The sequence below is a fragment of the Chanodichthys erythropterus genome, chromosome 23, assembly GCF_024489055.1.
Source record: "Chanodichthys erythropterus isolate Z2021 chromosome 23, ASM2448905v1, whole genome shotgun sequence".
In the NCBI taxonomy this organism is placed as follows: Eukaryota; Metazoa; Chordata; class Actinopteri; order Cypriniformes; family Xenocyprididae; genus Chanodichthys; species Chanodichthys erythropterus.
Genome location: NC_090243.1, coordinates 5,443,777 through 6,020,492, shown reverse-complemented (window position 1 = coordinate 6,020,492; position 576,716 = coordinate 5,443,777). Strand labels below are relative to the sequence as shown.

The 576,716-nt window shown below is 37.2% G+C and overlaps 7 protein-coding genes across 15 annotated transcripts; 2 read left to right on the top strand and 5 right to left on the bottom strand.

Moving 5' to 3' along the window:
- The first annotated feature begins 143,021 nt into the window (after window positions 1-143,021).
- On the top strand, window positions 143,022-444,594 carry cntnap2a (contactin associated protein 2a). The gene is made up of 25 exons (XM_067378732.1): window positions 143,022-143,038; window positions 143,114-143,292; window positions 158,527-158,720; window positions 180,836-180,983; window positions 192,300-192,503; window positions 194,099-194,283; window positions 198,506-198,649; window positions 200,351-200,609; window positions 217,279-217,428; window positions 237,792-237,954; window positions 248,357-248,463; window positions 250,694-250,813; window positions 252,637-252,837; window positions 315,403-315,559; window positions 321,343-321,470; window positions 355,585-355,755; window positions 375,966-376,184; window positions 385,836-385,865; window positions 387,979-388,215; window positions 396,762-396,995; window positions 398,217-398,350; window positions 417,572-417,665; window positions 441,190-441,420; window positions 444,055-444,126; window positions 444,223-444,594. Exons 1-25 carry the CDS (start codon window positions 143,022-143,024, stop codon window positions 444,420-444,422), a joined length of 3,978 nt encoding a protein of 1,325 aa, XP_067234833.1. The 3' UTR covers window positions 444,423-444,594.
- A 13,296-nt stretch (window positions 444,595-457,890) lies between these two features.
- Window positions 457,891-477,373, top strand: cul1b (cullin 1b). 2 transcript variants are annotated; one of them, XM_067377112.1, is made up of 22 exons: window positions 457,891-458,011; window positions 460,334-460,676; window positions 465,873-466,050; window positions 466,547-466,714; window positions 467,564-467,614; window positions 467,714-467,804; window positions 467,972-468,135; window positions 468,315-468,477; window positions 468,558-468,688; window positions 469,083-469,190; window positions 469,289-469,395; window positions 469,755-469,803; window positions 471,158-471,289; window positions 473,487-473,604; window positions 473,742-473,818; window positions 473,942-474,073; window positions 474,200-474,292; window positions 475,828-475,875; window positions 476,237-476,319; window positions 476,470-476,575; window positions 476,663-476,776; window positions 476,856-477,372. In XM_067377112.1, the coding sequence occupies exons 2-22, from the start codon at window positions 460,537-460,539 to the stop codon at window positions 476,934-476,936; spliced, it is 2,334 nt and encodes a 777-aa protein (XP_067233213.1). In that variant the 5' UTR covers window positions 457,891-458,011; window positions 460,334-460,536; the 3' UTR covers window positions 476,937-477,372. The 2 variants fall into 2 exon arrangements, with proteins under 2 accessions (XP_067233213.1, XP_067233214.1); XM_067377113.1 differs by lacking the exons at window positions 473,487-473,604; window positions 473,742-473,818 and having other exon boundaries at window positions 476,856-477,373.
- Window positions 477,374-477,566: 193 nt separating this feature from the next.
- Window positions 477,567-489,514, bottom strand: ezh2 (enhancer of zeste 2 polycomb repressive complex 2 subunit). 4 transcript variants are annotated; one of them, XM_067377116.1, is made up of 20 exons: window positions 489,158-489,514; window positions 487,086-487,203; window positions 486,760-486,888; window positions 484,433-484,552; window positions 484,235-484,355; window positions 483,787-483,966; window positions 483,317-483,419; window positions 482,925-483,088; window positions 482,744-482,841; window positions 482,315-482,558; window positions 481,908-482,077; window positions 481,637-481,731; window positions 481,474-481,514; window positions 481,227-481,352; window positions 479,709-479,887; window positions 479,480-479,575; window positions 479,258-479,339; window positions 479,095-479,175; window positions 478,930-479,014; window positions 477,571-478,836 (listed from the first exon to the last, which is right to left on the bottom strand). In XM_067377116.1, exons 2-20 carry the CDS (start codon window positions 487,194-487,196, stop codon window positions 478,776-478,778), a joined length of 2,286 nt encoding a protein of 761 aa, XP_067233217.1. In that variant the 5' UTR covers window positions 487,197-487,203; window positions 489,158-489,514; the 3' UTR covers window positions 477,571-478,775. The 4 variants fall into 4 exon arrangements, with proteins under 4 accessions (XP_067233218.1, XP_067233217.1, XP_067233216.1 ...); XM_067377115.1 differs by lacking the exon at window positions 489,158-489,514 and adding an exon at window positions 488,687-488,821 and having other exon boundaries at window positions 487,080-487,203; XM_067377114.1 differs by having other exon boundaries at window positions 477,573-478,836; window positions 487,080-487,203.
- A 1,458-nt stretch (window positions 489,515-490,972) lies between these two features.
- On the bottom strand, window positions 490,973-494,663 carry pdia4 (protein disulfide isomerase family A, member 4). The gene is made up of 10 exons (XM_067377983.1): window positions 494,388-494,663; window positions 493,990-494,161; window positions 493,685-493,890; window positions 493,438-493,576; window positions 493,131-493,336; window positions 492,891-493,049; window positions 492,642-492,793; window positions 492,142-492,298; window positions 491,811-492,044; window positions 490,973-491,592 (listed from the first exon to the last, which is right to left on the bottom strand). Exons 1-10 carry the CDS (start codon window positions 494,473-494,475, stop codon window positions 491,177-491,179), a joined length of 1,929 nt encoding a protein of 642 aa, XP_067234084.1. The 5' UTR covers window positions 494,476-494,663; the 3' UTR covers window positions 490,973-491,176.
- A 1,641-nt stretch (window positions 494,664-496,304) lies between these two features.
- LOC137014428 (polycystin-1-like protein 1) lies at window positions 496,305-524,648 on the bottom strand. The gene is made up of 54 exons (XM_067378731.1): window positions 524,541-524,648; window positions 523,250-523,359; window positions 522,377-522,525; window positions 522,065-522,223; window positions 521,785-521,982; window positions 521,527-521,695; window positions 521,176-521,415; window positions 520,461-520,593; window positions 519,184-519,387; window positions 518,494-518,675; window positions 518,213-518,416; window positions 517,948-518,111; window positions 517,461-517,862; window positions 516,897-516,962; window positions 516,709-516,774; window positions 516,196-516,372; window positions 515,810-515,887; window positions 515,518-515,660; window positions 515,278-515,398; window positions 515,053-515,176; window positions 514,775-514,967; window positions 514,624-514,680; window positions 514,320-514,538; window positions 511,724-511,969; window positions 511,534-511,653; window positions 511,303-511,451; window positions 511,127-511,227; window positions 510,145-510,340; window positions 509,787-509,870; window positions 509,487-509,694; window positions 509,266-509,372; window positions 508,935-509,151; window positions 507,055-507,228; window positions 506,839-506,958; window positions 506,616-506,682; window positions 506,431-506,534; window positions 506,140-506,308; window positions 505,387-505,510; window positions 505,179-505,263; window positions 504,878-505,039; window positions 504,654-504,772; window positions 504,466-504,579; window positions 504,247-504,370; window positions 504,069-504,149; window positions 503,371-503,501; window positions 503,066-503,300; window positions 501,034-501,135; window positions 500,801-500,941; window positions 500,441-500,575; window positions 500,126-500,338; window positions 498,547-498,708; window positions 498,267-498,433; window positions 497,077-497,187; window positions 496,305-496,973 (listed from the first exon to the last, which is right to left on the bottom strand). The coding sequence occupies exons 1-54, from the start codon at window positions 524,646-524,648 to the stop codon at window positions 496,535-496,537; spliced, it is 8,373 nt and encodes a 2,790-aa protein (XP_067234832.1). The 3' UTR covers window positions 496,305-496,534.
- A 3,478-nt stretch (window positions 524,649-528,126) lies between these two features.
- spag6 (sperm associated antigen 6) lies at window positions 528,127-537,732 on the bottom strand. Of its 4 annotated transcripts, none has more exons than XM_067378412.1 (11): window positions 537,601-537,732; window positions 537,255-537,350; window positions 535,547-535,713; window positions 533,132-533,315; window positions 532,837-533,042; window positions 530,897-531,070; window positions 530,429-530,581; window positions 528,940-529,131; window positions 528,685-528,801; window positions 528,433-528,578; window positions 528,127-528,290 (listed from the first exon to the last, which is right to left on the bottom strand). In XM_067378412.1, the coding sequence occupies exons 1-11, from the start codon at window positions 537,623-537,625 to the stop codon at window positions 528,227-528,229; spliced, it is 1,524 nt and encodes a 507-aa protein (XP_067234513.1). In that variant the 5' UTR covers window positions 537,626-537,732; the 3' UTR covers window positions 528,127-528,226. The 4 variants fall into 4 exon arrangements, with proteins under 4 accessions (XP_067234513.1, XP_067234514.1, XP_067234516.1 ...); XM_067378413.1 differs by having other exon boundaries at window positions 530,438-530,581; XM_067378415.1 differs by having other exon boundaries at window positions 537,536-537,619.
- A 2,003-nt stretch (window positions 537,733-539,735) lies between these two features.
- Window positions 539,736-550,361, bottom strand: bmi1a (bmi1 polycomb ring finger oncogene 1a). 2 transcript variants are annotated; one of them, XM_067378089.1, is made up of 14 exons: window positions 549,845-550,361; window positions 549,112-549,223; window positions 548,925-548,988; window positions 548,807-548,835; window positions 548,251-548,304; window positions 543,015-543,145; window positions 542,792-542,888; window positions 542,498-542,553; window positions 542,169-542,219; window positions 541,931-542,036; window positions 541,708-541,750; window positions 541,458-541,556; window positions 541,169-541,249; window positions 539,736-540,964 (listed from the first exon to the last, which is right to left on the bottom strand). In XM_067378089.1, the coding sequence occupies exons 1-14, from the start codon at window positions 549,978-549,980 to the stop codon at window positions 540,644-540,646; spliced, it is 1,380 nt and encodes a 459-aa protein (XP_067234190.1). In that variant the 5' UTR covers window positions 549,981-550,361; the 3' UTR covers window positions 539,736-540,643. The 2 variants fall into 2 exon arrangements, with proteins under 2 accessions (XP_067234190.1, XP_067234189.1); XM_067378088.1 differs by lacking the exons at window positions 548,251-548,304; window positions 548,807-548,835; window positions 548,925-548,988; window positions 549,112-549,223; window positions 549,845-550,361 and adding an exon at window positions 545,798-546,918 and having other exon boundaries at window positions 543,015-543,147.
- Between the last annotated feature and the right edge of the window lie 26,355 nt (window positions 550,362-576,716).

Genomic DNA, 576,716 nt, shown 5'->3' with positions numbered 1-576,716 from the left:
AGCTTCTCTTCAGTCCTATACATTATTCATCAGGAAGTCTCAACAGATGCAGCTTTCCATTTGATAGAGTTAGACTGGCATATGAAACTCTGTGAAATTTTGACATCCATAAGCATGTAAGACTCTGTTGCTTCATTCAAGAGAATAGGCAGCCTTGTTTTGACACAATAGGTTTTAGTTTTGATACTTCATGTGTAAATGCTTTAATCTATCTATCTATCTATCTATCTATCTATCTATCTATCTATCTATCTATCTATCTATCTATCTATCTATCTATCTATCTATCTATCTATCAGTTTTTTTTTGCATCAGTGTTTTAATTGTTTAACTGAGCTTAGCTGTTAGACAGTTTGCATTGTGAAAACCCTTTCAGAGAGGTTGTCTTTCCATCAAGTTAAAACAGCCTTTGTTTGTCGCTCCATCTAACTGCTATTGAAAGCATGCATTTTACATAAAGATGCTAAGAAATGGGATAGGTGAATCTGAAACTGGCTTAATTATAGCCCAGTTGACTACTACCGGTTAGTAGATTAGTCATCTAGGGCCAGGCAACCCTCATGATAGTCTAATTTTGAACATATGTTACTATTAACCTAATTGATTTACTGTATGTAAGTCTGAATGTAGAATAATTTTATTTAAAAAAGTGATGCCTAGTATAGCCATGTAATGTAATGTGTCTAGAAACGACAATGAGAATACAATTTTCTATTTCCCATTTGGGTATTCTTCATGTTATGAAAGATGGCTGCTGTATGATTATATTCTACGTGCTACTAGTGTGTACGTGTGAATCAACACATCCCAAAAGACTAACATTTTTCATAAGCATTTCTTTGTTTTTCTTTTCCCACTAAGCGGTACCCTTGTGTATTGTACCTCAGACAAATCAGCAAGTTATAGAATTTTAACTTCAACAACTAGGTCAGCTTATGACTGCCTTCCACTTGCTCTGAGCAAACAAAACTATGAATATTTACAGATGATGGTATTTCTTCAATTTTTGTTCCTCTCTCGAGGTGTGGGCCAACAGCAATTCTGCGTTGTATTTCTTGTATTATTAGTGTGGGTGTATGTCTGGCGAAGTGTTTACTAAAGTCATTGGAATTCAGTGAGGGAGTTTAACAATTTTTTGGACATTGCTTGTTTACTTAAGCAAAATATAGATGTTTTAGCTTGGTTGTTTGCACTGTCACAAGCCTTCTAAAAGGCATTTCTTAGACTTTCTTCCATCAAAAACAAAAAGTGATGATGGAATTAAAGCCATAATATGTAAGATTTTTTGGATTAAAATATATAGAATAATGTTTTTTTTTATATATATATTTTGTTGACTTGTGTACTTGCATTATCTCATATGTTTCCAAGAATGTTTAAACCCAGAGAAATAAGCAATTTTAACCAGGACAGTGACCTAAATCTAACTTTCAAAATCCAGCGACCTCTAGCAGCAAAAAATACATGTTGTGCCTTTAATGATTTTGACAAAACTCTTTATGCAGCTTTTTTCAACCCAACAGTCCAAGACAAAAAGAATCAAAAATGATTCCAAAAAACAGTCTTTGTTTTGTTTTGTTTTTTGCAATGATTGTCATTATACACTAAATATCTTGTCAATAAAAATAAGACATGACATGCCAGATTTGATGTCAGTGATGCCAAATGCTGTTGGTTCTTCTCCCATGTTTAGCCAATCACCACATGCTAAATTTGGAAGTGCAAACAATAATAGTGATGCACCAACATTTTGGAAACAGAACATTTTAGGCAGAAACAAACACTATTGGCTGTCACATGAGAGCAATATTAATGAGGCACTGAAATTTTGGAAATCGATTATACTCGCCCTAAATGTTTTTTTTTAGGGCTTAAACCATTGACTGAAACGGTGATCTTTAATTTAGTTTCTCCAATTACATGTTTTGGCCATATTTCAAGCAAACAATGTACTATCTAAGTTACTACTTCACTTTACAACTTTACTAGGACTGATTTACTTTATCAAGTTCATTTATCCAATTAATATGGAGTGTAAATTTTTTAATCAGCAGGATGTTATAAACATGGGAAAATCCTCTGGACGAGATAAGATTGGGGGACGTTTATTAAAGACCTGTGCAGTTCATTTGGGTCCTGTTGTTTTTATAATATATTCCAAAAGTCGCTCTATCTATATAAGTTGTGGAAAGAAGCTATAGTTGTGCCTGTAGGGAAGTCAAATGGCTGGAAAGTTTCCGGTAAATTTCCTGAAACTTTCCACGGGAACTTAACCTGGGGAATTTTGGAAATATTCCAATTTGGAATTTATGGGAATTAATTAGAAATTTTGGGCAATTTATATTAATGTATAATATTTATATAAAATGTATCATATACAAACATAAATATAAACATTTTGTTTGGTCATGACATGAAATTTCTTTTTTTATTTCAGTGTCACATGATCCTTCAGAAATCATTCTGATATGCTGCTTTGATACTCAGTTATTGTCAATGTTGGAAGCAGTTGTGCTGCTTAATATTTTTTTGGAACCTGTAATACTTTTTTCAGGATTCATTGATGAATAAAAAGTCAAGAACAGCATTTATTCAAAAATGAAATCTTTTCTAACAATATCACTTTAATATTACCATCTTATTTTTTTTAAATCAATTTCACACATCCTTGCAGAATAAAAGTATTAAATTCTTAAAAAAAAAAAAAAAAACATTTTTATTCATCAAAGAATCCTGAAAAAAGTTATAAAAAAATATTAAGAAGCTCAACTGTTTCCAACATTGATAATTGAGTATCAAATTAGCATATTAGAATAACTTCTGAAGGATCATGTGACACTGAAGACTGGAGTAATGATGCTGAAAATTCAGCTTTGATCACAGAAATAAATTATATTTGAATGTATATTAAAATAAAAAAACATTATTTTAAATTGTAGTTATATTTCACAATATTACAGTTTTTTCTGTATTTTTGATCAAATGTGCATGTTATGGACTGGGGGAATGCACAGTGCATGCAGGGGGTGTGGCCTCAATAGCCCTGCAGTAAGTATGTGCTGTGTGAATGTGCAGGGTAAAAATTCAACTGAAATTAGATTAAATCTGGTTGTTTTAACCAAAATTATGCTGTAAGATGTTTTTTTCAACTACATTTAAGTACCCTGTTATAGGCTAACCTGCAATTTTGCAAATTCCCGTTAATTCCCATATATTCCCGTTAATTCCCATACAAAGTTTCCAACTTTGAAAATTCCCGGAATTTTGCAACCCTAGACACAAAGACAGGTTCATTTTAAAATTCGCTGATGATACTGTTATTGTTAGTTTGCTGACTAAAGATTAGAATTGTCATGGTCCAGTGGTGAATGATTTTATGACATGGTGTGACAGTGCCTTTTTGCAACTAAATATAAAAAAAGACCAAAGATATGGTAATTGATTTTAGATCCAGTCCTTTGTCGTCTCAACCAACTAGAGTAAAAGGTCAAATGGTGGAATGGGCCAGCAGTTACAAGTACCTTGGGCTTATCATTGATAATAAGTTGCGTTTTGATCCTCATGTTGAGGCTTTATGCAAAAAAGGCCAGCAACGGTTACACTGTCTTCGGAGGCTCTCTACTTTTAATATTAGTAGGACTCTTATGACCATGTATTATAAATCTTATATTGAATCTGTACTTTGCTTTTCTATATGCTGTTGATATGGCAATGTAAATGTTAAACTTAGAAACTCACTGAATGGCATTGTCAACCATGGTAGTAAGATTATTGGCATGAAGCAGACTGGGTTATCAAATAGTTTTGAACATTTTGTCTTACAGAAAGCTAGAGCTATTCTTGCAGATTGTACTCATCTACTGTTCCATGAGTTTAAAATGCTTCCTTCTGGTATACGTTATAGTATGCCTAAACTTCAGTATAGCAATCGGTATAGAAATTCTTTTATTCCCAATGCTATAAGATTTTTGCATTTGTAGGATGTCAGAATGTTGTGTTTGCTGGTTGTGTTTGTTTGTGTGTTTTGGTGTAATTTGTTTACAAATTTTATGCTGTACAAAAAATCGCCCGCTGGGCTTATAATAAACTTTTGAACCTTGAACCTTGAACCTTGAATAACCCAAATCAAATTACCCAAACTGTATTGGCTTTCAGCTAAATGAAAATTTTATTTCAGTTTTTGCTGATCACTTAATGAGATTTTAGAGCTATAGTTAAGAGCAAGATTTTCAGTTAAAGCTCCAGGTAAAGCCTTTGAATTTCATATGAAAAGTCAGTATGTTGTAAGCTATAAGCTAAAAGTCAGTATGTTGAAAGATTCACTTGCTCTCCTATGATGGGAAATTAAGTTGTCATGATGTCATTACCAGAGTAAATGCTTGATTTCTGAGAATTACCAGGTAGTAAATAACCTTCTGGCTGCTTGTAAATACTAGAGGTGTATGTTTGTGAATCTCTGAAGTGCTGGCAGTGTCCTGACTTTGCCTCTCCAGATTTTCAAAGGCACACGGCTCACTGTGATGTGCTCAGCTGCATCACTCACAGTCCCGTAGAGCACCTTTGTGAACAGTTGCTATGGCAGTCACTTGCACAAGACCTGAGCACAAATATTTTCAGGTATGATGTATTGAAGAGCTGCAAGTCATTAAAAACCCCTCACCTCTCCTTCAGAATAAACAGACACATAAGAAATGAAAACAACCTCAAGGGTTAGAGTAGCTACAGGACAGGCCGCGTCAATTAAACAGCACACATAATAAGGGAGGGCTGGACTGGTTGTCACACTACTCCAGTGAACACTTGTCAAATGTAGGTTTATTTTTGAGATTCAGTTTCTGTATGTACACATACCTTAAAATCAGCATAATATTAAAATTCACCCTATGTATTTTCTAAATGCATGATATTGATCTTATTGTGAATGATTCATCCATGTATGTTTCATTTGATTTTTTTTAACCTCATCATTTTTAATCAAAACTCTACTTCTCTCTTGTGACGTATGCCGGACTTATCTGATCATTTAGTCCACTTAAACCGCTTACTTAAAATTGACTGCAAACTGTCATTCAGATCTGCCTCCATCCAATCAACAATTGATGTAAAGAAGTCCCTGCCCTTAATTTTTTTAAATTTTTTTTTGATAATTAATTTCACTTGGATGCAGTGTGTCTCAATATGAAAAAAAAAAAAATTATTGCTTTCTACTTCTGTTACATTGAGACTTTAAAGTTGTGTTTACAATAAAGTTATCAAATATTTTCACCGATATAACTCGGTGTAATATGATTATGAAAAACTTTTAAATTGTACATATAAAACCCCTTTGGCATTTTTTGTGCTGTATGGTGTAAGTTGTCGCAATCGAATGATTTAAAATGTAAAACATAACATACAAAAGTATCAAACCATTATTTTGCCCAACAAATATTGTAAGTAATACATTTTATAAATGTATAACACTTGACAAATTTGACATTTATAAACAATTCCTAGTCTTGTGAACACAGTTTAACCAATTTGACTCTTTGTTGTCTGAATGTATTAAAGAATGCATTCAGACATGTCATGTTTGGTTTGATTAAAATGAACCCTGGTGCGATTGCTCTGTTAGTGTGTTTGATTTGAACGTGTGAGCGGTTTTTCTTGTCGTAGTCGTGAGTTTGCCCATCACTGGCATCAGACACACGTCTCCACGCAGCAGATCATTTGTGTGTGTGACGGAGGGATTCCCGCTGCTGTTTTGACTCCTTTACACATTTTATAAGCTCTTCACAAGTTCTCAGCTGGCCAAAATACCATCATATGCAGTCCACGCACACACAACAAGCACATTTATCCCAGCACACAGCATTGTTTTGGATGCTCGGTAAGTTCTGTCTCAAAATAGGCAATACGTCATAAAATCCGACCAGTCAGGTTGTGAACGTATCCCTATGCTTTTAGGTTAGGTATCTTTTGATTTGGTGATAAAATTGCCCGAATGCTAATAAGACCAGGAATAAATGTTTTTTTTTTTTTTGGTCCAGACCAAAAGAACCAAACTACAAGTGTAAACGCACCAAAGTGTAGTTTGTTGTAAGCTATTGAGATCCACACGTCTCTCCTATGATGGGAAATCATGTTGTTGTGATATCATCACCAGAGTAAATGCTTGATTTCTGAGGATTACCAGCTAGTAAATAACCTTCTGGCTGCTTGTAAATACTAGACAAATTTGACATTTATAAAAAATTCCTAGTCTTTTGAACACAGTTTAACCAACTTGATTATATAGTGGACTCTTTGTTGTCTGAATGTATTAAAGGGTGCGTTCACACTTGTCATGTTTGGCTCATGGTGCGATTGCTCTGTTAGTGCGGTTCATTTGAACCCAAAGTGTAGTTTGTAATATGATTATGAAAATTTAGTTTGGAGGACACGATTCACAAAAATTACTCTTTTTAAGACAGCTTTGAAATGTGTGTTTCTCTCTGGTTTGTTTTGTAATTTTATTTTAAACTATAAACCATCATTTTTCGGCCAATGGTCAAATGCGGGTCTATGAGTTTAGACAGTGAAGCATGTCGTAACTCGCACGAGAAATGAAACAGAAGCACACAGGACCTTCACTTCTTGTGCGCGATTCACAAGGACGTATGCCAGTTGTCCTGAGTTGATTGCTTATTGTTAAAAAAAATAGTTTTTTTCTTACACACACCTATCGTTTTGCTTCAGAAGACATTGATTCATCAACTAGGGTCATATGGATTTCCATAGTGTTCATTTTGCATGGTTTTTGAAGCATCAACTTTGGAGGTCCCCTACATTTGCATTATAAGGACTTGCATAGATGGATTATTTTCTAAAAAAACTTTTTTTTATCAGAAGGAAGAAAGTCATAGACATCTCAGATGGCATGAGGTTGAGTAATTTAATTTTCTTTTTTTGGGCGGAGTACCCTTATGCTTCTATGAGGGAAAATAACTTGAAACCAGATCGCTGCAAGTTACAGCAGTCAGGTGAAGCCTGGATTCGGCAGGCTTACTTTGATGGATAACAGGCACCAAAAGTACTCCGCCCCTATTTGTTGCTTAGCAGCCGTGTGCTATATTCACCACTCTACATGCTCTCCTTTTTCATACAGCCCAAATAATAAAGCCATCTATCGTTCGGTGGAGCTGTAGAGCTCCAGAGGTATTTTATGTTAATGAGGCTTGTTAAGGCTGCCACTGTGGTGGCATGTGGCATTATTTTCAATGCTTCATCTAATTCACTGAAATATCAATGAACAGCTTTGCAAAGGCTCTTTGATAGATTGCTTTTTAATGTCATACTTGTTAAACATCTTATTTCTTGCGTTTCAGTTCTCTGTTTACAGATAATTGTCCAGCTTTGGCTGTGTAAAGGGGTGGGGGTGTTTGAACACATGCGGATAAATTATTACTGTGTGGTTTGCCGTCTAGGTGTCAGGATGCTATATTGTTATTAGCTGTATGTGGCTGGAAAATCTGTTAATTTGAGCTAAATTACTTTTCTCAGGTCATGCTTCATAACAATTATTAGTTACCAAATGGAATTCTGATTTCAATAATATATGAAACAACCGTGAGACTTTCATTTGTGCATTGATCTGTTTAAACAATTTATGATTTCATTATTTATAGTCATTATTATGAGTGTCCACGCTGGAAAACTCAGACTCATATCAAACACAATCACAATGAGATCCCTAAAATATGAGAATACAGTATATGGATTAAAAAGGGATAAATAGACCGCTGTTCAAATGTTTGGGGTCAATACGATATATTTCTTTCTTTTAAAAGAAATTAATATTTTTATTCAACATGGGCATGTTAAAGTGACAGTAAAGATATTTATAATTATACAAAAGTCTTTGTTAACATAAATGCTGTTCTTTTGTACATTCTTTCAAAAAATGCTAAAAAAATGTATCCCTTCCACAAAAACAATGATAATAATCATAAGAAATGTTTCTTGAGCAGCAAATAAGCATATTAAAATGATTTCTGCAGGATCATTTGACACTGACGACTAATTTTAAATATATATTAAAATAGAAAACAGATTTTTTATATTTCACATACTGTGGTTTTTACTGTATATTTGGTCAAATAAATGCAGCATTTGTGAACATAAGAGACTTTCCACAATGCTATAGCCGCATTTATCCATGGACCACTTAAACATCTGGTAGTCTGGTTGTTTTAACCTCATTTAAAAGGATTCAGTAAGCCTCTAGTATATTTGGATGTTATCACGTGGTCTAAGGATGCATAATACTGAAGTAACATGAACAACAACAATATGGTGAGATTTTAACTGACAGACAGTGCCATATGAATATTTTGAATATTTTTGAATTGCTGTGGATGTGCAAATGCTAAAATATATAATAAAAGTTATCAGGCAGATAAATTGGCATGGATATTTACATTAAAGCAGAGGTTTTCACAATTATATTTCTCGAAATACAATCAAATCACATGAACAACCCAAATCAAAAAGCACCTTGTTGAGTAAATGTGACTTGATAAAACAATATTGATAGAATTAACATTTTTGGGCAAACTATTTCTTTAAACGGCATGCCGAAATGAGGTCAAAATGCCACAAAGATGTTTTTCTGGTGTTGCTTGCGAGGTTATGAAGGGCACATTCACCTCCTGATCACCACTAGAGCGTACAAGCACTTAAGAGTCCTTCGATACTCCAGAGTTCTCTCACTCTATCACAGTTGTGTAAGTTTAGGCTGGAGGAAAGATGTTGGGACACAAATGACCCAGTACAGCTGGTCTGAAGAGCCTCACAGGGGATAGTGCATCAGCAATAGCCATAGATGCACATAGCTAAATTGGCTCCTGTTGTAAACATATTTAGCTTAGTGTGTTCACTCTTTGGGACAAGATCAGACCGAGGGCAAGGGTAAATGAAAAGGGCAGTGTTGGTCTTTGGCAGGAACATCATGAAGGTCTTTAAACCAAGCTCTGCTGGATCTGAAACATTTACAATTCTGCATGGCTCTGAAACTAGATTATATCTGTTCAGATTTGGAGGCATTATGATAGAAGGAGGTTGGCGGCTTGGCGCCCCTGTTGCATTCGAGTGAGTGGGGGGGCTTAGTGCTAGAATTTGTGCCACAGGGTTGGTAGAAAGTACCAGCAGAGAAGAGAAATCGAGGGGGGCTACAGAAAGCAATCAGCCCCATTAATCCTGCACTCACTCAGTAGAATGACAAAAAAAGATAACCATGTACCACCAGCAGCAGACGGATAATCACTCCTCTGTGTCGTGCTTCACCTAAACAGCTGCGTGCAGCACTTTGCTACTGGCCTTTTACCTCAGATCCTCCTGGAGGTACCCCAGCAATCCCCCCCACACCCTGCCAGGCCAACTCAACATGCAGGAAGAAGTACAAATGAAGAGTTCAGATACAAAAGCTGCTAAACGCCACCTCCATCAAAGATGAGATAATGGTATTGAGTGAATGCTCTCTGCACATAGTATACATTCATCAAATTCTTTCGCTTCAAATCCGCTAAATCCCAGTGTCAGCCCATTCAGAAATACCAGTTTGTTGGCAGAAACTGCTACTTCCCTTTGTCAGCAAAAGCCTCTAAGTCCACAGAAGATCCAATCGGAAGATGCAAATCGAACATTCCTATCTTTCTAGTCGTGATGGCTTGGAAAAAAGGAATATTTTTCTGCACTTTGAGACATGCATTCAGCTGCAGTCAGTATTTTATTTCATTATTATTTTTTTATTTCATTATTTTATTTTATTAATTTATTCTTATTTTATTCTTTAGGAATTATCCTTAATTATTCTTTATTATTATTTTTTTTTTATTCTCCACTAGTTAATTTATTATTATTTTTGTTTTAATTAATCCCATTGATTTCTGAGGAAGAGTAATTTAACTGTAATAAGTTATTTTTTCACTCATTTTTTGAGATTTAAATTAAAAATTGGTATAATTACTACAGCAACATACTTAAAATAAAATAAACTGCAATTAATATCTTGTAAAAAGTTACTTTACATAATGCTGCAAAACAGAATTGCCTTGATATAAGTAATTTGTGGCTTTTGTTTTTAAATAATGTTCTGTTATAAATGTAGGCATTCACTGATATTTTAGGGCATATTTTCAGAATAAAATTATGCATTTGCACTTTTGCTTGATCTCTATAGCATAAACTCCATGAACACATTTTCCCCATTACACCTGATCCTACATATCCCCCCATGCACACACTCGTGGAGAATATATGTTGTCTTCTGATTATTTTTTCTGTTACTACAGCCAGATGTCAGACCCTGACTGCGCCCCCCCTCCCCTCACTCCCTGCTGTGCTCTTTGGTCTTCACTGATTAATGGTATACATGCAGTGGCAGATTAAGCTCGGTCTAATCGAAAGAACTATAATCCCTCTACTTACTGGGTCACATAAAAGAGTCTGAATCCTCTGTCTTTTATCCCCCCCCTCTACTTTCATTGCAGCTTAGACATCTCTGACACAGAAACACACAAACCCAGTAAAAGTGTAGCTTCACTTTGCTTGGGTTTCCCCCCGGAGATAGAGAGAAATGTATCCTCCGAGGTTAGCAGAAGAAAAGAAGAGGTCATTTTTTTAGCATGACAAATCTCTCTGATCCAGTGTCTGTGGATTGATTTGATGTTGTGATCAGATGAAACTGGAACACCGGTAGCAGAAGTTGGAAAAAAAGTACAGAGGGCAGCATGAAGACTTCTTCTCTAAAATTAAAAATCCCTCAGGGGCATTACCCTTGAACCCCTGAGGTCACATGGGTGCACTGGCAGTTGTAGTACAGTTTTCTCTATGTAGTTTCATAATCCTCCTGCAGCTCAAGCTCCCCTCTGTTGAATTGCAGGGCGGTTTAACTTTCACCTGCTGAGCTCAGTGCCATAAATCATCCAGACATGATGCATCATCTTGTTGATGGTTGGAGTGGTTGCAGCATAGGTTGCAGATTTGGACTACTGACCTAAAGGGTGAATGTTCAAGCCATAGAAAGGATGATTCATAAACTGACGAGTTACTTGGAGCCACGATCACCGTTGTGCCCTTGAACCAGACACTTAACCCCAGGTTTCTCCATTGGGATTGTTCATAGAGTTTTCTTCAAGTAGCTTTGGATAGGATACCGATCACAGGTGGAATTGTACTTTTGTGCATGGGGGTATTTGAAAGAAACATTAAACTTAATTGATCATTCATTTGGTTTTTACCGACCACAAAAATAGATTAATTTAAAAAATAACTCCATTGTCCCTATGACAGTGGAATGGTTTATTATGATTCATTAGCTATATATGAAATTTATTGTTTTTTTATGTTGTCTATCTATCTATCTATCTATCTATCTATCTATCTATCTATCTATCTATCTATCTATCTATCTATCTATCTATCTATCTATCTATCTATCTATCTATCTATCTATCTATCTATCTATCTATCTATCTATCTATCTATCTATCTATCTATCTATCTATCTATCTACACGAAATATTAGTCTCTATTTGAAATGTAGTTTCTCATGAAACATTGATAGCCATTTTAGTGGCCTAATGTGATTAATAGTTCAAATATTTGTATAAAGTTCTTGAGAAAGAAAAACTTTAGGCGTTCTAGACTGATGTTAAATTTTCCTTTAAAATTTTAAGAATATAACACTCACTTCTTTACGACTTCTGTTTGAACAGAAGCTTTGCATCCAATATTAGGGTAGGAGAACTTGCCAGATTTTGCTTGCATTTTACGGTCAGAGAGTGTTAATTATGGATCCTGACTGTATAAACCACAAGTATATTCCTGGCTGGACAATTAGTCTTAGATGAGAGCATGTTTTTCCTTTCCTTGCTACTAATGAACAACTGATTATGATACATGCAGCAATGTAGAATTGTACTTGTACTACAGGTATATCTGAGTGGAAACAAGCAGATGTTACTTGCCAGGGTTTGTTTGTAACGTGGCTTCTGCTGTTACTTTCAAAGTGCATTGTAACATTAAAGGGTTAGTTCACCCAAAAATGAAAATTCTGTCTTTAATTTCTCACCTTCATGGCGTCCCACACCTGTAAGACCTTCGTTCATCTTCGGAACACAAATTAAGATATTTTTGATAAAATCCGATGGCTCAGTGAGGCCTCCAATGACAGCAAGTTAATTTACACTTTCAAATGCCCAGAAAGGTATACTAAAGAGTAGGGGTGGAACAGTTTATGTTTGTTATCACGGTTTTAGAGTCATGGTTTCGGTACAGTTCGGTATGTTCAGTAAAAAATAGGACAATTGTCAAATAAAGATAAAGAAAATAAAAACAAATAAAACAGCACAAATAAATACATGAGAGCTAAGATACAAATAAAATAAATAATGCTTTACAGGTTTTTCAGGTTTTTCATCTAACAGCTTTTAGGTACAGAAATTGAATAAAGTAATCAAATATAAAATAACACCATATACACTTCTTTAAATAGTTAAATAAAGATGAAACATTACTGAAGTTACAAAAGCTATTGAGTCAAGAATGATTTCTTCGTGCTTTGTCGTTTGATTAAAATTTAAAACACAGAGAGCATGGGAATATTAGACTGCTTTCCCTTTTAGACATAATTCAAAGATCCAGTACACTGATACTGATACACATACATTGTCTCTCTCGTTTTTCTCCTAAGACATAACCTACTATGTGTGTTTGGATACTTGCTAAGATGGGCATGTTGACATAATTTTTGTGTGAATTTGTCTGTTTAGGTGCAAGACTTAAAAAAGAATTTGCACGAGAGTATTTGCGTGCTGTGACGCGGCTCTACGTGTACGCACTTCGGATGAGTACACTACACACACATCACTTTACAGTGCGCGTGAGTTCTCTTTCGCGTCTTACGGATGAATGTTTAAATTGGCAAGGTTTAATTGATTTAAGTTTAAACACAGACAACACCCAGGTGAAGCTTCGAAGCTTTACAAATCTTTTGTTTCGAATCAGTGGTTCAGAGCATGAATCAAACTGTCAAAGTCACGTGAACCATTGAAATTTAGACAGACAGAAACACTTATGACGTAACTTTGTCATCATTTCAGTCACTTTGGCAGTTTGATACACACTCTGAACAACTGATTTGAAACAAAAGATTCGTAAAGCTTCGAAGCTTCATGAAGCAGTGTTTTGAAATCGCCCATCACTAGATATTGTTGAATAAAGTTGTTGTTTTGTTTTTATGGCACACAAAAGGTATTTCATCGCTTAATAACATTAAAGGTAGGGTAGGTAAGAACTGTATGAAAATTTTTTTTTTAAAATGTGTTTAAACTTTATTTATATATCAATACATAATTAAAATGTAAGTACTCTGAAAAAGAAAGTATAAAAATCGAGTGTCTGTAGACCTCTCACGACTGTTTTAAAGACAGCTCATTATTTCTATTCACTCCACCCCCTCCCTTCTGGGCTCCTTCCAAAGCCACGCCCCCAAAACACATGAACGCGCGACTCCGACCACTGAGCTGGAAGACGCATTATTTACCTGAGACGAGCGGAGAGGAAGGAGCACAGTGCATGACATCATGTCAGAATCACATGTAATAAAAATAACTTTATAATTATGAAGATAAACAAACAAGATGTATTTTAGTACTCACTAATCAAGCTAGCATATTGATATTGGTAAAGTTTAAAATATATATTTTTTTGAATCGCTAACGAGCTAGTTATGTAGAAGGCAAAGCTAAAAACAGGTTGCATGATACACGTTTTTCCATTACCATCATTTACACTGTGAAAAATGACAATAAAAACAGATAAACATGTTGATAGTTATAAAAACTGTCACTTGTTCACTGAACGACACAACATACAAGTCTCACCGGTCAGAAAGCGACTCCGAGACAATAGTGGATACAGGTGGTGGTGGCATTGTAAATCCACTTTTCAATGGTGTGGACGTTGATATGTCTTTCTCATAACTAATAAAACAAATTATACAAATCAACACAACAATTACATCACATTTATAAAATGTCTTGATTACAGATAAACAGAGTAACAAACACACAAATATCAACTCACAACTGCATTGCAGACACAAAATAATAACACACACATACAACAAAGTGTGTACAACACACACAGATACAAGATAAAGACATCAGTAAACATAGGTAGAGAATATAAAAACAAAACAAAGGCGAAAAAAAACGTGCAGGTAAACTTACAAGTGAACATGGTAAAAGAGTTAGACAGAGGGTAAATATAGTTCTAAGAAAAGTTCCTAGATGCGGAGTAACGTTAGGCCTACTATCTGTTAAACATGTGTTTAGTTATCTAAAGCAAAATTATGCACAATTCAACACTATAGCCATCATCTTGAGCTAGGCTATAGATTATTTATCGTCTCTACTACGGCTCGCTAAGTAATGTTATGTTAGCTATATTACGCAGCTACGTGTGCTAATGACACATGCTTCATGAAAAAATAAACAAAAAAATATGTACGATTAAAATACAAAAAGAAAGATTTACCTGTCCAGCAGAAATAAGGCCATCAACGAGTCACTTTTCAGCCCCTTGAGTTCCCTCAGTTCTCGCCATCGCTGGAAAGCCACGCCGATATTAACTCTTGTTTTATTTCTTTGTTTATCCAAAATGTTTTTGTTCCTTGCCTTTTCTTGTATTGTTACCGTCTTCCTTTTTTTGCCCGGTTTGCCTTCAGTAACTGCATAGGCCGGTACAGAGAATTCTGCTTGATGTTTCTCTGCCATTGTTTGGTACGTTATTCCTCTTGAATTCCCCAAATCAAACGTGCGCGCGCAAGTGGGCAGGTCATGTGTGGCAAAAGGGTGGTTGCCATGGTTGCGAGAGAGTGACAGCCGCCTAAGCCAATCCTATGTTTCGTCCCGAATGGAAATAATGAGCTGTGTTTAATACAGATTAAACGGTCTAGAGTCAATCGATTTTTATACTCTTTTTATCAGAGTACTTACATTTTAATTATGCATTGAAATATATAGAAAGTTTAAACAAATTTGGAAGAAAGTTGTTAAAAATTTTTTTACCTACACTGCCTTTAAGGTTGAACCACTGTAGTCACATAAACTGTTTTAAATATTTCTTCAGTACCTTTCTTGGCATTTGAAAGTGTTAATTATCAATGCAGGCCTCACTGAGCCATCGGATTTTATCAAAAATTTCTTAATTTGTGTTCCGAAGATGAACGAAGGTCTTACAGGTGTGGAACGACATGAGGGTGAGTAATTAATGACATAATTTTTTTGGGTGAACTTTGTATGTCAAATAGTTTTAAACAAAACTTGAGCTCTCAGTTGGTTGTTCATGTTTAGTTATTAATAATCACAGCCCTAAAATCTAATGTTTCTTTAACAAAGCTTATCGGACAAGACTATAAAATAATTACTGCTGGAATAAGGAACATTGTGGAGCATGAGAAGATTGGTTCTTGATGATTGCTTTCACAAATGGCCTTTGTGTAAAGTGCACAAGGCGTTTATGGATCCAGTATTGACCCTATATGACTCTAGGGGCATTTTCCCTTTTACAACAGGAACAGGAACTGACTCAGCAGCCTTTTTATTCACATCTGTTCATCGCTTAACTCATATTTGCCTGTGTCCATAGCTATTAGATTATCTTTCTGAGCTACCGTATGTAATCATAAGAGCGCAGAAAATTACTTTTGTTCCACATAGTGTTTTTGAGCAAATCAGCAATGAGTGATTGCTGTGTTCGTGTATTCTTACATCACTTCCTGATTAGAAATGAAGGATGAATTTAATTAAAAATTGATCGCAAATCAAGCCCAGACTAGCTGAATCTCATGGCAAATGCACGACACGTCCAGCTGGAGAAGTCTCAGTATGCAGATGACTTCCCTGCACCTGAGCACCAATTAAAATAGCTTGAGGTGAGATGGGAGCACATGGGTTCAGGTACTAAATTAGCAGTCCTATCATATGAGGTGATGCTGAGCTGCTCGAAGCCCTGCTGTGGGTGTGTCGTGTACCCTCTGATTGGACACCTGTGTTGATAATTTTGTAGCTCTTAACGTCTGTTTGACTGTACCAATGCTTGTCCTTCTGATGTGTCAAAATCACTGTGGAATCAAAATGAACCATTCTTATTTTTATGGAATATTGCAGTATTTATTATTAATTATTTATCCATGCACATCAGTTTAAAAAAAAAAAAAAAAATCATGTGCCCTCCTAATCTTTAATCAAAATAAATTCTTCATCTTGCAGCAACATCTCTTCTCTAATGATGTTTTTTTTCTGGTGTGAGGATGGGACAAACTGTCACTCATATGAGATCATCTAGCAATGGCAAACCACATTGATCAAACTAGCCAATCAATTCCAGATATGAAGTGAAAAATGAAGCCCCCTTCCGTACATTTTTTTCTAGTTCAAGAAGCCATTTTATTCAAATATACATCACAATAAGGAAAAGAAAAGACAATCTCAACTTCCATTTCATGCCAACTTTAAGCTTTCTAAGTCTTTTCTTGATGTTAAGGATTGGTTCTCAAGTCTTTCTCTTTGAATTTTAGAAAAGGGATAAACTAGAGGCTTTGGACTTTAATTTTGGTCTTGATAAGTAGTGTTGGTGTAAGCTTTGTAACCTTAACAAATGAAACCTATAACCTAAAATAGTTCAACAAGCTATTAATAACAAGTAATTAATAACAACATATTTGGAAGGTATATTTTTTTGTCTTTTATAAATTATTTTATCTATACTACCATTTAAAAGTTTGGGGTCATTTATTTATTTTTTTTGTTGGTAAGAAGGTAAAACTCTGCAAAGGATGCATTAAAATCATAAAAAGTGACAGTAAAGAAATGTATAATGTTACAAAAGTTTTCTATTTAAAAAAAAAAACTCCCTAAGAACTCTCAAAGTTTGTACAAAAATATTAAGCAGCACTGTTTTGAACATTGATATTATTATTATTATTTCTTGAGTAGTAAATCAGCATATTAGAATGGTTTATGAAGGATCATGTGATACTGAAGACTGGAGTAATGATGCTGAAAATTCAGCTTTGCCATCAAAGGATTTTGAAATGTAAAAAAAATGTTTTTTAATTGTAATAATATACTGTAACAATATTACACTTTACTTTTTTGATTAAATAAATGCAGGTTTGGTGAGCATAAAACTGTTCTTATAAAAATATTTAAAATCAAGAACAAAAACATCTAAAAAAAAATCTTACCAGTCCCAAACTTTTGTATATATTGTATATTGATTATATTAATTTTTCATTCACGGCACTATTTATCTCAGTTTCATTATTACTTCAGTCTTCTGTGTAAAGCTATGCATGCTATACAGTTTAAAAGAAACATTTTGTCAAGTTATACCACTGCTCAGTGCTCAGTACAAAAAGTAGTTTAAGGAGTCACTGGAAAAACTGTTAGAAAAACATTGATTTCTTTCTTTTTTACTTTTTTTTTTTACAATCCAAAGAAGTGTCCAAGGAAGTGACCACAACGCGGGTCAGTATAGGCACTTGCACTGGTACTGAGCCCAAATAGTGTTCAAGCAACTACAGGTTCTTTAATGGCAAAAAAGTAAAACTTTTTCCTTATTTTGAGAGATATGTTAGCAGAGAGTGAGAAAAAAGCATGTTTCTTCACCTTCTGGCAAGCCTATGTTTAGATCACAGACATGTCAGGTCATTTGCTTCATCTTCCACACACTGCCTGAGTCTGTGTTAACAGGTTTTTCTGTTAGGTTATGGTTTTATTACGCTCCTTCACGAACATTTCCTCCTACATCTTTTGTCTGCAGAACAAAACAAATGCAAAGGAATGTTCTATTCATACACCGGAACCCTGCCATTTTGTCTATCAAAACGCGATCGCAGCTTATTACTCTCTCGTCTCTCTCAGATGTTGATGCTAGTCATTAAGACTATGACAGCACTCTCTGAGGTTTAGCAGAAACCCAGCTGTACCTCTTTTGGACTTGCTTTAACACACCACATGAATGAATCACGTCACATGCAGACAGTCTAATTGGATTGCTGGGTGCCTCCAGGTCAGCCCTGAGGCCTTAACCCAAACTTTCCTAGAATAATCAGTGTGACGCCTCTCTGTTCATGCCTCAAGTTGGGCAGGCATTTCATATACCACAAAGTGAAAATGCTGCACTTACAAAAACTGAACAATGAGGAGCAAGAAGTGACATGATGAAAGTGATTGCAAACTCAGCCCATCTTTTGAACTACCTAAAATATAGACCTAGAAGAAAGCTGGGTTCCTGAAGTGCAGGACATCAATTTTCTATTGTTATGCTGAGAGAGAATCAGGGTGGGATGTAGTTTTATACAAAATGTCACCAAATTCGCCCCCTTCTAAACCGATTATAGGATGAAACTCCAACCATAATGAATTTGAAAGACCTGTGAGCCTGCTGATTTTTGTCTTGTTCCTTTGGAGTTTTTTTTCAGGGGTGCATTTCCCAAAGCCAACTATGAAGTTCTATTGTTACCAACACAATTCAGAACTTGCGACCGTATTTGGCTAACGATGCTTATGGGAAACACACCCCAGATAAGCAACAAATATTTTACGATTTAAATAAGAGCAGACCATTTCAAAAGGACATTTCCAATTCCCAAACTTTGTTGTCAGCCTGACCCATTTGACCTTAAATATTTTCTTAAAGGGGTTCTCTATTATGATTTAACTTTTTTTTTTTTTTTTTTACTTTAGTTAGTGTGTAATGTTGCTGTTTGAGCGTAAACAACATCTGCAAAGTAACAACGCTCAAAGTTTAATGCAAAGTGAGATCCTTTTTCTAGCAGAAATCACTTATTAAGGACTGAAACAAATGGCTGGTAGGGACTACAACAAACTTCTTCCCGGGTTAGTGACATCACAAACCCAAACATTTACTTAAACCCTGCCCCCGGAAGCACGCAACAAAGGGGGTGAGGCCATGTTGAGCTGCTTTAGAGAAAAGGAAGAGTTGTTGTAGTAGAGTGTTGTTGCCATGCTGTCATTTTACAATGTCTGCTTCACAAACAAGGGTCAATTCAACGCTGGATTTGCACAAAAGATTAACATGATGGCACATGCTAGTCGATGAGTTTAGTTAACTCCACAGCAACTACATAAATGTATCCACTAACCCTTCAGAAACGTCCAGTTGCATTATAAAAGTTCTAAAATAGTCTCTCAATTAGTGTCCGACTTTGGTTTTGTTACATGTACTGTGTCCTGTGACCTAGTTTTTCCCCAGTCTGTCTGATTAGTTCATTTGATCCACCTGTGTCTCGTTCATTATCCCATCACCTTGTTTAGTTCCTTTTGTTAGTCACTTGTATTTATACCCTGTGTTTGCCCTCACTCATCGTCCGTTCTCGTTTGTATCTACACGTGTGTACGCTGTCTCACTCTGTTTGGAATTAAAGTATTGTTTATTGTCATCTTCATCGTCGTTGTGTTTGTTACTACAACCACACGTAACAGGTTTGAACAATGTAAGGCTGAACACCGTTACTGACAATTGTTATTTAGGCTGTGTGAGATTCTCCAGCTTTGTTGTTGTTGAGCAACTGAAGCGCAAGCTGTTAAAGCTCCGCCCTCTTCTGGAAAGGGGGGCGGGGGCAATTCATTGCTTTTTAACCCCCCAGCTTTTCTTTTTAATCCCAGGTTGGAAGCCATGCCTGCAGTAGAGAAACACAGTATCCAAACTTCCATAATCCATAATAATTCATAAATGGACAGAAAAGTTTAAAAGAAGTGAACAGAGTTGTCAAAAATCACAGACATATCCATTGAGCGCATCAACACAATGACCAATCAGAGGTATTTATGAATCCGCTCAACAGCGTTTAAAGCGTCACATTTTTAAAATTTCAGTACCGACTAGGTATCGAAGTCGGTACTTTTGACAACTCTAGAAGTGATAAATGACAATAAAAAAAGTTACAGACTGTTTGAAAGTTACAGTAGGTGTCTTAAGATCCATAATTTTAGCCATATTTTAATACAGAATTGTATGTACTGTATCCTTCATGGAGAAAGCATTTCCAGAATGTGCAAATGTGCAAATAAAAAAATTCATCCAAGATGGTGGATGAGGTGAGAGAATGTTGTTATTAAATATACTTATAAAATACCGAAAAATATTGATTAAAAATAATTCAGTGTAACTAAAATGGACTTTTACCAAAAAGAGTCCATCTTTATGTCCATCTTTAACTCCAGAGGGTTAAGATTAGATAATTGATTAGATGATATGCTATTAGATGATTGATTATGCAATACATCAAACTATTGATTTGAACAATCCAAATCAGTCACTTCTGAAGTTCCATTAGGATGTTGCCTTAAAGGCAGCTGCCTATGTAGGTAGTAGGTCACAAAGCAGCTCACTGCGCTTTTAAATAGAGCTTATATTGTCAGAGCACCTTCTCCAAATGCTGACTTGTGTTGACAGTAGTTTAGTTCTAAAGTCTTTTAGTCTTAATGTCAGGGACTTTTCCTGTCTGCGGGGATAAATGTTACAGCCTTGCTTGTTCACTGAGATCCAGTGTGAGAGGATGCAAATAAAGAAATGCATCCAGTCTTTTTGGCTTGGATTTCTTGGTTAAGCAGCCTTAAAGCTTCCATTTTATTAGTTGGTTTCTATCCAGTTTCTAGCCCAGATTCCAGCCTACACGGTAACCGGGCTAAAATCCAGCCCAATTATTAAGTCTTATCCAGTAACACTGATCCCTGATGCTAAAGGCCCCCTCTGGCTGTGATACTACTTGAACCGCTGCATTAACATCCAGCAAGATAAACCGAAGGCTCTGATCTTGGTCTCCATATAAAAATGTATCCCTTGCGGGAGGAAACCAATGTGCAGAGTTTGAACGTAAGTGTAGTGGACAGCTGTTTCAACATCTAAAGCGTGACAGTAATAGTTGATGTGAATGATGGGCTCAGAGGGACGAGACCCCTCTCTGCTCTATTGCGGGGCCAAATATAGGCTAATTAAAGTAATATGAGCACACTGTGCCTTTAATAATGTTATAAATCATTTTCTTCTTTGGTTTGCATTACATTTATGTGCCATAAGTAGTATGACTGTTAATATAAGAGGAAAAGGAAACCATTAAATCAATAAACAGTTTAGCATCAGGGATGTCACTTACTACAGACCCTGGGGGTATTTTTCTGTCGTAATCGTTCTCCGTTTATCATGAGATGTAGGTAGGTTGCTAGGTGTACATTTCATTATTTTATTCTCTCTTATTATAGTGCACGTCACATGGCCCGTTTTATGATACTTTTATGTTTGTGTCTTTAAGTTTGAAAGTCCCAGTTGCCTTTCATTATATGGGACAGAGCAGCCAATTATTTATCAAATTTTTTTCCTTTCATAGGTTAAAATTTCTCCTTTCATAAGTGGCATGAAGGTGAAACTTTTCCTCTGTATGTCTTTCAATGAATCATTTACCCGTGGCAGTGATACCAATCACCAAATAGTAATTAGGCTGGTCATTACATCAAATTGTTATAAATTGAACAAAAATTTAATAGGTTTCATAATCCTCAATATCACCACACAACTACACGTATATCCAAATCTACCCCCATACATACAGTATGTTTGTGTAAAGTGGTATAAATTATATAGCAAATCTCAACTTCTTGATTGTTTATAGGGGCTTTCGCATTGGAGGAACCATATTTCCTAGAACTATTGGCTGAAGTACCCGGATTTTGCCGTGTTCGCACCGCAGGAACTAGGAACGATTTTAGTTCTGGGAACTCCTTTTGGGGGAACTAAATTAGCTCCTACTTCAGAGTAGGGTCTAAACCAGCACTATAGGAACTATCAGTGATAGGGCTGCACGATTAATCGCATGCTATTCTCACGCGCATTTCGTCAGTAAAGCCGGTTCCCTGATTACCGCTAAATCGTCATCACCTGCTTTTAAACGGAGCGCCTTTTAATAGACAGAGCCGTAGTTCACAGACAAGCCACGCAATATCGCGTTCATTATCGCAGGCGATTCATCTGCGATATGAACGCGATATTGCGTGTCTTATCAGTGAACTACGGCTCTGTCTATTAAATGCCGCTTCATTTGAAAGCAGGTGATGGTGATTTAGCGGTAATCAGGGAACCGGCTTTACTGACGAAATGCGCGTGAGAATAGCATGCGATTAATCGTGCAGCCCTAATCAGTGATGTAAGTGTACGTCGATTGGTCAAATGCATGTCAAACACCGGCACCCGGCATTTTTAATAAGACGTGTAAACATATTTACTTCATGAACATGGAAAATAGCGTTAACAGCATTTACCTGTTGTCTGCAGGGTTGTGTTCTTTTCTCCGCCTCGATGATATGTAATACTGAAAGTTGTCATAGGAGATTTCGTCTCTTAGTCCCACTTTTTGCTCTTTTAGTCACGTAGATTATGCGTTACATTCCATCTCCGTTATCACAAAACCCATGACACACAACAAACACAGCTCTGATCACAGCCTCCATTCACCGGTTTTTAGCATTTGTAAATGAAAAATCAAATAAATGAAATTGCATATAAAACTTAAAGACGCCACTGTCGGCCGCTTCAGAGTTTCTATTCCAGGTGTGAATACAACCATGAACATAGCCCGGGGGAGAAATTTGTTCCAGGGGAACTATCATTGTGGCTAGTTCCTATAACTGAGTTCCTTGAACTATTCAGTGCTAAAACCCCTTATATCATTTCAAAATGTAAACTGTATTATCACACAGGTCTCTATAGATAGTTGGATAGTTATGTAACTTGCATACATGCATTATACTCACGTATAGAGTAACAAGATCAATATAGCAAATTTACTTATTTGATTATTGACCTGGTTTTACATCACGCAGTAACTTTTTTTATTATTTTAAACTGTCAAAATTCTAAAGCGTTTTGCTTATAATACAGACTATTTCAATGGGGTCTGAGACTTTTTGACATCACTTCATGCACACAACCTACACAGCTTTGAAACTTGTTAGACCAATGCAGTCTGTCCAGTCTTCATCTGTGATAGATTCAAGGTTTTCCCTCTCTATATATCCTTTTAATCCACTTTTTAATCCAAGGCTAAGCTAGATGAGATACAAAAGTTAGAAAGTCTGGGGGTATGCAAGCTCTGCAGAGAGAGCGAGAGAGATGTATGTGAGTGATAGAGAGTCTGGAGGGCAGCACTGAAAGATGAATGATTCATGAGTATGGTAATGAGTGAGCCTTCTGCTGTTCTCTGAGGTCACCCGGTTCAGCCTGTTGGTGGGTGTCACTGCGCCTCTGACCTCACTTCCACATGATCAAGTGATTTATTTCTCCTGCAAAGATGCCTGGAGGTTCTCATCTACTTCCAACCAAATCCAACTCATCTCTTCTGGGTTGACTACTCACGTTAATAATGTTTACTTTGGAACAACAGGTTATTAAAAACTACTGAATGAGAACTTAATGGCATTTGCATGATGTCATTTCCTGTGGCTCCTGAGTGATGGACCCTTTTCACATTTTTTGGGGTTCTCAGAAGCAGAAGTTGTCATATATAGGTAAACTTTTATAGTGGTGAATGAAAACTACAACAAGTGTAATTTTTGTGTTCTTATTTGGTCCAATGGCAAAAGAAAAAAATCCATAAAATTACTTTCCAAAAAGAGGAAAAAATATTGAGAGATTGATTACTTTGGTGAGAAAAGTGATTGATGTAAAATTTTTAAACACTGCAGCATAACATCAAGCAAAGTGTGCATTTCTCATGCATATCCTGTGAAATGAAGCCCTCAGTTGCCCTTGTACTTGCTTCAACCTTTTCAAACTTTAAAGAAGATTGTGTGTGTCCATGTGTGTGGAATCTGAAGCAAGCAGAATACAGCTGTTTCGAGAGCGCAAACAGTGCCATTGATATGAATGCTAATGGATTGCTTTCTCTGAGTTTGTAGTCCTCCTTGGGTACAAGCATTTTGGCTTGGCAATATGTCTGATCAAACTGAAACTAGCACGCTTACTAAGTCTCTAATGTATGCTGATAGAGATGCTAGTTAAATGAAGTGAGACTATAATTACAAATTGATTTTAATGTTGGGGGTTACGGCCTGTTGCGTGTTGTCGAAATGTTGATAGTCACAGGCAAAGGCTGCTTAAATGGGTCCTGCTTTTCTCAATCCATTATTTTTACTTGTAAAATTGAAGGAATGCTATTTCAGCTATCTCTGCTATCTCTCCTAGCATGTTTTTTTTTCAATATAATAGGCAAATAATTTCTTCTAAAAAGCTTGTCCAAGTGTAAACACCAAACATAATCACTTTCATTTATTTCAGGACCACCTGGCCGTGTGCTTAGCGAAACTTTGTTTCTGACACTTGTCTTGCATGTGTGAAATAAATAATGAACCATTAGCGGGATTTATCGCTGCTAGTGTTTTTCCTCCTGCAGGGCTCCTGCTGGCCCTTCCAAAGCCTCCCTGGCAAGCTTCATTCTCCTCACATCCCTCCAGTGATGCACATTTTTGGCCCTACATTCCCAGTACTTTGTAATGCAGTGACCCTAAAAAGTGAATAAATTATAAAATACCAAACCCAGTTGCTTCACTTTTTTTGCCTTGTTTGACTTTTAACAACTTGTGCCAAGTTGATTTTTAGTGAATATTTGAACTTAGTTCCTCTTCAGATAGCTTACACAGGTGTAAACATGTATAAATGTGTTTCCCTAATATTTCATAACCAAAAAAGTGTGGAAATATCTTTTGTCTTCATTTTGAACAATAAGTATTGTTCTTTAAATTTAAACCTAAAAACATAAAATATTTCCACTTGGAAATATTTGTTTAATTGTTTGTACTGTATACTTAAAGGGGTTCTTCACTGCTGGCAAAATACAGTAGAAAGTAGGGCTGGACAATAATTCAATATCAATATATATCGCGATATAATTTTTTTCGATAACGGTGATATGATTTTTAAACACATTTCCGGTATTTCGATATATACATTACAACATTTCTCACTTACTTGAGGCGCAGCCGTTAGAAAGAGCAGAACGCGATTGGCTATTTGAGTGATGACGTACACCACAGACACGCTGCCATCAGCGTATCTATTGGTTAATATGGTTTGTTTAAAATAGCAACGTGGAAAACAGACAGAGTTCAGATAATGTATGTTTCAGTCGATGGATGCACAAAACGTTACAACAACGATAATCAGAAAGCGTGGACAAAACAGTAACTCTTTGTAAACTGTTAACAGCGAGTGCCGTATGCTCTAATGTCCAGTCATTTACGCCGTCATCACCCGGGTGTTGATAGCGCGCGAGCGCAGGTGAGACCTGAACAGCACACGATGCTATCTGTTTAAACTAAACTCATTTAAGCTTTGCTGATTTAAACCTTCAAGAACAAGACGCGAAAGAGAACTCGCACGCGCTGTGAGAAGATTTGTGTGCGCTCATGCGACGCGCGCACACGCTTATTTCAGTCAGCGCGCAAATACTGACTTCTCTTTCACGTCTTGCGCTTCGGCGGACAAATTCATACAAAAATTACGTCAACATGCCCGTCTTGGCGAGTATCCTAGCAAACATAGTCGGTTATGTCTTAAGTGAACGTATAACAGTCGATAAAGACATGCATGTGTAACAGTATATGTAGCTACTGGATCTTGCATGTCTGAAAACGGAAAAAAAAAAATAATCCTGCCTGTTTTTAATGTTAAATCAAACAACAAATAACAAAGAAATCACTCACTGCTCTTGACTGAATAGTTTTTGTAACTTCAATAATGATTAATATTATTTATTTTATACAGTAAAGATAATATGCAGTGTTATTTTATATTTGATTACTTTATCCATTCTGTACCTGAAAACTGCTGTTAGATACCTGAAAAGCACTGTTTATTTTATTTGAATATTTGCTTTATTGTACTTATTTGTGATGTACTTATTTGCTTGTAGTTTGATCGTTTGTTCTTATTTTCTTTATTTTTATTTGACAGTAGTCAAATAAACAGTAGTTTTTAGGGTCACGGTTTCGGTACGTGCTAATAGCACATACCGAACTGTACCAAAACCGTGACCCTAAAACCGTGATACGAACCGAACCATGAGCAATTTGAACCATTGCACCCCTAGTGTCATCAACACTCAACAATGTTCCTGCCCCAGCAATGTGTTTTTGTTGTTTCTCACTGTTTTTTTTTTCTGTTTACTTTTCATAATCTTTATCTTGGCTGAAGCACTTTTGTTTTAATCTATATTAAGGATAATAAAATCAGCCTACGTTATAGTTTAATGTTAAAGATATTAATATTACAAAAGTGAGTGAGTCTTATGTTTATTTTTTATGTTTGTATGAAGGCTAAATACAAATAAAAGCTGAACATAAATTTATTTGTACTGTTTTTATTTCTTAAATATTATATAGTTTTATAGGAAGAGATTTCATAGATTTGGCAAATTCATTTTTCAGACGTTGTGGCCGTTCTTGGCAGTTTTTCTGAGGCTATTATATATTTCATATCGATATCGGAATTATATCGTATCGACCGAAATTAAGAATTATATCGTGATATAAATTTTGGCCATATCGTCCAGCCCTAGTAGAAAGGCGAAAATGTTTGAAATCAGTGCTATCTGACTAGAGAAAAAAGAAAAATAAGGCTGTTCTCTTCCCTTTTGTCAAACAGGAAAACTTCAACACCCATAATTCACTGGGAATGTTGCAAAGGCAACTCCCACTAGTCTGCTAAGGATGCACTTACTAGAGTCAAATACCGCCTTGCTTTAGTAGGAATACTTCTTAGCAAACTTTTAGTCCTAATAGTGTTGACCTTTATTGTTCCTGGGTGCAAGAATTCAAAGTATAAACTTAAAGTTACTTTCAGTTTCTAGTGAAGGATCCAGCGCGTTGTGGCTAAAGGCTGCAAAGAATCGTATATGTGTCAATGATGTGACGCCTACATTTTCTGTCCGATTGCATTTTTTTTTTTTTTCAGTTAAAATTTGGTTTAAATGCATAAAAAGATACCATATATATGTAGTACCTCTCCTGTGCATGTACTCACTTTAACTTTACAAAAAACATTAGTTATCTGTAATTTTCTGTTATTTAAAGTGTCAAAACATCATGTGGTGCGACCGTCCAGCCATAACTTCTGTTTTGGAAATGTCTTTGAAATTACTCTAAATTTATTTAAATTCATTTTCTGCACTGTTTGGCATGATTTCCAATGTGTTTTGTAACAAAATTGCAAAGCATTCGTATTTATATTTTCATCATAATATACAATCAAACTATGTCTGATGATGTCCATTTTATGAAATATCATGTGGTGTGACCATCAAAAAACTACCACTTTGGGACTTTGATGTTGAAATCCATTCAAAGACAGGAAGTTGCATCATATACCAATTTGCGAAGGACCCATGGAAGTAGCGAGTAGGTTTGTAACTCTCTTAAATATGAAAAAAATAAATAAATAACCTTCTTAACGGCTGGTATGTAGTTACCACATTTGGATATCATGTGGTATGACCTCAAAAACTAAAAAAAAACAAAAAACAAAAAACAATGAATATTAAGTTGTTTCTGCAAATACTGTAAATTTTGACTGAATTTGAAAACATCATGTGGTGCGACCTAATATCATTTGGTGTGACCACTGCAGAGTGTTTTCCATGATAGATATATGTCCTGGATTGGCATTTTTTGTGCTTTTATATTCAATTGATGGTTTATATACATAAAGTACTTTATATTAGTATCATTTGGAATAGATTTTTATGCAATTTGGGTCATTTTATACAAATATTTCAGGCAGTTTGTTTGTGTTGTAAAAAAATGTTTAGAGTCTGTAAATTGAGTTTGGTAATTATGCATTTATTAGTCATTTATTTTTTTTATTTTTTTTTTTATTTATAACTATTTCAATCTATTTTACCAGATGCCACTGCCAAGAAAAAGTAAAAACTGCTGTAAACTAGTAAACTGAAATTTATTCTTGTGATCAAAGCTGAATTTTCGGCATCATTACTCCAGTCTTCAGTGTCACATGATCCTTCAGAAATCACGCTGGTATGCTGTTCGAGAAACATTTATGATTATTATCAATATTCAGATTTTTGTGGAAACTGTGATATATTTTATTTGTCAGGATTCTTTGATGAATAGAAAGTTCAAAACAACAGCATTTATTTGAAATATAATCTTTTGAAAATCTTTTGATCAGTTTAGGCCTAATGTGTCCTTGATGAATTAAAGTATTAATTAATTTCAACTTAAATGAAAGTCAAAATAAATGAAATGGTGCTCTTATGTTTGCGATGTAATTTTTTAAATATAATTTTTTATAAAAAATGTTCATGAAAATTCTGTGAAATGTATAAAATTGATTGTTTATTGATCTCTTTAAATAGATTTTTAATGATATTTAACGTCTTTGTGTCATTTGGAGCGAGCATCATGTAGTGCGACCAATAATAGCAATAACTGTATTAAATAAAAAATAAAATATCTAATTTCTGTGGCTGAAATATGAATCACTGATACAGCATGCTTAAGTGAATGGTATTTTTTTAAAAAACATTTATCAGTTTTATGCAATTTACAGGAAAAATAAGTCTGTTAACTACATTTAAGAAGGTAACTCTGAAGTTATAAAACAAAAATATAAGGTCATTCTTTACAGAATCTCAAAAGAACTGCAAATACTTGGTTTCTAAACACTTTAATTACTGAGAACTTGTAAAAAAAATGTTAAGCATGATAAGGAAATTAATTAATTTTAAGATAAATCATGGTCGCACCACATGACATTTTTTTAAGGCTATGGCCAATTCATCTAGATAAAAAAACACTAAAATCACTTGATTTAAAATTTTAATATGAATTTATGCATACACAACATTCTTAATGTTTGAATAACTGAAATAGATATTATTAATTTTTGTATTTTAAAATTGGCCTGTTAAAAATCTCATATTTCATAATTTCTAAAGGATCATGTGACACTGAAGACTGAAGTAATGGCTACTAAAAATTCAGCTTTGGCAAAAAGAGAAAAGTTACATTTTAAAATATAATAATTGGGTTTGTCCATATTTTAACCAAATTTGGGCTGAAACAACACAGCAAACAACCCCAAACTTTTGAATGTTATTGTATTGTGAGGGTCAGATAACAGAATTTTATATTTTTTAATAACTGTTCATTTAAGTCTATGTGAAGAAATGTCTGTTAAATAAGTTAATAATTTACTTGGGATTAGAACAGAAAGTGGCTGTGAGCGATCGCTATAGATTCCTATGCATGAACTCAGCTCAACTGATGCTCCAATGAAGTTAAAGGCCAGGCTATGTTCCACAGAAGCAGAGTTAAATGCTAATTAGAGCAAATATTTGACCTTTTTTCAGTCTTAACCTGTGATATTTTCATTAAATGTGAGTTTGGGCACACAGACCAAAAATGTATTTGTGCTATTTGATATTTAAAGAGGATTTAATTCTCATTTTTTTGAGTCTGTGGACTTTACTTAAAGAGGGTGCATGTAAATTACAACAGTCCAACTGACTGCTGAACTCTAGCATTTTATGAATGAAAATGATTGAATGTCTCTGCGCTTGGAGCAAAACCCAACAGTCATAATGCACAAACAAAGTAGACTGAAACCAGATGGCAGACTGCAATTTTATCTTCTGATCTAAACGATCTGAAAGACTTCCCTTTTCCATTACTGTTCCCTGGCTTGTGAGCGTAAATGTATTTATAAACAGCACCATTGAGCATTTTGTAAGAATTGTGTTTTTTGATAAAATGGACAAAGTGAGAAAGTCCAGCAAAGGCTCATGCTTTTATGCTGCCCTAATTTGTGTCCATGAGTCACATCCTGTATGATGCACATTTTATTTACCTTTTACCTGCGGTTACAGACATCCATCATCTTGTATTATTTTTGGGTCAGTTTTAAATGTTGGATCACGTAAATGGGAAAGTAAAAAAAAAAAAGAAACGTCAAAAACACCCCACACAATCCATATCCATCCAAACCTGTTAACATGCACAAAGTTAATTTAATTTTCTCTGTCATTCTGTCATTTGTAAGACTCAATGTAAATGCACTCTCCATTAAATCCAATGTTTATGTGATTAGACTGTAAGAGCAGCAGTGTAAAGTGCTGTTTTACATTATCAACACATTAATATGCTTGGGTAGACTATGATCAGAGATTATTATGTAAAGAATTGTTTGTGCAATTGGGATGTGTCACTTTCTTAGCCATCAAACTTTTATACCTCAGGTGTTTTCATCTGCAGTTTTGAAGTCCTGAACCTCATGTGATTTTGGGCCCCTTTAAGCATTAGATTTGCTAAACGTTCCCAAGTGGAACCAAAATCACTTTCTCCAGAAGAGATTTGAATCACAGGACTTTGGAATACATTTTGGATCCACTTGCCAGCAGCCTAAACACCTGTGGCCTGCAAGCTAGAGCATCTCTTCAAATTAAAGTTACTAAGAGCAGCATTCTAAGAAAGACTATAGTTTTGCTTATTACATAAATATATAACAAATAATGTCTACTTTTTTTGCATGCAGGGGAACAAAAAGCAGTTATACAATACATAAGGATGCCTCACAAAGGGCATCTAAAATATATTTATTAGAATTATTTTTTATTCTGACTGGATGACTGTAGATTTTCCTAGAATATTTTTAATAGGTTGTTTGCACATGACGTCACTGCAGCAGCGCAAATGAGTCTGAAGGGCAGGGAGTGATTTTTCTATGTAGGAATCCTATCAAAAACTCAAAATTTTGTATGTTTTGCGTCATTTACGGTTGCTCAAATCGATAAAATCGAGAACTTAGAAGGTGTTTATATTGTTTACATAACTTATACCGTTTATAACTTATATTGATTTATAACTTTAAAAGTTGTTAAATCAGCGACATTATTAGATTTGATATACGGTGTCTTCCTGCCACCTCCTCAACCTGCTTTCCTTAGTGTGTTTTTACACCTAGGCTATAGGCAACAATTGTATTACACCGTCCAGTTTTTTCTTTGAACGATGATGGGAGCTCCTGTTGCAATTCTCGATTCAGCATAAATGACCTGCAATGGCGACATTTTTCACAATTATGTCAGAAAATCAAAATACTGTCCTAACTTCACTATAGCAGAAAGGCAGCGCGATATAAACAAACCCAGACTAGAACGCGGTGTGATGGCAGCTTCACATCCTCTATATCCACCTCCTCGATGACAGGAAAGTCTTTCAATTCAGTGGAAAAGTCGCTCCTCTTCATATCATAAAGATCACGTCCAACATATGTTGATTTTCTGTTTATACCTTTCTAAACCAGCACAGTACGGATTTTTCTCCATCTCTCCCATTCTAATTTTGAACTGCTTGCCCTCCACCGGTATTTCGCACGTCACCAGAACCATGTGATTGCAAACAACCTATTAAATTATTTTTTTATGCCATTTAAACAACATGCAGATATAAAACTGCACATTCAGGGAAGTTTTTAGTTTTAGCTCCAGTAATAGTGAAAAATCACTCCTAGCTGTTGTAACATTTAAGGTTTATTTTAAAGTGTTTTATGTGTGGGTGTATAATGCAGTGTAATATTTGGGATCACACTGAGTTGCGTTTATTTCATGTTTGTTCTTTATTTTAATGGTTTTTCACATTGAACATAATTTTCAGTGTTCAAAGGCCAAGTTATTTGCCTCAGGATGGTGTTGCAAGCTCCTCAACTAATGCCCCTTACTGCAGGCCATGGTATTTTTATGTGCTTTCGCATACCGTACAGTATAACTAAATAACTTTTTTGCCCATTTGTTTGAATAACAAATGTATTATAATATTGTCTTCTTGCAACAGAATATTCCTTCCTTCCTTCCTTCCTTCCTTCCTTCCTTCCTTCCTTCCTTCCTTCCTTCCTTCCTTCCTTCCTTCCTTCCTTCCTTCCTTCCTTCCTTCCTTCCTTCCTTCCTTCCTTCCTTCCTTCCTTCCTTCCTTCCTTCCGAGCATCCTTGCTTCCTTCCTTCCTTCTGGGCTCCTTTCCTTCTTTCCAAGCTTCATTGCTTTCTTCCTTTCGAGCTTCCTTGCTTCCTTCCTTGCTTCCTTCTGAGCTTCTTTGCTTCCTTCCTGGCTTCCTTCCTTCCTTCCTTGCTTCCTTCATTCAGAGTTTCCTTCCTTCCTCCCTTTCACTCCCTCCTCCCTTCCTTGCTTCATTTCATCCTTTCGAACTTCCTTTCTATCTTCTTTCCAAGCTTTCTTGCTTCCCTCCTTCCTTTCTTCCTTTCTTCCTTCCTTTTTAACTTCCATCCGAGCTTCCGAGGGTGTTATTGAGGGTGAGAACGCAAAACCTGTCCCTCAGGACATGACAGATTAGAACTGTCTTTCATCTCTGGGTTTGAGTTCAATGACAGAAGGGCAAATTTAGTGTATTTAGTTTAAGCCATGCACTGCAAAGAAACATTAAATTGATCAAAATTGACTGTAAAAACATTTATAATGTCACAAAAGATTTCTATTTTGAAATACTGTTCTTTTAAATTTTCTATTCTTTAAACAATTCACAACTGTTAGGACTAACATTGATATTAATAAGAAATGTTTCCTGATGACCAAATCAGCATATTAGAATGATTTCTGAAGGATCAGGTGACACTGAAGACTGGAGTAATGGCTGCTGAATACTGGGAACAAGAATCATACCCCAGGACCAATTATTAAAAAAAAAAAAAAGTGCCTCATATAGTGCCAATATATTGTTTGTCCTTTCATTAGAGACTTCAAAAAGAAAATAAATAATATAATATAAATAATATTATCTAGTTTTGCTTCAGTTTTAATTAACCATTAAATTATTTTTACTTGATTTAACTTTACTTTGTTGGCTGCATATTTGTGAAGCAGACACAAGGTGGTCTGGCAGTATCATTGTGTGTATCCTCTCTGTGTTATTTGTATTCCTGGACTCAGTTTTTTTATTGCCTGCACTGTTGCTGCGGTTGTCCTCTCGCTGAACTGCGGTGAGATGTTTGTTTGGTTTCATGTGTTTGAGTTATGATCACACGCTGAAGTATTGCCTTTCCACTGTCAGTCAGTGTCTGGCTTGCAGTGCCCATTGCCCAGGATAATAAGTCCACATTGACTCTTCCTTTTTCCCACCCAGACACAACAGTGACATGTATTACCGGATGCCACATCTGCATAACTTCTTGACAGGCTGCTTACATCAGGCCCCATTCATCCACTGGCTGAAAGTGAGAGACAGATAAAGGAAGTTGTATCTGTCATATTAAAGGACTTGTTCACCCAAAAAAAATGAAAATTCTGTCATTTACTCACCCTCAAGTTGTTCCAAACCTGAATTAATTTCTTTCTTCTGATGAACACAAAAAAAGATATTTTGAAGAATGTCAGTAACCAATCAGTTGATGGACCCATTGATTTCTGTAGTTTGTTTTTTTTTTTTTTATATGCTATGGAAGTCAAAGGGGCCCATCAACTCAACCGCTTGCTTCCCCATATTCTTGAAAATATCTTCTTTGTGTTCAGCAGAAGAAAGAAATGCATCTAGGTTTGGAACAACTTGAGCGTGAGTCAACAAGAATTTTCATTTTTGAGGGAACTATCCTTTTAAGTGACAGTATGGTAGAATGGAGCAAGTGCTTCCCCTGCGGTTACTCACAGAAACCTCTTGAGATGCAGTTTTGGTGTTTTCAAGGTGACCTGAAATTTGTTGTTGCCTCCTAGTCATCAAATTAGAGACACTCTGATTATTTGATTGAGTGTTCTACACCACACAATTAGTTGTGTTATTAGGTTTCACTTCTGTCCTTATTCTCCTGATAAATTATAATGCTGCCTGAGGTATTGCTCTAGTTTGGTTGCTTTTATTGTTAATTTTTTCAAACGGGTTTTGAGAGCAACGGCTTTGACAATTCGATGAGACCAGTGATGTCAGTAGATTGCATTAGCTTTTGTAATGAGCTTGCTGGCTGATGTTCAAGATAACATTTGGCACTCTTCACAAATTGGTCCCTTACATCTTTGTTAAATATCTGGCCTTTTATGAAAAGTGAGCTCATAACAATCGCTTTAAGAGATGTCTCATTTTGTTATTTCAGGGTCATTAGTTTTCCTTTTTACTTCCATGTGTTTACCAAATGTAAGTGGGCTCTTAAAATCAATGGGAAATGCTGTTTGCCATCACCACCATTTTTACTTCTGTAACGTGACACATTTCCAACTAAAACAGGAATATTCAATGAGAAAAAATGCCCAGATATTAAAGTTTTGGCCAGTAAATGAACAATATTTAAATTCTATGCTATTTTGTCTAAATAAATTCAAAATAAAACCCTATAATAAATCATTGTAAATGCTACAGGTGAATTCTGGTTTTACAACCTTATAATGTACTGCATGAAAAATGGATATTCATTTGGAGGTTTGCTAAATATTACATTTAACAGTGTTATTAACTTTACTTATTTGTGTTTTTAAAGATTAACTTTATGTGAGCACTAGATGATGGCAAAGGTAATCAAAATGTAAAAATATTGGGGGCTCGTCCGGGATTTGACACTGGGAACACACTGGGAACAAGAATCATACCCCAGGACCAATTATTATAAAAAAAAAAAAAAAAAAAAAAATCTCTATCAGTGCCTCATAGAGTACCAATATATTGTGTGTCCTTTCATTTTTATTTTGCTGTGCATAATATATTGATATTGAAATTTCCACTGGAAGGTGTTCACATACCTCATACCTATTGTCTGATGCACATTTGAATGAGTTCAGTGATTTGGTTACCGGTTTACTCCTCTCACTGACTTCAAGAGAATCAGTTGCAGAAGCCATTCAAGATGAACACTGAACATTTTCACTTTCATGTGAGTACAGTGGTATGGCATCTCAATCACGAAGTAATTTAGCGTGACATTGGTATTCCTCACTTTCTTTATTTTTCATTTTGTCAGCGAGAAAGTGCCTCAGAGCCTGACATGCTCATAAATATAGTAAGGAACAATTTTACATAAAAGGTTGGTGGGACAATTGAAATGAAAGTATTTATCCTGCAGTGTAGTTACTGGTGTGCTCATCAACTTAAAAAAAAAAAAAAAGCATTTTATTAATGTAAAAAAAAAAGTGTTTAGTATGTATGTGTCTGTAAAACATATACACACAACAAGTGAACTAAATAGCATTTTAAATCTCTAAAGTGTCCAGCTTTTCAGGTCTCTCCAGTACTTTAGTGGAATTGTAGGCGTGGCATTATTGTTTGCAGAAGTGCTCCAATAGGATTATTGATCACAGATAAAGACATTTCTCCCACTCTATCTTTTGCCCATTCCCCCCCCCCTCTTTTACAAGGATCAGTAGAGGAAGAAAGTGAGAAACTGGTCTCATATCAGTGACATGAACCTGGCAAACTTTGGCAAATCCAATGATTAGCTCTTCCTTGGAAGAGCTCATTAGTTCATTCTGTTATCTTGTAACCACAGTTTTGTTTCCCAGAGTCACTCTATAGTACTTAATTTGTCTTGTGCACTTCTACCAATACTGATGTGAAAAACAGGTAGTTTCAGAGGGATGTGTATTTTTAATGCACAGCGCATGGAACAAGATTGTCTGTGATGTAATTTCCAGCTTGTGTAAGAAGAGAGATGTCTTTGAGCTTCAAGCATCGCTGAACATAAATCTGAGCTGAATATGTGTATCCATGCATAAATGTGCAAGATACAGACTACAAGAAGACATTTTTGTCATGCAGAGAGAACTGTTACCTTTTGCAGTCATTTCATTTGGGTGATTATGTGCCTTCAAGGTGTGTTATCTATTTTCTATTTTAGGCACACAGATAACACATATTTAAAATTATACACATGCACTTACACAAAAATAGAATTCTTAGGAGATTCATTGTGCTCCTATTTTAGGGGGAACCAGTGGCAGTTTTAATACAAATTAGTTTTTTTGTTGTTGCTGTTGGTGCAATTTTTATTTCGTATGATACTCAAGCTATTATATAGATTCTTCCTTTTTTTTTATTATACATTTAAAAAAGAATATACAAGTAAGGTGTCTGTAAGTTTTTTTTTTAAATGTCTCTTAAGCTCACCAAGGCATTTATTTGATAAAAAATACATAGAAACAGTAATATTGTGAAATATTACAATTTAAAATAGCTGTTTTCTATTTTAATACATTTTAAAGTAGTACTGTCAAAAAATATATTTTTTTTAATGACCTAGGACCTTTGAGCAGTAGCTTGCATTATTTTTATTACATTAAATACTGTATATAGTGTATTATATTTTTGAAATAGGCCTAGATGTTATGTATTCAGTGAATATATTAAATGTATTTTAATATTTAATTTTTATATATATTTAAAAAAAAAACAAGCAAAATTGCTACTGAACATCATACCTTGTTATTGTATGGATAAATGCAGGCATTTTAATAAATTTCTCTTGAGTCGATGATAACTGCATTTTTATATATATATAAATGCTCTGTCGAAAGTGTGGCATGATTGGACTGACCAAGTTTAGACCTACAATATTATTAATTTTTTCAAAGACTAAAACAAGTTTTTTTAGACATGGCATTCAGAAGCCAAAACAATCAAATGGCTCAAAAATCTGAGGGTTTTTGAATGGCCATGTGTTTGAAGCATTAGCACAAACATCAGCAAAAGTTGCGTTGCTAGTATTAATGAAAGGGCAGAAAGGTCATTGTTGCACTTCTTCGTCACGAGAGCTTTTATTTCCTGTGCCATTTCTTTCATTCAGTTACGGGAGCCCAGTGGTGCTGCCAGTAGAGCTCTAATGCTATTATACACACACCTCAACGCATACACAAATGATTCCCAACCACACAGCCTCCCGACAAACAGCCCTAATGAAATTTCAAGTGATGCCAAAAGCCTCCTCAGGCTTAGTCATTTCTTTCAATACGGCTTAAAATACAAATCGATAGCAAAACGACTGGAAAACCCATTCCTGTACTTTCAATCGCACAGACACCGTGCCATTCTTACATGCAAATGAAAATAACACATATAATTAGATTAAATCTTTTCGCAGGGAGAACTATTCACACCCCTAAAAGCCATCTTACCTATAAACATTCTTCAAAAAATGTCTGACTAAACGGCTCTTTGAATAAACCTCGGGCCGGGTATTGAATCAAACGTGGGTAGACTAATTATTCATAATGGAATCAGATGAAAAGGCTAATCAATATGTTGAAAGGGCCCCCTGTTATTGAATTTACTTCCTGCTGTGGCACAGCCATGAATGACATGCGGTGCATGCACAGGGACCAGCAGGCATATCCATGCTGGATTTAGGAGCATTAGGGTAAATGAGTTTTTGGAAAGGGGGGCGTATGGGCTACCTAGACTCCAGTTTCGCAGATGGTCGCAGAGATTCGAAATAAGGCAGAGTAATAAACTCACTTTTTTATTCTCTCGCTGTGTCAGTGTGTGGTCAGCGGTCACCTGGCAGTGTTGGCAGTGGTCCAGTCCCCCTGTAATCTACCCAGACAGAGGAGAGACAAACTTAGCTTAGCATACATGTGATTCTGTCATGTTTAATATGCATATCGCAGCAGTACATCTGCCAATCTGCAGCTGTTGTAATCTCTACATGTAACCTTTTGTTATCATCATAAACATTCACTATGTAATGTTTATGATGCTCAGTTGACACACTAAATATGACGCTGAATCCCGGCATTATGGAAGATTTTGTTTCAAACCAGTCTGATTTTCAACTATAGTTGTTTCTTTAAGTGTAATGCTGTTAAAGTATTCAACTGGATCTGGCCGTGCTATCTGATTCATTTATTATGAGTGTCTTGAATAACTCTGCACTGATTGCATGTCAGTTGCTGTTTCCTGGACAACAGAGAGCTAGGAAGTCTAAGCTTTCCATAGCTGTAAGCCAAATCACAAGAAGTAATAAGCAGCTAAACTGAGGGGATCTCATCCATGACAGATCCAGAACACCACAAGCATGTCACACACAGTCGCAGGCAAAAAATTTGTGGATTTGTATGGATTTCCTCTGTACAAAACTGAAGAAAATGAAAAACGAATGAAAATGTGTTATTTAAGCAGAATGTCTTTGTATATGGTTATGGCTTTCTTGTGACTTTTTAAATTCATAGACCACCAAATATGATGATTCTCTTGTGGGACACAATAAATATATTAATAATGTTATCTATTATTATTATAAACAATATAAATGTACACTGAGTCTTTATACATGGAAACATATAGCTTATTATTAATATTATTATTTTATTTTTCATAATATTAATTAGGGTTGCACGAAACTGACATTGTGATATTTTGTTTTTCTGCGATATATATTGCGATATGAAAAAAATTCACCAGATGACTTGAATAGATCTATTTGGAAAGAATTAATCATTCTAGGATGATTGGGGTGATTTTGTAGGTGAGTGAATTTGCATAAAAAATAATGAATAGATTACAAGCATAGATAAATATAATAGAACAAAAATATAAATGAAATAGTACTTTATATTTTTCAGGTAAGTCTAACAGTATTCAGGTATAGAAATTGAATAATCAAATGTAAAATAACACTGCATATTCTTCAGAAGTAGTAGTTCACCTAAGCCATAAGCATAAGGATACTCAATGTTTTACGTGCATTTTTGACCATTTTCTTTTGCATGTATGTGTATGTGGCTTTGTTTGTGTGTGTGCGCACAGAAACGCTAAAATGTTTTAAAATTGCTCGAATGTTTAAACTGACAGAATCTAAAACACATTAAAATGATAAACTTTCAATGTATGATGTTCATACTTTGCAATTAATCCGAGAATCACGTGCATTTTGAACCGTGGTGTCTAGTCTGTATGGAATAACGATCCCTATACTAGAGTAGACATCGCAAATCCTGCAATGTGACTATCGCAGATGCGCATATCGCGATTTTGAAGCTAAAAAGATATATCGTGCAGCCCAAATATAAGTGTCTTTATACATGGAAAAAATATATGCTTTATTTTATTAATATTTTAATAACATTGTTATTGATGATGATGATGATGATGATGATATTTTATATAATAATAATAGGGGTGTAATGATGCACTCATGTCACAATTCGACACTGTTGCAATATTTTAGGCAAAAATAAAGACGATTATTTTATTTATTTTTTATTATTTACTTTATTATTATTATCAGGACTGAAACTTGAATTTTTTCCCTCACGCAGTACTCTCGCTTTCGATGCAGGTATTAGTTGTATCTCTCACATAGACAAGCCACGCATGTGGATTAGATCACGCAATTATTTATTTTTACGATGACATTTTTGGATCTTTTAAGTTTTAGACGAATGGACTTTAAATGGAGGGACAGAAATTTCTCAAGTTTATTTGTTTTTTGGAAGATGAACGAAAGTCTATAGGTTTGAAACTACATGAGGGTGAGTACATGATGACAGAATTGACATGTTTGGGTGAATTATACCTATAAATACAGTAAGCTGAGCCTTGGATAAAACTATATATCGCAAATTATATCATTTACATCAATTATACATATCGTTCTAATTTTTAAATTGTGATATTTCAATATAATTATGCATTGTTACACCCCTAAATAATAATAATCAGTATCCCTGTTCATGAGAACCCCAGTTTGAGAACACTTTATTTTACCAGTATATGCATCAATCCAACTAAATCTAAAGGATTTACATTTCTTTTCCTGTTACTGTAGTAGTCGGTACTTATTCGATTTGTATTTGCTGTGATTAATGTCATAAATGTCATAATTAATTGTGCCTTGCATTTAAATGAACAAACAAATAGAACCATTAGAGCTTCATAAATCGATAGAACTTGGTAAAACTGTGAATTAAAACACCTGTAACACTGGAAGCTCATCTGTTGTTATGACTCATGCTGCTGTGACACTTCTTAATTGTCATTTACCAAACCAAGCTGCCATTATTTCAGACGGGATTTTCCATCTCAGTGGAATTGGCTGTCCTTTCCTTCCTTCCATGTTCTCATTCCTTTCTTCTTCTTTAATGGCTCCCATCTCTTTATATAGAGCGATGTGGTGTTTTGTTCCAGCAGGCAGTTGAGCTGAGAGATGGTGCGCCGTCCGTTAGAGGCGTTTGTGAAATACATCTATGATTAATTCTCATACTTCTGTGCTTTACACAGCAGGAGCTGATAAGGTAGCTATTGTTTGACCCTTTAGTGCGGGGAATTTCTGTTTTATTACCCGTGAGCTGTTGTATTACAAAGTTCCACGACTTGAATTCTCCATCTCTCACTTATTATTAATGGCACAATAAAAGTTTCAAATGGCCCTTCTATTGGCACATAAATGAATCTCGTATGGCTTGTCGGAGACATTTGCACATTGCCTGTGACCGGATTGTGTCGCAGTGTGTGCATGTGTGTGTGTACAAAATCGATGCAGTGAACAAAAGCAAATCCAAATGGACAGTGGATGACAGAACAGCGAATAAACCTGCCTGGAAAAAAATGACAGATAATTGTGTCTCTTGGCCTCCCGAGTGAATTCTTGACTGGAGTACAGGGGCTGTGACAGATGCTCATGGGAGATTGCAAATCAGCTCTCACTATTTACAAAGAGAAATTGGCACATTATGCAAATAGCTGTATTATATTGCCTCGGCATCTTTTAATTTTACGAAGTGCTTCAGCGATTAACTTCATAAGATATTCATTGAGACTCTACAAGGACAGTGATTTGCAGGCACCGTGCCGAGTTCAGGAGAAGTTCAGTCATGTGATGTGAAACGCACCCTCTCATCAGTGCACATAGCTCAAGTGATCCTCTGGCTTGTGCGCTAACATTGTATTGACTGTAAATAGAGCAGAAAATAGATTCAGAGACTTTTCCGTCCCCAGTAATGTCTCCTGACTTCTACAGAGTTGTGTTCAGCAACTTTACCCAGCATGCCACAATAATCAAAACAAATGGGAGTTTTGTGGTAATCATTGGCCTTTTTAGTGTTTTTTCCGTATTTAATTGCACGGGCGGTGTTAATAATGGACTTCCAGATTTTTTTTGTGCATTTCTATCATGACAAGTCTCAGAATGTTTGACATGGTAATGGATATGACAATTTTGAAATGTTTGGTCTTGGCAGAATAGATACATAGATATAACAGATCTATACAGGTGGAGCTGGGAAAGGTGGAGGGTTTCTGAAAGTGTGCTGCACTGCTACAGCAAATGAGCAGCGAGCTCATTGGCTACTGATACAGCAAGAACCAATCAGTTGTGCCCTATAGAGAATGATGTGCTTACAAGCAGATTGACCCAGGTGAAAAAAAGTAATATAATGTACTTAAAGTGCTCTATTTTAGTGCACTAATTGCGATATTTTAGGCAAAAATAAAAAATAATATTTATTTATTTTTTATTATTTACTTTATTGTTATTAAAATAATATTATTATTATCAGGACTGAAACTGAAACCCTCACGCAGTACTCACGCTTTCGATGCAGGTATTAGTTGTATCTCTCACATAGACAAGCCACGCATGTGGATTAGATCACGCAATTATTATATATATTTTTTTTTGCTGCAAGCAGAGTAAGTACAGGTCTTGCTACTGCCGATACATATATGACACGCTGCTGTGAGCAAGTAAGACATGCTGCTGCTGCTGCTGCTGCTGCTGTACAATATAGCTTAAATGAATTACCCATAACAGATCTATACAGGTGGAGCTAGGTAAAGTGGAGGGTTTCTGAAAGCGAGCTGCACTGCTACAGCAAATGAGCAGCAAGCTCATTGGCTACTGATACAGAAAGAACCAATCAGTTGTGCCCTATAGAGAATGATGTGCTTACAAGCAGATTACAGATGCGTACGATCACACCGGTGTGATTAGAACATATTAGAATTAGAATGTGCCATATTCAAATATGCGTGCGCGCTTTGGCTGGCACTAAACCAGAGACGGACGCACGCAGGACTTTATATATCACAAATATGGAATATTTTCAACCACATAATGTTCAGACATTTAAATACACATAAGTACTAGCAAAACAATACATTTATAGTTTGTAAAGTACACACTGATGTCTATGGAAGAGGCAATAATCCAACTGATGCAATTCTCCGTACTGCTGCGCAAACTAACATGGCGGCGCCCATCGCGCGTATAGCTCAACTAACTCGATCGTTATAAAGGTGTTTAAACAGCAAAACACATTCCACTTGCACATACTGTACTTGTCAATCGGAATATCAGATCTCTCATGCTATAGTTAACAAATTCAGAGCTTCAGTTCTCCACTTCAGATCTAGTTTGGCAAGCCAGACATTTTAATACTGGTATAAAATCTGAGACATATTGCAGTTTATTTTGGTGTGTAAACTCATTTAAATTATGGAACATTTCATTCTGCAGATATTAACAGAAGCTGTTTCTATGCTTTGTAGTCAGAGTTTCCCTCCATTCAGATCAGTGGTGTAGCAAGTCAGCCCTGGGCCCATATGCAAATTTTTTTTTACAGGCCCCCCTCGGTTTCGGCGGGGATGTGCGACTTATGCGAATGAGTCCCAGTACTTTAATATGAATAAGATCTCATCACTAACATGGACAAAAATGGTAAAAAACATTTCTAGGAATGACAACAACAGCACTACAGTACTAAATGCATCATTATGACTTGACAATTCTTGCATTGCGGATCTATTTCAAAAATGTAAAAAACCAAAAAAACAAACAAACAAACAAAAAAAAACGGCTTTTCAAAAGAGTCAACGTTTGAATTCAACCGATTCGACTCTGGCTTTGGAATTTCAGAATGAGCATCATTTGAGATGCGATGAGTCCGAAGATTATTTCAGTAATGAATTAATTATTCTGTTATTCTGTAAGTGTATATTACATTTATTCACATCTTGTGCAGTAGTGCAGACTTAGGCTAGTCGTTTTTTTCAGAAAACCATTGTGACTCATTTAAAATTCTGTACTACTTACATTACTGCATGCATAAGTTTCAGAAACCCACTTTAAAAATGACAGCGAAAAAAAAGCGAATACCGGTCAAATACGATAGATCATTGACATGCCATGGACCATTTTATGGTCCATTTATTTAGATTCATAATGATTTTTAGTACATTTAAGATAGATAGGCTATATAAGTTATTGACAACATTATGTCTATTATTACAGAGCCCCGCACATGACATGCAAGAAAAAAAATTAAATTGTGCGCACGATTTACTATTTCATTCCCTTAATTTACTAAATTGTGTGCACGATTTACTATTTCGTTCCATCGATTGTGCATGATTTATAAATTGAGGGAACTAAATAGTAAATAGTGCACACATTTTAGTAAATTGAGGGAACGAATTAGTAAATCGTGCGCATGATTTAGCCTACTATTTTTTTCCTGCATGTCATGTCCAGGGCTCCTTATATTATAGCTAATTCATTTTTCTGAACATATGTACACGGGTTCTGTCTCACGCACAGACGTGCGTGAGTGCAAGCCTTTGAAAGTATTTGGCTGCAGAAAGACGTGTTCGGTGTGGACTTTTAGCGGACTTTTGTTTTCAAGCACTCAATTCACTCTTGCATGGGCTGTTGTACAGTACACACACTGTCCTTGCAATCACAAAACTTGGGCTGCACGCCGATGGGCAGTGCGGACGTCCGCGAACCCTCCTGATGACAAAAATTTTGCGATGCGGATGGTGTGCGGATGCCCGAAGTATACTTTGGGGTTAAGCCCTTAAAAGCGGTCCCCCAATCCACCCGGGCCCATATGCACATGCATACCTTGCATGCCCAGATGCTATGCCACTGATTCAAATGTAACAATCACTGAATAATTCAGAAACGTAACTCTGAGAACAAAGAGTACAGCTATGCTAAAGGATTTTGCAGACTTTAAGACACAAGTCTTCTGGTTTTTGCAGATTTTGATGTCATGAACCATGCAAACTTTACAGCAATAGAAGTGTGAGTTTTAACAGTCTGCTAGCTTCTAAAACAGAATATATTAGGCCGTGTGTCCACCAAAGTGTTTTTTCCAGCTGCTGGCGTACTTTTTCAGTTGTTTTTAATGGGAACACCATGTTTTTTAAATGCCAGGAGCATAATGAGGCGCTGAGTGTCTTTTTCACATTCAAGCACTGAGAGCTCTGCGTTTTTTACCGGTCGCCTCGAGTTGAAGAATGTTCAACTTTGAGTAAATGCTGCGCTCATCACTGTCACTTTTTAGCTAGCCGTCCAATCAGAGTGGAGGAGGGCCGGGACAAATACTGCACCTACCAACTGTCACAACATTCTTGCTGTACAATGACATTAACAAGCAGAGAACGGAACAAAAATGGATGAGAAATGAATATTGCTGGAATCTGAACATACATAGCAAGTAATTCCACATTGTGTCACATTTTTAGTCTGAAACAAATTACCTGCAAAATCAGTTATAAGTAACAGTTGCCACGGATATTCCGTAGCATTGCAACAAAGTGTCTCAATGGGGAAAAAAAACGCTTTCAAGCGCTCACAGATAGGCGTTTTAAGCAGAGCGATATAATATAATATAATATAATATAATATAATATAATATAATATAATATAATATAATATAATATAATATAATATAATATAATATAATATAATATAATATAATATAATATAATATTTAAAATAAAGAAATCAATACTACTACTATTACTACTACTAATATTTATTTGTTTGTTTATTTGTTTTATTTGTTTTATTTATTTATAGACTTTTGCCTTTTGAGCGAGTCTAAAGTTAATGGGACCTTTTCTGTTTGAACTCCAGTAATATCGAAAGTTATAAATTGTAATAAATGTTATGTTTCAGCTTGTTCTTGAAGGGGTTTTTGCCTTTATGGCTAAGTGGTGAGTGGACAGGAAAGTTGGGTTAGAGAGGGGATGAGAAATTATCTACTGCACATACTGACAAAACCGGGTAGAGTAAAACAAGCTAACATTGTTATTTCACATTCTTTACGAAACTAAGTAAAAGTTTGTCTAAATGTTAAACTTTTCCTTTCAAAGTTCTCTCAAGAGTACTATACCATACAACCTCCTAATGACCCCCATTGATAAACGTATTATTTATTATGCAGTCCCGCGACCCGCGGTGTCTGGTTTCTAAGTTGGAAGTTTTATGTCTTTAATAAAAGAAGCACAATGGCACCTATTGTCATTAGAGGTGAAATTAGGCAGAGCGGGCATTGTTTTGGAAAGGGAACGTAATTTATGCGGCTTGCCAAAGGGAAGTGAGTTTAATTCCTCAGGGCTAATGAGCTATAAATCAGTCTCTGCAGGCTGTCGGAGTGTTATCAGTACACCATCTCCCGCCACACTTCCCTCCGATCATCTCTCCACCTCTCTGCGCTCTGAAATCTCACCCATCTGACTCACTCAGTCAGTGGAACAAATGTTACATATGTCCGTCACATGCATTTGTGTGCTTATGTGTGACTATACAATATAAAGCACCTACATTTTTTTGCATGCCAATTCACTACAACCCTGAGCCGGTTCAATAAGTGTGCCAACCAGACACTCAACTTCCTGTCAAGGCTTGAGGAAAAAGCAAATTGATTGCATGTTTAAAATGTCAAATATGAGCGATTTATCTTACTTTCACAATCACCTCAGGAAGTGCATGTAGGAAAGTAGGTTCACTCAGGCAAGCGAGCATCACATGCTCTCAATTAATTCACCTCCCCTGCAAAAGCACAATGAATTGTTGTCCAAGTTGTCTCTTTTTGTTGTGCTACTAATTGGCTCAGTCAACACTTAATTAAAGGAAATCTTCTCTCCTCTTTACTTTGTGACCAAGTGGTCACCGACCTTATTGGAGTCTGTTGTTGTTGCTGGAATGATTAGTGGCGACTGGCGAACCTTGGATTGGATGTCTTGCTAAACTGTAGCTCAGATGAATCAGTCATGAAATGGCAAGCAGGTTTCTTTATACAGATGGAGAGATTATGCATCATTTGTTAGGTATAATTCGATCATTTGTTATATTCCAAAGTACATATTGTTAGTTGTTGAATTGCAGATGCATCAATCATAACACTGCAATTTTGTTTTATGTATCATGGAGAATAGGCCAATTTTCCTCATGAGAAGTTTCCTTCCTCAGGCCATCAGGATGTTTAAAGAAACGTTTACCCAAAAGAAAACTTAGTTTATTTGTCATGCCATTCCAGACTTATGTGACTTTCATTCTTCTGTTGAATATGATGGTGATTCAATACAATGAAAGTGAGTGATACAGTTTTTGTTACATTTGATCACTGGCTTTGGTATCAAAGATTTTGATTTTACTGTTTGTGAATGAAACTAGTTTAGTTGTGCTGTATATTTTTAAAATAAAATAATGGATTTATATTAGTAATTTGGACTGAATCAGAATTTTCAAATGGGTCACTGATGAATAAGGTTTTTAAAAGTATGTATATATATATATATATATATATATATATATATATATATATATATATATATAAAAAAACATAATGGAGACTAGTTAATTTTGAAGTTTTATTAAGTGTTAACAATGAAATTGTGTTTTTTTTTTTTTAAATAAATGAACACTGCTTTTGTCATTTTTTACAAGATGGTTCGGTTTAACCAAAATTTCGGTTTTACCAAATGACACTTTTGGTTATACCGAATGACGATATTTTCAAACAGTGTTAACAGGCTGATCTCTAGCTAGCTAGCAAAAGGACAATCAAACATTTTATATTTAGTACAAGTTTTTCAAATATTACAACATTTTCCATGTTTTATAGCTGTTGTCCCGAATGAGCTGATGTTTCGGGACATGCGTATGAGCAAGTGAAAACATTAATTTTTCAAATAGTTAAGAGAGAGTTAGTTACTTTGTTTCATGACCATGTTGTCCTTTGCAGGTGTCTGAATGATGTCACATCCTGTCACATGATATTGACTGCATGACTTGATCCAAAATGGTCCCTTTATATTGGTTACTCCAAATGACATCAGTGAAATTTATTGCTCTGGACATTCTTTCTTGTAACAAAGCGATGACTTCTACACATAATTTTAATACCATTTTGCACAATGTTGATATATGATGTTATAAAATCATGCCAGAATAAAAAATATATACATTTATTACATTTTTAAAATATTTTATTCACAAATGAAGTGACTGTATTGGCCTTTGGACAGATAAACTGAATGACCTTTTGACCCTTCAAAGTCTTTATAATACCTTTATATGTAGCAAAATATAATTAAAACCTTTTGGATTCAATAAAAGAGATCTAGTTGTACTACCTTACATACTTACGATGTCATATCTTTGTTTTTTTATTTTTATTAAGGCCTTTGGACAAAAAAAATGACACGCCATTGATCCATATATGTCTGTGTGTTTGATACTTTTTCATTTTTTTATTTTGTAGTACACATATTCACAGATACAGGCTACACTCTAAAAAATGCTGGGTAAAAACAACCCAAGTTGGGTTGAAAATGGACAAATCCAGCAACTGGGTTGTTTTAACCCAGCAGTTGGTTTATTTAACTCAACTATTGTTTAAAAATTATTGTATTGCTTGCTTAAAATGAACCCAAAGTATGTTGGAAATTAACATTTAATAATATGTGTAATAAATGAACATTTATTAATAAGGCTAATGTATAATTAAACAATAAACATTTGCTAAATTGCTTATTAATAAATATTTACCTTTTGATTATTATAGTCTGGTTTTTAATTTCCAACCTATTTTGGGTTCAATAATAAGCTAGCCATATAGTAATTTTTAAAGAATAGTTGGGTTAAATAAAACTGCCCTGCACATTGGGCAAACATTTAACCCAACCGCTGGGTTAAAACAACCCAGTCGCTAGGTTTGTCCATTTTCAACCCAACTTGGGTTGTTTTTAACCCAGCATTTTTTAGAGTATATAATTATCACATTGAGTTTGGATTGCAAACCCATGTGAAAAGTGGTGCAGGAAAAACTGGCGTAAAGTAAAAAATTGACAGCAAGATCATTCAAATGAAGAATGGAAATTCTTGTACTCAATTATTCATGTATTTCTGTAAATGCATAGCTTATTTGTTATACCATTGCACAGACATCGGGGAGACTGAAAAAAAAATATCTGCCTTCGTACCACGTGTATGTGAAAATTAAAGCTTTAGACTTGATTGTTGACAAACTGCGTCGGTACAGAGCTGCAATTGCTGTCATCTAATGTTCCCTCATTATTCCGCAAAGATAATTCCTACCCACACAATGCTAAACCAATTAAAGAGTAGCTGGATGAATTCCCAGATGAAGGGAAATTACTTGTTTTCCCAGTCAACTGTTTAAAACATCACTGGACATTTCATTGAAGGACAAGGAAGATGTTCTGAAGACCTACTCATTGATTCTAATATATTGCTTGCTGTTTCCATTATTTTCTCCACCCCCTGTAGGTAAGCATATCCTTGGGAAAAAAGCGAGCACTGGTGAGAATGTGTTTATGAACTGCAGAGGTTTCATAAATCCATCCGTCATGATAGACAGCTGGAAGTGAAGAGTGCAGATTTAATTTGATGGTTGACTGCCCCCCTTTAAACTCACAAGGAATTATTCCTATAGGACCCTTCAATTTACTCCACCCAAATGAATAAATAAATTATTTATTTATTTTTTTTTTAAATAAATTCAAAATAAAATAAAAATGTACAAACAACTGCCTCTCAAAAACAAATTTCTATTATAGCAAACGACTGTATCAAAGGAACAGTTTAATCAGATATTACATTTCTGTGATCATTTACTCACCTTCATTCCATTATAAACCTGTATGATTTTTGTTCTTTTGTGTAACACAAATTGAGATGCTTAGCTGAATGTCCATTCTGCTCTTTTCCATACAATGCATGTGAATGTGGATATGAATATGCGCTGTCAAAGTCCAAATATCACAAAAAAAAAAGCACCAGAAGAGCATCATAAGAATATTTAATATGCTATACTCATAATTTTTTATGAAGCCTTATGAAAGCTTTGTGCAAGGAACAGATCTTGCCTGAAAGTTCTTAGTTCTCTATAGAAAGATTCACTTAACTTCAAATATCGCACTTTATTAAAGCTTATGTTGCTTGACCAATTGACTGAAAGGTCTCGTTTCAGCACCACGGACATGTTCTCTTGTGTTTTTTAATGTTGCATCAACAACACTAGATAACTATCATCTGTAACCTTTAACCTGTGTGGGTATCCTTTTTAATATATTATTCTGCCAATATATTATTCTGCCTCCAGCTGGAAATGTTCGATCTTTGTTATTTCTTTGCTTTTTCTGATCTCGTAGGATCCAGCATTTCAAACCAGCGCACTCATAACACCGTTCTGCATCATATTTGGTGAATGAAATCGTACTCGGTTACTAACGTAACCTCGGTTCCCTGAGATACGGAACGAGTACTGCGTATGGGGAAAGGTCTCCCTTTTTCCCCGCTGCTGAAGCCTTTTTCAATAACGCAGTGTAACTGCACCGTCATTGGTTCACTCATAGACAAGTTGTTGAACCAATGGCGGCGCGGCATAGCTGCGCGGCCTATGGCGACAAAGCGCGCGAATATTCCCGCCGAAATGGGCGGGGTATAGGGCTATATAAGCAGGCGTTTCGCCATAGGATTTCAGTGTCAATCGACTGAAGCGACGACCCTGAGCCGCAGCCTCGTGGCACGGCAAGTGACGCAGTACTCGTTCCGTATCTCAGGGAACCGAGGTTACGTTAGTAACCGAGTACGTTCCCTTTCGATACTTCACTCGTACTGCGTATGGGGAACGAATTCAACCACGCCGTGCCACGGCTGGGAACGATATAGCTTGCATTTGGCCACCCAGAGGGGGGCAAAAAGGACAAGCGGAGGCAAAGCCTAACCGAACCCATGGTTACACTGAAGGAAGATACTTCCTATGGTGGCGTGAAGCGGGACCTGTTGGAAGCCGCTAATCACACCGACAGGACCCGAGCTTGTAAGGTCGGGACATCGAGGTGATAGAACCTGACAAAGGTGGACGGCGAAGACCAGCCGGCCGCCTCACAGATGTCTTGGATGGAAACTCCGTTGGACCAAGCCCACGAGGAAGCCATTCCTCTAGTGGAGTGGGCCCTGACTCCTATGGGGCAATTAGTGCCCAGTGAGGAGTAGCACAGGTTAATAGCATCCACTATCCAACGGGAAATGCGTTGTTTCGAGACCGGAGACCCTTTGGTGCGGCCGCCAAAACAAACAAAGAGCTGATCCGACAGTCTGAAAGACTGTGATCGGTCTATGTAGGTCCTCAATGCCCTGACTGGGCAGAGTAGCTGCAGCTCTGGTTCGTCCGCCGAGGGAGGAAGAGCAGAGAGCGAGATGACCTGAGCTCTAAACGGAGTTGAGAGCACTTTAGGGACGTAGCCATGCCTAGGTTTCAGAACGACCTTAGAGTCACCAGGCCCGAATTCGAGGCATGCAGGGTTCACAGAGAGGGCCTGCAAATCGCCAACACGCTTTACCGATGCTAGTGCTAGTAGCAGAGCGGTTTTTAGTGTTAGGGGCCTGAGGTCGGCTGAACCCATTGGTTCAAATGGGGCTCCTTTCAAGGCCCTGAGGACCAACGAGAGGTCCCAGGAGGGAATAGTGAGAGGGCGAGGAGGATTCAAACGCCTAGCACCTCTCAAAAAACGGATCACGAGCCCGTTTCGTCCCACCGATTGGCCAGCAATAGGAGCGTGGAACGCTGCAATGGCTGCTACGTAAACCTTAAGCGTGGAAGGGGAGCGCCCCATTTCCAAGCGTTCTTGGAGGAAAGACAGTATGGAAGATACGTCACTCTCCACAGGGTCTATGTTGCGTGTTGAACACCAATCAACAAAGACTGACCACTTCTGGTCGTAGAGGCGCCTCGTAGATGGGGCTCTAGCCTGAGAAATGGTATTTAGGACGTCCTCGGGGAGGCTAGTCGGCTCCCATCGAGGGACCAGAGGTGCAGAGCCCAGAGCTGCGGCTGTGGGTGCCAGATTGTTCTGTTTGCCTGAGAGAGGAGGTCCCGTCTCAGGGGAATCGGCCACGGGGCTCTTAGAGAGAGCCTGAATAGCTCTGAGGACCAAACCTGGTTCCTCCAGAGCGGGGCCACCAGAAGGACTCTGTGCTGGTCTTCTCTGATACGCCTGATGACCTGGGGGATCAGTGCGATCGGAGGGAAAGCATAAAGGAGCGTGCTGGGCCATGTGTGGGCCAGAGCATCTACTTCCTTCGAGAAAAATGTTGGGCAATGAGAGTTGTCTTCTGAGGCGAAGAGGTCTACCTCTGCCTTCCCGAAGAACTCCCAGATCGTGAGGACCACTTGGGGGTGGAGCATCCACTCGTCGGAGGGGATGTTGCTCCGTGACAACATGTCCGCACCCAGATTGTTCCTGCCAGGAACATGAGTCGCTCTGAGCGACTGAAGCCTCGGAAGAGCCCATTCCAGCAGTCGTTTCGCCAGAGCGCATAAGCGGCTGGACGAAAGACCGCCTTGGTGGTTCAGGTATGACACCACCGTCATACTGTCTGACCGAACTAGAACATGACGTCCCGTCAAGTAAGCCTGAAAGAACTGAAGGGCTTTCATCACTGCTAGCATCTCTAGACAGTTGATGTGTAGATGGCTTTCCTCGTGGCTCCACGAGCCGAAGGCCGGTCTGCCCTCGCACACAGCGCCCCAGCCCAAGTTGGAGGCGTCTGTTGAGAGCACCGTCCTCCGTGAGACCGCCTGTAAGGGGACTCCGCGTTGGAACCATACTGGATCCATCCAAGGTTTCAGGGCTAGAAGACAGGCCCGATTGACCTTGAGACATAGGCGGCCGTGCCGCCATGCGCTGGGAGGAACCCGGAACTTCAACCAGTACTGAAGAGGCCGCATCCGAAGAAGGCCTAGCTGCAGCACCGGGGAGGCGGAAGCCATCAGCCCTAGCAGCCTCTGGAAAAACTTCAGAGGGAGATAGGCTTTGTTCGTGACAGATGCCGTGAGCTGCTGAATTGCCAGGGCGCGCTCTGGCGAGACTACTGCCGTCATACGGACCGAGTCGAAAACTGCTCCCAGAAACGAAATTCGTTGAGTGGGGCATAGCGAGCTCTTGGCTAAGTTGACCCTGAGACCCAGGCATTGTAGATGGCTGAGGAGCACGGATCTGTGGCGTTCCAGCTCGTCTCGCGAACGGGCTAAGATGAGCCAGTCGTCGAGGTAATTCAGAACCCGGATTCCCATCTGTCTCAGAGGGGAAAGCGCCGCGTCCATGCACTTGGTGAAAGTGCGGGGAGCCAGAGACAGCCCGAAGGGCAGGACCGTATATTGGTATGCCACCCCTTCGTATGCGAATCTCAAGAATCGTCTGTGACGGGGGGCTATCTGGATGTGAAAATACGCATCCTTCAGGTCCAGCGAGCAGAACCAGTCCTCGGGGCAAATGTGCGCGAGGATCTGCTTCAGCGTCAGCATTTTGAACTTCCGTCTCATGAGGGAGTGATTCAAAAGCCTGAGGTCTAGGATGGGTCTGAGACCGCCATCCTTTTTGGGGACCAGAAAGTAGCGGCTGTAAAAGCCTGTCTCGCTCTCTGACGGAGGAACCATTTCCACAGCTCCTTTTTCCAGCAACGACATGACTTCGGCCCGGAGGACATGAGCGTCGTCCGGATTGACCGATGTTTGAAGCACCCCGGCGAAGCGGGGGCCGTCGTGCAAACTGGAGCGAGTAGCCCTGGTTTACGATCCCCATGACCCATTCTGACACATCGGGGATGGCCTGCCAGGCCTCGGCCCGAGTGGCTAGGGGTTGAATAATGTTGGGTGACAGACCGCCGTTGAGAGGGTCGTACACCGCGAGGGGTGGAAGAGGAAATTTGCTCTTTTTGTGATGAGGTAAAAATTTGTCCGCCGTGAAAACGGCGTTTGGAGTGGGCGCAACAGGTGTGGGCCCAGCTGTCACTTGGAGTATGTTTCCCACGCCCGGAAATAAACGAGGCGGAGGGGAAATTACCCGTGGGAGCTTTTGGGGTGGTCCGGTCGTAACGGGACGGTCCCCCATCCTCTTCCTGTCCGACGAATCAGGACGACTTCGGAGGCACCGGGTCCAGCACAATCCTGGGCCGGGGTCCCTGGCGCCTCGGGAAGGGAGGGCGCTTCGCAGGGCGCGAGCGCTGGCGATGCTCCTGGGGCGGCGCTGCCTGTGTTGCAGGTGGGGCTGGTTTGTTCTGCTGAGCCGGCGCAGTCCTGGGGCGGCTAGACGCAGAAGCGGAGCTGGAGCGCTTAGGCAAGAAATGCCTCATAGCCTGAGACGATTTCTGCGCGGCAGTAAAGCGCTCAGTGAAGCCATCCACTGCAGGCCCGAAGAGACCAGAAGGCGAGACCGGGGCGTCTAAGAAGGCCGTCTTGTCTAGGTCTTTGATCTCCGTTATTTTGGTTGAGCCACAGGTGGCGCTCCAACACGACCAGGCTGGCCATGGAACGACCGATGGCCTGGGCCGTAGCCTTCGTAGCTCGCAGGGCAAGATCCGTGGCGCTGCGGAGATCTTTGAAGGCTGGCGCGTCGATTCCAGACTCATCCAGAGAGCGGAGGAGTTTGGCCTGGAATGCTTGAAATATGGCCATGGTGTGGAGCGCAGAGGCAGCTTGGCCCGCCGAGGTGTAAGCCCGTCCAGCCAGAGTAGAGGTGGTCCGACAGGGCTTGGAAGGAAGGGCCCTCTTCGTCTTCCAACCCACAGCCGCGGGAGGACAGAGGTGAGCAGCCACCGCTTCATCTAGGGGTGGCAAGCGCTCGTATCCCTTCTCCTCGGCGCCGTCGACGGCGGTGAGGGCGGAGCGGTGCGTAGTGTGGAGGCGGGCAGAGTAAGGAGCGCGCCACGACTTCGTCAGCTCTTCGTGGACCTCAGGAAAGAAGGGCGCTGAACGCTGGCGAGGTGCTTGGCGGCGGCCTGGCAGAAACCATTCGTCCAGGCGGCTGCGAGACGGCTCCTCTGGAGGGGCCCACTCGAGGTCCAGCTCTTCAACGGCTCTAGACAGGATGCGGAAGAGCTCGGCATCCATGCCCTGGCCATGCTCGATGGGTTCCAAGGGAGGCGGTGGAGCGGGGTCTTCCGGCTCGCCAGCCCATCCTTCCGCTTCGGAAGCCGCAAGAGACATGGAGTCGTCTTGTTCGTCGTCTGTTCCCCCGAATGAGACGAGGTCACTCGCTTCTGCGGAGGGACGCTGCTCAGGGCGAGAGAACAGAACTGGAGAGAGTTCCCTGGGAGGAGAGGGCGAGGCACGCGGGGGCTGGGCCGGCGTGAGCTCGCTCAACTCCTGGCGCTGAGTCGCTCTACCCCGCTGTCTTTTCCTCGCCGGACCGCGGGAGGAAGGAGACGGGAGGGCGCGAGCGGCGAGATCGCCCTCAGTGAAGAAGGCGACCCGCGAGCGCAGGGAAGCGAGACTCATACACTCGCAGTGCGGGCATGAGTCTCCAGCGAGCGCGCCGTCTGCGTGGGGCTTGCCCAGGCAAGCGACACACTCGCTGTGTCCATCGTCGTCGTGCAGGGGGGCCCTGCAAGTACCACATGAGTGGCGGGGCATCGTGAGACGCCGCTGCCGTGAAAACGGCAATTGGGTGGCTCTTTTAGAGCGGCGAGGGCCGCGGAAGCTCTTAAAGCGGTGAAAACCGCTGGAAATCGCTCTTTTAGAGCGGCGTTTAAGCCGCGGATGAAGCTCTCAGGCGGCGCGCCGGATGGCGGCAGGGGACGCACAGGAAGCGGCCGGAAGCGGGAAGCGGGAGGCGGCGGCTCGGCGACGGCGCTAGAAGCTGCAGTCCGCGAGGGCGCCGGCGCTTTCTTCCACCGGCGAGTCCAGGCGAGTCCGCTGCGGGAGCCTCTTCAGACGGCGGCGAGAGCAGAAGGCGGCGAGCTTCTTCGGCTTCAGGCGGAGATCAGCGAAGAGAAGTAGATGTCGTCGCTGAAGGAGAAAACACTGAAATCCTATGGCGAAACGCCTGCTTATATAGCCCTATACCCCGCCCATTTCGGCGGGAATATTCGCGCGCTTTGTCGCCATAGGCCGCGCAGCTATGCCGCGCCGCCATTGGTTCAACAACTTGTCTATGAGTGAACCAATGACGGTGCAGTTACACTGCGTTATTGAAAAAGGCTTCAGCAGCGGGGAAAAAGGGAGACCTTTCCCCATACGCAGTACGAGTGAAGTATCGAAAGGGAACTAGTACTTGTTTCTTACTAATTTTGGGGTGCTGATTTCAAAAAGAGTGTTTTGATCTAGTTTTACTCTAGCATTACGTTTTCTCACATAATATTTTGTAGCATTTTAGTTTTCAGCAACCATTTTTGAGGTGAATGTTTGTTTTTTTTTTTGTGCCTAATCCTGATTTCAAGGTTAGACTGACAGTGACAGAAGAAAATGCAAACATGACCCAGATGTTTTTTTTTCCTTTTCTTTTCTGCTACATCTGTGGGTGTTTTACAACATCCAAACAGGGACAGAAAATTACAGATTTTGTGAAAAAGCTTATTTATTTATAAACCTGTGTTTGTGTAAATTCTTTGACATTAAATATGTTCAAATATTCAATTTAATGTACTACTTTACAGATCGCAGGTTAATTGACATTTTGAATACTACTTTTTGTCATTAAACTTTTGAAACCTTTGACTGTTTTTGATATTTCAAGGGATAGTTCACCCAAAAATGAAAATTATCCCATGATTTACCCTCAAGCCATCCTAGGTGTATATGGCTTTCTACTTTCAGATGAATACAATCAGAGATATTTAAAAATATTCTTAGTCCTTCAAGGTTTATAATGGTTGTGAATGGGGGGCCATGTTTTGAAGTTAAAAATAAGGCAGCAAGCCATAAAAAAGTAATCCATACAACTCCAGGGTGTTAATAAAGGTCTTCTGAAGCAAAGCGATTCGTTTTTGTAAGAAAAAAATATCCATACGTAAATAACTAGCTTCCGGAATGCGCAAATCGATTTGCGGCCGAAGAGTATCCATTGGCCTGACGCATAGCGTAATGACGAGGATAGAGCAAAACAAATCACTGGTCATGGATTATAAGTCTAAAACGATCATTTTTAAAGAGAAATTTCAGAGGATTTTCATATTTAGAGAAGAGGAGCTTAAATTTGTTGACCAGCCCTTTTTGTTTAAACCACGAGAGGCGTCCAGGCTTACAATACTCCTACATCCTGCGCTACATGATGGAATTTTTTTTTGTTGATATTTTTATCTCAACTTCATCACATTAGTTAATATTAATCATAAGAATTTTTTTCTTTTCAGCATATCGTTTTAGACTGTGTTATTTATGTTGAGCTGGAGCACTTCTATCTCATTTGAGGCGTAAAAACCACTGTGAGCTTTTGCTTTATTTTGAATTGTTTTATTTTAGATCATAGGAGGCCATTACCATGTAGTGTGGGTTAATCCCTACACACTTCATGTAAAAGAACGCTGCATAAAATCAAGCTTGACATGACAGCGGCACGGCCACCCTCCAGCAGTACCCGGGAAATGCCTGCAAACTAGGTTTATTTTGATTAATGTTTAATTGCTAAAGGTAATTAAACTGAAGGTAGACGTTTGATGGAGTTAAATCGTTTAGTTGCAAGGGCGATGTTCTCATAATTCAGTAAATCAAGGCCTGAATATGAACCTACGCCTTATGAATATCTAAACAATCTCCACTCTTAAGCATTCAGATGTATAGGTGGTTCAGCTCTGCTATTTCATGTAGGTCACTTTTTTAGTGCCACCGGCGAGGCAAGCTTAGAGAGTTCACATCCTTTTGTACATTATTTCTGAGTGGAGTTAGACAGAGGCCAGCTCCCTGAACACTCCATGCCCGGGGCTGTTGAGTGCTCTGGGATCGTGTTTATGGAGCAGGGCAGGAGGAGGTGAGGTCACCTGCTTGGCGGCTTGTCCGTTTGCAAGACTGGTGACGGGGCATTGATTCAGCTTGGCAGCTTTGGCAGATTTGCCAAGCAGGTGAAGGAGAGACTTGAATTTGGCTGCAAAATGCTTCTGGCGGGAGCTTGGCAGGGCATGTCAGCCAAGTACTCAGATGCTCTTGGGCTCCTTCATGGCCATATGTGTGTCCATGTATATATACGTAATGAAAATATCACCGTCCCTGTCAAGATATCTTGACAATAATGAGCTTATTCCTTTTCTCCATGTAACTCCAGAACTAACATGAAATTTGATATTGCCTCCATTTTTTCTAGCATCCTCATTCAGTGTGTGTACATCTAGATGATTCGCGAGAACAGAGCTCACGGTGGGGAGGACTTAATGATGCAGAATGTCTTAAAAGAGCTTGGCGCTTTATTAGCAGGCCTGCTGTCAAGGGGTAGGGGCTTATGGAGTTGGATCAGGCCGTACACACAAACATTTGCACAGTTATTGCATCATTCTTATCATTCGGAAGGAGTACAGAATTGCTCCAAGGCCATGCCAAATCCTAGTTTAAGCAGAATTCGGTTTTGCATTATATTGGCCGAATAAATCTGGTCTGTTGTGCCAATATACAGTACTTTCGATCAAGTTTTAATTGCTTGCAAAGGATATTTGCTCCCTCTGGGAATGGATGTTTGAAAAACTGTACTTAATGAGAAGATTTGTTGGGTGTTATTTTGAGTTAAAAAGTTGTTAGACTTCCAAAGTCAACTTCTGAAACCAAAGGTCAGGGAAAAGTCTTGAGAAGGTGCAAAAAAGAGCTGTGGACTCAGAAATGTGAGTGTGAGAAATAAAGAGCTCAGTGGTATTATGAAGCCGGGTGGATGTTAAGGACAAAAGGGAAACTTATGTGGGTGTTAACTTTGCACAGTGCGGTGCAGGAAAGGGCCTTTGAAGTCTCGACAGAATGCTGTAATTTGCTGGTAATTTCCACTACAATCACCACCACTTAAGTACAGGTTTAAAATTCTTCACCTTTACCTTTTCTTGACATCAAGTGCTTCCTAATCAATCCATTTTAGCGCTATCTAATTACACAACTTCAATGTATCCCTCTCTATTGGATTGCTCGGAGAGGATAAGGGTTTGAACCCTTCTGGAATTCTCAAATGAAATATAGGGAAGCTAGAATAACAAGCCAAATTTGATCTGCGACTCAGGCTCAGCACAGAGTTTTCATTTTAGAGATCACCACTCCGCTTCTTGAGGGCAGCAAAATGGGTTTCCAGTGCGGAGGGACTTGTCTGAGCTCAATTAGAATTCCTCGACTCAAACACATCTTATCTTATCTGTTTTTGCTGGGGAACTGATTGCATTAAACGTTTTAATGATTCACAGATGGCCACTTTCATTTAACTGTTGAACAGTCCTGAGCTTCTAATGTTCTGATTCTCCTCATGGTTTTGGATCAATTTGTGTGTTTTGATTGATTTAAGCTGTGGTTGCTTTATGGTACGGCTGATAAGCGAGCTTGTTTAGTGTGTATTTTCTACCTAGTGATACAATATATATTATCTGTCGCAATATTTCACAAAGCATCATTTGCATCATAATAGAGCTGTTTGTTACTAGTCAAAACAAATTCTAAGATTATCTAAATGTTATTTTTTACATTAAAAAAAAAAGTGCAAATGCAGTTGTAATCAACACTCCTTAAGCCACGTTGACAGTGTAATTGGGATTTATATTAATTAAAAAAAAACTAGTGGTGGGCATAGATTAATTTTTTTTTAATCTAGATTAATCTCACTGTAATCTTGGAATTAATCTAGATTAATCTAGATTAAAATGGCTCATTTGAATTCTGCCGAAGACAGTCAGAATATGCTACTGTATGCTACCCAAATAATGACTAAAAGTAATCCGCTATTTTGTCCGACAAAGCAGTCAGGAGTTTAAGAAGAAGTTTTAGAAGATTAACCTCGGTGGAGTTAAACTTGAAAAATTGTGTATATTGACATATTTCCGCGTTTGAAACAACATTGATTCTCATGTTCATTTATGTTTATTTGATGCTATAAATGGACTAGTAGTGAGAGATGATCGGTTAACGAGCCTCTTGAGCTGAGGCGCTACAGCGATCTGTCACGACCATGGTCACGACACATTAAAGAGCAACAAAACAGTTTTTTTTGTTTGAATTTCTTAAAAAACTACACAGTTTTAAAGCTGGGACTTTGTTTAATATCATAAGTAACCTGCTCTGTCTTGTCTGTCGACGTGTTGTCAGTTTCCTCTTTGCTCCGTGATGCATTTATCACTGTCTGTGGCATGACAGCACCACGGCTTGTCGGACAAAGCAACAGTAACTAAAGGGGGCAGGTCTTTACGAAGGGTCAATTCGGCTAGGTGTACATCCGCGCTTAAATATCAAGTCATCATAGCTTGCGTAGTATAGACCAGCTCCCAACCCAACTTTGAGAATAGATTAACGGCGATATTTTTTTTATCGCCCGATAAGAGTCTCATATTAACGCAGCACGTTAATGCCGATAACGGCCCACCACTAATATATTTATATATATATATATATATATATATATATATATATATATATATATATATATATATATATATTTATATTTTTTTTTTTTTATTATTATTTTTTTACTGTCATTAGATTAAATAATTGCAGGTAATCTCCTGATTTCTGAGCAATCTTTAGAAAGTTTTTTTTTTTTTTTTTTAATTATCAAATTTGAATTTGTTAATCTTAATGTAAAAATGAATCATTGCCATATGTCCAATGTATATCTTAAGTGAACATGTTAACTTTTGACATCCCTGAAATTAAATAAATACTAAAATGATACATTTTAAATACATTTTTAATAAAACTGTGACATTTTTCATAGGCTCCCCGTGGGACCCCAGACATGCTGTGCTATGACTGTACAAATTAATAAATTAACATTTTAATAAAAGGATCCCAACTGTTGATACAATATTGTTAAAAAAAAAAAAAAAAAAAAAATGTCATGACATATCAGTGTATGATTCTGGCACAACCCTGGTTTGTTTTTAGTAGTCATTTGGCTAAGGCCATGATTGATAAACCCTGGCATGTACGTTAGTTCTGGATACCCTGAAGGGAGTTGCCTTCAGAGCAATGTGCTTTGGGTTATGGATGGACTAAGATGAAGATTTAATGGCCATTAACATGGCCTGCTATTCTCAACTCCCAAGAGAGGCAGAGATAGGGAAATGCTCCAGTATTTCGAGCCTGGTCTCATCAGAAACGTACCTGTGGGTACGTTTTCATGAGTCGTAAAATACATATCAATACGTACATATCACTGCAGTTTCAATGTTAAATGTCCACTGGCTAAAAGCGTGTTCATTTTTTTTTTTTGCTGGAACAGATAAACATGAATATAAGTTTTTATGATGTTGGTTTTTATACGAATCACCGCAGTTCTGATTTGAAATGTGTCCGGTGAGTGGTGCTAAAAGTGTAATGCTCCATTACGTTTTAAAATAACATACCACCAACACTACACCTAAACCTACCCGATAGTGTTAACAAAAGCAAATGTGACATAAAAAGCATCGTGCCGTTTTAGCTTGTTTCTGATCTCTCATTTTTGAGCTCTTTTACCGTGACTCGTCTTTCTCCGGATTCGTAACCATGGCTTCCTCGTCCTTGGTACAACTCCGTATCAGCTGGGCTACCAAGCAAGCCAAAATATATTCGTTTACAAATCATGCACTTTGGTAAAAAGCATTTTGTCATAACATAATATTGTGAAAGGAGACGTGAAAACAAGTCTTTATTAATCCATAATCTGACCCTGTAATCATAACTGTGAAACTGAAAATGATTAAAAGCACTTGCTGTTTTACTGCCTCTAGTGTTCATTTCTGTTTGAAACTGCAGGGATATGTAAGTATTGGTACGTATTTTTGCGACTCGCAAAAATTTTCCCACAGGTATGTCTTTCCACGAGACCAGGTTAGAGCATTTCCCACATGATGTTCAATATTTGAAAGAGAAAAGTGCCAGAAAGGATCTAGAGAGATCATTCTGTTGCATAACTTTTGTCTCCATATCTGGCAGTCAAAACGTCTGGTAAGCGAGAGAGATGATTCGAGAAGGGAGCTCCTCTGAAATCGATTGCTTTCACTGATTTGTGGGGTAACAGGCTTGTGACACTGCTGTCTCCACAGCTTCTGTAGTTAGGCATCACAGTCCAGTGGATATGACACTCCATCTGCCAGATTAGAGCTCTACTGAGGCCCTTAAGGGGGACAGTCAGTGCAGGTGAGATGGGCGATCTCTTCACTTGTCCTCTCATCACTCGGAGATGACACTTTCTCTTGTCTCATTTGAATCCTCGTCCCTTTCACTTTTCACATGAAAAAACCTTTCAGCACAACCCTTTTGAAAAATTGATCCTGGCCTTCTGAGGTCAATGTAATGCTAATGCATGAGCTGACCTTCCCTACATCAGCAAATGGGACATTGTATTCATGTCTGTTACCAGGACTCGCTCTGACATCAATGGATTTCAGATGAATACTTGAGTATCCTAAGTGAACATCAGAGGATCCATGTTATTCAGTGTGTGTTCGCAGGGCATATTTCTAGCCCTTTTAGCCTTAACACCAAAGAACTATTGAGGGATCTCAAAACATGAACAGAACGGCATGCTACAAGATGCTCATTAATGTTTTAAGTCTGCAACAAAAAGTCCTAGGTCATACCCTACTCGCAATGCATGCCTATCACTTAAGTTTTACTTTATATATTTAGAAATTATTTATGATAATGTTAAAAATAATAAATAGTGCAATTATTAAAAGGGTGATTTCTGAAGAAAATGTATATAAAGTTTTATTTCAGATCAGGACTTGCATGTTTCTTCTCTCTTTCGCTCACTACAGGCACAAAAACTCCTGGCGTAAGTAAACCGAAACATTGCCTTACACATAAGCCCCTGCTATGTTTCCATCCACCTATTTTATGCACATTTTGGGATATCACATAAAATGCTATGGAAACACCAAGATGCACATAAATTCTAAAAATGCCCATAAAAAAACGTATGCCCTCAACTAAGTCGGATACATTTTTGTGCGACACGAAAACATGCGCATATACTACGATGAAAACACTTTTACTGAACAAATTCCTTGATGCGCATCAAAAAGACATATGTGACTTTGCGATGGGATGGCATAACTGGACCTACCATCTGACCGATCTAGTTGCACAACATCTGAAATGCTGTTTTGGTCATTCTATAATGCCTTAGCAAAGTCGTTAAAGTGGTTCTGTATAATTCCCTCCCAGAAGCGCCTCACACAATTGCGTTCACAAACACCAGGCATCTGAGGCTCAAATAATTTATTATATACGAAAATTATGATATACAGTGACTTCTACTGCAGCAACTTCTATTTTTTCTTAGTGATAATTAGGGCCTCAATTTTGTTCTCCTCAGCTCACTGGATGGAAGCACTGCTTAATTCGCAAATGTTTTATGCGATATTCCAAATATGCGTGTGAGAGGGAATAGTTACTGTAGAAAGCAAAAGCTGAATCCCCGACATTTTGGGCTGATTTAGAAATCCTGGCCGGACACATTTTTTTTTTAGGTCCAAAAAGAGGACATGTCTGGGAAAAAGAGGACGTGTGTTCATCCTAGGTAAATGGAAGCTCAAGCATGTTTGAACCAATGAGGTTCATTCTCTTGTGTAACACAGCACTCCAATAAAGGTTTTTTCTTGCATATCAAGCGGTTCGGTTGAGCTTCTGTTTATATTCACTGATCAATGTCTATATTTTAATAAAAGCCTACATTTAAATCTGTTCATCATATAAAGTGATCTAGTCTCATCAGAAAATTTGGACTAACCACTCAATTCATATGGATTAGTTTTGCGTTCTTCTTATGAACTTTTTAAAGCGTCAAAGTGTTAGTTGCGTAGACTGTCAATGGAGGGACAGAAATCTCTCAGATTTCATCAAAAATATCTTAATTTGTGTTCCGAAGATGAACAAAAGTCTTACGGGTTTGGAGCTACATGAGGGTGAGTAATTAATGACAGAATTTTAATTTTTGAGTGAACTATCCCTTTAAGTAATTTAAATGTGTTGCATATACCATTCAAAAGTTTGGTGTTTTTGAAAGGATTGCACTGTTTTCTATTTTAATATATTTTGATAAGTTATTTATTCCTGTGATATTCAAGCAGAGTTTTCAGCATCATTACTGCAGTCTCAGTGTCACATGATCCTTCAGAAAGCATTCTAATATGTTGATTCTGTGCTGTAGAAGAAAAGTTTCTTAAGAAAAGCATTTATTTGATGTAGATATTTTTGTAACAACATAAACTTTGGTGTCACTTTTGATCTTGTTGAATAAAAGTATTAATTAAAAAAATAAATTATTGACATTCTCATGAATCAACTGTCTTGTTACTACATGCATACATTCTGACTTTCGGAATCATAGCTATAATCAGAGAGGTTAAACATCTTGTATTTGACATACTTCGGGCGGGATCCTTGTCTCTTTTAGTGTGCGCTTTGTTCAAACTTGCTAACGCCCAGTTCACAGCCCAGCAAGGGGGATTTTTAATGTGCTGAGACAGGACATTGTGTCCCTGTCAGAGGAACAGGGCCTGGGAGTGATGTGTGATGAGATGCTGCAGTCCTGCCCCACTCCAGCTGAGCTGATGGATGGTGATAGATGCTTACAAGAGGTGATAAATGAGTACGGATGGTGGATATAGTTTGTAATGGTGAACAATACAGCACAGCGTAGGCTGCAGTGACCCTTCAATGTACTGTCACAAATAAATGACCAGACAAATTACTGTCCCTCTCTGTTAGTAAACATAACAAATGTTCAGTTCTGTGTCTGATTCGTTCAGTGATGTAACTGTATTTAATAGAGGTGGGCAATATGACCAATTTTGTTTCACAATATGAGAAATTTTGGTAACAGTAGAATACTGTTCTGTCATTAATGAATAACTACACAGGAACAAATGAGTAATGCACTAGTAACATACTATTAGGTAACAAAGTCTGATTAACGAATTAGTAAGTAATAGTGCTCAGTTTAAATGTGGTAGTTCACTGTTAGCTAATAAATAACTACTATTTATTCATATCTCCCAGATAACTACTAAGATCTTCTATATACAGGTTCATAATTAATGTGAAAAATGCATAATATATAATTAATTCTGGTCCCACTTTATATTAGGTGGCCTTATCTACTATGAACTTACATTAAAAAAAGTACAATGTACTTATTAAGTTCATACTGTATTGCAAAACACTTTTGCTGCTATTAAGGTGGGATATGGGTAATGGTTAGGGACAGGTTTGGTGGTATGGGTAGGTTTAAGGGTGGGTAAAGGTTTAAGGATGGGGCAACAGTGTAATTATAAATGTAACAGAAATTAATTACATGCTGGTATTTTTTTTTTAAATAGAAGTACAATGTAAAAACATGTATGTACACAATAAGTGCATTGTATTAAATTATTCATTTAAATGTAAGTACATAGTAGTTATAAAGTGGGACCTTCTAATATAAAGTGGGACCTTCTAAAGTTATGATCATGGTACTCCACTAATGACTCATTTATTACCAAATTAAACAATATTGCAAGCTCTCTAACAACAGACACTTTTATATCATCACCACGATATATATCGTCATACCGCTCAGTCAGGTCACCATGATTTTGCCAAGAAACAATTCCTCGATCAACATTTTTTGCTGATCCTGGAACAACATTCCCTAAAATCAAAGGGAAATAATAACAGTGAATAACACTGATGTGGAAGCACCTAACCGGTTGTACGCCTAAACTTGACATAAACTATAAACTTGTCCCTGAAATCTGATTGGTTTATTCAGAATGTTGTTAAGGGACATGTATTTGGTGAAATCACGTTCACCCTAGTGTTCAATTGCCACAGCATGCTGGGATTGCTGGCATTCCAGAGGTGCAATCGGCCCTGCAGGGCTCGGATAATGACTGATCTGTATTTCTTCTGGATTGTTTGAGATGTTCAAGGTGGCTCTTAGGCAATGAGTGAGGAGCACGCAGGAGATGCCCACTCACTCTCATTGGAATTGCGGTCAGTCCCTGAAATCTCTCATCTACGGTGAAGACCGGTGTTGAACTACACCACTAAACTTTGGCAATGATTAAAGAATAGCATCTGAGCGCTTTCTTGTCTCACTAACACACTCACACACTCTCTGCCTCGAAGCTGAAGACTACTTCAACAATTTCCCAAAGGACAGGCCTTATTAACTGAGGCGGTGGACCCCTTGCCTGTTTGTTTCTGTGTCTGTGTGCGTGGTTGGAGACTCACAATTCTCTCGGCTACTTAGTAATGACTTTTTTGTCTCCTCTTCTAAATCCTCCAGTGGCAGTATTTGTTGTGTGAGGTCTTGTCATATGCGTGTGAGAAATGTCATCAGTGGCTTTCTGTGGAAATGTCGCTTATGAAATTAGGTTTCATGCATGCGTGGCCTGCTGATAGACGGTCCAATTTAACATACTTTGCAGAATCGTAATTAATATCTGCCATTACATACTTTGTGGCACTTTACCATTCAGTGTGGATGTTTGTTATCATGGGGTTCTTTTTTATAACAAAATTATTATTTTCATTTAATGTCAGGCTAGATGAAATTAATGTTTATAAATAAATACTCTGCAGCAATACTTCTAGGTTCTTCAGGGACCTGAGGAAATGGGTTTTACAAGGGTAAATGAGCTAACAATGAAAAAAAAAAAAAAATCCTGTGTTGGGGGTTTAAATGCCATATTTCATAATAAATGTTGGAGATTGGTGGATCATGAAAAACTTTGGATTTTATGCAAATTATGATAGTTCATGGACCCCATTATGTTTCTTATCTGATTTGCATCTCATTAAAGCATCACACAAGATCTGAAGTTTATAAATAGCTGATTTTAACTTTTAAAAGACAATGTTTTGACTTATATAAGACATTTTTTTAGCTAATTCAGTGGTTCTCAACCTTTGTGACTCAAAAGCCCCCCATTGTCTAACAAAATATTTAAAGCTGAGATATATTAAATTAAACAATTTATTTTGTGATTTTTATAAGAATCAACATTCTGATTTGTGTTTCAGTAACAGCAATAGTTATTGAGGTTTTATTTTTGAATTATTTTTTTAATTATGTTTCTTTAATTATAAATTTCACTCAACTTGATCATTTTACTTGATAAAATGTAAACAATGTCACACGTGAGGCCGTCGACGATGCATGAACGTAAAGGGGTTAAAAAAACAAACAAACAAAAAAAAGATAATTAAATCACTTTAAATAATCCTGTGGCCCCCTTGGAAATTTGCCCTGTCCCCCTGGTTGAGAACCACTGATTTAATGGGACTTTCCACCTCATCTTTGTAACAATTATTATATTCAAAATAAATGCAATTAAAACAGCAGCTGTTCAAGGTACAATTTTTGATTTTTTTTTTTCCGCTAGAGGTCGCTATAAGCCTATTCAAAACAAAGGTGTAGTTTGATGATGCCAAGTTTTAGAGCGGAAACTTGGGACATGTGGTCTCCATCTCAACGGGCGGTGCAAAAGAATAGGGATTGGAGTCTGGAAGAACTCGTGTTTGTGGATGCGATTATTAAGGTTACTGTAGTATGAAGCAGAGCCGGACCGAGTGTTGCGGGATCTGAGCGATTGATCAACACACGCCTCACGAGCAGCGGGACTTTTATTATGACACAGTCGCCGGCGCCGCTTCCGCTTTTCCGGTCATGAGTTTACGGGAGCTGTCCTTGTCGACAGAACCAGCGGCAGATGGTAAACAGTAATTATGTTCCATATATAAGTAACACAATCCACCATAAAACGTGCAAGAAGAAAATAAGGAACTGCTTGAAGCGAGCTAGTGGTTTGCTGGACGCTAGACACTACTTCCGCATTTGTCCACGGCACTGTTGTCATGTGGTTTCTACGTCAGTAAAGGCGGTAACAAAGGTAACTGACATCATTGACAGGCGACTGCACTGCCCCGTGTCACTGTTTAGAATGGGAATTTTCTCATGATTTACAGGTAGTCGAAAACATTAGAGATATTGTTAGTAATCAGCTGGACAAAATATATAACACTAGCCTAGTGGTTTTTGGATATTTTACTGCAAAAATTTTACATATTGTACCTTTAAGTCTGATCAATATCAAATATTATTATTTATGTGGTGAAATATGTTTGCTGGGTACTTGTACTTTCCACTGTATTGGGCATTTTAGGCCTAAAAGTGCATTATATGCTTTATGTATTTAATGTGTTTAATTTATGTATTAAACAACCTGTTCCCTGTCCGACATTAAAATATTGAATAAAGTGATTTTTTTGTCTTTGCTATAAACAATATATATCATTAATAATTATCATTAGTACTGTACTGCTGAGCTGATCATATCCTTCTCTAAAAAATGCGTGTCAGAAGGACCTAGAAGTATTGTTTCTTGATGCCACAATAATTTGATCTATTCCAGAATCAATTTAATTAAATACATTTTTTTTGGTCACTATTGTACGATAGATGTTTGTGACTGAATTCTTTTGCAAAGGCATGAAAATCAGCTTTTGAATTCCAGTAATGTTCTTAGAACTACACATTAAAGGGTACATAACACAGTTTCTGCCAATCTCACATTAATCTTGAGTACCTGTAGAGTAGTATTGCATCCTTCATATCTCCGAAAACTCTTTAGTTTTATCATATTTATAAATGATAGATACGCTGTACCAAGTTTTTCAGAAAAAAGCCGAGCTCCTGGAGGCGTGCCTGTCGTCAGTGCCGTGGGCGGAGCTAAAAAGTCACGAGCACATGCAGCTTTTGTGTAGAGATCGTCTGCAAGCTGTGACATCATTATAAATAAAAAAAGGGAACAAAAACATTGGTGTTGTTTACATTTTATGCACTTGCGTGCCGATTGCCAACAAAACACAGACATTTGATACAGTTTTACTCACCACCCGCGATCTGTAAATCCAGCGCCGAAATGGGACTTGTTTACAAAACATTCGTCACTGAAATTCCGGGAACAAACAAACACACATGCACAACTCCGTTAATGCCCCGGAAAAACAAACTTCATCCACTGTTCCCTTAATGCTGGGTGCTTTGGGAAGCTGAAAAAGGTGCTCTCGATCTGGGTGATGTGTGTGCACGCTTATCAGGGAGAAATGCCCATACAAGGAATTCCACCCTTTATTACATGATAAAGGGCCATACTCAAAAAAAAAAAAAAAACCTCTTCGAGACATGTCCAAAACCGGAAGTAGTATATGTGGCACAGAAATTCTCTGTCATACGTCCAACTTGTGTTTTGAAACTTTGGCCATGTTTAGCATGAGAATGAATCTCTTCAAAAGTGTAAATAAGTCAGAATGCATGAAATAGTATCACAGTAAATCACTGGTCAGGAAATTAGCAAGAACTAGACAAATACTGTAGATAAAGTAACTTAGGATGGAATAGCCTTCCCCAAATTGCAGACAGCTTTTTACAGGAAGAAGAGTCAGTGTTGTTCCATGTTCCATTACATGAGTAGTTGAAAAATACCTCCCAGTTCATTTGAGTTTAGTGTGGGACCAAACATTCACTATAGGGTTCAAAACTGGACTCTGACCAAGGCCAAAACTTTAGATAACTTTTCAATTGTGGGACGCAATCCATTCTGCAATGTTCTCCTATAATCCTAAGCATTAAATGACTTTTCACAGTGAAGTAGCTCACCAATACCAGCAGCTAAAAAGTCTCCTCACACCATGACATCTCTTACTCCATTCTTCACTGTGGTAGAGATACATTTATTATTATATTTCTCACCAGATTTTCCACTCTGGAACATCACCATGCAACTCATGTTTCATTGTGATTTATCACTCCATGCACAACTTCTCATATTCTGCCAAAAACTTCATTCTGTCTCTGTTGTTTTTTTTGAGACACCAATGGATTTTTAAGTAGTGCATTTGCTTAAATGTTGTCAATTTCCTGACCAATAATTTGTCCTTAAGACATTGAAAAGCATAGTGTTTAGCCTTTTTGGGCTAGGCCCTTTTTTCCCTTTGTGAAGTCAGCTAAAGCTAACTCAAATTTGCTGTAGTTAGGGCTGCAGTTTGCTTTCAATGATCCATATTTCAGATGATACTTAAGATAATGAAAAAGGGGTTGAATTAGAGGTCAAAACTCTTTAAGTCATCTTCAGCCACTGGACTGTATGCTTTGAGTACATTGGTGGGTATTTTAACACCTGACATTATTTCCTCAGTGTTATTGAATAACACTTGTGTGCTGATGGTCTGAGCAGATAAGATCCTCTAGTGCAGTGCTTGCTGATCCAGCTGGCACTGTGACTGGCATTAACATCCTGCCATTTTGTCTTCCAGGAGATTTCTTATGCAAGTGAGTCAGAGAGCCGCAGCCTTTGAGCTATAGTCCCGGGGGGTGGGGGGTTCAGTTTAATGACCCTCTCAAATAAAGCTGGATTTTTGCTTCTGCTGTGGGATACATTATTTTGCTTTGTGTACACTGGACATTTCTCTAAGGGCTAAGAGTCCACATCTATGGGCTTTCTGCATGTTCTGTGTTAATGTTGGGGAAATGTGTGTAAATAGATTGTAAAATTACAAAATGTAGAACATAGACTGAGTACTAAAGTCTTATTGTTGCTGTGAAAGCAAAATCCTATTTAATGATTAAACAATAATGAACAGAAAGCCTCTGCTTTGTGTCCAGGTCGTGATCACAGAGTCTGGTTTATAAGTGAGAGAACGTATGGTCAGATGGTAAATGCAAAATGTTAAATTGCCATCTGACCATACGTTCTTCCACTTATGCTTCTTACTAAGTAATGAAATGCATGGATATCGGATGTACATTCTAAAAAAAATGCTGGGTTTAAAACAACCCAAGTTGGGTTGAAAATGGATAAACGATAAAGCGATTGGGTTGTTTTAACCCAGCGGTTAGGCTAAATGTTTGCCCAACCTGCTGAGCAGTTTTATTTAACCCAACTATTGTTTAAAAATTGCTATATAGCTCGATTAAAATGAACCCAAAATAGGTTGGAAATTTAAATTCAGACACATAATTACTAGATCCAACAATAATAATCAAAAGGTGAACATTTATTAATAAGCAGTTTAATAAATGTTTATTGTTTAATTATTATTCATTAAATGTATTAATAAATGTTCATTTATTAAACATATTAATAAATGTTAATTTCCAGCATATTTTAGATTCATTTTAAGCAAGCAATACAGTAATTTTTAAACAATAGTTGAGTTAAATAAAATTACCCAGCTGGTTGGATAAAAATTTAACCCAATTGCTGGGTATGTCCATTTTCAATTTAGGTTGTTTTAACCCAATTTTAAATTTGAAATTATTTATCATCTGACTTTCATGTTAGCAGACTGTACTAAAATGGTCCTTTATTAACCTCGAAAAACAATTGGACCAGCAATAATATAAACACTTATATTGTAAATATTGAATTTGTGTAGGTTCTTCTTATATTTATTATTATTATTATTATAATTAATATAGAAGTATGTATGTACAACATCAATTCATAAATTATTACTAATCTGTAATCCAGGCTACTTTTGCTATGGACCAGCTAACATTGTATATACGGTTTAACGATCATTACACAAATAAATAAATCAAATTTAAAAATTGACTGATTTGACCAATCATAATTAAGTATTTCAGAAAGCTGTAATGTAAGGCTATTTTCTATAAATGCAGTTTCATCTGGGCTGATTCACACCATAAAATACATAAAAATGGGAGAATTAAGTGATTTTTAAAGACTCTTCAGTTCTTTCCACTTTAGATGGATTGTTGTGCAGTTACATTTTAAGGGAATCCCAAATACATTTCTACAGACTTTGAAATGATTTCAGTGGGCAAAGTTTTTTGCTTCACAAAGGAACTGTTAGATAAGCAAAGACACTTGCACACAAAGCAGAGAATAAGGCTATTGTTCACCTCCAACAAAAATACAGGAAAGCGGTGACAGAAAAGGCCTTGGTTTCATTGTTTTATCCTGTTCCTCTCTCCAGGCAAACATGTGCATCAAAATAAATCCTTTGCTGTTTGCGCTAAGGCTGGCAGCTCAAGCCTTGGCATTTTGTTGGCATTTGCTATCAGGTTTTTACAATCCATCACGAAGACTGTATCTGCACCTTCAATATATTCACTGACCTTGTCGCGCTGACCCAGGCAGAGAAGTCAACAAATGGATTCCCCATTATGCGAGTTCCATTTATTAACAGTTTCTTCACCAGTTACTTCCCCACAGCCAAGAATACATGAATACTGAAATGCTTTTGACAGAGGTGTCGCTGGGTCTCAGTCAAGTGCTTTGAAAAGACACCTCTAAGAGAATGGATTAAATTATCAGGTTGGAAGGGTCACAGCATTATGGAAAATATTAATAGCAATGTCACACGTCATACAAATACCATTACTTTCAGTAATGTGACACTTGATAGACCTTGATAGAGCCTTTAGAACTGTATTTAACAGTTTATGAATCAGTCAGAGTGACTTATTTTTTTACTCTGACTTTCATGACAGCTATTTGCAAATTCCAAAGGGAACACAAATTACTTGAAAAATCTCCATGATAGTTTGGATTAATAGACTATGGCGCTCTGGTCGCTTGTGACAGTGGAAAAAGACCTTCACTGTAGTCTAGTTAGCAATAAGGATCATTGCATTCATGAAGTGACAGCTAAAGTGGGGATAACATGGAGTTTGGCCAGTGGGAAAGCATAATCTCATGCTGTGGGGTTTAATATGTGTATAGATAAAAAAAAGAAAAAAAGAAATGACTAAAGATCTGAACAGGCTCTTGCTCAAGTCTTTAGCTTCGATGTCAGAGCACAAACCCAAAGATTAAAAGTTGTGTGTGCATGTTCAGATGAAAGACTTGCTTTAATTCTTTAGCTACTTAAAGTCTGTTAATTGGTCTCTGACAAGAACGTTAATGAACAGAGTTTGATTTGTGAAGGTTGTTGAAATCATTGCTGAATGTCTCTAATCAATGAATGTGATGCATAATTGCAGGTGACATTAAAACTGTTTTAATCTAGTTGTTGTTTTAATCTAGTAATGTTCATGACATTGTCATTGACATTGTCAGTGAAATTGTCAGTGAAGTCAACAGGTAGCCTAAGATACACATTTTAATGGTATTAAATTTTATATGTAAAATTTATTTTAATAAATTCAGCTATTGTTTTGTCTTGTGAACTAAATGCAAACATCTTTTATGTAAAATATCTTACTCAGGACAGTACTAAAAAAATAACATGCATTTTTTATTATCCCTCTTATTTTATTAAAATAATTCTCATTTTCACATTTTCTGCAAGGGGTTCACATACTTCTTCATGCCACTGTATGTGTGTGTGTATATATATATATATATATATATATATATATATATATATATATATATATATATATATATATATATATATATATATATATATATATATATATAATATGTGTGCGTGTGTGTGTGTGTATGTATGTACACTGCGTTCCAAATTATTATGCAAGAGACAAAACAGTAATATTTCTGTACAATAAACATTCAGATTTTAGTTTTTCTAAGAAAATGTTTGTTTGTTTATTTATCCATGTCTTTTTAGATAACTGGTATCAATCTCAGACAAAATAATTAGCCAGGTCTATGGAAACCCTACTTAGAGGTTGTTCCACATTTTTAAGCAAGTCACAGTTCTCATGTAATATGGGGAGGAAGAAAGATCTCTCTGAAGATGAAAAGCATGAAATGGTGCAATGTTGTGCAAAAGGCATGAAAACAACTAATATTGTGTAAAACTAAATGGAGATTATCGAGTTATCATAAGATTTGTGAGTGATTTAGAGCACAGCAGAACTCGGTCAGATAAAGGCTTACTAATTAAAGTTCCTGTCAAAAAAATGAATTGTATTAAAAGGGCAGCTATAAAAAAGCCAGTGTTAAGCAGCAAACAGGTATTTGAAGCTGCTGGTGTCTCTGGAGTCTCAAGAAGCTCTCCATGCAGGCTGGCAGTTGTGCGTAAAGATGCATTTCAGCCACCACTAACCAAACCTCACAGAGAGAAACATTTACAGTGGGTTTAGAAATACATGAAGACTCATTTTTAAATAGCTTTATTCACTGACTAATGGCGTACTACAATAGATGGTCTAAATGGATGGATTTCTGGATGGTTGGTGAATGGCCACCATGTTTCAACAAGACTGCGACATCAGCAAGGAGCTGGCGGGTGATGATTTGGGCTGGAATACTGGGAAGTGAGATGGAGGGTATTAAAATAACTTTTGCAAGATATGTGGAGTTCATAACTGGCCATTTTCAGCTTTGTTATAAAAAGGAGGATAGTGCATAGTACAGAGCACTAATGTACAATGCACTATTCACTATCCCAAGATGCAAAAAAACACTGCAGCAATAAAAAAGACAGCAAGAAAATGTATTTCTAAACCCACTGTAAATGTTTCTCTCTGTGAGGTTTGGTTAGTGGTGGCTGAAATGCATTTTTACACACAACTGCCAGCCTGAATGGAGAGCTTCTTGAGACTCCAGAGACACCAGCAGCCTCAAATACCTGTTTGCTGCTCAACACTGGCTTTTTTATAGCTGCCCTTTTAATACAATTCATTTTTTTGACAGGAACTTTCATTAATAAGCCTTTATCTGACCGAGTTCTGCTTTGCTCTAAATCACTCACAAATCTTATGATAATTTGATAATCTCCATTCAGTTTCACACAATATTAGTTGTTTTCATGCCTTTTGCACAACATTGCACCATTTCATGCTTTTCATCTTCAGAAAGATCTTTCTTCCTCCCCATATTACATGAGAATTGTGACTTGCTTAATAATGTGGAACAACCTCTAAGTAGGGTTTCCATAGATCTGGCAAATTATTTTGTCTGAGATTGATACCAGTTATCTAAAAAGACATGGATAAATAAACAAACAAACATTTTCTTAGAAAAACTAAAATCTGAATATTTATTGTACTGAAATCTTACTGATATGTCAATTGCATAATAATTTGGAACGCAGTGTATGAATGTATGTATATGTGAGTTTGTTTATATTACATTGTGGGGACCAAATGTCCCCACGATGTAATATAAACCTGAGTTCACCTACATCGTGGGGACCAGCCACCGGTCCCCACAATGTAAATTAATTAATAAAAATAATAAATGATGTTTTTGTGAGAAAATAAAGGTGTGCACAGTTTCCTGTGATGGTTAGGTTTAGGGTTAGGGGAAGAGTAGGGGGATAGAAAGTACGTTTGTACAGTATAAAAGGCATTGCGGCCTATGGAAAGTCCCCACAATTCACAAAAACAAACGTGTGTGTGTGTGTGTGTGTGAATTACTTTAGAAGTGTTTCATTACCAGGAAGTATCACTTTGTGTCTAAGAGGCTTGAACGCACCCTGCATTCTGAATAATCTCATTACAACAGTATTCAAATCATCCTGTCAGATGTGTGGTGAGTACCATGCAATATTGGTGCGTGTCTCCAGGCTGCTTCTACCTCTCGAGGCTCTTGTCTTTCTAGAATGTGAACAGGACAGAATATCATGCGGCCTCCAGAGGCTGAGTTGATGTTAAGTTTTGAGGGCAAAAGCCAGAGAATTTAATTGAAGTCTAGGCACCCACTTGCCTCTTTGTTCCTCTTTGATTGGCTCGTTACATTACATTGGACTGCAGAATATGCATTTTTTGCAAGTTTGAGGGGGAAAATCAGGGATCCAAATCAGTCTTACTTCTTACCAATCCGATCCGTTTTGTTTCCAGCGGCACAGGCAATAACGTCAGCTGCGCGTTCTCGCTGATACACACCCACGCGGGGGCCTCCTCTCGTCTCATTCGCTCAGGTTAAATAGTGCTTGTATTGCGCATTTTTTTAGTCATTCCCGCAGGTTTCACGCTCACACCAAAAGCATGTGCACCACTGATCTAAGTGAAGCGAACAAGCCTCGCTCAGTCTCTAACAGAGACAGAAGTCAAACAGAGTCACAAGTACCAAAATTATGTCAAAATGCCCATCTTGGTGATTAGTCACATAAACACAGTCAGTTTTAGATCGTTATAGTTGAGAAAGAGAACGCATGTTGTGTAACGGTATTGGGTCCATTCATAAACTCTTAAAGGGACAGCAGTGCAATATTCCTGCTGCTGTCTGTCATGTTAATCAAAGAACAAAAGACAAAGATAATCACTTCCTGCTCTTGACTGAATACGTTTTATAACTTTAATGGTAAGAATGAATCTGTATTTAATACAATAAAGACTGGATGTGCTAGACTGGATTTGTGCTGTTGTTTGCAATTTTTTCAATTGTCCTTATTTTATTACTGACTTTTGAAAGTTAAAACTTTTATGAAAATAAAACTTTCTGTTGAAGAAAAGTAGATTTTTGTATTATAGTTCTTAGAAAGAAAATCAGAATCTGCAAAAATCGGTATCGGCAGATCACAATAACGAAAAAATCAGAAATCGGAATTGGCCAAGAAAATTGCAATCGGTGCATCTCTACTTTTGTCCATAGTAGAAGAACCTTTTGACTTGTTTTTTATGATATCTAATAGCAAAAAGTAGACCATACTTATTCATAATGAAAGCTCATACAGTACAGTAAAAGCACAGTTACATCACTTAAAGTATTCAATTTTTAAGCTACTTAAAGTACGATTTCTGATAAAAACAACTTAATTACAGTAATGTGAGTATTTGTAATTTTTTACTTCACTCCCCTGGTAAAAGAGCACTGTTTACGACAACACTGTGCTGCAAGTTCGAGGCAGCCCTTGTGATCTTATTGCAATTTTGCCTACAGTAAACTTATGTAAATTTAAACTTTATCATGGTTGGGAATTTTTATGAGGGATTGCCAGCATCAGGGACTCGTTCACAAGAGATTATGTCTTCTGTACTGGAGACAGATTCCATTTCTTCATTTTATAGGTGTTACAGTATCATTTTAACAGTATCATACCGGGTTACCAAACATTTTTTTCCTTCAATCAGAAATATAATACTCTTTGAAAAACTGAAAATGTGCATTTGTTACCTTAAGGCACTCTTTTTTATGTTTTCACCTGATATGACCCTTAAATTAACTTTAATGGCATCAAATGCAGTCAGGTTGATTTAGTCAAATGAATTAATATTGGTCTTTGCTCGCTTCCCCTTTAGCAAGTACTGGGGACACTGCTGGGCAATTATTACTCTGTCTTAAGCCTTCTAATCACCATAAATATGGGAGATATAATCAAGTTGGTAAAGGTTTGTTTTGTCTCGCACAGAGAAAATGTCTTCATGCGTGAGGGCTTGTTTCGTCATACAAACACATATGCAGCCACATGCATATGCATTATGCATTCACATACAATGCATGAGAAAACTACAAGCATCATTCTCTCCTTCACTGAATCAGACTGTGGTGTGGTGTGGTGGGGGGAATCAAACATGTGAAAGGGTGTTTTCTATTGCCTATAGGCCTCAATTATCATTTGTAGTGATTTATTTATTTTTTTTTTACTTGGAAATGAAGAAATACTAACTTGCAGGAATAGATACTTAAGCATTTTGTGACATCTGCAACCTGAAGTTCTTTAACTAGTTAGGGCCGGTTCACACAGAACACATTTTTCCTTTCCACTGTGCTACTTTTCCATTGTTTTTCGATGAAATCATGCACAAAACAGATGTGCTTGTCCATTGCACTCACGTCTGGCTTCTTTTGCAGTGTCTCGTGCATGACACTGCATTCTAAAGATGCGGCATTCAAATTAAAATAAGTTCAACTTTAAAAAAATAAACGCTTTTCTAGACCTTGCTTTTTTTTTTGCTCGACTGACCTGCTTCTCATGTTTGTAACCATAAATAAACATTAATGATCGGTTTATATATGTAAATAAATATGATTATTCTGTCTGTTTCCTTTTTTATCACAAGCAAAAGTTTGGTTGAAACTTAAACAACAGCCAGGAGGGCAGTGATGTCACAGATTCCAGAGCATAAAAGACATAAGAAGAGGCTTGAAAATGGATAGAAAAAAAAAAATCTTAGCAGTGCAGAAAAGATGCTTTGAACTATGAAGTGGGATGTCAGTAGAAGACAGCTGAATTAGTGTATGGGTTTACTATACTGGATATTTGTCATGTTCTTAAAAGCAGCAAGGTGCTATTTTTGCATTTAGTTGAATCTATTTCTGTCAAAAGCTTGTGACACTTCAGTGGGTCAAAACGAGAAACCATATACCACAGAGACATTGAGCAATTATTTCTGTGTGGCACCCATTAATTTAATTAGAAACTTGAAATTTAAAAGCTGCTCTTATTGGTCCAAAAGGGAGTTCTGTTGGATTTCATGTTGTTTTTCCATCACAGGAGACAATTTAATTGATTTTAAATAACAGTAGTTGTCATACTCACATATAGCACTCACACATACTCCTTCAAGCTTTACCCTTGCCGTTTGAGATCAATGCTTTATCTTTACGCCAATAATTCATTTTTAATTGAAACTTGGAAGTCTGATGATTCATGCATTGACAGAACTGATTGATAAAATTAAGTTTAACGCTTGTTTCATTTTAAAAAGATGATAAACAGAGAGAATTCAAGCACATTTTCACCATGTTGCCATGCGAATGAGCTTTTAACATCTTAACCTGAGAGAGAGGTTGTGATTGATTTCTATTGAAGTCAGCAGAAACTCACTAGAACATACAACAGTGATAGAAGCCATTACATTTAATAGCGTAGTCTGAAGTGTGGCAGTTTAATGGACATATCCTCTCTGACTTCCCCCATCCATGCAACCGAAAACATTAGCTTTATGTCAGTTTTTGCCAGAGCAGCCCTCCAACAAATGCTTTGCTCTCTCTCAAAGTGGTGAATTACATTTCAAACCTACATCTGAGATAAAAGGGCATATTTTAGTCACCGCCTAGGAAGAAAGCCAAGCACAACACAGATTGGCAAGTGTTTGCATTATCGTTCAGTTGTTCTTTGATATTGCCCCATCCTTTTGAAAAGCATGCGGTAGAATTGTGCTTATAATAACATGCTGCCTCAGTGATTTTTATATAGTTTACAGTTTAATATTCATCATTTCTTTAATGTTTTTTCCCCGTATACACAATGTGTTGTGAAGAACCTAAGCTAAGTGTTGTGTCCCTTTCATTAGTTACAATATCTTTTCTATTGCATTATTTTAAATTGTGGCAACTCTCATATACAATAAGGAAAAACTATTCCAAACAGATCATTGAACTGTTTTCTTTTTTTGAAGTATATTGTAAACAGACATAATCCCAATACCATGTTTGACAGTAGACTGTCATTCCCCTGACTTCCACTATGGGAATTCAGCATTCCAGAGTCTTGTGCTTTGAAGTGGGAACTATGAATTTGTCAACCCGGAAGTTAGCATCACCCTGGTTCTCTTGATAAAAACCCGAAAGGATTTTTCCATTAGCTTTTGGAATAATAGGGTTGCATCAGTTAAGCTTTTTTTTGTAAGTTTAATACAGGATGTAGGACGTAGCTTAAGCATTTGAACTGCGAGAGGCGTTACACTTTCTTCGTAAGTTGAATATAGAAGGCAGAAGCTAGATTTTTTACTTTATAACTTGTTAAATATGGATATTTTCCTTACACAATGGCTTGATTTCAGAAGGCCTTAATTATAGTTGTAATTTTAGCATTTCCGATTCCATTGTCTCAAAGTCAATGGCTGCATCCGAAATCGCATACTTCCTTACTATATAGTAGGAGAGAAACAGTATGCGACAAACGAAGTATGTCCGAATTCACAGTACTCATAAAAGAGTAGGCAAAGTAACCAGATGACCTACTACTTCCAACGAGATTCTGAAGTGTACATTAGATGGATGCTTTACTATCCCATGAGGCCACAGGAGAGGATTTGTGAATGGCAGTGAAGTGATTAAACTGACGATGGTAGGTCACATGATAATGATATCATGGTAAACGCAGTACATCCGGATTAAATTCTTTTTTGTGCAGCACTTGGACATGCACACCTAGTGGAAGGTAGTGGAATGGCAACCTACTATCAAACATGGTAACAAGATTATAGGTGTTACAATATGGAATATTTAGCTAATTTTATTTTATTTTTTTATTTTAATATATTTAAATTTTAGCTAATTGTTGTGTCCCTCTCAATAGTTATAATATCTTTCTGATGTCTTATGTAAAATCAGGACAACTCTCATTCAAAAGATGGAAAAACAATTCCAAACATCTGTCTGAAATATCTGTAAGGCATCATCCAAAACACACGTTTAGTCAGGCTTATTATGAGATCAAAGCCTGGAATGTGTTTCCTTCATTTATTATACATTACAATTCAGACTACACAGAGAATAGGAGGGACCCAGAGGATGAAGCATTCACATTTGATTTACTCTCCAGCCCAAGAATAAGGATCTATCTGTCTGAACCTGAGAGCACAACACCCTTAATTGTGCTATGTGATGATCACACTCTGCCAATACTGATTGCACAAGAGCAACCTTTACAAATGGCTTTGCATCAGGTGGTTTATTCGGTCTGCTTCTGAAATGTACACATACTTTGAGATCACATCACATGGTAATGTATTCAATAGGGCTATCAACCCTCAACAGAAATGAGTAAAAGTTTTTAGTTTAGATTGGCTTTTTCTTTTTCTTTTTTTACTTCTCTAATTGATTGTTGGTTATTTTGTTATAAAAACTACCAACATTTTGCATCCTTATTTTTTTTTTACTATAAACCTTATCTTAAGGAAATAATGTTGGTGCCTCCATTAGTGGGCTGACATCTATATCAGTAGCCAATTATCTGGCCTAGAAAAACCTACTTTGGATGTTTTCATTCCTTGTTACTTTCTGCCTTTAAACTTTAATTAGCAAGATTTGTGAGTATACATGCTTAGATTAACTGAGCACTTGGTGTTTACATACTATTGTAAAATACTATTACAATTTTAAATAAGCATTTTCTATTTTAATGTATTTTAAAATTTAAAATATTAATTTATTCTTGGAGTGGCAAAGCTGAATTTTCAGCATCATTACTCCAGTCTTCAGTGTAGGGCTGCAACGATTAATCGCGATTAAACGTTTGCAAAATAAAAGTCTGTGTTTACGTAATATATATGTGTGTGTTCTGTGTATAATTATTATGTATATATAAATACACACACATACAGGTATAAAGTTTAGAAATATATGCATCTATTATAAATATATATATTTATATATATTTTATATTACATATAAACATAAATATTTTATATATAAATATAACATTTTTCTTAAATATATACATGAATGTGTGTGTAATTATAAATACATAATTATTATACACAGAACACATACATATATATTACGTAAACACAGACTTTTATTTTGCAAACGATTAATCGCAATTAATGTTGCAGCCCTACTTCAGTTTCACATGATGCTTCAGAAATATTCTAATATGCTGATTTGGTTGATTCAGTTATTTTAAATGTTAATGTCATAATTTAAAGTATTAATTTATTTCAAAAAATCATACTGATCCCAAACTTTTAAATGGGTGTTAAAATGGTAATTAATAAATATCTACATTTCTGTCATCTAAAGCTAATTTACAGTAATATATTTTTTTGGTAACACTTTATTTTAAGCTGACGTAGTTACACATTTCTCCATGTACTTTCTATGTAGTAACAGTAATTTATGCATAATTACAAGTAACTAGCCCTAAACCAAACCCTAACCCTAACCATAACCATAACTCTATAGTAAGTACATGTAGTTAATTAATATTACTCAGTACTTATTTAAGTAAGTACGATGTACAGTAACTACGTCACCTTAAAATAAAATGTAACCAATTTTTTTTTTTTTAGAAAAATGCAAACGTCATACTATGTTGTGATGCATAAATAAAGTTTTAAATATTAGCATTTAAAAAATATGTATACTGTAGTTTATTTATTTGTTATTTTAATTAAATAGTATACAATTCTAATATTTGCCAGTTATAAACCATGACAGCAAAATGCTATAATTACTGATTACTCAGCATTGGACAGATTTTTAATATTGGTACTTACCTCATATTGACTTTATTAAATATATAACCGACACCATAAATTCAGTGGTTTCCAATGTGAAGTTTCTTGTTCTGCTATAATTTGTAATATGCATTAAAGTTATTTCAAACAAGATATCTTTATAGTCTAGTTAATTAAAGATGGATCAAAGTGATTTCTGTAAGTCGGAAAGTATATTAGAAGTTGGATCTATTGTAATGTTTGCCAGCAGACTATAGGATCAAAACTTTCTTGTGCTCTAATTATAAAGTTGTATTGTAGGCTTCAAAAGGCTCCTCAAGGCTATGAACTACTCATCCTGACATTCTAATACCACAGTAAGTGACTTGAACGAGTTGTCCCGTGTGTGAGAGGAACTTTACATAATTTAGTGTAATTAGTTTGTCCGTGCAGATTGCTTCAGTGCTTTTATTCGTTCCCAAGAAGAGCAGGCATGTCATCTCGGAACTCCCCTCACCGCGAGACACCACACAGCCCTAATTAATCTCTTGTTTTCTATGTAAGCGATGCAAGAGATAATGAAGCCTCCTGCTTTCTGATTCTTCGTTTAATGGAGTTTAGAAAATAAGCCTCATTTGAACATATTTAAAGGCCTGTCTTTGATCAGATTGTTTTGATATGGTGCTGCTCTTACAACCAGGTGTCCCTGAGGGCATTCGCTTGCTTTATTCAGTGCCTTCATTTAAGGGCTGCTGCTTTCAGCACCTTCCTACTAGCCCCTTCAAATGAGTTCTTTTTGAAGCAAATATTCATTGCAGAAGAATTTGTTTTTGTGTAAGGGAAGGCAAATAGTTATTATGCCATGTTTGGTGTCTTTGATGGGATTTGAAGGCAACAGAACGCAAGATTGGGCCAAGGTTTGTATGTGTTGAAACTCAGGAAGGCTGGGCTATTAAAAAAACTAGTGCACCACATCGTCATTGTACTGTAAATCAGGATGTCATTATACTTTAGAAACAGAGTTAATTGTCAATTTAAGCACTTTATCGCAATGTCAAGCAAGAGAGTGCCAAACAAGACAAACAGCTGCTGAACATTTTCCACCGGTGGATTTTGCATACTCTTAACACAAATTCATCATTATCTCACACACAACAGAAATAACCTGAACTGGTGAAGGATTAATAATTCAAAAGATTTCAGTATTTTAAACAGAAAATGCACATTAAGCATTTTGTTAGTAGTAATTTATGAATATTAATGAATTAAATAAGTTTTGTTTTACTGTTGATAACTACTATACACACTACCATTCAAAAGTTTGGTGTTTGGTGATTTTTAATCATTACTTCAGTCTTCAGTTTAAATGGTAGATTGGTCAAGTCTTTGGTGATCAAATATTCAATATCTCTACTCTCCATAATTAACCCTCTGGGGTCTGAGAATTTTTGGGGCCCTGGAGAAGTTTTGACATGCCCTGACATTTGTGCTTTTTTCAGTTGTTCATAAACATATTAATGACAAAAGTGTCATTACACAAACTAGGCTACAATAATATGTGAGGAACATGTATGTACATGTTTGTGTTTCTGAAGGAATAACGTTTATGCGTGGTTATTGAAAAAACAAAAAACTTAAGTCACTGAAATAAGGCCAAAAATATATAAATTAAATCTGTGTTCACAAGACTTCTGGGTATTGGAGGTTGTAGACTAGAGTTTTTGCTTCAAAATGATGTAAAATTATCCTGCCTACTCATTCATATAAAACAATAGAGAGATTTCAATTTTCTAAGACAATTTTTGTCAATAAACACAGTATGCGTGAAGGCGTAAATCATCATGAATAATGCTGTAATTCACACAGACGACAAAAGATCCGCATAGGGACCTGTAATGACCTGCATAATAATGTGCTCTTTCAGTCAGGTAGGCTGTGAAAAAACCCTCTGTGAACATGCTGATAACAGGATTAATGTCCACTCTGGACAAAAAAAAAACAAAAAAAAAACATGATTTTTGTGATCTCATGCATGCACGTATTATTGCACATGATGTGAAGAAAATGTTGTATAGGCCTATGTTAAATAACAGTACCAGTCAAAAGATTGGACACATTTTTTAAAAATAAGTCTTAAGTCTGACATTTCAACGTTTCTTTAAATATGAGTGTATTTTTTGGTGATTAGTATTCACTAAGTTACAGTTCATTTTCTGAGAACTATCAGATTGGACATCGTTCAGAGACGAGAGATCACGCATCATGTTAGTTTTCTTTATTTTACAAAAAGCACAACATTTTGTTTTTACTCTGAGAGTACACACATAAAAGAAGATATTCAACAGATTAAAATGGTGTATAGCTCTTAATTGTATGTGCAAATTTGACAGAGTATTTTGAGTCTCTTTCACACTGGTAAGAAAAAAACCGAGGTGGTATTGCCGGCGATACCTCAGACTCCAGAGTGTTAAGGTAGTTGGTACATTATCAGTGGTAGCAGATAAAGTAGCAGCTATGGATTTTGCCTCTCCTCCAGACTCACTTTAACACAGTTTTTTGAACAGTTGCAATTACTTCGGCAGATTTGGCACATTCTGGGAAGAACTGTGGTGGTTCAGACTTATAAATTCACATTCTGAAACATGAAATGAATAATTTTGTTAACATTAAATCGTCCTTCTACCATTTTTACCTTAAAATTTTGGGCCCTATTTTAACAATCTAAGCGCATGGCGCAGGTGCACTTAGGGTGTGTCTGAATCCACTTTTGCTAGCTTAATGATGTAAAAAATGGGTGTGTTTTGGGCATAACGTGCAATAAACCAATCAGAGTCTCATCTCTCATTCCCTTTAAAAGCCAATTGTGCTTGCACCATGGAATTTACAAACGGCATGTAAATAGCATACACTAGTTAAAAATGTTTGTGTGCTGCTGCGCGTCCATGTGTGTGTAACCAGCAGAGTGTATGCGCGTTGTGCACCCACCTATAGGCACGTATTACTAACCCAAAATAAATAAATAAATAAATACTGCGGCACTGACTTTGGTCAATGGCACAGTCGTTTTCAGTTGCCCCAAAATAGCAATGCACCAACAATGCACCTGAACACACATCATGTTCAGACCAGCACACCCATGGGCGAATAGATGGGCGTGAGTGCATTTGCTATTTAAACAATGTGGCGCTGGACATGAAAATGAAAACTGCGTCAGGCTAAAACTAGAAAAAACACTTGTGTCGCACCTGGTGTGTGATAGGGCCCTTTGCATGAAGATTCCTCAATTTCTTTCTTTCTTTTTTTTTTTTTTTCAAACTTAACAACATGCTGGTGATGGTGACATGGTGACTAATTCATGGCACAATTGTTGTTTCTTGGAGAACTGTTACTGTAAGAGATTACATTAGCAGATAATTTCCCTTTTACACCACATCAGTTGTTGTCTTTAACTCTTTGAATTCACTTGAAACAACAACTCTGCCTCATGTGCAACAGGTATCAGCTGGCATATTAAGCCAGGCGTGACATTTCCATCTTGTCTGGATAAAGACCAGACCAGCACTTTGTCACACCTGACTGGTTGCCATCTCGCTCTCTCTGACGCCCATATCTGCACCCGAGGTTATCGTCGCACAGTTTTCCACTCTACCCTCTTTTATTTAGTGCCGAGCTTGACAGGCGTCTTGACAAAGGTGAGCGAGGGCATATCTGAAATGTCAAAGGACTTACAAAGTTCATATGGAAAGTATCTCTGTTTTTCCTGACTGCTAAACTGTTTTGGCTGTTTTTCGGTAGTCATCGATGTGATTGCAGGAAGCAAGAAAGACAGAAATATCCCAGAGCCTTTTGGAGGCCTGGTAATCGTGACATTTTCCCGCTCATGCTGATTACCGCTTGTCACGGTTACACGTGCCCTGACCGCCACTGCTACTGGTGAGTCTGTGATTACCATCAACCCCTGCCCTGTACGGGTGGAAAATCAGTAGCATTTTGCTACAAACATCCTCATTTTGAACAGTGTGGAAACCTTTTATCAGCTTGTGTGGAAAGTGCACACAGCGGTTGTTCCTTGTGGTCTACCACTCAAACAAATAAGCTCATTTAGTTATCTACAGAAACACCTGACTGCCTGAACATTAAATTCCCGTAATGCTAATGCAGTTACTATCAGGCCTGAATCGGGAGTGGTGAAGAGGAAGATTGAAGCATGGGTAAAGGCTTCCCTACTGCTTGCAGTGCAAATCGGAATTGGCAAGTTTAAGAGACAACACAGACTACTTAAAGGCATAGTTCACCCAACTTTCTGTCAGATTTGTCAATCTTCTACTCCACTGGACTACAACCAGTGTTATTTTAGTATTATTTATATTGGTAACACTTAAGTATGGGGGACAATTATTACTTTTAACAAGTTGCTTATTAGCTTGCATATTAGCTGTTTATTAGTACTTATAAAGCACATATTAATGCCTTATTCTGCATGACCATATTCTACATCCCTCAATCCTACACCATAACTAAACTTAAATGCTACAACTACCTTACTAACTATTAATAAGCAGTAAATTAGGAGTTTATTGAGGGAAAAGTCATTGTTAATAGTGAATATGTGTTCCCTATAATGAAGTGTTACCTTTATATTCTATAATAGTTTTTTATTAATACTTTAAAGTAGATTTTTTATATTTTCAGCTTTTAGTTTAATTTTGAGTAATTTTGCTGTGTGCTTTTGTCATTTTTATTAGTTTTTAAAATGACTATTTTATTTAACTTTGTGTTAATTTGTTCATTTTTTTATTCATTTTTATTTATTTCCAGTTAGTCATTTCAATTATTTCTAATTTTCATTTAGTTTAATTTTCAGTTTTTCCATCTAATTTTAATATTTTGTTTTATTTCAGTGAATAAAAATGTTTTATTTTATTCTTTTTTTAAAGCTTCAGTCCGTATTCTTTGTTTTTTTTTTTTTTTTTTTTTTTTTTTTTTTTCATTTTTTAAGCTCTATGTTCTACAAATGAACATTTATTTAAAAGAAAATTTTCTATATTTTTTTAGGAACATATTAAAATTTCATATTTATGAATAATTTTTGTGATGCTCTATGTAAATAACTTGTCAGCTTCATAGTCATAAGTAAAAATGGCCTGCAGTATATTTAGCACATAAACTGCTTTTTTGTTTTATGAGATCAGAAGACTTAACTAATCCAAAAACAATAACACCTAACATATAGCACACATTTGCTGGAAACACTTTACAATAAGGTTCATTAGTTAAACATTAGTTAATGAATTAACTAACATGAACTAACCATGAGCAATACATTTGTTAGTGTATTTACTAATCTTTGTTAACATTAGTTAATGAAAATTATGGAAGTAAATTAATGCCAAATGTTTTTGAAATAAAAAGCTTGTTGAATTGCTCTAACTGAAAACAAATATGCACTACATTAGCTGTACTTGCATTTAGATGCACTGTATTTTTAAGGCTTGCATTTTTATGGGATGAAATTCAACATGGTCGTATATTTAAGCTGTGAATATTTGAATTAAAAATATTTCACACACATTTTCATTATTAAAAATTCAATCATTCATATTCACATTTCAAATTTCACTTCCAAGATATTTATTCTGTTTAAAAATACAACCTATAAAATTCAACTAGCAATTTTCAGTCCATTTTATTTCGCTTTACAAATTCGCTTCCACAAATTCAGTGGTTCAAATTCGGCAGAAAATTCAACATTTCACATCCGGGAACTGCAGGAAGAGCAGTAGAGTGCCGATGCATCATCTCTATCTGCTGTTAGTCTTCTTCACCAGCAGGTGTCGCTAGCGGCTGTTTAGGAAGACCAAAGCAACGCTAGTAAATCATCATTCATTCATAAAAACAGATTTACAGAAATGGAGCAAGCGGTAAGTGAATGTGTGATGATTATCAGGGCCAGTATAAATGCAGAAAAGCTGATAAAGACACAAAAGCTGCATTTATGTTTAATTCAGTGTATTTACGCTTACTTTCCCAGTGTAACTACAGCTTTCTGTACAGTGAACAAGATAACGTTATTGCCCGATGCTGGTGTACAGATCAAACGTTAAATCTGAGATAGACATATATTTCTCTCTGTTGTTTAGTTTCCTTAACTTTATATCGCAGCGCTGTGTTGTAATACTAGGGCTTCCCTCATCCGTCATAGGATTGCCCTGCCATCAGGACAAAAACTCTTAACACAGCTTAATGGACTCGTACAGTGATATAAAAGACCAAACTCGCACCTCATTTGTGATGTAGGTTAGACTATATAGGCTCCAAGAAAGCAGATACTGGCATAAAGTTGATTTGACGCTGAACGTTTGATTATGATATTCGCAAATTTAGGGACCGTCTCTAAAGTTACGACATTTGGTATTCACGTTTCTACCTTCTACCAAACTCTTGTAGACACACATGCACATATACATATTCAAACACACCTCACTCAAAGTACATGCATATATATATATACTATTTATTTATTTATTTATTTATTTATTTATTTATTTTACACGTTCATCACACTATTTTTTTTTTACTTTGTTAATTTTTTATTTTACCTGATCATAGATTATCCTGCTTATACAAATTTTAAATAAAATTTAGAAATAAAATTAACTAAGTAGAACTAATTGTGTGATGAATGTGTAAAAAAAAGAAAAAGTATATGTGCATGTACTTTGAGTTGAGTGTGTTTGAATATGTGTGTGTGTGTGTGTGTGTGTGTGTGTGTGTGTGAGAGAGAGAGAGAGAGAGAGAGAGAGAGAGAGAGAGAGAGAAGGGTGCATCACTCTTCGACCTGGCACCTAGATGAACACTTCACAGGTAGTTTTGGTGACTAAATCATTCTCATCATATGCTATTGAGCTTTAAGTTATGGCATTTTTTTGTATAATCCAATACAGTAGTGAAATACATAGCAATCTTTACATATTACTTGACAGTTTATTTGGAAACACTTTACAGTAAGGTTCATAATGTATTAACTAATGTGAACTATCCATGAGCAACACATTTGTTGTTGTATTTGTTAATCTTTGTTAACATTAATAAAAATACAGCAGTTCATTGTTCATGTTACTTCACTGTGCATTAACTAAAGTTGACAAATACAACTCTTGATTTTAATAATGTATTAGTAAATGCTGGAATTAACATTAACAAAGATTAGTAAGTGCTGTAGAAGTGCAGTTCATTGTTCGTTCATATCAACTATTTAATATAAAGTGTTACCTTTTATTATAATAAACATCAAAAATCTAAAAGGTTTGCATTATACCTGACAGCTAGATGAACAATTTACAGTTGGTTTTGTGACTAAGTCATTCTCTTTAAATGCAATTGAAGGTAGAAACGTGAATACAGAATGTCGTAACTTTAGAGACGGTCCCTAAATTTGCGAGTATCATAATCAAACGTTCAGCGTCAAATCAACTTTATGCCAGTATCTGCTTTCTTGGAGCCTATATAGTCTAACCTACATCACAAATGAGATGCGAGTTTGGTCTTTTATATCACTGTACGAGTCCATTAAGCTGTGTTAAGAGTTTTTGTCCTGATGGCAGGGCAATCCTATGACGGATGAGGGAAGCCCTAGTATTACAACACAGCGCTGCGATATAAAGTTAAGGAAACTAAACAACAGAGAGAAATATATGTCTATCTCAGATTTAACGTTTGATCTGTACACCAGCATCGGGCAATAACGTTATCTTGTTCACTGTACAGAAAGCTGTAGCTACACTGGGAAAGTAAGCGTAAATACACTGAATTAAACATAAATGCAGTTTTTGTGTCTTTATCAGCGTTTCTGCATTTATACTGGCCCTGATAATCATCACATATTCACTTATGCTTGCTCTAATTCTGTAAATCCGTTTTTATGAATGAATGATGACTTACTAGCGTTGCTTTGGTCTTCCTAAACAGCCGCTAGCGACACCTGCTGGTGAAGAAGACTAACAGCAGATAGAGATGATGCATCGGCACTCTACTGCTCTTCCTGCAGTTCCCGGATGTGAAATGTTGAATTTTCTGCCGAATTTGAACCACTGAATTTGTGGAAGCGAATTTGTAAAGCGAAATAAAATGGACTGAAAATTGCTAGTCGAATTTTATAGGTTGTATTTTTAAACAGAATGAATATTTTGGAAGTGAAATTTGAAAGGTGAATATGAATTATTGAATTTTTAATAATGAAAATGTGTGTGAAATATTTTTAATTGAAATATTCACAGATTAAATATACGATTGTGTTGAATTTCATCCCATAAAAATGCAAGCCTTAAAAATACAGTGCATCTAAATGCAAGCACAGCTAATGTAATGCATATTTTTTTCAAATAGTGCAATTCAACAAGCTTTTTATTTCAAAAACATTTGGCATTATCTTACTTCCATAGAAAATACAGTTGTTCATTGTTCGTTCATGTTAGTTCACGGTGCATTAACTTATGTTAACAAGATTTTAATAATGTATTAGTAAATGTTGAAATTAACATTAACAAAGATTAATAAATGCTGTATAAGGTCAGTTCATTATTAGTTCATGTTAACTAATGAACCTTATACTGTAAATTGTAACCTATTTGTTTTATAGAGTTACTGCCTGTTTTATAGATAAGATCTGTACAAATTGCTAATTTGTCTAAAAACCTGATTGGATTCATGTTTGTAGTGTGAAGAAAAAGATAAGAAACCCTGTGTGTAGACAACAGCTCCATTCAGGCCTGTTTCATTTGTATTGTTGTTAAGTCAGTGAACACAGGAACATTTCTCATGAATAATGCATTATATTGTTTTCAGAGGTGGTCTTCAGCAAACATGATTCCCTATGGATCACTGAAAGTTACATTTAGTTACTTTGTTGGGCTTTTACTTGCTGTTTTTAGATTCCTACCACTATTGAGTAAAACACTGATTTGCCAAGATGTAAAAAAAAAAAAAAACACACTTTTAACTAAACTGGGTTTAACTAAAATGCCCTTTTAAAGTTTTATAATATACAAAAAAAGTTTAATTTAAAAATTTAAGTTGTTTATTTTAAAATTTAAGTTTATTTAAAAATAAATAAATAAATTATTGGTGCATGTAGTATCATCATTTATGTAGTTTTTCATTTATATTTATTATATATTATTATTAGTTGCCTGTTATGGATTTTAGAGTTGGATGTTGAATGTTAACCTGTTGGGAAGCGTTTATTATTTTGTTCATTTTGAAGGCATAATTGCACTGGGTGATTTGGTTTGAAAGGAGGTGCCGTCTAAGCTGTCACTTATCAATGAGGTAGCCTGAAAACGTCAGTGCTGAATCTGAAGGGGATAAACTAATTTAGCATGAGGCGAACAACAGAATGCATTTTAATTTTGCTCAAAACCCAGGGTTAACCTGATTTTGCATTGGAGTTTGTTTGGCATTCCCATTTTACATGGGAATTTGTGTTTTAGTTGTTGCTGTTTTTCAAATGTTTGCTGCCAAAAGGTATCTTTATAGCCCATATATGTGTATGTGTTTTCCATCGCCGGATTGCTAATTAATATCAGCATGTTATTCTGTAAACAGATGCGAAAACAAAATACTGTATTTCCATGTAATGGGAGTGTCTGGCTTTGAAACATCTTTTGTTTGGGGATGAGTGCCTGCAGGAAAAAAAAAAAGAGAAAAAAAATCCAGTAAACTTTACCGAAGAATTTATTGTGGTAGGGCTGTTCACAACATACATTTCTATTCAGTGTATGCTAGTTAACCCTCAGGGGTCTGAGGATTTTTGGGGCCTTGGAGAAGTTTTGACATGCCCTGACAATTGTGCTTTTTTCAGTTGTTCATAAACATATTAATGGAAAAAGTGTCATTACACTGTATTCAGCACAAAGCTACAATAATATGTGAGGAACATGTATGTACATGTTTGTGTTTTTGAAGGAATAACGTTTATGGGTGGTTATTGAAAAAACAAAAAACTTAAGCTAACTGTGAAAATGCCTAAGCATTTACCACCAACTCCTCGTTTTATATGAACAAGCAGGCAGCATAATTTTTTACCTCATTTTGAAGCAAAAACTCTAGTCTACAGCCTCCAATACCCAAAAGTCTTGTGAACAAACATTTAATATATATTTTTTGGCCTTATTTCAGTGACTTAAAATGCCCATGTAAGCCTATGTTTGCAAGTAATGAATAAGCTTTTCACCTCCCTGCGTTTTTTCCTTACAATATTTTGTATGTGGAATGAAACATTTTATTATATCACAGCAATGAATGAGTTTAAATGCATTTCAAACTTTACATCTGTAGGCACTTGTTAGGATAAACATTTAGAAAGTTTATAATTTATAAGTTTTTTTTTAGATTTTCCAATGAATAAAAACAGTCAATAAATACTTCTAAATGTTCTAAAAAGTTTAATTTTCATGGCCATGAAAAAGTTGTGTAATCTGACTACAAAGTGCACAGTGCACACAAATATACTGCAAAGTGTAATTTAATGGAAATGGAATGGCAAGTTCTGTGGTGGGTTTACTCTTTTATTCATTTTAATTTTATATTTCTCCAAACCTGAATGATTTTCTTCCTTGGAGGTTCAAACTCAAAAAGAGTCATTTTTAACAGTTGTTAATGAAATGAAAGATGACCAAGGCTTTCAAGCTTAAAAAACAAACAAAAAAAAAGTGCTATAAAAGTATTATAAAAGAGTGCGCTAAGTGTTCTGAATTCATGCAACAGTTTTGTGCAATGAACAGACTGAAATTTACGTCCTTGTTCTCTGATAATCTTGTGTTGAGCTGTTAACCTCTGTAAAATGAGTCATTTAGATGAACTTACGAACTGGGTCAATATGATTCATGAATGAATCGTTCATACCTGTTTTGTGAACTTATTCAGAGAATGAATAGTTAATCTGTTGGTCATCGCTTCTTACATGAACTTTCATGGATTGGAGAAAATTACTTTTATTTTTATTTTTGGGTAAATATTCTTGGTGAGATTACAAATCTTTTTTTTTTTCGCTACCTGGAGTTTTTAACAATTTGTAGCCTTTATGCAGTCACCTTCATTAATATAGCTAAAATATCTGTGGCCATTGGGGTTTTGTGAATTTTTAGCTCAAGCCTAGGGGGCACTTGGCTCTGGGCTCTACCTGTTTCTTTGTCTTTCTCTATCTTACTCCCCTGAATCGTCTGGCTAACGGTTCAGACCAAATCTGTCATCTGAATTCCAGCTGTGTAAATGTCAGGCAGAATGCACGAGCAAAATAGGTCATGTAATCTGTCTCTGGAGAGTTGCTGGATCCATATTAAATGATTTGATAAGATAAAGCCAGGAGCAGAGCCGCATGGGGTAGAGCATGGCGCTACCTGTGCATGAGAAGTTGTCTGCAGTCATGCTGGCCTTTTTGTGCAGAACACAATGATAGCATCCACACAAGAGGCCTACAATGGAGCTTTACATAAACCCACTGCGAATAGAAGGGTCTGAGCTTAGCTAGAGCACTGTGGATTTGAAACTCTCTGTGCTCAGATAGGTGACGTCCTAATGATTTCCTTTGAGAGGGGAAGTCACAGCTTCTTTCACTGAGAAGAGATCTTTCCTTTTGCTTTTTGTGCTGCATTTCATAAAAAACACCCAGCATTATTCTGCAGAACAGAAGGCATTTCTATGGAGTAGATGTTTAACAGGTGGAAATCTTCTGTTCTTGAAGGTCAGAGGATTGTGTGATGAGAAAGCCTGTAAAAGGTCTGGCTGGCCTGCAACACTTTTAACAAGCAAATGTGCGCAATTTGCCTTTTTGGTGCACAGTATACAAGTGTTTCTTCAAATTCTGGCATTTTTATGTCCCAGGACTTGATTTAAACTTTTTTTTAGACAGTTGCAAGAAAAAGTATGTGAACCACTTGCAGAATCTGTGAAAATGTTAATAATTTTAACAAAATAAGGGAGATAATACAAAATGCATGTTATTTTTATATAGTACTGTCCTGAATAATATATTTTACATAAAAGATGTTTACATATAATCCACAAGATAAAAAAAAAAAGCTGAATTTATTAAAATAACCCCATTCATAAGTATGTGAACCATTTATTCTTAATACTGTGTGGTTACCTGATGATCTACGACTGTTTTTTTGTTTTGTGATGGTTGTTCATGAGTCTCTTGTTTATTCTGAGCAGTTAAACTGAGCTCTTCAGAAAAATTCTCCAGGTTCTGCAGATTATTCAGTTTTCCAGCATTTTTTGCATATTTGAACCCTTTCCAGCAGTGACTGTATGATTTTGAGATTCATCTTTTCACACTGAGGACTACTGACTCAAACACAACTTTTAAAAAAAGGTTCAAACATTCACTGATGCTCCAGAAGGAAACACGATGCATTAATAGATGGGGGGTGAAAACATTTGGAATTTGAAGATCAAGGTAAATTGTATTTAATTTGTCTTCCGGGAAACATGCAAGTATCTTCTGTTGCTTCCAAAGGGCAGTACTAAATGAAAAAAAATGATATTCAAGCAAAATAGAGTCCCTCAGTAGTCTTCCATGTGAAAAGATGGATCTCAAAATCATTCAGACACTGCTGGAAAGGGTTCAAATTTATTTTATTTTTTTTGTCTAAAGGCCTTAATAATAATAAAAAAAAACATAGATATGACATCCAAAGTATGTAAGGAAGTACAACTAAATGTCTTTTATTGAATCCAAAAGGTTTTAATCATATTTTGCTACATATAAAGGTATTTTAAAGATTTTGTGTCAAAAGGTCATTCAGTTTATTCGTCCAAAGGCCAATAGAGCCATTTCATTTGTGATTAAAATACCTCAAAATTTAATAAATTTATATTTTTGTTCTGGCATGATTTTATAATATCATATATCAACATAATGCAAAATGGTATTAAAATTATGTGTAGAAGTCATTGCTTTGTTATGAGAGAGAATGTATCTCATTGATGTCATTCAGAGTAACCAATATATAAAGGGGTCGATTTGGATCAAGTCATGCGATCAATATCATGTGACAGGATGTGACATCATTAAGACAAAAAAAAAACATTTTAAAAACTGGACATTTTGAATGGTCTGAGAACATTCAGAAATAAAATATTCTTGGAATACATTTTTATTAGCTGAGTAGACATTGTTAGTAGACAAATTAAACCAGTGAGAATTTGAAGTGTGTTTTAAGAGTTTATATTCTATACTGCAAGTCCACAAGGCCAAAAGTGCCTATAGTTGAAGAAACACCCATACCAAAAATATGTGGACAGCACAATGTGCTTGTTGAGCATTAGAAGGCAGTGGCCACATACAGTACTTTTAGCCTTGTATTTTTTTTTTTTTCTTTGATGTTGGTCCACTTTTAGTTCAATATGGTCCTATTGCAGCCACAGGGGTAAAAGTGGGCGGCTTGTGACAGTGTCAGCCGATCTAAATGACCTTTGGGGTGGTTTGAAGCATCTGATCGGTCTGCTCAGGCTGCTGACACAGCTACAGCTGACAGCTACTGCAGTCTCTCGCTCTCTCTCGCACTCACTTGTTCTCTGCATCAGCTCAAAAATGGCAAAGACAAAGACCCCGTGGGTTTGCAGCAGGCTGAGGTTTGGCACTTGGCTAGATGAAAACCCCAGTTAGACAGCTTACAGGATCCCTTAGGAAACTGAATCGTGTTTATTGGCACACTCATGGGTGTTTTAAAGATCCACTATTTTTGGTCCCTTGATAGCTGTACAACACAAATTCTGTAAAACCTTCCAAATCTTTGAAGAAAAGGATTCAAACTGCACAATGAGCTTTGTTGGCTCTCTGCAACTAAATTGTATTTGATTTCAATTTCACCACTGGCTTTTTGAATAAGACCTAACCACCACATCTCTGAAGTCTTTTACACTTGACTTGATGTTTTCAAGCTAAATTCCTGTCCACATTGAAAGCGAAAATGTTTTGATGTAACACGTGACACAGCCAATCAAGGCCATTTTGATGTTTAATGAAGATTAGTTTAAATGTGGGTGGGGCTATGTTACATGACATTGAAGTATGTTAGCATTACTCTTATCTATAAGCTAGTGTGCTCCAAAACAATGACAAAATTCATATTTAGAACGTATCGGACCCATTTGAATTCTGCATAGAATATATTAAAGTGAAATGGAGGAGATTAGAAGGAAACTGAGGCTTTACCATGCTCTACAGCTCTGGCTGAGCTGTGATATAAACAAAACACTATTCGAAATTACATCAACTTCAGTGGAGTGCCTTTTCAATGACAGGGTTTAGATTAAGCCAGGATTAGGCCTTAGTTCAATTTTGACATTTAAGTAGCTTTTATAAACGTGCTTTAGAAAAAAAAAAGAAAAAAACAAAACTGGTGTGCATCTTGAGACAAAACAATGGCACTGACCATGCAAGTTGCATTCAGTTAAGACGACTCAAACATGCATTTTAGTCTGGAACTAGCTTAAGCCTTGTCTGTGAACAGGGTAAAATAATTTCCTATATCAGTTTCTTGTTAAAAATTAATAATAATAAAAAATAAATAAATAAATAAAGAAGAAACAACTCTTTTGTGTGTTGTTTGTGTGGTTTCTCTGAGAATTACAGTGTTTATTAAGGATCTCCATCATACTGGGTATCAATCAGTTTGTGCCAGATGAGAGAAGGTGCCAGAGGACCTGCCAGATGGCTGAGGGAACATGAGAAGTAATTAAGCCCTCCAACTGAAAAGTTCTGTAATTGATCGTCTGACGTATGTGTGCTATAAGAAATAAATCTAGGTGGATGGATGGATGGACAGATAAAACGATAGATACAAAATTCAGTCTTCAAAATGAAGTAATGTGTCAGTTGCAAATGGTGTGTGGAATTACGTGAACCCGCTGCGACGTGTGTGTGGAGTCTCTTCAGGATTTGTTGAGACTGTGCGTGTGTGTGCATGTATGTGCGCATGATGGACGATCTCATTGGCAGCAGCCCAGAGCCTAATGAAGCAGAACAGGCATTAATGAGAAGAATGTTCGTGAACACATTATTTAGCCCCTGTCGCTTTCTCTGATACTGGGACATGCATTGATTAGAGTCAGAGTCAGTCTCTTGAAGTAGCCTTGGACTACCAGATTATCATGAGTTAACATGTAAATTTTTTCAATCTTTTAATATTAAACAAATATAAGGAAAGAGAAGCTGAAAGACTTGTGTTATGACAAAAAGCATTTTTTTTTCTCTTTCATAAAATTGTCTCTTTCTTTATCCTTAGTTCCCTTAGATAAAGGGAGGGAATCAGGATACGGTTATGTAGAAAGATTAACTCAACACAAACTCGCTTTCATGCATCTGTTTGACAGATTTGACCTCTTTGAGGTCTGCTCTTTGAGGCTGTGCAATCTTATCGTCTCTGTCTGAATGTCACAGCTCCTGCTTCTAGTAGAGTCATTATTTAGGTTTCTCATGCAGGTACACATCAAGAACCTGTTGGAAGAAATGTCACTTGGCACACTGCAAAGAAGCATTTCTAGTGTAATTTTCTAGTGTAACTTTTTTTTTTTTTTTTTAATAATAAAATTGTATTTACTTAAGTATTTATTTTGTACCACTTGCAAATCATTGTTCAAATCAGTGTAACTAGAGCCACGTTTCCACCTCAGGAACTTTACCCAGGAACTAGGGACTTTTATGACCGCAGGGACCAGGGTCTAAATTAAGTTCCAGCTAAAAATTCCACCTCAGAAAGTCCCTGCTCACGAGGTAGTACATTAGAAGTTCAGGAACTTCGAGGGTGGGGCTTTGACGCTGAACATGCTGATTGGTTGAGTTCACGCAGCATTTTGATTGGTTGACTCCACACAGAATTTTATTTCAACCACCATTTTCAAAGTCTGTCGCTGTGTGTGCAGTAAGAGTTGTTTGCTATTTGAATCAACAATGGAGTTTAAAAAATATGACCGATGGTCTTTATTAAGCTTATATGCGGAGGACGAAATCCAAACGGGAACTGGAAAGTCACACACAGTCCTACATCACTGGACTAACTTCATGGTACTTTAGACCGCAATAGAAACGCAGACAGCAACAGGTCTGGGGGAAAAAAGGTTCCTGGGACAAATTATAATGGGGAATTTCTGTGGAAACACAGCTCTTTTCTTTTAAAGAGTCCTTCATTATGTTTCGTTCATAGTTCCTGTTTGAGTAGGTAATTATGGAAGCTTGTTTCCGCCAGATTAAGCCAGGATTAGGCCTTAGTTTAATTAGTACATTTATGTAGCTTTTATAATTATGCCTTAGACAAAACAATACTGGTGTGCATCTCAAGACAAAACAATGGCACTTACATTATTTTAAGATATATCAGTGAAAGTTGCTTCAGTTAAGACAGGGACTAAGCTTAAGCCTTGTTTGTGAAACCGGGGATAAATCTTGCAATTTTGGCCCTTTTTTTCCCCTTAGAATTGTGAGAATTAAACTCAGAATTGCAAGACCCCCCTTAGGAGTGCTGCCGTTTTGAGATCACAAGACTTGCATTGTCTTATAATTGGCCAAATTACTGCCTATACTAATAATATTATGTTTACTTTAACTCTTTTAACCAATGTCTGAGGTGATTTATATAGCACAAACATACAGTACATAGACAAAACAAGCAAAGCAAACAATAAAACAACAAACACAATATACAGACACAACATGACAACAGAGCCTGAGTCAACAGCATAGTCCAGATGTATAGAATGGGAGAAGTATTGAATGGATCAACATATGTGCAAACTTTTAGACAGAATGTGTGGAAAAATTGTCTTTCTTACTGAGTCCACCTTTACATTTTACAATACATTAATATCATTTTCTTTTTTCTTCTTCTTTTTTTGCCTTCCTGCTGTCTCTATCTTGAAAATGAACAGGTAAGCCACTTTTTATTGCTTTATTAAGTGTGCAAATATTGTAGCATGCAGTTCCTTATGTAATTGTGATGTTTCAGCCACCCAGTCTGCCTTTGTTATGTATGAGCAGTACTTATGCAGTATATTTGTCTCTTTGTTCTTGTGTTTTCCTGTCTTATCTCGAGGGTGAAATGAATAATTAGTCCCTTTGCCAAAGGGTTATTATGTAACATATTTTATTAAACTCTCATGCATCTCTCATGATCTCTGTTTCTCTCCTGCTCTTTTTCCTTATTTTGTTTAATTTACATTATTAATATATCACAGTATCCAACTGCAATTATAATAAATATGAAATGAATATTAAATAGTTCTTATAGCTCTGCTTCCTGAAGCTTCTCCCTAAAATATTGGTTTAGCTTTTAATCAACACGCACAACGGCGAAGGAGTTTAATGATAATGTTATTTGCTTCTCTAAGGCTAGGCTTTATAACCAGCTCAGCATTTCTTATCGTTCTCACAGAGAATAAATCCAAAGCCACAGCATTCAGAGCTCCATAATCCTCCGCTCTGATGTGCTTGATGGATATATTGGAAAGGTTCAGGCTTTTTTTTTACACCTAGACTAAGATGGGTTATAGTTTGTTAAAGGGATAGTTCACATAAAATGAAAGTTATCCCATGATTTACTCACCCTCAAGCCATTCTAGGTGTATATGACTATCTTCTTTCAGATGAAAACAATCAGAGTTATATTAAAAAACAATATCCTGGCTCTTCCAAGCTTTATAATGGTAGTGAATGGGGCTCAAAGTTTTGAAGCCCCAAAAAATGCATCCATCCATCATAAAAGTAATTAATGGGTTAGAGGCTCCAGGGGGTTAATAAAGGCCTTCTGAAGCAAAGTGATGTTTTTTTTTAACAAAAATATCCATATTTAAACTTTATAAACTATAATAACTATAAGTCTAGTTTTGGCGGAAAAGTGACTTCTGGCCTGACCAATGCAGAATTGCAGAGGATAGAACAAAACAAAGATCCAGTAATAAATTGGAAGCCTAAAGCAAGAATTTTTAAAGAGAAATGTCAGAGGATTATAAAAGAAGAGCCTAAGCTTACGCTACTCTACATCCTACATCATACGTCGGGTCAGAATGTCACTCTTCCATTGGAACTCGACATGCATACGGCCGATACCAGAAGCCATTGATTATAGTTTATAAAGTTTTAAATATTGATATTTTTCTTTAAAAAAAACATCACTTTGCTTCAGAAGGCCTTTATTACCCCCTGGATCCATGTGGATTACTTTTATGATGGATGGATGCACTTTTTTTGGGCTCCAAAATCTTGAGTCCTACTTCCATTATAAAGCTTGGAAGCATTTTTGGGTGAACTATCCCTTAAATGTGTATTGTTGCTCATATGTGCACTCATGTTTTTATTTGTGTCTATTTACTAAATTATAGTAATATACTAAAATTCTGTCATCATTTTCGCACCCTTATGTTGTTCCAAATATGTATAACTTTATTCCATGGAACACAAAAGGAGAATTTTTGAATAATATACTGTTTTTTTCCATGCAATTACAATGAAATGGGGATATGAGCTTTCAAAAAGGACATACAAGTATCATAAAAATTATTTAAGTTCATGCACAAACTTGTAATGAATCATTGTGAATGAATAAAAAAATTAGTGAACTATTCTTTTGAACTGGATCCTTTCAATGAATTGGTTGAATCAGTTCACTGTTTTGAATGTTTTATTTACATATCCAATTAATCAGTTCTTGAATTCAGCTCACGACTTCGACTTAATGATACAATTCAGTGGTTAACAGCTTAATCGAGGGGAAGATTATTAGATAATGAACTTAAATTTCAGTCTTAAGGTCTGTTCACACCAATGACAATAAGTATAATGATAACTATATTTGAAGAGTTTGGTTCCAAAACGCAATCACTCCATTTTGATTCATTTGAGTAAAAAGGTGTTTTCTTTACCAAGAAAGTGGCAAGATGAAAACCACTATTTTCTGTTTCAAACTTTCACATAGCATCTTTTGGTTATAAAAACATTAAAAATTCAAATCTACATTTTGATTTAAAAGCTTTATTATAAAAACAGATTATTTTTTTCCCAAAATTCAATAAATTCATGACATGTTTTTTTTTTTTCAAAATGCAATTAATCCATCAATATAAAAGTTATTTTTCAAATTGAAAATACACAACAAAGTAAGTTGATTCACATATATGACAGCGTCTGAACTTTGCCAATACTTATCATATATACAGGCATTTGACTAAAAATACATTGTCGTCGCTCCCAAAATGAATTCAACGGGTTATCTTGTTAATGTTATACATGAATTATTTGTCATTACTGATTATAGAGTATCTGCCGCCACCGCACGGTTAAAATAAACACATTTGCAGAGTACATTGGTATTAAAAACTGCTTTTAAAACTTTAAAAACTCGTTTATCATGTTTTGGAATGAAAGGGAGGAAACATGACAGAATAACATGACAGATATCACATTTTGAGCAAAATTAATAAATGACTTTTCAGTACCGACCAGATACAATAATGATTTTGGCGGAAACTCAGTTTTTTTTAAAATGGCGTTTAACGTGTTTTGGAACCAAACTCTTCATTTATAAGTTTGAATAATTGTTCTAATTCTATGAAAATTTGCAAGTCCACACCACAGCTATTATGGTAACGACACAATAGTGTTGGAACCACTTTCAGAATGTATGTTTTTCAGATGATGAACAATAAAATAATTTACAGCCAATCAGAGAGAATCTACTCGACTTTAAAAAGTTTGAGCATTTAAAGTGGCAGATGACAAAACTGCAGCATGCTTATGTAACTGGTTTCTTTTTCCTCCTTGCATTGTGTTGTTTAATAAAGCTCGTACTTCTAGAAATCGTGCCCCAACCATTTTATTTACTAGGGAAACACTGAGAAAACAGAAGTAACAGTGAGTTCATATAGGTCCATTCCAGCATATATGAAGACTCGTGCTGGCGCGCTGGCCTTACACACACAAACTGGTAAGCGCAATTGAGTTGAACAAATTCAAAATATATAACCCATGGTTCAAAATAATGTATTCTTACAAAATCAAAACATGTACCTGAGAAAACAGAAGTAACAGTGAGTTCATATAGGCCCATTCCAGCATATATGACAACTCATGCTGGCACTACAATAAAACTTTTCAAAAAAAAAAAAAAATCACTCTCCAACATCCAATACTTTTCTCAATATTAAATATATATATTGTTGCCACTAATATATCACACATTTCATTGACAATTACAGAGCTTTCAATAACATGACTTACCGCTGACCTTACACATACAAACTGGTAAGTGCAATAGAGGGCGCACACAGTACAAAGAACCAGCCAGCCAATAGGAGCCCTGTTATCCCTTATTCTGTCTAATGATCTTCCAGTGTGATTATTTAACTTCTTATTTATATTCAGCAAGTGGAGACACACAATGTATATGTACAACTCTGTTACACTTATAAAAAGACCTTTATCTTTTGTTGGTGTGGACACTAATATAGTTACTATTATAGTTATCGTTCTTGCATTTGGTTAAGAATAAAATCCTGTTCATACTGTAGCATTGCTTCAGAAGACTTGATATTTGATATTTACATTAATGATATTTTATGATACTTTTATGTTGCTTTAGCATTCTTTTTAAAGCTTGAAAGTTCCAGTCTCCTTTCGTTGCATCACATTCTTCAAAATGTTTCATATAGTTTTTGAACAATATGATGGTAATTCATGACAAAACTGTACATTTTTGGCTGATCTATTTCTTTAAATTGCTTCAAAGTATTTCTTTGTAAGTTTCCAAAGTAAACTTGTGTAGGTAACTTAGTTTCCAAAGTAAACGTAACTAAGGGTGAATATTTTACATGTATTGCAATGTCATTCATTAAGCACTAAACCTCTGTTTCGCAATGTGAAGTCGCCATATGAAATGTTAAACTCTCATTCAGAGCAACCTTCTGATATAATTCTCTGCTCAGCTCACAAATGAGGTGAATCAATTTTCATATTTTCATATTTTTCATTAGTTTTTCTTCGCCAGGGTGATGGGAAAACTGAGCAGGCATCAACATGTAGCATCAACGAAACAGATGCACTGCTGGGTGTAACTTATGCGTCCCCGGGGGATCCCGCAACTGTCAAGAAACCGAACGTTAATGCTGAGACGTGCGATGTTGAATGCGGATCCGTGGTCTCGTAAGGTCATGGCGAACGCAGTAGAGCGTTTTGATTATGCAATTGCTTTCCATATCAGAGTAATGTTGATGATAGCCTGCGGAAAGATCAGGGCTGGTGATTTCAGGTTGACCCTGATTTAGTTACCCGGTAGGACTAGCGATCAGAGATTCCTGTTGTTTTTAGTGACGTTCAACGAAGCCTAGGAGAACAGAGGAGTGTGCATGTTTGATGTCAGAACAAATGTGTGTACAAATGTCAGTACAGATGGCGCTGAGCCAGTGGAAGGGGGCAGAGGGGGCTTGTTAAATCGAGGAAAAGTTCTTGGTTGAGTGAAGCTACAGTGACTGTGCATGTCAGATAATGAGACAAACTTGTGCTTGCGAATAAGGAAGCCATAGTTAGGTTGACATCTGCACATGCACAGGTTTCCAACACCCTCTGCCCAACCAACTTGGCTCATACAACACTCATACTTGCTTAGCATGCTTTCCTCTGCCGGACATGTGACCTTTTCCAACTGACACATTGAAGGGTTTGGGAGGGGTTAAGGTGGTGTGATTTTTCCATGCTTCACCGGAATCACAGATGCGAACTCATTAGCAATGACACTCTGAAAACAATGTGAGCTGACAGCAGCCTGTAATCATTAGCAAATGAGCGAATTACAAACCTCATCATGGGCTGGTCTCCATTTCAGAGCCTGGGAGTACCATAAAAGATTTACTCTGCTTTGCTGTTGTGCTGTTTTAGAAAGCTTATGGTTATGTAAGCTGAAGTTGTGTTGGAAACTTTTATCTATCTCTATCTATCTGAGTAGTGAGCACCAGTCAGACAACTTGTGGTGCTTTCTAGTCCTTGTGCTCTAAATAGGCACATCTAAATAGGTCTTTAAAGGAAGAAACATCATCTGGGGAAAATTCTGACTTATTTGTACTTATTTGTGCATATTTTTAAATTGGAAATGTTAGTCCCAGGAGCAATTTAATTTTATCAGTAATTTAACACTGGTGCTTAATGAATGTTTAGCTCAGCTCTTCTCTTGAATGCAAACTACCCAAATGGCTGTTTAAAAATGGCTGTTAAAATCTTACTTTTGAGGCTGACCAGGAAGTTTGTAGACATTTAATGCTGGACAGTTTTTAAACTGAGGCTGTAAGAGTGCTGTCAAACTTGATATAATTAAAGGGACAGTTCAACCAAAAAATGAAGAATGTTATTTACTCACTCTCATGTCATTCAAAACCTGTATGACTATCTATCTTCCGTTAAAACACAAAAGACACAAACACAAAAAAATGTTGGTTGAACTATTATTAAATGATTATTAAAAATATATATTTAAAAAACAAACAAACAAACAAACAAACATATATATATATATATATATATATATATATATATATATATATATATATATATATATATATATATATATATATATATATATATATATATATATATATATTTTTTTTTTTTTTTTACCAAATTGAATGATAGTACTGGTTCTTTTTAAAATATAAGATCAAATTATTTTATGTTGGCAGCCCTATTTTTGAAATCAATTTCAATTTTCTTTTTTCTATTTTTCAATAATGGGTAGAAAAACATTTTGTAGATAATATAATTGACAGTATTTGTGTAGTATATTGTGCTTTAACGTCATATCATATACAATGCATAAAAAAAAAATTCAAGAAATTGTCAACATTAAGAGTCCTAATACTTTGTTTTTTATTATATCTCTTAGCAGAAGCAAAAAAAAATAAATACAAAATAAATAAAATAAGTTAAATAAAATATTCACTCACTGTGACATACACTATATTGCCAAAAGTTTTAGGACGGCTGTCTTTTCGTGCATGTGAACTTTAATGACATCCCATTCTTAATCCGTAGGGTTTAATATAGAGTTGGACCACCCTTTGCAGCTATAACAGCCTCAACTCTTCTGGAAAGGCTTTCCACATGGTTTAGGAGTGTGTTTATGGGAATTTTTGACCATTGTTCTAGAAGCGCATTTGTGAGGTCAGGCAGTGATGTTGCGAGAAAGCCATTCCAAAGGTGTTCTATCGGGTTGAGGTCAGGACTCTGTGCAGACCAGTCAAGTTCCTCCACACTGAACTCACTCATCCATGTCTTCATGGAGCTTGCTTTGTGCACTGGTGCACAGTCATGTTAGAACAGAAAGGGGTCATCCCCAAACTGTTTCCAAAAAGTTGGGAGCATGAAATTGTCCAAAATGTCTTGGTATACTGAAGCATTAAGAGTTCCTTTCACTGGAACTAAGGGGCCAAGCCCAACCCTTGAAAAACAACCCCACACCATAATCCCCCCTCCACCAAACTTTACACTTAGCAAAATGCAGTCAGGCAAATACCATTCTCCTGGCAACTGCCAAACCCAGACTCATCCATCAGATTGCCAGACAGAGAAGCGTGATTTGTCACTCCAGAGAACACGTCTCCACTTCTCTAGAGTCCAGTGGCGCCGTGCTTTACTCTACTCCATCCGACGTTTTGCATTGCACTTGGTGATGTAAGGCTTGGATGCAGCTGCTAGACCATGGAAACCCATTCCATGAAGCTCTCTACACACTGTTCTTGAGCTAATCTGAAGGCCACATGAAGTTTGGAGGTCTGTAGCTATTGATTCTGCAGAAAGTTGGCGACCCCGCTCTGTGATTTTATGTGGTCTACCACTTTGTGACTGAGTTGCTGTTGTTCCCAATTGCTTCCACTTTGTTATGATACCATAAACAGTTGACCGTGGAATATTTAGTAGTGAGGCAATTTCACGAATAAACTTATTACATAGTTGGCAACCTATCATGGTATTACGCTTGAATTCACTGAGCTCCTGAGAGCGAACTATTCTTCCACAAATGTTTGTAGAAGCAGTCTGCATGCCTAGGTGCTTCATTTTATACACCTGTGGCCATGGAAGTGATTGGAACACCTGAATTCAATGATTTGAAGGGGTGTCCCAATACTTTAGGCAGTATAGTGTAGCTTCTCTTCTTAAGCCCGGAAAACACCAAGCCTACGGTAGGCTGTCGGGCAGTTTTTGTTCGTCGGCTGACTAAGTTTTCTCAGGGTGTTCCGCAACGTTGGCTGATGTTGGTCCTCGTCTGCTTTTTTTCGGCCGATGAATCGTTGAATCAGCGTCGGCACTCGTCAGTCAGTCAGGCGATCTGATCAATTTTGATTGGCTGTTCAGCTACTGCCACCTGCTGAAAGGAAAGGCATTACTTCTTCTGCAGGTGCAGAACCGACATGCTACTTGGCCGTCGGGTGTCGAGTGTCGGCTTGGTGTGTCAGGGCAACTTTGGACCCAGATGCTGCCGATGTGAGCCAACCCCGCAGTATGATTTCGTTGCCACTAGTTCATCGGTGTCGGCTTAGTGTGTTCCGGGCTTTAAAGGGACAGTCCACCCATAAATGGAAATTCTGTCATTATTTAAACTCATGTCTTTCCAAACCTGTATCATTTTCTTTCTTCTGCAAAATCAAAGGAAGATGAGTACAAGGCAGAAATAATTTTTTTTGGGAACTGTTTCTCCCAAAACGTCACCATTTTTAATCGCTGCTCATTATTTCAAGTTTTTCTCCACCTTAAAAGTATGGTTCACCCAAAAATGAAAATTCTGTCATCATTTACTCCCCCTCAAGTTGTTCCAAACCTGTATAAATCAGTGGTGTAGTCGGGGCGATACGCACGCATACGCCGTATGCTTACTTTTTGCTCAGGGCTGTTTGCGTATTACGACTTCTAAGGATCAGTATTTGCGTATACCCACTTGTTTTTGCTTCGAAAGTCCATAAAATAATGTCCTGTTATCTTCTCCTTTAACTGTGTGTCCAATGCTTTTGTGTAAACTCGCGATTCTTTGTTGTAATTGGTGCATGAGCACTTCTGTCATTCTACCTTTTTCCGCTCATCATCGGCTAAAAACCAGGCTGTGCGGTGTTTTGAGCGGCGCATTGAGCGCAGTTCTCTCACTGCAGCGGTCTCGGCGTGAGAAATATGGTGGTGAGGAAATAAGACTATTCATTAATTATATAGCCTACATCATGCGTTCAGAGCTTTTATAAGCGCTAAGTTCCCGTACAAACTGAAAAGACCATAAACGCAAATGAAGCCTTGCTTATTTAATGCATTAGTGCGCGAATCAAAAGCGAAACATACTAGGCTGCTACTATGAATCTTATTAAGCTCCAAAAGTGTGAAAAGATTTCCACGAGCCACCCCGACACTGATGATAAAATGTGCGATCCATTTGAATTCTATTGAGAGTTAAACACTTTATAACGCTATAGAGAAAGTCAAACGTGATCTAGACTGATGGACAAAATGAACAAAAGACTGAAAAGAGGACGACAAATCTTGCCCCAACAATTATTAGGGAGCTTTTTAAACTATTCATGACCCTCCCTTATTAGAATTTATATAGTTTTATAGTAATTATGGTAAATTTGGCTAACTTGTAGAATTTATAACCTATTAAGGGAATTCACTAGATTTATATTACATCTGTGACATCTTGTTTCTATAGGCTATGTGTATAGGCTATTTTTTCATAACAAATGCTTTTATAATGGAAAATGATAGTTTGACTTCTTATAACACAATGAAGTAGACAATTCTGTCAAACTGATACGCTTATATAGTAATAAATAATATAAAACTGAGTTTACAGAGGTTACCGGGGAAACAGCTCTATTTCTGCTGCTCCATAAGCGCCACCTACTGACAGAGAGTGTTTTTTGTTTGTTTGTGACCAAATTTTTATAATGTTAATAAATTAGATTTCGAATAATTGGCTTTTTTAACACCCTTTTGAATAAAATGAAACTTTAATTTCAGATATCACTTTTCACAGTGAATATAATTCCAAAGCAACATGTTTAAATAATAGTCAAACTGTAAAGCATTAAAAATGTCAACCAATTTTAGAATGCACTGTATTTATTTGTTTTTAATGAAGCATGTTACTAGTGAACAACAACATAAAGTACAGTTACTTGTGTTTTTTTTTTTTTTGGGGGGGGGGGGGGTAATAGTACACCACTTATTTTTTTAGGACTACACCACTGGTATAAATGTCTTTGTTCTGCTGTACACAAAGGAAGATATTTGGAAGAATGATTGTAACCAAGCAGATCTCGCCCCCCATTGGCTACCATAGTATTATTTTTCCTACTATGGTAGTCAATGGTGGGCGAGATCTGCTTGGTTACAAACATTCTTCCAAATATCTTGTCTGTTGACATGTATGCATCTTGTTACCAAGGTCACTGCCTTTCCTGTCCTCGCAAATCACCAACTCTCATTGAAAATGAATGACTACAGTCATCTCTGCAAGTCGCTGTCCGTAGTTCAGTTGATGAGAAATGTGCACTGCCTGTATTGCATCACATGCTCTTTGGAAAATAGGCACAGCTATATTATTAAAGCGTAAGCTGCAAATATATCAGCGAGCTGGGCTAAGTTTGGATCATCTGAGCATTTTAAAACCTATAAAAAGCTTCTGGGTATTTTCTTGTTGGCAGGTGTTGGTTTTCAAAGCCTGATCTCTCTTTTAAGAGTACAAAAAATTAAGAGCTTTCTACAGTATCACCACAGTCTTAATGACTTCTGAAGAAAAGCAAAAGGCTCTGGGCTCTGCACTTTCATCTGCAGGGTAATCTCTCTTTAATGCTTGTGAGAGAAAGAAAGACGGGAAGAGAGCGATTATGAGGGAGGCAGGAAAAGACGATACTACTAAATCAATAGCGAGCGCTGCCATTGTTGTTTGTGGCATTACTCTGCCCCGCTGCTGTGAGGAGACTCGATAGATTCACTCATTAGCTGCTGTTACTCACCCGGCTCTCACTTCAACACTCAGGAACATGCTATTCATTTCTCAGAGTGCATCACAGATGAGTACGCACTTGAATAAGTGATGCAGTATGATGGATATGGCTTGTATGTGATATACAGGGGTGTTGCAAACAATTTATTTATTTATTTATCTATTTATCAGTAATAGCTGTATAGTGGTCCAGTAACTTTTTTAATGCCTACTTCTTTGGATGCTGTTATTATTAAAATTCTGGCCAATAATATTAATCCAATAATCATTGTAAAATATCTGACAACCCACCCCCCAAAATAAAAAAAAAACAAAACATTTGAATAGCGCTATTATTCTGTTGTCTGTGGTAAGACCAAATATGTGCATAAATATCAAAATGACCATCACATAAAAGTTACATAGACACAATTATATGCATGAATGGTTTTAAACTATAAGAAACTTCTTATTTTTTTCTTTACCTGATGGAATCACAGCTGCTGTAAATATAGGAAATGTTTCTTGTATAACTGTATCATCAGTATTCTTTCTGTGTGGTTTTATATTCTCAATAGGGCTGATAACGACTCTTTTAAGTGTGTCATTTGTGTCTCAGGGGAGAATAGCACTCTAGAGTATTAAACAATTAAACTAGCGGTAACACACTAATGATTTCACCCACCGATTTAACGGCTAATAGATTTTTTTGGGAACAGGAAAAGCTTTGGTTCTGTTTTTTTTTTTCAGACTTACATTCTGCCTAACATATTTTATGTTCCACAGAAGAAAGTAAGACATACAGGTTTGGAATGACATGAGAGTGAGTAAATTATCCTTTAAGACATTAACCCCGGTTTCACAGACGAGGCTTAAGCTAGTCCTGGACTAAAATGCATGTTTGAGCTGTTTTAACTGAAAGCAACTTGTACTGACATATCTTAAAACATTGTTGTCTCAAGATACACACCAGTAATGTTTCCCCCCCCCCTAAGGCATGTTTATAAAAGCTACTTATATCCTAATTGATTAAGGCCTAATTCTGGCTTAATCTAAGCCCTGTTTGTTAAACCTGGCCTATGTATACTCGCTACTTAAATGGACGGTGGAGGTAAAATTCTAGTCTTTGTGTTGTCTTTCCCCATTAATGTGGGAAATACTTTAATTTAGCTTAAAAGTACAGTTGAAATTGTCTTTTAGTAAATCTTACACAGCACTTCTGCACTGGAAGCTTTAAACAAATCCACAATCTATAAATCACCTTCCCCTCACCGACACATCCCTGTCACTATCAGCAGAGAAAAGCCGAGCTCTGGCTTATCCCCGTGGTTACAATTAGGAAGTCTGTGATATATAGCTTGGTGCTCAGAGTAGTGAGCAATTAGCATGCTGGTTTATCCTCAGATTAAAAATCATTTCATTTCCATGACTGGGGTGACTTTGGCTGAACATCATAATGTCCTTCATGTATTATCCACTGGTTTTGAAGGCCTACCCGAATCAGTGGGGCCGCATAAATCCCACGTGGTTAGTACGGTTTATTTTCTAGCTATACAAGGTCAATTGAAATATCATTCAAATTAGAATGGAGCCATGGCTTAGCATGTGTTGCAGATACATTGACCAATGGTGCTTATGTAAGAGATACAGGTTTGAGTCTAACCTGTAGTCTACCTAGACATCTCTCTGCTTTGTCTATCAATAAAATGGCAAAATGATTGTTGCTTGTACACATTCTTAGCATTTGCATAACAGTTAAATTGCTACATTCCATTCATTTTTTTTTCTTTCTATTCAGCAATACATTTTTTTTGTGTGTGTGCGGTTGCACCACTGTATTGAATACTTTGTGGATTAATAAACATATGCTGACACTTCAGCTCCATTATATTATTACATTTACTCAGTTTTCTTTTTTAACACTACTTAACTTGAAGGTTTTTCATTATATAGATAAATGTGCACTGGGCAATTAAGTTTCCATTTTACGGCAAAGGGATATAGCTTGTGCTATACCTTTTCATGTGAGTTCATAGTACAGTTTCTGAGCATTCCTAAGTTTCTTTATTTTTTCCTCTAATTTTCCATAATCATATATATTTATTTTTATAATATATTTATATTGTGGTATCATTATCAGTATCAGACATGAAAAATTATCAAGCCATCACTAATTTAAATTGCACGTGTAAAGGTACCCTAGAACTTTTTTTTTTTAAAGATGTAATATAAGTCTAAGGTGTCCCCTGAATGTGTCTGTGAAGTTTCAGCTCAAAATACCCCATAGATTTTTTTTTTAATTAATTTTTTTAACTGCCTATTTTGGGGCATAATTAGAAATGAGCCGATTCAGGGTGTTTGGCCCTTTAAATCTGGTGCTCCACGCCCCAAGAGCTCGCGCTTGCCTTAAAACAACATAAAAAAAAAGTTCAAACATCTAATATAACCCTCAAAATGGATCTTTACAAAGTGTTCGTCATGCAGCATGTCTAATCGCGTAAGTACAGTGTTTATTTTAATGTTTACATTGATTCTGAATGAGTTTGAGGCTGTGCTCCGTGGCTAACGGCTAATGCTACACTGTTAGAGAGATTTATAAAGAATGAAGTTGTGTTTATGAATTATACAGACTGCAAGTGTTTAATAATGAAAATAACAATGGCTCTTGTCTCCATGAATACAGTAAGAAACGATGGTAACTTTAACCACATTTACTGAACTCTTGTACTGAACTCTTGTTATTTAACTATGCCGAGCTAAATTCAATTTTTGAATCTAGGGCACCTTTAATATAGTCAATTAAACTTAAGCAACTTTATTTCATAGACTTAGTTTTGTATTACAATGGTTTTGAGTTTGAAACATTAATATACCATATATTATGTGTGGTACTGTATATCTAAAATTTTCAGTTTATTTTCTCAATTTTTATATTTTTTTAAATGTAGAATATACATATGAGTTGTTATTTTTTACAGTGTATGTGGAATATGCCTTAGTGTAACTTCAAATGTAACTTCACCATAGCGTAGAGTAGAAAAGTACTTTATAACCAAATGTGCTACTAACATGAAATTGCATTTATTAAAACAGTTTAAAACACAGTATTTATTAAAAAGTGCAATCATAAGTACAGTACAATTAAAATAATTTAAAAAATCCATATGAATGTGTATTTCAGTTGCCCTAAAAATTATTGGGGTACTTTTGGAAGATCATGTCATGCATACATTATGTACATTGTAAGATATATTATCAAACCAGTTGGCAAACAAATGTTGATAGATCTTAATAGATGACTACTTCTCACTTTTCTGAGCCACTTTTAAATTTGATCCAACTGCTGATTGGTGGTTTTATTGGATCTACTGTATGATGTCAGTTTCTCTCATGTCCATGCAGGATGAATGTAACCACAGATGATCACTAAGAGCCAGTAGCTGTTTAAATGGTTATATTGTTTTAAAATTTAACAAACTTATGTATTCATTTTGTGTGTGTGTGTGTAAGTGTGGTTAAATTGTCAAGATGTTTTTGGAGCCAGTTTATAAATGTTTTTAATGAATTAACTAAGCATATGTTCGCTCAATATTGTAGAGAAATGAGTTTAACAGCTGTAATGCTAGTAATGAGCAACTCAAATGACCAGTAAAACACACTTTTTCTGAACAAGAAAGGAAGAAATCTCTGTCCTTGTCCTCATAAGACAGCCCAGGGCAGATGTTAGTCATAACTTGAAAAAGAAAAAAAAACGTCGGAACGAAGGTGACCTACCTCCTCACTGACGGGTCATGTCTCACGCTGACACCAGGTCTGAAATGACCATCTTTGCCTCTTTCCCTCATTCTCCTTTCTATTCCTTTCAGTTTCTAATGCTTCTTGCCCACATTTGATGACTGTGACACTGTATACTTTATATGCACAGTGTATATTACATACACGGTAAGTGTATTGTGTATATTTGCTGTGTATAATTTCTATATGCACATAACTTATAGATACAAGTCAGTTTGAATCTGGCTAAGGAAAGCTTTCTTTCTTGTTGTCTGCTCCACATGCCCTCTAGCACATGCAGAGCAGTCTGGCTAGTATTCAACATTTATTTGTATGCATTTGTTTCTTATGGGGCAAGCCTGACATTGTGTATTATAGTGGGACAACAGAAGCTTTAATGTTGTGTTCATTTTAAATCAAATGTAGCTGTGTGCTGTGCTGGTCTGTCGAGCCAGCGGGGTTTGGGAACATAGATGTACAACTTGGTATATCTAATGTATTTAAATTGGTAATGAAAGATTTTAATGCGGAACCTCAATATTATGGCTGTCACTTTAAAAAGTGGTTAGTTGTTGTTTGGACTGGTTGAGATATCTTGACATGGTGAAGGCTTTACTCATGAATATTAATGAGGTCATGCATAAATAATTGTATTGTATTGATCTGGAGATGAGATCTGTAGATGAGTGGTTACTCATTTTACAATAAAGATCAATACGTTAACATTAGTCAATGCATCAGGTATCAGGAAATAAATACTAAAATAGAAAACTTAAATTGTAATAATATTTCACAATATTACTTTCACTGTATTAATAAATTGATAAAATAAATGCAGCATTGGTGAGCATAAGAGACATTAAAAAATCTCACCATCTCTAAACTTTTGATTGGTAGTTTAATTTTGTTATAATTCATTTTCAGTCATAATGCATTAACTAGTGTTACAAATATTTTAATATATGTAGAAATGAACATTAATCTAGATTAATAAATGCTGTAAAGGTTTTGTTCATTGTTACCTCATGATTGTTAACTAATGACATCGAATTAAACATATTTTAACAGTTTCAACAGCAAATTAAGATTCTAATTTTTAAAGTTACCAATTACAGTAGATAAATTCCTATTTCCTATGTAAGTGTTGGGGACAAATCTCTATCGTCCATAGATGAGTCTCCGTTTCATGTGGCATGTTCCTGCACAGCAGGTTTTCTCAGACATTTCACTTCCTGTTCTTTCATGATCTGTCACTCAAGCGAAACGAACTTCAAGCTCTCTTCATTCATGGAACTCTGGAATTGAAAAAGTTGATGCCTTTTCAACTTCGACTCTATATTTATTTTATTATTTTATTTTTTATCAAAGCTATGTTGGAGATAAAGAATCCTGAGTGTAGCTTCCTCCTCTGTCTCTTTTTCTTTGATAGCCTCAGTTGTCTGGTTTCACCTATTATTTATTTATTTATTTATATATTTTTTAAATATTCTCCCTTTTGGCTGTAAGAATGACAGATTGAGAGAGAGATGCTAGACTTCTTCTCCTCGCTGCTGTGAGAAAACAATTGACACACTGTTGTCAGGCCCAGGGCGCATTGGGTGATAAGAGCAATTTCCTCCAGAAGTTTGTTGGAGACAAAAGATAATGGGAGGAAAAAACATAACAAAACAAGCCTTCACACAACCAGGCAGATGAACTAGTGTGGTCAGGAACTTCGAGGAACACAACAAAAAATCCTAAAGCCGAATATACTCATAGATTAAAAAGTGTTGGCGGACAGTACTCAGTAGCTCAACTATTTTCAGAAATAGCTTCTACAATACTTCCCTACTGGATAAGCAAAGTCACAATATCTGTCTTCTACTTTTCTGTATGAATGACCTAAAACTATGGTGGTTGAGAGAGCTCAATGCGCATTTCATTTTGGGAGCGATGGCTGAATGTATTTTTATTAAAATGCCTGTATATAAGATACATATTGGCAAAGTTTAGACTCTGTCATATATGTGAATCAACTTAAATTGTTTTTCAATTTGAATAATAACTTTTATATTGATGGATTAATTGCATTTAGAAAAAAAAGTGTCAATGTGTGGAAAAAAAATAATGTTTTTATAATAAAGGTTTTTAAAATCAAAATGTAGATTTGAATTTTTAATGTTTTTATAACCAAAAGATGCTATGTGAAAGTTTGAAACACAAAATAGTGGTTTTCATCTTGCCACTTTCTTGGTAAAGAAAACACCTTTTTACTCAGATTAATCAAAATGGGGTTATATTGTTTTGGAGCCAAACTCTTCAAATATTCACAAAGTAATCAAATACAGAAATGCGCTGCAACCAAATAAAGGAACATCCTGCAAATATTCACAACGCAACCAAATACAGGAACACGCTTCAAATAATCACAAAGCAACCAAATACAGAAATGCGCTGCAACCAAATACAGAAACGTACTGCAAATATTCACTATGCAACCAAATACAGAAATGTGCTGCAAATATCCACAACACAACCAAATACAGAAATGTGCTGCAACCAGATACAGAAATGCACTGCAAATATTCACAACGCAACAAAATACAGAAACGCACTGCAAATATTCACAAAGCAACCAAATACAGGAACTTGCTGCAAATATTCACAATGCAACAAAATACAGGAACACACTGCAAACATTCACAACACAACCAAATACAGAAACGCCCTGCAAATATTCACAATGCAACCAAATACACAAACGAGCTGCAAATGTTCACAAAGCAACCAAATACAGAAACGCACTGCAACCAAATACAGGAACACACTGCAAACATTCACAATGCAACCAAATACAGAAATGCCCTGCAAATGTTCACAAAGCAACCAAATACAGGAACGTGCTGCAAATATTCACTATGCAACCGAATACAGAAATGCGCTGCAACCAAATACAGGAACGCAACACAACTGTTCTGTATTTGATTGTGTTGTGAGTATTTGCAATGCGTTTCTGTATTTGGTTGCAGTGTGAGTATATGCGGCATGTGTTGTCAAACTGATATTTGCATGTGTTTTCCTCAGTTGCAGGGCGTTGATCTCTCTTGGCCAATGTACAGAACAGCTGAGCAGTTGTGTTCAACCTTATTTTTGCTGGTGGATTTGTTATAAAGGGCATTTTTATGCCTTTCTGCAAATATATATTTTACATTCCTGGGGGTATCTGTTTTTTTTTTTATTATACAAGTTAATGTACTTATTTTCATGGCCTGTGAGTTAATAGATAAATATACATCTGTGAAATTCCACAGCTATGGCTGACCTCTTTGGCAGATGAGAAAAGTTCAAGCACGGTAATTGCTAAAAATGATTTTCTTTTTCGTCCCACAATGGAAATATCAATATATTGATTAAAGTCTCATTTTCATGGTACACTTTCTCGCTGGAACCAACTCACATGGCTGAGGCTGTGTATAACACAGTAATGATTTGAGCCCGAACTCCATGACAATCACAGGAGTGGATTTAGTGGTTATTTGAACTGGAGCGTTAATCCCAATATCAACAGTCTTTGTGTTATCAAGACTACAAGGGTTACATGAAGCTAAAACATTTATGGATTTATGGAGCTCTGTTGTATTTTTGTATTGACCTTTCAATGTTTAATTTAGCAGTAATGACACTGATATTTTATTTTAATTCTGTAATAAATACTACATAAAAACCTGCAACAGGAGTGTTTTATGCAGAATGCATATAGGCGAGGCAGTAAAACAGCTGCCTTAATGCGGCTGAGATTTGGGCCATCCCTTTTGGCGTAGCTTTGAGACCAGCATGCAACATCTGTTTTCAAGAGACTGTATGAGCAGCAGAAATGCTTCCTGACTGCGACGGTGGCGTCGGCACACATGCAAAGTGACAGCCTGAGCTCTTCGTGCTGGGTGATCTACACTATCCAGCGGCAAAGAAATGTGTCTTTTGGCACTGATATATCATCAGCTTTCACGGACGGTTCTGCGACAGCCGGCTGACGTGGGCCTTGTGCTGAGAGTGATTTATCCAGGCAGAAATATCTCCTGATGTGTTCAGATTCAAAAGCAAGGACATTCTGCTCTCTTTCAGTATTGTTGCACAAAAGGCACAATTCTACTTTAGAGGTTATGCAGCTTAAATGCCTTTGCATTCAAAGAGGATGTTTTCATTGACCTAATACTGTTTTTAGACGACCTGTTTTGATTTAGACTTATGAAGCATCTTCTTGCAGTGTAATATTGAAGAATTTAATATAATTAATCAGTGATGTACAGTACTGTGTATTGGTACCATATTAGTTACATGCACATATTTATACACACACACACACACACACACACACACACACACACACACACACGTTTGTTTTTGTGAAATGTGGGGACATTCCATAGACATAATGGTTTTTATACTGTACAAACCGTATTTACTATCCCCCTACACTACCCCTAACCCTAAACCTAACCATCACAGGAAACTGTGCACACTTTTACTTTCTCACAAAAACTCATTCTGTGTGATTTATAAGCCTTTTGAAAAGTGGGGACATGCTGAATGTCCTCATATTTCACCTTTTTTTGTAATACCCATGTCATACCCATGTCATTATACACATTTATGTCCTGATATTTCACAAAAACAAGTACACACACACACACACACACACACACACACACACACACACACACACACACACACACACACACATATATACACAGTCTTAGGTACATCAGTATTTTCACCCTGAAACAACTGAGACAGACTAAATTCAGAAGAACTGTGGCCGTGTCTCCAAGATGCTTGAAGAAACCGACCTGCAAAGCTGGACAAAAGCTGTTTTAAATGCAAAGGGTGGTCACACTAAATATTGATTTCATTTGGTTAATAGAAGTGAATTGATAAACAAAAGTATTTTTGAAAGTATCCTCACTTTACAGCATTTTTACACAAGTGCCTAAAACTTCTCACAGTACTGTAGCTTTGCAGGTCGGTTTCTTCAAGCGTCTTGACGACATGGCCACAGTTCTTCTGGATTTAGTTTGTCTCAGTTTTTACAATTAATGGCAAAATGAATGTTTAGAAATGTGAACTGATATGTCCTACTGACACACTACAGCAAATAAAAGAAAAAAAAAAAAGAAGAAAAAAAAAACTATTTGGGGGGTGAAAATATTTTTGACTTTTGCACAGTACTTGTATATATACTATATATATATATTATATTCTTTTAAGATTCTATTAGTAGTATGTATTTCATTTCACATTTCCCCCATTGTTACGTCTTGTTACTTTACACATTTCTTTGGTAAAATCTCAAAAAGAATAGACATTTTTCATACTGGACATTATAATGTTGCAATGTCTAAATTCAAAATGAATGTTTAAAATGAATGGCTTTACTTTTTATCACCTTTGTAGTGTTTGAAATGGTTTTACTTTCATTTTATTTATAATTTTTTTTAGACAAATTAGTACATCATTTTATTTTTGACCTTTTGCAGTTATAGGCCATAACATGAAAATAGTTTTCACTTTATCATTATCACCCAGAATATTAAAATCATTACATCCTTACAATTTGAGATATGTATGTATAATATTTCTCATGTTTCTGCTAAGGTGTCATGAAATGTCATTATTGAACAAGAGATAAATGAAAATGTATTTTCTTAGATATCCATCTCTCTGTTTAACTCTTAACTTTTTCCTGGAGTTCGTCTTTTTGTTTTTATCTATTGTAAAGCATAATACAGCATAATACGGTGGCAGTATTTTCGTGCTGTCAAGTCTCTGCATTGAAACGTGGTGTATTTTTGCTTATTTTGCTTATACTTGAAACTAATTTTCCCACAGAACAAGTTGTATCTTTTCTTTCAACCAAGAATAATTGTGTTGTTAAAAACATGAACAGAGTTTTGATGTATATGCACTCTTTTAGAAATAATTAGCAGCCAATTGTCTGTTTTGTCATTTCGCCACCCAACTTTTAATAGCAGAGAGTTTGCATTGAATATAATGACTGCTCATTAAACCTTGTGCTTTTCAGATTCAGTAGTTAATCGCCAGCTGCGATGTGTGAAAGTGATGTAAATAAACAGTTTCATTAAAATGTCAGCTGCCAGCTTCTCAAACATTCAGAACACTCAATTATCCGCTTGAGTCACAATAAACGAATGTTTCAATGTACCATCAAATGATTTCTTTTTGACCTGTTCATGAGGGAAATACATTTTTAAACTCAACAATAGTGTGGCTTTCAGAGTGTGCGAAATCATGGTGCGGTGAGCCTGATAAGACAATTAAAACATGCTGGCCTAATCTATTACTCTGTCGATTAACCATGTGCATGCGTGCTGTCTGGAGATCTCTGGAAATATGCTCAGGTTTTCTGCTGTAATAGCCCTCCTTCAACAGACAGAGAACGTGTCACTCCAGCAGAGATTTTGAGGAGCATTTGCATACCATTGTCGAAAATTGGCCAGCTTATACCAAAACTTTTCAGAAAAACAGCTGTGGTTTCTTTGTAAAAGCAGAGAATGGGCTGTAAAGACCCCAAGGTAACAGCTTTTCTAAGCATTCTGCTCAGCGGCAAATGTTGTTAATAACAGGGGAGTACAAGCCGAAATGAACACACCTTCAGAGAATACTTCAGATCTGCCGCTGTTGGATATTAACATTTTCCCTTTTTGCATTTATGAGGTCCATTCTGTTGCTTTCGTAAAGGGGATGTTTAATTTTGGCATTTGCCAAAATTCTTGTGTAACAGGATAGAGTTTCATAGAAGTCCCCCCAATCCTTTCAAGTCTAAATGGAGAAACCACCAAGGAAGACCCTGTGTTTTGTGGAAAAATTATCAGATCTGGGGATTGGCTTTCTATCACCATCTGTGGAAAGTGGCGTGATTATTCAGTTATGTAAAATAACTCACGGCGCGCTGCGAAAATGACAGCGAAAACAAATACGCACTTTCCAGCAATTTTACAGGAGAAACAATGCAGAACTGGGAGAAATAATTATCTCTCAGACTAGTGTTTGTTCGGGGAAATAGCCTAAAGCTTGAAAAGGCAAGACAGTCTATCAATCTAGACTTGGCAAAGGAAACCATTTAAGACGTTTTAAATGGTACGGCCTCTGGGCAAACGAAACATTGCACTGTTCTCCTGCAGCTTGTGTGCCATAGATAATTTTGTGGAGACATTTTATAAACAAAAAAATAAATACCATGATGTCTGTTTTTCTGCAGACATTACCTTAGAACAGTTATTTTCTTATAATGTAGTTTATGTCTATGTCTTGCTGTCAGCGCTCTAGCCATTCGTAACTGTTCGTAACTTGTTCATTTGTGATCCACTCGTGGTGTTTTTCTTCTCTGGATCTTTGTTTGTGCAATAATTGCCCACTGTCACTGATGTATTTGGTTTGCTTTTCTACTAAAACTCAGTAATCTGATGGTGATGCGTCACTCTACATTTCTATTTAATCTGTTTTCCCACAGCGGTCCATTTAAGCCTAATTAACTTCTAATGACCAGGTGAATTAAATGATTAGCTGATCATAACAACCTAACAACAGACATATTTCATTGTGTGGTGATCTTCACTGTAACAGTGACTCATTGAATATAATTTACCCACCACACGCGTCATAAATCTATTCTAATAGCAGTTTCTGATGTGATGTCGCCTTAGGCTTGCAACGCTGAATTTAGGCTTATACAGAAACCATTATCATATCTGGTGGTTCTTGACTGATAGTGTCAATAATATACAAGTATATAGGTTCTACAAATGGTTACTATATATTTAATTAGCTTTTTTTTTTTTTAATTGAATATTTTGTATTCATCACAAATTATATTTTCTATCTACAGCGGGTATGAAAAGTATTCAGACCCCCTTAAAATGTTCACTCTTTGTTATATTGCAGCCATTTGCTAAAATCATTTAAATTCATTTTTTTCACCCCATATTGACAGAAAAACAGAATTGTTGACATTTTTGCAGATTTATTAAAAAAGAAAAACTGAAATATCACATGGTCCCAAGTATTCAGACCCTTTGCTCAGTATTTAGTAGAAGCACCCTTTTGATCTAATACAGCCATGAGTCTTTTTGGGAAAGATGCAACAAGTTTTTCACACCTGGATTTGGGGATCCTCTGCCATTCCTCCTTGCAGATCCTCTCCAGTTCTGTCAGGTTGGATGGTAAACGTTGGTGGACAGCCATTTTTAGGTCTCTCCAGAGATGCTCAATTGGGTTTAAGTCAGGGCTCTGGCTGGGCCATTCAAGAACAGTCACAGAGTTGTTGTGAAGCCACTCCTTCATTATTTTAGCTGTGTGCTTAGGGTCATTGTCTTGTTGGAAGGTAAACCTTTGGCCCAGTCTTAGGTCCTGAGCACTCTGGAAAAGGTTTTCATCCAGGATATCCCTGTACTTGGCTTCCTTCCTTCCTAACTTCAGGTGTTTTTTTTTTGCTTTCATGTGTCTTGCACTGAGGAGAGGCTTCCGTCGGGCCACTCTGCCATAAAGCCCCGACTGGTGGAGGGCTGCAGTAATGGTTGACTTTCTACAACTTTCTCCCATCTCCCGACTGCATCTCTGGAGCTCAGCCACAGTGATCTTTGGGTTCTTCTTTACCTCTCTCACCAAGGCTCTTCTCCTCCGATAGCTCAGTTTGGCCGGACGGCCAGCTCTAGGAAGGGTTCTGGTCGTCCCAAACGTCTTCCATTTAAGGATTATGGAGGCCACTGTGCTCTTAGGAACCTTAAGTGCAGCAGAATTTTTTTTGTAACCTTGGCCAGATCTGTGCCTTGCCACAATTCTGTCTCTGAGCTCTTCAGGCAGTTCCTTTGACCTCATGATTCTCATTTGCTCTGACATGCACTGTGAGCTGTAAGGTCTTATATAGACAGGTGTGTGGCTTTCCTAATCAAGTCCAATCAGTATAATCAAACACAGCTGGACTCAAATGAAGGTGTAGAATCATCTCAAGGATGATCAGAAGAAATGGACAGCACCTAAGTTAAATATATGAGTGTCACAGCAAAGGGTCTGAATACTTAGGACCATGTGATATTTCAGTTTTTCTTTTTTAATAAATCTGAAAAAAATTTCAACAATTCTGTTTTTCTGTCAATATGGGGTGCTGTGTGTACATTAATGAGGAAAAAAATTAAACTTAAAAATGAACTTAAATGATTTTAGCAAATGGCTGCAATATAACAAAGAGTGAAAAATTGAAGGGTGTCTGAATACTTTCCGTACCCACTGTATATTTGCACTTATAGAGACATTATCTTAGTTGTACTTAGAACTACTTGTTCTTTGGGCTCTTGAACACATATATTGATTGATACAGAAAGATCCAATTCAATATTGTAATAGAGGATGAAAAGTCTGAAGGGCTCTATAATTTATGTAGTTCTCCACCACTTTCACCTTCCCTTCTCTGCTAAAATCTCAAAATATATACCCCATGGATTCCTTCGTTTTTTCTTTTTTTTTCTCTATGATGTTTGCACAAATGATTTTCGCCCCCACTTCAGCCTACGTATATCAGAATCTCGTCCACTTTCCCACATTGAGTCATCTTAGACTTCAGAGCTGGACAGAACTGTTATTTTAATTGATATGTAGGCGTCGTTTTTCACTTTTTTTCTTTCATGTTTCCCATCAAACCTGTCAACGAGTTTTATTTCTTAAGTTACACCCATGGCCAAGTGTTCCTTTCTTGACTGTAAAGTTTTGTGAATTATGGAAAGGCCACTGATGTGCGTCTGTCGAGAGGAATGAACTTGTGAAGTGTGTGTCTCTGATGGAGCTGACCTCTCTCTTTTTAATGAATGCACCACATCTGTTAGAGCAGAAGCTGAATTTTCATAGGCTTGAAACGCTGTCATGTCAGGCTCCAGCAGTCAAGCTGATGATTATGTAATTATGAATGTCTATGTACTGATAGTCATGTGATTTCTGAGTGTCACTGGACATGACTTGAGTTCTACATTACATGTGTTGTATGATGATCTAAGTGTCTTTTCCAGTTAAATAATGCAGACTGATCTGTATGCCAGCTTTGCGTGTGTGTGTCTGACTGCACGGGTATCAGAAGTGTTTCTTCATTTAAATGCTTGGGGTTTTCATGTGTGAATGTTTAATTGATGAATGTAATAATTTGATAGCTGATTAACTATAAAACTGTATTTCTTTCATGAATATGGAAAATTTGTACTAGATTTGCTAAAATAAGCAGAATACTGCATAGAATACACTATCCCACAATGCATTGTGGTCAATTTGACCTTTCATTTCCAGTGTGGAAGATGAACACGAAATAATATTAGCTGTGTGTGTGCATGCACGTGCATGTGTGTGTGCCAGAAGTTTTGACATTTTAACACAAAATTGGATCAAATTGCAAACAATTTTTGGCCTTTTTTTCCTTGACTCATTTTTATTAAATTGGCAAACATTAGAAAATTTTGCCAAAAAAATTATTAACCCTCTATGGTACGGTGTTGCCTCCAGGCAACATTGTCTATTTTAGTTTATTTTTAATAAAATAAGGCACAAATTGATTGATCAAGCATATCTCAGGATAGAATAACTCAAATACTAATCAATAAAAGTGCAAAAAAGACCAAAACATGTCCAACAGGGGTCCATTTTGTGTCCTGTTTCAGCACATGTGCACTTGTCACATGGCTCCATATTTTCTCCATTGAAAAGTGCTTTTTTCACTTGTTTGTATCCATTTAATCAGTCACCTTCACTGGCAAGTAAAGAAGTATTTTTAAGAACTTTACATTATATATCATCAAATTTTTTAGAGAAAATAACAAAGACCTGTATGTTGCCTCAAGGCAACATTGTACCATAATGGAATCGCATAAGGTCATACAAGCATAATAGGTTTGAATACAAATGTAAGGAAAAGAGAATTATCTGTTGGCAATTTTCACATGATTTTGTAATGCACTTATAAGAATAGTGATTCACATACTATATCTGCATATATTATGATCTGCACATTTTCTATAGCACTTCAAAAAGGTATAAAACACAGGTAGCAAAGCCAGTTGATATGGGTGATGATGAGGAGTTAATGAGGGGGCATACTGTGATGAGGAAGATGAAATCATAGTGACAATCCATCAGGGAGAGAGTGAGAGTGAGAGAGAAGATGGAGATGAGGATGAAGATGGTTATGATAATATAATAGCATAATAATAATATGGTTTGGTAATACTTGTGTTCCACTATGGTACAATGTTGCCTGAGGGGAACAGCTGGATATAAACTGTTACTTTTTATTAAATATGAAACTTTTAATATATTAAAAACTAGATAAATTGGTTTGTTTAAGTGTCTAGTTAAAGAAATTGATGTTTTTGGTAAATTTATTTATTTTTTCTACATGAACATGCCAACTGTTAAAATGTTTCCATTGTGGTACAATGTTGCCTTGAGGCAACAAACTTATAAAAATTAAATAAATTACAAAATTATGAAATGTTTATTGATATTGTTAAAGTGTTTTCCTCATTGATATCATATTGCGTACCATAGAGGGTTAAAAAAGTTTTGATTTCCAAAATGTTAATTAAACACAAATTATGACAATGTCACATACAACTGAATTGTTTAGCATGGGAAAAATGAACACTTTTTCAATTTCAGTGTGCTTTATTTGTATATTTTATTCATATTGGCAAAGCATTTGTATACAGGATATACAAATATACAGCTAACAGTGAAAATCTTATTCTATCCATACTTTCACTTACTGTTTTTAAGAGAAGTGTAGACAGTCATAGTAAATAGTGTGTTCTGTTCAGTATTTACTATGGTAAGCAGCCAGTTTTCTATTCAGAACATAGCCCTTGTTTCCAAAGGCAAATACATTGGCCAATTACACTTATAGTTCTGTATAGTTTTCCCTATTTACACTTGTTGTTCCTTTATATCTAATTGTGTGAATAATAGGCTGACACTGCTGCTCTTTTGTCACTGAAATGCAATTTCATACATTTTTAATCAAGTGCATTTAATCTCATTCACAGACTGCTTACATTGTGCTGCAGCAGATGGATATTTTTAGATCACAGGTGCATTTATTCGATCAGCTGAGTCAGGAGAAATGACATTTAATGTTTGACCCACAAGACCACTGTAATGTTTAACGGTTATTACAGGCTTTACAACTTCAGAGTAGCTTTTCTCAAATCATTATCATGTCAATCTCCTTCTCATTATCTCTTTTGCATTTGACCAGGCCACTGGAAATGTGGAAATTTGCAGAGGTAAAGGGAACACTGTTGAACTTCTGAATAATCTGGTGAAGTGAATTGCGTGAATTAAGTTATTTGAATAATTCTTTGTGCCTTTGATGGCTATGAAATGGCTTTTTAAAGTTAAAAATATCTTTTTTTTCTGCAGTACATTTTACAGTACAAAGGCACCAAAAATTATTTGGAAACTTAAATCATGCTTTAATAAGTCTAAATGTCATTGCATTAAATAACAAAAGACCAAACTATGTTTGATGGTGTCAAGGTGATTTTATGGACTGATCATTTTTGTATAGCCTATAATTGGGTAATTGATTTTTGCTATGTAGTGCAAAGATATTCATGCAATTGTACATTTCACTTAAAGGAATAGTTCACTGAAAAATGAAAATTATCCCATAATTTACTCACCCTCAAGCCACCCTACTGTAGGTGTATATGAACACGAGTTATATATAATAATATCCTGGCTCTTCCCAGCATTGTAATGGCATTGAATAGAGTTTTTGAAGCTCCAAAAAGCACATCCATCCATCATGAAAGTAATCCATATCACTCCAGTGGGTTAGTAAATGCCTTCTGAAGCAAAGCGATGGGTTTTTGTAAAACATTTTTTTTTTATAAGAAATTACACAGGCTTCCAGCAATGGCCATACACGTTCATGAGAGAATCGAGTTCTGGAGGAAAAGTGACCTTTGACCCGACATGTGACGTATGGTGTAGGCGTAGCATAAGGTTAGGCGAGAGTTGATGAATGCAGAAATGCAGAGAATAGAGCAAAAAAAAAGCCGGTCATGAATTATAAGTAAAAAAAAACTTTTCTTTTTTTCGTCACATTGTTTTAACTGCTTTAGGAACTATTAATGTTAGCATCCTCTCAGCCTCAATGGCAAACATACTGCTGTTCTCCACTAATGTAGCATCTAGTCAACAAATTAATTACTTTATAATGATATTATGAAACTATAGTGTACTGTATACATTTGTTGTGTTTTAAATTTGCATCTGAAGTGTCCCGCTCTGGGGTGTGTTTGCCAAAGCCAACTATGGTCGCAAGTTCCGTCGTTACAATAGAGTTAAATGGAACTTGCGACCATAGTTGGCTAACGATGCTTTTGGGAAATGCACCCCTGTGTAGTGTGCAGTCCTACGTGTCAAAAACTCCACGAGGCATCAGTGATAGTTTTTATTTCACCTCTAGAGGCCGCCCTCGTACTCTATAATGATAGCGGACTCTCAGGTGGTCCAGCAATGGATGCAACATGGAAAAAATTGTCTATATGGATTTTGCCGATAACTGATTGTTTTAGCAAACGGTTATCGTGCCGATTAATCAACATTACTAATCAATCGGTCGACCTCTTGTCCTTTGTCATATGTCGGGTCAGAGGTCACCCTTCCGCTGGAACTTGACTCTCTCGTGAACACGTGTACGGCCATTGCTGGAAGCCAGAGGTTATAGTTTATAAAGTTCTAAATATGGATATTTTTATTACAAAAACCCATCGCTTCGCTTCATTTATTAATTTATTAACCCACTCTAGTCGGTATGGATTACTTTTATGATGGATGGATGCGCTTTTTGGCGCTTCAAAAATTCGGTCACAATTCAATGCCATTATAAAAGCTGAGAAAAGCCAGAGTATTATTTAAGATTGTGTTCGGCTAAAAGAAGAAAGTCATATACACCTAGGATGGCTTGAGGGTGAGTAATTATGGAATCATTTTCATTTTAGGTGAACTATTCCTTTAAGTATCCAAATACTTCACTCTAAGTCTCTAAAGGTTAAACCAATTTTGGTCAGAGCTGTGTGAACCGAGCAATTTAGTTAGAGAGTTTGATCAAGCACCACATAAATAAGACTTAAATAGGAGTAAAAACCTCTGAGTTTGTCAGCTCTGTGAGGCTTGTGGAGGATTTGAAACGGCAAGCATTTATTTGAAGTGTCATTCTAAAACCTTACAGTTCTGATTGAAAACATTGAGTGTCATAATGCATTAAAAAAAAAAAAAAAACATTTTCAGACATTCTACTGTAGAAAATTTATAAACAAAACATTTAACTCATGCTCTTATCCACAGTGACAAAGTGCTTTAGCATCACATATGAGACCGTTGTGATTAACAGATGGAGAGCATGTAATTTGGAATGATGTCTGCCTTGGAAAAAAGTGCTTCCTCTTCAAAAAATCTAATACAGATACAATACAACCATGTGTAACTTAATATAATAAATTATTTTAAAGCATTTTTTATTTATTTTTTCTATGAAGTTATGAAAACTTTCAAAATCTAGCAGAATTGATATAAATTGTGAATGTTTGGACTCAAAGATGTTATTAGTATGAAATCGTTTTTATGGTGCAGCAGATGGGCACTATTTTATTAGCCCTGAGCATTAACACACTCTTTTTGTGCAAGGCTCTTGTCTGCTGTGAGCAGGATGTTGTCCAGTCTTGGTGGACAGACTGCTGCATTGTTGATCTGCAGCCCCATCAATCACTGGACAGCTGCAGAGGGAGAGGAAAAAGGCAACCAATCAGAGCAGAGAGTTGTTGGGATGACTCCAATAGAAACCTCTGGAGAGCTCCGATTTCCAGGAGACCTGCTTCAATGCCACTCTTATCTGACAGACAGTTAAATACGATACATACACCAACTTAGTTTACAGTCCATGAGAACGGTTGTATACTCACTGAATCAAGATTAATTAATCTTAGTAAACAGTTTGAAACTGCCTATGAAAAAAAATTTAATTTAGCAGTTGAAATAAGTAAATAAATTCATAAATGTCTTTTTTCCATAAATAAGAAAAATACATACACTAATGCATACACCAATAAGCCAAAACATTATGACCAACCGGCCACATGCTGCCAAAACAGTGACAACCCGCTGAAGCATGGACTCTACAAGACCCCTGAAGGTGTCCTGTGGTATCTGGCACCAAGACATTAGCAACAGCTGTGAATTAAATTTGTTGGTCCAGCACATCCAAAAGATGCTCAATTGGATTGAGATCTGGGGAATTTGGAGGTCAGGGCAACACCTTGAACCTCCTCAAACCATTCCTGAATAATGTGTGCAGTGTGGCAGGGTACATTATCCTGTGGAAAGAGGCCACTTCTACCAGGGAACACCACTGAAGGGGTGTACCTGGTCTGCAACAATGTTTAGGTAGGTGGCACTTGTCAAATTTATGTCCACATGAATGGCCGACCCAGGTTTTCCACTCGTACATGGCCGTCCATGTGATCCAAAATTTTATGTGGCTTGTGCAGCAGTATTCTTTCCGTTGGCTTGGACCAGACGGGATAGCCTTTGTTGCTTTTGTGCATCATTGAGCCTTGGGCGCCCAACACCCTGTCACCACTTTGTGGTTTGTCCCTCCTCAGACCACCCTCCTCAAATTCTCATCACTGCGGACCGTGAGAAACCCACAAGCCTCGCTGTTTCAGAAATACTCTGACCGAGTCACCTTTCCATAATAATTTGGCCCTTGTCAAAGTTGCACAGATCTTTATTCCTCCCCATTTCCCCTTTGTCCAACACGTTGATTACAAGATCTGATTGTTTTCTTACCATCTAATCTATCCAGACCTTATGTGGCCTTGTTAGGAGATAATCAGTGACTTATGCTGGTATGCTGTTTTGGCTCATCAGTGCACAGTATATTCTTGGTTATGACTAAAGCCCAGTCTTTGCTGTTCTCTATTGGCAAATTTGAAGGTCAAACATCTAAACTTTATCTGTGGAACACAACAAAAGGCGTACTGTATTTTCTTGCCTTTTAATTTTCCCATGTTTGTAGGTTAATTGATTGTATAGTGAGCCAGCACATTTACTCGGGTAGGCCTCATTACAGTGAATTACTTACCATTTCAAAAACACACAGCCCAAAAACACATGACTGAACAACCCGCAAAACAATGGGGAATTAATTATTTTCCAATACGTATATCTAATTTTAATCCCATTGTGCCTCATGGAATTGAGCTTTTCCATGGAAGACACAATTAAGCCAAAAAAAGAACAAACCATGGCTAATAACCAATACCGAAAGCTGCGGTGTCACAGAGTTAATTTTGACTCAAGGGCCGACTGGTGAACGTATGATTCTTAAGATTTGTTCACCAGTTAGAAGCACTTAAAAGGAAACTTACTTTCTGTATCTAATTCAGGAGTCTTTTTTTTTTTTAGAGTTCCATGAAATATAATCCCATTGTGAATTGTTTTATTTATGTAGGTTTAATTTTTTAAAGAAAATTTTGACCTCATGATGTTCAATCAAAATAACATAACTCAATCTTTTGGTGGAAATGACAGACTTCTTCTAGCACTGTGTATTGATATAGATTTCCAGATTTGATTGTTTCTAATTTTATTTGCTTCTGATTTGGTTCTCTTCTCATTCAATTTGATGCGTTTTAGTTTTTACCTGCATAAGAAAGAAATTCTCTTTCTGCTCATGCTGTAACTTATACAATTATACATTACGAAAATACAAATTTAAACACAGTTTGCTATTGCAATTTATTTATTTAACAGATACAATAATCAATAAGCAATACTGCTTTGTGAATAACACACAGAGTCAAGTTCAATAAGTTAATTCAGTGAAGGATCCATCAGATTCAAATGATAACTCTTAAATTCATGAGTCTTTTTGAACAATTCAATAAAAACACTGGGTAACACTTTGGTATGAGGAACACATATTCACTATTAACTACAAATTTTGCCTAAATAAGCTCTTAATTTACTGCTTATTAATAGTTAATAGTAAGGTAGTTGTTGTAGCGTTTAAGTTTATGTATGGGGTAGGATTTGGGGATGTAGAATATGGCTAGAATAAGGCATTAATATGTACTTTATAAGTACAATATGCAGGCTAATAAGCAACTAGTTAAAAGTGAGAATTGTTCCCCATACTAAAGTGTTACCAAGGACTGACTTTTATCTTTTATATCCTCTTCTTTAGTTCATAGATACAACTTTTACAAATCACACCATTACTAACTACACTCTTCATACTAATAAAAAAATGGCTCATGAAAAGATTCTTTGGGAAACCCAAAATGTTTTTCTTCATTGGCATCACTGTGAAAACCATCACAACTAATTAATTACAGCTAATTAAACTACAGCTGAATGACGTACTGATGTCTGTTCTTATAATCAAGTCATTGGAAAGGTTGATAAGATAAATGAATGGGACCAGAGGCAAAATACAAATCGTATATATACTCAAACTTTGATGAAATTTTTGCAGTTCAGAGAGCAAGAGGAAATGTGAAACAGTTTTTTACTCAAATGTACTCAGTGTCCTTGAGTGTTTGAGCAGAACAGATGGTTTGATTCAGACTCATGTCATTCTGTAATTCTCCAGGTCATATGAAGTTACAGCATAAGCATGTGATATAGAATACAGCAAAGGAAGCTTTGTGTAATGTTTGAAACACATTACTTTTATAGTGAAATTAATTGTTTCTTTGTTGCCTGATACTCAAGTAATGTCAAGGATTTTAATTAGAATCCGGTTTTATTATTAGTCGGCTACATGTCATATTTCACATTTTCTCTCTTCTTGAAGTGTAATTAGGGCTATTATGTACACAGCAATTATTTTCATGAAATTTTGAAGATGTGAATTTTGAAGAGGAAAATGGGTCTCCGGTCCAATTAATCCATTGCTAATAGCCTTCAGAATGAGTAAGAAAGAGCTAATACGCCGCTAACCCATTAGCAACAACCTGGCCAGTGGCGCTGTGTTCCTGCCCTAATGAAACATTAGGTACTCGTATGATCCTGTGCTTGTGTGTGCATGTGCACGTTATGCTGGCGAACTTTCATGCCAGTGTTTGTTTAAGGTTGTTGCTGTAATTAGAGACTTGTGGCTGACACTCAAACAAAGCTGTAACCTTTTAGAGCTCTACATGTTGGAAAGTTAGCTTCACCAGCCTCAGGCTCCCATTAACCCGAGCGAGCCCTGCTCCTTGGGAACGCCATCCCATAATATAGCCTACCATCTCAAGCCAGGGTCAAAATGAAGAGGCTTGCTGGAAAATGAAGTTTGGCCTTAATTACTCTAGACCTGAGCTGTGTGTGAATGGATGCAGGGTTTTAATATGTTGTGGTGATGTGGTTCAGCTGTGTTCAGATGTTCGATTGTAATTTTCCACCACCTGTTTATTGGTTTTGTTAAATCGTGAATTTCATAGAGAATAAGATGAGCTCTGCTGGAGTCTGTTGTTTACCTGATGATGTTCTGGATAGTAGTTCTGTGCATGGCTTCATTTAAATAATTGAATACTCTTTATTTTCTGTTGTTTTTACTTTTTACATGGATTTTTCATAACAAAGGCTTCAGAAGCAGATGGCTTCTTTATGCACTACCAAAAGCTTAGGAATTTTTTAGGAAAAAAAAATGTTTCTTATGCTCACTATGGCTGCATTTATTTGATCAAAGAGGTCAAAAAAAAAAAAAAAGAACTGTTTAGCATTTTAAAATGCAATTTATTCCTCAACAAAGCTGAATTTTCAGCACCATTCTTTCAGTCTTCTGTGTCACACAGTCATTGGAAACAGTTGCTTAATGTTTTTATAGAAACTTTTGAAAATCAAACTTTTGTTTATAAGTATAACTTTAAATCAATTTATAGTGATTTCTAAAGTCAGTTTAGACAAGATAAAACAGAAAAACACAAAGTGTGGTTTACACACTTATGGTTAACAAAATAATTAATTTGATTTGGATTACAAATTTGACATGCTCTCTTAACTCAAAGACCATTGCCAATGCTTAAAAATAATTAGCGAACATTGTTGGTGACTGGTTTGGTATCGGGATGTTCTGATGTAGACAGCACTTGACCTGAGAAGTTTGAGAAGCAATGCTTTAATGCATTTAATCCATTAAGCCAGTGGGCATCTAACTATCAGTACCACATCAGAGTACGCAATCCACTCGGAATCAGGCAAGACAGATGGACTGAACCTCATTTATCACATCTTTCATCAGAAGGATGACTCAAGTCCTTCTGCATACTGGCAGTAAATGCTATATATTACAAAGTAAATACCAGCAATTGATATATAAAAGAAGTGTTTTATATGCTTAACCTTAAGGTCCTGTTCCTTTGTTTCATCAGTAGCTCATCTTACAGCTTCACACACATTACAGGATATAGCTTCAAATTACTGTCAGCATTGTGAGTCTGTGTGTGTGTGAGATAGAGAGCATGAAGCAGAGAGCGAGTGAGAGTGTGTGTTCGTACTGTGCAGAAAAGTGATTAGTGGACTCTGTGAAGCACTCTGGCACACTAGTCCCCAGGCCTGCTTCCGTTCCCCATAGATTCATTTAATAATTTTCAACCATATCTGGTAAGACAGCAGGGCTCGACAGTGTGAGTGTTTCACTCGCATCTGCGAACTGTAAAATGTATTTAGATCGTGTGTAAAGGTCCCTATGGGTCCTTAAAAAGTAAAAGAAAAAAAGAAAAAAAAAAACGAAAAAATTCAGTTTTATGATTTTTTCAGTTTTTAAATATCTTAAATGGTAAAACAAACATCTAAAAGGTGCCATCGAATGAAAAATTTAATTTACCTTGGCATAGTTGAATAACAAGAGTTCAGAACATGGAAATGACATCCAGTGAGTCTCAAACTCCATTGTTTCCTCCTTCTTATATAAATCTCATTTGTTTAAAAGACCTCCGAAGAACAGGCGAATCTCAACATAACACCGACTGTAACAGTTGGGGTGTACGCCCCCAATATTTGCATATGCCAGCCCATATTCTAGGCATTAGACAAGGGCAGGCAGTATTAACGTCTGGATGGGCACAGCTGAATCATCAGACTAGGTAAGCAAGCAAGGATAAATGGCAGATGGAGCAATATTAACTGACATGATCCATGATATCATGATATTTTTAGTGATATTTGTAAATTGTCTTTCTAAATGTTTCATTAGCATGTTGCTAATGTACTGTTAAATGTGGTTAAAGTTACCATCGTTTCTTACTGTATTCACGGACACAAGAGCCGTCGCTATTTTCATTTTTTAAACACTTGCAGTCAGTATAATTCATAAACACAACTTCATTCTTTATACATTTCTCCAACAGTGTGTAATGTTAGCTTTAGCCATGGAGCATAGCCTCAAACTCATAGAGAATCAAATATAAACATCCAAATAAATACTATACTCACAGGAATCGATGTATGCATGACAAACACTTTGTAAAGATCCATTTTGAGGGTTATATTAGCTGTGTGAAATTTGTGTTTGCTGTTTAAGGCTGTCGAGAGCTATGGGGTATTTTGAGCTGAAACTTCACAGACACGTTCAGGGACACCTTAGACTTATATTACATCTTTTGAAAAGGGGTTCTAGGGCACGTTTAAGAGGTCTCTAATTTGGGGATAGTCACCATGAAATCAAAATGGACCATTCTTGTTTTTTGAACATTGATGTTTTTTGGCTATGATGTCATTAAACAAAAATGAGCAATTTGCACAATTAATGGTGCTAAAGAGGATGTTTTGTTTTATACATTTTTGCAATATTACTTGAAACTGTCTTTACTAGCTGATAAAAGAAAGGAATATTATTATTATACATAATCTGTGCACGAGGTAGGGCCTTAAAAACATCAGCCAAACATTTACGCGATCATCACGTAAATGATTGGCCCTCTGGCTTGTCAATCACTGTCATTACGTTCCTTGTGAGAGACGTGCGCGGCTGCGCTCTCCAGTAACTTTCCACTCCACAGGCGCCGCATTCAGTGTTTTTGTCAGGAGACAGGAGTAACAACTGCAGATTATGAGTTTCCTGCAGTGAGTCGACATAATGAATCCACTAACACGACACAGCGAATGCCGGTGGTAAACACTCGTGTTCCAATATTTTTGGGAGGCGTTCCCTCGAAATGAGCTGTGAAGGAGGGGGGTTGTTCTTACTCATGCGCTCATTTCAAAAACTCAGAAACAGTCTTTGGTTTCTCAGTCAACGAAAAGATCCTCTTTAGCACCTTTAATTATATATTGCAACTTATTTATTGTTTTTTGCATATTTGTGTATTTTAGTTGTATATGGACCTAATAAAGTTACTATTATTAAAATAATATTGAAAATGCTTTTTTATATACAATATTAGACATTATTATTTTTTACTTTGGCTCTTTTAGAAAAAATCATTAACAAAAAAATGAAAAAATGCTTAAAAAAGGTTCCTAACCCCTGTTGTAGATGGTTGTAGGAATGCATATATTATATTCTCCATCTGCTTAAATAATATATATATATATATATATATATATATATATATATATATATGTATATATATATATATATATATATATATATATTTGTGTTTTTACATATACAGGGGTAATGTATATTAACCTCCACAAGGGTTTTCGCTTTATGAAATTATCTTTGGTGCAGCAACCTGCAACAAACGATAATAAATAACTGTGGCCTATCACAAATATGCAAAATGTGGTGTAAAGAATGTAGGCCGGTAAGAGCTGTGCATGTGAACCTCACTCCTCCGATTTCAACTGGCGCTGATGCTAGAGACTGTGTTCTTTAGCCTCCTTGTCAGAGCACCCGGTTCCCATGCCGGTGGACCCGGGTTCAAGTCCGACTTAGAGCGGACAGGGGGAATTACATTAAATACATTGGTGAGTGTAACATACGTAGGCCGGTAAGAGGTGTGTGTGTGAACCTCACTCCCCTGATCTCAAGAGGCACTCTAGTGACTGATGCTAAAGACTGTGGTCTTCAGCATCCTTGTTAGAGCGGCCGCCTTCCATGCTGATAGACCCGAGTTCGAACAGAAGGGGTTACAGTGGCTTGCTAGATGCAACCAGAGATCTTTGGCTTTGACGCTACAACTTCTACTTCCACATTTTTTTCAGGAAATGCAGGAAATGTTTCCATGGTTTCTACCAACAGCTGAGGGTAGGGCGAAATGTGTCACTGGTTAAAATTGCGGATTTCTCTGTATTTAAGCATTGTTGGAAATGTTTGGGGTGTTACAATGTAAGTACACAAATCAACAAAATATATAACATTGTTCTAGTGGTTTTTGGATATTTTAATGCAAAAATCTTACATATACCTTTTAATGAAAATCACATTATTTAATACATTTTTATTGCGGCCCAAAAGTTTTTAATACACCCCTAACATTTTCAGCTTCGGAGCACATCAAGGCTTGAACAGTGAACACCCCTAAAAAGAATTGATCTGACACTTCCAGTATAACAAGGCCAAGCTTTCTTATTTTAACCACTGATAGTGAAGGAAAGAGATTCGTCACCCAGAGCTTTGCAGAAGCGTCATCACTGTCCACAGCATCCAGACATCCAAATGAGATCATCTAGCATGCTTGTCATCTCGAGTACAGCTGCTGGAAAACTGTGACTCTGGTTGTGGCTTGCATGTGTAGCTGTCATTTGTTGATAAGCCTCTCTCCCTGTTGCTATCTTTTGATTGAATAGAACCACTAATAGTGAATGGCACGGATCCTTTTAGTGACAAACAGGGCCGTAGCGTTGTGTCACTCCTCCTCCGCCCTTCTGCTGCCTCTCTGATGCTTTTAATTCCTTCTCCCTGGATCGTATTCACAGTGACCAAGGAACAATTTCACACATGGGATCTCATGCCAAACAGCGTGGCGACGTTGTGTGTATGCTAGATGGGAATGCAGAATTCGGGATGAACAAAATAGGACACAATTTAATATTCATTGGAAGATTTAAGGTCTGAGAGATTCTGATTTGCAAAATATCACATGGTTATTCGAATGATATATTAAACACAAGGGCACACCCAAATTCATTTATCTAAGCCACTGAAATTGAGCTATCTGTGCTACAGACATTTTTTTGTATCACTTTGCTCCTGTTCTACATAAAATTACAAATTGTGAAGGTAGGCACAATAGACCACAGATCTGACATATGATAAAAACATCTACATAAATATGTATGGTGCTGTTTACAATGAATAAATTTGTGATTTCTTAATTTGCCATTGAATATGACATTACTTCATATTAGCATGTATGTTGTTACTATATTGGTTATTGGTCAATATTAGAGATTTTTTTTAATTTATCATATCAATATTGGTTATTTAATTGGTTATTAATTATCTATTTTTACATTTAGATTATCTTTGTTGTCTTCTAATGATTACTTAAAGTTATTCTTTAAAGGGTTAGTTCTCCCAAAAATGAAAATTATATCATTATTTTTTCACCCTCATGATGTTCCCAACCCGTAAAACTTTCGTTCATCTATGAAACATTTATTTATTGGTTTTTGCACATCAAGCAACATGATTGAGCTTCTGTTTACCATATCTGGTGTTTGTATTGCTAAATGTTTATATGTAAATAAAAGCATATGTAATATGTATAATATGTGTATAATATACAGTAATTAACATCCCCTCTCATATTTCCATAACTTTATATTTTAAAATAATATATAGATGGAGATGTGAGACAGTTTTTTTTTTCTCATCTTACTGTATTTCTACATATATCTGCTATTTTTTCATTACAAATTATATTATCTGAATGACATTTCCAAATTTCATAGTACTTGGTACAGTATATGCTGCTTTTGCTTAAATCTTAAATATTTCTTATTCCTCTTACATCCTTTTGCATCATCTTTCTTTTTTTCTTCTTTCATTTTTAGATTACATTTTGAATGCTAAATTTGATGTATATTCCAAAATGTCTATGAATCTCCTGTAATCAGGTTTAGGAAGTTACTCACTTTTCATATAATCGCTTTCTTTTCATAGTATCATATTTCTTTGTTATAAATCCTCAAGAGTGGAATGTAACTTTCCATTATTGGAGTGATATGAATTATGAACCGATAAGATGATAATCTATTGTTGAACCAAAAAGGTGCCATTACTTATAGATAAAATTGTTGTAATTATTCTCATTAAGCTGATTCTACCCCACCATGTGACTTACCTTGACAGTGACATTTTTCAAAATGCTTTTAATCCTCTGTAAGAGTGTATCCATCATCTTCACCTGAAATACTGCCAACACGCACACACACAATCAAATGTACCTGGGGGCTGTGGCAAATCAGAGTTGTCAGATGCTCACTGAATTGAACGGGGAAAAAACAGAATTTGATCTTGCATAGAGGCTGATCACTCAGTTTTACCTGAGCAGAGCAGTCAGTTGAGACCTGACTATGATTAAAATGCCCCCTTCAGCTCGCAGGAAACACCCAGCAGACAGCTAGTAGCCAGCGGGACAAGATGTGATCATCAAGCACAGGTGCACATTAAGATAGAAGATAAAAGAAGGTGCAGTTATGTCTGTTTAGATTTTCCATTGCCAATTTTTTTTTTGCAATATGATTATTCTTTGTGCTGCTGGTATTGAATCTGTCTAACAGTCCTGGAGACATCAATTTTTCATCTTTGATTGTTTGTCTTCATACTGCAGTGAACAGATACAATACTGTATACATTGATGGCAATTGAACTGAACACTGAAGTAAGTTTTTAATGCTATTGCAAACACATATATGTATATGTACAGGTACTGAAACTCAGTGAATGGCTACAGCAGTGTAACTTTCCCATGCTTGTTTTGTGGGATTTCTCAGAATATTCATTGGCCCCGACAAAAAAGGAAACAACTGAAGAACATCACAGTGCAGAGCACCTGGAGCACAGATACTGAGTCAAAGCACTGCAAGAGTTCACATACCTCGAGAGACATTAAAAGATAAAAAGTACATTTGAATTATTTGGCAAGAAGCGACTTCTGGCATGTTCTCCCAACAGAGTGGCCCAGCTCGGCCTGCAGCTAACATCAGTCTAATTTAAATAACCTAATTTTCTGCTAAATCTAAATGATTTGCATCCTTGCATATGTATATGGAAGTGTATATCACAGGAATTAATTACATTTTAAAATATAATAAAAATAGAAAACATTATTTTTAAAACGTGTCTATATGGTGAACATGATTTCACCAAGTACTACGTGTTCCTGGATCAACGTCTATGTTGACGCTGGAACAACATTCCAATCAACCAATCAGATTTGACTGAGAAGTTTACAGTTTATGTCAAGTTTAGGTTTACAACTAGGGTTGGGTGCTTCTACATGTTATTCGCCTATTATTTCCCTCTGAATTTAGGGCTAAGTTATGGCTAGGGTTAGGTGTAGGGTTAGGGATAGGGTTACGACTAAATTTTCAGACAGAAATGATGTTCCAGGATCAACAAAATGTGTGATCCGTGCTGGCAATGGTTGCAATGAGCAAATTTTCAAAAATGAGTTATTATTATTATCGCAATCTATATTAAAAAACATCCAAATGATGATGTATGATTTGCTGGAATCAGAGAACGAATGACTGAGCTGCACCTGTTTGAAGTTGATAGAGTCAGCAAAAGTCAAAGTTAAAGTTTTCTGAAGGTTCCAAAACAAAATCACCTAGCAACCATACCTGAAAATCCCTGTTAATAACACCTAATTTGGCACACACCTCATCAAAACCAGATATCTATAGTTCAATATATATTCAACTTTTTTTTTTTTTCAATATTTTGAAGTACTGTAATTTTGTTTATATGTGTATATTGGGATTGTGCGCTGAGGCATCTTTGTGCGTACGTTTCGGATCTGTCAGTCAGCTCAAGTAATATCGATTTGTTTACATCAGGATGTGTTTGAAACTCACATTTCATTGGTTCAGACTCATGCCATCAAAAATTTGCTATGAATATTGACAAAGTTGGAATGCTACGCTTTAAAATGATACCAAACTTGAACTAATGAGGAAGTTGCTGAGGGGAAGCACGAGTGGTGAAGTGAACGAAGAAAAATGGTTTTCATGGACAAAGGAAAGGTACTCCTCTCAGAAAACATCCTTTTAGATGTTTTATTGCTATTTGAAACATTTGGATCAAATTCAACCAAAATTTACATTTTTGACATTTTTTTTTTGCCTGTAGTTTCGTTATTAGCCCGTGTGCATTCCGACTCATTTTGTCAGCACGGGTCACATATGTTCAGAAACATTTCTTTAGATGTTTAGATGTTTATGTAGAATATTAAATATTTGCAGCTATAGTAAATTGATTTGGGAGATGCATAAAGATCCCCTGTATATTTTCTGGATTTAATCTAATCACAAAAACATTGCACAGGTGCCTTTCGTGGCACACATACTGTGAGAAAACTAATTTTGCATAAAACAGGCTTTAAATGCTTTGGGGAAAAAGGCAGTCTTGGCAGGATGGAAGAGCTCTGTGAATGAAAGAATCATGAGATAATGACCATGCTGGCTATTAAAGTGATGTTCCTTCCTCGGGCAAGGTGAATCAGACTCATAACCCGCCAATAACAACCAGCAGTGTTTCCCACAGAAAGTCTGTTCAGAAAGTACAGTATGGATAAAGAACAATGGATAGGGAAAATGATTTAAAATAGCATATCATAAACACTCAATATGCTATAATATAGATAATTAGCATAGTACAGACATAAATGCATCATAAAAATGTAGTAGTTTCTCTTTGTTCGGTTTGAAAAATTAGCTGACATACTGTGAACGAATGCTAGATTATGCATCACACGATTTTGGTCATTCTGCCAGTGATCGTCTGAGACAGTTGTGCTATTTGCTTAGGGCAGAGACATTTGTGCAGAGGAAAATGTCACATTGACAAGTAAATCTATTTTGTGACATGCTTCTCTTTCGTCTTCCTCTTTGGAATACAGTGAAATTTATTTTAGGATTGAACAACGATTTGCAGGTCTCTCAGTAATGTGTCTTTGCCACGATCCTGATATACGATCCATCTGATTTCCGCTGTTTCAGCTGCCTAGATTTACCGCTGAGAGTCAGAACCTGTTTTCCTTTCGTTTGAGCAGATTCTGGGAGATCGCAAGTTAAACAGTCCTTTGTGCTTTCCGTGCCAAAATTATGACCATCAAAGCTTCAAAACTAATAATGCCTCCTAAATTTCTAGTATAAGCCTCTACAAAGAGAATTATAGTTCTGTGACAGCAGTGAAGCTTGGCAACTAATAGATAGGGACAGTCATGAAGGCATACTCATAAATGATCAAAATAGCTTTGGAAAATCTTTAGTTCTTTGCTTTATTGCTCTATGATTTACCCTGAAAGTGCAACTTTAATTACACACCAGTGAGTCATTCTTTGATTTTTTCACTTTCAGTAAATTAAAGGCATAATCAGTTAACTTTAAACAGTTTTTAGCTAGTACAGGCCAGATCTTTGTTCTTTGGCATACCTCTGGTTTGCTTTGCCCACATTTTAGCTGACACTTTTATCCAAATATCCAGTACATTTATTACCCCGTCAATCTCCCTTGAGTCCTGAGGTTAATAGCTTTGCTCAAGGACACAGTGATGATGGCTCTTGGCAGGGTTCTGAACCTACAACCTTTTGGTTACCAGCCAAGATCTTTAACCACTAAGCAGCATCTCTTGTACTCTTTTATTTTCCAACATTTTCTCTTTACCTTTCTCTTGCTGAACTGTATTTAGAGTAAACAACCACATATCTTTAGTATAATATAGCATATCCTTATTTGAGTCTTTAAAAGTTTATAGTTAGTATGATTATTTTGCAAGAAAATGTTTTTATTCAGCAAGGCTGCATTCAATTAATCAAAATCCATAGTTACAAAAGATTTCAAATAAATACTGTTCCTTTGCACTTTGTTAATCAGTGAATCCTGCATAAAATCATAGTTTCCACAAAAATATTAAGAAGCACAGCTGTTTTCAACATCGATATTAGATATTAGAATGGTTTCTGAAGGATCATGTGACACTGAAGACTGGAGTAATGGCTGTGCCTTCACAGGAATAAATTACATGTTAAATATATTCAAATAGAAAACAGTTATTTTAAATTGTAATAATATTTCACAATATTACTGTTATTATTGTTTTTTTGTTTTTTTTTATAAATACAACCATGGTGAGCATTAGTGACTTAAAAAGTTTAAAAACATTAAAACTGCATACTTTTGAATGGTGTGTAACCCCTCAAGTCCTACTCGTCCCACTCGTGCGGACCTCAACCCCCCCAAACCTCACTCCCAACCGGGTCACGGCACCAATGTAACCCCTCAGGTCCTATTTGCCCCGGTCTGTGGGCCTTGAACCCGGGTCTCGAGTGTGGGAGGTATAGGCACACTAATAAGGAGGCTAAAGACTGCAACCTCTAGCGTCTTTTGCTAGTGTGCCTCTTGAGGCATGGGGAGTAAGATTTTACCTGCACAGCTCTTACTAGCTGTCCTCTGTTACACTCAACCCCCCTAAACCTCACTCCCATCCAGGTAAGGGCAACAATATACCCCCTCAGTTCCTATTCGCCCCACACTGTGTGGGCCTCGAACCTGGGTTTCTGGCTTGGGAGATAATAAGACACTAATAAGGAGGCTAAAGACTGCATCCTCTAGCATGCACTTCTTAAGGCCAGGGGAGTGAGGTTTACTCAAACAACTACTTGCCAGCCTCCGTTACTGGTGTATAATTAGAACATTTATGGTTGTGATAACATAGTTTATAACATAACATTTCATGCCTTAAACTCAGTTGACGTTGATGACTGGATGCTCATCTTCACTCCCTGAAACAAGTCTACATGTTTTATCACTGGGTTCTCAGGAGAAACAATAATGTTTTATTTTCTTAAATCATTAATTGTTTGTTTTCCATCTGTCACTGTAATGCAATGCAGATGACAGTAATTATGCCAGTTTGACACTATAATGTCAGCTGTAATTGGGTACATCTTGTATCCACCAACAGGTTGAGAAGGCACAAATGACAGAGTGTACTATTTTCGTGTGTCCTCTGAGTAATGGGAATTGTCTGGTGAGAACAAGAGTTATAAAAGACGTAGATCTTGGTTTAGACAGCCATCTGTGAATGCATTACTGTTTGATACTCCTGGTCAAAAGACTGATTTGACTTGGGATTTGGAGACAAACAGCTAAATATTGTTTGAACATGGCAGATACTCATTAGAATCAGATGTCAGATGTCTCTACCCTTCTCACATATGAACACGTCCTCCCTCCGTCCAGGCTTTCTGATTGAGTGAACGGCTGAAAGCCAATACAGGGGATGTGTTTTCATATTGAATACACCAAACTGCCACTATCAGTCATTTCTGCTGGCTCTTCTGGGACAGTTTGTGTCTGGAAGCTGTCTTTGCATATGCCATATCATTTCTTGCATTCATCATTTGGATATTTGTCCAGTTAGGCATACACTGTTGTCTTCAATTGTATGAAAAAAGGACAACAGCATGAAATCTGATTTAGTAAACATTTTGAAACTTTATAAAGTTGAACTCTTGTCACATCTGAACTGTCGCTCTTTGCCTCAATATGAGTTTTCAGTCACTTATGCTACAAGATGTGTACACTGAACAACAATAGTGTAGAAACAATTTACACTCAAATTGCTAGTACATTTGGCAAATAACGCATTGAATTAAATGTGAAATTTTGAAGTAGAAAGACTGTTTTCTTGAAAAATGTACTCCAATAATATTTAATTTCAACTCATTTTTTTACAGTGCATGCAACACATTAGGATTGTTATAAAAATTAATGATTGATTAATCAATTAAATCGCTAAACACTGACAATTTCAAATAATACCATATTCATATAGCCTATTTTTACTGAAAATGTAATTAAATAAAAAAGAAAGAAAGAAAAGAAAAGAAAGATAAAGTGAAGTCATTTGAACGAAATTGAAGTAGAGTGAAAGAAATGTTTTGTTTTTTTTTCCTATTAAATTTACAATTAAATAATGAACATTTTATTTAATATACTGTATAACAAATATTTATTCATTAATTCAAAGCATATAACAATATATTATATAACATTTAATGTATATAAAATGTATTGCTACATAAAAATATGCTTAGTGTATTTAATAAGGTTAGGTGTAGTATGAATTTACTGTTAATATTTTGTGTATAAGAAAATTGCAGATAACTCCATGTCAGTTTTGTGAAGCGTAAATCTTAGCTTTTAAACAAACATAAACATCACTTTTGTCTTTTGATTTTAAGTCAAATAATAACCTTATTGCCATTTACCTTTAACACCCCATCACAGTGTTTGCAGCGAACATTATTATTATTTACAGAGAGATGCTGATGAATATGTTGTTACAATTTTATAATTTGAGGGTTCATTGCACACATTGCCCACTATACTTATTGTATGTATTACTGAACATATTCAGCTGATTCTGCTGAAACTGATCAACAATTAATAAACTGATAGTCACTTAATAATTAACATTTTTTACAACACATCATATCTTGAGTGTTCTTGAACATGATGACTAAAATCAGCCTAGTGTTCATTTTCTTCATATCTACTGTAAAAAAAAAAAAAAAAAAATGTCTTGGCATTTTAAGCCTTGTAACCGTGAAGCCCTCAGACCTGAGTAATGAGCAGCAGGAGCACAGCCTCCATCCTCCAAATGCTTTGACTCTTTAATATGCTAGTGTTAATAGAGCCTGCAGTCAGAAAAGGTCTGCCATGATGTGCATCTCAGCTCAGTAAACATTGGCATCTCTCATTTCTTACTGCATCTTGTGGCAAGAGTGCTTTTACTAATAGATTTGAAATTGAAGTGCTGCTTCACTGCTTTGTTGTGTTATTTCATGTGATTGTAATGTTTCTTTCTCTTTTTCTTCTACAGAAAAATGTGATGAAGCTCTGGTCACACCACTCCCCCATAATGCCTTCACCAGCTCCTCAGTGTTCACCAGTGGCTATGCACCTGGATACGCTAAGCTAAACAAAAGAGGAGGTACTGTAAAGCATTTTCATAATACTTGCTCATACACATATTCACGCCCACCAATGTGAATTGCAGAATGAACAGACCCTTTTTTCCCCCTCTTAACACAATACCTCAATAAACACTCTTGAGCTGTGGTTTTATGACAGCAATATATTACACACTTCAATTTCACAGGTGCTCAGACTTGATATAGTTTTGTGTCATTTCAATAAACATTCATGCACTATATGGCACTGCAGAGTCATTACTTCAATAACTCCAGGCGTGAATTACTGGATTGCAATGGCTCATCCCATTATGCCAAACTGTGCTTTCGGAAAACACTATGTGCTTAGGACTAATTGAGTGAAAATCTACAACAGATGTGTCAATGCCATGATTTATTTTGGCGATATGTGCACAATTCACATATTTATTATTTTCATATGGTTCCTCGTCACTCATTCGAAATGTTGTTTAATTAAAATGTAAGTTCTCGTGTCCTTGCAGGACGTCTCTAAAGTTTAGTTTGGCATCTGTGACAGAACAAGATCAATTTATTTATTTATTATTATTTTTTTTTTTTATGAGGGGAAATGTAGAGCCCCTCAATTGAACCCACTGTTAATTGTGCATCAAAAGCATTTTTGCTTCTTTTTTTTTGCATTGATAGGCTCTCAAAGGATAGTAAATTCAGATCCAAATGGATGTTTCATGTATAAGCCTCTCTGTGGGAGTCTGTGGAGGTTGTGGACTGATTTTAAAGGATTTAAATTGCATGTTTTTCCAAGCTAACTGAATCACTGGGCTGTATTATGTACACAAAATACTGTAGTATTAATTGCTACTGTAACTGCCTTGTATTACAAATTCTTATAAAAGCCTTTAGGCACAGTGTATGCTGCATATAAATCTTTCTTTCTTGAGGAGACTATCTCTCTGTAAACACGGTACTGCCTATATGGGTGTTCTTTGTACGTCTGTATTAATTCATTTTTTGTTGTTTATTCTGGCAAGCAGAGAGTATTCCTTTTCCTCATAAGTGTTTCAAACTTTCAATGGTTCACCACTGTGGGGCGTGACTTTGGCAGTTTGATACACACTCCAAACTACTGATTCGAAACAAATGATTTGTAAAGCTTCAAAGCTTCATGAAGCACTGTTTTGAAATCGCCCATCACTAGATATTGTAGAATAAAGTCGTTATTTAGGGTTTTTTTTGGCACACACAAAGTATTCTCGTTGCTTCATAACATTAAGGTTGAACCACTGTAGTCACATGAACTGTTTTAAATATATCTTTAGTAGCTTTCTGGGCGTTTGAAAGTGTTAATTATCTTGCCGTTAATGGAGGCCTCACTGAGCCATCGGATTTGATCAAAAATATCTTAATTTGTGTTCTGAAGATGAATGAAGGTCTTATGGGTGTGGAATGACATGAGGGTGTGTAATTAATGACAGAATTTTCATTTTTGGGTGAACTAACCCTTTGACTCGTACAACTCATAACTCCTGTTTTCTTCTCATGAGCTCCCTCTTTTGCTCTGGCTGGAAGGATAACAGAATAGAGAGACAGAGAAATCCCTTGAACCTCTTTGGATTGCAATAATAGCATAATTTCAAAGAAAATTTATAGAAATTCTCAGAAAAGTGACATAAACATATGATATTTTATCAATATATCTAAGTCTTTGGACTTAAAAGCCTTTAATGGAGTTGTTTTGTGCGTTCTTGTGATCGTAAAAAAATGGAAGCAGGTGCAGCTGAATAGGTATGTATTCTCTTTTTCTGTGATTATAAATTTCAGTTAGATTCAGCATGATTGATGTGCACTCGTGACATTTGGCAGTTTACTTCAAATGAATAGTTCACAGAAAAATTAACATTCTGTCATAGCTTGGTCAAGTCATTATTCTGTGATAACTTTTATCATTATTTTATGATATGCATAATATGCATAATATATTACTACTAATATTTTGACCATTGGATGATTTTAGAGATGTTTATTAATATTATTATTTATTAGAATTAAATGATATCAATAATCTATTGTTAACAAAAACTATTTAAAGTCTTTGATAAAAAAACTAGAAAAAAAACTAAAATGTTGCCTTTGTAACTAACTGAAAGAAACAAGTTCTAAAATTTCTAAAACTGAAATATAATAAATTAAAGCTAAATGGAAATAATAAAAAAATGACAAGAGCACATATCACAAATAAAATAAAACTGAAAATATAAAAATAAAATCTAATTCAAAATATTAACTATATAAATAATACTAAAATAGAACTGAATAATATTAGATTGTTGCTTGCAATTTTTATTTTAGATGACCTTTGGCATCATTCACTTAATGTTTAAAAAACACATTAGTTAAAATTGATGTTATATATATATTTATACAACAGTTCTGTCTGGTTCTCGAATCTGATTGGTTGATAGCCATGCGATATTTCAGTGATAACAGCACTCCTACTGCCTTTTCACCGTTTGTATCACTCCGCTTGAAGTGACCGTCATGGCGGCCGATCAAATCAACCGTAATTTTTACAAATACTACTACTTGTACCACGAACTGTAGTTTTAATAGTTTTTTTAGGCGAGAATGTAGTTGTTTAGACCTGAAATATGTGACTCATATTTAATAACAGCGCCTATTTTACAATTTGTTTTGGCGTTTTCGGAGATGCGAGCTCGAGTGCATCAGCGGCCGTTCAGTGCTTCTGTAACCGCCGAGAACAGCTTCATCTCGGCCAGTGCCTCGGGGTTTTGCCGCTGGCTCTTATAGTGGTTAAACACGAGACATAATTCAATGTGAATACATAGAACGGGCAGTCTTTGGTCTTATTAATCTATTATTTGTTACAGAGCAAGTCGAATTGTGCTATATTAAATTTGATAATAATAAACGTTACGTTACATATAGCACATTGGCTACAACTAGACGGGACATATCAGACTCTTCTCCGCTTCAAATACGTAAAACATTAAACTTTATAAACATATGTTTTTTTGAGTAAACAAAACGCTTTACATTTTTTTTTTTCAAACATCAGATTTTTATTTACCTTCGCATTGCACAGAGGAGATGTCCAAACTGCGTGCGCACTTCATTCACGAGGTGAGGCGGATTAATGAGGTTTGATTGACAGTTTGAGGATCCAATGGAGTTAGTAGGTTTTGTCACAAGCTCTTTAAAATCCTTTTCATTTGTTAAATATTTGTAAAACCCACATACAAGCGTAAATGGTGACCTATATATATTTTTTTAATAACTAGTGCTTTATGTTTGACTGAACTGTACAATTGTGCTTATATGTTGTTCAATAAATATTATTTTATATAAATATGTCCATTAAGTAATATGGATTGAGTGAACATTAAGTTACATTAATACGCCATTAGATGGCGCTTTACAGGAGAATTAGTCAGTGAGTCACAAGAGACTTTTAAATTGAAAGGAACTTTTGCAAAAGGAAGTTGTTTTAGCGCTGTGGTGTTATGGATGGAAAATTCCCAAAGCTGAAAAAAGAATACAAAGTTCGCTTACCTCAGCGGACATTCAAACGGACTTGTATAAAGGATGTAATATTATGGTCATCGACTTGATGAATGAATTTAATGCCAGATATATACCAGACACAGGTAATAGCCAATGTGTTTCAATGAAGCGACTCAACGTTCCTTCGTTACTAGTTCTAAAGTGACATTTTAGAGTTAGCAACGGAGGCTTGGTTCAACTGACAACTTGAGTTTTGAAACGTTCCTTCGTTACTAGTTCTGAAGTGACGTTTTAGAATTAGTAACTGAGGCTTGGTCCAACTGTCAAATTGAGATTTGAATCCGTGGCGGAAGGAAGTAGTGCTGCACAAAAGAGGGTTTTCAAGACACTTGTTGTTCTTATTTATTTACACACTCGTGCCGTCGAACTGTTGTATAAACGCAATATCACACTCGTAGCCGTGCGATATGGCTGTATATCAGCACGCTGTGATTACCTACGGCACTCGGCCTGCGGCCTCGTGCCTACGGACGAATCACAGCGTGCTGATATACAGCCATATCGCACGGCTACTCGTGTGATATTGCTCATATATATATATATATATATATATATATATATATATGTGTATATTTTAATTAAATATTATACCATTTTAATATCCTCCATTTAGTGTTATTAGCCATAGAATTCATACTGCATGGAAAATGTCCCACATATTCCTTAAAGCATCTCCTTTTGTGTTCCACAAAAGAAATGAAATCAGGTTTGTGAGGATGTGAGGGTGAATAAATGATGAAAGAATTGTTATTATTGGGTGAACTATTCCTTCCCTCTAAAAAATGCTGGGTTAAAAACAACCCAAGTTGGGTTGAAAATGGACAAACCCAGCAATTGGGTTGTTTTAACCCAGCGGTAGGGTTAAATGTTTGCCCAACCTGCTGGGTAGTTTTATTTAACCCAACTATTGTTTAAAAATTACTGTATTGCTTAATTAAAATTAACCCAAAGTATGTTGGAAATGAACATTATTAAACAATAAACATTTATTAAATTGCTTATTAATACATTTATATTAATAAACTATTAAATTTATATTAATAAAATATTAAAGCTTATCAATAAACATTAACCTTTTGTCTATTATTGTTGTCTCTAATTGCATCTGGTTTTTAATTTCCCAACTATGTTGGGTTCATTTTAAACCAGCCATATAGCAATTTTTAAACAATAGTTGGTTTAAATAAAACTACCCAGCAGGTTGGGCAAACATTTAACCCAACCGCTGGGTTTGTCCATTTTCAACCCAACTTGGGTTCTTTTTAACCCAGCATTTTTTAGAGTGTTTAATACCTCCTCTGCATACAGTGCATTTAGGAGGATGGTATGTTTAACCACACAACATATAGTTGTTTGCTTGGTTTTTTTGTAATATAATCAGATTTACTTCAGTGATGGACTTAAAAGTTCAGACAGCATAAAGGCACACAAGATTGGCATGTTAATATGGTAACAGCAGCTTCCAGGTGTATGTAAAGCCAGCATTTCAATTCATCCTCCTTTCTCACTGAAGGCCGGTGGGGTTTGTGAGAATAAGCATTGGGATATGCCCTCTGGCACTGCCTCCATCAGCAGTCACCATAGCGACACAGGGTTCCCAGTCACTCTGAAGCCACACAGTGGTATCCAGTGAACATGTTCTCTAACCTGCCAGTCTGCACACATGAGGCTTCATATCAATGACATGACAGCTTTGTGCTCAATGGTGGTTCTTCCTTATAAACCCCAGTGTATTTTAGAGACACCTAGGTGAGTAATGTTTGAAGAAACACTCAGATTGAGTTGATTGTTTATTGGACGTCTAGGTGATATATGTCATTTTCCCCCCAGTATCATCAGAAATTGGATTCTTATTGCTGTATGAAAGTCATGGGCCATATTGCATTTTAATGACGCCTTATCAGAGTTGAGAAGAGGTTATTCCTGTCAGTTGTGTCATTTTTGCCCAGAATTGTCATGCAGATATGCAGTTGTCATCGATCTTGCACAAAGTTATTTAGTCATTAACACTGTGAATAATAGGGTGATGTCTGGACCTCATCCTGTCGATGGAGTATGACATTTTTATATATGACACACTGAGAATTTTTCTTTTTTACTCAGTATCATGAATAGCAATGACACTGGGGACTCACTAATGAAATCCACATCCATACAGCACATGTTCCACCGAATTGAGTTTTTAAAATATAATTAGCTTTAGGACAATGACTGTGACCATTTCCAATGTCACTGAACTGGAGGGCCAAGAAAAGATAGTTTTGACAGCATCAGAAGTGCCCAGTCGTACCAGAGTGCAGGTTGCTGCGGGACCAGAGGATGTCACAGAGGAAGGCTGATTAGTTATAGTTAGATGAGCAGCATCATGACCGACTGTTGTAGGTAATGCCCATATATCAGCATCCAACATTCTTTCTCCAACAGTGATGCATTATTAAGCCTGCCTACTGTATTTTAAAGAGAGCACAAAATCAATAGGAAGCAGAATTGGTATTTAACTTCTTTGATGGATGACAGTTGGTAGTGATATCCTGCTGTAATTTTAATGCATGCATCTATCTATCCATGAGCCATCCATCCATTCGTCCGTCTATCTATATCATTCCATTCATCCATCCATCCATCCATCCAAATTATGAACACTTTAGAGAAAACTTTCAACTTTTTTTTAAAGTTGAAAAACGGGTAACTTTTTAATGTTGGCATTTTAAATATTAAAGAAAAGTGTTTCAAGGTACCTGACAGAGTATTATGTATTTTGAGAAATGTACATAGTCATCCCACAAGGGGGAATAGCACTGATATTTATCCTTGCAGATTTAAGTTTAATTGGGATGAATTCTTTTTTATATACTAGTGCTATTGCCTGGAATGATTTAACTTGTTGTATAAAGCAGATACAATTTATAAGTATAAGTGTCTTTCTTTCTGTCTGGAAGATAGGAAATCATATCATATAGATTTCCAGTAGTTTTGAGGTGTGGTTAATGAATTATTTAAAGTACAAATAAGGGAGGTTTTGAGCCCCTGCCCCTTTGATTTGACCCAAGTGATTGGGTTGTTTTAACCCAGCAGTTGGGTTAAATGTTTGCCCAACCTGCTGGGTAGTTTTACTTAACTCAACTATTGTTTAAAAATTACAGTATTGCTTACTTAAAATGAACCCAAATTATCTTGAAAATTAACATTTATTAATATGTTTAATAAATGAACATTTTTAATTTCATTTTAGATTCATTTTAAGTCAGCCATAAAGTCATTTTCAAACAATAGTTGGGTTAAATAAAACTACCCAGCAGGTTGGGCAAACATTTAACCCAACAGTTGGGTTAAAACAACCCAGTCGCTGGGTTTGTCCATTTTCAACCCAACTTGGGTTGTTTTTAACCCAGCATTTTTTAGAGTGTGTGTATCCTCGCTCATGACTCCTCAGGAAGCCTCCTCACTCCTCGTTCCTCACCTCCTCGCGGTGCAATTAGAGAATTGAGATGTCCTTCAAGATGGCTGAGCTCGATCGTTTTCTGGGTCATAGGATGGAGGACGGAGGGATATTGAGAAGCACCCTATGAGTGAGAGATGGAGAGCAGGAGCGCTAAAGTAAAACTCTGCCCTCTATTCAATATTCCGTTTCACTTGGAAATACGTCACAACCAGGGCTTGACATTGACACCCGCCAACCCGCCAAATGTGGGTAGATTTCAGCTAAGACAGCCACTCCCACTAGCCACTTTGGCGGGTTGAATATAATTTCAGTTTACAGCCAAATGATCGTCGAAGATCGTCGTAGCACAAAATTACAATCCAATAACACAATTCGTTATTTACGTGCAGTTAGTGAAGGAGGGATAGGCGGAATTGTGCTGAATGACACACAAAAAAAGCGTTCTCTCGCGCCTGAATAGTCAAATACACGTGCACACAGATGTCTAAATGTCCATCGTGTGGAGTATCTCGCGTGAATACAGTCGGTTATGGCTTAAGTGGACGTAAACAGGTGGGTAATAACTGGATATGCGTCAGTTACGCCCATGCATTCAGCAGCCCAATTAAATAGGCCTACCTGTCTGTCATTAATGTTAATCAAACAACAAAAGATGTTAAATAAATGAAGGCTATATGTTAAATAAACTTACTGTATCTGAAAAAAAGATTTTTTTAATGTACTATTGTTTCTGTAATTTGCTTCTTTGTTCTTTTATATAGCCTAACACAAATAACTTATAAAATTTCTCATATTAGCCCATGCTCATACATTGTCCACCTCTTGCCCACCTGTACTTACCAGCTGATATACAATGTAGTCTTGATTTGGGTGGTCAATCTGCATTTAAAAGTTTGAAAGGGTTTAAAATCTTCTAAATCAAGTAAAATGACTCAAAATAAAGTAATTTAAGCATAACAAAGTCAACTTTAATCATATAAAATGTAATTTACCAACATCAAAATTGTGGCCAGTGAAAATGCTGAGTGGCTGGTAACTTTGGAAAACCACTAGCCACAGTGGCTGGTGAGCAAAAAAGTTAATGTCAAGCCTCACAACATTGGAGAAAAGTATATATATAAAAATATATATAAAATCTGGGAAACTCATAAGCAATAAACATGTAATTTTGATGGTTTAACACTGTTTGTTTCTAATAATTGACTGTACAAAAACACATTATGGTTGTTCCAAACCATCATTGTAACTGCTCATATTATATTATTAGAAATAATCGAACTGTCCTGCAGGAGGACAGAAATTATTTTTTAATAGAATTTCTTGGTAAAGACTGGTACAGTTAATACAGCAATGTGAAAAAATCTCAGGTAACCTAAAATAGGCTTAATTTAGTGATTGAACTGCTTGTTTTCAAACATATTATTTAATATATCACTAAGTTACAAATAAAATACAAATGGCACATTAAAGTTAAATGTTACAGTTGCATGATAAAAACATTTTTGTGTGTGTGTGTGTTTACGTTCATTGTACAGGTCTGATATAAAGTATGTTTTTGCTCAGGGGACCAAAATACGCGCTCAACAGAGAAAAGTTTTGCTCAGCGAGAAAAAAAAATTAGAGGGAACATTGGATGGGTCAGGCCTTGCATTTATGCTGCCTTTGTGTATTATAAAGTATAGAAAAAGGCCGGCCTATATAACCCAATTCCTCGAGAACAAAGGTTAACCTATGGCTATGTTTCCATGCTGTTCATTAGATCTTTTTAGAAGCATAGTGGTTTAACATGCATTTATGACACAGCTCACGCATCTTTCACTCAGTCTGCTAAAGACCTTGACACTATATGAAACACATCCATCACTTCACATTTTTCATATGGATTTACATCAGCAAATGGCCTGTTGAAGGTCAGCTATAATCACGGTGCTCTGGTGTGTGAGATGAACACAGCCATTTCGCAGTCCACCCTCAGCATCCTCTCAAATCCAGACATCAGATTTGAGACTTGCTTAGGCATCCTCTGCTCTCATTCGACAGGAAGGGCATCTATTTAGCAGCAGTTCATCTGTGAGATGAATCTGAGGGAAAGGTCAAATCTCACTTCATCAGAAACCTGTTTGGCCCTCACAGCTGGAGATGGGAAGGGACAGACGGCTGTATGTGGGGAACAAAATAGCCTGTTGGAAACTAATGAGAGGGAGAGGTGGGAAAACCGAGGTGAATGACAGAGGGGTAGGAAGGTTCAGTCCCCCAGCATTCAGTCATGTACCCCAAGCTCAGCTGAATACCAATGTGTCCATGCATGAGATTGAGGGACTAATACAAGGAATGTGAGCAGTGATCCATGTCCTTTATTTCCCTTTCTCTTTCTTTCTCCTCTTGCATTCTTACAAAGTTGAAATTAGTTTCCTGGGTGAATTAAATCTTTTTCTGTCTATTTTATATACATTTTGTATACACCATTTAATATATATATATATATATATATATATATATATATATATATATATATATATATATATATATATATATATATATATATATATATATATATAAAAAGTGACCATTTCTTTAATTCAAATGGTGGATGATGTTTAATAGTTTATACTTTTCCCTAACTTAAAATGAAACCGAGGCAAAATTTCAAGCATGAAAATGATAAAACAGTAATGACAGCATTTTAATTATGAGTTCAGACAGATCATTCTGTGATTAATGTGCAGCATACTCCCATTGATACGGTTCTGCCTGTGGCGTCACTTTGCCTGCTGTCTGTCTCTCCTCCGTCTTGTATAAGAAACCAATACTGTAAGTGCATATTGTTGTTTGCTGATCATTTCAGTATTATATATATATATATATATATATATATATATATATATATATATATATATAATGTATGTTGTCCTTACAAAATGAAAATAAGAAACCAATACTGCAAACATAATGTCTACATATAAACATATTTGAATCCAGAAGTGATCAAATAGGTTAATGTTGTCAAGTCAATAACACATGCAAAAACAAATCACTACATAGGTTGCGAGTCTCTTTCTTTTAGTGTCAGCATATTAGCAGATGGTAAACTATTCAAAAATCATGCCGTATGATTTATCATCACAAAGTCTTACATGTTACATCTATAAGGCTACACAGATATCCCATCAGGCAGGGTTTAGACCAACATAATGCAATTTATTTTTCATCTTTTCAGTTTTGTCCTCTCTTGTTTTATCAGATTCATTGAATACAGTATTTTTTTATTTCTTTTATCTGGACCTAAATTCCAGGAGCTATGTTGTCTTCTGCTACCGGTTTTATTCCTCTCTTTCTCCACTGCTGGTGTCCTTCCAGTGCCCTTCTTCTGCTTTCTTTATCTCCTCATAACATCTGCCTTGGTGGCAGGTTGCAGGTGGCGTTGGAGTAGATGTCCCCTGGCTCCTTTACACTCTCTTAAGCTTCTGTCTTGTACTGATCCCAGGACACCCTAATCTGCTGACCCTCACTTCATGTCCTCAGTTTGACCCTTCCTGCTTTATGTTTACTATAAAGATACTTAGGAATTTAATGGAGTGGATTTACTTCTAAAAAGGGAAGTCCCAAGCATTACACAGAAATTACACAGTTGGTGGTGGTTTGCACCTTCAAGTGGGTTTGCCAACTTCCATTAAAAGAAAAAGAAGCTCAAATCATGTGATGTGAAAGAGCCAATGGGGACTGTTCCAGCACGTCAAACATGCACGTTCAAGCTTCTAGTGCTTAGCATGTTTGATGCACACTTTTGTAAAAAAAAAATCACTCAAAAGTCATTTATTTACTTTTTATTTTTATCTGGCGTCAGACTGTCTGAGATGTCGCTGCCATAACGCGTTGCTATGGGTTGCTTCGGACTTGACTGACAGACTGGCATTCTGACACCGCAATCTTCATGCTTACTATAAATATAACTTCTGTAGTATATTAGAATTACTCTGTAGTGATAGATAGATGCCCCCTTTTACATTTAAACCCCTACCCCTGAGAAACTCTGCACATCCCTGAATACATTGGATGGATTTTAATAACTTTAATGAACTTGAAGTGCGCATTGAGCACCAGAAAAATACTCAAAAGTATTGGATGGAGACTGATTATAGGCAGATACTCAATATTTAATGACTCGGATTGGGGGCACAAAAAAACATGATTGGGACAGCCCTACTTCTAAATATCAGCTTTGCATTTAGGCACTCTTAGTTTAAACGACGTCCAAATTGTGTTTGTCATACCAATACAGATACAGATAAAAATAATAATAATAATAATAATAATAATAATAATAATAAAACCTATAGAATATAGTATTTATATTTGGATGTTTCTTTATGGGCACTTTTGCTCCTGTAGAATAGCTAGTTTATTTATTTATTTATTTATTTATTTATTTATTTATTTATTTATTTGTCTAAAAGTCATGAAAATTCCACCATATCTCAAATGATGTGCTTAATTTCATTCTGTGGTGGAAATTACATTTTTAACACTTTTGGAATAAAAGGACTCTTTTGTCTTGCCAAAACTAATGTTGCACAGTTTATCCATCTTATCCATCTCACAAATTCACAAATAATATTTCCACACTTTTTACGAAGCTGACATTTACAGCTGGATTGGAAATGATGCACTGACTAATATATAAATATATATATATATATTTTGCTAATAAGTTATTTTTAATTTTCTTAATTTTCTTCAGACATCCATATATCTTATGCATTTAGTTTATTAAGTTCACATTGTTGTCTTTTATGTAGTAACAAATAAAATAAACTGTTATTAGGGAACTAGTTTACAGTGATGGGAATAACAGCGTTATAAATAAACAGCGTTACTAACGCCATTACTTTTTTCAGTAACAAATAATCAAACGAATTACTTTTTCTGCCGTTACAACGCTGTTACCGTTGTACTGGCAAAAAAATGCTGCGTTATAATTGAGCTCACTGAAGCGGTTTTCATCTGAGTAGACTCTCTCTTAGCCATAGGACCTGCAAAGTTTTTTTTCTCTGGTGTGTGCCGCGGTTAGTCATACACAAATATAATTTTAAACTGATAATAATGAACGATGCTCTGTGTGTGTGTGTGTCTGTGAGCAAGCGAGCTGAGTGCGAGCTCAAACCAGAATACCCTTTGTGACATGCTGGATCAAAAATATGGGAAATAAGTTTTTTCTAGTCAACTAGTAGCTCTTCATTTAAGCCATTAGTTGACTAATCACATTTATATTAATTTAAATTCTTAAATGCTGGAGAGAATAAACCATAATAATGAGCGTTTATGTAATATAGGCTATAAAGGCACTCAAGCGCATGCATAAAGCTTGCCATAAAGAACTGGCAAAAGTAATAATTATGAATGTGACCAAAACAGCAAGGAGACATTTTAATTGCTTATTAATAAAGTAATGTTTTCTGAACAGTGTCGGCTGCTAAGATGAAGTTGACATTGCTGACTCTCATCATCTCCACATAATGGACGCGCCTCACTTTAAAGAAAGGCTTTCTTCGAAACATAACTTAATGAAGTGGTCAAAATCATGTCTGACACACTCCATGACTCGATATATTGCGCATCTTATGATGCATCTTACTCATGCTGTTCACTTTTCATAATCAAGTAAGTGAATGTAAAACATAACATATGACTATTTAAACATAAATATGAAACTACATTTTCTTTAGTGGCCACCAAGTTATGTACAGTACAGAGATATTTCATAAGCAAGAGTGGATAATTTTCGGTGTATCTTTTGTGTATCAGAATAATCATGTCATCACATTCGGACACCACTGTATCAGTGTCCAGTTTGCACAAATATTTCATTTGAAGAAGACATGATGAAATATATGCTCATACACCATGCTGGTTCATGTTTGATGCAGGAAAGTGTATGAAATATGTCTATAAAAACTTTATTCTGCATATGATCTATGACCCACGTGGCAAGTGTTGTTAAACTCATCATGGAGCTCCGCGCTGAAATTGATCATTTGTGTGCCCCACGTGTATATATTGTAACAATCCTATATTTCATGTGTTCGTATTCAAATTCCACTTCTGACTGCATTGTGGGCAAAATACAAACAACACTCATGTGTTACTGAGGGACACATACACACAGCTCGCGTGTCCAAAGGCAGAGCAGGCAGAAGTGAATGAGCAGCACTTTTGATACATTTGAATTCTCAGCTGTAATGTGATCTCATGCAAACATATTTTCCATTTGTGCTAGTGGACAACTGCAAAACAAACCACATGCACCAAAACTTCAGCTCTGGTCACATCACAGGGAAACATATTTGTATTGTAGCACTGAGAAAATGAGCACCTGTATGTCACATGTCTCTGAATGACAACAATAGGCAGAGGCACAGTTGCCAACTCTCGTGAGACAAATAAGCAACCGCTGCTTCAAAATCAAGCCCAAAAAAAGCCCAATATTATTATACCATCAATATTATTTATTATCAATTATTTATTACCAATAAATGAGCCTGCAACATATTAAACTGAAACCACTCGAAGTTTGAAAAGCAGAATCACATGTTATTTTGAAAAAATCAACAAATTGCAACAAAGCAGGAGGGCACGCACTATCCTCCGATCAGCTGTGAGCAGAATAGGTTTAAAGATGGAAAAGAAAAAGTGACATGAAGGCCAATTATGGTAACCCATAGTCGGAATTTGTCCTCTGCATTTAACCCATCCAAGTTAGTGCTTACACATTATTAGGAGCAGTGAGTGAACACACACATAGTCACATACACACACACACTGCAAACCGGGAAAAAGACAACCATGCCTACTGTTAGTAGGCTATGTATATTATAACCTGTAATGATAAATACATTATAAAAATATTGTTGTGCCTTTCCTCCCTGCACCGTCCTCTCCATTTCTGTACATCTCTGTTGGTGCTGACATCGTTTGTGAGAATGTACATGCGTCTATTTACGACTACTATCATTACTTGCATTTACAACGTCACATGAGGGGGAGAAGGAGGCTGGATGTGGGGGGACGAATTACGCTACAGCACTTGTATTATTGCACTGATTGTCTATTGGCTGTGAGTAGACAGAGATAGTGTCAATCAATGTATTGGAGAAAACGGCGACCATAAATGTAAAGAAACAAAGTTGCTTACCATATTTTCATAACAAGCAACCACATTTTTTAAAATGACCACAACCCGCGACCCGTGATTTTTTTAACGCGAAAAAGAAGCCTAAAGGTGCGTATTATAAGCGGACTTGGCAACTAATAGGCAATGATACAGAAGCAACAAAAGTGATACATCCTCATGCATAATACCGCAATTATAATCTTATGCACAGGGATTGGACTGAACAAGCTCTTTCTCATGAATAAATTCAGAGAAGGCTCAGAACCTGGTGACGTAGATTCGCCCCCGCAAGCCTATATATACACTCCGATGGCCGAATCAGATTTGTGAAGTAGCTTCGACTTTGATTTTCAAAATGAAAGTATGAAAACATGCTCTGAAAAATGCAAAAATAACCATTTTCCACTTGTTGATTAATTTTATGAGTGCTATTAGAGTAGAGTTTTCAGTGACATGCAACGTGTACATATCTGTTCACATCTCAAAAAATGTGTTCTGCCGGCAAGTTAAGCTACTATGACTCTTGGGTTTACTATAGACCCAGAGCCCTATGTGTTCTTAATGTGGGCCTGGTGACAAAGAGAAAATTCAAAGAGAAAAATGTGTGCATTGTATTGTATTGTAAGATTACGTATCAGAATGGAGACATGTGGTTGGAAGGGAGGGGTTGAAAAGGGGTTGTTTTGTTAATATTAATGGTTAGATTTACTATATTTAATGATCCTTTAAATATCCCTTTAACAACTGTCCAAAAGCCTCCAGCTAAAAGCACAGATAAAACATCTGTAAGGCAATCTGTTCTTAAATCTTCCAAGAGAAGTGAGAATAGAATACAGATGCTTCTCTATATATCCAGTTAGTTCAGTAGACCTAACACCATAACACATTATCTTTGTTAAATTACAAAACTCTTGTAGATTATGCTGTAGAGTATGACCATTCAATTTGTACCCTTAAGAAAACTCTTAAAAGAGCATACATAACATTTGTTCCTGTTCCGTTTTCCTCAGCCCCCTGTGTGACACAGCCACAAAGATTTTAGATCAATACAACAAGATACTGAGTATTGTACACTTTGTCTAGGTGCAGGGGGCTGGTCTCCGCTGGACAGTGATCATTACCAGTGGCTGCAGGTCGACCTAGGAAGCAGAAAACAGGTCACAGCCATCGCTACGCAGGGTCGATATAGCAGCTCTGATTGGACAACACGCTACCGGCTGCTCTACAGCGACACAGGCAGAAACTGGAAACCATACCATCAAGATGGCAACATTTGGGTGAGTATCATAATAATTCATATGCTGGTATTTTTAGTGTAGGATTATATAAATGTTTGTCCTTCAAGGAAATATACTATTGTTCAAAGTTTTGGTTTGGTAAGATTTAATTCTTTCAATTCAATTCAATTAGTTCTTTTGAAAAAAAAATGTCTAATGCGCATCAAAGCTGCAGTGATTTGACTGAAAAAAATAATTATATTCTGAAGTATTATTACAAATTAGAGTAACTGTTTCCCACGTAAACATATATTTTAAAGTGTAATATTTTCCTGTGATGCAAAGCTGTATTTTCAGCATCATTACTCCAGTCTTCAGTATGGAAGCCCGTTTCTGCCACAGTTGAGTAAAAAAATATAATTCTGTAAGTCATAATAATGAGAAACTTTCTCATAATTATGACTTAGTATCTTATTATATTGAGAAAGTTTCTCATAATAATGACTTAGTACGTCAGAATAATGAGAAAATGTCTCGTAATTGACTTAGTTTCTCGTTATTATGAGATGTTAAGTCATTATTACGAGAAAGTTTCTCATTATTATATGTTGTCATTATTACGAGAAAGTTTCTCATTATTATATGTTGTCATCATTATGAGAAAGTTTCTCATTATTATGAGATGTTAAGTCATTATTATGAGAAAGTTTCTCATTATTATGAGATGTTAAGTAGGGCTGTACGATTATGGCCTAAAATCAAAACCTCGATTAATTGAACATTTTACCTCGATTATGATTAATGAACGATTATTTTGTTTCTTGTTTTTTTTTTTTTTTGCCCTCATAGTTCACTGACAAGGTTTGTACTGTAAATATGATTGACTATTAAAAGGTGGGATATTTTTTTCCTATTGAAAGAGTGATCTTACATAACAGCTCACCGTCAGCAGTTATTTTATCTATGGTTCGTAACATTTCTTACAGATTTCTGCTCGTTGTAAATCAGATAAAGATAAATTAGCACAGTACCAGTACAAGTGATTGCATGTGAATTAGTCATACCGTCTCTCTGTTCATTGTGAAGCTGTGGGTTGTAAATGGTTACTTCAAAAGTAGAAAATATATGCTATAAGAAGTTGAGTTTCTAAGCTCCTTTAGTGATAAATCACAGGACAGCGCTGACTATTTTCTGTGTTCCTCTCTGTGCGCGCGATCTTCACGTTTTTCTCGGAATAATAATACATCTCGTCTAATCGCTTGAATGTACAAACCTTAAAACAAACACAACTGACAAAGTTTAGTGAAGTCAAGTCAAGTCAAGTCAAATTTATTTATATAGCGCTTTTACAATTGGTAATTGTTTCAAAGCAGCTTTACATATTAGAAGCACAGAAAAAAAGGGAAGTGGTTAAAACTGTACAAGCAAGCGTGGTAATATGTAACATATACAAGATGGTGCTACATTAAGCCAATGTCGGCTGACTTCCAGGGGTGGAAAAAACCCCCTAGGAGAAAAACCCAGCGTGCTAGCACTGGGAAAAAATTCCTAGGAGGGAAAAAACCCCTTGGAAGATATATATATGTAAATTTATATGGAGATCAAAATCTGAATTGTACATTTTTATTATAGAGATTAAAAATCGATTATATATAAATATATGTAAGCGGATACCGGGATCCTGGGCTACGTTGTAGTCAGGTCCAGACGCAGGTTCTCCATCTGACCTGGATACGGCCTGGATCCAGCACCCGGCAAACCTCAGGATAAGCAGAGAGACAGATATTAGCGTAGATGCCATTCTTGTTCTGATGTACAGGTATATCTAGTGTTATAGGAAATGTTCTCGGTTCCGGCCGACCTAATTATTGCAGCGTAACAATCCTTTTAACGGATTTGAAAAATGTTAATGTATTGATAATGTGTTATGTGTATGCAAGACACAAGACACAAGGCTCACCGCTCACGCGCCATCACTGTGTTGAACCGGCGTTTATCTCCGTGTTTTGCTTTTATGCCACTGACTGGACAGGGCGGAGTCGTGGCTACACAAACGCGGTAATGTTTTTAAGCGGAAATATTAACAGGATTAAAAAAACGAAATAACCGACATGGGAAAAGTACGTCGGTTAGAATTTCGGTTTCGGTTACTTTTCGATTAATTGTCCAGCCCTAATGTTAAGTCATTATTATGAGAAAGTTTCTCATTATTATGAGATGTTAAGTCATTATTATGAGAAAGTTTCTCATTATTATGAGATGTTAAGCCATTATTATTAGAAAGTTTCTCATTATTATGAGATTTTAAGTCATTATTATGAGAAAGTTTCTCATTATTATGAGATGTTAAGTCATTATTATGAGAAAGTTTCTCATTATTATGAGATTTTAAGTCATTATTTTGAGAAAGTTTCTCATTATTATGAGATGTTAAGTCATTATTACGAGAAACTAAGTCATAATTACGAGAAATTTTCTCCTTATTCTGACATACTAAGTCATTATTATGAGAAACTTTCTCAATATAATGAGATACTAAGTCATTATTATGAAAAAGTTTCTCATTATTATGACTTACAGAATTATATTTTTTTATGCAACAGTTCTGTCTGGTTCTCGAATCTGATTGGTTGATAGCCATGCAATATTTCAGTGATAACAGCACTCCTACTGCCTTTTCACCGTTTGTATCACTCCGCTTGAAGTGACCGTCATGGCGGCCGATCAAATCAACCGTAATTTTTACAAATACTGCTTCTTGTACCACGAACTGTAGTTTTAATAGTTTTTTAGGCGAGAATGTAGTTGTTTAGACCTGAAATATGTGACTCATATTTAATAACAGCGCCTATTTTACAATTTGTTTTGACGTTTTCGGAGATGCAATCTCGAGTGCGTCAGCCGCCGTTCAGTGCTTCTGTAACCGCCGAGAACAGCTTCATCTCGGCCAGTGCCTCGGGGATTTGCCGCTGCCTCTTATAGTGGTTAAACACAAGACATAATTCAATTTGAGTACATAGAAGGGGCAATCTTTGGTCTTATTAATCTATTATTTGTTACAGAGCAACTTTTTTTTAATAACTAGTGCTTTATGTTTGACTGAACTGTACAATTCTGCTTATATGTTGTTCAATAAATATTATTTTATATAAATATGTCCATTAAGTAATATGGATTGAGTGAACATTACATTAATACGCCATTAGATGGCGGCAACACTTTACAGGAGAATTAGTCAGTGAGTCACAAGAAACTTTTAAATTGAAAGAAACTTATGCAAAAGGAAGTTGTTTTAGCGCTGTGGTGTTATGGATGGAAAATTCCCAAAGCTGAAAAAAAGGACAAATACAAAGATCGCTTACCTCAGCAGACATTCAAACGGACTTGTATAAAGGATGTAATATTATGGACATCGACTTGATGAATGAATGTAATGCAATATACCAGACACAGGTAATAGCCTACTCTCTCTCTCTCTCTCTCTCTCTCTCTCACTCTCTCTCTAATACTGTAGAAAATTCAATGTGTTTCAGTGAAGCGACTCAACGTTCCTTCGTTACTAGTTCTAAAGTGACATTTTAGAGTTAGTAACGGAGGCTTGGTTCAACTGACAACTTGAGTTTTGAAACGTTCCTTCGTTACTAGTTCTGAAGTGACGTTTTAGAATTAGTAACTGAGGCTTGGTCCAACTGTCAAATTGAGATTTGAATCCGTGGCGGAAGAAAGTAGTGCTGCACAAAAGAGGGTTTTAACACACTCGTGCCGTCGAACTGTTGTATAAACGCAATATCACACTCGTAGCCGTGTGATATGGCTGTATATCAGCACGCTGTGATTACCTACGGCACTCGGCCTCGTTCCTAATCACAGCGTGCTGATATACAGACATATCGCACGGCTACTCGTGTGATATTGCTCATTTATCGATATTGAGGGTGCGCTCACACTTGTAGTTCGGTTCGTTTGGTTCGTTTGGTCCAGACCAAAGAAGAAAAAAAAAAACATTTATTCCTGGTCCGGTTAGCGTTCAGATTGGCAATTTTATCACCGAACCAAAAGATACCGAACCTTAAGGCATAGGGATACATTCACAACGTGATTGGTCGGATTTTATGACGCATTGCCTATTTGGAGACGGAACTTACCGAACATCCAAAACAATGCTGTTTGCTGAGGTAAATGCTCTCGTTGTGTGTGCGTAGCGGCACGTAGCCTGTATGTGATGGTATTTTGGCCAGCTGGGAACTCATGAAGAGCTTATAAAATGTGTAAAGTAGTCAAAACACTGGCGGGAATCCATCCGTCACACACACAAACGATCTGCTGCATGGAGACGCGCGTCTGATGCCTGTGATGGGCAAACTCGCGTCTATGACGAGAAAAACCGACATGCGTGAGGATTCTGTCCTTTTTAGGGTCTCGTCTTCCTGTTTTTGGTTCGGTTACATGTCTTTGGTCCGTGTTGCATTCATATATCATTCGAACCGCACCAGAGTTCGTTTGGAAGCGGACCGAGACCCATCTTTTCAGCGGACTCGGTCCACTTGTTTGGTGCGCACCAGGGTTCAGATGGCAGCGTTCAAATATGTTCAAATGAACCGCACTAACCGAGCAATCGCACCAGGGTTCGTTTTAATCGAACCAAACATGACAAGTGTGAACGCACCCTTAAAGGATCCGTGATCATCAATCAGTACTTTATACTGACACCTAGTGGTGTGGATGCATGAGGTTTGTTTATAAATGGCTGTTGCTTCAGATTGAAGCTGTTCAATTTGTGTTATTCCTTTTGGTTTATATTTCTCACTGTTTGCTTGATTTGTTTACATGTACTTGTGTGTATATATATATATATATATATATATATATATATATATATATATATATATATATATATATATATAATATTTATTTATTTATTTATTTATTTTTTTTTTTTAATTTTTTTAACTTGCACACTTCCAAATTGCAAAACGCCTTGTCATTTGTCATGTGTACATGGCAGCCCTCGTGAGTTGGTGACCCTCTTCATGAAGAATAAAACAACTTATTCTAGAAGATTGATCTGATTGGGGTCTTCATCTCATGTGAATGTAATCAGATTTTTTTATTCATATTTAAATCAAATTGATGTTCAGTTGTTTACATGAAAAGCTTTTTTTTTCTTCTTTAATTAGACAGTAGCATTTTTAGAGTGTAGAATGTTATGACATAAATTACAAAATGAAATCAAGATTCAAGATTGGTCCTTGACATTCGTAAAGCATTGTGGTTATCGTGGCAGGATTTTAGCATACCTCTTCCACATACTGAGCTCACCAAGGACGACTGAAGATCAATGAGTCAAGAGGATGCCTTGATTTCTTCCCGGGTGCTTTAATCAACAGTAAGCAATCAAGGAAGCACTTAGATCGAGAGAAAGACAGTTTCACAGGCTGATTTCAGGCTGATGCACCACTGTGCTTAGTACCCACAGCAGAGAAGAGTGGAATTATTACTGGACCAACCAGCGATCCACATGGGGTGGTCTCAAAAGGGGAAGGTTAATGTATTTTATCCTGCACCAAAAAAATGTTGCTTTTGGGCATTCTCAGCTCACTTCAGACAATTTCATCATTTGATCTATCCAAGTTTGACTTAAGCCGCATACACACTTAACGATTGTAAGGCCGATTATGAATGTAAATTGATACTTATGACAGATCGCGCTCAAACGCGTCCAGTCGCGTTCAGTCTGCGATTACAGTCGGTGTTCAAATTCCATGTGTAAGTATATAAATCTGCTTCAGTCGCAGGAAACAATCGCTGTGTGTTGAGCTCAGTCTTAGAATGTTTTAGCTAGTCGTTAAATGTGTGCCCGGCTTTAGAGACTAGACTTAGACTAAGTAAAAACAGCTCAACTTTTCAAAACAAGTACACTCTTGGAAGAAACGGTGTAGAATCTTTAAAAGGGTTTTGTCAGGAACTTCATTATAGGGATCATATTATGGAATTAGGTTTAATTAATTTAATTTAAATTCATTTTTAATTACACTTTATGAATTAAGCAGCTTGAAATGAAAGTATTGTGCAGTATCATTTAAGACATTAGTTCATATATAGATTTTTTTTTAAAGATTGAATCAAGAAATATATAGAACACCACTATACTTTTTTTTTTTCTAAGAACAATGAGGTCCTCAGATTCTCTTTAAATTCTCCAATGGTCAGACAATTGGTTACAATGGAATATACATTCAGGTCATACAAGTTTAATTTTAATATTAATGATACTGTATGTAATGTCCCTCTGTAGTCAATGATTGTATCCCTTAAAACTTATATTTGTTCACCAAAATTACATATTTAAACATTTTTCCTTGAAAATGTAACTCCACACCCTTGCCTCATTTAGTATACACGGTTTTATGAATATGCAAATTAGCCCAGTTCAGTGATTTACTCGTTGACGATCACACTTTGATGTGATTCTGTGGACGTCAGGAACAGCAGCGATTTCAAACCGTGTTTTTGAGACCATCTTTGGTTCACTGCAGTTTTAAGGAGAAAATACTCAGCATTTAAAATACAGCATTGACATATAAACAATATTAAAAGCTTGATTTTCACACAGGGGGATTTTAATAAAACACATTATAATAATGTATAAAATTGGTAACTATTTTTAGTGATATTTATTATATATAAGGTTGCAACAACTAATCAATAATAATCATTAATGAAAATAATCAACAATGAATTTGATTAATTAAATCCATTAATCGCATCTGTGCGCTGTGCACAGAAAACATCTGGTATTCACGTCCCTTAACTACAGTGCATAATGCATTTATATGATATAATCATTTGTTGCAGCTCTAGTGTTTAACTGCTTCACCTGAGGTTTTCAGGGAATAATGACTTAAATCTCATTCTGTTTTTTTTTACGCAAAGCTATGGCTTTGACTGTATAAATCACAGAAGTACAATGGACTTCTTTTAATATGCTTGAAACTGTCAGTAAAACTGTATGGAAAAGAACAGCTCTTACTTTGTGTTCCACAGAAGACATAAAATATTACAGGATTTAAATGACATGATGACAGATTTTTATTGTAACCCTAAAAGTTTAGCCTTAGGTAATTTAATAGGCTTGAAAATGTTGAATATGATGCCAGAGTGACATTTAAAAGTCACTGGAAAAGTCATGCGAATCAAGAGTAACGTTTCGGTGGTGCATGATAAAAGTCTCTAGAGTGCCGTTTCCTTATGAGAGCATGATGGATCCACTTACTATATTCACAGCAATCTCTGATTTGCCGCTTTACGTTATCCTTAGTGTTTTGATGAGTGTTCTTCCAGCTGCTTTTGTCTTTTTTTAACAAGAAGCCTCTACATGGGGAATGTAAATGGTAAAGCATAATTCATTAGTCAAATTTCCATCCTATGTTTTTTCTGAAAAAAAAAAAAAAAAAAAAAATGGTTTAACGCATCAAAATGTTTATTGATATAGCTGATGGAAATGCTGATTATCCCTGTTGACACAATTTTGATATAACTTTAGAGCATAAATTGTCGATACTTAAAGGATTAGTTCGCCCATGTCATCCAAGATGCCTATGTCTTTCTTTCTTCAGTCGAAAAGAAATAAAGGTTTTTGAGGAAAACATTCCAGGATTTTTCTCCTTATAGTGGACTTCACTGGGGTACAACGGGTTGAAGGTCAGAATTGTAGTTTTAGAGCATCTTCAAAGGGCTTTACATGATCCCAGCTGAGTGAAACAATCTGCCATTTTCTAAAAAAAAAAAAAAAAAAAAAAAAAAAAACTAAATTATATACTTTTTAAACACAAATGCTCGTCTTGCACTGCTCTGCTATCCACCACGCATTACATAATCATGTTGGAAAGGTCCCGCTTGACGTAAAACTTCAGCAAACTGCTCAGCTCTCAGGCATTTCCTGTCATTGAATTCTGCTCTATAGATACTCTTTTGGTTCTTAGCTGGAAAAGGGAATTAAGCTTTTTTTTCTTCCTGTTCTGTGAACAGAAATGCCCTTGGATTCCAGTTCATCTCTTGAACATTTACAGGTCACTGTGCATTACTGTTTAATGCTGGCTAGATCAATAGTTTTCTAACATTAAGAAGACCGAGGTGGGAATTACAAATCGTTTCGGTTGCTACAGCAGTATAAAATTGGCCATTCAGTATCAGTGAACTGTTGCCTACAAGACTGACAAAAGTAATGCAAAGCAAAGGCGAACAAACTCTTCATTAGGGCCCTGATAAATTAGCTTGATTGAGGGGCATATGTTTTTACATTCAGTTTGAAATCTGATTGCATGCCCCCTCTTGAAGAAATTCACCACTCAAGGATAACCAGTCTACCAATCATGGTTTCAATGGTTTAAAGCAGCAATCAAAGGTAGGCTTTCAAAACATCCAGAACACAGTTGATTTATATGCAGTTCAGTTTTGGACTGGAATATTTTTTTTTTTTTTTTTTTTTTTTTTTTACAATTTTCATCACATTTTTGGCCCTGCCTTTAATTATTTTTCTTTGACAGGCTTGTATGCTTGAATATTAATTAAGGCCTTTTGTGTTGTTAATGAATAATGGCTAGATGCTGTGCTTTTTTATGCCATGTGCCGCATTTTTTAGCATTCTGTTCTGGTTTGTAGATGTGCATTTTGAATAGCTTTAAATTTATTTTGAGAACATTTTTTCAATCATGCTCCCTCCCAAATGAGTTCAGTTCCAGTTAAATGGCAGTTCGGCTTAAGGATTTGACAGTGAGAAGAAATAGGAAAGATGTGTATGTGCGTGCAAAGCAACAGTCATATGCCATTTATCACAGAATGACAAACTGCCATGTATTGTGGTGACATATGATGTCCTATGCCTTTAACACTAAGCTATTTTCACATCAGTGAAGGTGCTCTTTGACCTAGCAATACATCTAATATTGTGACTACTTTATCCCTGATGTGAGATAAATGAGTCGACAATGATTTCCGTTTACCTCCAATCAGTGGCATGCACAAGGGGGTGACGAAAGTGAAAGTGCCCTTTGCGGTCGCATCGCGGTGCCTCCAATTCTTAAACGTGACGTTGGCAGTGGACTCATTTCGGATTTATGACATGAGTTGCAGTATTGCTCAGATTAAATGTCTGCTTTATGTCCATGTAATTCATTTCTTCTGCCATGTTTGTTGTGTTCATCAGGGAAAAGAGAAGACATTCCTGACATTGTTGTTTTTCTAGGTCAGACTTAGGGAGCAATAATTTACCTCAGATTGTACAAAAGATGAGCTAATGTGTATCTTTATGAAAACCCATTATTTGAGGAATGGCATAGAATTTTAATTTGTCTGCTTCAGTTGTGTTTTGTAATGTGTTTGTGCTGGTTGAGCACATCTATGCCCTTATTAAACCATGACTGCCTGAAGGGCTCTAAACGTTTGAAAGATGAGTGACTTCTAAATAGGGATGGGTCATTAATTATGATAGTCAACTATTCAACTAGTAATCCAACAACTGACTTGTTAATTAGTATGTTTATTTTTTTCTTCCTTTTTTATAATAAAGAATATATATTTATATATTTAGTTGATTTTTTTTTTTTTTTAGTGGTGGTGCTGTAATTATCATGCTGACAGCTTTAATTAGTGCTTTGATAAATTCTGTCTTTAAATTTAGTTTGTTTAATACATGTTTAAAAGTTTTATGTATATACTTTCTATAGATATTCATTTCTAAAGATATTAAGCAGCACAAATGTTTTAAAACATTGATAATAATAAGAAATGTTTCATGGGCACCAAATCAGCATATTAGAATGATTTCTGAAGGATTGTGTGACACTGAAGACTGGAGTAATGATGCTGAAAATTTAGCTTTTCCATCACAGGAATGAATTGCATTTTAAAATATATCAATATAGAAAATCTTATAGAATATTTTTAATTGTAATCATATTTCACAATATTACTCTTTTCATTTTTCGATCAAATTATGCAAATTAATGTTTTGGTGAGCATAAGAAACTTAACAAAAAAAAAAAGCATTTAAAAAAATCATACCAACCCAAAACTTTTTAATGGTAGTTATTATATTTAGATGTGATACTGTATTTTTAGCAGGGGTGCTGATGAATTTAATTAGTGTTTTGGATGGAAATTTAGCTCTTTTAAAGTACTTTGCTTTTGCTGTTTTATTGCATATGTTGTCTTTGTGTGTTCTACCATTCTGGGTTGTCAAGTTAAATAATGCATCCACACAGGTAGACCACACTTATATATATATGTATTTTTATCTTTTTATTGTTTTATATAGAATTCAATGTGTAATTTTTTAACAATAGTTTATGTATCTATAATTGCATGTTGTCAAATGAACAATCAGTAATTAGACGAACTAGTCTAATGATCATAACTAAAAATGACTCAAGGCAATCGGTTGTGAACTCTGAACAGTTCACAGTAAGTGAAATTGCTAACTCGCTTGTGAGTTTAAGACTGTTTCATCTCCTTACATCTTTAGTCATTAAAATTTTATCTTAAAGCCAGTGTAGTTTTTTCTCTGTGAAGCTTAGGAGCAATTCCACGCAAAGGTCATCTTTACCATGAAAAAAAAAGTTTTTACCAAAAGAACAAAACCCTTTTTAAATTGTCCTTTTAGGTCTGTATTAATGTGCTCTAACAGAAATTTTAAGAAAATTGCCTTGTTTATCCACAATATATGAGGTAAACAGCCATGCTTAAATTAAATTTTCAACCAACCATATTTCATGCTTTTAAAAAAAGGGATCAAAGACCCCCTTTTTTAAACTTTATTTTAACAGTAAGCATTGTGTAGAACTAGTTTTCAAAAGTTTGCATTTTCAGGCCCCCAAAACGCCATGTTGTGTTGTGTAAATGAACATCCAAGATGCATAAAAAGGTGTCTGTTTTTAGTTGAAAATGGTGTCGTGCAAACAGCTGCTAAGAGTGACTGCACGGATCCAATATACAGTACGTAAACAATATATCCAATATATATAATATTTTCTTTCTCTGTTTATGTTCACTTAAGACAAAAGTGACTGTGTTTACTTGCAAAGACAGTCAATTGACACCTAAGTGTCAATGTGTATGTAACCATTTAAACGCACTTAGGTGGCAAAAATAACTCAGTTCAGTACTAAAGCGCTCAATGAGTAACAGTTTCATGTGCTTGCATCTCTCAGACCTCTCTCTTTCACCGTTTACTGCGCTTCAATGGTTTAAAATCACTTGATTTCAAATCGCAATGCTTAAAACGCATGCAAATAAGCTTTCGTGCCTGCGCAGCACAGCAACATTACATAAGCAGAACTGTGATAGACAATAGTCCAAAATCTCCGAAGTTAATCATGTCTATCAGTATATCGCCCAACCCAATTGCTGACTACTGTCTAGTCTGACTAGCACTGCCTAGAATAAATATATGGGTCATTGTACTAATTCTTTTACTGGAGTAATATTTTAATAGTGTATCTGTACTTTTACTCTAGTAAAACTGAAAATGAGTACTTATTCTTTTACTAGAGTAATATTTTAATAGGTTATCTGTACTTTTACTCAAGTATTTGACTTTTGTATTTCCTCAACAACTTGCGTACTTTTGTTTCAAAGAGACCCACAGAGTGAAACAGATTCGGTGAATTTTCCTTTGTTGACTTGTTTGATGGTTCCTGCAAAAACCTTTGTGCATAACAGTTAAACTTAATGCCAATCAAATACGTGTGAAAGCAAATGCTGCTGGAATCCTTTTGATCCAAACGTCTTTGAAATTGATCCGTAAGAGATTATGTATTCCATTTCATAGATGATTGACTAACAGAAAGCAATATAATCCCAGCTATGACTTTTGTGTTGTGTGCTGAATCTTTAATGAAAGATTGACTGCCATTAAAATGATCTACAGTACATACAGATATAAATTTATCGGCACATGAAACCTTGAGGTAATTCCAACTGATCTCACAGTCATTTACCTGAAGACAATTAGACACTCTATTTAACTGCACCTGTCCTGGTTTATTTTTAAAATGACTTTAATTACTGCATGATTACTTGTGAGGAGACAGATGTAATCTTCGAACCTTTACGCCACAGCTCACTGTTCCTCTCTGTGTCTGCTTTATTTTATATGTACGCCCACCTCACCTTGTTATTTTTAACTCTGTAGCCCAGGGTTCAATGCTGTGCATGCATTGTTACTCTTTATTGTCACCCAGCTGGAATGTATACTGTTCTGACTGAATGGTGTCTTGCTAAATAACATGATTTATGGATTTATATGAGGACTATTTGTCAGTGTTGAATTTTACTATGCAACACTAAAATCTACATGCAGTTTCTAAGACAGATGTTTTTTGTTTGTTTTTTTCTTACTAAGGATGCATTGATACAAACCGAATTCTGGAAATGTTGGGACATTTTTTTTTTTTTTATTTGAATAAAATGAAAACTAAAAGACTTTCAAATCACATGAGCCAATATTTTATTCACAATAGAACATAGATAACAAATGTTTAAACTGAGAAATTTTACAATTTTATGCACAAAATGAGCTCATTTCAAATGTGATGCCTGCTACTGGTCTCAAAATAGTATTAGTAATAGCATGTTTACCATGGTGTAGCATCTCCTCTTCTTTTCAAAACAGTTTGAGGATGTCTGGGCACAGAGGTTATGAGTTTCTGGAGTTTTGGTGTAGGAATTTGATCCCATTCTAGCTTTCCAGCTGCTGAAGAGTTTGTGGTCGTCTTTGATGTATTTTTCTCTATAGGTGAAAGATCTGGACTGCAGGCAGGCCAGTTCAGCCCCCGGACTCTTCTACAACGAAGCCATGCTGCTGTAATAGATGCAGTATGTGATTTTGCATTGTCCTGCTGAAATACACAAGGCCTTCTCCGAAATAGACATTGTCTGGAGGGGAGCATATGTTGCTCTAAAACCTTTATATACCTTTCAGCATTCATAGTGCCTTCCAAAACATGCAAGCTGCCCATACCGTATCCACTTATGCACCCCCATACTATCAGAGATGCTGGCTTTTGAACTGAGCGCTGATAACACGCTGGAAGGTCTCCCTCCTCTTTAGCTCAGAGGACACAGCGTCCGTGATTTCCAACAAGAATGTCAAATTTGGATTCGTCTGACCATAACACTTTTCCACTATGAAACAGTCCATTTAAAATGAGCCTTGGCCCACAGGAAACAATGTTACTTCTGGACCATGTTCACATATGGCTTCCTTTTTGCATGATAGAGCTTTAGTTGGCATCTGCAGATGGCACGGCGGATTGTGTTTACCAACAGTGGTTTCTGGAAGTATTCCTGGGCCCATTTAGTAATGTCATTGACACAGTCATGCCGATGAGTGATGCAGTGTCATCTGCGGGTCCAAAAACCACGGGCATCCAATAAAGATCTTCGGCCTTGTCCCTTACGCACAGAGATTTCTCCAGTTTCTCTGAATCTTTTAATGATGTTATGCGCTGCAAATGATGACATTTGCAAAGCCTTTGCAATTTGATGCTGAGGAACATTGTTTATAAAGTATTCCACAATCCTTTTATGCACTCTTTCACAGATTGGAGAGCCTCTGCCCATCTTTACTTCTGAGAGACTCTGCCTCTCTAAGACATTCATTTTATAGCTAATAATGTTACAGACCTGATATCAATTAACTTAATTAGTCGCTAGATGTTCTCCCAGCTGAATCTTTTTCAAAATCTCTTGATTTTTCGGACATTTGTTGCCCCTGTGCCAAATTTTTTGAGACCTGTAGCTGGCATCAAATTTGAAATGAACTTATTTAGTGGATAAAAGTGTAAAATTTCTCCCTTTAAACATTTGTTATGTTTTCATTTTTTTTTTCAAAAAAAAAAAAAACAACAAAAAAAAAAACGTCCCAACATTTCCGGAATTCGGGTTGTATTAGAATTCTGTCTGATATCAATAATCTGATTATTTTAATTTTCACAACAACTGATAGAAAAAAAAAAAAAAAAAAAAATCTATTTTAAATTCTACAAATTGAACTAAGGCATCACAGCTTTATAATGATATTCATTTTGAGATTTGCAAAAGTTACATTATCAGTGTTATTAAAGTATATACAATATACAATATATACATATACAAATTTACAAAGTGATATCATGTGACACTGAAGACTGAAGAAATGACTACTGAAAATTCAGCTTTGCCATCACAGGAATTAATTACATTTTTAAATATTAAAATAGATTTTTAAAATGTTTACATTTATTTGTGCGTTTTTTTATTGCTGCTTTTATAATCTTTTTTTAATATAAATAAAATTGTAATTAATTCCTGTGATGGCAAAGCTGAATTTTCAGTAGTAATTTATTCAGTCTTCAGTGTCACATGATACTTCAAAAACCATTCTAATATGCTGGTTTGGAGTGCTCAAGAAATATTTCTTATTATCATCAATGTTAAAAACAGTTGTGCTGTTATCCTATAGGTGGAAAAGGGGGCATCTACAATATTTTAAGATCTAAAAAAAACTATTGTACTCTTTTAAATCCTCTCATTTTAAATAGCCTTTTAAATAGGGAAGAAAGGAGAAAGGGAAATGCTGAGAACAGTGCCTTTGTTCGTTGAAGAGGTGACAGAACCTCACCGTCTTATGGAAGGTGCTCAGCATGCAAAGTCTCACTCAAACACCATATGATTTATTCCTGTTGATTGACCGTGATGCGAAAGCAGCGAATAGGTTTCCCCATTCGCTTTAAGCTGGAACTCTCAGGTGACATGACAGATGTCACATACAGTATATTCTAAGTGAAAGCTACAAGTTAACCTCCTCAGAGTCTTGACATTTCCCTGTGTTTTAGCCTCTAGCAGGTACCCCATTGTGTCATGACTAGACTGTGCCTTCTCTCACAGTTCTTAAATGTTACCCGAGGATGTCCATAATACCCAGAGAAAGTTATCCGTTAACATTCCTGTTCGTATCAATGGCGCTTTCTCGGCTGGTGCAGGAGCCCCTGGAAATATGTGATTTTATCTGATAATGCTGTTGTAGATTTTTAAAAACACTTTCTGGTCCCACCTCTGGACCTTTTTCTTTTCTTTCTCTTTTTACCAGTTCCTGGCCACCAACTCTGAACATGACCTGTTTGGGTTTTTTTCCCCCTACAAGTACCTTTCTGTGAATTGAATTTTGATGGATCCTTTTGGAGGCTCATACATTACTGATACTCTTTCTCAGCCCCTGTAGTCAATGCTGAATGAACTCCAAACCGCTGTCTCTTGTACTGAATAAGCACATGCTGTATTCTTATATTATTCCTCCCATGTGGTCCCGCAGCCCTCTATGTGGCATAATGGCAGCAAAACCTCTCCATCAATTAATCTGCGGAAACATGCACTTAGAAAGCCAATTCAACAAGGCGTACCCCTCACTGGTATGTGAAAATCCTATAGTTGTTTTATTCACTGTGAGTTTTTGCCCATTACACAGATCTCATTCAGACTGCTGGGTATTTTCTTGTTTGACGTTCTAAGAGTTTTCACACTATATTCCTGCTCTGTTTTAATTTTTTAAAATTATATCCAATATTTACAACAGTATACTTTTTTTTTTTTTTTTTCGAAAACATTACCTTTTATGCAGTGTGTAATATAGCCGTTTGTGAATGTAAAAGGTCTGCAAAGTTTTAAACATCAAAATGTTTGCATGAAAAATAAAGATATTGTCTCCTAAAAGGAAGAATCAAATCTGAAATGCTGAAACGAGTCGTCAGCAATTCCAGTCTCTCTTCCTGTTACTATGTAACAATGTAATAAATTTGCATAATGCCAACCTATGGTCTTCATTGGCAAGGTTGCAGCTAACATTAAAACATTAGATGTTACATTTTGATGTTAAATCAACTATTGGTTTTTTATAGAATACTATATTTAATGCAATTACATAAAAGTAACAAAATCCATACAAGTGAATATAAAGTGAATATAATAATGAAGTGAATATAATAATTACAAACATAGATAAATACAATGCAACAAATTTATAAATAAAGACAGTCTAACAATAGCATTCAGATACAGAAATGTAATAGTTAAATGTAAAATAACACTATAGTGTTCACTGTGTTTATAGATTTATCTTTGTTAAAGCTGTGTTTTATTGTTTGATTAAAATTAATGACATAGACAGGTATTTATAGGCTGCTGTTACTTTAAGACCTAATGCACAGATACAATATTATGATACACATCAGATTCTGAACTGTTTACGTTCTCTTTCACCTCCGCTTTCACTGGAATGGCTTAAAATCGCTTGAATGTGTAAATTGGCAAGACAAAACACGTGCAAATGATAAACTTTCATCCTATGATGGTTAAACTTTGTGATTAGTCTGTGAATCACGTGCTTTCCGAACCTTGGAGTCTGGTGCGTATGGATCAACCATGATCGATTAAACTCCTGGTAATAGGCGTTTCATTTCCGATGTGCACTGTGAATGGTAGACTAATCACAACAGGCTGGATTTTTTAAATTTGGATGCATGTAACCCTTGTAGGAGACCTCCAAATCAAAATCACACACACACACACACACACACACACACACACACACCAAAAGTTTGGTGCCAAAAAATAATTAGCTGACCATCTATGGTCCACCATAAGTGTTGCAGACCACCTGTTGAAATATTGTTTCCACAAAAAAAAAAAAAAAAACTAATTTGAAGTTTTGTATTTAAAGAGTTAATTAGGTTGTATTTAATTATCTTTTTATTTTTTAACAAGTTTCTTCCAGACACTCTTTGCATGGCTCTAGTATTCTTCAACTTCAGGAAGTTTTGTTTCATATGTGTATAGCACATTCATTCAACTTCTGATAAGGCTCATTTCCCCTTAATTCGTTTTCTTGCAACGTTGAGACCTTCAAGGGCTTCCTAATAATGACACACTGTGCAGCTCAATTCACCATTACATCCTTTCAAAATATCAGTGGCCTTCAAAAAGAACTTATACAGTAAGTTACCTTTGATCTTAATAAGTGTAGTGGGAAAAGGAAAAGTGTGGAGATTATTAGAATCAGGTAAAGTTAAAAACCTGTTAATTGATTAACAGTGTTACTTTACCTTATACAGTAAAAAATGGTTTAACATCACATTATAAAACACTGAAATGTATAGTTTTTAAACTAAAAACTATAAATAACCCCACAAATTATTATGAAAACAGTAAAGTGACATTCGCAGAATTTCCTATATGACACGTCACATATGATTGTTTTATATAAATAGTTTTGTTTGTTCTTATTTTTGTTATTAGAAATGCACATTACAGTGTTTATTGCATTATTTCAGTGCCTTTGGTTTTATCTTGCCATGCTTTTTCAAGTAGCTTGGAGCATTAATATTATATCCCTTTATACAATATGCATTTTTAAGTTATGAACATACAGGCACCCTATAATACAGGGAACATTGTCACTATTTTTACGGTGAATTTCTGGCAACCAGCTGCCAACTTATTTATTTATTTATTTATTTATTTATTTACAGTAAATGTAACTATTTTTTTTTTACAGTATGATTTAAAATATTTTATTTTTTATTTTTTTAATTCCATTCATGTACCTTTTTCTCCCATTGTAAAAATACTTTTTTTTTGCTTTTTACTTTTTTTTTTTTTAACCTTTTTTGTCTACAATGTCTATAAAAATAGCTTTAATATCTGAGATTTTTGCTCACAATTCTGATTTTTTTTTTTTCTTTCACTGGTCTGTTTCATTAAATGTGCATATTCTGCAAAATAGGCCAATACTTCACTTCCTTGTTTGGCCCTGTAACCATTTCAGTGTCATTTTAATAGTGTCAGAATGTAGAAAGTGTTACCAGAAAATAACCATTGTTGGAATTTCAGTGCCAAATTTCTACCCTGCCCATCATTAGCTCACTCTTGAGCTAGACTTTACTTTGCTTACACTGTGATATGAGGGAAGCTTACATATTCTATGTCAGTTTTTTCCCTTTAACTCCACTCCTGAGTGAGTCTCTCATTGCTAAAGTACAGCGATTCAGAGTGTCATTGAGTTAGCTGTCCCTTCAGCCCTTCACACATCTGCATATGGCTGGCATTTTGACTGATTCAGCTGTGCTCTTGGTTTCTGAGAGAAAAGCTGTCCTCACCTCATCTGTCAAGACAACCCCAAGTGGCAAGAAAAGTATGAGAGTGCCAAATGCTCTCGGTTGGTGGATAATGGTTTCTTAAATACTGGATCACATTTTTTCACTTTGATACACATGCTTTCACTTTGCTCGCAGAGAGAGATATCGTTGGGTGTCCCGTTGATTACGCTGTAAAATGTGGTTGCGATTCCACATAAAAGCATCTGAATGTCTATAAATCATTTAAGCAAGGCTGCAATTATGTAGTTGGTTTTAAATGTTCTGTCTCTGCAATGAATCCTGAATGCTCACTTTGACATGCTCATCACTTAGTTGCCTTGACACTGATGTAAAATGGTGTTTTTTTAGAATCATACTGACTTACCACATGATCTTCTAAGTATTACTTAGTAATGTGGAAGAATCTGCAGCAAGCAAGCCATGTATGACATGCAGAAAGATGAAGGCATCTGTATATTTTCATGTATATAGACCTGTTTATACAGTAGGAGAAAAAGTAGTAAATATGGTATCATAAAAACAAAACTGCTGTTTTAAACATTAGTGGCTTAATATGGCACAATATGTAAGATTTTTGGATTCAAATATCCAAAAAACACTTGAACAGTGTTATATATTTTATGTTATATATTTTGACTTTTGTTGACATGTACTTACACTGTCCCAAATGTTTCCATTGATTAAATCCAGAGAAATCAGCCATTTTAACTAGTGTAACGGCCCGTGTCATTGCGCTGCCTGTCAGCGACACCATATCCGAGCTTCCCTTTACTTCCGTAGAAACCATGGAAACACCAAAGACTCTTTAATATATTGTGTTTTATTAGACAGGTGAGTAACTGTTAGATACCTTCATCAACAGAGAGTGTAATCATTGTTATAGTCTTATTGCATGAATCTCTCATTTTATCGATTTACTGCGAATAACATGTTTGTACCATGCTTCAGAGACAACACTATTTTATCAAGTGGCTAACCTAGCATAATCAGAAAGAGCTTTATTTGTAGTAACAGTAATACAGCATTTTCTCCACCATACAATATACAATTTACAATATACAATATTATAACCTAACTTTCAACACACTCAAACACATTTTAGTATGATTGTTTTAACAAGTAAAACAGTATTGCATTACCCCACAATTTTAATTCATCAAATAAAGTGACCTATATGAGTATTAATTCAGCACTTGCAGCTATTTTATTAGAATTAAATAAAATAATGTGAATTTAAGTGATCAGACTTAACTGTAACAAAGTTCAAGTTCAGCGAAGAAGGCAGATGTTAAACGTAACTTTAATCATAATAAACAAAAGCAACAAAACAAAAGGAGAAGTAGAGGCTGGCTGCGGCATATAAGCATAATAAGCATAATTAAAAAAAGCAATCATGCTATGCCTTTGTTATTGCTATAAATAAGCGACATCTAGCAGCAAAACTTACATATTGTGCCTTTAATTATTTTGTTATTAGCAGTAGTAGTTTTGGCTTTAGGACAATGACAAATAAAAGACAATATATTGGCATTTAAATGTAAAATACATTTTATATTATGTCTATATTTTATGTTATATATGTATCTATGTATATATTATATATGTATTTGGTCTTGGCGAACTAGATCTGCTTTGTTGCTGTTGATTATTGCTGTTGCTGCAAAGAAACTATGGATTTGCTACTGCTAATAGATACATAGACACTTTGCTGTGAGCATGTAAGATATGCTGCTGCTGCATAAATAGACAAATGGAGCTGGGGATGAGGGTTTCAGAGGAACTGCAGGACTAGCTTATACCAAACAATGAACCATCTCATTGGCTGCAAGATCAGCATATGCCAATCAGTTTGTGCCATGTAATATGCTGAGATTGCTTGCAGATTGCATATAAAGGATCTATCAGCCTGTGCCCTCTAGAGTTTCATGACTGAACTAAATTTGTTTTGACTTCAGTACAATGACAAATAAAAGGCTAATATTAAAATGTATAACTTTTAAAGTGGTGGGGACATCAGTGCTATATATAAGTATGCTGTGCAATTTTACAGAAGTTATTTTATCAGTTGAGACCACAACAAACTCTGCACCTGTGTTAGCATAGTAATTAACCATTCAAAATGTGATATGAACGTCAAACAGATTAATGCGTTGGATCACAATGTGTGACAGCTGCTTGATTCACTATAATTTTGATTTAAGACCTTCTCAGATTGCTTTGGTCATGTACTTAGCTTTAATAGATTATTCTTATGACTGTCAATAGAAAAGATAACATGAAAGATTTTTCAGTTCTCTTACTCTTAGGGTAAAATATTACAAAATCAATAGATTTCTTGAAATAACAAAAGAATGGCTACATAAAACAACACTGACAACAACTGCAAGACCTGAATGTTTTATTTGGCAGTCATCCACAAAGCCGCCATTGTTATACAGCTATATATTAGACTTTCTTGGAAGAAGGGTGTTAATCTAACATTTTCAAGTGAAGAAAAAGATCATCATCGATCATGAACAACCATCAGCATGTTTTATTCTTGTTATGATGCTTAGAGAGATTGCGTGTCTGATGAATTGTTTTAAGGTCAACCTGTTTGTACTCTTTACTTAAGTTGCTGTTGTAATGATTCCTGCCTGTTTGTTTTCTAGACTGATGGCTTTTATTTCTGCGCCAGAAATGTTCAGAACAGTGTCTTTCCGTCACAGTGAGAAACTTGCAGAGAGTGGATGACTGTTCATAGCAGTTAAAGGAAGAAGAGACCCAGGAGCTTTGACACAAAATAAAAAAAAGCAACTTTAATTATGTTATGGGAAACCAGTGAATGTGCCGCTTATGATAGTTACAGCTGGCTTCCTGCCTAAACCCGAACTCTCCACTAATGAAAGACAGCCTCTATCTCCGTCAGGCCTTTGTGCTTTAAATTGTGAAGGTGCTTGATTAAACAACATGCCAGGCAGCAAAGCTCTCAGGGTGACTTCGCATTTGGCTAACTAATTACACACTCGCTGACTGTTTAAGGTCTGGATCTGGAATTAACTGCGACAGAATTGAGTCATTCTGGTCATGAAGGCAGAACTTTTAGTCTGGATTGTGCTGGGTGAAGTAATGCAGATTTATGCGGATTAATCCGCTTTTCTAAACACAATGGAAGTAAAAATAGGTCAGTGGACATTTAAGATGTTAATTTTTGGTCTGTGAGGCCAAATAAATGTAGTGAGAGCCAAAAAGTAACATTTTTAGCAGGATTTATAGCGCCCCCTTGTGTACCCCACTTCCTCTGCTCTGTGCTATATAGCCTACTCATTATGCCCAGGAGGGCCACCCATAAAACACTGTCACCTGAAACCTCACAACAACTCTCTTCTCAATGAAAGATGAAGTGAACACTCCCCAGTCGCCCACTACAGAGCACAGCAATCAGCACTTCAAACACTAAAGTTGGACCACCGTATGGAGCCTCCAATATTGACGTGTTCAGCATGTTCCTGACAAGAAATCCCCAGTTGTACAATAAAGTTCATATAATGGTGGTTTCTTTAGAGTGGGGGGAGGGGTACTGTAATCCGCATAATTCCAGTTTGGTGGCTTTGAGCTGCTTATCAACAATCCCACACGGTCTGTCTGGAAACTTAAGTTCTCCACCACTCAATGGGCCGCTGCATCAATTTCTTGCTCTGCGTGACACAAGAAGCTGCGTAGGGTCAACGTGAACCACCGAGCCGTGCAACTTGATTCCACCTACATGTTGCCTCAATTTATTTATTTATTTATATTTTTGCTTAGGGATTTCAGCTTCTGAGACTGGACAGTAGAGAGTTTCATGAAGATCCACTAATTCAAATTTGCATTATTTTAAATAGGAGTGATTATTAGAAGTGCCTTTGTTTATGGTTAACTGCTTGCAGTAGAGTTTTATTTATGCGAGATATACCTAGGTTTTAAGTTAAAAAATGTGAAATAACATTTGTCTCACCTGTCTTGCAGGCATTTGCAGGTAACTCCAATACAGAGAGTGTGGTCCGGCATGACCTTCAAAACCCTATTGTGGCCCGTTATTTGCGCATCATTCCTCTAGACTGGAGTGAAGAGGGACGAATCGGCCTCAGGTTTGAGATCTACGGATGCCCGTACTGTAAGTTGACTCTGCACTGACACATTCCACATAGAGTAGATATCCGCTGAGACAGCATAGTATGGCAGTTATTTATATGATGTGGAATATATATGATGCTGAAGCCTATGGGAATTTTCATCCTAATAACTATGCATTATTTTTTTTATGTAGCCAAATCTTTATTATAGCTGGAACATTTGCTAAGCTCAGTATAAAATTTACAGTTTTATCTATTAAAAGTTTCTTTTCATACTGAGGAAAAGTGTTCTAAGCTTTTTTTTTTTTGGATCACTAGAGTGATTAATATGCAGTGCAAGATGGAAATATATATTCAGAAAGATCCTGGTACAATTAAAAAAAAAAATTGGCTGACACAACTTTTTTTGAAAGTCAAGGTCAGGTATCCATCCCATACAAATCATTTTCATGATTTGCACAGATATCCACTAGTATGCCACCCTGGTGTTCATTAAAACAGAACAGAGAACTGATTGCTTGGAAAATCCAGCCTCACCACTTTACCAGCGGATGAGTCTGGTCGGCCATTGAATCAATTCGATTTCTAGGGCGGAGCAAATCCGAGCAAACAGGAAGCGGAGTAAACCAATCAGAGAAGGGCGGATATGACGTTAACAAAGCGACAAGAGAGTCAACAGCGAAAAGTAAATAATTAATGTGTTTTTGGTCATTTAAAACTGAATTCACGGCTGAATAGAACAAACTCTCGGGTCTCCCGTGCGCAATCTTTTTTGATATTGAAGGGACTTTTGCCGCACTAGAGTGACGCTGTTTGCGTCACTGAAATAAACGAATCAGATTGCACGGTACGGTTTGGAGTTGACTCGAATCGCGACGGAGGGCGGACTGACCAGACTGATATATCTTGTAGCAAGAGAACTGATACTGTGCCCTGTAAAATCAAGCAGAGTATTTCCCAACAGGATGTTCTTGGTTATATATAAAATTGAGACAAACAAAAGTCTAGGTCACATGAGTCAGACTCCACTCCTGGAAGGGCCACTGTCTTGCAGAGTGTAGCTTCAACCAGCTCCAAAACACCTGCCTGGAAGTTTCTAGTAAGCCTGTCTTCAATACTTTAGCCTCTCACTATGTAATTTCACTTCACTTGTTATTAAATCATTAAGAGCATTTGTTACCCTGGTCCAAAATGAACACTTTGCCAAACCATAGAACATGTCCCATTTGAAATACCAGAACTTGACTTGACAATAAATAGAACTGACACCTGGCCTATGGAAACATGCAACAGCAACTTACTTCAATACACCACCACTAGACAAGGCAAACATATGATTAAAATTACCCCAAGCTTTACTCACCCTCAAGCCATCATATAGGTGTATATGACTTTCTTTTTTCTGATGAACATCAGAGAAATAAAGTCAATAAAGGCCCAACACACCAGCTTATTGGTGGAGAGGAGACAGAGTGATGAAGCCAATCAGTATATGGGGATGATTAGGAGGCCATGATTGACAGAGGCCAATGGGCAAATTTGGCCAGGATGTCGGGGCTACACCCCTACTCTTTTCAAAGGATATCCTGGGATTTTTAACGACCACAGAGAGTCAGGACCATGGTTTAACATCTCATCCGAACGACAGTGCTTTTTGACAGTATAGTGTCCCCATTACTATACTGGGACGCAGGGCCGGCGATTGCTATAGGCGAACTAGGCGGTTGCCTAGGGCGACAAATATGTTGGGGGCACGGGCGTGGGCACCCTCTAGGGTCGCCGTTACGTTACGTTACGTTAGGCAAGTGCGCAGTTGATGCAGAAAATTAAGCGGTCTAATAAACCCTCCGGTGCACAGGGACGAAAACGGAGAAAGCAAGAAGATAAAAGAAAAACCCAGTATAGAGGTAAATCTTCTCATCTCAGCCATTAGGCCGTGTGTCCACCAAAGCGTTTTTAGCCAGCTGAAAACGCTAGGCGCTCTGCTTAAAATGCCCGTCTGTGAGCGCTTCAGCTGCGCAGGGGTTTTTTCCGTTGAGACGCTTTGTTTCTATGATACGGAATATCCGCGGCACTGTTACTTATAACTGATTTTGCAGGTAATTTGTTTCAGACTTAAAATGTTGACACAATGTGAAATTACTTTGCTATGTATTTTCGGAGAGCAGCAATATTAATTTCTCATCCATTTTGTTCCGTTCTCTGCTTGTTAATGTCTTTGTACAGCAAGAATGTTGTGACAGTTGGTCGGTGTTGTACTTTCCAATAAATGTGCAATAAATTCATGTTTGTGAATTTTAAGCAGCGATATGATATTGACAACCAACGATTGTCAACTTACAACATTTTTCACAGTCGATCAAAATTAAGTATTATTTTAATGGCATATTTACTTGTGAATGTCCACCGAATGTCCAATGTAGTGTGATTAACAAGGCTATTGAATACGGATGTCCGAATGTGCGAATATAAAACCAACTTTACCGAAGTCACATCTAGCATTCCAGGCCCCAGTGAAACACAGACCACTGAGACCAGGGATACTCAGCCTGAAGCAAGTAAGACCCTTGATGAATACCGTTTATTCAACCACAATTTAAAACTTCAGTGACTTGTTTCCAAGTAAACATTGACATTCCTCATTAATTAATTTCAAACACTACTGGTCTATTATACTCTATATGCTGGTCTATAGTATATCTTCCTTCTTCCTTAAGTATATTACTTATTTTGGAAAATATCCTCGAACAGTACGGTGCCAATCTCGCCTAGGGCAACCAAAGGGCTAGAGCCGGCCCTGCTGGGACGTTATGACCCACAAAGACCACAGGGTGAGCACCCCCTGCTGGCCTCACTGACACCTCTTCCAGCAGCAACCTACTTTTCCCAGGAGATCTCCCATCCAGGTACTAACCAGGCTCAGCCCTGCTTAGCTTCAGTGGGCAACCAGTCTTGGGCTACAGGCATAGGCGTGGGAAATGGGGGTGCTGGAGGTGCCAACATAAATTTTTGTTCAGTTACATTTATTCATTTTTACCATTTAATAATTTGTTTGTAATAAACACAGTAAATGGGCTATAAAAATGTTGTTGTTGTTTTTAAAGAACAACTAAGATCTAATAAAAATGCTTTATGGGCTCAAGCATAGGCTTTCCAATAATGTGTTTTGCAGTGTTGAGCAATGTAGCAAATCATAGACAAATCTGTTGATTTCTGGAACGCAATGAGATGTTCCACTTACCACTCAAAACACCGGAGTTTTTGTTCAGCGCTGAATGCTTTGCATGCTAGCAAATCCTGATTAAAAAAGTGTAGACATTATTATAAAAGAATCATTGTGCAGTTATTGAAGCGTTGCGAGATCATCTTTTTAGTGATTATAAAGGAACGCTCGTTGCACGCATTCTGCCATGCCAAATCATGCACGCAGCACTGCCTATGCTTGCTTTTATGTTTCTGAATGTTGTTGATCATTTAATAACAAATATTATAATATATCACCATTTATGCTGGGATCTGTAGGTTGTGGTTAGGGCTAGGCGACATGTAACTTAAAAGTGTGAGATGGAAATCTCGGATGTAAAAAAAAACAATAAACGTTTTATACTTTTTATTTGTTAAATGCTGCGGCTAATGTATTTCCTGTGTGCAGTCAAATGATGGCTATGCAGTGTTTTCAGCTATTATTATTATTATTATTATTATTTTTTTTTTCTCAGCCATATGCTTGTTGTTTCCCGGAGTTTTGACATGTTTTATATACTTAATAAATGCTTCTTTTTATTAAGTATATAAAAAAATAGGGTGAGGGTGAGTAAAGCTTGGGGTAATTTTCATTTGAAAGTGAACCAATCCTTTAAATACATGATTCAGGGAAACACATGACTATGACAATCAATGAGAACTTGACACATGAAACAAAGGAACCAATGAAAAAAAAAAACAAGGAAACACATGACCAGAACACATGAGGAGATCAAGGAATTTCCTGACATGAACAAACCAAAAATAGACGTGACAGTATGTAAAAATATGTACTGTAAAAAAGTAGATATTTTATATATTATTATCGTTGTTATTATAATACATCATAATATTGTTATTTGTTTATAATTTATTATGATTAATTTTATTTTAATTTAATTAACTTAGAATATATGTCTCTTTGACAATGGAATTGAGTTTCTTAAAAATATTTTTTACCTGTAGTTAACAGATGTTTCTTAGTTTATTTTTGCAATATTTATCAAATTTACTTTTATTATAAATATAATAAATAGTAAATAAATTATATATCTAAAAAAAGTAGATGTCTTATATTATTATACTAAACTATAATATAATTAGAACAATGTAAAATTATTTGTTTATTATAATTAATTAATTTAATTATTTCATTAATTCGTGTAAATGTTTAGTGTTAAAAGTTTAAAGTGTTAATTTTTGACCTTGGTTACATATACGTGCAGAGTTATTCTGGTGCAGCTTCACAAAACCAACAAGATGAAAAACAAACAAGGTACTTACTGAACACAAAATATTGGCTACATATTTTTCCTTTCTTTGCACTGAAGTTGTGGTTACAGGATAAGCTATTTTATTTAATCATCTAACAGAGACAGCTTTGCTGGATTTTCATTTGTTTGAAAGGCATCACTCATTGCAAATCATGGATTTAAACAGCAATGCTTTCCCCATGAGCAGATGTGTTTTGGAGCAGCTGTCTCCAGTGAGGTCAAAAAAATCCCAGAATTTGAACGTGGCTCACAGGGTTAGCGCCCCCTATAGGTCACATTTTTGAATTAATGGCATTAATCACTCCACTTGCTTCAGTTCATTGGTATTCTTTTTTCATTTTTACTTCAATCTAGCCTTTTATTATATTGTAATTTCATGAGCAAGGAGAAAAATTACATCTATGAACTATCAACATGCTCTGTTTTCTGAAATGGAGTGTAGCCTTGACAAATTCATCACTTTCATTATATTAAGTGTTGCCAAATTGATCTTGATAACAAATTTCAATTAACATCCCCATAAATTGGTTTGAGAAGTATCACACTCAGTTCTCTCATTACAGTGATGTAATCATCTGTCATTTACCCCCAGACCAGAAGAGCCATCTTTGCTAATGATTTTTTTTTTTTTTTACCAATGTCTAACTTCTCACTTTTTTCATTTATTAACTTATTTATTTGAGGACAAGATAAAAAATAAATAAAACCCTTGAGATGGATTAAACTGTAGCATAGGAAACATTTTTCTGTTTTTTATACTGCCATTAAAATAAGGATAGTGTAAATAAACCTGAAGCCTAGCTTTTCTGAATGTATGTGTTTATGACAAGTATGAATGAAGCCTGGTAGCTTTAGATACGTATCATTCCTCAAGATGTTTTCCTGCTCATGAATGGCCCAGGGGGGTTTGACTGCAGTGATTTTCCTGTCAGAAAGGGTCTCATCCACATTTGCTTCGTGCTGGTGAAACTGCTCATATTCCTTAGTCATCTCTTGCAGGTGATCACTGATGCCGATAAATATGTGCCGCCATCTCCAAATGGTTGTTTATGAGCGCATAGGGAGGAATAAATAAACACAGTATTCTCACCCTGCTGGATAATCCAGATTAAACTGGTAATTGTGATTTGGAACGTTGTAACTTGTTAGTGCCACATTTTTAGATAATATCAAAAAAAAAAAATAATAATAATTAAATTGAAATTCAACGAGCACAAATAATTGCATTAATAAGTTCTGTATTTTTTAATATTCAATAATACAAAAATGTTACTAATACTGCTACTAATAATAATCACATTAACACATTAAATTGACAACCTTACCTTTAACAAACTAGCTACCTACCAGCTGATCACCAGTTCAGACCTGCCAACGTACGCATTTTGCGTAGCGGGTAGGCATTTGGATCTCAAAGTGATACGATTTGTCACTCTATACTACGCAAAAACCCGGTGACTCCTCTGTGCAAGTGTAGTACTCAAATCCAGCAAAAGAGTTCGACCAATCATAGCGCTGGGTTCATTTCCCCAAATAGCAAGAGGGGATGATTGACAAAATGTGTATGGGCTATCAATAAAAAGAGACTGCAAATCGTCAGCAGCAACACAAAATCCCGCCCGATCCTCATTCCACTCCCGTCGTCTGACAGTGACTGAATTCTCAAGCGAGGACAGTACAGTATTCAGGGTAATTCTGACTCCACTTAAGGTAAACGCGTATAAAATGCAAAAGTAATGTTGAACAACAAATCTAAATAAAAATGAAATCGCTACATGGCTTAGTGATTATGAAAATGTTGTGATGTGTGACTGACAAGTGCGAGTCTGGAGAAACAGGCATTTTATTTATTCTCATTGTTGAGAAACGTAGCCTAGGCCTACATGTGTCGCTACAATGTGTTGATACTAACCAAAGTACTTAATTATGTTACATAGCCTACTTATTGTATGAAAACTAGCACATTAGTTACTTATGCATTTAAAATTACCGTCTGAACTTGTCTCAAAGCTGCGCGAGCTCTCATAAACACAAACGCGCGCGCGCGCGCACAGAGAGGTAAAATGAAAATCGCCGTGCTTGGTTTAAAATTTGTTCTTGCTTGTGTTATTGTTTTGTCAGAAAACATTTTTTAATTATCCACTTGTGTTTTTAAGATTCGTTAAATGACGGACGCTTTAGTTAACACAACCCTTCGTTATATGTCGGACTAACTTCTTGATATTCTTGAATACTCGATGCATTTTGCTCTTATTCGTCCTTTCTATTCATTGTCAACTGTTTTCTATAAATACGTTTGTATTGGCTAACCTTTATTGGTACCTTTTAAATGTTTGTCTTGTTTATAATTCCAGGACAGCACGTTACAAATAGAAAACCCTTTTATTTCTGTGGGATTTAGAATCATTTGGATATTGGAATAATAAATTAAGTATTTTAAATGAATCACATGTAAATTCAATGTTTACTTTACTGTTTTTTAAGGGTTTCTTAATTTTAGACTAGTTTTCATTGTATAATGAAAACTGTATAAAAGACTCGGCTGTCAGGTTGCAAACAAAATTTTTTAGTCCATATTAAATATATGAATGCGATTCACTTGTGGTTGTCAGTTTGTATAAGAACACATTATGCAATGCAATATTAATCATGAATTAAAAAAAATGCTTTTGAGCAGGTGTAGTGAAATTTTTAATTGTGTCAAATTAAAAAAAAACTTTAACAGTCAAAATTAGATTAACAAAGATGGGTGTGTGTGCTTTGTGTATTGTATTCTCAAAAATATAAAAAATTATATGAACTGCTAATGACCTTCTTAAGCTTATAGTAGGTAATAACCAGTTTGAACCTTAAACCTTAAATCTTAAACCAGTTTAGGTAATGTCAAGTTTAAACCACCCAAAACCAGATCACTATATAGGTAATGACCATCTTAAGCCTGCTTACACCATAATGACCAGCTTGAACAGCTAATGACCATCTTAAACCAGCTAATGACCAGGTTGAACCTGCTTACACCATCAATGACTAGAACAGCTAATGGCCATTTTTAAACCAGCTTACACCAGGAAATGATCAGTTTGAACCAGGTAATGACTGTCATAAACCAGCTTACATTAGGTAATGACCATCTTAAACCAGATCACAATATAGGTAATGACCAGCTTCAACCAGCTAATGACTTAATGTCTTAAGCCTGCTTACACCATAATGACCAACTTGAATACCTAATGAACATCTTAAACCTGCTTACACTAATGACCAGTGCGGACAGCTAATGGCCATTTTAAACCAGCTTACACCAGGAAATGGTCAGCTTGAACCTCTTTTACGTTCTTCAACGAGCACTTACACAGATAAGTATGGGAGCATTTGAAAGCATGCACCTATCAGTGGTTTCGTCTATCAGTGGATATATTAGGGATCCGCTGATAGATGCCTGCTTTCAAACACTTCCGTCTGAATCTGTAAGCGCTCGCTGAAGAGCTCGCAAAGATGTCTGTTTTCAACATGTTTGTGAACGTGAAGCATTGATCATTGTAGCCAATCACAGACAGTATGTTGTATGTTGAGCATGTGAACACACAATAGCCAATCAGAGGTGTTTAAAAATGCTAGGCTCAAAATGCTAGGCTAAGCTGGTATCGTTATATTTTTAACATTTTAAAATACCCATGTCTGTACCTTTGACAATACTATTCCCAGGTTTATGGTAAACACTGAGATGTTCCCAGGTTTAAATAAAAGAGGGTTTTTTGTTTTGTTTTGATTAATTTTTTTGTACCAGGTTTATAGAAAAAACAAGTCGATAAGCAGTTAACTTAGGCTAAATATGTCAATAGTATATCAATAAAAAGTTTACGCTTTTAAAAAATATAAGTATAAAATGTTAAATTTAATTTACAGACTGAAAAAAACTTTTTGTGCTATTTTCTAATAGTTTGGACTAATAAAGAGAGAAAACCTGCACTTAACCTTTTCACTGGCATTTTGTTTTCATAGTTAGACAGATATCGTGATATATCATTATAGGATTGTCTAGCAATATATCGATTATTGCAGAATCACTGTATCGTGATATTATTGTTATCGTGAGCCATGTATCATGATTGTATCATATCATGACATTTCCTTCAATTCTCACCCCTATGACCAGCTTGAAACAGCTAATGACCATCTTAAGCCTGTTTACACCATAATGACCATCTTAAACAGCTAATGAATATCTTAAACCAACTTACACCATCTAATGACCAGTGTGAACAGCTAACGACCAGCTTAAAGCATCTAATGACCATTTTAAACCAGCTTACACCAGGTAATGGCCATCTTAAACCAACTAATGACCAGCTTGAACCAGCTATTGACTGTCATAAACAAGCTAACACTAGGCAATGACCAGCTTGAGCCAAGTAATGACCGTCTTTAACCAGCCAATGACCAGCCTAAACCTGCTAATGACTAGTTATCATGTTTGCAAAACAGAATATTCCAACAGGGAAATGTTAATATGTACAAATCACTTTTTTTGGCCTTTTCCCGCCACTCAGTTTCTCTTCAGACACGGAAATGCACTGACTGTTGAGTGCAAATAAATAAGATGTGCAGTAAAGGAATAGAGATAGCCCTTCTCAGGAATCATAGAGGGAAAGAATGGGAGTTAGATAAGCAAGACCTGCAGTGGAGATGAAGCACAGAATAAGAATGAATGCAGTGCTCTGACCTTGTTGATCGGGCGAGAACGGATGAATGCATTCGTGATGGAGGTGAAGGGGATTGGCAATGGAGAGAGAAAGAGAGAGAGAGAGAGAGAGACAGAAGGAGTGGTAGAGCAACTGGCCAGACATAGCACACATACTCATGCATTAGTGTAATAATCAGTCCCCAGCAGGGTGCATGGAGAGAATTGAATTAATTCCACATGCAGATTCTCTAGACTCAAACACACACACAAACACACACGATCACAGTAGATGCTACATACTACAGGCATCCCCTGGTTGTTGTGTACATGACAGATTACACTTAATGCATATTTTCACCCACTTTTTCCATGTAGAACAATTACAGTTGTTGCGTCATTTTGTAATTTCCACTGCTAATGGAAGCTGATAAATGCAAATTGATTGTACATGCCTCAGGAATGCATACAATGAACGATCTATTTAAATAATGGAAAGAAATATCTTACCCGCTCACTGACTTGAAAACAGCACTTACTGTAGACTAGGGCTGCACGATTAATCGCATGCTATTCTCACGCGCATTTCGTCAGTAAAGCCGGTTCCCTGATTACCGCTAAATCGCCATCACCTGCTTTCAAATGAAGCGGCATTTAATAGACAGAGCCGTAGATCACTGAAAAGCCACGCAATATCGCGTTCATATCGCAGATGAATCGCCTGCGATAATGAACGCGATATTGCGTGGCTTGTCTGTGAACTACGGCTCTGTCTATTAAATGCCGCTTCATTTGAAAGCAGGTGATGGTGATTTAGCGGTAATCAGGGAACCGGCTTTACTGACGAAATGCGCGTGAGAATAACATGCGATTAATCGTGCAGCCCTACTGTAGACCTGAAAAATACTCTGTATATTTTATATTATTACCATAAATCATTTCATTATGTTCAATTAACATAATTATCACATTGCTTTAGTTAGAATTCTTTGTCTTTTTTCTTCAGACTTAATTTATGACTGTCAGGTCAAAGTGTCTGAATAATTTTTGGTTCCAAGTTTTTATCATTTTTACTGGTAGTCCACTGTATTAAGTATTTTTGGGTATAATACGTCAGAGTTTACTTTATTTTGCTATCTTCACGTACACAAATGAACTATTAGTGTCCTGTACCCACTAGTAAAAAAAATATCAAAAATGTCTGAATAATTTTTGGTTTGACTGCATATTTTTTTTAGTATGTCCCTTAAATTGCTATTTGATAAAAATACAGTAAAAACACAGTAATATTGTGAAACATTACAGTATTTTAAAACAGCTGTTTATTTTAATATATTTTAAAATGTAATTTATATAATTAATGTGTATGTATGCGTATATGGCTGCGGATTGCATTTCTCATGATGAAACTTGATTATTTATCTAATACATGTAATACTTTCATCTTTTTTTTTTTTTTTGCTGCAATACCAAACCTTTTTAGTCCAAAGTTAATGCATTCACAAGCCTACCGCAAAATCAACACAACCATTTACATTTTAATTAAGCTCAGATCAAACCCAATCAATCTCTCAATAAAGCAAGAGGATAAACACGCCACTTCAATCTTATTGGTGGAAGGGAACACGATGACATCTGTATCTTCTGCATTTTCTGTTTCCAGTTTGCTGTGGATCTTTCCATAATTACCTGCTCATAATTTTACATGGCATCAGAGTGATATTAAGACAGTCTGCATAGCAATCAAGTGCCATCAGGAACTGTGAGCTTATGTAATATATCCAAAGGTTATGCAGTGTCAGTGCAGGAGATGAAACCAAGAGAGCGAGCGAAAGAAGCCGCGAAAGGAATTTACATTCATAACTTCCGGTATGCATCATTCCAAACCATGACAGGGATCAAAAATCCTCCTCCACTGCGCAATAAGCAGAAAGGCTTTGTCAGCAGGTAATAGCCAGCTGCAATTTTCTGCCTCCTCGCTGTAGTTTATCACCTGATCCCAGCCGCAGTTTATCTGTGAACTTCACCATGCTTTCGTCCAAGCAATCTGTAGAACAGTCACTCAACCGATCATTTAGCCAAAAACGGGCATGACATCCAGTCACCTCAGAGGTGTTAATCTCTTTTTCTCCTCCTGTCTTTTTTCTTTCTGTCAACAGGGGCAGATGTGATTAATTTTGATGGGCAGGGGGTGATCTCTTACCGCTTTAAAATGAAGAAGATGAAGATTTTGAAGGACGTGATAGCCCTGAAGTTTAAAACATCAGAGAGCGAAGGGGTGATTCTGCACGGAGAAGGTCAACAAGGGGACTACATCACCTTGGAGTTGAGGAGAGGCCGGCTCCTGCTGCAGATAAACCTCGGTAAAACGGATGTGTGTGTACCTTGGTGTGAATTATATCATTAATGTGCTACTGATAGTATATCAGTATGTCTTCAGCTTATTTATTGACTTATTATCTGTTGTCTTCTATTATTTCATTGAATGTTTGATCCTCATTGATTCTTTGATAAAAGTCAGTGACATTTAAAGGGATAGCTCACCAAAAATGAAATATCTGTTACAATTTTCACTCACCGTCATGTAATTCCCAAACTGTATGACTAACACTACCCAAAGTTCGGGGTCAGTAAGATTCTTTTTAAGAAATTAATACTTTTATTCAGCAAGGATGCATTAATTTGATCAAAAGTGAAGACATTTATTATGTTACAAAATATTTCTATTTCAAATAAATGCTGTTCTTTTGAACTTTCTATTCATCAAGTAAAAAAAAATATGCATCATGGTTTCCACACAAATAATAAGCAGTACAACTGGTTTCAACATTGTTAATAATAATAATAATGTTTCTTGAGCACCAAATCAGGATATTAGAATGATTTCTGAAGGATCATGTGACACTGAAGACTAGAGTAACGATGGGAATAAATTGTATTTTAAAACATAATAAAATAGAAAGCAGTTTAAATTGTAACACTTTTTCACAATATTACTGTTTTTACTGTATTTTTGTTTAAATAAATTCATCCTTAATAGACTTCTTTCAAAAACATAAAAAAAAAAATACCCTAAACGTTTGAATGGTAGTGTACTTTCTTCTGTAAAACACAAAATAAAAAAAAAAAAAATTTGAAGAATGCTTTATTTCCATATAGTAAAATTCAATGGGTCCCAATGAAGGAGAGTAAAGCCCCGGGTATACTTCACTTTCAGCGCCCAGACACGTTACACATGCAGTCACGTCCGTGCGTCTTTCAAAGTATACTACACCACGGATGCGTGCGGATGACCGCGTTCGTCACATGTGCAGTACAGTTTTTTTCTATGCTCTACCAGACATCGGAGAGCAGCACTGAGTCGTGTCATCAACGTGACATTCACTGGGCATGATTGGAGAAGAAAATAAGTGCATCCTTTCCCATATTTACTTGTCTCCCTCCATGAATTTGCCGCCCTAAACACGTCTTTGTACTCTTTCAAACATGAATTGTACAAATGTGGTTACTTTCTAATCCCTTCGCAAAATGCTGGTCAAGTTCGCTTTTCTCTTTTTTCAAGCGTGTTGTTTTTAAACCGGTCTTTTCACACTCTTCTTTGTCGGCTGAACACTGTGCTCAATACTGTGCGTAATGCCACGTAGTGGACTCTTCTGTACTGCTTGCGCATGCGCTGTTGCACGCAGACTGTCCGCACGGTCTAGAAAATTGGCCTGCACGCGGCCAGTGAAGTATACCCGGGGCTTATTTTTCATTTTTGTGTGAAACCTAGCCTGAGGGGGGAAAAAAAATATTGATAGACTGTAAAACACAAAACTCATTATCTTGTGTATCATGAGGACATAAACATCTCATATGCACTGTGATGGTTCCTCCCATCAATGAGTATTCTGCAGTGAAATTGAAGATATTGTATGTTCAATATTAATGACAGTCTCCTATGTCTAATAAACTTCAGGAAGTAATCAGTACGGCTCCATCCTGGGCCATACATCTGTGACCAGCGGCAGTCTGCTGGACGATCATCATTGGCATTCTGTAGTAATTGAGCGCTACAGGAGAAATGTCAATTTCACCCTTGATCAGCATACTCAGCACTTCCGCACCAACGGGGAGTTTGACCACCTTGACCTGGACTATGAGGTACGACTGAGAAAGTGAATGATTTATTGCTCTGAACTTCATTTAACAAGCAGGTGCATTATGGGATGCTAAAGCTCAAAATATTACTCCCCATAATTGGTAATTCTTAAAAGTTTTTAATTGTCCTTGGAAAAGATTCATCTCACACCGATAAAACAGCATGAATGATGTGAGAATGAACAGGCAATATTGTGAGAATTCCCTTTTGAAAAAAAAGCATGAATTGAATTTCCATTTCCAAGCTGGTTTATGCTAGTTAGTGCTATTTTGGTGCTATTCTATTATTTAAAGGTGCCATCGAATTGAAAATTGAATTTATCTTGGCATAGTTGAATAACAAGAGTTCAGTACATGGAAATTACATACAGCGAGTCTCAAATACCATTGTTTCCTCCTTCTTATATAAATCTCATTTGTTTAAAAGACCTCAGAAGAACAGGCGAATTTCAACATAACACCGTTACGTAACAGTCGGGATCATTAATATGTACGCCCCCAATATTTGCATATGCCAGCCCATGATCGAGGCATTACACAAGTGCAGCCAGTAACGTCTGGATGTGCACAGCTGAATCAACAGACTAGGTAAGCAAGCAAGGACAATAGCAAAAAATGGCAGATGGAGCAATAATAACTGACATGATCCATGATATCATGATATTTTTGGTGATATTTGTAAATTGTCTTTCTAAATGTTTCGTTAGCATGTTGCTAATGTACTGTTAAATGTGGTTAAAGTTACCATTGTTTCTTACTGTATTCACGGAGACAAGAGCCGTCGCTATTTTCATTATTAAACACTTGCAGTCTGTATAATTCATAAACACAACTTCATTCTTTATAAATCTCTCCAACAGTGTAGCATTAGCCCGTTAGCCACGGAGCACAGCCTCAAATTCATTCAGAATCAAAATGTAAACATCCAAATAAATACCATACTTGCGCGATTAGACATGCTGCATGACGAACACTTTGTAAAGATCCATTTTGAGGGTTATATTAGCTGTGTGAACTTTGTTTATGCAGTGATAGAGTCGAGAGCTTGGGAGGGGGCGGAGAGTGCGAGCAATTAAAGGGGCCGCAGAATGAATTGGCGCATTTCTAATTATGCCTCAAAATAGGCAGTTAAAAAAAATTAGACACCTTAGACTTATATTACATCTTGTAAAAAAAAGTTTGATGGCACCTTTAAACCAACTTAACCATGTTTTTCACCAACAAAACTTGGTGATGCTGGTTGAATAAGTCAGTATTGCTGGTAAAAGTATATATATAGTGCACCTAAATTGAACATGTTTGACATTTTTTTTTCTTCCAAAATCTTCATTTTTGAGGATTATCATTTATGGTGTTTTACATATAATAAAAGTGAATGGGTACTGGGGCTGTCAAGTTACAAAATGATACAAAAGCACCATAAAAGAATCATAAAAGCAGTCCATATGACTTGTGTGCTATGTTAATCTTCTGAAGTCATATGGTACTGTAGCTTTGTGTGGGAACAGGCTAACATTGAAGTCATTATTTAGTGAAAATCTTGCCAGACATGATTTGATACATATTTGATTTGATAGTTTGTTAATACTGTATGACTTCAGAAGACATCGAATTATAACACAAGAACTGTTTTTATGATACTTTGCAACACATTCTCACTCCTAACTTGTCACATATTAACACTTGGTCAGAACCCTTCAAAATTAATTTTTAATGCACAGGGTACCCCTTTAACGTAATTTTTCGATCTGCAGGGTACTCCATTGCTTTCGATGAGAAACTTTTGCCGTTATGAAATTTCCATGGGCATGGAAATTTTATTGTCATGATGAAATTATATATTTGGGTATAATTTTGCCATTATGGCATGTTTTCAATTTAATCATCTAGAATCATTTTATTTGCATTTATTTTACTATTTTTTTTACAGTATTTAGACATGTTTGAGCATGTAACCCAACCCTTACCCCTAAACCTACCCATTTGTGTATTATATAATATTAAACACAGGATATATCAGGCATATATGACTACAGCCACAATTTATTCAAAAAGTACAAATGAATGAATGTTCCAAGGGTTCCGAGGCGAAACCATTGATTTGTGTGAGGAACAGACCCAAAAGTGATCACCGTCTCCATCTGCCATCATGCTCAGATCCTGTGCACACATTCAAAAATTGCCACCAGAAGAAGCAATACGTTTGTTTTGATTGTGAAATGGCATTGGCTCTTGTGTGTCTCATGACACATAAAGTTTGGGTGTATCTTTTGAATGAGATATTATGGAGTAGGATAATTTTAAAAATAAAAATAAAAAAACATAAATTCCGCTGTTCTTCATATAAAGATACCGTATGACTTTAGAAGACTTGGAATGCAACACAAGCTGTTTGTAATACATTTCTTTTGGTCAGTTTTTGCAATAAATACCTGTGAATGTGTGTTTGTTGAGGAGTGGGTTGGTTTGGGGTAGGGTTGGGGTTAGGTACTCCAAAATATATATGAAAATATAAATATTTATAAAATAATTTCCTTATGTACAAATGCATAGAAGTAAATATGTCATCATTTGATGCATAAGGCAAACAACTGAAAGCAATGGAATATCCTGCACATGGAAAAATTACGTTAAAGGGGTACCCAGTGCATTAAAACACCAAGGGGTCCTGACCATGCATCAATATGTGACGAGTTGGGAGTGAGAATATGTTGTACTTTTCAGTGTTTTTGGCATTTAGAACTTGACACCTCTTGTCCCCATTTATTTCCATTTTATGGAATAGAAAGAAAGTCATGCAGGTTTGGAATCACGTGAGGGTCAGCAGAATTTTATTATCCCTTTAAAAACCCCTCAAAAAGCCTGGTTGGGGGCATATGCTGGTGGAAGTCCGGTTTTACATTAGTTGGATCTCATTTCATTCCCACACAGACTGCTAACAGACTCAAAATAGAAGTTCTGTAATTATCTCAGAATCCTTCAAGGATTTCTGTAGGATTCCAGTCACACTGCAGCCGTCACCCAATCCAGAGAGCTGAAGCTCAAAGCTGTGATGTCACACCAAGACACTTTGTCCTAGGGAGGTTCACTGTGGTAAACTTTGTTTGCAGTGGGATTTTTATCCCTTGTTATTCTTTTCAGCACAGAGCTTCTGAAATCCGCTTCTCCACACAGGATTAATCCACACTAATAATGTGTAGCAGCATATTACTGTTATCAAACAGAAATGACGCATATTAACAATCACTGTAGAGGAATGTATAAGAAATTGATTTTCAGCGACGTAAAGAATATGGTCTGAGAGCAAATGCTTATCTATTCAATTGAGCTCAGACACTCCTGGTTTCATTGGATGCAACAGGGCTGGTTACAGCTCAGTTGGTCTGAGACAAATTGACCCCAATTAAAGTGAAAGTGTCTGATTAATTGAGCTGAGAACGGATCCAAACCTGTGAATCGTTTTCTGCTGGAGCACAGACTGCATTTACAAACAATTGCATTTATCGACTATTGTGTTGAAGCGCTAGTGCTCTGTTTGAAACTGCATGAATAATAGGACTTACTAAGCATTTCAATAGATAGATATTATCTGATTTTACAAAATATGTATAATTTTACTCCATTGTCACAAGCTGAAAATTTTGTTGGTTGTGGCTGATCCAGCAGGATGTGTTTGTATGAAGTATCAGATAAAGTTTCAAGCGCTCCTTTTCTTCTTGACATAGAGAGAGATTGGGGTAAGATGTGCCACTTTTACTTAGGTTTTTGAAAGAGAGGTAATACTAGTAATATGCTTATTTCACCATATTTCAATCATATTTCACCATCATATTTCAACTTAATTTACTTGTTAATTTAAGTGTATTATGAATCAAATTTGAAAATAGGACCTTAGAAGTCAAGAAGTGACAAAACATTACTGACGTTAGGGGTAAACTGGGTTATGTCAAGGGGGAACTTGTATCATTGGAGAATATGGGAACGATTTTCATTTCAAAATAAAATATAAACATAATATAAAATATAAAATTGACTCTTACATCCAAAAATCACATTTTTCGTATGCTTTTCTAATGTGTTTATTGGTTAAGAAGGTGACTTGGCTTACACTGACACATCTTACCCCACTCTCTGCATATATTGTTGTGTTGAATTTGGTGGGTTGTAATGCTTTGATACAGTTTTTGTGACTTATGTTTCTAAGAAGTCTGATTTCTCCATGCAGCTGACTTTTGGAGGGATGCCTTATTCTGGGAAGCCAGTCTCAGGAGGTAGAAGAAACTTCAAAGGCTGCATGGAGAGCATCAACTACAATGGAGAGAACATCACTGACCTGGCCAGAAGAAAGAAACTGGACACTTCCAGCTTTGTGAGTCGATTTCCTTTCAGTCAACCCCACAAACCATATCTGACTAATCAAAGTTTGATTTTGAGTGCATAACTTAGTCGTTTACGACTGTTGATATGTGCAGATTTAGCATGTTTGGGTGGGTTGTTTTTGCCTGGAGGGTTTTGTGGAGGTGTATGACCATGAAGAGCTGTACAAGGTTGAAGCTTCAGAATGTAGAGCGGTTCAGACATGATATTGATGGAGCTTGCATTAAAAACCTCATATCTATGCTGTATGGATCCGTTTAATTTGTTACAACACGCCGATGGGAATGTTAATCATCTACGCAGATTTGATGACTGTTGTCAGCACTGATAATAATCTAATTTCCTCTGCCTGTGATATTACAAAGAATGCAATAATTGCACATCATATTCAAGAAGCATATCAGAGTTCATTAATGGAACCACAAACATAAAGAGACACAATGCTTTTTACTGATGAAAATTACAATTTTATCTCTGCCATACAGTTACACCAGCACGTCATAGAACATCACTCAAGCATTATGTTACATCTAAATATGTTTGAATCAGATTCACATATTTTTGTTCTAGAGATTTTGATTTTGACAAATAAACCAATTCTGCTTGTACTGTATTTTAGGAGTCAAAAACAAAAACTAAAATTAAAATTCTGTCATCATTTACTCACCCTCATGTTGTTCCAAACCTGTGTGATTTATTTCACTGCACAAAAAGTCAATGAATGGCATTGAGGTCCAAAACAATATTCGACCCCATTGAATTTCATTGTATGGACAAAAACCACTTAGACATTTTCCACAATATCTTCTTTTGTGTTCCACGGAAGAAAATAAGGCATACAGGTTTGGAACCAGAATGAGGATGAGTAAATGATGACAAAATTTTCATTTTTGGTTGAACTATCCCTTTAATAGCATGAAAATAGCACAGTTCCCCTCCTTTGCAAATTTGACACGTGTCCACCATAGACAGCCTCTGAATTATTATTCATGTCTGAAGGATTATATTCAAGGTTGATAAATCACATCACATGGGCGGAGGTTCTCTTATGAAGCGCTGAGAAAGGCTGAGTGCACTTTTCTATTTCATTGTGATGAGACTGATTAAGTTCTCTATATTTGAAATAAGGCTGAAGTGCATTTGGTGCCTCAAAATTACCATTTAGAGGGACGTAGAACTGGAGAGTTATGAATAAAAGCCCTCGCTATTGCTTCCATGCACCCCTTTTCCAGCTTAAGGTTCAGAAATCGACGGCGTGGTTGGGAACATGCTGTAGCAGCACTTTGAGAGATCTTTCTTTAAGCTCATGTTCCACATGAAAGGTCTTCAACCATTTCAGACAGATTTATTTTCTAGTCACTTTATTTTGCAGCTTTGTAAGTGTATTAAAGATGTTGCATTTGAGAAATACATTATACAATGTGTTAAATTTGCTGCTGAACAGAGACGTCTACAGCCAGCCTTAGTTTATTTGCTGGTCTTACCTGGTTTAAGATGTTCTAAAACTTCTAACACCCCTTCAAAACCCTCAAAATGGACCGGCATAACTAACTTGGCCATGTTGGGAGACCTGATGATATAATGTTTGATACATATTACATTGAAAACGATTGTATAACCATCTTTGTGACATGTCTACACTCTAAACAACATAAATGTTTTTTAAATGTTTTGCATCCTGCCTTATTTTCAGCGCAACCTGACGTTCTCCTGCGTGGACACACACACGTTCCCCGTCTTCTTCAATGGCACAAGCTTTCTGCAGCTGCCGGGGAGGAGGGACCACAATATGGTGTCTGTGGGATTCCAGTTCCGTTCCTGGAACCCCAGCGGCCTGCTCCTGTTCAGCTCCTTGGCAGATGGAATGCTGGAATTGGCTCTAAACGATGGAAAAGTCACAGCACACATTAACGTCACCCAGCAGAAAAACATGCGCGTGGACATTGCATCAGGTGAGCTGACATTTTCACCCACACAGACACAGTGGTTGTTACATAGAGATCTCATAAGGTTTCATCAGCCTCTTTTTTTTTTTTATTTAAAAAAAACTGTTGTTTTTCTAGCATAGTAGCACCTAGCTGATAAATTACTTAATGTTTTATTTGTGTATGTTTAAATAGTATATGATTAATTAGCACCAGTTGTAGCTATTATAAAGTTGTTTAAACTTTACTGCTAAGGTTTGTCATTTATTGTTTAAAGTCAACATGAATTTGGATACACAATGCATTTAATTCTTTTTTTTTTTTTTGAGTGAGGGCTTCATTGTATCCATCAGAAATATATATATATATATATATATATGTATACAAATGTATCAATATGATAAAACAGCGCTGCGTTACCCCACGTACGCTTGACCGAAAGAATTCATCCATGAATATAGTGAAGACAACCTCCCATGATTCCACGAAATTAAGGCATCATCAAGCTATGCCTTTGTTTTGGATAAGCTACCTCTAGTGGCGAAAAATTACATATTGTGCCTTTAAAATGTAATTTTGATAACATAGCCAGGGCCCGTTCTCAGAAATGCTCTGAAGCATAGTCTTAAGTTTTGACTTAAGTGTCAAAAAATTCTTAGTAAAGAGTAGGACTTTTCTAAGAGTAGGAGACTTTTATAATACTTTTAGTAAACTATAAGATTCTTAAGTTGTTACATTTAAAGTTATAAAAAGTTTATTCAAAGTCATTAAATGTATTAAAATGCATTAAACATATTAATTATTGTTTAAGTAATATTTATTAAATTTATTACATTTATTTAAAGTTATTACATTTATTATTAGGTCAGTTAGAAAAGGAATTGTCAATCAAGTTTATATCATTTTATCAACTCCATGTCATCATATATAATTCCAATACTTCATATCTTCATTGGAAAGCATGTGTCTCCTCTTCTTTGCTGCTGTCTTGTTACTCCTAGCTAGTTTAGGAGACCTCTGCAGCTCTCCTAAATAATTTAAGAGCTGAGACCTAGTCTTGACACTTAGGAACCTTTATGAATCATACTTGTTCTTAAGTCTAGTAATAGGAGTAAAATTACGTCATTCTTAGAACTTTGACACACTTAAGACTACAATTTTACTCTTGAGTGGCTTTTTACATATAGCCCTAAATCATTTGGTCTTGGAAGAATCGAATAAAAAATGTTTGAGTTCATATTGAAATCTCATCACTGTCTGGAAGAAACAATTGAGATATTAAAGAGGCTAGGCTTTGTCTTAATGAAATTGTCCTTTTTTGTTGATGTAAGATGTGTCTTTGTCAGTCTAAAGGAGAGCATTAGTCCAAAGACATCTATAGACATTCTGGACACACTCACCAAACTCCTGTGCTAATAGGCCATTAGGAGAAAGGGTAGTTATTCTTACATTGTTAACCTCAAGGCTAATTGGGCTCCACCTCTATGGAATCCTTTATCTCTTTTAAGAAAAGCAAATTGACTCCACATTGAACTCCAGCATGGAAGAGTCAGGTAATAACTTGAAGTTCCATGCATAGTAAGTGCTCAGTGACAGCTGTGAGATTAATGTTGTGGTTTGACCTTAGCTAATAGGTCTACAGGATCTGAAATTTCGATCCTGTTTCAGACTTCAGCATGTTATTGGATTTAATGGATCAATTGTGGACTTTATCAGTGAAAGAATTGATATGGGGTGTCACTTATTCTTTTGTACCACAGAGCAAAGTACTAAGGTAACCATGGCACTCTAATTAGTTGGTTTGAGTGAACCCATTTGTTGTCTGATATATCATATTATATTACCCCACCAATTGGAATTATTCCTTTTTTTTTTTTTCATTGAAAATCAAAAATCCATCACATGATTCTACCACACACAATCTTCATTTTCTATGAAAGCCACTCAAATGCTTTAAGATTCCATATTCGACCCCTAATATATTTATCGATATAATTTTAGACCTGTTTATACATGTAGTTGGATAGCAGATGTTTTCTTGTTAATCTGACGTGGAGTATTAGAATGCAAATTGAGTATACAGGTGCTGGTCATATAATTAGAATATCATCAAAAAGTGGATTTATTTCACTAATTCCATTCAAAAAGTGAAACTTATAATCATTCATTACACACAGACTGATATATTTCAAATGTTTATTTCTTTTAACTGTGATGATTATATCTGACAACTAAGGAAAATCCCAAATTCAGTATCTCAGAAAATTAGAATATTGTGAAAAGGTTCAATATTAAAGACATATAAGACACAATATTTTATATGACCAGCACCTGTAGTTTTAAGAGCTTTGATTTTTTTTCCCCCTCCATCTGCAGAGAATCGTTAGCTGAAGAAATATTACCTTGACAAATTAATAAATGATTGCCTTAGTCATGCTTCTTGAATACCTTACCTCTGGTGTGTAGACGCTGAATTGAGAGCATTCATGATCAATCTTTCTTCATAAATGGCTGATAAGGTTTATGGAAATGCTGCAATGAATTGCTAATCCTTACAGCATCAAATTCTACAACACCTGATCATTTTATGTCAACTTCTAGTTGAACAATGTTTGTTAAACCAAAAAGGTAGCCGTTAATGCCGGTTAATAATGGCTTATTATTAACAATACTTTTTAGTGCATATTTGGAAACGCAGTTGTGTTTCTATTTCAAAATAAATATAATATTTAAAAATCCTTGCAAGAGGTCTGTTTACACAAACTTTATGACTTTTTGAGGTTGAATAAATGCATTTTAATAATGTTTATAACTGTATAAGAGACAGCAATTTATATAAAGATGTGGTAACATTTAATTTATTTATTGTTATAAAACATTATTGACTAAATGTGTCATGTGCCATTAGTCAGTACCATTACCCATCAGAACTGACTCATTACATCCATTTTCTGGAATCAGACTGCTTTAAAACATTCATAAGAATCATGCGTTCATGAATTACACTACACTGTTTGTCCTGTATGTTTTTAATTCACTATAACGATTTATAAGAATCACTCGTTCTGGAATTTTGTGCAGTGAATTCACTAAGCATAATTTGTTCGGGAATCGCACAACACTGATTTCTCTGTATGTGTTTGATTCACTGAAGATAACCGTTCATAAGCATCATTTGTTCAGTAATCGCACAACACTGATTTCTCTGTATGTTTTTGATTTAGTGAAGAGAATCCTTCATAAGCATCATTTGTTTTGGAATTGCACTATACTGATTGTGCGTTATGGTTTTGATCCACAAAAAAAAAAAAAAAAAAAACTGCTTACTGTATACAGTAAGAGTTATTTGTTCAAGAATCAGAATACATTGATTGTGCTGATCTTTCACTAGAAAGATCAGTTTTTTCTAAAAGTCATTCTTTTGGGAATCAGACTACTGTACACTGATTGCCCTGTATGTTTTTGATTCACTAAAAGGAACGATTCATAAGAATCATTCTTTCTGGAATCACACTACACTAGCTGTGTCCCAATTCACAGACTGCACAGACTTCAAAACCCACAACTTCGAAGTCCTTGACTTCGGTAAAGCGTTCTTAAATGGGACAGTCTAGCCTATGGAGGATTACTCTTGTCGCCAAGCGACTGTGACAGCCGCTGTTGATGAGTGGCAGGAACATTTGCACTGGACTTTTTTGAAAGTTATATTAAACCTGTCTAATTTTGTTCACCTTGGTCCATTTAAGTACATAATAAAGAGTATAAACTATATATAAAATCACATCTTAGTAAGTTATGTCAACATTTGAACAGCTTTAAGATTTTTTTTTTCATTTATCACTGTAAAACCTGATAAGTAACGGTTACTCAAACCATTTGAGGAAACCAATTGCCTTAAACCATTTAAGATTTAAAACCATTAAGTATGAGTACTATAAACTCATATACATTAAGATAAATTCATTTATTTTAGTTTTGGTTTAGTAAACTCAACATAAAGATTTTAAGTTTATTCCACTCATTCAGTTTGTCTTGACAACTATATAGCTACTTAAATGGTTTGAGGAAACCGATTGCCTTAAATGGTTTAAGTTCATCAAACTCAAAGTAATAAATTTACAGACGACTAAGCAAAAACTAGCAGTACAAAACAATGATGACAGAACAGGAGCACTGTAAAACTCAAGAATACTCAAAACATTTAAGTAAACTAACTAATTTCTTTAAGTTAGTAGAACTTTTTTATTATTATTATTTTATTATTTTATATATTATTATGGAAACTGTATTTTAGTGAAAGTATGCACTTGTAAAAAACATTTATGGAACCGCACATTATTCTGTTCCGTTAATAACTGGAATTGAAACATCAAGCACTGCTGGACCTAAATCTATCCTTCCCATAATGATGTACAGTAGGACAGGAGAATGATCTAGACATCATTCAGGCTAGTAAGGTCATATAGTAAACTTTCATCTGTATTGTGTGAATATTTTTTTTCTCCTTTGCAGCTCAGCCCATTTGCCTGCTGGCTCCAACCTTTTCTTGTCCAGGTTAAAGGTCCATTCTGCTTGTCTTGAGCTGCAAATTGGCTTTGGAAATGTGGATGAGGAGTCTGATAGTGCCGTAAATGAGCGAAGTCTTGCTAATAGGCCGCAGTTAAGTCAAATTCCAGAGGGGACACTTTACTTTTACTCATCATTTCACCAATTCATTTTCAAACTACTGATTTAAATGCATTGAGTTTTCATCATCTTTTTCTTTAAGCACTGAAGATTAATGGCTGACATGTTAAGTTAATTGACATGAATGACTCAGTGTGGCGAATCCGTTTGTAATAGGTGGAATGGTACCATGCTAGGGATTAGAACTTCCCCACTGAATCTAAATTATCCAAGATGAGTCATGCAAAACATATCTGACATGTTTTTTAGAATTAACAGCCTTGGAGAACCAGTATATTAAAGCCCCATTTTTTGTTCAAACGAGAATTATTATGATGGTTTCAACATCTTGTGCTGGTAAGTTTCTTAGTGTTTTTCAGCATTTAATCATCATCTCTCAGGAGCCAATGGCGAGTACTGATTGCTTCCCTCAGTAACAGATAATTAGTCATAATTAGGTGGTTTTACAGCAAGGTTGTTGCCATGGCAATCAAGTGCACAGTTGTCAAGAGATTGATGCAACTTTTGAGATGTTCTCTAATTAAGCATGAGGAATCGAGTGAAAATATGTTTGCATTTGTTTGTTTTCCACTTATTTCCTAATGGAGAGTTTGTCAAACGCTGTTGTTTACAGTAAAATTGTTAATCATCATAATGATACTGTTAGGAAATGGATGTTAAATCTTTAGCGTTAGGACGCTAATGCTCCGATGTGTCGGTGGTGTGAAGTGGTTTAAAATCGGTTCCTTTACACATTTGTTTTCCTTTTAATCGTTAGTGCTGTTATACCCTCTAAGCAAAACTAATAGGTCTTCGGAGCTTTGCTGCATGTTCAATTACAACCGAAATTGACAGGGCGACTGAAAATTGCCAGTGATTTTCCACTCATGAAATGTAAGCCTGTAAGTACAACACTGACAAGTCATGTTGCTGACAGTTTGATAAATCGCACCGATCACAGACCTGTTCTATTGTGGTAATGGGATAATTTGGAAAAAACATCTGATTGTCATGCTCGGTGGCATTTGTTTTGCTCCTTATATGCATTCAGCTGTGGCTCTTTCCTTGGCTCCAGCTAAGGTCTGATACCTTCAAGGCATGTGAACTCAGAAGACTGAAAGAACTGCCAATTGCCTCTCCTTTCCTCTCTCACTATTCTATCATATATTGATCCCCCTTGTTTAAGTGAATCTGTTTTCTTTGAAATTTATGAAGCCCTCTAGCGCTTATGAATTTGAGTTGACTTTGTGCTTTGGTCTTAAATATTTGCCCCTCCGAGGTAATTTGAGAGGCTTTTCAATCCAGGTGGAAGGCAATTTAGCAAGCTCATAAACTGGGACAATATAACATTATAATCATAGTAAGGTATAGTGTTTGCCCTATGATTCCCTTGGGGGATCTCCATTATTGCAGTGTATTCCTATTCAATATTGAACTTTCAGCTCCACCAAGAAAGTTATGGTGAATGGACATTTGGGTTTATTACTTGCTATTTATTACCACAGTGAAATGACAGAGAGTTGTGCCGATTTCTGCAGAATTGAAACACACATTCCCTGCATCTTGTTCTTTTTTCTTTTTTTTTTTTTTCAAATATTTGGGCTATTTTGATTATGCGTTCAGCTTTTAGCAAGAATATAGTACTCCCAGCTCATATTTTATCGTATTTAAATATATTCCACAGATTCTGTCCACAAAAAAAAAAAAAAAATCAGCAAAATCATGTTTCTTTACACCAAATCAGCATATCATGTTACATTGAATACTGGATTAATGGCTACTAAAAAAATCAGATTAGCGTTACAGGAATAAATTACATTTTAAAATGTATTAAAATTAAAACGGCTTTTTAAATTTTAAATTGTTAAAATAGTTCACAATATTGCTGTGTTATTGTATTTTTGATCAAATAAATGCAGCTTTGGTAAGCATAAGAAACTTGAAAAAAAAAACATGATTTCAGAAGCATGAAAAAAATCTAACTTTTGAACAGTGTATGTTATTTTTTTATATATTTTTTTTTTATTGTCAAAGGGAAGACTCAAATGTCATTGTTGAGATTTATATGCAGTTTAACACAGTAGCTGGAAAATGTTTTTGCATCTTAAGCATTTATCAAACTTGAGAGCAAGAATATTAAATGTAAACATACGTTTTTCTTATATGCCACCTTTTATGTGACATCTTTTTTGTTGTGTTGTTTTTGTTCAGATGGATGGATGTTTGCAGTGTTTTATTAGGTCTGCTCTTTCATTCCCTTTTCAATTTTTGTTTAGAGAACTGCATGTTTCAGTGCATGATAGAGGCTTTTATTCATCAGTGAGCATTCATGAAAGTCAACTACAATAGTTTCATAGCAGCAAAAGCAAGAAAAAAAAAAAACTAAATTAAAAGAAAAAATGTATCAATAGAAAAGCTTGTGCATCATCACGGTGTGGTAAATATAATCACACAGACTGATTTTTATTTTTTCCAGAAACTTCTTAACAACTGGCTTATAGCAGATTGGTTTCAAAGGCTTTTATATTGTGTTTTAAGAGTCTTCATCTCCAAATGATGGAGGAGTTTGTGTATAGAAGGCAGAATGGATGTGATGCAGCCATTTCTTACATTGTTCACGGACGATGTGATGTTAATTTCCTGTTTACTCTCATGCGCTGAGTGAATTCCAAGTTAGTGAATGATCTTGATGGATGTTGTGCAATAATTCATTGATCTTTCATGGATGTTTGTTCAAAGTTGGCCTCAAAATCTGCACTGAATCGTTCCTTAACAGCTTCTTTGCTTTCAAACCACTTCTTCCTGCTTGCTTTCCTTCCTCTTCAGCCAAAATGAACAGATGCCTCATGCAGCCTTTTTCAACAGAGAGAGCCATTTTCTCTGTTCCAAAACCCAGTGCGCAGTCTACAGAGGCAGCATTTTAAAGCATTATAGGTGCGTTTCCTATGTGTAGGCTGTTCCAAACCTTCTTTTGGCCTTCTCAGGCAGAAACACGTGTATAGCATCCTTCATAGAGAAAGAAAATCACATCATGCATTGTATCAAGCTCAATGAAATAATAAACTCAACATAGCAAGTGATAAAAGAAAAATGTAGATCTTAATAAATATATTTCATTCAATAGTTATTACAATTACAATCAAAGATTTTACCCAGTATTTTTGTGTGCTGTGTATTTTCATGCTTATTTTTAGGTACTTTATTAAAGTTAGCCACATGCTAACGTCAGACTCTATTAAAATCTCTTTCCAAATAATATTTAAAACTTTGCTTTCAATTTAGGAAAGTGCTAATTAAATTTTTGAACATCATGTTGTTTTTAATAATATGACTGTAACAAAGCTTATTGATAAAGGAAGAAGGAGCCAGGAACTGGCAAATGTTCAACATGTTCAACAAGTCCCCCTCTGGGTCCCCCTCACGTCGACCACAGCACCTGGGGGTAAGGACAGATGAGGCGAGAGAAAAGGGAGATGGAAGAGACGGAGATGAGAGAGGGGAGAGAGGAGAAAAAAAATCTTGGTCACGGATGGCAGCCACCCCTCCAGAACCCAGGCGGATGGCAGTGTGCTCTTATCAGCGAGGGCTCTTTGACAGGGTTTTTTTACGTTGCTCCCAGGTTTTGGCACCACTGTAGTGAAGTACGTTGATGAGGGAAGGAGAAGGCGGGAATATACCAAATATACAAACAATAAAGCGAAAGTAAAGCAGCAGCCCCTCACGGATGACTGACGCATAAACTAAAACAAAACAACAACTTAAAGTCCAGGCCTTCACTGTTGTCACTCCTCCTTTTATCCTTCTGGAGCTCCTCCGTGGAACTTGAGACCGGTGTGGCAAGCAGGCTCATTAACACTCATACCACTGGCCTTGCTCCATTCCCACGGCTCTCGGCCCCGCCCTGCTTACCACTATGACACTATTTCATGTAGTATATGTAGGCCTAAATTATTCTTGATAATTATTTATTAATTTAAAAGTTTGTTTGGTATATTTTATTGTTTTATAAGTAAGTATTTTATGCTCAAGTCCAAAATACAGTAAAAACAGTAATATAGTGAAATATTATAAACATTTTTCATAACTGTTTTCTATTTTCATATATTTAAAAACGTAAATTATTTCTGATAGCAAAGCTGAATTTTTAACCGTGATACGTTTTTTTTGTTCATGATTCTTTGATGAATAGGCATTTATTTGAAATAGAAACTTTTATAACAATATAAATGTCTTTGCTGTCACTTTTGATCAATTTAATGCATTCTTGCGGAATGAAAGTAATCATATCTTCCAAAAAAAATTAAAAAATAATTGGAGTCCTTATAATTAAAAATTTTGAAAACCACTGTTCCAAATCATTTAATTAATGGATTCCATGATGGTCAGGGTCAATATATATGCGGTACAGAGCAAGGCACTGGTATTGGAACAGAGCTATTGTCTTTAGCTCATCCATAATTTACAGAAAGATCAGATAGAGGGTGTCTTATGTCCATGACTTTGCCCATTTTTAATAATGTCTGTGTGAGATCTGTTATCTTAGCTGTTGTCTCTCTCTTCTAGTGTCTGTTACAGTGCCCTCTGTTTTATATCTCACGTCTAGTTAAACACTCCAGGCCATCCTTTTGCCAAGATGGGGGGAAAAACAGCTTTGAAAAGCTCAAAGCTTTGACCTGTGAACTTTGCTTAACTGTGTCCATTTTCCAGAGGAAAAACAGGAGGATTTTCTATTTCAGAGCCAGTGTCATGGTTAAATTTTATCAATCAGAAATAAACAAGAATTCTTTCTCTAGTTTTCCTGTCCCCTTCAGGGTAGTGATAGTTTCAAAAATCAATGTGATATGTGGAGGTGACTGGGAGCAGAGAATATCAGATTTATCCCTCAGGCCTCTGCTGAATTATCCAATGTTCTCGACGTAGCTTCACGCAGTCTTTGACATTTACACATTCTTTTTCACTCATTTTATGTCCTTCCATCAGTTATTTAATAGTAACTTTTTTTTCATTTTACGTGAATTGATAAAGCTGAAAATTGTCTATATGGTAAGATTTCTTCAGTCTGTGTGTAGCAGTTAAAGGAACACATCTAGTGCTTTTACCACAACAATAGCTGGCAATATTTCTGGTTCTGCAAGGATGAATGTGTGAAGGCCATCGGGTGGTCATGTGTATTTTACATCACTCACAAAAGCTTCTGCAAACAATAATGGCGAATCTGAGCTCCGTTCCCTGGAGCCCACAGGCTGTGCCACAAGAAATGTTCCCTACAACAGGTCAAAGTCCAGATACAAAGCAAACTGTAGCTTTGTACCAGGTCAGCCTAGAGTTATGAATTAAACAGGATGTGGTCTTAAACAGTGCTTAGACAAATATCAGTGGATTTTCACTTAAAATGTCTGACGCCGCCTTGGTGGTAAGGTTATTTTACTGCGTCAATAAAGGTCTTTTTTGGAGTCCTATAACAAAAACAATCTAAATATGAAACTCATTTTAGACATCTTATTATATGTTATTTTTAAGTGCAGTTTCACGCACTGCTGTTCACTGCCATATTTTCTTTGAAGAAGAAATTAATTATTTTATTCAACAAGATTGAAGAACAAAATTGACAGTAAAAACATAATGTTACAAAAGATTTATAGCGCCTGCTTTGAAATATATTTTTAAAAAAACCTTACTGACCCCAAAATATTTAAACAGTAGTGTATTTTTGTCACAAAGCATTTTGAAAGGTACAGATTCCAGTCACCTGGTTTATACAAAACATCAAAAGGCTACTTAATTAAGAACTTTAACTAAACAGCGGTATCACTTTTGTGTGAAAACTGTCTCATTAACCACCCACGAAGCAGTTTAACCAGGTCCAAATGTGATGAATTTCCACTGTCATTATTTTCAGCGCAAACATGCCTCCAATTTTTATGCCAATTCAGCTCCATAATGTGCTTTATTCACAAGGCTCATTGTACTAGTGACATTGAATTTGAAAGAGATGTTTGTGTGCATTTTCTATTGGGTTTTTGCCTGATTTGCATAAGTCCATCAGTGAATCAGACACTAAAGCTACTTGTGCAAAATTGCTGCACAATTCATTCTCACTGAGTTTCCTCCAAAAGTTTAGCCTGTGACATTCGTAGAAAATCAGAATTGGTCACATAACCAAGACCTCATTCGGATAAGTCATTAATATTCCTCTGTGGTATGGACAGAAGAGGCCTGATACATATTTCATAATTTCTCTCTTTGTGTTTAAAAAAGGGGCTTCTAAGACAATTTCAGACACTCTAGTATCAAAAAACATATTCATAGGAAAGCAGAAGTTTGAAGTTCTTGCTCTCCCAAGAGTTCTCTTTCCTGGCAAAGCATAACATTAATCATGGTTTGGTGTCTGTGAACCTCTGAGTAGTGAGGAACTTTCCCAGCAATCCTTTTTGATGACATTATTGCATCTGGGGCTTCTTGGCTTGAGCCTTTTGCAGCCCTATCCAGACCCACATACTCAAATATCAGACTTACCATGATGACAAATAGAGCTGGAGGCTGTGCATCTCTGTAATTGCATCACTACCTTTGAACCCCGTATGAGGATGCACCTGCTTTTTAAAGGGCGCCATGTCCTTCAAATGTCATTCACACTTTAATGGTTTTGTGCTTCTGGAATCTACGAGACATTTATCAAAGTCTGTTTGGGTTGTCTATGGGCATCTCTTATACTGTCAATGGAGTTCATTTATGTTGTAACAGAGAGGCTAAATATGTGTGTGTGTGTGTGTGTTTGTGTTTGTGTTTGTGTTTGTGTTTGTGTGTGTGTGTGTGTGTGTGTGTGTAGGTGTGTAGGTGTGTAGGTGTGTGTGTGTGTGTGTGTAGGTGTGTAGGTGTGTGTGTGTGTGTAGGTGTGTGTGTGTTCATCATGGGAAAGTTGATTAAGCAGGTAGAAAAGTAATGACTGTAGGTTGATCCATCGGAGTTCAAGGGACCCACTTTGTGTTAACAGAGGGTTTCCTCCTGTCTTAATTAATCTGTGAAGATGGGTAACGACCGCAGGGTCTCTCACAGAGACATGCAGGGATGCTGCCCTTTCACACCAATGTAGTGTAATTAGGTAAGTTGCAAAAGGCCGATCACCGTGATGATGTATTGAGACACCTTTCTGCCCTAATTAGAGCACCTTTGAGTATATTATGGTTACACTGAGGGATTTTTTTTTTATTATTTTTTTTATGAAACATTGTTTTTGTTGTTGTTGTTGTTGTTACTTTTTATGGATGGAAGGCATTTGGTGTGGACATTGTACGTAGAAATTTATCACAATATTCTAGAATTGTAGTCATTAATGATTGAAATATTTTTTTTTAATGAAACTGAATTAAAAAGGGCTATCAGACCTTTCATCAATTGTTATACAGTTTAAACACTAATTAATGATATGTTTAACACCATTTTTTTGTAACAGAAACATACAATGAAACTTCTGTTAGTTCACCCAAAAAAGAAAACTGTCATTAATTACTGTCATTAAAATATTTGTTCCGAATCAGTGGTTCGGAGCGTGTATCAAGCTGCCAAAGTCACGTGAACCATTGAAATCCCGAAACACTTATAATGTAACGAAGCCTCGTTTATTGAAATCACGTGATGTTGGCAGTTTGATACGCGCTCTGAATCACTGATTCGAAACAAAAGATCCGTAAAGCTTCAAAACTTCATGAAGCAGTGTTTTGAAATTGCCCATCACTAGATGTTGTTGAATAAAGTCATTATTTTGTGTTTTTGGTGCACAAAAAGTATTCTTATCGCTTAATAACATTAAGGTTGAACCACTGTAGTCACATGAACCATTTTAAATATGTCTTTAGTAGCTTTCTGGGCATTTGAAAGAGTAAATAAACTTGCTGTCAATGGAGGCCTCACTGAGCCATCGGATTTGATCAAAAATATCTTAAATTGTGTTCCGAAGATAAACGAAGGTCTTACAGGTGTGGAACAACATGAGGGGGAGTAATTAATGCAACTATACAGCACTAAAATCAACTAGAAACGACAGCAAAACACTTACAGTATGCAGATCCTCTTGTAGCTTCAATGATTCTCTCTAATGAATGCTAAATAACAACTGTTTATATACTAAGCTGCCTTTGACCACGCCTTACTGACTCAGAGCAAACGAAACCAAACGCGATTTGCCACGTGACCTCAGTAAACAAGCAGTAAAGCAACTATACAGCACTAAAATCAACTAGAAACGACAGCAAAACACTTACAGTATGCAGATCCTCTTGTAGCTTCAATGATTCACATTCTGGATTCGTCATCTTTCCTGTACCGTATATATATACATTGTTAATGTAGCGTGGGGGGCAACAAAACCTAAGCCCAATCAAATATAGCCTGACTACACCACCGTGGATCTCTCTTCAGGGAATGTTGGATTTAATTATAAGACACAGATCCAATGTGTGCAAAACCAAAAGGAAACAGACGGATTTCTCAAATACAATCAACTCACAATTTATTTCCAGAAAGTACCATTAAAAAAAGACACATAGAAAAAAACAGTCAATTATGAAACATGATTCAGGTTGATGTAATACATTATATTATATCTTTTAAAAAAAGAGAATGGCAGCTAAACAAACCAAAAAGAATCAAACCAAAAATATAACTAGCGGACACCAGAGGAGTACTGACCAGCCACCGGTATGAGCCCACGCTATGGTCCCAGTAAATTCACCCGCAACCGTGCCTGTGAACATCCACACACGATGCAAACACACACACACACACACAAAGGGGAGAAAATATACACAACACAAGTGGACATGCAGTGCAATCGTAGATTATCCACCAAAGAAACCACACCCGAGATCCAACCAGCACCTCTCAGTGATCCGCTAAAACAACAAGGAAAGAATAAAATTAGTTTGGCCTCAAAGTAAAAAAAAAGATACTTTGGAAACTGACCATTCAAGGGTTAATCAACCGTGTATAGTTTCAGTACGACCATCTCAAATAAGTACATCTCAAATAATTCTTTCCACCCCTCAGCTTAAAATCATTCATAAAATAAAATCCTACCAATGCTTTATTGGGTTGAACGGCACTACAACGCCATTTTCACTGGTTAACAACTATACATCCACCAGCCCCCGGCCCAACAGGGAGACCTACTCAGCCTAAAATAAACCCTACAATGTTAAACACTAGTCACAAATTACAAACTAAAACAATCAGACAAACCTACCTCGTACTCAATACCCAACACCTGCACACAGAGCAAGCTAGGAAACCACCTACAAATAAGAGAAAGAAAACCCTTAAAAAATAATATCTACATTCTTTACATGAAAGCACTAACTACTACAGAAAAGGAATCAAAACAAAATATTAACAATTACCTGATTCGGACAAAGAACAAAGGTCTCAAAGGAGCGCAAAGCTTGTAGCCCACGCAAACTACTACTCTTCTCGCTCTTATAAAGCGTGTGGAAATCTACTACCATATGCACTTCCGCTTACATAGACCTGCTCTTAAAGGGACCATAGCATTTTCTCAAGCCACCTTTTACCTCACTACATTAATAATATGTATACTGAATTTGGAGCTAAAGCAGCACACAGTTTCATGTTTGGATTGATTTTAATGTCAAACTGAAAACCTTTTTGATGACCGTATATAATTACTCAATACACAATACACAATTGTTTAATCCAAGTATTAAGCTAATATGCTAACGAGCCCAGAGATGCACCTGTTCTAATCTAAAGCAAATGCAAATAAATAAATTTTAATAGTAAAGCTCACTTTTTCTCTCTCTTTTTTTTCCAAGAAGGGCATTAGATACAGTTTGAAAGAAAGTGAAGTGAGAAGTTTGGTGAATGAAATGAGGGATTAAATCATCTTGAATAGAACATCAGTAATTATAATAGAGACAAAAGAAAAGAATAAGAGCTATAAGCTGGCTGGAGAGGTGTGAATGTGTTCAGGGGAGACTGAAACTGAATGGGGCTGTTAGCACCACAAACACAATATTAACAATACCCTTGAATAGATGACAATAAACATCAGTTAACATTTTAGAGTCCTTTCTAAATAAAGTCTCATGACATGGTCTTGAAAAACATGTAATAAAACTCAGAGTTTTAAACCTATCATCTTCAAATTTGAAATATAACATGGTCAGACATGTGGCTTTAGCTGCAGTGCATTTCTAGATTGCCACAAGGCCAACTTCACTTTCATTTTCAAATATATTTCATAAAAATAAATTTCTAATAACTTTTCAAAATTTCAAAGCTATTTTAAACTATTTTCTTCTTTGTGACAATAATTAATTATGATTAATTTACCTTAAACTGCAAAGTGTCTGCTTTCAAATGAGACCTTACTTATGCTTTTAGTGCAAAGGGTTCATGAACTGTATCTGTTTTAGTTTGGGTATGTCATTTTTTGGGATTTTCCAAAAGCGGGGGTGCTGGCTAACAGGTTAATGATTCCTGAGGTAATTCCACTGGGTGATCGATTACCTGTTTGACAGTGGCAGAACAGTCCACAACCAGTGAGTAATAGTACTGATGCAAGTTTCACAAGCCTTCAGTGCTTTGTTTCAAGATGGAATTCCCTGAAAATAGTTATAACTAATAAAATAGTTATAACTTCTGAGTTTGTGAGTCTCTTGATTCAAAAGAACCAAATCAGTCAATTGTGCATGAATCGGACTACTCTGCGTATTGCTAGTCTGTTACTGGCACAAGTTTAACCAGCTTGAAACTACTTAAAGCATACCTTATGCTAGTTACCCATCTGATTATATAAGAGCTAAACCAACTTAACTATGCTATATTTTTTTCTTCAGGGCATCCCGTTATAATCAGATGCAGCTCACACCTTAATCTCATCAGCTTTGTACACCCTTCTCTCAGACGTCACTGACACTCATTTGATGTGGTGTTGTCACATTACGGCGCTTAACATAATTCATCAAGTACACAAAAGCCATCTGTTTGTCCAACTGTCCCACAGAGCCGCTCGTGACAGGCATGTCCAGCTTTCTGCTACACCGTCCACTTCATAGACCTACGCAAGCACAAAATGTACAGAGTTTGAGAGAAACTGATGGATGACATATGAGTAAATGGCAGAAAGCGCTCTCCTTTCATATCACCAGCAACTTCTGAGAGAGGAATTTATCAGAGGTAATGGCGTGTAAGGTACTTTGGCCTTGTTCGTACCAAGTGGACTGTGCCTGAGAGTGAGAGTGCTCAGGAAGGAGAGAACAGTTGTTCAGTGTTTTGTGGTGTGTGACAGATAGAGGTAAACTGGCCACTGGGGACCTCAAATGAGGTAATGTCTTTCCACCAATGCATGATTAATGGTGGAAAGGAATTCATTCCTCTAAGCTAGCATCAACCTGGTTATTATGTTCTGATGACTTTTGCCCTTCACGATGGCATCAGAGTAAATAACACCTCTTTGATTTATCAATCAGAGCTGTCAAATCAGCAGTTGCTGTGGGTTTGTTAACCTCAACCCCCGTCGCATTGAATCCACCCTCAATGGAGACTCTGAGGCTTGTTATTTTATTCTCATTAGCCTTTTGAGCGCAGCAGTCAGATTTCAGAAGTAAAAATCCCATTCACTCTTTGTATGTTGGTCAATGATGTGACACTTTTTTTAAACTCAAAATGCAATTTATACATACAATGACCTGAATACACTACTTCAATGATGAGCATTTTAATTTATTATTGTAATATGTCCATTGACGGCGAGTCGAAGTTGAACCCAAGTGCAGTATTTATTCAAATAAATTATGAATAAAATAAACAAAGACTTGACTTGACTTGATCCATGAACATAGAACTCACCAACAGCGGTTACAGGGAACACAGCTACACAAAAGATAATGGTAACATGAGGGCTATATAGCAAATGAGAAACACCTGAACACAATGAAACAAGTTTTCAAAATTAGAATTAGTGTGTCCCAAATCATAGTATGTTGAACTGATAGTTTCCCAACTTTTCTTATAGGTTCTGGTCTGAATGATGGAGAATGGCATGATGTTCGCTTCCTGGCCAAAGAGAACTTTGCCATGCTGACCATTGATGGGGATGAAGCATCGGCTGTGAGAACCAACTCACCTGTCCAGATCACAACTGGAAGCACGTACCACTTTGGAGGCAAGTTCACAAATTTACAGAGACCAAAACTGAGAATGCCAAAGTACCATAAGAATAGATCTTCTGATCTTCTCACTCTCCCTGGTGTATTGGATGCTGACACTGATTTACTGTACAAAGGCCTTTGTATTCGTTTCTGCTGAGAGACCAGCACTAAAAAAGGATTTTGAGAACTTGCTTCACTATGCATGCATAAAGACGACCCTTTAAATAAATCAGGATGGCCATATATGCTGATATGCTTTTATGTTTAATCTTATTTAATTGGAAAACGAAAGAAAATTAACAAAGGGATGGTCTGCTTAAAAGAAGAAATAATTGGCTGGCCAGATTAGTGTGAACATCTTTCATTGTCTTTTAACTCTCATGAGGGCCAGAGTGTTAAGGCAAAATGTCAGTACAGTTTTGATGTAAGAATGAATGAATAAAACATTTATCACACATATTATTTAAAATTCACTTAAAGCCATAACTGCGTCTTCTAGGGAAAACATTGGGCCTCTCAATGCAACTGAGATAAAAGTCAAATGCGAGCCAGAGCTAGTCCATCTAAGCCTGTTGGCAAAGCCATCAAAAAGTTGGCTGGGCTTATCGCTGCCATCTTGAGTTTGTAGTCATATGAAGATAGTCAGAAAATCAAGAACTTGTATAGCTGTTGGAAGCATCAGTTGTCATGATTTCCCTCAGTCCAAAGATAAAGTAAAGTCAGGTAAAGGCTCCGATATACTCACAGCGAAGTTGTTGAATTTGGATAGAAACACAGAAGCCTTAACTGTACTTAATGCATCACCTGCGTAAGGATGATGACAGGGAAGAGAATAGATTGTTGAATAAAGTCGTTATTTTTGCTTTGTTATTGCACACAAAAATTATTCTTGTCCCTTCATAAAATTAAGGTTGAACAACTGCATTCAGGTTGACTGTTTTAATAATGTGTTTATTACCTTTCTGGACCTTTAAAGTGTTGATTATATTGCTGTCTATGGCCATGTTATATACCATGTTTATTTACATAATACTATATACAATAGTTTGCTTTAAAGCAAGCAGCTTTACAATATTGGGTAGCACTTTATTTTAAGGTCTTTTAACTAGTTGCTTATTAGCATTTATATTACTAGAATATTGGCTGTTTATTAGTAATTATTAAGCAAATATTAATCCCTTATTCTGCCTGACCTTATTCTACATTCTTAATCCTACCCAATACCTAAACTTAATAAATACCTTACTAACTATTAGTAAGCAGTAAATAAGGAGTTTATTGAGGGAAAAGTCGTAATTAATAGTGAATACATGTTCCCTATACTAAAGTGTTACCAAACAGTGTCAGTAGCTGTTTCCATCCACCTATTTTTATGCACATTTTGGGATATCACATAAAAAACACTGGATTTGCACAAAATGTGCATATATTCTAAAAATGCACATAAAAAACTCATGTGTCAGATAAATATTTTTATCAGATAAGAAAAAGTGCATAAACTTCAATGGAAACACAGTTACCGAATAAATTCCTCAAATCGCATCCAAAATGTCATAACTGGACTAACCAGTGGATCTCATTGCACCGCATCTAAAATGCTGTTTTGGTGTTTCTGAAATGCCTGAGAAAAGTCTGTCATCAACGTGGTTTGGTATAATTACCTCCCAGAACTGGCTTACATGACTGGGTTCCTAAACAGCAGGTATCTGCCTCCAAAAGCAAGATAACATGACCACGCTTATTGCGTTTCATTTGCACATTCTGAAGTGCAAGTAATTTATTATATAAGAAAATTAGGTAAAACTTTACAATAAGGTTCATTAGTTAAACGTTATTCAATGTATTAACTATCATGAACTAACCATGAGGTATACATTTGTTACTGTATTTACTAATCTTTGTTAACGTTAGTTAATGAAAATACAGTTGTTCATTGTTTGTTCACGTTAGTTCACAATGCATTATCTAATGTCAACAAGATTTTAATAATGTATTAGTAAATGTTGAAATTAACATTAACAAAGATTAATAAATGCTGTATCAGTGCAGTTCATTATTAGTTCATGTTAACAAATGTAGTTAATTAATGTTAACTTATGAACCATATTGTAAAGTGTTATCAAAAATTATTATATACAGTGGTTTCCAGTAGTGTAGTCTAGTTTTTTGTAGTGTGAGTATACTGTGATTTTTCCCTCCCTACCTCATACTCTGTCCCAGAGCGACACCCCATAAGCACCGCCACCACACTCACTAATGCATATAGTATGCATCTGATCTAGGCTCCATGTAGTTGAGAGCATTCTAAAAGACTTAAAGGGTTAGTTCACCCAAAAATGGAAATTCTGTCATTAATTACTCACCCTCATGCCGTTCCACACCCGTAAGACCTTCGTTAATCTTCGGAACACAAATTAAGATATTTTAGTTGAAATCCGATGGCTCCATGAGGCCTCCATAGGGAGCAATGGACACTTCCTCTCTCAAGATCCATAAAGGTACTAAAAACATATTTAAATCAGTTCATGTGAGTACAGTGGTTCAATATTAATATTATAAAGTGACGAGTATATTTTTGGTGCGCCAAAAAAACAAAATAACTTATATAGAGATGGCCGATTTCAAAACACTGCTTCAGGAAGCTTCGGAGCGTTATGAATCAGCGTGTCGAATCAGCGGTTCAGAGCACCAAAGTCACTTGATTTCCGCTGTTGGCAGTTTGACACGCAATCCGAATCATGATTCGACACACTGATTAATTTATGCTCCGATGCTTCACGAAGCAGTGTTTTGAAATCGGCCATCACTAAATAAGTCGTTATTTTGTATTTTTTGGCGCTCCAAAAATATTCTCGTCACTTTATAATATTAATATTGAACCACTGTACTCACATGAGATTTAAATATGTTTTTCGTACTTTTATGGATCTTGAGAGAAGAAATGTCATTGCTGGCTATGAAGGCCTCACTGAGCTATCGGATTTCATCAAAAATATCTTAATTTTGTGTTCTGAAGATGAACGAAGGTCTTACGGGTGTGGAACGACTTGAGGGTAAGTAATAAATGACAGAATTTTCATTTTTTGGGTGAACTAAACCTTTAAATCTGGGCAAAAAAAGACTTTAACAGCCAATGGCATACAGCTGAAGAGACTGGATGATTTTCTACTGTTTAGTATCAATCACCAACTAACTCAGACAGTTAAGATAATCTTAGAAATTATATCAATATGGTCCCTGGATCATAAGTTTTTATCAGCTGGCAAGTTTCAATGCACATTTAAGAGTGCAAGTTGCAACTATTATTACTATTACTATTATAAAATGCTGGGTTAAAAACAACACAAGTTGGGTTGAAAATGGACAAACCCTGCAACTGGGTTGTTTAAACTCAACTATTGTGTAAAAATTGCTGTATTGCTTGCTTAAAATGAACCCCAAATAGGTTGGAAATTAACATTTATTAATATTAAATATAATAATTAAACAATAAACATTTAAATTGTTTATTAATAAATTATCACCTTTTGATTATTATTGTTGCCTCTAGTAATTATGTATCAGATTTTTAAAGGTCCCGTTCTTCGGATCCCATGTTTCAAACTTTAGTTAGTGTGTAATGTTGTTGTTAGAGTATAAATAAAATCTGTAAAATTTTAAAGCTCAAAGTTCAATGCCAGGCGAGATATTTTATTTAAAAGAAGTCGCTTACATCGAACGGCCAGTTTGGACTACATCCCTCTACTTCCTTCTTTAATGACGTCACTAAAACAGTTTTTTGACTAACCTCCGCCCACAGGAATACACAAGAGTTGCGTTTGTAGAGTGTGTTTGTCGCCATGTCGTCGAAACGCTGTTATTTTCATCCCGCAGTCCAATTTACCGGGTCTGATTCCAGCTCAAATTGATAGGGTAAAATTAAAGACATGTTTACAATAACACTGAGCGCGTGCATCTCCACGTTATGGTAAGAGGCGTGACTTTTCCGGGCACAGTGCGGTCAGAGCTGTCGAATCACAACACAGGAACTGCTGGCACAATTAGAACTCGTTACGTATTAAGTAAGTAAATTATGTGAAAAATACTGTTTTTTTTTTTACACGCGAAACATGAACACATGTTATATTGCACACTATAAACACAATCAAAGCTTCAAAAAAACATGAAAAATGGGACCTTTAATATCCAATCTATTTTGGGTTCATTTTAAGCAGCCATATAGTAATTTTTAAACAATAGTTGAGTTAAATAAAACTACCCAGCAGGTTGGGCAAACATTTAACCCAACTGCTGGGTTAAAACAACCCAATCCATTTTCAACCCAACTTGGGTTGTTTTAACCCAGCATTTTTAGAGTGTAACAATAATGGAAAGATGAGGCTTATCAGTATGTCATTATTTCACCCTGTTTGGACTGTTTTTCTGTAGTTTTCCTGCCAATCTTTCATCATAGTTATGCATTTCAATTCACTAACTTGAAATTCGATTCAGTGTCAGTTATTTTGGATATACTGTATATCAATACATGGTAAATTTCATTATAAGTAGTAGAAAAAAAAGCTCAACTAATGCTTTATATAAATGAGAAAAATTTGGTACTACATTAAAATTGAACGTTAAAATGAACTGTATACATATTTAAACTACACTTGAGGAATTTTTTGTAATAATAAAGTAGGCCTACTAACTTTAGAATTATCCAATTAATTTTTTTGAAATTTAAATGGTGGCTGTCAATTTGATGGATTTATTCAAACATTCATTAGGCTATTGAAGAACATTAAAATTTATAATTAGGCCTAATATGTAATGTGCATATATTTAGCTAAATGCTCCTCTCTAGAGTTCACTTTTCTAGCTGACTAATGAGTTTATGGTCAATTAATAATGCTCTGATGTACATGTGATGTTACGTGACATTGTTTACAAGCTGTTATCTTTCCGCGCTTAAAACACTGATTACGCGAATACACCAGACACGATATAGATTTAGTTAAGTTGTATTGTATATTTTAACATACCTTCATGTTTATTTTGCGCTGTAACTGTTAAAGCAGAGAAGAGGATCAGTTCACATGCGCTTCCCGTTGCCGCCGCTTCTCTTGAACTGATGAGGCGCTACAGCAGTCACGACACAATAAGGACTTTAAGCAGCAGCTGCTGATGCAACGGCATTCTGTCGTTCTGTTGCGTATACGCAAATTTAACTGCCACTTCTTGACGTTCTGCTGTAACCGTCTACTACAGGAGAGTAGCCGATTTGCCGTAGTCGATAATACATGACAGACTAGATAAGTAAACGTAATGTTCTATGGTTATGTGCTATTTTAGTTGTATTTGTATGTGATTTAATGCCAAAAGCAACCATTCTCTTGCTTTTATTTACATGTAATGTATTGTTTACTATGTCAAATGATCCACGCCGTCCTCTTTGTTGTTGCTTAGTGATTTTTGCATTCTTTAGCTATGGCAGTTGACAGTTTACTTCCGGTTGTCGTTGCCGTTCCATCAAAAGCTGTTGCTTAAAGTCCTTATTATAGAGCGCCAAAACGGTATTTATTTATTTTGTAGTGAAATAGCCAGAGTTTGAAATATTAGACTATGTTTAATGTCAAAAAAAACAAACAAACGGAAAAACGGTCCGTGCGCCGGGGCACATTTTTGAAATGGGTTGTCCCTATTCTCTTAATGAGTAATGGGCGTAACGTTCAATAAACCAATCAGAGTGTCATCTCCCATTCCCTTTAAGAGCGAGATGCGCTCACGCCATGGCGGATTGCTATTTACATGGCGGAATTTGTTGGCAGAAAAGCTGAACGCTTTTCAAGCTAAGAAACCGATCTGCTCGTGCGTGAAGTTAAAGCGGGCTTGCAAATGCAGGCTTTCAAATAGCTCCACGCGATGAGTCAGTTAATATATATGTGTGTGTATTGGCACAATTGTTCAATTAATTAGCCAATTTCGTTCATCATTATAAGTAGTAATAGGCTGAATTGAAAATAGGTAGCCTAATTCTAATACACGCAATGACTATTCATCATTACTTTTTTATATTTATGTAGCCTACACAATAATATTCTTTTACACTGTAATCCTATTGTTTTTAATATTTGGCATGCTTGTGTGATGCGCATCCCTGTGTGTAATAAGCAAAGTCAACGTGCACTGTGGACGCGCCCAGAGGCGCAGTTACTACCAACGCACTCTAACAAAAAAATATTGCGCCATTGACTTTAGACTTTAGACCAGGTTTGAGTTGGTCTATGGCGCAGTCTATTTTCAGCTCCTTAAAATGCACCTGAGCACACCCGGGCGCACTAACTGGCACAAATGCATTTACTAATTTAAGGAAGTGGCGCTGAACGGGAAAACGCGAATGGCGCTGGACGCAAACTAGCAAACACACTTGCGCTGCGCCTTGCGTCACATTGCGCCGGATGTATTATAGGGCCCACTGAATGGTTACGTATCCTCGCGTTTTTATAAGTGGGTATACGGAAATCCTTGACCTTTCCTAGTGGGTACACGGCGTATACCTGCGTATAACGTAGACTACACTACTGGTGACTTCTCCTACTTTTATATGTAGTGCCAGTTCATCAGGAAGTGACAATTTTGTTTTCTTCAACTCATTGGTAAGTTAAATTCGCAACTTTTAATGGAAACATAGCTAGTGTCTCTTTCAATTTGCAACTTCAATTTCTACTATAAAGTGGCTCTCTAGTGTGTTTGTTTTTACTCACATCTGACCTCGACAGACTCAACAGAAGAAATGAATCATAGAATAATCATAGATTTCTATGTCAAAGAAGGCAGAGCCTCAGAGCACACTTACCATTACTGTTCGTAATCGCCATGGACCACTGGTAGTTTTGTCCGGAGTGAACTTTTCCAGAAAATTTAGAACTCCCAAAAACGAACACCAAACAAACTTTGTTTTGGCCTGATTTTGTTCGAAATTGTCACACCAGTTCGTTCTTTGATTTGCCTTTGATGGAGTGGGAGGGCGCGGTGACCTTCCGTCCTCATCTTTTGCCATTAGGTTTTTAAAGTTTTTGCTCAAAAGTTGCATGTGCCACCACACACACATTCAATTCTCCCCTCTGATGGAAGCAAACCCACCCCGGTGCCCTCTTCAGCCAGCCATCTGTCCGATCAGACCATTGGCAGGAAGTCAGAGATAAGAACATGTTCAGTGGCTCAGTGAGGCAAGTATGCAAAGGAAAACCGGCAGCTGAGATAGACGACAGTGTCTGGCGCTATCAACCTGCCTGTCTATTGAGGCTGAGGGATTGCATGGCTGATAGCTTTATCAGACTCACACATCTTCAAAAACAGCTAAATGAGGTAAGAACTGCAGTCCCTCCACTCTGGGTCTGGCACGGCGTGGCAGCACATTTACGCATGACAGCTTCTAAAATGAGATCAAAAAGCTTCACTTCTCCTCCCTGCACTCCTGTTGGTTCACCTGCACACCAACTATAATTATAAATCATGCTTCTCCATCCATCACTATTATTTTATAGAGAGATGTGTCTGCACTATCTGATTTGTTTACTGCTGATCAGATCTTTTTTTGAGCTTACAAAAATCGTCCATATGGTATAATATGAATATGCCAAAGAACATTAAGATTGGGAATGACTGTAAAACACAGATTGAAACCTGTAAAAGGAATCAATTGAAGCACATTTATTTCCTCATATGTGGGATGAACAGTTTCTCTGATCGGAGCATAGTTGAGCCTAACCTGTCTGTCACAGGACAGATGGTCTAAGCCAAGGATTTTCAAAATTTTTGATGCCAAGGGCCTCAAATTTGATGATCGTCCCATTCTAAAATATTCCTTCCAAACTTCCAAAATTAAGTAATTGGCTTTTATATTGTCACTATACTAAAGCCAAAGCAAATTCTTAAATTATTATCTTCTATATACTTTGTCATAAATTTGATATCAGAGTATCAGAGTATCAAGTACTATCAGAGTATTATTAGATGTGTAAACCTATAGGAAATAGGAAAGGAAAGGAAAAAAAAAAAAACATTTCTCACTACATTTGAAGAGTTTAGATGCAAAAGCAGTTAAACGCCAAAAATGTCAAAAATGAGATAATGGTATTGAGCGAATGCTCTCTGCACATAGTATGCGTTCATCAAATACTGTCGCTTCAAATCCCCTAAATTCCAACATCAGTCCATTCAGAAATACTGTTTCGTTGGCAGAAATCAATAAACACCACTTCCCTTTAGTGTCTCAATTTGAAATCCGTCACATTTGAAGGCAGCATACGTCATCAAGAATGTCTTAAGAAAAATAACCGCAATAAAATTGACTGTATATATATATATATATATATATATATATATATATATATATATATATATATATATATATATATATATATATATATATATATGTGTGTGTGTGTGTGCACAATATTAGCTCATTTTAAATTTGATGGTCTCAAAATAGTTGGGACGGGGGAATGTTTACGATGGTGTAGCCGATAGTTTGAAGACATCTGGGCATCGAGGTTATAAGTTTCTGTAGTTTTGGTGTTGGAATTTGGTCCCATTCTTGCCTGATATAGGTTTCCAGCTGCTGAAGAGTTTATGGTCATTGCTTTTGAACTGAGCGCTGATAACACGCTGGAAGGTCTCCCTCATCTTTAGCCCTGAGGACACAGCGTCCGTGATTTCCAACAAGAATGTCAAATTTGGACTCATCTGACCATAGAACACTTTACCACTTTGAAACAGTCCATTTTAAATGAGCCTTGGCCCACAGGACACGACGATGCTTCTGGACCATGTTCACATATGGCTTCCTTTTTGTATGATAGAGCCGTAGTTGGCATCTGCAGATGGCATGGCGGATTGTGTTTACCGACAGTGTTTTCTGGAAGTATTCCTGTGCCCATTTACTAATATCATTGACACAGTCATGTCGATGAGTGATGCAGTGTCATCTGAGGGCCCGAAGACCACGGTCATCCAATAAAGGTCTTCGGCTTTGTATAGTTTTTTTTTTTTTCTCTCAAATTTTCTGTGGTTTGTGGTCTGGGGGTCTCTGGATACCTCTTATAAACCCCTTGGTTTAAGAGTCCTGATTTCAGCAATAACTTAGTTTTGAAAATGTGTACAGTAGTTAATGAATTTTGCTTTTGCACAACATAGCACTATCCTGTAAACAAACAGACTGTGCTATCCATAAGTGTGTGCAGATGGTCTGCAATAATATCAAATGGGCTTCCCTTTCAATGATTTGTATAGCAAATTGTGTTTTGGTGGCTTTGTTGGCTCTCAAGGTGTTTTTGTCCAAAAGTTGCTCCATAGCCAGTTTATGAATGGCCATTATAAAGCAAAGTTATTCTTTATTCAATTTATTATTATAAAGCAAGAAAATATTTCAGTATAAGCATTAAATCTTATAAATGTGTATAAATATACAACTTTACCCAACAGGTTTCTTGTTTATCTTGTGAAACCACCAGCATGAACACAGGTAATTGAGGCTGTTTATGCATGGAAGCTAATTGTAGAGCATGGACCTGGGTGCATTAAATTTAATGTGGTAAAATCATCAAAGGCAGGGCTCTGATCAGACTGAGCTAGCAATGGTAAGGTCAGCTACAAAAAAACAAAGTAGGACCAAATTAGGTTTCCAGAGGCAGCGCATGTAAAGAGTTTGATTTCTGCTCATATATTCCCGTTCACCTCACTCAGGCAGATGTAACGCACTGCATCAGTGTGAACACGTGTGGGCAGACTGCAAGAGCATAACAATGTCTGTCACTCCTATGTATGGAATGATGCTTGTTTATCTGGTTGATTGACTGAAGGTTGGCTTCTCAGACGTAAGATTAGTACAAGAACTATGATGGCTTCACTGCTTAAAATCAGTATAAATGTATACATTAAATCTAGGAAAGGGCTTTATCTCTGTTTAGAAAACCATTTAAATGGTTCAAAAGGTTTTGTAATATATTCTTCATGCAGCTTGTAATGCTATTTATGCTATTGTTTGTCATCCCATTCAATGTGGGTAACATTTTATTATTGCTTTCTCTAGCAGAATACTAGTGTACATAGATAAATAAAATAGAAAGTTTGCAATGTGCAGATTGGAAAGTGAACCCTCTGTGCCTCTACCGGTGGGTTATTACTGTTAGCAGCCTTGAGATAATGACTCTAAAGAGTGTGGTTGTTCAAGATAAACCCCGGGAAATGGTTATACACCTGATTCAGATACTCATTATAGGGATAGGCAGACTGGCCTGATGCACATTGTGTTTCCATAACTTTCCTTACCCACATGAGGTCGGGCAAAAAAAAAAAAGAAAAAAAGAAAAGAAAAAGTTTTTAGATTTATTTGTATTTCAGACCAAATGCATTTTAATGATTTTCAGATTAATACATTTATTCATGTACTGTATTGTGTAGAATTTATTGTTGTTTTAAATTAGCCTTTATTTTAATATTTTCAGGGTTTTATTATTTATTAATAAATAATAAAATAATAAAAATAATATTATTTTTATTATTCTTATTTTTATTTCCGTTTTAGTGATTTTAGTATGGTGACTTGAACTTTAAATTTATTTCAGTTAGTTGTCAGGGCAGCATTTCCAAAATATTTTAAAGTTTAAAGCCCTGGGTATACTTTGTTTTTTTTATCTGTACGCTACTGTACACACACAGTCGAACGCACAGCCTTGGAAAGTATACTTTATTTGACTCGTAAGCATACACAGGCATAGAGAGTTGTACAAATGAGGGTACTTTCTAAGCTCTTCGCACAATCTCTTGTCTATGTAGGCCTCCATTGTCGCTGTAGCTTGCATGCGTTCCGTCTGTTCTGTTTATGCAGTTTTTCTTTGACTACCTTGTGAATCGACACCCCCAGGGCACGGTTGCCACCTTGTGGATAAACTAATTACTGCGTATGCATACAAAGTGAACTATACTTTGGGCTTAAGTGTTACACTGAGCAACAGAACTTGAAATGGGGAGTGACACTCGTTAACAAGGTTTGCACAGAGTCCCGTCAAAAAAGTTAAAAAAGGGCCTCCCATTTCTCACACAGTCAATCTGTTTAAGAGGGCCTATTTTGCTAACAATTCGAACTCTTAGGTGCATAACTGGGTACAAAAGTGTAAATAAAAGCACACAGCAAACTGGCAATGGTGCACATACAACATTCAAGGAACACGTGCCCACACAACGCGCTTACAGCATGCAGGAGCAAGAGAGAGGAACTCGAGGAGCAGACTTCTCACTCAACTTATATCCGCAGCGTCAAGCCACTTCCATGAGAACAGCTGTATCTGTTACACTCAAATGAGCGTAGAGCGAGAGAGAGAGAGCACCAACATATATGTGCACACACAGTTTACTCCACACAACAGCAATATATAAATGAAATGTTCAGGCACGTCACAAAGTTTTTCATTTAATATTTTTTTTTATTTAGTATTTTATTTTATTTTATATTTCAGTTACCAAAAGTTTTGCTTAACAATAACAACACTGAACTGTTAAAATAGTTCATATTATATAAATAAAAATATAAATAAATGGCCTTGCCTTACCTAAAAGTTAGTATTTGTGGAAAAATCCTCCTTGTTGTTGGGCAAAAGACAAATATAGCACACACTAAATATAAATGAAAGCTATATATATATATATATATATATATATATATATATATATATATATATATAACAACAGTTCTGTCTGGTTCTCGAATCTGATTGGCTGATAGCCATGCGATATTTCAGTGATAACAGCACTCCTACTGCCTTTTCACCGTTTGTAGTGTTTGAAGTGACCGTCATGGCGGCCGATCAAATCAACCGTAATTTTTACAAATACTACTTCTTGTACCACGAACTGTAGTTTTAATAGTTTTTTAGGCAAGAATGTAGTTGTTTAGACCTGAAATATGTGACTCATATTTAATAACAGCGCCTATTTTACAATTTGTTTTGCCGTTTTCGGAGATGCGAGCTTGAGTGCGTCAGCGGCCGTTCAGTGATTCTGTAACCGCCGAGATCAGCTTCATCTTGGCCAGTGCCTCTGGGATTTGCCGCTGGCTCTTATAGTGGTTAAACACGAGACATAATTCAATTTACATAGAACGGGCAATCTTAGGTCTTATTAATCTATTATTTGTTACAGAGCAAGTCGAATTGTGCTATATTGAATTTGATAATAATAAACGTTACGTTACATATAGCACATTGACTACAACTAGACGGGACATATCAGACTCTTCTCCGCTTCAAATACGTAAAACATTAAACTTTATAAACATATGTTTTTTTAAGTAAAGAAAACGTTTTACTTTTTTTTTTTTTCAAACATCAGATCTTTTATTTACCTTCGCATTGCACAGAGATGTCCAAACTGCGTGCGCACTTCATTCAGAGGTGAGGCGGATTAATGAGGCTTGATTGACAGTTTGAGGATCCAATGGAGTTAGTAGGTTTTGTCACAAGCTCTTTAAAATCCTTTTCATTCCTTAAATATTTGTAAAACCCACAGACCAGCGTAAATGGTGACCTATTTTTTTTTTTTTTTTTTTAATAACTAGTGCTTCATGTTTGACTGAACTGTACAATTGTGCTTATATGTTGTTCAATAAATATTATTTTATATAAATATGTCCATTAAGTAATATGGATTGAGTGAACATTACATTAATACGCCATTAGATGGCGGCAACACTTTACAGGAGAATTAGTCAGGGAGTCACAAGAGACTTTTAAATTGAAAGGAACTTTTTCAAAAGGAAGTTGTTTTAGCGCTGTGTAAAAAAAAAAGACAAATACAAAGATCGCTTACCTCAGCGGACATTCAAACGGACTTTGTAATATTATGGACATCGACTTGATGAATGAATGTAATGCAATATACCAGACAGGTAATAGCTACTCTCTCTCTCTCTCTAATACTGTAGAAAATTCAATGTGTTTCAATGAAGCGACTCAACGTTCCTTCGTTACTAGTTCTAAAGTGACATTTTAGAGTTAGTAATGGAGGCTTGGTTCAACTGTGAACTTGAGATTTGAATCCGTGGCGGAAGGAAGTAGTGCTGCACAAAAGAGGGTTTTAAAGACACTCCGTTGTTGTTCTTATTTATTTACACACTCGTGCGGTCGAACTGTTGTATAAACGCAATATCACACGAGTAGCCGTGCGATATGGCTGTATATCAGCACGCTGTGATTACCTACTGCACTCGGCCTGCGTCCTCGTGCCTACGGACGATAGTGTGATACGGCTACTCGTGTGATATTGCTCATTTATATATATATATATATATATATATATATATATATATATATATATATATATATATATATATATATATATATATATATATATATATATTGAGATTGTACAAAAAATATATATTTGGGGGGTGTTGTTTTTGTTACTAATTAACAGCAGTAAAAAGTAAAAATGCTTTATTCATTTTCCAAACCTCTATAATAAAACCTTGATGTTCAGAGAATACTGCTACCTAATTCCCATTCATAGCCAACAAATTTTGCTGCTCCCTCATGTGACACGCAGAGCCCAAGATGCTCATCTGCGAACAAAACATAATTAGCTTAAGCACGTTTGATCATTTAAGACCTGATGGAATATCCTAGCAAACAGAAAAACTCCCTTCAGTCCCTAGTATAACCAAAACACCATCTCACATGTATTTAGCTGTCTGCAGTGGAATGGGGAGAATAGATCTTTGTTTTTCCAAGAAAGGGACTGCTTGTCTCCAGATATCCTCTCTGGTTAGATATAGTATCCCAAACCTATTTTACAGAGGATGGTTCTGCACATTTGTGGCAGACCTCACCGAATTAATGACTGTCTGATGGGAGATGGCAGTAGATTGGATTTTGTAATAAAGAAGACAGCATTAAACATAGAAGGACCGTAGAGTTCTTCTGCAGCAGATTAGGACTTTAAAATACCCATCAACCTGTAGGAGGTCAGCTTTTGTTTTGATGACTTTGTAATAGAGTGGAATAAAAAAAAAAAAAAAGAGGCTCTCAAATGTTTCTTTGAAACTGTATATGGCATGTGGAGCTTTTATTTGCTGCTACTAACTTGTTTTTTAACATGATTTTTGCAAATCTATCAAATTCAATTGAGTAGTTGTTTGATTTAAGTACTTTGAGCAATTATAATGGTTTACATACTATTCAAATTTTGGGGTCAGTAACATTTTTTTTTTATGTTTTTGAAGTCTCTTATGCTTAAAAATGTGCATTTATTTAATCACAGTAATATTGTAAAATGTTTTTAAAATTTTAAATAACTCTTTCTATTTTAATATGTTTTAAAATGTAATTTATTGCTTATAGCAAAGCTGAATTTTCAGCATCATTACTCCAGTCTTCAGTGGCACTTCAGAAATCATTCTAATATGCTGATTTGCTGTTTGTTTTGTCAATTTTTTTAAATGTTGAAAACCATTATGCTGCTTCAGAAGTTCAGGAGGAGAGCATTTACTTGAAATATGAATTATTTTATATATTTTATTATTTGTAACATTACTTCACTGTCACTTTTGATAAATTTAATTAATCCTTGCTAAATAAAAATATTACTTTCTTAAAAAAAATAATTCTGCCCCCAGAATTTATTTTGGATGATAGTGTACTTATGATTTGAAAATAAAAGTTTTTAATTAAAACTAATTAAAATTATTATGTTATAATTTACAGCTATAATTACCGAAGTATAAATGTTATAGTTCAGTAAATGTCAAAACAGATCCATTTGGTATTAACAGATCTAATTTTGTACTAAGTAATGTTAAGCAACTTTAAGTAAATCTATTTATTTTTCGAATGTCTCCTTCTTTTAGACTAACAAGCTTTGATAAAGGCTCATGTGTCATGATGTTTGCAGAGGTGGCATACAACACAAGCTCATTTACTGGCTCATTTAAAGTCATTTCATGTTTATTTAGATTTGGACGTGATCAACAAAACGGGTGTTGTCCGAGTGGGTGAGTTGTCTCTGTAATTAGCCCATCTGTTTCCACCAGTTTGACCCATTCAGGCCAATTTATGAACCTGCTGAGAATACAATTGGTTGACATTATTGTGTTGACAGAGAAATCAGCCAATCTCAACCAAGATATTTTTTCACCTGAATTACATTGTTTCCCATCACTTTTACTTTATTTTTGGCCTCATTGAGAACACAGTGAGCTCAGGGAAGCTCTCTGAGACATTATTAATGTCACTTTAGGACAAATGACTGCTTTACACACTATTTGAACTCATATTACATAGCATCTCTTGTCAGTTATTGTTAAACACTTTATTTTGATGGTCCCCTTTAGGCATACTGTTGACTTTAAGTAACATTGCACCTACATGTCAAGTAACTCCCATTACAGTATTGGTAGACTGTCTGCTTGTTATCTGCGAACACTTTATTTTGATGTTCCCCCAACAGACATTCTACTGACTATAAGTAACTTGTAATGTCAACTTATTCTACTACCCCTAACAGTCTACTAATACTCAACTAATACTCTAATTAAGAGTTAGTTGACATATACTGTCGGTGCAACATTACTTATAGTCAACAAAATGTCTAAAGGGAATTATCAATATAAAGTGTAACCATTGTTAGATACACATTAACATCATTATAGACTATTCAAAGCAGTTTAAACAAAAACAGTTAACGCACTGGGTTGGCTTATTGATGAGGATAAAAGTTTACAACAAGGGCTTCCCACAAGAATCCTCCATATTCCATTTGCCAGTCATGAATAATACATGGACCCCATAGACACTCATTAATCTTACAGTAGTTATTCTCCAATCCCTGCAAAATCATCAACAGCACGTAAACACAGTCATGCAGAAGCTACTCAGAAACCTTGTCAGGAGTGTGAGTTCTGGGCCTCAGTCGTAATTTAGAATGTTATCTTGTCAGAAAAGTGACTCTCCTCAATTAATTACGACAGCAAAATGGGACAAAAGCAGTCACTGGGAAGTCGCATCCAAGCGTGGGTGACGAAAGCCTGCCTTTTCCCGCGTCCCTTGTTGATCACGGATTCTGGCTTCTTCCCAGATCCCCACAAATCCTGGCAATCATTGAGATGCCACTGCAGCCTTGCCTTAATTTGTCAGCAGATGCTTGTTTTTTTCTCTGTTTTCCTCTGTAGTGAGGCACATTTCCCTCAGTGTGTCTTCCAGTAGCCCACCTTCCTCATTCTCCTCTGTTGACTGCTCAGGCATATAGACTCTTGGACAGGTGCAGGAAGCAGACAAGACAGATGGCCCAGCAAACTTGAGGAACTTTGTTGTTGTCGTTTTTTTTCTTATTTTATTTTTTAAGCGAGTGCCTTGCAAACACTGATGCTTCCAGATGCTCTCATTTGTAGATTAATGTCAGGGGGAAGCAAGGTGAATCTCAATAGACCTTCCTGTGATCGGCATAATGGAAAGCATTGTTTACCTCTAACGTAAGCGTAACCAACTCTGTGGATTTGCCAGATCTTTGGGGTCTAGGTTCCGCATTTTCTCCTAGGAATGTCAGCGGTCCATGTGGAGAAATCTGTCTAATCTGGCTTTGTTCAGTATTTCTATGTATTTTTATCTCGTTAGTAGCATCAGAGTTGACTGATTGTTTCCGATGTGCATGACCTTTTTTGGTGTCAAAGCTATCACTTGGTTAATGAGGTTTAGGTTTTTCCCCAGTTAATGGTCCTTATGTTCAGCTTTTACACGCCTGATATTAGATTACCTTTCACACGTATGACATTAGATCACACTCACTGACTTTATTTTTGTGTTTAATTTAGTTTGACCTTTTTTATCCAGAGCAATACAGTACACAGATCTCAATCCTACAGTATGAAGTTAAGTGTCATAATAGTTCTTGCAGGAACTCTCCAGCTCAGGACAGCTATAATTAAAGCATTGTTCTGACATTTTTTTTTTTTTTAATGTAGAGTTACGGGTAATAACATAGTTCATTAAATAACATACTTGTGGGCAGGATTGGGATCTCTGGATGCTTGCAATGCGAAAGCCTTTGAAATAATATTTGATGTAATGTAATGTAATTTTAACATTATGTGTACAGTTAATTAGGGCTGCACAATATATCATAACCATATTTGTGTCACATATCTGCTGTTTTTGTTTCCCCTGTGACCCAGTTTTCCCCAGTCTGATTAGTTCACTTGTTCCACCTGTGTCTAGTTAATTATCTCATCACCTTGTTTAGTTCCCTTTGTTAGTCTCTTGTGTATATATACCTAGTGTTCTCCTTCACTCCTTGTCCGTTCTCGTTGATGTGTAAATGCTGTTCCCTTTGTAGTAATCTCCCGTGTATTATTAAAGTATCGCTATTATCGTTATCTTCGTCTCTGTCGTGTCTGGTTGTGCAGCAACCGTAACAGAAGAACGGACCGTACTGTTTATTTTTTGCGGTGTTTTCTTTCGTTTATTTTTTCCCCGTCTTTATGGAACCTGCTGTTTCCCTTTTATGCCTGGAGCAGAAGGACCGCTCCCTGGAGGAACACACCATGGACTTTTTGGAGTTGGCGTGCCTCACAAACTATCCTGACCGCTCGCTCTGTGTTTTCTACATCGCCAGCCTGAGCGAGCGGTCCCGTGCACGCCTCCCAGGGAGCGGTCCACAGAAAGATTTCGCCGCATGTGTGGAGTGGGTGCTGAAAAACAACAACTCTGCGTTCACCATCGGCCCAGCGGAGCATATCAGCACCACTCCACCAAACCCAGCGCCCAGTCAGCTTACGCCCAGCCAGACGGAGCTGAAGCCTGATTCCACCACAGACACGGAGCCTGTGCCTGCCGCGGAGAAAGCGCCAGCGAGCCCAGCTGAGCCGTGCTTCACCCCGGAGCCAGAGCCCGTTATGATGTCTGACCAGGTGAGCGAGTCGGCAACAACGCCCGTCCCCGAGGGAGTTTTAGTGAAGCTTGAGGGCTCGGAAGGAAGCCCCGCCTACACTCCCACTGCTGAGTGCAAAAGCTATATGGACACTGGGAGACAATTTGATTATTTTGAGGAGGATTTAATAGACTGGTTTTCTGAGGTCATTTCTGCAGACACCCCTGTATCTCCTGTTCTCCAAGTTTCTCCAGTGTTCCCTGTATCTCCTGTACCCTATGTATCTCCAGCACCTCCTATGTCTGCAGATTACCCACCCAGCCTCCCTCTCCCACCTCCTCTATTTCACCAACCTACTTCTACTGCTGTGACTCCTCTGGTTCCTGTCCGCCCCTCATCTCCTCCTCAGCCGCCTCTTCACGATGCTGCGGATTCGCTGCGGGGCTTCCAGTCTCCAGCATGGCCTTGGCGTAAGGATCTCCTGTCTTCACCTCCAGCCACAGCCCTGGATCCTATGACCCGTTGGTTTCGCTTTGGCTCATCGCGCCCTCAGCTCCACTGTGGCACGTCATCCCACCTGCTCCTCCAGGCTTCCTCGTCTCACCGGCTGCGCTTTGGTCAGGCATCACCCTGGTTCCACCTCGGGATTTCTGGCTGCCGGTTGCACCTCTGCCCTCCATCCCTCCGGCTCCACCGGGCTCTGCCTTCCCTCCAGCTCCTCCGTTATCCTCGGTCGCACTGGCTCCACAGAGGTCTTCCTTTGCCCCATCTCCGCCTCAGTCCCATGAGCCGTCAGCTCCACCACGGCCCTCCGGATCTTCGGTGTCACCCAGGCTCCGTGTCTCTTCGGCTCCGTCTGGTTCTCCACCGTGGCTGGCAGCGCCGCAGGATGAAGTACCCCTGTCTCCTCCATGGCTCCTCCCTCCTGCACCACCGCCAAGGAACATCATGCTGACTGTGGCCTGGGTCATGTTCCGGCTTCCTCTGCTCCAGGCTGTCCCCTGGATCCTCCCACCCTCCACTCCCCCTTGGACTGTTTTTGTGCTCTCTGGACTTGTTTTGCTCCTCCTCCAGAGCCCCCTCCCTCCCTCCCTCCTCTGTTGGACTCTGACGGCGCGAGGACGCGCCTATCCGGGAGGGGGCGAACTGTCACATATCTGCTGTTTTTGTTTCCCCTGTGACCCAGTTTTCCCCAGTCTGATTAGTTCACTTGTTCCACCTGTGTCTAGTTAATTATCTCATCACCTTGTTTAGTTCCCTTTGTTAGTCTCTTGTGTATATATACCTAGTGTTCTCCTTCACTCCTTGTCCGTTCTCGTTGATGTCTAAATGCTGTTCCCTTTGTAGTAATCTCCCGTGTATTATTAAAGTATCGCTATTATCGTTATCTTCGTCTCTGTCGTGTCTGGTTGTGCAGCAACCGTAACAATTTGTTATTGGCCACAAATCGGGCCAGATTTACTAACAGCTTGTATCAGCGTAAACCCTCTTTTGGCGTTAAAAAACTACTTTACTAAAGACATGCAGTGCAAAAATAGTGCTTAAAAGGCATGGACTGAGTTGTTTTTGTGGCTGACCTTATTGCATATGCATTTGTAGGAGTTTCCCTTTCAGCCGCAAAATTTATGGGAGGAGTTATTTTAATGAATCACACAACGCGATTTACTAATGTTTGCGCTAGTCAATTTATTGGTATTTGTGCCATTATTTAACACCCAAAAAAAGCCCATTTTGTGACATGGCTCCAATTGTTGCTGCTAGGAGGAGACACTGCAGAGAACAGAGATCGCGTGGTAGAAGGGAGAAAATGTTTTCCACTTGATTTCTTTGGAATTCCAGAGGAAGATGTTATCTGTATATTACATGTAACAAATTGCGCCTGTGTCGACCCGCACCTAATGAGCATCAGCTCTGCTTATTTGCGACCCAATGCTAATTTGCACTGCTCTTGGTAGATTGCGTTGGCCATTATGTAAATGATTTGACTGCGTCTGTGTTCTTTAATTTGTGCATCAGCGCAAAACCCTGCGAGGACTTCAGTTGACGCGAACTCTGGATGCACCATATATATATATAAATATCTTGAGCACCAAATCAGCATACCAGAATGATTTCTGAAGGATCATGAGACACTGAAGACTGGAGTAATGATGCTGAAAATAAAGCTTTGCATCACAGAAATAAATTACAATTTAAAATACAGAAAAACAAAATTTTAACGATACTGTGTTTCACAATATATTGTTTTTACTGTATTTTTTATCCCAAAAATGCAGGCTTGGTGAGCATTAACAACTTATTTAAAAAATATTACAAAATAATACAGATCTTAAACGAAAATGTGTATTCAAGTTGACAGCGCTTTTCAGCAATTGTTATCTTAATCTTAATATATGTCAGTGTTATTCCATCTGTTATTATAGTCAATCTTTTTTTTTTTTTTTTGGCATATAACATCTTTGCTGTGTGTTTGTATGTTTAGGTTATTTTTTGAGAACCAGAGCATCTCCCATCCAGCGCTCGTTCCAGGGTTGCATGCAGCTCATTCAGGTGGACGATCAGCTGGCTGACCTAACCGCAGTGGAGCAGGGAAGAATGGGAGCCTTCGAGAACGTCAGCCTCGACATGTGTGCCATCATTGACAGGTCAGAGCCAACCCTTCTTGCCTTGCCCTGCCTTTCAACAAACACTGGCTGAGACAGTGATTATCAGGTGCAGCAGACTGAGACTGTGGCTTTATCCCCACTGGCAGCATCTGCCCTGGGGGCCGGATCTGTCGCGGTCTGCCTGCTCTCCCTGGGGTTGACCTTCTTCATTCCTTGACTTCAATGGCAAATGAGGAGTTTAATCACTGTGCAGATGCTGTGCGAGAACAGGAGACCTGCTCTTGGTTGTTATCTTTAGATTGTTTTTACATACACACTCCAAGGCTTAGCGTTTTTGTTTGGGTGCCACATTGTTGTGAATACATCAGAGGAAAATCCTGGTAATGGAGCTTTATAACAAGGCATGAGAAACAAGAAACCATTGTAGCTGTTATTTATACCACCTTTTTTATAAATACTGTCTATTATATAACATGGATAGTAGGTAAGTAGGCATATCCAGGACTGTTAACAAAGAACATGAACAGACCTCCAAAACAAAAGCTGTATAAAAAGACTAAAATAAAAGACACACAATCCACCAAACCCATTACAGGGTTTGATAAAAACAATAAAATATAAATAAAAACAAAACAGAAAAACAATATTTTTAAAAGCACTGCATTTCAAGGTAGATATGTTGACTGTTCCATTTGTATCTTTAATGTTTTCATGAAATAACTTATCATCGTCCAGGCAGGAGGATTTCCAAGCAGATGTGAGGGATAATGTATTCATCCATTGTGCAAGAAAACTGTAATTTGCTTTCAAATTACAGACAATTAAGGGTCAAGCAGCTTGCTTTTAATCACAACTAATCAGATTTGTCTTTATATAATTTAACATCAACCTGACCCTTCAAATAGTTAAATAGAACAATCTGTTTGTTGATTATATAATTTATTTTTATTTTTTTCATAAACATCATTGCACATATGGGGGTAAATCAGAAATAAAAAAAAAATCTTGTATCTTGTTTGATGGTAATTAAATTCTATTGAGATGAAGGAAACATAACAAGAGACTTCCATAGGAAAATATTCCTAACCAGGTGCTCTGTAGGCTACATTGTTAAAGGGATAGTTCACCCAAAAAATGAAAATTCTGTCATCATTTACTCACCCTCAAGTTGTTCCAAACCTGTATACATTTCTTTGTTCTGTTTATCACAATGGAAGAAATTTTTAAGAAAGTTTGTAACCAGGCTGCTTTGGGGCACCATTGACTTCCATAGTAGAAAAAAAAAATACTATGGAAGTCAATGGTGTCTAGACTTGTGCCGATATTCGGTAATGAGATAAATCACGATAATGAATATGCACGATATTGTAATCGTGGGCACTTCAGAATACCGTAAATAATAATTTATTACCAATTATAAATTTTTTATAAGGCAATTAAGAATACTTTACCCATCAATCGTATAAAATGCACAATTCTGCGTCAAAAGGACTCGCGCTCAGATGTAAACAATCCCAACGTCCATGTGACACATGGCGGAACGAGTGAAGGAGACGAGCTGAATGAAACAGCGCGTTCACTCTCTGACAGCAGAGGGCGCTGATGGAACAGCAGTGTGCAGCGGTTACTACGGAAATCGTGCAAACAAAGTAACTGTACTAGTGAAGTTTTTAAAATGCTTCAAACAGCCATTCATTTTTTTTTGTAATCTCAGTGTTGTTCATCACACCACCAAATACTGAATACTTAAAAAAGACTTAAAAGGATATGTATTTTCAAACCTAAACATTTTTATATTTTAATCTGGACTACAACATGCCCTAATGATTAGAAATGTTCTGATTATTTGTTATTGTTCAGTAAAACTTTGAAAACATACAGCTTCATTAGTTAACATGTTAATTCATTATCACTAAACTGACAATAAAAATACTTATAAAGTATTAATTATTATTAATTAACGTTAATTTCTTAGTTACTGTGTAATAACATTACTAAAATCAAAATAACTTATTTAATGGACCTGAGATAAAACTAACAATGATCAGCTGTGTTTCTAAACTAACATTAACAAAAAATAACACTTTCTGTAACAAATGTAGCTATTGCTCAATCTTAGTTAATGCATTAAATAGAGTCAAGTGTTTTCTGTTGTTCTTTATAGCCTTCTTTTGCATTTTAATCTGTTTGAAAATTTCAGTCAGAGTTGTTTTTGTTTTATTACAAAAAGAGTTCTTAAACCTATTAAACTGACAAAAATTGTTTTGCAACTTATTTTAATATCGTGATAATACTGTATACCATGATAAAAGCTTCATCAATTAATCGCAACATGAAAATTTGATACCGTCACATGCCTAATGGCGCCCCATAACTGTTCAGTTTCCCACATTCTTCAAAATATCTTCCTTTGTGTTCAACAGAACAAAGAAATTTATACAGGTTTTGAACAACTTTAGGGTGAGTAAATGATGACAGAATTTTTATTTTTGGGTGAACTATCCCTTTAAAGTGTCATTCTTTTCCGTAGAAAAACGTCTCTGTTCCCTTTTGGTCTCATAATAGGTCATGACTTTTTCACGGTAGGTACAGTATTTGCCTTTTGCCGCAATCAACGCCCCAATATAATTCAAGCGAAATTGAAGAAACAACTGGTGTGACACCATTTCAAACAAAATCAGGCCAAAACGAAGTTCCTTTGGAGTTCATTTCGGGAGTTCGAAACAGCTTGTCAAAGCAAACTTTCAAGAAAATTTCATTCTACTGGTAAACACCTTTGAACTACCATTGGTCTATGATGATGACATAATAGGCAGGTGTGCTCTGAGGCTCCGCCTTCTTTGAGGTGGAAATGTTCTCCGCTTCATTTCTTCTGTTTAGTCCGTCGAGGTCAGATGACCGCAAGTAAAACATGAATTGACTGGAGAGCCGCTTTATGGTGCAAATAAAAATGGTGATTCTAATTGAAAGAGACACTGACACTGTTTATTAATGTTTCATAATGTAAAGCTGCTTGCTTTTAGACAGCCTATTATATAATGTACTATATAGCCTAAATAAACTTGATCTGACTTGCCTGGAGTGCTGAACTGCAGAGCTTGTGCAAACATATCTACATCGCTATGATCAGATGCTTTCTTAACTCATTTTTGTTGTGTTTATTTCGTTATTAAGAGGAACAGGTGCAGCACATATTTATATTTCCATCTAAATACCGCTAGTCATGTATTTCAAACTTCTTTTTACTCCGAAGCAAAGAACGAAAAAGAACTTTGTCATGTGTATATTTGGACCTTTAACATTGCGCTCTTGTGAAAAACAGAGAATTTGTACGCCCCAGGTTAGGGTTATAGGGTGGATCTTAATGCATACATTTTCACATGAATCACATCATACAAATTCATAAGGAATCGCCACCTTGTAAATTCCTCATGGGATCGGTCTGGAATTGCGCTAATGTGTGTAAGTAATCTCAGGTTAAACTGCACTTGACTTGACATTAACGGCCTCCCACGTTAAGTGCAAAGAATATCTGTTTGCTTGCTTTGTGTTCATTTGCCCATTTAAACATTTATATTTGTAGCTCATTTATGTTGCTCTTCAGTGGTAAAGACCCACATATGGATACATTGTTTACATTCCATTAGATTCCTTACAGCTCAGTTAGAAGCTTAAACCCCACTTTAATTGTGTGTAAAGATGCATTGTTCTTTAATGCGTCTCATTAGCCTCATAGCTCAGGGCTGAGTACATTCTCAACATGATTTAAAGACAAGATCAGTTCATTCTGCACGTCTTTCTGCCATTTAAATTCACAACTCTCGCCCTGACAATATTTAGATGATGTTTCAGATGAACTTTCTGTCTGTACTGCGGTGTTTATTTATGTTTTTGAGATTATGGTTTCTACTGCAATACAGTTAGTTGTAAGTCCCCAGAGGAAAATCTTTTCCTGTATTAGATCAGACCAGATCGCTCTCCCTCCCTCCCTTCGCTCTTAACAGAGTGAACTGTAATAATAGAGGAGGCAAGAGACTGTTGAACGCTTTCCCTGTGTGTTTTTCCGTCAGCGTAATGATGCTTCCCTGGCAAAGCTCCGCAGTGCCAGCACAGTGAGGAGCAAACTCATTATGCGGGATCGAAAGGGGGGCCACCCGCTCACCACGCCATTGATTTTATGTTCGTTTTCATCAGGCCAGGTGATGCACTATCAATCTCCTTTACCAAACGTGTCCCTGTGTTTGACATGTAAAAGAATATTCCATGTCCTCCCACCAGGAAGACACTAACACACACGACCTTGCAGTTAGATACAGCTCAAATCACATCCTCTCCTTCTATGGGAGAGTTTTTTCTTTTTCTTTTTCTCACCCCTACAGTTTTCACACATATCAATTTCTCTCATATCAAGCTATTTCACGCATAAGCTGTTCTGCCGAACTTCTAGAGGCCTTCTTAGAATGTGACTCATTCTAAATAGCTGTGCAAAACGTTTGACGTAATGGCGTGTCGAGTCGGGGGTGTGAGAGGGTGAGACGGGACGAGAGGGGCTACGAGCTAATCTGCACCCATCTCTGAGGAGATGCAGATTGGTGTCTCACCCCAACAAGTCTAATCTGACAGTGGCGTTTTAAGCCACGTGCTTTCGCTGTTCATAATGGTTGCATTAGAAAACTGTCACTTTCCATTACAAAAGCACAGCTAGGGATGTAAACAGCCAGAGCAGAGAAAAACGATGCTATGGTCTCCAGGGTTGGGGAAGCTTCTTTGAAACTGTAATTTGGTATGGTAGTTGAAATGCTAGTTGTGATACTCTTTTGAAAAGGGAGCTAAATTCTAGTTCACCCAAAAATGAAAATTCTGTCATCAATCTGATGTTGTTCCAAACCCATAAGACTTTTGTTCATGTTCAAAACAAAAAATTAAGATATATTGCCCACACTTTAGTTTAGAGTCCAATTCTCACTATTAACTGACTATTAACTATGTCTTTTGCCTCAATAAACTCCTAATTACTGCTTATTATTAGTTAGTAAAGTAGTGGTTAAATTTAGGTATTGGGTAGGATTAAAAGATTTAGTTCATTCTGAATGAAAATTTCCTGATAATTTACTCACCCCCATGTCATCCAAGATGTTTATGTCTTTCTTTCTTCAGTTAAAAAGAAATTAAGGTTTTTGAGGAAAACATTCCAGGATTCTTCTCCATATAGTGGACTTCATTGGGGTTCACTGGATGGAAGGTCCAAATTGCAGTTTCAATGCAGCTTCAAAATGAATGAATGAATGAATGAATTAATTAATTAATTAATTAATTAATTAATATTATTTTATTTATTCATTTATTTTTGTAAAAAAAAAAAAAAAAAAAGAAAAGAAAAAAGAGATTATAAATGATGCACAGGAATTTGAATCTATAAATCTCTTTGGACTGTTTTTGTTTATATGATCTGTCCAAATAAACCACTAAGTAAATTCACTAGAATGGATCAGACTTTCCATTGTTGCATATTAGAGACAATGTTTATGAAGTGATTCACTTAAATTAATCAAATTTTCCAGTGTTTCATGTATATGGATTTTTTTAGATGAATCATTTTACTAGAATAAATCACTTTTTAAGACATTTTGCTGTTGAATATGAGAGGGAATGTTTATGAAACAATTCATTCAAGTCATCCTATTCGAAAACTACAGTTTGACAGCACTGCTCTGAAAAAGTACGACAATAGTAGTGGCGAAGAACTTGTCAGATTTAAGGTTCATTGTCAGTGGCATTGTCACAGCCATTAAATCAAATTTCCCAGTGATGCATGTGATAGAGGAACGTTTAGAATGAATCAGTTTACTAGAATGAATCAGACTTTCCACTGTTGCATAACTGAGTGAATGAAATGATTCACTTAAATGAATCAAATTTTCGGATGGCACACTTGAGAGAGGTATGTTTGGGATTATTTTTTTTACTATAAATCAGGCTTTCCAACACTACATATAAGAAAATGTTTGCGTTAATCTGGTTCAGTAATAGTTTTCCTATCATCACTAAGACATTTTCTAAACACAAACATGCACATTTACTTTTTGCACTTTTTATCTTTCCTTGGGGAATTGTGATGGAAATCTCTGGAAAGCTAAGTGACCATGCAACAGGAAATGCTTGTTCAGGCTCACTGCTCTGCAATCTCTGGCTCTCTGCTTGGCAAGGAACAGTAGTGAAATGTTTGTAACTTTCTTTTTTGTGAAAGCTGAGCTATAACCACGGATCTTTTCGAATCTATTACCAAGAAGCTATTACCAAGGTCTTATCTCCCAGTGACAGTTGCTGTCGACTCACACTTAATTTTTATTATTGGACTGAGTCATCAGTGGCCACAAATTTCCAGGGACTGTTCTGTTGCAGTTGAGTTTGATTAATGAACAGCGTAAACTCTATCTGTACCTTTCTCCTCCAGGCACAGATGGCCAATGAGGTAACCCAATTAATCGAGACATGTCATTCTATACGAAAACTACAGTTTGACAGCACTGCTCTGAAAAAGTACAACAATAGCAGTGCCAAAGAACTTGTCAGACTTAAGGTTCATTGTCATAGCTCCTCCTATGAGACATCGGCCTAATGAGTATTAGCTCCAAGGGGATTGTTCCCTAATTTCATTTCATACCGCATTTTGCCGTGTTAATGGATTTGACGTGCAGTTGGCAGGACTATATGAGGAGCTGTGGAAGTGGACAGCTAGCGTTCAGCACAATTTTTGCACAGAACAAGTGCCACATCACCAGATTTCAGTTTTGATCCTTGGCCAATTGAAAACACCTCTGAAGATGACTGTTTCTTAATTAAGTTCAGGAGAAAGTCAGTGAAGCCGTTAATTGTTTTAACTTTAGAGCTTTAATTACGATTTCATTTGAGACTAAGATAAAAGATGATGGCAAATCTGCACGGCTTGAAAACAACGTTGTGTGTGTGCAATTGCCATGTGGAAATTATATACTTTTTTACTGCTGATGAGATGCTAAGCAGTCTGTTTTTTATTTGTTTGTTTGTTTTAGGGGTTAAGGGGGAATGCTGTCGAAAATTTGGTAGTATATTATTTCACATAATTTTCCTGAATATATAAACCTGATAGATTATGATTATTGCACTTGCAATGTACAGTATTGGGCTTTGTAGCTGAACTAAGTCCCTGATATTTGTAATTTCTTTATTTTAATATTTACATCAATTTGGTCTTATTAGATTAAACTTAAACAAAAATGAGAAATTTTGCCCTGGCAACTAACTGAATAAAATAAGTTAAAGTTGAAGTACTAAATGTATAAAAATAAATAAATAAAAGCTAAATAGGAATATAAAAAAGCACAAAATAAAAACTGCCACCCAATGGCCTTAGGAAAACAGTAAATAGTGGGAGACATGCATATAAGCAGGTAAATATGGGTGAAAAATAGCAGTCTTTTTGGTGTGCCACACTTCCTGCTGCCAGCAGGTGGAACTTTTACTATAACTGAATATTGCCATGTAGATATCTTCATGCCAGGACTCTTAATAAAACATGTGAAGTTTGGGGCAGATCGGACATTGTATGCTCAAGTTACAACAACTTCCTGTTTCATGGCGAAACATGACCACAGACACGCCGCCATGGACACGGCGTTCAACGAAAACTCAAGATTAAATAGATTAGATTAGACTGACCAAACATGATGCTGATCTGATTAAAGCTTTAGGAGGAAGTACAATGACTGGAAATGGTAAAAACTGCAAACATTTTGTAGAGGAAATTCTAAATATCTTACTTCCTGTTGGTTTTCAGACTTTGCTCCAAGAGATTTTTTTGTAGGTATTGGGCTGTTACATGTGTCTACCAAATTTCTTACCTGTATGTGAAACGTAGCGCAAAGGGAACTTCATTGAAATTTTGTGGCACCATCAAGCCATTTTGCCTCAACTAATTCTGAAACTGATTTACATCAGATGTAAATTTTCACCACTTCTGACATGTGTGCAAAGATTTGTGAGTTTTTGAGCATGTTTAGGCCCTCAAAAATGCAATTCATTTTGGAGAAGAATAATAAGAAACAATAGAAACTAGAAACAAGAGCAATTCCAATAGGGTCTTAACACCATCGGTGCTCGGGCCTTAAATTTAAAAAATAAAAAGCTAATTCAAAATATTAATAACTAATATAATAGTATACAAATAATATTTTTTTTTTTTTACATTTTTTACCCTATAGAGCAGGGGTGTCCAATCCTGCTCCTGCAGGGCCACTGTCCTGCAGAGTTTAGCTCCAACCCCAATTAAACACACCTGAACCAGCTAATCAAGGTCTACTTGGCATACTAGAAACTTTCAGACAGGTGTGTTGAGAGAAGTTGGAGCTAAACTTTGCAGGACAGTGGCCCTCCAGGACTGAGTTTGGACACCCCTGCTATAGAGTGTCCATTTGATTGAGTTTTTTTCCATTTGTCTTTTTTTTTTTTAACTTTATCTGTGTATAGCAAAGTGAGATAAACAAGTGTTGAAAGTGGTAAAAGTGAATTAGTATACATTTTTGAGTTTTGTACAAAAGCTGTTTTTACCATTGTGACATTAAGACCCTCATAAAGTAAATGACTCATTGTCATCCTCTTCAACACATTCTCAGTGTTTTCAACTACAGGGAGTGCAGAATTATTAGGCAAGTTGATTTTCTGATCATATTTTGTTTCCAAGCACATTTTACCAATTCCAATCCACATCAATCTTAATAACTACTATTAATATTGTTTTCAATCATTTATAAGTGATATATAATTGTTCATGAAGGCTGGAAATGAAAAATGCCCTATATTCAGGTGTGCAGAATTATTAGGCAGGTTTTCTTTTACAGATAAAATGAGCCAAAAAAGAGATTTAACTCAGACTGAAAAGTCAAAAATTATTAAATACTCATGAGAAGGACGCAATACTAATGTAATACTAGAAATTGCAAAGTTAAAGCATGACCATTGGACAGTGAAATGCTCATTGGGTCAGCGGGGTCATACAAAAACAGCTGGAGAAGAAAAGACACGTTAACTGCAAAATAATTAAGAATTAAGGTGAAGAATTAAGTGTGAAACCATCAGGAACCATTTAGTCTCCAGCGCCACCATTTCCCAGTACTGAAACCTACCTGGAGTCTTCAGAAGTGTGAGGTGTCAGGATCTCAGACACTTAGGTTAGGTGAAGAATCCTAAAAAGCGACCTGCTCTTAATAAGAATCACAAGCTGAAGTGTTATAAAGTACATGAAGACTGGGTTTTTATAGGCCTTATAGACAGCTTGAGAGTGACTCCTGAAGGACCAGCACCACATCCTCTTGTACCACTGTTTGAAGAATTTATCTTCCAGAATCTGGCAGTAAGGTGTGGGAATTCACTTTTAGTCCATCTCTTATCCTGAAATGTCCATCTTGCAGAGATGGACTAAATGATCTTCCAAAACTTACTGCCAGATTCTGGAAGATAAATTCTTCAAACAGTGGTACAAGAGGATGTGGTGCTGGTCCTTCAGGAGTCACTCTCAAGCTGTCTATAAGGCCTATAAAAACCCAGTCTTCATGTACTTTATAACACTTCAGCTTGTGATTCTTATTAAGAGCGGGTCATTTTTTAGGATTCTTCACCTAACCTAAGTCTCTGAGATCCTGACACCTCACACTTCTGAAGACTCCAGGTAGGTTTCAGTACTGGGAAATGGTGGCGCTGGAGACTAAAGGGTTCCTGATGGTTTCACACTTAATTCTTCACCTTAATTCTTAATTATTTTGCAGTTAACGTGTCTTTTCTTCTCCAGCTGTTTTTGTATGACCCCGCTGACCCAATGAGCATTTCACTGTCCAATGGTCATGCTTTAACTTTGCAATTTCTAGTATTACATTAGTATTGCGTCCTTCTCAAGAGTATTTAATAATTTTTTACTTTTATGTCTGAGTTAAATCTCTTTTTTGGCTCATTTTATCTGTAAAAGAAAACCTGCCTAATAATTCTGCACACCTGAATATAGGGCATTTTTCATTTCCAGCCTTCATGAACAATTATATATAACTTATAAATGATTAAAAACAATATTAATAGTAGTTATTAAGATTGATGTGGATTGGAATTGGTAAAATGTGCTTGGAAAAAAAATATGATCAGAAAATCAACTTGCCTAATAATTCTGCACTCCCTGTATGCTGGCAATCAGTAATGTGTTTCATTGAGTGCTTTATTAAATGTGTTTTAAAAACGGTTGCTACTCTGGAAAAAAAAAAGAGCAAAAACTTGGTAAACATATTCTTCTATTTAAAACAGCACAACGGATGGGAATTTGTTTTAACTTAAATGTATTGATCAGTGATCAAATATGGTAGTCTAGCATTTTACCTCACATGCATTTAAATGTGTTATTCTGATCTGCACTGATTTTCAGATGTATGCCAAACTACTGTGAACATGGAGGCCGATGCAGTCAGACCTGGGACAGCTTCACATGCACCTGTGATGGGACGGGGTACACTGGAGCCACTTGTCACACATGTAAGACTGTGTCTTCTTTTTAGTATTTCTGGTTGTTTATTCTGATACCTGTCATGCCTTCTAAGAAATGAAGGATTCTTGGTTACACTTTAGTATAGGAAACACATATAAACTATTAACTATGACTTTTCCTTCAATAAACTTCTAATTTACTGCTTATTAATAGTTAGTAAGGTAGTTGTTAAGTTTAGGTATTGGGTAGGATTAAGAATAAGGTCATGCAGAAAAAGGCATTAATACAGTATGTGCTTAAGTACTAATAAATAGCCAATATTCTAGTAATATGCATGCTAATAAGCAAAGACCCTAAAATAAAGTGTTACCGGATTCTTTTATTTAAACCTCAGCATGTGACATAAATGCACTACCACAAAAATGGCAGAGAACAAAGAAAAGCCTTGTGTTTTCTGTAAAATGAAGGAAAAAGGAGAATGGGAAATGCACAGGAGAAACATCATTCTGTTTAACTAACATCTAGAAGACCTTTCTGAGAAATGTCAGGGTTCTATGTAAAAGTATTCGCTTTCCCTGTGTTTGCTTTTACCCAAGAATGAGATGTTAATGATGTAGATGGCTTCTTGTTTCCACTGCTTTTGTAGCAGCTGAAACACAAAATTCTAAAATGTTCTGTTTGTTACCAGGTTTAAATTATATTTTGAAATACCAACTAAAATGGAAGCATGGGAGACTTGAATCGGCATTGGTTTTAGTAGAGTTTGACGTTAGCATGTTGCGTTTTAATTACGTTGAAATATTTGTATTGATCATTTTCAATATTGAATGTAAGTGCAATTCTCTCACCACATCCATAATTGATACATATTTTATTGATGTAATTTCCTTCTTTGTAAATAACGTGATGCTGCTGCCTACCTTTCAGAATGACCTTCACATCTAGAGTGGCACCTACTACAGTATGACTACTTCAAAAGCTCACTGGGTTTTTAGACAGAGCTATTGATTTATATGAAAATGTCTGTTGTTTTCTCTGTGCAGTCTGTTTGGGATCAGTTCTGAGAGAAATAGTTCAGTGAAACTTTTTTAGGACCTCAGGGGTTAGATGGAGTGAAGAAGTGACTAGCTGCAACAGTTACACATAAGTCAATATGATAGATGTTGAACTCTATTGAGCTACTTCCCTCAAACCTCTATGTATACAAAAACAAGGTTGTATTATAAATTTTACTCTATTTATTGCACAAGAAAGTTGCTGTTTCTGTCATTCAGTAGTTATTAACTAAATACTTTGCTGTTCTTTCTGAGTTTGATTGCTGGGATAGTTACCTTGCGTTTGTTCTGGCTGGCAGGCTCTAAAGCACTATGGTGATATTGTCAGATTGCAATCTGCAAACATAATGTGTGCAGAATTGGTATTTTAAAGTCACACTTCATTCTAATTAGTTTTCCATCACTAGTCCACATAGCACAGTTTTGGAAAACGTTAATATAAAAGAAAAATATTGTCTTATTTGCTAAAATGTAAAGGGTTTAAACCCAAAATTGATGTCGTTCCTCATGTCGTTCCACACCCGTAAGACCTTCATTCATCTTCAGAACACAAATTAAGATATTTTTGATAAAATCTAATGGCTCAGTTAGGCCTCTATTGACAGCAGGATAATTAACACTTTCAATGCCCAAAAAGCTAATAAAGACATTTAAAACAGTTCATGTGACTACAGTGGTTCAATGTTATGAAGCGACAAGAAAACTTTTTGTGCACCCAAAAAATAAATAACGACTTTATTCAACAATATCTAGTGAATATCAATTTCAAATCACTGCTTCATGAAGCTTTACAAATCTTTTGTTTCGAATCAGTGGTTCTGAGCGTGTATCAAACTGCCAAAGTCACGTGATTTCAGTAAACAAGGCTTTGTTACGTCATAAGTGTTTCGAAACGTTTCAAAATTTCAGTGGTTCACTCGACTTTGGCAGTTTGATGATACAAGCTCTGAACCACTTTTTTTTATCAAAAATATCTTGTTTTCTGAATTTGTGTTCCCAAGATGAACAAAGGTCTTATGGGTGTGGGACGATATGAGGGTGAGTAATTAATGACTGAATTTTCATTTTTGGGTGAACTAACCCTTTAAGAGTTTTAATTAAGATGCTTGAAGGTGAACCTCCAAAAATGATAGATTATAATGTATGATTGTAATAAAGTTAATGAAGAAATGCTAATAAAAATGTGAATATTATTTAATAAAGCTGTATTTATTTCTTCCAGCTGTATATGAGCAGTCCTGTGAGGCCTACAAGCATTTGGGAAGATCATCTGATGCCTACTGGATTGACCCAGATGGAAGCGGACCGTTAGGGCCTTTTAAAGTCATCTGCAACATGACAGGTAAAATGTGCATTTTTTTGTTTATTTGTGGCATACCATAGCACTATGAATCCAGAAAGCCCACCGGTTGTACTTGATTAATAAATCAAGCCTTTACTGTGTATTATTCTTTTGAGAACCCCCCTGTTCCCAAGCCTCTGATCCAGGATCATAAAACACATTCCTGAGACAGTCTTTTATTTATGTCCACATCATCCCACTGATCCACAAATAAATAAAAAAAACAAAATGTCACTCTTACTTGTAGGAACATGCAAGTATGTAGGAACATCAGGACATAAAATGTTATCATTTCAGGACAGGAACTCTAGTCATCTCAGAGCATAGGAAATCCCTGAGCGGACACGGTAGAGAGCAAAAATCATTCTGAAAAGAAAGTGTCTGTCAATTTCAGACATAGGTTATGTTAATTTAACAGCTTTTTGAAGGGTGAATCTTGTGATTCTTTAAGGTGGGAAGGAAAGATTATGGTTGCAGGATAAGGTGGATTTACAAAATATAAACGACAAAATGTGTTTTTTGTTTTTTTTTTAAGAAAACATATTTTCAGTTTTTATTAGGTCTCATTAAATAAAACTTGATGGGGGATATTGCCATAGACAAACATGGATCCAGAATGTGTGAAATTACATATTTACTTAATTGTTACTTGAATGAGAAAATCTTCAATTTAAAGAAAACCATTTACTTTTTTCTTTAAAAAAAATAAATTTGGAAACTTATTCACTCAAGTATATATTTTGCACTTTTTGTTGGATAAAATGTTGACAATATTGAGGCTTGATTATTTATTATGAATTATTACCAATGTGGAAACCTATGGCTCGCAAACCACATGTGGCTCTTTGACAAAAATCACCTAGTTTCTCACCCTTCACCGGTAAATAATCATTAAAAATCACTCAGACAACAGATCAGTTTCCTGCAGAAAACAATTGCAATTCTTTTGTTGTATAGCAGGGGTGCCCAATAGGTCGATCGCGATCTGCCAGTCGATCGCAAACACAATGCTGGTAGATCGCACACAATTATAATAAATGCTTTTGTTAAATTTTAATAAAAAGAAATATAACGATGCCCTTTCTTATCCTTTTAGTTTCTGTTTGACTTGCATTTGACTAATACATTTTTACCAGGCAATATTTTTGTTTATTCAGTTGCCATGACAACTAGCCGGAGAAGAGAGCGTGAAGTCGGCTTCCTCCAAATACGCATGAAACAAACAGCCGTCTCTGAAGTGAGCGTGCACGTGTTGCGCAGACGATTTTCATGAACACATCCACGATCTCTTTCATGTTCTGCATTTTCGCACATAGAGCTTGTTAATACAGTGATAATTAAGGAAGTCGGGAAAAGCATCCTCCTCCTTGTACTTAATAATGAATCCATTTGAACGGCCGACCATCGCATGTGCTCGGTCACCGTCAGTGTTGATTGACACCAGTTTAGACACTGCCAGCTGTGGTTTGTTGACAAAGATTATGTAAAATTGTCTGATTCTATTCAGTGCAAGTCATCAGAATAAGGTAAATGCCCTGGCTAATGTAATCTGTTGTGCTGTAAGTATTTTGAGTTTAGTATTAAAATTGAATATCAACCATGAACATTTTTTATTTTATTTTCCTGAATTCCATGTAGAGATGCATGCAGTAGTAGCAACAAGCATTTGAAATTAAGCTGTTTGTTTTTTGGTTGGTAGATCTCATTTAGTTGATCATTTTAAAAGTAGATCATCAGGCAAAAAAGTGTGGGCACCCCTGTTGAACAGCCTACCGAAGTTAAAGAAAAGTCAATTTATGACCATTACTCTATCCGTGTTTCAGAGGACAAGGTGTGGACGACTGTGGTGAATAACCTACCAGCACAGACGGCAGTGACTGGCTCCAGCCGGGAGAGAAGAACAGTATTGCAGCTGAACTACAGTGCCTCTATGGAGCAAGTCACAGCTATAACCAACAGCGCTGAGCACTGCGAGCAGCACGTAGCCTATGCCTGCCGAATGTCACGCCTACTCAACACACCAGGTACAGAGAGGTCTTAGTGTGTGCGTGTGCGTGCATGTGTGTGTGTGTGTGTGTGCAGTGTTAGGGAAAGTTACCTTGAAAAGTAATGCTTTACAATATTGTGTTACTTAGTTACTTTTTAAGGAAAGTTACGTTAATTTTGCTTTACTTTTTCTAACCTGGACTGGGCTTGTTTTTTAATAACAAAAAAGTTCTATTTTTGGGGCAATTAATGTAAAGGCCCTTTCACACCAAAATTGGTGAACAAGCCGCAGACTGAAGGATGCAAGAGAAGAAAGTTTAACACTTACTTCGCCAATAAAAACAAAGAATCTAAAGTCATTTTTGCTTTATGGTTTAACTGAATCTTCAAAGGTCAGCAGTACATTGGTCAATGATTTCACTGATTTTATTTATTTTAAGGAACACTGAATCTTTTTTTGTGCAAGTAAGATGAATAAATGCCTGCTCACATTTAGTCTAGAACTACAATAATCATTACACAACATCTCGGCAATTTCTCTCAACATGGGGACCAGAGAGCTGTCAGTCAATAAATGGGAAAACAAAGTAACTTACTTATTTGAAAAGGTAACTCAGATATTTTGTAAATTTAAAGGTCCCGTTCTTCGGATCCCATGTTTCAAACTTTAGTTAGTGTGTAATGTTGTTGTTAGAGTATAAATAAAATCTGTAAAATTTTAAAGCTCAAAGTTCAATGCCAAGCAAGATATTTTATTTAACAGAAGTCGCCTACATCGAACGGCCAGTTTGGACTACATCCCTCTACTTCCTTCTTTAATGACGTCACTAAAACAGTTTTTTGACTAACCTCCGCCCACAGGAATAAACAAAAAAGGGGGCGTGGTCTTGTTGCGCTCCCACGGAGAAGAGCAAGAGTTGTGTTTGTAGAGTGTGTTTGTCGCCATGTCGTCCAAACACTGTTATTTTCATCCCGCAGTCCAATCACCTTTGTTTGGCCTTCCCAGGGACGCTGTACTTAGAGATCAATGGTTACAATTTATGTTTAACTCGGTTCCCGAAAATTATAATCCACATGTAAAACTATGTGCAGCACATTTTGCTGAGGACAGCTTCCTCAATCTCAATCAGTTTAATGCCGGATTCGCACAAAAATTATTCTTGAAAGATGGAGCAGTTCCCTCTTTGTCTGGAGAAAGCGTTGTTTATGGACCACAACCGGTAAGCTAAGCTGCTGTCGAATCACAACACAGGAACCGCTGGCACAATCAGAACTCGTTACGTATTTCTGAAGGAGGGACTTCATAGAACAAGGAAGTCATCAGCCCTTTTTTATGACAGTGGAAACTGCGGTATACAGATAAGTAAATTATGTGAAAAATACTGTGTATTTTTACACGCGAAACATGAACACATATTATATTGCACACTATAAACACAATCAAAGCTTCAAAAAAACACGAAAAACGGGACTTTTAAAAGTAATGCTTTACTTGTTACTTGAAAAAAGTAATCTGATTACATAACTTGAGTTACTTGTAAAACTTGTGTTTGTGTGTGTGTGTGTGTGTGTGTGTGTGTGTGTGTGTGTGTGTGTGTGTGTGTGTGTGTGTGTGTGCGTGGTTGCAGAATATAGATACTTATAGGAACTTGTTGGGTGATAAAAGGTTATCTAAAACCTTAAATTAAAAAATAAATAAATAAGAAGTATCTAACTGTAGTGATAGTTCTTGCTAAAACAAATGAGGGTTAAGTGCCTTGATGACCAGGTAAACTGATACTAGAATAGGAATGCAATGTTAATAGCCCCTCAGTGGCTAATGCGCTCCCACTCTCCACTGCTCTCGGTTTGAACCCACTTATTTTTGGCGGTTTGCCCAGTTGTTAAACTGCAAGAATAGCGCAGAACCACCCCAGAACGTGGTTTATGTTATAATGGCTTGGTTTCAGGAGGATTTGTATTACATTTGCTCACTCTCTGTGAGTTTGTGTGGGCTAACAGCTGGACTTAATAACTAATTTGTGCTAAATGAAATGCAGAAGTTGCTATAGAAAGAATAAAGTTGAATCACAGTTCTTAGAGAAACAACTTAAATAAGTATAAGTATATTTATGGGTGGGCGGCGTAAGATTCATTCGCTGATAGTTCCGTGTGTGCTCTCCTAATTAGCAGTTTATGAAAATTATGAAAAAATTATGAAAAAAAGCTGTTAATGGAGACTGTAGAAAAATTGGCAAAAGGTTAAAAGTGTAAGAAGTAAACTAAAATGGAATGGAAATAAGAGTCCTTTTTAAATTTGTTCTCAAGTAAAGCTCTTCATGTATCTGGAGAAAAGTAGTGCTGTCAATTTAATTTAGTACAATTCAGCATATATGAATATATTAAGCATATTTAAGTATAATCACTAAGCAGATGGCTTATCAAGTATATAATAGCAAATATGTACAACGTGAGTAAGATTTATCTAAATAAAAAAATAAATGAAATAATTTAACTTAAAAGTGAAGTGAAGTGACATGTGGCCAAGTATGGTGACCCTGGAGCATTGGATATTCACTCCCCTCGCCGACAATCCCTGCCGGACCTGAGACTCGAACCCATGACCTTTGGGTTACAAGTCCGACTCTCTGTCCATTAGGCCATGACTGCCCCTATTATAAATCAATAATTTTATTTGGCAATGACACATTTGATCATGAATTGTCATTGCCTAAAAAATTGTCATTGCTCTAAAGACATTCATGATGTTACAAAAGATTTCCATTTAAAATAAATGCAGTTTGAATTTTCTAGATAAATCTTTCTATATAATATCAAAGACTCCTGAAAAACAATGCTTCCTTAAAAATATTTTGCAGCACAACTGTTACATAAGAAATGTTTCTTAAGTACCAAAACAGCATATTAGAATGATTTCTGAAGGATAATGTGAGACTGAAGACTGGAGTAATGATGCTGAAAATTCAGCTTTGATCACAGGAATAAATTACATTTTAAAAGTGATCAAATAAATGCAGCCTTTGTGAGCATATGAGACTTTTAAAAACATTTTAAAAAATCATACCGACCCCAAACCTTTGAATGCTAGTCAATATATGCCATATGCAGTATAATGCTGACCACAGTCTTTTCTTTTCTCTTTTATTTCTCATCTACAAACCTGATTCCAAAAAAGTTGGGACACTGTACAAATTGTGAATAAAAAAGGAATGCAATAATTTGCAAATCTCATAAACTTATATTTTATTCACAATAGAATATAGATAACATATCAAATGTTGAAAGTGAGACATTTTGAAATGTCATGCCAAATATTGGCTCATTTTGGATTTCATGAGAGCTACACATTCCAAAAAAGTTGGGACAGGCAGCAATAAGAGGTCAGAAAAGTTAAATGTACATATGAGGATCAGCTGGAGGACCAATTTGCAACTTATTAGGTCAATTGGCAACATGATTGGGTATAAAAAGAGCCTCACAGAGTGGCAGTGTCTCCCAGATGTCAAGATGGGCAGAGGATCACCAGTTCTCCCAATGCTGCGTTGAAAAATAGTGGAGCAATATCAGAAAGGAGTTTCTCTGAGATTAATTGCAAAGAATTTGAAGTTATCATCATCCACAGTGCATAATATCATCCAAAGATTCAGAGAATCTGGAACAATCTCTGTGTGTAAGGGTCAAGACCGGAAAACCATACTGGATGCCCATGAACTGCATCACATGCAGGAATGCTACTGTAATGGAAATCACAACATGGGCTCAGGAATACTTACAGAAAACTACTGTCAGTGAACACAATTCACCGTGCCATTCGCCGTTGCAATTTATCAGCGCTCAGTTCAGAAGCCTGCATCTCTGATGGTATGGGGTTGCATGAGTGCGTGTGGCATGGGCAGCTTACACATCTGGCAAGGCACCATCAATGCTGAAAGGTATATCCAAGTTCTAGAACAACATTTGCTCCTATCCAGACATTGTCTCTTTCAGGGAAGACCTTGCATTTTCCAACATGACAATGCCAGACCACATACTGCATCAATTACAACATCATGGCTGCGTAGAAAAAGGATCCGGGTACTGAAATGGCCAGCCTGCAGTCCAGATCTTTCACCCATAGAAAACATCTGGCGCATCATAAAGAGGAAGATGCGACAAAAAAGACCTAAGACAGTTGAGCAACTAGAAGCCTGTATTAGACAAGAATGGGACAACATTCCTATTCCTGAACTTGAGCAACTTGTCTCCTCAGTCCCCTTACGTTTGCAGACTGTTATAAAAGGAAAAGGGGATGCCACACAGTGGTAAACATGGCCTTGTCCCAACTTTTTTGAGATGTGTTGATGCCATGAAATGTAAAATCAGCTTATTTTTCCCTTAAAATGATACATTTTCTCAGTTTAAACTTTTGATATGTCATCTATGTTGTATTCTGAATAAAATATTGAAATTTGAAACTTCCACATCATTGCATTCTGTTTTCATTCACAATTTGTACAGTGTCCCAACTTTTTTGGAATGGGGTTTGTACATGCAGCACTTCAGTCTCTCCACTCTTCTTCACCCCTGCAGCTCCCGATCATTCACCTTGTCTCTTATTTATTTTTACTTCCATGCTCTGCCAGTCTTTGCCACTATCCCCTGGCACTCCTGCGACCCATTGTCTGATTACAGTCAGCAATAACAATTTGCAGATGGCTGATGCTAATCTATTAATGAGCATGAAGCACAGTGATGGCTGCTGTGAATTTTCTTAAGGATAATCTGACTTTGGAAAAGCCCTTATTGTAGACTTTTCCCTCTGGGGTTCTCTCCCACTACATGTTTGACTCTATACTATCTATGTTAAATAAGGCATGAATAGAATATCACTCTCAGTCTACTCTGTACATATCAATGCAGGTGAGGGCATAGTCCCATTTGCCTCACTGGATGTGCAGAGACTAGCAGTAGGCTATGTTCACACTGTCAGTTTTTGGGATTGATAACCTCATTTACTTTGATTTGAGTCTCAAAATGTCCTTTTCAAACAGCAGCTTACTGTAACATCTAAAATACTGTCTGAATGAACTCGCAATAGGGGTCAAGTCCATATTCTCTTACCAGTAACCATAGAAAGAGTGACCAAAGTAAGATCAAAGATGAGTCTAGTATAGGACGTAAAACTGACGGGAGCAGCTCTGGTGGAGAATAGTGACTTGATCTAAAACCTTCACACGGCTCATATCTCCCTCGCTGTAAGTTACCGAAAGCGAAGCAACACACATTAGACACGCATTGGTGCAGTGCAGAGTGGCTCTCTCGAAATATGACGTAACAGACAACTAGTTGTCCAGTCTGTTTTTCATTCATACAGCATGTGTTTTTCGAGAAAAGTTGTGAGTCCTGAAAATTTACGGGTGTGAGTTTGGTTATAAAATGGGGTTGTCACTCCCGTAAATAACTGAACTGAATTATTAAAGGATTATTTCACTTTAAAATGACAATTACCCCAAGCTTTACTCACTCTCAAGTGATCCTAGGTGTATATGACTTTCTTCTTTCTGATGAACACGATCAGAGTTATATTAATGAATATCCTGATGCATCTGAGCTTTATAATGGCAGTGAGTGAGACCAACGAGTATGAAGCTGAAGAAAGCTGCACGAAAACTAAAAAAATGAAAAAAAAAAAAAAATACATTAAAAAAAATGGAACGTAAGTCACATCAGTTAAGCTTTTTCTGCAAGTTGAATGCGGCAGGCGTAGGACATAGCGTAAGCTTTTTGAACTACGGGAGGCTTTACACATTCTTCGTAAGTTGAATACGGTAGGCGAGTAAAGCTTGGGGTGATTTGAAAGTGAACTAATCCTTTAAGGTCTCAAAGTACAGAACTGACAACCGTATTCTGCTGCTGTATGAATGTGGCCATTGCAGTAGTTCACTGAAATCAACAAGCAAATTAGCATGTCATCTTGAACAAAGCATTTTATTTCTCAATGTTAGGATCAAAAATAACATAGATCAAAATAAAATACAAAATAGATAATTGGAGTAAATAAACAACAAAACATGTTTCATGTAAAGATATGCTTGATTACATTTGTTTTTAATGTACTTATAGTTATTTTAAGTACTTGTTATTGACTATATAAAACTTACTTTATGGTAAGTTAAAGTAAATTAAATACTTTTTAAATTAAATATTTTATTAGTAGTAGTAGTAATTGTATTGTATAATGACATTTTCCTCCATTAGCTTTTAATTTTAATTTAATTTGTAGTAAATTAAATATTTTTTAATGTATTTTTATATATTAATATATATTTGAATATACTTTTTTATTATTATTATTATTATTATTAGATTAGAGTGTAAAATATATATTTAGAATTGAAGAAAAATTAAGGACCAAAAGACAGTGGGGATTGCAGTCTCAGGGAAAGATACATACGCTATGAGAATAAAATATAATACAAGACTGCTCACCAGAGCCTTGTGGTCTGAAAACTACTTGTCTGAATACCCCTCCTTGATAATGAGTATGTGCATGAGGTGGGAGTGTATGAGACATTGCATGATGAGATTTACAGAGTAGTTTGTTTGACCGTGTTGTGTAGTGGGTGGTAACTGGCAGACAGTTCTGTTGTATGGCCTTCATTTATCTTTACTGAAGGACAACCGGTGCTGTAGTTATGCACTTTGTTGACAAACCTACAGGATGGACAGCATCACTTTGATTGTTTGTCTGCCACCTTGTGTGTATTAATGCATGACAGCACAGTTTTCTAGTTTTGCATGATTTTGTTTGTTTGACTGACCTGTTTTAACATTTCCAGATAACTTTGTTTATTTTATAATGGCCAGACAAGATCACATTTTGGGGGATCGGTGTTGGTAATCGCAGCAATTACAGGACAAGTGGTCAGCCAGTCAGCATATTGACAGAGCATATGTTCAGTATATGAGCATTAGTGAAGAGTTGTGTTGTGTCCATGTCACCAGAAGTGAATGCCCTATGGATTTTGAAACGCATTATTAAATAAATTAATTAACTCATAATAAATTCAACTAAATGCTAAAATATTTGTAAAAATTTAAGATGTTTTATTTTGTATTTGTAACATACAACATACAAATACATAATAAAATGTTAAAATATTACAAATATTTGGTAAGGCTTTACAAAAAGCCTTCATTTGCTAACATTAATTAACTACATTGCTTAACATGAACTAACAATGATCAATAGTTGTTTTAAGTAGATGTTTTGTATATATAATTATAAATTTTCTTTAGTTATATCTTGCTTAAGGCATGCTGGTGCCCCTTCAAAAACAATAGGTACATGTTGCCTCCTGCATGTCACAGAATCTGAATCATTTAGACAGTTTATGCTCAGACGCATATGAAGAGACAATGGGAGAGAAAACTGTTTCACAAAATATGCTTCCTAAATTGACTGTCAGGTTTCATCAAATTATAGAGGGCTGGCATTCTGCGACCAAATGAAGCGTTAAATCAGAATTGCATCCTGGGTGCATTAAGTTTGGTAATTGGGAAGTTAAACTGTAATTGTCCTAATTTCTTGATGCCTTCAGCCCTCTCATGGATGAGCCATCAGGTTGTTCTATTGCAGCTTCACTTTGTCTGTGCCGTCCCCAGCGTCCTCGGGCCTCTTGACCTCCATTAGCTCAGCATTGGGGACGGAGTTGAGAGATGTCTGCCATACATGTCCGTATGTCATCTCTTCCGATTACGGCACAATCAACAGTGACGTTTTGTTTATTTCTCGTCCCCTACAGAGGGACCAGAGGTCCATTTGTATTTAAATTGTTCTCTTTACAGCTAAATTAACCACCTTCCACTATGATTAGGCCTCGGCTGTCACACAAAGGAAATTGAATGTGATGATGATGAATTGAGAAAAGTGTTTTTGTTTTGTCGTCTCCTTTTTCTTTTTGTCCAGTTATGATAAACAGACAGTATATTGTCAGCTGGAGGCTGTGGCTTATTGTATGAGCAGAGCATATAAATAAGAACAGACAGTGAGCCGTGAACCATCGGGGGGCTCTGTGTCTGTGATGTCCACACAATTAAAAGCATTCATTTTCTTGATTAGCGGACAAATCTGAAAGACATGAGCTGAGTGCTTGACAAAAACAGGCATTATTCATTCATAGTCTTCAGAAAACATCTCACTTTCAGCACCGTGTCTGTGACAGTACAAACATTGTGTAAATGATCTGCACATTGAAAATACTTTATATTTGTCAACCAAACATTACTCAATTTTTTTTTCTTCTGATAATCAAGATTGGATATTTTTTGCTATAAAAAGTGGTGATTTTTCAATTATTTAACTTCTTAACTCGCTTTTAGCTTGGATCATAAGTTCACATACAGTGAGATTCAAAAAGTATTAAATCGCCAGCGGAATATTATTTAGCAATTGTTTCTAATTTAATACAATGTCAAATTATCAAAAAAATTATAAATTAGCAATTTGTGTTTTTGTGTATTTTTTTTACATGATTAAATAAAGAAGTTTGTTTAAAAGTAATCTAAAATTAATCAAAAAGTAGTTAGATTATATTTCCTTAAATGTGTAATGTAATGAATTACGTTAAATGTTACGTTAAACGCGTAATTTAGAATCAGTAACTGATTACAAATTGTAAGTAATCTACCCAGCACTATATATATAATACAGTTGAATAGTTTGGTCTCGGTAAGCTCTTTGAAAGAAGTCTCGTAATGCTCACCCCGGCTGCGTTAATTTGATAAACTGCATTAAAAACTACATTAAAAACAGTAATACTGTGAAAACTTATTAAAATATAGAATAACTGTTTTCTATTTAAAAACTACTTCACTATTAGCAAATCCGAGCAAACAGGAAGCGGAGTAAACCAATCAGAGAAGGGCGGATATGACGTTAGCAAAGCGACAAGAGAGTCAACAGCGAAAAGTAAATAATTTGTGTGTTTTTGGTCATTTAAAACTGAATTCACGGCTGAATAGAACAAACTCTCGGGTCTCCCGTGCGCAATCTTTGTTGGTATTGACGGGACTTTCGCCGCACTAGAGTGACGCTGTTTGCGTCACTGAAATAAACAAATGTGATTGCACGGTACGGTTTGGAGTTGACTCAAATCGCGACGCAGGGCAGACTGACCAGGGCTGCGTTTCCCAAAAGCATCGTAAGCCTAAGTTGATCGTAAAAACGATCGTACGAGTGATCTTAATATTAAGGTCTGTTTCCCAAAAGCATCGTAACTTAAGTTGCACTTGAAAATGATCGTAGATCTACGAGTGCTCTGGAGTAATCGTTAAGCCCTAAGTGCATCGTAAGAAGACAGAGTTATGAGGTCACCTACAGGACAACCGGCAGATTACACCTTTATTCAAGTGCAATGTGTATAACATAGCTAAGGTTTTGACTGTATTCCTCTTAAATCCTCTTTGTTGTTTAATATGAAAAGAAAACGGAAGAAAATAAAAAAATAAAAATACACATGATGTCATAAATAGTGCTGATAAAACATGTCTGCAATAAAAAAATTGTCTGTACACCTGTAGAAATTGGCTAGATGAAGTACATAATTTGTACTACTGTCACCCTATACCCTTTATATAGGCTTTATATAGGCCTACCACCTATGGCCTAAAGCTCTATGAAATACTATAGGAGTTCTTCCAAGTGTTTCTGAAGTGACTGACTTTACTATAACTATAACTATAAACTAAATTTTAAAACATAAACAAGTTTAGATATTAACTTCAAAAACACTGAATCACAGTTTGATTGATTTCACACACAAACACACACACATACACACACATATATATATATATATATATATATATATATATATATATATATATATATATATATAAACTATAATTAATTTAAGTTAAATATAGACACTATGGTTAATTTATGTAAGTGAGAATGACAAAATAAAGTAAACTGTGACATATTATGCCCAAAAATTCTTCATACAGTGGACTACCAGTAAAATTGATACAAATTTGGAACCAAAATTATTCAGACACTTTGACCTGACCATGTTTTGCTAAAGTGTTATTTGAGATCTTGTCATATTTTACTACCATTAAAAAAAAAAAACTATAGTGAATAATTTGTAATAATGAATGAAATGTTCAAGGTGTCTGAATAAATTGTGGTTTGACTGTGTGTGTATATATATGAAGACTTTCAGATGCAAAAGCCTCTAAGTGCCATCTGAAATTTTCTTATAAAATGAACAGTTTTATCAAGCTTGTAGGCCTATGTTTATGTTCAGTTATTTCACATTAATGGAAAAGAAAATGACCTATTAATTGCCATTAAAGTGAAATTACTGAACCTAAACATACAAGCTTGATAAAAATGCTAATTTTAGAAGAACATTTCAGACGGCACTTATAGGCTTTTGCATCTGAAGTCTTCATATATATATATATATATATATATATATATATATATATATATATATATATATATATATATATATATATATATATAGCTTAAAGAAATCGTCTGACAATTACATCTTTGTTTAGCTCTACCTCCTCCAGAAGAACATTAATTTAATCTTTTTGAAAGGTACCTTTATTTATTTATTTTAAACCACATCAGGTGACGATTATTAGGTTAAACGTTAAAGGATACGATTTTATAAGGTAATATTCAGCACTTGAGAAACGGACAGCGACTCTTAAGTAGCACGTAGAGCGCGTTCTCGCGCGTTCATGTTAAGGGCATTTTTGGGAAACGCACGTGGAATTGCAGCGAGCGTTCGTAACCTCGCACTTAGAAAGCGCTCTTAAGAGCTAAGATACATTGTTATTGGGAAACCCAGCCCAGACTGATATGTCTTGTAGAAGATATGTCAGTCTGGCCTTGCGTAATTTTAATCACGCAGTTAGATGATCTTGGGAGCCGGGAGTTTATCACACTGAGCATCTACAATGGCGCAAGGACCTGTAACCACGGTAACCCCATATTCTAACCATTTAACCTGATTTTGAGATTCTTTGTTTGCGATCAGATCATTTTAGGCCCCTAAAATCTGTGAAAATTTTCAATCCAATACACATTGCATTTATGCACAGACACATTTCAGCACATTCATGTTGTTTCCACACACATTCAAGGTAATGTTTAGTGATTCTGAATGGATCCGTGTTGACAGCCCTAATACACAGTATGTATGTATGTATGTATACATATATACATACATACAAAACACACATATTGTTCATTTATTCTGCATTTACAACACTCATAGAGCATAAGTGAACATGAATACCCTGCATTCTCTGCTGTGATGTTCTTTTTGTATTCTGGTCTTATCGGTAGGAGAGTTATAGATCCTCTCAAGACATAAAGATTTTATAGCAGTATGTAATGTAGGAAACCGCAAAGGGCAGCCCTGAGAATGATTAACAAGATAATCTATGGATCATAGGAGGAAACAGAGAGAGGTTGACTAGTGGTATTTCCTAAGGAGTCCTGCATTGTTTCTATCTTTTCTCAAATTCAAATCACTCTTCCAATCTTCCCATCCACAAATCTGCCAGAAAGCCCAAGTGTAAAGTATGTTGGACTTTTTTTTCCCCAGTTCAAGCAAACATTGTCATCCAGATTTACTGCTCAATCAAACAGTTTCAGGATTTCAGAAAAAACAAACCCAACGTCAATGCATCAAAATGTCATACATTTTTATGGAAAGAGCAATTTAAGGAATATTTCACCCATGTTGTCATTTACTCACCCTTATGTTGTTCCAAGCCCGTAGGCTGTATTTTTTTTTATTTTTTTTTCTGTGGAACACACAAGAAGAATGTTTGAAGAATCATCACACTGCCCTGTTCCATTGAACAGCTGTTCATAATGATTACATCTGTTATACTCCAAAACTGGCCCAAAAAAATGTATATAACTTATGCTCTATATTTTAAGTGTTCTGCACTCTAAAAAATGCTGCGTTAAAAACAACCCAAGTTGGGTTGAAAATGGACAAACCCAGTGGTTGGGTTAAATGTTTGCCCAACCTGCTGGGTAGTTTTATTTAAACCAACTATTATTTAAAAATTGCTATGGCTAGCTTAAAATGAACCCAAATAGTTGGGAAATTAAAAACCAGATGCAATTAGAGACAACAATAATAGACAAAAGGTGAATGTTTATTAATAAGCTTTAATATTTTATTAATAAAAATTTTTAATAGTTTATTAATATAAATGTATTAATAAGCAATTTAATAAATGTTTATTGTTTAATAATTATTCATTGAACATTAATAAATGTTCATTTCCAACATACTTTGGGTTCATTTTAATTAAGCAATACAGTCATTTTTAAACAATAGTTGAGTTAAAACAACCCAATCGCTGGGTTTGTCCATTTTCAACCCAACTTGGGTTGTTTTTAACCCAGCATTTTTTAGAGTGTGAATTCAAATGGTATCTGTGTGAAAGGAACAGATTGAAATTGAGTCATCATTCACTGGAAATCTTCTATAATGAGTTGTGAACTTGCACTGTGAAATAAATAATTCAGTGAGTTGAACTCAATAACTTTTTCAGTGTTAATCTGGTTCACAAACAGAACTGAATAATAGTTTTTGGAGGATAAAAAACAACATAAAGGTAAGTAAATGATGACAAATTTTTCTTAGTTGAACTATGACTGTGGTGCTTGCTTAGCACAAAAAAAAAAAAAAGAAAGCTTCTGCTGACTTCTAAGAAAAGTGTTAATCCTGCCCTTCAAAACTATGTTATTGCTTACAGTGAAGTCAAACGCAGCACTACATTGATCATTAATAATTGCTTTTGTTGCTGCTATCAGAATAAATGGCTTCTGTTATTAGTTAATTCATCATATTTATTTTTCGCTGTTGACCTTAAATGTTTGCTTGCTGGTCTGTGTATTAAGGAAAAAGCTTTAGCCTTAAAATGTTGTGTTTTTTACGTGCGTCCTGGTCTTTGTATGAGGATATGAAGATAAATTATGTTGCATAAACGTTCTATCAGAGTAACCAGAGCATGTCCACATCACCACACAGTTTAAAACCACATTAAAATGCAGACTGTCCTTTGTGCTTCGGAAAATATTAGAGGTGCACAGACAGCTCATTGCCTTGACACTCTTAAACTGAAATTGACGTCATTTGGTTTACTCTACATGAACCCAACCGTTTGCCCTTTGACCGCCAGACTATTCATATTGAGAAAGATATGCAGAGAAACAGCTCAAATGCATAATGAGATGCAAAGTAAGCGGGCGTTCTGTCAGTGTGTGAAAAGTCGACGCCCTTTAGCTGAAAATGAACCAAAATGTTTCTGTTGGTCAGTAATGTTTCAATTAAGGGTGTAATTATAGTTTTATTCATGGTGAGAGGTGAAATGCTAAGACGTTGCTACATGGATTTGGTAAATGTTTTTGAATGTCAAAGAGAATGTTGATTTAAGTTTGGTATTTTTTATATATCTTGATTGTTCTTTATAGTCCATTTAAGTGTCAATTGAACCATCTTAATTATGGCCTGAAAGGACAAAGGTCATATTCATTCATATTTGCTTTGATATTTAGACATTTTTGGACCACTGTTTACGTGGGCCAGTGTCACATGAATTTCCTTTTAGAATTCGAAGAACCACAGCTCTGTAAATCACAATTTACATATGACACCAATAATCTGATATTAGCATCTGATATTAGCATTTACCATGACAGGAAGAGCGTGATTAGACTTCATTTCCCAAAACAGACCCAAATATTCCTCTCCAGATCGCATTGTTCTGGTGTAACCTTTAGCAAATGTTAACTAGATCTGAGCGATGTTTGTTTTGTCGTGCAGTGATCCTATTTACAGACGAGTCAACAGTACTGTGTTATTGGCTGTGCCTTTGCTTCAGTGCTATGTAAATACATTTAGCATTCTAAAGTGCCCTTGTCCCACATGAGACCCGGTGATAGTAGAGGAAGTTTAATTAGGGAATGGATCCTCTGGGGTGTGGCAAAGGCACTTTTTCTGTCAAAAGTGTTAAGTTCAGCTGAATTTTAGACCTAAATCTATGAACAAGTAAGGCACCATGTATAATAGACTCAAATTAAAAGGAGGATGTGAGGGATAGATGTACAGTCACTGAAATAAAAATAAATTAAAGCTATATAGAAAAATTTACAAAAAACTAATAAAATGACAAGAACACATTACAAAACTACTTAATGTAAATAAATCTAAAATGAAAGCTGAAAATATAAAAGTAAAAACGAATTCCAAAAAATACTAAAATATTGGAATTTATTATTTACTGGAAATAGATTTTTTATAAATGGAACGTTTGACAAAGTATGGCTAGATTCTGTGTGATGTTAAACCACGCAAGATACAGCACATTTACTTCAGGTAACATGGTAGGAGCTGCTTTGATGTTATAATTGAGGACACGGTGACCGGGAGGGGACATGTTCGGTTCACTTAGTTTTGTCCTGACCACAACATGTCATCTCGTGTGGCCTCGACATAAGGGCCATGACTTATTATCACATTCCCACTAATTAATATCTCATGGCCACAACAAAATCAAGTTGTGGCCACCGTATATATATCAGATATAATAGAAATTGATTCAATTCCTGGCTGATACGAGCTTATAAGAAGTCTAGAGGATTGTGTGGATCTTTGAATGGAGATCTGTGTGTCTTACTCAGAGTTAATGATCAGGCAACAAACCAAGTACACGTTTTGTGCACCCAATCATTCACACCGTGAAATACTGCCTATTACCATGTGCATATATTAATGCATCATTAAATTCAATAATGTAGTCGTATGTTTTATTGACACAGTCATATGTCATTTCTCAGCCCACTTTGGTGCATGACTGGAATGCCTCAAATCTGCCTAGTTTTTCATGTTGAAGTTAATGAAAAATGAGTTAAGTTGCATTATCTTTTTCTCTTCCCTATCCAAACATACTGTACAACTCCATTTGCAGTCACCAGAAAGCATGCTTTCTGGACAAGCCATGTATTTATCAATGTCGCAGATGCAGCAAAAAACATCCTGAGCCTAGTGCACTGCCCATGGTTATGTGACAGCCGTCTGCGGTGTTATGTCTGTGAGCAGAAATTAAAATTTAGTCGTGACAATGGGATGGACTTTACCCAGGATGCAGTCTGTCTCCCATGGCAGCAATAGCAGGAAAACGGTGTCCAAGAGGAAGGCGCAGTTAATTGTGCTGGGCAGCCACGCCACGGTTTGCCTCATGTGCTCCAGATGGTTCAGGACAACACAAGCTGCTTCATTATCAACATGGTCAGCCCTGTTTGTGCCTGCTGGCACCAGGGGTTCATGGATTGCTTATGGTTTAAATTAGGAGCGCATTCCTGGAAAACAGCCCGTCCTCTACCTTTCCCATTTCTGATAGTAATGTATTTGCCCATAGTAACACTTTACAGTAACTTTCAATTTCTTAACATTAGTTTAATGCATTGATCAATACTTTTACAGCATTCGGTAATTTAGGTTAATGATAAAGGGATAGTTCACCCAAAAATGAAAATTCTGTCAGTAATTACTCACCCTCATGTTGATACAACCATGTAAGTCTTTCTTTCATCTTCGGATCACAAATTAATATTTTTGTGATTAAATATGAGCGGTGGAATACTCCATTGGCTTTAAGGGGGCCCAAACTTGTCCGTCCAGAAAGTCAGTGAAGAAAATGTTTAAATAGTCCATGCCACTACAGTGGCTCAACCGTACGTTTCTCAAGTGACGATAATACTTTTCGTGCGAAAAAAACAAATAAAGAACGACTTTATTCAACTATTCATTTTCTCTCTTGTAGGCCTCTGACGTTAGTTCACGAGAGCTCCATGACGCATGCGCGAGAACTAAACTGACGACGGTCTTCTTCTACTACTACTTGTTACTGGCTGCTCACTCCTTAGGAGTATTACCGCCACCTAGTGTTCAAGATGAAGTGCTGGCATAGCCGGAAGCGCTAAACTTTTTTTACAAGCAGGTGAACACGCGCGCTGTATGTAAAAGCCATTATTTGTAAATATGTCGGCAGATTTTGACGTAGATGAAGACTTGAATTTTTTTAACCAACCTTACTTATTCGAACCTGAATACACAGACATTGAAATGCAAGAGATGGAAGAGGCTGCCGCTGAAACACAACCACAGTCTCAAGCTTCCGAAAGACAGAGAGCATTGGAGAGCTGGTGGTGTAAATGTAATCAGTGCCAGGCGATGCCAACTGAACAGGAGAGCATGTGCTGCATCGATTGGGACATTGTCATGCCATTATTTTCCACCCCTGCTAAGTCGAAGTGTTTTAGAAGTGTTTTTTAATTTGCCTAAAGTGAACTGGAAGAGACGTCCGAGGCTAAATTTACAGCTGACAATATTTCCTCTGTAACTGTGTTTTCACTTTGATCAGTTACTTGTGGAAGAAGACCTGTAAGGAGTGGACCTGCTGACTGGGGGTCTTGACTGAGTCGTGATGGATCCTTTGATTCCTAAAACATTTCAAGTCAATGTTGTAATTCGGCTTTAATTCACTGTATCATGTATTATGTTTTTTTTTTTATTTAATATATAGCCATATACAAATAAAGACAAACTAAATGAGTGTATCATGACTTTAACAATTACCACATACTGCTTCCACTTACCTTGTTGGTCTTTATAAACAAGTTGGGCACAGCTGTTGATTTCAGTAATCTTTTTGTTGAACTGATTTGAAGTCGTCTAGAGAGAAATGTTCACTTCACAACTTCATGTGCTTGACGAAATTAATCGGTAAATTAACATCCCGTTGAACAGCCAGCAGCCATAGATTCAGTCACTCACGATCATTTGATGGGAAACGGTGAAAGGTAAGCCGTTAATTTTGTGGCAATGTTAAGACACCTTTACGTTTACTCGTTTCACGATTCGGACATCCAGGAAATGCACACTTTCTAACCATTGTAAACAATTACTTAGAGCGAGACCAAAAGCACGATCAATGTCGAATTCAATAGCTTACATATAGCGCGCGCGTTCACCTGCTTGTAAACAAAGTTTAGCGCTTCCGACTATGCCAGCACTTCATCTTGAACACTAGGTGGCGGTAATACTCCTAAGGAGTGAGCAGCCAGTAACAAGTAGTAGTAGAAGAAGACCGTCGTCAGTTTAGTTCTCGCGCATGCGTCATGGAGCTCTCGTGAACTAACGTCAGAGGCCTACAAGAGAGAAAATGAATAGTTGAATAAAGTCGTTCTTTTGTTTGTTTGTTTTTCGCACGAAAAGTATTATCGTCGCTTGAGAAACGTACGGTTGAGCCACTGTAGTGGCATGGACTATTTAAACATTTTCTTCACTGACTTTCTGGACGGACAAGTTTGGGCCCCCTTAAAGCCAATGGAGGAGTATTCCACCGCTCATATTTAATCACAAAAATATTAATTTGTGATCCGAAGATGAAAGAAAGACTTACATGGTTGTATCAACATGAGGGTGAGTAATTACTGACAGAATTTTCATTTTTGGGTGAACTATCCCTTTAATGTATCATTTCGAAGTGTATGAATTAACAATGATTAATGGATTATGAACAAACATGAATTGAAAAGTATCAATAATAGGGTATGTCTATTGATTAACATTAGTTAATGCTGTAAGAAAGCTCTGTTAAATGCTAGTTCATGATACCTAATCCATTAACTGTAGTTGAATTTAATTAATTTAACCTTTTTGTAAAGTGTTACCATAAAACTTACAAATGACTGTAATTAAAACTGTAATTAAAATATAAATTCTAATTATTTTAAATAATTTTAATGTAATTTTTATTATAAAATGGCTGTTTAAAAGCATGGTTTGATTGATTGATTGATTGATTGATTGATTGATTGATTGATTGATTGATTGATTGATTGATTGATTGTAAATCTACATTGCATGGTAGCTGTAAAATTAGTTTATATTGATGTACATACACTACCATTTAAAAGTTTGGGGTCACTTAGATTTTTCAATGTTTTTGCAAGAAGTCAAGGCTGCATTTATTTTCTCAAAAAAAAAAACAACAACAACATACTTTTGTTAAATCACAGTGATTTTGTGAAATATTATTACAGTTTTAAATAACTATATTTGGTAACACTTTAGTATACTGATCCTTCATTAATGAATAACTACACAGGAACAAATGAGTAATGCATTATTAACACTCTAGTAACTACTATTAACTAACAAGAAACTCTGATGAATGAATTAGTAAGTAATAGTGCACAGTTGAAGGTGGTAGTTCACTATTAGTTAATCAGTAACTACTGTTTTTTCATTCCTCCCAGAGAACTACTAAGAACTACTATATACATGTTCGTAATTAATGTGAATAATGCATAATGTATAATTAATTCTAAAGTGAAGGCCTTGGTAACCTACTAGTAAAGACTGAAGTATTACCAAATACTTAAGAAGGAATTACTTATTATGTGGATCAGTATTTTCTAAAGTGAAAAGCATGATAACTCTCTAGTAACTACTGGAGTCATTGTAAACTTTTGAGGTTTTTGTAAAGTATTGGATAGTAATAACTCAAGAGTTACTATATAACTCTAAAGTAACTACTTCTTATTTGGATCAGTATTCTAAAGTGAAGATCATGGTAACCCACTAGTAATTACTTAAGTTTTACTACATCCTTCTAAAGGAACTACTAATTATTTGGATCAGTATTCTAAAGTGAAGATCATGGTAACCCACTAGTAATTACTTAAGTTTTACTACATCCTTCTAAAGGAACTACTAATTATTTGGATCAGTATTCTAAAGTGAAGATCATGGTAACCCACTAGTAATTACTTAAGTTTTACTACATCCTTCTAAAGGAACTACTAATTATTTGGATCAGTATTCTAAAGTGATGATCATGGTAACCCACTAGTAATTACTTAGGTGTTACCAAATATATCATAAGGAATTACTGTACAAAAACATACAAAAACCTCAAAAGTTTACAATGACTCCAGTAGTTACTAGAGAGTTAACATGCTTTTCACTTTAGAATACTAATCCAAATAATTAGTAATTCCTTCTTAAGTATTTAGTAATACTTCAGTCATTACTAGTGGGTTACCAAGGCCTTTACTTTAGAAGTAATTATACATTATGCATCATTCATGTTAATTATGAACATGTATATAGTAGTTCTTAGTAGTTCTCTGGGAGGAATGAAAAAACAGTAATTACTGATTAACTAATAGTGAACTACCACCTTCAACTGAGCACAATTACTTACTAATTCATTCATCAGAGTTTCTTGTTAGTTAAAAGTAGTTACTAGAGTGTTAATAATGCATTACTCATTTGTTCCTGTGTAGTTATTCATTATTGAAGGATTAGTATTCTAAAGTGTTACCGTTATTCCTCTACCTCTATTTACTCTATAAATCCAGTCATCATAAACGTCAGGAAAGGCCTTGTAAAACTTCATTGCTCAGGTACATGGAATCAGAGTTTAGTTCATAGCCCTCCTTAGTTGTTTCCCATCCTGACAGTGACAGAGGTGCTTTAGAGAGACTTGCTGTTCTCTGCCTAAAATATGAAATTTCCATTCTGTACACTGAGGAGATAAAAACAGATTTTTTCTCAGTGATTTTGGAAAATGTCTCAGAAAATGCATGTTTGTGCAGTCTTCACACCCTGCTGATATCACATCCTGATCCTGACTTCCTGAGAGAAACGCACTGCTACAACCTTGTGATCTGAGAAAACCACTTCTGTTTTTGGGCATAACATCTGCGAGTCATGAAATATTTAATACAAAGTAATGCATTTACATTATTTTAGGTAGGATAGCAAGTCTAGTCTTTGCTTATTCTTTAAAAAGAAGGTTTTGCCTTTTCTGAAGATAACATTTAGATATTGCAATAGACATTTCCCTTATAAAATAGGCGCTTTTGCGATGCCTTAAAGGTCTTATTACGTTGCTCTGCTGTATCAGATTTGATAAGATTTATGATGAAAGATATAATGAGGGGATTTAACTAGATGAAAAGATTAAAACTTTACAATGGGAGATTTAACAACTGGGAAACGGTGAACATGTAATGCTTCCTAATGAACTGCCTGGTTTCTTTTTAGTTTGTGACCTTCAAGCAGGGGTGGAGCCAGGGATGGCCGTGGCCACCCTTGGCCTAAGCTTGGCCACCCTGTTCTTCACCAATTGCTGTTTCTGTCTATTTTTTTTTTTGTTTTTTTTTTTTTTGTTGTTGTTGTTGACAAGAATTGCATTTATTTAAATGCAGAATCATCTCTTTAAAGGGATAGTTCACCCAAAAATGAAAATTTGATGTTTATCTGCTTACCCCCAGTGCATCCAAGATGTAGGTGACATTTTTTCTTCAGTCGATCACAAATGATGATTTTTAACTGCAACCGCTGCCGTCTGTCATTCAAATAATGGCGGTTGATGGGAACTTCATCTATAAGAGTGAATAAACCTTGCTTAGACAAATCCAAATGAAACCCTGCCGCTCGTGATGACACATTAATGTCCTAAGACACGAAACGATCGGTTTGTGCGAGAAACCGAACAGTATTTATATAATTTTTTACCTCTAATACACCACTATGTCCAACTCCGTTCAGGACTCCTTTAGTGATGTCTGATCGCGCTCTGACAACGGAAGTGATGTCTCGCGCATATACTTCAATGAGTGTCAGACATCACTGCCGTTGACAGAGCGCGTTTTGTCTAAGCAAGGTTTATTCACTCTTTTAGATGAAGTTCCCATCAACCGCCATTATTTGAATGACAGAGGGCAGCGGTTGCAGTTAAAAATCATCATTTGTGATCGACTGAAGAAAAAATGTCACCTACATCTTGGATGCACTGGGGGTAAGCAGATAAACATCAAATTTTCATTTTTGGGTGAACTATCCCTTTAAGACCACAAAAACGGGAGACTTTTCAGACGTGCACTCCAACTTTGCCTCAGCACCAGGCACAAGTCAAACGCGCGTGGAAACGATACAGGTGCCGAATGAGCTTCAGCAGAACAACGGTGAACGGCGAACATTATATATATCTATAGCTTATGTATAAATGTTTCTCACCTGGTGGGTTGCAAGACCGCGCACTTTTCAATCACGCGCAAATATGACATGCTGTACATTACTCACTATAAATACAACGTCGTAGTTCTCTCATCTATTAAGTCATGAAATAACCAAAAAAGGTGATTAAAACTGCATGCATGTAGGCCTATATATGCGTCACATATCTCTGGACTAAAATATTCTGCTATGTGAGATCACAATATAAGGCACAAGCTTATATGTAATTTTTTAATGCATAAATAAATATGAGAACTGTGCATTTGTACTAGAAGATGCTAATTGTGCGTTATTTAAAGTATGAATAAAAAATGTATCACATTTAAATGCATAATTAATTTTACATTCTGGCATTTATGTGCTGTTGACTTCCACATCAGCAAATTGGAATTCAAAGGAGAACACATTTTTTTTTTTTTTTTTTTTTTCCTTTTTAGGCCTACTGAGTTTAATTTGAAGTATGATAGAACTGTTGCAATTATTTATTTTGACAATATAGAAAGTTAAACATTTAGTGTTTACTTTTTTGGTTACTTTTTGAAACAGACAAACTCAGAATTGTTGAAGAGTTCATTGATTATACATAAAATTCAATGAAGGTTGAATAATCTTTGAAGTACAGTATGTAGTAATCTGTCTCATCCATGGAGATGTAACAATGAAGAACAAGCTATTGGGGGTTCTGAGAACCAGAACTGACTGAACAAGTTGAAATTTAGCTATAGTATGAGCCCTTTTATTAATATGCCAGCAAGTGAGGAATGATAAAAAAAAAAAAAAGAAGAAGAAAAAAAGGGTCAAATTCACTCAGCATTCCATGATCTCAATTACAATTAAGTAGGCTAAAAACGTATTCAGTTGTGTTGTAGGCACAGTCCAGTAGCTACTTATTTTTACATTTATTCAACAGTGCTTTTGATCTGCCTCGATGACACTATTCTTTAAAAGGAAAAATTATATACCAATTATCAACGTAAAGCTGCTTTGACACAATCTGCATTGTAAAAAGAGCTATATAAATAAGGGTGACTTGACTTTTATGTTTAAATAATGAAGATTTCTGTGCCACCCCAGACTGGTTGCTGGCCCCTGCCTGGCCACCCCTATGAAAAAAATCCTGGCTCTGCCACTGCCTTCAAGTTCATCCGAAGTTTTTCTGACATGATTGAATGATTCTTAATATGCTGCCAGTTATGTTAAATGCAACTCTAAAAGATGCTATGAACAATTAAGGAGAATCACTGGCAAGTGTGTGAATGTGATCTGTTACTTTAGCACATTTTGTAAACTCTTAGCCTTTGACTCAGTGTAATGCATCCGCAGCTTTGAAAAATCATTCATTTATGCACCACACATCTCTCAGTCTCACTGAAGGCAATGTCAGAGTGGTGTTAGCTCTCTTTGCTCGGGGTTAATAGACAGACTGTCTTGTATATCCATGATTAATCTTTCTGACAGTAATGCTGTCTGTCTGTGAAGAGTGCCAGACGGTACAGGAAGGGAGAAATGATAAACGATAACCCTAACCCTGCACAATTCGGGCTATTTGATAAGGTAATAGATCTGCTATTGGCTGTTCTGTAAAAAGAAGTCAAAAACCTTCCTATTGAGAAAAACCCTTAATGCACAAAGTTTTTTGAGTCTCTAGACTAAGGCCACATCCACACAAAGCCAGAGCTTTCCCTATCCAATCTTTTTTTTCCTTGTTCTAAATAAAATCCGTAAACACGGCGTCGTCTCTAGAAATATCTGCGTACAGCACGAAACCGACTCAAAACGGTGTAGTATACATGTCAGACCAGCATGTGGCACTGTAATTTTGCCACATAGATCAATTTATTTATTGATAAATCTATTAAAATTATTTTAAATTATTATTATTATTTTTTTTTTTTTTTTTACATTGAGAGTCTGTGTAGTGGGAGTCTCTGGGTCTGTAAAGGTTGAAGAACCCTAAGGCAAAACATTGTTTAGAAAACAGGCATATACAAACCAAATGCACTCTCATAGCATTACGGTCGATGTTAATCTGTGGGAAACAGGAGGCTGTGCTAATGATGAGGTGATAAAAGCAGCCATGTGTTCCTGATGCATTTGTTACGGTTGAATTGCCACCTTAATGTCCTGAAAACATTCAGGATGTACCACGAAAATGCAAAAGAATCTGACCACCCATAATCTTAACAGGTAACAAATGACTAGCCTGACTCTTTGCTCTTTCAGGCAGATTCATAAGCCACCACGATAATTAATACTGAAAAGACTAATGTTTGGTTTAGAAAAAAATAACTTAGCAGTCCTGCCTGCGCTGAAGTTTGTGTGTTAGAACACAGTGTCAGGTTTTGCAGGAGTGAGGACCCAGGTGCAGAATGAACAGTAAAGGGATTTTATTAACAATACTAAAGACAGGGCACAACAGGGAGATTGAGGTGTGTAACAGTCAAACAGCAGGGCAGGACAGACAACATGATGACAGGCAGGGAGGATGACCACTGAGAATCAGTCTAAGGTGACAACAGACTTAAAGACAGCTTGGGAAGCAGCACCAGGCAGGACGAAGGTGGGAAGAACCAGGCAGGAATACGAGGAACCCGAGGCTTGATGCTGATCTCTCAAGTAGTTCCAATCTTGGCTGCCAGGCAAACTCAGGACACAGGGCAGAGGAGGGCAGGACTGAACACAAGACTCAAACAATAGACAAGACATAAGACAAACAGGAGAGAGTTAATCAAATATCACAAAATCTGAAGCAGAGAAATAAGACAAGAGAAATAAAAGTAACAAAAGTAAACGACTGAAACTAGCAAACACAAAATAAAGCAAGAGAACACCCTTGCAGAAACTATGATAAATAAAAGATTAGTTGACCAAATCAAATACAAGAGAAACCAAAAAATAAAGCTTTGGAGAACTAGAACAAAAAAGAAAGACTAGAACTAGACAAAACTCAAGAATAACTAGAATTTATCAAAAAGGAAAATAATCAGACAAGGAAAGCTAAATCTATCACTGGCTAACAAGATCTGAGAGGCAGACGAACAGACAAACAGACATGAGGGAAAGGGACTAAAGCACACAAGGTTCAGGTGAGCACAATTAGTGAAACAAGGACTAGACGAGGACTAAACAAGGGTGCGTGGTAACAGCAAACAAGGAGGCGGAACAAGAGGAGCACATGGCAAACACAAACAAAGACAAAGCCATGTGCTAACACACAACACAAACATAGAGACATGGAACAAAGACAACACAGACAAGGCTGCCTGGGCAGAATCCTGACACACAGCACATGAGCCTGGCTAACAATCACTTTTGTGAATTTATATCATCATTCATCCATAATGTTTTCACAGGGTTCCACCTGTTTTGGAAAATGTTAAAATTATGATTGAAATTTAGTAAAATTCAAAAGCTCATTGAAGTTTTAATGGTGAATGTATTTTTTTTTTTTTTTTTATGTTTATGGTACTTTATAATATTTCATTGACTAGATATTGCTGTGCTTTTGTGGAGAAAAACCAGAAGCCAGCATGAAACTTCAGGATGTCAACCATTTTATGGAGACATTTGTACACTATGGCTTGGTTTCACTGACAAGGCTTAGATTAATCCAGGAATAGGCCTTTGTTAAATTAGGACATTTAAGTAGCTTTTATAAATGTATCTTTTAGTTTAAAAAATAATAATAATAATAATACTTCTGTGCATCTTAGAACAATACAATTGCACCAACATATTTTAAGATACATCCGTGCAAGTTGCTTTCAGTTAAAACAGCTCAAATATGCATTTTAGTCTGGAACTAGCCTAAAAAAAGCCTAAAAAGAATTATGAATCTGAAGGAAAAATATTAATATTGTCACTTTAAAAAAGAAAGCATGGACTGAATAAATGACACGCATCCGCTTTCTTTCTCAACTGTTCACTTGTGACATAACCGAGAGAATGCTTGCCGAGACAGGTATTTTGACATAATTTTGTGTGTATGTGTCCGTTCAAGCGCAAGTAAACGCGAAAGAGGAATTAATTTGGTGCCCACAGTTAACAGCTCACAAGTCCCAATTTTCGACTCTTTTTCCACTTTTAAAATCGTTTGAATGTGTTAATTGGTCAGATAAAACACATCCAAATGATAAACTTTCACTTTATGATAGTTAAACTTAGCAGTTAATCCACGAATCTCATGCGTGCCGAACCATTGGACCTTATCCATACGGATCACGGATTAACTGTAATCCGTTGCACACCTAATAATTAAAGAACACACTTATCATCATGATTGCTATCTTACCAGAGATGGAGAAAAATCCTATTCCAGTAAGTAAATGTGTCTCTGTGAACCGGTCCTCAAAAATATTGGTACTCAAAAGCACCTCCATGTTTTCTGGTGCGCATCGTTAATTTTTACCACGCATGCGTGCCTGCGCAACACCTATGCGCACCCCTGCTTATAACATCATTTTCAACACAGTCAAATGTATCTAATATGATAAAGAGCGCTGCTTTACCCCCAGGGTTGGGCAAAAATACATCAAAATGTATTTTAAAATAAAGTACCAAATACCTTCATTTTAAGTGTATCAACATAAACTATCGTATTTTTGTATTTTAAAAATACTAAAAAATACTTTTACAAGGGTGCATGAAATTTCATTGCAAACTTCCATCATTTAGCCTATGATCTATCCCTTCACCATTACACTGACTCAGTTGATTAAATAAACAATGTTTGATAGCTTTTCTCTGCCTGAGTCATGCAATAAATCTGACATCTGCCACCAGTTAAAGGCACAATATGTACACAATATGTAGTATTTAAATATCCAGAAACCACTAGAACAATGCTATATATTTTATTGACTTGTGTTCTTACGTTATCCCAAATGTTTCCAAGAATGTTTAAATCTAGAGAAATAAGCTATTTTAACCAGGACATGTTCGTGCATCACCTATCAATGACATCATACCAGCGTTACCCTCAATTTCTGGTTTTATTTTGTAGAAACCATTGAAACACCACAGACACTTTATATTCTTCATCTACCTAATAAAACATATTATATGTAATATATTATATGTTTTATTAGACAGATGAGGAACTGTTTGGATTCATTCATCGACAGAAAACAGCTTCTTGTTTAAATCTCGTTTTCTTGATTTACCACGAGTACCATGTTTTACCATGACTAATATCGATCTAGCTTACTACAGCGTGCAACAAGTGTCTCATAGCAGCTGCCGAGCGAACGCAGAGTAGCATTATAACAACTTTCAACACAAATGTATCTCTAGCGGCTAAAATTTACATATTGTGGATTTAACAGATCAAATATTCACATATCCCTGGGATCTCCCAGATGAAGGTTAGTTTTAAAGTAACCCACAGCTTAATGTTTAACAGTTTGCAAATGACTCATAATTGTCTCCTCATTTAGTTATTTGGTGTTTGGTAACGAAGGGCCTACTTTGCATCAGCAACACTGACTCAATGACAAACAAGTCATTCATAAGAAGACAACTGATGGCTCCTGTATTCATAGCACTAATTAATAATTTGATTGTTAATCATACATATAGCTGTTATAGGGGCTGCTGCTCGGTATAATAGTTTTCAAGAACATTATGTAAATTGGTAAACTATTTAGCCTAAGCTATTAAAATGAACACCAAAACTTAACATGTTCTGAACTCAACAAGTCTGGGCAAACTATTGAGTAAGCACCAATCAGAGGCCGCATTTTTATGATGTCATCATGTAGACTTCTTACAAAGTATTTTACAGTATTTTAAAACTACAAAAATACAAAACACTAAAGTATTTTGATACAAAATACAAAGCCATTTTCATCAACCCTATCAAATACAAATTACAAAATACTATTTTGTATTTGAAATATGTATTTGAAATACATGTATCATAAATACTGCCCATCCCTGTTTACCCCACATACGCTTGACCGGAAGAAGCGGAAATGGCGATAAAAATTCCACTGCTGTCAAGCCATGTGTTGCGCCCTGCACTGCTTCATACTACAGTAACGTTAAGAATCTCATCCATGAATATGATTTTTGCCCAATTCTTTTCCATCAGCTGTGAGATAAAGATGACATCTCCATAGAATCCAAGGTCAATCTCAGCGTCATCAAGCTACACCTTTGTTTTGAATAGGCAACCTCTAGCGATGGAATAACTACACAGTGTGCCTTTAACTCAAACTTGTAATTTCAATGAACTCAAAATTACTTTTTAAAGTTAAACCAACAATTCTTTTATTACAAAGTACAGGTATTTTAGCATAGTACATGGCATTATGGTCATATTTAATGGTCATTTATTTGTTTATTGAGGGATTGGGAGTATGGGGGAGTAATTTTAATGAAAATCATTTTCTCACAAAATATGATCCTAACGTTTTAAAATAAAGTTACACTTTTTCTTATTCCTTTTGATTTGTAGGTAAAATATGGCCCATGACTTCAGAGGTTTCAGGAGATTCACTCATACTGTGAGAGCTGCATTCTGTGATTTGTGCGCGTATGTGTGTGTACATACATACATAATAATGTGTTTTGAAAGTAAACTCGCTTTCTCAGACTATGTTTTTATTTCACTTGAACACACACACTTGTGCAGACACACTCTCTCTCTCTCTCTCTCTCTCTCTCCTGCCAGAGAGCTCATTTGTCATATCCATCTGCCACCTGTAATGTACATTGTGCAACTGGAAAGCAAAAGTGTTCTTGCCAAACACCTCTCAGCTGGCACCCACGATGGCAATGAGATAGGAATAGCACACCAACAAAATTATAATCAAAAGCCCACAATGTGACCATAGAGCTGCTATCCAAGATCTGGTGAACTGGAGATCATATCAGCCAAATTTCATGTCATTTTATTTTCTAAGTAGATTTATGATAATGGCACATAATGTGTTCGGTTTGTGTGATGTTGCCTTGTTAAAAGCGTGTCATTCAGGTGTCTAGCAGAAGATATGATAATATTTAGCAGGAAATAAATGTTCCATTGCTGCATTCATAATATGATGCAAATGCATATTTGCGTGAACAAATTTAACCCTCACACGAAACTCCCAATTGCGTGAATTCCTATTGAAATGACTGGATTTCGCCGTGAAAATTCACTGAACAGCGGTAAACATAACTGCACCTTTAGTCCCTTTAGATTAAGCTCAATTTGCTAAATGACAAGCAAGACACTGCAGGATGTCAGGGAGCAGCTGGAGAAGATGGTCACCTGTGTACTGGATTCATTTTCCCTCCTCTTTTACTTGACTGATCTTTACTGAAGTCGCTGATGCACATCATGGATTTATATACATTGTGCCGTCCCTTCGTTGTCCTGTGGTGATCATCTCCAGCACACTTCTGCCTTGATGTTACCACTGAAGCAGCTGGTTTGACATGGCAGTCACAGGTCAATGGGGTCCTGTGAGGTGGAAAAGGCTGGACAGTTTATATCTCTCCCTTGAGAGATTGAGAAAGAGAGAGGAGCGAGTCGTGATGTTGAGTGGGTGATGGGATGAGAGGCAGATGGTGTTTGCTGGTCGGGGTCGTTGGCCTAGCAGCTCAGGTCTCTCTGTGTCACTAAGCAGACACTGCGGCTCTCTGACCTGTTCAACCTGTCATAATGGCTCGCTGCCATTTTAAATGAAGACCCCAACAGACGTACATGCTGCCATGAAGTGAGCCATTGATTAAAGCCTTTAACACTATTAGATTTAGGCGAGATATGGGTCAGTAATATGATGCTTACCTTCTTTGACGAGCATGAAAAAAAAAATCCTTTTTATTAGGGCCCGAGCACCGATGGTGTGAGAACTCTATTGTAATTGCTCGGTCATTATTCTTCTTCTCCGAAATAAAACGCATTTTTGAAGGGCCTAAACATGCTTGAAAATTCATGAAACTTTGCACATGCGTCAGAAGTGGTTAAAGTTAACGTCTGATATGGGTTTCTGAATAAGGTGTGGCAAAATGGCTCGGTAGCGCCACCTACAAATTTTCAATTAAGTGCCCTTCGTGCTACGTTTCACGTACAAGTATGAAATTTGGTAGACAGATGTAACAGCCCAATACCTACAAAAAAGCCTGAAAAAAAATCTGAAAACCCAACAGGAAGTGAGATCATTTGAATTTTCTCTGCAAAATGTTTGCAGTTTTTGCCATTTCCAGATGTTGGACTTTAAAGAACTTCTCCTAGAGCTTTAATAAGATCAACATCATACTTGGTCAGTCTAATCTTAAGGCCTTAGTGATGGCCTGACAAAATCTCGCCATAAAACAGGAAGCTGTCGTAACTCAGCCATACAATGTCCGACCTGCCCCAAATTTCACGTTTCATAAGAGTCCTGGTCTGAAGACATCATGCCAATATCCAGTTAGTAATATTGCCACCTGATGGCAAAAGAAAATAGCGTGCTTTACACTGTAATTCACTCCCAGAAACACATTTAAATATGCCATAAATTATCAAACATGCTATAAACATGTTAAATCATGCTACACTTGGCTTAGTGCTAATGTATGCGATTAACACCATGAAAAATGAAGTTGTTGTAACTCAGGCATACACTGTCCGATCTGCCGTAAATTCATGTTTGATAATAGTCCTGGCCTAAAGACATCTACATGGCAATATTCAGTTATAGTCAAAGCACCACCTGCTGGCAGCAAGAAGTGTGGCACATCAAAATGAATTTGCCATATTTCTCCTATATTTACCCGCTTAAATGCATGTCCCCCACTGTTCTCGGTTTTCCTAAGGCCACCGGGTGGCGGTGGCCCCGGGTGCGAGGGCCCTTTCAACTCTGCTTGCAGCTTTATTTATTTATTTGTTTGTTTATTTTGGAATACTGAAAAAAAAAAACTCAGGGTAATTCAAATGTCTAGATTGCAAAAAAAATTTAAATAAATAAATAAAATCACTAAAAGAATACAATTCTTGAAAAGAAAATCTTATTAAATGTTTAGCATAATCCTGATAGATTTGACTCCACAAATTTTTTTTATGATATTTATGAATTAATAAATTAAACTTTATTTATTTATTTATTATTTTTCCTAGTATTGTGATCAACATTAATTATTGGCATGTGCTCTGAAATTTAATGTTAAAAAAACCTTGTCTTCATCATGGACACTGTATAGAATTGTGCCTAGAATTTCACTTCATTTGAGATTTTTAGTTTCAATGAAATTTCTGTCATTAATGACTCACCCTCATGTTGTTCCAAATGCTTAAGACCTTCGTTCATCTTCGGAACAAAAATTAAGATATTTTTGATTCAAAGTCCAGAAAAGTAGTAAAGACAATACTAAAATAGTCCACGTGACTACAGTGGTTTAACCTTAATGTTATGAAGTGAAGAGAATACTTTTTGTGCACGAAAACAAAACAAAAATAACAACTTTATTCAACAATTTCCTCTCTACCCTGTCATTGTCCTACACAGTTTACATTGAAGACACATTGCAGAGTTTCCATGCTCTACATCAGAACAGCGACTCTGTATTGGCCGGCTCCTGTGTCAGCATCACACGCATTCATCGTGGTGTTCATGTGAACAGTGCGACAAATACTGTGCCGGCATTCTGATGTAAACACGGAAGTGCTGCACTGCGTAGGAGACTGATAGGGTGGAGAAGAAATTGTTGAATAAAGTCATTATTTTTGTTTTGTTTTTGCGCACAAAGTATTCTCGTCACTTCATAACATTAAGGTTGAACCACTGTAGTCAAGTTGACTATTTTAACAATGTCTTTACTACTTCTCTTGAATGTGGTAATTTCATTGCTTTCTATGTGAGATAAAAAAAAAAACTCAGATTTCATCAAAAAATATCTTAATTTGTGTTCTGAAGATGAACAAAGGTCTTACAGGGTATTTTAACAATGTGAGGGTGAGTACTTAATGACAGAAATTCCATTTTTGGGTCCTCTAACCCTTAAAGGAGATCATTTGTGACTTTTGTACACGATGACAAACTCGGAGGTACTGGATGAAGAGATGAGATATTGTTTATATTGTTGTCCATGTAAACGTACTGATTGTAGACTCAACACCCGGTCTATTGCTCCCAATGATAATTGTATCTCCTCTTGATGCCTAATATTAAGATTCAAAATTGACACTAATGTAAAGCACAAAATCCATGTATTCCCGAGCTGTTTGAAAAGAATCAGTTGCTCCATCAGCCTCTGAGCATTTTAGCATGTCTAAACCTTCACTCAAGTAGATTTACATTGTAATGTCCCCTGGCTCAGTCGTCAGAGAATTTGATGAGGCCTGTGAAATATGTTTCTTGAATATATTGCTCACACAGATGGGAGAGGCATTTGGGGTGTGATTTCAAAACTCATGCACTCATGCAGATGCACTTGGAATTGAGGGGAGTCACAGCGGTATGAGCACACTGGGGTATTCAAGAGTGTGCGTGAGCAACTGAAGAGAAGAAAAGAAGAAAAAACCTTTTCTCAAGAGCTCTCTGTCTCCTAATTACGCAAAAAGGTTGTCATTCAAAGCAGATTGCGGTCCCCGTTTGATTGATGGTTGCAGTTATGCTGTTGATTTCATTCATTCAGAAAATAATTTCTGCAAAAGAAAAACCTGTAGATTTGAAATGCCTCTCGTTCTGTTTTCAGCTTCAAAGATCAATGACCCATCGCAAGGTTATTCCATGTTCCCCAGATGGGGTGTGCTGATCTGGAATTTAAAATGAATGGCATTGCTTTGTTCTCTCCTGTAGGTCTGTCTCTGCTGAGTGTTCACATTATCGTTCACAGACCATTGTCTCAGCTCCAGCGCAAAAGTCCCTCTAATACATCTCCCCAACTGCACGGTCTACTTTCAAATAATGGCCACATTTGCTGAATTGCTTATTTGAACCTCTATATTGTATTTTGTGTTTGAGCTGAAGTAAGCTATTTTTTATTTTATTTTAATATTTTTTTATATATTTTATTATTTTTTTATTTTATTTTATTTTATTCCTTGTACCCTAATTCTCTGGATGCACTTATTATTTTATATATTATATATTATATTAATATAATTTTTTTTAGTACTGGCGATTGTATTGGTGTATCCCTATCAAAGTCTAATGGCAACGGAGATGCAAAGACACCCAAAGTCCAAATACATTTTAACATTTAGGGCACCTTGATAAATCTGGATCAAATCCATCTTCCTGCTTTGGTCCCAGAATCACAGTGTACTTCACTCAACAGAAACATTATAGTGTGGTTGGCCCAAGAGATGACTGTAAAAGCAGTCTGATTGAGCTGGCCCCAGGCATGGCTGCCAGAAAATGGGACGGCACAAGCTTTCCTCCTTTGTGTAGTCCTCAGAGGAACAGGAGAGTGCAGTGTCTTGTATGAGGTGATCGGTAGAGTGCTTCCTGAGACATGCCTTGGAGTCATATCACAACTTAAATGCAAACAAGACTTCAGATCATGCTTACATGCATTGCTTAAGGGAATGGCTTGTGTTCTGAATTTGTGATTATGTTTGATACTTTGTTGAGCTTTTGTGACTGAGGGTTGATGTGACGGACTGAGAACTTTCTATTTCTATTGGCCATAAATGAGTAGACTAGATAGATAGATAGATAGATAGATAGATAGATAGATAGATAGATAGATAGATAGATAGATAGATAGATAGATAGATAGATAGATAGATAGATAGATAGATAGATATGTAGATAGATAGATATGTAGATAGATAGATATGTAGATAGATAGATATGTAGATAGATAGATATGTAGATAGATAGATATGTAGATATGTGACCAGTCACGGAAAGTAAGGACACAAGTCGGTTCTGGGGCATTTTGAGTTATTCACGGATTCTGAAAGTGTAGTCTCCAAGCTTTCCAACGATGTGTTACACATGGAAATCTGCTAATGTTTGGAGAAGTTGTGGCCATTTGAAGGTAGGCATTCAAGAAAGCTCTATAGGGAGAAAAACGCCTCTAAAGTTGCAGTTCTCGCCTGTTCTCATCTGCTGGGAGTGACAATAGGGCTCATTTACATCTCATTTAGATAAGCCATACCCCCTGTAAAGCTGCATGGACCGCATACTATTAATAATAAAGGTTAATGTGCATTATAAATGTCAGTAATTTATCTTTTTTGACTTTTATAAAAATGATTTAGAGGCTGAAATATGTGACTTTTTTTGTCAAAACTCTATTTGAACTTGTGCATTGTAGATTGTTGTAAGACACTCCTTTAAAATCTGCCCATCATTTTTAATGTTATTATTTTAATGTTTATGTAAAGAAAAAGTACATATTGATGCTAATTTTATTTATTATTTGCTGGTTTTCCACATGAAACTTGGTGAATTTACTTTTTGAACAGGATTCTGTGATAACCGATAATTCTGTGATAACAGAAGCCTGTTAAAGAAGAATAGGCAATCCAGGAACTTACTGGACTAACAGAGGCCAGAGATCGCTAACTGTGGCTATTCAAAACACTTTGCAAGACAATAAATACAGATTGAGACGATGAATGCATGTATTGACTGAATTTGTGTCTGAATAGCGCTCCCTCAGTGGGCGTGGCCGCATTAGCGGATAATGAGCTGAATCACGGACTTCTGACATGGCTCTCTTTTCATACAGATTACATAAACACAGAATGTTTGTTTTCGATTTGACTTACACAATTTAAAACCTGACATTTCAACATTTTTCCAGACACAAGTATAATTTTTTTATGATTAGTATTCACTAAGTTACAGTTCATTTTCTGAGAACTATCAGATTGGACTTCGTTCAGAGGGAGATGAGAGATCACGCATCATGTTAGTTTTCTTTATTTTACAAAAAGCACAACATTTTGTTTTTACTCTGAGTGTACACAAATAAAAGAAAACATTCTATAGTTTCAATTGATATATTACTTATGTCTCTATGACAAAAAATGAGTATTTTAAGTCTGTTTTGCTGCAATGTGAAAAAAGTCCTGTGTTACCCGACTCCAGAGAGGTAATGTCTTATTATGCCGCTTTCATTGTCGCTCAGATCGTCTTCAGAATCAGTGAGCACTTGTTCATAAGCATCCGGCTTGTCGAAGAAGTACTTCAAAACATTTTCGGTGTAACGGCCACGGTTCTTCATTGAATTTTGATATCAGCTAGAGCCTGCCAGAGCGCTGCATTATAAGTAGCAACGCTTCCCAGTATGGAAATACACATAGACAATGACACGCCCCTACTGCGTGCTACAATCTCCGAGAAACAAGCCGATTTCAACCTCAAAATGTACGTTTTTAAATATACCAATACTGCTATCTCAAACACGGAAAGGCTTCTTCATGATCTCAACTAACAGATTCTGCAAAAAAAACGAAAATCACCAATTTTGAAAAAAAATGCTTCTTTCTCATTTTGCTCGAAAGTTGTGCTGCCGACTTGTGTCCCTGGTTTCCGTGACGGGTCACATATGTATGTATGTATGTATGTATACATTTTCATAGTATGACTTCTCGTATCTAACTGCACACTCAAATTGTTTTGATATTGTCAAATCTACAGTGCTTTTTTGTACTGTAAAAAAGTGCTTGGTTTTACTTAGTTTATAGTATTGAAAAAAACAAAAATTATTGCAAACAAACAATATCATACTGCATTTCTATAGTGCATATGTACTGAAGGTACCCAGCATGCAATGGACCATGAATAGGTTATGCTGTAGAGTTTTTTGATACTTGTTGGTTTTATTTTTTGGTTCACTTTTATCAGTTTGTGTTGTTTAATTTGGACTCTTCAGAGCTTATCAGCAGTTGCTTTACTATTGTGAAAGATCAATCTACAAGCAGTTATGAATTTAAAATCATATATTGCTAAATATTCGTGCTAAAATAAGGCTAAAATGAAATCATTACATTCATGCTAAGAATAGTTTGACTTACTTAAAATCAGCCAATTGTTTTCATTTGTCACACTTCTGATGTGGCTAGATCACAAATTTGAATGTGAATATACAAAGTCCAATCAAATTGAACACTGATCACTATTATGGTGACTTCAAAACAATTACAGTAGTAAACAGTATAATTTCTTAAAGTGACATTTTTGATATCATTATAATGTGAATTCACAGTAAAACGAGCATTAAATTACTGTGGTATAAGTATAATTTTGTTGTTGATTAACAGTAATTTGTAAGAAAATGTCCCAGCATGCATTCATTTCACAGTAAATTTCTGACTACAGTAATTTATTGTAAAATAACACTCTTTAATCTCGTAAATTCATGACAATTTTAAAAATGTGCTCCAGTAGCCCTAATTATTAGTACTTGTGTGCATGTATGTATAGAAAGTGTATATATCATTCACCATCCTAGATTTTTTCATTGTGTTTCCTGCAGTGCACACTGGGATTGCAATGCACATGCATAAATTTACACGGCACAAAATTTGTAATAAAATATTCATTTTTAAATGATTTTATTCTATTTCTTTATGTAATATAATATCTTGTACATTCATGTACATTACCTAAATGTATTTAGATTATTTAGATACATTTTAAAATATAATTTATACATTGAAATTGCTTTAGGGAAAGTGCCTGCCAAATGTAAGAAGACAGAATGCTCTCATATGAAATTCTGAATGCATTTGCTATTGATCTCAACAGGCAAAAGCAGTTGAGATGAAGACATGAGCATATTTAACATGTTTTCCCCCTGTTCATCTTTGATAAAGCCTCCTCTATGTAAGCATTCATGGCTTATGATGGTTTTGTTTTGTTTGTCTTTGTGGTAAGAGCTGTATTATTATAATTTGACAGAATGCCACAGGGTGCTCGTCTCATCTCCTGCAGCGTGTATTTACTCTGGAAACAGATCAGGATCACAAGTGTATATTTAAGATGGCTTGCAAGTACAACTTCATTAGCTGTATTACTGTCGCAGAGAAGGAATTGTTACACATCTTTGGGGGGGTGGGGGGGGGATTTTCAACAGGAAATCCATTCTAAGTTTGTGGTGTTTGAGAACAGCATGATGTCAGCGTATATTAACAAGCCTACTACCAAAGTACATTTTTAGAGAAAAATTACACGTGTATGCATTCACCTCATGGCAAACACAGCTGTCAGGAGGCAGAATTCATTCAGTTCAGTGTGATTCAGTTAACTTTGACTCTGAACAACATTTCATCCACTTCTCAAGTGGCTCTGTGAAAACACCACATGCTCTTCGCAGCCATGTTGTATATGCTGTCACAGGAGGTGATGGGTCGTAACGTGTTGAAATGAGTATGGAGTGGTGAAAGGAAACTAATTTTCACTGCGGCTCTAGACGCACAGCTCTGCTCTCAGCGCCCACTGTGGTGTGTCATGTTATGATGATGCATTTATTGTGCATAAGCTCTGATACGAAATATACATTGCTGCCCTTCTGCCTACTGCCTGGAATGATTTGGAACGCTTTTAAGGCAGCAAATAATGAAGCACATGTAACACTCACAATTGATTTCAGCACTCCTCATACTGATAAATAAATATACAGTACAGTCCAAAAGTTTGGAACCACTAAGATTTTTAATGTTTTTAAAAGAAGTTTTGTCTGTTCACCAAGGCTACATTTATTTAATTAAAAATACAGTAAAAACAGTAATATTGTGAAATATTATTACAATTTAAAATAACTGTTTTTCTGAAGGATCATGTGACACTGAAGACTGGAGTAACGATGCTGAAAATTCAGCTTTGCATCACAGGAATAAATTACATTGTCAAATATATTTAAATAGTACACAGTTCTTTTAAATTGTAATAATATTTCACAATATTACTGTTTTTTACTGTATTTTTAATTAAATAAATGTAGCCTTGGTGAGCAGACGAAACTTCTTTTAAAAACATTAAAAATCTTAGTGGTTCCAAACTTTTGGACTGTACTGTACATGACTATACAAATATATTAATATACACAATTCATTAATAAAATCATTTTCTTGACAACTTGAGTAAAAAACAATAAAATAGGAATATTGTGAAATATTATACAATAAAGAAATTAAAAAAAACATTGTGAGCTGAATTTTCAGCATCACTACTCCAGTCTTTAGTGTCACATGATCCTTCAGAAATCATTCTGATATGTTGATTTGCTGCTCGAGAAACATTTCTTATTATTATTAATTTTGAAAACATTTGTGTTATACAGTATTTTAATAGAAACTTTTTCAGGATTCTTAAATAAAAAAGTTCAAAAGAGCAACATTTATTTGAAATAGTAATCTTTTGTATTATTATAAATGTCTTTTCTGCAAATTTAAAAGTATTAAAGGCCTAACAACTTTCATGTTCTAAGTTATATGCCAGCTCAACAGGAAGTCGGCTATTATGGGTTGTTTGAAAAACGCACGCTCTGGAATTTGATATACTCCTCCTAGCCGATTAATTCAATCACCACCAAACTCTTTCAGAGTGAAGTCAAGACATTGAGGATTTAAAATTGAGAGCGGATTTTTGATATCTCGAACGGTTTGGCCATGGCGAGGCAACAAATTTATGGCGAGAAAAGGGAAACAGGAAATGTGTTATAACCTCTGCATACATTGATTGATTTTTATGAAACTTCAGCTTTGTGCTCATTGTAGGAAGCCGATCACATGGATGTGACTATTGTGAGTCAAAGTTATAGTGCCATCAACTGGCAGCAGGAAGTGTGTTACTTTCAAAATGCTTTAAGATCACTCTCTAATTTGTACCCAATTTGCTTCAAACTTAATTACAATAATGTCAAGACATAACGAATGTAGACCTGTAAAAAGATGTTTAATATTTTTCAAACACTGTTGCCATAGCAACAGATCAAATTTCAATATTAGTTTTGGATGGGTTTCAGACACTAAGCATGCTTCAAATTGCATGAAACTCGACTCATATGTCAGGATTGTCATCCAGTAGACATGGGCAAAGCCTCAGAAACGGGCAGGAAGGAAGGCCTCTATAGCGCCACCTTTTGAAAAAAGTGGGGGGTTAGTTTAACCAACAGTCACCAAACTCGGTACACATGTAATTCTAATTAAGCCGGACAACTTTCTAATTTACAGTCATTAGTTCTGACCAACAGGAAATCAGATATTTTGGTTTGAATGTGGATTTTTTCACCGATTTAAAATCAATGGAAGTCTATGCAATGTCCTCACTAAGACAGCAATACAAACCTGTGTGTGTGTGTGCTTACCCATATTTTGATTAACTTATAGAAATGTTGAACTGCATGCTATGTTTGCAAACATCATGTACAACGCATGTCTTTAAATTAATTATTTATTAATATAATTCAAATTTATTAAAAGTCACCATTTAAGTAAATTTCACTTGATTTTATAAAAGTGTCTGTTTAAAATAAACTTGCATAAGTGAGCAGAAAAATTTAGACATGTACTTTACTATTACCTGAGACTGATATTAAAATCGTCTTTGCAGGTTCTGTGATTTGGCTCTATTTATTAATTTTATAATTTTATTTTTTATACCACACATATTGAAATTTAATGAAAGCATGCTTTTGGAGCATAAGACTGGTGCACAAACGATAGTTCAGGGAGGTCTAAAAACACATGAAGAGATGTGTTAGAATAATACTACATCAGCAATCACAGACATTCACATTAGACTGGATTAGATTTCTCAGAGCACAGTAGAGTTTGAGCAAATAACAGTATGTAATTTGCTCTGGAATTTTTAAAGAGGTTGTCTGAGAAAAACATAGACATGGCAGATTAGGATGATATTCTGCACTTATTTGGAATTGACCTAAGACATTCTATAACATGAAATTCATCCAAATCTTATGGATGTTGTGGTTTGTGATCATATGGGCACCAGCTGCTGCAGTAAATGTGGTGTATTCAAATAACTTTGACATGGTCCTTTTATGTTTACCCCTTTTAAATGCCTATTGCCCGCTGTGCATAGCCTCCCCGAAGCCACCGGGTTGGCGCTGCCACCGGGCTTGGGCCCGCCATCGCTGCTTGCAGCTATATTTTTTGTTTTGTTTTTGTGCACAAAAAGTATTCTTGTCGCTTCATAACATTAATGTTGAACCACTGCAGTCACGTTGACTGTTTTAACGATGTCTTTAGTACCTTTCTGGACCTTGAATGGGGGATCGGATTTCATCAAAAATGTCTTAATTTGTGTTACAAAGATGAACAAACATCTTACGGGTGTGAAACGACATACGGGTGAGTAATTAATGACAGAAATTTCACTTTTGGTTGAAGTAAGCCTTCCAAAAAACCATCCGCAGTCCTATATTATTTCAATGTTTCTTGCAGTGCACTTGCATAAATATACACGGCACACAAAATTTGTAGCAAAATAGTACATTTTAATGACTTTAAAGTATTTATTAATTTCTTTTTGTCAACAATGCATTCTGGATTGTGATGCCTTAAAATGCCTACAGTGGCAGCTTACTAAGTTTTAAAACCGAGTGCATGCTGCCTTCACAAAGTACACAGGAGACAGTATGGTTTATGTGCTGTTGCATTATTCAGATGTTTGTCTATATTTGAGTTTGTTTGCCATTTTTGATTAAGTAGCACATTGTCAGTCTTCTTTCATTGTAGAATTGTATTTTCTGTTATCACTGTGATCTTCACAGTGAAGCCACAGCTGTCTTTCTCTATCCAGACAAAAACAGATTTAATCAAACCCTGTCAGTCGAAAGGACGACTGAATTCGTGGTGCTATGAAACAAACTACGGATTTGAACTCTGCATGAACTGAGGAATCCAATGGAGCCTATGAATTAATAGTGAATTCATTGTACAGACAGTGTACATCAATTATATTCAGACATTCAGAAGTCCTCGGTCATTCTTTTAATGTTCTTATGAAAAGAAAAAATCTAGTTGTGTGAGACTGTTCCATGCGGTGAAAAAGAAAAGAAAGAACTCATACTTTTGGGGAAGGACTGATATTCAAAGTCCAGTTTCAGTCATGAGGTCGTATAAAATGCATTTGCTGGCAGAGACAATCTTCCCAACGCTGTCACCCACAAAGCCCTATACTTCATCACAATAAGCCTGGTCTCTTCATTTCCTCCTTCTCAGGAGCGGAGGGAAATAGCTGGGAAGATGTGATGTCAGTCCAGAGAGAGGGTCATGTTTCATGTTGTCAGTAGTTTTTGGTATATTAGCCAATCAGGACTCGGTTTTATCCAAGAGCATTCCTTCATTCTCTCCAGTTCAACCCTTTTGACCAGTTTCGACTTGGAAATCCACTGGCTTTTCTTACACCTCTGATTCGGTCATAGTTCTTCCGTTATGTCACAACAAGACAATAATCCTCACATTGTCTCTCTTTTCAATGTCACTTTCAGCATCCACTCGAGGAGATTTCTATTTACTGACAATGACATGAAGGACAATGTATTCTCCTCAGGGAATATTTCCTTTAGGGATAAAAAGTCCATCAGTCCAAAGCCCCTTTCTTATTACCTAGAAATATTGCTAATGTTTATGCATGACCTTGTGCTGGGCGGTTCTTTGTCTCCTGCTCAAGATGACTGAATATACGGACACAAAGTCACTCTTTTGACAAGGTTATTCCCGGTAACAAGCTCCAAAGTGTGGCTTTGAGTGTCCGGGAACACTGGAGTGTGATTCCTAATCTTTAGAAGTATGGAAATGCCGCACCCTTGCGGTAAGAGCGTATGATCTATAAGGGCAACACTTCGGTCACTGAGCGACTGTGTTTTAGATGCCATGTTGGATAATAATAAGAGTCGGTTCCATTCTATATCACCTTGAGGCTGCCAATTTTCACTGTGAATGTGTTAAACAAGCCTATAAGGAGTTTCTTTGTTGGTAAAATGCGAAGAATGGTGACTGAAATGCTGAAATGCTGAGAAAATTACACATAAAGATGCACTAATGGGATAATGAGAGAGAAATTAAGGATTCTCTGAGGAAATGTTTGTGAAATTAGGTTCAGATTCAAAGTTTTTCTTACTGGAACGCTATTTATATACATGGTTTCTGCTGTTTTTGTTGTTTTCCATTTCTTAACTTGAAGAAGATAGTGTTCTTCTTAATATTTTTCTCTTTCTAACAGACATAAACAATGTGTGCACATCAATCTGTCCGCTTGTTTTTGTTGCATGTTTGTTTGGATTTTGCTGGATTTACTCCTCTGGTTTCTTTCTTATGTTTAAGTAGCTGGCTATAACAATTTTATGTGGTAGTTCGAATGTTGCCAGTGACATGCCTTTTGCATCTAAATAAAGGTTTACGTGTGCGAACAGGTAGATTTCTTCAAGCTGTGGCTGTGCTCAAATCAAATCAGATCGGTGCATCTGTTCTGTTCCCTCCCTCTGTGTTTACTGACGGGAGTCTAAGGGCTATTTCCATCTCACGGCTGTGAAGTTGAGTGATTGACACATGGAACTACAATCAAATGTAATATTTTCTTTGTGAATGTTTACTGTGAAATGTTGGAGCTGAAGAACGTTGTTAAAAGGTTAGGGTGATGCTACCACAAGACAATGAGGTTTGACAACATGGTTATAGGAATAGTTCACCCAAAAATAGAAACTGTCATCATTTACTTGTACTGTATGGAGCACTTTTATGAGAATTTATTGTGTTTTTCCATCCTTTTTGTATTGTATGGAGAAAAGGCAAATAGTAAAGTCTTCGTTTTAAGTCATACAGGTTTGGAACAACATGAGGGTGAGGAAGTGATGGCAGAATAGTCATTATTGGGTAAAATATCCCTGGAATCAGTACATTTTAATGGATAAAAATTGTTGCTTCAACAAATTAATTTATTGTATTTGTTAATACACTTTGTTTTCTATAAAGTGTGAATCATTGTCATTCTTGAAAACTCTATCTCCCTCTCTCTAAAGAGGTAGAGTAGTTTGAAGACTTCATAGAGGGTTATTTCAGCACCCCTGTGAGACGAGTAATGAAGAAGCTTTGCATGATTCATTGAGGTGTTAGTGCCTGTTGAGAATGACTTTAGGTCATAAAAGTGTTCTGTGACCTTCTAGGTGAATGTGGCTTCACTAAAAGAATCTCTCAAAAAGCTCTGGGTAATCGATAGCACACGAAACTTTACCTGAAGTTGTCCTTGCCATCTTTTCAGTGTCTCAAAAAAGCTTTCACTGACTGTAAGGTTGTGAAAATAAATCATTGTTTACATGTCTTATTGGTGATTTCACATTTTACAAAGTGGAATGTTGGATACAAAAGTTTGCTGTCAATATGTTTTTAATCAGCTAAGATGCAATAAATTGATCAAAAGTGAGAGCAAAGACATTTATAATGTTACAAAAGATTTCAAATAAATGCTGTTCTTTGGAGCTATTCATCAAAGAAAATCCTGAAAAAAAAATTATCATGCAGATTGTAATACCATTTCACAATATTACTGCGTTTATTGTATGTTTGATCGAATAAATTGGTGATCGCAAGAGACTTCTTAAAAGTCTGACTGACCCCAAACTTTTGAACGGTGTAGTGGATTTTACATTTACATGTTGTATTAAAAACTGCTACATTTTACATTTTCTGAAATAATTCAGCTCAGCAGTGGAATCTGGTTCATAAGTATTTTTCAGTACTTGTGTACGCAGTTCAAAAACACCGTGAGATAATGCATGCACAATTACGAATTATGAAATATGATACAAGAAACATAAGGAAAACAGGAAGCTAATGATGACAGCTTGTTACTTTATAATAATTAAAACCAATGATCATAAGAGTATTGCTTGACTCATTTTGGAAGTGAGTCCCCTTACATTTTGTTTTTAATGACAGTGAAGTCATTAAAGAAATAATTTGTACTCTGGGAGAAGGAAGTCTCTTCTGTTTTTGAATATTTCTGCCTGTTTTATTTGAAAATAATCTGAATATTGTGTTTTCACATGACAAATTAGATGAAGGCAAGACAAAAAAATGGATAAAATCCTTACACAGCTTTCCACTGAAGAATGAAGTGCTTAAAGTGTCTTGCTGAATGGGTAATAACATCATTTTAGTGGTATCACTAACTTAGTTTGAAATTTTTCTTGATATATTATGAATTAGCTTTGGAAAATGATTTTTCTTACATTGTTATATGTTTTAAAGGGTTAGTTTACCCAAAAATGAAAATTCTGTCTTCAGTTACTCACTCTCATGTCGTTCCACACCTGTTAGACCTTTGTTCATCTTCAGAACACAAATGAAGATATTTTTGATGAAATCCGAGAGCTTTCAGTCCCTTCATTGGGAGCCACTCAATTTACATATTCAAGACCCAGGAAAGACATCATTAAATGTGACTCCAGTGTTTTAACCTCAATTTTATGAAGCAGCGCAAGTCATGTATTTGCACAAAAAGAAAAAAAAAAAAAACTTAATTTGCCACTTTATTTACGAAAATATTGACATGCAATCCACTAGGGGGAGCACCATGACATGTACGTGTTGTGTTGACTCTAGACTGGAAGTTGTTCCATGAACGTGCTTTGGATAATATTATTTTGTAAACTTAGAAGTGAATAGTTTTTTTTCACAAAAAAAACATTGCTTCGTAAAACTGAGGTTAAACCACTGGAGTCACATGGATTACCTTAATGATGTCTTTCCTCTTGAAAGCTCTTGGATTTCATCAAAAATATCTTCATTTGTGTTCTGAAGATAAATGAAGGTCTTACTCTTGAGGAGATAGTTCCATGAACTGAACTGAGTGTGTCAGATAAGAGAGACATACAAAATGTGAAGAGCAGTCGGTCCCAAGGACTGGAGTTGAGTACCACTGCTGAAAATGTACTATTATGTGTATTATATATATACTATTATGAAGGGCTGGCCGCTAATAGAAGCCAGAAGAGGCTTAGTCTACCAAAATTTTATTTGTCGATTAGTCACAGGAAGAAAAAAATCTACACAGGAAGTCACGCAGTCCGTGCAGGACATATCAGTCTTTGTGGTAATTACAGTATGTCGGGTAGGAAATCCAAATGTTCACCTCTCATCCACCGACCTCAATTATGGCTTATAATTTGAAACATGTAAGTAGTAGCCACGTTACATTGCCGCTCAATCTAACATTAATCAAGATAAATGTGTGCTATTATTCAGTGCATATCCAAGTGTTTGTGCGGTGTGTGGAAGCTAAAGTGTAGTGCGCTTACTGCATGACATGGAGGCACCGTCAGTTGCATTTTTTCCTGACAACAGCGGAAACAACTTTAAATACTTAATTTTATGATGTGCTTTTTAATTTTTATTAGTTTTTATTTTACTTTAATTTATTTGTATTTCAGTGGTAGTGCTTAAACTAAAAAATATTTGTAATTTTCTTATATTTTATGTACAATTTTTTTTTTTTTTTTCAATTATCGGAAACAGTTTTAATTTGAGTTGACCATAACAGCTGTTTCTCAATCATGTTGTATATGAGTCTAAACCCAAAGGCACTGATGTCCTATTTCAGACCTATACAAAGAGGGTTGTGACGTGAATCATACTGATCTTTCAAGTGATGTTTTCAGAAGAAACTAATTGTTGTTCTGAGTTCATGAAAAAATCTGAAAGAAAAAGGAGCTGAATTTTGATCTCTTATCTTTTTTACAACATCTCTCAGTCTTGTTTTCTGGACTTCTGCTTGAATTATTGATTTGTAGAGGAAGCTACCAGAGTTCACTGCGGTTTATGCCAATCCCAAACCATAGTCTACCATTATTCTACTCTCTTCTTTAGGCAGGCCTCTTTTTTTGGCCAAGGGCAAACTACATTTGAGAGTCCAAGAGGGAGAAGAGTTTTGGTCAGGAGAGGACAAAATGCTGACAGGTTTTGCTTGGTTCACTCAACATTTATCCTCAAGAAATCTGCTTTCTGTTGATTGGTTTACTTGCACACTCAGGTCTGGCCCAAGCACTTCACTACAGAAGGCACGGTTGAGAGGCTTTTTAATTTCTGAAGGCCTAGAGATGGTGGATTTCTTGCACTCTTGTCATATGACTGAAGTATTTGACAGCCAGAGAGCGATTTATAGATGCTGCATCCAATCTGACTGATTCCCAGTGATGCTTCATCCCTCATTCATATGAAATGCTTGACAATGTCTTAAAGCTTTAAGGCATCCAGACTGTCATCCTATAAAACAAACCTCTGGTTCATGACAGAGGATGATCTGAGCATAAAGTTTTTTTTATGAGAAAGGCATTTTTGTGGCAAATGTCATTTGATTGAGCTGCACTGTACTTTCGGTTACCTCTTCTAGTTTCTTCAGCTGGTTTGTGGAGCTGCTTTCTATGGAAGCTTATTTCCACCACATAATAAAAAAAATAAAAGGTAATCGTGGCTTTTTATCTCACAATTTAGACATTTTTCTCGCAATAGCAAGTTTATGTTTGCAATTTAGAACTCAGAATTGTGGGATAAAAACTCAAATAGTCAGAATTGTCAAAAAAAAAAAAAAAGTCAGACTTGGGAGTTATAAACTTGAAATTGCAAGAAATAAAGAATTGAGTGAGTTTATATCTCGCAGTTGTGACTTTTTTTTCTCAGAAATGTGAGATCATCCCAATTACATTGATACTACACACATTCATATTATCGCTGTAAAAAAAATCAGTCATTCATTGGCAGAAAATTACCTGGACATTATCCAGTGTATAGAACTTTTTTTTTTTTTTTTAGTACCTATAATATGTGACCCTGAACTACAAAACCAGTCATAAGTCGCACGGGTATATTTGTAGCAATAGCCAACAATACATTGTATGGGTCAAAATTATCGACTTTTCTTTTATGGCAAAAATCATTAGGATATTAAGTAAAGATCATGTTCCCTGAAGATATTTTGTAAATTTCCTACCATAAATATATAAAAAAAATTACTTTTGTAAGTAATATGCATTGCTAAGGACTTCATTTGGACACCTTTAAAGGCAATTTTCTTAATATTTTGATTTATTTGCACCCTCAGATTCTAGATTTTCAAATCGTTGTATCTCATCCATATATTGTCCTGTCCTAACAAACCATACATCAATGGAAAGATTATTTATTTAGCTTTCAGATTATGTATAAATCTTAATTTCACAAAATTGACCCTTATGACTGGTTTTGTGGTTCAGGGTCACATATGTGATTTCAGAACAAAGCCTGACACTTTTGAACAGCTTTGTTAAATGAATCATTCATTTACTCGCTCATAAATACAGTCAGTTGTTTCATTCCTTAATGAATCACTAATCCGGTTCATTGTGGTGTAATGCACAGTCTGTCTGGAACAAACACAGACAAGCCGAGGGATAAAAAATAGTGAAATGGCCCTGTGCTGTTGGACTTAAATCAGCACTGTTGCAACATAGCCAAACCAATCAAATTTAAGGACTGAAATTAACGGTATGATAATCAACAACAATGTATTTATGTTAACACTTTGCTAAATATCATCTTTTACAGTATGCTCCATAGAGGAAAATAAGTCATACAGGACGATCCCTTAAAAAGCTTTACTACCAAAAGATTCACATGAAATCAGCTATTTCTCTCTTCATGCTATACCAGTCATTAGCATTCAACACAGCAGAGCTGATTGAGATGACCTGCAATAACAATCCGTCCAATCAGTGATTTTGGTGCACTTAGCGTCAAAAGAGGCAGCCTGTCCAAAGAATGATGATTCTGTCATGACATACTCACACATGGCTACAAATTATAATGAAGCCTGAGAGAAAATTGTTGTGTCCTTTTCAGGTGAAAAAGGCAATTACCAAGGCACAATTAATTTTAATTTTATAAATGTTCATTGTTTGCATTTACGACAACATTCCAGCTCAAAGTTTTGTATTGCCAGCCAACTGAAGGGACAATGTAATTATTTAGATATGCATGAGGGCTTGACTATTGAGCTGAAACAGAACTGGATCACTAGACTTGGAATACTTATAAGGGCTTATAAATCGGTGTGGCATACCTGTCTCAAGGCTAGTAAGGCTGCAAGATGAATTCCTTTGGTGATTCATTAAGGGAAAAAACAACTCTGAGAAATATACAGGTGCTGGTCATATAATTAGAATATCATCAAAAAGTTGATTTATTTCACTAATTCCATTCAAAGTGAAACTTGTATATTATATTAATTTATTACACACAGACTGATATATTTCAAATGTTTTTTTCTTTTAATTTTGATGATTATAAAAATCCCCTATAAAAATAGGAAAATCCCAAATTCAGTTTCTCAGAAAATTAGAATATTAAGACCAATACAAAGAAAGGATTTTTAGAAATCTTGGCCAACTGAAAAGTATGAACATAAAATGTATGAGCATGTACAGCACTCAATAATTAGTTGGGGCTCCTTTTGCCTGAATTACTGCAGCACTGCGGTGTGGCATGGAGTCGATCAGTCTGTGGCACTGCTCATGTGTTATGAGAGCCCAGGTTGCTCTGATAGTGGCCTTCAGCTCTTCTGCATTGTTGGGTCTGGCATATCGCTTCTTCCTCTTCACAATACCCCATAGATTTTCTATCAGGTCAGGCGAGTGTGCTGGCCAATTAAGAACAGGGATAACATGGTCCTTAAACCAGGTACTGGTAGCTTTGGTGCCACGTCCTGTTGGAAAATGAAATCAGCATCTCCATAAAGTTGGACAGCAGCAGGAAGCATGAAGTGCTCTAAAACTTCCTGGTATACGGCTGCGTTGACCTTGGACCTCAGAAAACACAGTGGACCAACACTAGCAGATGACATGGCACCCCAAACCATCACTGACTGTGGAAACTTTACACTGCACCTCAAGCAATGTGGATTGTGTGCCTCTCCTCTCTTCCTCCAGACTCTGGGACCCTGATTTCCAAAGGAAATGCAAAATTTACTTTCATCAGAGAACATAACTTTGGACCACTCAGCAGCAGTCCAGTCCTTTTTGTCTTTAGGCGAGACGCTTCTGACGCTGTCTGTTGTTCAAGAGTGAAGGAATGCGACAGCTGAAACCCATGTTTTGCATACGCCTGTGCATAGTGGTTCTTGAAGCACTGACTCCAACTGCAGTCCACTCTTTATGAATCTCCCCCACATTTTTGAATGGGTTTTGTTTCACAATCCTCTCCAGGGTGAGGTTATCCCTATTGCTTGTACACTTTTTTTCTACCACATCTTTTCCTTCCCTTTGCCTATCTATTAATGTGCTTGGACACAGAGCTCTGTCTACAGCCAGCCTCTTTTGCAATGACCTTTTATGTCTTGCCCTCCTTGTGCAAGGTGTCAATGGTTGCCTTTTGGACAACTGTCAAGTCAGCAGTCTTCCCCATGATTGTGTATCCTACAACTAGACTGAGATACCATTTGAAGGCCTTTGCAGGTGTTTTGAGTCAATTAGCTGATTAGAGTGTGGCACCAGGTGTCTTCAATATTGAACCTTTTCACAATATTCTAATTTTCTGAGATACTGAATTTGGGATTTTCCTTAGTTGTCAGTTATAATCATCAAAATTAAAAAAAAATAAAAAATAAAATAAAATTGAAATATATCAGTCTGTGTGTAATGAATGAAAATAATATACAAGTATCACTTTTTGAATGGAATTAGTGAAATAAATCAACTTTTTGATGATATTCTAATTATATGACCAGCACCTGTATGTGAAAGGAAGAAGTTAAATAAAACAATGAGATGGGCTTTGAAAAGTAAATGCCAGAGCTTTTTTTTTTTCACACCAAACTGTGCAACAAAAACCATACACTTATTTAAATTTGACATTTTAGAAATTAATCTCTTATTTTCATCTGTTATTATTTTTTGTGACATTTGATCTCCTGTGATCATGCTCTTATTCAGTGTTGTGTAATTCAGTCAGATTATACTTTGCACCTGTGATGGCAATTTTCTAGCAGTGGGGAGTTAGATAGAAAGTTATTCCCTTGGCTAAAGGGTGTAAAGCACTAATGGAATTCTAAAACCCTTCAATGCAGTGCTTTATATCATCAGCTCGATCATTGCTGAAAAAAAAATCTGCCTGCAAAGAAGCTTTCATCCTAAATCCTCTGAATCTTCAATAATTCAGAGGAAAATGTTCAATTTTAAATGCTATCTTTGAGAAAAAAAAGTCTATCAGCAACTGTATTTTCATTTACCAATAATATTAGGCATTTTTGTGATGGATGTCATGGCTATGGTAGGAGCCACAGCACTAAAACATTAGCTAAGTCTGATTGATATGTATGTGGCTGTTGCTTCACGTCTGGCACTTGTTCTAAAGGTTGATTTGTGTTGAAATATATATCTTTTTTTATAGTTTTACTCTTGTCCCAGACATTTAATCTCAAAACATAAAAAAATATGAATTATTAAAATTTAAAAAGCAATTTCAAGCCATTTTATAAAAATAAATATTTTTTGAGCACCAAATCAGCATATTAGAATGATTACTGAAGACAATGAAGACTGGAGTGTTGATGCTGAAAATACAGATTTTTTGTTGCAGGAATACATTTTAAAATATATTAAAATAGAAAATGTTTATTTCACATTTCAATAAAATTTCACAATATTACTGTTTTACTGTATCTTTCATCAAATGAATGTAGACTTGGTGATCATGAGGCTTTTTTCGAAATTATACCGACCACTAACTTTTGAACTGTAGTTTATATCTATTTTTAAAATATTATGACTCTGTTATGGTAACATTTCCATCATAATGAGCAGTTTTGCCTCTGATTCACTTTTTTTCAAAGGTTATTGTACTTGTTTACTTGAATTTTTTTAGAAAAAAATTCTGAAATCCATGGTAGAATGATGTGCACCATATCTTCACCTCTCTAATCTCTGTAAAACATATCAGCCTAAGGGATTTTTTAATGACTACTGGATATTGGCAGGATATTGGCTGTTATCTGCAGGGAAACAAGGAGGCTAATGATGCCATATCTTCAGCATTACCTGTCTCTGGATGTCCAATTAACTCCTTTAGAGTGAGAAGTGAGGGTGGTTCGGCCAGTGCAAACTGCTAGGGTATAAATCACTCTCTTGTCTCGTTTTAAACCCGGACGAAGTCAAATAGAAACAGCGTCAGATTGCAAGGTGGATCAATAGAGATATTGTTAAGGGAGTTTTGTCTGACAGAACAGCATCTCACTCTTGTGATAAAAGAGAGAAGGGAGAGAAATACCTAAGGGCAGGCTTGGTACAAGCAGCATATGCGACAGAGGAATATCTGGCAGAATGTGATTTGCAGTATTAAAGTCTTACAAATGATAGCAAATCACATGGTAACTGATACTATAATGACTTTCTGAATGGATGGTTATTGTTATTCTTACTTAAAAGGATAGTTCACCCAAAAACGAAAACCCATGTTGTTGTTTACTTACAGCTTACCAGCTCACTTTTGGTGTCATTTTTGGTGTCAAGTTTGAGATCAGATCTGAACCTGTGTTGCCAACCGGAGCACATGTGCAACCCATAAGCCACAGCTCTCTCCATCTTGAGATGGTTTTTGTTGGCATCACCGTGTTATGATGTTATGATGATGTTTTGTGCTTATTTAGTCACCAGAGACCAAAAACAGAGCAAGTGTTTCAGTCTGTGCTCTACTAATTCCTCTATATTTCATTGAAAAGCATCCATCAGCGTGTGTCTCTGCGTACCTACCGTAACAGATAAGCTCGATAAGGCCCATTTATCAAGCCGTCCTCTATTTAAGGAAAGAGAGAGTGGCGATCAATACCAGGCTCCCACTGGGGTTCATTCTACACTGTGGGTTGTACTGTCAGAGAATCATTATGCAACAGTAATCTCCCCAAACTGAGAAAAGAGCCGTCCATGTCCTCCAGAGAAAAGCCATACTGATGATGAGATGAATTTTCGTTCAGTGCCAGGTTTGAATGTGTGGGCTGCCATTTCTTTCTTTTTTCCACGAGGAAAGCGGTGCTCTCCCAATTTAGGTCGGTCTGATGAGCCCTTCTTCCTGGCTATCGTGTCAGACTTTCCCCCAGGAGGGCTGAAAAGGCAGACAGGCGTTTCGCAATGGGCAGCAACGTGAACAGCCATTCTTGCCACTGTGATCCTCCTGACAGGAAAATGAAGCTGTCATTCATGGTCCTGATGTGTAGAGCCAAGAGCCCGGCATTTACATGTGGCGGCAGGGCTTTCCTTCTTACATGAAAGAGTGGAAGAAAGACGTCACTCTCTTTTACATCACTTAGATAAAATGGGATGAGGCACAAGGGGACCTTAGAGGAGACAGGACTGATAAAGATGGAGGGACATGTCCTTTGAAGTGACAGATAGCTGCAAATTCGAAAGAGATGGTGTAATGTGGGTCCCAGGCAAGAAGAGCTAGATACGATGGAAATGAGATTTGTGTCTCACCCATCGATTTTTCTGGGAGGGATTGAAATATTTGTGCCAGGATTCTGTTGTTTAAGGGGGAAGAAAGAGAGAGAGAGAGAGAGAGAGAAAGATGTTGGAAATGTTGGTGCTGAAGTAAAATTTGAAGTTTCATTTATAAAAATGGCTCTCAGGGTGCATCAAGCTCATCGGGGAGCCATACACATGCAAATACAGTATGAGTCTAGCAAACACAACCAATTGTTTTAGTGTTTTCCCTAAACAGCTGCTGTTGTTGGTAAGTTTCTTTCTCCTTGGTTTCATTTTTCACGAAAACCAAATTAACCACCAGCTTATTGTTATGGAGGATGTGATATTTGTTATTCACACTGGGGTTTTATCAAAGTGAATATCAAACCTAGACCGTACACTGGAGGCCTGAGTGCGGCGCGGGACAAGATTTGATGGGTGAGTGCGGGTGGTAAGACATTTATTTTTGTGCCGGTTCTGGGACAATAAAATTACTAGTACAAGTACATTTCCAGAAACATATAAATTGTTATTCAAGCAACAAGAACAATTTAAATAAAATAAAAATGATTTACAGGCTCAAGCATAGGCGGAGTATGTGTAATTCCTGGCATTGGGCAAGGCGAAGCCTTTGCTCTGCTTGATGCTGCTTTTGATTGCTTTTAGAGGGAAAAGCTGGCCATAACTGCTGGTCTAGGATCAGTATTCTCCTTAATAATAGCATATTAGCAATTTGGCAAGCAATCTAGTGCGTACCTGTGTTTGTGGTCTGGGAATCGTCAAAGGTTTCTATTATACAATGTTTTTTTGCAGTGCTGAGCAATGTAGCCAATCCCAAACATATCTGTTGATTTCTTGAATGCAATGACCAATCAGACTTGTTTAGGTTAGAATCCATTCATTGGTTAAAACACCAGGGGCCGGTTGCATAAACTTAGTCACTGTATTAAGACTGTGTCTTAAGAACTAGTTTGACCAACTTGCAGTTAACCAAGGGGTAATCAATGTTATTTTTTAATTCAAATTACACCAATCTACCTTTTTAATGTAACAGACTTTAAAAAATTAGGACCACTCTTCAAGAAAAACATTAGTGTCTTAACTTTTAAGACTAGTCTAAGTGGTTTATGCAACCGGCCCCAGAGTTTATGTTCAGGACTGAGGTTTGCATGCTCACGAATCCTCTCATTATAACAAACAAAGTGTAGACATTGAGAGATTCATTGTGCAGTCAGCTTTATTGATTATAATGGAGCTTTAGATTATATTAACTAAAATGAGTGACAGCGTTTTAGTGATTATAAAGTGAGCACTCTGCGCGCTTTCTTCCATGCCAAATCACGCAAGCAGTAGCCTATACTTGCTTTTCTTTTAAAAATTAACAGTGGTTTGTGTATGTGGATGCTGTAATAAATCATTTATCTGAAGTGTTTATGCTGGGATGTGTAGGTTGTTGCTAGGCAGCCTAACTTGAAACTATTTCATGGAAATGTCAAGGACGTACTGGAAAAATCAATGTATTCTTTTTGTTTATTTGTTCTTTGCGGGCAGGAGTGGGACAAAACATGAATGTTGTGGGTGGTAGTGGGAGAAGGTAACATATTTTTGCGGGAGCAGGACAGAATCCCACGGGAGCGGGACTGAAAAATCTGTCCCGCACAGACCTCTACTGTACACCCACACACCGGACACTGGGGCTATTTGTTACCATTTACTCCAGTACCGTAAAATCCTGTCTAACAAAAATATTAACTATTAAACATTTTCATTGTTACCGCACAGGAAAATGTGACCCGTCACGGAAACCAGGGACACAAGTCGGCAGCACAACTATCGAGCAAAATGAGAAAGAAGCATTTTTTTTTTTTCTTTTCAAAATTGGTGATTTTCGTTTTTTTGCAGAATCTGTTAGTTGAGATCACGAAGAAGCCTCTCCGTGTTTGAGATAGCAGTATTGGTTTATTTAAAAGCATACATTTTGAGGTTGAAATCGGCTTGTTTTTCTGGGATTCTATCTCGCAGTAGGGGCGTGTCATTGTCTGTGTGTATTTCCATACTGGAATCGGATACGCCGGCTTTTGTTTTTGTTTCTTCCCGCCCTCCAAGGGAAGCGTGGCTACTTATTTATGCAGCGCTCTGACCGGCTCTGATATCAAAATTCAGTGAAGATGGACGCCGCAAAGAATATCGCAGACGAGCTGAACCATGGCCGTTACACCGAAAATGTTTTGAAGTACTTCTTCGAAAAGCCGGATGATTATGAACAAGCGCTCACGGATTCTGAAGATGATCTGAGCGACGGTGAAAGCAGCATAATAAGACTGAATAATATCCCTAATCTGCAACTGAGCGAAGATGAAGACGAGGAAGAATGTATTGGACTGGCGTCAGACGAGTTGGACCGTAAGATATCAGAGGCTATATCGATAGTAACATTTGATGGGGATAAAGACAGAGAAATGGTGAAAATCCGTAACTTTGACTGTAAATGCTGCACGAGGAGAACTCTCTGCATTCCCATGTCCCATGACAGTCATGTAGCCAGAAGCTTTCTCCAGATATTATGTACAACATATGCCTGGATTCTTTAGCTGCGGAAAAAGAGTGGCAGGACATGCGAATTATTGGACATTTAGAGGCAAACAGACGCACAGTGCAAACGTCGGAGATGGTTACATCCATAAAGAAGACACCGACAAAGAGAATGTGTCCTCGAACAACTTATTTCATTGGAGGCTACGAGATCTGCAAGAATACTTTTCTGTTTCTTATGGGGTGAGTTTCCATTAACATCAAAGTTTGTCGTTTTGTGTTCATTCTAAGAACACGTACACGTTATTTTGTGCAAGAAGTTTTCTGGAAGAAATTCCATATTATTCTCTCCGGTCCAATAATGTGTTATTTCACCAACACTTCGTGGACTATGCAATAGGGCTGGTTACATGAGCCTAAGCTCTTTTCAATAAAATCCATGCAAAAGTTAATATCAGATCATTTTAGAATACAGTATAGGATGTACCGAATATTCTTTAGTTTTATGCAGAACAGAAATATGACAAATAGAATCAGACCTCTGTCATATGGCCAAAAATAAATGCAAAAAAAAAAAGCTTTTTGCACAGTTGTGTTTGACACATGAAAACTGTAACAATGTATTTTACAAGGTAACACGATGTAACCTTGCTCTCACTTGAAATGTGTCCCCACATTAACAGGGGGGAGCCTTACAGGGGGTATGGCTTATCTAAATGAGATGTAAATGAGCCCTATTGTCACTCCCAGCAGGTGAGAACAGGCGAGAACTGCAACTTTAGAGGCGTTTTTCTCCCTATAGAGCTTTCTTGAATGCCTACTTTCAAATGGCTACAACTTCTCCAAATATTATCAGATTTCCATGTGTTACACATCGTTGGAAAGCTTGGAGACTTCACTTTCAGAATAACTCAAAATGCCCCAGAACTGACTTGTGTCCCTACTTTCCGTGACTGGTCACAAATGGTGACATTTGATGAGTCATGTTGTCGCACTATATGGAGTAACACATGGAGTGTCACAATATGGAGTGTCACAATTGAACCTACAAAACAGCCGGTTTGCAATTAGTAAGTTTTTTTTAATATATTTTATTCAGGAAAGACATTAAATTGATCAAAAGTAACAGTAAAAAAAATTATAATGTTACAAATTATCTTTCAAAAAAAAATACTGTAAACATCTATTTGTCAAAGAATCCTGAAAAAAATCATGGTTTCTACAAAAATATTAGGCAGCAGTTTCCAGCATTAGACAATAAAAAAAAAAAAAAAAAAAAAAAAAAAAATGTTTCATAAGCACCAAATCAGCATATTAGAATGATTTCTGAAGAATCATGTAACACTGAAGACTGGAGTAATGATGCTGAAAATTTAACAGCAATACATTATATATATATATATATATATTTTTTTTTTTTTTTTTTTTTTTTTTTAAGGGGGTCTCTTAAATTGTAATAATAATTCACAATATTACTGTTTTTACTGTATTTTTGATCAAATAAATGCTACCTTGGTGAGCATAAGAGACTTCTTTCAAAAACATAAAAAAACCTATATATTAGATATATAATTTAGTTAAAATGTATGTATAATTGCACTGAAACCTTTGTAGTTATTGAGCGAAAGCATTTGTGACAACTAGCCACGGCCTACTCTATGCATATATACAGACTGGATTCCTGTATATGCCAATCTTGTTTACACCTGTTTAACGATCACTGGGTTTGGGTTACAAATGGATGATCAGCTCAGCTTCAGAACCCAGCAGGAGTACAAAAAGAGCTCCATCTCCCTGTTAAATTAGTCTGGCCTGGCGGCTGTGTTTCCAGCCAAGAATGAATGGAGTGATTGATTGAGGCTGGTGTGAGCTGAGTTGAGGGGAAACAGGAAGTAGTCCATGCAGATAACACTGGTCGAGCAAACTCTATTGGCCCTAGAGTTTAATGAGGCATAGATTTCATACTGCAAATCACCACAGACCCCCAGAAGGCCAGGTGAGGCGTTCACACATGTGCCTTTTGGCTATGTTTCTTATGCACCTGCATCCATCCCAGCATTCCTGGATCAACGGCACTTTACAAGTACCAGCTGTACGGTGTGTGTCTCGCCATCTGTCATAATGTCTGTCCATCACCACAATGATGATTTTTTTGCTGTTGTTTGTTCATTTTTCCTGTCATTCATACTCGTTCTTTCTGTCTGACTGCTGCTTGGCATCTCTTCAGTCACTCAGTGAGTTTGGCTTTCTGCCTGCAGCCGCCATGTGCAGGTCCCTCCTGTATCTGTCAGCCCTGTCGGCTGAGGCTGAAATTTGCAGGTCTTTATTCCAGACTCCGTAGTGGAGCAGGAGTCTACTAATTAACTGTGGTGGAGATGAAATCCTTTAAGCTGATGGACTGTCTGGTCAAGTTGTTGCTTCATTTTATTGTTAGCTAATTCTGGGATGGTTTCTGTGGAGACCTAGGGTAAATCAATATTATAAATTTATGCCACACTAAACAGTTTTTATTATCATTTTAAAGTGCCCCTATTATGGATTTCTGAACATTACCTCTCATGTAGTGTGTAACATAGCTCTAGGTGAATTAAAACAAGTTTTAAATCTGAAAGTGCACCGTGTATAAAGTTATTGTCTCTCAAAAGTAAGAGTCGACTTGATTAAACGAGTCATTTGTAAAACTAATCCCAAGCCGTATCGTTGTGATGTCACAAAGAAACAATAGCATATTGCCTGCCCACTTATTGCACATGCAGACTCCAGGGAAATTAATTTATTCAACAGTACCACACATTCTGAAACAATTCTTTATACTTTTCTGTATTAATATCCTTTTATTGTCATATTTTTGTCAACCGTACATTTTAAATAGACATGTTTAAATATCATGGTCTTTTTTACTTTGCAAAACCCCTGTCAACATTTTCATCTGTATTTTTTCCTCATGTCATATACATTAATTTAGGGTGAAATGGAATATCATTTAGCAGAAAGTTATGACAAGGTGTCGAACAGGTAAAACTATGGCCAGATTTTAATTTCTGACACGTTCCAAACAGTATTAATGATTTAACAGCATAAGATACAGTGTGAACCTAAAGTAATAGCATATATTATTTAGTAAATATTGAGTAAATTGGCTTTAGAAGTTACAGGTTTATAGAATGTTATATTTTTCTTTTTTATAAAACTTTTTTAGTGCTCCTTTTTTCTGCTTTTATTTTGTATTTTTTTATTTTACAATTTATGTTTACCAAGCAAATCTTTATACATCTCTGTGTTGTTACAGTTCCCTTTCAAGGGAACTCGCGCTGCGTAGTCGCTATGAGAACGCCTCTGCGTGATTGCGTCGTGAAGCACTTATGAAATCAGTCCAATGGGGTGACGGAACGCAGCGTCTCGTTCCCCATTCAGGGAACTAAGGTCATATTCATAACCGAGACGTTTTTTTTCAATTGCTAACATACATTTGTCCATTCTGTAGTCACATTTTCAAAACTCTAAACACATTTAGCAGAACATCCGTCTGTTGTGGCCATACCATTAACACAATTCATGTCGTTTTCATACAAAATGCAGTCAATTAACACGTTTCTAAAATGCTTACAGTTTCTTTTCATGTAAGCTTACCCCATACCAAAATCATGGATCTTTCTCATCTTATTTTCAAATGCTTAAACACAGCAAGTCAGAAATGAAGACCAAATGTCCCAGTTTTTAAATATAGGATAAAACCTAAAAGTCTTTAAATATAGGATAAAATTCATAAGCATTTTTAATTAGCAGATCACTTAAATATTTAGAAATAGCAGATTCCAATCTCTGTTGGAGGCATAGTCAGGTGTTGAATTTATTTTCATTATAAGGACACACAGTAAAATAGGACTCTTTGAATCGGATTTGTTCAATATGTATAAGGAACAACACAGAGGAGCAGAGAGAAAATAACGTCTGTGTAAGGGAGAGGAATAGATGGAGGAGAGGAGAAGTTGTATCAGGACAAGGGAGAAGAAGAGGCATGGGAGAATGTGTGCTGGATTGTGCATCTCTGTTTTTTTCACTTACACATGTGGAACCTATGAAATCTTATTTCTGCCATGAATAGAAAATAAAAAATTGTTTGACTTTTTATCTCACAATTCTGACTTTTTTCTCATAATTCCTAGTTTATATCTCACAATTCGGAGAAAAAAAGGATTGTGAGATGTAAACTCAAAATAAATTGCAAAATAAAAAATATTTTTGATAAAAAGTCACAATTAACTTTTATGCTTTTTTATTCTGTGGTGGGAAAAAAGCTTCCATAATAACCAAAGACCATGTATGTTAGATTTGTTGTTGATCAATGGCAGCAATTTCATGTTTTCATTTCAATAAAAGCTTCATACTACAACAGTTTTACTACAACAATTCCACTACCACTGTTCCATTTACAAAATATGTGGTCTGCATAGGGCACTAGCTACCAAGGGGACACCATCCCACCCTCTATGGGAGCACCATCAACACCACCAGGGCTTGAAATTAACTTTTTTGCTCACCAGCCACTGTGGCTAGTGGTTTTCCAAAGTTACTAGCCACTCAGCATTTTCACTGGCCACAATTTTGATGTTGGTAAATTACATTTTATATGATTAAAGTTGACTTTGTTATGCTTAAATTACTTTATTTAGAATCATTTTACTTGATTTAGAAGATTTAAAACCCTTTCAAAGTTTTAAATGCAGATTGACCACCTAAATCAAGACTACATTGTATATCAGCTGGTATGTACAGGTGGGCAAGAGGTGGACAATATGAACATGGGCTAATATGAGAAATTTATTTGTGTTAGGCTATATAAAAGAACAAAGAAGCTAATTACAATTAAAAATAATCTTTTTTCAGATACACTAGGTTTATAGATACACATATAGCCTACATTTATTTAACATCTTTTGTTGTTTGATTAACATTAATGACCTATTTAATTGGGCAGCTGAATGCATGGACGTAACTGACGCATATTCAGTTATTACTCACCTGTTTACGTCCACTTAAGCCATAACCGACTGTATTCACGCGAGATACTCCACACGATGGACATTTAGAAATCTGTGTGCATGTGTATTTGGCTACTCAGGCGCGAGGAGAACTGATCGCGCTCGCGACAGAGAGAGAGAGCGCACGCGAGAGAGCGCTTCTGTTGTGTGTCATTTAGCGCAATTCCGCCTATCCCTCCTTCACTAACTGCATGTAAATAACGAATTGTGTGATTGGATTGTAATGTTGTGCTACGACGATCTCCGACGATCCTTTGGCTGTAAACTGAAATTATATTCAACCCGCCAAATTGGCTAGTGGGAGTGGCTGTCTTACCCGCCACAGCTGAAACCTACCCGCATTTGGCGGGTTGGCGGGTGTTAATTTCAGGCCCTGAACACCACACACCCAACCCCAGAAAGAGATTTCAACCAAGGGCCCAAATGAAGTCCTGCATAGGGAACTCATTTGACCAGTAGCTGCCCTGAGCAATTCTGTTACTTTCTTCTTCTTCTCTTTTTCTACTGCACATTCTATAAAATAATGACTCACTTCTGTTGTCAAGAATGCACACATTCAACACTCAACCAGAAATGTAGAATGGCTTACATTTGTAGACAATGTTTATTGTCTACAAGGAAACTGAATTTTAAAAACTATTTCATATTTTGTCCAGTTAGAACCGAAACATGACAAGTAATGCAGTTTTCATGATGCCATCAACTGTTAGTATTTTGACAGTCATTGTGCTTTGATTGACTATATGTTCATGTTGGATAGAAAAATAATGCTAGTGTTTGACAGAACGACTCGATTTTAAATCAGGTTTGCTGTGTTTTCATAGAGTTAGTATGTGTTAAAAAGGGTTTTTAGCATTTTGAAATGTAGAGTTTGTGTTTATTTAAAAAAATATGGTTTTGGCCAGAAAATTAACTATTTGGCTAATTGTGTGATGTAGGTGTGTTGCTGTGTTAAAAGCTTAGAGAAAGTACTTTAAGTATTGGCAAACGCTTGTTAGCAATTGAAAAAAAACTGTAATATGGCTTTCTCTTCATATTTCTGTCAACAGTATGTTTTAATTGAATCATTTAAATATCATCACAATGTATCTTTTTGTGGTTTGAGAAATCCAAAACCCATAAACAAAGATGTCCATGATTAATTTCGATGACAAGATTGACTTTGCCACAACAATGCACATTCTCTCTTTTAATGGAAGGCTGGAGATATAGTCACACATCAAGCATTTGTATCACACAGCACATTTTACTCGTATTTCCCCTGGAGCCGCCTTGCGGAATAAAGCTTGTTTTAAGTAATTAGACTCTTGCATATATGACGACATCAACCAGAATTGTGTCATCTGCTGAAATAGTGTTTTTCATCTCTAAATGATTGTGAAGTTCCAATGATTTTCAAACAGTTGCAGCATCCATCTGTGATTCATCTCTGCTGGTTAATGAAGTAAATTAGCAAACTATTGTTTTGCCATGAAAGACAGTGTGTGATTTCTGCCTACCTGCGTGTATGTACGCATACGTGTGTGTGCTGTAGTCACAAGCTTGTGTGTATGTTTGCCTCTAGCTCACTTTCCAGCTCTACATTGTGTTTGGATTGTTTTCGCTTCCTTCTCTGCATGCAGATGTAGGCATTTGCACGCACATCAGCGCTTGAGAATGGCAGTCCAGTAGCCCCTAGAGCACAGTGTGCGCTCCCAAAGAGCCAAGTGTTAATCCTTTTGAGCGTGTTTTGTCTTTACACACAGAGGGAATTAGTGCTCATATCTGTGGGCTAGACCGCAAAGCACTCTTCAAATCTCAAGCACTGTAATTACTGTTGTCTGCATGTTATAAGCAGCCATCAAACAGCTGTTCAGAGATTGGTAGATTCTGTTGCTGTTCAAACAGTAGAGCATGGCACTAGCTACGGTAAGGTCATGGGTTCGATACTCATGGAATGCATGAACTTATGAACTTATTAAAAAAAAAACAAAAAAAAAAACTGCAATTCTGGACTTTTTAAAATCGCTTTGGATAAACGCATCTTCCAAATGAATAAATGTGTATGTACAACATTAGGAAGATTAGATCCTTCCTATCGGAGCATTCCACACAAATTCTTGTCCAAGCTCTTGTTCTATCCAGACTGGACTACTGTAATGCTCTCTTGGCTGGCCTTCCAGCATGCACCATGAAGCCCCTATAACTGATCAAGAATGCTGCAGAAAGACTGGCCTTTAACGAACCGAAGAAAGTGCATGTCACACCACTCTTCATCAGTTTGCATTGGCTGCCAGTAGCTGCTCGCATCCAATTCAAGGCTCTGATGATTGCCTACAGAACAACCACTGGCAGGCTCTGCACCACTATACCTAAACTCACTACTTCAAACTTATACGCCCTCCAGAACCTTACGTTCTGCAAGTGAACGGTGCCTTGTGGTGCCATTCCAAAGGGGCACAAAATCACTCTCACAGATCTTCTCCGGGTCTGTTCCTGAATGACCTGCCATGCTCTATCCGAGCAGCTGAGTCTTTAGCCATTTTCAAAAAACTGCTAAAGACAAATCTTTTTCGTCAATACTTGATCCAGTAATAGTAGCATTTACTTTTTATTTCTTTTCTTTTTTTCGATTTCTATTCTTTTTCCATCTATTTGTGTATTATAAAAAAAAAAAATCCTTGCTACGAGCATTTTACTGATGAAACTGTGACTTCACACAGCACTTACATACTATTGTACTCATGTTGATTTAATTGCTTCTACTGTTCTCATTTGTAAGTCGCTTTGAAGAAAAGCTTCTGCTAAATGACTAAATGTAAATATGTGATGTAAATGTGGTAGAATTGGAACAAGGATAGATGCTTTTTTAGTATATGCATGATTTGTGTAAATGGCAGCTTTTAAGAACAGAATAGATTTATTTAAACAAGAATGTCCTTGACTCAGAAGGCTTACTTGACCTTTATATCCTTTTTACTCAACTTTGAAACTGAAAATCTTTTATAGTTAAACTTTTTTTTTATTCTGTGCTGGTTGTGCTGAATTTTAAAATATTCATAGTATTGCTTCTATTATTGTTTATTATTTATTTCAGACTAAGTTACAGACTAATTTTAAGAGTGTATTTCATGAATCATCCGTAGACAATAAAGATTTATTAGAATTAATTTACATTTGTTATATATTGTAACTGTTTGTTTGATTTTATTTTATTTTATTTATTTTTGAAGTGTGAGAAGTTCCTTCAAGAAGACTAAAAGAATTTTTTGAAAAATATTTGGGCTGTCAATTGGATGGATGGATGGATGGATGGATGGATGGATGGATGGATGGATGGATGGATGGATGGATGGATGGATGGATGGATGGATGGATGGATGGATGGATGGATGGATGGATGGAGGCAAGATGGTTTGTCACTGGCCTGACAAAGAATTTCTGTGATGGTCTTCTCATTAACAATATTTCACTTAATAATTCATTGTTAATTTGTTAAAATAAATGCATGATTAATTTAAATGGTGCACTTTCTGTTTTCTTTTTGTGTTTACAGATGGAACTCCTTACACATGGTGGGTCGGCCGCGGTAACGAGAAGCACTTTTACTGGGGCGGCTCTGCGCCTGGCATTCAGAAATGTGCATGTGGCATTGAGCGCAACTGCACCGACTCCAAATATTACTGCAACTGTGATGCCGACCAGAAGCAATGGTAAGTAGCCACAATATGTGAGTTGCAAAATGCTGTTTCCATGGCGATTTCCAAATCTGGCAGCTAATTATGAGCTTTAGATTAAGTTGCTATTTGCAAGTTACTGACCTTCTTAGCCCACCTATGAAACTTGTAAGAGACAAGCAAGTCGTGTTCCCATCTGCCTTATTGTCTCTCTGTATTCATTAAATAGCGGTGTCTGCTGCGTGACATGGTTGTCTCGACCTCAATTCTTGTGCAAATGGCAAACAGATTGCGTTGATAAAGAAGTTTGAATAGAGCCGAACTCTGATATTTCCATCAACAAAAGCTCTGGCTGGTGTGTTTGGTGGCTTTATTACTAAAGAGAGCTGTGGGCGATATTGCAGAGGAGGGGAACAAGGTCATTTGTCAGGCACCCTCATACAATTGTCTGTAATGCATGTGGGGTATGTATTGCTTTGAGACACGTTCATTTACATCCTTTCTAATGGGTCTTTATATGTTAGCTGTTAATGTCAGTCAGCTGTTAAACAACAGAGAGAGAAACAATCTATCTTAACACAATAAACTCAATCGTAGAAGTTGTTAGTATATCCATTTCCATAGCACTTAGATGTGGGCACACACAACCAGCTGCAGCTGATTGCCTTAAACTTTTAAGTTTTCTCAATTTTATTTTTTTACAGTGTGTGCCCACATCTAACTGCTATGGAAATTTGGGTTGTTTTTAACCCAAGGGCTGGGAAAATATAGGACAGAACACATGTTGGGTTAATTATACTCGGCAATTCGGGTTGTTTATTTAACCCAGCATAATGGGTTGATTCATTTTTACTATAATACTAGCTTATTTTTTCTTTTACTTCATACATGAATTAATGTTTACGGATTAACTTAAATCCTTTAAACTTTTTTTAAGTACTCCATACAACCACTGGTTTGCATGATAATTCCTTTATTTTCGATCATATTTTATAGTATAGCATATTTTATATCATTTTTAATACATATTGCCTACATTTAAGCTCATTTAACAAATATTAAAAGTAAAAATGAAACATTTAGAAGAAATTCAAGTGTAATTGACCAGTCTCTGTTGTCCTGTTTCTACCATAACGTTAAAGGTGTTCATTACTTACCCTCATGCCGTTTCACACCCTTCAGCCGTTGTCAGTTTGAAACGCGATCTGAATCACGATTCGACACACTGATTCACTGTGCTCTGATGCTTCATGAAGCCTATATTTTACCGAAAACGCACCAATTTGACAGCAAAAAGCCTGTGATAAATAACTGTTATGTATGGAAGCCCCTTTCCGCCACTAAAAAAAAAAAAAAAAACCTCCACCTAAAAAAAAAAAAAAAAAGCCACTAAAAAAAAAAGATTAATTGCGACTTTTTATCTCAGAATTGCGAGTTATAAAGTCAGAATTCTGAGATATAAAGTCGCAATTGCGTGATATAAAGTCAGAATTCTGAGATATAAAGTCGCAATTGCGTGATATAAAGTCAGAATTCTGAGATATAAAGTCGCAATTGCGAGTTATAAAGTCAGAATTCTGAGATATAAAGTCGCAATTGCGTGATATAAAGTCAGAATTCTGAGATATAAAGTCGCAATTGCGTGATATAAAGTCAGAATTCTGAGATATAAAGTCGCAATTGCGTGATATAAAGTCAGAATTCTGAGATATAAAGTCGCAATTGCGAGTTATAAAGTCAGAATTCTGAGATATAAAGTCGCAATTGCGAGTTATAAAGTCAGAATTCTGAGATATAAAGTCGCAATTGCGTGATATAAAGTCAGAATTCTGAGATATAAAGTCGCAATTGCGTGATATAAAGTCAGAATTCTGAGATATAAAGTCGCAATTGCGAGTTAAAAAGTCAGAATTCTGAGATATAAAGTCGCAATTGCGTGATAAAGTCAGAATTCTGAGATATAAAGTCGCAATTGCGTGATAAAGTCAGAATTCTGACTTTTTCTCGCAATTAACTGATGGTCAGTGTCTGTCTATAACAGTGCATCAACAATAGCCGTGCTGCAGTGAAGTCTGAAGCTGTTGGATGTATTAAAATGTGCCACTTCAGCTTTGTCTGATTTATTGCGCCTCCACCACAGTTGATTCTTCTTCTTCTTATGATTATTATGATATTGTTATTATCGTGCAAAATTCATTAGTGTATCCATTCTGTTAAAAACAACTTTTATTGTCCAAATACCTCGACTGTAATTTGCAGAATTGCATGATTCTACCCTTGAGTTGCAAAGTTAATGAAACGTGATAGGTATTGGTTGTTTTAGTATTAAGCCCACTAGATGGCAGTAAAAGCTGTTTTTTCTCCTTGAAACGCTGTGTACAAGGTTACCGTGGAAACATTCTATATGCATATTCCTGCATAATGCATATGTCCGGAGACTAATCTTTATGTGTCTCCTCCAGTAAAATCAATATTTCTTTATTGGTAAATCGGCGCTAAAAATAATCCTTTATGATGTCCTCTATTTTATGTATAAAAGTAACAAAGCAGCAATCCTGATGGTCTATTTAATGTATAATAATAACAAAGCAGTAATCCTGATGGTCAGTCGCAATGAAAGGAAACGCAAGCAAAGTAAGAACTGTGAGAAATAACGTTTCGTGATAATTGCAATTGCGTGAAATAAAGTCGCAATTGCGAGAAATAAAGTCAGAATTCTGACTTTATATCACGCAATTGCGACTTTATATCTCAGAATTCTGACTTTATATCACGCAATTGCGACTTTATATCTCAGAATTCTGACTTTATATCACGCAATTGCGACTTTATATCTCAGAATTCTGACTTTATAACTCGCAATTGTGACTTTATATCTCAGAATTCTGACTTTATAACTCGCAATTGCGACTTTATATCTCAGAATTCTGACTTTATATCACGCAATTGCGACTTTATATCTCAGAATTCTGACTTTATAACTCGCAATTGCGACTTTATATCTCAGAATTCTGACTTTATATCACGCAATTGCGACTTTATATCTCAGAATTCTGACTTTATAACTCGCAATTGCGACTTTATATCTCAGAATTCTGACTTTATATCACGCAATTGTGACTTTTTATCTCAGAATTCTGACTTTATAACTCGCAATTGCGACTTTATATCTCAGAATTCTGACTATATCACGCAATTGCGATTTTATATCTCAGAATTCTGACTTTATAACTCGCAATTGCGACTTTATATCTCAGAATTCTGACTTTATATCACGCAATTGCGACTTTATATCTCAGAATTCTGACTTTATATCACGCAATTGCGACTTTATATCTCAGAATTCTGACTTTATAACTCGCAATTGCGAATTTATATCTCAGAATTCTGACTTTATATCACGCAATTGCGACTTTATATCTCAGAATTCTGACTTTTTATCACGCAATTGTGACTTTATATCTCAGAATTCTGACTTTATAACTCGCAATTGCGACTTTATATCTCAGAATTCTGACTTTATAACTCGCAATTCTGAGATAAAAAGTCGCAATTAATCTTTTTTGTTTTGTTTTTTAGGTGGAGTTTTTTTTTTTTTTTTGTGGCGGAAACGGGCTTCCATAGTTATGTCTGACTCACGCTCTGGGTAAAATGGAAACTACGCAAATACTGGAAAAAATATCCCAAAAAAATGAGTTTAGAGAGAGTGTTGTAATTGTTAACTAAAACTTAAAAACTATTAAAAACCATTTTTCAATAATTTAAGCAAAGCTGAAAAAAATAAAAGTTAAAAAACTTAATGAAAACTAGAAATTATGTGATAACACTTTACAGTATGGGTGCACTAATAAAAATTAATTCATGCTTAACTAATGCACAGATAATTATGAGTTAATGTGTTCACACTGGCAGATTTGTTTAGATTAAAATGGTGTGATTGCCCTGTTAGTGCGGTTCATTTGAAAAAGTGTGAACACTGGTGCAAACAAGTGAATCGAGACCCCTGAAGAGGTGGGTCTTTGAAATTAAATGAACTTCCCCAAATGAACTTTGTTGCTGTTTTCCTGAAATATGAATCCAACATGGACCTAAGACATCTAAACGAACCATGACGTAATGTCACGAGTTGCAACCCTAAAAATGACAGAATGCTCAAGGATACCTGTTTTTTGTCATTATAGGAGCTACGTTGCCCATTACAGTTCGATACAGGCATCAAAACGCTTCCATGAAGCATATCTTTGTTTGTGTGCTATTGAATAATTCCTGACACTGGTTTAATTCCTTTACACATTTTATAAGCTCTTTGTTTTTTCTCAGCTGGTGAAAATCCCAATCATATGTACGCATACAATGAGCACATTTAGCCCAGCACACAGCATTATTTTGGATTTTTGTTAAGTTCCGTTGCAAAATATATGCCATAAAAGCCTTTTGTGTTTTGTATCTTTAGGTTCTGTCTTAAAAATGACAGTGTAAACTCTAAGCGATCCAGGACTAATTGTATCATTTTCTATTTTGGTCCGGACCAACTACAAGTGTGAACACACCATAAATCGCTCAGTTATATGGGTCCATGACAATTAGGTTGCAGCATTAGGTGCCGTTTACACAACATTTTTGCATCCCACTGCGCTGAATGTCCAATGTTTTTCTATGTAAATATGCATTAGATGGATGTGTTTGACTGCTGTACCTGTGCCTCACATTTTACGTCCTTTACAGCATCTAACGCATGACACGACGGTCCCAAAAATGAAGTTAAAATAAGTTCAGCTTTTTACAAAATATGTCTGTAGACCTTTCTTTTTTAAATTATTCTACTGTGCTGCATCTCCCATTTTTAAACACAAAACACTGTGTGAATAGCCCCTTAAAAGGCAGCTCACTTGGTCTTGGAACAGCTAGAGATTGTCAGATATTTGCAACCATTGACGCTCTGCAGGGAGTGTATTGGATGGATTGGTGGAAAGTAATAACCAAACAGACTTTATGTGCCCCTGGATAAATGTGTGTTTGTATAATGTACATTGTGTTTGTTTGCACAGGTTTCATTGTGTGATCTTTGAAATCATCTCTTAATACTGTATTCTTAAGATAAACGTAGCCTCAGTCAGTGAGTGGAGTCACACTAATATTATGTTTTCCTGATGGATTTCTTTTTTTGTGAATATTTATACAATTACACTGTTGGAACGGCAGAGTTTGCCTCTTCTGTTTCTGGTTTAGCTGAACACAGTAATATGTGTTAATGGCCTATGCACAGATGGACAGCGGGTTATTGCGATGCTCTCGCCACTTGTCATAAACCCCAAGCAAACTGAACCACCATGCATAATGGATACAAATTAGGACATTGGATTTCAAAGCGGCACATTTCATTCCCAACCACATTGTTGATTTTTTTTCTCTACAGGTTTGCAATAAATAATTGTTTTTTAAATGACTTTTGCAGTTGCATTGGCACCGTGATAGATGGTGGCATTAAAATAATGCACACATAGTGCCCTGCTTCATGTACCTGTGAGCTTTATGTGTGTATGTGTTCACTAATGTTTATTAATTTAGCAAAATACATGAAGTGAGTGTTTTCACTGATTAAACAAATTGTATTGCTGTAATTAAACAGCTAGTCATCTGTGTCAGAAGGCTGCTTTTGAGAGAAAACAAACATTTTGCTTATTAAAGCTTTAATGAGTTTATTAGATAAGGTAATGAGATAATTAATAAGGTTTAGTATTATGATATGCCAGTGTAATATTGTGAGCAGATAAGAAGAAATGTTTTTACATTTTATTAAGAATTGCATTGTTTGGTAGGAGGGATGATTCCGGGATTCTGGTGTATAAAGACCACTTACCGGTCAGCCAAGTGGCTGTCGGGGACACAAATCGACCCGGCTCAGAGGCCAAGCTGACTGTGGGACCTCTCCGTTGCCATGGAGACCGTGAGTCTATTTCTTTCTCCTTAAATAATATCCAGCTTCATCTCACAAGAATACAGCTCATGTGTATTAATACATGAATAGCTGAACTTAGATGACTAATTATGTAGTTTGGTTAAATTATGTAAACAGTTAAATATTGTTTGCATGCTATTCTGAGCAAGCACTTCTGTTTTTCTTTGCAATAAGCAGGTGTGTTGGTAGTTATTGTGTGTGAAATTTTCTATGAAACTTTGATGCCTTCACAGAATGTCCTTGCAATTAAAAACCTTCTGCTCTTGACATATGTTGTAATAATCTGTATTGCCAAAGGATTTATTTTAATGGCATCTTCTTTAAATAGACGTTTAGCACTATTTCAAGGTCAGCCCATTGTCTGAAGCTCTCTGAAAAAGGACATAGGACCATAGATGTCTCCAGTGTAAAAGTACTGTAGCTGTGAACTCCAAATCAAAGCTTTTCAATCAACATTACACCCCACAGAGACCCCCTGCCACTCATTTTTTTTTAAATTGATGTCAACAGCCAGCTTGCCATATCTTCATAAATATTCGTCTGTTTTTCTCTCTAAGCAATTGTGAGGTATACTAAAGTCACAAATGAGGTAGTGCTTTAAAAATAGCTTCATTTTTTATTTTTATTTTATTGTGTGTGTGTGTGTGTGTGTGTGTGTGTGTGTGTGTGTGTGTGTGTGTGTGTGTGTGTGTGTGTGTGTGTGTGTGTGTGTGTGTGTGTGTGTGCTTTTGTTTATATTACATTGTGGGGACCCCACGATGTAATATATAACCTGAGTTCACCTACATTGTGGGAACCAGCCACCGGTCCCCACAATGTAAATTAATTAATAAAAATACTAAATTATGTTTTTGTGAGAAAATAAAGGTGTGCACAGTTTCCTGTGATGGTTAGGTTTAGGGTTAGGGGTAGGGTAGGGGGATAGAAAGTACGGTTTGTGCAGTATAAAATTTATTGCGGCCTATGGAAAGTCCCCACAATTCACAAAAACAAACGTGTGTGTGTGTGTGTGTGTGTGTGTGAGTCAATTATAAATGCACAAGTTTCACCAGAGCGAAACAGAGAACCCAAGGGTAAAATACAGAGCCATCCCTCCCCATCATCACCATGTGAAATGATGCATTTTTATGCCTCATTATTCCTGTTAATTGCATCTGGCTTATTACTTAGATCAGGTGCATTCGATTATACTCACCTGTTAGACAAGTGCGTCCAGTGCTTTTTTTCCCCCACTTTTTTATCTTATTGTTTCCACACACCTGTGACTGGAAGCTTTTTGTCCGGTTGTTCGGTTCTCTTGCTCTTTAGGGTGGTTTTCATCAGGTTCTTCCAACTGCTGGACATATACGTGGGGAACATATGGACATTTCTGTTTTGTATCCTGGCAGAGGTGAAATGGAATAATTATGTTCACAAATTATCCATAGAGTGACATTATGTCGTTATGCCCACAAAGATGAGCGTGCTTCTCTTTGGGAGGCTGATGGGCGTGATGCGCGAGACCTACATGACGCTTGCGTGTTTCAAGCTCCATCTGGCTCCCTGTTTTTGCTCTTATCAGTAACGTGCTTGTCTCAATGATTAAGAGACACATGTGTAAGTACAGAAATAAGTGTAAATACTTGTAATACTGACTCATGGAGGGGATTGATCGTCGTATAAAAATATTTTAACTAGGAATTTTCGTATTTATTATGAAAATGAATGGCAAAATAAAGTTAGAGAGAAAAATGAACTGACAAGCAGCTCGCATTCAAACCGAGAAATAGCTGACATTGACAGACAGAAACGTCATAATATTATATACACTATATACAATAAAGGCATATCAAAATGTGACATTTTTTATAATGGGTTTATGTGAAGATTGTTTTAAGTTCACTTAGTGAAGTTTTCATTTAACGTATATTCAAAATATATTTCCTTTGTTGTTTCTACATTAGTTTAGAGTGAAAATATGTATTACAATATAAAAATATATTACACATTTTAATGTTAGGTGCGATTAATTGTGATTTTTTTTTTCTGATAAATGCTGTTATTTTGAGCTTTCTATTCATCAATCCTGAAAAAAAAAATTGTTGAAACTGATTTCAACATTAATAATAATAAATGTTTCTTGAGCAGCAAATCAGCATATTACAATGATTTCTGAACAGTCGTGACACTGGAGACTGGAGTAATGATGCTGAAAATTCAGCTTTGCAATCACATGAATAAATTATATTTTAAAATATTTTCAAATAGAAAACTCTTATTTTGAATTGTAATAATATTTCAAAATATTACTGTTTTACTGTACTTTGGATCAAACAAATGCAACTTGGGTGAGCAAAAGATACTTCTTTTAAAAACATTCAAAAAAAATTCTTACCGATTCCAAACTTTTGAACAGAAGTGTATATAAGTTCATATTTACAAATGTGAAAGTAATCTTTCCAGTTCAAAGCTGATAACGTTTGCTACATATTGGTTTATTTATTCATTTTATTATAAAGTCACAGCTCACATCTGTGTCTCATGTCCTGCACCTTTACATTGTGATATTTGTGTCTTGGATATATAAGTAGTACACTAGTCCTGGACAATTTATTGCAGATCATTTGAATGGAAAATAAGCCATTAAAGTATGTGATCAGAGATTGTAAGTACATCTCAAATTTGTCCGCTGAACCTCGGCAAACTGGAATTGTTAAGATTGCCTTTGTGCCTTTGATCAAAGCATTTATACCCAAATGACATCAGGAGAATAGTCCCGATAATAAGGGTACTGCAAATCATGAGATGAAATTCTTTATTTCAATTGCACAGTTATATGTGCCAATCATCAGCTGTAAACTGCATGGAGACACTTTTAAAATACTGCAACTCTGGTCTTGAAATATAATCAATACTCGTCAGGGTGTCCCACGAATCATGGCTAGTGCCCACCACCACACAGGGCTGAGACTGCTATTATTTATTCATTTCTTCATTTATTCAGGGCTGGGGTAGGAAGAGAGCAGACCAGCAGTGCATTAATGCAGTACGCCAGCTTCTCTATGGTAATGCTGCATATAAATGTTGCTCTTAGCCACCTGCATGTGCACAAGAAGAAAGTTATAGGCCTCTGGACAGTCTACACCCCACCCACGAGGCCCCTCTGGGCTTGTGGTGTGTTGCACTGCATAATGGTGGTTTCACTGCTGTTGGGTTTCTGCTCAAGTCTGCAGATGCCGTCTAGCATGGGTCCAGTAATCCCCTAAAGACTTGTTTATTTTTACACTCATTATTTATTTACTGCGAAGTCTCAAAATTAGGTAATTGGATGCACAGACTGAATGCCAATGTGGTTAGTAGCCTTAATGTGAAAATAATATGAGAAACCAGTGCAGATTTATTACGGTCCAGTCTTATTAGGTTTAGAAATCAAACTTGAGATTGTTTCAGATACTTTTTCACTAAAAGCCTTTGCTTGATCCTAATGGATCTCTGTATATGTCTATATGTTGTTTAATATTTGAAGAGTCTGTTTGCAGCCTGTAAGGGTTGTGACACACCAAGCAGACTGTCAGCCATCGTGGCTATATTTGTAGCAATAGTCAACGATGCATTGTATGGATCAAAATTACTGATTTTTCTTTTATGCCAAAAATCATTAGGATATTAAGTAAAGATCATGTTCCATGAAGATATTTTGTAAATTTACTACTGTAAATATATCAAAAAATCTAAATATTTTTGTAAGTAATATCAAAGTCCCTTTAAGACAAGTCATTTCATTCTGCGGCCATCTTTGAAACGCCTCTCGGGCATCCTGGGCATCATGCAGCTCCAAAGGTGTTTGCCAAGCTTTCGATTAAATTTCATATTTGAAATCACCAATGAAATCTGACAAAAACTGTCTCATAATTTTTTTTCCAAACACTCGAATCATAACAAAAAAAACTGTATTTTTATACTGGATCGAGCTAATGCGCATGCGCAGACCTAAATGCGCATCTCTTGTGCCTCATTTAGGAGGCGCGCGTCTGACTGTTTCTATAGAAACCTGTGCTTCTAACGGCCGCTGCAGTGACACGATGACTTTACCAGTCGGCGATTGGCTCTTATTTAGAAGGCGGGACTTAGTCCGCCATATTGTGCGTTACACTTTCTCCCATTCAAAACAATACGAGTGACACGCCTTGTGTTATTCTATAGTCTTTGGTAATATGCATTTCTAAGTACTTCATTTGGACAATTTAAAGGTGATTTTCTCAATATTTATATATATATATATATATATATATATATATATATATATATATATATATATATATATATTTTTTTTTTTTTTTTTTTTTTTTGCACCCTCAGATTCCAGACATTCAAATAGTTGTATATAGTGCTGGGCGGTATACCGGTTCATACCGAATACCGGTATTTATTTTTGTTATGATATGAATTTTGATGATACCACAATAACGGTATGTCTCGCTTAACCAACGTTTGGAACACGGCCCAGCGTCACTGTTTGAGAGCGTCCCGTTTCACTGTTGCACTGTAGTGAGAGTACAGCTGAGATCGCATCACAGCCTATGTTAAGTCCGAAATCACCCCCTAAAGCCTCATTCACTATCCCTACGTTATCCACTTATATTGTTCACTTGAAAGAGTGAATGAAAACGAGTGAGTGAATTCGGACAGCCGTTGTATGTACATTGGCTTTACACTCGTTATTGCGGTGCAGTGTGAGATTGAATGAGTGTGCTCAATAACGTCCACTATGGTTTCGGACACCACTACAAATGGCTGTCGCCTCAAATAATGCCCTATTTGAGGTTATAGGGGGCGATTTCGGATTCAGCCCTTGATTACAGCGGAGAATTCAAACTACACGCGGCGCACAAGATTGAGCGGATTCTGCACGGAGCGCAGTGATGAGATTATCAACGTTCTCCACATGGATCACATCATATTAGGGTGACCATATTTTGAATACTGTAAACCAGGACACTCGGCCCAGCAATGAGATATTCAAATGATACTCAAAGTTTACTCAAAGATGCCTTATAATTTCAATACATTTAAAGTATGCCTCCTCTGTATGGATAGAAAATTGTTATATAACAAAATACTATCCATAACCAAAGACACAAATTCAGATAGGCTTCTCAGAGGTTACTCAACATGTTTTATTATGACAAGTTTAAAAAATGATTGAAATAATGATAGAAATAATGTCTCTTCTGTATTAGAAAAATAAATAAATACCTAAAAAAATACCTCTGCTCTATTAGCAATCCAAATTTAACAAAAATAGCTCTCACAAACTTCACCCTGCTTCACCCTGTAGTGAACAGCACATTCTAGGGCCCAGTTTATGGCCGGGACCCTCTCTGTCTGTAACAGTGGACAAAGGTTTGCTACATTTTGATTGGATCTTGGTGGACTAACACAAACAAACTGTCCTACGCCATTAGATAAAGATGTAAGGACAACATCCAGACCTCTCTTAGAGGGCAAGAAAAAGACCTCTTGTACCAAGCCTGACAAGGACAGGACTTCTCATTGGTCCACAGGCAGTTTCTGCCCTTCAGCCATCTAGACACTACTTCCTAAGGTTGGCCAGAGACTGCCATAAAAATTCCTCGGGACCTTGGCAGAAATGGGTGAAACAAAGAGAGATCACAAAGATCCATTCAAATACATTCAAAACTATGTTTGAAAACCTTGGAACTGATTCAAACTACACATCTATTTCATACTTATTCACAGAAATAAGTATTCTCAGTGACAGCTATTTGTAGTGCAACATCTGATACAAATTCAGCTGTTAATGTACAATTGAATGACAGTTCAATCTTTTTCCATCATGTTTAGTCTCTATTTGTTTAGAATATTGCCAAAGGTATTCTGGTGGTGGTTTGGAAAGTGAGAAATGCATTGGTAAACTTTAAAGACACTGTAAAGACTTCCAACTTTGTGCTTTATGCAAATGAGTTCCACAGGATAAAGAAGGGTGGGTCACACTCCCCTCTGATGCCAGCAGCCAATCACAGCACTCGAATGGAGAAAGTGCAATCTCCTCCTCATCGGAAAGGGATAAAGGTACCCTTTCAACAGACACTCCTTGTTCTGAGTCTCCCATCGGGTGAGACACAACAGATATTGTTCTGAGTCCCGGCTTGCGAAGCTGAGACACAACAGATACACGGTTCTGGGTCTTAACTCTGTAAGGAGTGAGACATTGACAGATACAACACCGTTCTGAGCCTCTGGTCCATCCAGAGAGACAACAACAGATCCCATGATCTGAGCCTACCGCTTGTGAGGCAGCAACAGAGATGACTACGTTCTGAGCCTCCAGCTTGTGAGGAAAGAGACATCAACAAACACTATGTTCAGAGTTTCCGTCCAGTGAAACAGTGACGACATCTGCAACAAGGTTAAGCTTAGGAGAGCAAACCTTCACTTCAAGGTACCTTCGTCTGCATGTTCCAGATTGTTAAGGACCTTCTGCACCTACACCAGGGCCTCATCTGCGTGTTCCAGATTTTAGGACCCTTTGGTGCTCCAGGAGATCAGCATCCCACAGAGCTTTGTGTTCAAGACTGTTGAAACAGATTCTGGCTCCTCTCCACACTGCATTGTCACCCAGCACAACCAGTGGAAGACGTCACCGTCATCGGACTCGACCAAGTGGAACGTAAATATCACTTAACCAAACCTCTTTCCAGAGACCATGGCATTGTTGTATATTATCAGTATATAGTTTCCTAATTCCTATTAGATTCAATATAGCTGATGTTAGTCGATAACAAATAATCTCTCGTTTATTTGTTTGTTGCATAATAAAGTTCTCCACCTTATTATTTTCAGAGAAACAGTTTATCTTTCCATAAGATAACAGAACTCTTCCATAGCCACACCCAACTTAATCACTTGTATTCTATGTATCTTATGCACCTTATTCCTTTATCATTCATGGTATTCATTTAGTAGTCGTGTTAGTTATTCTTGTTTATCTTTTTGTTAATAAAACTTATTTTATTACACTTGTGTCTTCCTTGTGCTGATAATACAGAAGACGTTCTGCAAGTTAGAAATTTCACCAATCTTTCAGATAAATCAGCTGACCACTTTAAATTAATTCTAAATGAATGAAAGCCCCTGTTGGGAGTGAAAGACCCTGACTGGTGCCCTGAACTAGGGAAAGGGGGGGAAGTGGTTATCTGATGTACTCATAACCACACCTTAAGAGACGTGTGATCCAAAATCACAAAGTCAGCAGTGACGTGAGTACCAATCCCTATTTTACTTCGCGTCCTTGGATGGTCAAAGTAAAAATCACTACAACCCTCTTTTTGTTGCTTAACAAATAAGCATGAAAGTTAAAAAGAAATGTATACAGGCCTATCAGCTGTTACATCGCAAGGTATAAAGGAAGAGCACAACGAGCTGAACTCATTGTAGACGATAGCTGAAGGTTGCTCTGCTGTTACACGAAGTATCTGTTATTCATTTATAGACGACTGCACAAATCGTGAATACTAATGAAAACATTATAAACTGTTACCTAGAAGTAGTAAACAACTGTAGTTTAGGCATAAATCAGCTGCGATGCTGAGAATATAGTTACCTTTATGGAGTAATCCACTAATGTTTTGAGATACAATGTGAAATAATATTCTCCGTTGCACGTGCAATCGCGCATGTCTGCGAAACTCATTTATATTAATGTATGCTCCGCCTTCGGAAACCGAAAATCTCAGAAACCGTAAATCTCGTAACACCGGTCAATTTAATGGCCCAATGAAAAACAATGAAAACCAGGACATTTTCATCACTTTATAAAAAACAACCAGGATGACCAGGACAGGACATGAAAACAGGACATGCCCTGGGAAAACAGGACGTTTGGTCACCCTACATTATATAGACTGGAGCGAGCGTGTTTAAGTTTTTTATGGGACCTATTTCATATAGTGCTCTAAACATGAACCAGCAGCGTGTATGTGCACATATTTCATCACGTCTTCTTCAAAATTAAATGTAACGTTATGCAAAGGACACTGAACTGTACGTTTGATCACGACCGCGATGACACGATTCAAAGAAGAATGGGCAATAATTTAACTGCTTGATTCTTTCTGTGTTAAACTTACGTGTGTCATTTGTTCAGAGACTGTGCTCTTAAATTTACTGAAAATATCCTTAGACAGTTTAAATGTTCTTCCGCATTTCTCCCTCTTTTGGCAGTTTGTTTTTATAAAGGGTTAGATTTTTAAAATGCTTAAGGTGCCCACAACTTTTTTTTTCTATCTTCATGGTAATATTTTATTGAGTGTGTTGCAGGTCTGAGTTTTATTGGTTGTTGTCTCCCCACAGCATCATTTTATGGGGCTTTGTAAACCTGTATTAACTAGTGTGGAATTTTTCTACAATATTCACTCATCATGACAGTAAAACAGGGCATTCTAGTCAATCTACTGCAGTATTTCCTCTCTCAATCAGTAGAAAATGTGGTTAACGCCCGGTTATACATAGGGGAAAAAAATACCGTCATATACCGTAATTTTGAAAAATACTGTGATTATAAATTTTTGGTCATACCGCCCAGCACTAGTTGTATCTCGACCAAATATTGTCCTGTCCTAACAAATCATACATCAATGGAAAATCTTATTTATTCCGCTTCAATAAATAAAAAATGACCCTTGTTACAGGTTTTGTGGTCCAGGGTCAAATATTAACGCTGATCAGCGAACATAAACAAATGCTCAACCGCTTCACACGCGAGAACAAACCTCTTTCGGAAGCTCAAACATGCTGCGTAACACACGAGAATCAACCTCATTGATTCTTGCACACGTCAACCAAACATGCTTGTGCTTCCGTTTACATAACTGATGTGTGAGTTGAAGAATGTTTGTGTGAATAAGAGGCAAAATTAAATCTGTTCATCGTATAAAGTGATTGTGTCTCTTCAGAACATTTTGACTAAACCTCTCAATTCATATGGATAAGTTTTACAATCTCTTTATGAACGTTTTCGAACGTAAAAATGTGGTAGTCATATAGCTGTAAATGGAGGGACAGAAAGCTCTCACATTTCATCAAAAAGATCTTAATTTGTGTTCCAAAGATGAATAAAAGTCTTGGTTTGGAACAACATGAGGGTGAGTAATTAATGACAGAATTTTCTTTTTTTCTTTGGGGTGAACTAAACTTTTTTAGCAATACTGAAGAATGCCTCAAAATGCTTGTTTCTGTTAGTGGCTAGTGTTTCATTGTATGCACAGTATCTGGTAATCCTTTTAGGTGGACATACTTTGTATTATGCTTTCTCGCTTTCTTGTATTATGCAGTGGAGAGTTGATACTGGTGTGTTTAAATTTTAGTGTGGAGACATTTGTACTCTGGCAGTATGCAGACACTCATGAACTTAAAAATGCATAATAAAAGCAGCTGGCATTTAAAGGTAAAGTCTGTCATTTCTGCACAGCTAGTAAACCAAACAGAATTATCCACAAACTGACATCATTGGACTGAACTGGAAGTTGGCATGTCGGACTGTTCAAACAAAAAAAATATACTGTTCATCTGGAATAAATTATATTATCTATTCTCATTTACTCAAATCAATTAATCTCCGTTGCTATGCCACAGCGTAGGACATACAACATCATCTTCAGACAGGTTTGCATAATTAATACCCATTAATAACTGAGAGACGGAATAAAGATAACAAACAAAATGATGATTTAATGATGCATCTTGCCTAGCTATGATGTGCTGTGACTTCAGACCACTGACTGCTTTGCAAATTAATTGAGATAGATAACCTGTCAGTTATAAAGGAATATGATATCCCCGCCTAACGAAGCAGTTGGTAGTCATTATAAATTAGTGTGCCATGCGCAATGTGATGGCAATTCCCTGATATGTGAAAAATATTACATACATTTCATTATGATGCATTAGACATTTTACATCTGAGTAGTTTTCATGTTTGATTGATAAGGCTTATGTGCAGAATAGAATTATGCGACTCATGAATAACTGCACCGCAATTGGTTTGCATCAAGACATTTCATGGCTAAGTGAGCGAGATCACTCATAAGATGTTCCATCTTCATTGCAAAAATGTTGTATTAGCTGCAGTTAAAACCTAAATTTGGGGTCAGGCTGGAGTCCTATCCTTTGGTCACGCATCAACTGTGGCTAAATGGGATGAAATTTGCATGGCCACAGTTTAAAATGTGAGTTTAACACTGTGTAACTGGGGACATAGTATGTGAGAGGTTTAATGATTAAGTCTTGATCAAAAATGATCAAAATTAGGATTTGATACTCTGAATAGCTCGAGTTTGACTCAATTTATCATTCCGAAATGTCCACTGGAAGTATGCCAGCATATTCTGCAGCATATTGTCCCGGTGCAGTTATAAAAAATGGCTTATGGGATGGAAATACTTTCGGCCATTCAGAAAATAAAAAAAATCATTTGAACTGTCATGTCTCCTCAATTCCCACCTCCCTCTGCCCAAAATACCATGAAATGAGCTGAAGTCACAATCTCTCACTTTGCTAGCTTAGTATTTAACCAGAGATGATGCAAACAGGAGAGCTGCAGGTAGAAGAAAAAATAGGATTCATCAGAAATAGTTGTACTGATTCCAACTAAATGGACTAGTAAATTATCATCAGCGATGAGGATGTTCAGTGTTGCTTAGTTACTGAATCATTGGATCGTGGTGATGTTCTCTGTGCCGTTTTTCATGCATTCATGATTGGTTTGCACCTGGAGAATAATGAGGGGCTAATTTGGGATGTCGTATGCCCAAATTCCCAGAAAGTATCCTGAACCGACTGTATAAGATCAGTTAAAGTTGGGAAGTAGCATTTGTGGGGTGATGTCACTTTTGCAATACTTGCAAAAGCTCTATAAAGATAGCTCTGAGCCTCAAGTCTATCAGACACTGAAAGCGAATTATAATAAAAGATCTCTTTGTCTCCAGCTGAAAAGGAAAGCCAATGTTTGTGTCATTATCAGGAAGTACAGTATATTCAGATGAAATCCACACATTTGTTGTGAGCATGTGAGCCTGAATTGTCTTTACTTAAAAGGATAGTTCACCAAAAAAATTTAAATTCTATCATCATTTACTCAAACTCAAGTTGTTGTTCCAAACTTGTATGAATTTCTTTCTTCTGCTGAACACAAAGGAAAATATTTTAAAGAATGTTTGAAACCAAACAGTTGTGGGGCACCTTTGACTTCTATAGTATGGAATAAAATACTATGGAAGTCAATTGTGTCGCACAACTGAGTAAATGATGACAGAATTTTCATTTTTGCGAGAACTCTTCCTTAAACATCACAAAACTATCATGATTATTGTTTGTAGGTTTTGTTGGTAGGGGGACCAGGGTTAGTTGTTTCATGTTTTACTACAGTGAATATTTTTCAGGGTAGGTTTATTTTAGAAAATCATACACTTATGTCTTGGATAACAATTACCAGTAATGCCCAGGAAAAACAAGATCCAGTTCTTTTCTAAAACTACATTACCATTCAAACGTTTAAATTGATTAAAAGTGACAAGAAAGACTTTTGCATTGTTTCTATTTCAAATAAATGTTCTTTTGAACTTTTTTATTCATCAAAGAATCTTAAAAAAATGTATCATGGTTTTTTCCAAAAAATAAATAAATAAATATATTAAGTAGCAGAACACTTTTCAAAATTGATAATAATAAAACATGTTTTTGGGCCCTAAATCAGCATGTTATCATGTGACACTGAAGGCTGGAGTAATGATCGCAGGAATAAATTCGATTTTAAATATATTAAAATAGAAAAGAGTTAATTTAAATCATTATACTATTTCACAATATTACTTTTTTTTACTGTTTTTTTTTGGATCAAATAAATACAGCCTTGGTGAGCATAAGAGATATATTCCTGTTTATTTTGCATTTAGAATGACAAATGATTTTCATTATAGGTCACAGAATATTCTGCAGACTTCTTAAACATCAGAGGGGAAAAAATAAGCTAAAATGAATTATTGTCAATGTACCCAGCTGAAATGAACTCATCTATGACGCACAGTTTTAAAGCATCTCTTCAGTGCTGTTGACACAGAAAAGTTTTGATAAGTGCTTGCTAACAACACAGAAGTACACCTGACATCTGACATCAACTTTTGTGATAGCAAATGACAGCGTCGCAATTTATGAAAAAAACTTCATCTCATTCATAGGGTGTAATCAGCAGGAGTTCATCTCCTCTTTAGAAAATACAAAATAAAGGAAAATACTAGCCAATGTTTTTTGCTGTAAACACAGAAGGCTTGTTTCTCTAGCACTGCCAAAGTTTGGCAATCAAACCGCAAGTTTTATATATATATATATTTTTATTGCGGTTGTGTGCAAACAATTTTCATTCACATTAATGAGCTCACGGGGTAATTTAGATTACAACTGCTTGCTGTCCGCCTGCCCTAGACCCAGACAAAGGTTAACTATCATAGTTAATGAGACGAGTGGAAAAATCTGACACTGTTCTGCTTAATTCATCACTGTGCTACGAGTGAACACTTTTTAATGACCTCTGATCCAGGCATCTATTGTAAAGGTGCCATCTGGTGGACTGTCAGCACAACATATCTTGTCAAATAATAGATGAGCAACAAAACGAATTCTGGGGTTTAGCTGGATTTGAGCACTGTATGTGTTGCTGCTGAGATTATCCCTCATTGAGTCTTATAAGAGCTTTAAAGTGTTTGAAGTCATGATTTCCAAGCCGGCTAGTCAGGCACGATTAATTTATATTCAAAATATGACATGTTTTTGATTTCACAGACTTGTCCAGCCATGTTCTGTGGCCAGTTTTAGGTCAATTTAGTGTGTAAAAACAAATGGAAAACATCAGGAAAAGACATGTTTGAGCTTGCACAAATTTTGACTTTATATCAAACAGGAAACTTTCTTTCTGTCTATGTAAGATTTCTCTACTGCCTCACCAACTGGGCTGAAAATAAAGGAAGGAGTAAACATTTTTCTATGGCTAAAATGCCCTCACACATCCCTCGATCCTGTCAAAAGGGCATCACTGGATGCTGTTGAAAACCTCTCCAAAGAAACACATGGCACCATTCACACCTGCAAAATACATTGTTCCCTTCGCTCCCTTCACTGCTGGGTCAGCCCTCGGGGTGAGCAAGGAGAAACAGTGATTTGAGCTCACCATGGAGAGCTTGCTTTGATGGGAAAGACTTTAGATTTTGCTGCATTTACAGTACAGCAGTACCAGCTGACAGACCAGAGCTTTGTGTCTTGTTGGTGGCACTATACACCAGACATTAGATAGCCTCCGGTTGTTTTAGCATTTTTTGATATCTGTTGAAGATGGTACAACTTTTCTTTCCTCCTTGTCCCTTGGCTGCTAAATTATAATGAAGAGACATGGTAGTTTGTTGGGTCCAAAATAAACTTTTAGCCACATTGTATTTACCATTCATAAATATTCATTTATGGCCGTGTAGTGTATGTGTATGGCTATATATATAGTGTATGTGCATGTATAATGTATGTAAGAAAGAAGTGAATACTTTAAGCCGAGTTCAGACTGTACGATTTTCAAAGTAGTCGGGTCACTGTTCTTTTCACACTGCATGACTATCTTGGCCAGCATTCAGTCGCTGCTGTGTTCAAAGTGCATGATGGATCGGCGACAGAAGGTTTCACACTGCATGACTTTACAATAGGAAGAATCGCCGACAACTCTGTCTGGCACGCAAACTACATTTCACAACCAAACACACACGAGATGTGACAAGGAAACAACGCAATATCACACATGCAAGACCAGAGTTCTCACGTGAGACTGGGTTTACTATTAAAAATGGTAGCCCGCAAGAAGCTTGCAATACGAATTGCCTATGCGCTGATTTGCAGCGAAAACAAGAAAGAGAAAAAAAGAATACGGAGGAGGAAATGGTTGGGGAGACGCGAGGAACAAGGATTGTGTGTTCTGCAACGAGAGTGGTCTATAACTCCTCCCCGAACTCTCCGCTGCTCTGTATCTTGCTTTCTCATTGGCTGTTGGTCATCGCCGATGTAGTTTTCAGTCAGAACACTTTTCACACAGCAGGATTTTGAATCGTCGACAGGTCCAGATATTTAGCATGCTAAATATCTCACGGGCGTCCGCGATTCGTCTGCGATTCTCTTAGATTGCGTCTTTGCTCATTCACACTGCGTGATTGTCACTCGCGTGAACGAGCACCGATTTGCCTGTGATTTCGGGCATTTGTCGGCGATTTCTCAAAACCTGTCGGCGAGCCAAAATCGGGGCTAAAATCCGATGAACTCAGCTTAACTGTTACATTCACACTACAAAAAAATGCATCAGTAAGCCTTGGCCGCCCATGACCCTGTCGCCGTTCATCACTATTCCTTTCTTGGACCACTTTTGATAGATACTGACCACTGCAGACTGGGAACACCCAACAAAAGCTGCAGTTTTGGAGATGCTCTGACCCAGCCATCACAATTTGGCCCTTGTCAAACTCACTCAAATCCTTATGCTTGCCCATTTTTCCTGCTTCTAACACATCAGCTTTGAGGACAAAATGTTCACTTGCTGCCTAATGTATCCCACCCACTAACAGGAACTGTGATGAAGAGATAATCAGTGTTATTCACTTTACCTGTCAGTGGTCATAATGTTATGCCTGATCGGTGTACATGTCAAATATCAATAAACATATGGCTGTTAAGACTGATAAGTCAGAGTATGGAAAAAATCATGGAAATTCATTGGTCAGTGGCCACCTTATGGTAAGTGTTCATTTTGGACCCTGTTAGTATGTGTATCTTAAGCTGTTGTTGGTGTGAATTCTCATAATGTTGATTCCAACACAGGCCACAGTCAGAAGCTTCAATTTAGTTTCTTTTTTAGATAAAAACCTAGACATTTGATATTGTGAAGAAACTAGAAAAAACTGTCTCCATACAGGAATATCATGGAGATTGACAGCGAGTAACAGCACCCAGAGTCAATAACAGGTCTGCTTACTGATCTGTCAGTCAAATGTCAGAGTACCATGTCATTGAGTACAACTGAATCTAATGCCTTCTGACCGCCAGGATATGACCTGAGACTGGAACATCTGTAAGGTCTGAGCATTTGTTCTAACATGGAAATCTAGAGTTTGTCCCTTTGTGAGTATAACGTTCAGTTCCTGTAATGCAATGTTGTGTTGATCGGTTCAGGTGTGGAGTTTTGTTCTCGAGTTGATATATTGAGTTTTTCTTTATCTGCTGCAGGGATGTGTCCATAAAATCAAAATAAAATAAAATCTAAACTGTGATTTGGTCATGTCCCAAGTCTGAGATGGGCCTTTAATAATGCCTTTTTAGCATCCTTGGGGCAGGTATTAGTGTCAAAAATTGAATTGGAGTCTAGGGAAACACTGCATATTGGCCAGTGGTTCAAAATTTTGCTGGGCTTCATAGCCCCATAAACCCCTGCTGATCCACAAAATAAGTTTTTATTGGAGAAAGAGTCATATCTGCATTATTTATTAACATTATATAAATGAATGATAAATAAAAGAGTAGGGGTGTAACCCCGACATCCTGGCCAAATTTGCCCATTGGACTATGTCCATCATGGCCTTCTAATCATCCCCTTACACTGATTGGCTTCATCACTGTCTCCTCTCCACCAATAAGCTGGTGTGTGGTGGGCATTCTGGCACAATATGGCTGCCGTCGCATCATCCAGGTGGATGCTGCACATTGGTGGTGGTTGAGGAGATTCCCTCTTCAATATGTAAAGCGCTTTGAGTGCCCAGAAAAGCGCTATATAAATGTAAGGAATTTTTATTATTATTAAAACAAATTAAATTGATAATGAACATAAATGCAGTAAATTATTGTACAGTAGACTGAAAATGTATTTACTCTAAATATGTATTTAGAGTCATTCATGTGTGCTTTGTTGTAACCTGGAAACGTATAAGGGAATTATTATTATTATTATTATTATTATTATTATTATTGTAAATTATTATCAGCAGCAGCAGCAGGGAAGGTGGGTTATGTTTCTTGCCACCCTCCACTGAATCCGTGCTCCATATGGGCCATTGGACACCCCACTGCTCTGCTGTATTTACAAGTGTGGCTCATGCAGTTGATATACTGTAGTAGTGCTGTCTACTCCATTTGCCTTTTAAGAGAGAGAGACAGAGAGTGGGGAAGTCGACTTTAAAGAAAGAGCAAGTGAGTCTCAGTAAATGTCAAATATAAAGCGTGTGTGACGAAGACTGGCCTTTGAGCTTGGTCTCAATGGAGCCTACTGTTTATTAGAGGCCTGAGAGAGCTTGTGATCATCCATCCGGCACAGGAGTGGTCTAATGTGTGCCCACTCACCACTGTGGCGTCAACACGGCTGCAATTATGAAAGAGGGTTGAATCAAACACTGGTGTGTGTTTTGCTTTACCCCATGCTGAGTGCTTGGCTTTACAGCCTTGACTGCTCGTGCTCAGATGCAAACACAAAAATGGAAACACTGAGTCAAGTGAACGCTCATCACAGCTGCAGTTCAAATGTCTTGTTCGATAAGATGGGAACGTAATTGTGTTGTAGATGCATGAATGCCACTGTTGATTATGTGGCACAAATAACCTTAACACGCACAGACACATTCAGACCCCATTGACTTGCATTGTACTGACAAAACAGTAAAAGCATTCAAAATATCACGTATATTCAAAATATATTTTTTTATGTTCCCCGGAAGAAAGCAAGTCATGAATGTTATTTTCCAGGTTCACACTATAAAAAAAAAAAAAAAAAAAATCAGGTAAAAAGTAAACCTTTTACATTAAATTTGACATGGTGTTTGAACATAAATGTGTGTCCGTAGTATGTGTAAACATCCACCCACGTCTTTTTTTACAATCCCCATAAATCAGAAACAGTGTCTCAAAATGAACTGTCAGTTTTCTGCCTAATGTGATGTCATATTAGGACAAGCCCTGTCCGCTTTCTGCCCTATTAGCATAGATCCCGCCCTGAGTGAGCAAAACACAGTCCGCCATGTTGATATCCTCGCTAGAGCAGCTAGCACTGACATAAATTTCACAATTAGATTTGATATTGATTCACAAATTTGTGATTTGATTAACTTTGATTCAATATTGATTAACAGCACATGGTTAATTCCCCCAAAGAAAAAACATATCTCTCAACTAATGCTGTAAACTATACAGGGAACCCCAGTTGGTACATTATTATAATATTAAAGGTAAAAATTAATTGATTTGTAGACTACTTACATTTAAATTACACATAAGGAAGTTTTTATAATAACTTATAATACATTTTTAATGACATAATTATGTTTCTACTCATTTTTTTATATAAACATTTAAATGGTGGCTGTCATTAAATGAATTTATTCAAACGTACATTAGTTGAAGAACAGGTAAAAAAAACAATGAATATGCAATATAGTGCATATATTTAGCAAAATGCTCCTCTCTAAGTTCATTTTTCAACACGTTTTTGAACATTGAATGGCTTTTCTGAGGTAAATGTGACATTATATGACATTATTTACAAGCTGTTTTATTGACGCCTTTCCACGGTTGAAACACTGATTACATGTGACATGATGTGGATTTCGGTACGTTGTACTATATCTTTCAACATACCTTCTGATGTTCATTCATTTAGTATTGTAACTAGTTAAACAGAAGAGATGATCAGTTCACATGCACGCCGCACTCGTTTTTGTGCTTAACCATGATATTATAAGTCAAATAGTCATGCTAATATTACAATTGCAATAGAAATACTGTACACACATTCCACATCTCAGTGTGTCCAAACAGACAAGTTTATGACCCTAACCTAGAAATAGTCACATAATTTGACATGCTAAAACATGCTAAGATAACCTGTATTTCCAATAATTCCAAAATGTGTTGCAGGTCATATTAACCCCCAAACATAATATAAGGGTTAAGCTTTTATCCAGCAATGAGTTTCTATTTTTTGAATGTTAAAAATACAAAACGATCTATTGTTTGGATACTATAGCTTAACTTTTGAACTCTTCTTGAACAAAGGATCAACCCAATCTGACTTTCTTGTGACTTTAGTTGGGCTGTTCATATTTGGACCACCTCATTTCCCTCATTTGGCGCCTGTTAACACATTTCAGAGCCGTCGCGCTCCTGGGGTCTGTATAAGGAAAACAGCATCTGTGCTGCTGGTAAAAGAGCAGTCTGTCACATGTTTGCTTTTACACCCCTTCTAAACAACATTGAAGGCTTCAGAGACCACTTGCTTTTTACCTTTGTCACCTTAAAGTGAAAACCCAGAAGAGTAATGAAAATCCTTTGGAAAACAAATATATCTTAAGTGCTTTCCATGGGAGAGACACTTCTAATATTTATTTAAGCCACTTTAGCTGCATCTATGTTAGTGCTAAAGGTGAGATGTAAACCTTTGAAGGGGCACATTTGAAAAAGAAAAAAAAAATAGTGGTGTCGGATTTACTTTGATTTAATTTTCACTCAGATATTGCTAGTAAATTTCTCAAAGAAACAGCAAATAACACATTCAATAAACATGACATTTTAAAGTAGAAAGACTGAAATAGTATTTTCTTGTAAAGCCAGGTTCAGATGCTTCACGTTGTCATGACAGAAAGTCTATAGCTTTTTTTCCGGTCCTCCACAACGGGTTCCATCACATCTGTGATGCTAACCAATAAGAGCACCGAAGCTCTTCCGTACACAGCATTCAAACATGGTGAAAATGAAAGGTTAGGTGGTCGCACCTAAACGACCATCAGACGCAACTTGAAAAAAGAAATGGCTGTATCGTGGTCAGGTAGACGAGGTGCAGACGTTCCTCTCGTTGGTAGCCGAGGAGCGGATCCACGGCAGTAGAGGCGGTGCAACTATACAATCAGTCTATAATCCCACCTACTTTGAAGCGGTACTAAACTGCAGTGGAAAAGCAAACCAAAAGTAAAGCAAGCCAAGCTTGTACCACACACTGGGAAAGCGCCATAAGATGCTTTGGTTCCGAAAGTAATTTTAAGAAAACTTGACTCAAAAAAAAGCTGTGAAAAGTTTATTTCTAGCACTCTCTAGGCCATTCACCCTCCTGTGGTCCTTCAGCCACTGCACGGCAGCTTTGGGTCACCGACGTGTTGCAAGGTGAACAATTTTCCAACTTCCACCTTCCTAGCTGAAGGCTGCAGGTTGTTTACTGTTTGTTGTATCATCCATCTTCCCTTCTGTCCTGACAAGCACTTCCTGTCTCTGCTGAAGAGAAACAAGACGCTGTTATCGCAGCTCTTCACTGTAGAAATGGTGTTCTTTGGATTGTAAGATATTTTGGGCCTTCGCCTGATATATACACTTTTGCAAAACACCCCAGTTGCAGAATTTTAATAGTACTTTAGCACAGCATAAATAACACTTGGTATGGCTTTTTGAAAGCCACTGTTGCATGCACACAAAGACCTATGCTTTACTATAAAGGATGCAGCTGCTTCAGAATTGCCATCTGTATGTTTGTAAGTTGCCTGATAATGCAGCACTTTGGTCCTCTTAAAGTTATTGAAGTGATTTTATGCTCTCATTTTATTGTAAGTTGTTGCATCTGTCCAGTCATAGAGGACTGTTTACTTCATAACACACTTCCAAGCTGTGGAATCCTCTAGAAACAGCTTTTTTTTTCTTTTTCTTTTTTTTTGCATGTGTCACAAAACTATAAACCGTTAACAAAGTTTGGGGTTGGTATGATTTTTTAAAAACATTTTTGAAAGACGTCTCTTAAGGGGCTCGCACACCGGACGCGAAGCTCAGCGCCGCGCAACGCCGCGACATGTCTTAACATTGTTTTCTATTGTTTTCTGGGCGCCGCGGACAGGCGCCGAATATCGCCGCCGGTGTGCATACACTCATAGAAAATAATGTGTTAAAATTTTAAAAACGTGTCGTGGCGCTGCGCAGCACTGAGCTTCGCGTCCGTTGTGCGAGCCCCTTTATGCTCACAGAAACTGCATTTATTTGATCAAAATGATCCTTCAGAATGTGATGAATTGGTGCTAAAGCAGTGCTAATTTTGACAGCAAATTTTGATTAACTTTCGACTAAAATGCCTTTTAGTTTTAGTCATATTTAGTTTAGATTTAGTCTAGTTTTAGTTGACTAAAATTTAATGGGTTTAGTTAAATTGTTTTTTTTTTGTTTTTTTTTCTCACTTTATTTAAATTTTACATATTAACAAAATATAACATACAAATACAAAACATACATATATAACCTCCATATATATCTTTTGTTAATAAAAGGATCCACACAACAAATAACAAAACAAAATTAATACTAGAAAAAAAAACAACAACAACATAATAACAATAATAACAACAACAGAAAAAAAAAACCTATAAAGCTTGGTCATCCAAAACTATAAATAAATTAATAAAATAATAATAATAATAATAAAAAGTGAATAATTCTTTACAAAATAAAATCACAGGTACAACAAGATGCCAAACATACTGAGCACAGCCGACATATCCCTAAAGTAGGGTACTGGTCTATATACTGGGGGAGGAAAATAATTACTACCAGAGAAGATGTATAGTCAGATGAAGGGCCTTTCATTTTCCTACATATCCTAGGAAAGGTCCCCAAATTCTATTGAAATTATTAGAGGATCCCTTCATTGTGTGTCTGATTTTTTCTAGTTTAATAAAATGGAAAATATCTTTAATCCATAAAGAATGAGTAGGAGGTTTAGGCGATTTCCAGTTTAATAAAATTAAACGCCTTGCCAGCAGTGTGACAAAGGCTACGTAGTCAGATTTATATTTGGGCATATCAAGACAAGGGGAAAGAGTACCAAATAAAGCAGTGAAAGCCAGAGGTTCAATATGATTTGTAAGAACTTCAGATAATGTTTTAAAAATTTGGGACCAATAATTTTGTAGAGAGGGACAGGACCAAAACATGTGTGCAGTAGTTGCGTGGGCTTGGTGACAACGGTCACATGTGGGATCCACTTCAGGATATATTTTTGAAAGTCTAACTTTGGTCCAGTGGGTACAGTGCAGAATTTTAAACTGAATCAACGCATGTCTGGCACAAGAAGATGAAGAGTGTAGAATCTTTTCCCACTGTTCTTCTGAAATAATTTCTCATATGTCCTCCTCCCACTGAGATTTAATAGTTGCAAGTGGGCATTCAAGCAAAGTGCAAATTGTATTATAAAGATATGAGATTATACCCTTCAAAATATGGGTGGGCTTGAAAAAAAAGTCAATAGGAGTAGCTCTAGGGCGGAGGTCGGCAACCCGCGGCTCTTTAGCGCCCCACTAGTGGCTCCCTGGAGCTATTTCAAAAATGTATGAAAATGGAAAAATATTTTTTGTTTTCATATGGTTTCTGTAGGAGGACAAACAAGAGACAAACATTCTTAACGTTTTCCAATGCTGTAAAAATGTGTATAATAAATATTAAATTTCAACATTTCTGTCAACGAAGATTTGCGTCATAGCTTGCGACACACGTTTCAGCGCGGCGCGAGGGTATGCATCAACGTCACTTTCCCGCCGAAAGCTCGCTCCCTCAGCTGGACTGAGTGGCAAAAGAACCTGCTGCGTGACTGGATTTAGTAGAGGAAACTGAGAAAACGCGAGTAAAACAAACAAATTTCACTAAAGGTTGGACTCGAAAGTGTTTCTTACAACTTGTCAAATAAACCTAATCCATGGATATTGACATGCTAACAGGAGTCGTGTTTCCTGACATTTATATGTGCCTGATTTGACGCCGGGGAAATACATAAAGCAAATCTGCCTGTGAATATTTTATAGAACTACAATATAGGTAGGTTTAAGTCTGCGTAATCACTTATATCAATGTTATATATATATATATATATATATATATATATATATATATATATATATATATATATATATATATATATATATATATATATATATATTATATATATATTTTATATATATATATATATATATATATATATATATATATATATATATATATATATATATATATATATATATATATATATATATATATATATATATATATATATCGTCCAGCCCTAAAACATATAGTTTTATAGTACATTATAGTTTTTGTCAGTGTTTATTTTAAAACACAATTCTGCAGAATATAAGATGGAAAATATTTAATTGATGATTTGTCAACATAATATATAACAATACAATATATATGGAATGATTTTTACCTCAAAATCCAACAATTTGACACAAAATGATAAATGCAAATCCATGTTTCTCTGCCTGGAGTCCAGCTGTTTCTGTGAATTGCACCAATCCATTTGCTTCTTTTTTCTGTAGCTTTCAGCAGTTTTTAAATATACCTCAGGAATACCTCATTATGTAGGTATTTGTAGCCTACTTAGTCATTTTAATAGGCTAATATAGCTAATATACACTTACAGCCTGTGTTGCCTTCATATAAGGCTTATATAAAGCTTTTAAATTTTTTGCGGCTCCAGACAGATTTGTTTTTTGTTTTTTTGGTCCAATATGGCTCTTTGAACATTTTGGGTTGCCGACCCCTGCTCTAGGGAGACTAGGAAATTGAGGGTGCATGTCCCGAACAAAGCTACGAACCTGCAAATACCTAAAAAAGTGGTGTGTAGGCAATGTAAATTTTTCTGCTAGTTGCTGGAAAGATGCAAAGAAATTATCTATATATAGATCATTAAATGTTATAATGCCCAGTGCTGACCACTGTGAAAAAGAACTATCCATCAGTGATGGTGGGAAAGCAAGATTTGCTGCTATAGGTGCGAAGATAGAATAGGCTTGTTATCCATAGTGGTTTCTGATTTCCTGATCTCCAGATTCTCAGCGTAGTTTTAACGATAACATTTTTAGTACAGGGAGACGAAGGGCATTTAATGGGGGCGTGTAATAAGGCTGTCACTGAAGTGGGTATACATGAAGTAGCCTCCATATTAAACCATCCAGATGAATCTTGATATTGATCCTAATTTAACCAGTATTGCATGAGTCTGAGATTTGTAGCCCAATAATAAAACTGTAAATTAGGTAGAGCCATACCCCCAAGTATTTTGGATCTCTGAAGGAATATTTTATGAATTTTGGGTATCTTTTTAGGTTTAGTTAAATTGTAATGTGTCAATTAAGCATTTCTCTAAAATTTCCAAACTCATTATATACTCTTGGAGAAAACATCTATTAACCTGTAATATGACTTATATTGCACATGCAATACAGACACAAATTTAGCTGCTGTGACATATAATGTCTTTATTTACCTTAAAATTAAATAAAGCTACTTCTCATAAAGAAACAAGAACATGGTCTTCTTTTTAAATAATGATATAGGCCTATGCACTCTTTATAACTTGCATACAACATTCTTCATTCTTTCAAGCAAACAGCGTGCAGGTTATTAGACTGCTATCACTTTAAGGCCGAATACAATATTCTCCCAACTGTTTCCATTCACTTAAGACATCACATCACGCCCACCAGGGCTGAACTGGTAATCTGGCATACCGGGCCAATAAAAGGTTGTTTTTTTTTGTTGTTTTTTTTGCAATGGACTGGCCCACCACGCAATGACAGCGGCCCATTGGTTTGTCTTCTGAAATGACAGGCCAAAGTGAGAGAGACCTCCCCCTCCCACGCGGTTTTTTGTTTTTAATTGGAGCGCATGAGAAACTGCAAAAGGCAAATACCCACTCACCGCTGCCTCTGACGAACATGAGTTTCTGCCGCCCTATGAAGTAATAAACAGCGCAAGTCGCTTGATGCCTTGATCCTTTCAGATTTTTCTCAGAATTTTGTTTAAAACAGTCGTGTGAAATGGGAACATTACAGGTTCGGTGGTGAATCTAGCTGAAAACAGCCGCGACCATGTAAAGACATGACGAGGTAAATTGGAAAACGCCAGTACACACAACTACAAGCTTGTCAATCCAACACCACCACCTTTATAGTAATTTACCTTGCAGCTACTAACAGTGAAGAAAAATGTTGTTTGGGCAGAAATGTATTTATTAAAAACGCTGCTATTATTAGGCCTACTTATATTTAATATTGCAGAATATAAATCACTTTCTTTCATAAAGACTGTTTTTGTATTTTTTATGCTTACAATATTTTATTACACAATCTATAGTTTATTATTTTTGTTTTAGAAACCATATACCCATGGTAATAAGAAGCATGGTTTTACCTGTGCTCTGTCTACCATGATCTTACAGTTAAACCATAGTAAATTTCATCAGGGCAATTAAAGGATAATTTAACAAAACAGCTTTAAAGCCTGTATCCCATGGAATAAGGGCAAAGCTTTAGTTTTTATTTCTTTAAATATGTTTAATGACATTTTTAATAGTTCCTATGAATTTTAATTGAAGTAAAATGTTATTTCAATGAGAGCATCATGAAAGATAGATATCAGTGTCTTACATAAATTAGGTGTTAACTTTCTGTTTTTAAGGAGTAGTTCAACCCAAAATGTCATCATTTACTCACCCTAATGTCATTACAAACATGAATTACTTTTTTTCTGTGTAACATAAAAACTAAAATAATTGGAGTCAAGGGTAGCTTAACCAAAATGGTTTGGTTGACAACATTCTTCAGAATATCTTCTTTTGTGTTTTACAGAAGAGAGAAAGTCATACAGGTTTGGAACGACATGAGAGTGAGTAAATGATGACAGGATTTAATAGCATTAAATTTACTTAACAGCATGAAAATCAGTGCTTTACTGTTAACTGCATTTGTAGTAAATTCAATTATATCCATCATTATTTGTCACTAGCCTTGTTTTATTTATTCATTTATTTACTCCAATTTAAGGCCCTAACCCCAGCAAAAACATTCACAGGGGAACTTGTGGGCTGTATGTTTGTCCAGGGCCGAATTTTAGCCTCAGTCCAGCCCTGACGCCCACAGACCGTTGGCTGAATGTCTGATGCATATGGCACGCTTATTTGGCACACTATCTTTAACGGTGAACGCCTGGAAACAAATGCCGTGACGCCAAACCCTCTCGTGCAAGAAGAAAGCCGTTGTGTTTACAACTGTGACAACGAGCGCTTACCAGGATCAACTAAACACTGGATTTTCAAAAGTATGTGAAGTTCGCGGCTCCATTGTTGCAGTAAACTTGCACGATGTTCTTGAATTAATCATTTATTAGATGCGCGGCGGTCAGTTTATCCATATGTCTGCTCTTGTTTTTTTTTTGTCATTCAAAGCTGGTTTTTATTTAATTATCGTCTCGTTTTCGTGAGTGAAAAAATTTAGTTGAAGAAAATGATGACAAATTATTCGTCAACAAAATTAACACTGTGCTAAAGAAACATTTCTTATGTTCAAAACAGTTGTACTGCTTAATAATTTTGTAGAAACTATGATCAAATTTCAGGATGCTTTGATGAATAAAAGTTAAAAAAGCACATTTGAAATAGTTTTTTGTTAAAGTGAAAAGGTTTTTATCTGTCACTTTTTGAACAATTTAATGCATCCTTGCTGATTTTTTTTTTTCTTTAAAAAAAAAAAAAAAAAGAATAAATAAATCTTACTGATCCCAAACTTTTGAACGATAGCATAATTAATCACGTCATGTGAACCAAGGGGTCAAGGATTGTTTTTCATTATCATTTTTTATCAATTATATTATTAATTTAATGATTTAATTTTTATATAGTTATGTTAGATTAATTAATATTATTTTAATTTAATACTGTACTATATTAAATTTTATTAAAGCTGCAGTCCGTAACTTTTTTTGGTTAAAAATGATCCAAAATCAGTTTTTGAGCAAGTACAAAATCAGCCAGTGTTCAAAACTATCTCATTATCTTAGCTCGATTCACAACGGTAAGCTTGTAATAATGTTTTATAATAAGAGCGACATGGTGGATTTCCACGGGAAATTCATGCATGCAGCAGTTCGTCTGTGCGTCATTATGTCACGTCCGTAAACAGAAAGGAAGGGGTCCAGGCTAATCGGTTTTATCACGTGAGGATGCTGCTGGTAGCGGATCATTTATAGCCTTTTCTCACAGCAGCTGAAATAATTAAACTTATCATTTTGATGGTGGATTGTAATCCAGAAATGTCCAAATGACAATCATCAGTGACAAATGGAGATTCAGCCGTAGTCAAAAAGCAAAAGACTTCAGACTGTGGAGTGGCTACAGAAATTGAAATCTACAGGTAACGCTAATACTCACTAAATACACAATCACGCAATGCTGATGTTGTTAACATTAACAATTTGAGAGCAAAGTATAACAGTAATAATAATTTGCACGGTTTGATGTGATCCGAGCTAAGCGATCGTTAGATGTAATCATCATTGGCACTGTGATTTATTGTAGGGCTAATACTTTTTTCCTCAGTTGGTCAGAACAAAAGTGGCAGACATGTTACTTACTTGTTCAGATGATATTTTCCAGTGAAAATTCTTATATTGGTCATACTTTCAAGACGTAGAATCTGTGATTCTGAAGTACAGTATCACACCGGTGCGGTGACTGACGGCAAACATTAGATTCATCGCGCTGACGAGCTGTGCCGATGCACAACGCACGTACAGATAACTGCAATTGCAGGTTTCAAACAAGAGATGGCGACAAAGAGGAAAAATTGCGGACTGCAGCTTTAATAAAAAATATGAACATTCATGCATTAAATGAATAATTATTTATTATTTAATTAGTTTGATTTATTTTTTTAATTGATTATATTTTTTGTTTTTTTTTCTTATTTGTTTATGTATGCAAAAATATTAGGTGTAGGTTACTTTATATACTGTATATGTGAGGAGCCTACAGTACCAGCAACTTCTCTGTATTTGCCACTGGCCCTGCATTGCCTCTAGTTTTATATCCACATCTGTTATTTCATCCCTATTTAAAGGCAAATCTAGTGCTCTAAAGCCATGACTCATGCTGGTTCCTCTAAGGAGCAGTTTAAATAAATAAATAAATAAAAAACTGCTGTTACGTCCAACTTTACAAGTTTCCCTCTTTGGCTTATGGAATATGCTACTGCTGCTGAATGAAACATTTGGCAAACAGTAATGCTCAGTCAGCGTATCAATAATCAGCATGCATTTGTCATCTGAGATGTATTTTGCATGTGTACACACCATCCCTTACCATTGGCTGTTGTTAAAAGTAATCGATGCAGAATCTAAAGCAGAGTCAGGAGACTAAGCTTTCTTTTAATTTTTTCGATGTTATGCATCATTGTAAACCAGAACGCTTTTTGAAGTGCTTCACAGCCGAATTCCTCTGCTCTCAATGTCCTTGACATTGTTAAAGTGAAATGCACAAGGAACATTCAAACATTCATTCGCTTTTTTCACAGTTCAAGAACACTCCAAATCTTATTGAATCAGTTCCAAATAATCACATCTGGACATCACTCAAAAATCTTAAACGAAAAAAACGAAAAAAAACTAACCAGAAGTAACACGCGTGAAATTGAGATGCTTTGAAACAGTCAGTGTAACATTTCGAACACAAGATTGTAATCCTTCACTGAGGTAGGACAGCGATGGCTCATCTAAAGGGTGAAACTTTGAGTTGTATCACTGCCTTTTGCAGGAGCCATATTTAATCAGCCTCCATCAGCTACATGTACCACATTATTAGCCTGATTTAAAAACGTTCACGTCATTCCAAAAAACACCGGCTCCCATTGAAATTTCTGCAAATCGGTGAATAATTAAATGAGTATGTGCTGGAACATTGGGTGTTAATGGACGGAGCTTTAAAGACAAACTGAGAGTCACATTCAGCAAGCTTGAATGAAAGAGCTGTTCCTGTGCCGCTGTGATAAGCCCAGACCTCCCTTATGGCTTTGTGGACGTCTCCGCTTCTCCTCCTACTCCAGTCGCCACAGAAACACATTGGTGATTTATTTGCAGCAATACAGGGTGACGTTTTGGAAGTTTTTGTTTGTATAGAAAGCATGTAAGAGAATTATGGGATATAGGTGGCTGTGGGAAAGAAATAGAAGGGGTCATTGACTTCTCTTGCATTCGGTGCTGAACATTTTTTGCAGGTACACACCAGTACTACCTCTATATGGCAGTGACGCTGAGCATCTGCTGAATCTGCAGGAATTCAACTACTTGCAGTCAGAATTTATGTGTGATGTGGATACGAAGACTAGAAAACTAATCAAGAAACTCAGGCATGAACAAAACAGAAATACAGATCAGAAAACAAACTCAAAGTGTGACAGAATCACTCTGTTAGTTAATATTAAAAGGATAGTTTCATGTTTCACATCAGAAGAAAGAATGTCATACAGGTTTGAAATGACATGAGGGGGAGTAAATTATGTAGGGTTGCCCTCGGCTAAAGATTTTTGTGGTCGACTAGCCTAGTAGTCATTCATTTTAATCGATTAATCACATGTTTATTAATAAACCATATAAATCATAATAAAGAGCCTTTAATGCCTACATAGCCTAATAAGCGCACGCATAAAGCTTGCCACAGCGCACCAGCAATGATTATGAATGCGTCGGAGGAAAACAGCAAGAAGATTGCATTAACATTTTAATAATTCATTGATAAACTAGTGTTTCCTGTATTTTTGGCTGCAGAGATTAACACCGTGTCGTAACCAGACGCAATGCGATAAGATTCCAGCAACAAGCAATTTGACTGTCCACACTAGACGCGAAAAAGAGAAGCGATAAAATCAATCAAAAACCACAGCCAATCAGAAGAGAGTGTGGGCGGGCTCTCTCGGCAAGAGCACAGCAGACACAATGAAATGGGCAAGTACATAGTAAAATTCTTAAATATTGCACAATTTAAACATTATTTAAAGTACATATGGAGTGACTGAACCAATCTTTGTCATAGAATACACTTGTCTGTTCACATTGAGTTTGAACATTCTTGTGCCCATTTATTTATTTTCAAGATCTGAGGTGAATTAGCCAGTGTTGTATTCAAACTCACATTAGATGCTTTTAACATCAAATAAAGCACAATAAACAGTACCTGATATTATCATTGGCATACTTTGTGTTGCTGTTTCAGCCGCGGCTGGTTAGGACAAAAACTCTGATTAACCTGTAAAAGATACCTTTTATCGCGTGTCGCGGCGTCGCGTCTGGTTAGGATGCGGTGTAAGTCGACGATGCTGACTCTTCAACTCTGCAGTAGTGGACGTGCCTATATGCTTGTTTCATACGGATTACATATCTTGAGAATATTTGTTTTTTATTTGAATTGGTCCATTTAAAAATAGACATCTCGTTTTCTGTAGATATATTTTTTGTGTCTGTGAGGCAAGTTTACACCGAGTTTCGGTTCTTTTTTTCTTTTCTTTTTTTGTGCTTATTCAAGTTCACAGAGAAGGCAGAAAGCACACACTGTTTGTTTTCATTATTTTACAAAAGCACAATGTTTTGTTGTTAGTTTCAGACCAATATTACAGATTATTTTAAGTGCAAGTGATTGCACTGGCGCCTCCATGTTAGCTGTCATTCAGTAAGCTATATTCAGCCTTAACACTCCGCACAAACACTTGAATAACCCACATTTTACTGCTACTACTTACATGTTTTAGATGATAAGCCATATTTGAGGTCGATGAATGACAGGCGAGGGCTTGGATGTCCTGTCTGATGTACTCTATTTACCACATAGACCAGTTTTTAATGATCTGTCCATCACAGACTGCATGACTTTGCCAATTCTTGCGGATTTTTTTCCTGCGATTAAGTATCATATTTCACACATCAGGCTTTTATGGCTCATATTGTATAATATAAGAGAATATGAAACTCACACTTGAGGAGGGAAAAAATAACTTATTCAGAGACCCAAACTTAACAAAAAGTTTCTGATATTTATATGGTCAAAACATTAGATGAAATTCTGATAACTTGCAAAGTAAATCAATGAGAATTTTATAACAGACAACATAAACTATAAATACCAGTTGTTATTTTATATCACCCAATAATATGTCTTAGTAAGATTATATTTAAATGCTTAGTTTAATGATCAAAGCTCTGTAGTTTTTATAGTGGGGGCAAAACTTATAATGCAATGCAATACAATGATGATTAAGAGATCAAATAAAAGTTCCTATAATGAATAATATTTAATACTCATATTTTAACATGCTATTTTTAATGTATGGATAATCAAGTAAACAAATGTTTATGTAGCCTAGTAAAAGACACATGTACCACGACCCGATGGTGGACATTTTTAGAATTACACTGAAAGGAGTTTAACTTGCTAAACAGTATGAACTTTCAATCATATGAAAGAAGGAAGATTGTGTGCAACATGATTTTCAGCAAAGTTTTTACCAATTTATAGGCCTGATTATTTTGAATATGAAATACGGTACTGTCAGCTTTAAGGTCAAGGATACATACAACATTTATATGTCTGCTTTTAAATGGTTGCCAATGGAGAAATGCTAAAGTTCCTACTGATTCTAACCAGCTAAACCTTGACTCATTGGTTAGAAACAATTGTAGGAGATTTCATGTCTCCCCATCTGCAAAACCGAATTGATGCGTTGAATAAAACTTTACTCCAGTCTCGCTCTTTCTCTGTTTCTCTTTGTTTCCATCTGTCTTGAGGTGACATCATCGTCTAATATCTCTCTGTCCGTTGTCGCAGTGTTCCTCTCCATCTCATTCTCTTCTTTCCCCTCTCCTTAGATCTTTTATTGTCTCTCTTCTGCTCTCCTCCTCTCCATACAGTTGTTTTTGCATGACATTAGAGCAGAGAGAGCTAATGTAAATTATCCTTCTGATTTAAAGCCCATGAGTCACAGTAAATGTCTAGGGATAAATCAGATTTCAGTCATTATTAATGGGAGTGTGTCTGTGTCTGTGACTCTGTGTTTGTGGTTTAGCATTTAGCCAGTAGCTGAGCAAAAATATTTTAGTCATATATAATATTCCATCTTTAGTAAATAGTTCATTCATTATGACAGTGTTGAATTTGGGAAGGAAGTGCCTATAAACAGTCCTTGCTGAAAAGACCAGCTCAAGTCAGCATGAATTTCTAGGCGAGTTTGGAGCTGGTTTAGCTAGTGGACCAGCTTGATCCTTCTGATAAAACTGGGATAGAAAGGACGTCTTGCTTGTTATGCTAGTTACCTAATATTTGTCATGATCTTTGTGTTTGTCTTTGGACTTTTATTTCACTTCCTGTCTGTTGTGCCATAGTTTTGTAGTTTTTCACCTTGATTTGCTCCTTGATTGGTTCAACAGTTGTTACCTCATTAGCCTCATGTATTTAGCTCTTGTGTTAACACACAAGACACACTTCCTGGTTAACACACAAGACATTCTCAACAGAGTGAAGAATCGATAAATCACCATGGAAACAGACGCTTAAAAAAAGCGTGTCATTCTACTTCTTCCTTCTTTTGTTTAATGGCAATTTACAAAACCTACTTAGTGCACATCGCCAACTATTTGGTGGCTGTGCAATCATTTTTTCAATCTTTTCATTTAATAAGTAATCTTTATTCACTGAGAATAAGAATTATATTGTTTGTTTGATAAGGTATCACATATGTATTTTATAATAGAAATTATAGCATAGAAAACGTCCTGTTATAAAAAGGAAAAAAAGCAGATTCATGTGTAAGATGACAGTAAAGTAAATGCATATATTAGAAAATTGAATAAACATTTAAACAGTACTGCTTTATATATATATATATATATATATATATATATATATATATATATATATATATATATATATATATTGTATATATATAACTGTAACCATATAGCAAATTAAGTTACATTAAAGGTGCTAAAGAGGATGTTTTGTTTTATAAATTTTTTGCAATATTACTTGAAACTGTCTTTACTAACTGATAAAAGACTATTTATTAGGTCACTGAAAGGAATAATAATATTAATATACATCATCTGTGCATGAGGTAGGGCCTTAAAAACATCAGCCAAACGATTGGCCCTCTGACTTGTCAATCACTGCCACGACGTTCCTTGTGAGAGAAGCGCGGCTGTGCGCTCCAGTAACTTTCCACACTCCACAGGCGCTGCATGCAATGTTTTTGTCAGGAGACAGGAGTAACAACTGCAGATTATGAGTTACCTGCGGTGAGTCCGACATAATGAATCCACTAACACGACACAGTGAAAGCCGGTGGTAAACACTCGTGTTCCAATACTCGTGCACGAGTTTTGGGAGGCGTTCCCTCGAAATGAGTTGTGAAGAAGGGGGGTTGTTCTTACGCATGCGCTCATTTCAAAAACTCACTAACAGTCTTTGGCTTCTCAGTCGACGAAAAGATCCTCTTTAGCACCTTTAAAGTCCCTGTAAAGTCATTTTAAATTATGTGTTCTGAGTTTGTCACACCGCAGAAAAATGTGTTATTAACCACCCAGCCAAATTTAAATGATTAAAAAAATCTGAAAGTAAATGAAATAAGTCATCAAAATCTAAAAAAAAAAATAGGCAGCGCTCTCTGCTCTCAAACGCTGGGGGCGTGTCCTCTGTCGGTGCTGAAACCACACCCACTCACGAGAGCTAACTTCAAATACTTCTGAAAATCCAGCGTTTAGTTGTGAGCCTTCATTGTACAGTTGCAAACACAATGGCTTTCTTCTTCCACAAGGGGGTTTTGCGTCACAGCATTTGTTTCCAGGCAGACCTTTAAAGAATGTGACACACACGTCTCCCGGACATCCTGTAGAATTCAACCATGAGACCACCTTGAGACATGCCTTCACAAGTGCCATAAGAGCTGTGTTTGTGATGTTTAAGTTGGTGGAGGTGCGACATTTGATAGGGTGTTTGCAAGGTTGTTTAAAAAATGTTTTATTTTTGTAATTCCGTTAGGTGCCACTAGTGTCACAGAAACTACTTCACCTTTTAATTATCATTGTAATTTTACTAACCCCAAATGCATTATAAATATAAATTGTAGTTAAATTTTTTATTTATTTAACTTGAGTAGTTTTTGGAATTGGCAACAGGCTTTGTGACATCTAATCCAGCACAAAAAATGCACGTTCAAGTTTGTTTTTGTTTGTTTTTTTTTTAAATAAAATGAATTTTTTTTATAGAATTTCTGATTTTTTCTTATGGATCGCTGGTGAATGCTGTTTCTTAGAGCATGTTAAGATGCCAAAACAGCATATCTGTCAACAGAAAGTAAATGCCTTAATGCAGTGTAGCAAATGCTATTTTTTAATTGAACAAGGAGATATTTCACGAGAATGTTAAACAAGAGCTGGCATGTTATCTCCCACACATGCACCCACACGCTAATACCAGCCACAGGATGTACAATAACTCTCTGGAGATATTCCAGCTAAACATAAGCTTGTACGTCAAACTTGTGTTTGATTTTGAGTGATCTCTCGCTTTATCCCTAAGCTCAGCTATCACCCAAAATACCCCCTTACCTGGAAAATGCACTGCTCATCATCTTAGAGTGAAATGACACTTTATTTTTGTCTCTTCCACTCATATAAGTGGGTTTTTGGTGTGCCTCTGTTTCACAATGGGTGAGGGTCAAATCACAAGAGCTACTGGAAAGGGTGTTGGCGAGCTGGCTTTTAAATAACTCTTGGGCACCGTATGCTCTCCATTCCCCTAGAGACGCAAACAGCACACCGCGCGTGATAATGGCAGGTACTAGCTAAAGCCCTGAACACTGTACTTCCACTCAAATTTTTGACAAGAGTTGACTTGTATGATTGAATTGTTGTTTTCATGTTGTTTGGTGGTTTCCTTCTAAGTGTTTTTTGATGATACAGGTCACTTCTCAAATGGTTTTTCGAGTACAAGAGACCTCTAAAGACTGGCCACTGTGTAGAATACAGAATCACAGAATACAATAAGTCATTTTGGTGTCAGCTAAAGCTTTGCTTTTGAGAATTTCATGGTGGTTTAATGTGGTTCAGGTTGAGATATTGGATAAAAAGGACCTTGACTGTAAACTTCAGAAGCAGAACTATTGAAACTTACCTTCGGCCTGTTCTTTGGTCTGTTTTATAGGAAGCTACTGGAATGCGGCGTCCTTCAACACGCCATCTTCGTACCTGCATTTCTCCACTTTTCAAGGAGAAACAAGTGCTGACATCTCCTTTTACTTCAAGACCTCTGCTCCCTATGGTGTCTTTCTGGAAAACCTTGGAAACACGGATTTCATCCGTCTGGAGTTGAAATGTAAGAGCCTGGCTCATGTTGTCTTTGTTTCTCCCTCTTTCTGTTATCCCTTTTTCTGTGTCTGTCTGTCCTGCTGCTTGTCTGAATCCCATAGTTATACACAGCTGTGCAGTGTAAAGTTTAAAAAGTGAAAGTGCTGAGCAGGTACTTTCTGTACAGGATAAGTGCATGATGCCCATCCTCTTTCCTTATATCTGCTGGTGGACTTCAGTGCCTGGCTATTGTGTTTAAGTCTATTTGCAGCACTGATTACAATACATTCGCCTCAAATGTTCTGCTGATTGTTCTCTGGTGAGTATAAATGGAGGATTAAGAAGAAGAAAACACAGCTGAAATAATACAGATTCTAAATGTCTATTTACTGACATTTTACAGCCTTTTTTCCACCAAAATGGCTAGATTGTACATGAGCAGCATAACTGAGGATTTGAATTGTTTGCTGGGTAAAAAAGGCAGCAAAAGAGGCGAATCTCTTTCATGCAGATTGAGTTTTCAACCCATGAGCTGAGCTGGCTGCTTCTTCACACTGTTTACCATACAATAGACAAACCAGAACGCAAAACTACACCATTGTGGTTAAATCTTGTGTTGTATGCAGTGTTTCATGTTTCCTGAAGTGGTTCCTTGTTTTTGAAGGATTTTTCGCTCTATAATGTAATACCCATATGTCTTTGTAAATCTTTAAATGCTGTTTTGTGCTTTGTCTCCTGTTTCTTACCAGTCCATTGTTCCTGTCTTACTTAGACTGAAGGTCAAAAGGGAAAAGGACCAATTTACAGTCACTATCTAATGACGAAGATTTTATCCATTCACAAACATACTTTAAAGGTGCCCTCGAATGAAAAATTTAATTTATCTTGGCATAGTTAAATAACAAGAGTTCATTACATGGAAAAGACATACAGTGAGTCTCAAACTCCATTGTTTCCTCCTTCTTATATAAATCCCATTTGTTTAAAAGACCTCAGAAGAACAGGCGAATCTCAACATAACACCGACTGTTACGTAACAGTCAGGATCATTAATATGTACGCCCCAATATTTGCATATGCCAGCCCATGATCCCAACATTATGAAAGGCATTAGACAAGGGCAGCCAGTAACGTCTGGAGCAGCACAGCCGAATTAACAGACTAGGTAAGCAAGCAAGGACAATAGCGAAAAATGGCAGAAGGAGCGATAATAACTGACATGATCCATGATATCTCGATATTTGTAAATTGTCTTTCTAAATGTTTCGTTAGCATGTTGCTAATGTACTGTTAAATGTGGTTAAAGTTACCATCGTTTCTTACTGTATTCACGGACACAAGAACCGTCGCTATTTTCATTTTTAAACACTTGTATAATTCATAAACACAACTTCATTCTTTATAAATCTCTCCAACAGTGTAGCATTAGCCGTTAGCCACGGAGCATAGCCTCAAATTCATTCAGAATCAAATGTAAACAATATAACAGTATGCAATACTCACATAATCCGACGCATGCATGACGAACACTTTGTAAAGATCCATTTGAGGGTTATATTAGCTGTGTAAACTTTGTTTATGCACTGTTCAAGGCAAGCGCGAGCTCCGTGGGCGTGGAGCAGGAGAATTAACGGCTCATATTTAATGATGGCCCAAAATAGGCAGTTAAAAAAATTAATGTAAAAAAATCTATGGGGTATTTTGAGCTGAAACTTCACAGACACATTCAGGCGTCACGCTGGAATTCGCTCTCAGCAGCTTTCGTGAATATAAATCCGACCTAGTTTGATTTGACTGGTCATCTCAAATATTTTAAAATTGACGGCCGGTGACAGACCACTGACAGCTCAGACAAGAAGGTTGGTTATCTTGGTGCTGTGCAAAATCCGTGCAGCACTAGACTGAATATTGTATTAGGCAATTATTTAACAACCTTCATCATCAACTGTATGAAATGTCAGATGACCTACCCCGTCTGGGGGCGGGCAAGTGAGTTAAATGCGTTAATTTTAACGTGTTATTTTTCCTTTAATTAATTCATCTAATTAAGGTTATATTACATTATGTTGCCTGGTGATTGTGTAGTGCTTCATAGAAAAATGTGTTCTATTTGCATGCAAAGTTCTAGTTCCATTATAAATACTGTGCTCTGAGTAACAGGAAATCATTTCTTACACCCTCACATACACACATATCCTGAGCCAGGAGTGTGTTCTCCAGCCATCTCCCCTGGCAGTGGTGTATCTCTCAAGGGCTCTGGAGACACACACAGAGGGAAGCTGCTTAGTGGTTCTATTTGTCAAATTCGCACCTCCTACAGTCTCCCTGTCCTCATCTCTGGGGCACGAGGGAACGCGAGGGTTACGGTGAGGCAGAGGACGTCACATTCCCTGCTCGCTCATTTACACACATTCCTGAATCCATACATAACCCATTATTTTTACACCCTACTGCTTTACCCTTCCTTTGGACTGTGAGGAAAAGCAAATCTTGTTCTCTTTCCTCCATTTTTAAATAAAAATAGGAAAAAAAAGCTTCAGGTGAGACCAAGCAGAGAGAACAGCGACTCGCTTAGTGCTTTCTCAGAGGCTGGTGACAGCAAAACATCAATCACTTGATGAAGGAGTGCAGGGAAAGATGGCCAACTGGGCATTATGCATACAGCACATGTAAAAGTATGCAGGCTTGTCCGTGGAGAAGACAGCACTTCCCGTCCTGAGTGTTTGTGCTGCTAGCAGGGCACGGATGCATACAAAGTGGCCCTGAATGAGCCTGGCATGATCGGAATATGGAGGAAACAGGAAGGCATTAGCGCTTATTGCTGCTCGTTTTGCCCCAGCAGTGGCACGGCCCTCCAGAGAGCAGAAGGTTATTGGCACCAGAGATCACTGAGGGTCTCGACATGACAGATGGGCTGCCTTTCCATATGCAGCTCTCAATCAGGAGCTTTGCTCAGCTAGAGGGTCTGCATATTAGTGAAAGGAGAACTGCCTGTAATAGAAAGACAAATTACAAATAAGCTTAACAAATAGCGTAAGTGTTTTGAACTGCGAGAGGCATTACACTTTCTTTGTAAGTTGAATACAGATGTCAATTTGGCAGAAGCTAGATATTTTACTTTATAACTTATTAAATATGGATATTTTTCTTACACAAACGCAAGGCCGCTAGGCCACAAGGCCTTTATTAACCCCCCCAGAGCCATGTGGAGTACATTTATAATGGATGGATGCACTTGCTTGAGCTTCATACTCGTTGGTCGCGTTCACTGCTATTATAAAGCTTGGATGCATCAAGATATTTATTAAAATATCTCTGATTGTGTTCATCAGAAAGAAGGGGTCATTTAAAGGGGACATGCACAGAATCTGCGCATTTTTAATTATGCCCCAAAATAGGCAGTTAAAAAATTGAATAATAAAAAATCTATGGGGTATTTTGAGCTGACACATTCAGGGGACACCTTAGACTTATATTACATCTTGTGAAAATGGGTTCTAGGGTACCTTTAAAAAAGCATCTAAACTGAGCATGATGGTCAAAGACGTCTATCTAGCATGTTCTTTGAAAAACAATTAGGATTACCACTTGCCTTTTGTATGTTCATTGAGTCTACTTCCACTCGGTCTTAATGCCATTGTTTTACATATGGCGGCTACAGTGTTCTTTCTTTGCACCGTGGCCAAGCAAAACAAAGCTGTCAGAATACAATGATGATCTTCCAGAAAGTTGAGAGGGGTCAAACTTCGAAAGTTACATTGATTTGTATGCCCCTGAGAGTACAGTGAGGTGAGCAAAAACAAAGTTCAAGAGTGCATGTGTGCTGTTGTGTGTGTGTATCAGTGTCTGAGTCTAAGCCTCTGTGTCTAAGCTTGTCGACCGCACTGGTAGGTCATCTACAGCGGCACCCAGCGTAAACACTCCAGAGCTTTTCTCTAAAGCTGGATATTCACCTTCTGCATGAATCCTTTCTGAAAAGAAGAGTAATCAGGCCTGGCTGCAGGCCTGTGTGTGAGATTAAGAGTGTATTCGGGCCAGTTGTGTGTGCGTGTGTGTGTAGGCAGAGGAGTAGATTGTGAAATTGAAGCTCTCCGCCTTTTTTCTAGCCTTCCATTATGTCTCATCGATTTATGCCCCGACTCCTAATCCTACTTCCTTATTTTGGCCTGCCTGGTTTTCTTCAGTTACGGCTCAAAACTGAGGCCCAGTGAAATCCACTCGGAGCATGAAATGAGTGGAGGGCAGCGTGTTGGATTACTGTAGAGTGGGAGTTTGATTTCAGTCATACATCTAGATCGGCTACCCTCTGCGTTCTGACTTGGGGCAGCATGCTAAATTAAAAGTCTTTTTTAAAAAACGGAATGTTTTATGCATTATATAGAGCATTAAATTGAATATTTTTTATAATTTTATCTCAAACATCATAGTGATTAATCTCAAATTATGCAATTATGTTTTATTAATTGTTTAAAGGGTTCACCCAAAAATGAAAATTCTGTCATCATTTACTCACCCTCACCCTCTTTTTCCAAACCTGTATGAGTTTCTGTCTTCTGTTGAACTAAAAAGAAGATATTTTGAAGAATGTTGGTAACCAGAAAGTTGACGCTAGCCATTGACTTCCATAGTAGGAAAAAAATATAGCTACCATCAACTGGTATGATGCCATCAATGGTACCAACATTCTTCAAAATATCTTCTTTTGTGTTCAACAAACTCATACAGGTTTGAAACAGCATAAGGGTGAGTAAATGATGACAGAATATAATTTTGGGGTGAACTATCCCTTTAATGAAACATGTTTTCATTTAAATATTTTTGTTTTTTTAGGATTCTTTGATGAATAGAAATTCTTAATTCCATTTTTTAAATGGAGAGCTTTTTTATCATTATTAATTACTGATATTTTTGTTAACTTTAAAGGTAGGGTAGGCGGTTTCGGAGAGGCTAGCAACAGCAAGCTAGTCTTGAAAGCATAAAGATCCCACTCTCCTTTCAGAGGTGCTCTCCAAAGCCACGCCTTGTTCAAAAAACATGAACGTGCACAGCCAGAGCAGAGTCTGCAAAGCATCATGAGAGACACGTTAAATTAACTTAATGTCTCAAATAACATTACAATAATAATGAATGTAAACAACTTACAGAGCTCTTACGTGTACCACCTGACTGCTCCATATTCATTTTGGCACTGATAGTGTAGTGTTGCCATAGAAAAGCATAATTCCAAGTCTGAGGATGTGAACAGCTCCGGGTAGAACCTTATCACATAATTACTGTAATTACAACATGATGTGAACACAGCAAAGCTTGTTGTTTTGCTTCAGGTGGAAGGTGGCTGCTGGTATTTTGTGGCCCTCAGTGACTGTCTGTCTACAACTCTGCATAGCCTCAAGGAACACACTGATGACATGTGATGTCTGCGTGAACAAGGAGCACGGATGTATGCATAGGTTGACAGGCAGGTAGGACTAAATGCAATGATTAGATGAACATTTTTTGATCCTGAGACTTTCACAGAAGAGATATGTAAATTTTTTTAACATTTAGACCACTTCTATTATTGATTGCTATCAGGATGTGAAAAGAGTTTCAACCAGTGTAACAAAAAGTAATTATGAAAAACATTGCCTACCCTACCTTAAATGCCCCTTGCTGAATAGAAGTATTAATTTCTTTCTAGGAGAAATTCTCACTCAAAAGAGTAAAAAGTAAATATTATGAAGCTTTTTTTACATGGTAAACTCTCAGAAATCAAAATGTCATCTATGTAGTACTGACTGCCAATGAGCTCTAAGCCAAAATCCTTAGATTCACGATTGGTCTAATCTCTAATCTCTCTTTCTGTCTTTCTGCTGCTGCCCTCTGTTGGCATTATCTAGTTCAATCTCCCTACTGTAACTCTGGCACTAGCCCAGAAGCCTCTCGATGGATGATTGAATGATTGGTGGACGCCCACATCTGCTGCTTCATCTCAAACGCTCTCTGCCACTCCCTCTCATCTCTACTGAGGAAATCTTGACATCAATCGCCATTGAATATTCATGCCTAATTTCAAGGCATAACTGAGCTTATAACTCTCTCTTTCCCTTTCTTCGCTAAAATGATTTATTAAGCTTCACCAGTTTTATACTTTATGCTTTCAAGCTTTTCAGTTGGATTCACTCAGACAGTATGCATGCAGTCTAACTGCTTCCTCTTTGTATTTAAGTGTTTCCAAAGCAAACTAGTGTTTAATTACAGTAGTTTCCTATATTTTTATGCTCAAATTCAAATTCATTGTGATGTTTCTTTCTTTAAAGGGCATATATTTTGGGATTAGCACACTGGAATGGTCGGGCCAACCAAAAAAATTAGATCTTTTTTGGCATCACCGCATAAAAATTGCACAGAAAGTGGGAGTCTTTTCTGAGACTGCCTCTTTTCCTCCAGTGCTTATTATAAGTCGGCAGCCTCCGCTGCATTTCTACACATCACATTTTTTGGACATGGAAATAGCTGTTGGGCTTGTCAGATCTTCCCAAAAGTATCATTATTATTTTTTAGTCCAGAGCAAAGCTCTCTGCCTGGGTTGTTGGCTGAATGTGGATATGGCTTGGATCCTCTGTGGGCTCAGATGCCGGGAAGATCCTTAGTCTCTCTTTGATGCATCTTTAATGAAGTGGAGGCTCTCTGGGGGCCTGAGGGAGAAATGGCAATGTGACTCTGCAGAACACCTGATCACTTGTGTGAGAGTCAAGAGCTCTCGCGAAATGCGTTGATGGGGTCCAGACCCTTGAAATATCCTTTTTCGTTACATTGAAAAACAAGCAAGAGAAAAGAGAAAAGTAAAAGACATATCGATTCCTTGCATAGATGGAAGGCATAGTTCACCCAAAAATGAAATTTACTCTCCATCATGTATTTCCAAAACTGTATGACTTTTTGAAAAATGTTCCTGTTTTGTCTTGACAATGAGTCAATGGGTTCCAGTGTTGTTCCAGTAGACCCCACTGACTTTCATTGTACACTGAAAAACATTAAGTCTAAAAACAATTTTCATTCAGAATAATTAGATTTCTCAGGTAAAACATTGAATTAAACATTAAAAGTTGAAGTAGAAAGGCTAAAATGTTTTCTTGTAAAACGTAGGCTTCTTCAATAATCTTTGTTTGGTCACACTTTATATGTTTTTAACTACTTGCATCACAAATGTTAGGAATAATGTACTTATTGTGTTCATATTGTTCATACACTTTTGCTGCTATTGAAGTGGGATACAGATAAGGTTATGGACCGGTTTGTATCGGGACTGTGGATTAAGGTTCAACAGTGTAATTACAGATGTAATTACATAAATTAATTATAGCTGTAACTACATGCAGGTATTTTTTTAAATATAAGTACAAGGCAAAAACATCCATCTACACAATAAGTGCATTGTATCAAATGATTCATTTAAATGTTAGTACATAGTAGTTAAAGGGGTCATGAATTGAGAAATCCTTAAAGTCCCTGTAAAGTCATTTTAAAGTATGAAATATGTTCTGAGTTTGTCACACCGCAGAAAAATATATTATTAACCACCCAGCCAAATTTTAATGATTAAAAAAATCTGCAAGTAAATGAAATAAGGTATCAAAATCTCAAAAAAATATGCAGCGCTCTCTGCTCTCAAACGCTGGGGGCGTGTCCGCTGTCGGCGCTGAAACCACACCCACTCACGAGAGCTGCTGTCTCAACTGACTTGAGTCTAATGAGTCAAACATTCTGATGCATATAAATGCATATAAAAAAAGAATCATTTAGAGGGTTGCAAATTTTAGTAGAGTTACTGTGGACTACCTACTAATTATAACATAAGCAAACTCTGCAACTTACACTCATTGGTGGTCACGTACTGCCGAATGTTGTCGAGTCGACAAATGACGGTGCCGCAAGACGGGAGGATGAAGGCCGGACGGAAGAGACTCTGTCTGGCCCCATATATCATCGGTTATCGGTGGGACGGTAGGAAGGCTGAGGCGGGAGGGGGGCGCTGTAGAGTTAGAGGTGGTGCCACGCTCAATGCGTCATTGACAGTTATATGGGGCAGGGCTGCTCGGGGGTCCAAGTGCGTCATCAGACCCCCGTTTTAGCTCCGCCCAAAAATCCTGAGCAGAGACTTGATGAAAAACTGTTTAACGTTCTAACTTAACAATTAAGCATTACACAATTCACAGTCTTTGTAATGTGTTTCAGCAATACATTTGTAACATTTATATTTATAGTGTTTCAAAAGAATTCTCAGAATTGACTTTACAGGGACTTTAAGCTTTTGATATATACAGTAAGAGGTCCATCGTGCTATAAGAATATCCTGTAAGTTTCAGAACTGAAATCTTCCTTTTTAGTCCAATAAAAGCTTTTATTGACACCAGGCCCATCGAACGACTGATCCTGGAATGTGTTATCTATGAGGTGAAACCCCGCCTCCACAGAAGAAATCAACGCCTACTTCATCATTGCAATGTTAGCCCCGCCCACTGGCGTGTTAGCAAGATGAGGAGAAAATAGCAAGGACAAGAGGTAACGCTTTAGATTACAGCCCGGAAAGTACTGCGTAATTACAACGAATTTACAGCATAACTTTCAATAATTATAGTGTAACTATACAGTAAGTATGTGTAAGTATAGGGGAACAATATGTAAAGTATTGGAAATAAAGGGGTAACAACCAGGAAAATAACAAATTATTTATACTGTAAATATTTTATATCTAAGGGGTACGTATGACATAACTAAGGGGTAAGTATGACATTACGGGCCGTAAATTAAAGTGGAGCTTGTTACCCTCTTATTTCATGTAGTTACAGGGTAAATATGACATTACGGGCCGTAAATTAAAGTGGAGCTTGTTACCCTCTTTATTTCATGTAGTTACAGGGTAAATATGACATTACGGGCCGTAAATTAAAGTGGAGCTTGTTACCCTCTTATTTCATGTAGTTACAGGGTAAATATGACATTACGGGCCGTAAATTAAAGTGGAGCTTGTTACCCTCTTTATTTCATGTAGTTACAGGGTAAATATGACATTACGGGCCGTAATTAAAGTGGAGCTTGTTACCCTCTTATTTCATTTAGTTACAGGGTAAGTAATTAATAAAATGCAAACAATATGATATCACTGACTCCAAAACCTTTATTTGAAAAACAACTTTGTTAAAAACAGGTCTACAACACTTATTATTCATTTTTTTAAATCATCTTTTCATTTCAAACTCTAAAGTCCTGACATAAAGTAACAAGTTTTGTCCGTTTTTTGGTTGTTGTTGTTTCTCGCTTGGCTTCCACCTGCTCTTGTTTCTCAGCTGATGAATCCCGGAATCCCGTTGCTATTCTGTATTATAAGAAAATACAGTACACCCCGAAATTTTCTCATGATTTAGGCTATTCATCTTTTCGCTTCTGACCAACTGTCACCAGCGCCTGCATGAGAGTCGACTTCGCGTTCGATGAAGCACATTGAAATGAGCAACTTGAAGCTTTCATGACGTTCTCGCCGGAGATTCGTGTGAAACTCGCGCGAGAACTGCCATCTCTGTTATTCTGTCTTGTTTGTTTCTCATTCTCATTATCTGTTATTCTGTGTATTTTGTTGTGAGCATTACTAAAAAATTTATTAAAAAAAAAAAACTGACGGCATCCAACATCTGCGTGAGTTTCTTGGCACGCCTACGTCACGCTTCAAGTGACGTCAAGCATGAACTCTCAACCCTCACGTGCACGCGCAGAAGACAGCTGGTCGAAAGTTTTAAAAATATTCAAATATTTGGTATTTTTCTTACAAATACGTATCGTTTCACTTCAGAAGACATCGATTCATCCATTAGGGTCGTATGGATTACTGTAGTTATTGCTGTTTGTGGGTCCGTGTATGTTTTGATAGTTTGTTTTCCAATTTGAAATGAAATACGCAGAAATGAGAAAACGGTCGTTTCCCGTTTTTTCGTTAGTTAAAAAAAACGGGAAAATGAGATTTTGACTCGATTTTCGTTTTTTCGGGTCACGGATGGAAAATCGAAACACGACTTCAAAACTCGTTTTCCACATGTGGGCGGTCATTACACGCCCCTTTCAGCCGATTGGTCAATCAAATCTGAGCCAGTGACGTCATCTTCAGTTCGTTCAACAAAATAATAGTCCTCTGCCGCTATATCAGTATGTCATAAAATCGGCTTTCTTCTGTGCAACCTAACGTGTATTTCACAGAAATGTTTATTTCAGAAATGTTAATCAGCAGCACATAGACTGTTGTAATGCTGTTTGTAGTTTAATATGCATAGTGAAATATTTTGAATAAATAGAATAAATCACAATAAATAAATAGTGTAAGCAATTTTCAAAAATGAACATAGCTCATCTCTATTTATTTTATATAGCCTCACATTGCCTGCTGAAATGTTAATAACCCTTTGGTTAAAAGATTGAGGGAATAGGCCTATGTAAAGATCAAACATTAAAGATCAAAATTACAGCTACATAGCTATTTACACTGGTGTCAAAAGTATTCACATTCATTACTCAAGTAGAAGTATAGATACTAGGGTTTAAAAATACTTCTGTAGAAGTTGAAGTATCAACTCAAGCTTTTTACTCAAGTAAAAGTATAAAAGTACTGGTTTCAAAACTACTTAAAGTATAAAAGTAAAAGTAATGTAGTGGAAAAAATGCCATTAAGGACAAAAGCTTAGGCCGTGCCACAGGGGCCTATTGTGTACTCCACCTCCTCAAAAAAACATTTTTCTAAAGGCCATAATGACCATAATGTTATATTAAAATGTTAATGATGAAAAATTTGGGATGCACTAGGCTACCCGTTTCAGCCGCATATATGTCCATTGAAAATGAACGCATTTTAGTACAATGCAAATACATTAAAGCACCATATATGTGTACTACTGACCATTAACATGGGTTTCATGGAGTGGAAGATATCATGACTAGTTGCCTATAAGTATTCTAATGGTGCAAAAAGTCAAAATTCAGAGGCATTAATAACCTTTATTGGAATGTAAATGTACATCCAAGCTTAACTGCAGAAATTTGTGAGGGCAACGGACAAGAAAAATGCGGGTAGTTTTGGTGTACCCAGGGCAGGCTTAGTAACAATCAGGGCTTGACATTAACACCTGCCAGCTGTTTTCAGCTGTTTCAGTTCACACCGCACCAACAAACGCCAGCAAACTCTCTGTTGGAGTTTGTTGGATAGGTGTTAGCGTTGGTCGGAGTCTGTTTACCCGACTGAACATGTTTAAAGGTGCCATCGAATGTTTTTTTACAAGATGTAATATAAGTCTAAGGTGTCCCCTGAATGTGTCTGTGAAGTTTCAGCTCAAAATACTCCATATATTTTTTTTAATTAATTTTTTTAACTACCTATTTTGGGGCATCATTAAATATGAGCCGATTTATGCTACTGCCCCTTTAATTCTCATGCTCTCTGCCCCCAAGCTTGCGCTTGCCTTAAACAGTACATAAACAAAGTTTACACCCTCAAATTGATCTTTACAAAGTGTTCGTCATGCATGCGGCATGTATGCGTCGGATTATGTGAGTATTGTATACTGTTATATTGTTTACATTCTGAATGAATTTGAGGCTGTGCTCTGTGGCTAACGGCTAATGCTACACTGTTGGAGAGATTTATAAAGAATGAAGTTGTGTTTATGAATTATACAGACTGCAAGTTTTTAAAAATGAAAATAACGACGGCTCTTGTCTCCGTGAATACAGTAAGAAACGATGGTAACTTTAACCACATTTAACAGTACATTAGCAACATGCTAACAAAACATTTAGAAAGAAGAAGTCCCCTTTAAAGACAGCTGTTTGATCGCGCCTGCGCCTCACGCGCACACAACAAAGCACTGGAAACGTGACATCGCAGCTTGTTCGTTATGAAAAATAAAATACAGTTTTAAAAAAAAACATATAAAAGGTACAATAGTCTGTAGTGCAATCCGTGCCATTCAGCAAGAGCACTGCTCCACTTCACTGAAAGAGAGAGGTATACCATGAGAGCAATGCAGGTTTACCTTAAGTTTCGTTTTAAATTAATTCGTTTTGGCTTGTTTAGTTACATGGTTGTATATGACTATGTGTCACATAAAAGGGTCGCGCTTAAAAAAAAAAAAAAAAAGTTTAAAAACCGGTATACGATTTAAACGTCTCTCTATCGAACTAACATTACGTTACCTAGCTTAATTTGCAGAGGACGAAGAGAAAGCACCCGTTTGATAGCCTAAATGAGCCAGTAGTGTAGAAATAATAACTTATAAGAAATCATCTTTTTTGAGCAATGCCCCCAACACTGACTATTACTGCGTTCACGTCACCTCGTATTTACCGGAATCTTGACATGACAACACGTGACGTTATATTCGGAGCTGTTCACGTCCTTTTGGTCCTTGGACTAGGAATTATGCGTTTCCATGACACCACTATCAACACCTAAATGAATCTACAGCGGTCAAGTGGAACATGTGGGAGATCTCAGAAAACTACCAGCTTACAAGCTGTAATTACGATCTCTACGAGGACGTGAACGCTTTTTACAAGCTCGAATCTCGTAACTACAGGAATTACAAGGCCGCGTGAACGCACCTTTTAGTCCTCCTTGCTGGAGTGTGACGTGATTTGATGTGCAGGTGTGATGGATTACGTACAAACCAATAGGGTGTCAGAATGGTACGTTATATGTTTTATCTTCTCATCCAACCACAATCAAATTCACTCTATCCGGATGGCGCGATTTATCTGGATAGTTTTTTTTTTTTTAAAGCCGGAATGAAAACAAGCCGAAATGAAATAAGAGTAACGAGGCTATTTTTAAAATGTAAGGAGTAGAAAGTACAGATAATTGCGTGAAAATGTAAGGAGTAGAAGTAAAAAGTAAGCTGAAAAATAATTACTCCAGTAAAGTATAGATACCCGAAATTTCTACTTAAGTAAGGTAACGAAGTATTTGTACTTCGTTACTTGACACCTCTGGCTATTTATCACAAAAATAATATATAAATGTTAAGCCAAAACGAATTAATTTAAAGCTGAACTGAAACAGAAACCGGCGTTATAACTCCCTCTCTAATTTGACACAAATCCAAATGTTTCAATATTCACGATTTGGAGGCTAAACTATATTTATTATTTAAACGCTTTTATTGTAGCCTACACAGACGACTTAAAATGAGCAGTAGACCTATAACTTTTTATATATTTAGTTGAATGTATATATTTTGACAGTTAACAGGCTGTGGTGTCAAGTTACTAAAACTGATGTTGTGTGTGCGTGAGGCGCCGACGCGTTCTCTTGAATTTTCTTATAACAGCGGAAACAACTTAATACTTAGACATTTATGGTCAAATATATGTAACACCATTCGAATCTGTGAAGGGTTAAATAGGCCTATTATTTTTGTACACTCACAAACAAAACATTGCTCGTAAAATAAACAAAGAAATGTTCTGCCGTCTTGGTTTCCTTTCTGTGAACTTCTCAAAAATGAACCAACACTCATATTGTCGCATTTTTCCCCCTTTCATTTTGGTAATGTTAATTACTTAAGTGAAATCAATTTCGCGCATAGACATAGGCTATTTATTCCTTTTATATAATTGAATCCTTTGTTCTCCGTTCACAGAAGTGCTGCAGGTGCGATGATGATGAAACCTCATGCTGTGTTGTTTATTCTGCTATTTGTTTATTTAAGCTAAAACTAAACCCCTGGAATTTTTTAATGATTCACAGACATTTATCAAATTTCGTTTAATTCTAATTTAATATAATCTTGTCGGTTAATGAAACGATCGCATCAGTTGAAAGTCAGGGGGAAAAAAAAGAATTTATATTGACAAGGCAACAATAATTTTCGTTTAGTTATCATCCACAGAACTGCATACAGTATATTTTCCCGCTGTTTAAGCCACGAATATTTACAAAATAAAATAATTACAAAGATGATAAAAGATAATAAAATAATTACAAAGATAATAAAACTTCTATGTTTAATATACGAGAGTTAAAAGATAAAGATAAGAGATAAAATCTGTATAGCCATTTATAAGCTTAGGAAAACTAAAAAGCCCCCCGATGGTGATACCGTTATTAGGTGTTGCCACCTATGGATAGCCTATTTTCTAATATGACTGCATAGTCTACTGTAAGGAATGCGTCTGCTAAATGATTGAATTTATTTGTATAAAATGTAAACAAAACATTAAAATAAGAAAAAAAATGAGTGCGCAGTAGCCACTGATCTATAATAGATAATAGTCTGTCATTATGTATAGCCTATTGATCGGTGGTAGTAGCCCAAATGATGCCATGCGCTTGGTAACAGAGGCATTTACATTTTAAAAACAGCTTAAAAACAGACTTAATTAAATTTACTGTAGGTTTTTTTTTACATTTTTTTATCTGTGCAAACATATTTCTGTGAAATACGCATTAGGTTGCACAGAAGAAAGCCGATTTATGACATCTACTGATATAGCGGCAGAGGACTATTATTTTGTTGAACGAACTGAAGATGACGACACTGGCTCAGATTTGATTGACCAATCGGCTGAAAGGGGCGTGTAATGACCGCCCACATGTGGAAAATGAGTTTGAAGTCGTGTTTCCATTTTCTATCCGTGACCCGGAAAAAACGAAAATCGAGCCAAAATCTCGTTTTTCTGTTGTTTTTTTTAACACACGAAAAAACGGGAAACGACCGTTTTCTCGTTTCTGCGTATTTCATTTAAAATTGTAAAACAAACTATCAAAACGTACACGGACCTTTGTGCTGTTTGATGCTTCGACTTTTAGGAACACGTGAGCTTGCATTATAAAGCGTTCCCAGATGATTTATTTTTTTCCTAAAATCCTTTTTGTGTTCATCTTAAGAAGGAAAGTCGTATACATCTCAGATGGCATGAGGGTAAAAGATGAGTAAACGGTGAGCACATTTCCGAGTGTTCTGTATTTTTTAAATACAGAATAGCAAATGGGATTCCCTCTTAAGATTCATCAGTGGAAAGAACGAACGAAGAGGAACAAGAGGAGGAGGAAGCCAAGCAAGAGAAACAAATAAGAAGTGTTGTAACTTTAAATCTGTTTTGAAATAAGTTGTTTTTCAAATAAAGTTTTCCAAGTGATATGACTGTTTGCGGTTTTATTTATTTATTTTTATTAATTACTTACCCTTTAACTACATGAAACAAGAGTGTAACAAGCTCCACTTTAATTTACGGCCTGTAATGTCATACTTACCCTGTAACTACATGAAATAAGAGTGTAACAAGCTCCACTTTAATTTACGGCCCGTAATGTCATACTTACCCCTTAGTTATGTCATACGTACCCCGTAGTTATAAAATTTTAAAAGTATGAATAATTTGTTATTTTTCCTGTTTGTTACCCCTTTATTTCCAATACTTTACATATTGTTCCCCTATACTTACACATACTTACTGTATAGTTACACTATAATTATTGAAAGTTACGCTGTAAATTTGTTTTAATTACGCAGTACTTTCCGGGCTGTAATCTAAAGTGTTATCGGACAAGAATAACATTACCTTAATGCTAGGAATATGGTTATTTATTTTCAACAATGTGTATGTCTCAGTTGAGCTTTATTTATTTGTATTCGTGATTTCACTCTAGATTTTTGATAAATCAATCACATTTCGGTGCAGGCTTTGCAAACAGACTTTTACAATATGGACTAGACAGTAATGCAACAACATGTAAGTAACTGTGTTCATTCTAATACTTGAACTGATATGTAATGATTCATGTACAGTCAGATGTCTACGTGTCAGAGTAAATCAAACCACTAAACGGTCAACTTCACATTGTTTCTCTTAGTAGGATGAAAATAATCTGTTATTTAAATGGTGAGTAAATTATATAAAGAAGCGCTCAATCTCCCTTTACAGTCACTGGAGCTGTCAGTCAAACATACAAAGCGCGAGTTTATCAGAGGACATGCGTCAAAACTCCCATTTTATTCAACGAATCTCTTAGTTACAATGTGTTTGCACTGTTAGTTATGATGAAAGCATTTGTTAGTGTGCAGAAATTGAGTTGCAAGACGAGATCACTGCTTTCATGCAACCAACAACATGTCTGTGTTCTAAATGCCAGAGATCTAAATGTAATGCAACACTTTTCATGATTAGTTAACCTTGAGAGCTGCAATAGTAAAAATGTGCTAAAAGTTTTTTGAGAGAGTAATTCTTAGCTATTTCAAATGGAAAGATATAAGCCAATCACAGCAGTGGGCGTTAGCACTGAAGTCTCACAGCAGACACGGCCCTTAAAACAGAGCGTTCAAATAAGAAGGCTAAGTTATGATGGTTTTTGATGTAAAAAGCATACTAACATTATAAGTGCACCCCAGGAAACATTATAAACAATAAAAAAACACAGTTCATGACCCCTTTAAAGACACTTAATATAAAGAAGGACCTTTTGTCAACAATGAAAACATACTTTTTTGGGTGAACTATTCTTTTAAATGTTTTTTGGCTGTACTTAGCTTGGTTTAAAGAAAATTCTAGCTTAGAGCATTATAATTTCCTTTTGACATGTAGATATCAGAATATATACCTGTGCAATTTAGCATTCACCATCTGTATAAAAGTCATTTATGTGGTATCATGAAATGCATCGGGCCATAACTGGTCTGTTGAATTGGTAGATCTACTCTTAGCCAGTTTGGCGGGCGATCTAATATACCCATATAAACACAAACTCACTTTTTCACTGCCATGCTGTTTGGTTTGTTGATTTTGTTTAGTTTTCTTTTGAATGCAAGAGCAGCGGTCTGCTGAATGCCCTCAGTTGTGGGCAGCAGAGCGGTCCACACACATAAACAACCACACACACGAGCGAAAACGCTCCCCAAGAACAGTGGCACACTCATGAAGCTCAGAGCTGGCTGGCCAAGTGCAGGAAATCCAATTACAGGGATCAGAGGGCTGAGAATTGTGGAGCAGTCCTAGTCCGAACTACACACCTGCCCCCACCCCCCCTCTCTCTCTCTCTCTCTCTCTCACACACACACAAATGGTCTTCAACACTCGAAGAGGGATTCATTCTGTGTTTATTAAGACCCTCTTGTTGTCAGTGGCTAGATTTTTTAGTTAACATTTCTGGTGAAGTGTGTAGCATCTACTGTAGTCACTGTGGAGCTGAATACTTGTTTTCTGAGGGCTGAATCATCAAATGTTGTTCTTACTAGCTTTAATATTTTCTATTATTTTGGTGTCCATAGCGTGCACTGTAAGTCCATAAAAATAGGGCACGATGTACTGTGTAATCATTATCTGCATTGATTTTTTATGTTTTGCCCGTATTTTGAATGACTCATTGCATTGTGGTTTAGGCTTAAAGGAAATGTCCGTAATCTTAACGGATAATATCCTGGCAGAACATTACCAGTACCCAAAGTACCGTTTTTCTATGGATTTGTTTCTTACAATATGATCTCCTAAGCTTTTTTATTTATATTTGACTAAATTACTGATGGGATTTTGCTGATTATTTTGCATGTTTGGTAATGTTGATATGTATGTGGGTGTTTCTTCAACCTCAGGCGATTTTAAATGCATTTATTTTATTTTTATTTTTTTTAAACTCAAGATGTTTAACTTTTCAATGTTTTATGAAGGTCATATTAAAACTTTTACCATGCCATCTTAATTTGTTTTGCTACTTTTCAATTGACTTTTATTTATATATTTTATTGTTTTATCCCTGTTCCAGGCCCAGACTTTCAATCTTAGACTATCAAAATCCATAATAAAAAGATGATTATTACATGTTAAAAGAGTGGGCTTTTTACTATAAAGTATATAATCTTCATATTTTGTGAACATTATTTATATAATTTCTTCAAAAAGTTATATTAAAATAAATAGCAAAAGTTTGAATACACTGAACATCTGTTCCTCTATTAAATTTCAAGTTCTGATGTATGTTTTTTGTTCTAAAAAAAAAAAAGTTTTAAATTGCTAAAAGTGCCTAGTTGAAGAAACACCCATGTAACTGTGTTATTAATATAAGCTTGAAAATATAAAGTGTGTTTATTAACTGAGCTAAAATGGGCCACGCCTGCTCTGTTCTGTTGTTCTGATGGAACAGACCAACTTTGTGGAACTTGGCCTTTGCTCAGAGACAGAGGTCAGGTGTGCTGACTGACTGCGTCATAGTTTCAGAATCTGAGATGAACAGGTGGCTCTGTGGATCCCCAATTCCTGCAACATCTGCATCAGATTGTAGAACAGTAAAACAGCACCCCCTACTGAGAGCAGCAGGAACACCTGCCACTCCAGCCATAAGGAAACCAGAAAACAGACCTCCAAGAGCTTTCACACTGAACATTACATTGATTTCTTTAGTATAAATAACATAAATAAAACTGACTGGAGGTGGATATTTGTACAAATAAATGTCAATTGTTTTTGTGTTTGGACAGTCTACTTGTCCTGCAGCTGCCACACTTGGTATCATATCACAGCACATCTCTTAGCTTCCTAAGATGGTGACAATAGCAGTGGCCGGCTATCACTGCAGGCTCACTGCGCTGCCGACACAAAGCAGATCCAATTTAGTTCTTGCCTTCAGCATCTGTGCAGCCATAGTAACCCCTGCTGAACGGAGCCGGTCGGCCCAATGAATTTAGAGACATATTTGACTAGAAGCCAGGTTTGTCCTTTTAAATAATTTCACTTCAGTGGGTAAATGGCAGACTTTGTTTTTTTTTCTTAGCTTTATGCAGTATATTATATTATAGTGTGTGTGTGTGTGTGTGTGTGTGTGTGTGTGTGTGTGTGTGTGTGTGTGTGTGTGTGTGTGTGTGTGTGTGTGTGTGTGTGTGTGTGTGTGTGTGTGTGTGTGTGTGTGTGTGTGTGTGTGTGTGTGTGTGTGTGTCATGTTATTAATTGTAAATTGATATTTACCCCCATGGTGCTATAAAAGTCATGAAAGCCCTCATTATGATCTTGCAAAAATGTTGTTAAAGCTTGAAGCATGACACCAACTGAGCATTCAAAGCACTTGTTTTAGGTATCATGTGGCATCATGAATAATTATGAGACAGTGGCTTCTCATCAGATATACCATGCAGTCATTAAACACAATCATTCTACATTGTGTCTGAGAGTAGCACTGGATTGAGTGTGAACGATGGCACTGTTGCTTTGACATGTCTCAGGTGTCAGGTGGATGTTTCTAAATTTATCAAGGGTTAAACCCCAAGAGGCCTGGTCCTCTGGGGCCAAACATGACATACCACGGCAGTCATGGCTCGAACACACCTTGATAAATTCTCCTGCCATAAATACCATCTCCTCCTCCAGGATTACAGCTGTCAATCGTCACTGTTTATGTAGGAGAATATGCAACACTGACTCATTAAAAGCCTAAAATGAATTCAGTACGGTGAACAAACACTCTCCAACACAGTTTAGGGCTGATAAGAGGAATTTTAATGACGTACCTGAGTGAAACGGTCTGATGAGTTTGGAGATTCTGCATTTTAAGTCACTACATTGGATTGTTGTTCTGCCAAACAATTATTGAGCTAAACACTAGTATATGAACATTAAATGAGCCTTTTAATAAAGCATTAAGTAATCATGCAGTCAAAAAACAATGAATTAAGCACTTACAAAATAAAATGTAAATTAAAAATAACTGTTATAAAGTACACAAAATGTTTCAAAACCAATTACAGTTTCAAAATACTGCATTGCATTAATAAATATTTTAAATTAACAATACAAATTGCATACATCTGGAATGCAAACCGCCAACTTTGAAGTAATGCACATTTAAAAACTCTGTCTCCACAATATTTTTTTTATTTTTCATATAAAATTATTTTATTTATATTTTTATATTTATTTACACTGACGAAAATGTTTCAAATAATTATTTTTAAACGTTTTTCAAAGAAGTCTCTTCTGCTCACAAAGGCTGAATTTATATGATCAAAAATATAGTAAAACAGTAATATTGTGAAATATTATTACATTTTATGGTAATAACTGTTTTCTTTGTGAATTTATTTTAAAATGTCATTTATTCCTGTGATGGCAAAGCTGAAATTTCAGCAGCCATTACTTCAGTCTTCAGTGTCACATGATCCTTCAGAAATCATTCTAATATACTTAGTATTATAATAGTTTAAATTGGTCTCTCTGTCTGTTTGTTTTTCCTTACAGCCCCAATGGTGGTGTCATTTTCATTCGATGTAGGAAACGGGCCGGTGGAGCTGAACGTGTACTCTCCTACCCCACTGAACGATGACCAGTGGCATCGGGTCAGCGCAGAGAGGAACACTAAAGAGGCCATTTTGCAACTAGACCAGAAATACAAGGAGGTCAGACCTGCACCTACACAGGGACACACGCGCCTGGAGCTCTACAGCCAGCTTTATGTGGGTAAGGGCCGCATACACATCCACATATAGAGTATATATGGATTTATGTGGGTGAGGACAAACACTTTTCATACGCCCACCCTAAAGAACTGAAGCCCTAAGCCTGTTCATACTTACAGTGATATGGTTGGAGGTCAGCAGGATGCTGTACTGTTGTTCTTTTGTAGTCATTCCTAATGTTATTGATGGGCTCTTGAAAATCTGATTGCTGATTAAAATGGATAAAAGAGGATCTTTCTTTATTATGTACTCTTAAAATAAAGTTTTGTTTGAAAACTTTGGTTTTAAAATTAAAATGATCCTCATCTATATTGGCGTTTCCACTGCGTTTCAGAAACGATCTCTGTCTATACTACTAGACCTAAAACGCATGTCACATAACCGTTCATGCACACTTGACTTGGCATGCACGTACAAGTATAAACTTGCATTTTGCACATGTAGTCAGCTGCAGTATTATAAAAGGCAGAGTTTAAAGGGATAGTTCACCCAAAAATTAAAATTTGATGTTTATCTGCTTACCCCCAGGGGATCCAAGATGTAGGTGACTTTGTTTCTTCAGTAAAACACAAATGATGATTTTTAACTCCAACCTTTGCAGTCTGTCAGTCATATAATGCATTGAAACAGTCATCTATGAGAATAAAAAAAACATGCACAGACAAATCCAAATTAAACCCTGCGGCTCGTGACGACACATTGATGTCCTAAGACACAAAGCAATCGGTTTGTGTGAGAAACCGAACAGTATTTATATAATTTTTTACCTCTAATACACCACTATGTCCAACTGCCTTGAGCATCCGGTGTGTGACTCCAGAAGTGATCTCTCGTGCTTTCCTTCAATGAGTGCAAGAGATTACTTCCGCCGTCAGAGTGCATTCAGACCTCACACACTGGATGCTCAAGGCATTTGTCTATGCATGTTTTTTTTTTTTTTACTCTTATTGATGGAGTTCCCATTGCCATGCATTATACGACTGACAGACTGCAACGGTTGGAGTTAAAAATTATCATTTGTGTTCTACTGAAGAAACAAAGTCACCTACATCTTGGATGTGCGGGGGGTAAGCAGATAAACATAAAATTTTAATTTTTGGGTGAACTATCCCTTTAAAGGTACAGTGTGTAAATTTTAGCAGCATCTAGCGGTGAGGTTTCAAATTGTTCAGTCCACCGCTCACCCCTCCATGTTGAAGCACATAGAGAAGCTATGGAGGCCGGAAGAAGACAAATATGCTGTCGTCTGAGACAGCAGAGAGTAGCCAGTCAAGCAATGAGGTTTTTTTTTTGACCGTTAGCATCACGCTTAAAAATTACCAAAGAGTTTCGATATTTATCCTATTTAAAACTTGACTCTTCTGTAGTTACATCGTGTACTAAGACGACAGAAAATGAAAAGTTGCGATTTTCTAGGCTGATATGGCTAGGAACTATACTCTCATTCAGGCGTAATAATCAAGGAACTTTGCTGCCGTTCCATGGCTGCAGCAGTGCAATGATATTACGCAGCGCCCGTGAGCCCCTGCTTGCACAGGGAACATGCCTTGCAACCATGGAGATGTTTGTGAGAGACGCTGCGTAATATCATTGCATTGCTGCAGCCATGATACGGCAGCAAAGTTCCTTGATTATTACGCCTGAATGAGAGTATAGTTCCTAGCCATATCAGCCTAGAAAATCGCAACTTTTCATTTTTCAAAAAAAGTGGAGTGTTCCTTTAACATGAAAGGGGACCCGTGGTGTATGTAGATAGAAATGGCTCATTCTAAGGTAATAAAAACGGTTCATTATGTAAGGACTTTATACACCACTGAAAACGTCTCGGGTTACATCTGTAACCCTGGTTCCCTGAATAAGGGAACGAGACGCTGCGTAAGCGCTTTGGGAACGCCTCTGTGTGTTACGTCTTGAAGCACTCGTGAAATCGAACCAATAGTGTGACGGGACGTCAGAGCGGGTGACGTCACGGACCAGGAAACTATAAAGCACCCTTGAGAACAAACAACGCCAGCTTCTGAAATAGGGATGAAGCAGACGCTCACAGGCGTGCTGGGAGTATGGCTAAGCTACGCAGCGTCTCGTTCCCTTATTCAGGGAACCAGGGTTACAGATGTAACCCGAGACGTTCCCTTTCATGGGAACATCGACGCTGCGTAAGCGCTTTGGGAACGCTATCCCAACTAGGCCATAGGACCAAATGCATGTCTGTTATCTCTTCAGGACGACAGTACTGAGGACCCTGGAGTGGAGCCCAAATCAAGGTTATAGAACCTAATAAAGGTATGCTGAGACGACCACCCAGCAGCCTCACATATGTCATTGAGGGGAACCCCTGACATCAAAGCCTTTGAGGCAGCCATACCCCTGGTGGAATGTGCCCGGACAGCCAATGGAGAAGGCTGCCCGGAAGACTCATAGGCAAGCGAGATGGCCTCGACCACCCACTTACTCATTCTCTGCTTGGACGCCGGACCTCCTTTGTTAGGAGATCCGTAACATACAAATAATTGTTCAGATTTTCGCCACAGGGCAGCTCTGTGGACGTAAGCATCTAAAGCCCTCACTGGGCAGAGCAGATTTAGTTTTTCCTGATCCGCATTTGCAAAAGGTGGAGGACAAAAGGCCTGCAGCACAATCGGCCCCGGGACACTTGTAGGGACCTTGGGAATATACCCAGGTCTCGGATGCAGAAAAGCTTTGACCATTCCAGGTGCAAAGTCTAGACATGAAGGAGCAACGGATAGTGCTTGTAAATCTCCAATTCTTTTGAGAGATGTTATGGCCAGAAGAAATATGGTTTTCAAAGTGAGAAACTTCTCAGACACTTCTTCCAAAGGTTCAAAGGGAGGCGCAGCTAACCCTTCCAACACAATGGCTAGGTCCCAGGACGGAGTTTTTGTGCGTACCACAGGCCTCAGCCTCTGAGTACCACGGAGAAAACGTATGACTAAAGGGTTTCTACCCACAGAAACGCCTTCTATTTTAGCGTGATAAGCAGAAATCGCTGCAATATATACCTTCAATGTAGAAGGGGTTAAACCGTCCGAGAATTTTTCTTGGAGAAATTGCAGTACATGACTGATGGAGGAGTGGAACGGATCCACCTGTAGTCGGCTACACCAAGTAGCAAACAGCTTCCACTTATACGCATAAAGTTTTCTCGTGGATGGAGCTCTGGAGTGGAGAATGGTCTCTACAACCTCGGTTGAGAGACCGGATTCTATGAGCTCGGCCCCCTCAGGGGCCAGGCCCACAGTTTCCATATCTCCGGGCGGGGGTGAACTATTGAGCCACCCGCTTGAGACAGAAGGTCCTGCCTGATTGGAATCTCCATGGGGGAGCCTTCTAAGAGGGATACTAGATCCGTGAACCATATCCGGGTCGGCCAGAACGGGGCTACCAATATTAGACGGACCCCGTCCCGTCGAACCCTCTCCAGAACTCCGGGGAGCAGAGCGATCGGGGGAAATGCGTACAGACGCAGCCTCGGCCACGTCTGTACCATAGCATCCAGCCCCAGAGGGCAATGAGACGTCTCTTTCGAGGCAAACAAGTCGACTTCTGCGCGACCGAAATTCTTCCATATCAGCTCCACCACCTCGGGGTGGAGCCTCCATTCCCCGGGCCTCGGCCCCTGCCTCGACAGGATGTCTGCCCCCACATTTTGATGTCCCGGGATATAAGCTGCTCTCAGAGAGAGAAATTTCCCCTGGGACCATAGGAGGATCTGATGTGATAATTTGCACAGCTGGCGAGACCTCAGACCCCCCTGATGGTTGATATAGGAGACCACCGACATGTTGTCTGTACGAACTAACACGTGATGGCCCCTTAGGTCTGGGAGGAAGTATTTGAGTGCTCGAAATACCGCCATCATCTCCAGCTGATTTATGTGCCAGGAACGATGATGGTCCCCCCAAAGACCCTGAGCTGAGCGACCACTCATGATCGCCCCCAGCCTGTGAGAGACGCATCCGTCGTTAGCATTTTGCGACGACAAGGAGCCCCCAACACAGGACCTTGGGACAGAAACCAGGGTTTCTTCCACACTGCCAAGGCACGAAGGCATCGCCGCGTGACCTTGATTGTGCGAAAAGGATTTCCCCTCGGAGAAAACCCCCTGGTTCTGAGCCACCACTGTAACGGTCTCATGTGCAGCAGACCAAAAGGTATCACGTTGGAAGCGGCTGCCATCAGACCTAACAGTTTCTGAAACTGTTTTACAGTGAGTGACTGGCCTAATTTCACCCCTTTTCATGGTTGAGAGAATAGAATTCACCCGGGCAGGAGACAGATGTGCCTGCATCGTCGTGGAATTCCAAACTACCCCTAGATAGCTGGTAGTTTGAGCTGGAAGAAGCACACTCTTCTTGGTATTGAGTCTCAACCCTAACCTTCTCATGTGTGACAGAACTACATCTCGATGTTGAACTGCCTGTTGCTCTGATTGAGCCAGAATCAACCAGTCGTCGATATAATTCAGCACGCGGATGCCCTGGAGTCTCAGCGGAGCCAGAGCCGCATCCACGCACTTTGTGAAGGTGCGGGGTGAAAGAGATAGGCCGAACGGAAGAACCTTGTATTGGTAAGCTTCGCCCCCGAAAGCGAACCTGAGGAACTTCCAGTGTGAAGGATGGATTGACACATGAAAGTACGCGTCTTTCAGATCTATTGTCACGAACCAGTCCTCGGACCTGATCTGTGTGGTGATCTGTCTGAGTGTAAGCATCTTGAACTTGAGCTTTTGTACTGAGCGATTTAACATGCGTAAATCTAGAATAGGACGCAACCCTCCATCCTTCTTCGGAACTATGAAGTAGCGGCTGTAAAACCCTGACTGTTTGCCGGGAGGAGGAACCCTCTCGATAGCTCCTTTTTGCAAAAGTGTCATAACTTCTTGTTCCATGACCAGAGACTGCTGGGGGCCTACCACTGTAGGGAGGACCCCGTTGAACTGGGGCGGGCGAGACCCGAATTGTATTTTGTAACCCTTTTCTATCATCTGCAGTACCCACTGAGAAATATTGGGAAGACGTTTCCATTCTTCCAAAAATTCTACTAAGGGAACCAACCTCTCGAGGCTGGTCTCTGGTGTTTTTTGAGCACTTGGCTCGACGCCCTGGAGCGGCGCACCGGCAGGAAGAAGTCGAATCAAGCGCTGACCGGCCCTCCTCAGAGGGTCGGTGGGGGCCGCTGCGCCCCGTAACGCACGAGACGGCGGGGTTGGCAGAACGGCCCCCTGAGGGCGCCGAAGAGGGGTTAGTATTATAGATTTTAATTTTACAAGACCCTCTTCGGAGGGGCTGCCCTCAGAAGTCCTGAACCCCTGACGTCAGGACTTCTTCGAAGCCTTCCTCGCGATAATGACAGTCCGCAGATCTGTCTTACCCTTGGAAGGCTTCGCTTGCGTTGCCCTCCCCGGTCCCCAAGATCTTTGCGGGGGAGCACGGGTGGCAACACTTTGTTTCTGTTGCGCTCTATGCGCAGTCGAGGAGCTTGTAGACGGCCGAGGCTGCTCCCGCTCAGCAACCTCGGCAGAGCGGCGAGGGAGGAACTTTTGGAAGGCCGCCGACTGTCTTTTTGCCTCCTGGAACCTCTCAACGACAGATGTAACCGAGTCGCCGAAGAGGCCCAGGGGAGACACAGGTGCATCTAGAAGCACAGACTTATCTCGCTCTTTTATATCTGATAAGTTGAGCCATAAATGTCTCTCCGTGGCCACCAGGGCTGCCATAGAGCGGCCTATTGATTTTGCCGTCTCCTTGGTGGCCCGGAGAGATAAGTCGGTAGCCTTCCTGAGCTCTTGGATAGCGTCAAAAGTCGCCTCGCCACTCTCGTCTATCTCCCCCAGCAGGTCGGCTTGATATGCCTGGAGGATGGCCATAGTGTGGAGACATGCGGCCGCCTGACCTGCTGAGGCATAAGCCCTGCCCACCAGCGCTGATGTTGTACGCAGGGGTCTGGTGGGCAAAGTCGGGGATTTTAGGGACGATGCTGTCTCAGGCGAGAGATAGCTCGCGAGCGTCTCCTCAACCTGAGGCATCGCCCCATAACCGTGCTGTTTACCTCCTACTATATTACTATATAGAGTGGTTTGTGGGTTGTAAACACGAAATTGTGCTGGCTTGTGCCACGATCTCGACACCTCGGTGTGGAGATCGTGGAAAAACGGCAATCCCCGGGGCTGAGGCTGTGATCGGGCGGGGAGAAAGCGCTCATCCAATTTGCTTTTTGTTTGCGCTTCTGATCTTTCTTCTGGCCATTCTATTTTTAACTTTGCCACCGCCCGAGTCACAACATCTAAAAGCTCCTCATGAGCTGGAGATGAGGATGGCGGGTCCTCCTCTCCAGCCCCGACGCTCGCTACATCCATCTCCTCGGAGCTGGATAAGTGAAGCGCCGGTGCAGGTGCCTCTACCCTGGGGGAAGAAACCGCAGCGCGTGCTTCCGCAGCCAGGGGAGAGACACTGGGTCTGGCGGGTGAAGGCTGAGATAGGGCAGGACCCGTCTCTAGCCCCTCCGCCAGATCCATCTGTGAACCCCAGGACTGAAGCCGCCGCTGTGCCTCGGCAGCAGCGGGACCCGAACCCTGGGGAACACTCGCCGCGGCGCCCTCTTTATTCTTGTCAAAGAACGCGCGGCGTGAGCGGAGTGTACGGAGCGTCAGTTTTTCACAATGTACACAGACAGCTCCCTCGAGAGCTGCCTGTGCATGCTCCACTCCCAAACAAGCAACGCACATCTCGTGTGTATCCCCGCCCGTGATGAAGCGAGGGCAGGGATGAACGCACTTAACAAACTGTTGCTTGCTTGAACTCGCCATTTGTGTCTCACAATATATATATGTATATATTATATGTGCTTGGTGAACTAAAATACTCTTGTCCTCGGACGAAGAGATATTTTGTTTGCTGTGTAGATATAAAGGGACAGACAACACCAAATAAGACACACGATAACACAGAGCGCTGCTGAAGACTTCAGAAGCTGGCGTTCTTTGTTCTCAAGGGTGCTTTATAGTTTCCTGGTCCGTGACGTCACCCGCTCTGACGTCCCGTCACACTATTGGTTCGATTTCACGAGTGCTTCAAGACGTAACACACAGAGGCGTTCCCAAAGCGCTTACGCAGCGTCGATGTTCCCATGAAAGGGAACATAGTTTCACTTTACATTATATTGCATTTCTTTCAATAGATCCTCCTAAAATACACACTGCACCTTTAACTGAACAACGGCTGCTAAAAAGGACCACAAAGTCAGAAAAGCATGCAGTTCGGTCTCCATGTTATTGTTTACACGGTCGTTGAGGATGGTATGTTACAAAGCCATTGAGAGAGACGGCTCTGAGCTGCGTTTCCTAAAAGCATTGTACCAACAGTCTCTACGATCAATTTAGACTTACGATGCTTTTGAGAAACGCAGCCCTGGTCTGTTATTGTTGTGTTCCATACCTTCATTTTCAAAAGTTTTCAAAAGCTTTCAAAAGCTTTTTACACTGAAACGCAACCCCGGAGTTTTCAAACTAAAACAGTGTCTGTAGCATTTTCGAAAGTTTCAGTTTTCAAGGGATGAAAATGCCGGAGTAGTGTAAACAACAGGAGTGTCCATAACAGAAGTTATGTGTTTTAAACCGAAAACACACTAAACGGGCCTTAGATTATTAAAATGTTCTTCACACTATGAAAAAAATGTTTCTTTTGAGAGCAGTTTACTGAAATGTTCTTTGGGGAACCAAAAAATGGTGAAATGGTGAAAACCCTCTTTTGGAACCTTTATTTTTAAGAGTGTACTCAAAAAAGACTCAATTCCTCCTGAATCTCTCTATTCTTAGCTGTTCTTTTGAGTTTGAATTATTCTCTTTTCTCTCTCTCCATCACTTTCTCACTGTTTTCCTCCCTGTCTCTCACTGTTTTTGCTGAAAAATCAGCTGTTTCTCTTGTGCACAGCGCTCTATGTTCTCGTGTGTCTGAAAGTGAAAATGTATTTATAGTCAGCAGTCTAATGCAGGTGTAGCTATTAAAATCTGCACTTAATGACATGGAACCCTGGGGAACCTATTCGCCTCCAAAGTATGAAAAAGTCTACTGTAAAGAAAGGGAAGTTGAAAATGGGTTTGACTGAATATGGCAGAAAAATGTCTTGGGTACAGCAGGGAATGTGACTAATAATGGTGTCACGTGAGCTATGCTAACATTAGCAAGGAGTCTTATTATGGCTTTAAATGTGTGAAAAAGCTGTGTCACTCATGAGGCAATTATCTTTTGAACAGAATAGCTTTGGGCTTTCATTGTGCTATTTTGTGCTTTGACTTATTCTTTTCAACAAATGACTCTGACGCTCATTAAGAAAACGGAAGATAATACACCCCGATGGCTTTCTTGAGAAAGCTTTTAGAAAGCTTGTCTAGTTTGCATATTTAAAGCTTGACATCAAGAGAAATGTCCAGGTTTCCAAAAAGGAGAAAATGAGCTGAAAGCCCTAGTTTTAACTGATATCAAAGCTATTAATTGATTTTGTAAAGCAAAATTCTCCAACACAGGAATACAAATTTTGAAATATTCACAAACAAATTTTATTTATTTAATTATTTATTTATTTATTTTATTTTTTTGAAATGGACAGTGTGAACTGATTTTGGAAATAAATCAATCTTGCCAACTCTAGCTGCATCTTTGCCACTAAAGTTTAAATTAGATGGTATATGAATGTTGGATCTTGAAACAAGTATAGCTTAATGAGAAGGTCATCATGGATTAATATTCAATATATTGCCCAGCCTAAGCCGTAACCCTCTCTAGATCTCATTTACATGTTGTCCATGGAGCGCATGAAATTTTCATTCTTATTCTGGATTTAGATCGGAAGAATTTTGGACTGGCATTTCAGTTTCATTATCAAGCACACTAGGGTTAGGTGTAATGAGCCTTTCAGTTCAAATGAATGTCTAATCCCTGTCCATTGTTTCAGTAGAAATGTAAAATGTTGATGTGAATGTTTGCAGGGAGCAGCTCTCAGTCTTTAATCCCTGACCCTCAGTGGGAAAGCTAATTGGTTTATATGTGCTGAGTGGGCAGGGGTGGAGATGTCCAGACCTGTCAAGCCTCTCTTTGGCCTCCTCTCCTCTGCTTATGAATTGCTCTGTGCTCACTTTTTCAGCACCATTTAGTCCCATGCCTTAATTTATTGATAAAGCAGATTGCCTTCTACTTCCTTTCACCCATGGATGCTTGTTTCTATTTAAATTTGTTTTGCATTTATAGTGGCCTCTTTATATTTAATGGAGGATTAAATGCATGCTCGTACTTTATTGTCTTTCTCTTCATTTCAAATAACAAGCAGACCTTTGATTTAACAGCAACTAACACGTTTGCATTAGTTCCTGGTTTTATAATATGCATATGTCGGTATTCACTGTTTACATGAATCTTTAATACTTCTCTGCTACCCACCATCAAGTTGTTTTTCTTTTTGTGTTCTCTTTAAAGCTTGGCCTTGGTTATGCATTAAGTTTCTCATCACTGCATGTTTTTTAAATGATTTTCTTATTATATATAATTTATTATTATTATTTTTTTATTATTTTATATTTTGGTGTTATTTTTCTTTCTTTCATTGCTTGCACGTCTGGGCGGTATGTGTTCTCCAAAAGGGAAGCCAGCTTCATGGGCCTGTCAGGACAGTAGGTAACTTTTTTGTAAAATGTACCCCAACAAACAGTCTAGTGTAACCTAGATTATCTATCTATCTATCTATCTATCTATCTATCTATCTATCTATCTATCTATCTATCTATCTATCTATCTATCTATCTATCTATCTATCTATCTATCGTCTATCTGTCTGTCTCTGTCTACTATTATACTATCATTATGTCTATCATATATCTATCTATCCACCTATCTATCTATCCACCTATCTATCTATCTATCTATCTATCTATCTATCTATCTATCTATCTATCTATCTATCCACCTATCTATCTATCCATCTATCTATCTATCTATCTATCTATCTGTCTACTATTATACTATCATTATGTCTATCATATATCTATCTATCTATCCACCTATCTATCCACCTATCTATCTATCTATCTATCTATCTATCTATCTATCTATCTATCTATCTATCTATCTATCTATCTGTCTGTCTGTCTGTCTGTCTCTCTTGTCTACTATTATACTATCATTATGTCTATCTATCTATCTATCTATCTATCTATCTATCTATCTATCTATCTATCTATCTATCTATCGTCTATCTGTCTGTCTCTGTCTACTATTATACTATCATTATGTCTATCATATATCTATCTATCCACCTATCTATCTATCCACCTATCTATCTATCTATCTATCTATCTATCCACCTATCTATCTATCCACCTATCTATCTATCTATCTATCTATCTATCTATCTATCTATCTATCTGTCTACTATTATACTATCATTATGTCTATCATATATCTATCTATCTATCCACCTATCTATCCACCTATCTATCTATCTATCTATCTATCTATCTATCTATCTATCTATCTATCTATCTATCATCTGTCTGTCTGTCTGTGATATTTTGTACATATGATCTTTTGCTGTAACGTAAGGCTACAAACAGACTGTACAATGCAAACGTTAAAGCAGAAAAACTACTGCACTAGGCAGGATGGTCTAATAAATGTAATATGCTAATTCATTACAGTTTCATTAGAAAATAATTTCCAATTCAGGGCTCATCAGAGATGGAGGCAGTTTTAACAGCTTGACATAAAAGCCTCTTTCCTCACGCATATTATTCATGATACTGTACTTTTTTTTAAAAGTTAAAACACATCTTGTGTTGTTTAAAACAATGCTGGTGAAAAAGTTTTGTTAAGTTGATTCTTCAGTAACAAACGAGGGCAGTAGAAAAAGCCTGCTAAGTGACATGAATCCAATTGGAACAATCATGCAATGGGGTATAAATAGAAATGTTAATTAAAATGTGTTTGTGTGTTTATCTTGTGTTTGTCCTTGAAACATGAGACATTGTGTCTTACATTTTATAATAGTAGAGCATATTTACTATACATTTGATGATAAGAGTTCCACTCAGGTTTATTAGCAAAGGACTCAGTGAGTTTGTTTTGTATTAAATAGGCAACCAGGTCACCATTTCAATTAAAACTCCACTGTTAATGTGAGTTTGAGTTAAACTGAGTTTAGAAAACTTTGAAAACTGTATTTGTTTTTTTGTTCTGTACAGAATAAGCACACTGAAGTGTCTCTAATCTATAGATACTCCAATCCATATTTCTCTGGACGAATTGATAAACCTTTCTCGATTGGCAGCTTGATAAATTGTAGTAGGTTTGTACTTGTGTGTTTTTATTATTTACCGTTAGTAAATAATTGATGCATCCTGCCAGGATATTTACTATTAATCTAGTATTAATCTAGCAAATTATTGTATGATTTCTGTTTAACTAGGCAGTTTCCTTTTAATGAAAAGGGCACAACATTGAGCAATTGGTAAATATTTATTTTCTCTTGGAAGTGAAACTCTAATGGTGTCTGATTTCTCCAAGGTCTATTGTATTGAATGGTACATGCCGTAATGAATGAAACGCACCAAAAGGGGTTCAACTATTGGCTGAAACTTAGTGTTTCTCATTTAAGCTTTTGTTTTCAAGATTGTTGTTGAGCCTGCAATAAAAATGAAGGACCATGTCATTTTGTTGTGCCACTTATGCTTTTATTAAGACCATTGTCGAGCGAAATATTGACTAGTCTTGTTTCCATTTCTCATCCAGGTGCAGCAGGAGGTCAGAGAGGATTTCTCGGATGCATCCGCTCTTTGAAGATGAACGGGGTGACTCTTGACTTAGAAGAGAGGGCAAAAGTCACTCCTGGTGTGAAGCCTGGTTGTTCTGGTCACTGCACCAGTTTTGGGATGTATTGCCGTAATGGCGGCAAGTGTGAGGAGAAATACAATGGCTATTCCTGTGACTGCACAACCACAGCTTATGATGGGCCTTTCTGTTCGAAAGGTCAGTTTGCATAATGCCAATTAAAACATTTCTGTGAAGTTGATACACCTTAACCAGAGATATGACATTGAACAACTTGTTCTTTAAACTTAAAACTTGTACATTGAAAATGTGTCTGGACTAAAATTGTCAGGAATCACTGAGAGCAACACTTTGCATTCAAGCTCCGCCTCCCTCATTTGAATATAGTAATAGCATCGCTGACATGAACAGGCCTTTTCTGTAGTTCGTGCTGTGGGTCAAGACCTCCATCAAACACTCAATGCCCTTCGTTTAAAGATGGTGACTATGAGCCAGAGACTCAGATGATTGCCCTTAGCTTTCAACATCTCCTTTTGCTTGAAATATGCATGAACAACCTTGTAATTGCAAGGTTTTAACTCACATTTCCATATTAAACATATTTACTTGTGCCATCTAGGGGTATTGCAGTCAATATCGAATTCTCTCAGATTCTTTGCCTCTAGGTCAGTGCAATTGCTCCCACAGGCTGCCTTACATCTGTGGCTCAATACTACAGTTTCACTCCAGGAAGAGGAATCTCTTCTCTGTGCTGCTTCACTTGGTTTGGAGCCATGGATGTGATGCATTCCTTCACACACTCAAAAAAATGACACTTTAAACTAACTCGTCAATTATGGACAGTGGTTCCACACAACCAACTTAGTTTCTATTAACATTAAAGGTTTATTTTTACTCTATGCAAAATCCTTGAGTTGTGACAAAATAACTGACTAAGGAAGAATCCATGTAAAATAGTTATGTCCAACTTACTCAATTCAATCATGGACAGTGGTTCCACATGATTGAGACAAGTAAAATCCAATAGAATCAACCATGTTAAATTAACTAGAATCAATTGTGTTCATTTAAAATAAAATAAATAAAAAGCAATAAATAAATAAATAAATAAAAAATAAATTGTTTCATATACATTGATTTTTACAATTAATTCTTCTTGTTTAATTTTGTGATGTTATGTGCTAGAAATCTAGATGTGATACTGGATTCATCCTAAATTGCCTTAACCAAAAACATCGTAAAGCCTAAATTGATCATAAGTCCATTGGGGGCAATGGTTTTACAATCAACATAGGCTTACAATGCTTTTGGGAAATGCAATTCAGAGCACTACTACAGTGATTACTTTCTTATTAAAGTAATTTGAAATTTTGTTAGCAGGTCCTCAACCCAAGCACAAGTGCAACAATTCACCACAATGGTAACCAAAAAATAATAATTTAATTAACAGAAACTTTTAAATACCAACATAATAAAACAGTAAACAATAAAAAGTCTTTCCATTTTCTCATCTTCCTAAAAACTGCTTAAAATAACACTTTATTTCAACATTTACACTCCTAGTTCAGCCCCTTTGCAAAGCATGATGGGAAGTGAAAATCCTGTTTGATTGAGTCCTGGTTGGGTTTACTTGATTGAAACATGTTATTCTAATATGAAAACATCAAGTTAAGTCAAAAAGTAATTGTTTCAACTTAATTTAACATGAAGCAATTGAATTTGAACCAGAAACCTAATACAATGGTGTTGAATCAAAATAAGTTGTTTAAATAAAGTGAACAGCATCAAAAAATAATTTTTTTCAGTGCATCTATATGCTATTTAGTGCATTTTTCTAGGCTTAAACGGTAAGTTCACCCAAAAATGAAAATGGTGTCATCATTTACTCACCCTCGTGTTGTTCCAAACCTGTATGACTTTAAATCTTTTGCAGAATAACTTTATCTTTTGTCCATACAATGAAACTTAATGTGGTTAAAGTGTTGTTTTGGACACCCTTGAATATTATTGTATGTTAAAAGAAAACAGATCTTCAGTATATTTTATGTTCCACAGAAAAAAAAATTAAACAGCGTATGAGAATAACACACAAGAGAAGAAATCGTTGAATAAAATTGTTACTTTTGTTTTGTTTTTGCGCACAAAAAGTATTCTCGTTGCTTCGTAAAATTAAGGTTGAACCACTGTAGTCATTTGGACTATTTTAACAATGTCTTTAGTACCTTTCTGGACCTTGACAGAGGAGGTTAAATTGCTGTCTATTGACTCATATGGAGTCATATACCTCTCGGATTTCATCAAAAATATCTTACAGTTTTGCTCCGTTGGTTTGGCTCATTTCTTGAAACCGAAATTTCATTCTCAAAACTCTAAGATCATTTAGCAAAACAGTCTTACAGTTCAGAACAACACTATGGCTCACTTGCAAAAGCTCATATCTCTCCCAAAACTGTTCACTCATGCTTCAAAACTAAATTCTTTTCCCATATAAATGCAGCCTACAGTGCTGTAAATAAAGCTGGAGTTTCACAACTAACAGTTCTTCACTGGTCGCTCATTTCCTTCCAATGCCATTATTCTCTACAATAGCGTAAAAAAAGAAAACATCAAATCAGTCATACACTACAGTTAGAGACAATTACATAGGAATGTTCTATGTTCTCCACAAGTTCAATATACTATAGGCCACTACTCCAGTGGTTCCAAACCTGGGGTACATGTACCCCTATGCAGAGGTACTACAGGGGGTATTTGACAGAAAGGGGAGGGTGTCAGGTGTAGGGAGGACGAGGACTCAAATGCAGGTTAGAAGGGCATTTTATTAAGCAATAAAAATAAAAACAAAAACACAACAAAAACAACCCCGTGGGGGGAAAACAGACTTGACTTGACTTGACTTGACAAAAGGAAACACCAGGAAAAATATGACAACGAACCAGCACAGGACTGCAAACACAAGGAGAATAAATAGGAGAGCAAACAAGGCAGGTAACAAGGGAGGACAGGTGGGGCAAATCAACCAATAATGAGGTAACAAGGTGGGCGGGGTCAAGACAATAGACGTGAGAGCACATGGCACAAAGAAACACATGACAAGCCATGTGCTCACACCAAAACAAAACAAAGACACAAGCACATGGCCAATGAAGACAAATCACAAGCCATGTGCTTACACAAGACGAGACATGAACACGTGACTATGAAAACTCATAAGCCACGTGTTCACACAAAACAAGACAACATGAGAGCACGCAGCCCGTGAAACACAGACTGCGTGCTGCACAAGACAACACCACAACATGAAAGCACGCGGCAGGTGGAAATCACCGCGTGCTACACAAAACATGAGACAAGAGCGCACGGCAAGTGAACATACACACAAACCGTGCGCTCACAATAAAGACAGGACTGGGAGCGCGAGTGTCCGAATCCCGACACGAAACCGAAACCAAACTAGACACGAGTGCCGGGATCCGAACGCCACGCTCCCAACATGAAACAAAGCACGCAGACAAGAGAGCGCACAGCCCCGAGAACCCTCGAGACCGTACGCTCAAACAAAAACCCGACAAGAACGGGAGTGTCAGAGCTCTGTCACAAAACCAAGAAATAAACAAGACTGAAGTGACAGAACCCTGACACTACCCCCCCTCTAAAGGGACGCCACCTGGCGTCCCTACGAGGGACACAAGACAAACATGACAACATACACGACACAAGACAAAAAACACCAACAAGACAACATGACAGAACATCAGAATACAAAGACAAAGAGGGGAGGGAGGGAGGGGAGCCAAGTCAGCCAGCAAAACAAAAACAGAATGTCTTAAGGAAACCAGGGAGGGACGGGAGGGTTGAGCCAGGGAGGCTCAGGCAGGTCTGGGGTCCCAGCTGAGGGCCAGGGAGGAGCTGGAGGGACAGACCAGGGCGGGACCGGCGGGACAGACCAGGGCGGGACCGGCGGGACAGACCAGGGCGGGACCGGCGGGACAGACCAGGGCGGGACCGGCGGGACAGACCAGGGCGGGACCGGCGGGACAGACCAGGGGGGCTTCAGCTGGTCTGGGGTCCTGGCTAAGGACCAGGGCGGTACTGGAGGGACCATCCAGGCAGGCTCCAGCAGGGCAGACAGCTTGGCAGGCAGCGGCAGGGCAAGGCGCTCGAGTGGCGCTGGCAGGGCAGACCACTTAGCTGGCGCCGGCAGGGCAGACAGCTGGGGTGGCGCCGGCAGGGCAAGGCGCTCGGGTGGCGCCGACAGGGCAGACAGCTGGGGTGGCGCCGGCAGGGCAAGGCGCTCGGGTGGCGCCGGCAGGGCAGACAGCTGGGGTGGCGCCGGCAGGGCAAGGCGCTCGGGTGGCGCCGGCGGTGGCGCCGGCAGGGCAGACAGCTGGGGTGGCGCCGGCAGGGCAGACAGCTGGGGTGGCGCCGGCAGGGCAGACAGCTGGGGTGGCGCCGGCAGGGCAGACAGCTGGGGTGGCGCCGGCAGGGCAGACAGCTGGGGTGGCGCCGGCAGGGCAGACAGCTGGGGTGGCGCCGGCAGGGCAGACAGCTGGGGTGGCGCCGGCAGGGCAGACAGCTTGATGATGGCCTCCATGGCCGTATCAGGGAGAGCAAGCTGCTCTGGGACAGCAGTGGGTTCAGGCTGGGGCTGCTCTGGGACGGCAGCGGCCTTGAACTGGCCGACAGATCCAGAGTCAATCACACCAGTGTGCATCCTCCAGGCACGCAAGACCACCAGGACATAAAAGGCTAAGACCACCTTCTGGGCCATAACCAGACCGACATGAAGAGCGGACTGCTCCAGGAGGGCAGCGGCCTCGGGCTGCTTCGGGACGACAGCGGGCTCGGGCTGGCAGACTGGACTGTGGTCGACAGACCCTGAATACATCCTCCAGGCACGTAGGACAATCAAGGCGTAGAAGGTGAAGACAGCCTTATGGGCCATGGCAGGACTGACCGAAGGAGCGGACTCACTGGCTAGGGCGGACTCAATGGCTGGAGCGGGCTCTGGAGCAAACTCACTGGCTGGAGCGGGCTCTGGAGCGGACTCACTGGCTGGAGTGGACTCACTGGCTGGAGCGGGCTCTGGAGCAGACTCACGGGCTGGAGTGGGCTCTGGAAAGGCCTCCGGGCCTGAAGCGGGCTCTGGAAAGGCCTCCGGGCCTACAGCGGGCTCTGGAAAGGCCTCCGGGCCTACAGCGGGCTCTGGAAAGGCCTCCGGGCCTACAGCGGGCTCTGGAAAGGCCTCCGGGCCTTGAGGGTTGGAGGAAGGCTTCTTTCTCCTCTTCCTCCTCTTGTGAGGGTGAGGCAGTGGCACTGTGCCTACCTCCTCTGTGGGCGCTGCAGCTTCTTTGGTCAGCTCTGGGGGTGCTGCAGCATCCTTGGTCGCCTCGGGGGAGACTGCAGCGGTCACAGCCACCACTGGAGAGGCTGCAGTGGCTTCAGCCACCTCTGGGCAGGTGGCAGATGAGGCTGACCTGTTCTTCCTCCTCCTCCCTCTCCCCGAAGAGGTCATCGGAGGACTGGGGACCTGGCAGCTTGTGAGGGGAATGGGAGGTGGACCAAGAGGGGGAAGGCCACCCTCCTCTCCGCGGTTGTAAACAAACCCCACAAACTGCCAGAAGGACAAAATCCCCAGCATTCCCATCTCCCAGGCGCTGACGGGCTCATTAAGGCTGCTGTTAAAAATGTCCTTGAGCGCTGCGTCGCTGATGTTGAGCCCCTCCGCTGTAAACACAAACAGGTGAGCAAACTCCTTCACGCTGGCTTCCCCTTGCCGAAGAGAGAGGAGCTTGCTGCGATGATCCACCATCAGTTGTGCGGAGGGGCTGGGAGATGGGAAAAGGAAGATGCCCATCCTTCTGCTGAGTCCTCAATTGGCTGGTTCGTTCTGTCAGGTGTAGGGAGGACGAGGACTCAAATGCAGGTTAGAAGGGCATTTTATTAAGCAATAAAAATAAAAACAAAAACACAACAAAAACAACCCCGTGGGGGAAAACAGACTTGACTTGACTTGACTTGACTTGACTTGACTTGACTTGACTTGACAAAAGGAAACACCAGGAAAAATATGACAACGAACCAGCACAGGACTGCAAACACAAGGAGAATAAATAGGAGAGCAAACAAGGCAGGTAACAAGGGAGGACAGGTGGGGCAAATCAACCAATAATGAGGTAACAAGGTGGGCGGGGTCAAGACAATAGACGTGAGAGCACATGGCACAAAGAAACACATGACAAGCCATGTGCTCACACCAAAACAAAACAAAGACACAAGCACATGGCCAATGAAGACAAATCACAAGCCATGTGCTTACACAAGACGAGACATGAACACGTGACTATGAAAACTCATAAGCCACGTGTTCACACAAAACAAGACAACATGAGAGCACGCAGCCCGTGAAACACAGACTGCGTGCTGCACAAGACAACACCACAACATGAAAGCACGCGGCAGGTGGAAATCACCGCGTGCTACACAAAACATGAGACAAGAGCGCACGGCAAGTGAACATACACACAAACCGTGCGCTCACAATAAAGACAGGACTGGGAGCGCGAGTGTCCGAATCCCGACACGAAACCGAAACCAAACTAGACACGAGTGCCGGGATCCGAACGCCACGCTCCCAACATGAAACAAAGCACGCAGACAAGAGAGCGCACAGCCCCGAGAACCCTCGAGACCGTACGCTCAAACAAAAACCCGACAAGAACGGGAGTGTCAGAGCTCTGTCACAAAACCAAGAAATAAACAAGACTGAAGTGACAGAACCCTGACAGAGGGGGGAAATTATCAATGACTAGACTTACTGAAATTTGAAACAATTGAACAGACTATTGTGCATGTGATGACTTATACAATGAAATGACGCTCACACGTTTTGGAGCGAACAGCCATTAGACTGAGAATCAACAATCAGTTTAGATCAACAAGATCTATTCACTTGGAAATTGTGCTAAATGTAGGCTACCTGTACTTAATCTTTTGCAAAGTTGTACTGAGACATTGAGACATGTACTTAGACATTTGCAATTTGATGAAATGAATGAGAAAATCAATTCTGTTGTGAACAATTACCAAGTGGTTTGGAGGTTTGTCCATGTTGTTTTGAGAATGTAATTTCTGTTTCAAGAAATGAGCCAAACCAATGGAGAAAAACTGTAATTTGTGTTCCGAAGATAAACGAAGGTCTTACAGGTTTGGAACTACATGAGGGTGAGTAATTAATGAAAACATTTTTTGGGTGAACTAATCCTTTAATTATGGTCCTTGGTATAAATGTGCCTGAGGCCTATTTACACCAAAAGCAAAACCCACAGATAGACATTTATTCCAGTTATTATCTTTGAAGGATTTCAAATGTCTTAATGCAAATATATAACCAATTTGACAATAGAGAGATCACTTGCTTTAATGCAAAATCAAGAACTTGAGCTTTATCATTTCAAGTCAACATTAAATTAAAATGCACTCTATTTTTTTACCTCAAAATGTTAAATCAGAATATCAAAACTCAATCTTTCGGTGAAAATGACAGACATATGCAGTACTTCTCTAATCATTTAGTCTGCTTAAACCCCACCTGTTACAATTAACTGCAAGCTCATATTTATTTTTGAGTGCCACGCCCACATCTTAAAAATTCAATCAACAACCAATGCTTATTACCAAGTCGTGGCCCTGCATTTTTTCTTTTTCAAGTAGTAGTACAGTAGATAAAGGATCCACTCCAGGGCCTGTAAAGTTGTTGGTCCTCAGAGCACATCCCAGAACTGTAATTCCTAGTGTCTGTTCCAGCCTTACCCTGCTATTCATGCTCCTGCTGTATCGAGGCTTTTGCCCCAGTGGTACTCAAACATTGTGTTTTTGTCTCTGTTGCCTCTGAACCCCACAGTCCAGCCTGGAAGAAATGTAAAGAATACTCAAGGGCCTAGTAGCAAATAATTAAACCAATCTATAGTCTCTGCACTGATTTCCTTCCTCCTTCTGATACAGCATTTGTACAAAGCTCATTTGTACTTAGCGATTTGTTCCCGGGGGCAAAACGGCTGAATGAGAGAATGCCATGAATAGCAGATAAACCCACCTCGTCCTCTGTGTACATGAGATATTCGGTGCGGATGCACATTGTCATGTTCGTTCACTCTCTTTTTACCCTTGTGTGTATTTACTTCATTACCCATGTTGATTTCCCATGGTTCTCCCTGTTCCACCCCATATGCAACAAATCCTGCGTTGTTTATACTGCTTCTGTGCAAGACAAATCAATGCATACTTGCACACATGTCCTAGCAGCCGGGTTAAACGATCCATGTAAGGACCTTTGTTCTCCCCCTCAAGTAAAAAGGTAATAGGAAAGTGTCCTCTGGTTTTATAGCTGTTGAAGAAGCCCCTCATGAATACAAAACATGTCTATAATGTCAGTTTCCTTGCCCTTCTACTGCAGATGGCCAAGCCAAACATCACTTACCATTCACAGTGCACATTTATTGAACGGTGGCCATGATTTTGCCGGAAGTATGATGTGTTCCGGGTTCAACATTGGTTTTGTTTGGTCTTCAAACAGCATTCCTGAAAAGAGTCATAGATTTAATTAGAACTAGGTATCACTAGCTACTTCACAATACATATTTGATATATGTCAATTTTTTATTGACATAATTGTTGTTCTAGGGCCAACAAGAATGTTGCCTAAACATCAATATCATCTAAAAAAATGCCTCATTCTTTTGCAGACGTTGGCGGTTTCTTTGAGGCGGGAACACTGGTCAAGTATAATCTGGTACCTGAAGTGGTGGCTGCAGCCTCCAGCCTGGATGAGAAGAGCGTAATCCACCACCAGCCCGCCGAGACCAACCTGACACGAGAAGACCTGACCTTCAGTTTTAGCACCTCTACTTCTCCCAGCCTTCTGGTCTATGTCAGCTCAAAGACCCAGGATTACATGGCCGTGGTGCTCCATCACAATGGTAAGACGTTGTTTGAGCCATTGCGAAGATGAGGCAAACACACTGATCCAAAGACCCTTTTCACAGACTGTGATGATGTTATTAAAATCATCCACAGTTATTAAAATAATAAGTCTAACAAAGTTTTTTATATTTTAGTTCTTTTAAATGTATGTACATTTATAACTATACTTTGGGTATACATTAAATTACATTGGTCTCTTCTGACCAATGTAAAGAATCTCTCAATATTTTTTTTCCTCTTGTGGAAAGTCGTAGAAATTTTATCCTGGATTTTTTTCTTTTACTATTGTGGCTGATGGGAATGCAAAAATTATATTTGTTGTAATTTACAAGTTTAGAAGTTTACCCAACTATGACTTCTGCTTCTGAGAACCCCGGAAATGTGAAAAGGGACTAACAATGGACCCTTTAAATGACTATATATTCAAAATCAAATATGTTCTGATTAGCTGTTATTGCACAGCACTGTTGCTTTCAGTATGAATGGACAAATTGCGAACCCATTGCATCGCACCTGGTTAGTCTTTGCAGTTCTTCATTAAGTACTGATGCTGACGAAATACATGTGTGTCTGTATGATTGTTCCACAGCAGTTCTGAAACTGCACTGTAATAATAAAAGAGAATTTATTGCAGCAGGCTGAATTGCTTTTTGAAGTGGAAGCGCAACAGTAAAAGCTAATTATATGACAAATGGCAAGAGCGCAGGCAATTATATCCCTGGGTTTTTTTTTTTTTTTGGTTTTTTTTGGCATAAGCACAACACTGTGATCCATTTTTTTAGAGTTTAAAAGTAAAACGCACCCAGTTTAAACCCAGTCCCCTTCAGGGACACGATTTCACATTAAACTCAGTGACTCAGATGTACCATTGTTTAATTTGTAGAGCGGTGTTTTCGTTAAACACCATTCCATAAAAGCTAAAGTGGACACACAAGACTGGTGATGCTTATTCTTTGAGTTAAGCAGCATAAGCCCACATCAAATTTTACTCTGTAGCCTCTGAGCAAATTTGGCCTTTGCTGTAACCCAAATGAGGTTGTGCTCTTCCCTGCAGCCTTGGGCCATTGCGCAGGAGTGTGCAGTGGAAGTGAGTGATGTCAGAGAGTAGAACTGATGCACAACCCTCACTGACTCATGCATTCTGCATTCAGGAAGACTGCAGTGCGGGTTGAGCTCTCAATAAACGTGGTCTTTCTGTCTCACCCTGTTTCATTCAGGTACCCTGCAGCTGCGGTACAACTTGGGTGGTCTCAGAGAACCCTTCACCATTGACATTGACCAGAGGAACTTGGCCAATGGGCAGCCCCACACCGTCAACATCTCCCGGGTGGAGAGAAACATAGAAGTACAGGTGGGAAACACGAGACTGACCAATCTCATGTATTAATTCTGATTCAATAATGCAGTAGTTAGCAAGTCAGTTTCCTCACTGTCTACTAGGCACCTTCTAGAGCAGCATCCTAACTGCAATGAAACTTCAATAGGGACTCATTTGAAAATCTCTACATAGGTAACTAAACCTGACAAAAAATCTCACATTTAATTTCACAGTTATGCTGAACGTTAACATGTCGTCTCCTTGGAATTACACTGCTCAAAAAAATTAAAGGAACACTTTTTAATCAGAGAATAGCATCAAGTCAGTTAAACTCCTGGGATATTGATCTGGGCTGCGTTTCCCAAAAGCATCGTAAGCCTAAGTTGATCGTAAAAACGATCGTACGAGTGATCTTAATATTAAGGTCTGTTTCCCAAAAGCATCGTAACTTAAGTTGCACTTGAAAATGATCGTAGATCTACGAGTGCTCAGGAGTAATCGTTAAGCCCTAAGTGCATCGTAAGAAGACAGAGTTATGAGGTCACCTACAGGACAACCGGCAGAATACACCTTTATTCAAGTGCAATGTGTATAACATAGCTAAGGTTTTGACTGTATTCCTCTTAAATCCTCTTTGTTGTTTAATATGAAAAGAAAACGGAAGAAAATAAAAAAATAAAAATACACATGATGTCATAAATAGTGCTGATAAAACATGTCTGCAATAAAAAAATTGTCTGTACACCTGTAGAAATTGGCTAGATGAAGTACATAATTTGTACTACTGTCACCCTATATACCCTTTATATAGGCTTTATATAGGCCTACCACCCATGGCCTAAAGCTCTATGAAATACTATAGGAGTTCTTCCAAATGTTTCTGAAGTGACTGACTTTTTTCAACTATAAACTAAATTTTAAAACATAAACAAGTTTAGATATTAACTTCAAAAACACTGAATCACAGTTTGATTGATTTCACACACACACACACACACACACACACACACACACACACATATACACATATATATATATATATATATATATATATATATATATATATATATATATATATATATATAAACTATAATTAAAGTTAAATATAGACACTATAGTTAATTTATGTAAGTGAGAATGACAAAATAAAGTAAACTGTGACATATTATGCCCAAAAATTCTTCATACAGTGGACTACCAGTAAAATTGATACAAATTTGGAACCAAAAATTATTCAGACACTTTGACCTGACCATGTTTTGCTAAAGTGTTATTTGAGATCTTGTCATATTTTACTACCATTAAAAAAAAAAAAAAAAACTATAGTGAATAATCTGTAATAATGAATGAAATGTTCAAGGTGTCTGAATAAATTGTGGTTTGACTGTGTGTGTATATATATGAAGACTTCAGATGCAAAAGCCTCTAAGTGCCATCTGAAATTTTCTTATAAAATGAACAGTTTTATCAAGCTTGTAGGCCTATGTTTATGTTCAGTTATTTCACATTAATGGAAAAGAAAATGACCTATTAATTGCCATTAAAGTGAAATTACTGAACCTAAACATACAAGCTTGATAAAAATGCTAATTTTAGAAGAACATTTCAGACGGCACTTATAGGCTTTTGCATCTGAAGTCTTCACATATATATATATATATATATATATATATATATATATATATATATATATATATATATATATATATATATATATATATATAGCTTAAAGAAATCGTCTGAAAATTACATCTTTGTTTAGCTCTACCTCCTCCAGAAGAACATTAATTTAATCTTTTTGAAAGGTATCTTTATTTATTTATTTATTTTAAACCACATCAGGTGACGATTATTATTAGGTTAAACGTTAAAGGATACGATTTTATAAGGTAATATTCAGCACTTGAGAAACGGACAGCGACTCTTAAGTAGCACGTAGAGCGCGTTCTCGCGCGTTCATGTTAAGGGCATTTTTGGGAAACGCACGTGGAATTGCAGCGAGCGTTCGTAACCTCGCACTTAGAAAGCGCTCTTAAGAGCTAAGATACATCGTTATTGGGAAACCCAGCCCTGGCCAGTTAAGTAGCAGAGGGGGTTGTTAATCAGTTTCAGCTGCTTTGGTGTTAATGAAATTAACAATAGATGGGCAACAATGAGACGACCCCCAAAACAGGAATTGTTTTTGTTTCATTTTTTTCCCTACTCATCTTTTCTGACTGTTTATCACTAGTTTTGCATTTGGCTGGGGTCATTGTCACTATTGGTAGCATGAGGCGATACCTGGACCCTACAGAGGTTGCACAAGCAATCCAACTCCTCCAGGATGGCACATCAATACGTGCCATTGCCAGGTTTGCTGTGTCTCCCAGCACAGTCTCAAGAGCATGGAGGAGATTCCAGGAGACAGGCAGTTACTCTAGGAGAGCTGGACAGGGCCATAGAAGGTCCTTGACCCATCAGCAGGACTGGTATCTGCTCCTTTGTGCGAGGAGGAACAGGATGAGCACTGCCAGAGCCCTACAAAATGACTGGTGTGAATGTCTCTGACCAAACAATCAGAAACAGACTTCATGAGGGTGGCCTGAGGGCCCGACATCCTCTTGTGGGCCCTGTGCTCACTGCCCGGCACTGTGGAGCTCGATTGCCATTTGCCATTGGACACCAGAATTGGCAGGTCTGCCAGTGGTGCCCTGTATTTTTCAGATGACAGCACCCTGAGCACATGTGACAGTTGTGAAAGGGTCTGGAGAAGCCGTGGAGAACGTTATGCTGCCTGTAACATTGTTCAGCATGACCGGTTTGGTGGTGGGTCAGTGATGGTCTAGGGAGGCATATCCAAAGAGGGACACACAGACCTCGACAGGCTAGACAATGGCACCCTGACTGCCATTAGGTATCGGGATGATATCCTTAGACCCATTGCTGGTGCAGTGGGTCATGGATTCCTCCTGGTGCACGACAATGCCCGGCCTCATGTGGCGAGAATATGCGGGCAGTTCCTGGAGGATGAAGGAATTCATACCATTGAATGGCCCCCACGCTCGCCTGACCTAAATCCAATAGGGACATTATGTTTCGGTCCATCCGATACCGGTTGCACCTCAGACTGTCCAGGAGCTCAGTGATGCCCTGGTCCAGATCTGAGAGGAAATACCCCAGTCGTCTCATTAGGAGCATGCCCCGACATTGTCAGGCATGCATACAAGTACGTGGGGGCCATATAAACTACTGAGTACCATTTTGATTTGCTGCAATGAAATTTCAGCAAAATTGACTAACCTGCTGCATTAATTTTTTCACTTTGATTTTCAGTCTTTGAATTCAGTCCTCTGTAGGTTGATAATTTTCATTCCCATCAAACAATGTGGCATCCTTTCATTCCTTACACATAACCCAGTCCATATCAGTATAGATATCCAGCATGATATTTTTCCCCATTGAGATCTGATGTGTTTTCAGTGTTCCTTTAATTTTTTTGAGCAGTGTATAAGTTTCTAGCTGCATTCTGAGCAGTTCTGAGATATTTAGCTTCAAAGTCTTTGCATTCCATTGGACTTTATAGATATAACCTTTTTGTTTTCTAAATAAAAAGTCCCTGAATGTACTCAACATTAGCATAAAAATATGTTGTCACAGAATAAGAATATGTGAATAACTCAATTTTGACAAAAATGTCAGATAGAACCTTATAATTCCAATGGGACGATCTTGCTAATTTATTAATGCTAAGTTACTTTAATAATCACAAAAAGCACACTGCCCGGCCAAAAAAAAGTCACTTTTTGGAATTAAATAGGCAAATAAAGAGATCTTAAGAGATTAATGGAGTGTGTAGCTTTTCATTTCTTAAACAACCATGTAGGAAGACGTATCATGGCCATAATCCAGGATGACAAAGACAAGATTCATCAGGCTCAAATTGTTAAAGAATGGTTGGGAGGGAGCATGAAGAATCATTTTCACACATGAATTGGCACCTCTGAGTCCACCTTAGAGGACTGTTGTCAAACATTTAACATGGAAACATAATAATTACTGCAATAATGATCCAATTATAGACTCTTAAGCATTTGCCTATTTAAATCCAAACAACACCTTTTTTTTTTCTTTTTTTTTCTTTTTTTTATTAGGAGCTATTTTTTAATTAGGAACACTATTCTATTGATACTTTATTAATTAAATTAAATTAACTGAATAAAATTACATTTTAATTAAATTAAATTAAATTTTATTTTTCATAATACAACTGTATTTGTTATGATAAAATTACATTCATAATAATACAAGTATTTGTAATATTTGTAAATGAATAATACATAGCTTATACATATATTAGGTAAAAGTATCAATTAAATTTGTGGAATTAAATTAAATTATTTTCATTATAACACAATTATATAGCTTATACAGTACATAAAGTAAAAATATTGATTTTGATTTACAAACTATTGTATTGTAAGTCAATTATAAATTGCTTGTTTAAAAGTACTTGCATATAATATTTATTTAATTTATTATTAAAATAATATAAATTATTCTTACATTTTAATCAAAATGTAGTTGGTTTTTTTAAAATTGTGGAATGGCTAAAATTGTTGCCTAGCTTTCTTTATTTAGGAACAGAACTGATATGTCAAATATGCGGGTATGTGAGTGGATGTGTGCCGTGTCTGTTACCCAGGATGCACTGCATTAGTCTCACAGGCCCAACTGTAGTACGGAAGCAGGATAATTGAAAGCCTGTATTGATCCCTGAACTGAGACTCGGGGTACACTGTAGATTTTATTATATCCTAAATGGCAGGACACGCAGCATCTCATGTGGTCGTTAAGCAGGGTATTCAGCAAGATAAAGATGATAAAGGAGTGATCAAGATTACAGAAACGCATGAGCACTACCACCCCACACCAGTAGAAACTGTGGTGATATCAAGTTGTATCTGAAGGCAGGTGATAAAAATTAACTACAGAAGGATCAGGGATGTTCAAAACCATGTCAAAGGCTCAACTGTGCTGGTTGGGACACTTCTCCCCCTCACCATTGCTGTAAGAACACGTGCCAAGAGAATAATATTGAATGACAGAGGTGCAGAGATCATGTCAGATATACTGTGACCTTGTCAGCAAAATTGTGGGCTCTGTTGTCTTGTTGCTTTTCTCTGTCTATCTGTGTCTTTGGCTCCTGCTCTGTTCTGGGCTTCTAAATCAAATAATCAAATTCTTGCTGTGTGGACGGATGAGGCACAGCACAGATAAGCCCGTGGGTATGAGGCTTAAAGAAGGGCTGTAGCTCTCTTAAATTCTGCCTTATTTCTTGCGACACATCTCTGCCAAGCCCGAGATCCTGCAGACCAGAGCTAGAAATCTTGCATGGGGTGAAATATATATATAGAGATAGCCCATAGCCCTTTTACCCTGTCTTTATGGCCCCTGGGAACCCCGCTGACATTGCAGCAAATAGAAACCCAGAGCCATCCTTCACACAATGACCCTATGTGTGTGAGGGGTTTAGGTGTGTGTTTATGACACTAGGGGCAGCTCTCCTTTACTTTGTTGTGTGTATACCTGTGTGTTGAATGTCCTTAAGCACTGCTCATGTCCACACAAAAACACACACTGCATGGCAATCAAGCAGGTTTTCCTAAGGTAGATCACGTACAGTAGAAGTGTAAATTACAGGCAGGGTGCCTACAGATATCTGTTATATTTGTCCAAGTCTGATGAGTTCTTTTTAATTAGCCCAGCGGGTGTATAAGGGCTGTTAAATTAGTTTTTTATCTCAAAATTACATTTATGTCCTTTTGTTTTGTTGGAATTAACTGAATAACATGAACTTTGGTGACATTTAATACATTTCCAATTGGCCACTATGCTTTTTCAACAATAACAAGGTTTTTTTATACATATATCAGGAGCGTTTCCTCCAAGGAGGCAAGGGAGGCAGTGCCTCCTCAAAAAATAGGATGAGAAAATAATCCATATTCCAAAAATAAAACAACGCAAATATTACAAAATGTGACATTAAAAATTGTACAAGTCACTCGTTTTTCTAAAGGAACACTGTCCAACATCGATACCCACAGGTGAAGTTACAGCAGGAGTCCACGTCTCTCGTGCATCCTCTCAGCTCATAGAGAATCTACAGACATCCTAAAGCAGGGGTGTCCAAACTTGGTCCTTAAGGGCCACTGTACTGCAGAGTTTAGCTCCAACCCTAATTAAACACACCTGAACCAGGTAATCAAGATCTAACTAGGCATGCTAGAAACTTACAGGCAGGTGTCTTGGAGCTGGTTGGAACAAAACTCTGCAGGACAGTGGCCCTCCAGGAAGCGTGTGGGGGGTAATTGAGAATTAGCTTCTCTCTATTGATGTTGAGGCCCAGAATTGCTGTGGTATCCGCAACGGTACTGGTCTTTTCCTGCATCTGTTGTTGGGTGTAATAGAGAAGGGCCAGGTCATCAGCAAAGTCGAGATCATCCAGTTGTGTCAATAATGTCCACTGGATGCCATTTCGATTCTGGGTTGTAGATGTCTTTATAACCCAGTCTGTTGCCAGCAGGAACAGGAAGGGCGATAGTAAACAGCCTTGCCTTCCATGAACTATCCTGCAGGTCATCGCTTCATAAGAGTTTTTGATCTGTCTGGCACTCCATGGTGTCTCAGTAGCTTCCAGAGGGTCCGTCTGTCCATGCTGTCAAATGCCTTCTCATAGTCAATGAAATTGACATGAAGAGGAGAGTTCCACTCCAGCGACTGCTCCAAGATGATATGTAATGTTGCAATCTGATCGATGCATGACCCGCCCTTACAAAAACCAGCCTGTTGGTCTCGGAGTTGGAGGTCTGTTTCATCAATAGAGAGAAGAGCAAGATCAACACAGCCATAACACTTGGAGAAGAGGCGCTAGAGGAAGTGGACAGCTTCCCTTACCTTGGCAGCATAATTGATAAGCATGGGGGGACAGATACAGATGTGAGAACATGAATCTGCAAAGTGAGAGCAGCTTTCCTCCAACTGAAGAATGTATGGCAATCCTCTGAGATAGGCATCAACACCAAGATCAGGGTCTTCAACACCATTGTGAAGCTTATCTTGCTGTATGGAGCGGAGACCTGGAGAACCATCACCACTACAATGAAGAGGATCCAGGTTTTCATCAACATCTGCCTCAGAAGGATCCTCAAGATCCATTTGCCAGACAAGATAAGTAATGAAGAACTGTTGCAACGAATGAAACCTCCAAAGACGCTGGAGGAGAACCCCCAAGGGAGGAGAAAGAGAGGCCGACCAAGAAACACCTGGTAAACCGATCATCTCTTACTACGAGTCCATTTATAGCATCAAATAAACATGAATGAACATGAGAATCAATGTTGTTTCAAAAGCGGAAAGATGTCAATATACACAATTTTTCAAGTTTAACTCCACGAGGTTAATCTTCTAACTCCTGACAGCTTTGTCGGACAAAATGGCGGATTACTTTTAGTCATTATTTGGGTAGCACACATATTCTGAATGTTTTCGGCAGAATTCAAATGAGCCATTTTAATTTAGATTAATCTAGATTAATTCCAAGATTACAGTAATATATATTAGTAGTATATATATAATATATTCACTGTTCAAAATTTTGGGTACATTTATTTGTTCAAAAATAGATTAAATACCATAACATTGTTAAATATTGTTTCAATTTAAAATAATGTAAAGTTTGTACAGTATAAAAATAGTTTTTTCTATGAAGAGCCCACATAAAACACAAAAGCACATTCCAGTATAAATTTGAACAGAAAAGTTAGCATATGGCTGCTGCATGCGTGATTGGTCATGGAAGAATGCGCTCAAAGAGCTCTCCCTTTATGATCTCTAAAAAAACCTGTCAATCATTTTAGTTAATCACTATTTCACAAAGTTCTGTTATTATCAATGAAGCTGTCTACACTGCACAATGAATCATTTATTTACATTGTGTCTACACTTTGTTTGTTATAATGAAAGGATTCGCGAGCATGCAGAATTCAACACTGAACAAAAACTCCAGCCTTTTGAGTGGTGTATGGATTCTAAAACACCTCTGATTGGCCATTGAGTTCAATCAGAGGAATCAACAGATATGTTTGGGATTGGCTACGTGGCTCAACGCCACAAAAACATATTGTAAATAGAAACCTTTGACGCTCCTCAGACCACAAGGGTTCTAAAAGCAATCAGAAGCAGCAGCAGGCAGAGGAAAGGCTAAGCCAATTGCCTAATGCCCAGTCGTACACACACTCCACCTATTCTTGCACCTGTAAATTATTTTTATTTTAATTTAGTTGTTTTTGTTGCTTTTGTGCAGAAGATTAAAACAATTTATTTGTCTTTAGAAATTTTACTTTTAGATATTTCTATTTTGCTGGAATCCTGTGAATCATGTTATTCTCCTACAACCCTTACACACATGAGTGTCTTACCATCCGCACCTGCACTCACCCATCAAATACTGTCCCACAAGAGTGCTGGTCTCTAGATCCCCTCATACCGTTAATGGAACGACACTTGGCTTCTAATCGCTCATATTTGCATTTATCCACTGACATAATTATTGCCAGGATGGACAGTGACAGGAATCATTTTATCACATTAAATGTTCAATTGCAGTTATGAATGTAATAATATTGTTTACATTTAAGTTTTTACTTAAATAAGTGAATATTCTACTACAGACTTGATCACACAGAATATGTATTTTTTAAAACAGGAAAAGATCAAAGATCATATTAAATTATTTTTTTATTTTTTGATGAATCATATTCTGATCTTGCATTTTACATTTTTGTAATGCAGGTTTTGCCCACCTGTGCATTTTTCAGTAGAGAAGAGAGCTCGCTTCAAAAGGAATATGAGATTAGAGACAGTAACAAGAGTCCAGCTGACCTTTCCAGACACCCACGCCTGTGATATTTCTTTTGAATGAAACATCACACCCTTTTTGAATCAGACAGTAAAAGGTCAAAACATAACTAAGAGAACAGCCATGTGGGCAAAGCAAACAGATGTACTTGATCTTTTAGAAGTTATTGAAAAAAAGAAAAAAGAAAAATTCAACCCCAAGGCAAACAGCAGAGCACTCTTTCATTTAGGGATATATTATTCATTTAGATTAATGAATACTTTTGGGGTTTCCACATTCCACAGATCATTCATTTCCAATAGAGAGTAGTACAGGAACTGTGTGTGCTTCCAATCATATGTGTATTCAGAATTTTTGGATCTAATTTGAACTTCTGATGTGTTAAAATATTTTATTTATCACACATTTTTGATTGACATCTCTCCTGTCCCCATGTTGAGAGAAATAAAGTGCAGAGGTGTTGTGTGCACTATGTGAATATGATGTTATTGTAATTCTAGAGTAAATGTGAACATGCATTTACTCAGCTCACTTGCATGAAAACATTCAGTATTCCTCAAAATGAATAAAAACAGTGAAATGCAAGCTCAGAATTTGATGCAAACCTGTAATAATTAGCTATATTAAATTACACCAATATACTTTATGTATTTAATCTCACTTTATTAACCAATATCTTTGCTGCTGACCTTCAATGATCCAATTCAACTGTAATAAGAAAAAAATACTTTAGATTAGATTTAGAAATAAGAGTGTTGTACTTCCTTTTCCTGTATCCTATTTTTCTTTGATCCAGAATGGCAGCACATCTGAAAGGTTTGTTAGAGCAGCGCCCTCTACTGTACAGGCGTAAATATGCATTGCCTTCAGCCTGAGGTTGATTCATTTCACTTTTGGTATGAAAGAGCCTTAACAGTTGCCAAAAATATAATTTTTTGTTGTTGCTGTTGTTATTAAAAAACAAACAAGCCCGGCCCAGGTGAGAAAAAGTAACGCAAAAGTAATGTAATGCATTGATTTTCATAAAAAGTAAATATGTAATGCATATTAGTTACTATTTTTAGGAAGTAAAGCGATATTGTAATGCATTATTTTTAAAAGTAACTTTCCCCAACACTGATTATTTACCTCAAAATTAATATGAGAACCGAGCTGTCATTTTAAAGGGTCATGAAACCCCAAAACACTTTTTTTGAGATGTAAACAGATATGTATAGGCTGCACATCATTGAAAACGTCTCGGTTACGTATGTAACCCTCGTTCCCTGAAGGAGGGAACGGAGACGTACGTCAGTAGTGACCGACGAATTGGGATATCGCTTAGAGAGCCCTATCATCTTCGTGTAAACTAAAACAAGCCAATGGAATTGGCGTGCGATATTTGCATAATGCGCACCGCCCCCGACAGGTGTATATAAATAGGAAGCAGATGCAATCGCACTCTGTTTTTCGCTGAGGAGACAACTGGTGTCCGCACTACAGCGAGGGTACAGAAACTGTGGCGACGGGACGTACGTCTCTGTTCCCTCCTTCAGGGAACGAGGGTTACATACGTAACCGAGACGTTCCCTTTCAGTCGGTCACGTTCGACGTACGTCAGTAGTGACCGACGAATTGGGATCCCAACTAAAGCGCCACAGTTACGAAACCCCTTCCAGTGCCCAGCGCAAGCTCAGCCGCCCATAGCACCGGCTGGCGGTGAAGGGGGCGAGCTTACACTGAGAGAGTCTACTGCTGTCTAACCAATACCCACTAAGTAAACTAGACACACTGGGGAAGCGAACCCGTGAGGGACGCTGCGGAGACCACTACCTACCCAATGGGGGAGTAGTTTACTTGGGAAATACACACATGGACTGGCCCGGGGGGCAGTACGCATATGGAGTCCCTGGGATGGCTCCACCTGGTAGGGGGAGACTCATCTGACAGGTGACAGCAGAGCTGGCTCTGCTAAGGGAAAGACACGGACTCGGCCCGAATGGAGTTTTAAACCGTGGATAATTACACATATGGGACCGCTCACGTAGAGGGGTCACGGCATATGGGCCCCAGCCAACAGACAGCGTCAGCGACGGATGTAGGCCTGGCATCAGACACTCCGCAATGTCCGAGCCGAAGGGGGAGGCGGAGGAACTCGACAGGGTTCGCCAAGCGGGGAACACAACTGGAGTGAAAGTATGCACGTATCCGGCCAGTGGCGGGAATGGCATTGCAAGCCGACACTTAGAGTGGGTACAACACGTCTACCGACTAGTGGATGCGAGTACACGTGAGGATACCGGCTCTACACGTAGGCTATAAAACCTAGCGAACGTGTTTGGTGTCGCCCAGCCCGCAGCTCTACAGATATCTGTCAGCGAGGCGCCATAAGCCAGCGCCCAGGAAGAGGCCACCCCTCTGGTGGAGTGGGCTTTCAACCCGAGCGGGCAAGGCACGCCCTGGGATTCGTACGCCAAGGCGATGGCACCCACTATCCAGTGGGCCATCCTCTGCTTGGAGACAGCCTTTCCCTTCTGCTGGCCTCCGTAACAGATGAAGAGCTGATCAGAGGTCCTGAAGCTTCGCGTTCTGTCCACGTAAACGCGCAGAGCGCGGACGGGACAGAGCAAAGCTAGGGCTGGGTCTGCCTCCTCCGAGGGCAGCGCTTGCAGGTTCACTACCTGATCTCTGAAGGGAGTGGTAGGAACCTTGGGCACGTATCCAGGCCGGGGTCTCAGGATGACGTGAGAATCACCGGGCCCGAATTCTAGGCACGTTTCGTCGACCGAAAATGCATGCAGATCCCCAACCCTCTTCAGGGAAGCCAATGCAACCAGAAGAACCGTCTTAAGAGACATTAGTTTCAGGTCGACTGATTGCAAAGGTTCAAAGGAAGACCCCGGAGAGCTGTGAGAACCAGGGTCAGATCCCAAGAGGGTACGGAGGAAGGGCGAGGAGGATTCAGTCTCCTGGCCCCCCTCAGGAATCTGACGATCAGATCGTGTTTCCCCAGGGACTTACCCTCAACTGCATGGTGATGTGCGGCAATAGCGGCAACATACACCTTGAGGGTGGAGGGAGACAGCCTTCGCTCCAACCCATCTTGCAGAAAGGAAAGCACGGATCCGACCGAACATGATCGGGGGTCCTCTCGGCGAGAGGCGCACCATTCGACGAACAGGTTCCACTTCAACGCATAGAGATTCCTAGTGGAAGGAGCTCTAGCGGAAGTGATGGTGTCTACGACCGCTTGCGGGAGATCACTCAGAACCTCCGCATCCCGTCCAGGGACCACACGTGGAGGTTCCATAGATCGGGACTCGGGTGCCACAGGGTGCCCCGTCTCTGAGTCAGGGGGTCCTTCCTCAGAGGAATCGGCCAGGGAGGTGCTGTCGCGAGGAGAATGAGGTCTGAGAACCAGGTCCGAGTGGGCCAGTACGGAGCCACTAACAGAACCTGCTCCCCGTCCTCCCTGACCTTGCACATGAGTTGTGCGAGAAGGCTCACTGGGGGAAACGCATATTTGCGCAGACCCGGGGGCCAGCTGTGTGCCAGGGCATCCGTGCCGAGCGTGCCGCCGGTCAGGGAATAAAACCACTGGCAGTGGGCAGTTTCCGGGGAGGCAAATCAGCTGGACCGCCTGGGGGTGGAGCCGCCACTCGCCCGCAAGTGGATGCTGCCGTGACAGCTCGTCGGCTGCACAGTTGAGCACACCTGAGACACGAGTGGCCCGAAGGGACCTCAGATCCTTCTGACTCCACAACAAGAGATGGCGGGCGAGTTGCGACATGCGACGGAAGCGTAGACCACCTTGACGGTTGATGTACGCAACGGCCGCAGTGCTGTGTGAGCGGACTAGAACGTGCTTGCCTGACAACAGCTTCTTGAAGCGGGCCAGCGCAAGACGAACCGCTAGCAACTCGAGGCAATTGATATGCCAATGCAGCTGAGGCCCCGTCCAAAGACCTGTCACTGCATGCCCATTGTACGTGGCCCCCCATCCCGTGGCAGAGGCATCTGTGGAGACCACAGCGTGCCTGGACACTCGTTCGAGGGGTACTCCGGCCCACAGGAACGAAGGGTCCAACCACCGGACAAGGGTGCGACGGCAGCTCGGTGTCACGGGGACACGGAGCGTGCCGCACTGCCACGCCCATCTCGGGACCCGGCCGCGGAGCCAGTGTTGAAGCGGTCTCATATGAAGCAATCCGAGCGGCGTTACCGCGGCTGCAGATGCCATATGCCCCAGGAGCCTCTGAAAATCTTTCAGTGGAGCCGCTGTCCTGTGCTTGAGCGAGCTCAGGCAGTTCAACACCGACTGGACGCGCGCCTCGGTGAGACGCGCAGTCCGTGCGACCGAGTCTAGCTCGAGATCGAGACAAGAGATCCTCTACCCGCGGGCGAGTTTGCTCTTGTCCCAGTTGACCTGAAGACCCAACCGGCTGGGAGCTACAACCATGTCGGGTAGGACTTTGTACTGACATGCCCGACCCTCGAACGCAGACCGACCTAGGAAGGGTCTGTGTCGAGGCAGAATCGAGACATGAAAGTACGCGTCCTTCAGGTCTATTGCTGCAAACCAATCCTGGGTAGCCCACCGCCCTTTTTCGGTACAATGAAGTAGGGGCTGTAGAACCCCGACTTCATATCGGCTGGAGGGACCGGCTTGATTGTATCCTTCGCCAGGAGGACAGCAATCTCCACCCGGAGAACAGGCGCACTGTCCAACGACACCGGAGTGAAGTGGATAGCCCTGAAGACCGGGGGACGCCGGGCGAACTGAATCGCATAGCCGAGTCTGATAGTACGAATGAGCCAACTGGACAGGCTGGGGAGCGTGATCCACGCTTCCAGACACTGAGCCAGCGGGACCAAAGGCACCACAGACGCACCGGGGGTGGGGCAGCAAGGCAGAGAGGGACCCGACTCGGACGGCTTGGGGGCGGCCCGGAGTGGGGTCAGACTCTGCGAGGCAGCAGTGTGCATGGGAGACAGCGCACGGGACGCGGTCTGCGCCATCACACTGCTGGCGAATGGGGAGGGAGCTGCCAGCGGCGAGGCGGGGCCTAGCACACTGGCAGACACACCTTGTTGTGACCTGGAGTTTGAGGAAACTGCTCTTTTTGTGAAAAAGTGGGTACCGCTGGACTCCGGAGAGCCAGCGGCGGTGGACAGACAAACACAAATTCCCCCCGGCCCTCCTCCGGGGGTGGGAGAGATGGTGGAAAACTCTCCCGAAGAGCAAGATCCTTCCCCTCCAGGTTGCCCGTCTCAGTGCCGTGTTTTGCTCTTGCGTTTACCACCGGGCTTAGCGGAGACGGGCTGGGCACCACGCCCGCGACCGGCACCCTGCTGTCTGGCTGGTGTAGGCTGCTGCTTTGCCGTCTTAGCAGGGGCGGAGGACGATGCAGGCGGGCGCCCTCGGCGACGAGCGGGCTGAGGCTGAGCCACGGGCGGCTGGGTGGAGGCAGCAGCGGACCGCCGTGGCATGACGTGACTGATAGCCTCAGCCTGCTTCTGTGCAGCGGAGAACTGATGGGCGAAGCTCTCCACCGCGTCGCCGAATAGGCCGAACGGGGACACGGGGGAATTTAGGAACCTTTGCTTATCGGCATCCCGCATATCCGCCAAGGTCAGCCAGATATGGCGTTGCTGGACTACCAAGGTAGACATCGCATGACCAACAGCGCGTGCTGTCACCTTCGTCACCCGGAGGGCGAGGTCGGTGGCAGCGCGCAGCTCCCCCAGCAGCTGTTGGTCAGGACCTTCCTGGGGCATTTCTGACAGCGCTTTTGCCTGGTAGACCTGCAAAAGCGCCATAGAATGCAGGGCAGAGGCAGCCTGCCCACAGGAACTGTAAGCTTTCTCAGTCAGACCGGCTGAGAATTTACAGGCCCGGGACGGGAGACGCGGCTCACCACGCCAGCCAGCGGCCGTTGGACACAGTTGCATCGCAACAGACCGCTCGACTGGCGGGATCCTCGCGTACCCCCTGGCTGCCCCGCCGTCCAGGGAGGTGAAGGCGGACGCGGGGCCAGGCCTCGAACGAACACTATACGGTGTTTGCAGAGACCTGGTCACCTCGTCATGCACTTCCGGGAAGAAAGGCATTGGGGCGGGACGCCCCCAACCCCCCCCCCCCAATTACCAATCATCCAACCGAGATGGGCCGGGACAGGGTGGAGGGTTCCACTCGAGCCCGACACACAAGGCGGCCTGGGAGAGCACAGCCGTCAACTCAGGATCCGACTCGGACCACGCTACCGTCCCGGAGGGTGGCAGCGCGTCCGGGTCTTCCCCCAAGGACTCTGGCTCACCTTCCGCTGCTGTGATCGACATCCGATCCGCTGCCGGCGCACCAAAGGTAACGGCTGGACAGTCCGAAGAGGGCCCAGCGGAAACCAACGCCGGCAGGATGGGTTGCGGTGCTGCTGAGGCGGCAGGGGCCCGAGGAGCGTTTCCACTCGGCGGGGAAGCCCTGACCGTTATCCTCAGGTCACCCTTCCTATACAGCGCCGTACCGTCATTCCGGTTCCCGGGGCCGGAAAAAACGGTCGAACGCGGCATAGGAGAGGGGACCCCCGCTTCCTGAGACTTCAGGAAGGAGAGCCTCGACCTCAGCACCGCGATGGTCATGTTCCCGCAATGGGAACATGAACCATCCACAAAAGCTGCTTCAACGTGCTGAACGCCCAAACACGAGATGCAGCGATTGTGCCCATCAGCAGGGACCAGGGAACGACCGCACCCAGTAACGCACAGACGAAATGACATACTGTCAGGGTTCGTCTGTAAAGCTCTTTTAGAAGGGGAAGTCAACTCACTCGTGCTGAAGCACCCAGGGAGCGACGCGATGTGTCAGGTACACCACTCCCTGAACACACCGAGGAACCGGCCCAAATCGCTACACACACACACTCTTTGTGTTGCTGTGAAAACAGCAGTTTAGAGCTTTTAGCTCAGTTCCTCGGACACTCGCGACCTCGCTGAACGTGCCCTCTTCACCAGCACCGAAAGCTCGCTGCAGATCCTCTTCTGAGGCAGTGTTTTAGAACAAAAACAAACGAAGAAAGGAGTCTTCTAAACAGGACACCAGTGAATGGCTCCGAAGCGAAAGACAGAGTGCGATTGCATCTGCTTCCTATTTATATACACCTGTCGGGGGCGGTGCGCATTATGCAAATATCGCACGCCAATTCCATTGGCTTGTTTTAGTTTACACGAAGATGATAGGGCTCTCTAAGCGATATCCCAATTCGTCGGTCACTACTGACGTACGTCGAACGTGACCGACTGAAAGGGAACACTAAAGGTACTCATTAATGTTATTCATAAGTGAAAAATAGTTATTTTTGCATTTTTCAGAGCGATTTCTGTTTTCTGGTTTGAAAAGCTGAGTCAGAGCAACGTCAAAAAATCTGACGTAATCGTGTACTTTCTGCCCAAGTATGGGCATGGTCGAACGTGCTGACGTAGACCGTTTCGAGCGAGTCTCGACATATATTCATGACATAAAGCTCATTTAATCCAATCACTGCGCTTTAGTATGCATAAGATTATAATTGCGGTATTATGCATGAGAAAGTATCACTTCTCTCGCCTCGGTCTCTTGTCATTCAGAGACATATCGTTGGTGTTCGTTTCCTCAGCGCTACAACACAATGTGTTTTCCTGCCACGCGACCAGAGCAGAGGTTTGTGCGCATGTGGATTGTTTTGCTGTAATCTACCAGCACAAATGGAAAATATGTTCGCATGAGATCGCATTACAGCAGAGAATTCAAATGTCACAAAAGTGATGTTCATTCACCTCTGCCTGCTCTAGCTGCGTTCAAACACGCGAGCCGTAGGCTGTTTCCTTCAGCACAGCAGCACATGTGGTGTTTGTATTTTGCCTGCGATGCGGTCAGAACTGGAGTTTGAATACGAACACATGAAAAATACGATTGTTATGATATACACGTGGAGCGCGCACATATGATTGGTTTCAGCGCGGAGCTTCGCGCTGTGTTTAACAACATTAGCCACGTGGCTCATAGCTCATACAGAATAAAGTATCTGTGTTTAAAGTTTTTATTTCACACATTCTCCTGCACCAAACATTAACCAGCACAGTGTAGTTATGCACACATATTTCATCAAGTTTTTTTTTTTTTTTGCAGTTCAATTTCATTTATTATTTAATCATTCATTTCATTTAACTGTTTTTCAGGGGAAAAACAGTTTTTGCTTTTTCTTTTTCCTTTTATTTATTTATATATATTTTCATACAATTGATTGTTGAATGACATTGACAGGGTGCCATGACTTTGGAGAGCAGCAGCAATTAATGTTTCCCAAAAATGCACCTTTCTGAAACTCGTTTCATAGAATGATTCATGTTTATTAATCCTAACCATACACTCATGCTAGCTTTTCCATCTTTTTATTCCTTTTACTTCTATTTTCTGTATTTGTTAGCTGTGACTCTCTTAAGTTGTTCTCTCAGTGGGGTTGCAGCTATAACTCAGGATTTTCTGTTAGAGCATTGGATGCCCCAGGGGGATCTCTCTATTGCCTCCCAGGCCGAGTGTCCCCTCTCTGGGTGGCTGCGGTGCAGGAGGAACCCTGTCAGATAGGCGGCTTGTTGGATGGAGATTAATTATAGGCTCACAGCAGGACTCATTAGCGCTAGCCGCATCAGAATGGGGCCGCAGCACAACAGGGGACAGTCTCTCTCTCTTTCCGAGTCATCCCTCCATCCCTGCTGCCCATTAGTTTCCAAGGTAAACAGGTTGAAAGCAATTTAATTTGGTCATATTATCCCGTCAACGAAAGGCAACACACCATCCCACATTAGCGGCGGCAGAAACACAAGCCCACAAGGTCTTCTGAGATTCAGAAATGCAATTGGATAAGGTCTGGAGACCACTGGTAGCAATGAAGGAGGGGGGTCCCCTGGTTGATTTACCCAGCAAGTGCACCTGGGAGGCATCTGAATAAACATGATTGCATTTATCAGTCTGCCACATCAGTGGAACAAATTAGAGCTGAAATATGTCAGACAAACGCTATTGTGTTGGAGCCTCTGTTTCTTTCTGTGAGCCTAATTTGTATTCACAGCACTGTGCAGTGATGAGAGCGCCACTTTCACAACACAGAGGAGACTGAGAGAGCAGCCATATCTTCAAGCTCAAAAAAGTAATTTAGCGGAAATAATTCTTTTTAATACTGGAGCTGAGATGCCTCATGCTAATTAGGAGTGCCAGTGAATCAGCAGTAACGGGCTAATTAAAGCTGTCATCAAACTGTGTGTGTGTGTGTGTGTGTGTGTGTGTGTGTGTGTGTGTGTGTGTGTGTGTGTGTGTGTGTGTGTGTGTGTGTGTGTGTGTGTGTGTGTGTGTGCGTGTGGCTGCATTCAACAGTTTCAGCCTTACTGCATATCAGCATGATCTTTGAACTTATATCAAATCAATCCAGGGTTATTATCGTTAACTAAAAGTACTATTAGAAATATTTTTGTTAATTGGATTTTTGTTAAAGGTTGGAGTTGAAGCACTAAAATTACTAAATAAATAAAAAAATAATAAAAACTAAATAATTAAAAATAAAATAAAAATATATATCGTAATTTTATTTGTTCTTTTTTTGTTGTTTGTTTGTTTGTTTAAAAAAAAAGACTAAAGCACCTAAAAGAATTACCAAATATGAAACTAATATTTAAAATGAAAACTGAACATTTAAAAATAAAAGCTAATTCAAAATATTAACAGAAACTGTAATAGTAGATATAAAACTAAAAATATAATACTAAAATTACACTTAATCAAGCTAAATTGTTTGACACTCTGAAGTGTAAATGTATAAATGAAAGTGGCTGTTTATGAATCTATAAATATATCTAAATACACCAACTAATGCTGGTTCGAACCCTAAACTTTTTAAACTCTACATGTACACATGGAAGCTAATGTTGGAAATATAATACTAGTTAAATGAGCTATATTGATTAGAATTTATGATTATAGTATATATTAAAAATCATATCAAGTAAATTATATGTATGAAATTAATATGTGGTACACATTAAAAATGGTATTGAAATAAAATAAATTACAAAGTATATCTTTTTAATATTTTAATATGATTTTATATAGTACATTATGTAAAATGTTTAAATTTTTTTACAAAACATTATTAAAACTGAGTGAATTGTAAAGTATGTAGTGCTTTGATGACTGTATGATCAGTGATTACATTTTTAGCCAGTAGATGGCACCATAGCCCACTATAGGAAAAATGCATGGGAATTTTTGTACTTGACCACCAGCAATAGACATATGCATAAAATCCAGTTTCTGCATCTTTCTGTTTTCATATTTCCTGTCTTTTTTTATATAGCTGGATCATTATCCTCCCGTCACTTACTCCCTGCCTGAAGCCTCAGACACTCAGTTCACCCTGGTCAAGTCGCTCTTTCTGGGTAAAGTCTTTGGTAAGTGCACTCTGTTCCTTTGCAAACCTTCCCTCAGGCTTGAATAAACCTGTAGCCTCAAATCCTCAAAAATTATGTTTTTGTTTGACCTTGTTAATAATACATCATATGTCTGAGTTTGTTTGTGAAACAAGAGCATAGGTTTTAGTTTCCATAGTATCCACAGAATATTTTCTATATTTCTGTCTATCTTTTAACCCTCAGTGTTGCGTCAAGAGTTGAAAAACCCAAACCCTTAGAAAAGTCAAAGGAAATGTGCTATTGTAAGAGAGGTTGGTGCAGACAGGCAGAAATTATATTTAAAAACATCTGAATTGCCTTAGAGCAGCCACTAGGTGGTGCTAATAGATAGATAATTCTGTGGGAATATGATTTTAGTGCATATACTGTTTGGCAGAATATTAATAATTAATTATTTAGAATTACATCTTTATATGTTTTGTTATGCTTGTTCACGTAGAATTGCATTATACTAGTGCAGAAAAGGCATTGCATTTTTATCATAATCTGCTCAGTGAAACAAACGATTGCAGATACCATAACTGTGTACCATAACTGATTTCAGATAATTAGTAGGTTTTAATACAAAATACAGAATCTGTGGATTCACATAGGTAGGATGTGAAGGAAATTATATTCCTGACTTTCAGTGTACTCTTGGGATACAGAAAGTCAGGAATATAATTTCCTTCTGCCAGTCCACAGTGTCCTTGAATGCCCTCTAAAGATGTCAGTGGCTCTAAGACAATCGCATAAAGGTGTTTTACCCAGAGGCATGTAACAGACATGCGCTTTCTTCAATGAATACCGATGAGGCCCCAACCAGACCCCATTATGCTCAATTCAGCTCTGCCTGCTGACACGCCAAAAAGAGTAAAGTGACCTGCTGTTGTTCACAATAGCAGGAGACAGTTCAGTCTGGCAATTACACCCGCAACACAAACACCCAAAACCTTGTGGCGTCATCTACCTGGTTCACTGCATATTTTTTTACATTTTTAATTTGAAAAATGTAATAATAATAGAACAATGGAGAATAAAAAATGTTCAATCTCTCGGCCAAATCTAGTGGACTGTCCATCAGAAAACTTCTGATCTTCCTCCTGTCCGCAGACCCATAATCTCCAGGTTCTATCAGTCATGTCTGTCAGAGGATGCTGTGCCTCTGCATCAATTCATGCTGAAATCATGAGCTGTCTGCCCACTGCCCTACCTGCCTCATCAATGATTTATGGCTGGAGACCCCTTTCACATGAATAAGCCACACTCTTTCAGCTTGTCCTGCTCAAGGCAATGTGTGTGGTTGACCTGCAAACTGTTAAACATGGAATATTTACTTCATCGTATTCAGGAGGATCTGCTACGGTCCCATCATGGCATTGTCATGTAGCTGTGGTCCATCCTCCCAGAATTAGTCCCAAATCATAGTAGATTGAAATCTGTGTTCTAAAGGTGCTCAGATGATATGTTTTTTCTGGTGGATTTTTGACTTTTCAATGGCCAAAGTGAATTTTAAATGCGATAAAAGGGTTTGTAGTAACAAAATGCTATAAATTTGGGTCTTCAGAACTGTCCCACATTTTCAACTATATGTTATTAGACAAAAAAACATAAATATACATGGCACACACTAATATTGGTTAAAAAAATCATATTTGAGCATTCTGGGATTGCCTTTCTCCACAAAGGTTACATGCTGGATTTTATCGAGGCTCAATATTTAGAATTTTTTTTCTGCTGACCAATTAGATTTGACCAATTAGATCTACCTGTTCTGCTGAAAGTTTCACCACAAAAGAATTATATTTTTAGAAGATGCTAGATTCTATTTAGATTCTATTTATTATTAGTCTTTACAAGAAAAATAGCCTGACACATTCTCAGTGATGCTTTCAAGACTCACAAGTCATTTTTGAAGGATAACATAAGAAATAAGTAATAACATCTTGTTGACAGTGTTAGTATCATTGTGACACTAATATAGTTTTATAATCCTTTTTTATAATTTCTGTTTTCATTTTGATTTTAGTTAAAGTTTTAGTCCTTTTTTTGTTTTGCCATTTTTAATTGTTTTTTTTAAATGTCTATATAATTTTATTCCTTTTTATCTTAGTTTTAGTTATTTTATTAACTAAATGAAAATGAGAGATTATGCCTTGACATGAAATAAAATTAGTTGATTTGTTTATTTATGTATTTATTTTTTCTTATTTTTTTTTTTTTCAAGTAACAAATGTTTTTTTTTTTTTTTTATGGTTTTAGTTTCAGATTTAGTTAACTAATAATAACCCTGCTTGGTGACGATCAGCAGAATTTGCAAAAAAATAAAAAATAAATTACAGTACAGTCCAAAAGTTTGGAACCACTAAGATTTTTAATGTTTTTAAAAGAAGTTTCACTGCTCACCAAGGCTACATTTATTTAATAAAAAATACAGTAAAAACAGTAATATTGTGAAATTTTATTACAATTTAAAATAACTGTTTTCTATTTGAATATATTTCACAAAGTAATTTATTCCTGTGAAGCAAAGCTGAATTTTCAGTATCGTTACTCCAGTCTTCAGTGTCACATGATCCTTCAGAAATCATTCTAATATAATTTGCTGCTCAATAAACATTTATGATTATTTTCAATGTTGAAAACAGTTGTGTACTTTTTTTTCAGGATTCCTTGATGAATAGAAAGTTCAAAAGAACAGCATTTATCTGAAATACAAAGCTTCTGTAGCATTATACACTACCGTTCAAAAGTTTGGGGTCAGTAAGAATTTTTTTTTTTTTTTTTTTTTTTTTTTAATAAATTAAAGAAATGAATACTTTTATTCAGCAAGGATGCATTAAATCAATCAAAAGTGGCAGTAAAGACATGTATAATGTTACAAAAGATTAGATTTCAGATAAACACTGTTCTTTTGAACTTTTTATTCATCAAATAATCCTGAAAAAAATATTGTACACAAATATTTTGTACAATTGTACACATTAAATGTTTCTTGAACAGCAGATCAGCATATTAGAATGATTTCTGAAGGATCATGTGACACTGAAGACTGGAGTCATGATGCTGAAAATTCAGCTTTGCATCACAGGAATAAATTACTTTGTGAAATATATTCAAATAGAAAACAGTTATTTTAAATTGTAATAATATTTCACAATATTACTGTTTTTACTGTATTTTTAATTAAATAAATGTAGCCTTGGTGAGCAGACGAAACTTCTTTTAAAAACATTAAAAATCTTAGTGGTTCCAAACTTTTGGACTGTACTGTATGTATATATATATATATATATATATATATATATATATATATATATATATATATATATATATTGCAGAAAACGTGTACATTTGCATACATGTGATACAGACAGATTTTTTTCAAATGTATTCAAATAGCGTAATTATGGAAGCCTAACTTTTGGTACATCCTTGATGTCGGGAAAACCCATAATGCTTTAAACTGCTGGAAATTACTTTCCTGTCGAAATGCATATGAAAACCAAGGATGAATTTAGATCATATCAAACACTTTGAATTAAATGTTCATTCTAAAGAGAGCAAGTGTGTTTCTGGGCAATGAGTATGTGGATGATCTGGCAACCTCAGTCTGTCTTCCCTACATGCTCATAATGAATCAAGACAGCTTGTTATACTAAACAAGAACTGCTGAATGTTGACATGGAGACCTGAAAAAAAAAGATAGTTGTAAACTCCATGAGCGCTGTGACAGGACTTGGCTGTTGACATTTTCCAGTTGCTCAGGTGGTTGTTTTCTCCGAAGGCTGATGCTGGGTAACACTGCAGGGATTCGTGAGTGTCGCAGAGACTGTTTAAGCATCCAGATATAAGTTGCCTGTTCAGTATTCATGAATCTGGCTAATTGAACATTGAGCTGAGTGTGCTATCTGTGTCTCTGGGATGTAATTGTGTTTTAGGGAATCAGAGCAACATTAAGACTGAAAGGGAAGACAAGTATTTGAAACTGCCTGAACACATACAGTGTTTGTCATTGTGTCATTTGTCTTCAGATACTGTATATATGTCAGGGTGATAGTACTGCTGTATTGCTTTTATTATTAAAATTTGTAATAATTAGGGCTGTCAATCATAATATTTATTTATAATTTAATGTCATGTTTTGTAGTTAATGCTTTACATTGATCAAAAGTGACAGTATAACATTTATGTTACAAAAGACATTGCTCTTTTGTACTTTCTATTCATTAAATAATCCTGAAAAAAAATTATCACAAAGTTTCCACAAAGATATTAAACAGCACAACTGTTTTAAACATTGATAATAAGAAGAAATGTTTTTTGAGTAGATTAGAGTAAATCAGCATATTTGAATGATTTCTGAAGGATCAAATTGGAGTAATGATGCTGAAAATTCAGCTTTGCCATCACAGCTATAAATTACATTTTTTTTAAATATATTAAGATAGCAAAAAAATTATATATATATATATATATATATAATATATATATATATATATATATAATAAAAAATAAACGGGACTCATAAACAATGCTTAAAAACTGATGAATCTGCAGGACCTGGAGAATTTTTCTGTAGAACAGAGCTCAGTTTAACTGCTCAGAATAAACAAGGGACTCATGAACAACGTAGATCATCCAGGTAACCACACACAGTATTAAGAACCAATGGTTCACATGCTTTTGAATGGGGCCATTTGAATAAATTCAGCTTTTATGTAAAATATCTAGGACAGTACTAAACCAAAAATAACATGCATTTTGTATGATCTCTCTTATTTTGTTAATTTTTCACATTTTCACAGATTCTGCAAGTGGTTCGCATACTTTTTCTTACAACTGTAAATGTGGTCAGGCAGTGTGTCAGAGGAAATGTGCTGTACTTTGCTGTACTTTGTACATTTGATATGCAGTTGGCAAAGAAGCTGATGATACTGCAGTTTGAGATTTCGAGAAACCACATGCAGTCTCTGTCTCTCTCGCTCTCCATTCCTCCTGTTTTCTTGAGTCAGCCTATTAGTCTTATCAATGCCATTTACTTGACTAGGAGACTGGAGATCTGATCAATCTCCTGGAGACTAGGAGATCTGATCAATACTGAATGTTGCTGTATTAAAGTCCGCTGCAAGCGAATTATTTTGAGCAGAGAAACGATTTAACTTTGATTGAATTTTTATTCGAAATATTATTTTTTAATATTTTTAATGAGTCTTACTGCATAATTCGTAACACTCTACACACATGAATAATATCTTATATCATTCTGCTTTGCCCTGTGTCTATACATATTTTCATCCATTCTGTTTCCATCCATATCACAGCATCATGCAACTGACACCCATCACATCATCACCCACTCAACACACACTAAACTGTGTGAATTTGCAGTAATTGCTGATAAGATAAAGGTAATTAAATGGCCATGTGCTTTATGGCCCCTGGAGACCACATTCGACATTAGTATTCAGCATTTCATCACAGACTCCGCCTCCAGCCGAGCCACGCGGCTGTAACGATCTTCTTAATTCTGTACAGATAAAGCGGTGTGGTTCACCAACCCCACCACGCTATCAGAATTCACCCTCCGTCCTGGTGTAATCTCACAGGCGGCTTTGTCCTGGATGGGTGGAGAGGCTTTTCATCTGAGGGTTCTGAGTGGGCAGCAGGGCTGATGCAGCTGCTCTTTGTTCTCTCTGGGTGGTACTGCACCAGTGCTACACTATAGCACTGAAATTATGAGTAGTGCTTCTCAAACAGAGGGCCTCAGCACACTTTCAAGGGGGCCACAAGATAGCTTACGTTATTTCAAATAAGACAAAACAAGGTTTAAAATAAGCTAAAATAGCTTAAAATGTAATTTTGTAAGCTGAAATAAATGTATTTAACCCTTAAATGCATAACTGCCAATCATTCTTACATATTCGGGTCTTTACCGACCCGGATCTATATCTAACACAGAAGGATCTCTACATGTCGTGATAATATAAAACTCCTCTGACTATAGAGTAACAATTACAAAAGAATAAAATAAAGCTAATTTTGTTATCTTTTGGAGCTTGAAAGGGCTCCGTTTGAGCAGATGCCATCATCACTGTCCTCGTCAGAGCTCATTTCCCAGTAAATTCAGCTACTAATGTGCTATTTTTATGTTTGAGGTCACGAATATGAGCCCATTCGCAATCTCAAACATATTCTCACAACTATAGAATTATCAACATCTTCAAAATCAATATTTTGACAAAAAATAAATACAAAAATAGGCATTCTTTTATAATTTTATGTTTTCTTTTTTCTTGTTATATTCTATATAATGAATTGATTGAGGAATACCAAGAAGGTTGATGTCCAACTTTAAAAAATGAACGAGGAGGAGGAGGTTAGTGAATGACGTCCTGGGTCACTAAAGACCCGAGGTATGCATTTAAGGGTTAATTCATTTTTTTTAACCCATTGCGCAGACCATGGTGTTACAGATCCCTTGTTTCCCTGGACTCCATTTCCCAGTATCCTCCTGTTCTCCACACCTGCACTCACTTCCCTCGTCAGCTCCTCATCGTCACTCATCACCTGCACCTGGACTCTATTGTCAGCACTCCCTATATAATGCACTCACTCCCTGCACTCCTGGTCCGTTCTCTGTTTTGTTAAGGTGTCTGTCTGTTGTTCATTGCCATTGTTTGAAGTAAAGTCTCTATTATCGTGGAAATCCGTATCTGCCTCATCTCTCTACCAGCCACCCGTAACAGAAGAACGGACCTAAACCGACCGGATTTTCCACAAAAAAAAAATGGAGACTTCCACCAGCTCCCTGGCTCCTGCTCCTCCAGCGCCTCTCACTCTTCTAACAGCCAGCGAACGCATTATCGGGCTCCTGCAGGTAGGACGTTCGCTGGAGAGGTATGTGGAGGAGTTCGTGGAGCTTGCTTTCTTGTCTGACTGGCCTGATGCTCAGTTGATCTCCTTGTTTTTGGATGGATTGGATGACGACACTATCCGTTTTGATGAACCTGTTTTTTGTTTCTCCTTAAGCGACACTATCAATTTAATTTTGTGGTTGAATGGCTCCAATTTCTTAGTAGAAGAGGTTCAGGATCAGTGTTGTCGTCCGGTCCATCCAGAAACACGGTTGGCCGGGCCAGTCAGTCAACCTCCGGCTTCCTCCGCATACCCCTCCAGCGAACTCCCTGCCTGCCCCAGGCTGGACCCATATTCCGCTACTGGGCCCAGTAAGCGGAGAAGGAGGAAGAAAGCGGCCCCAGTATCTCCAGAGCCCGCTCCAGTATCTCCAGAGCCCGCTCCAGTATCTCCAGAGCCCGCTCCAGTATCTCCAGAGCCCGCTCCAGTAGCTCCAGAGCCCGCTCCAGTATCTCCAGAGCCCGCTCCAGTATCTCCAGAGCCCGCTCCAGTATCTCCAGAGCCCGCTCCAGTATCTCCAGAGCCCGCTCCAGTGTCTCCAGAGCCCGCTCCAGTGTCTCCAGAGCCCGCTCCAGTATCTCCAGAGCCCGCTCCAGTATCTCCAGAGCCCGCTCCAGTATCTCCAGAGCCCGCTCCAGTATCTCCAGAGCCCGCTCCAGTATCTCCAGAGCCAGCTCCAGTATCTCCAGAGCCAGCTCCAGTCCCCACAGAGCCAGCTCCAGTGCCTGTGGGGATTTTAATTGTATTTGAGGGGATGAAATGGCCCTCAACCCCAGTCTCCGCCGAGCCAAGTTCTCCAGTCTCCTCCGAGCCAAGTTCTCCAGTCTCCTCCGAGCCAAGTTCTCCAGTCTCCTCCGAGCCAAGTTCTCCAGTCTCCTCCGAGCCAAGTTCTCCAGCCTCCGCCGCCGAGCCAAGTTCTCCAGCCTCCGCCGCCGAGCCAAGTTCTCAGTCTCCGCCGCCGAGCAAAGTTCTCCAGTCTCCGCCGCCGAGCAAAGTTCTCCAGTCTCCGCCGCCGAGCAAAGTTCTCCAGTCTCCGCCGCCGAGCAAAGAGTTCTCCAGTCTCCGCCGCCGACAATTTCTCCAGACTCCGCCTCCTAGCAAAGTTCTCCAGTCTCCGCCGCCGAGCAAGTTCTCCAGTCTCCGCCGCCGAGCCAAGTTCTCCAGTCTCCGCCGCCGAGCAAAGTTCTCCAGTCTCCGCCGCCGAGCAAAGTTCTCCAGTCTCCGACGCCGAGCAAAGTTCTCCAGTCTCCGACGCCGAGCAAAGTTCTCCAGTCTCCGACGCCGAGCAAAGTTCTCCAGTCTCCGACGCCTACGAGCCATCAGCTCCAGCCGCCGCCGCCGAGCCCTCAGCTCCAGCCGCCGCCGCCGAGCCCTCAGCTCCAGCCGCCGCCGCCGAGCCCTCAGCTCCAGCCGCCGCCGCCGAGCCTGCCGCTCCAGCCGCCGCCGCCGAGCCTGCCGCTCCAGCCGCCGCCGCCGAGCCAGCCGCTCCTAGTATGGTCTCTGTGATTGAACTCTCCAGCCCAAAGACTGTTTTCCCTCCCTGCCTCCCTCTCCCGCCTCCAAGTCATGTCTATACTGCACCTCCACCTCAAGCCCCCTCGCCCAGATCTCCACCTCGGACCTCTGGGCGATTACCTTCACCCCGGCTCCAACCTCCCTCTGCTCCACCGTTGCCCATCAGTCCTCCAGCTTCACCAGTCTCCATCCTGCCTCCACTCACACCTTGGTCATTCATCAGCCTGCCCTCCCCTCTGGACTTCACTCCTCCGTCTCCGCTCCGTCACTCCGTCCCTCGGATTCAGTTGGCCTCCTCACTCCCCCCGGTGTTCGTTTTGTTGGCTGTCCTTCTGCTTTCACTGCGGCCTTCTGGAGCCCCGGCTGCGCTTCGGTCGGCGGAGCCTTCGGTTCCGCCATCACCCGCCAGTCCTTCAGCGACGCCTGGGCTCAACGCCTCGAAGGCTTCGGCTCCTGACCCGCCATGGCTGCCCGCTGCACCTGACCCGCCATGGCTGCCCGCTGCACCTGACCCGCCATGTATGCCTGCTGCATGTCTGCCCGCTGCACCTGACCCGCCATGGCTGCCCGCTGCACCTGACCCGCCATGGCTGCCCACGGCTCCTGACCCGCCATGGCTGCCCACGGCTCCTGACCCGCCATGGTTTTTGGACCTGCCCTGGAGACCTCCACTCCAGTTTACTCCTCCCCCTGCTCCGGTTTGAGGTCTCCAGGGCGCCCGCCCCCCTCCCGGTTGTTACATCTACGGCGCGAGGACGCGCCTACCGGGAGGGGGAGGTACTGTTACAGATCCCTTGTTTCCCTGGACTCCATTTCCCAGTATCCTCCTGTTCTCCACACCTGCACTCACTTCCCTCGTCAGCTCCTCATCGTCACTCATCACCTGCACCTGGACTCTATTGTCAGCACTCCCTATATAATGCACTCACTCCCTGCACTCCTGGTCCGTTCTCTGTTTTGTTAAGGTGTCTGTCTGTTGTTCATTGCCATTGTTTGAAGTAAAGTCTCTATTATCGTGGAAATCCGTATCTGCCTCATCTCTCTACCAGCCACCCGTAACACATGGAAGATGTTCGACTTCACTTTCATGTTCATCAAACCATTCTGTCACAAGTCTTGGTGCATTATCATGCTGATATACGGCACCCCCTTCAGGGTACAATGTTTCAACCATTAGGTGCACATGGTCCTCCAGAATGGTTCAGTAGGGGAGAGCGTGGCACAAAGTAACACTTTTTGAATTTCTCAGTTTTTGTAAATTCACTTGGGGTTCAGAGTATTTATTTTTTCCCACAATCATTTCACACATGTCCAGTACAATTATGTGGTTTTGTTTTATAAATACAGTGTATACTTTTTTATTGATTTACCCCAAAATAATGGAAGTAAAATGCCCCATAGGTGGAGAACATTGTAACATGTGAGGGGCACATTGTAACATGACCATACAACAGCTTAAAATGTTATCTGATCTAATCAAAAAAATATACAAGACAAACTAAAATATTTTGTCAATAAAATACAATTATTAACTTTTAATTACAATTATTAAAGATTTTTTAAATAATTAAAAATAAAAACAAAAAAAAAATTGACAACGAAAACCGCAAAACACAGCTATACAGCATGAAAAACATCATAAAACATCATGTGTGTTTCAACTAACCCCGTGTTACTTTGTACCCTGCGCTCCCCTAGTTCTTGGCAGTGACGCACACATCAAGCACAGTAGGGAATGCCATGATACTGCAGCCCAAGCCATCACTGATCCACCCCTGTTCTTCACTCTGGGCGTGTAACAGTCTGGGTGTTAACCAACATTTGGCATTGGCACAAGTGACCAAAAGTATATAGCAGCCCGACCATGAATATTGACTCTTTGGAGCTCCTGATGAACAGTTTTGGTGGAAACTGGAGAGTCGAGGTGCGCATTTAATTGTGCAGTGTGTTGTTGGGCAGCTGTGGTTTTATGTTTTTGGGATACAATCTAGTACCTGGACAATCCTTTCAGACAGCTTCATCTTGAGCCGACAGTTACTCTTGTTGGATGTGGTCCGTCCTATGCCAGCATTACCCTGGATAACATAGTTCTTGATACACCACAAAGACTTGCTGTCCTGGTCACAGATTAGCCAGTGAGACGGGCACCAACAATTTGTCCTCTTTTGAACTCTGATATGTCTCTCAGTATGTTGTGTGGATTGCAATATATTATGTATGCTGTGCTATTGCTCTGCTAATTTTATATTCACACTCTGCTAAAGGAATGTAAAATCAGTGAAGATTCGCCAGGCAGCGCATATATACAATGGGTGGCCTTGGAGCCAAAAAGGTTGAGAACTACTGCTCTGAAGAATTACTGTCTGAATGTTCCTTAGACGTTTTAAATGCAGAAGTTCTCCAAAGTGATGTGAAATTTTAGATGGGGAACAGAACCAGCTTGACATGAATATTTAAGTAAGGAACGTAATGGGGTTTGACTCATTGTGTGAGGAATCATTCAGCCTCCACTACAGTTTTTTTTTTTCATATATATGAAATTCTTCTGTACTGAACTAAAAACTGCTCTCCTGAGGTCCAATTATATTGATATCATCAACAATTGTTTGAGACATGTGAGTCCTTATGTGCCCAAATATTAGATTCCTTTTATGTATGGATCACCAAAGTTAGATTCAACAAGAATGATTCAGAGGAAAAGAAAGAAGACCATTTTTAGAGGGAATGTAGGACGCCTTTGAAGTATATTCCACAGTTTTGACAGGCTCCCACTGCAGGATAATGATGAAAAAATGCTTGAAGGAGGAAAGAAAAACTCCACAGGGAGACAACGACTCAAATATGATACATTTCATTTGTCAGGTTTGCATGTTTTGCATCTTGCGCATCCCATCCGCTCTTAATGTCTCGCACCCCACGAAGGAGATAAATTACCTACTTACTGTTATTAGCTATTATACATAAATGAGAGAAATCCTATTGCTTAAAATCCCTGAATAATCACTGAAGCTCAATGGTCTCTGAAACAATGGCCTTGTGTTAAATGAGTTTGCAATGATTCAGCAGGTTTCTGCTGGTTGTTTTCAAAGCGTGCATTGAAGGTGGGAGGTAGACTCCTGCTTAGCTTTCTCAAATAATCCTTTTGTCAGCCATCACTGAAGGTTATGTGCTTTCATCCCTGCTGTCTGCTTGGCTGTCTCCTCCAACAGAATATTCTGCCATTTTTTATGTTGTTTTTCTCATGGCAGTTTTCCAGTGCCTTCTGGTGCAAATCTGCAGGCACATTAAAGAGATGCAAATGTTTCAGAAGATTTGATCTCTGGCAGTTTATTTATTGTTTTAGAGCATTGTTGTGTAGATGATTTTTATCCTTGCAATTTCTTTGGGCCTCCTCAGATGGAAGTAGTTTTTCCTGAGAAGGGTCAATTTCTTTCACAGACGCACTTTATGATTTTAATCATGTCCAAATTGCAAAATGCAAATTACATTTTAAATTAAGAATTAATGTGGCTGCATTAACAGAAACAAAAGATTCACATTGCTGATTTTAAAGTGTGAATTAGATTGTAAATCCTGCAACAGTGAACAAACGATTCCCTTGAGTCTGTTTTGACACAGTCATTATCTACCAATTATGAAAAGCCCCCTCAAACTCTGACGATTTAAGACGTGAGTAATGTACAGATTTATAGCCGGCTACACCCTCGAGGGACAGATTTACATTAGAAAAGCGTACAAAAGATTTAATTCAGATGACTGATAGTCTCATAATGTTCCCTGAGGACTAAACACTATTCACTCCTTCTCTTCCATGTGTTTACTGTATGTATCACCACGCTGAGTGTGTCATATGCAGACATTTATTACAACAGGCAATAATTTAGACTTGTTCTTTTGTTTAAAAAAAATGAAATATGCATTTAGAATTTCTTACTATGCATTTCTTATCAGCCCAGTGGGACAAAAGGTTTAATATTAAAGTGCCCCTATTCTGCTATTTTAAAGGTTCCTGTAGGTCTCCTAGAATAGGTTTTCATGCATCTAAGCTTCAAAAATACATTGCACATCACCTGACAGAGTCTGAAAAAAAGTTTGTTCTAATGCTGCCTTCACGTGCAATCGGAAATTTCATAATTCCTACTTCTGAAGTCATGATTACGAAATGGGAGGGTGTTCACGTGCAATTTTTACCTAGGAAACATGTATTTATGATAATTCCGAGAGCACGTGAAGGCAGCATACGATTCAGAAAGGATTCCATGAGCTCTGATTGGTCAGATGGCCCAGTCTGTTGTGATTGGTCTACTGCTTGCAGCATATGTTGGAGTACCTCAGGGATGACGTGTTTTTGTAGGCCAACCCGGAAGTTAGCGGCGCACAGGTTCCCTTGATCGAAAGCCTATGCATTTTTCCCATAGACTTTTGAAAATCGGCAAAAATAAGCTCTGTGTTTAACAAAGGGTTAAGACACGTTTTACACGTTTTGTCTATTAAGATAATCTTCACAAGTTAACACAACATTTATCCATTTTGAAGCCTAAATAAAGTCGTCAGATATAAAAGGCTAACAGTAGGCTATAAACGGACTACAGCACACCATGGCCGTGAATCAACGTCGTCACCACCAAGCTTCCTCAAACTTTATTTAGAAAACAACTCTATTTAAAAACATGCTCACTGATTATGATCTGCGCTGTGTATGAATACTTATCCAGTTTTTTATGAGAAATGCTGTCCAAATGTCCCGTTTGTCACGATGACGTCTAAAGTCCCCGCCAAAGGAAGTAGTCCCTTTTAGCAATTTGTTAGCAACCGCCGTTTTTAAGACAGAGTAAAAGTTTTAAAAATCACATGCGTGTTATAACTGGTGTGTTTTATGTCATAGATCAAAACGTGAAAATATTTAGAGGCTTTGTTAACCACAGACCTTATTTCAGGCGATTTAACAAAAACCCATTAAAAAAAACTATCGACTTTGGGCAGATGGAACCGGAAGTCCTGAAATGCTAATCACCCCTGAGGTACTCTATTACCATATCTGAATTTCAGCTCTTAAGGCTTCCTCTGCACTTGATACACATTGAAACGAATGATGGCGTTGCATTTTCTGTATCAATTCCAGCGTGATTTCTCATCATTTTGAAGTGCATGCAAAAGCCACTTTTCAGGCTGAACGGTTATTAGAATAGTAAGGAACAGTTCCAGTTGTGTTTCCACTTGAGCCTGGTACGGCCCGGCGTTCTCGGCCTGGAATTCTCAGGCACGGTTGTCTAACTGTGCTAATTCATGCTGGTAGAATCCATGAAGTGACATCGTCACTCAGGATTGGTCACTTGTTTGTTGCCTGGCTACCAGTTTCTCTGTATCTAAGCAACGTAAACACAAATTAATAATAAGATTGAAAGAAACATCTGATCATTCTCCATAACGTGGTCATTATTTACATCTCATATCATCAGTAAACTGTTGTGTTACCAAGGCAACGACTGATGCTTTTTCATTACATTCAAAAGAGTGGCCGTTATCAGCCCCAGAGTGGAAAATGAAACCGTAACCATACCAGCTGGCTCGGATCGGCACAGAATGGAACGGTTATGCAATGAGAATCATTCAGCCCGACGGTGGAAAAGTGGCTAAAGTGGATTTGCAGCACTGAAAACAACGTCTTCAGCATGAACCACCCTTATTCAGTCTCAGCTACAACCAGGGTTGCAAGGTTTTCACAACAAAACCAGCCCAATTTCTTCTCAAAACTAGCCCAATCACATTTCAGGGGGCTACAATCCATGTTTTTGGTGGGATCCCCTGTAAAAATCTAATTTCATGAGCTAAATATCATGTTATTTGGGGCTGATATGAAAAACAACCCGCGGCAACAGTGTTAAAGTAGCCCTTGGACTTGGCAACACTGGCTGCAACTATAGTGTTTGAGGGCTGGTCAAAAAAGACATCATTCGTGGGCAGCCAGTGAAGACCATAGACTGGCATTATGCAATTTTGTTACATTGTATGTAACAAAAAGTGAGACTGAATTTGCTGACAACTCATTTGAGCAGTTCAGAATCGCTTTCTTTTAGGAGACAATAACTTTATTTGTCGTGAACTTTGACCTTTAAAACTTTGCAGACCTTTTATATTCACAAACATCTACATGTTGAATGTATTTAGATGATTTTTTTTTTAAAATAATAATTAAAAGTACGTTTGACAGACAGAGCCAATAGAGCAAGAGTGTTTTCTTACACTAATTTTTCCCACACAAATGTCTCTAGTTTGGACTAGAAAGCATTATGTCATCTCAGTGTAATGAAAACAAAATCATGTTACATTACACTGAACAGACTTGCGTGACATCTTGATGTAGTCTGCCTGGTCTTCGTCAAAGCCTTGTTGAACAGATGGATGATGTCATTGGCCGTTCTGTGAACATTACACAGCTCTGGGCGCAGTCATCGTCCAGCGGGGCTGCATCACAGTGGAGGTGGACTCCAGATCCAGACCATAGTGGAATCCAGTTTCCAGGTGTTGTTGAAGCTGGATGTCAATGAGTGCGGAACAGGAGAGGGGCTGCAGTCTGTGATCACCCAGCCCCAGCTGCAGACGTATATACACACACACACAGACAGGCAGGGCATCCGCAGCGTGGAGAGAAACATACACTGAGAGAGAAGAAGGCTGGCATTTTGGAAGAAGTGAGAAACACTTGATAGCAAACACTGATCTGGCAGGTAATGTTTGTTTTTTGTACTGCAGCATTGAGGGCTCTGAATGAGGAGGTGGACTGTGTTAGTTTTCCAGGGTGAAGGATGTGTTTGTGTGTTACGTGTGTTTATATCGTCCAGTGATCACTCACAGTAGTCTTTCATGTATTTCTGTACTTAATATTGTAATAGTGTATTATAGGATTGTTTGATTTAATGATTTGCTGGGCAGATTCTCTGCATTGCTGGAATGTGTGTGTGGTGCAGGTAGTGTAAGGTGGTGTTTGCCCTTTCCAAGGGTGGCTGATTGAAGTACAAGTAGAAACACAGAGGGGTGAATTCACAAAATGTGTGTTATTTTTCTGCGTAGTAGGTATTTCAGCACAAAAACCTGCATTCTTGCATGCAATCCAATTTAAAAAAAGGTTGTTTATATAAAAGGATAAAATAATGCTGTGCTGTTAGTGTTTAGTTGTGTATATATATATATATAAAATATGTGACCCTGGACCACAAAACCAGTCATAAGTCGCACAGGTATATTTGATATTTGTAGCAATAGCCAACAATACATTGTGTAGCTTAAAATTATAAATTTTTCTTTTATGCCAAAAATCATTTTGATATTAAGTAAAGATCATGTTCCATGAAAATATTTTGTAAATTTCCTACCATAAATTTATAAGTAATATGTGTTGCTAAGGACTTCATTTGGACAAATTTAAAGGCGATTTTATTGCACCGTCGGATTCCAAATTTTCAAATAGTTGTATTTCGGCCAAATATTGTGCCTAACAAACCATACATCAGTGAAAGCTTATTTATTCATCTTTCAAATCTCAATTTCAAAAAAATGACTCTTCCAGGTTTTGTGGTCCAGGGTTATACATATACATATATATAAATATATAAATAAAACAGCTGCTCGAACACATTTCCTTTCTATTTAAATAATGGATTGCACCTTGATACAATTAACCTTACATTCATTTTCCCTGCTAAAAGTGCCAGTTTTGCATTTTTAAGTGCCAGTTTAGGTACCCGGGCTGCAGTGGGTGGAACGATGCTGTACAGTCCTAGTAAAGTACGCCAGATTGCAGTAGTCTGCTGCATACTGGGGGAATGGCTTTGTGCAAATTGTGTTTAGCAATAATTGTTGTGGGCACTTTTGCATTTTTACATGGTTTGCATAATTCCTTTAGTGAACAAAGCTGTGTGTTTCCTGAGGAACGTGCCTTTGCTGCGTGTATTTCAGAGGTTGCTCTCTGATCCTGTTGTCACATGACGGCTGACAGGTGTTGTTCTGTCTAAATCTGTTAGCACATGGTGCATGGAGCAAGATCTGAAGATTGGTCCCTCCCATTCATCCCACTCATTCTTCACAGCACAGCAAGACTATATAGAGCAAATAACATTTGTACGAGAAATAAAAACAGGTGAAATGAAATGTTCGGCCATCATGATGTGTTGACAGTGTGTCATTATAATTCGCATTATCACTTTTTCTTTGGGTCCAGCACCTCCCACCTCCCTCTCTCACACACTCCTGCTACATCAGCTTCCATTTGTTACCATGGAAACACTTTCATCCCACCCTTTCTCCTATCTTCCAACCCATCTATCAAAAGACAGTCTTCAATCCCTCGTTTGCACCCTCTTTCCCCGTCTCTCCCCCGCAATAATGGTCCCTACCAGGGTAGCAGTGTTTACTTTAATGTCTCATAAATAATTCATCATGGTTCACAGCAGCTCATAGACAAAAAGGGCTGTTAAAATAATTTTACGGCTATTCAAATAACAGTTTTACTTGCACTGCTTAATTCTACATATCACTTCTCACCATGAAATGGTGTTTTAAAGTGATGTACTGTATTGTGTTGACTGCAATAAGGAATGTGGCGTGTGGAATACAGTATCTGTTGCTTTACAATATGATCAAATATGTATCAAGCCTATCTCGTGTATGTTTTCTACACTGAACTGGGTTATAAAACAGGAACACGCATTTACAGCAGGTGGCTACAGGTGTGGGTGCATTGCAGCATCAGTTAGTGCTTATATATTATAATTATAATTCAAATTTAAAGTACTTTTTTTGTTTTTTAGCTGTGGATGCCTTTGTTTCCCAGCCATAAGTTACTGTTCACTGAACACAAACATACTTAGGGATAGTTCACCCAAAAATTAAAATTCTATCGTCATTTACTCCCCCTCAAGTAGTTGCAAGCCTGTATACATTATTTTGTTCTGCTGTACACAAAGGAATGATATTTGGAAGAATGTTTGTAACCCAACAGATCTCACCCCCTATGGCAGTCAATGGGGGGCGAGATCTGCGTGGTTACAAACATTCTTCCAAATATCATTCCTTTGTGTACAGCAGAACAAAGAAATTCATACAGGTTTAAAACAACTGGGGAGTAAATGACGACAGAATTTTCATTTTTGGGTGAACTATCCCTTTAACGCCATGGTGTTGCTTTAGTACAAAGCTAGGTGGGAGGGGGAAGCACCAACACCAGCAGGTCACACCTTCATATCAGACAGATCTTGACCTTGAATCTAATTAGCCTGAATCTTTTTTCTCTGCACTACACTAAAAGCACCATGCGCACTCTAAGATCAACAGGAAGCAGTCAACCTGCTGTAATCGTCTGATTTTATTGATCAGTCAATCACAGGAAGATAAACAACAGGATTTGGGTGTTTAAAGAGGCAGGACACGATGAAATTTTAGTCTAATTTAAAAAAAAACAGTGTTTGTTTGTTCCTATAACTATGACTGGGGAGTAAAGTTTGTAGCATTGAGAAACAAAGAATCTGCAGTGCTCCCTCCTCCCTGTTAATGCAGAACTGTGGCTGATTCGAGCTATCTGCTTGCAGTAAAAAACATTCATCAATGGGGTTAAAACCTTGCATTGAAAGTCCAGTTTGCACAAAACAAGGGGTAATGTAAGTGCAAATACTGCAGCGTGTCCCTAATAATCAGAGCATCATGAGCGAGGGGGAAATCTCAAGAGCTTTCCACCTGAATTTGCAGCAGCAACAATCAGTCAATTCTCATAAATATTCCAGCCACGTTTCACGCCTCTGTGGAGCCAATATACAGCAGAACGTGTTATATTTCATACAACAAACATGAACCTGAATAGTCAAAGGTTTTATGTGTTTTCTGCAGAAACCATGTTCTTTTAAATCACAAAATACTTTAAGGTAGATTTTTTACCTGAATGTGACAAGAATTATAATCGTTTAATATGCCATGCTTAGATTTATATATACACTAGTGATGAAATTACTCTCTCTCATTTCATATTCTGGTCATTTAAGGCAACGGCAGACTGAATTTAGTGAGATAATTCACATCAGAGATGTAGTGTCTCTACAGGCAGGGCCGGATTAACATAAGGGCTAGGTGGGGCTGAAGCCCCAGGGCCCGCGGGTAGAGGGGGCCCGTGATTGGCTGGAGGAAATGAGATTGACAAGTCATAGGTGGTTGATTTGTGTCTAATAAAATAACAAGAAAAAATTATTGGAAAATGTGCCTGACTGATAAATCATCGTCCAATCAAAATCACTTTACAATTCGTGCCATGACATCGGGAAACGCCTCTTTGCGTTACGCTATGGCATGTAGACTAGAAAATTGGCCTTTTTTGCTTTTTCAGCCTCGCTGGTGTTCAAAAAATGATTAAAAAAAGTGATAGTGGTGCGCAAAAACGGACAAATAAGCTTGAAAGCGAGAAAAGGGATGCTAATCTTATAGCAAAAATACCAAAACTAATTTCTTCGGTTCACATAAAACATCCGTACCAGTGGAAGACTCCGCGTGCAGCGGCAGCTTACAATTATCTTCACCCACCGACACCGTCGCCGATCATGCTTTACACGTTGAAGAAGGTGAGATAGCAGCTGCATCAAGTTATTATTCTTATAACGAGTTAAGCCCTATTCGGATGGATGGTAATTGTTTCTCATGAAAACGTAAGGTGTTTTCAACATTTGCAGGGACGAGTCGATTGATTTTATTGCCGTTTGAATTCAGAATGTCAGTGTTTTTCTCTCATCATCATCACCCGTGTAAAAATCCAGAATTAACATTCCTACAGTTTTTTTGACGAACACCAATGTCGTGTGACTTGTCTCCACTATCTGCCTTTGAAGCACATTCTATCAGTTGCAGTTCTGGTGCCTCCATCCGTACAACTCGACCTCGACACATTCACATCACACGTTAACACAGCGGTAGAGTTACTCACGGGACACTGCACTTATTCGCAATCACAAAAGTTCTTTATTTGCATGTGCTTTAAAGCCCTGCCAGTTAAACATGTCATTCGTGCGCTGCGCTTTTTCTGACCCCATACACCCGAAGCGTGCACACACACTTAAGCCTGTCAAACAGCACCTGACTACTGGACTTCATCTTTCGCGTCTGATTGCGCCACAATACTGTCAAATACACAAAAGGTTTACATAAACACAGTTGGTTATGTCTGAAGTCAGTTGAGAAAATGGGACGCATGCAGGTCTTAAAGTGACAGCGTCCTAATAGTTAGCATGCGGACCGTTGTCCTTAAAGGGATAGTTCACCCCAAAAATTAAAATCCTGTCATCACATACTCACTTTCAAGCTGTTTTAAACCTGAATGAGTTTCTTTCTTCTGTTGAACACAAAATAAAATATTTTGAAGAATGTGGGTAACCAAACAGTTGCTGGTCCCCATTAATTTCCATAGTAGGAAAAAAATATATATAATGTGGAAATCACTGGGGACCATCAACTGTTTGGTTACCCACCTTCTTCAAAATAGTTTATTTTGTGTTAATAAGAGGAAAGAATTATTGTGTCAGCAATATATGCAATACAATTTTAAAATATGTTAAATATTTTATATGTTAAATATATTTTAAAATATGTTAAATAGCATGGAATATTTAGTGTGCTTGTGCTTATATAAAATGATTTGATAAAATGAACTTTGTAAAAATATAAAAATAATGACAATAAAAAAAAAAAAAAAAATCTTGTGGTACAAGACACTGTGGCATGGCAATCATATGAAAGGGGGCCCTTGGTGTTGCTATAGCCCCAGGGCCCAATGTGTTCTTAATCCGGGCCTGTCTACAGGTCTATTGTTTCTAATTAGCCCAGTTGCTTCACATTGAAAAACAGATCACTGAAACTCAAGCCGATCATATTTTGTGTATTGGTATTCATAGACGCCTTGCGGAAAATTAACAAATGTTCTGTCTGGCATGTGCCTGCATGAACCTGAGATTTCATCACATTTCCTTGTTTCTACTGAGCTGAAAGATTGACTTTAGTTGTATGAGGAGGCCCTTTTTTTTTGCTGCATTGGGGGAAAAATCCTATTTTGGCCCTTTCAGACCTAGCATGTGAAATATTTTGGTATTTGTGGCTTATTTTTTATGGATTTTTTTAGCTAATGTTTGTTGACTTTCATTAGTATAGCAAATGAACATAGAACTTCTTAGATATTTTTTTGAAGGAGGCATTTTGAACTTTGACTGAACATTGATGATATAAATATAATAATCAATGTCTTTGTATGCGTCAATAATGAATTTCTGAGAAAAAGAAAAAAAAAGTAATACAAATTACACTTCGTTGTGCATCTTAAGTTTCAGAAATTTAATTGCGATTTAAAGTTGGCATGAAATGGAAGTTGTGATAGTCTTTTTTCCCCCTATTGTGATGTAGGGTGTATTTAGGGTGATTGGGACACTTTTTGCCATTGAGATGAAATTGGAATAAGTGTCCCAATAAACCTGAATTCATCCTATATATAAATAAAACGGCTTCTGGAAAGAGATTGGTGAGACTGGTATGGGGATTTGATATCACTTTCGGGAATTGATTGAATCGTAGGAAGTTGCGAACTATATTATGGACGAATATCTTTGCAGTCAGTTGCAGAGGAGCTTTAGTCCCACACAAATCATGATGTGCACAGATAAATCATTTATAATAAGAATTCAACATTCTGTAAAAAATAAATAAATAAATAAAAATTCGGTTTCACGGCAACTTAAAAATGTATCCTCACTATAATTCTGAATGGCGCACAAACTTGAACCACTGATATGCTTTTGATACGCATACCAATACTGCCAAAGCTGTAAAAACTGTTTTACTGTGATACTCTGAATCAAAAAATCATCATCCCTAAAAGGTGTTCTTGATGCACAACATAGAAAGCTTGCTTTGTTTTTTATCCATTGTTCTCTTTGTGTGTTTTTTTTATGTAGAGAGTGTGTGTACTTTACCTCTGGCTGTGGTGAGAGAAAGCTGAATTTAGCTGCACACCGCAGATGCTTTGAAGAGGTTTAGTCTGTAATGTGCAGCAGTTAGACTGACTCTTTTTTGCCTGTATGTCTGTGTTTGGTGCAGGGTGTTCGGCAGCACTTTGAAGGTACCAGGATATCTGACTGTGCCTGAAGACAAAAAAAGAAGGGGGGGGGGAGAACAGAGTAGAACTGTAATATAAAGTGTTTTATTAAAAAATGCCTGAGCACTGGGTTTTAATCTTATGTCACGAGTCAGGATTACTTGTAAAGTGTAAAGATTGATTTTGACAGTTGAGCAGCAATCAAGATTTCACGAGTTCACATATCCATATAATTAAATAGAGTAAAGTTATGCGTATTTGGCGTGCTGTCCGGGGAGAGGGCTCCAAGCTCAGAATTTTGGTCCGAACTCAGAGTACTCCCTCCGGTGTGGTAAAAATAGATAGAACTATAAGTGAGGAGATGGGGTGGAGGAGGGATGCTGATAAACTCTCAGATGAACAGAAGTCTGCTGAATTTATACCTTTTGACATTGGTTGAGTTGATTAACTGAATGCTCTCCACCTGTGCTAATTATGTAAATTATCTGAACTTGCTCCTCCCGAATTTTGTTAATAAAACATAATTTTAAAGGGGTACTTCACCCAAAAAAAGGAAATTCTGTCTTTGTTTTTTCATTTTTTCTTCTTTGGAGCATAAATGAAGATATTTTGAAGAATGTACTGGTTGCTCTAATCAAAAAGGGCAATTAAAATATCATGAAATTGGTGCATAAGACTTATATTCCAAGCCCTCTGAAGTCATGTGATGTGTGAGGAACCAACCTGTAACACAAGAGGCAAGGAAGGCAGGCATGTTTAATAATGAAATAAAGCAGGAACCAAGGAACACAAAACATAGGAGAACAAGAAGACAAAAAAACAGAATGCAAGAAAAACATGAGAATGAAAAACAACTGAAAACTAACACAACAAACACCAGCGCTGCGTCCAAAATCGCATACTGTTTTGTTTGAAACTTACTTCATGACCGTTAAAAAGTATGTTCTATATAGTACAAATATGTGTAGTTTGAATGAAATTCGGACATATTATATCCACAGTGTTGTCACTGTAATGTGAAATATTGCATCCGTTTCTGTGGCTTCATGTGATAATGAAGTGTCCATCAAATGCACACTTCAGAAGTAGTAGGTACTTTTCAGCTACTGCTTTTTCGAATACTATGTATTCAGACATACTACGTGGCGTACTGTTTTTCGCATACTATTTAGTAGGGAAGTATTTGATTTCAGATGCAGCGATGGGCTTATGTACACAGGGATAACAAGACACAGGTGCAGATGATGATGGAGTAACAAGGGGAAGCAAAAGAACTACAAATGGACTACAAAACTAAACAGGAAACTAGAAATAAAGCAAATCAATATAAAACATAAACATCCAAATTTGAGACATGACATTGTTTTTCTTCCAGCTTTAGGAAATACAATTTTTAGTAGTTTAAGTTAACAATAACAACATTGGATCAAACCAAAATTTAGGTTGTTAACCACTGATCATTTTCCCCTTAAGCGAGCTGAATCATGAAGAAATCGAATGATTTTTGTAAACAATTTCAATCGAAACCAATGTTTGAAACAAATGACAGTGACTAAATAACCATTTTTATTTTAAGTAAACTATTCATTTGAATATGCAGTACAGTGACACATAAACATTGTTTGCATTTTAAATGTGTAAAATCCCATTAAATGGGAATAGTATACATGAAGAGAGTGCTTTTTCCCCCAAGATATTTGTAATGCAAGTAGAAATGATATAGTTCAGATACAGTTGCCCCCTCAAGGTTATATTTTAGGATGCCATTGTAATGCAGATCTCTTGTACATTATACATGAACAGGCATTGATCTTATCCTTTTATTGCAATGAAATGTAATACATTTCCTGGGACAAGGCTTGGATCAGTTTTCTGCAGTTATCTTGTATTTCAGGCTGTCAGACATTTTGAACATTTAGATGCCGATTTGCTCTTAGTCTAACTTTAGATGCCTATCTGTATCTCTTCTTCCTGCAGAAACTGGTTATATCGATCCAGTGCTTATTGAAAAATACAACACACCCGGGTTTGTGGGTTGCCTGTCCAGAGTGCAGTTCAACAGCATTGCCCCTCTGAAAGCCGCACTGAGGTCCCGTGGTTCTGCACCCGTCTCACATCAGGGTAAACTGGTGGAATCCAACTGCGGAGCATCACCCCTCACTATCCCACCCATGTCTGCTGCAACCGACCCATGGCACCTAGATGCAGGTGAACACATTTACACAACCCAAATAATAACCAAAGAGGCCTTAAAGACCCCCTATTATGCTTTTTTTGGATATTACCTTTCATTTAGTGTGTAATATAGCTCTTTGTGAATGTATAAGGTCTGCAGAGATCGTTTCCCAAAAGAAAGTCGTCTGTAATTCCAGTCTTACTCCCTGCACCAACCTATGTAGATTTGTAACAAATTTGCATAATGCCAGCCTATGGTCTTCACTGGCTGCCCGTAAATATTGTCTACTTTGACCCCCCTCAAACGTTGTTGAGACTGGAAGAGTTTGTTCGTGTTGTTGACATGTCAAAAAGATGCTGTTTTCTGCACTGCAAAAGCAAATCCACTTGAGGACTGATGCTTAATATGATAAGGTAAAACCGACACCATTGTTACTGTTCGTATCACTGTGTATACGAGTGCTGAGGAAGCATCTCACGCTGAAATTCAGATATAGTAATGGGATTTTCATTTCCAACATGCGATGTAAACGGTACACCAATCACAACAAACTGGGCCATCTGGCCAATCAGAGCAGAGCAGGCTCTCCAAAAGGAAGGGTTTAGAGAGACTGAATCCTTTATTAAACTGTTTCAGACACTGTGAGAAAAGAGGGGATGTCACAATGTATATGATGAGAAAATTCAAGTGTTTTTGACCTTGAATGCATGTAAAACTATTGTAGGAGACCTCCAAAACAAAATTAGGAACCATTAAAATAGCATAATAGAGGCACTTTAAAGTCTTGAAAATACACAGAAATCTGGCGTTTCATTTCCAATTCTAGTTTATTGATTGAAGCATTGACCTCATCGATAAGATCTGTCCACTTTCAACATCTTAGAAAACCATCTACATGTGCCTCCTAACTGCCACTGTTACTGTATTGCTTTCAGTTTGATTTAAACATGAAACACAAATACTGAACAAAAGTTCAATACAGCAGTAGCACATTTTAGATTCGGCTTAAATAAACAGGCTTTCAATTACTGTTCACTGCCATTCTGTAAAAAGGTCAATGGACAAAATGGCTTCTGTAAAGACCAATATGCTTCACTCAGCTATAAGTCCATTAGTGCATCAGTTTAAACCATTATATGTGTATCTGACAAACATGTTGAAAGAATTCTGTAGTAGCAGCTCCTTAAAAATTAATCCAGTTGTAAATGTAATGCATTTTGGCAGAGGAAAATATTTGTTCTGTTCTCAGAATTGGACAAGTCAGACTGTTCAGTGTTTTCACATTTACTCATTTTCGGTCTCACTCTTTGAAGATAAGGTTCTTTTAGGTGCTTCATATATAGAACCTTTTAGGGGTTCCCATCATGGGATAATTTTCTGAATTTAGTTTTAATTAATTTGTCTTAATTCATTTTTAACTTTTATTAAATGTTATGAATTAAACAGCTTGTAAACTTTATCACTAGAACCATTAAACATGAAGGTATTATGCAATCATTTAAGACATTTCTCCTTATATAGAACTTTTTTGGCATTAAGGGGTTCTTTAAAGGTGCCGTAGAACGGAAAATTGAATTTATCTTGGCATAGTTGAATAACAAGAGTTCAGTACATGGAAATGACATACAGTGAGTCTCAAACACCATTGTTTCCTCCTTCTTGAGTAAATCTCATTTGTTTAAAAGACCTCCGAAAAACAGGCGAATCTCAACATAACACCGACTGTTACGTAACAGTCGGGATCATTAATATGTATGACCCCAATATTTGCATATGCCAGCTCATGTTCAAGGCATTAGATAAGAGCAGAATGTCTGGATGTGCACAGCTGAATCAACAGACTAGGTAAGCAAGCAAGAACAATAGCGAAAAATGACAGATGGAGCAATAATAACTGACATGATCCATGATAACATGATATTTTTAGTGATATTTGTAAATTGTCTTTCTAAATGTTTCGTTAGCATGTTGCTAATGTACTGTTAAATGTAGTTAAAGTTACCATCGTTTCTTACTGTATTCACGGAGACAAGAGCCATTGTTATTTTCATTTTTAAACACTTGCAGTCTGTAAAATTCATAAACACAACTTCATTTTTTATAAATCTCTCCAATAGTGTGTAATGTTAGCTTTAGCCACGGAGCACAGCCTCAAACTCATTCAGAATCAAATTTAAACATCCAAATAAATACTATACTTACGCGATTAGACATGTTGCATGACAAACACTTTGTAAAGATCCATTTTGAGGGTTATATTAGCTGTGTGAACTTTGTTTATGCTGTTTAAGGCAGTCGCGAGCTCGGGGCGGGGAGCACAAGAATTTAAAGGGGCCAAGTGCGGAATCGGCGCATATTTAATGATGCCCCAAAATAGCCAGTTAAAAAAATGGATAAAAAAAATCTATGGGGTATTTTGAGCTGAAACTTCACAGACACATTCAGGGGACACCTTAGACTTATATTACATCTTGTGAAAAAGCATTCTAGGGCACCTTTAAAGATTAGCTTTAACACTATCAATTTTTCATATTTATAACCTAAATGTAAAAATCAGGAAAATGAGCATGGACAATTAAATATACATTATGGACAGATGCCGATAATTAAAAAAATATTGTGACATCAGTATGTTGACATCAGTATGTCATTATGATCTCCTGTAGGTGCTGATTTCCCCTTCAATGAGGAAAGAGTGATACCAGATGGAGTTAATAGGAATTCAGCTATAATAGGAGGTAAGATGGACACTCACATCTAATTCAGATGAACAATCGCTTCTTTGAAGTTATCTGTACTTTAATGCATTAACTATGAATGTATTCTCTTTGCAGGTATCATTGCAGTGGTGATCTTCACTATTCTGTGCACTTTGGTGTTTCTGATCCGGTACATGTTCCGCCATAAAGGCACCTACCACACCAACGAGGCCAAGGGGGGAGAGTCGTCCGAGTCCGCTGACGCGGCCATCATCAGCACCGAGCCCAATTTCACAGAGACCATCGATGAAAGCAAGAAGGAATGGTTCATCTAATAGGGGTGTACAGACTCTTTCAGAATCTTTTTTTCAGTATCAGAACTAATGTTTTGGGATCAAACTCATCACCAGTTTGAGAAACTGTCCTGTACATAGTGACTGGCTTGTCTCTTTCTATTGTGTTTTGGCAAAAGTCTTTTAAGTGTGTAATCTCTGGATCACATCTTAATAAATCATTTCACCATGTGTTCTTTTTTTACAGAAACAATTATTTGCCAAAATCCATTCTTCTTTTTTTTTTGTGTGTTCTTTTGCTTAATCTTACAAAACGTCCTTGTGTGGAAAATGTTTTAGAAAGACTGTAAATGTTAAATGCTCTATATGAATATTTTATTTAATTCACTGCACAAACGACAGAGATTTAATTTTAAGATGACATTAGATTGTATATCATCAGTATTTCATTGAGGGGAAGAAAATCAAGGCATGCACCAAGAATTATGTCAAACCGACACTGTCTATTTGTAGCCTTCTGCACAGCTATTCTCATTTATTTCCTGTGGAAGCCTTCAGTTTATTGTTCCTTGCCAAACACCTCTCAGTCTTAAGCATTTGTTTTGCTGAAGGCATGTATCATGGCATAAAGATGTTATTTTGAGAGATCATATTGTCTGTGATTCGTTTTTGCAGGCTGTAGTAAAGCACTGGCACAGTGACATCTATCTGGCAGATTAACACCCAAACTTATACCATCAGCATTTGTCATTCTAGATGAAGAAGGTGGAACCACTGACACCCAATGGAATGACTTAATTCAAGGTGCCTTGAGGATTCAGCCAGCTGTCAATGTAGAAGTTACTTCATCTGGTTAAATCGGTAAAGGAGGATCCTAACAGATCAAACAGCTGTACTGATATATTTGTCTGAGCGGAAAGTAGACACAATGTTCATGAGTTTAGGCACTGTTTAGACTAGTGCATTTTCATTTTAAAATGGCGTTTTACAATGAAAACGATCCTCGTCTACACTGATATTTCCACTGCGTTTCAGAACCGATCTCCGTCCACGCTACATGACCGAAAATTCTGGGCATGTGTGTACAAGTGTAAACAGTTGCCTCTTGTGCAAAAATGCAGAGTTTAACTACACAATTGCTGCTAAAAATTATGACAAAGCTAGCAAAGATTGCAGTTCAGTTTCCATGTTAGCGTTAACACGGTCGTCAAGGATACACAGAGCGAACGTGGGCAGCCACGCCATCGTTTTCAAAAGTCTCATCAGTTTTGGTCTGTTTACACTGAAACGCAGCCCTGACGTTTGCAAACTAAAACGAGCTCTGGAGTTTTTTTTTTGTTTGTTTGTTTTTTTTGAAAGCCTCCATTTTTGAGGGTCGAAAACGGCGGAGTAGTGTAAACAACAGGCGTAACCGTAGCAAAAGTTATGCGTTTTAAAACAAAAAAGCGCTAGTGTAAACGGTCCCTTAAAAGTGTTCGGAATGCTAATGTTCTGAATGGAACATTTTATTTTGCGTATATTCTACAACATTTAAGAAATTATTGCACTGTGCATTTTGTCAAATTACAGCTGATATGTTGTCAAAAGCATTTTCATTGTTTTTGTTGTTTTTTTTGTAAATTATTATTTACTTTTTAAATAAAATATCAAATAAAAAGTTCATTTACATGGGCTACAGATTATCCATTCTCTCACAGACTGGTTCACAGATTGATTTTAGAAAACCGATGTTGCTCACCCTCAGATTTATATGCATTTATTTGTGATAAATATCCATGTTTAGCATTATGACGCATCTGCAATGAATTGGTATAATTCTGAGCACTTCAATCTCTGATCTGAATAATTCATTATAATTCTTCCAAACTAAATTTGATCGTTGTTTTCTTATAATTCAGATTATAATATTACAGTGATATTATTTTTGGAAGGTTTTGTGTGTAATATGTGTTTGGAAGGGTCTCTGTGTTCACAATCACATCTCAGACTATAACCACAAGTTAATTTAGTCAAATATTGATATTCAAGTTGACCTTTTGGAAAGGATAATGAGGGATTGCAGATTCATGAGAATGTAAGAGTCTTGATGTTTCACACTTTTATAATCTAATATCAAATTCTTCACCCCTCATTTACATTGAAAATTTAAACATTGTTTTGTATAATTGTAAGGTTAGTCAGTTAACATTCACAATAAATGAAATATATGAATATATTTTTATGAGGATATTTTGTAGATTACCTAGCCTTTCTTTCTGTCTCATCTGTATTAGGGAAAGCCTGAATGTTCAAAATGTTCTGAAGATCTGTGAAGGGAAAAAAAATACTTGAATGTTCCTTGTAGTGAAGAAAGAATGCTTTGATAATTTTAATTGTCGTAATATGACCCCTTTTCATTTACCTTTTACAGTATTATTCTTTAGACATTTTGAGTTTGTTTTGTGAGAGTGATTTTTTCTCTTTTCATGATGGGAGGTCTCTTGTAAAAAAAAAAAATAATAATAAGGATGTTTTATTATTATTCAGCTCAGTTCTGCTGCCTCTCATGTGGCACATGTATAGGCCTTTTTATTAAATGTAAATATAGATTTTTTTTGACCACAACAATTCAAGAAGGCTTTGACATTTTATTGTTTATGAGTAAATATACAAGTGAAAGTATAAACAATATAATATATTTACTCATCTGTATCTCATATTATGATTGCATTTTGCTTGTGCATTCAACTTGTTTTAACGGCAGCATGACCACTGTATGTGAAACTGTACATACTGTACTTTAAACTATTGTGCAATATCACAATTGTATTTACTCCTGGGGGCATTTTTTTACCTTTTGTTATGATGTTGATGAGTCAGGAATGAATAGTAAAATACTTTTTATATTTAGAGCAACTCGGTTCTCGACTGGCTGTTTAGCGTAAGATATTTGTACTGACCTCTTTTCATCCATCTCATTATTGTGTGAGGCCTGATTGCAAAATAAGAGAATTCCTCATCAATGTGGCTATTCTTATGGGAAGGGAATAAAAAGAAGTACCTAACAAATGTATGCTGTGTATTTTTTCAGCATCAGCTACATTCACATTAGATGGCACTAAAGATGTTAAGTCAAATTATATGAACTGACTAGGGGTTTATTTATGTGTTGTCTTTCAGTCTCTATCAAGTATCAGAAATCACTATATTTGCATAATTCCACTGCTGTTTTCTAATATGAATATTGTGAAACACGAAGAAGACATACTCCTCTATGAAAGTAAAGACAGATTCTGAAACTAGGGGTCTCTTATGTTGACACGTTATGATTAAAGGGATAGTTCACTCAAAAATGAAAATTTGATGTTTATCTGCTTACCCCCAGGGCATCCAAGATGTAGATGACTTTTTTTCTTCAGTCGAACGCAAATTATGATTTTTTACTGCAACCGTTGCCGTCTGTCAGTCAAATAATAGCAGTGATTGGGAACTTGAACAATAAGAGTCGAAAAAACTTCCATAGACAAATCCAAATTAAACCCTGCGGCTCGTGACGACACATTGATGTCCTAAGACACGAAACGATCGGTTTGTGCGAGAAACCGAACAGTATTAATATAATGTTTTACCTCTAATACACCACTATGTCCAACTTCGTTCAGCTTCCGGCTAGTGATGTCTGATCGCGCTCTGACAACGGAAGTGATGTCTCGCGCTCATTGAAGTATATGGGTGAGACATCACTTCCGTCTTCAGAACGCGTTTTTTGACCGCACTAACAGGAAGCTAAACGAAGTTGGACATAGTGGTGTATTAGAGGTAAAAATTATATAAATAATGTACGGTTTCTCGCACAAACCGATCGTTACGTGTCTTAGGACATCAATGTGTCGTCACGAGCCGCAGGTTTTAATTTTGATTTGTCTAAGCAAGTTTTATTTACTGTTATAGTTGAAGTTCCCATCTACTGCTATTATTTGACTGACAGACGGCAGTGGTTGCAGTTAAAAATCATAATTTGCGTTCGACTGAAGAAAAAAAGTCACCTACATCTTGGATGCACTGGGGGTAAGCAGATAAACATCAAATTTTCATTTTTGGGTGAACTATCCCTTTAAGTTTAGTCAAATGCCCAAACAGACTGGATGCAGAAACGGACCCTGCCTGGTAAGATTAATCCATACGTTTTCTTTGGTGTCAGTTATCTTTGAGATAGAAGTTAACAGCCGCTTGCTAGGCTACGTGCTGCTGCTATAAAAAAATGCGTATATAGACGTGCTTTATATTTCAAGATGAGACCGATTATTTTCTATATTAGGGCTTTGAGATGGACTTCATTTAGAGGGTATTTTACAGTACTGTTCAAAAGATTAAGTTATTTAGTAGCCTACTTATTCAGCAAGAACTAATTCAACTGATCAAAAGACATTGTAAGTGATGCTGAATACATTTATAATGTTACATAAACAAATAAATCAAACAAATGCTGTTCTTTTGAACTTTTTAATTCATCAATCCTAAATAAATATATCACGGTTTCCACAAAAATAGGAATTATTGATGATGATGATGATGATGATGATGATGATGATAATAAGGTAGTAGAGTATAAGACTGGTAGGGCTAGGGTTAGAATGAGTTGACATGCACTTGCAAAGTTACTTATAGTCAGTAAAAGTCTGTTGAAGTAGCATCACAATAAAGTGTTAGCAGATATTAAGCAGATACTCTACTAATACTCTAATAAGAGTTAGTTGGTATATACTGTAGTTGCAAAGTTACTTATAAAGAATGTTCAAAAGGGACCATCAAAATAAAGTGTTGCCAATAATTTTAATGTCACTTAATAGTGACACTAGCATAATATTAAGAATAGGTAAGCGATCAAATGTAACAATGCATTTTTTTCTTTCATTTTTTTTTACTTTCAGATATACTTTGTTAAAGTGGTTGGAACTACAGTGTGAGGACAGCAAGCACTGCTCAAAATCCACAACCATTATAATCAGCACAAAGTTTGAGCTAAGCATAATGTCAAGATCAAAGGACATTCCAGAAGATAGCAAAGAAAAGATTTTTCCATAAGTCTGGTAAGGGTTACAAAGCTGTTTCTAAAACTATGGCACTGCACGATCCACAGAGCCATCATTTCCAAATTAAAAGCTTTTGGAACAGTAATGAATCTTCCCAGGAGTGGCCAACGGACACTGATATGTTTGTGGGTCGACCGTAACATATCCAGCTCATCCAGCAAGTCACAAGAAAACCCAAAATAACGTCCGAAGAACTGAAGGCTTCTCTTACCTTAGCTAAGTGCCAGAAGTGGAAGTTTTTGTTTGATAAGAGTCCCATCATGTCCGGTGTGAAACAAACAGGCCTGCAACAATTGACAGAAAAACATGTTTTTTTAAGAGAAATACTCATATTGTTATTCATAAAATATATATATATATATATATATATATATATATATATATATATATATATATATATATATATATATATATATATATATATATTATTTACTTTGCTTTATATATATATATATATATATATATATATATATATATATATATATATATATATATATATATATAATGAATACACATTTTTCTAGTAATTTATGCCATTCGTTTATTTAGTTTATCTGGAAGAAATCCAGTTAAAATATTTTTTTATTTATTTATTTATCCTATATCTTTATCAAGTCATGAGGCTTTCGAATAAGGCTGTAGTCGTCAAAGGAGGGCAAGGAGGGCCCTGGAGTCAAAAAGGCTGAGAACACGAAAGGAGGACTGGAGGTCGCAGTATCTCTCTAGATACACTAGAGGTCGCTGTATTTCTGAGCAGTCGATTATGACGTTTCACTCGCTCTACGTAAGGAATCTCCAGCTACAGAGACAGCACAGACCTCAGCCTCTTACAGCTCAACATTAGAAACGGGTAAGATTAAATACGTGTCAGCCGCTCGGCTTTAGGGATAATATATGCCTAGTAGGAAGGTTTTGTCCAAACAAGTGGCCGTTTAGACAAAAGCTTCGCCACGATAGAGAGTTTGAATAATATATGTTGTTGTATGTCACTCGTTTTCTTTGCATTAATATTCCCCAAATCTTCTCTCCAACCGTCACGTTACCTTGGACCTGAAGCTAGCCAGCACTGCAGTTGTTTTAATAAGTCGTTTTAATGTATTGATTTAATGCAAAAGTAGAGAAGTGTGACACACCTTTACCTTAAATAACCTTTTTTTCTTTGTTTTGAACACTCTGGAAACATGAGAAAATCTTGTGTTGCCATTTTCCACCGTTTTGGTTTAGTGTAAATTGAAGCTTTCAGACAATTTTATTTTAGTTTGCTGTGAATATGCTACAAATATCCCACCCTAAGGAATGTGGGCTATTAGGTCAGAGAGTCTAGCCTTTATCTAATAAGGTTAAAGTTGACCAGGCAAAAGCGGTTTGACGTTAACAATCTGTTTTCAGTATAATACCCATAATCTAAGATAATGCATGACCGTTGTAGGAGCTTCATCCCACTAACAGAGACTGAAAGAGGAGTTTATACACAGCATATACTGTAACAAAGATCTCAGCTGTGTTTGTGAGCAAGGGAGCATTAAAAGTTGGTGTCCTCTTCAACTGAATCTCTTGTAAGCTGGACTGATCCTGACAGTGTGACACCACTCCATCTTGTGAGTAGGTCCTTTATTGCTGTGAGAACCAGAAGGTTTAAAACTTAATTTGGTATTTGCTCACTCACAGATATCCTGTGGTTGGACGCTGCAGTAATCCTGAACCATCCTGTCAGCTTTCCTGACGGGAAGCATTGCTGAGAAGCAACCTGATTTTGATTAAGATCAGCCCAAAGATTCAGCCAATGCATAATGCCACGATCAAATGAACTTCCTGAAGAGTTCAAAGAAAAGGTCATTTTTCATTATAAGGCAGGTAAGGGATACAAATCCATTTCAAAGATTATGGGAATGCACAGATCTACAATTAGATCCATAATCCGCAAATGGAAAACGCATGGAACAGTGATGAATCTTCCAAGGAGTGGTCGACCGACTAAAATCTCTCCGCGGACACAACGTAAAATCATCCAGGAAGTCGCCAAAAACCCTGCAATCACATCTAAAGAGCTGCAGGCTTCTCTTGCTTTAGCTAAAGTCAAAGTTCATGATTCAACAATCCGAAGGAGACTGGACAGAATCAGGCATCGTGAGAGAGTATCAAGGCAAAAACCACTTCAGAAGAAAGAGAAAATAAATGCTCAACTCTTGTTTGAGAAGAAGATACAGGAAGACTCTCAAGTTTTTGAGGAAAATCTTGTAAAGACAGAAGTGGCAGAAGTGGAAGTTTATGTTTGATAAAGGTCCCGTTGTGTCTTAAACAGGCTGCCTGCAACAATCTACAGTAAAAGCATGTTGCCAACCGTCTTTTTCCTATTCTAGGCTTTCTTTATTTCGCACTTGTATTTACTTCTTTGCATCATATTTGTTTACTTATTGCTGTGTCAGGCATTAATATATATTTTTATATATAATATATGTAATTTTTCACTCATTGAAATGCTTCTGTGCAATACAATATTTGTACAATCATATTTTTTTCTTCATCTTATTGTTTGAGGCCTTATAGCAAAATAAGAGAAATCCTCATAAATATTACTATCATGAACATAATAATAAACAACATGCATATAAAATGTTTGTCATGGGTTATGACTTCTGAAATATTGGATCATCTGTAGAAAAGTTTAAATGGAGAGGAAGTGGAAATGTAAATATAATGGATATTAATGCATATAGTACTTCTATCAATTACACAAGGGGGAAATGCATTCAGAAATGGTCTTTAAGGCCAGAAATTCATCACCAGCTCTTCTGTCTTTCTGGTGTTCAATAGATCTATTCAGGGTAGAGCCATATTTATTTTTTCTTTACTTTCAGTAGACAAAAGCACCATAAAGAAGTTGTGAAAATGACATGATCTAGGACCTTTATAGAGGGCGTGCCATTTCTAAAGACTAAGTCTATCCCACAAAGCTTCATTTTCATCCACGTTAAATTCAACATGGCGTCTAACCTACCTGACTAAGGTGTATTGGAGGTTTTTCCTCCTTGCACCACAAAAAAAGTCCCCCACCAGTACCCTGACTCAATGGCTGAATATATTTTGATCTCTCCTGAGATTGATTTAAAGGGTTAGTTCACCCAAAAATGAAAATTCTGTCATTTAGTACTCACTCTCATGCCGTTCCACACTCGTAAGACCTTCGTTCATCTTCGGAAAACAAATTAAGATATTTTTGTTGAAATCCGATGGCTCTGTGAGGCCTCCATAGCCAGCAATGTCACTTCGTCTCTCAAGATCCATTAATGTACTAAAAACATATTTAACTCAGTTCATGTGAGTACAGTGGTTAACAATAGGCTGCTTACTGTTAATTAAACCGTGCAAGATTAATATTGTTTTCTTCAAAATGTCTTTAAATTGCTTCGCTTACAGAAACACTGTAAAAATGCCATCTTTTCTAATCCATTTAGAACAAAATATTGCCACTTTGAAGTGAATCGTTGAAAGAACACAGGGGGAAGCCCAGTGTTTCTGAGAAATGTTTGCAGGTTGCTCATTGATAACATATTTCCCATTGTATATATTGCTGAACATTTTGCCACATTTGGTTAAGTAATAAACAAGATCTAAGGTAATAAAGGTTACTAAATTATAGCTAGTTGTACATTCAGATTGTACTTGAACGTACGTGGAGATTAAATAAGTAATAAAAAATATAATTTTACGGAAAAAAAAGATAAAAGTCTATTAAAATTAACGCTTCGAGCACTAGGGGTCGCTGTGGCATAAAACGCTTTGGAGAAGCAGCATAGAGTCCTCACAGAGACAGATGTCAAGATAAAATATCTTTACTTATTAGCCATGATGATAACATATTTTCTGTTGTATAAATTGCTCAATACAACTTCTTATTCTATTGGGGAAATATCATATACATAAAGCAAAATGTAAATCGACTGTGCCAAATGGTAGACTTATTTTCCACTGATTTGAAGATTTTTTATGACTAACATCAATACAGAACAATTGAAATGCTGTTAAGACATCTAAGCTGTTGAAAAGGATATTTAATGTAATAGAAACATGACTGATTTGTGCTATAAGATACAGAATTTAGATTTAATTGTTTCATATATTCAAATATCTTTGTATTCCCCTACTGTTGTTTCAATAAAAATGCTTAATACATCATATACACAACATTTTGTCATATTTGGTAAAAAATAATAAACAATATCTAAAGTAATAAAAGGTAAATAATTATAGCTAGTTGTACATTCAGATTGTACTTAGATGTATATGAGGAAAATAAGTAAAAATGTAAATTAGAAAAAGATAAATCTTGTACTAATATGGGCGCCTGAGGACTCGAGCACTAGGGGTCGCTGTGGCGTAAAACGCTTCAGTTGCTCTGCGGAATCCCCAATCATCTTCTCCAGTCAGCTAAAGCAAAGCCACTGGAAGGCAAGGCTGCAACATTTAGCCAAAAAAGCGTAACTGCTAATGCTAAAAGGCTCGAACCGGCTCTGACCGTACCGCTGTATGCAGGGAAGGAGTCTTGAACGGCGGGCACTGATGTCACTGCCATTACACGATAGGCTGAGAGGTGAGCACGTGATGAAGTTTGCCGTTACGCTTTCTCCAATGGTAAGAGATACAGACCCTTTCATCTCCCTGTAATACAATCTCTGCTAAAGAAACAGCAGAGACCTCGATTCATTACAGATGGACCTGGCAGTTAAGATTAAATATCTTTATATAGTTATCAGCCGCTTCGTTTAGGCATGACATATAGTTAATTAAGAGTGAGATATTTACCGAGAATTCAAATGTTTTTGTGCTTCTTCAGTAGTTAGCCGTTAGTTGCTCAAACTCAAAGTCGTCGTAACAGGTGAATAACAAATGTTTGGTTATTCTACAGTGCTACTCGTTTATTTGCCATTAATATGTCTTAATATTTCTCCTGAGCGTCTGTTTAGCAGCCTAACTAGCTTTTAGCTTGCATTGGTAATATGTTGAAACAAATACTGTATTAAAATTAGTCTTGAAATGAACACGATTGGCTGTGAATCTTTGGTTTGATTCGACCGGGAGTCGATTGGATTCGACTGGGTTTCGAACATAGGGTTTCGAATCAAAGCGTTTTTTTTGCAAGTGATTCAGTTTGATGCTCGGTTCAATTAACAATGATTCAATTCCGTATTTTGTTTTGAATACATTTAAATGTTTCCCCTAATGAATTGCAGGCAATAAATGTAAAATTACAGTGTTTTATCTTAAAGAAAATAATGGAAGTTTCCATGCAGTGAAAGATTTAGTTCAGTTGTGGTCATGAAATGTAATAAATAAATTGCCTTGCAAAAATTAGAGTGATGTTGCTGTCACCAGAGTTGGTTAACTGCTAGAAGCAGTTGTCTATACACAATACGGTTTAAAAAGCTACATATGTTTTAAAAATAAAGTGATTTGAAACCTGATTTATTTGCTTTTTCACAGATACTTTGTTAAAGTGGACAGCCATCTGAAGACAGCAAGAACTGCTCAGAATAAATTGGATTTTGATCCTTATCCGTTAAGTTGGATCCTCAGGCATAAAGTTGCCATCATAAAGGTTCAGCAAGTACATAATGCCACGGAGTGAACTTGCTGAAGATATCAAAGAAAAGATAATTTTTCACCATAAGTCTGGGAAGGGCTATAGATCTATTTCAAAGATGATGGGAATTTCCCGGTCCACAGTCAGATCCATAATCCGCAAATGGAAAACTCTTGGAACAGTGATGAATCTTCCCAGGAGTGGTCGACCAACTAAAATCTCTGCAAGAGCAGAACGTAAAATCATCAAGGAAATCACAAAGAAACCCGATATAACGGTCAAAGAACTGCAGGCTTCTCTTGCCTTAGCTAAAGTCAAAGTTCATGTATCTACAATTACACGAACACTGGGAAGGTTAGGCTATGTGAGAGAGTTTGAAACTGAAAACCAGTGCAGAAAAGAAGAAAATGAATCTCAAGCTTTTGAGGAGATTGTTTTACAGAAAGAAAAGTGAAAATTGGAGGCTTCTGTGTAAACCGAACTGGCCTACAGCATCCCAACAGTCAAACAGTGTATCCCCCAACTTTATTGTGGGATTACTTTGTACAAATTACGGGGGGGTTCTGACCACCCTAAAGAAGGAGGGGTCAAAGAAAGTAGTCTAACCGTAATATGAAGTAGGGCTGCACGATATATCGCATGAGATTTTCACGCGCATTTCGCCAGTAAAGCCGTTTCCCTGATTACCGCTAAATCTCCATCACCTGCTTTCAAATGGAGTGGCATTTAATAGACAGAGCCGTAGATCACTGAAAAGCCACGCAATATCGCGTTCATTATCGAAGGCGATTCATCTGCGATATGAACGCGATATTGCGTGGCTTTTCAGTGATCTACGGCTATGTGTATTAAATGCCGCTCCATTTGAAAGCAGGTGATGGCGATTTAGCGGTAATCAGGGAAACGGCTTTATTGATGAAATGCGCGTGACAATCTCATGCGATATATCGTGCAGCCCTAATATGAAGCTTTACCTGTAGATATGAAGATACATTTCTAGCTCTGACTGTTTTTAAAGTGTAAATATGACCACCCCTGAAATGCTCATACCATTAACATTACCTGAGCACAGCAGTGGTATTAAATGCGCTATGAAACCGCACTCATTCAGGGATATGCATTTATTGCATGGACGAAGATCATAATGTGTTTAAAATGCATATACACAATTCATTTGAATGATAAAATGTGTCCTCTTTAATGCTGTGAAGCTGAATACACTAAGCAAACTGTTTGCTAAAAAATATCCTCAACTCAGAAATAGGAGTTTATCTGTCAATCAATTGTGCTTGAAAGTTGTGTTCATTTTATATATATATATATGTGTGTGTGTGTATGTACATATACATATGAAGGCCACTGTGGACTTTGCACCCTCTTTGTAGGTCTTCTTATATAATATATAATTTTACAGCAGTCTCATTGAATGAAACTCAAATGTAAATTAAATATTCCTGTAAAAAAAGAAAAAATGTATAGCAAAATGTGTCATGTAGTTTATTTGGGATGGGATATTATTTGGGCTGGGATTTAAATATTGGATCATTATTTTGTAATGGTAGAATGTAGTGTAATGTAAAGAAGTGAACTGCTATAAAGAACACTACATCATTCTAACAATATGAGATCATTCTAACAAAAGAGTTTGGGGATGAAAACTTTTGAATTTGAATATCAAGATAAATTGTACTTATTTTTTCTTCCAGGAAACATGCAAGTTTCTTCTGGAGGGCAGTACTAAATGAAAAGCAATGATATTTCAGTAAAATAGGAAAAAATTGGACATGTTCATCATGTTCAAAAGTTTTCATACCCTGACTCTTAATGCATCGTGTTTTCTTCTGGAGCATCAGTGAATGTTTGAACCTTTTTCAATAGTTGTGTTTGAGTCCCTCAGTTGTCCTCAGTGTGAAAAGACGGATCTCAAAATCACAGAGTCACTGCTGGAAAGGGTTCAAATATTTTAAAAAAATGCTTAAAAACTGAAGAATCTGCAGCACCTGGAGGATTTTTCTGAAGAACGTTGGTCAGTTTAACTGTTCAAAATAATCAAGAGACTCAAAATAATCAAGACCATCACAAAACAAAAAAAAAACAGTCATTGATCATCCAGGTAACCACACACAGTATTAAGAATCAATGGTTCCCATACTTTTGAATTTTTTTTCTTGTGGACTCTATGTAAACATCTTTTATGTAAATTTTCTTACTCAGGACAGTACTAAAAAAAATAACATGCATTTTGTATGATCTCTCTTATTTTGTTAAAATTGTTCACATTTTCACGGATTCTGCAAGGGGTTCACATACTTTTTCTTACAACTGTATTGTCCGGCACCCATGAGTAAAAAAAAAAAAATATATATATATATATTACCAAAAATTATTCAGATATTTTTGATATATTTTTACTAGTGTGTGCAGGACACTATAGTTCATTTATGTAAGGATAGCAAAATAAAATAAACTGTGACATACCCAAACATTCATCATACAGTGGACTACCAGTAAAATTGATTAAAAAAAAAAAAAAAAAATGGAACCAGAAATTATTCAGACACTTTGATCTGAACATGTTTTGCTTAAGTGTTATCTGACATAATTAAGATAATTTTTTTCTGACAGTTTAACTCTGAGATCTTGTCATATTTTATTACCATTTTTTAAACTACAGTGAATAAACTGTAATAATGAATGAAATGTTCAAGGTGTCTGAATACATTTTGATTTGACTGTATATATGAGGAATGTAATGTAATGGATCATACAGTGTGAATATAGACGCTAGGGTACTCAAGTAGGTGAGCACTGGGGGTCGCTGTATCTCTAAGTAAACACTAGGCGTCGCTGTATTTCTCTGAGCTGTGACGTATGACGCTTCACTCGCTCTAATACGGAATTCCCAATCATTTCCAGTCATACACAGACACAGCATAGGGCCTCAACCTCATACAGTTCGACGTTAGAAACGGGTACAGGTAAGACTAAATATCTTTATATACATGTCAGCCGCCCCGGTTTGGCAGAACATATAACTAGAGAAGGAAGACAAACGTTTTTGTGGTGTTATAAACGACTTAATGCAAAGGTGGCCATTTTACATCAATATCTCAAAAGCTTCGCCGTAGTACACGAGTAGGTTAATAACAAGTGTTGTTTGCCTTATTTTCAGGTTATATTTTAATGTCATTCGTTTATTTGGCTCTAATATGTCTTAATACTTCTCCTTAGCGTCAGTTTACCAGGTTAACTTACCTGAAGCTAGCGAGCTGCTACCTAGCATTGCTAATGTATTGATGCTGTTTAGAAAACACTGCTTTCAAAATAGACATGAAATTAAGACATTGTATATTTAAGATGTTAAGATGCTCTTCTTGGTAATGTCTGTGATGGAGAACCTAAAGCAACTGCTGAGTCCGTTTGAACAGTGATTTGTACACATTCACATGAATTCAGATGCCTACCTAGTCAGCACTGTTTGGCCAAAATGCCATAAGTGACCAAGAAAGGGTTTTATTTTGGAGTTTTCTAAACCTCATATGCCAGTGTGTGGTTAGTTTCCTTTGAAATTATAACCTCAGAAAAAAAGGGGTCCTAGTGGGTGGTTTATGAATCATGATAATATTGGCATGCTTTATTGCCAAAGGAGTCCTCAGATGCCAAAAAGATCCTTAGATGAATTGTTTTACCATATGGCGATTAAACTGTCACGACAGTCATGTAGATTTGTGCTTTTTGTGCTCAATTTGCCTATATACGCCACAAAAATAATTGTCACACATAAAGCACTTTAAAAATCATGTTCAAGCTTATTTGTTGTGCTTCGTGTCCTTTTTGGACACCTGGCTAAAGTAACTTTTGTTTTGAATCAGTCTTTACCTGATCCAACCCACATTTGATGAACATTTAAATAGATAGTCAGCTAAAAATCAAAATTGTCATCATTTACTCACTCTCATGTCATTCCAAACCTGTATGAATTTCTTCTGTGAACACTACAACATGTGTTGCTAATAGTAATTAAAACTGTAATAACACATTTTTCAAAACAACTCATTTTGTGTGTCATGTTTATGACATAAAAGTGAGTAATTGATGGCAGAATGTTCATTTTCGTGGGAATTATCCATTTAATGCAAAATGTAATTTTCTTACTATAAAGGACTTCTGAGCCCTACTTTGACTGTAATTGTTGAAATTCTGTCAACCTACAGATCACATGTTTGATATTATGGAAATATCCCACTGATGAATGTGGGTCAGAGACTCTAGCCTTGGTTTGGCTGATCTAATAAGATTAAATGTGACCAGGCTCAAGCAGTTTGACGTTCACAAACTGTTTTCCCACAATGATCAAGCAAAGCGCTTACAGTGGCTGAAAGAGTTTATACGCAGCATGTATCGAAAGGCTGTGTTCGTTTATGTGTGTTAAATGAGCGAGGGATCATTTAGAGTCATTGTCCTCTTCAACCATCTGTATCTCTTATATGTCTCACCATAAGCTGGGCTGATCCTAACGGTGTGACGCCACTCCATCTTGTTTATTTTCACTCCTGTAAAACCTCTCATGCTCTGGGTCAGTGATTTAGCAAGGCTGGGTCAGTTGTGGGACTTTGCTTCTCTCGATTTACAGAAGTTACGCAGAAAAAACACACGTATAAACTTGCCTTTATGTATCTGAATCCCAACATATATTTTGTCAATTAGAGATGGTTTTAGTGAACTTAGTCTCAAGCATATATTAGCTGTTCTGCTAGCTATAGGAACAGCTGTCTGTAAACAAGAAGTCCTAGGAAGAACGATGTGGGAAATGCTATTAATAACCCAGCTAAACTCAATCCCACTGGTCACATGTTCTGATGCATCAACCCTCAGTCACTCTTGCCTCTGAAATGTGGCATTTCGAACATCAACATGTAAACAATGACTGGCAAGATTCATATTCTCTGCACCACAACACACAGCAGTCAGACATGCCGCTAAATATAACCATGAACCAACGCTTGTCACTTCAAATGAGCTCCGTTATGATACATAGTTAGTCACCTGTTAGGTTTGCTTCTTCTCTTTTTATATATGTTATCTTTTATATATCTTTTCTTGGCTCTTGCTTTTGTTTGTTCCTATAGAATAATTGCTAGTTCTGCCTTATTATTAACACCTGTAAGTGCTGTTTAATACTGTATGTACTTGTTGTCATTGTTATATCTGTCATAAAAACACTGTTTTATGTTCTACCTTTTTAAAATGATGTTAAGTGTGGTTATTTTATTTCAAACCTGATTTGTTTGCTCTCGCAGATACTGTACGGAAGTGTTTGGACGCTGCTGTAACCCTAGACCAGCCTGCAGCACCATCTGTGAAGTGTAGTGGTACTCATCCCTGAACTGATCCTGTCTGAATGCTCTCCAGCATGGTGGACTACATGTGAAGCAGCAGTGTTCTGGAGCAGAACGGGGAGAAGAGAGGATTTATCTGACACGAGCAGACCGGCACAGAGACAATGTCATCCAACAGGGGCCAGAACACCCACGGGCTCAAACAGATTGGGCTGGACCAGATCTGGGATGACCTGAGAGCAGGAATACAGCAGGTCTATACACGCCAGAGCATGGCTAAGTCACGCTACATGGAACTCTATACGTATCTTACCAGGCACCACGGGATGAATAGGGATTAATGGGGGCAGCAGCTGTGGCCAGCACACTGAAAGTCTTTGTCTTGTTAGGTGTGGTACCATGTGTGTGAATTTTGCACTTGAAATGAGAATAAGACCTCAGTTTATGAGGCAAGCCCATTGAATGGTTTGGGTCACTGTAGTAGACTTTGCATTGCTTGTTTCATTGATGTGCGAGCGGTTTGAGAGTGTGCTAAAGGTTGGATTGGAAAGAGGTATTGCTCTGAATCAGGGAGAATTATATGTTTGGGTAAGTTCAGAAGGTCAAATTTTTAGTTTTATCTCAGGCCCTTAAGATGCAGTCACATTTACTGTTGCTTGGCAAAATTTTGTGGGTGAAAGAGTAATTTAGGTGGGAATCCATAAGATCAGGAAATTTCCCTGTGTAGATTTTGCTTAAAGGGGCTCTATGTAGGAATTACACCCAGTGTTCAAAATGGGTACTGCAGTCCACATTCAAAATATTGTTTGGCCCGGCCCCTCGTTCAAAGATGCGGGTTGCCAGCAACAATAGGGAACGCAATTCACAATGAAAGCTGAGGAGACTTAAACACTGTAAGCTGATGAGTTGATTTATCTGTTTTAATATACTGTTGTTCATAGAGATATTTAGATGGGTTCAGAGGCTTTTTAGGTCAAGTAGATTCTGCGATTCTCTGACCCAGTTTGTTTGTTGGTTTCCATGGCTGCAATACGCAGTGTTTTCCGCCAACTGGCAACCTGTGATGCCGAAATGCTATTGGATAAACTGACATCACGCGGTTTCGCACAGACCAAAACAAAGACAGACATTCTGCCCGGAACGCACATTTTCAAAGTAGAATATCTGGCTGTAGCATTGTTTTTCTGAGAAACAAGTAGGTGAACTTAGCATGTTTCCTAAATATCTGCAAACATATCGGGGTATTTTTATGTTTTATTAAAGTAAAAATCTTACATAGAGCCCCTTTAAAGGTGCTTTATGTATGAATGACAGCTAGTGGTTGAAATGGGTACTGCAGTTCAAATTCAAAATATTGTTTGCCCCGCCCCCTCCTTCTCAGACTCTGCACTCATGCAGATTGCCAGTTAGAAGACATGCAACAGGAGCGAGATCAGTTGATATTGGAAGGCGAGGAGACTTACACACTGTAAGATAATTAGTTGATTTATTGATTTATGATGAGTTTATATCACATTTTAATATGCCCCCGTTCATAGAGATTTTTAGATGGATGCTGAGGCTTTTTAGGTCGGTTAGAATCTGAGATCTCTGACCCAGTTTGTTCGCTGGCTTCCATGGTTGTAATTCGCTGCATGTAGGGCTGGGCGATATATCGCATGCGATTGTCACGACAGAGCCGTAAATCACTGACAAGCCACGCAATATCGCGTTCATTATCGAAGGCGATTCATCTGCGATATGAATGCGATATTGCGTAGCTTGTCAGTGATCTACGGTTCTGTCTATTAAATGCCGCTCCATTTGAAAGCAGATGATGGCGATTTAGCGGTAATCAGGGAACCGGCTTTACTGACGAAATGCGTGTGACAATCGCATGCGATATATCGCCCAGCCCTAGCTGCATGTGTTTTCCGCCAACTGGCAACTCGGGGTGGCAAAATACTATTGGGTAAATTGGCAACATGCGGTCTTAAACAGACCAAAACAAAAACAGAAAATCTGACACGGAACGCAGATTTCAAAGTAAAATAACTGTCTTTAACAATGGTTTTCAGAGAAATGAGTATGTGAACTAAGCATGTTTAATAAATATCTGCAAACATGTTATGGTATTTATATGCTTTAGTACAGTCAAAAACTTACATAGAGCACCTTTAAAGTCAAGTAAAGCTGCACAATTAATTGTTAAAGGTTGTGATCTCGATTCAAATGCACACCAGAACATTAAAATCTGCATTGGCACTGCTGTTGAGCCAGAGAGAGCAGTTGTCATGTATAGGTATGAAACCGCTACATGAACAGTCTTTTCAACCACACAGTATCATTATTTCTGTGTTTCAAATATTCATATTATCACAGAAGTACTGGGATGAAAGTTTATAATTTGGATATAAACACTGATGTCTATGGAAGTGAACAAAATAGAGTAAATCACCTTTTAAAAAACGACATTCTTCAAATAACGATCGTATCGATTACATCGTTACGCTACCAGTTGGTGACAAGTAATATTTTTTTCACTGAATCATTCATTCAAGAGACTTGTTTTTTTGGAGCACCAAATTGCCCTGCCAGTCTCCCAATAGACCTAGAATCGTCCGTTATGGTGCCCCCTTCTTAATATTACAGAACATGAAATCATTCTGAGTGGAAAATACTATTTCAAATTGGCTTCATCACGATTTTAAAAAGTTTTTTAAATTATATATATATATATATATATACATATGTTTATTTTTTTATTTTTAATAACACCATGAAATTATAAATTATATTGAGTAAAATGTGAATCACAAAATCAAAGTACATGGTGTTATTACTTTTATTTAGCTTTTTTGTAATGTCGGGCATCTCACTGCCAATGAGTGTTCCACTCTAGAGCTCTTCAAAGCAGTTTGTTTCTGGGAAATTAACTTAGAAGGCCCTCTGTCCGCTTTCAAATTTGCAATTTTGCATTTCACCCACTAGTGCCACATCAGACAAAGGGGCGTAATTGCTCAGTTTCATCTGCACAGCTGTCATTCTCCTCTACATCTTCCGTAATGTGTTTTTATTTGTCTGCGTGTGGCCCTGTGTGCACCCAAAAAACTTTCTGCTGTTTCTGCAGGTTTCTTTAGCACTGCTGAGAATCTGAGTCTCAGCATGTAGTTCATAGCATCAGTGAACTACCATTGCAACTCAGAAGAGCTCACGGTTAGTGTTAAAGGTGTGAAAATTAGCACCTAGAAAAACAAACGTACACACACACAAAAAAAATAGTTCTGGTAATCACTGTTTATGTGGTCACGACCTTTAAGCTACTGCACTGAGACATAACAGCTTGCCATAAATACACACCCATGTAGAGGACTTTTAATATTGTTAACTTGTTTCTGTCCAAGATGCATAAAAGATTCTCTAGACAGTTTCTTGCATGTCTACTAAAGTCTTTTAAAACAGATGTTTTCTCAAGAGCTTGAGCACCGAGACTGTTGAAGGTACAGTCTCATTCTTGTTTAATATTGAGAGTTGACCTTTGGATTTGAAACTGTCCATTTTAAGCTTTGTGGAAATTAGGGCTGCCCCCTAATAGTCGACTAACCGTTTGTCAACTTGAAGAGGCTTGGTCGACCAAGATTTTATTAATCGGTTAGTCGCAGAAAAAAAAAATCTCCACAGGAAGTGGCGAGGTCACGCAGTCCTAGAGGCACAGATCATTAACTGCAGGAAATCCAAACATTCACCTATCATTTATCGACCTCAAATGTGGCTTATCACTTGAAACATGTAAGTCGCAACTTTAGTCCATTCTCTTTAATGTTTGCCTATAGATAAATGTGCGCTATTATTTGGCGCATATCCAAGTGTTTGTGTGGAGAGCGTGTTTACTGCATGACATGGAGGCGCCGGTGTGATCACTGCACTTAAAATACTCTGTCATTTTTGGTCATAGATAAGAGTAATGCAAAATGTAAAGGGTCTACTTTTATTTCTGTAAACTCACAATAACAGCAAAACGTTGTGCTTTTGTAAAACAATGAAAGCAATCAGGATGCGTTTTCTGATCTCGGTCTCGGTGAACTTGAGCTCGTAACAAGCATGAACCGAAACTCATCGTATAGGCTGCTTTCCTCACAGACACAAGAAATATATCTATAGCTTGGAATGTCTACTTTTAAATGAGCCAATTCAAATGGTAAATAAATATTCTCAGATTATGTAATCCATATGAAACTTGCATATAGGCGTGTCCACTACTGCGGAGATGAAAGATGAGTCAGCATTGTTGACTTAATCTCTGCAGCCGAAAACACAGAATACATTATCAATAAATTATTAAAATGTTTAGACAGTCTCCTTGCTGTTTTTTCACGACACATTCATAATCGTTACGTTTGCCGGTGCACTGTGGCAAGCTTTATGCATGTGTTTGAGCACTGATTAGGCTATGTGTACATAAGATTAAAGGCTCATTATTATAATTTATGACTTATTAATATAAATGCGCGATTAGTCGACTAATGGCTTAAATGAACGACTACTGGTCGACTAGAAAAATCTTTAGTCGAGGGCAGCCCTAGTGGAAATAGTACAAGTTTCTTTAAAAGGTTTGTTCTTTGTTTCCCCATTTATAATTTCATGCAAGATTATTTTAAAGAGGACATATGATGCTATTTTAGGTCATTATTTAAAGGTCAATATTTTGTTTATTGGGTGTACTAGAAGAGGTTAGCATGCTTTAATGTAAAAAACATTATTTTTCTCATACTGTACATTATTGGCTTACCTCAGTTCTCATTTTGTCTGTTTTCAGAAGGTTTTTGCTTTCGCATTTAAAACGCACTGTGTCTCCGCAACATGATGACAACACTACAATTCACTGAGGCCTCGCCCTCTTTCTTTGCGTTTCTATGCCTTTAGGTGGGCATTATGCTAATATATTTAAAATTGTGAAATAGATGTTTGCGGAAGTAATATCTGGACTTCGATCGAGGTGTTTTGTACAGATCTGGAGCAGTGTTCTGTTACATAGAATAAATTACTTTTGTTGGAGACTGAGCTTTGTAACTGCAGGTCTTATACATGCACAAACAGATACATTAGACACTAAAGGAAAATATTAAAAACCATCATATGGCCTCTTTTAAATGTCAGAACTGAATTGTGGGCACCACAAATTTTTTTTCACTGTTGGAAAATAGGTTTGAACTACGTCTGAATTCCATGCTAAGCAAACAGTTATACTGTCCAAATTCCACATACAGTTCATGCTCATGCTTTTCGTATTAGATTCTGACGTGCTCGAGAAACACTCAAAAGTACATCCTCCTACACACCTACTGTTAATCCACAGTATGTTCATTTTTGTACCCTGATACAGCTACAAAGCAACTTGCAAGCTTACATTGAAAGCATCATCATTATGTAATGGCATCTCAATCTCAAGATTGTTGTAATATCTGTTTTATGATCTGTCTGTCATCGTTTCCTCATCTTAAGACTTTAACTTACTATTCAGACATGTGTATAACTACTGTACCAGCGTGCATCAGACCAACCAGGCCAGGGGTGCTGGCATCCCTCCTTCCAAACCCTCCAAGAAAACTCCCACACCTGGTGGGGCTCAATTTGTAGGACTAGAACTCTACAAAAGACTGAAAGAGTTTCTGAGGAGCTACCTGACAAACCTTCTCAAGGTAATAGCCTATGGTGTGCTTATAGTTCAGGATGCTTGATGCAGTAGTGATCGTATTAAGTAATTGTTCGTATTACTGTAGGTCAGTTCAAAAAAAAAAAAAAATGTTTGACTTTGATCTTTATTGAAAGCAGATAACACAAAGGCTTATCTAATATGAACTATACTTGTCTTTGTATGCCTTGTTACAAAATTATTAAACAGCATAGCAAACCCTATATTGCAATGTTTTTATGCCTAATTTTACTTGAAGAATGTTTGAATATTAAAAAAAAAATGTATGACATTTTATATTTACCTTGACCACTGCCAATAAATAAAAATGTAATAATAAAAATTCTTCTAATCTATTTATAGGTCTTGTAATATCTAAAATTTTAGTGAGGTGCCCTTTTTTTTTTGGCCTCGCAAGAATGGATTGCAGCGCGAGTTGTAACTCCTTCAGACATCTTCCTGACTTCTCCTGTTTCTCTCCTGCATCTGTGTGTGTCTGGCAGGATGGAGAGGACCTGATGGATGAGAGCGTGCTGAAGTTCTACACGCAGCAGTGGGAGGACTATCGCTTCTCCAGTAAAGTGTTAAACGGGATCTGTGCTTACCTCAACAGACACTGGGTGCGCCGAGAGTGTGATGAGGGACGGAAAGGAATTTATGAAATCTACTCTGTAAGAGAAAAAGCACACGCCTCTGCCTGACTCATAGGTTCCTGTTTGACATTTCCACACATTGTGTTCATAAGACTTACGCTACGCTATATCGTAGTTAGCTATATTTTAGCTATATATGCATACCTGTGACTACACATCATCTGCATCTTTAATTAACATTAGCCTCGTCACTTTGTGAGATTTGATTACAGAACCTGACTTGTTTAACTTGTCAGAACTTCACATGTCACTTGACTAATAGGTTTGACTTGTTGGCACTAAATCTTGCATTTCTTGATCATGTGCATGTTTTTCTGTCTTGAAAACTTAAATTTTTGGTTTATTGTGATTGTATTCCAGTGATTTAAACTTATTACTTAGGTAGCCATACTGCCAACCTTACTGATTACCTTTTTATAATAATAATATTATTATTATTATTATTATTATTATTATTATTAATTATTAGTAATAGTACAAACACAAAAGGTAACACTTTAGAATGGGGAACACATATTCACTATTAACTACAACTTTTGCCTCAAACTCTTAATTTACTGTTCATTAACAGTAATGTAGATTTTATAGCTTTTAAGTTTAGGTATTGGGTAGGATTAAGGGATTTAGAATATAAGGCATTAATATGTGCTTTATAAGTACTAAAAACAACCAATATACAAGTAATATGCAAGCTAATAAGCAACTAGTTAAAAGTGAGAATTGAACTCTAAAATAGACAAAACTAAATTACTTATTGAATATAAAGTATTTTATTAAAGTGCAGTTGAAATAAAAATGACAACTTTATTAAAGCAGCAGTTTTCTCATGGCTCATTGCAGTAATAAAATAAAGTGTCTCTTTCACAGCTTGCTTTGGTCACATGGAGAGAGTGTTTATTTAGACCTCTAAACAAGCAGGTGAGTTATCTGTTTTTATTCTTCATTTATAGGTAAATGTAATAGTCTGTATGTGTGTGTCTTGTATATTTATATACCCCTGTGTTTTATTTTATATAGGTGACAAATGCTGTGTTAAAACTCATTGAGAAGGAGAGAAATGGTGAGACTATTAACACCAGACTCATCAGTGGAGTGGTGCAGTCCTATGGTGAGTGTGGCTGCGCTAAATCTGTCCTCTGCTGGTCTCACACACAACTTGAGTCAGATGTTGTGTGAGATTATAAAATATTTTTACAGGAGTCGTATAAGTGGAATAAATTCAGTGCTGTCTGGATCTTTGAAGCATCGTGATGTGATTTGCTTTGTCTTTTCCAGTTGAGTTGGGTTTGAATGAGGACGATGCATTTGTGAAGGGGCCGACATTATCAGTTTACAAGGAGTACTTTGAGACGCAGTTTTTGGCAGACACAGAGCGCTTCTATACACGGGAAAGCACAGAGTTCCTCCAGCAAAACCCTGTTACTGAGTACATGAAAAAGGTAAAGTAGTGATGGTATCATGTGTGAATGAGTTCAGATTCAGATTGGACATCATAACGCTACTTTCAGTGGATTTTATGGGAAATTGGTTTTACTACATATTTAAGCCTACGTTTCCTATAGTTATGAGTACTCCGACTTAAAACAGGGTTACAACTCATGTGTGTTTATGTGTGCAGGCAGAGGCACGGTTACTGGAGGAGCAGCGGCGGGTACAGGTGTATCTCCACGAGAGCACACAAGACGAGCTGGCTCGCAAGTGTGAGCAGGTCCTCATCGAGAAACACCTGGAGATCTTCCACACAGAGTTCCAGAACCTTCTAGACGCTGATAAGAATGAAGGTCAGCTTCATTCGGAGGAAGTAAACATTTAAAATAACACACTTAGTTTGACATTCAATACACTTTGTTTATAATTGCAGATCTCGGTCGGATGTACAACCTTGTTTCCCGGATCACGGACGGATTGGGCGAGCTCAAGAAACTCTTGGAGTCCCACATTCATAATCAAGGACTGGCAGCCATCGAGAAATGTGGAGATTCAGCACTCAATGTAAGTCACCAGTGATGGTGTGGACAATACTTTCGGTCTTCAGCTCCAACTATGGAGAGGAATAAAAAATTTGATTGATTTGACTTTTCTGAAAAAAATGTGCCAAACCTGTTGGAACCACAGCTGAACCTGAATTCCCTGAAGTCAGGGCCTCACTTCATTGTATTGATGCATAGGAGGTCTATTCTTACCATGACAATAGTTATTTGTCTAACTAGGCTTTTGCCCAAATTCTCTTTCATCTGACAATACACAAGTATTTGTATTTCAGAGATGTGATTCAGCCTTTGCTTTATGTAAGCCCCAGGGTCTTTGTGCATGATTTCCAGTAACTCCGTTACTTTTTGTTCCTGTAACTACTTAATTTGATCACAGTTTGAACTTGTTTTTTCAGGATCCCAAAATATACGTGCAAACAATCTTGGATGTTCACAAGAAATACAATGCTCTCGTCATGTCTGCATTCAATAATGATGCTGGGTTTGTGGCGGCACTTGATAAGGTTTGTGATCTATATTAAAGGTCAGTTTTGTTGGTTTTGAGTTGGTTTATTTATAGCGCTGGTGTGACTTTCACTCTGTGATCTGTGCTGCTCTTCAGGCCTGTGGAAGATTCATTAATAATAATGCAGTAACAAGGATGGCACAGTCCTCCAGCAAATCCCCTGAGCTTCTGGCCAGATACTGTGACTCCTTACTGAAGAAGAGGTGAATTCTCTCATTCACATTCATGTCATACTTGTCAGTCAGAAATGACAATGAAATCTGTTCTACTGCTGTTACTGCAAACACATCAGTTTGTTTTTGGATTTGAGGCTTGAATCTTTGAATGCAGTATTCTGACAGACTGCTTCTTTAAGAATTGACAAAATATCTCAAGAAAAAAAAACTACATTAGCAAGGTTCTATATGTGGAACTCCACCAAAAAAATATTCTAGTGCATAGACTAAAAAGATGAAATTTGATATTAATGCTGTTTAGGAAAGGCTGTTTGCTTTTAAGATTCTGCAGTTGCAGGTGTGTACATAACACAGATGATTTAACTGAGTGTGTGTGTCTCATTTAGTTCAAAGAATCCAGAGGAGGCTGAGCTAGAAGATACTCTCAACCAAGTGGTGAGTTTCCCTGTCCTCCAGGGACATGAAAGTTTAGTCTCTTGATGCATTAGGGTTCTGCACTTGAAGCAAAAATCAATACCTGGTTTCACAGAAAAGGCTTAAGCCTAGTCCCAGACTAAAATGCATGTTTAAGCTGTTTTAACTGAAAGCAACTTGCACATATCTTAAAATATGTCAGTAATGTTTTTTTCTTATTAGTCACATTTATAAAATATATTTAAATGTCCTAATTGAACTGAGGCCTAATCCTGGCTTAATCTTAGCCCTGTCTGTGAAACCATTCCTTAGTGTTATATAAATTATAAAAAATATATTTCTGTCATAATTTCTTCAAGTTATACGAAAATGTTTATTTTAATGGTTTGTAGTGATTTATTTGATAATAGTTTTTATAAAATTAAATTGTGAAATGCTGGTTCAGAGCAGCTCTAGAGATGAAGTTCATGTGTAGTGTGTGTGTGTGAGACGCTGAAAACACTGCGAGCATCACGCGTTCTTGAGTATGTGTAGTAGGTGCAACTATGCTGCACATTCACTGAGACATGCAGAACATGGCAGTGCATTTAATAATCAGACACCAGCCCATCTAAAAATTCTAACTTATTAAATTGTACAGCCCTTCTTTTGATGTATTGATTTAAAAACCTGCCAAATTCCATAACATTCCATATACAGTAAATTCTATTTTTATGACGTGATTCATTTTTTTTCCGTATCAGAGAAATCATAGGGACCTAGTTAATTTGCGACAGACTATCCAGTTATCATCTTAGAAATTAATATGGTTTTGAATTTGCAGTCTTTTATCATCCAAATTTATTTTTCTTATATTTTGTGTAATCCAAATTCATGCAAATATGTTAATTTTTGTCAGTCTGATCAATTAATCAGTCAAGAAAGAGATAATTGTTGGCGCCGTTAGCCTAGTGGTTAGTGTACCGGCGTATGGCGCAGATGTATTTACACGCTGTCCTGAGCTCGATTCCCATCTCGAGGTCCTTTGCCGATCCCGTCCCCCTCTATCCACCCTATGCTTTCCTGTCTACTCTCTACTGTCCTCTCCAAATAAAGGCATAAAAAGCCCATAAATATAACTTTTAAAAAAGAGAGAGGGAGATAATGGTTGATTTAATGCTTTCATTCATTACACTGGAAATAGTAGAGTACATTGCATGCTCTTTGTTGTAAACTGTACATTGTGGCACATGCCGTATTCTTTCCAGGTGTTTTGTGTAGATGTCAAATTTGCAAACTGTGCACAGTATGCATACTGTATGGTAGTATGCAAAAAATACTGAATTTAAGCCAATTCATGTGACTGACAAGATTCTCCAAAATGCTTTATCATCAGATGGTGGTTTTCAAGTATATTGAGGATAAAGACGTGTTCCAGAAGTTCTATGCCAAGATGCTGGCCAAAAGACTGGTGCACCAGAACAGTGCCAGCGACGACGCAGAGGCCAGTATGATCTCCAAACTGAAGGTCTGTGCTCTTGTTTAGTGAAGATGGCTCACTTCTAGGGCTGGGTATTGACACAAATTTCACTCGTTCAATCATTCGATTTCGATTCACAAGTTTGCGATTTGATTCAATTCCGATTTCGATTAATGTCAATTCCATATTGATTAACTGGGCTATGCATCAGGTCTAGAACATGGCAAATTTCCTTAAAGGGTCATGAAACCCCCCCCTCTTTCCGCTCAAGTCTAGCTCACAATCTTTTTGAAAAATGCAACTTAAATGGGCGTGGTGGCTGTGAGAAGAGGGGAGGGGAGAGGAGAGGAGAGGAGAGGAGAGGAGAGGAGAGGGAGGAAACTCTCATCGCCAGTAGCCCATGCATATCGACTGTCACTAAAAATCAGTGGTAAAACATGAGGAAATACTACATTTTTTAAAAAAACTGGAAAAGTTAAAATCTAATGAAATACACTGACACTTTATTTTTGTCTTTTCAAGAGTTACTGAATGCCCTGCTACATTTATCCTACAGTAATCGTAATTCTATTTAAAACATATTAATGTACATGTGTAATTACAGTCATTATAAAATATATAGTTGTTTATATACACACTATACATGCATATATTTGAAAAAAAAAAAAAATAATGCTTAAAAAAAAACCTTGCGTACATAGCATAGATCCACGCGCCGAACCTGCAACACGCTCAGTCAGTCAGGCTGCGTGTCGACTGGAGCAGAGCAAGCGACCAGAGCATTTTTAGATTCATTCCTATGGAAGTTGAGCGTCACATTGAACTTACGCGCGGCTCAACTTCCATAGGAATGAACCGAAAACACTCGCGCTTACCCGCTCGCTCCGCGCCAACGGACACGCACCGTCAGTCAGTGTCAGTCAGTCTCTCTCACTGTTTAGTGCCGTTAACCGTCCTCTTCATTGGAAAGATCCACGTGGTGTCATGAATAATTAAGAGAGTGTCTTCTCATTGGATAAAAAACTCAGTCTCGTTAATAATTATGAAACACCGATAAGTCATCAAAGCACTATCGTGCTCGGCTGTGACGTGGACAGGTTGAAGATTTTAAACCCGGAAGACGAAAATAGCGTATAAAAACTAAAATTTAACCATTTCCCCCTTACTTTTAAATCTAACAGATGCTAACATTGTCTTCAATGGTGTTCAACACACATAACTCTGTTAAAATCTCAGAAATTTTGGTTTAGGGTTTCATGACCCTTTAAGGAAAAAAATATCTCTAAATTAATGCTGTAAACTATACTGGGAACCCCATTTGGTACATCACTATATTATTAAAGGTTATAATCAGCTGATTTGTATAGGCTAATTGCATTTAAATTACTCATAAGGAAAGACACTTTTTAAAGGATTAGTTCACTTTCAAATAAAATTTTCCTGATCATTTACTCACCCCCATGTCATCCAAGATGTTCATGTCTTTTTCGACTGAAGAAAGAAAGACATGAACATCTTGGATGACATGGGAGTGAGTAAATTATCAGGAAAATTTTATCTTAAAGTGAACTAATCCTTTAAAGACGTAATTATGTTTTAATTTTATTAATCATTTATTTAAACAAACATTAAATGTTGAACAGGTTAAGTAAAAATACAATAAATATGCAATATAGTGTATATATTTAGCAAAATGCTCCTCCATTATTTTTAAGTCGAGTTTATGGACATTGAATGGCTTTTGATGTAAATGTAACATTACGCAACGCATTGTTTACAAGCTGTTGTATTGACATCTTTCTGCCATTGAAGCACTGAGCGATTACATGAGACATGATACAGATTTTGTACTGTATATTTCAGCAAACCTTCTGATGTTCATTCATGTTTATTTTGTGCTGCAAGTAGTAGTAGATTAGTGCGCTCTTTGCTGCCGCTTTGCCTAAACTGAGGCGCTACAACGATCTGTGACGTCACATTAAAGAGTGCCAAAATGGTATTTATTGTTTTGAATTTCATAATAGAATCAACAAAATTTGAAAGCTGAGACTTTGGTCATTTCAAAAGTAACAAAGTGCAAAGTTTATTGTGATTATTGGATGGGAGGTGTGCTACAAAGTTTTGTTCATTCATCAACTGAAAGCAGCACAGACTAAAAGATTGATTCTTGGGATTTATGAATAAGTTCATCAAAATGAGAATAAACTTTTTTTGAGAGCAGTTTTTTTTTTCTGCCCACCCTCAGCAAGCATGTGGTTTCGAGTACACCTCCAAACTCCAGCGTATGTTCCAGGACATCGGTGTCAGCAAAGACTTGAACGAGCAATTCAAAAAACACCTATCCAACTCTGAGCCTTTGGACTGTAAGTGCTCAACACTCTGGCTTTACATCGATTCCTCATGATTGTTTGTGTTTAGAGTGTTTTTATAATATAACCTGCATGTTATTACTGATGAATAAAAATGCAAATGAAAGACTCCGGCTCCATCTGTCTCGCAGTGGATTTCAGTATCCAGGTTCTGAGCTCTGGCTCATGGCCGTTCCAGCAGTCTTGCACATTCGCTTTACCATCTGAGGTGAGACGCTCAGACGCTTGACCTGTAATTTTCGAAGCCTTTCACACCCTTCCACGAGCTGAGAACAATGTGTGATTACACTTCCAGTTGATGATAGTTTTTCAACGGCTTTGTTTTTCTCAGTTGGAGCGGAGTTACCAAAGATTTACAGCTTTTTATGGAAGTAGACACAGCGGCCGGAAGTTGACATGGCTTTACCATCTATCCAAAGGAGAGCTGGTCACTAACTGCTTCAAGAACAGATACACTCTGCAGGTTTGTGCCTTCTTCATGGCCGTATCATGCCAGCGGTAATTCAAAGCGTGTACTAGGACTCATTAAGAAGGTTGTAGGACTCAGCTGGTACAAGAGTCAGCATGTGTTTGTCGTGTGTCCTCGCAGGCCTCCACCTTCCAGATGGCCATCCTGCTCCAGTTCAACACAGAGAACAGCTACACCGTCCAGCAACTGGCCGACAGCACACAGATCAAAACAGTGAGTGCAGTGCCATTGCTTTATATCGCATTCTTCCTGAACACACATATATCAATAAATATACATCGATTTCCATTACATTTTAGTCACACTTTGAACAAAAAGAAACCTAGCAGAAATAGTCAGTGATTATATTAATGTTCTGTCCCACTGGTTTAAATTACTTAAAAATATTAAATTAAATTAGGTGTTGCACAGACTAGTCGACTTTATTGCTCTGCCATGCCGCTTTAAAAGTATAATTCACCCAAAAATGAAAATTACCCCATAATTTATTCACCCTCAAGCCATCCTTGGTGTATATGACTTTTTTTCTTTCAGCCAAACACAGTTATATTAAAAGTGTCCTGGCTCATCCAAGCTTTATAAAGGGAGTGATTGGAGGATGTTTTTTTTTTTTTTTTTGAAGTCCAAAAATAAGTGTATCCATCATAAACGTACTCCACGCAGCTCCGCTGGTTAATAAAGGCCTTCTGAAGTGAATCGATGCGTTTGTGTAAGACATATCTTACTTGCTTCCAAAAAGCGTTAACTTCTGTGAGGTAGTACACAATGACATGACGTTTTATGCCACGCCATGACATACTACATTACATTATAACGCGTAGTACGTCATGTCATTGTATACTACGTCGTGGAAGTTAACACTTTTTGGACGTACGTCAAATGCGTATGGTTATTTTACTTAATAAAGTTTTAAATAAGGAAATTTGTCTTACACAAATGCATCGATTTGCTTCAGAGGGCCTTTATTAATCCCTGGAGTATGTTTTATGATTTATGGATGGACTTTTTTGGACTTTGAAATCTCATACTCCAATCACTCCCATTATAAAGCTTGGATGAGCCAGGGTATTTTTAAAATAACTCCGATTTGTGTTTGGCTGAAAGAAGAAAGTCATATACACCTAGGATGGCTTGAGGGTGAGTAAATGATGGGGTCATTTCCATTTTTGGGTGAACCATCTCTTTAAGCTTGATGTCGACTAGTTAGTCTTGGCCTATAGAGGGTGCAACAGGGACAGAAATCTTTGAAATCTATCCAACAGTTAATGACAAATAAATGTATACTCCTAGAAGACATGTTTGATTATACCATCTGGATGCGCAAAATTGATCGGGCGAATGCATTTTTTAAACCGCTTATTGTAACGCGCAGATTGCTCGCACACAGAAACATTAGTAGTGCAGAAATGTATTGTGAACACTTCTGTGATTTATCGATAAAATAGCTTATAAACTGAAAAATTCTAGCATATATTTATTGGTAAATAAAACCCACAACTTCACTATTTCACTAATGCATTCATATAAATGTAATCTTTACTGTGCTACTTTATCTGTATCTGATTTAGAACAAGCAGAAACCTGTGAGAAATATAACGACCCAAAGACAAAAGAACTGATAAAAATAAGCTGTTATGTAGGAGCAATAGCCTTGTGGGCAGCGCTGTGTCATATGCCATAGCTGTGTCATTTGCATAGCATTTTTTTAAAATGTAATCTTATTTTGTTTGTTTGTTTGCATTTTGCAGGATATTTTGGTTCAGGTCTTGCAAATCCTGTTGAAATCAAAGTTGCTGGTAAGTGTTGACAATGTGTTTCTCAACTGGTGGGTCGCGACCCAAAAGTGGAGTGTGTAGTCAAAGAAAGACATGCAAGAAAGCTGTTGACTTCTGTCAGATGCAGTTTAATGCTCGACTTGAATTCCTAAAGTTTTGGGTCGCAGCTTAATGACCATAGGAAAATGTGGGTCCCACAGCCAAACCAGTTGAGAACCACTGGCTTATAGGATTCTTACAGAACTATCTGTGCTGTTTATATGTCTATATTTTAATTAAATATTACTGTTTTGTTGTAAATGTATATTTAAATGCAATTATGAAATCTAAAGATTTTAGGCCTACTTTTTTTTTTTCAATATATTTTGTTTTCTTTTTGTAGGTCTTGGAGGATGAGAATGCAAACATAGATGAAATGGATTTCAAGCCTGATACAATAATCAAACTTTTCTTGGGCTATAAGAAGTAAATGCTTCGTTTGATCTGCACAGTATACACTAATAATTGAACTTTAGTGACATTTAAATGTTATTACAGTGTTAGTACATAATATTTTTAAATGTTGTGCATTTGTCATCTGCATATCTACACTGTTGCCTGTCTCTGTGTGCACAGTAAGAAGTTACGGGTGAATATCAATGTGCCAATGAAGACAGAGCAGAAACAAGAGCAGGAGACGACACATAAGAACATTGAGGAAGACAGGAAGCTCCTCATACAGGTATTAAAAATAAACTATAACAATCCACTGAAGTTCATATCAAACATTCTATTGATTCTTCATGTTCTTTTGTATTCTTGTGTGCAGGCAGCTATTGTGAGAATCATGAAGATGAGGAAAGTTTTGAAGCACCAGCAGCTTTTGGCAGAAGTGCTGAACCAACTTTCCTCACGATTCAAACCTCGTGTTCCCGTCATAAAGGTAACAGCACTCTGCAATTCTGACTCCTTATAAAACATTCATTAGAAATATTAAAATGTCTTTATTTTTTTTCTTTCAGAAATGCATTGATATTTTGATAGAGAAGGAATACCTGGAACGTGTGGATGGGGAAAAAGACACTTACAGTTACTTGGCATAAAAATGTCCTCAGAAGTTTGATGTCCTTCCTTAGATCTTTATCTGATGTTTTGAGGAATATCAACACAAAGTGGGCACAGACAGAGGATTCGCGTATCAAGATCTCAAGTCCTTGTTGCCAAGTAGGACAATTTGACACTGGACTTTTCCCTTTAAACCCAGACTGCTAAAGCGGCCAGTCTTTGTCTTTAAGCCCTTAAGCTGCTCAGGATTGCCATTTACTTTTTAATGTGTAAATACCAGACATTGAATTATACTCATAGTGGGACCCAGAGTCAGGGTTGCATGCTATTGCCTATCATTATGAAAAGACAAGAAGCTGATTAATTTAATTGTAATTACAGTGACTTTGGGAAAACTGACAGATGGGTTTCAGACAGATATCTATTACTAAGAAGATACTTTACAGCAGCACTCCTACTATAATCATGTCTGACTGGCTGGTTAAAGTTGCATTGTTACCAGCCATGACAACATTTGTATAGTGCAGTTCATTTTATAAATGTCATGAAATAAACTTAATTTTTCTTTATGCTTTCTCAGTGCTAGGTCTTGCTCCCTTATATTATTTGTTCCAGTGGCTGAGCTGAATTTTTAGCTTGTAATGCTTGTACAGTACAGCAAACAGTTGTTTTCAATGTTTATTTTATCACCTTTAACAAGTCCCTGTAAACAATTGAACAGCACCTTATAATTGGAGGCAAAAAACATGATGGAGTGGTCAAAACCCCAGGGAAGAAAGAGTTATAAACAGAGTGGCTCGACAGGTTCAAAGGAGAAATATGAATTAAATTGATCAAAACAAATTTATATAGCTCCTAAGAAGTAACTCCTTAATATTCACTAGACAAATCACAGCAAATGAAAGCCATCAATAAATTATAAAAGTTGTTTACACAAAATAAATAGGGACATTAAACTTCTGGAGCAAGCCTGGTATTATTGCTTTGATTTTACAGTATCCCATGTTCAGGAAAAAAAAAAGTGATTGTTTTTTCACAAAACCTGGGACAAAAACAGCACCTTAATTTAATCTCCTTACATTTAGTGATGTCTAAAGTACATAGCTGCAACTGTGGATTAACCTTACAAAACATGTACAGTGAGGAATGAAGAGTTACCTGATTCCAAATCCATTTGAAACCTTTGTTCATGCATACAACAATTTGAATACATTATTTAACATTAAGAAATCTAATTCAAGAAACTATTCAGTGTTCTTTAAACATGTGAAGGCACCGCAAAAATATGATACTGAGTCTACCCTCCTTTCCTGACGCACCATGTTGTTTCATCTTCACAGCAACAGCGCATTGGCACCAGAAAATGCATGTAATATACCTCTGGAGAGGTTTACATGCAAAGCAGTGACAGTGGCTTTGGTTTCCACAAAGAACAAACCTTAAAACTGAGCTGGGGATTGTGTGATATAAATATGTATTTGCATTACAAACATGTAGCCGGTTTGAATGTGAAATTTGGTCCAAAGGTATAGAGGAAATTGTCAAAATAACTTAAAGGAAAAGGAAAAAAAAAAAACTACAATCCAGATACAAAACAATGGCCCATAATAAAATGGCTCTCTACTAAAACCAACTGTAAACAAGACAGAATGTTCAAGTTACTATCAGAAAGTGTATCCCAGAGTAAGCCTGTTGGTCGAGTAAAATAAAAAAAATTAAAAAAAGAGACAAAGAAATGACAGAAAGGAAGTCTTTCAAATATCACTGTTAAAACCTTTTCAAATAGATGCCCCTGTCCTATAAAACTGTATTGGAAATGCAAGTGGAGAGTGAATTCCTGAAGAGTGTAAGGCATTTGTTCAAGGAGGTAGATGGCTTCATGGAATTTCCATTTCACGTTCAATACCTACGTATTTCAGAGCGTCGGCTTGACTGTATCTGTAAAATTCGAAAACATGAGGGTAGATGGTTCAGAAGCATCTTGTAAAAAGATTTCATTTGAAGACAACAGTCATGTGCACTTCTTTTTACCTGTAGTCAAAGAACAGTTCCTCTCCAGTCTGTATGGCTCTCTTAGCAAATATGCCAATCCTGTGATCCCCATTAACCATCATCACTGTGGGGACAGAGAGGAAACAGACCATGATGTCATTTTACACTCTACATCTTCTTAGCATTATATTCTGAGTGATTTACCTTTTGCATAGCAATTGGGGTTCACAGAGTGGTTGGCAAACCTGATCTTGTTTCCTTTCCTGGTTGCATCAACAACAAAGTCTGTGGGTGAAAAGGTGGGAGGTTGTCAGTGACGGGGATGCGATTCTGAACAATGAATGTTTGCAAATAGGAGGTTAGTTACCATTGTTAAGGTTAAACAGGAAGCTGCACATGTATTTGTCATAGACCTTGCCTCTGCGGTCTGCTTCATCCTGGGAAATGATCTAGCAGGTAAAAATAGAAAAGTCATTTTAGAAGAAATCATCACTCTGCATGAGAAACTTTATATATATATATATATATATATATATATATATATTATATATATATATATATATATATAAATAAATATAAAACATCTCACCTCCCCACAGTACTCAGAGATAAACTCGTTCTTCTGAACCGGCTCTTTGATGAAGATTCCCCACCCGGCCACATCAGACGGAGCCAGTAGCAAGTGCTAAAAACCCCAGCATAAATAAAGTAAAGTGAGTGTATCAGCTAAACAGTCGAGCAACAGAATATTAACTTCTTGTTTATATTTAAGGAAAATGACACGCAGCTTCATGGCGATGTGTCAGAATAAAACAAACCTTCTTTGCTCCTCTCTGGATGCTGCAGTTCTTGCAGGATACGTTTTTACTGTCCCAGTGATCGGCTGCCCCACAGGTGAGGCACAGGTCAGGGTCACACTCTCGTACGGCCAGGTAACAGGGGCACTGCTTGGTGTTACACTGGGCCTTACAGCGGCAACCTGGAAACCGGTTCTGACCTGCAGAGACAAAAAAATAACTCCTGATTCCAGACAGTTTTAAATTAAACATGGCTGTTATAAAAGGAAACACTTCATATGAACACATAATCCCTTTACCTCAGTTATAAAAGTTAAATATTAACATTCTGTGCCAATCATTCAAACCCAAGAGCTCTGCTGAAAAACCTTCTACAAAAAACAAATGATTTAAAATGTAGGTCAAAATGAAATGCTTAAGAGTAAGAAACCTTTATTGCACTATTTTCTCTTTCCAAGAACAAACCACAGATTCATTTCCAGTGTTTTGGTGTAAACTGGGTGTCACAATGTTGCATGCTTGAGCTGGATGACTGACGTCGGCCTCTCTGTGTGTGTGTTGGGGATGCTCCGATCAGGAATTTTACAGCTAATACCGACTACCGATTTCTTGTCATCATGATTGGCTGACCCTGATCATTCAAAGCTTTATATAAGTGATATGCAAGCTCTCTGTTGACAACTTTTTACAGTTAATGTTGCATTGGTTGTATTATTTACAGTAATGGTGTAATTGTTTTAATTGAGAATCAAATAAATAAGCACAACAAATATTCATTTCTAAATCAACATTTTAATAGGCCTTTAAAAACAGCTTCCACAAAATACTATCCATGTTAGGATACTTTGGCTTATTAATGAGCCTAACATAACCGCAGGCTGTCAGTGCAGTTACATCATTATGTCAGAAGGTGACGAAAAGGGGCTCTTTATGAGTGAGTCATTGAACCATTCATTCAGCAAATATGCTTTAAATTAATTTAAACACTATGAATAAATCAGTTTTTCTTTGAGAGCCACTTTACAAGGACAAGCAACGTGCCACATAGGTAACGATGAAGCTGATGTTTCACGTCAGAGATCAATTGTACTGATTCAATGCATTGAACAACGCTGACGCCAGTCATGGGAAATCCCCTTAAATGGGAAAGGATACTACGACAAAGATATCGATTCTGCCAACTGATGGCAAACTGATTTTTTCATGAATATATGACTTATGACAAATATAAGGACAGATGCAGGTAATCGCACACGCTCAGTTGTTTGTGTGGAGGAGCTGCCTCAGCCCCACCTCAGACACCAAGAGCAGATGACAGCTTTGTTGTATTAAAACCTTTAGCCAATGTTCCTGCACGTGATATCTCTTTAGAACATGACAGGTGACGGCGGCGCTAAGGTTTGATGTCATCGTGTGTTTCAAGTCATTAAATTGGGATCGTTTTGTGAGATCAGCCAAATGTGACTACTACCAATCGAGTCATAGAATGTGATTATTAGCAGATACTGATCGAAGCATCCCTAGTGTGTGTATACTCACATTCCGAGCTACACTGGCAGAACTTCTCACAGAAGTTTTGGGCGGTGACACAAGGGCAAGAACTGTCACACGGCTGGCGAGGGTGATCACATGGCTGGTAGTTGTACACATGATTGGAGGAGCCATCTGAGAGCATAAATTGCACATAAAAATGCATACTTGCATTCTTACTAAACTTTCACAATAGTGAACGCACAATCTTGCCATCTAAATGTACGAGCTGGCCTTTCACTGTAAAGACACAAACCTTTCTTTAGTTGAATTTTCCGACAATGAGTGGCCCACAACCTAGAAGAACCAAAGAAAGAACAGGGATTTGACATGATTTAAATGCACCAATCATATTGAAAATACTCAAAGTGAAACAAAAAAAATTAAGCGTAGTTACAATTCTCACTTTAAAGACATACCTGTGTTTCCTCTTCTTCTTCCTTTGAGGAGTGTTTTCATCCACCGCAGGTGCACGTGCAATAATGCTAGATTCTTTTACCCTGAATTCATAAACCTGACAAGTCCCAAAACAGGAAATCTCTTTAAACAAGAATTCAGTACACGTTTCATTTAATTTCTGTATGTGTAATTAGCAGCTCCTCAAAATAATTCTACAGCAATCTTGTAGTTGATTAGCATTAAACAGCATTATGAACACTGAAATTTAAAATGTGACATCAAAACCCATACCTGTCTACAGGTCTTTGTGCCGATGAGTCTGGCGATAGCACAGAAGTTGTCATAGTAAGTGCCGATAAGCACTCTGAAGAGAGAGGCCTCAGCGCCGCTCCAGTCCACATTCTCAGGAGGCTCTGAGCTCAACTTCAACTTCACTGGAGTCTGACAGCGAGAGTTTGCCTCTGTACAAAAACAAATAAACAAAAGTTAAATTATTAAACTGAAATAAAATATAATCTGAACAGAAAAATAGAAAAACTGAAAATCAAATAAATACTTTTTCATGGCTCCAAAACACTAATATAAAATCAACTGTGACATAACTGATTATAATGTTATTAACATGATATTCATAGTTGACAGCACCCAATCAAATACCCCATTGATATGATTACATTTCATAAACCCTTGATATCTACCTGAGGAGCTGGTGGTCTCATCCTTTTTGTCATCATCGTCTTTATCGTTACAATCTGTTCCATCTGCCCCTCCTTCTCGGTCGCTGTCTGTGTCTTTAGTCTCACTATTAATCGTTGGGGTGCTGGGTCTGCTGTTGCTATTGCTGTTCGGGAGTCTTCCTCTCCGTCTGCCTACGGTGCGCTTAGAAGGGGTCTTGGCACGCTCAGCAACCACCCCTGCTGGGTATTCCCTAACCATGCCATCCTAAGGAGAGACATATGCCATTGCCAGGGTTAATCAGAGTAAACAGTCAGATATTTAAGGATTCACTATGGTAAGCCTATTGTAAGTGTTTATATTTTAGAAAAAGTACACACGGTGTACCCTTAATCAAGGCTTCGGGGTTAACAATATCTTTCATTTTGGACTAAGTGGAGAAATGCACTTGCCTGAACCATATACATATAGCAATAAATGCCACAAGGTTTGCTGTCCACCAGATTCTCCATGTTCTTACGCTTGTATGTGTTTGGAGTTGCATGAAAAGCTGTAAATAAAAAGAGGAACGCATCTTTAAAAAATGCCATCTTTGCACAAAAAGGGCTGATCTGATTTTAATGGTTTGCTTACGGTGAAGGAAACAGTCATATTTGAAGCAACGCCTGCAGAAGAGTGTATGGAAGGAGTGCAGACTTTGCTCTCTTTGCACTGATTTAGCATTTGGTCCGTCGATGTTGGGGGTGCATTCAGGAGGAAGAGCCCCTGGGAGTTGCTGCTCTGTGAGTTCTTTATATCTGCAAAAAGACATAGTATCTCGAATTAAAACCAACAAAACAAAAACCATCAAAAGCATCAAATTTTGATTATATAAAAATAAATAAATGAGACCTGGATGATATCTAAACAATCTAATAAAATAAATAAATAAATAAATAAATAAAAAAATTGAAAGCATGTTGTTTGCCCTTTAAATTTATCCAACATGTGAAGTTTCCATGCAGAGAAGTTGTTTCCTGACATACTTTTCTTTGAGTTCTTCAGTTGAACCTTTATCAGGAAACATGGAAGAAATGGCTTCAAAGATTTTATCAGAGGGAAACTTTTTTGATCCGTCATTGTTGTGACCTGTTGCATAAAATAAGAAACAGTTTATTAAAGAATGAATTGTACAATAAAACAAGAGACTATAAGGTACCATGTAATAAAATGTAATAAAATGTAATAAAATGCCTGTTTATTGTCAGCACTAAAGGGCATGTTATAGATAAAAAAAAAAATTAAAAAAAAAAACTGCCGTCCCAAATAATAATAAAAATATATTTTATATATAACAATGTTGATGTACACTTCAATAAATATATGAAAGCATGTTTAGAAAAAATAAATAATGTATGGAGCTTAAAACATTTTAACCTCACAGAATTTGTATCAAAACTAGATTTGTTTTTTTAATATACATACTTTACACTAAAAATCATTTAATTTCTCTTACTCTCACAAATCAGCTGGTCCTTGTGAGAGTCTTCAGCATCATCTTTTCCATCACAGAGATCCATCTTCTCAAACTTGCAATCATGCTGATCCTCCTCTTCATCATCTTCCTCATTATCACTGTACTGATTGAGTGCATTGACTAGCTCCACAAAGATCTCATCATTTATGAAGCCACACTCTACACACAAAACAAAACACAGAACAAGAAATCAATTCCCTTTTTCAAGCAAACATGTGGTCTATATATTTTTGCAACTGTGTAAAAATGTTAGCTTTACTTAAGTAGATAACTGTGACTCAATTCTTAAAGGGATAATTCACCCAAAAATGAAAATCATCATGATTACTCATCTTCATCATACTAAAAGTCGAACCTTTTAATAGTTTTCCACTCTGTTTTTAGTGAAGTTACTTTAAAGTATAAAACCGATCAAACAAAAAATAACCTCTATCTCCATGAACTTTTCCATCATAATTTTTAATAAGCTCTTCAATGAAGGTGCCATCTTGATCAAGGATTTCATCACCCATGTAAGGGATGTTGTGCAATACTGTCTCATCTTCAACCTAAAACAGAATACAAGATTAAAAGCCTGTTTTTTAATACTTTGATTTCGGTAAATACATAAGTAATTTGGTTTTACCATAAAGTTTTGCTGGAGTGGAGACCATGAGTACATGACAGGCACAGAGGCCACAGCGTTCAGCGTTTTGAGAGGAATGACTTGTCTGGAGAACTCTGAGAAGCCACTGTCAACAGTGCACTGCAAAATGATTCAGTCGTGTAAAATCTCTGTGACAGTCACCATTTACACACCACAATGTTTTGTAAAAGGTAAAATTAAAAAGTCATAAACTAAGACATTTGTAGAATATACTATACTATAAACACCATTTACTTCGAAAGACCAAAAACTCATGGCATTTAAAGGGTTAGTTCACCCAAAAATGAAAATTCTGTCATTAATTACTCACCCTCATGTTGTTCCACACCCTTAAGACCTTTGTTCATCTTTGGAACACAAATTATGATATTTTTGATCAAATCTGATGGCTCCGTGAGGCCTCCATTGCCAGCAAGATCATTTCCTTTTTCAATGCCCAGAAAGCTACTAAAGACTAGGGCTGGGTACCGAACTCGATACTTTTTAGGTACCGATTGAACTGCCTCGATACTATCGAGTATCGAAAAGTGTCTTGTCATTCGGTACCAACATTCGGTACCTCAGAATGGAGCCGGGGAGAGGGGGCGGAGAAATGCTTTCGCTGTCTCGTTGATGAGCAAGTAATGTTGCGCTACATTGTTATTTATATCTAAATATATAAAACTACACGCGCGAGAGAGACCCTATGTGCGAGAGGGCGAGTGAATCAACGGTTTCGTTCTCAGTTTATCTCTGAATGGACGGGTGAGAAACGGCTGTTTATGTGAGCAGCCGGTTCACTACAGATACAAAAAGTGTCACACTGCCTGCAGAAACAGCAGAACACGCAATGTTTTTTAGTCTAGTTATGGACAGGTACAACACACAGCAGCTTTACATCAGCGTTCTTTCGTGACCGGCTCTAGTTCGCCTGCACAAGCACAGGCTCTGCCACTGGCTCAAGAACGCAAACAATTCTGCTGAAAAAGGGGTATCAGCGTCCTCCTGATACTGCGGATAATCTGCGGGTCGGGCCAAGTAATAAAGAAATAACATTCAAATTAATGTGTTGATTTTAATAAAGACACAGAACTCTTATTTCACGGTAAGACGCAACGAACTTGCGTCACTCTTACTTCCGCTTTGATCTTGTTAATAATAATTAATTTTTTGAAGAAAACAATTGCTGAGTGATTTAAAAAGAGCCTCACATACTGAATTTTTGCATTGAAAACTAAACTTTATTAAAACTATTTGCACTGATTTATTGTGTTGGGTAAATTTTGTTAATTTGTGCTTATTTATTCCCTGCAGTGGCTCAGGAGTCTTTGAGTCTGAAAAAAAAAAGTTAAAATATAAAACCAAAGATTTTTTTGAGGTTATGTAATCTTGTTTAAACAGATTTTATAAAATTGGTATCGAAAAAGGTATTTTTTAGGTATCGGTATCGAAGTCAAGGTATCGGTATCGTCTCGGTACCGAAAATTTTTGAACGATACCCAGCCCTACTAAAGACACATTTAAAACAGTCCATGTGACTACAGTGGTTCAACCTTAATATTATGAAGTGACGAGAATACTTTTTGTACGCCAAAATAAAAAAAATTAAAAAATAAAGACTTTTCAACAATATCTAGTGATGGGCAATTTCAAAACACTGCTTCATGAAGCTTTGAAGCTTTACAAATCTTTTGTTTTGAATCAGTGGTTCGGAGCACCAAAATCATGTGATTTCAGTAAACAAGGCTTCATTTCGTCATAAGTGTTTTGAAATTTCAATAGTTCACGTGACATTGGCAGTTTAATATGCGCTCTGAACCACTGATTTGAAACAAAAGATTCGTAAAGCTTCGAAGCTTCATGAAGCAGTGTTTTGAAATCACCCTTTATTAGATACTGTTGAATAAAGACACAATTTTGTTTTGTTTTTTGGGCGCACAAAAAGTATTCTCATTGCTTCATAACATTAAGGTTGAACCACTGTAGTCACGGACTGATTTAAATATGTCTTTAGTACCTTTCTGGGCATCTGAAAGTGTTAATTATCTTGCTGTCAATGGAGGCCTCTCTGAGCCATCAGATTTTATCAAAAATATCTCAAATTGTGTTCTGACAATGAACGAAGGTCTTACTGGTGTGAAACGACATGAGGGTGAGTAATAAATTACATAATTTTCATTTTTGCGTGAACTAACCCTTTAACAAAACACTAAAAAGCAAAGAGAAATGAGAGAAAGAAAAAATGAATAACATTGAGGAAAATGACAAACGCGTGAATGGCATTAAACAAACCTCAGGAGAATCTGAATTAGAGAATTTGTTCTAACCTCTCTGGTCCCACGCAAGGAGCTCACAGGTGTCATAATATGAACAGGTTGTATTCGTCTCAATTTCCATTCCTGGTTCAATATGTCTGTACGCTCCAATATCTTCTGTCTGTTGGAGCTGAACATGCTCTGTATAGTAAGAAAATAAATTTCAATGTGAGAACCTCTTACAGAAAGGCAAAATGTTTCATGAGGACAATGGTGTTATACATGATAACAGTGCATTTGCAATAGTGTCCACATCATGTGACGCCTAAAAGCATGACCAACACCAGACTATACAAGCAGCTTAATCTCTGCTGTATAAGCCCATGGATCACCTTGACCTCGTCTGCCCTCCTGAAACGTTTGAGCTGCCGCAGTCGCATGTACTCAGACTTCACTCGCCGCCTCCAGCAAACAGGACCCTTCTCCGATTTCCTCCCGGTTAATCCCATGGCTTCCCTGTAGACATACAGTATGGTTTTAGATTTCATTGTAGACCAATATAGATTGACACACTATAGAAAGATACAACATGGAGATTAAGTGGTTTAACAGAAAATTATAGTAAATGTATACCAGTAAATCACACACACAGGTTTAATTTGCAATGAAGTAAACGATCAGTTCTCTTGCCATATGGCATTAAAGTAATTATATATGAAATCTATTAAATACCTCAATTGTTTCACTTAGACAGCAACAAGAATAAATGAAGACTATTAACAAAGAGAAAATGTACATTCTCCTGAGAAAATTTCAGAAGCAATCTCAACAATTTCTCAGCCTGTGCTCAGATTTGCAGGGATAAAAGTCAGATTTCAAAATGAACAAAGATTTCTCATCAAATTTTTCAGAGAAATTATCTAAGTAATTGATCTTAGTCAGGGTAGAGGCATCTTTATTTTTTGACAGGAATGTAAACAAGGCTGTGAGGGATAGAAATAGTGTTCAATGGATTGTAATGTTGTTTAAAAACATACTGACTGTCCAGCCGATAAAACGTCTATCCGAAACTCTATAAAATAGTTTTGAAAGTTTAAAAATTTGGTGATCTAGGACCTTCATTCAGTGCATGCCATTGTAAAGACCAAGTCTATCCCAGACCCTTACAGCCTTGCCCTTGTTTTTATCCATGTTAAATTTAATATGCAATCTACCCTGACTAAGGTCTATGCTGAATCAAAACATTTAGTCATGTACTTGTATTATAGATCAATGGAAATATTTGTATCTCCTAGTTTATTTCTCAAAGAATTTGGGGAGACAAAGTTGAAATGTAACTGAAACATACCTAAGAGCTCCCTAAAGTCACCTGAGCTATGAAAGAACAATAATATTTTCCTCTGAGAACCACTCAGAGTAAAAGCCAGCTCTATTACTGCATAGATTATCTAACTAACATGCTGCAGATACGTAGGCTGAATATGTAACCGAGCAGATGAGCCATGAGGTGGCATGCAAGACAGTGACAAAGTGTCATTTGTAAGTTCACAAGTTTTCCCAGTCTTCTCAGCAATGCCACAAACTCACACACTCAATCTAAATGTAGCAACATGAGAAATTGATGGGGGTACAGCAGAAAAAAAAACGAGTAGCCCTTATTATCCATGAATAAACTTCATATGAAAAGTTCTGCAATTGCATAGGTACAACTTTATTCCCAAATCTGGGATTTATGTTATCCTGGGTGTTGATGAGACAGGTGTATGAGCTCAGTGGCGCCCCTGGCGGTGTAATAAACCTACTGAAGTGACGTCTACTTGAAAAATGAAACAAAACCTTACAGCACGTTTCAAAGTACGGTTTACTTACAAAACTTCACGAAATCAGTAGATTTTGAGATAATTAGGAAATAACACAGATGAACTACTAAAAGGCTAACAATTGAGACGCTAAAGCAACAGTTCAACCAAAAATGAAAACTCTGTCGTCATTTACTCACCCTCATGGATTTCTAAACCTGTATGACTTTTTTTTCTTCCGAGTTACACATATAGAGATATTACGCAGAATGACAGCCTCAGTCACCATTCACTTCCATTGCATCTTTTTACCTGTACAATGAAAGTGAATGGTGACTGAGACCTTCATTCAACAACCCCTCAGTTCCTTCCACGGAAGAAAGCAAGTCATACAGGTTTGGAACAACGTGAGTGTAAATGATGACATTTTTTTGCAATTTTTACTGAATTATCCATTAAGCTTCACCATGACTTGACAGTAGAGTATAACATGAACAATTAGACTACTAGCTGTCTGTAATCAAACCTAACAAGACTGTTGTCCTTGCAGTGTTTCAATTTAAAGTTCTATAAAGTCGCTAACTGGTTAGCAGGGCTGTCTTAACCAGAAACTAAATGTGGCTTCACAAACAGAGACAACTGTCTCTTTACTGATTTCTTATAGAGCCTACCTGAAGGAGAAGACCTGTCCACATCCAAACAAACGACTTTTTCCGTCAGTCTGTCAGCGCCGTCTCTAAGTGAAGATGATCGGTTAACTGAGCTAGCTAACTCAGCTAGCTCGCGGTAGAGGGTCCTTTCACCTCCGCGCGTCCGCGTTACCAATACCGGCGAGCCTCGATAAACAAAAGACAGGCGTTTAATTCGCCTTTAGTTCTTCAAGCATATATTTCGTCAGACGTCTTTCCCTCTCTTAACCGTGGCAGGCTGTAAGCGAATTTGAAATAAATTTGAAATGTGAGTAAATTTTTAATATTTCCGTTTTGTCTAAGTATTCAAACCCGCTCAGTCTGTCGTTTATACTCAGAATTCGCCGCCCACCTCGCGCACTGCAGAATCAACGAGCGCCAAACAGATGAGCCAATCAGAACAAGCCATGTTCGAGCTGCTCAGTGTTGCGAGTTTCGATTGGTTAGATCCTATCAGGGACTAAGCGAATCGAATGCGTGACTGCAGTGGGGGACATATGAAGAAGTTCTCTTTGTTCTTCATTTTGAACGAATACAGTTTTGTACAACTACTAAACCGTCGCGCGATATGGCATTGTCAGTCTTCGAATTTTTATCATTGCCGCGAATAACGTCAGCAAGAGCAGCAGTTGTTAATGTGTTTGCGATACAGTGTAAATGCAAAGATTTGCGATTTTTTTACTTTATTCTAGCACATACAGAAGAAAAAGCACGCTGCAGCTGTGCCAAACACTGGAAGAAAACAGTTCCGTATGGCCAGTAAGTCGATACAGTCAACATGTCATTCTATTTTCGCATTGAACTGAAGGACTTCCTGTGGACTGTTTGGACTTGGGTCAACCGGTTCATTAAGTACCACCCACACCAAATGGGGGCAATGCTATCACAATAGTGATGGGCTATCTGAATCATTTCCCCGAGTCGGTTCTTTCGAACAGTTCGGAAAACGATTCAGAGACTCTATACGTCATCACATGGTCACATATGATTTAAAACGTCCCATATGTAGGCACATGTTGCAGTTCATCACGTTCTACGTGGTTTTAAGTTGTGCACGTTTTAATAAAACGTTATCAAATCTAACCGTGACGTATTGTTAATATTCCCCATGTTTCTGTTATTTTACTATTAAAGTAACTAACTTTTAGACCCTTCAATGAAATCATCGGTTCACTCTTGCTCATATTATCGGCAAGTTGTTGACTCGAGAAAGCTCAGACCGATTCAGTCCGAATGGAACCGATTCAATGAAAAGTTTAAACACCATTCAGATTACCAAATTTAAATTTTCTTTGAAAAATTGCAAATTATTTTAAGAATGTAATTAAAGTCAATCAGCTTGATTTTATGTCGGAGTCCAAATCTATACCAAAGCTACTTTTTAGAGGACCATCTCGATCTGTACTTGCTTTAAGTGAGACCACCATCTCACCATTTATGAGCACTATTCATTTATAGCACATATACACTATTTAGCTTTTTAAAACAAGGTGTACACTCCAGGCTCAAGGTGTCCTGGACACCAATATTTTAACGATTCATTAAGAAGTCCATACTGGGCAACTGAGATTGAGAGGTTAGGATGCACATTTTTGGAACTACAACACACCAAGAGTGTATATTAGCTGGTTTTGGGGGTTTTTTTTGCATGCTTTCACGATCTAAAGGAGCATTTTTTGACCTGAAAATTGAAGTGTGATGTCAAGATTTAACAACCGGATGACATTAAGCAGGTTGGTCATCAAGAATGAGTACATTAGCTTATTTATGACAACCACTCCAATTATATTTTTACAGTATTTTATTTAAAAGACTTGAGAGAAATAAACCTAATAAACAGTGCTTGGTTTGGAATGAAAATACTGAATGTTTTGATCCCAGAAACAAAAGTACAAACAACAAATCAAAACATTCTCTTTTTGGAAGGTCTCTAAGCCCCCCAGAATACTTCCATTCTCAGGGAACTGCATTTATTTAAAGTTCATGGTTTCTATAAATCTCTTAGAGCTCATCTTTTTTGTGTGATAATTTTGTGGCATGTTTTTCCACAAATTTGGTCAGTTCCTCCACATCCCTTTTGCCGCCTTCAAATTTGACTGGGCTCTGCTTGCTGTTGCTGGGAGAAAAGTAGATCGTAGGGAAGCCCTCTACTTTATAACTGTCGTGGGGCACATCATTAGCAGTGGCATCCATTTTGGCAATGACAAGATTCTTCTCATTTTTGTATTTCTTTCCAAGAGCCGTGTAATCTGGCTCCATCTTTTTACAGTGGCCACACCATGGTGCATAGAACTCGATAAGGACATCTTTCTTTGTATCCATGACAATGTCATCAAAAGTCTTGCCCACCACAACCTTCACTGGTCCTTTGTTGCTCTTGGGAATAGGCTGAGACTTTACAATAGGTTTCAGCTTACCTGTCAAGAGAAGAAAAGACACGTAGTCACTAATTTGAACGAAAAGTGGTGTTCTACACCAATGCAAGGCTGTCATTCTTACAGTTGCATTCTTTGAATAACTTCTCTTACAATACTGGCTTAAGATTTAACTCAGTATTGAAACAATCATTATTATTAAGCCTTAAGCTGTGAAACCATGTTCACTTTCATAAGGAATACATAAATCAACAGCTTACCTTTTTTGAAGGCCATGATGAAGCTCCGGAGCACATCAGAGTCAAATTCCTCTGGCTCCATGGCATATTTCTTCCTTCCCTCACCAAGAATTCCAACATTCACCTCCTCCCCACTTTCGCTGAGTCCAAGGCTCTTCAGTTCATCAGCATAGTCTTCCTCATCCGCAATGGCAAATGTGTACTCTGGGAAGTCCTTTGCTACTTCAAGCACTTTGCTCCTCCAAAACTGTGTGGCTGGGTGGAAATCAATTGTGTCAGTAGTGAACAAAAGCATTTGCATTGTGTGTTAAAGGTATGATCTTAATTCCTTTTGCATGGCTTTGCTACATACCAACTCTGAAGTCAAAACTGAAGTCCACTCCATAATAAACAACCACAAGAGGTCGTGTGGTGTATCTCTTTGCATCATTGCTCTGTTTTCTGTGTCCAACCAAAGGTAGTATGTGTTTCTTGAAGAAATCTTGAACTTCTGAAGCAGCTGTGGAATCCTTCAGGAAAAACAAAGACAATTTTTTAGGAAAACCAACTTCAGGTCCGCTCACATTTTCCTTCATTCTGCGAATCTTCACAGGCAAAATCTAGTCATTTAAATAGGAATATACACAATGAGGAATTTCACTTATCCGCGAAAGATTTACCCACACAGATTTCACAGTGGGTTTGAGTTGGTTACACTAATTTGCCACATTGACCAACAGAAAACTTTGGTTCAAAAGTAACTTCTTAGCTGTTTTTGCCCATGTAAATTTCTGTAATGTTACTGCACCTTAACAATAGTATCATGCTTGCTTTGCAAAGATCTCACAGGAACATTAAAGATGCAGAACTTACTTTAATTGTTAGTGAATGAGATGCTGGCTCATATTTAGACCTAAACTTCTCTGGATGGAGCATGACTACTTGTCCAGGTGAAGCCTTGAGGAATTGTGCGACTTCATTATTGAACGTATGCATAAATTTGTAGTCATCTCGCAGAGAATTACCTGCAGTAAGAGAGAACAAGTTGTTAGGAAAGTAAAAAAAAAAGTAAAGATTAAATTTCATTCATTTGAGAAGGACGACTGTCGGCATAATACACACATGCTTCTTGATAGATCTCATATGCTGCATCTTCTTCACTGGAGAAAACGCCTACAATAACTGCATCATCTCCATCTCTGAGGATCTCCTGAACCTGTTTCAGAGTCTGCACCTGCTTTGATGGAGGACCCGCCTGGTCTGACATGTAATCAACAATACCTAGAGGAAAAAGAATGAAGAGACTGAAATTCCCAACAGCTCCACATCAATCGGTCACCAAGACATTGGCTGAATGCCTACCGAACTTCTCCCGTGGTCCGTTGTAATCGAAAGCTTTGCCCTTTCTGAAAATTTTAAGAGTTGGGTAGCCAGAAACACCAAACCGTGTCGCTAAATCACTCTCTGCAGTGGCATCTACTTTAGCCAGTGGAATAGGAGGAGTGCGACTGCTGAGCTCTTTAGCAGCCTTTTCATACTCAGGAGCGAGTCTCTTGCAGTGGCCACACCTGTTTGAATTTAAACACAGTATTCTCAAAAAGACACACTGATGGTTTAGAAAGAAGGCAAAGATGTTAAATGCAAAGTTAAGTAAGATGCATATACAAACCAAGGTGCATAGAACTCCACCAAAATGATGTCTGCATTGTTCACCACGTCATCAAAATTATCCTTAGTCAAGACTAGGGTGGCCTCTGGAGGAGGTTTCCAGTCTGGTTGAGCAACTTCTTTAACCCGTTCCAAAATGGCTGGAAAAATTAAAGTTAAAACCATGCTTGATTAACAATACACCAGAAAAGAAACTGATTCACAGCAACCTATAGGAAGCCATTGAAATTAATTTAAAGTGCACTCACCATGCTCACTTCTGTCCCCATCATAGTCCACTGGCTCCCCTTTTTTGAGTATTTTGATGGTGGGATATCCAGACACTTCAAACCTACTGCCCAGAGCACTGGCCTTAGTGGCATCAACCTTTGCCACTGGAATAGGTGGGTCGTTCTCCTTTAGCGTCTGAGCGATCTTCTCATACTCAGGAGCGAACTGTTTGCAGTGGCCACACCTGAAAAAAAAAAAAAAAAAAAAGTGTAATATTTGCATGACCAAGATCTTTGACAGGCGATGACGTGTCTCCAGCTGATGTGGAGGAAAGAAAACTTACCATGGTGCATAGAACTCCACCAATACTGTGTCTTTGCCTTCTATGAAGGTGTCAAAGTTTCCATCTGTCAGCACCAGCACCCCATTCTCCTCCTTTACTTCAGTGTCATCTCCATCATCATCCTCATCATCATCATCATCATCATCTTCCTCTCCTAGATCTTCAGCTGAATCTTAAATATTTAACAAATATGAAATGCATTGAGCTAAATTAATATCAATATTTTCTTGATACTTTTTTAAGTCTTTGTTGTAGTGCGTCTCCACTGCACAGTCCAACATGCTGAGTTGCACTAAACAACAATAATGCATCAAGCTTGCTAGCAAATGCAATGGCTCTGAATAGCTCAAAACACTCCAAAAATGTTAGATATCAATATCCTGCAACAGATATCTTACCATCTTTGGCATCTTCTTCGCATCGGCTCGGCAATATGAAGTGTGTCACTCCAAGCAGCACAATCAATAGAAGGGTTATCTTCTTCATGATCTGTGATATTCACGCCTCCTTTAGTTAGCTAGATGGATTAAACCGAGGTGCATACACTGCTACCGGTAGTCAAATTAATAAATACTGTGATAGTTATTATGATAACGCTTGCATTAAATGATTTTGGCTCAGCTCATCACAAACCACGCATTTTTCTCTCGAACCAAATTAGTCTGTCCCCACTCCTTTACTTGAACTTGTCTGACTTGCCACGCTCTGATTGGCTGGTAGCGCAAGGACTTGGCCAATCATCGATCGCCACTCAAGTCTGTAGCTCATGCACGTTCATAACCGCAATTGGGTGGTGTGTCTTTGGATACAATGTGATTGGATGGTAAGTGAAAGGGATGGGACGAGATCCAGGAAGTGTAACCACCAGGAGCAAGTTGTGTTATGTACTGTATTTTCCAAAGGGTAGGGGGAACCATTAAAACTGCCTTTTAAGTTATCTGATCTTTATATGCAGGTGTTTCTATACTGACAAGAATAATTTTACTCTTAATTTGGAATAACAGATGTATTTTACATAAGAGGAAATCTTTATTTTATAAAGACTGGATAGAAAAAGGAGTTTGGGCTGTAATACATGTAATGGATGAAGTTATGATAATCTTAATTTGTATTGTTCATATAGACAATATTCTTTAGTTGTCAAAGCTATTCGTGTAGCTTTGAGAAATCTAATTAAAGGTATATTACAGTATTCTTCTGTAATATCCACACCTCTGGATTTGTTTATTGACAAGTATAATTTCTTGGATGAAAAATGTAATAACAAGGTTGAGATCACTTATTACAAAAGAATATTTCCCTCTTTCTGTTAAAAGAAAATAGATCTCCAAGGTTTTCCAAAGTTGACACTATCAAAGTGATACTTGTCAGTTCCTTTGTTACCTAAAATGAAAGAAGTACATTTCAAAACAATTATCGACATTTGTCCATGTAACGAATTTCTAAGAGTAAGGTTTAATTTGGATTGCAATGTGTGTACGTTTTGTCAAAAAGATTATTGAATCTCAGAAACATCTTTTTTAGAATTGAACGATTGTTAAGTCTTTTTTGGGACAGATTATATGAGTGGTTGGAGACAAAAAATGTAATACCTGCCTTTGACTATCATATTGTTAAATTTGGTGTCTTTTTTGACAACAAAGACATTTAATTTTTGTGTAATAATGTGTTGATTGTAGCCAAATTTTACCTACACTAATGTAGATTTGTTAAAGGGTTAGTTCACCCAAAAATGAAAATTCTGTCATTAATTACTCACTGCCGTTCCATACCAGTAAGACCTGCATTCATCTTTGGAACACAAATTAAGATATTTTAGTTGAAATCCGATGGCTCAGTGAGGCCTCCATAGCCAGCAATGACATTTCCTCTCTCAAGATCCATAAATGCACTAAAAACATATTTAAATCAGTTCATGTGAGTACAGTGGTTCAATAATAATATTATAAAGCGACGAGAATATTTTTGGTGCGGCGAAAAAAACAAAATAATGACTTATATAGTGATGGCTTCAGAAAGAAGCGTTCCTAACAGCTGATTCATAACGCTCCGAATCTTCCTGAAAGCAGTGTTTTGAAATCGGCCATTACTATATAAGTCGTTTTTTTTTTTTTTTTTGTGCACAAAAAATATTCTCGTTGCTTTATAATATTAATATTGAACCACTGTACTCACATGAACTGATTTAAATATGTTTTTAGTACATTAATGGATCTTGAGAGAGGAAATGTCATTGCTCCCTATACAGGCCTCACTGAGCCATCGGATTTCAACTAAAATATCTTAATTTTTGTTCAGAAGATTAACGAAGGTCTTACGGGTGTGGAACGGCAGTGAGTAATTAATGAAAGTTTGCGGTAAGACTGTGTAAACAATGTTGTTCAAAGAACAAAACATGAACGTTTTTATAAAGTCATGCCAAATGACCATTATAAAAACCAGTTGGAAATTTCAGAGGAAACCCATATGGTTTGAAAATGCTTCTCTTCCAGAATTTATCAGTACAAACTGAACATCTCTTTTTTTCTTGCATTACATACAATGTTCAATCAATGTACCCTGGAATAACCATTTGATCTTCAACAGAATTGTCCATTCCCTCAACAGGTAAGGTTTTAACCACATACGACTGTCCAGCTGACTTGTCATGAGCTGTATAACCCATGTTCACTTTGCAAGTTGGTGAGGTTAAAACAGTCTGCCTTTTCATTTGTGTGATGATTTGAGTCTTGAGGGCATCATCTGCCACCCTGCTTGGATCAGGCAGTGTTGCTGATTTAGAGGACACTATGCCCTTCCACTCAGCTGGTGCACAATGGATATGCTTGCATGAAGAAAGAATTTGTGCCTGTCCAATCTCTTCTGACTCTCCGACAGGATCTTTGAGGTGGTTTTTGAAATTCCTCGGCCCTCTTGAAAGGCTCTTCTCCTGCATTCTTCCTCTGCTTTGTAAGCACTGAGACATTCTGTGTTCAAGTGCGAATCTTGAAGTGAATTAATTAGCGAATTACAGTGTTAGACTTTGACATTCAATCATATTGTATATCAGCTCTCTTCTGTATTTGACTTAGAAAACAACAAATCTACCTGTGAGGGTTTTCCTTATATGCCAAAAATGAGGCATCACTCATATCCAAGCATCCTTTGTGTTTCATCCCCATTCTGTGTGGCTGGCTATTCATACAGCTTTTGTCACTCCATACAAAACAACAATATACAATTGTTGCAAATTTAATATATAATGTCAATTTTAACATTTAAAGAGTTTATTGACCCAAAAATGAAAATTCTGTCATTAATTACTCACCCTCATGTCGTTTCACACTCGTAAGACCTTCGTTCATCTTCAGAACACAAATTAAGATCTTTTTGATGAAATCCAAGAGGTTTATGACTCGTCCATAGACAGAAATTTAACCAACACATTCAAAGCCCAGAAAGGTACTAAAGACATCGTTAAAACAGTCGACGTGACTGCAGTGGTTCAACCTTAATGTTATGGAGCGATAAGAAACAAAAATAACTTTATTCAACAATCTCTTTTCTTCCCTGTCATTATCCTTACGTAATTGCCGCAGTAAGCACAGTGAAGGCTTCAGTGTTTATGTCCAAATGCCATCTCAGTATTGGCCAAAGCTGATCACGTGAGCAGTATGACGCATTCGTGTGATGCTGACACAGGAGCCGGCCAATAATGAGTCGGTGTTCTGACGTAGAACCTGGAAGCGCTGGACGTAAACAACTTATGAGAATGACACAGAAGAGAAAATTTGTTAAATAAAGTCATTATTTTTGTTTTGTTTTTGCGCACAAAAAATATTCTCGTCACTACATAAAATTAAGGTTGAACCACTGTAGTCACAGCGACTTTTTTAACAATGTCTTTAGTACCTTTCTGGACCTTGAAACTGGAGGTTAAACTGCTGTCTATGGACGAGTCATAAACCTTTTGGATTTCATCAAAAATATCTTAATTTGTGTTCTGAAGATGAACGAAGGTCTTACGGGTTTGGAACGACATGAGGGTGAGTATTTAATGACAGAATTTTTGGGTGACCTGACCCTTTAATAATATTAATAAACTTTAATATACATTTTGAGATAAAACACTAAAATGCATTTTAAGTACATTTTCTTTTTAAGCTGGTGCTTTAGATGTAATTTAATAGCACTAATTACTAATACTATACTGCATATAACAAAATGCACACGTAAAATGTGTGTACAGTGTGGCATGAATAATGTGAATGTTGTGCAAAATAAGTAAAATAATCACCTCTGAGTCTGAGCAATAGACGTGCTCAGAAAGTGGGAATGAAACATTGCTCTGGGTTTCAAATAGATGTTCTTTTGCTGGCAGGGTGTTGTGGAGACTGTCTGACATGCTGCAGAGATGAAACATCAGCTCATCCATGAGATCCTCAAACTCTTCTAAATAAAAGCTCTGTGGAAAGAAATGCAGATTTATCTATAAATTATTACAAAAATCTCTACAATGATGCAGTCAATAGTACATACATAATAAAAACTGTATTAATGATTACAGGGAGTGCTTACATTAGTGTGGACATGATGGTCAGTTGACTTGTGACTGGCTTTGCCAATAATGAATAAAGCCATGTCTTTGACATAATAGATCAGCTCAAAGACAGTCAGTAAATGTTTTCTTTTTTTAGTTGGCTTTGTTTGTTTCACAAAAATTGTAAGGGTGGAAATTACCTAGAAAAAAAACAAACACATTTTTAGAGTAATATCGAATCAAGTCCAAATCATGTAAACCATTATAGCAGGTATACAGGTGCTGGTCATATAATTAGAATATCATCAAAAAGTTTATTTATATCACTAATTCCATTCCAAAAGTGAAACTTGTATATTATATTCAAATGTTTATTTCTTTTCATTTTGATGATTATAACTGACAACTAAGGAAAATCCCAAATTCAGTATCTCAGAAAATCTGAATATTGTGAAAAGGTTCAATATTGAAGACACCTGGTGCCACATTCTAATCAGCTAATTAACTCAAAACACCTGCAAAGGCCTTTAAATGGTCTCTCGGTCTAGTTTTGTAGGCTACACAATCATGGGGAAGACTGCTGACTTGACAGTTGTCCAAAAGACGACCATTGACACCTTGCACAAGCTCTGTGTCCAAGCACATTAATAGAGAGGCGAAGGGAAGGAAAAGATGTGGTAGAAAAAAAAGCGTAAAAGCAATAGGGATAACTGCACCCTGGAGAGGATTGTGAAACAAAACCCATTCAAAAATGTGGGGGAGATTCACAAAGAGTGGACTGCAGCTGCAGTCAGTGCTTCAAGAACCACTACGCACAGGCGTATGCAAGACATGGGTTTCAGCTGTCGCATTCCTTGTGTCAAGCCACTCTTGAACAACAGACAGCGTCAGAAGCGTCTAAAGACAAAAAGGACTACTGCTGAGTGGTCCAAAGTTATGTTCTCTGATGAAAGTAAATTTTGCATTTCCTTTGGAAATCAGGGTCCCAGAGTCTGGAGGAAGAGAGGAGAGGCACACAATCCACATGTTTGAGGTGGAGTGTAAAGTTTCCACAGTCAGTGATGGTTTGGGGTGCCATGTCATCTGCTAGTGTTGGTCCACTGTGTTTTCTGAGGTCCAAGGTCAACGCAGCCGTATACCAGGAAGTTTTAGAGCACTTCATGCTTCCTGCTGCTGTCCAACTTTATGGAGATGCAGATTTCATTTTCCAACAGGACTTGGCACCTGCACACAGTGCCAAAGCTACCAGTACCTGGTTTAAGGACCATGTTATCCCTGTTCTTAATTGGCCAGCACACTCGCCTGACCTGATAGAAAATCTCTGGGGTATTGTGAAGAGGAAGATGCAATATGCCAGACCCAACAATGCAGAAGAGCTGAAGGCCACTATCAGAGCAACCTGGGCTCTCATAACACCTGAGCAGTGCCACAGACTGATCGACTCCATGCCACGCCGCACTGCTGGCAAAAGGAGCCCCAACTAAGTATTGAGTGCTGTACATGTACCAATTTCTTTGTATTGATCTTAAGTAATATTCTTATTATATGACCAGCACCTGTAGTTTCAATATGAAAAGTTACACTTTAATAATACATATTTGATATTCCAATACATACCATAGCATTCAATGGAATGACAGTGCAAAATATAGCTCCAAAATAAAGTGTTGATGGGACTTGGGTTTGGAGGTAAATGTCACTAAAGGGGCTCAAGCAAAAGAAATGAGTGAAGAGCAAATGAGCAGATCTAGTGATACCAGTAAATGGGAATGAATAAAAGATCAGGTTGCGGAGACCGGAGATGGCCACTGCCACAATAACACCAGATGCCTAAATAGAAATAAAGAAAGTAATTTAATGGAAGTAGACTTCGGTTACAATAATGGAGTGAACTGATTTTAACATATTGTATTATGTAAATCAATAGTCTACCAGTAACCAAAGCAGGTTGGAGAAGATCAGATTCCAAGTAGACACAGCTGCTGCTACTGCTTTGTTTAGCCGTAGTAAGGACACACTTTTCAGAAGAAGCAAGTTCACAACACAACCAAGGAGTGACTGAGAAAGCTGTGAATTATATATGTTCATATTTAAAATGATCTGTTTGCCAGTGAATGCCATATTGCTAAATTCAGACCGCTGGCAGGAAGTCTGAACAAATTTAGTTCACTTGAGCCATCTAACTGCATACAGTGCCAGTTATTTTTCAACTGCAGTTGATTCACATTATGTCATCTTCTCATAGTGGGATAATAGAAATACAGTATAATGAATTAAACTGCTTTGCCCTACCTGTTCACAAAAGAAGATGGGGCTTAGATCAACAGGTAATTTAAAATCCTCCTTCTGCAGGAAGTCAATCATCTCTGTTTTTAGCATAAAGTTGTATACAGAGCAGGTATATCGTAAAAGACTGCAGATGATAACTGCCACCTGTGTAAATAAAAAAAATACAGAAAGTAGCAGAGTGAAGTCATTAAAAAGACATAGCATAATGTCATAATGTACTGTATGTTTAGACTGACCTCTAGCCAGCTCCAAATGTTTCTCCAGTAAAGCCATCCTCTTTGAGTCATAATATATATTTGCCAATACATATGAAGCAGGATGAATGAAAAGAAAAGAAGCTAGAAGTAAAATGACAGAGATCGAGGAAAAAATATTTGAAAAAAAAGTTAAATATACTCACAATATAATAAAGGCTATTTAAATGAAAGAAATTGGTACATTACTTATTCCAAAAATTATTCTTATTTGTGTTTCTAGTTAATTATATTCCATAATATAATATAATATAATATAATATAATATAATATAATATAATATAATATAATATAATGGACACTGAACAAAATTATAAATGCAACACTTTTGTTTTTGCCTCCATTTTTCATGATCTGAACTCAAAGATCTAAGATTTTTTCTATGTACACAAAAGGCCTATTTCTCTCAAATATTGTTCACAAATCTGTCTAAATCTGTGTTAGTGAGCACTTTGCTGAGATAATCCATCCACCTCACAGGTGTGGCATATCAAGATGCCGATTAGACAGCATGATTATTGCACAGGTGTGCCTTAGGCTGGACACAATAAAATGCCACTCTAAAATGTGCAGTTTTATCACACAGCACAATGCCACAGATGTCGCAAGTTTTGTGAGAGAGTTTAACTGGCATACTGACTGCAGGAATGTCCACCAGAGCTGTTGAATTGAATGTTCATTTCTCTACCATAAGCCGTCTCCAAAGGCGTTTCAGAGAATTTGGCAGTACATCCAACCGGCCTCACAACCGCAGACCACGTGTAACCACACCAGCCCAGGACCTCCACATCCAGCATCCTCACCTCCAAGATCGTCTGAGAGCAGCCACCCGGACAGCTGCTGCAACAATCGGTTTGCATAACCAAAGAATTTCTGCACAAACTGTCAGAAACCGTCTCAGGGAAGCTCATCTGCATGCTCGTCGTCCTCATCAGGGTCTCGACCTGACTGCAGTTCGTCGTTGTAACTGACTTGAGTGGGCAAATGCTCACATTCGATGGCATCTGGCACTTTTGAGAGGTGTTCTCTTCACGGATGAATCATGGTTTTCACTGTACAGAGCAGATGGCAGACAGCGTGTATGGCGTCGTGTGGGTGAGCGGTTTGCTGATGTCAGCGTTGTGTGATCAAGTGGCCCATGGTGGTTATGGTATGGGCAGGTGTATGTTATGGAAAACAAACACAGGTGCATTTTATTGATGGCATTTTGAATGCACAGAGATACCGTGACGAGATCCTGAGGCCCATTGTTGTGCCATTCATCCACGACCATCACCTCATGTTGCAGCATGATAATGCACAGCCCCTTGTTGCAAGGATCTGTACACAATTCCTGGAAGCTGAAAACATCCCAGTTCTTGCATAGCCAGCATACTCACCGGACATGTCTCCCATTGATGATCGGCATTTATGATCAATATCCAGCAACTTCGCACAGCCATTGAAGAGGAGTGGACCAACATTCCACAGGCCACAATCAACAACCTGATCAACTCTATGTGAAGGAGATGTGTTGCACTGTGTTAGTCAAATGGTGGTCACACCAGATACTGACTGGTTTTCAGACCCCCCTGCACATTTTAGAGTGGCCTTTTATTGTGTCCAGCCTAAGGCACACCTGTGCAATAATCATGCTGTCTAATCAGGATCTTGATATGCCACACCTGTGAGGTGGATGGATTATCTCGGCTAACACAGATTTAGACAGATTTGTGAACAATATTTGAGAGAAATAGGCCTTTTGTGTACATAGAAAAAGTCTTAGATCTTTGAGTTCAGCTCATGAAAAATGGGGGCAAAAACAAAAGTGTTGCGTTTATAATTTTGTTCAATGTAATAATATAATATAATATAATATAATATAATATAATTTTGTGTTATTACCATGGTATTGTATTATGCATATATTGTACTCACAATCAATACATTATCACATTTACCCTCCACATTAAATTTACCCTCCATATTAATGTTATCAGCTGATCATATGTCTAGGCTGTAATAAGATGCTCACCTCACAGGTCATAACACCGTAGTCAAGGGCAGCGGGGAAATGGTAAAGTCTAGTGGACTGAACACTTGCTGAGGGTATCAGAGCTCCTGCTGAGGTTTGCTCTACTAGAATAGTGACTGACGTGAAGAGGTTACTGGGCCCGTTGTACAGGATAAATTGGACCATCACAATTTGGGTGAATGGTGTCATCCAGCTTGTATCCAGAAGCTTTTTAATTGACTTGATTGCTTTGAACCTATTTTATTAATGCAATTACATATATTACAGATATTTTTCACATTAAAGATTATTAATTTGCAGTTTACCTTGTTTTTCCCAGGCTCGCACTCACTCTTTCTCCCTCATAACACCCAAGTTTTCCACAAAGTGAGTGTCTCTTTGCCACAGATTGGTTATCAGAGCATTTCATACTGTTCTTGCCCAACAAATTCAAGATCTGTTTATAGAGAAAACACACTGGAATAATTAAGATTTTTAAAAGAAAAGAAGTCTCTTATGCTCACAAAGGCTGGAATTATTTGATGAAAAATATAGTAAAACAGTAATATTGTGAAATATTACAATTTAAATTAATTATTTTATAATAAAAAATCTAGGTTTTTTTAAATATTGCATTATATTATATATTATAATAAAACTCTTTTCTGAATATATTTTAAAATGTATTTTATTCCTGTGATGGATTAAATTGAAGATTTCTGAAGGATCATGTGACACTGAAGACTGGCATAATGATGCTGAAAATTTAGCTTTGCCAAAACATGAATTAAATAATATGTTCAAATAGAAAACTGTTCTTTTAAATTGTAATAATATTTCACAATATCATCAAATAAATGCAACCTTTAAGTGACTTCTTTCAAAATCATAAAAACCCTCAAACTTCAAAATTCAAACTTTTGATCTGCAAAAAAAAAAAAAAAAAAATTGTTTATGCATCTAATGAGTTTTCACATTTAAGGAATAATTTTTTACTGTGAAACAGTCAGCGTTGGTGATTTACCTGGCATGATGAGTTGTATGTGCTCTTGATCTTTCTAATGACTGGACTCCCAATAAGAGAATAAGCTGTGAAATCTCCTGTCTGTTAAAGCAACACATAGTTAGCGGTACTTTTTGTAAAGCCACTTAAATCCTGTTTTAAATAGCAACATATGTCAAATAAATCATTAAAAATGTACTTCATTTTCTATTCCTTTATCATGGCAGTTGGCATTGTCATATAGTCTCTCTAGGAAAGTGGTTGTTGTCCATTTCCACCAATCGTCAAGTTTTTGGATGGCGTGAAATGAATTTTGTGGACTCCTGTTTATATGAAAACAACATTAGCACTTTTATTGTTAGCACTCAGTAATATATAATTTCAAGTAATGTGGCTATGTGAGAACATCTGTATTTACTTTGTGAAATGAGCTTTGATAGCCTGATTCAAATGGTACTTGTAGTCATTGGCAGACTTTCCATAAGTCACAAATAGAATCATCGACAGCATGATTAGATGTAACATCAAATCCCTGTTGAAGCAAAAGTGTATTTTTGAGGTTCGAAGGTAAAAAATTAAGAGTTGAGGTTGATCAAATAGCAAGACCTTGTAGTTTTGTAAAGGAGAGTCTGTTTCTTGATCTGGCGTCTCACACACTTCAGCTCTCTTGAATTCGGTGGCCGCACTAGACGCAGATACCTGGCTCTCTGACGGGCAGCGAGCACCTGCTCATCAAACATAATGCAGAGTAGTTGCAAACTTGATAATTATCCAATCTAAAGTTCTCTTGTGTCTAACAGTATGATAGAATCATGTTTACATGATTTTACCTTTTCAAAATGGGACTGCAGGAATTTGCTAACAAAGACATTCTCATTTTTTCGGCCCCCGTGTTTCAATAACTCAGTGACAGTCTCGTTTACACTTAGACCGTGGAACCAGTTCGGCCTCTTTCGATGTAGCAGAGACACTGTGACAGTAACTATGAGTATCTGTATGAGGAAATAAAAATTTAAAACAGGTTTAAATTTATATAGATTTTAAGATCCAAAAACAGAACGAGGGCCAAATATTAAATTGAATCCATGCACAGCTACCCTGCACAGAGTGTGAGAGATCAAGATGATTTACCATTGCTGGATGCAGTACAAAGCCACAGCAGACAAGAGAAAAGAAGACCGAATGAGTCCACAGAAGAGTCTTTGTTTTGCTGAACCTGTAGGGTAACAAATTTAAATGCTAATTTTCATATATTCGGGAAACAAATATTGTGACACATACACTTTTCAAGTAATATTTAAGCTCCAACAGAATATAGTACTAACAAAGGATCACCCACTTTACTCCAAGAGTTCCCGTGATGAGGACGCATGTAAGAGTGAGAGTCAAGCACAGGGTCCAGCCCACGTAATAACACCAGGATTGAAGATTTTGGATTCTACCATCACAAACCTGCCGCTTCTCTAGGATGTCAGTGTACAAAAAAAAAACAGAATAGCATAAAGGATAAAAAATATTCTTGAGTCTCATACAGTACTGTTTGAAAGTTTGGGGTTGGTAAGATTTTTTTAATGAAAGAAGTCTCTTATGATCACCAAGGTCGCATTTATTTGATCAAAAATACAGTAAAAACTATGAAATATTATTACAATTTAAAATAGCCATTTTCTATTTTAATATATTTTAAAATGTAATTTATTCATGTGATATATAATGCTGAATTTTCAGCATCATTACTTTAGTCTTCGGTGTCACATGATCCTTCAGAAATCATTCTAATATGCTGATTTGCTGCTTAATAAACATTTCTTTTTATTATCAATGTTGAAAACAGTTGTGCTGCTTAATATTTTTGTTAAACTCTCTTTAAAACAACATTTATTTTGAAAACATTATAAATGTCTTTATAATGGTCTTTTTCTTTCAAAACTAACCTTACTGACCCCAAACTTTATTTAAAAACTATATAAGAACTATCTAAAAATTAAAATATATTTGTTAAATAATGATAATTTATTAAAAATATACATATAGTATAGTATAGTAAAATATTATGTTATATACTTAATTTTTTTTCTAATGAATTCAAAACCTGCAGAGGTGTGCGATTTGAAATCAGTCTTATTCCATTTGCATTTGTCATGTGATCTGTTGTTGACGTCACACATTAAATCTTCCACAGTCTCTAAGATGGTGTCAGGATCCTCCTGAAGTTTTGACGTAGACATTGAATCTGAGGTTTTCCAATCCTGAGTACCGTACTGCTGGACACACCGTTTGCTTTTTCTTTAGTAATGTAGACTAATATAATTTAAGTGTAAGCATATTCAGCTCAGCATATAAAGCATAACATAAGCATATTTAATTGATCTGTACATTGTACCTTATACTCTTTTTTCCAAGAGCTTTGAGTCCAGTGGGAAACTGTATTCCAGGGCAGATATGATTCAAATGTACAATCATTCATTAGAAGTGCATCATGGTGATCTGTGAAACAGACAAACCAATAGAAAGTGTTTTGCATAAAACTATTTTGAATAATGAGTGGAGTTACACATGATAACATACCTTCTACAGAGTAGACATCAGGCACCTTGACCTTATACTGGTCTCCAGACACACTACGGGACGTGGTCTAAAAATCAGTAGCATATGAAAAAAACAACTAAATATGTATATATCATACATAATAAATAGAGTTGTCTGAATTAATGCACCCAGTAGATTCAAAATTTAACTGTGTGGCAAGAAGAAACTGAGGGACAATTTCAGGCAGCCTGGGAATTCTGACCTTGCTGACACGGAACAACAGGGACACCAGACCCCCCACCGGCATCACAGCAAGAGCACCGCACAGGCCTGTTACCATGGAAACCGGTGAAACATCAATAAGGCCCATCTCTAAAAAGCACTGCCCATTGGTGTACAGAATAAAGACATGTCTCAATATTGGGGAAATGAAAATGAAACATATTTGTTGACATGTATTGATTTCTGTGTTGAACACCTGTTCTTCCAAAAGATTTATGAGCACTGCACTGACACACATGTAGCCCTGCAGAAGCAGCAGACACACACTCCAACGCTGAGTGTGTGTGTGAGAGCTGAAAGACGGACGGCTGTACACTGACAGCCACGGGTGAAAGTCTTCCAGGTATTCTGTGAGTCTCAAATATAGAAACTTTCTCAGATACATAGAGGAAAAACACAAGATTTTTTTGTTAGATTGAATAACAGACTTATTCAAAGAAAAAAACAATATATTCATTGTAAGCATATGACAATTAATCTTGTTTTTGTATTGTGCCAAAAATTTTAAATGTAAAATTTTAAACTTCAAGTATAATTGCTGCCTTAAAGTTTCAAACTTTAAATAATGCCAAAATCAAGCTGAAATTATTCATGTAAAAATGAGAGGAATGATTATTATATTGGTGAACAAACATGTTGTAGCAAAGACGAAAACATTTTAAAGAGTGTTATTTAAATAATTTAATGTATTTAAATATAAATGCTGCTGTCAAATTAAATAGACCTAGATGTCTTTGACTTAAAGGGACAGTCTACCTGAAAATGAAAATCATTAATAAAATGTCATACTAAACCTGTATGACTTTCTTTCTTTTGCTGAACACAAAGATATTTTGAAGAATGTTGGTTTCTGATCCCAATGACTTCTATTATATGAACAAAAATACAATGGATGTAAATGGGAATCGAAATATTCAGCATTTTTCAAAATATCTTCTTTTGTGTTCTGCAGAAGAAAGAAAGTCATTCAGGTTTGGTATGACATGAGGGTGAGTAAATTATAGCAGAATGTTCATTTTTGGGTGGACAATCCTTTTATAAGAACACTGCACAGACACAAATAAATCTATACAGCCATATTTAAAGGTGCCCTAGAACTTTTTTTAAAAAAAAGGTGTAATATAAGTCTAAGGTGTCCCCTGAATGTGTCTGTGAAGTTTCAGCTCAAAATACCCCATAGATTTTTTTTTATTAATTTTTTTAACTGCCTATTTTGGGGCATCATTATAAATGAGCCGATTCAGGGCTACTGGCCCTTTAATTCTCGTGCTCCACGCCCACGGAGCTCGCGCTTGCCTTGAACAGTGCATAAACAAAGTTTACACAGCTAATATAACCCTCAAATGGATCTTTACAAAGTGTTTGTCATGCATGCATCGGATTATGTGAGTATTGTTTACTGTTATATTGTTTACATTTGATTTTGAATGAATTTGAGGCTATGCTCCGTGGCTAACAGCTAATGCTACACTGTTGGAGAGATTTATAAAGAATGAAGTTGTGTTTATGTATTATATAGACTGCAAGTTATTAATAATGAAAATGGCGACGGCTCTTGTCTCTGTGAATACAGTAAGAAACGATGGTAACTTTAACCACATTTAACAGAACATTAGCAACATGCTAACGAAACATTTAGAAAGACAATTTACAAATATCACTAAAAATATCATGGATCATGACAGTTATTATCGCTCCATCTGCCATTTTTCGCTACTGTTCTTGCTTGCTTACCTAGTCTGTTGTTTAACCTGTGCAGATCCAGATGTTAATACTGGCTGCCCTTGTCTAATGTCTTTCATAATGTTGGGAACATGGGCTGGCATATGCAAATATTGGGGGCGTACCCCTCGACTGTTACATCACAGTCGGTGTTATGTTGAGATTCGCCTGTTCTTCGGAGGTCTTTTAAACAAATGAGATTTATATAAGAAGGAGGAAACAATCGAGTTTGAGACTCACTGTAAGTCATTTCCATGTACTGAACTCTTGTTATTTGACTATGCCAAGATAAATTCAATTTTTCATTCAAGGGCACCTTTAACTAGATGTACATCAATAACAACATGGGGTTACCTGTTTAAATGTCAGGCCGCATTCAGAAGCAGCTAAACTCCTCTCCACCCTTCCATCTCCCTCATCCACTGCCAGCCAACACTGGCCCAGGAAGAACCAGCTGGACCCCTGCACCAGGTCTTTTACCACCACGTGGCTCAGGTACCAGCTGGGAGATGAACCTCCATTATCATGCCAAAGGTGCATCTTCAATACTCGACCCAGACTCTCTGGGGAGCTGAATAATGAGAAATTAGGATGTAACAAAAATGTAACAAATTAGACAATCACATTAGGTTTAAATGAATGGTTGGCTGTACTGTCTCAATATATGTGCGGAATGGGCATTTACCTCAGAATAAAAGTGTTCCTTGAGTTGCATGTAAAGAGTTTGGAGTCAGAGCTGCTGAGTTCCCTGGTTTGAGAGACACCATCATCTCCATATAGAACAATGTGAACCTGAAACATTTTACAAATAAAGATTCCAAAATGGACTGTAACGTATATAACGCATGCAACTTACAATATGTATTCACACAGTGTATGCAGCGATGGTCACACAATGATTAATACCTTTGCTGTCATTCTGGTTCTAGATCTAAAGCCTGTATCTATAGTGACAGCATAGAGGAATCTGTCTGAGGGATTGTTTTCTGGAAGCAGGAATGAGCCTGTAGTTTTCTGTATGGAAACATCAGCCTTCCTACAGAAGACCAACACCACCACATATACAGCCAGGAATATTACTGACAAAATGATCAGTATGTAGTTAGTTTTGGAGCTGCAAGACAAGATGAGAATATCTGTAAGTGTAAGTTAAAAAGCAACCATATTCAGATCTGATAACTTTAGAGAGAGGCATTGCAGGTGTACTGGATAAATTGTGAAACATCTGCCGAGTTGAAGCTGCTTATGATGTTCTCATGCGATACTGCAAATGATGCCAGGTGGCTGCAACTGAAAAAAAAGGATCATCAGACACATTTTTAGTTGTTTTTTATTAGTGCATGTGCCCACATAATATTGGCCTACAGAGCAAATGATTGACACAATAATTAATATTTTTTTTGAACATTATTAAAAATTAATTTGTAACCTATTCGTTACAAAGGTATTTGCAAGACCATTTGAAGCCATTACTACAACATTTCAGGTACTATACATATCAAAATACATGAAAATTTATTTTTTGTCTTACCACTAGATGGAGCATTTATTGTATAATCCATACCTGCAGTAGATCTTGTCTGGAGAAACACCACCATGAGAAAAACAGCCCCTGGGCTTCCACTCTTTCACACCATCCCAAGAAAGACACTCCACAGACTCAATGCTAAGCGTGTAGTTCACAGCTCTGGCAATGTACTTGTTGCTGGGGCTTTTATTATAGTCTGCATTGAGAAGCATCAGGTAAACAGCACCAGTAGCTGGAGATAAAGAAAAAAAAATCATAATGAAAAAGATACAAAAATGAAATGTAAGAAAACCCCAAAAAAATTAAATATAAATATTAATATTTAATTAGTAAAAAAAAATATATATATATATATATATATATATATATATATATATATATATATATATATATATATATATATATTATAAAAGGATAATGATAAACATATCTACAAAAAAAAAAAAAACTGTAAAAAAATAAATACGTAAAAAAACGTCTGTAAAATCTGTAAAAAAACAGATAATGTACTGGCAAAAAAATAACAGGACATTATCCAGTAATTTTACGGACATTTCCCTAAAATATAACACAATGAAGATCAAAATTCAATATTCAGGTAAAAAAAAACTGTTAAAAATTTTAAAATTTATAATGATTCTATACACTTTTGTACATTTCATTATAAAAAAATACACATTTTAAAACATTAAATAGAATATAATATATATATATTATAGTATTATATATATATATATATATATATATATATATATATAATACTAATAATAATAAATGTAAATATATATATATATACATTATATATATTTTATAATGTTATAAATATATAATGTTATATATATATATATATATATATATAATGTTTGTATTATATATAATACTAATAATGGCAGACAATTTCACATTTATAATTAATCTATATATTTAAAAAAACTACATTTCATTTTTATATCTTCAAATATTTTTGTCTATTTTGTGCCAAATACAATAATGTATGGAATAAAAAGTTTAACCAAACCATGTAAATAGGATTGAGGGAGGAAGATGTGAGCTGTCTGTCCTTTCCAGTGATATATTTTCTGTTCGTTGTACTTATTAGGTGTCGGCTGCTCGTACATCCTGTGAACAGATGTTATATTTAACATAATGGTTGACAAGAAGACTGAAGACACTGAAATGCAGCAATGTCATCACCTAAGCAGCAGCAGTATGGGAAAGGGGCGTTCAGCTGGCCTGTTAAACTGCACAGTGATCTGAAAGGCTCTCTGAAGGGTCTGTGACGTGATGTTGAACTGGTGACTGTTCACCTGACTGCGCAGAAGAGTGAACTTTGTATGTCCGCTCTGCTGGAACAAGCATAAAAAACAAATCAGGGTGACCAAATATGGAGGAAAGCTATTTGTGATCAAGCAGTAAAAAAAAAACTACTTTTGTCTCCTCTTTTCTCAGAAATTCAATGGTAACTGGTGTGGATAGATGTTGGACTTTGATTTCCTTCCTAGTGGTGCAGTTGTAGAGCCGAATGTCTGCCGTCCCTCCACTGAACTGTAACATCACATTCAATTAGAGTGTAATTTGCTTCTTTCTCAAATTCAGCTATGCATTTATAGTGTACCTGCATGGCTCTGGACCAGCGGTATGGGCTCTGCCTGTGCACTGTGAGCCAGGTAATGATGCATGGCTTGTGCTTGCTATCGCTGCTCCATTGCTGAAATTGCATATCGAGGAAATCAGTGAGGTGGAACGTAGTGAGGCCAAATGTTTTCACCATAGAATAAGACTGGCCATTCTTCCATGCTAATACTTCCATAAAAGTAGTGTTCACATTGTACTGCAAGACATTGCTGGATAGCATACACTCCTGCAAACAAAATGAACAAGGTTAATATCAAAGAATCTCAGAAGAGATCTGTTTATCCCACAGTGACCATGAAAATCAGACTAAATATTACATTCAAATCTACAGTGATTAAATGAGACATTGCAGTTTACAACACAGACAGAGCTATAATAATGGGATAAAATGAATTGATCACATGGTAGATTAAACAAGTTAGAAGATGCATCTCGATCTGGACATTTCAAAGGACTTAAACCAGCTAACAAAAATACGTTCTAAGAATGTTTCCATTAAGTTATGAAAACATTCCATTTTTTTTATGTGTTAAATGTATTTTTATTTTTTTTATTTTTGGGTTATGAGAACTTAAAAGGATTAGTTCAACCAAAAATGAAAATTCTGTCATTTATTACTTACCTTCATGCCGTTCCACACCCGTAAGACCTTCGTTAATCTTCTGAACACAAATTAAGATATTTTAGTTGAAATCTGATAGCTCCATGAGGCCTCCATAGGGAGCAATGGACACTTCCTCTCTCAAGATCCATAAAGGTACTAAAAACATATTTAAATCGGTTCACTTGAGTACAGTGGTTCAATATTAATATTATAAAGCGACGAGAATATTTTTGGAGCGCTAAAAAAAAACTAAATAACGATTTATTTAGTGATGGACGATTTCAAAACACTGCTTCAGGAAGCATCGAAGCATAAATGTATCGAATCTGCTGTTTGGAGCGCCAAAGTCACGTGATTTCAGCCGTTGGCAGTTTAACACGCGATCTGAATTATGATTCGACACACTGATTCATTTATGCTCCGATGCTTCCTGAAGCAGTGTTTTGAAATTGGCCATCACTAAATAAATCGTTATTTTGTTTTTTTGGCACTCCAAAAATATTCTTGTCGCTTTATAATATTAATATTGAACCACTGTACTCACATGAACTGATTTAAATATGTTTTTAGTACCTTTATTGATCTTGAGAGAGGAAATTTCATTGCTCCCTATGGAGGCTTCACTGAGCCATCGGATATCAACAAAAATATATAAATTTGTGTTATGAAGATTAACGAAGGTCTTATTGGTGTGGAACGGCATGAGGGTGAATAATAAATGACAGAATTTTCATTTTTGGGTGAACTAACCCTTTACGAAAACGTTCCATTTTATAATTTTGCATACATTATGGGAACTTTACTTTTGAATGTTCTCTGAACACTCTGAAGCATGTAGAAACATTTAAAAAATGTCTTACAGACGTCCAACTAAAATGTTTCAGAAAAAACATTCCATGTATGATGTATACATAATGTTTTTGTGTCAAGTAATTGAGAATATTATTAAAGACCAGATAACTCTGAAGAAACATCCTATTAAAATCAGAAAGATCGTTTGTTCATAACTTTCAGAGAATGTTGCCAGAACCTTAGCCAAAGTTCTGAGAACGTTCCCTTTTAGTTGGGAGTTCATTAAAATTTTCTGCTGCTTTTCAACTTTTCAAACAGAAAAAATCATCAGCAGTACATGTTAAAGGAATACTTCACCCAAAAATGAAAATTCTGTCATTAATTACTCACCCTCTTGTCGTTCCAAACCCGTAAGACCTTCGTTCATCTTCGGAACGCAAAAAAAGATCTTTTTGATTAAACCTGAGAGCTTTATGTCCCTCCATTGACAGCTACGCAACTGAAACTTTTGACACTTCAAAAAGTTCATAAATTGTAAAACTGATCCGTATGAATTGAGCGGTTTAGTCCAAATTTTCTGAAGAGACACAATCGCTTTATGTGATGAACAGATTTAATTTAGGTGATATTCACATGTAAACATTCATCAAGTCACACATCAGTTATGGTAAACAGAAGCTCAAGTTTGCTTGACGCGAACAAGAACCAATGAGGTTCGTTCTCGTGTGTTACGCAGCATGTTTGAGCTTCTGGAAGAGGAAGAGGTTTGTTCTTGTGTGTCATTCAGGTTTGTTTGAACCCCTATGTTCTGATCAATGTTTATATGCGAATAAAAGCCTAAATTAAATCTGTTCATCATATAAAGCAATTGGGTCTCTTCAGAAATTTTGGACTAAACCGCTCAATTCATATGGATTAGTTTTAAAATCTCTTTATGAACTTTTTGAAGCATCAAAGTGTTAGTTGTGAAGGCAGTCTATGGAGGGACAGAAAGCTCTCAGATTTCATCAAAAAGATCTTCATTTGTGTTCCGAAGTTGAACGAAAGCCTTATGGTTTTGGAACAACATGAGGGAGAGTAATTAATGACAGAATTTTCATTTTTGGGTGAACAAACCCTTTAATGTCATGTCATTTTGAAAACTAACACATCAACATTGCATCAGGAATGCCTCTCTTACCAGTACTAAATTAGTGATGGTGTAAAGCACTTTGTTTATGAGTTGGTGTCCTGGTCTTGAAGAAAGCACTGGAGCCTCCAACACACCAGACAGGAGAGATACCAATGCATTCACCATCCCAATGTCCAATATATGGCCTGCTGGAGGCTTGGACTCATGTAAGCGGGATGGGATGTTGTGAACATGCTGGATTACTTCTCTGGCACTGTGAAATGTCACCTAAATCAGATATTAAATAATTAGCAAAGTGTATAAAACATTATAAAGAAAACTGAAATTAAATCCAAGCTTGGGTTATACTCACTTGACTAGAGATTTTTATCAAATCAGTAAGCCTGTAAATTATATCAAATAAATCTCCCTAAAAAACAAGAACATAGAGTTAAATATAGAATCTTTTTTTTTTTTTTTTTTTTGCAAATGTCAGTTACAGAATCTTTGTCTTGTTAAGAGACCTTGTCAGTGATGGACAGCTGACAGGCCACTGAAATGAGGGAAGCGCGTGTCAGAGTCAGAAGCTCGACAGAAGACTCCGGCTCCAGACTCAAGCGGTTCAGCACCGTGGTCAAAAGAGAGATATAGTTGATGATGTCTCTGTTGCTTCCAATCTTACTCAGACCGGTTAGGTTACCTATTCCATACATGTACCTAGAAGAAGGAACAAAGGTCATTTAAAATGCTAATACGTCAGATAAAGATGTGAGAATTAATTAAGTAATTTTTGTGTCCGCACAATTCTTGATCAGGGCTGGGCTGGGAGGATGAGTTTCTCTGAAAGCTTGGATGAACAGTCACTGTCACAGGACATGGTTTGGTCACTGCTCCAAATCGGTTCTTTATTTCAATATAGACTGTGACTGTGAAAAAAAAGAGAATGAGAATAGGTAAGATGTGGCTGATTTGTGTGAGATCATAATAATGTAAATGTGAAATGACCTTTATTATGGATTATTTGTACCTTTGTAATCGTCATTAGAATCTCCACTAGGAAGACTAAAGTAATGTTGGAAATCCCTGCCTTTGTAAAGGAGTTTCCTCTCAGTGTTTCCCACACTGAAACTGTACTCATACAAGAGATCCTGATCACAGAAACACAATTACATCAAGATCAGATCACAGAAAAAAATTATGTTGAATATTACACTGTTCTTAACAATGCAAAATATGAATATGTTGAAAGGAGTGGAAAAACATAGACCTCTTTTCCAGAGGAGCAGAAGACGCTGAAATGAGTGTGGATTTCAGAGCCTGTGTTGGGCTGCACTTGGCAGCTCATTCCCTCCGGAACAGCTTGTGTGTGGAAAAACAGCTGGCTTTTCCCTTGTAGCCGCTCCTCAGAACCTGACAAGGTGAGAAAAACAGGAGTGAAATTATGCAAATAGCATTTGGCCAAAAGAAATACAAACATTTAATGCATTATTTATTCAGTTGTTTGTCTGTTTAATGTTCATTTGTAATAGGAATCTTCATTATGAATTTCCAAAACTCACTTGCAGACACTTCAAGCAAATAAAGACTCTTTGGTTTAAGCATGAAGGGTTTAAATGTGACAACCGAAGAAGATAATCCTAAAGGGAAAAAAAGACAGAGACAACCAAAGGTTCTTTTTACAATCCATATGTAAAATGAGTCATGTTGACTTAATTTTATTCACTCTAAAAAATGCTGGGTTGTTTCAACCCAAATTTGGATCAAATATGGACAAACCCAACTGTTGGGATAAAAACTTAATTTATAAATTTAACACAAGAATTGGGTCCATTTTTGACCCAAATTTGGATTGAAACAACCCAGCATTTTTTAGAGTGTGGGAATGTTTATGTAATTCAGAAGGTCTCTTGTCCTTATAATAAGCGCTGTGAGTGCTTTCACTTACCTGTGAGAGTGTAAGACTCAAACACAGACTGATGAATGAGCTGTCTGTCCAGATCCAGCAGGGTCTGCTCAGAAATTGCCGGCCCAAGCAGGTTGGGGTCCACCAGATTATCACCCTCATTGTCATAAGAGTGAGGGAATGATCCTTCATTCCAATTAAATCCCATTGAAATGGTCCCTTACACACACACATACACTTTGGGTTTTCCATGTTTTATGGGGACATTCCATAGACATAATGGTTATTTACTGTATAAACTGTATAACCCTAAACCTTCCTATCACATAAAACTTTCTGCTATTTTAGATTTTCAAAACAAAGATCATTCTGTATGATTTATAAGCTTTATAAAAAATGTCCCCATAAGGTCAAAATTTACTGGTATTACTATGGGGACATTTGGACATAGGGAATACCAGGACCACACACAAGACACAGTTAAACACACTACAACAATTAAAAAACATTATTGCTCATTTGATGAAGAGCACAAAAAAAAAAAAAAAAACATACCTGTAGGTCTGCCGACAGGAACACCAGGATCAGCCTCTTCAATGCCAAAATTATAGTAATCATACTCTAAACGGAACCAAAAATATCATATGAGCATCATGCAGATTACACAGTACTGTTCAATAAAAACACAATTTCTAATTTCAGCATGTAAAGTCCAGAGGTTTCTTTATTTAGGAGTAAAATACCTGGTAGGGAGGGACGATCACCTGATATTGTCTCGTAAATGTCTGTGTGAACCTCAGTATGCAAGTCTGCAAATGTAGTTCACAAAGTTAGTATATTATCATTACGGTTTACTGCTATAACATTATTATTAATATATAATAATAATAATAATTATTATTATTATTATTTATTGTAATTACTACTACTACTACTACTACTACTACTACTTCTTCTAATAATAAATTGTATGCTTATTATTATTATTATTATGTTGCCACAATGATCTCCTTGAGTTAGATAACTGATCTATTAAATAGTATGTTTTTTTTCCCCCTCTATAAATTGCCTTTTGCCTTGGCTGAGCTCTTCTTATTGTAAAAGTGATTGTTAAATGCTGATTATCCAAAAACAATCTACCACCAGAGGGCGTCTAATCTCATTTTGCAGAGCTTATTTTGTTTCAAGGCATAAAACAAAAGCTTTATTATAATAGGGAACCTATTTCAAGTTTTAAAACTTTTACATAGTTCATTATATGACATGATTCTGACACGGTTACGATCATTTTCACCACAGTACCGTACCTGAGATCACATCAGTCAATGACACCTTATCTCGGGCTGGTGAAGACCCATGATACTCCCACTGACCCCCAGACGACTCTGTTTCCCCAGGGAAGGAAGGTATGATAGTTGGAAATGCTGCACGGTGGTGCATGTTGTTTGTGCTGGGACTTTCAATTAGCGTGTGTACATTAATGTTATGGTGTTTCGTATGCATCACTGAAGTCACAGTATCTTGTGTAACTGGGGCTGTAAGGTCAGTATCTTTAGATAAAAGATAAGGAGCCAGCGACAGCCCTATATCTGGAACGGAGGGATCAGTAAAATGGGCTGGAGTGTAGGGTGTCACAGCAGGCTGGGAGAAATGTAAGCTCTCCTCCATTTTAGAGGGTAAACCTAGATCCATACTACTGCAGAACGGAACTGAAAGAAAGAGCAAGAGCAATTCATTTCAAATTTATTAAAGACACAAACTTGGTAAATATTAGATCTGAATGACTGTACTTACTCTCTGAAACAGCTTTGCTTGAGGCATTAACAAGGTAAAGTTTCCAGTAATAGGTGACATTTTTTGCATTGAAACCACAATCATCACAGAGAGCAGAGACAGAAAACTGCTCATTCCAGTTCACTGAATTTTCTCCACAATCTTTACAAGACATATGAATGTTACTGCCGAGAATTAAAAAAATATATGATTCATTACATATATACAACACTACTATATTGCATTCATTGCATGTGTATTTTTGTCATCTTTTTTTAAATCCCACCTGACACGTTTTGATGTTACAGTGATGAACATCTCAGATGAAGAAGACTGATGGCCACTGTACACAGTGAGAGTGAATTTAAGCAGGTCAAAGTCAGGTTTTAAGGCAAGAGCGGGAAATGTAAGTACTGCTGAAGTGGTCACGATGTTCATGCTGAAACAGCTGCTCTCTTCTGTGTTTACTGGCCTGCATGACCAGCTGTATCTAAAACAGAAACGAACATTTCAGATGTGATTTATGCCAAAATGATCAATAATCAATAAACAAACACTGTCACGTACCTTATAGTATTATTGGGGTAATCTGGGTCATGTGATTTTCGCCCATCCAGAGTAACAATGATGCCGCTCTGACGACTAATGAACATATTTGTGGCTTCACTGATGACACTGACAGGATGACTGCGCATCACTTCAATTAAAACACTGTAGTTGCTGTACACCACATTACCGGATACCTGGACCTATGTGATGACAAAAACTCTTTATTAGCATTTCCTCATGTTAATACATTCATTAAAATATAGATGATTTAGGCTTAAATAAGGCAGTTATCTCAAGCAGCACAACTGTTTTCAACATTAATAATAATAAGCAGCAAATCAGCATATTAGAATGATTTCTGAAGGATCATGTGACACTGAAGACTGGAGTAATGATGCAGAAAACTCAGCTGTGCCATCAAAGGAATTAACTACATTTTAATATATATTAAAACAAAAGTTATCTTTAAATTGTAATAATATTTCCGTTTAGACTGTATTTCTGATCAAATAATTGCATGGCGAGCATAAGAGATTTCTTTCAAAAACCATTTTAAAAATCATATCGACCCCATACATATAAATTTATTTTGAATATACTCAAATTCTATCAGTTATTTAAATGATACCATATCAAGTACTTTTAAAAAATTTTTAGTGTAGAATATGAAGTCCTATGTCAAACAGAAAAGTGATAAAAGGACATTACCTTTGCAATAGCTTTATATGTTCCGTAATGAAGGAGGTATTTTGGAAGATCAATATACTGCCGTCCCGTGTCTATGTGTGGGAGGAGCAGAGGTCGTCCGCTCATGTCATATATAGTCCATCTATACAGGAGACCTCTGGAGACATTACACTGAATCTGAGCCTCAAACGTCACAGCAAGATGGACATTTTGATACCGCCACACCTGAAAGCATGCAAGCAAAATCTATTTAGTATACACTGCCAGTCAAAAGTTTTGAATAATTAAGATTTTTGAAAAATGCTCACCAAGGTTGCATTCATTTCATGACAAAAATACAGTAAAACAGTAATATTGTGAAATATTATTACAATTTTAAATATGTGTTTTCAATTTATTTTATAATTTTTCCTGTGATGGCAAAGCTGAACTTCCAGCATCATCACTCCAGTCTTCAGTGTCACATGATCCTTCAGAAATCATTCTAATATGCTCAATTATTATTAATTGTTGGTGTTTAATCATAATGAATGGTTCTTATTATCCATGTTGAAAACTGGATTTGATGAATAGAAAATATAATGAATGGCAGTATATCATAGGTTTCCACAAAAATATTAAGGAGCAAAAACTGATGATAATAATAAGAAATGTTTCTTGAGCAGCAAATCAGCATATCAGAATGATTTCTGAAGGATCATGTGACACTGAAGACTGGAGTAATGATGAGGAAAATACAGCTTTGCCATCAGAGGAATAAATTAGATTTTAAAACATTTTAATAGAAAACAGATATTTTAAACTGTAATAATATTTCACAATATTACTGTTTTTACTGTATTTGTGATTTTTTTTAAATGCAGCCTTGGTGAGGAAAAAATCTTAATTATTCCAAACTTTTCACTGGCAGTGTTATTGATCTCTCCTAGTGTAAATGTTAAGAGTATACAGTCAAACCAAAAATTATTCAGACATTTTTTATATTTTTGGTATATTTTTACTAGTGGGTGCAGGACACTATCGTTTATGTATGTAAGTGAGGATAGCAAAATAAAGTAAACTGTGACACATTATACCCAAAATTATTCAGACACTTTGACCTGACCATGTTTTGCTTAAGTGTTATCTGACAACATTTTTATCTGACACAGTTCAACTTTGAGATCTTGTCATATTTTATTACCATTTTTTTAAACTATAGTGAATAAACTGAATGAAATGAATGAAATGTTCAAGGTGTTTGAATACATTTTGGTTTGACTGTATTTGTCTAATTGTGGAATATAGAGAACTTGTACCTGTATTTTATTTGGACCCATGTTTTTCACCGGAGGAGGCTGACAGGATTCTTCAACAACAAAGATGTGCCCTGTTAAAGAGGCTGAGCTTACCAGGTTGGACATAATAACCTCTAATATGTACTCTCCAGTTCTATAGAAAAATAAAAAATATTCACATTTACAATAAATATATATATATTTTTTTTAGAAAAATTCAATGGCATGAATAACCAACAATTGTGACAACAATTTTAAAACAAATAAAAAATATAATTAATAAGAGAAAAAAAATATGGGATAATGACTTCAAACAATTAACATTACAAAATATTTATAATTCAAATAATTTTTTTTCTTTTGAACTTTCTATTCATCAAAGAATGCTAAAAAATGTATCACCGTTTCCACAAAAATATTAAGCACCACAACTGTTTTCAACAATGATAATAAAAAATGTTTCTTGAGCAGCAAATCAGCATATTAGAATGATTTCTGAAGGATCATGTGACACTGAAGACTGGAGTAATAGTGCTGAAAATTCAGCTTTGCATCACATAAATTACATTTTAAAATATATTAAAATAGAAAACACTTATTTTAAATTGTAATAATATTATATAGTAATACCGTCTTTAATGTTTTTGATTAAATAAATGCAGCCTTGGTGAGCATATAGACTTCTTTCAAAAACATGTATACACTGAAAGGGAAGCCAGGAGGATACAATTTCTACCTGTTAAAGACATGATGTTCAGTGCTTGATCCGCCTCGCTCTGTTCCATCCCCAAAATTCCAAAGATAAGAGACATCAGTTCCTGAGCTGATCCGGCAGGTGAAGTTTACAGAGCGGTTTGATAAAACTGAGGGACTGTAGAGAAGCCTGTTGGGCTGCACAGCTCTCTGAATCACAACAGCATAAACATCTGAGCTGATGGACGTGAGGCCATTAGACACACTGACAGTGACATTGTATCTGCAAAGACAGATAGGTAAATAAATCAAATGTACAAATGACAAGTACTGATTCAGTAAAATCTGTATGAAATATGTTTTTTTGTAACTAAAAATGATGAATAAAAATCACTTGTCTGGGAGGCGATATCTCTTTTTGAAGATTCTGGATGTTGTTTTAATTTCAGGTCCATCCCCAAATCTCCAATGAAAGTATAGAGGATCAGGTGCTTCTGTTACTGCTACAAATGTGATGTCGGTCTGTGTTGCATATGCCCGTTTATCAGAAAAAATCCAGACAGCTGGAAAACACATCACACATACAAAGCAGAAAATTATAAAATAATGTTGATTTGAAAAAGTAGATTTTCTTTATGAATAGACCTCACACCTTGCTTGTGACTGTCTGTGGATTTGGCTGAGGCTTTATCCTGCTGCTCGTCCTCTGTATCTATGGGCAGAGGGGCACAGGATGGGATATACCGATCTTTCTTGAACAACATGAGATTCAAGTACTCAGTCCCAGAGGGACATGCTCTAATCTGCCAGCTGGTAGAATGAGTGTAGATACTGTTTGTCATGGTCACATCTAAAAATACAAAGACATATGGTGTCAAAAGCTTATTCTGTTCCATTCTTCCCATATTTTTAGCACTGTCCAGTAAACATACTTAAATGGTACAATCCAGCAGTAGGTAATATTGCATCTATGTAGCAGGTGAAGTAGCTGTTGGCCATAAAAGACACATCATGCAAGCCCTGAGGATCAGAGGTCCCACTAAATGTAATGAAAACCATGGAAATGTTTTCTTTGCTCAGATTTGGTATGCCTGGAAATATAATAAAATGGGTTACATTGCATTGCTTAGATGAATATTTGAGATTGTATTTTTACTTAAGATGTGTCCAATTCAATTAAAATAAATTTAATTAAAAGCACAATTGAATTGCACCAGGGTTGCTATGGCAAGGCTGACAATAACCTGAGACTTCCAGGAGGAGGGGCTTTCCAATCTGCACCCTGTCAGTCAAAGCAGCTGCACTGGCATCATGAACAGAAGGCCCTCTGCTGCTGTGCACTGCCAACCAGCCCGTCTCATTCCCATAAGGGACAAACTCAGAAGAGAAGCATCTGTAGGCAAATAAAAACCAGACAAGCTTCTCAATATAAAACACTAAAACACAGAAACTTACCTGCAGGTATTGAATCAATGAGTGAGTCAAACTCACAATCAAAATAGTATGATAGTACTCAGATGCTGACATTCATTCAATAAATGATTCTGAGAAAACAATTCTGGTCTGAACTACATAAATTGTGAAAATGAAAATCTCTGGAATATTTTTGTGCTAAACTGATATACAATATAGTGAAAGATTGCTCACTTCTGGTTATAGTTTTGCCCACATATTCTTTCAGTGTTGTTTAACAATAAAAGATGCATAGCTCAACACATACATTTCAAGCAAATATCTTTACAATAAATACGAGATCAAAATGCAATTTTGCATATAATTTTTTTGCAAAAAAAAATCATTATATATTTGCATATTATATTTTTTGTAGTAACCATTCATGATTATTTTAATTAATTTAATTGTAAAAACTAAATAATTGCATTGTGCTGTTATATTGTATACTTCCATTTTTTGTCAAACGTTCATGTAACCTTTGACTTCTATAATTTTTTTTTTATACAGCCTCATTCAATATTTTTAGTTGAATAAAATCTATTTGGTTATCATATTTAGATCTATAATATTTAATTATTTTATTATTCACATTTTAAGTTACCTGACAAAACATTTTACGTGTAACCAGTGAATAAAATGTAGTAGAAAAAAAGGACTCTTACCCTTCACTGAAACACGGCTTGGAACATAGTAAACGCTTAGTTTCTTGATGGGTTGAGTCCAATGAGCTATAGTTGCTGAATCCAAGGTGAACAGCTGTAAAAAGTGTCATCTGATATTATAAACAGATCTTCATGTGTACTAAAATTACTTAGATTCCTCAGTTTCATCAAGGCCTTATTTGTCAAGTGCGGTTTCAGAGTTGCTACATACCATATCCCGAGTTTCCCTTAACATATCTGAGAGCAAATATAAGTAACAAAATCAAACAAAATACGGTCCGACAGAACAGCAACATCTTATCAACTGGAATGTCTCTCGTCGTTATCGCGAACGAGTTCTTTGTCTCCTTTAAGTCGCAGTGAGCAGGTGAAAGGAGGCGTGCCTGTTCTTGATTGACAGTTGCATTTCCAAATAATCGATTGCATTCTTACGCCTTCAGTCAGGGATCCCAAATTATTATTCTTTTTTTCTCTCTCTTTTTATTGTAATGAATGTATTTTATGATAACTGTACTTATTTAAATTTTATAGCTATTTAAATTCCACAAGATAGTTCTGATTACAAACGGGTCTAAGGGATCTGAATGAATTGCATTTAGTTTTTGTTAAAATCCTCAGCTTGTGGGTGCTGACCATTTAGATCTCGTTCTTTTCTACTTTTGATTCTCTGTATAAAAGTCCTAGAAGGTTTTTCACAAGTGAGCTTTACACCTTCAAAATGCAAATTCAGCTTCTGTAACTCATGCAAAGAACAATGACTGCAAGTTTCACACAGGATAAACAAGGCTTGACACATGCTCCTTCAAACAGGAAACTGAATAGAATGAGAGAAGACAAAACAAAACAAAAAACTCTCTCTAAATATCCAAAAAACTCCGAAACATGTTCATGTGATGATCCTAGTTACCAGAAACCGATGGAGATACTCGGATGAGTGAAGAAACAACCGAATATTTTTGTCAAGGCAGTGCCGCTTGCTCTTCTCAGACTGTATAATTGCTAACATATTCGCATTATGAGATAAAAAAAAATTGTGTATTCATACTTGTGGTCCGTTCCAAAGGAAAAAGCCTGTTTGTTTACTCATGCGTTCCTTTTGAGAATGTCTCAGGTGAATGCATGTGTAGAGCCTGCTGAGTCTGACAAAGTCTGACTAATCACATGCCAGTGGTGTTTTTGGCTTCAAAGAATTTTCCGAGATGGACCACGTCAGGATTATTGAGAAATAGACATTTATAGGTGAGGCATGAACACATTGTTAGTGACCCACAACAGGACGACAAGTGCTGACCAAGCCAACGGCTACATCCCCCTGTGAAAACAGAACCTGCCACTTCACGTATCCATGTTCCACAGTGATGAATGAGCGCTGAAGTGGACCATTGACGGCCAGGGTCATTGACGCCCAAGGGCACAATGGTTGACGGAGTTGAATAAAACTAGCTTTCACCGAGACTAATCTCTCGTGCTAGGCAATAACACATTAAATAAGATGTGGGTTTTGGGTGTGTGGGTGCCAGCGCGCGCTGAGAGGACCGCGCTCCCTTGTTGTACCGTGTTGTTTCAATTAATTTACAATTCAAAACCCCTCCCATTCGATGATGTGTTCAACCGTCATAAATTACAAAAGTAATGTGTGTAAGCCTATAAGACTGTAAATCAATATTTTAGTAGGCTATTTAAGTTAAAAAAGATACGTTAATAAAATAAAACGTTAATAGGCCTACAAAAAGTTAATATAAAATAGGCTAAATTAGAAAAACCAATAAAACTATTTATTAAATATTATACGTTTATAAAAAAAATAAAAAAAGAAGTAAAATAAAACATGGTAGAACTGTTTTCAACAATTAAAAATCACCCCAAAATACAAAATAACAGCTGTCGTTGACGTTCATGCTTCTGTTTACAAAGTGAATTGGGACAGATTTTATGGGAACTAAATTGACTACAAGAAAGCAAAGACATGAACATTTGGATGCATGTTCCATGAAGATAAACCCCCAAAAGCCTATATGCGTAGGCCTAATATTCGTTTGACAATTAGCCTATAACTTTAATTAATAACTTTATTAACGGGTGTGAATGTTCGTTGCGACGTTAACGTCAACGTTAAAAGGGGCACAAGAAGGCCTAATAAGACATAAGAGCTGGTTAATTTTTTTAAATGATTTGGTGTTAAACGCCGTTTAGGCAAGAAAGTATTTTAAATAATAATAATAATAATCTGAGGACATCCTCATGTCTCAAATGGAAGAGGCATACAGACCAACTTAGGCTATGTTGTCGGTTTTCACTGAATCTACGCGTAGCCTACAGCTTGCAATCTGGAGCACACGAAGATTTGTGGTATAGCCTTCTCATTTAAAGCCTCGAGCGTATATGGCTTAATTATTTCAAGGCTTCTTCCGTTTCTTGGGCATATGGTAGTGGCTGAAAGAACGATGCCACAACTGATATAGCTAGGCCTACGTTTGTTCCAGCCTTACGGTAATGCAAGCAAGTCGGACTTAATTTAAAATAAATAACTGTGACAAAGCATCCCCTACCTTAGAGAATATGAAAGTTATAATATTTTCTATTACATTTCATTTGAAAGTCCTGCTAACAATTTAATGAAAATCCAAATAGGCCATAGGTCTATTGTTTTATTTTTTATTTTTTATTTATTTTTTTTTAATATATTTTACATTCACAAAGTGATCTGGTATTCTGATTTCATAATCAATGACAAAGCTGTGGAATGGAGACAATGCATAACAAAACAGTGTCAAATGAAAAAGTAATCTGATTGACATCAAAAGAGAAAACAATAAACAAAGCATGGGCTGCCATATGTTTAACAGCTGCTCTTTAATCTGTACATGTTATGCACAAATCAGACAGCAGGGGGCGATAAGGAGTGAATGCATAATTATCAATGAAAATCAAACCTCAAGGGGGCCCGTTTCTCTATAATTATAGAAAGCGTTCCCGATATTAGGCTACGAACGTTCGTTTCTTTTATACGGGTGTTTCCTAAAACACCCATAACACGAACGCGCAAGTACGCGTTTTTCATACGGCATTGTCTGTTCAGAACGTGTTAAAATGTCAATCGCTCGTTATTAGGGCCTTTATATTTTTATTTTCTTAAATAGGCCTATTCCTAAATATCTACGTAATTATAATTGTGCGAGTCCTTTGTTCATATCTTTGACACAACAGCTGATCTGTTCATCTGATGTCCTTTTGCAATCTTTTCTTTTCACAAATTCATGGGGTCAAATTACGCGCAAGCTTCAAGGGCCAGGAGGCAGCGTTTACTGTATTGAGGCCCTGAGAGTGATCCTGCCAATGACAAGGGTACTCAGTCTAACGAACGAGGTTCTTCGTGTTGCCAGCTACTGCCGAGTGAAATTGAGCGGTCTGCTCTTTGCGCCCTAAAGCGATAACGGTGACAGCGATGCTTCACGACCTTGTCGTGCGGTAGAGGTGGAGGAAGAGAGGCTTGTAGAAGAGGATGAAAATGCTTTGGCAGGGAGTCGAAAGTCGGCACAACACATGTGCTCATAAACGGCATGATATTCTCTCATTGATAATTTTTCGTTCCTATTTTTTAATAAGCCTGCAAAGTATTTTATTGGACCATCTCCCTCTGAATTGCCACTTGACTGAAATAATAATGCCACTTATTTTTTTGTGCAGACTCATACACATAAATCATAGCACTATATTGATTTAAATAAAGGCATAAAATGAAGTATCCCGACATTAAAGGAAAAAGCCTAAAGTGTAAGTATATAACTGTATTACTATTAAGTTTAGGTGTCATTTTGCGGTTGTCCATCAGGTGAGTCTGCCTACTAGCGATGCGCTTAGCACATACTATTATTTTAGAGGACGGGTTTCAATCTTTTAGATGCTATGGACCCTCAAATATGATCATCCAGGTGTGATTTAAGGGCCTCTCATACTAAAATTTAAAAGGCAGCTATATATTTTCATGTTTAAAGACCAAATTTATATTGTGCAAATTAATATTATAAATATGGAAAACATATAGTGAAAAATATTTAGTTTGTCACACTATAACATTATTTATGTATTTATATTCATTTTTAAGTTTATTTATTTTAATCAATGTTTTAAAAATTTTATTCAATTTATTTAGCCTATACATTTAGTTATTTGAATCTTAATTTTTATTATTTATTTATTTTTACTTTTTTATTTGTTTTACAGTGCTTTTCCAGACTTTTCTACGGACTTCCTGGCACTCCCTTGTGGCCCCTGGGGGTCCCCGGACCCCAGTTTGAAAACCCCTTTTTTAGAGCACTCCTAGATCTATGCTGAATTTAAAGGTCTTTTCAAGTTACAATGCTTTTTGAGAAAGAGCCCATAATTCTAGTAGGATTTGTATGATTGTTTTTCCATTTAGGCTTACGCTTTTTGGAAACAAACTTTAGCCCTGTGCAATGACATGTATTAGACCTTATTAAAATGCCTGATTGGTAATTCACTTAACACCTGAAAAGTGTCTTAATAATCAGGTAGCCTCAAATGGTTGCACAAAATTTACAACCATTTAAATGACAATCAACAACTTTTTATACCCTGATAATTACATGGAGTATATAGAAGGTTCATAATTTTTTTTTTTTTTTTTGGTACATACTGGATTTATCAATGATTTTTATGTAGCTTTGGCTTTGCTGCTGATCAAAAACAGCAAATTTATGAAATAATAATCCTGTATCACCACTAAATATAACTAAATGCTTTTGTTGAGTATTACTAAACATTGAACAAGGTAAGACATCAAAAAACAAACTATTTCACAATATCATACATGCATTTTAATATAATTTATATACCAAAATAAGATGTTGCAGATGTTATCATTGCTATATGGCCACTTTTCACTTTTTATTTTTCACAAGTTCACTTTTTAAAAAGTAAAACATTCATAGTGCTTCAGAAAAGTGTTGCACGGGATTACACTGGCTGGTAGTTTTCAATCCTTTCCAGCAAGGTCTCAGAGTAACCAGGGGAATAGTACCTGTGAAAGAAGAGCCGGTCAGTGGAACACCAAAAACCACACAGCATATTAAATCTAAGGGTTTACAGCATTATAAAAACATGTTTAGTTTAAAAATATTTTGATATGGTGCTGTTTATTATTCACATAAATATTCATGAACCTGACAATCTCCTCGGGGTAGCAGCTGTTGACTGCATTGATATATTCCTGAATTGCAGAACCAGGTTCTGCTTTGATCTCCTGCACTTTCTTCAGACCACCACTGGTAACAAACAAGCGGCGTGCCTTACTGTCATGAGGAAGAACCTTTAAGATGGGGAGGAAATAGAAAAGCTCTTTAAACAGTTCTCACTGTGATTAACAAATGCAGCTTTCATAAAATGTGTTAATGAAAACAGTAAGTTCCAGCTACCTTACTGAACTGGCAGATGACATGTTTAAGGATGTTGCTGGGAGCTTCATAGAGAAGAGGCTCCAGTGCTGGTAGATAAGTGCACTTTTGAAGGACGCTCTTCAATGCCTTCTTGGCCTTTTTTGAGTATGTAAACAAAGTAAAGAAGAGGTAAGAGTTCCTAAAAAAATCTGAATGACATTTGTAAAAAACAATTTACACCAAAATTAAAAGTAGTACCTCTACCAGTTTCTTTACCTATGGCCAGTTGCTCACCTTGACCTGCAGGTCTTCAGAACTTTCAGTGTCCAAATAGAGATTTACGAGTTTAGGGAACACATTGGCCACAGCAACGGCTCGTGCATGTTCAGGTGTGTGTCGGCCAATCTGGCCAAAAGCCCAAGCTGTGGCAGCTTTAAGATGGTCTTCTTGCTCCTCTTCCAGACAGATAGCCAACTGTGGCACTCCCTACAAGAGTGGAGAATCAAATATGATCATAATCAGTATTATGAAGAGAAATACACTTCTGTTCAGAAGTTTAGGGTCGGTAAGTCTCTTATGTTTACCAAGCATTTATTTGAAGAAAAAAAAAATACAGTAAAACAGTAATATTGTGAAATATTATTACAATTTAAAATTATGGTTTTCTATTTTAATATGGTTTAAAATGTCATTTATTCCTGTGATGGTGAAACTGAATTTTCATTACTCCAGTCTTCAGTGTCACATGATCCTTCAGAAATCATTAAAAGATACTGATTTGGTGCTCATGAAACTTTTATATATATTTTTTTGTAACAATATAAAAGTCTTTATGGTCACCATTGATGACTGAATTTAATCCTTGCTGAATAATTAGTATTAATTTCTTTTTTTTTTCTTTCTTTTTTTAAATCTTATTGACCCCAAACTATTGAACAGTACTGTACATATGTAGTCAAATTTAAAGGGATAGTTCACCCAAAAATGAAAATTTGATGTTTATCTGCTTACCCCCAGTGCATCCAAGATGTAGGTGACTTTTTTTTCTTCAGTTGAACGCAAATTATGATTTTTAACTGCAACCGCTGCCGTCTGTCAGTCAAATAATAGCAGTAGATAGAAACTTCAACTATAACAGTAAATAAAACTTGCTTAGACAAATCAAAATTAAACCCTGCGGCTCATGACGACACATTAATGTCCTAAGACACGAAACGATCGGTTTGTGCGAGAAACCGTACATTATTTATATAATTTTTACCTCTAATACAACACTATGTCCAACTTCATTCAGCTTCCTGTTAGTGAGGTCAAAAAACGCGTTCTGAAGACGGAAGTGATGTCTCGCCCATATACTTCAATGAGCGCGAGACAACACTTCCGTTGTCAGAGCGCGATCAGACATCACTAGCCGGAAGCTGAACGAAGTTGGACATAGTGGTGTATTAGAGGTAAAAAATTATATAAATACTGTTCGGTTTCTCGCACAAAGCGATCGTTTCGTGTCTTAGGACATCAATGTGTCGTCACGAACCGCAGGGTTTAATTTGGATTTGTCTATGGAAGTTTTTTCGACTCTTATTTTTCAAGTTCCCAATCACTGCTATTATTTGACTGACAGACGGCAGCGGTTGCAGTTAAAAATCATAATTTGTGTTTGACTGAAGAAAAAAAGTCATCTACATCTTGGATGCCCTGGGGGTAAGCAGATAAACATCAAATTTTCATTTTTGGGTGAACTATCCCTTTAAGTATAAGCTTATGAAAAGATGTTAAAACAGACTTTAGATACAATCACAGCCATGGCTAAGTTCTCGGAGTGTGCAGCCACATAGCCCAGCATCATGATCCCAGGCAGGCGAACATTCCCTTTGGAGTCCCCGAGGTAGTCAATCACAGCCGCTACACCCCCCATATTCACTATTATCTGAGACAGCTGAGTAGGAAACACACAATGCACATAAGCAAACACACAAGTTAGTGTGACATAATGATAAATAATTAGCAAGGCAGACCAGAAAGGCACAACAGTTTTGGGCAGGTGAAAAAAGGGGTGATGCAATGACTATGTGGTTTCCTGTGTTGCACTGGTGATAAATAACAGACCCACATTCTCCATGGTTTACAGACTAGCTGCCTCACACCATGTTATTTAAACAGGGGGTGTCAAAGAGCTGACAAAATGGAGATTCCAAAGTTACCCAAGCATCTTGAAATCATTTAGTGGGTATGTTATGTATGTGGTAGGTACCTCTGGGGTGTGTTTTGTGATTTCCCGAATAAGAGTGGCGACGTTCTTCCGAACATATTCATCAGGGTCCTTTAGGCAAACCAGTGCGGCGGGGAATATCTCGGCCTCCACCACCATCTCAGCTACGTCCACGGAATGCTTGGCGATTTGGCTGAGAGCTGAAAAAACCTGTCTCTGTAAAGAGGAGTAAAAATGTCAAATTAAGACATTAGGGCTTTTCACACTGTGCTTATCTTTGGGGTTATTATTTTTCTAAACCCCAGTTTTAAACCCAGGGAGAGAAAAGTTACACACTTACAATTTAGAAGCAGGGTTCTTTTTACCCGGGGTTATAAGGGTTAGTACCAGTTTTGTGTTGTTAACCCTGCATCGCAGTGCCAAGCAAGTACAGTGTTAAATTATGATAGCACGTTACGGCAGATAGTTAGCAACAGACAACCAAACACGTGCCTCATATTCACAAGCTTTGGACAGTCACAAAAACATTGCATGTTGTGGGTAGTTTCAGCATTTGAGGGGAAAAATGTCACATGCTGATGAAAAATGCATCAAATGGAGTTAAAGGATTAGTTCACTTCAGAATAAAAATTTCCTGATAATTAACTCACCCTCATGTCATCCAAGATGTTTGTGTCTTTCTCTCTTCAGTTGAAAAGAAATTAAGGTTTTTGAGGAAAACATTCCAGGATTTTTCTCCAGATAGTGGACTTCACTGGCTACCAATGGGTTGAAGGTTCAAATTGCAGTTTCAGTGCAGCTTCAAAGGGCTCTACATCATCCCAGACGAGCAACAAGGGTCTTATCTAACGAAACGTTCTGTCATTTTCTAAAAAAATACAATTTAGATACTTTTTAACCACAAATACTTGTCTTGCACTGCTCTGCAATGCACGTTGAAAAGGTCACGCTTGATGTAGGTGAAAGTACCCATCCAGTGTCTACAAAGTGAACGTGCAAAAACTAAGTCAAACACCCTACCATGGTACTTCTGTCTACGTCACGCATGACCTTTCTAATATGATTACGTAATGCGTGGCGCATCGCTGAGCAGTGCAAGATGAGCATTTGTGGTTAAAAAGTATTTACTTCTTTTTTTTTTTTTCTTTTTTTTTTTAGAAAATGACCAATCGTTTCACTAGACAAGACCCTTATTCCTCAGCTGGGATCGTGCAGAGCCCTTTGAAGCTGCACTGAAACTGTAATTTTGGACCTTCAATGTTGGTAACCAACTATATGGAGAAAAATCCTGGAATGTTTTCCTAAAAACCTTAATTTCTTTTCAACTGAAGAAAGAAAGGCATAAACATCTTGGATGACATGGGGGTGAGTAAATTATCAGGAAATTTTAATTCTGAAGTGAACCAATCCTTTAAGAAGAGTTATATTAAATTGATAGTCGTCATTGTTTAATATGAGGATGCACAACGCTATAGCCTTTATGTAAAAAGGTTGTATACTGACTACTATGAACGACACTGACACCACAAATATGAAAATAAGAACGTTAACCAAAGGTTTAGGAATGTACAGTGTGAACCATCCGTTTATGAATACCTAGGATTAATTGTTAACCCCAGCTAAAATTTGCACAGTATGAAATGCAAAATAAGATAACCTAGGATTCTGTTTTCCTGGGGTTAAAATGACCCAGGGTTAACTATTTCAAATGTGAAAAGCCCTATTGAGTCTGTATGTCATTGATTACAATATCTTTACACTTTTAAAAAATAAAGGTTCTTTATTGGCATTGGAGGTTCTATGAAGAACCTTTAACATCCATGGAACCTTTCAACTGGACAAACTTCTTTTGGTTCTTTAGATTATTAAAATGTTCTTCACATTAAGATCACAAAAATGCACTTTGGGGAACCCCAAATGGTTCTTCTTGCTGCGAAACCCTCCTTTCAGAACCTGTATTTTTTAAATGGTGGCTGTGTCACCTTTAATTTGGCATCTGGGTTTAGGATCATCTGTGCTAGGTGGGCGATTGCCCCTGTGTCCACAATGGTTTGAGCCAGCTCTGGGGAGTGCTTGGCTATGTCACTCAAAGCGGAAGCAGCAACCCTCTTCAGGGCAATTTCAGGCTCCTGGATGCATAACACGAGCAGAGGAACAACTCCAGCATCAACTACTGCCTGAGACAGCTCTGCACACCAGGAGAGAAGATGAACAACAAAAGGAACTTTGACAAATTGTGAGAAACCAAAAAAAAAAACCTTTTTGAAGGAAACTCACGTGCATTATGTCTGGCAATGTAGCTTATTGCCCATGCCGCAGCCTCTTTGACCCCAGGGTCAAACTCCTCCAAGGAGACGACAAGAGCGTCCAGTGCTCCACAGTCCACCACGGCCTGGGCCAGCTCAGGGGAGTGCTTAGCAACAGCCCGAAGAACGAATGCAGCAGCTTTCTTATAGAATCGCTGTCATTCATATCCCAGTAATCCAGAGGGAAGGGACAAAGCAATTGAACAATAATCACACTAGAACAGTGGTTCTCAACTCCAGTCCTCGGGACCCACTGCTCTGCACATTTTGTATGTTTCTCTTATCTGACACACTCAGTTCAGTTCATGCAGTCTCTCTTAACGAGCTGATGATCTAAATCAGGTGTGTTAAATAAGGGATACATACAAAATGTGCAGAGCAGTGGGTCCCGAGGACTGGAGTTGAGAAACACTGCACTAGAATATTCATGAATCACCAGCAAAACTGCCTTTAACAAACAGTTAGTCCATATATATTACATTCTATATGATTCAATTAGATTAAAATGAAAATGAAAAAACTTCTGATGACAGTGTAACAGCAATCTAACAATAAGTTTTAGAGTAAAGGCTTTGGGTCATAGTTGTTGTTGTTTTGTTTTTTTCTCTGCTGGGTTATTCCGGAATCTGGACAATGATCAGAAAGTTTGCCAGTCTGAGATCTGGAGATGATGCATTACCATGAACTTTACATTTTCATAATGAAACAATATGTATATTTTTAGTACCTGGGCTGTAAATAGTTACAGATTTTATAAAGAAAAAACATGTCATTTTTGACTGAAACTACATTTTGTTTAGTACTTAAACTTTTGCAGATAAAATCATATAACTTATATGTGACCCTAGACCACAAAACCAGTCATAAGAGTCAAATTTTTGATATCTGAATAATTAAGCTTTCCACTGATGTATAGTTTGTTAGGATAGGACAATATTTGGCCAAGGTACATCTATTTGAAAATCTGGAATCTGAGGGTGCAAAAAAAAAAAAAAAAAATCAAAATATTGAGAAAATCGCCTTTAAAGTTATCCAAATGAAGTCCTTCGAAATGCATATCCACTCACAAATACAATTTTTTTTACAATAAGAAAATGTACAAAATATCTTCATGGAACATGATCTTTACTTAAAATCCTAATGATTTTTGGCATAAAAGAAAAATCGATCATTTTGACCCATATAATATATTGTTGACTATTGCTGCAAATATACATGTGCGACTTATGACTGGTTTTGTGGTCCAGGGTCACATATTAGATTAACCTGCTAATTTGAAACCTAATGCAGCTACACATTTTTACAACCATCCCCTTACATACAACTAAGAACAGTTTCCTTTTCTTTCTTTTTTTAAATAATCTTGTGGGAAAGAAAGACAGATAGATGTGTGCCGGCTAGTGTTAAAAAAATGGGGCAGGTCAGTCAGATCAGTTGCGAAGACAATGTTTAAAGCAATGGTGAGGATTCTGAGATCTCAGACAATGAAAGCATTTATGTTGTATGTATGGAGCCATTTGACAATTCAAAGCCAAAGGAAGTGTGGGTAAATTTTGCCCTATGCAGTCTCTGGGCCCACCAAGCCTGCACTCCAAGGTTAACAACACGATTGTTACTTTGATTGAGAATATTCACACATAGACACATAAATTTACACTGTATTTTGTTAGATCTACATGTTCTTTACAAAGGTACACTGCAGTTGAGTGTACATTAAGCATAAATACTGCTAAGGAAGTTAGTTCTAGTAGACTCATTTACAGACACACAAACTCCTGAAACACTAAGTGGATTTGAGCTGTGGTCAATCACAGAAAGTGACACAGTTGTTACAGTTGTTACAGTCTATCCCAGTAGTGGGGTAGAACACACAAGATCCAGGGGGCGGAGACAGATATGGGATATGTAAGGTGGGAGGAGTTGGATCCAGATCCAGGGGGTGGAGATGGGTAGGTTAAGATCAAGGGGGCGGAGACGGGTAGATTTAGGGATATGTAAAGTGGGAAGAGTTGGATCTGGATCCAACCTCACCCCTGGATCTCATGCTCTGCAGTGAGGACCATCTCGATGCTGAAGCAAAAAGTGTTACAACCATACCTGGTCTCCCCCATATTACTGCCAACACTCATGTTATAAGTCAAATCATTTAAATGAAGAATGCAGACAAACATACTGCTATCACAAAACATTTAAAAGCAAGTATTAAATGATAAAAGCACAAAACAATATATTAATGAAACTGGAAACTGTAAAAACATGGTTTGCCTGGTTGACATTGCTTAGTTTTTGCATAGTGCAAAAGTAAATTTAGACATGAAAGTCTGACGCCTTGAGGCAAACCGATTTATTTAAATGAAAGCTGAACAGCTCAACTAAAGAAACTCACGTTTTGCTCAGCCAGGGAGTACACAAGCTGAGGAAGAATGTCTCCCTTTACTACAGCCTCAGCCAGGTCATCGTTATAGTTGGCAAGCCTTCCGAGAGCCAGAGCTGCTGTCTGCTGAATAGTTGGGACTGCATCCAAAAGGAGAGGCCTCAAAAGGGACATTACACCTAAGCCAAAGAGAGTGAGCACATTTGTGCAGGGGAGAAAACACTTGAGAGCAGATGAGGGGAGGATATACTTTCACAGGTTCAAACCATATAATAAAATATATCTAAATGAAATGTTGAGCTACTGTATGTGTTTGGTAATATTAATTAAATATTTAACTTGCTAACGTGTTTTGTAAGATATTTCGCCTAGAAACATTCATTGTATTGTGCATATGATTTGGCAAATGTGTAATAGATAATGATTTAGTCTATTTGACCCCCCCCACACACACCACCCCCATGAGTGTGCCGAAGGTTAGGACAAAATAAATCCAATTTTGAGTTTTGTTAAAGGGTTAGTTCACCCAAAAATGAAAATTCTGTCATTAATTACTCACCCTCATGTCGTTCCACACCCGTAAGACCTTCGTTCATCTTCGGAACACAAATTAAGATATTTTTGATTAAATCCAATGGCTCAGTGAGGCCTCCATAGACAGCAAATCCATTGTAAATCTCAAGATCCATAAAGCTACTAAAAACATATTTAAAACAGTTTGTGTGAGTACAGTGGCCTTAATATTATAAAGTGACGAGAATACTTTTATGCAGCAAAAAAAAACAAAATAACGACATTTCAAAAATATCTCGTGATGGCTGATTTCAAAACACTGCTTCAGAGCGTTATGAATCAAATTAGTGATTCGGATCTCCTATCAAACTGCTGAAATCACGTGACTTTGGCGCTCCGTACCGCTGATTCGATTCGTAAAGCTCCGAAGCACTGTTTTAAAATAGGCCATCACGAGATATTGCTGAAAAGTGTTTTTTTTTTTGGCACACAAAAAGTATTCTCGTCGCTTTATAATATTAAAGTAGAACCACTGAACTCACATGAACTATTTTAAATATGTTTTAGTACCTTTATGGATCTTGAGATTTACAATGGCTTTGCTCTCAATAGAGGCCTCACTGAGCCATCGGATTTAATCAAAAATATCTTAATTTGTGTTCCGAAGATGAACGAAGGTCTTACAGGTGTGGAACTATATGAGGGTGAGTAATGTTAATAAATGACATTTTCATTTTTGGGTGAACTAACCATTTAAGTTAAAATTATATATTATAGATTCTTTGACAGCCCATGTCATCATTCACCTTGAATGTCTTTAAAATGTTAAGCTTACTTGTAATTAACATTACGTCCCCTTGGAATTATAAGGTTCTATCTGACATTTTTGTCAAAATTGAGTTATTCACATATTCTTATTATGACAAATGATTTACATTATGTGATGTTTTTGGTAATGTTGAGTACATTTGGGGACTTTTTATTTAGAAAACAAAAAGGTTATATCTACAAAGTCCAATGGAATGCAAAAACTTTGAAGCTCAGTATCTCAGAACTATAATTCCAAGGGGACGATTACCCAAGAAAATGACATTTCATCAGTTCTGCAGAAAACATTTTAAAAATGATGAAGCAGATGTCATACCATTCTTCATGTAGAAGCCTTCTCAGTTAATTTTCTCACAAAATAAATATTTTAGACACTCACCAGCATTTTGAAGTGTTTCAGTATTTTGTGGTCTCGATGCAAGATCTGCTACAGTTTGCACAAATTGTGTTCTTGCCTTCTGGTACTGCTCAAACGCTGCATAAATATCATCATCATCATCATCGTCATCTCGTTTTACAAAAATTGGGTTTGCTGATATAGGGCATGTTACTGACAATAGTTTAAATTAAACATATAAGACGACATATAAGACGAGTCAATGCCCAAAATCAACAAACAGCAAAAGTAAGAAAAGAAAGCAACCGCAGTGGTGTAATTACCTGAGCGAGTTTACTATTAAATTAACATTTTTAACGTAATCCTTCAACGAATCGGACTTCCTCACCTTGTAAAATCTGCCGTTGACTCATTGTTATATGAGTATCCTAATTCGGGGCAAATGCGACAAAAAAGCTGAGTGGATGCGACAAAATGCGCGTTTAAACTTCCATTAAGATACAGCGTTTGTTGTGACTTTGAGTTTAGAGGAGGCGTGCAACTGTTGTCTTGGCAACAAACCGGAAGTGATAGGCATCTCATTCGTTCGGTGAGCTCGCTGTCAATGTTCTTCTAATGTTTCGCGCTGAAACACGCATATCTGTTCGAATAAGGGTAAGTGCCGAATGGAGTTGATGTCCAGATGTAAAAGCAGGTTAAATAATCCCTAATTAGATAGGGATATTAAACGGGATGGATTCAGGAACAGTGAATGTGGGATATCGGGACAGAGCAGCTGCGAGGGCGAACAGCTGCCCCCACATTAGTTTCTACATGGTTACCACAGAGACAACTGCATTCACAATAGCAGTAATATTTAGTAATTAGAATTACTAGTCTTCACATTCGCATTTAGTTTTATTTAATATTAAGTAAACTACTGCCTGCTTGTTCGTGTAGGGGGAAAAAAGTATTTTCGTCGAGCAGCTGAAAACAAACTTTCCGTGCATGCTTGTTCACTTAAGAGTTGTTTTTATGGTTTAATTCCTTTCACTTTAATAAGGCGGTCATTTGAGCTGGTTACCAAAGAGTTCATAATTTCCCGAATGCCTTTCATAATTGCTTGTCTATTGTAGGCGTATCTGTTGCATTTCACGCACTCTCTGTCCTGTAACATGGCTGCCTTAAACATCAAATGTCAAATTCTTTTAGTCAAGCAATGTGTATTAGAAAATATTTTGTATATTGTTGTATATTTGTATATTGTTATACAGTCCTAAAATGGTACAATCTAAGCTTGTCATATAGGTTGTTATCTGGACCATTATTGGAGAAAGGCTATCTGCCTTTATAAAAACCCTGACAAAACGGGCCTTCATGCTTGCTTAGGGTTGAGGAGTTGATGCATTAACTTTAATGTCAATTCTGACACAGACATGCTCTCATAAAGAGCAATACTTTTAACGAATGTGTTTGAATACTGTTGGATTTAAATTAAGAACAAGTAGACCTAAAGGTAAAGGTTCATCATGACATCAACCAAGGCAAGGCAAAGCGAGCAAAAATGATAAGCCTATATTTGGAGAAGAAACTTTTTTTAAAACAGTGACGGCTTATTTGGAATGACCACTTGGCTTTGCTCATTTCCACCTCTAAATTTACTCATCACAAATAACTTGGGTCAACATTATTTAAAGGGATTTTTTTAAAGATATGTCTTGATTTTTCTCCAATAACTCCATCAGTTTATTGCCTTGTTACGTCAAAAGTAAAAGCTTTATAAAAAATGTTTATATAAAATGTTAAACTAGAATTCAGTCTCTTGGAAGTCCTAACACGGAGTAAACTTTTTTTTCCGACTGACTCTACAAGATAACTAAGATCACACGTTTTTGAAGACCAGATCGACCACATTATGACTGAACCGGTCAACTAAACTATACATCTGTAACAGATAACACATACCCCTTTAAAATTATAGCTTTCATTACCTCAGTGTAAGTACATATGTATACGAATTCTGTGCAAAATGTCGAGAGAGTGTTTTCCTCACGTCACGGAGAGATTTACCGACAGATTTTCCGTTTCTAACGACCGGGTATGACTAGGTAATTTCCACAGGGTAGTTATAAGCTGTTTAAGCCACAAGAAGTTTATAGCACCTGCCTCTCAATATCTTAGACTTTGAAACCTGTCAAATGGATTTAGTAATAAGTTAACCAGATAGGCTCTAAATTTCAGTTACCAGTTATCACTTTTAATAGATGTCCGTCCGCTGTAAGGGATATCTGCCTTTTTGCTTAATGCAAAAAAACAAAAAACAAAAAAAAACCCGGCTGTTCTGGACTTTTATGGTTATTTCTGAGTAATGTTTACTCAGCTTATTGTCAACTTAAGTTTCTTATTTTACATAAAATCCGGATAAATATATTTTGTATACACTACTGAAGCAATGCATGAAGACTTTTGGCATCTATAGATTTTCTCTTATAGATTTTGTGATCTGATTCGATGCAGCATTAAAAGGCGAGGCGATGTGAAAGTGTAAAATGTTTATTTAGATGTTTTATACTGTGCAACAGTCACAATACAATAGCTGTCAATAGTCTACAATCGACCAATAAGACAATGAACACTGAAGACATCAAAATCTTGTCCAGAATGAGAAGTTGGGGGTATAACATTGGCTGTTTTGTCTTCTGACAAATTCGTGTATGTAATAGCTTGAAAAGCAGTCTGAAAGAAATGTGTGCATGCTATACAAGACTTGACTATGACCTCCAGACCAACCTGACGGCCCCGAACCGGCACAGTGGAGCATATCGTACAATAACTGCAAAAACTAAACTTGAATTCCCAAGAACTTCTAATAATAAAAATTATTAGGCCGACTAGAACTTAAAAGTTGCATTTCTTTATCCCTTTGAACACGCAGTCCTAATATAGTCTTTTGTCATTTAAATTTGAACTATATGCCTTTCTTTGATACATTATTAAAGGCAAGAATATACAAGGAATGTTTAGTAACTACCCCAGAAAAGGCAAACTAAAATCAAAAGTAAATGTTTTTTTTTTTAATCATGCTTTTAAAGAACATTATAATACACATGTAAAATACAAGCAACAGATAACGCAATTTATTTAGGGAAAATGTAGACCGAAAGTAAAAATATATAAAAAAGGTAGGCTATATTTCAGTCATTTCTGCATTCTGAAAATGCCGCAACCGTCGCTTTGTGCTCCACTTTGCAATCAAATGGGCCTCTAACGTTCTCACACAAACTTAGAAAATCCAGCAATGTGTCGAATGAAGCGCGTCATTTCCACTACGTTAAAGTTACATGTATAATATATTGATAATAATGACAAAAAGAAAGGCCTCTACATGACACTACGTTGGCATGGAAATAGCTGGATTATATCTGGCGTTGGCTTTATCGTGTAGTCCCTTATCATCCCGACGATGTGGAAGATCCGTTCAGCGTTGTCTTTCGCACTTTGTTGCCAAAACTGAACTGTCGATTTGGGCTTGTCATCGTCGTGCCGTTAATAGGGTTGGAAACATGGGTGAAATGAGGTTGTGAAGGCTGAACCAGTGTGCTTGGACTCGGTAGTGGTGAGGAGGTGGATGGAACTCCAGCTGGACTGCTGGCCTTATCGCTGGCTGAGTCGCTTTCAGAGCGGTTTGTACTGTTCACGCCATCTTGTGGGTGGGTAATCTTCATTTTTTTACAGCTGGGCCGCACGCGGTATTTCAGAGGCAATGGTCCATTCTGTGTAATTTGCGAGAATAACAGAAGACACTTTATCATTTAATATGGATGCTGAGCAACCAAAGTTCTTAACCACAAAGTAACCAATTATCATCTTAAGATAAATAAATTACCTGCTTGAACAATACACTTTGAGATTTAAGATAGAGCTTGTAAACTCACAGTTAGTACTAGATTTAACAATAAAAATATTTGAGAACTTACTCTTCTCCATGTATAGATGTATGCAATGTCCATTAATGTGTAATAATCCTTCAAGGGCTCATCCTCATACATAACTTCAATCTATTAGAATAATGAACAATAATATTAGGAACAAAAACCAATATCACACTGCAACAGATGCAAAATCAGCAAATAATAATACCATCTTAATACCCTCTTTATTCTGAAAAATTACAATGCGATGAATTACTGTAATAACTGTAACAACAAAGGCCAGAAATGTTCTTTGCAAATTAAAATACATCCACAATAACATCCATCACATTACCTGGAAAGCAGGAGGTATATCCATTTTGCTTCTCAGAAATTTCCTCAAATGCATCACAGTCATGGCAGCAGGGCATTGTAAGTATCTTTTATTATTAACCTGTTTTGTTAAGTAGAGCACACAAATACTTTATTCAGATAAGCTTAGCTATTGGTGCAATCTGCATCAACAATATCACAGAAGAAAAAAAAAAAAAAACTTAACAGCAAAAACTTTTACAATGAAAACAAGTATTCCAGATCTTAATTACCTCTTCATTTTGCCTCACATCTGTGCAGCCTTGCTGTTGGGCCCTGAACATTAAATAGTATAATTGTAAAAGAAGTGCTAAATGATATTTTTCCATATTTTTAATCAAATATCTTTAAGTTTACACTATAGCAGAATGGCTACTTCAAAAATGTTACACATTTTTAAAACTTTTATAACTGACAATAAAAATTACTTATTCTGAACGTATGAAAAACAGATACCTTTGATCAAAAAACTCAATTGACAGACTGATAATCTCATCATCTGTGATGATTCGTTTGTCTTCATCAGCAACTTCCCCTCGATCCTCATTTGATCCATTTGCAGCTTTGAAATAAAATGTAAAAAAAAAAAATAATGGCGGCTTACATTTAAACAAATGTCAACAATTAGACTACACAGCTGTACAACACTGTCTATTCAAACAGTTCAACAGTCTTGTATATATTCAATACTTACCATCAACAGACGGGTGTTCAGCATAAAAATCTCTTCTACGCTTCATTTCATCTGCACAGAGAAAACAACACTTCGTTTATACTTCATTTTAAGGTGTCCTTGTTACAGTGTAATTATACATTTAAGTACTGAGTAAATTAATTAACAACATGTACTTATAGGGTTAGGATTAGGGTTTGGTTTAGGGTTAGTTGCATGCAATTATGCATAATTTAGTGTTGTTACTACAGTATGTGTAACATTGGCAACAAGGACACTGGCATTTCCAAATCATGCACATGTGACTAATTACAAACAATAAATACAATCTTATACTGTGACTGACTTACTTTTGAAAAGACCAGGAACCAACTTGTATACAATGTCCTGTAGAGTTTTGTCAGACCTGGGGGTGGGAGGCATAGATGTTGGTGAGGTAAACAATTTTTGATTGCAATTTAGACAGTCCTCAAATACATGTTTTTTCTTAAGTATTAAAAGGCATCCACAATAAAAAGAATATGCTAAATAAGTACATAATTTCAGATAAAAAGAAACAAGATGGCAGATATGCTTACAAATCAGCATTGATTAATATTATTACTAAATGGAAAGATGGAACAGACAGTGATTTTAAAGGTTACCGAATATTGAGAAGTGGCTTCGTTTTGTGGACCTGCACATCACATATTGGACAGTATTTACTGGTTTCCAGGTACCGGACAATGCACATTTTACAAACTGAGGATCAGAGAAATATCACAGGATAAGACACATTATCTATATATGTTGCATGATATAGCATACATTCAAATATAACCACACACACACACACACACACACACAAATCACATCTCATATACTTACATGAGTGCAAGCATTCTATGATTGTTGTTGCATCTATGAAATATCCACCACATAAGACACACATCAAATGGGGATTGAGCTCTGTAATCTTAATCCTTGTTGTACGATGCATCGTCATGGGATGGAAAAGACTCTGCAGGGGCATCAAAATAAGATGAACAAAGAGTTGCAACTACAAGCATGTGACAGAGTGAAAACAATTATGATGTCTCAATCAGCTGAGACCTTAACATTTTTGTTATTGTGGACTGTTGCGTATATATGCAGGTAATAACAGAATTGGTGCAATTAAATGAACACAACAACCATCAGAAATGGTAGGTCATCTCTTAAACACGGGTCTTCGGTGCTGTGAAATTGCATATTTATGAAGTAAAGCGATCGTTATATCTCAACAAAGTCAGATTCGCTTAACAGGACATGACGGTTAACTGCACAACTCACCGTCATAGTGCATCCGTCATGAGATTCTACGTAAATTAAATTTACTTGACAAACACTTCTTACGGTTTCTATAGCAACTAAAGCTGCGTTACATGGCAACATACCAAGCAGCTGAAATGGAACATTCCGCGTAGCCTATGCATTGTACGCGCCATTTTTTAAAACAGAAATCTCGCCAAATAAACATATGAAATAGTGTGCATGTTATATGATAACGGCCTTCCAAAATTACAGTTTATCTTAAGACCTCCCATAAAGAGCTGAAGTAAAAGACTGAACAGCTTTATTACCGATTATGCTGATCACCGTTTTGCTTTGACAGTCTCTCCCTCCTGGACGACTGTTGCAAACGCCCATTGTCCATGAATGCACCTTGCGTTAAACTAATAGGCTACCCGTTTGACATCATCGTCATTCGTTGCTATGTATAGTGTTCATTTCCGTTCAAATCCCGTTTTTGAAACACCTTATTACGTCAGGGCATTCGCTGAGAGCCGAAGACAAGTGCTATTAAGTGCTGAGAGAGATCACAATAATGCAAAACGACCAGAGTTAGCAAGAACTTTAAACAGGACACAAGTAGTGATTAACGTGAAGAGTTCTGTTGCTGGATGAAGCATGCCACAGCAGGTTACGGCATAATACTTATAAAATGCGTTTTGAAGGTTAATTAGGCAATGTTACTTACTGTAAAATAATCGTGCATTAAAGGGTGATGTCATGTATGAGTAGGAAATTAAGTCATCGGACTAACGAGACCACGCGAGAAAACTTCAAGCAACTGACATGATGTTACTGCACGCGAGAGGATATCAAAACATAAAGCTACAGAAATAAAGATTATGAATATAGGCGTCCGACAGCTTTCAAAGAGAGATCTGTCTGCAGGTCTACAAAATGTTGACCTGTGCCCTTTCTTATTAAATAAATACAGGCGTTCACGGTCTAGCATTTATTTAGTGAAACATCCACCAGTCAAATAGAAACGACTCAAGACTTTTTTGCACTTACCAGTGCAACAAGCGTTTCGGTTGGTTATAAAACAAAACCACAAACTCTGAGCTCACTAGACAAGCATTCTGGTGATGATACCTAGCCTATAGAATAAATAACTGTCAAAAGGAGGAAATGACCCTTATACGTGAATTGTGCAACGTGAGAAAATGCAGAGTTCAAAAAGACCTGTCTGGCCTATTTCGATGTATCCTGTCATCAGAACGATGACAGAAGTAATCAATATTCTATATAACACGTCACTTATAGATTTAGCTCTGACATTCACAACTTCAGTGAGTCAGGGAAGTTAGTCTACAAAGAAATTATTCACCAAGTCTTAAGGGAAATGCTGCGGTTTCTAACTGAAGACGCGCGAAAGTCATTAACCATAATAATAATAAAACACACACACATTCTGAAACAACATGCCGACAAAGTTCAATATTAAAAGATATTTTTCTTCTTGACATGTGACAACACAGAGCACAACAAGGCTTCCACAAAGTAGGCTATAAGTAATAACTAATTCTTGAGCTTAAATATTTTTAAAAATCTGAATGATAGAGTAGTAAACAAATGTGCTTTGTCAAAGTCCAACAAACTGATATAAGATCTATACAAACCTTGTATAAGCCAGGCTATCTAGAGCAGCATTCTTCGGGTCATTTGGATAAATAAGAGAAACCACTAAAAACATTTTAAATGCGATAAATAAGTACCCGAGTTTATAAATGTGTTGTTTTATCAACCACACATCATCCGTGCAGTGAATGATTGCTGTCAACCACTGAAAGCTTTGTCCTGTACATCCGACAACAGGACAAGTTTAGGTTACCATGTAAATTTAAGTTAAGAAAACACACAAATAGGTCAAATTTAGCAAAATAAGGAGTTTGTCCGGTCGTAAACATAATACAGATCGCATATCTATAAAATTAGATGGCTGCTCAATGTGACAACAATCAGAAAATCCTTTAGAAATCAGCCTCACATGAACAGACGACCCGTTTCTACCCGATTTCGCGTACACATCGGGATTCATTAATAACTAAATCGTTTCATTTAAGCCAGAAACACCAAGCAAACGTGATGATTGCAATAAATGGATACCCTAGAACAAAATACGAATCATTCCCGCGGACAGGACACAATATTCTTAGATAAAAGAACTAAAATCTATAACCACGCGGAGAGTCGGAGACAATGTTGCGAACGCGAGCCTGTCAGTTCCCGCATCCACTCTAACACACGTCTCCATTTTAAGCTCACAAAAATACAGATGCATTTAGAGTACATAGTCTGAAATTTGACATTGGTAAGGGAAGATATAGAAGAACACATACCTTACTGAGCTGGAGTGAATAGTCGAGCCTGGAGGTGGTTAGACAATGAAAGTTAGAAGTCGATCAGTAGAAAATGAATACGAGCCAAGCGGCCATCTTGAAAAGGGCTGCAGACGCTGTCAATTGCAATAAGAGAACGGTGGAGCAGGGCGCATTTCAATAATAAAAAAAATAGAAAAGGTCCGATTGTCGATGTGTGTGTCGTGCTCGGTTGCAGATCTGTAAGCGGTCTTGTATTTAGACCTCCCGCTTGTAAAACGGCCAGGCTGATGTGCGTTTTCTCTAGGCTAGCTCCTTCAGTCTTCTCTTTGAAAAATGCTGCGCTGATGGTTCAGTGGAAACTGACACCGTCCCCAAAATGGCTTGTAGTTCGACCGCCCCGTGCATCACGTGATCTAATTCCTTAAGGGTGGCCTGGGAATATGTGTCGGTGTATTCAGCGCTGCTCGCGTTCAGCAAATAACAAAGAATTGCGTTTCAAAGTCTGTTTGACCGTGGTCCAGCTCGTAAGGTTTACACAACATGATAGGTTCTTGTAGGTCAGCTTTGAACCGTTTGCTACTTTTGTCTGCAAAATGATCTCTCCCCGTCAAAAGCTTTGAAGAATGTGATTCATAACGGAGGCAAGATCAACTTACCATAAAACCCGAGTCACATAGATCATCTATTCATAGACAGAGATGGTTAAAGTAAATAGCGCAAAGGTGTTGAGAAAGTAATTAATATATTAGCCAATCACATGTTCAAACATAGTGTAGCCTACCTAACCCGATAGCCAACGTTTCTGAATTAATTCATGGTAGTGAATGTGATGCAGAGGGAGTATAGTGTAGCACGAAATCTGCGCACGTTCCACTTATCGTCGGGAGTCCCCTAAAAAAAATTACTGTCATTTTGCTTCTACAAATAGGCTATGACTCAATGACGGCATCGCACAGTAACAAACACATTCCGCATAATAAGATTTACTTATAAAAACCTGTCCCGGGCCTCAACCTAAACAGTTTATAGTTTCTAGAATATAGTGCGTTGTTTGTATCAGTAATGGGATCCAGAGGTCAGACACTTGTCGCATAGTTGCGACAAATGTCGCTATTAGTTTATCAACAGACAGCCGACTGAGCTCTAAAACATAATTACACAAAGGCAGGTTTGCTTATATCAGAGTATTTTTTATTGTGGATTTTATGAAGAAAAAAAAGTTACAGCATATAGGCCAACTAGTCGATATAATTCAATAATAATTCAAAAAAAAAAAAAAAACTGGAGCGCTGCGTCCTGAAAGAAAGACACTCTGGCTCGTTAACCTCGGCATCCGAAATCTAGAGATTCAGTAATCCAGGAATCAAGACTGGGTTGCCCTCTCGAGACTTTTTGCTGCGTCCTTCATTTTCCCAACCAAATCCTAAACAGTTCAAACAATCCAGATTATCCACCAGCAAATAATTCCCATCTTAATATCACAATTTCAAATGTCTATATCGGAGCTAAACATAAAATTAAACAATGTGATAATGCAAGTCTTATATCTGTCATTCTGTTGTCTTCCAAGTGCCAAAGCGCTCTTCCATTTAAAGATAATCAGTTGGTTGACATCGTAATCTTCTTAAACTCTTTGTAGGCTAACGATAAACCTACAATATCCCCTTAAAAAAAGTTTTATGCAAGTTAATAACACATGGATTAACACTCTCAAATCAGAAAACAGACTAGTTTTGACCGTAAATGTGTTGAATTGTTGATTTATTGAACATACAGCAAAGTAATTCAGTCAATCGTGATCACAGATTAAAACACATCGGTTTCGTCATAATTTTATTTTCACGCCGTGGCAACCTTTTTGGCTTCGGTCCGCTAAATCTTGTTGGTCAACAAATAAGCTTTTAGGATATTTGTTAAGTGATGTGACGATGATTGAGTGCATGAGAATTTTATGACTTGATCTTTCGGACAATTCACCTTTGTGTCACCCCTACGACAAACACAGGCATCTGTGTAATGACTAAGATAATAAAATTGGCTTTTCCAGATGCAGAAACCCAATGCTGACATTATGGAAATTAACCAGGTAGGCCTACAGATTATCGTGGAATTAACGGGCTATATCAGTTAACTGTCAAAAATAATAACAGGCCTACAGAAATGTTACTTTACTGCAATTTATCGTCTGTATGTTTGTTTAGACCAGGAGTTCTTGTAAAATGAGGAAGGCCTACAAAATGCAACACTGTAGGATATAGTAGTCACTATTGCAGCGTTAAAAACACATCTTGATGTCAATTAAATAACATGGAGAACATCTGAAATAATAGCCTTGACCCAGGCCTTCAGAAAACACTCTTGATTGAATAGCTAGGCTGAAGTAAATAATGTCATGTTAACTTATTTTTAATTATTGATTACTTAATTGAGGATAAAGCAAACTAATGATCTAATTCGTTTAAAATAAATACCTGAAGTTGCTCCATGGTGCAACTAAAATTAATTTCCGAAGAAGCGGCACCCCTCTGCAAAAGAAAAAGTTTATTCAAAGTGAAGAAAAAACAACAATTTCTGCACATATAGCTGTATCTGAAAATACATACCTCGGTGTTCAAGGAAATGAGGTATGACGGTTGATTGACTTTATGTAAATGACTATTCTGCCGAGAGAAACAATGGTTATAAGATAGGCTATAAAGAAGTAGTCAGCTCTGACATAACTGAAAGAAACAACGTACCTTTATACAATACTCAAGACGCCATGCAGCATCAGTTATATGGGGAGGACATGTGTCAATGCTGAGGAACAACATAATAATAATAATAATAATTAAAAAACAGCTTATGGCTGCGGTCATATTTAGAGTTACTCAGATTTTGCATGTTTCATAACACTTAGCAAATAGGAAGATACTCACTATGGTTATGTGATGAACAAAGGAGTATATTTTCCATTAAATAAATACGTGTGATAGTTAGCAGATGCCTTTTACAAGAAAATATATACATAATATTCCTCACCTTGACAACAAATATTCCAATTTTGTTTTGTTTTTCTGAAAGAAAATAGACATTTAATACACTCAAATGCAACTGTACTTTAATAGCATTCAGAGGATGGGAGCATTGTGATACAAAACATTACCTGGAATGAAGTATAAAATATATCCACTCTTTCAATCTGGAATCTGACGTCTTCAAGACACGAGCTAAAAGAGCACGAGATATATTCAGAAATTCAGAAAGGAAAAGTAAATAAAAATAAATAAATAAATAAAAAAGAGCTGAACAGTTTTAATTTATCTTCAGAAAACCATCTGGGATCATGTTACCTAATTGTTGATTTATCTGCATTTTGCTTTACTCCTTCCAGAATGAAGGTCGCTGCCGCGGTATGACAGTGTTTCAGCGTAGTCGGATCGATGTGCTTCAATTCTGGGTGACCTGCGATAGATGAAAAATTGCTCTCAAGAAAAGCTGTTGTACGTGCGTGAGAAAGAGGGGAAGAGAGTGCGAGAGATGTAGCCTACTAGCTGAACCAGTGAAGCTAACAATGCTTAGGCAAATGTACAATTATTTGTCATGCCAATTAATCACATTGAATATGAACAAACAGAGAGAGTAGGTAAGCGGAAAAAAGAGACGGAAAACTATGCTTAGCGGATTATTAACGCAGATGAGATAGTAATTTCACTTTTTTACTCAGACAAAAGACATGCAGTTCACTACATGCATGCGTTTGACCATAAGCAAGTAAATATTCACGAGTACTTATATAAATTCATTCAGTTCTTAAAGAAAAAGCATGCAGTGTTTGTTATCACACCATAGCATAGCTAATACGGCTAAGCAGAGGGTCAGTGATGTACACTGGACTTAGAACAATAGGTACAAAGCAAGCAAGGATGACGATCACAGTCTGTCAACCCTTAAAGCTCTAGGGCTATGCGACATATGCCAATCTTAGAAAATAACATCAGAAACAGACAGTGCAGCGCGACTTCCTTCTTGTGCGGAAAGAACCGGAAGTAATGCAGCACAAAGAAAAAACCTCAACCAGCTTACCTAGAACACTTTCGCGTCGAGGCGAGACCAGACTGTCGAATACGACCTCTGTGAATATCGTAAATGATTTCAGGTCGAACACATTTGGATCGGCCACGGTTTGAAGCCCTTTCATCACTGATTCCGACAACTCCATTTTGAGCTGCAGACTAGCCTTGGTCACATGAGCGCGTCAGCTGATCTCAGGAATTGAATTGTCGGAGAACAGAGGCACATTACTGACACACAACGCACACTTGCTGTTTACATTATTGCATTATGTTATAGCCACATAATCGAGATTTTAAAAAAAAAAATCCTCACATAACGACTGATAACTATGGCGAGATCTCTTCCGTATTACTGTCCAATCTCTCTTTATAGGATACAATCACTCGCCGGTAAACGTTTGTCAATCTGGAGACACGTGCATCGCATACGTATTTCTACTTCTGTATAACCTGTTTATATATTTCAAATGAAATTAGAATGATTCTTGTGGAGTTACAATTGTTAAAGGCCTAGTAGCGGTACCCTTGGCAAGCTCGGTTCCTTCTTAACGCAGCTTCCTTATAGCCAACTGCTTTGATTCATCAAATTGAATACCGCTTTCACACACCTTACAATTTGTTAAGCGATGAGATATTCTGTAGCTATGTGTCTACTCGGCACGATCAGTTCTGTTGAGCGAGAGTATAGCTCTGTTAATCAATTGCCAAAGTCAATTTGGGAAGATAAACTGCTTTTGAAGAGCTCTTTTATTAGCTACAAATACAATGTTAACATTGTTAACATGTTGTTTTTGACCGAAATTTTAGAACTTTACATAAATAGCCTAAACCATGAAAATACAGTACGATCAAATAAATCTACAATTTCCAAAAGCGCAATAATTGAAAAAAATGAATTTATATTTTTAATGAGACGCGTTTACAGCTATTACGTCATTTTGTTTGTCGTGATAATTTCTGTGCTATTCCCTAATCATTCGCCTATTGTAGATGAAAAGGTTTTTCAATAATGGCTATTTTTTATATTAAAAAGATCTTGATGTCTTATGTTGGTTTCTGCGTTCTTTAAAATAAAAGTAACTCATATTTCATCCGGTAAGGTCTATTTTGACTCTAATCTTTACTATGTAATACATATAAATACAATTCTTTTTGTCTCTTTGCGTTCACGATTTTTTAAGTAATGTTCCAATTTTATAAAACAGTAAATGGAATTAGAGAGGTCAGACAGACGTCGTAATATATTAGTCATATACTTTTGAGTTTGGACAAAACATCTGCATAAACTGTCTGCACAAAGTAATCTGTGACAATTAACTACAGATTCCAACCAATGTGTAGGGATATTTTGACATGGCAAGAGATTTCAGTAAAATTAACCTTTCTCCTTTTGTTGGTTTTTGGTGATTGTCAGATGCTGTCTAAACTTTCAGTCGCAGAACATTGTGATGATAAGTAATGATCATTTAATTAATTAATGTATTTATTCTACAACAATTATTAAAAATGTTAAAATTTGTCTTACATAAAATTTCTGTTGTTCATAAGAAAGGTTGTTTCATAAACTGTTGTTTTGTTATTTAATCTTTTTGCCAGCAAAAAAAAAAAAAAAAAAAGGATGGCGACGTCCTCATATTTTTTTCTTGCCAAAACACTCGTTTTTATTGAATTTATTTATTTATTTACATTCGTTTACGTGAAATGTTCTTGAAGTACAACACACTTCACAATATAATCTATAGATAATTATACACTTTTTTAAAGTATAATGTTTTCTTTTTATTCATATATGATTAATACATGTTTGTTCAAACATTTTCCCAAACTATCAATAGTTATGCAATAAATGGCAGTATTATTATTTTTTCGTACATGTTTAATAAATTAAGCTTTTTAAGATCTCACCATGCAGGTAGGCCTACTCAGTTAACATAAAACATTCTGCTAATCAGGAAACTTTTCTTTGCAAAGTAGAAATAGAAGCCTTTAATAGAAGCCTTAAGACTCCTTGGGGCTCCTTGATTTTATGATATGCCAGAGTTGGTCAGTAGGCTATTTGCGTTACCACCCGTAAGTCAAATGGCATAGGCTATAGAATATTCATGATGACCAATATTAACCAGTTTGTTTTAGTTAAAGTAGCACACCAAATGTAGAAGAAAAATAAAACAGTCTTATTAAGGTCATTGCTCTGACTTATGACAGAACAGCAGTTTCCAGCACCGTTTAAAGGCTAAACTGCAGCACGAACAAAACTGCTGTCATTAATTAAAGCATCGCCTGACAGTCGACCTTGTCATTTCAGAGGTTGCTCACAATCACATCATGACAGCAGTTAAGTGCTCCCAATTAAAAATGTATCAGGCACAAAATACCTAATGAAGCGTATAAAAAAATTCAGTAAGCCTATCAACGTCATGCAATTCGTCTAGCTGAAGATATTTTTTTTTTTGTTGAACCCTCAAACTGAACAGCGGCCATTTTGGGTAATGCCCGAGACAAGAGGTTGTTCAACAAAATGGATGTGACGTGGACTTATTAAGTGTTTCACTGAAAATCTTCCAGATGTCGAAGAACCAGCTGTTAACTAAGAAGGATCTTCAGCAAATGTTCAGAAGTAAGTTCATGCTAATAGGGGAAAACTATGTTTAAATTAACCTTTTGCGCCACTGGAGCTTTTTATTAGGGGGAGGAGATATTCATTAGCCGAACTGTTTCATTAAAATAACAATTTTATTGCTTCGTGTCTTCATAGGCTATAGCAGAAGCTCTAGGATAGAGAGCAAAGCCTATAGCAATACTTTAGAATTAATAAAAAATATGATCCAGCAGTAAACTGGAAAACATGTAACTGTAAAACTAAAAGATAAAATATCCTAAAGTCTGACCAATTTTACTTTGGTCTGACCAGTTTTTACTTTCTTGGTACTTAGTAGCCCATTTGTTTGAAATGAAAATGCATTATTGGTTGAGGTCACATTCAGACATGCGTTTATTTGTTGCTAATTTTCACTGTAGAAATTTCGTAATCGAATAATTAAGTAATAAACCACAATTTGAACAAGTCAACAAGTATTTAGCCTAAATTATTAATTCGTTAAATAATTCAATTAAATAAATAAAAAATACACTCTTAATTTTTTTAAGAACATTATAATAAACATTATAATAAACATTTTTAAGAACATTATAATAATCTAAAGAACCTTTTCCCACTGAAAAGAAACTTATGTGCAATTGAAAGGTTCCATGAATGTTAAAGGTTCTTCATTGAACCAGTAATGCACTAATGCTACTAATTTTTAAGAGTTGCTCTCCTGTTTGAAATTAATGGAGATAATTTATGGAGATAATCAACATTCAACTAATATATATATATATATTAGTTGAATGTTGCCTAGAAGGGGGCAATAAACAAAAAAATAAAAAGTCATTCTTTGATTCTATATTTTATTAATTTGTTTGCTTGCTTGCTTTTCACATGCGTCTCACGACTATAGCGGATCTATAATATATAATCATTTGCACCACTGTAAACAGACTAATTTATAAAGTGAGGCATGGATCTCAAGACATGTATCCGTTCTTCCATTCCACTATATATCCAACAAACTATATTAATTAATTTATTAGGCCTACTTTATTTGTTTAGACTGCAAACTCACTTGGAAACCCAGCTGCAAACTCAAGTGAAAGCCTTGAGACATAAAAAATTTGCACTGCAGCTGTAAATTAAATATTAAATCGTCTAAAACCAGCATCTTATTGGAATACAGTAACATGTTAATGGTTCTAAAATGCACCTCCAAAACATTTACACCATGTACAGATTATTAATTAATAGGCCCATATTGGGATACTAAGGAAGGAACTAATTCATAGAGACACGTGGAATTAGGTGGTGAATGTAGAGCCTTAAACTATCAAAAACAAATTTTTACACGTTTCTTGTTTCTATTTGAACTTAATCTGGCACATAAATATTTTCTAGTAGGAATGATAAAACCGGATAAATTAATCCCAGTTAGGGAACATAGTGTGTTTGCTTCCTTTCTGCTATGACAGTGTAATATCAAACTAAATTACTTTTTAGTTATTATTATTATTTTAGGTTTAGCTAATTAGCCTACTAATAGAATCTATAGGCGACTTAGCATTCATAAGGGTAAAATAATATTTGTAAAATTTTCTAACAGTAAAATAATTGTTTAACAGGAAAATAAAGAAGAATGAGAAAAGAGATAATAAGATAAAGAAGAAAAGAAAAAAAAGAAAAAAGAATAAGAAAACAAAAAGGGAACCAGGAAGCACAAATAACCTTAAGACAAAAAGAAAAAAAAAAGAGAGAGAGATTTTTTTAAAAGACTTCTTAGACTTAAAAAAAAAGACTTTATAAAAGGGAGTTTTACAGTTTGGCTGACGTGTCTTAGAAAATATAGTTAAGAAATGGCACCATAAATTCCCTGTAAAAATAATAAAATATATAAATAAATCTAAATGCACAGCATTTGCTTTGAATGATGATCTTATTAATTAATTAATTAATTAATTAATTAATTAAATTCAGAATAGCTGTCTGTCAGGCCCTCTCTTATGAGAAGAAAACAGTCAATCAACAAACAGCATAAAATGACAGGATTGTCGATCATCGGTGTAAAGATAAAGAAAGTTGGCTGCATTGTGATGTGGGAGGGGAGGACTAATGGTTACGTCTCCTTTAAGACACGCGAGAGGAAAGTTTCGTTATTTGTTTTGTTCTTTAGGGAAATAATGTCAATCCATATACGACCATGCACTGAACACGAGCATCATGGTATATCAAATGGACGAAATGCAAATGATTGAGTGCGACTAAACACGTCTAGTTCTTCGAATTGTTTTTTTGATTCCTCAGTGCACATCGTCAAGTTGTTTGGGTGAATAAAATAGGCTACATATACAGAAAATTGCGTGCGTGGAAACGTTAATTGTTAGTTTTGATACAAAGCCTAACGTACACATTTTATCTCTTCGGGTAATTTTGTCGAGATTAGACCGTTGCTTTCATTTATACACCACAGATGGCTTATTTAAATATTTGTTTTTGTCGTCGAAAAAAAAATGTAATTAATTTCCACGATCCCCATCGAGATTCTGTGAAGACGGCTTTAAATCTGCGAAGAAACGAACACATCTTGTACCGCAACATTGCATTTATGTCAGCCTTAACTCACAATAATCCTATTTGCTTTGGCAATGCGTTTAACTTGGGCTCGTGAGAGCTATTTGTTCACTCACCACTTGCAAAGACTGAACGTAATAAAATACACGTTTGCTCACTTCCCACTGATACAAGTTCCTAATGAATTTGCCCACTCGATTTTACAAGCCGCAGTGTTGCTTCATCCTGTGAACTGTAGGCAGTTTATTAGTGAGGTTTGGGGAAGTCCTAATGTTCGTCGTGCCAACCCCTTGCTCTATCTCTTTCAGAGAGGGCACAATGCCAAAAGTTAGTGCAGTGAGCCTCCGCCCCTCCCCTCAAGTCCTACAGCTTATTTGTTAAGGAGTAAACAGACCACGAGCTGGGCAAAACTTGTTGCTGTATATCTGCGCATTAAAACGGTGATGTCACAATGCGACGAATACAACACTCATAAGCTCTGCAAATCATTGCAAATTGATGATGATGATGATGATCTTATTATCTTTAGGTTTTGAGCATTAAAGGAGAGGTCACCTCTTGTGATTCCGGAAATGTACTTTAACTGTCAAGATGTTGACTTTTGATTGCTCAAGAGGCCATGCAGCAACATTCTGGATGCAGAAAAAACATGGTAGCCTACGACATGGTTCATACAGCTTCACTCTGCGCGCGCGTGTGTGTGTGGCTCTGGATGATGTTTCAGAGAGTGACTCTGCCCCCTATAGGAAGCAAAGCCCTCTCTTTTTGTTGTGGACCAAATTCAGTCACCTACAACTTTTTTTCTGCATCCAGAATGTTGCTACATGACCTCTCGAGCAATCAAAAAACAACCAAATCAAAGAGTTAAAGTACATTTCAGGAATCACAAGAGGCCACCCCTGATTTAAAGCTCGAACTGACAGATAATCGTGACTTTTGTAAAGCTGCTTTGAAACTATGTGTATTGTGAAAAGTGCTATACACTTAAATTTGACTTAACTTAGCGCTTTTGAGCTTTTATTAACATTGGAGGCTACTTGAGCTATAGCCTATATGTGTATGTTTTCGACCATGAAATATTTCATTCTAAAATGCTGAGCAATCAAAACAAAAGTGTTGATAGGATGAGCCATCGAACTCTACCTGGTAATTATTGATAAAGGCCAGGATAAAACCTCCTTACTCGTCAATAAATTATACATAAACTGATATTCGTGACATTCGCTGTCATAACTTTGTGCAAATTAATTGCCTATATTTAAATTAACCGATGCTTTTGTTGACAATCGGTCAGCAAAATTGACCGCAAGCATTGCCATTGACTTCTAGTTGAGTTCTTTAGCAAATGTAATTTTTTTTTTAAAACTTGGATTTAATTTTTTTCTGAATTAGCGCTCAGTTATTCTGACAGACGTTTTAACATAACCCCAATATTTCACTTAATTTTCAACTAGTCATATTTCGTCAAGGGACCAAAATTAAAGCGTTCGTTTCATTGCATCACGAACAAAACGTTCCAAAACCATGAAGTTTCCTTTTTCGTGGTAACAGAGAAAATCACATGTAGGCCGCAGACGCGCGCGCACACAAACATATAGACTAGCCTACATGATAGTATAAGCGGGGGCGCAGCCGTTGCCGCTTGATGGCAGTGGTGGGATATAAGTGTGGGCGTTGAGTCAGAAAAGACCTCGTTTTTTTTACCGTAATGGCCAAATAAGCCAGTGGTGAAGGACAATGACCAAACGGCTGGACAGACGAGAACTGAAATATGGCTAAAATTTACAATCAGTGAATGGTATTGCACAATCTAGCTGAACTTTAAACGGCCCGGTTTGCTATTGTATTGTTATAATTACAAATTCGGTCAATAGTCAATTCCGTTTATTATAGATACATTGTAGCCTACTCTGCCTCAGTGCTTGGCTCTTGCCGCACTGCTTCATACTTTGTATGGTTCATTAATTTATTGGTATACCAGATGTAAAGATTTAAGGAAAATTGTGTTAATAAAAATAATTATTAAAATTAAGAGTTATTAAATACTCATATATCCCAAGTTTGAAATAATTCACATTGCTTTAAATTTATATAAAGGTTTTCTTTTACCCATTATGCCAATATATAGGCTATATAAATCTTGCTTGGACTTTTATTACTCATTTTATTTTTTGTGCAAGCACTATATCCACAAAGTATTTTTTAAAGACATGCAGAGCTTATAGCCTAATCGATAAGAAAAATCTGTCGCGTTTTTTCAAAGCGCGCGGTCCACATTCATCCCAAATGCAGCTTTGCAGTCTGATTATTGCTTGGCACAACATCGCCGCTGCGATTTTCCTGCGACCGTAAGTGGGAAAAGCAGCCGCTCGAGTTCACCATATTACCCGCTGTTCCTTTGCATTCAGCGGAACGGAAAATCGAACGTCATTCCTCTTTTTGACACATTTGGAGTTGTTCCTGCTCTTCCCTCATTTCATACATCCAGGAACAGACATTTTAACATGCTCACCGTTCATTTGAGTCCACTCTTTTTTACAATGTTATTCATAGGCTACTCTAAAGTAAACATCTTAGCAGCGGTCGCAATCGCTGTTAAATACAGTATCCTGCTGTATATAAAATTAAAAATATATATAAGACTGCCTAATTTTTGTATCTTTAATTGTTGCATGTTATCGCGCAGGCTAAAGCGACTTAGCCTAAATTTTAATACCGCGGAAGACATTTTGTTAAATTGATTGTTTTAAACGTGAACAGAAGCTGCATTTGCATAACATGCATAAAATGTACATAGCTATATTTTACTTTTCTGACTGTATGTCGTTATGAAAGGTAATGAATATTTCCTAAAATATTACATATTATATGGGCTACATAACTTATAACATTTCACAACACTGCAGAAACAGTATGTTCAATAGGTTTTCTAATATTAGCTTATTGCTGTCTCCATTCTCCACTCCCGTCTGCATTTTTAGAAATGCATGCAATACACAAGTCACTAATTAAATTTGTAACACTATATTGTAAATCTGAGACATTTAAAACAGGCTGTTGCAAATATCATCCGTTCAGTTATGAACTGGTTATGTAACTCCCAGTGTTGTAGTTTGCCTGTGAATTTAGGTGATGTGCATGGATTTGCACGGGGGAAACGGGAACATTTTTAATTCGGAGAGGTAGGCCTGCTGCAAATGTGCGCATACTTGTCGATGTTTCGATGGTCAGCTTGGGTTTTTAAAACACCCAGAACAGCAATGGATACGGCCATTGGAAATAAGGTATTCAGCGGGGGTGATACAAATATGGGCAAATGCTGATGTTATTGTGTATTTTCTTTGTATCTCTCTCTCTTTGCAACACACACACACACACACACACACACACACACACACACACACACACACACACACACACACACACACACACACGCACGCACACACACCAATCATTGGGTTTTATCATGTTCTTAACAAGTCAAATTAAAATAAAAAAACAAAGTTTTCCTTCTTTCTATTGAAGCTCCGAAGGCTATTCCTATGGCATTTCCCTCTCGACTACTAATGCGGCACAAATGAAAGCATTTTACAATCAGGCTCAAGCGGACCACGAGCTCTCAAATTCCTAGTGCAGGAGGTCCGAGCAGCTCTGCGGTGAGGGATCGGCTTTCATATGCGCGCTTTAACGCAAAGCGTCTCTTTGTTCCCCTCCTCTCTTTCCCTTTTTATAAGTTTTTATTTTTATCGCTTTCTGCTTGAAACAAATATCTGTGAACGAGCATCGAAACACACACACATACACACACACACGTATTTGTTTTTGTGAATTGTGGGGACATTCCATAGGCGTAATGGTTTTTATACTGTCCAAACATTTTTACTTTTGTGTTTTTATTAAAACTCTATATATTTATTGTTTGTTTGTTACTATTTTTGTGTTCATGTTGGTTGTAGTTCACTTCAGCTGTACAAATATGTGCCTATCTGTGTAACAAAATTCCCACATACACAAATGCACATTACATAAACTGAATTACAACGCAGAGACATTATATCTATATGCTAGACTATATTATTTCTCTCTACAACTTAGACATTATTTCAACCCCAATCTTACAACACCCATTACCAAAGAGAAAGTGGTGTTGCTCTTCTCTCAGTAGGCCTCTCCAATGCTACACCAGGGGACAGGGGTGCTGTGATTGACAGGCCATGCTTTGTGTTTCTCTGGTCTTTAGAAGCACTCAGCTGCAAACAGACGGATGGCCCACTGCATGCATGCCCCTGACCGGACAACCTCCTGTTAAACAAAACAAGAATGAGCAAGCTACTCATAACACATAATGCAGCATGTTTTGTTTGTCTTTTGTGTGTTTTTTTTTTGACAAAAGCCTATACAAATCTAAACGTTAAATATATTAAATTATTGTTTTGAAGCTATAGTTTAGATTTTATTGTTTTTTAAATGTACGTTTTTGAGCATAATTTCCAGTACTCAACTAGATTTAAGACTTGAAATTTCACCAAAAAAAAATCACAAACAAGAACTATAAACAAAAATGTTGTGATTATTATATCATATTATATCAGCCTTTGGAATTGTAGTTATGCGCAATTCAAATGAATAAAATAGATATTTAGATCAAGCAAATTTCTAGAGGAATTATTTTTCCTCGCCATTGCCAAATTTGGTACAAATGGTGCAAACACAGGTCAGGTTATTTAAAATAGATATGTATTGTGCAAGTATGAAGCAAACATTTGAGCATGCACTGCATGAATTTTAGGTGTAGTCTAAAACCAGATCTCCATGGGGTCACCTGCACCGCCTCGGGTGTTCGGGACTTCTGTCTGTTTGCTTGAACCCAGTCAACACAATCCACAAGGTGTCACTTGTATGTCCATGATCCACAATGCACAAATTCAAGCACCTTAGGGGGTGTGCGACAGAGGAAAGTGGATGTCATATTTAAGCGAGGAAGAGCTCTGAAATGGTCATTAGACCTCAGGCTTCACAGCTTCCACTGGGGATAGAGGAAATCAAACATACACATACACACACATGAGACAATTATCTTCACTAACCATATTTCCTTCAAAACCTGGTTTGCAGGGATGTGTTCCATGTTTTGCAGATATGGGCTGATTTTTGTATTGTCTGTTGTCAGCGGTCCTCTCAAAGGATTGCTGAAATACAGCTTAAATATCTCAGATAGCCAACGCTGGCATTCAATGTAAAAGTATGTATATGAATGTGAAAGCAAGAGTTGTATATTTAGCTGTATGTTTTTTGGCTAATCACATTCTGTTGTCAGACATTGCCATTATGGTGCATATTATGTGCAGGAGAACTCCAGGAGATCTCTGAAACCTGCTCTCCGCTCTCTTGCTCAGTGACAAAAGCTGCACTTTTTTTCCTCCGGTAGTCAAATCCAACATCCCCTCTGACTCAATATCCTCTGCACTTCAGGTATTGATCCTCTACCCTGCGTGTGTGCATGCATTTCCCTGCCATCCCTTGCTTTTTAGCCATCTCTCTCTGTCTGTCTGTCAGAGACCGAGGAGTGATGAAATCTCTCTGTCCCCGTGGCAACAGGCGGCACGTGGATTGAGGCCAGTGCTAGCAGATGCCTGATCTATGATAATGTCCATTGATAGGAAAATCAATGTAGCATTGATTCTCAGCCTGGTGTTCAGAGAGTAATGGAAGTGGAAGTAAAAGAAAGAATGGAAGTAAAAAAAGAATAGAAATGAGGTGGTGAATGAGTTATCAGGAATATAGTGGAAAGTAAATCTGGTTTAAAAACACTTGAGAAAGAAAAAGAAAGGGACTAACCGAGAAAGAGACAGACTTGTTCAGATGGTTGAGTGGCTCACTTTCTGGCTCAGTAAATTAGGCCCTGGCAGCAACATGTTCAGAAACCCTATGGATTGAAATGGAGAGAGGCTTTAAATGGAATTTGAAGGAAGGAATGGTAAAAAATTTAATTTTCTCTGAAGCTGAATCACCTAATGATGATCTGGAGAAGTTTGCATTTTTCTCCTAATTGTCTGTTCCCTGAACATGCAGGTCAGTTCTTCCACTACTGGGTCAACAGACCATTTCACTTAATTGGTGGAATATATTCTTTAATTCAGTTCAGTCTTATTAAAGAAATGGGCTCTGAAGAAAAATGCTTTAGAAAGGAGTTCTGTTGTCTCATATTTCAGAAGTAATTCTTCAAATAATTCTGCATTATATACATTCTTCTTTTTTTAAAGTTAGCATGAAACAGAAGTTGCGATAGTCTTTGCTTCCCTATTGTGACGTATGTCTGAGTGAAATGGCTTCTGGAATCAGAAAAAAAATGTAGGGCGGGACTTAATATCATCCTCAGGAATTGATTGGATCGTAGGAATTTGCGCATTTAACTAATGGTACATTACACTTACACGACAACAATGTACTAAAAACGGAAACATTTTTCCTTTGCATATTTTACTTATACTTACAACAACGTCAAAATGATCCTCATTCACACGGATTGGCGAAAACGACTAAAAATGCTGTATTATGTGTGCCAGGCCAGTAGTTGGCGATGTCACAATGTACAGAAAAACTACGCGCCTATAGACTGAACACATAATTTTTCAAAAATTCACGTTTTTGTAGTTTACACAGAGACGATAACAGCATAGTTTTCAAAAACTTGCACTTTGAAACCTGTTTACAAAAGTTTGCGTTTTCAGGCCCCCAAAAAGCTGTTGTCGTATAAATGAATGGCCAAAACGCACAAAAAGTTTTTTATTTGAAAACAGTGTCATGTAAACAGTCCCTAAATGCAGGCAGGTCTGAATGGCAGTTAGCAGGAGGATATTAAGTCCCACTCTCTGCCGAGACACACGTCATGAAGCAAAGAAATGTCATTTCGAGGGGGAGGGGAGGTTAACGTTTTTGATTAAACATTATGAGGGCATATGAATTTTTTAAAAATAATGATGTGCACGATAAATCATTTATAATAAACACTGCAACATTCTGCAGAAAAATAAGAATAAAAATGGTCATTTTTAATTTCATGGAGACTTTAAAGGAATTGTGTCAATATTATCTATGTCTTTCTATCCTCACATTTACTATATATAAAGTTTCTTTGTCTGTGTGATTGGGAACACAGAAGTTGCTGTGGAGAATAGCAGGATTGCGTGGCATCTTGATCACTATGGCGACGCATGGACAGTCTACCCGCTGCACACTCTCTCCCTCCCCACTTATGAAGTGAAAATGGGTACCATAGCAACGGCACACACTGTTTACAATATGTACTCTCACTTCGTCACTGGCTGTTGATGGCTTCAATTTGCATGTACATTTTCCACAAGCATAAATGATATATAGAGTCTTTGAAGTGAGGGAAGGCTCTTTGTCCTATACTGGGTATTAAAATGAACAAGAATTACAATTAGAACATGACGGGGAAAATATGATTCTGTAAAAACATATTCTTGTCTATGTTTTATGAAACCAGGGTTAGATTTTAATTAGAGATACATAGAGTCTTTATTTTAAATAATAAAATTATATTGAATAATAATCTGATTCCATTTTAAGCCACTTTCACAGTGAAAACAAAGCTGTCACCTAATTGCTGATATAAACATAAAACCAAACCAAGTGTTTTTGGCAGAATTTTTTGGTAGACTTTACTTGCTATTTTACAGCGACAGTCAAACAATATTTTTGCCTATTAGGTAAAAAAGAATAAGGGGGAAAATTGTAGGATTCTGGCAGCTCACCGGACCTCACGCTGGGGACACTGTAGGGAAATGGATCCCTTACCAGGAAATCTATTAAATTATGGCACACCACCGTGCCAGGCTTGGAGCCACTCTCTGTTTTTAAAAATTACTTATTAGCTGTAATTCAAAAATTATAATCAACATGGCTTGAATATAAAATGGATAATAGTAAGAATAATGATGGTAATAATATAAGGGCCAGGCAGGCAGCTGGTATGGGTCTGAATAGTGTTGGCTTCATAGTGGAAGCTTCTTGTGCTCTGCTCAGCCTGATGGTTAAATCTAGCACTATGTCCATCGTAGGGTTCTGCCCCTAGGGGGAAAAGCAGGGAGGGAGGTGGAGAGGGGAAAAGCAGGGATGGATATAGATGGAGGGTGTGCATATACAGAGGTTTCAGGAGGGGGGGGGGGGGTTAATTTGCACATATTAAAGAGGGCAGAATTTCTCATTAAAAAGAGATTGAAGTTGATATATGCCGGTGTGTGCCTGACACACTGTACATTCTGATTGTGATAAGTCCTTGACAGAACAAAGAGGACCCTCCCTCTCCGGTGACCACAAAGGCAGACATAGTCCAGGCCGAGTTCGGATTCTGCACTAACCCCTCGTTCCAAATGTCCCATAAGATGCTGTTCATTTGGAGAAAATTATCAAACAATTTTAATGGCAATTTGAGAAATTAAAGTAATAGCATTTGTGGCATAATGTAAAATAAATTTCCACTTGTTTCTCCTTTTCTTAAACAAAGGAAAACAATGGAGTTACAGTAAGGGAGTTATAATAGAAGTGAACGGGGTCAAGCCAAGCATTAACAGTATAGCTTCATAAGACATATGTACAATAACATTATATTAGCATGATTATCTTTTTAAACTTTTCTATGTAAATCTGTATCCAATTTTACACTTCGTGACAAGGACAACATAACACTATAAACTAACCTGATCTCACAGCAATTCACATTAATTTTACCATGTGGCTAAATCATACAAATTCATACAACCTCACTCGTAAGAATTAGTACATACTAAAATCGTATTTTACGAGTTGCCAAATTCATATGAATTCGTATGAATGACCTACCCTTAACTCCGCCCCTAAACCTACCCGTCAGAGGGGTTTACACAAATCGTATGCATTCGAACAAGTGAGGTCGTATGAATTAGCCACCTCGTAAAATACGTACGAATTGGTCATGAGATAGCGTTGCATAAACCCGAAAATGATTGTAAAAGTGATGATTTAAACAGCTTAAACGACACTTAATGTAAGTGCCTTTATAAGCTTCACATTTCAGCTTTAAAATTTTTATTGATTTGTTCCTATAACTTGAGCAAGACTCTAAACAGATTTTAACCTGCTGTCTGGTGGTTTAGATACATAATGGGTTTTTATGTCTTCTGATCATTTACTTAATTAACATTTTTTAGAGAAAAAAGGGGGAGGGGGTTGGCTGTACTCCTAATTTTAAATTTGGAAAAAAAAAAATTTTTTATTTCAGGAGCCTATAATTGTATGAGTAATACATCTGTTATTTTGTTTGAGATGCAGAGCTTTGGAAATTATCCAATCAAAACAGACGTTTTCTAAGGGCACATTACCACTCTCTAACATGATTTTCATTATAAAGCAGTTATTTAAAATTAACCTCAGTGCTAATCCACATAAAAAAAAATAATGTAAAAGTACATTAATTGTCCTACCATGACTGTAACCAGTTAATTGCAGTTTCAAAACAGACTCACTGAACCTAGTTCATTAAAGACAAAAATTTGGCGGGTGTAATTCTTCAAGTCATTTTATATTACAAGTTATGCAATCAAATCCTAGATGGGCCTTTCACATATTGTGGAGAAAGGCTATTCCAGCCTGGGCCTCATTGTTTCTGAGCTGAAAAGCAGCATTTCTTTCTCTCGATCCCTCTCCCCGGACTGACGGTGGCCATTATGTGTCCTGTGCTGCAGCTTGATGCAGACAAAGCACAGCAAACACCACTAATTGTGGGTGTTGTGTAGCTGCCAGTGTTCGTACGGCCCCTCTCCCTTAACCTTAAGCACGGTTTCTCTCCCAGCAAACCTAAAAGCATCAAAACCATTCACACTCTGAAGAACATAAAACACATTCACATTTTGTTATCTTTTGTCTATGACTTGATTTGGTTCCTGTCTCTCATGTGTCCAACACCTGTAGTTACAAACTTTTCTATCATCCCCAAAAACCAATATCAATAAAACATGGCGAGCAAGGGAAGACTGAGAGACCGTCTTAGTCAGCTAATCCTTCAAAACAAGTGTCCTCCACTCTGCAAAATACTGGCCATGTGGCTCAACAGATGTCTATTGCCAAATAACTAAAAGGCAACACAATTCACCAGACTCCTTTTTATCATAGATGAAACTGATTGAGAAAAGATGTAGTGGACTCCAGAGGCTTGAGGGTTTAGAATTTGATTTGTGTGCATGTTTATATTTTTATTTATGTCGAACTTTGGTATGAACTTGATTTCTGTGCTTCTTTCAAGTCGCTGTGCTGTTCTAGGCCAATGAGTTTGTGGGAGGTCTCTGCACTCATAGATTACATTGATAAATGCACACCTGGCATTCAATGACCTCATCCTTTTTATATGTCAGCCTTAGGTTGACCATGTTTTATTTAAATAGAAAATGCTGAGGAATTTACAGGGGTTTTGAATAACAGAGTTGTCATAGCCTATATACCATTTAAAATACCTCTTTTTCAACATGGTAAGCAGTGTCTCTCTGAAGTTATACTATGTTTTGTAGGCCTACCACTCATCCAAATTCTAAGATAAAGGCAGTTTTTTTGTGTGTTTTTTTACATGGAACAGGTTCCTATTTTTTGTCATTTAATCAGGCGCAACGTTTACCCTACTAATGTAATATTAGAAAGTTCAGACTTTATAATACTTAAACTGTTTGTTTACCATTTATGCTTCTCGTAAAAACGCCAGTGAAACGTACATCCTCAAAATACATAGCATTGTTTAAAAGGCATAACATTTCACAAGCGGAACATACTAGAGGCATTTAATCGACCCCGTCCTTCACACACACACACACACAGCGCGTTTGTTTTCATGGTAAGGACTTTCCATTGACTTGTTGTCCATTTAATATGTTTATTAACACGGTTTTTTTCGATGTCTTAAAACTTACGTAGTAGACGCAGTCTGGCAATGTACAATTATGTAGGCCTAGATCATTCAGCTGATGAAAATAGATCTCTTAACGTGAGGAGTTAACGTGTATCCCTCGCATATTTTTATTCGCGAAAAATTAAATATGGCGTCTACGCCGAATGTCATACAATTCAAAACAACAGCCTTCGGCGCAACCCATTTAATTATAGTTTTATGTATTTCAATGTATTTATATCAATGATATTTTTTATAATTGTAATAATTTATAACTTGAATTCAAAATAGTTTAATTCCTAAAACTCAAGTTTCACCTGTCAACTCTGCCCATCTCTCCTCCGTATAAAAATCAGCATGAAATGGTCCCTTCTTCCACCCCAGATACACCTCTGGTTACTACTGCATACGCAACCTACACAATACACACTTCTCTCGGCGTCCCCACTAGAACAAGCGTCAGTCTTTTCGATGTTCTCGTTATTTAATGCTCCGAATCATCCTTTCGCTGGTTCCACAGCAACTCATCATCTCTGCTGCATATACTCAGGTAAACTGTAATGGTCTTCTACTGGGGTTACTGGCCACATACAGCGAACGGGCATGTCTCTCTGGGAGTTAAAGGGTTGAATAATTAATGAAGTCTCCTGAGATGTGCAGTGGCCCAAAGCAGCCCCTGTCCATGACATGCATGTTCACTGCACGGCTTAAAATGAAAGAGCCTCCTTACTAAACACACACACACACACACACACACACACACACACACACACACACACACACACACACACACACACCTAATTATTTTTATACTGTACAATGTATAGTCCATCCCCTAATCCTAAACCTACCCACCATTCGTTATGAAAATACCATTCTGTATGATATAAGCATTTCTCTTCACGTGGACCAAAAATGTCCCCACAAGGTCAGACATTTCTGGTATTACTATACTTGTGGGGACATTTGGTCCCCATAATGTAGGCTAAGGTTTACCAGGACCCCATACACACGCTCATGCACACACACACACAAACGCGCGCACGCACGCACGCACACGCACACACACACACACACACACACACCCTCTCTCATGAGAGTGGCTCTGAAGCATAATAGTGACAGCTGATTCTAACTCACATTTCCATAATTAACAAGCTTGCAGCAGGTGAGCCTATCACTGCATGTCTCTCCTGACCCAGAACAAAATGAATAGCTCTTCTTGTATCAAGAAATTATATGCAATTTAATCCTTCTCTGGGACATTATAGAGAATAAGAATAATTTAAAGTACACCCCACCCCCCTTTCTGACTATTTTATTAATTATGATGGGGGCTGCTCAGATAATGAACTGATATCTATTTTTACCCGATTAATACATGATGTTTCAACACTGTAGTCTGTCACATTTATCACGTTTCTGGAATTATAATTTATCTGTGCTAAGGAGGATAATTTTTATTTTAAAAAATCCTTATTGTATTTTATTTTCTTCTACTTTTTTTTTTTAATAGGCTATATAGGCTATTACTAAATTAAATTTTATTGGCAGTTTAGATTTGTAAAAGGTAGAATACAACAAAGCACACAGACACACACACACATATATATATACATATATATACACATATATACACACACACACACACACACACACACACTATATATATATAATATAGTGTGTGTGTGTGTTCTCAAACTACTGTAACTGTAATTATGTAGTTTTGAATTTGTATATTGTAAATATGGCAGTTTGCTAACAAATAACTCACGTGCAAAAATGTAAACCGTATAATGACATAAAGTTCCTCAGATTTGGCCTTTCCAACAGCTGTTGCCTAATAAAAACAAATAGCCTACAGAGCAAAGACAAAAAATAAACATTAAACACCATCATGGTAACACACAATAAAATAAAATAACGCAAAAAAAAAAAAAAAAAAAACTACTTCAAACATTGTACATCTAAAAAAGTAAAAAACTTTTTTTTCCTCAATTTTACAGTAAAAGGACGTCTTTTGAAATAGTCCACTTTTTTCATTTTACCGTGTACGATAATTAACGTTTTTACTGTAGATTTTTTTTGCACTCTTTTCCCGTCAAAATTACTAATAATTCTACAGTGTTCTTACGTTGTTTTATAACAGCTTTAATGGTCCGCATCAATATCATAATCATTTACACAGCCCATTAACTATTTGTCTTTTTTAAAACATGCATAAAATGGACGTGTATTTTCTCTATTATACCTTATTGATTAAGTTCATATTCTATCATTATATTCTACATTTATGGATAATTATCAGTGCGTCAATGTGCGTATTGGAGACTTTATATCGCGGTCGCTGAGCTCCTGTTCCTCGCTGCTGTTCAGCTCCGGCTGCGGCAGTCAGAGGCGGCAGGGAAAATCAGCACACACCGCTGAGAGGCCTGCTGTTACTGAGCACGAACGGAGCACAGAGAAAGAGTGTGTATGCCGCGATGTGAGCGTGCAGACCCCGACAGAATGAAAATGGGGGACAATTAAAAGAATTGTGAGTAGAACCACGTTTGTGTTTATGTACAAGTTATTTATGGATACGATGGAAAGATGTGTATATGCAGCCAATATGTGGCATTAGATTAGAGCGATTTACTTCCAGTTAGGACATGCTTCCTGTGCCGTATGCTCCTGTGCAGAGCCCAGAGACAGGGTGACAGGGCAGATTAATGTCACGCAGGGGCTCAGTCCCCCCCTCTCCCCCATGCAGAGGTCAGTTCTCTCGATCCGCTCTCACTGTGCCTCCAACCGCCTGGAACTAAACCACTGCGGAGATTCAAATGGTCAGTTTGCAGTATACGGATATAACTATCTTTCTTATGTAACCGTTTTTCACTCTATTTACTTTGTCCTTGCAGTATTGTATTTATAAGAAATTCATATTAGGCCTATTCTTTTAATTAATATACTTTGGTTTTATTTTAAAAAACACTTTATAAATAATTATTTAGACGAGACACCATCAGTTTAACCAATTAGAAATTAGCAACAGGGGTAAAATCACTTTCAGTTTAATTTGACTAAATGTTAAAACACTACAATCAACAAGTATGTCATATTTTTTAATCTGCCACAATTTACATTTGAAACACACACACACACACACACACACACACACACACACACACACACACACACACACACACACACACACACACACACACACACACACACACGTTGGGTTTTCGTGCTTTATGGGGACTTTCCATAATGATTTTTATAATGTAAAAACTGTAAATTCTAAGCCCTAACTCTAAACCTACCTCCAAACCTACTCATCACAGAAAACTTTCTGCATTTTTACATTTTCATAAAACATAATCAAGTCCGATTTATAAGCTGTTTTTCTCATGGGGACCAAAAAATGTCCATCTTGAACATTTTGTTTCCACAACATAGGGTTTACCAGGAGCACACACACACACACACACACACACACATACACACACAGACAGATATATTATATAAGCATAATTAAGTAGATTAAGTTGATTTCATTACCACAGTGAAATCAATGTTGGGTTTGTCCATATTTGACCCAAACATGAGTTGAAACAACCCAGCATTTTTTTTTTTAGAGTGTATTGGGTTACAATTTGTTTTAAGTTACAGTGTAAGTATACATTTAAGTACTGAGTAATATTAATGAGATACTATAAATGTACTTACTAGGGTTAGGGTTATGATTAGGGTTTGTTTTAGAGTTAGCTGCATGTTATGCATAATTTTATAGTTATTACTTAAGTAACTAACGTGTAACAATGACACTGTAAAATAAAGTGTTACCGAATATTATTTAAGATTTTGAGACAGCGCAAAACAAACAAACAAACAAAAAACACTAAAACAATGTTTTTTAGACACACTGGAAAAATGTCCCCTGGCCTATTCTTTCTGACAGTCTGTATGAGAACAAATAAGTTGGCATGTCATCTGCAGTATTGATTCTCATCAGTTGCTCTAAACTTATTAGTGTGTATTTCTTGGTCCCGTCTGTTTAGCGGTTTAGGGGTGGGGGGGCGGCGTTACTTCGGAAGAAGAATAAGCTTGTCTGCATATGAAGAAAGATGTGTCTGAGTCCCACCGGGCCACACTGGGACCATTATCCAACAGGAGTGAAACCTGTGGGGGTACATCGCAGGAGCTGTGGGAGGGGGGGAGGCAGTGATGAGTTTGGGGGAGGCCCAGGACTGTATCCCTGTACCCAGCCCCGCTAATCTCCCTCAATGGCGGGGGAGGACACATACTGTAAGGACAGAGAGGAGGTGGAGAGTGTAAGATGGGGCCCCTCGAGCCGGCGGAAGGATCACGTTGAAACACAACTGCACAGGAGCCGTTCAGAATGTGAGCACGGCCCTGAACAACTGTAAAGCCTGATAGATGTTTTTCAGGAAATGATTTACTGGAAATAATAACATTATTTGAAAATGATTTATGAATTTTTCTCCTCTAAGCTTTGTGTTTAATGAATTGCAATTGTATTTATACATTTTTTACCTATAATTTTATGGTTTATACTTTTTACAAACACTGAAACAAAATGTGTAACTGCATTTTTCACAAACACACTTGGAAGATAATTTGAAAATAACTTATTAATCAAAGATTTGATCAAGCTAAGCATTGTGATTTAATAAATCGCAATTGTATTTATACTTTTTGACCTTTATAAACACTGAAACAAAATGTGTAACCACATTCTTAGTAACACAGGAAAAATTATATTTATACTTTTTGATTTATAACATTATTATTTATACTTTTTAGCTGTCAAATTTTTTTGTTTACATTTTTCCTAATCTGATTAATGCTTTGTTTTTGTTTTTTGTGGTTTGATCTGCCGTGAAAGTCAAATAAAAAAGCTAACTAATTAGAAAATTAATAAACATGTAAATAAATAAGCAAGCAAACAAATATCTTCAGCTAATAATCCCACTGAACAATTAATGAATGTTTTATTATGTAGCATACGTAATTTATTTCTGTAGCCACAACATTCAGCCAATTAAACAAACTACTAATAAAAAGATTTTTGTTCAGGCACCCAAATGGACAGAAGTGGCCCTTTATTGGCTACCCAGGAGAGCCAGGGCTGGTGTCCCCATAGGCCACTGGCAGACTGACTAAAACGGTTGATGTTGGACAGGAGTTCAAGGGGGATGGGACTGAGGAGGGGGTGTGTCCAAACTCCCAAGATGTGAATGAATAAACCCAGAGGAGGAGGAGGAGGGGTGCAGCTAAGAAGTGAAGAAAGATAGAGCATACAACAAGGAAGAAAGACAGACAGACAGAGAGAGAGAGAGAATAAAGTTAGAGAGAAAGCAAGCGGTGGAGAAAAATAGAGAGCAAGTGAGAAAGAAAGCAAGAGGAGGGGGTGGCAGCGGCATGTTTAAACAGCCTGGACATGATTGACAGGTCTGATAAGGCAGGAGAGAGAAGAGCGTATGTGAGAGGCTGGAGGTGGAGGAGGAGGAGGAGGGGGGGGGGGGTCTCTGAATCTGACTGGGAGAGGAAAGTGAGCTATTAATTACTAAAGCAGAAGCAGATGTAACAGAATGGTGCCTGAGCAGCTGGAAATCATCAGCATGAACGAAACTGAGGAGAAATAAAGGTGGGAGGGGAGAATAAGAAAGAAAGTAAGAAAGAAAGAAAGAAAGAAAGAGTGCATTAGATGCTGATCATGAGAGCAGTGGGTAGAATTTTTGCTGATGGGTTTGAATGAATAGCAGTAATACACCAATCATGTGGCTTCAGTGGTTCAGAATCATCTGGAAGGATGTTTGATTGGGACTTTTAATCCTATTCAACTTGTCAGTTAAACAAAGGGATGAAATGACAACTGAATTTTGATAAAGAACCAAAAAGAAAAATGCAATGACAGAGAAAAAAAATGTTCATAGAAAAAAAAAAAAGCATGAGACCACCTAATAATAATAATATTATACATTGTATTTGTAATTATACCTTTTTTTTTGTAGGGGTGTAATGATATCCTCATGTTACTATATGATACATATCGCGATACTGAACTCAAGATACGACATTATTGCAATACTCCAAGACATATTATAAATTAAAAATGTACTGTTGATTAAAATGCTATATTTAGTATTCAATTTGGGTTGGAAATAAATAGGCCTGGACTTGGTGCTGGTAATGCACAGGACAACAGTGACACCAAAATAAAAATATTCATGATTGTGTCACATGACTCCGTCACTGACGGATGATATTATGATTTAATAAATGAAATGTTCAAGGTATCTGAATAAATTTTTGTTTGACTGAACATTTAAAATAATGTAGGCCACTTTTTACTGATAACACAAGACATTTGCCATTATCAGGACCCACAAATATTCCCCTATTACATTATTATACATTATATTCAACATTATAGTAGTTTAATGTAGTAGTGACACTACAACTCTGTAAATTTGAATATTTTTTAGTCATTTTCATTTTGGGTGAACTATACACAATACATATTGTCAATATCTACAATATATACTGTTGCATTTTTGTATTTCAATATATTGTGACATGATATATTGTTACACCCCTACGTTTTTGCCTATGGTATTTACACTTTTTACAGTTTTTAATTTTTTTGTCAAACTTTTTATTCTTTTCCTTACTTTTCCTAATGAGTTCATTTGCTGTTTGTTGTTTGGGATCTACCCTATAAATCAAATAAACATCAAACTAACTAGAAAATTAATAAATGTGTTAATAAATCAAGCAGATACCTTCTGCTAATAATTCCACTAAATAATTAATGAATGTTTTATTTTAAACACTACACTAAACAGACTGAATATGTATATATAATTATGAAAAAATTATGAATTTATTTAATATAATTATCTAAAAGATTTGATACACTCAAAAAATGCTGGGTTAAAAACAACCCAAACTGGGTTGAAAATCCAGTGATTGGGTTGTTTTGACCCAGTGGTTGGTTTAAATTTAGTTTTATTTAGTTTAGTTATTTAGTTTAGTATTTTTTTTAACTCAACTATTGTTTAAAAATTACTATATTGCTTTCTTAAAATGAACCCAAAGTATGTGGAAATGAACATTTATTAATACATTTAATGAATAATAATTAAACAATAAACATTTATTAAATTTCTTAATAAATGTTCACCTTTTGATTATTATTGTTGCCTATGTGTCTGATTTTTAATTTCTAACCTATTTTGGGTTCATTTTAAGCCAGCTATAAAGCCATTTTTAATCAATAGTTGGGTTAAATAAAACTGCCCAGTACGTTAGGCAAACATTTAACCCAACTGCTGGGTTAAAACAACCCAATCACTTGGTTTGTCCATTTTCAACCCAACTTGGGTTGTTTTTAACCCAGCATTTTTTTAGAGTGTATAATGATGTTAAATAGCATTAACATTTCAGGACAGATGACTGAAGAGGATGAATTGGAAAGATTTAAAAAAAAAAAAAAAAAAAAAAAGCAGCAACCTAAAGGAAAGCAGGGTAAGATTTCTGTTTATAAAAGTCTGCTCTAGTAATTTCACCTCAGATATTCGTCTCATCCTATGAGCAATTATCTTGAACAGAGAGAAATCTTTCTCTGCCTTTCCCACATCTTTAAAGACAGGGAGTGTCTTTAACGGCTCAATTAATTAGCAGGCCGGAGCTCAAAACACACATTTTCATTGTGGTCGAATAATATTCCTAAATTTCAATTTGACATGGTCATTCAGGGTTACAGTTCTGGCGAGAATGACAAAGAAAAGGACCATAAATCAGTCACCTCCCCTCCAGCTCTGTCAGTTAGCAGCTTTTGTTACCTACCTGTAAGCTGAATCCATTCCTTACAGGCAGCAGGGGTGAAAATGAATCGTCCCTAAGGATCTTTAGTGGGTTTTTTTTTTTTTTTTTTTCATCTGGATCACCCCCTCCAGTGCACCTGGTGGAGAGGGAGTGAGCGACACAGGGCTTTAGCAGCTCTCTGCCCTCGTCCTCCTATTACCCCATCTGCTCTCTGAGCGGGCATTTACACAAAGGCATCACTAACTGGGTGGGAAAGGACTAAATATTTGATTTATCACTGCCGTGCGAATGGAATAAAAATATTATCAGAGGCTTATTGACCAACTCCAAGTCACATTTAGCTCATAAAAGAGTTCCTTATTTAATCATGGGAAAAGCGAGGCGGCGCCCCACAAAATCTGACGTTTTACAAATTTCCAAGAATGCTTTCATCTGATTAAAATAAAGCGAAGATTTTTCAGATGCGTGAATGCTGTCACTGGCCCCATTGTGTGCGTGCCGCTTTGAGCGTATCGGGCTAGAGTGGAGGGGTCAGGGGTCAGTGGGTGGTCAGTAGTGTGGACAGCTTGATGAAGCTGAGGGGAGAGAGGGGCCTGCTGTTCCCACAGCAGGAGCGCTCTGAGCTGGGCAGGGACAGTGGGCAGGTCCCTGGGGGTCATGCTGAGAAATGGGTTCCACTCACCAAATAGCAAACACAAGGACAGACTGCAGAAATATGGGGGTTCTTGAGTGTAGAAGGGGGAAAAAAGGGGATGACGGAGTTCAGCGTCTATGTTTCCCTGCTCATTGATGGATGGAAGAAATAATGCATGTGGCTGATGCATTGACACTCATATAGAAAAGATAAATGGATATGAATAATATCCATTTCATTCGATCTCATTGCAACTTTCACATAGATTTAGTGTGGCAACTACATTGGGGCTGTGCGATAATCATACTATTGTAGTTAATGGTGAACCCAGATGAAAAAATTCTATAGTAATTTATAGTAAATACTATAGTGTTTTTGAGCCATACAGTAAATTGTAGTATACTGTATTATATTATAGTATTTACAACACTTTGTTAATAAATGCTACAGCATACTGTGGTATTAACTATAGTGAACAGATAAACTGTAATAAATACTGTATATAGTAGCCTATATTTTAGTTTTTACTACAGTAAACTGTAGTGTATTGTAGTATAATATACCCTATATAGTTGTAGAAAACTTAAAGTATCAGGTAAAGTAATGTTTATATTACTATAGTTGTTATATTACCACAACAAATTAATTCAAGTACTACTTAACTATAGTATGGTTCAAGAACACTATAGTATTTACTATAAATTACTAGAGTATTTAAGTGTTAAAGGGTTAATTCACCCAAAACTGAAAATTCTGTCATTTACTCACCTTCATGTTACTTTCTACCTTCTGCTGAACACAAAAGAAGATATTTTGAAGAATGTTGACATCCAAGGGTGTGTTTCCCACACAACGACGTAACTCGCTGCTTCACTTACGATACATCGTAAACAAATCAACTAGCTAGCTAGTCACTCAACCACGTTGAATGTCACGCAGGTGGTGGAGTAATAACTTCTTTAAATGAATCCGTTTGACATCTAATTAATGCTAGATTTTTTTTGCTATAACGGACATGGCATCTGAGGACTAATTCTCATTTAAAGCAAGTTATTTTGCTTTATTTCCAGATTCAATCATAGGCTCGTTCTTACGTAGTAGAGCACATTCGCACTCTTCAAAAAGGTGCTTCAAATCTCGACAAACTAAATCATGTAAATGACATTTGTATATATTCGAAATAAAATATACACATTGTACTAATGTCAGCTTGCTTAATTTGCTCAAGATAACGATTAAGTCCACATGTCATATAAACAAGAAACTATGCTTCTAACATCACAAGTTTGCGAAATGTTCGTTTGAACGATGGTTTCGGGGAAACACCAAATCGCTGAACTATGTTAGTAACGACGGAACTTGGGGGTGTTAAAGGGTTAGTTCACCCAAAAATGAAAATTCTGTCATTTATTACTTACCCTCATGCCGTTCCACACCCGTACCTTCGTTCATCTTCAGAACACAAATTAAGGTATTTTAGTTGAAATCCAATGGCTCCGTGAGGCCTTCATAGCCAGCAATGACACATCCTCTCTCAAGATTCATAAAGATACTAAAAACATATTTAAATCGGTTCATGTAAGTGCAATGGTTCAATATTAATATTATAAAGCGACGAGAATATTTTTGGAGCGCCAAAAAAAAAAGTGTTATTTAGTGATGGACGATTTCAAAACAATGCTTCAGGAAGATTCAGAGCATAAAAGAATCAGTGTATCGAATCTGCTGTTCGCCAAAGTCACGTGATTTCAGCCGTTGGCAGTTTGACACGCGATGAGAATCATGATTCGATACACCGATTCATTTATGCTCCGAAGCTTCATGAAGCAGTGTTTTGAAATTGGCCATCACTAAAAAAGTCATTATTTAGTTTTTTTGGCGCTCCCAAAATATTCGTCGCTTTATAATATTAATATTGAACCACTGTACTCACATTAACCGATTTAAGTATGTTTTTAGTACCTTTATGGACCTTGAGAGAGGAAGCGTCATTGCTCTCTATGAAGGCCTCATGCTCACGGAGCCATCGGATTTCAACTAAAATATCTTAATTTGTGTTCTGAAGATGAACGAAGGTTTTACGGGTGTGGAATGGCATGAAGGTGAGTAATAAATTACAGATTTTCATTTTTGGGTGAACCCTTTAAGTTGGCTAACGATGCTTTTGGGAAACGCACCCCAGTTTGGGTTCTCACTTCCATTGTATGGATGATAATACAATGAAAGTCAATGGGAATCAAAATGGTTTTAATTCTTCAAAATATATTTTGTGCTCAGCAGAAGAAAGAAAAACACAGGTTTGAAACAACTTGAGG

Excerpts from the sequence above, each read along its gene's own strand:
- cntnap2a (XM_067378732.1), top strand. Across the intron at positions 388,216-396,761 it reads TGGGCCTTTCTGTTCGAAAG|ACGTTGGCGGTTTCTTTGAG; the intron begins GTCAGTTTGCAT and ends ATTCTTTTGCAG. Across the intron at positions 417,666-441,189 it reads CTTTCTGGGTAAAGTCTTTG|AAACTGGTTATATCGATCCA; the intron begins GTAAGTGCACTC and ends TTCTTCCTGCAG.
- cul1b (XM_067377112.1), top strand. The coding sequence starts at position 460,537 with ATGTCATCCAACAGGGGCCAGAACACCCACGGGCTCAAACAGATTGGG. Across the intron at positions 473,605-473,741 it reads CAACTCTGAGCCTTTGGACT|TGGATTTCAGTATCCAGGTT; the intron begins GTAAGTGCTCAA and ends TCTGTCTCGCAG. Across the intron at positions 476,576-476,662 it reads ACAGGAAGCTCCTCATACAG|GCAGCTATTGTGAGAATCAT; the intron begins GTATTAAAAATA and ends TCTTGTGTGCAG.
- ezh2 (XM_067377114.1), bottom strand. The coding sequence starts at position 487,196 with ATGGGATTAACCGGGAGGAAATCGGAGAAGGGTCCTGTTTGCTGGAGG. Across the intron at positions 479,340-479,479 it reads TCTCTGAGTACTGTGGGGAG|ATCATTTCCCAGGATGAAGC; the intron begins GTGAGATGTTTT and ends TTTACCTGCTAG. Across the intron at positions 478,837-478,929 it reads GAACTGTTCTTTGACTACAG|ATACAGTCAAGCCGACGCTC; the intron begins GTAAAAAGAAGT and ends CGAATTTTACAG.
- pdia4 (XM_067377983.1), bottom strand. The coding sequence starts at position 494,475 with ATGAAGAAGATAACCCTTCTATTGATTGTGCTGCTTGGAGTGACACAC. Across the intron at positions 493,891-493,989 it reads GTGGAGTTCTATGCACCATG|GTGTGGCCACTGCAAACAGT; the intron begins GTAAGTTTTCTT and ends TTTTTTTTTCAG. Across the intron at positions 493,577-493,684 it reads TGGGGACAGAAGTGAGCATG|CCATTTTGGAACGGGTTAAA; the intron begins GTGAGTGCACTT and ends TAATTTTTCCAG.
- LOC137014428 (XM_067378731.1), bottom strand. The coding sequence starts at position 524,648 with ATGACCCTGGCCGTCAATGGTCCACTTCAGCGCTCATTCATCACTGTG. Across the intron at positions 511,228-511,302 it reads CCCATACTGCTGCTGCTTAG|GATGTACGAGCAGCCGACAC; the intron begins GTGATGACATTG and ends ATCTGTTCACAG. Across the intron at positions 506,535-506,615 it reads TGATGTCTACTCTGTAGAAG|ATCACCATGATGCACTTCTA; the intron begins GTATGTTATCAT and ends TCTGTTTCACAG.
- spag6 (XM_067378412.1), bottom strand. The coding sequence starts at position 537,625 with ATGAGTCAACGGCAGATTTTACAAG. Across the intron at positions 535,714-537,254 it reads TGAAACACTTCAAAATGCTG|GTGTAATGTCCCTTTTGAGG; the intron begins GTGAGTGTCTAA and ends TCTTTGGCTTAG. Across the intron at positions 533,316-535,546 it reads ACTCCCTGGCTGAGCAAAAC|CGATTCTATAAGAAAGCTGC; the intron begins GTGAGTTTCTTT and ends TATGAATGACAG.
- bmi1a (XM_067378089.1), bottom strand. The coding sequence starts at position 549,980 with ATGGAGTTGTCGGAATCAGTGATGAAAGGGCTTCAAACCGTGGCCGAT. Across the intron at positions 548,305-548,806 it reads ACAAAATTGGAATATTTGTT|AGGGGTGCCGCTTCTTCGGA; the intron begins GTCAAGGTGAGG and ends TTTCTTTTGCAG. Across the intron at positions 542,037-542,168 it reads TGAACACCCGTCTGTTGATG|CTGCAAATGGATCAAATGAG; the intron begins GTAAGTATTGAA and ends TTTATTTCAAAG.